Source organism: Vanellus vanellus (genome assembly GCF_965231255.1).
Source record: "Vanellus vanellus genome assembly, chromosome: 1".
In the NCBI taxonomy this organism is placed as follows: domain Eukaryota; kingdom Metazoa; phylum Chordata; class Aves; order Charadriiformes; family Charadriidae; genus Vanellus; species Vanellus vanellus.
Window position 1 is genome coordinate 153,443,538 of NC_138905.1, and position 563,107 is coordinate 154,006,644.

At 43.0% G+C, this 563,107-nt stretch overlaps 6 protein-coding genes across 8 annotated transcripts; 4 read left to right on the plus strand and 2 right to left on the minus strand.

Moving 5' to 3' along the window:
- Positions 1–361: 361 nt before the first annotated feature.
- On the plus strand, positions 362–37,903 carry RGPD4 (RANBP2 like and GRIP domain containing 4). The gene is made up of 30 exons (XM_082481327.1): positions 362–587; positions 3,074–3,141; positions 3,606–3,717; positions 6,096–6,248; positions 6,964–7,194; positions 7,624–7,769; positions 10,172–10,364; positions 11,037–11,127; positions 12,120–12,329; positions 12,825–13,003; positions 13,099–13,274; positions 13,585–13,708; positions 14,085–14,246; positions 14,574–14,711; positions 14,800–14,946; positions 15,432–15,614; positions 15,699–15,782; positions 16,268–16,406; positions 16,585–16,682; positions 17,268–21,840; positions 22,845–22,922; positions 27,786–27,953; positions 29,372–29,464; positions 30,379–30,575; positions 31,093–31,321; positions 33,333–33,431; positions 33,604–33,746; positions 34,839–35,112; positions 35,277–35,611; positions 37,333–37,903. The coding sequence occupies exons 1-30, from the start codon at positions 513–515 to the stop codon at positions 37,636–37,638; spliced, it is 9,204 nt and encodes a 3,067-aa protein (XP_082337453.1). The 5' UTR covers positions 362–512; the 3' UTR covers positions 37,639–37,903.
- A 1,018-nt stretch (positions 37,904–38,921) lies between these two features.
- On the plus strand, positions 38,922–79,939 carry CCDC138 (coiled-coil domain containing 138; the record flags this gene model as incomplete). Its single annotated transcript, XM_082493441.1, has 15 exons — positions 38,922–38,996; positions 40,909–40,969; positions 41,620–41,737; positions 42,491–42,606; positions 45,106–45,290; positions 46,316–46,489; positions 49,028–49,147; positions 50,569–50,646; positions 50,726–50,836; positions 53,034–53,192; positions 53,787–53,903; positions 55,031–55,223; positions 62,097–62,273; positions 78,497–78,635; positions 79,768–79,939. 15 exons carry the CDS (start codon positions 38,922–38,924, stop codon positions 79,937–79,939), a joined length of 1,995 nt encoding a protein of 664 aa, XP_082349567.1.
- An 11,959-nt stretch (positions 79,940–91,898) lies between these two features.
- EDAR (ectodysplasin A receptor) lies at positions 91,899–154,300 on the minus strand (the record flags this gene model as incomplete). 2 transcript variants are annotated; one of them, XM_082487658.1, is made up of 12 exons in its annotated part: positions 91,899–92,218; positions 93,617–93,677; positions 96,647–96,806; positions 97,507–97,579; positions 97,893–97,967; positions 98,056–98,184; positions 99,334–99,420; positions 110,664–110,749; positions 115,132–115,313; positions 116,416–116,538; positions 117,248–117,316; positions 154,268–154,300. In XM_082487658.1, 12 exons carry the CDS (start codon positions 154,298–154,300, stop codon positions 91,899–91,901), a joined length of 1,398 nt encoding a protein of 465 aa, XP_082343784.1. The 2 variants fall into 2 exon arrangements, with proteins under 2 accessions (XP_082343784.1, XP_082343785.1); XM_082487659.1 differs by lacking the exon at positions 154,268–154,300 and having other exon boundaries at positions 98,056–98,181; positions 117,248–117,298.
- Positions 154,301–201,973: 47,673 nt separating this feature from the next.
- On the plus strand, positions 201,974–453,501 carry SH3RF3 (SH3 domain containing ring finger 3; the record flags this gene model as incomplete). 2 transcript variants are annotated; one of them, XM_082488628.1, is made up of 10 exons in its annotated part: positions 201,974–202,494; positions 362,299–362,574; positions 369,655–369,750; positions 393,415–393,777; positions 407,271–407,371; positions 411,447–411,617; positions 414,945–415,201; positions 419,183–419,487; positions 443,061–443,398; positions 453,333–453,501. In XM_082488628.1, exons 1-10 carry the CDS (start codon positions 202,081–202,083, stop codon positions 453,499–453,501), a joined length of 2,490 nt encoding a protein of 829 aa, XP_082344754.1. In that variant the 5' UTR covers positions 201,974–202,080. The 2 variants fall into 2 exon arrangements, with proteins under 2 accessions (XP_082344754.1, XP_082344753.1); XM_082488627.1 differs by having other exon boundaries at positions 414,945–415,195.
- Positions 453,502–480,505: 27,004 nt separating this feature from the next.
- Positions 480,506–513,421, minus strand: SEPTIN10 (septin 10). The gene is made up of 10 exons (XM_082485344.1): positions 513,293–513,421; positions 505,053–505,170; positions 504,114–504,309; positions 502,427–502,613; positions 497,738–497,899; positions 496,058–496,154; positions 495,347–495,515; positions 487,085–487,217; positions 482,543–482,733; positions 480,506–481,366 (listed from the first exon to the last, which is right to left on the minus strand). Exons 1-10 carry the CDS (start codon positions 513,320–513,322, stop codon positions 481,351–481,353), a joined length of 1,299 nt encoding a protein of 432 aa, XP_082341470.1. The 5' UTR covers positions 513,323–513,421; the 3' UTR covers positions 480,506–481,350.
- A 314-nt stretch (positions 513,422–513,735) lies between these two features.
- On the plus strand, positions 513,736–515,404 carry SOWAHC (sosondowah ankyrin repeat domain family member C; the record flags this gene model as incomplete). The annotated part of the gene is made up of 1 exon (XM_082487819.1): positions 513,736–515,404. The coding sequence occupies one exon, from the start codon at positions 513,736–513,738 to the stop codon at positions 515,284–515,286; it is 1,551 nt and encodes a 516-aa protein (XP_082343945.1). The 3' UTR covers positions 515,287–515,404.
- Between the last annotated feature and the right edge of the window lie 47,703 nt (positions 515,405–563,107).

Genomic DNA, 563,107 nt, shown 5'->3' on the forward strand with positions numbered 1-563,107 from the left:
CGGCCCCTCGGCACCCCTACGCCCCTCACCCGGGGCTGGCTCCTGACAACGGGACGAGGAGAGGACCTACCATCACCTCACCGGCCCGATCCCTTCATCGGGGGAGAGGGGGGGGGGGGGGGGGGGGGGGGGGCGGGGGGGAACAGACCTGCACTCCCACCCCGGTACCAACACCATACCGTAAAACCGCACCCCACAACGCCTGCGCGCGCCCGCTCTCTTTCACTCGCCCTTCTCCCCGGGGCGCATGCGCGGGAGCGGCGCATGCGCAGAGTGGCGCCCGCCGCGGCCCCGCCTTCCCCCGCGGCCGTTGGTGGGGGTGAGGGCGCGGGGCGGCTCCTGCGCACTGGCCGGGGCCGGGCGCCCTGTACGGTTGCGCGGGAACTTGCGTAACGCGCGGCCGCCGCTGCTGTCGCCGTCGTCGCTTCCTCCTTCCCTTCTTTCTCCCTCTCCGAAGGCGCCGGGCGCAGACTGCCTGGAAGGAGGCCGGGCGCGGCCCCCGCCGCGGCGCCATGATGAGGCGCACGAAGCCTGAGGTGGAGCGGTACGTCGCTTCTGTGCAGGCCGCCGCGCCTTCCCCCAGAGAGGTGAGCGCTGCTGGCGGCGGGCCCCGCCGGGGGACGCCGACGGATCTTCCGCGGCCTTGCCCTTCCCGCCCGCCCCGGTCCTGGGGGGCCGCGCGGCCGCTGGGCGGCTGCCTGGCCCGGCCCGGCCCGGCCTGGCTTGGCGCGGCCCGTGGCGCCGGGCCTGAGGGGCGGCTGGCGTGAGGCGGCAGCGGCATGCCCTCCCTCGGTTTAGGAGGGACGGCCGCCTCCCGCGCAGGCGGGAAGCCGGGCTGCTTCTTGGCTTGCCGGAGTGGGGGGCGGCTGCTTTCTGCGTGTGCTGCGGTGCCCCGCGCCCTGTCGGGCGCTGCGGTGCCAGAGCTGAGTCCGCTCTGCCTGTCCTCATCCCTGGCGGTGAGAGGAAAAGGGGGTTACAGCGTCTCTGGGAGTATTTCTTGAGTCCGTATTTATTCAGGGTTTCTGTAAGTCGAGTGAGGTAGGGGAAGCTGCTGTGAGGAAGGGCATTGGGGTTTCACTTACTGGAGGTGCTTTACCTGACCAGGTGCAGTGGTTTGCTAGCGCTGTGCACCTACTTTTTATGTCTGGTAAACGCTAGTCTAGCTTTGAAGAGCCCACAAACTAAGTACAGAATTTTTCTGTCTTGTGAGAGTGTAGTTTCCAAGTTTCCTGAGTTTCTCCTTTTTAGAAATATTAAGAACTGAAATAGGGAACATGTGAGAAGCTTTCAGTTTTCTTTTATGTGCCATGTGATTAATACTCTTGACTGTGTGACTGCTTTGCAATATAACAGTATTAAGAGAGAGAGAACTGGGAGAAAGTAATTTTCCTACTGTATTTTTTTAACTGAACAGAAAGATGAGGACCTCTGCATGATTGGTTACCATTTTCCAGATATAATGGAAAATGATATACAGGTCACAGTGAGCAGTCTGTTGCAATTCATAGGAGCTATTTAATCCTGAAAGATCCTGTTCTGCTGCTCTGAATTGATTTTATTGCAGAGCTAGAACATTCAGCAGTGTGTTGTGTAGCATGAACGCATCCACGTTCAACATTATGCAGTAGGGTCTTTATGCAGGGCCTGTGTACATCATCATCGTTTGTACCTTTTCCAATAGCAACAAAGTTGTCCTGTGACTTTAATTGACTTGGGTGCTCTTTAGACCAGACAATGTCAAGTACATCCCTGCCAGAATCAGAGATGCTTTTTAACTGTTTTGATATCCCTATTAAATTCAGCAAAAAGGAAAAAATATTCTCCTTCTGTTGTGCGTAAGGCCACCAACTGGTGCATAATTAGTTTTGTTTTGTTTGTTGTTGTGTTTTTTTTAAGTAATGCTTACAACTAATTGTGTAGCACAGTCAATGGTGGAAATAGTTACTAGTTTTCTTGTTTTGATTTTAGGGGGGTGCTTATAAGGATGCAAAGTGTTTATTTTGAGGTTTCTTTTCATCCGTGTTTAAAAGGAGATGCTAGTTTAACTCCACTGACATATTTTGGGGTTTCCTTTTTATAACATACTTCAAAAATACAGACTGAAAACTTGAAGTATCTTAGGAGGCCTGGTTTCATTCTAAAATACTTTTTAAAATTTTGCATGAACAGCATGGGTGGGAGAGGGAGCGAGACTAGTAATTCAAATGTATTCAAAATGTACGTGCTTGTTTGGAATCATAGATGTAACTAGTTCCAGTATTTTTTGGTTCACAATCAAAATCTGCTTTTGAAGTGCTATCGGGAGGTCAAGCTTTCAATTTCTGTCTGGTTCACTTCTACCTTGAGGTGTTGCTTGTGACTTGTTTTTTCAGCTCATTCCTTTCACTCTTTTCCTCCTGTCTGTGCTTCTGCCATCTTGCCCTCTGCCTGCTCTCTGTGTTTCTTTTTGGTTTGCCTTTATTGCTTCCTTGTTCTATCCTTCTAAAAAATACCTTTGGAGGTGTTTCACCTTTTGCCTCTAAAGTGTGTATGTTCAAGTTATTTTAGGCTGACAACATCAGAAATAAACTATTGCATAAATATGTTTCTTACCCAAACTGTGAATGACTTAGGTAGAAATTGCTTTTTCCTGACGTGTATTTAAACAATAGTGTCTGATGACAGTAGACAATAGCAGGGCTAAATGTCAGATCTCTCTGTTTCTAGGGATTTTTTTTTCTTTGCTACACTGTATCAAAAGAGATTATATGTAGCTGACCTCATTCTTCCACTCTTTTTAATCAGAAGTGTTTATGAAATGCCAGATGTATAAGGGCTTCTTGCTTGCTTCACTTGTAATCTCTGTTTTGCCTAGTAGCCTTTGCCAACTGTACCAAAAACTCTTTTTTCATTTTTAATACTACATCTTTCAAAAACAAACCTTTAAATATGAGGAGTGGATTTGAGCTGATAACTAGTTGTCAAATTCAGTCATTTAAAAGTATTATGCATTGCTGAAAGGAAGGGTCACCCTACTGAATTATTTTAAAAGTATTGTATATCTAAAGTATATGTCATGTTTTTTCTCCTTCAGAAATCGATGAAAGGATTCCTCTTTGCTAAGCTGTATTTTGAAATTAAAGAGTATGAACTTGCTAAAAGGTAACATGCATTGATGTATGTTTATTTTTCTGTTCTCCAAAGTGTAAGAGAAAAGTTAAATGAATATGAAGCAGACCAGAGAAACCAAGATCAATACCATGCTGTTTTAAGGTAGCAGTAAATGTGGGTATTGAATGCCATTTAAATTTTTGTAAAACAACATGGTTATATGGTACTGAAAAAGCTGTCTGGTTGAAATGGCTATTTTTTCTCATTGTATTATGTAGTTCTTACCACTTCTGCAAACTGCTGCTTTTTTAACAAACAAATACTTGCTGGCAAGCAAGTAGCATCTGTACATATAAAACAATGTTGCTTCTTACTTTAAGGTCCAGACAAGGTACCTGGAACAAGATATGTCTATACTTCCTGTATTGCAGATTAAGTTATCATTATAGCCTGGACCGGAGGGAGTATTATTGAAAAATATTGGTCATGTAACTTACTTTTTTCCCGCTCCATAGGTATATATCTACATACCTCAACGTACAAGAGAGAGATCCCAAAGCACACAGATTTCTTGGACAAATTTACGAAGCTGAGGATAACATAGAAAAAGCTTTTGGGTGTTACAAGGTAAGTACTACACTGACCCCTAATGTCCCGCTTTATTCCTTTGTAAATGGACTTTTAAAATCTTGTGCTGGACATTCTCAAACCCATAGAAGAAAATGTGTTCCTGAAAAAACTATTATTTATACACATTTGACATATGAAGTGCTGCAGAGGAGATTCTTTACTTGATACCACTTGCTTCAATAGTATATTTTAAAGTTGATTCTTTGGTTTTTGTTCTGGCCTCGATTTTTGTGCTACCTGCTGTTAAATTCTTCCCATGTCATACATTACCCTTTGGACTAAGGATTTGTGGCTGTTGTAGAATTCCTTCATTTGGACTGTAATGACAACAGGAATCTAGTTGCCACTAGAAGACTATAGGCCTAGTGGTTTTTTTGTTTGGTTGGTTTTGGAGTGTCAAGGACAGAAGGGAGAGGCAAATCTAATTTTGATTAGGCAAGCATATAAATGTCAAATTCCCAATCGGAATGTCTTTGTTCTGGTTTGGGGGAGGGAGATGTTGTGCTGGACCACTCTCCACCATCTTTACCAAGTCTTGGGAAACGGGCGAGGTGCCTGAGGGCTGGAGGAAAGCAAATGTCACTCCAGCCTTCAAAAAGGGCAAGAAGGAGGACCCGGGTAACTATAGACCGGTCAGCCTCACCTCCATCCCTGGGAAACTGATGGAACAGCTTATCCTTGGTGCCCTCTCAAGGCATATCAAGGATAAGAGGGTTATTAGGGGCAGTCAGCATGGCTTTTCCAAGGGGAAGTCATGCTTGACCAACCTCATAGCCTTTTATGAGGAAATAACGAGGTGGGTGGATGATGGCAGAGCGGTAGATGTGGTCTACCTTGACTTCAGTAAAGCATTTGACACTGTCTCCCACAGCATCCTCATGGCTAAACTGAGGAAGTGTGGACTGGATGATCGGATAATTAGGTGGACTGCGAACTGGCTGAAGGAGAGAAGCCAGAGAGTCGTAGTCAATGAGGCAGAGTCCAGTTGGAGGCCGGTAACCAGTGGAGTGCCTCAAGGGTCGGTACTGGGGCCCATATTATTCAATATATTCATCAATGATTTAGATGAGGGAATTGAGTGTACTATCAGCAAGTTTGCTGATGACACTAAGCTAGGAGGAGTGGCTGATACGCCAGAGGGCTGTGCTGCCATCCAGAGAGACTTGGACAGGCTGGAGATTTGGGCAGGGAATAACTTAATGAAATACAACAAGGGAAAGTGTAGGGTCCTACGTCTGGGCAGAAACAACCCCAGGTTCCAGTACAGGATGGGGAGCTACCTGTTAGAGAGCAGTGTAGAGGAAAGGGACCTGGGGGTCCTGGTGGACAGCAGGATGACCATGAGCCAGCACTGTGCCCTTGTGGCCAAGAAGGCCAATGGCATCCTGGGCTGTATTAGAAGGGGGGTGGTTAGTAGATCGAGAGAGGTCCTCCTTCCCCTCTACTCTGCCCTGGTGAGACCGCATCTGGAATATTGTGTCCGGTTCTGGGCCCCTCAGTTCAAGAGGGACAGAGAGCTGCTGGAGAGAGTCCAGCGTAGGGCAACTAAGATGATTAAGGGAGTAGAGCATCTCCCTTATGAGGAAAGACTGAGGGAGCTGGGTCTCTTTAGTTTGGAGAAGAGGAGACTGAGGGGTGATCTTATTAGCGTTTATAAATATACAAAAGGGGAATGTCATGAGGATGGAGCCAGGCTCTTCTCAGTAGCAACCAATGATAGGACAAGGGGTAATGGATTCAAGCTGGAACACAAGAGGTTCCACTTAAATTTGAGAAGAAACTTCTTCTCAGTGAGGGTGACAGAGCACTGGAACAGGCTGCCCAGGGAGGTTGTGGAGTCTCCTTCTCTGGAGACATTCAAAACTCGCCTGGACGCCTTCCTGTGCAACCTCATCTAGGTGTTCCTGCTCCGACAGGGGGATTGGACTAGATGATCTTTTGAGGTCCCTTCCAATCCCTAGCATACTGTGATACTGTGAAGTCTGGTTGCCAACACAACTCCATGAACTGCTATTACTCTTCTTAAACTGTGTGTCTTAACTATTTTTTTATTAAAAGTGCCCACATCTGGCTAGACTAGAAGTCCTTATAGTCTTACAACCTGTGTATAGCAGTAGCTAGTGGTAGATCCAGAGGAACTGTCTCTTGCATTATTTTTCATACGTTCTTCTAAATTCCAACAGTTGTATCTGGATGCTGTAAACTAGTGGTGGCATTTAGAAAGGCTTTTCTTAGCATATTCTGTATTGATAGACCTAACTAATTTGAATTGCTGGGTCTGTTTGTGGGTGGATAACTCCTATTCTATATGGATCATAATCTTAAGTTGTTAATTTTTTTTTTTTGTCCTCTTGTGTGTGCATGGGGAAAACTAGCGTTCTGTGGATTTGAACCCAACACAGAAAGATCTTGTATTGAAGATTGCAGAATTACTATGCAATAACAACATTACTGATGGAAGAGCAAAATACTGGGTTGAGAGAGCTGCTAAGCTCTTCCCTGGCAGTCCTGCTGTTTACAGGTTGAAGGTAAATTCCAATTACCTCTGTTCTGTGGCTTAAAAAACCTCTCAGCATCCGACTGGAGTGCTTTTTGCATGTCACCTCACACAAAACTCCTCCTGGCTAAATTATTTTAGAATCTTTAATATTAATTCTGTTAGATGTTACTTTCCTTGCAGTCTGACATTTTTGTCTAGCTTTCAAAAAAGCTGCAGCTACAGGCTTTCTTACCCTTTTTAATGTTTCAAGGTTAGTCCTCTTTACAAATGCTGAGAAACTGTGTTAGTTATCACATCCAAGAAGTTAAGACAGGCACTATTTGATCTTTCTATTGTGTGACTGACAGGAAGGTAGCAGGCCTGTGAGCCCAGGCTTTCTTGCTTTGTGCTGCTTTTTAAATCTGTATTATGATCAACTCTGCAGAATATGAGAAATGCTGTAATTTCCAAATACTGTGTAAATGCTTTCAGTCATGCAATCTCACTTTTGCACAGGTATATTAATTTTGTATAAATCAGCAATGACCTTAAAGTCTTAAGATGTCTGTTGTTCTTTTTTTTTTTTAAGCAAGGTAGTCTATGGCTTTATGTACTTTATCTAATACCTGAAACCTGTTAAGGGTAGTGTAGTCTGAGTAATGTAGTCTGTGTAGTGCAGGAAAGAAAACTGTCTGGTACTGTAGTTGCTGAAAAGACTCATTGTGGGGAATGAGATGTTAACATGTTGCCTTCATGTTTAACAGGAGCAGTTACTGGATTGCAAAGGTGAAGATGGATGGAATCAGCTTTTTGACTTGATTCAAGCAGAACTTTATGCAAGACCAGATGATGTCTACATAAACATCAGACTAGTTGCACTCTACCGTTCAAATAATAGATTAAGAGATGCTGTACTCCATTGTCAGGAGGCACAGAAGAAAATACCTTTGCAGTCAAGCTTGGAATGGTGTTCCTGTGTTGTAGAGACATTTGAGGTGTTTAATCATATTTTGATCCTGTGATAGTCTTCCATATTTTTTTAACTGGTCTGTTTCTCTTAGTGTCATTACTCTGGCAGCTATTTCTCAAGTGATTTAACTCCTTCAGATGCAAGTCTACTGAAACCAGTGGAATTACAAAATACTTCTTGGGTTTTTTAATTGGAATTTTCTCCCTAAAATTAAACCTTATAGAGCTATTGATTTACTAACTTCAAAAGCTGAGTTAGATACAGCAGTTCCATTAGGGGTAAAATTGCTCAGGCAAATAGTTCCCTGGAACTTTGCTGCTGAAGAATATGTTGAGGTCTCACCTGTGAAACTGGATTATGCAGTAAATGCTACTAATATGTTTTGGAGAAATACCGCCCTTGCCTTCATGGAAGGATGACTGTTACTTATCCTGTGATGAACTTTCTTCTTTAGGAATATCTGGAATCTTTACAAGACTTGGAGTCTGATAAAAATAACTGGAGAGCTATCAAGAAAGATCATCTGCTGGCCTACTCTAGCTTTGTCAAAATGACACTTTCTTCTAGAGATGTTCAGGAATGCAGAGAGACACTTGAAAGGTACGGTGTTAACTTTCCTGTAGTGTAAAAAAAAAAAAAAAACAAACCAAAAACCTGACCATTCTCTAAGAATTGGGTGGGTGGGTTTTTTTGTTGTGGTGGTGTTGTTTTTCTCTTTTCTTCTGTGCTACAGAACACCTACCAAGCTTTGATTTTGCTGCTTAACTTGTTTATGGATGGGAGAGGAGATTCTCTGTACTAGCAGCTAAGAATGGTTTTTACTGGGTTTGAACCTCGAGCTATCTTTTGACTGAGATGCAAGCCTTGTCTGAATAGTCAGCTAAAATAAATTATATCTAAATTAACACAACGCATACCAGAATAATTAGGAACTTTAGGTGTATAGTATAGCCGGGAGGAAGGAAGCCACTTGCAGTAAGAACACTCCTTCAGGGAAAACTGATGGTGTTACAGGGTCAGCTGAACCAGCTGACTTCAAGGCATACCATCAGTGGCATACCTAGAGTAGTACAGAATAATGTTTGTAGTCATTGTATTGGTTAAGATCCGTGTTCCTTCGTTTCTGTTGTCTTTCCTTTCTTAGTGGCTTTTACTGACCTACCTTTGTTTCTCAATTATGCAATGGCTGTTATATTGTCTTTTGTAAAACAATATTCTTTGGTCTGTTAATCTTGGATGAGTATTTGAAGCAATACAGGCAGCGGCTGAGGAGTACTTAATTCCCAAGTATGTTTTGTTTCTTTTTCTCCTCTAACATTGACCAAAAACATCTTGGGTTTGCTGCTGTTTCATTAGAGCCTTTCAAGGTGATTATATCTGAAGCACTTCCAGATCATGGCAATGCTAACAGCCATTATCATTTTGTCAGGTAATTGAAAGAGTGTTTCAACTGTTTTCTGGAAGGCCTCTCCTGAGTGGGATTGTGTACTAGTCTACATCTACTCAGATTTCTACAGTATCTTCTGCTTTTGAAGAGCCTGTCTAAGTGTATTTTGGGCCTTTCTGGTAAAGGAAGGAATCATAGAATCATAGGGTTGGAAGGGACCTCTGGAAATCATCTAGTCCAACCCCCCTGCCAGAGCAGGGCCGCCTTAGAGCAGGTTGCACAGAAACACATGCAGGTGGGTTTTGAATGTCTCCAGAGATGGAGACTCCACCACCTCCCTGGGCAGCCTGTCCCAGTGCTCTGCCACCCTCAAGGTAAAGAAGTTCCTCCTTATGTTTAGGTGGAACTTCCTATACTAAAGTTTGTGCTCGTTACCTCTTGTCCTGTCACTGGGCACCACCGAAAAGAGTCTGGCCCCATCCTCCCTGGCACCCACCCTTTAAGTATTTATAAGCATTGGTCAGGTCCCCCTCAACCGTCTTTTTTCCAGACTAAAAAGACCCAATTCCCTCAGTCTTTCTTCATAAGAGAGGTGTTCCAGTCCCCTAATCATCTTGGTAGCCCTGTGCTGCACCCTCTCCAGCAGTTCCCTGTCCTTCTTGAGCTGGGGAGCCCAGAACTGGACACAGTACTCCAGGTAGGGCCTCACCAAGGCAGAGTAGAGGGGGAGGATGAGCTCCTTGACCTGCTGGCCACACTCTTCTTGATGCACCCCAGGATGCCATTGGCCTTCTTGGCCACTAGGGCCCATTGCTGACTCATGGTCATCCTGTTGTCCACCAGGACTCCCAGGTCCCTTTCCACAGAGCTGCTCTCCAGGAGGTCAGCCCCCAACCTGTACTGCTGCATGGGGTTATTCCTCCCCAGGTGCAGCACCCTACACTTGCCCTTGTTGAATTTCATAAGGTTTGTCTCCGCCGAACTCTCCAGCCTGTCTAGGTCTCTCTGTATGGCGGCACAGCCTTCTGGTGTGTCAGCCACACCTCCCAGCTTTGTATCCTCAGCAAACTTTCTGATGGTACACTCTATCCCCTCATCCAAGTCATTGATGAATATATTGAACAGGACTGGACCCAGTACTGACCCCTGGGGAACACCATTTGTCAGTGACCTCCAACTAGACTCTGCGCCCTCTGAGCTCTGTCTTGCAACCAGTTTTCTATCCACCTTACTGTCCATTCATCCCTTTCCCAGGAAAGGGAAGAGCAGAGTGACTAGTGCCTCCTGTATGTCTCTAAATCTGCAATAGTGAACAAGTTTATCTGCGTGGTTTGGGAGAATAGTTTTGAAAGTAGCTGTGCAAAGATGTGCTGAAAAAGACTGTAAATATCTAGGTAATATTTAATATGTTTTACTTCAGTAAACTAAGTTGTGAGCTTTGGGAGTTTGAGACCATTATTGTACTTTCTAGTGCAACTCGGGTTTAAGCAACAGAGACAGTGCTAACCATTGACTCATTGAGCTACTTGATTCACAGTTAAGTAGCATCAACCAAAACCATCTGCTATAGCTTTTACCAGGACTCTGTTTAGAATGAGTCTTCTCCACATTTTAGTTTTGACCGTGTGCTTCAGTCAGTGAAACCATATGTGAATGGGGCTGATGAGTTGTCTCGTACCTTTGTGGAAATGAAAGGACAGCTATACATGCATGCCGGAACTTTGCTACTGAAAATGGCCCAGCACAATGAGGCACAGTGGAGAGTTGTGTGTGAACTAGCAGCATTGTGTTATCTGATAAGTTTCCAGGTAAGTAATTTTTCAGTTTATGCCTTTAGTTGATGCAGTTCTTGAAATGTTCTTGCTGTATGTATGTTGAACTCCTGCATTCCTGAGATGAACTAGTGTTTGTGTGCCTAAAGAAACACTTCCTCATTCACCAAACCGTACTCTTGCACAATTGCACATGACGTGAATAGGGTAAAAGTGTATCTTCAGCTGTTTCCCTTGTCAGAGTAACTTGATTCTTAAGGGCTAGTGAGTTTGTTTCCTACAGTATATTCCCTTTTCTGTAATACAGCTGAGCACATATGTTAAGTATTAGGCTTATTGCTATAGGGAGGGAAAGGGATGAACTGAATAGTGCCCATATACTTGTGTAAACAGCAGAACGAAAAAAAGCAAGCCTAATTCTTTGCCTTATGAAGTAAAATTGATTGTCCTTTTTATGCCACTGCTTGCATTCCAGGTATTACTTGCTCTTGTGCGCGCTTAATGCTACTTGCAATAGCTATAACTGTCCACCTCGGGGTTTTAGGTGGCTTCCTCTTCCCCACCCCCTTGGGATATGTGACATAGTACCTTCAAAATGAATTATGTTTTTTTTTTCTAGTTTTCTAATGCTAAAAAGCTTGTTGACTAATTTAAATGATCCACTTGTACTGTGAAAAAGCTGTAACAATTCTCTCCTTACTTCACCAGGTTCCTAAACCAAAGTCAAAACTAATAAAGGGGGATCAAATTGGACAAGATGTGCTAGAAATGTTGGCCTGTGATCGGAAAAGCCAGTCTGGTAATTAATTTTAATAAAATTAATTATAATTAAATTAATTATTTATTATTAAATTAAAATTAATTATAAAATTAATTATAAAAAATTAATTAAAATTAATTTTAATAAAAATCCATTTTAATCTTGTAACTAATAGCAACTATTCATTAGTTAATAGTTACTAGAGCTAAGTGGTTTGTTAAAGAACACATTCGTTATCTTAAAATGTGATGTTAACACTTCAATATGCAATAAAACTTTCTAGATTTTTGACTACATATGTGAAACAACCCAGTAGTTTGATCCTGACACCTAAAGTGTGGGTTGTTTTTTTTTTTTTTTTTCCTCCTCTTTAGCATGCCAGTACAGTGTGTTCTCTTTTTTTCAAGCGTGTTTTTTTTTCCTCCTTTTTTGCTTCTCTAACACTAAGATAGAATTTAACTTTTATGGTCTATTAATCTGCTGGAAATGGCTTCTACTTGCTGATACTATTTTGCAAGTGTTGTTAGCCCCAAGAGGATAAGAAAATATTACTTTTTCCCTGTCCTTCCATCCTCTTACTTGTTCATGAGCTTTGCTCTTTTTACTACTAAGTATAGACAGTTATTCAGTCTACAAACTCTTGCTGGGCCTAGATGAAAACAAACAAACCCACAAGACATCAGATTCAATTGTGTCAGAATGGAATTTGATGAAGAGACTTCTTGTATTACATCTACTTATTTTAAGGAAAGTTGCAATGGTCCTAGAATAGTAATAATAAGAAGATGACTTTGTTTGCCCGAAGACCTGGATTTACAAATGCCTTGGCATTGTAGTCACTAAAAGCTTGGAAAGCCTATGTGCTGAAACACTGACCTAATTACAGGGAGAACATAACAATCTGTAGATTTCATGAGGGGAAATCCTGATTCCCACCCAGCCTTTGATAGCAAGGACGGTTCAGTGTATCAAATAATACTTTCCTTATGTTTACTGCTTTATTCATGTGAAGTGATACTTTTGTTTTCTAGGTCATATGCTGCTGAACTTAAGCCATGGCAAGCAAGACTTCTTTAAAGAGATTGTGGAAACTTTTGCAAACAAGAGTGGTTCATTTACATTGTTTGATAGCCTGTTTGAGAGTGGAGCTTCTAGAGAGAGATCTTTTATTGGCACAGATGATATTGGAAATGTCAGTACACAAGCACCAGTTCAAGTGGAACTTAATAAATATGACATTGGTAAGAGGTGTTGCTTTCTGAAACTCAACACAACTTTCTGTACCAGAAGGTCTTCTACGAATACTTCATATTGCATCAAAAGACAAATACATGGAATAGCTGCCCAAAGTTGCACTAATGTCCTAGGCAAGACTTAAACTTTGTTGCAAAGTAAAGAAGTGCTTCTTGAATAATTCTGTAAAGATTTGCTAAAATAGTCTCCTATTGGAATGAATATGGTGAGGATGGAAGTGAAAGGAAATCTGAGAGTCACCCCCTCAGAAGTTGAAGGGGTTGATGGCTTGAGCACTCAGATGAACTGTCTACGTGATACGTTTAACTAATTTGAAGTTTGTAATCTTTTGTAAGTGAAAGCTGCAATCTTGATGGTCATTGGTCTGCAAAATATCTTTGGCTGCTCTGACAGTGAAATGTGAAACCTGAGATTTGATCAGATAACAAGTCTTGCTGACTTGTAGGAAGTTGACATCTGCATCCAACTTTGTTTTTGCATAGGTGCTGTTCGAATGCACAATGGCAGTCTTCAGCACCTTGTGTGGCTTGGCTTGCAGTGGAACTCTATGTCAGTCTTACCTCCAATGCGCAAATGGTTAAAACAGCTTTTTCACTTGCCGCAAGAAACATCAAGACTTGAGACAGATGCTCCTGAATCCATTTGCCTATTGGACCTTGAAGTAAGTAAACTTCCCAAGTTCTTAAATGTACTATACAACTTAAGTTTTTTTTGTATTTAATACCTTTATTTATTTATTTATTTTTACAAAACCAGGTATTTCTACTTGGGGTGGTATTCACTAGCAACTTACAATTGCAAGAGAAGTTTAATTCTCACTACGGTGCACATCAGCCTCAATTCTTACCATTGCCAGTGTGCAAACAGCTCTATACCGAAAAGCAAAGATCCTGGTGGGATGCCGTTCGTACTCTTATTCAGCGAAAAACAACGTAAGGCTTTTTCAGTTTGGAAATGTTTGACCAAGCCTTTAGGCACCTTCTGTACAGCAGTTTGGATTGGTCCCAATATATTCTTATAAAATTTCTTTTTTGACATATTTTAGACATGAAAGCTTTGTTGTAGTAGGGATGTGATACACTTGAAAGATTTCTAAAAATGGACTTTTCATTTCTAACAATGCATTTCTAAACTAGAGGCAGGTTAGGACTAAAACTGCAGGCTATGTTCATCAAGCAAATAACATATGAACAGGTAAAAAGTAGACAATACTAATCAAGGAATGTTTCTTCTGATATTCAGACCAGGAACAGCAGCAAAACTGAGGCTTATTGTACAGCACGGAATAAGTACTCTGCGAACACTGGGGAAGCATGGCCTTCAACCTGCCTTAATTATACACTGGGCAAAAAGCCTGCAAAAAACAGTAAGCTGAGATTATTTTGAAACATGTAGAAGCCAGGGTGTTTTTCTCCTCTATTTTCCAAACTATGAACATACTGGGGCGGGGGGGGGGGGGGGGGTGTCAGTTGAAAATGTATTATTGAGAACTGTTTTTTATTTTGTCAGGTGAATTGGTGTTCTAGTCACCCTATAAAGTACTCTGTCTTAAATTGTAGTGTTGTTTTCTACATGTATGTTACTTTACGTAGCTCTTGAGATAAACCCCCTGAGGTTTATCTCAAGTGTCAGAGAAGCACTTTTGTAACTTTTCAAGAAAACAGGAGAAGGATATGTATGAATAGCATTTTGACTTGAGTTTGTTGAAATAATATGTGCTTCTATTCTCTTTTCTTCACCAGGGCATTAGCCTTAACTCCTTCTATGACCAGAAGGAATACATTGGACGAAGTGTCTACTACTGGAAGAAAGTTCTGCCTATGCTGGAAATTATTAAAAAGAAGAGGAGTATTCCTGAACCTACTGATCCTCTCTTTAAACATTTCCATAGCGTAGACATTCAGGTAGATTGATTGAGCCAAGGTTGAAGTAAGAGAGGGTCTATGTCAGACACATAGCTATGGGATTTTTCTCTGCATAGTACAACTCGTGTTGTAATTACTGTAAAAATTATGAGATTTGATAGTATCTGTGTCTGATAAAAGGGGAAAAAAAATCTCTCCTTAAAACTTTATTCTTACCTTTTAAACTATGCATATGATTGGAAGGCACTGAATATCCTTAGTATCAACTTTCTTTGAAAAGTATTTTTCCTGTATTATAGGAAGAAAAATAACAATGGGTGTGTCATTCCATTGCTAGGTATGAGTTGTCTTTCACTTTCTTCATAGGTCTTTCAGGTTGCAGCGTATGAAGAAGAGGGACGTATAGCATTTGCAATGTTGGATGCAGTTGATGGCAAAACTGATGATGCTTTATTAGCATTTGAAGCTATTAAGAATGTGGTTTCGTACTGGAATCTTGCCATGGTAAGTTTATAAACTGCATTACTGTGAAATGCTTTGCTTTATTCAGTTGCCTTCTGACATCCTAATTAATCTGCATCTTGTTCTTTAGATCTTCCAAAGAAAGGCAGAGGAGATTGAAAACGATACCATGCTGCCAGAAGAACAAGAAGAACGCAAAACCTATCTTCTGAAAAGCAAGCATTATCTAATGAAGATCATTGAGGAAAGCTCCTCAGATATGTCAGTAACTGAGAAAGTAAGTCATTCTTGCTTTAAAAACTTGTTTCAAGGGGTGCAGTGCCTTTGGTTACTGTTACAAAATGAAACTGTTTGTATTGATGTTAGCTTTTTTAGACCAGGTTTTGCCTTAAGGCAAGTTAAATTTCTTTGTTCGCTCAAGACAAATAACCTGCTTGACACCAGTGGGTTGATAAACTCTGGGTAGCTTCTATGACCTTCCTTGTCATGCAGTATTCTGACTACTCTGTGGATAAAAGCTTTAATGTAAACAAATAGCTTTTGCCACTGTCTTTTTATAGAGGTCAATACTTTGAAAAAAATAGAATTAATGTTTGTGTGAATTGTTTTCTTACATTAATCTTAACAGATTTAGACTTTTGCTGAAAATCAGTATTTGTGTAATGAAGGCCTTGTGACTTGTTCAGCCAGAATTCTGAATGCAGTGTGTCTTGCTCTGATGGAGAATTGCAGTCATGACTTGTGTTTCAAATAACTTTCTAGCTGCCGGTGTCTATTGAAACTGTGAGGGAAATGCTAGATACAGTGATCCAGGAACTCGGCGAGAATGGTGAAGATGGGAGTCCTGCCTTCAGAAATGGTCTGTCACGAGCTGTAGATTCAGAGATGAAACATTCCACTCCCTCACCAACTAAGTTCTCTCTTTCACCAAATAAGAGCTACAAGGTATATGAGCCAGCTATTATTACAGGGAATTGCTATGTTTGAATAAAAAAATCATGAGATTCAATTAGCGCTTTTTTTTCCTAGTTTTCTCCTAAAACTCCTCCTCAGTGGGCAGAAGATCACAGATGTATACTTCAAATGATCTGTCAGCAAGTGGAAGCTTTAAAGGTAAACAATTTCGTCACCATATTCAGTGAAAAACAGTTGACCTTTTAGTTATGGTAAAGTTAGAGCATGGGCTAACTTAGAGTTCCTAGACTATTACTTAAATCAGTGGAATTGTCTTCTGTAACATCTGCCTAAGTTAGAGTGCAAGAGTAAATCTTTTGCTTAAAAACCCTTATTTGGGACTTGGGCAGGGGTGCAGAGGCAACCCTTCTAAGGACTGTGCAGAGAGTTCTGTGTTCACCAGCTTGGTTCTCATCCACTTGGCTCTGTGGTTTGGTTTTTTTTACTTCTGGCTTTAGAATACAATCTTAGTACTTTGTGCTGTGTGGGCAGATCTTGGATGACTTTGGCAGGTACCTCTTGATTTTATTCCCCCTCCCCGAGCTTGAACGTGCTTTTAAATAGGAAAAGGGTAGGGATCATTCCTTATGCTTTCTTCTACAAATACCTATGGAATATATACTCTTGGCACACTCTCTTGACAGAATGAAATGCAAGAAATGAAACTTAATAATTCCAACTCAAATGCATCATCTCATCGGTGGCCTGCTGAAAGCTATGGAACAGATACGATGTCAGAGGGTTATCAGAGAGGTCAAAATCTTCATGAAGCTCCATTAACGGGTCAGTTGCTGCTGAATTTTTATCAAATCACTTAGCTAAACCAAGTAAGACTTCTGAAAATATTGCAGAAATATTTTAGTGATTCAGAATTAAAAACCTATTGCTGGGGAGAGTCCATTCAAAGCAACAACAACAAAAAAAATCAAGTATAAACAATTTTCCTAATGTTCCTTTTTAGTTGCTACCACTGGCCCATCTGTGTACTACAGCCAGTCACCTGCCTATAACTCTCAGTATCTTCTCAGAACTGCTGCAACCAATGTAACACCAACAAAGGTGAGAACAAATCCAACCACTTAAGATACTTCCAATGACCTAAAAATCACTGCTTTTGATTCTATATGTAGTTGGATGTAATTGCAGTTACTTAAATATTATTTAGTAATCTTGGACTGCTAGGGATAAACTGATAATTTCTCTTTCTGCCTAATTTTGGGAATGTGAGGTTTGGGAGAGAAAGCCAGCAAAATATGTCTGTAATATGTTAGTACATGTCCCCTACAGGGTATATGTGATAGCACTTAATTCCCCCCCCCCCCCCCCCCCCCCCAAAGTAGTATGGCAGAAGAGAATGGGGTTTTCAAGGCTTTTTTCATTTAAAAAAAAAAAAAAAAAAAAAAAACCCAAAAAAACCCAAAAAATAACCCACTCATCTTGTGCCCCTTTTTCAATGCTTCTTTTCACATGCCCTTCAAGATTTAGTTTAAACTGATTAGTTTGTTAAAACTAGTTTAGATGTAAATTCATATGAAAGTATGCCCTGCTTTTAAGAGTACATACTATGTGAGCTTCAGCACAGTAGGACTTTGTCCTCTCAGTTGCTATAACAAGCAAAGCAACTGTTTTCTGCTTTTTCTTTAGGCTCCTGTCTATGGCATGAACCGACTTACACCTCAGCAACATATATATGCTTATCAACAACCAATGCATACACCACCTCTGCAGAACACTTCTGCTTGTATGTTTTCCCAAGAAATCTATGGCACACCTCTGCGTTTCGATTCTCCTGCTACTGGACTCATTTCTCCTCGTGGAGGTGATGATTACTACAATTACAGTGTTCCACCAGCAAGCACAAATCCGCCATTGCCTGAACCAGGCTATTTCACAAAGCCTTCAGTTGCGCCACTGACTTTAAAGCCTGCAGAACCAAAAGGGATAGAATTTCCGAAATCTAAATTTGGACAGCCAGGACCAGCAGAAGGATCAAAACCATCTCTGCCAACACCAGCACAGCCAAGTCAGCCAGCAACTTTTAAATTCAACACTAACTTCAAGTCTAATGATGGAGACTTTACCTTTTCTTCTGCAACGCAGCCTGCTAATACACCTTTTAATAGCAGCGAAAGCCTCTTGGGTCTTCTGACATCTGATAAACCTTTACAGGATGATAGATACGTAGAACAAAAACCAGTTAACGATCACTTAAATAGTCAAAGAAATGTCTTCAATTTTGGCAATAAACATATTGCAGGCATCTCTTTTAGAGAAAGCATGGGACAAAATACACACAAAAACCTGAGTTTTGAGAAGAGTGATAAGTTTAGCGTCCAGGAACAAAGCAAGCCCGTATTTATGACTTCAAATTCAGATTTGGCCAACAGAAGTCATGAAACAGAGGGAGGAAGCACCCATGGTGGAGAAGAGGATGATGATGGTCCTCATTTTGATCCTGTGGTGCCACTCCCTGACAAGATTGAAGTAAAGACAGGTGAGGAAGATGAAGAAGAATTCTTCTGCAACAGAGCCAAGCTCTTTCGTTTTGATGCAGAATCGAAAGAATGGAAAGAAAGGGGTATTGGAAATGTGAAAATATTGAAACATAAAGTATCTGGCAAATTTCGTCTCTTAATGAGACGGGACCAAGTACTGAAAATCTGTGCAAATCACTACATAAATACGGATATGAAATTAACTCCAAATGCTGGATCAGATAAGTCATTTGTGTGGCATGCTTTAGATTATGCAGATGAGTTGCCAAAACCAGAACAGCTTGCAATTAGATTTAAAACACCTGAGGAAGCAATGCTTTTCAAAAGTAAATTTGAGGAGTCTCAGAATATTTTAAAAACCTTGGGATCAAGTGTTGACACATCTGTGACTCAGAGCAGTGGGACTGCAAAAGAAACAACAAATCAGGATGTCAAGGAGCCTAGCAGATCCACTTCTGGAGCCCCGAACTTTGGCTTTCAGTTCCCGAAAGATGGGGTAAGCAGTGAATCTGATAGGAAAGGCAGCCTTACAGCTACATCAACTGTGTCTAGCTCTACCACTTTTTCATTTGGAAAGGAAGCCCCGCCAGCCTATTCTTCTGCTGGGTTTGGGCAGCATTTCTTGAAGAAGGATCAATGGGAGTGTAAAGTATGTTTAGTTCCAAATGAAGCAACTGCAAAGAACTGTGTATCATGTCAAAGTCCAAATCTAGATGGTGCCCCATTAACTGACTCTGCTGCAAGTTTCAAAGCCAGTGGTAATACTGTGCAGGACAAATTTGGATCTGCTTTTGCGAAAAAGGAAGGTCAATGGGACTGCAGTGTCTGTTTCGTAAGAAACGAATCCACTGCCTCCAAGTGTGTTGCCTGTCAGAATCCAAACAATACTAATACAGCAGTATCTGGTCAACAAACTTCCTTTAAATTTGGCCAAGCGGTTGTTCCAAAGGCTATTCAAAATGATTTGGGAACTGCTTTTTCTAAAAAAGAAGGTCAGTGGGACTGCTCTGTATGCCTAGTCCAAAATGAAGCAAAAGATGTGAACTGTCAATCTTGTCAGAATCCTAACTCACAAAGTCAACCAAATGTGCCTATACCTACTCTTCAGGCATCCCCTGCTCCCAGGTTTGGTTCCATTGCTGATGCAAGTAAGCCACAGAAAAATGGATTTGAAGGGCTTTTTACTAAAAAAGAAGGGCAGTGGGATTGTAGTACTTGCCTTGTGAGGAATGAAGGTTCTTCACCAGCCTGCGTAGCCTGCCAAACACCAAATCCATCTGCTAAGCCTGCTGGTGATGCTTCATCAACTCCTACTTTTGGCTTGAAAAGTAAATTATCTGAACCTGCTGGAGCACAGTTGGGAACAGGCTTTAAGTGTGATTTCTTAGGAAAGGGCTTTAAGTTTGGTCATGCTGAGCAAGGCAAGACACCATCATTTACGTTTCAGATTCCTTCTGATAGTGAAACTAAGTCTGCAAAGGAAGGATTTAGCTTTTCAATGCCAACGCCTGCAAGTGGATTTAAATTTGGGATACAGGAGCCTAGTAAAAATACCGCTAAGAAAGATGAGCCATCGAAAGAGTGTACAACTGGCTTCTTAAAAAGCATTGATGGGAAAGACAAAAAGGAACCGCCTTCAGATAGCGAAATTACATTCCAATTTCAAGAAACAACAAACAAGGAGAAAGGTGACTTTGTTTTTGGGCAAAACAGCAGCACTTTTACTTTTGCTGAGCTTGCAAAAAGTACTCCTGGGGACGGCTTTCAGTTTGGCAAAAAAGACCCTAACTTCAAAGGCTTTTCAGGTGCAGGTGAAAAGCTGTTTTCTTCGCAGGATTCCAAAATGGATCACAAAGCAAACACATCAGCTGACTCTGGTGAGAAGGATGATGATGTGTATAAAACAGAGGATAGTGATGATATCCATTTTGAACCTATAGTTCAGATGCCTGAAAAAATAGAACCATTTACAGGAGAGGAAGATGAGAAAGTATTATACTCCCAAAGAGTAAAGCTGTTCAGGTTTGATCCAGAAACAAGCCAGTGGAAAGAACGTGGGGTGGGCAACCTGAAGATTCTTAAAAATGAAGTTAATGGCAAAGTAAGAATATTAATGCGGCGTGAGCAGGTACTGAAGGTGTGTGCAAATCATTGGATAACAACAACAATGAACTTGAAACAGCTGTCTGGCTCAGACAAAGCCTGGATGTGGATGGCCAATGACTTCTCTGATGGTGATGCAAAGTTGGAACACCTGGCAGCAAAATTTAAGACACCAGAGCAGGCTGAGGAGTTCAAACAGAAGTTTGAAGAATGTCAGAGGCTACTACTAGATATACCACTGCAGACACCCCATAAACTTGTTGATACAGGTAGGACAGCTCAGCTTATACAGAAAGCAGAAGAAATGAAGTGTGGCTTAAAAGATCTCAAAACGTTTTTGACAGATGACAAAACTAAACTGTCAGAAGAGGAAAATGTAAACTCTGTTTGTGCCAGCAGTACTTCTGATCTGGTTATAAAGCCGCATGCTGAAAGTACTGGGCCTACTCTGGAATGGGATAACTATGACTTGCGTGAAGAAGCATTGGATGATAGTGTAAGTAGTTCTGTATATGCATCACCTCTTGCAAGTAGCCCTGTAAGGAAAAATCTGTTTAGATTTGGAGAATCTACCACAGGTTTTAGTTTCAGCTTTAAGTCTGCCTTGAGCCCATCCAAATCTCCTGCCAAACAGAACCAGAGTAGGACATCAGTAGGCACAGATGAAGATTCTGACGTTACTCAGGAAGAAGAGAGAGATGGGCAGTACTTTGAACCTGTGGTACCTCTGCCTGACCTCGTGGAAGTGACCAGTGGTGAGGAAAATGAGCAAGTTGTCTTCAGTCACAGAGCTAAGCTCTACAGGTATGACAAAGATGCTAATCAGTGGAAAGAGAGAGGTATTGGGGATATCAAGATACTACAGAACTACGACAACAAACAAGTGCGTATAGTAATGAGACGAGACCAGGTACTAAAACTCTGTGCCAATCACAGAATAACTCCGGATATGAATATGCAACAAATGAAAGGATCTGATAGAGCATGGGTGTGGACTGCATGTGACTTTGCAGATGGGGAAAGGAAAGTAGAACTTCTAGCTGTACGTTTCAAGCTGCAAGATGTTGCAGACTCATTTAAGCAAATTTTTGATGAAGCAAAGCATGCCCAAGAGAGAGACACACTGATAACACCTCTTTCTTCTCGTGCCAATACGCCGAAGGAATCTCCATGTGGTAAAAATGCTGTAGCTGTACTAGAAGAAACTACCAGAGAAAGAACTGACCTTAGCCATGGTGATGATACTTCTGATGTAACTGTAGAGGTCACAGAGGTGTCAAACACTTCTGAAACACCAACAAAAACAGTGGTTTCTCCTCCAAAGTTTGTATTTGGATCTGAATCTGTCAAGAGCATTTTCAGTAATGAAAAGTCAAAGACATTTACATTTGGAAATACTTCAGCCACTGGTTCCCTCTTTGGCTTCAGTTTTAATCCTCCAAGAAAGAGTGAAGACCATATTTCAACGTCTCAGAACACGGCAGAGAAAGAACTGGAAATCTCTGAACCACCAAAAAGCTTTAGTGCTCCTCAGAAGCCTCTAGACAGCAAGGCAGACAACTTGCCTACTTCAACACAAGATGGACCTTCTAACTTCTCATTTAGAATTCTGGAAAAAGGTGAGTGTCAATTGAACTAGTAATTTATTCAACTATGCAACTTCCTAAGCAGTCATCTCTATGCTATTCAGTACTCTTTGTTGTCTCGTTAATATGGAGTTTCTTTCAGTTCTGATGTGGGTACCGATATCTTCACACAATCTCAAGAGTTTCAGCTAAAGGAGTGAATTTTAAGTCATAATTATTTCCATATAAAAATGACTGTGTGATACAGGATGGAGTTTTGTTGGTGAGAAAGGATTTCGCATAGGAGCTATAACTGTGAAGTGCTGTACCTGAATCTCGGGCTTACATGCTTAATGAAGGAGCTGTGGTTTCACTTTTTGAGACTTAAATGGGTAGACTTGGATTGGTAGTGTATGTACCTGGGCCTTTGCTCTGAGTGGAAAAGTGTGAGAACAGCAAATTTGAATTATCCCCATGATTAAACAGATGGGTATTCTAAAACTACTTTCTATACATCTGTTGAAAGTCTTAATTATGAGCCTCTGCAATACCAGATGTGTAGCTTAATCAACACCAGATGTTAGCCTCTTTCCTTAACCTGAAAAGAGATCATGTGATTACATCCTCAGTTATACATTTTCTGACACTGTCTGAAAAAAATGTGCTTGCAGAAGTTGTGGCTGTGACATGACCACTATAATGTGCTGAAGTGTCTTTGTGAGAAGAATGGGATTTACTAGCATTTTAATGGTAGAGAACTTCTCTTTGAAGGCTTCATGTGCTGCTTCCCATCAGTGCAAGACTCAGATAATAGTAATTTACAAAGTAGTGTCAGAATTATGAAGACATACTGTATTAACTAAAGTATAAGAAAGTGACATGGTGGAAGGTGATAGCTGCAGTCTATTCACATGGGTTGGATAAGCTTGTGTAGAATTAACAGATGAAATTTCCTACTGTGAAATATGACTATGGAATGCTTCCAGAACATAGATTAGTCTGCTTTACCTTTTTAAAATTCCAGGTAAACACTTATATTAAAACAATTTTTTTTTTAGGATTTAATTTTAGCCTTTTTAAATCTAATCCAATGGCCTTTTGGACAAGCACATCTTCCTTGCAACCTGATAGTAAAGGTATTTACATACTGCACTGAATGTGTGATAAAAACACTTTAGCAGGCATGGACAGTAACCCAACTGTGGCAAAGCAGTTGGCTCAGTAATGCTTATAATTAACACGCATGCTGAAGAAGAGTACTTAAAATTGTGTGTCTGACTACTGTATTTGTCCTATTGGAGAATGTTTCTAGCCCTTAGCGCGTTAATATGAGCTGGCACAATGGATCACCCTGTTGAAGCTTTTGGCTTCTGTTTGCCTTATTTCTGAGGGTATCTGCCTTGCACTTTCTCCATCAAAGTTTTACTGAACATGCACACTGGATCTCTAAAATTCCCCTTTTCTAAAGAAATTAAATTATCCTGTTATTTTTAGAGAATATATCTCTTAGTGCCTGAGGTCTTCTACTTCAATGAAATAATACTTGAAAATCTCAAGACAGGTTACCCAGTAAAATGCTTGAATGTATTTAGCCTTTCAATTTCCCAATTATCAATATGTTAACTACTACACTTTTAAAAACCAGGAGCACACAGAAACAAGAAAGCCAACTCCTTAGCTACTGCTTATGTGTATATATTTCATGTATAATATGAATTCCTCCTTAGCTGGTCAGAAAACTTTCACCGAGTAACTAATTTGTTTACATTCAGAACCAGTAACCAAAACTGTTACAGCTTATAGTTTGATTATATGTCATTATAAGATGTTACTAATGGTGCCTCTTGCAAGTATGCTTGCCGTAAGCATACTCAACTTATAGTTCAACAGCATTTTAATTTTAACAAGCAAATTTTTATTCTAGTCTGCAGTAGTCTTCTAGTCGTCTAATGTTAGTCTTACATTGTTTAAAAATGTCAAAACACCATTTCCCCAAAATGGTGGGGAGAAGCTGTTTTTATTTAAACACTGAACTCTTGTTCTGTATATATGATCTAAAGTCAACTATTCTGTGTTTTTAGGCATCCCTGTGCATGGAGTTCATTAACAATTCAGTTTTATTTTCATCATTCAGTGTCCATAATGTGAAGTGATTAAGCATTCTGTACCAATGCATACATGCAAAAACTTCTGCTACCTCAAATTGATCCTGTTTTTATACTGGGGGGGGGGTGAGGGCAGATGTATGTGTAGTTAAAAAAAAAAAACACAAAAACAAACAAACAAAATACACCTTTCTGGGACTTCAGACTGTTCTTCATGTCTACTTTTCTAATAACTATGATATGATTATATGTTTAGTGATTTATTTACAGTTGATAATTGTCTTCATTGTAGCTTTTTGGTGGCTTTGTTTTGAGCTTTGACTTAATAGCAAATTACTTTGAGAAGTCCTTTCTAAATTAGGTTTTCAAGCCTACCCCATGCAAATATAATCTGAGGCTTTCTCATGGGGAACATCTTTCAGGGGGCAGCTTCTGAGTTGCTCTAGAGCAACATTCAAAAGAAATTTAACCTCATAGTACTGCAGCTGAATGCAGAAGTACCTAAGTTTTTCTCAGGTCAGGTCATGAGCTTTTTAGAAGTGCTTTAGAAGTTTGAATCAGTTATGTCAATGGCATGTTACTATATGTTACATGCATTAAGGTTTAAACTCTGGTGCTTTCCTCTTATATTCAGAAGATATTCACTGGTATATGCATGAGGAAAAAATGTCACTGTTGTGACTAGCTAGATATTTAGGCCTACCTGGTGTTAATGTCAGCTGAAACGTAAACAAAATACAGTACAGCAGTGGAAAGAACTGTTGTGCACGGTATTGTTCTTTATTTTCTTCCTTCCATATACTAACAATGTTTTGTGTGGATTTTTTCTCCTGAGTAGAAAGTTCTATTATTACAAAACCAAGTCTTTTAAGATACGCTGTACGTATGCATGGCTCTTTGTTTTCATGGCTGCTTGTGAAGATATATTTAAGCTGTTTGCAGCACTTTTGAATAAGAAAAGTTAACTTTCTCATGGGGAGGGTGAGTAGAAATTGATTTAACTAGTGAACATCTTGCTCAGTTTTAATATTCTGAGGGCAAATGCATGTTGTAATCTTAATCTGTGTTGTTGAACCCTTTTGTCCCTTTGAGTGGGTGTTTGGAACAGTAGAATCTTAGTCCAGTGTTTGATAGATCAGCCTCATGGAGAACTTCACATATGAATTAATCTAAAGTGACTTTTTAATGTATTTCTTTTCTGCAGCTGCTTTGCGCAAAGGCTACTGAGAGAGGCTGCATGATAATTCTTTAGGAATGCTGTGTGTCAGATACGATTGACTATATCCTCTGTTGCTAGGGTCTTCTAGCTAGCTTTATACTGCTCAGATGAAAGGAAGCTCACGCTTTTCCTATCTAGCAGAATGACTTTGGAAGAAATTTTGTTTTGTTGAAGATAAATTTTTTAAAATTCTCTAATACTAAGGAAAGATGGGTTTGTTTTGTTTTGTTTTGTTTTTTTCCCCTGTAACCTTTAATGGTTGTAAGACTAAAGACTCCACACTTAAACCACTGTGGTGAACTTGTTGCAAACTTACTCAGTCCAATTGGGACACTTGCTTGACTAATCTGAGTGAATAAAACACTTGCTAATATGCAGGATACCTGCATATCTTCATAACATGGTACAAGATGTACTCCTAATTCTTAAATCATATAGGGTTATTGAGTTTTTTGCATAAGATGCTGAGAAAATATATGAAAACATCTATAGCCTGCTGTCATGATATGAAATTTGCTGTTTGGGAATTTTATCCTACATTTACTTTATACAGACTCGGAAGAGCTATTGAGATCTAAAAAGGTCAGCAAAAATGATTACAAGACTATGTGCTGATAATGGGTTTGAGCTACACTCTGTTATATAAACGCCTGAAATTACTAACTTGTAAACAAAGGGAGGGTCAACTGAGGCAGAGATTGGCAGGAAACACTATGAAAAAAACTTAAATTTTAACTAGTACTTTGGATTTTCCTTTTACTCTACTATTCTTTATATTGCTCGTAATCTACTGGAAGATACTAGTGGGAAAACTACTTTTAAAAAGCAGATTCATTTTAGTGTGTCAAAGGATCAAGGGGCATGTCTATAAACATTATATTTCTCTTCTGTCCTAGTCTCCTCTTGCAATAATGGATATCAAATTGCATGAGCAGGAAAATCTGTCCTTCAGGAACTGAGTAGTAGTCTGGTTTCTAGCTGAAGATTTAGGTTCCCACTGACTACTTTGTGCCACAAACAGCAAATATTTTCCAGTGAAAAGAACAGTGAGCAAATTTTGCTGACCAGTTTAACTCAAACCTGAAGAAATTGATCTTAGAAACAGCCAATGGCTGGTTATTGATGTGCTTATGGGGTAATTCTTATAATCAACAAATTTGTTTCACATTTTAGCCCCAACCTCCCCCTCTCAAAACAAAACTAAAGCCCAATACAAACAAACAAAACCCCAACCAAACATGCTTAAAGTAGTATATCCTCCCTCTTTGCTTCCATTCTCTCATAATAAACTCAGATTTTTTGTTTGAAAGCTGTCTGCTTGTTTCTATAGCCGTATTTTTTCCTGCAGTTTGCTCTAGGCTGTGCTTTCAGCTTTTACTTTTGATTATGCACTGTTTTTTCAATACAAGAGGAACAGACAGTGTTAAAGGGGAGAGGAGAAAAAGCTATATAATAAAGTTGATGGTGGTATTTGTTCTTGCTGGAAAATCTAGTTAAATATGCTGAAAGCAGTATTTTTTTTATTGCTCAACACTGTGGAACTGAAAATTACTTTTGTAACAATTAAAGTTTCAGCAACAGCTATTGTGATAAATTGAGATTAGCTAATAAAAAGCTCAGATTTCCCTTAGGTAAACTGAAATAAGTTCTATTCAGTTGATGTTTGATAATTTGTAGAACTTAAAGCACTGTCCTGGTTTCAGTTGGGCTAGAGTTAATTTTCTTTCTAGTGGCTGCTGTGTTCTGGATTTAGTATGAGACTAATGCTGATAACACAGATTGTTTTAGTTGTTGCTAAGTAATGCTTATATTAAGTCAAGGACTTTTTCAGCTTCTCATAGAAGCTGAGAGGGAGCATAGACAGGACAGGCTGGCCAAAGGAATATTCCATACCACAGATGTCATGCTCGGTGTATAAATGGGGGTTGGCTGGGGGACAGGGATCCACAATCTCTGCTTGGAACAGGCTGGGCAATCAATCATTGGGTGGGGAGAGCAATTGCATTGCATCACTTTTTTTAATATTCTTTTACCATTATTAGTAGTATTTTCTCTTTTGTTACTGTCCTATGAAAATGTCTTTATCTTAACCTATGAGGTTTGCTTTTTTTCCCTTTTTCTTCCTTGTCTCCCTACTCTACTGGAGGGGGTGTGTGTGAGTGAATGGCTGGATGGTCCTAGTTACCAGCTGAGGTTACACCACAACGAGCACTTCTAAGCAATGCAATAGGACATGTTGCTGTAGACAACTTTTTCTTTTTTCAGACCTGAAGTTTGCCTCTCTACCTCTAGAAAACACCTATATTCCTCTCTCTCCATAGTCGTATTTTGTTTGACATGAGGACTTAATTAAATAATCCTTGTAATGATATGAAGATGCAGGCTTGTTTGTGTTCTGATACTTGAATTCCAAAGGCAATAGAACAGGATGTAGTTGGGCATGCAGGTTAGAATTTCTTAAGTTTTAACAGCATGCTGTGTCCTAGCATCCTGTAACTTTGATTTTTGTTTCCTGTGGGTCAACAGAAAATAGGTAGGCTCTAAATGTATTTCTTCTCCCTTAGAATTAGTTCAGTTCTGTAATAATGGCAATGTGGGTTTAATGTTATTCCCTGTTCTGAAATTATTTTGGTTTTAATCATTTGTTTGTTTTTTTTTTTTTTTTTTGTAAAAAGCTGAGAAGACAACAGTGTTAGAAGATAATCTTCCATCTGATGAGGTTATAATAGTTTATGAGTTAACACCTACCCCTGAACAGAGAGCTCTTGCTGGTTTTCTCAAGCTACCTTCAACGTTCTTCTGTTATAAGAATAAGCCTGGATATGTGAGTGATGAGGATGATGGTAAGGAGTGCCAAAGTTGATCCTTGTGTTGCCTTTTTGTGGGGAGAGGGTGTAGTACACTGCACTGGTGCGGCCCCATCTCAAGCACTGTGTGCAGTCTTGAGTGCCTCAATACAAGAATGAAGTCAAGTTATTGGAGTGTGTCCTGAGGAGGGCGACCAAGATAGTGAAAGGCTTCAAGAGCCAGACTTATGAGGAGTTGCTGAGGTCACTTGGTTAGTTGAGCTTGGAGCAGAGAAGGCTGAGGGGTGACCTCATCTCAGGCTACAGCTTCATCAAGGGGCGCAGCAGAGGGGCAGGTGCGGATCTCCTCTCTCTGGTGACCAGCAACAGCACACAAGGAAATGGAATGAAGCTGTCAGGGGAAGTTTAGATTGGACATTAGGAAAAAGCTGTTCACCCAGAGGGTGGGTGCTCCTTTTACATGCTCCCCAGGGCAGTGGTCACGGCACCAAGCCTGTCAGAGTTCAGAGGGTGCCTGGATGACATTTAGTCATATGGTTTAGTTTTAGGTAGTCCTACGGGAGGGAGGACTTGATGGTCCCTGTGGGTCCCTTCCAACTTGAGATAGTCTGTGAATACTATCAAAACCATTACACACTCAAATATTTTTGTTTGGGCTGATGGGAAATAATCCTGTCATCTTCCTTATGGCAAAAGATGTGCACTCAGGTCTTCAAGACAGAATAGTATAACAGAGACCCAGGAATGACTAAAGGATACTTGTATTGGTGTCGACACTCATATTACCAATGTAGTTGGTTAGGTAAGACTAAATAAATGGATGTTTGAGTCTAGTCTCATTTGAGCAAGAGGCTTGCTTACTTCTGTAACTTAATTTTGGAGACAAATACAAGGCAGCCTTTATCAAAAAGGAAGATGCTCAGGTTCCCTAAATGCTAAACTAATGGCTTATTTTTCATCTAAAGCAAATTCCTAGTACTAAACCTGGGAATGTTTTGTATGAAATCTCATTGCATGCAACTAAATTACTCTTAATTTATTCAACAGCAAATATTTTAAATGGAAGTTCTGAAACATTGTATTCATCAGAAAATAGAAGTCAAGCCCCCTCCCACAAATAGCTGAGCTTGCTAGTTTCTATATAAATGATCTTCAGTCTTCCTTCCCAATTCTGATAGTGATATTATTAATAAAATCACTCAATAAGAAATGTATTTTCAGCAAACAAAACTTGTACCAGGTATCCGTTATGATCTAGGCTGAGAAAAGTGTCAATAGCACACTGAAGCTCATCTGTGAAAAATAGGAAGTGAAAGCTTACTTGATGATCTACAGAACTCTTAAAAAATAAGCAAAATTATGCATGCTTGCTAGGCTTGTAGTCAGAAGGGCTTGGCAGACTTCTCTGTACTTAGAGGATGCCTGAGAACTTACACTTGTTTCCTATATTTAAGATGAAGACTATGAAACAGCTGTTAAGAAACTTAATGGAAGACTGTATCCCAGCGATTCAGAAAAGAAAAAGAAATTGCAAGATCCACTAAAAGGTATGTCTTCAAACACAATACTTATGTTTCAGTATATAAGAAATTCCAAGCTCTAAATCTGGAGGACACTTGGGTACTGAGATTAATTTTCTGTTTCTTGAGGTAGATTTTAGAAACAGTGATGCAAGGAGCAGAAAAGCTGTATCTCAAAATACAGCTTTAAGCTCAGTATGTTGAACTGTTAGTTAGCAGTAAAGTGGTACGTGAATGAGAAATGTACGGTTCAGGTGGCCTCTAAATAAGAACACCAAAGTGTCTTCCTGCCTTGAATTCCTCCTTCCGAATATGAAGAATTCAGCTTGGGATGATACTGTACGAACAAAAGTTATCTACGTCTGTGAATGCTTGCTACTTCTGCAGATACTCAAATTAATCTCATGAGTTAATCTTGTTCAAGTAAAAAAAAATAATATATTTTGTCTTTATACTAAAAGTACAAGTGTCAAAGATTGAATTTGCTGCTTCTGTTTGTCTGCTTCAGCTGTGCCTCAGACTTTGGTGTTGCATAACTGAAAATCTGGGTAGATAGCTCTAGAAGTGAAGTTTGGGGGTTTTTTGAGGGTGTGTGCTAGAAAGAGGTGGTATATATTGAGCCATCTGAAATAGAAGCAAATGTTCAAGGAAGCTAGTAGTAGTGGCGGCTGCAAGATCGAACTCTTCATCATTGCATGGAAATACCCTGATACCAATAGAAAAACAAGTATGATGAATTTCCAATTCTAGTCACCCCGAGTGGAGTTAAGTTAGTCTTCACTTCCACCGTTTAAACAGTAATGTTATTTGGAAAAACTCTTGAAGTCTTACTCCAAGTTGCTCTGGCTATCATGAGGTTATTTTACAATGTAGGTGCCAAAAAATACTTCAGTACTTAGCTGCCTTCCCGGCTATCTTCCACTAATTTTTATTTTTTGCAGTAGGTACCACAGCAAAAAGTGAATTCAGCAATGAAAGAGAATGTGTTACTGCTTGGGAAAAGAAACCAACTCCTGAGGAGAAGGCTAAAGCAGAAACTCTGCAGGTTCCTTCTACTTCTGTCTGTGGTGTCAGCAGTGATACTGAGGATGACAGTCCAGAAGACGTTCAGACAGAAGTTAAAGTTGAAGAAATGAAAGTAAGAGCTAAATCTTTACTAAACTTTTTGTCGTTAAACTTGTACGGTTACTTCATGTACATGTGAGACTTAATATTATGTAGTTTTCACCATGTGAGAACAGAAATGTCCAGTGGTGAAAAACTATTTGACTGTTTTGTGGCTGTTCTTCAAGTCTTTCCAGAAACGGAACCTTAGATCCTAAGTTCATTGGAAAGAGAAAGGAGGTACAGCTGTTCTCGTAAACTGCTTTGGCTAGTAAAATCACTCCTAAAGTGTGTATATATATGGACTAATTGATTTCAGAAAGTAATAGTATTTTTTGAAAGCATTCTACTACAAAGATACTTCAGTCTCTTGTCAGGTTGATGTCCAGTGTGTGTTAAGTGTAATGAAAAACTTCAGAAAGCTTACAACAACAATTTTTCTTGGTGTTCTTTTTTTTTTTCTAAAATGACAATTAAGTGTCCTGAGGAGGTGGTTTGAATACTAGGCTCTTTTAGCTTATTTGCTTATTACTTTACTCTATTAATCTCAGGAGAATGAGGTTACAAGCTCAACTGACTTAGTCTGTACCAGTAAGAAAGAAGTACCTACTCCATCAACTGATGAGGTGACAGTATTTGTCCAGTCAGCTACCAACAGTGAAGAACCAGATTCCACCACGGAAACTGTGCATGTATCACAAACTTTATCAGGAGCTGATGACAAACCTGTAGACTTGTCAACTAAAAAAAGTGATTTGGACTGTTCGGAGTCCACACAAGGTAAGGTCAGGGGTATGTTCTGTTTTTTTCTAGGCACTTAAGTATGCTTTTCTGTGGATTACTTTATCTAATGCAGATGCTAACTTTCAGGGAAGTAGTACCAGTACTGATTTGGAAGTGTGAGTACCAATCAAGTAAAACCAGGAGTGGGGATTAAAATAATTATATACATCAAATTCTGGTATGTTCAAATGGCACTACTGCAAAGCAATGCTAAAGTCTGTTGTATAATTTATATACGATATACTTTGTCTCATCAGTTTACTGTTGAATACTGCATAAATACTTAGAATCATGGAATCATAGAATGGTTTAGGTTGGAAAGGACCTTGAAGATCATTGAGTTCCAACCCCCCTGCCATAGGCAGGGACATCTCCCACTAGACCAGGTTGCCCAAGGCCACGTCCAGCCTGGCCTAGAACACCTCCAGGGATGGGGCCTCAACAGCCTCTCTGGGCAACCTGTTCCAGTGCCTTACCACCCTCAAAGTGAAAAACTTCTTCCTAATGTTTAATCTAAACCTGCCCTCTTCCAGTTTAAAGCCATTCCCCCTCGTCCTATCACTACATGCCCTAGTAAAAAGTCCTTCCCCAGCTCTCCTGTAGGCCCCCTTTAGGTACTGGAAGGCCACAATAAGATCTCCCCGGAGCCTTCTCTTCTCCAGGCTGAACAGCCCCAACTCTCTCAGCCTCTCCTCATAGCAGAGGTGCTCCAGCCCTCGAATCATCCTCGTGGCTCTCCTCTGGACATGCTCCAGCAGGTCCAGGTCCTTCTTATGTTGGGGACTCCAGAGCTGGATGCAGTACTCCAGGTGGGGTCTCACAAGAGTAGAGTAGAGGGGCAGAATCACCTCCCTTTACCTGCTGGCCACACTTCTTTTGATGAAGCCCGTGATATGGTTGGCCTTCTGGGCTGTGATCACACACTGCTGGCTCATGTTGAGCTTCTTGTCAATCAGCACCCCCAGGTCCTTCTCCTCAGGGCTGCTCTCCAGACGTTCCCCACCGAGCCTGTATTTGTGCTTGGGATTGCCCCGACCAAGATGTAGGACCTTGCACTTGGCCTTGTTGAACTGCATGAGGTTGGCTTGGGCCCACCTCTGCAGCCTGTCCAGGTCCCTCTGGATGGCATCCCTCCCCTCCAGCGTGTGTACCTCACCAAACAGCTTGGTATCATCAGCAAACTTGCTGAGTGTGCACTCGACCCCACTGTCCGTGTTGCTGACAAAGATGTTGAACAGTACAGGTCCCAGAACTGACCCCTGAGGAACGCCACTCATCGCTGCTCTCTACTTGGACATTGAGCCGTTGACTGCAACTCTGAGTGTGACCGTCCAGCCAGTTCTTTATCCACCGAGTGGTCCATTTGTTGAATCCATGTCTCTTCAATTTAGAGACCAGGATATCGTGTGGGACAGTGTCAAACGCTTTGCACAAATCCAAGTAGATGACATCAGTTGGTTTTCCCTTGTCCACTGCTGCTGTTACCCCTTCATAGAAGGCCATCAAATTTGTCAGGCATGACTTACCCTTGGTGAAGCCATGCTGGCTGTCACCAATCACCTCCTTGTTTTCTATGTGCCTCAGCAGAGTTTGCAGGAGGATCTGCTCCATGATCTTGCCAGGCACAGAGGTGAGACTGACTGGCCTGTAGTTCCCTGGGTCTTCCTTGTTTCCCTTTTTGAAAATAGGGGTTACGTTCCCCCTTTTCCAGTCAGCAGGAACCTCTCCAGACCGCCACGACTTCTCAAATATGATGGCTAGTGGCTTAGCTTACTGGAGCTCTGTGGATCTTCACAAAGTAGTATGCTGAAAGTATCTCACAGAGTCCTGAGTCCCTTTTTAAACCATAATAAATGACTGTCATTACAAGTGGTGTGCAAACTTTTAAAATTTATTGGAAAGGAAAAATACTGTAGAGACTTCTTTTTTTTGTGACTACATAACGTCAAACACATTTTCTTTAAGAAAGGCACAGAAAAACCTTTGACTTTTCCCTCTTATTCAATAGAAAACAGAATCATCGGATTTGGTTTCGGCAATACTGCAGGCTTGTCATTTGCAGATCTGGCTTCCAAAAACTCTGGAGACTTTGCTTTTGGATCAAAAGGTGAGTTAAACTAGTCTGAGACAAATGCTCAGGTGGATTTCTGCTTCATATAATATGCCTTTTGTGCACCAAGTTTCTACTGATCAATCAGTTAACAATAGGGTTTTTTTGCAAGTTTTTGTCTGGAAGAAAAAACTCCACAAAGTTTAAAATGCAACACTCTTAATTGTAGATAAAAACTTCAAGTGGGCGAATACAGGAGCAGCTGTGTTTGGAGAGACAGCCCGTAAAGCAGATGAAGATGAAGGTGGTAGTGATGATGAGGTGGTACATAGTGATGATATCCACTTTGAGCCAATTGTGTCCTTACCAGAGGTAAGGGGACTTCTGGGATATAAACCAACATTAAGATAAGCATATCTGCTAACACAGCAAGAAAATGCTTTGCTTAACTAACTTTGCTTTCGGTGTTGTGTGCTTTGTTCTGTATTTCTTGCGCTGCCAGTGTAGAAATACCTGCTGTTTTAAATCTTAGTACAGCTTAGCACTGGGGAAGTGTCTGGTGCACCAGTTAAAATCTTCAAAGTTTACTTCACTATACCTTGACTGAGTGTTAATCAGTATGCAAATTTGTATACATAACTTGTAAAAGCTAAAATTGATTCATTATAGCACAGTTGAAAACCAAATGGGGGGAACTGAATAACTGTTAGTGCTAATACAACTCAGCTGTGGCTTTGTATCTATGACTTGTAGGTTCAGTTCTGTGAAAGCCATGCCAAATTTACTGTAAGCTAGGCAAGAGATTTCTAGAATCAGTAAGTAATAAAGATATAGTACAATTAACCTCACCTGAAGGCTAAGGGAGCTACCCTTGTTAGTTTAAAAATAAATTGTTTTTCAAGACGTAGGAAAACCTTCAACTTTAAAGGTAGCCTTATAACTTACTGAGTGAGGCTTCACACAGTTGTTCACGTCTTGATTTGGTATTTAGCCTTAGTGTGTCTAATAAGCATTTCAAACTCTTCCAATGTTACATAGTTTGGCTTTCCAATAAAAAATATTAATAAATTTAATTATGGATTAGTATTAAGCAAGACAAATAAAGCACAAATAAACAGTATGCAGTGTCCTTTAATTTGAACAGCAAATCTGATATAGTTCATAACCTGCTTTCAACCACCTTCTTCAAAATTTGTAGGCCTTTGCTCATCTGTGTGTCGTGTTATGACTTCTGTGGTTTTCTTTCTTCCCTTACTTGCTGCTTCTCTTCTTGAGTCACATTTCTCAATAGACAGATGTTCTTATCGTTTGGTGTGTGATGAATATGATGTTGGAGAATGGAATATATTGATTAATTTTCCATTGTAATATGTCAGAAACATCATAAGTATACGTAATACTATTAATATCATTGGTGACAGCAGCTCTTGGAAATCACAGGTACTCCACTGTGCTGTTTTTTAGGTGGAGGTAAAATCTGGAGAAGAAGATGAAGAAATTCTCTTCAAAGAGCGGGCAAAACTTTACAGATGGGACAGAGATGCTACTCAGTGGAAGGAGCGTGGTGTTGGAGAGATAAAGATCCTCTTCCATACACAGAAGAAATACTATAGAGTCCTCATGAGAAGGGACCAAGTTCTTAAAGTCTGTGCAAACCATGTCATCACCAAAGAAATGAACTTAGTGCCCTCTGATACATCAAACAATGCTTTAATTTGGACAGCCACAGATTATGCTGGTGAGTTGTTTTGTTTTGTTTTTTTCAGGTGGTTTTTGTTTTTTCTAGGTGGTCTGTGGTTTCTGTGGCTTTGTTTTCCCATGGAGATTATATAAGACGAAAGCTATTTGTTTCTGAATATATTGAATAGAACTAAAGAAACCTCTTCTCACATTTATTTTCAGATGGTGAAGTAAAAGTAGAACAACTTGCAGTCAGATTTAAAAGCCAAGAAATGGCTAATTCTTTCAAGAGGAGGTTTGAAGAATGCCAGCTAAGCTTGTCAGAACTACAGAAGGGACACTTATCTCTGGCAGCAGGACTGTCAAAGGACACCAACCCCGTTGTGTATTTTGAAGTTTCTGCTGACGATGAACCTTTAGGACACATAACCATGGAGCTGTTTTCAAATATTGTCCCTCGAACTGCTGAAAACTTCAGGGCCCTGTGCACGGGAGAGAAAGGATTTGGATTCAAGAACTCCAGCTTTCATAGAATAGTCACTGACTTTGTGTGTCAGGTAAGCATAACAGGAAGACTCTTCATTGAGAGAATGAGATGCATCTTGACTAACAATAACACTTCAAAAAAATCACTTACTTAGGTTAGCACGTTCTTGCTGGCAGCATGAATCCGGTGTGCAAGCTACTCTCATCTACCCTCTCCCTATAAGGATATGAGAAATGGTGCAAGCAGCACACACTGCCCAAAGCCAAATGCTTTCTACCTGTGTTTGCCAGCTGCCTGATGCTTTAGTGTTACCTAGTGCTGCCATGTTAGTGTGGAAGAAAAAAAGGAGATGGAGGTCTCCTCTTACAATGGACAAGGGGCCTGCTGCTGAACGAAAACACCAAGGAGAATAGGGGTTCCCAAAACTAGCATTCAGCTGTCTCTCTACAGAGAGGAACTTCCATAGGCTCACCTGCTAAGAACAATTACTTTCTAGGCTTCTCTTACATTTTAAAGTACATTTTATATTTCAGATAACATGCACTTTAAAACTGATATATATTTTAGATGTTCCAGTTTCCATCTAAATGAAGTCTTCTAGATCTCTTATCATGCAGTGGCCTGTTCCTTAAAATACTCAAATTTTTCACCAAGAGTATCAGCCTGCAGTGCATCTGAACCCCTATGTAGAGAGTGTTGGCTTTAAACCTCTGTGCGCATTAGGTAGCACTAGCAAGTTCAATAATTCAGTGAGTTTTAGTGACTTGTAACAGGCAGAAGGAACCAACTTCCTTATACACTACAGTAACGTTCCTGCATGTCACAGCCTCCCTGAAGACGAGACACAACATTCTACAAACTCAGAAGTAGACAGTAATATAGGAGTGGCTTGTTACCAGAATAAAAAATTATCCAGTCTCTGGATTAGGTATCACCTGTGTCTGAAGTATGTCCTTTATGGCTCTTTTGTTAAAACTTTGTGCCTTTCTGATGAGGAAAGCAGTGTTGCTCATTTAGGGTTTAAGCTTGTTTTGGGGTATTCCACATCCCATAAGGAGCAGACTTTCTTAAAACAACTTAACTGCACCATGTGTACCCTGACAAAAAGTGAGCTTTTATCACATGAAATTAGTATATTCTAAGTTTGCTCTGCTTTGCCTGAACTTTCTCCACGTACAGTGAGAAGCTTTTTAGTGAGAATTAAGGCTTTTCTTCAAAGATATGATAACCTATACTGTTACCTTTATGCCAAATAATTGGGAGCCAGAAGCTTTCTGCCTTGCAGAAAGACAAAAGACACTGCTTGCTAACAGTAGCTGCTCTCCTAAATGAGCAGTAATGTGGCAAAAGCTGCTGCCACGTTTTTGCAGAAAAAAAAATGCTGATCATTGGTACTTTAGCCTTTTCCAGGTGATCAGTTCTGTGCCTGCAGGGACTAAGCAACGACAGACCTTTGGTGTGATAATGCAGGTCTTGGCTATCGGGGCCAAGTGATGCAGGAAGCAGGCAGTGGGAAAGACACGCTGAGCAGAGGGATCACCATGTGGAGCAGGCAGATAAAATGCTGTGTTCAGAATAAACAAGGGATAAGCTTTCCACTACTGCTTCCATTACCGTGAACAAAGCTGCTGAAGCTGGATGCCTTGTGTCTAATTAAATATACTACTTGTGAAAATTAACAAGTTCTTCCAAAGCAAAATCTTCGCTGATAACAGCACAATTATATTCCCTTTTGGTTTATGTTTTGGGACTTGTATGTTAATGCTGTGCCTTTTTTTTTTTTTTTTTAAGGGAGGTGATATAACTAACCACGATGGAACAGGTGGACGGTCAATTTATGGAGCGGCATTTGAAGATGAGAATTTTGAAGTGAAACACACTGGTCCTGGATTGTTGTCAATGGCAAATAAGGGCAGGGACACAAATAATTCTCAGTTCTTCATAACACTTAAAAAAGCAGAACACTTGGACTTCAAGCATGTGGTATTTGGGTTTGTGAAAGATGGAATGGATGTTGTGAAAAAGATGGAATCCTTTGGTTCTCCTAAAGGGCTAGTAAATGGAAGAATTGTCATTACAGACTGTGGGCAAATATAGAATTATCGCTTTGAGAATACAGATGTTCTAGCAGTATAAATCAGTATTTAGATGTTATTGACTAATTATTTTGACTTCTTAAAATGGACACTTCTGATGTATAAATGTAAAATTACAGCTTACAGTTGGGGTTTTTTTATGTGTTCTAATTGATTTTTGCATGTTAAATAAGTTCAGACACTGGCATATTTCAGGTGTATTTGTGTTATTCTGACATATTTGTATTAAATGTCAAATTTTAAAAATTAAATCTTAGTCTTGTTAAAATAAATGTCTTGTCTTCACTCTGGTTTGTTTAAATAAGAAACTTGCATAATTGGCTTCCTGCTCTCATAAATCTCCATTATGAATATGCATATTGTAGGTACTAATTGCTGGTCAGTAAACTGAAGGTTTACTTGAAAATTTACTATTTTGATGTGCAGAAAGCAAGCTGAGGCAGCTACCAGGTAGATGTTGGTTTGTGCTCTCTGAAGTCTCTGAAAAGCACTTCAGTATTTGAAAGCTGGAGAATAGTTCTTCATGTTTTTGATTTTTTTGCTGGAGAAGTGCACTAATATTTTATTTTTATTTTGTACGTAGGATATTTCTAAATGACTTAGTTTAGTGAAAACCATCTACTTGACATTGGGATGTCTCCTGCACTGCTGTAGTATAACCCACTGCTACTGCTCTCTTCCCAATGGTTATTGGTTTCATTTCCTATGGCACACTCCTCTGACCTCACTGCAGCTTATCTACGACAGCGTCTTCTTTAGCTTTTAAAACTTTGTCTTGAATATGCTTGAATAAATGTGGGCTTTTTTAAAAAAAATTACGCTCTACAGCTCAGAACTGGCATTACGAAAGATTTTTTTCAAGCTAAGCCATTTGGCGTTATGATCTCTGTAACTTAGATTCAGCTTTCAAAGTATTTTTGATTTTTTTTTTTTTTTTTAAAGGACAATAGGAGTACTCTTACCACAGCGTTAGCCTATACAACCCTCAAACCTCTCCTCAGGCGGCCGGAGCGGCAGGCCGGACCCGCGGGAAGCTCTGTCCCAACGGCGGGAGGGACACAGTCGCTGCGAAGCCGGGAGCGGTGAGGGCTGCCCCCGTCGCCGCTACTCGGCAGCAGCCGCCGCTTCCCGCCTCCGGCCCGACCGAACGGACGCGCCTGCGCCTCACCCCGCCCCAACGGGCGACGGGGCCGTGCGCGCCGCCTCCCGCGCCTGCGCGCGCTCGCCCGCCGGCGGGTGGTGGCGGTTTCTTCGAGCGCGAGCGGCGGGTCGGTGCGCCGCGCCATGGCGGGCCCCGGCCTGCGCCTCGGCCGCTCCGCAGAGCGTCTGCGGCCGCGCTACCGGCGGGGCCCGGCGGGGGTGAGACAGGAGGGCCGCGGGGCTGCGCGTCAGGGGAGGGAGGTGGGAGGAGGAAGGGGAAAGCTGTGCCTCGTCACCCGGTCCCTGAGGTGCTGGGAGGGGGGTTTCTGTCCCCCTCCCTTGGCGTTCGTTGTAAACACTGTGGTATTACACACGTGTACAGTCTGAGAGCCAAAAATGGGTTTTAATCAGGGTTTAGGAGCTTACGTGTAGAGCGTGTTCTTTCTAGTCTTGCCCCTGTCCTTCTGCTCTGACTGTGTTGCGGGGGAAGTGCTGAACAGTCATCCTTGTCTGAACCGGGAACTTCCCTGGAAATTACAATTCCACATTTTATACATTCCCAAAATGCAGCCTGAGCAGCTTGGCACTTAGTTTTTCCCTGAAGCCTTTTGGTGCCTGCCAGTTGGGCAAGATGATGTGTGAATCCTCTTAGAAGTAGTATAGTAGGCATCTATAAAATATATGTAGTAGGGTGACTCATTTCTTTCATATCTTCTTTAGCAATCGCTAGCCTTGTTTAGAAGGTGTTAGGAGTATTTGTGGGCTTTTGTAAAGCTTAGTGATTAGCTCTGTTTTCAGGGAGGGGGAAATTGTTCTGTATCTAGTCAACCAGAGGAGAATCAAACCCACAGTTCGTAAGAGTGCCACAATGAGCAGACAGTAAATTATTATGGGTGTCATTACCTTGCCAAGGTAAAGCAACGCTATTTTGCACCAGGGAGTGCCAGGTTCCTTGCACTGATATGAACGATGGAACTGGATTGTGATTACTTTTGTTTTGTTTGAAGTCTGTCTGTCTTTCACTGAGACAGATTTTAGCAGTTCCTTTCTTGCGGTGTGCCTGTGTGCCCAGGGCATAACAGACCTTAAGTGTTCAAACTCATGCTGCAAGGGAAGTAATATTGTAAATTGTAAAAATTCTTCTTAGCAGCCAAAGATTGGGAGAGATCTAAAGCTCGATTTGGGCTAGACATGTAATTCGATTGGGAGATCAAGTTGGTCCTGGGAATCATCAAATGAATACAGAAACCAGTCCTTTTTTTCTGAGGAAGTGTGACTTGCCATTTTAGAGTCAAGAACTGTCCCAAATATGAGGTGAAGATTTCAGTTCTTTAGCACCTAAAATCTGACTGTATCTGCTGCAGTTCCTCCAGAAGGACTTGCAACTCAGATAGCATTTTGTGGTGCTCTAGATGCTATTGTTTTCCTTGGGGAATGTTCTGCTTTGAATAATTTTCAGAAGTTGTCTTTAAAAAGCTATCACTGAGACTTTGAAGTGTAATACTTGCAGGGAAGGAAATGCTAGATTTGTTTGTGCTTTTTGTTATTTCATTGAGAAGCAGTATTTAAGTGTAAGAAAATACAGCGGTCAATCGCTTCATTTAGAGGATAGCAGAGATGCAGTGTAACACAGCTAAGATCATGAGAGCTGCTTTGAGTCTGATCTTTTCTAATGTGCATTTAATTGATTTTGCTTGTAGCTTAATACTTCTGTCATTCGTTTTTTAGCATGTCGTTACAAGTTACTAGAAAAAAGTAGAGCAGGGAACTTTGACTTAAAAAGCCTAGATGTAAAGATCGATGGCGCTCTTTCCATGATTACCTAATCCTACTTTTATGCCCTTATTTTATGTCACTGTCTTCATAGTGTCTTGTAGTCTCTCAAATATTTTAATGTATAACACTATGAATATTTCATTATTAGACTGTGGTGAATATGTTTGCCTCTTTATATTAATATGAGGGCCATTTATATTTATATATTGGAAAAAAAACACTTCCCTTTTCAAAGTCAGTAGTCTGTAGTAAGAGTTCTGCCACAAGGTGTTGTCACTTTTAAACAAGTAGGTTGTAACATACACTTTCACTGAAAATTCTGACTGTATTACAGTGGTTTTGCACTTTCTTATAGGATTGCCTTTCAGGAGCATTACATACCGAATGTAAGAGTGGAAGCTCCCTAATATACAAAGGTAATACCAAACAATGGTGCTTTGATGTCTTTTTCAGGGAAAATACATAGTAAAACTGTATCATTCCTGAATTTATTTTAAGTAGTTTTGTATATTCTTATTTTAAATAGGTGTATGTTCTTGATCAGGGGTTTGTGATACCTGGGAGACACCCTAGGAATGTTAACTTTCGCATCAAAAAAAAAAAAAAGGATGCTTTAGAAAAGTGGTTCCCAACCTGTTTGTGTTTAAGTCCTGCTTCAAGTAGTTGGTAGCAGCCCACCTCATAACACGTACATTTAGCTTTAATTTAAAGATACCTGTACATTTAATATTTAGAATGCCTGTGGGCTTCTTGAGAAACACATGTTGCTGGTGCATGCAGACAGCAGAGTAAAACAATGTATTTATATGACTTTGGTTATAGGAGAATTAGTATATGAAGGCAAGCTGTAAAACTTCAGAAAGACAAATCTGGTTTGAAAAGTAAATAATTCTTCCTATAGTTTAAGCTATTATAACATCTTCATTCACTTGTCAGGGTGCATCAGTGTTTTTTTTGGTTCGTAAACCTGCATGATTACATGGCAAACATTTTTAATAAGCCCTTGTTGATTTCTTAATGTCAGCTTCTCAAATACAAAATAAAAATATTATTTTATATATTCCAGGTGATGTGGAAAGCTCATTGGAAAATACAACTATTTCTTTATCCAAATGTTCTTTAGAGTCAGACAACAGCATCGGATCGTCTAGTGATTTGCTACAATGTTTTAAAGACTGGGATTGGTAAGAGGTGTTTTCTCTTCAGCTCTCTTTTATCATTCATTGTCTCTCATTATCCAGATAAACCACGAGTAAACAATACATTCAGACTGCACAGATCCAAAAGTTGTTTTAAGATTCTTGTTAAGTAAAGAACTGTTTGTGGCTGACATATGAAATAATGTGGATGGTGATTTTGATGAGGAGTATTGTATTGTTCACTTTCTAATCTAATTTAATCTATGTTGGAATTGCTAACAGAATATAGGGTTGATATAAACTGAGTACAGGGATGATATAAACTGAACTAGGAGGAAAACTAATAGCTCAGACTGATGAAAAGCTTTAAGTTTATTTGGAGATAATTTGATTCCAAAAGCCAAGAAATCTCTTTTCAGGTCTACTTTGTACCAAATGGGGGAAAAGTAGTGAAAAAAGTGGGGCTGTATTTTTGGCTTTCCTGGGATTTGGTGGTTGGTGGTGAGAGAAGAGTATTGGTTTTACCTATGGCATACATGTGCTTACAGCATAAAAATTCTAGTTATTGTTACCACTTTTAAGTAAGCAACATTACTAATTGTTGTGGTTAAAATCTTATGAGTAATAATGCGTTCCATCCAAACGATTTAACTCTGCTATTTGTTAGCAGTCAAATATAAAAATCTTAGATTGAGCAATGTTTAGATTTTTATACAAACTTCTCTCAGTTCTCTAAATGTAGTATGTTAAAAAGGGACTGAGTAATTTCAAGTTATTGCTTTTTTGTATTTTTTTTAGTTTTGATGATGAGCAAGATTCTTTTTGTGATTCAAGTGGTCTGGAAATAGAAGAAAATGCCATTAGTTGCTCTGAAACTGATGCAGTTCAAAATACAGCTATATATGTGGAAACAGGTAATAAATATTGAATTTTAAATATTTTTACGACTCTTATGTGAAGTATAACATGTAATTCAAAAAACTTTCTAGTAAATGTATTTCTGTTTGGTTCAGAAATACAATAATCAGCTAAAATGTATTTCAATTTGGGGATTTAACCTTTCGTGTAAGTATGAGTAACTCCTTTAGAATTAGTTTAGGAGGTCCAGACATACTTGATGCAATACTAACAAACATTTTAAAAAGAAAAATCAACCTTTTATGAAACTGGTTGCCAGGTGACTTTATAATATGAATGAAGAAACAGGTGGGTTTTGGTGGTTTTGTTTTGTTTTACTTTGTTTTAAGTAACTAGCTATAGTCACAAATACTACAACTCTGTTAAGTCAGATGTCTTTTGTCAGTTTAAGGATTGAAAACTGACAATGGGTAGAGAAAGAGTGTTATCTGCTGTTCATTTAACTCAGGAAATTCTAACTGGAAGACTGTAGCAGGAACCAGATGGCATTAATTCACTGCAAATGTTTGAAAATGCTGCCGCAATTGGAGGAATTTGTGAATTAGCGTAGGTCTGTCTCTTGTGGAGAATTTTAGGTTTAGAAGAACATTGATGAATTCTTTTGAAATTGTATCTGGAAATGTGGAGACAGACAGACAGCCAACCCACCCAGGAAGAAGCTAAAAGGAATTTCAGAAGCCAGGCAGAACAGTTCAATGGAACTGTAATAGACTGTCACCAAGAGTTGTATTAAATGGGTTGGGAGAGTTTTTAGAGAGAGAGAGAGAGAACAGCTTTCTGAAAACACATTCTTTCTGAAAAGAAAAAAAAAGATGAGTTGCACCAGGAAAAATGCATAGTTTACAGTATTTGGGATCGAAGGCAAAATGAATGGAAAAGACTGATAAATAGCACAAACAGTTGTTTCAGATGTAACTACTTTTTTCTGTTTGTTTGTTTGTTTGTTTTTTCTGTTATGATTTATGTGGCATTGTACTAGTTATGCTCTGCTTCCTCACCCCTGAAGCAGACACACTGCAGCAGAACAGCAGGTTTGGTTTATTGTCCTGTTCCAGCTGTGATGGGTGATCAACCACAAGGCTGCCTGATGCATACCACCAATTAGCCCTGATTACATCATTTGCTTATCTAGTAACCTTTTTCTGTTTCTTGATGCTTCTTCTCATTATCCTTCTTTTCTCTTCCCCAGTTGCCTGCCATATAAACAACTTATCCCTAATTACTTTTTCTTCATTGGCCTGAGTTTTGCTACAGCTGTACCTGTTGTGTTTTAACCCCCACAGGCACCTTAGCCCCACACAGCGGCTCACCCTACCTCTGCAGTAGGAAGGGGGAGAGTCAGAAAGGTAAAAGAGAAAACTCGTGGACTGAGATAAAGACACTTCAATAGGTAAAGCAAAAGCTGCGTGTGCAAGCAAAGCAAAATAAGGAATTCATTCTCTGCTTCCCATCGGCAGGCAGGTGTTCAGCCATATCCAGGAAAGCAGGGCTCCATCTCATGTAATGGTTAACTGAGAAAACAAATGCCACAACTCTGAAGGTCCCCTGTTCCTCATCGTTCCCCTGTTTTTTATTGCTGGTCTGGGATGGTCAGTTGGGGTCAGCTGTCCCCACTGTGTCCCATCCCAGCTTCATGTGCACCCCCAGCCTACTTACTGGCAGGGTAGCATGAGACACAAAAAAAGCCTTGATGGTGTGCAAGCATTGCTCAGCAATAGCTAAAACGTCCCTGTGTTATCAACGCCATTTTGTCATAAATTCAAAACATAGCACCACACCAGTTACAATGAAGAAAATTAACTGTCCCAACCAAAACCAGCACACTACCCAAACTTACATTTCTGATACTGTCGCTTAGGTAATCTTGGTGTGATGTGGTACCTCGGTGCTGTTGGCCTTGCAAGATGTCTCTCCCCAAAAGATCCCAGTACTTCCCTTCAATCATCTATGAATTTTGGCCATTTGACTATTTGTGAAATCCAGACATTCCTTACTATGCTGTCTGCAACTTTCTTCAGCTTCTTACACTCTAATCTGTCACGTCTAGCGGTTTCTCATGTTGTGTCCAATAGTTTAGTTTCTTAAGTCTTGTTCTGTTAACTTAGATGTCAGGCCAAGATCTGGTCAGCAGCAAATCACTTGCCTAAAGCTGTTACAAAAATAATAAGAGATTTCGGCTACGTTATGATTCAGTCTGTGCATAGATTTCATACAGTTATCTATGGGATTTCTGTATTGAAGAGGAGGACATCGTTTTGCTGATAAAACTTTATCGATCACTGATCGATTCAAACAATTCATGGAACACAGCTTTGAACAATTCTCCCTAATTCTTTAGGAGATTTCTTTCTAACTTTGATACCTCTTGCTCTATACTTGTCACTCAAAATGCCTGTCATGTCTAAAATAAGTTTTCGATATTTTGGATCAACAATGATGTCATTCTTTATCTAGGACTATTTTTTTAATGTAAAATGGGTTTTTCCTTTCCATAGGCAGCACCTTACCGTCCCATTTGGCTGCAAATACACGAGAAAATAGTGACCAAAATATCACTAGTGGTTGGATGAGGAAAATTGTGAGTGGAACTGATGCTCAAGCATGCTATAGTCAAGGCTTAATACCACCTCACATCAGTCAAATTTATGATGAATTATTTGTCATACATCAGAAGCTTCAGGTAGGAAATGGAATCGCCTTAAAATTTTTGTTGAGTAATGTTATGAAGATTCTCACTTTTGATAGAGAATTCAGAAATTGCTTATGTAATAAAACACTATTAATTATATACTCAAACTTAAGGACGTATGTACTAAAACTATTACTTATACTAATCACGATCACTCATATACTTAAACTCTGTCATCATCCACCTCTTCCCCTCGATTAATTCACTGATTTGGTAGTGGTGCTTTGACTTGCATAGTGGGTAGATCAGGTAAAATTCAGCTTGGAGGAGTTTGAACACAGTGCTGCTACATCCAAGAGGAGTATGTCTTGTGACACACTGTGTGCGTGGAGGGAAGCAACCATTGCTTCTCCTGAGAGAATCTGAAACTACTCTGGCTCCAGGCAATTGCTAGTGCTTGCCTTCATGGCCTCCTGTGAAAACTCTCCATTCTGTCTTATCTTTACTTTGCTGGTGCTGGGGAATCCCAGCAGTTCATGCTCTAGCAGGTGTACGCCACTGACAGAAGAACCTCCCTTATGGTTTTATTCTGTAATAGCTCCCATGCTTCTGCTAGATTCCCTGCCAGGACTGTCTTTTGCCAAAACAATTTTGTATCTCTTTTTTTCCTCACCACTTTTTCAGGGAGTCTTCCCACTAATTGAAGAAACAATACAAGTAATCTAGTGTTCAGGATAGACAATTGCATCAGACTCTCCTTTGTCTTAGAGTTAATACCATTATCCAAAATTTTTGGAAGCAAAATCATAAATTTAATTGTCTGGGTTTATACTTGAACAACCATGTAGAGTTGAATTTTGTATTTTGGGAGGCTGAGCCATCCTGATACACATCAAAAACATGTGGGTTAATGTGTGGGGAAACTAAACACAGATGTCCATCAGGATACTTTTGATCAGTAAGCTGTTGTGTAACTGTATAATTTTACAAAAAGCTCAGCATATCTCTGGGAGGGAAAATTCAAATTCAGTATAAATTGTGATAATTTCATGGATTTTAAAGCTGTTTCAACAGTTGTTTTCTTGATACAGAGAGAAAGTTCAGCACAACAGGAGTATGCTTTGCAACTCCAGAAACGAGAGCATTTTATAACAGAGCGAGAAGCATTGCTTTTTAGACATGAAGCAGCTTTGGCTAAAATAAGAGGTGTTGAAGAAGAAGTTCACACAAGATTTGGAATTATGAAAGAGGTATGGGAAGATATTTAATGATGTTTATTGCTGTACGTGCTATTTAACTTGGTTGTAGTTATCTTAATTCATTATGTGTTTGCTAGATCTAATGTTTATTTCTTTTAATGTGCTTGAAATCCCCAAATGAAAGGTTTACATAAAAAGTAAGAAACAGTATCAATAGGGTTTTTGTATGGCTTCTGTTTCAGAATGGTGCATTTAGTTGTCTGATGTGTAGGTACATTTTACTGTTACAATTTCGAAAAGAAAGGTAGCTTATACCAATCATACAGTTTTTGCTATTTTAGAAATTAGAGAAACAATTGTGGTCTATCTGTAATTGATGTAACCTAAATGAGTATCTTTTCATTAGCTTTAGTTGAAGTAGATTTCTTTGGGAAGGCTTTAAGACACAATGAGGTCTTATGACATAACAACTATTGCAGAGAGTATTAGCAAAAAAACACTCAGAAAGTTTAAAGAAAGAAAAAATCAACCTAACTTTGGGGATATGGGAGGAAATGAAATGTTATGATTTCAACAATAGAAAAATGTGTTCAACAACACTGTTCTTGTGGGTGTTTACTGTTGAATTATATACATATCTGGACTTAGTAGAATTTTTTTAATACAGGTTTGCATGGCATTTTCATAATCATATTAGCAAAGTATAACATAGACAATGCAGTTGGTGTGAAGGTGTAGTGAGACAGTAGTTTGCAGTAGAGTTGAAGGAATGTATATTGTGGATTCTGGAATACCTTTTCTGTCTGGTATGAGTATTTTCAGTAAGAAGTTTGATAGTGAGAAAGAACACATTTATTAAATTTGAAGAAAATAGCAAGTGAGGGGGAATTTCAAGTATACTGAAAAAGAACATTAGGATTAAAATTGATCTTGACAAATTGAAGATAAGGTAGGTCTGAAAAAAGCCATTATCCTATTCAGAAGGTGTAAGTGTACAGTATTGCACCTGAATAGAAATATCAGCTGCAGAAATAGAGGATGATGAGCAAACACACGCATTCAACATACAGGATGAATTGAGAGTGAATGTGCCAAGCTTCAGCTACATCAAAGACTGCAACAAAGAGGAAGAAACTAATATTTTTTTCATGTCTGTGTTAGGAGAAGTAATAATAGTAGTAAGGGAAAATTAGGTTATGCGTTAGGAAAAACTGGATCTAAGCAAAAATAGTTAAGGATAGGGACAGGTAGATTGGTAAGACTGCAGTATTTCCATTACTTAAGAATGGCCTAGGCAAACATCTGGAAGGAGAAATGGTATAGCTGGTTATGTTATGAATGACATTGCCTGATTGGCTTATGGAAGCGGGTGGCTCGGACATCCTGGCATCAGCTACAACCCTATGGCTTATCATACTGGTACTACTTACTTTTCAGGTAAATTCTCTACTGATTCTTCCTAGAGCAGCTATTGAAATTCAAATAAACCTGTTAACTGTGTATGTAGAAAATGGAAGTAAAACATTCTATGTGATGTGATAGGGTGCACTCAATTATACGTTGGCAGTGTCTACGTGTTTATTGGTATGAAAAGGGTATCTGTCATTTCATGTTGTCTTAGCCAAGTGTGGGCAGGTGCTTTAGACAAGAATGTCCTGCCCACAGCTGTTCTGATCCTATTGACTGAAGAAGAGCAGCAGTTGAGAAAAAAGAAGTTGTAGGTGGTTTTCCTGTATAGCTGGAATGGAAGTTACTGTGCTTCCAAGCAGAAATATAGAGAAGGATCTCTTCAGGGCTTGCCTGCTGAGCTTTATCTTTGTCATTTGCACATGTAGGAAGAGAGGATATGACTGGAATGGAAAAATAGAGAATGAGTGTGTGAATGAGTGAAGAATAGTGAATTCATGGAAGGGGAAAAATGAAAAATAGTAAGTATATATAGCTGAAATATTTTCAGTAAAATAAAACTTTGCTGTTTTATCAAATCGGATGTACTGGTGTCCAGAGAAGATTAAATCTAAAATAAGATTAAGGGGAATGAGAAGAACGGCAGTTGATATGCAGGTTGTAGTTAGAAATTCATATGCTTGTGCTGTAAACCAGAGCACTAATCTAAGCGGCATAGGATGAGTTTCTTGCTCTGCATGATTCAGAGAGAGCAACACCAGAAAAACTAGTTGGAACCTCAAAAGTTGCTGCAAAACAGACTGACAGTTTTTTTGCTATTATATGGAAGAATAAGCTGTAAATAAAAGCTTTATCAATGGTTTTATTTCACAAGCCTTTCCCACATCTGACTTGTCTAAGAAATGTACATATTGATATCATCTTTTATGGGTAGAATCTGGAAAGAGTAAGAGCAATTGGCTGTGCACATTGCTGTCATATTCTTTATAAATTCTTCTTAATATGCAGTGTGGATGTTGTTTTCCTCACTACTGGTTAAATGTGCAAATTTGGCCATGCAGAATTACAAACTTGATCTGTGAATTTTGTCCTATTATTCTAATACTGAAATGGAACTTAGCTTAGAATTGTTTCTAAAATAGTCTCTTGTAAATCATGTTTTTAAATTTAATATTTCTATAGCAACATGAGGCAGAAGTTAAACAGCTGACAGAAGCCTTGAGAGAAATAACTAAAGAAAATAGGAGACTGAAGTCATCATTTGACACCTTGAAGGAAATGAATGACTCTCTAAGAAAACAGGTAAAATTAGTTATTTTCTGTTATCAATAATTTCACAAGTTACAGCCAACAATGTCAAATATTTGAACAGCTTAAGTTTGCAAAATTGCTGATTTTTTGTTTCTGGAAGACAAGAATTGTATGAACAACTGAAAGTACCTTCTTCACCTTTTTCTAGTACTTTAAATTTAGCCTCTTTGATCTTTTACACTATAAAAAAAAAAAAAAGTTGTACTTATATCTCTGACCCACTAGCAGCAGCTAATTGTTAGGAAGGACAAATCCATATCCTCTGAAGGAAATTGAGAGTGGATGGAGAGAAAGTAATTTATAACATAATGGAATCCACTCTGTGCTGAAGTGCTGTGCTGATTCTATTAAATAAAAAGTGGAATGTGTATTTCTAACTTCATGTTTGCTCGGTATTTTCAGGTGTTTTTCACAAATGTTAATGGAGGCCGTATTTTCTCGGTGCTTAAATTGAGATAGTGGTTTGTAGTAATAGAGTAAGAATTTTCATCTCACTTGGCTATTAAGTCTGATCTAAAACGCTGATACACAAATCGCTATCTAAACTATTTGACCATTTTTTTATTCGTTGAAGTAATTACAGTTCTGAGTACAATAAAAATCTACGTCAGAGCCTTATTCTTCTTCTTAGAGAAGGTCAGACCTAACTCCTAGAATGTTGATGGTGCAACCCATCTCTCTCTTTATTTCACCTCACTAGAAAATCTTTGAATTTCTGTGCAAACTGAGGGCTTCCCTGATAATCATGCTGTTCATTGTTGTATTTGTAGAGTGTGTTTCTTCTATTTAAATATGTTACAGTTTTCCTCATCTTTTCTCACAGAGCAAATGGTTTTTGTAGCATGGTCGGTAACTGATTCTGCAGAGAAGAAAGCTTTCACCCTCCCCACTAACCAAGACGATTGGACTATTCTTGAAATGTGCACTTCATGTTTATGTCACGTCTTCGTGAAAAGTAATCGAATGTGTAGTGCCTGTATATCGAGAGAAGCATTGTAGTGCTTATTCTTCCCCTGCAAACTGAAAGTTTGGGCTGCCAGTCATAAAAGAGCTAGTTCTGTCTCATCTATCCTGGAACAGGTCACCCAGAGAGGTGTTGGAGTGTCCCACCTTGAAGATATTCAAAAGCCATCTGGACATGGTCCTGGGCAGCCAGCTTTAGGTGGCTCTGCTTGAGCTGGGGGGTTGGACCAGATGACCTCCAGAAGTGCCTGCCAACCTCGACCATTCTGTGATTTGCTGAGGAGGTGGATGAGGATTTTGTTTCTATCACTTTACATACTCAGAAGAAAAAACTTGAACTTAAATATTTTAGCTGCTCAGCAACCACATAAAATTATTTCAGTGTGATAATTAAGTCAAGAAGTGAGTTTTGAATTTAGAAATACTTTAATATTTTCTGATTCTTTCAGTTAAATGATGTCACTGACCTGAACAAGAAGTTGGAAGGTCAAGCAAGAAAAGTACAAGCTCGTCTAGAGAATCTACAAGTAAGGTTTGTTTTTACATGTACCTGCTTCCTTTATAGGTATCAGGTGAATTTTAATTCATTGTTACATTTTGTTGTAGAGGAAGCATGAATTTTTAATGGTACAGAAGTCGAAGGATATATGTCAAGTGGTGCAACAAAGTAAACCTGTCAAGCAGGAAAGAGTGATGGTAACATCAAAAATTGCTAAGGTAAGAATCGGGCAAAATGAAAGATTCATTTTTCTAAATACATTAGGCAGTGGAACATTATCTGTGTATCTGCTAGAAATTAAAAACATGTAACTTCCAATTTTATTTATTTTGTGAATGAATTAGTTACAGTAAGAAAAGATATAGATTATATTGGGCAAAACCAAGCAGTTAAAGAATTAAGCTCGTTTCTAAAAATGTCTGTTGGATTTCATATTGTCTATGTATATAGTGTATGTATATATTTTTATTTATATGGTATGTTTTTCTCTTCCTGTTACATCATCTTTCATCCGTCAATTAAAATGATAACCTGCTTACACTGTTACTGATTTCTTTTGCTGTGTCAGAGCAAATCTTAAACTCATGCTGGTTACTGCTACAGTACAGCACTGTTTTTATGAATAACACTAGCTAAAAATTAGTCAGAGGTATCAGATAAAGAATTTTAATTTTGTAAGCCAGAGGCAATTGTGCTAATGCTATTTTTTTGAGAAATTGTCTTTAATGAGGGAAAGGGAGTAAATGTAGTGTTGATACACATTTCCAAAATGATCACCTTGTTTTCCTTAAAATATCTTCTTATATCATTTAATGAAATGCTTTCTGTCTCCACGTTATTCCATTTAGTAGCAAGTCCTGTGGTAGTATTCTGCCAACATCTTCCAACTGGTAATGATTTTCTCCAGCTAGAGGTTAAACTGTGAAATGGGAAAGAGATATTCACACCATCCTACCTGAATTAATCTGTATCAGATGCCTTAAAACTGTGCTGTCTATATATAGCCAACATATTTCTCTGTTTACATAGGTTTTAGTGTACTTTGGTTGCAAGTGAAATATAAACAGTATCAGTAGTTACAGTTCTGAGTGAAGAGGAAAACAGTTATCTAAAGGTAGATACAAGAAAATTTTTGAAGTCTTTAGTGAACTGTCGGTGCAGCCTGTCCTCAGGTGCCTCTGAATAGCTTTCATAGAGTATTTCATTGCAATGTAGTACAGGGACAGAATGACCATTTAATTAAGTCTATTCTTTTTCTAACAATGCTAGTTATGCAGTTAGACTTTAACAACAGTGGATTGTATGGTCTAGTGTAGAGGTCTAGTGCACTGAAATGAGAATTTTCACATGCAAAGGACGTTAAACATTTGCTTTCCCCTGTAATTAATTTGGCCCAAAATTATAAAATGGAGTGATTCTGTATGTGAAAATCTTTTCCCAGGCCTTTTATAACCATTTGTCTAAGTACGAAATACATGATGTGTGTATTTTTTCACACCCAGAAACAGGTAGTATCTGGTCTGCAGTGGGGAGGGGAGTGAGGTGTGAGAGAGAAACGATGCAGAGTTCTTTCTAGATCTCTATAAGAAAGCCTAACAGCAAATGGCTTAATGAAATAGCTGTTTTAATAAGACAGAATAAGAGGAGCAATGTATAGAGCAAGTAAATATTAACATCCCTTCAGATGCTGGGAACCTTGTGTTTGTGCAGCATCAGATGGAGCCCGGGTGGATTTTTTGCAGGGCATGCTGAGCAGGTTCTGTCCATGGAGAGAAGCTCCTCCTTTTAGGTTGCTCAAGCTACTATATAGTTTTCTTCTAAGAAAACAACTCTATTCGTGAAGAACATTCACAAGAGAATTTCTTGTTGCCCTTTTAGACAAAGGCAAGGCCACGGGGGAGGCGTGATCACCAGTACCAAGTGGGAGCTGCCGGCAGGCTCCTGTTACAGGCTGAGTTTATCCTGCAGCCAAGGGATCTGTGCAGCACAGCGTAGGCGGTGCCTGCTCAGGTTAACTGTGATGTGGATCTCTGACTCTTCAATGTATGGCAGTCTCTGGGTCAGGGTCACCACATTCCACCCCTTGATCCACATACAGTTTACCTTTCCCAAAGATATTATAAGTTGCAGGCTATATTAATAGCATACAGGCTTCTCAAACCCTGGGTACAAGACCCAACAGAGCAGACATGGCCTGTGCAAGATCTGTATTTCATTGAGTATAATGTTTTCCACAGCCTCCCAATACAGTAACTTACCTCCCAGATTTTATCAGGTATATACTCATCATCCTTTAAATTACGCGTAACATTTCAGAACTAATGTACTCTCATGTATTTCAGTCTGTTACTATTTTGGCTTATAAAAGTCATTAACTTGAAAGCTGAAATATCTGTTTTTGTGGATGTATTACAGCTACCATCGAATTCTCAAGTTTATGAGCTCTTAACTTTTCTTATGGATTGGATCTCAGACCAGCATCTTAGCAAAATAAAAATACAAGAAGAAAGAGAGGACAGTCATAAACTTACCCAGACCTTCCAAAAAACCCACACCCAGGAAAGGTGTATGAAGGTAAAGGGGTTTGTATTGTTTGCTTGAGTTAATACGTTTTCTATTTCTGGATTTCTTTGAATGATTTTGAGAATATAACACTGTTTGATACATGCTTTGGATACAGTAATTAAAACAAAATCACTGTTAATAAGTCAGTATTAATTCTGGCAGTGAGATATAATAGACAATTTGTCATTTGTAAAGTATATAGATAATTTTTAAGGAAAATTATATTTTGATGCCTATATTAGGTATTAAAGTTTCAATTTATGCTTGATAAAAGGTTCTACTATGGTATACCTTTAACGCTTTTATTATTTTCTTTCTGGGGATCCCAAGGTTTGGAAATAAGTGAAGTGTTCAGAAAACCTTTACTGTTTTTCCTCATTATATTAAAGAATTATAGCCATTGTGATTTGATTTACTGCGATTGAGTGGAGATGGATCTCCACCTTTGCATGTAAATTTCTGTAAAGTTTAAAATGTGTGTATGCTTATAATTCTGTTACCTGTACTGGATCTGCCCAGTGAGTATTTGCATATGTAATCTGTTAAACGCCAAGAGAATATTGGGAGTTTTGTTTGTTTTTTCACTTATGGTTATTTTTACAGATTTTTCCTATAGCTACTGAGCAACTCCAGTGGATGCCATTTGTGAATCCTAAGCTACACATGCCTGTGATTAAATTTATTTACTGGACTATAAGACAGCTAGACAGTGGTACTCAGGTAAAAACAGTAGTCGTCTTGCTGTATGTGTTTTTTTTTTTAAACCCATATTCCCAGAAGATATTAGTGGATTTTGTGTTTTAAATACATCTGAAAAGTGGATGTTTTCAGGTAGTATGTATAAAAGAAACTTTGCTGTCTTTGCAAAACATAAATTCATAATGTTTACCACAGATACATGGCAAATGAAAAAAATAAATTCTTTTTCAAGTTAATTTTAAATTTTGCATTGTGTATCTAAACAGTTTTTATAAGTATGTGATCTCTGTTGTGGTGTCTAAGCATCTCAGAAATTGTACTTTTACATGTATTTACAAACCTTTTGCACTAGAAAAGGCAATATTTTTAGGTTCGCTTTCTACATGAGATTTGTTGAAATTGATGGAGGTGTGTGGCAAAGCAGCAAAGGAATTTTGATTTTTCTGTTCTCTGCTCAGTTGTCTAACCACAAGACATTCCTTATTCCCTCTGACTAGACTGCTATAAGAAAATACATAGCAGTACAATAAAGAAAAATACGGTAGCCATACTGTTAAGACTCAGTGTAGCACATAGTGCTGTCAATAGTGCTTTCGCTAAAGCAAAAGGTAGGAAACTTTGTAAGTATCTTGAGTTTAAATTCAATAGAATAGTAAGCTGTCAGTTTTAGTGCTAATAAGAAAAATTTTAAATGAACATATTGTGAAGTTTGATTCTGAAGTAATATTTCTGTATAGTTCATGATGAAAAGTCTAATAGGTCTTACCTGTACAGTGTTCTTAAGGTTCCTGTTTAGACCTTGATTCTGTAAATGCTTTTACAGGATATAACTTCAGGCAACCTTACAAAATAATGTTGACTGAAGCTGATCTTGTTCTGGAACCAGAGGCAACTTAAATAATGTCAGCATATCAGGGGACCTAGCTAACTATTCCCTTTGTGAAGTAGGTGTTGATAAGGTGCTGTGATAATGTTGTTCAACTGCTTTTGGAACACAGAGTATCCTGTACAGATAAGGATCCAACACATGGTCAAACCATTTGCTATTTAATATTTATTTGCTGGGGGGACGTTTGTATCTCTACATAGTACACAGGGGTTTAACGTGTTTTAATCTTTACATTAAGTGTGTGCATTGTTTGAAACAGCATGCAACAATGACATCAACAATGAGGAGACTTGGCGAAGATATTTTCAAAGGTGTAATAAGTAAGGGAAATCCACATAGTTCTTCTGAACAGTCTACGGAGAGTAAATCAAAATCGGCAGCTTTCTTTAGGAGTTCCTGTATGCCTTTGAGGTTTCTGTCAACTTTAATTGTGCTTAAAACAGTGACACAAGGTAAGTTCTGATTTTTTTTTTTTAAATTATTTATTTATTTCAGTTATGTGCCTGGACAAAAAACATTTCAGTGACACTGTAGCATCAGTTATGCTTTATTCATGAAAAGTGGTTTATTTGAATTTTACTAACTTGTGAAGAAAAATATACTGGAAACAAATATGAATCTTGCTGTTACTAATTTCATGTTTGAATGTTTGTGTTCCTTTTAGTGTATCGACTTCTTGTCAGACAAATAAACATTTCTGAAGGGGAAAGGAGATGTTAGTAATTCTGTCAAACTGTTACTACAGCAGTGATTGGATTGCCAAGATCTTTACTGCGTGGAATGGCACAGCTAGTTACTCTTTTATAAACTGAAATAAGTAACAGATATTGAACAGTTCTAGAATTTCACTGTCCTGTATAAGCTCGTAGGTTGTTTACCTATCCCCTGAAAGGCTGATCAGCTGCAGTGTCAAGGGTTTATTTTCTGACATATTTATGATTTTGCTGCATTTATCTTTATAGATAAATCTGATGTTCATAGGTATTTCTGACATATCTGTGGTCACATAGAGAAAGCCAGCTGTGTCGTGGTTTGTAATTGTTTGATTGAATGGTGATACAATATCTGTCCTGAAATTGCTTTGTCCTTTGGTCTAAGTTTAGTATACAGTTCATACTCCAGCCCTTACCTGTCTGCTGCTCCCCTCTTCTCCCCTACCAAATCTGGCACTGCAAATGGCTACCAATAATATTAACACTGGAAAATGCAACTCTATGAAGTTGTCAGTGCTTGATATGATTGTCCATTCAGATTTCACTGTTCAATAGGCTCATTTACAAAGGCACCATGTTCTGTTTATGTAAAAATGTTTTAGACTTCAAAGCCACGTGTCTGGCATGAAAAGTGGCCTTTTTATCCAGAATCTTCCAAAATTCCTTTGTTGATGTGGTATAGTAATGTACAAGGTCATATCAGGAGATAACACAGCTCTGAAAATAGTGACTTCTGCTTCAGGTTATGACAAGTTACTCCACTTGTGCAGTTTTCAAGATGCTGTGGCAAATCGTCTCAGTGGGACCTTCTTTGAAAACAGATATCATCTGAAAAGATGGAAACATTTTCTTTAAAGTGATGACAAAAACGGACCGTTTCTTGTGAGCTCTGAGTGTTGAGCACGCTATGAGAAGAGGCACAAACTCAGATTTGTAATGCTTTCCTTCCTTATCCTTTTGACATAGAGATGAGCATATGCTTTTCTGTCAGAACCCAGAGAAGAAAAACCTTCAATCAATCTGATTTATAGAGATACTTGATTTTAAAATTAACTTTGGTCATTTAAATAAATTCTATTTCTAATTTATATATGACTTCTTTGAAAACTTCTACAGTAATACTTAATCTGAATTATGCTTGAAGGTTCTTAATTCATAAATCTGCAGATTTTATGAGTAATACGAAAGAATGTCTTATTTTTACTTCTATTATTAGCTCTCTTAATTAAAACTTAATTGTTTTAATTCAGTAATGGTTTCAGTGATTGCTATGAAGCAATTTTGTTCACCTATGCAAAAAGAGTCCATCAGCATAAAAGCAACAGAGTTGATAGGTCCTCTCTGAATCCTGAATGTAATATAATAGCCACATATTATCAAGTTGAGCTTCTGACTATATAAAGACTTGATTTTTTGTGTATTTATTTCTTTGAAAAAAATTGAGCTTAAAAAAAGAAAAATTCAAACATCCTCTTAAACAACATAGTCCGAACAGCCTTCAATACCTGTTAGGGGATTATTGTATCTGCATAACTTTCAGCTCATGCCTCTGCCTTTTGTTAACCAAAAAGAATCGGGGGAGTGTGAAAGGGGTTATCAGAGGGTAAGTGAATCTTTCCTTTCACTGTGAGGTTTTTTTCTGTTTCCACTTTGTTCCCAGGATCCTCCCACCTTTCACATTAGCAGACAATGTATAATAGTAGTGTAAAGTAGAATTCTCTACTTAAAACTTATATGACTTTGTGTTGGCAAAGAAATAGGGGAAGTTGGGTCTTCCCTGCCTCATGGGAGAGGGAGAAGACAAAGGTTTCAAAGTAGATACTACAAGTTAACAACAATCAGATTGTGTCTTGACAGGATGAGAAAAAAACTGTGGAAAACATATCTCAAAGAATACAGTAACCATTCTCTCAGCTGATTTGTTAACTGCTGCCTTCAGTTACGAAGCTTTTCTTTCTTCAAGGGAAATAGGGAACAAGAGGTGTTGCAGATCCTTTTTATGGAAGTCAGGCAGAAAACACTAATTATATACCATTAAGAGCAGGTGTAAGAAGTGATTACTGCCTACTTGCAGCAACTTAGGTGTTACTGTGGTGCCGCATAACTGGGATTTTCTGCAAGAATAAGTTCTACAAGGATAGCATAAGAATGAATGTATCTATAACGCTTTTCCAACGTGATATTAACCACTTAGTTTTTCCCTTTTCAAAGACATTTTAAAAGCACAGATCATTTTGATAGCAAATAATTGTTCAGTGGGATTACGACTATGAGCAATCTGATCTAACTTCAGAGATGGTCCTGCTTTGGGCAGGAGGCTCCAACCTAAATTATTCCATGATTGTATTTTTGCTCACTTTTGTTCTCAGAATGGTTTGCATTTTAAAATGTCTTTACCAGTAACACATCCCCTCTGCCTGTTACACAAAGAGATGGAGACAGGTTACAGAGGTGTTAATTTTCAAGATGATCCTGAAAAACAGTGCCAGAGTGTCAGAATCAGATATCTACTTGGGCATCTCATTTTTTTCTGTCTCTTGCATGAAATATATTGCGAATTTTGGGCCATTTCTTAGAAAGCAGAGATCCAAATCACAAAATTCCTGCAGTCTCTGGCACCCTGGTTGACTAATCAGGGATGCCAAAGATTTTAAATCCATAGGTAATGAGCAATGTTCTTGTTCATGCAAGTCATTGTTCTGGATTAGATGGTTAAGCAGATTAGTATGTCTTTATGCTTAACTGACCTGTGCAGTACTTATATTGTGACTATTTACAGTAAACACAGGATTTAAACATGGTGGAAGACCACCCTGACATCATTAGTGAACATATACAGTATTTCAGCTGTTGGAGGGAACTGTTTCAGTCAAGATATTTTGGTGAAGTATGATAATTACTCTTAAATTGAGACTTCCATTTCTAGCTATGTTGATAAAAATGATGCAGAAAGAATTGCAATAAAAAAATTAGTTATTGCAGAGACATACTTACTCTAAGCAGATGAACGCTGTTGATAATGAATCAGTTTAGCTTCTCGTGGTTGTTTACTGCTGGCTTCTATACCATGGAAAATATGATCTGTTGTTAAATGTATCTCAAATGTCAATATGAATTCACTAAAATGTCACTGTGTCACTAATGTCACAAATGTCGCTATGAATTCACAAAATTTACTATGAATTTTGATCGCTCTGATCACATGGCACTAATGATCTAGTGATAAGGTATCACATTTGGTTCAGACGTAGATCCCATTTCATTCAAACTGTCAGTATCCAGCAGAGGGCACTGTCGTTAAACTTTTGCTATGGGATAAATTGTTTCCTTACACTTAATTTTCTACGCTCCAGATGATCAATGCTATTCCAAGATACTGAGAATGATGTGATATCAGGAAATTAAGAAAATTAGGTTGTTTCACTTAGTCTACATTCTTTGTATAATTTAGTGAACTCCACAATGGATGAGTATATAAAATGTATGCACCGAAACTTAAGTACAGCTTTATATAGAAAGGAAAGGGAGTAGTTGCTCTCATGAAAGTAATTTCTCTTATTCAGGCAAATCAGCCCTTGACTGCTTTAACAGAGGTTTCCCAGATGTTGAAACCAACATTGTCTGAAACTATGCAAGCCTATAATTTCTTTACTCTTAAGCAAAATATTAGAAGGGTTTTATATTCATAAGTGTATTTTTCACAGAACCACAGAATGGTCAGGGTTGGAAGGGACCTCTAGAGATCATCTAGTCCAACCCCCCTGCCAGAGCAGGGTCACTTACAGCAAGTTGCACAGGATGGCATTCAGGCAGGTTTTGAATGTCTCCAGAGTGGGAGACTCCACAACCTTTTTGGGCAGCCTGTTCCAGTGCTCTGCCACCCTCAAAGTAAAGAAGTTCCTCCTCATGTTAAGATGGAACTTCCTACATTCAAGTTTGTGCCTGTTACCTCTTGTCTTATCACTGGGCACCACTGAAAAAAGACTGTTCCCATCCTCCTGGCATCCTCCTTTTAAGTATTGATAGCATTAATAAGATCCCCCCTCAATCTTCTCTTCTCTAGACTAAAAAGAGCCAAGTCCGTCAGCCTTTCTTCATAGGAGAGATGTTCTAATCCCCTAATCATCTTTGTAGCCCTTTGCTGGACCCTCTCCAGCAGATTCCTGTCTTTCTTAAACTTGGGAGCCCAGAACTGGACACAGTACTCCAGATGCGGCCTCACCAGGGCAGAGTAGAGGGGGAGGATGACCTCCCTTGCCCTGCTGGCCACACTCTTCTTGATGCACCTCAGGATGCCATTGGCCTTCTTGGCCACTAGGGCACATTGCTGGCTCATGGTCATCCTGTTGTCCACCAGGACTCCCAGGTCCCTTTCCACAGAGCTGCTCTCCAGGAGGTCAGCTCCCAACCTGTACTGATGCGTGGGGTTATTTCTCCCCAGGTGCAGTACCCTACACTTGCCCTTGTTGAATTTCATAAGGTTTGTCTCTGCCCAACTCTCCAGCCTGTCCAGGTCACACTGTAAGACAGCACAGCCTTCTGGTATGTCAGCCACTCCTCCCAGTTTCGTGTCATCAGCAAACTTTCTGATGGTACACTCTATCCCTTCATCCATGTCATTGATAAATATATTGAACAGTACTGACCCCTGAGGGACACCACTCATTACTGACCTCCAACCAGACCCTGCACCACTAAGCACAACCTTCTGAGCTCTATCTGTCAGCCAGTTCAATCCACCCCACTGTCAATTTATCTAACCCACACTTCCTAAGCTTGCCTATGAGGATGATGTGGGAGACAGTGTCAAAAGCCTTGCCGAAGTCAAGGTAGACAACATCCACTGCCCTCCCCTCATCCACCCATCCAGTCATGCCATCATAGAAGGCTATCAGATTAGTCAGACATGACTCCCCCTTGGTGAACCCATGTTGACTACTTCTGATAACCTTCTTTTCTTCCAGGTGCTTTGAGATGACACCCAGAACAAGCTATTCCATCATCTTTCCAGGGATGGAGGTGAGGCTGACCAGCCTGTAGTTTTCCGGGTCATCCCTCTTGCCCTTTTGAAGACTGGAGTGACATTGGCTTTCCTCCAGTCCTCAGGCACCTCATCTGTTCTCCAGGACCTTTCAATAATGATGGAGAGCGGCCCAGCAATGACTTCTCACAGCTCCCTCAGCACTCGAGGGTGCATCCCATCGGGCCCCATGGACTTGTGGATATCCAGTTTATCTAACTGATCTCTAACTTGTTCCTCATCAACCAAGGGAAAATCTTGCTTCCTCCAGACTTTCTCTGTTACCTGCAAACTCTGGGTCTGCCAAGGACTGTCCCAAGCAGTGAAGATAGAAGCAAAGAAGGCATCAGCAACTACGCCTTCTCTGCATCATCTGTCGCCACAGCACCTGTTTCGTTCAACAGTGGGCCTACATTTTCCCTAGTTTTCCTTTTGTCTTCTATATACTTAAAGAAACCCTTCCTATTGGCCTTGACATCCCTTGCCAGGTTCAATTCCAAGGCTGCCTTGGCTTTCCTTGTTTCCTCCCTGCATACCCTGACTGCATTCTTATACTCTTCTCAAGCGGTCAGCCAGTTCTTCCACCTATTGTAAATTCCCTTCTTCCACCTGAGCTTTTTCAGAAGGTCCCTACTCAGCCATGCAGGTCTCCTTCTTCCCTTGCTTGATTTCTTGCTCTTCGGGATGCACTGATCCTGAGCTTGGAGGAAGTGACGCTTAAATAGTAGCCAGCTCTCTTAAGTCCCCTTACCCTCTAGAGCCCTCTCCCATGGGATTTGTCCAAGCAAGTCCTTGAAGCGATCAAAGTTAGCCCTCCTGAAGTTTAAGGTTTCAACCCTACTTGTCATTTTGTGTATACTGCACTTAATCCTGAACTCAATATTCTCATGATCACTGCAGCCCAGTCTGCCCCCAACCTTAACATCTTCCACCAGTCCTTCTTTGTTAGTCAGTACTAGGTCCAGTAGTACACCTCTCCTGCTGGGCTCCTCCACCACCTGAGTAAAAAAAATATCATCAATGCATTGGAGGAACCTCCTGGACTGTACATGCCCAGCTGTGTGGCCTTTTCCAGCAGATACCAGGGTAGTCAAAGTCCCCCATGAGAATCAAGGCCTGTGATTGTGAGGCGATTCTCACCTGTCTGTAGAAGGCCTCATCAATTTCCCCATCCTGATCAGGTGGCCTGTAACAGACACCCACAACAGTGTCTCTCATATTACCCTGCCCCTTAATCCTTACCCGCAAGCTCTCAACTTGCTCTTTGTCTGCTCCCAGGGAGAGCTCGATGCATTCCAGTTGCTCTCTCACATAAAGAGCGACTCCACCTGCTCGCCTTGCTGGCCTGTCTTTCCTAAAGACATATGAGTTGCAGTTAGTCTGCAGTTAGTCTTTTTCTCCACTCTCAACAATTTGTTAAGGAATAAAAAAATGCAGAGGATGTCTTTAACTAAAAATGAAATTTAATATTTTCAGCCATTTAACTTTTAAGTATATATCTGCAACGGTAACTCTCAGGATAGCTATTCACATATTGCTTGATGGAATTATGATTATAAAAGTTTCATTGCCTGTATTCTGATATCTTTCAGTGGATTACCTGGCTCAAGCGTTTGATTCCCTTCGCATAGACTTGAAGACAGATGAAGGGAAGGCCTTATTTTTGGAATACCAATGTGTGCCTGTCATACTAAGTCACTTAAAAGTATCCAGCAGAGGTCTGCTTTCCAGTGCTCTTGATGGATTACTTCAGATGACCATGGAATCTGGTAAATTTGTATAATTAGAAAAAAAAATGTAAAATCATGCTGAGAACAGGTCGGGTAAGCATAAATACAACATAGCATGATTCTTATGTATAAATAATCTGATCTAGTATAAGCATTTTTTTGTGTCGTGTAGATTCATTAGAGACATAAAATGTCATTCTGAAATGTCTGTCTCTTTCTGAGTTGTCGTGTCTTTTCTTCTCCTTTGCAGCACCTATGCTTTATATTTTGTCCTGGTTATTTTCTTATATATTGGTGTGAATTTTTTGCCGCTATTTTGGTTTGAGGTTTCAGTTTATTCCACTGTTTTACCTTGCTGATGTTTTTCTTTGAAGTCAGACTGTGACAGGGAAGACATATCATGAAAACCTGCCAGTAGGTGGAGATAAAAAATAGGCTTTATTGAAATTCTTTTTCTATTTTGAATGAACAGCTCATACCCAGTCATTTTTCAGTTTCTAATAATTGGAAATGACATTTCTAGAAGAGATGGTTGTTTTGCTGAATTTTACTGTGCTGAGATAGTTATATTTTGCTGAATTTTACCGTGCTGTGGCCCTTTAAAAGGGTTAATAGTCTCATTTGTCACAGCATTTTTCCAAGTGATACAGGCTAAGAATCAGTTAATAACCAACTAGATGAACATGAAAGTAGTGAGGCATTCCAGTGCCATGTTGCATAAACCTTGTGACTGATAAAAATCACTCACTGCCTTTTAGAACAGAAAAGGGTAAAGGGCTGCTGCTATTTTTGAAATGTATAGTGTTATTTTGGGCGTATTTTGTTACCATGCATTGTAGTGGTAAAAATAGAAAGCATGTTTGAATTGGAATGGAACAGCATTGAGTTGAAAGCCATTTTGTAGCAAGGTGTCAGAAAGATTTTTATGCTTCCTTGCAGACTGTTTTTCTGATCATGTAGTTAGTGTAGTCTTACATTCAAGTATTCTTCCTAATACTCATAACTATGATTTGTAAAGTGATTGGGAAAGAGATGGTTGTATGCACAAAAGTAACCTAAGCAAGGTGGATGGTGTCTGATATTACTTTGGGTAATGCCAGTAACTACATCTTCTGTTACCTAGCAGTAGTCCTTCTGATACGCTAGATGCTTTCAGTTTGAAGAAAAATCGTAGAATCATAGAATGGTTTAGCTTGGAAAGGACCTTGAAGATCATCGAGGTCTAACCCCCCTGCCATAGGCAGGGACACTTCCCACTAGACCAGGTTGCCCAAGGCCACGTCCAGCCTGGCCTTGAACACCTCCAGGGATGGGGTCTCAACAGCCTCTCTGGGCAACCTGTCCCAGTGCCTTACCACCCTCAAAGTGAAAAACTTCTTCCTAATGTTCAATCTGAACCTGCCCTCTTCTAGTTTAAAGCCATTCCCCCTCGTCCTACCACTACATGCCCTAGTAAAAAGTCCTTCCCCAGCTCTCCTGTAGGCCTCCTTTAGGTACTGGAAGGCCGCAATAAGATCTCCCCGGAGCTTTCTCTCCTCCAGGCTGAACAGCCCCAACTCTTTCAGCCTCTCTTCATAGGAGAGATGCTCCAGCCCTCGGATCATCCTTGTGGCTCTCCTCTGGACATGCTCCAGCAGGTCCATGTCCTTCTTATGCTGGGGACTCCAGAGCTGGATGCAGTACTCCAGGTGGGGTCTCACAAGAGTGGAGTGGAGGGGCAGAATCACCTCCCTTTACCTGCTGGCTGGCCACACTTCTTTTGATGCAGCCCAGGATATGGTTGGCCTTCTGGGCTGCAGTCGCACACTGCTGGCTCATGTTGAGCTTCTCATCAATCAGCACCCCCAGGTCCTTCTCCTCAGGGCTGCTCTCCAGCCCTTCCCTGTATTTGTGCTTGGGATTGCCCCGACCCAGTATATCTCCATAATGGAGATATTGTGTGAGCAACTCACGTTTTGCCTTGTTACTTCTCAGAGAAGATGTATATTTGTGAAATCAGGGAAGGAAGAGTAATATTTAATTGAACTGACATTTATTTGAGATTTTTTTTTTTTCTCAGCAACTGGATATAAAGCCTTCTGCAGAGCCTTTCTTTTCGGTAGAATAAATTGCCAATACACAAGTTATAGGCGTCGTCTGCGTTTTTCTAATACATAGTGTTTTGCAGTGAATTGTTAACAATGAGAAGTAGCATTGTTGATGGGAAATTGTGTTTTCATTCCTTTGTAAGTTTCCTATTAAAAAGTCATTAAAAGATAAACTAGAAGAAGGCGTGGATATTCAGAGGGCTCTTAGTGTTAGATTAAAACAGGAATTTATGCTCAATTTTAAAGCTGTGTTGGTGTGCAGCCTTAAATATGAAGTCATATGTAGCTGTCTGTATGCTAAAATATGGAATCGCATTACCCAAAAAGATAGCATTTGACCAACAGGAGGCAAAGTCTAGGCTTTTATTTTTTCCTGTAAGATATGCAATCCTAGGCATTCTTTCAACTTGCTGCAGTAATTTTCTGGTTCTATAGGAGTATTCCAATATTTTTGTTCAAAAATACTACCTTTAGAGCTGAAGTGATTAGAAATTAAGTTGGAGAAAAAAGCCAGTGCTTCTTTTTTTTTCCAGATACTCTTTTCTATAACTTTTTTTTTTTTAAGTTTCAAAATTTTTTGTGGAGGATTTTTACAGATTCAAATTTTAGTTGTCGAGACTGAAAGATGTGAATCAGATATGAAATAACTACTATGCTGCACTACTCCTCCGTATAACTGCATGTACCTTTTGTTACAGGAAGCAATGAATGGTAATGGTTCTGTACAGTCCAGGTCTGTCTGAGGTCTTCATGTAGGTTCTCTTTCCTATAAGAAATTATCTTCCTCATGTTCCAGAAATGAAAGCTAGATTTCCCTTGTATATTAAGGAAAATTACTTAAGCTGCATCTGAAGAAAATACCTACTGGTCTAAGATGGATATTTCTGTGCTTTGATAAAAATCATAATGAGAGTCTGCAGTACCGCTTAAGCCTATTGACTGGTTTGGTTTTGGTATGCACGCTTTCATATTTTAGATCCCTATCATTGCTTCTGGCTTCATAGTGTATCTGGTACAATGGTTCCAGGATCCAAGGTTCCATTGCAAGTTCATAGGACATTGGCAGTGCTGATAAGGCATTCAGTTACTGAAAACTTGATGTCAAATGCAACAGTTGAGGCATTGGTATCATCTGTTTTATATCTATGTACAAGACCTTAATGGCAAATTAAAATTTATGGTATTACTGCTGTGTATCTTACTGGCACACAGCCTTTCATGCACCCCCTATCCATTTCTGTTCAGGAGTTTCACATCAAGAATCTAGGAGAGTCCTGACAACACCATTTCAATGGGAAGTGGTGGAGGACTGAAAGGTAACATTCTTCGGTACTTTTTTATCTGTCTGTCTATGATGTTATTATTACATGGTTATCAGTCCTGACTAGCTCAGGATACGCATTCAGACGCAATATCTCCTACTGTTCTGATTGTTGCCTGTTAGATCTTTTTTTCACAAGGAAGAGAAGGATCAGCAGGCAGAGGTAGAGGAATAATTAATTCTAGAATGATTTAGTTGTCTGAGAAAGCTTGCTAGATCATAAGGTGGTCCAGAGGATGGCTTCAGGGCATTTCAAAACCTGAAAAAAAATGCATGAAAAAGGACAGTAAGCAAGAATTTGTTTGGCAAGATCTACTTTGTTGTTCTGTAAATGTGTGTTGGTACTTACCATGTGCTTCTGTCAAGGTAAGGCTAACTTTTATAAAACAGGTTGTCTACTTATAAAAAGACTCCCACAGAGTGGTGGGAAGAAGTAAAATCTATATTGTGAGAGGCAGCTGATAGCCAAAATCTCTGTGTATCGTGACACCTTGTATGCAATGTGCCCACACATGGTTTTGGATGTTTGGGCACATCCATGCCCTTAAGACTGTGGTTGGTGAAGATAACTAGCAGGGTTGCAGTTCAAGACATAAAAAAATACTTAATTTAAAGATTGTTACCCCTTAATTTAAAGATTGTTACCCCTTAATTTAAAGATTGCTACCCCTTCAGTTCAAAGGCTAATGAAACTCTTTGCTCATTAAGAATTTGGAGCTCCTCTGTGTTTTCAGTGAGCTTATGCATTCCAGTCTGAACAAAGAAGCAGATGACTCTTTTTTGCACTACACAACATGTGAGGTGCAAAGGAAGAAGCATAGGTTACTAGACCAAATGACTCCTACACAACTTCTAGTGACAGACTTTCTTTCAGAAAACCTGACTTGGAATCCCCAGGTCTAACGAGAGCGAGAAAAGTGTGAGCAGTGAATATTACAGATTTCAGAATTATAGACTACAGAATATTTTAGTGAATTTTTACTCTTGTATTACCTCTTCCATCCATGCCTTCACAACAAGGTACTATTAAAGCAACATCTGAATGTTCTCTTAGATGACAGAAGAGCAGAAAATGTAACCTTAGTAATCAGGGATTAGACATTTCATTCCTACTCCAAGGACAACAGGCTTATTTTGACCCCCTTTGTGTCAAGAGGTCTATCCATTTGCATTCTTAGTGGTAAAACCATTTGTCATCATTTTCTCATTAGAGCCACAAGATGGGCTATCAACCTTCAGGTGCTCTTTTTGGTTCATCTCTTAGTACATCTCTTAGAACATTTTCGGTCACTAATAGAATCAGGGTTTACTCTTTAATCTTTTTGATTCCGGGTTAAGGAGAGTTTACCATATTCCACAGGAATGATGCCAGTCTCGTAGATCTTGTATATCAGCTGCAAGCTCATTTAAAACTATAAATAGAATTATGCCTGAGGTCCACAGCGTCATAAAAAGTTTGTCTGAGTTGATGTGTATTCTGTACAAGAGTGGATAACACCAGTGTACCTGTCCAGCTAGGCCATAGAAACACAGTGGTCTTAACACCACAGGAATTCTGTGAAGAAATGATTAAGACTTTTGGTACCCTTGGTAAGCTTATTTGTGTATGTTTCTTGAAACTTAGATGCATCATCATAGCATACAAATCCCCAGAGCCCACATGATAGTATACAATACAGTCACATTATTTCTTGGAAGGATCCAAGTTACATGTATTTATCAAATTGGGATCTCAAATTGCATACATGTCACCAGACTACATTATGTTTTAGGTGTGAGAATGTGGATGGTATTCCAGCTGCAGAGACATTTCCCAAACATCAGTGAGTTTTCATGCTATTATATAATTCTGAAGTATGAAGCCAGCCAAAAATAATCTCACCGTTTTGTCCCAATCATTAACATTTTTGGAGCTGTAACAGTACATCACAGATATATAAATATATATATATATACATGCCAATCTTGTTTGCCTCACCTCTTTTATAAAAATGTTAAAGCCTAAGGAGGAGGGTAAAATGTTATACTGTTTACTGTTCTTGTAATATACAAAAACATTCATAGTTGGAACAAAGGCTGGCTTTTAAATGTCAGGGGTGAAAACAGTTGAGGTTAGTTTTGGCCAGCTCCTCAGGGCTTAAGAGTGAGAGGAGCTGCTACAGATGTTATGGAGTAATTTTAGAGTTTTCTTTGCGTCAAGAGAACTTCAGTTTCATCTTACTTTCATGCTGTAATAGTCTGTCTGTCTTTTTTTTTTTTTTTTCCATCTTCCAGTATTTATGTGGATTCTGTTCACTATTTTTACTGAGGAAAGAAACTTTGCAACTGTGAAATCCTTACCTAACCATTTGCTTTCTGTTAGCAAATACTTGCTTCATTTAACGTACGCTACAAACTTGATAAGTAGCTGAAAGTAAGGTGTAATTGTTAGGGTAAACAGTATAATTTTAAGTAATTTATGTTTTATTTTATGTCACTTGCATGCTGGAGTGATTCTTTTCCTTCGGATGAGCTCAGTGGCCTAAGTTGAAGTCTAGCTGGTTCAGTCTGCTGTCTTCAGTAGGCGTGATACATTACTTCTAAAATCCACAGTTGGGGGAGTTAACAGCTTGTTATGAACCTGGCAGCAGAAAATCAGCTCAACAAAGATATTTTGCCCCTTTTCTCTTACTACATTCTGCTAGTATTTTTGTCTAAAAATGTCTGTAATGGTGCATAAATTGGTACATTTCAACCTGTTCAGTCTTCTATTTTAAATGTACTTTCCAATAGCTGGCTTAGCTATATTTTCACCGTAGCTATCTCATCAGTGCTGGTTTTGTTTCATGGTCAGATGGGATGAGTTCTAGATCAGGTTTATCCTTTTCAGTCTCTTATTTGGCTCTCCATAACCATTACCAGCTTTTCAATCCATGTTTGTTTTCTGGAGGCTGCCTATCTTTCCTTTGCTGCAAAGATTGACTGATAAAAGCAGAATCAAGAGAACAAGTCCTACAGTCTTTTTTTAAGGTGGTGGTGTTTTGCTTGAATCTGGGGTTTCAGATGAGTGACATAAAGTTCAACTTGATCCTTCTTTTGTTCTTTGAAACTAATGAGTGGTCTATAAAGACATCTTTCTTGTTTCCCCTTGAGTAAAAGGCGAAGAGATATATTACTGCCGATTTGACCGGGAAGAAAGATTTCAATACCAAGGCTTTTGAAGGTTTCCTTACCTTAGTTAAGGAAAGCAGGTTACCAAGCCACAGTGTTTGGTTTTTAGTTGCATGTGTAAGCTATGAACCTGTGTGAAGATAGAAGTACAAACAAAACCTTCTCTGGTAGCATTGTCACAAAAAGTAGATTTAGTGTCCTGATAAACTCTGAATGTGTTCGGTCATAAACTTCCTCAAATGCAGTGGGCTGACCGCCTTTTTGGAGCAAAATGTATTAACTGCTAAATACTGCTATGTTTCAGTTTAGTCGAATGGCTCATGATGTGTTTATTGCTTAACAAAGCTCTTACCATTTACCATTTCAATTACTGTTAAGATTAATGTTTAATAATTGAAGTAATAGTTACTTTTAATCATCGAGATTGTTATAGTATGACACCAGTGGCTTCCAGGGCATCTTCATACCCCAAAATTCTCTCCCGACGACTACAAATTTGTTTTCTCAGCAGATCTTGTTTCTAGGACGGTAGTTGCAGCACACCATTCAAGAGAATTCCTGGATGCCAGACCTGAAATATTTTGTGGAAACAATCTAGTAAAAAGTAGCATGACCTCAGCAAGAAAATTTGTTCTGTGGGTGTTGAAGAACATCACATCATTAGTATTAAATCACCCTGAGTTGAATACTTATATACAATCTGGTTAAATACTGTTATTCCTGTCTTCTCACTTCTCGCGCAGCTTACTGTGTTCTTTTTAACCTGTGAATCACTTAGATGAGTTCCAAAGGATGTGGTGAGTTTATAGTCACCTATCAAAAATACCATTGTTGAACTGTAGTCTTGATTCATGCTTGATTTGAGATCTGCTATTAGCAGAGAGCTGCCAGTCTCAGTTCCACCCTTTGCACTTTTACACAAAGACAGCATACATCTTAAATTCCTCCTGCAGTGAAAGCTGACTTCCGTCACGTAGATTAGTAGGTTCTCCTTTCCCAACCTTGTGTGCGTTCAAGGAAATCAAAACTTACTTGCTCATTAAACATTACAAAGCACTGGCCTTTGCTTTAAATAAGGCTTACATTTACGTCATCCTTAAGCTTACTTCTGTTTTACAGAGAGAATATTTTTCATTATTGTGTGCCTGTCACAAATTGAAATGAGTGCATATTGGAAAAAAAAAATCTCTAAATGACTCTCATGCTTACTGTAAGTCAATGCACATTCTGGTAGGGCTTCAGTATGTTTTTTTTATCCAGATTAAGATTTTTAGTAACTGCAAAAGTAAGCTGTATTTACACATTCACTGAACCTTACTTCTAATTTTTTTGGTAAGAAAATATTATGGTCATGGATAATCAAGTCTATGTCCAAATTTACTCATCTCATGGGGAAGTTAATGAAGCCAGTGGAGATAAAAAGATTCAGTTTACACTGAATCACAGCTTCTTACTATGAAGACAATTTTCTTATGTGGACTGCCTACATGCATACTCCCTCTCTTCCTTCGAGTTGGAATGCTTCCATAACTAATGCAAGGTATTCCACAATTCACACTGTTCTACAGGTACTTCTGAAAAGTTGGTGGTTAGAACCTGTCAAGGAAAGCCAAACCCACTCCTTTATTTTTTTCCTGAGTCTTAGCATTTTGAGACTTCAAGCAGCTTATTATCTTTACTGGTGACTGTTCACAGGATTGCAAGTTTTCAAATGAGCTTATTCTGCAGCACCGAAAGGGTAAAACTGTCAAGTCCGCGAATACCATACTAAGGTAGGATTCCCACCCACCTGTGTGAAAGGCAGATGTGAAACTATCCTGAGGAACTGTGTTTGAAGCTATAGCGAAAGGAATGATTTACAGCTTATGTGGGATAAACATTGAAATACAAACCATTTAAAAGGAAATCCTTCCTCTGTTATCCTGTCTTACCTTTCTAATTTTTTTATTCATTCTTCTGAAAATGGTGAATAATTATGTTGGATTAATAGATGTTTTAGTTTAATATTTTAACCACAGATAAATATGTCTAACTCTGTTAAATGCAGCCTATGATAATGTTAGGACCAACCTGTATACTTGCTGAAAGTCAGCAAGTACCCCAAAAATTTGCACATGTTGTTAATTAATTGCAAGCTTAGTTTGAATACTTTGATTTTGATGAAATACATGTTTACAGGATTTAAAAATGAATGCAGTAAATGGAATAATGTCATTTGATTTCTACTGAAGTAATAGTACCCTTCTCTCTATTAAGAGACAACGTTCTTGTCAGTATTTTCTTCTTGTTCTAGTAACAGTTATGTAATGCTTAGCCATTCTGAATTTTGGACTGCTGTCTCATCCACTCTAAAGTAAGAAATAAAAGAGACCATTAAATATAAACTTATGTAGAGCCAAGTAGCCACTTTGTAAATAAAACTTCACTGTTCATTCAGGGTAATAATACTGTACTTCATAAGCAGCATACTGTTTTGAAGGTAGATGTGAATGCTAACTTTTTGAAAGTATTTGATGTAAAAAGGAGTTGTTTATATCAGTACTTGGATATACACAGCCTTTTTCAAGTCAATTTAATCTATCAAATCTTTAGAACAGTAAAGTTTATTCAAGTAGGATCTGGTTTGCTTGTATGTACTAAACTTGCATTTTGTATAAACAGTTTACAGTTTTATAATTTTCTGTAAAATGATTTAATTTACAACAAAAAGTATGATTTAATTAGAAAAAATATTTTTAATGCACATTTTTTCAGCTCTTTTCTGTAACTTGCAAGGTGAATTTAGAGCAATGCCATAATTGAAATAATTTCATAAAGACAGGCTTTTTTTTGGAAATAGTACAATTTGTGCAGTTTGAGTAACATCTGTGAATTGTCAGAGTTCAGACATTATTTACCTGCTTACTTGCACTCTGATGTTACAGAATTTTGGGTCATGCCTGATAAATAGGTTTATTTATCTAAAGGCTTCCTTATTTGAGTTTGTCGTTGTCTTTGAAATACTGTGCTTAGTTCTGAGCTGGTTATTACAGGGGTGGAGATACGGGAGCAGGGGAAACAAGGCAGGCAAGCTCTGATGGAAAGTGTTGGAACAAAGCACCTTTAGGTGTCTTCTGTAAGACAAGAGTTGTGATTCCTTCATGATTCTGGTAGTTCATTAGGCTTTTTCTGGTTTCTTGAGCAAAGTAACCCATAGTAGCGCATAGCTTCAGTTTATAATACTATCTAGGTTATTTGTAAGATGGTGTTTTTCTCTCTCGCTCAGGCCTCATTAGAATCGGTCTTTAACGGTGAGACCATGTTGGTTGCTTATAGACATACTGAGTTCAATTAGCACACCAAAAGTTCTCATCCTGTGATGTTTCTAATCAGTGATTTTCCAGGAAAAATGTTTGTTGTTTCTTAGTGTATTGTCTTTAAGCTTCTGCTGTTCTAGCAAGTGAGATAATTCTGGTTTTCATGTATTTTATACCTGTTGCCTTCTAAATGGGCAGTTCCAGCATGGAATTTCATTAGACTACTGCTGGTTTCATGCCACAGTCATTAATTATTGCACTAAATAAGCACAGTTGCAAAAATCAGTATTTAAAACTAAAGTTCACTTTTCAAGGCAAAATGTTTTGCTTTGCTTTCAGCCAGTTCCTTACACTGCACACCTTCCAGCCCTTCTACTAACCCCCAGCTGCTCCAGTGTAATGTCACCTATTGCTCTACCAAATGGTATTGAAGTCTAGCGGAGTTGCAACTGCCGTAGCATTTATTTGCCAAACAAAAGTATCTGACTACTCTGACACAACATACCTGTAGTTCCTATACACATACTTAAAGAGAAACTTATTTTTTATTTGTTGCCTTTACTTCTGGAAAATATCTCTAGAGTCTTGCTGAAGGGCACGTGTGTTCAGATTGCCTTATTTTGTCCAAATCCAACATATATATGCAATATATTGCCTTGGCTGTTCTCTCTTCAAAAAGTGCTGCTTCCTGACTTGTTAGCAACGATTGTTTAACTCTCGTCATAAAATTGAGGTAACGTTTCTTTCAGAATCCTGAAGTCTGTTGTGGTGTCCCATGCTAAAGGAGCCTTTCGGAATTACAAGTTTGGGGATTTTTTTTTTTTTTTGTCCCTTTAATCAGGTTACAGCTCTCCTGAAAGCAAGCATATTAGCCAAAGTGTGCACCCAGAAGACTAAAATACCATTTGCTTCTATCCCATCTTTCTAGTGCTGACCACAGATAACCTTACTACCTCTTTTTTGTTATATTTTTTATTTCAATGGCTGGGAGAACTTTTTTTCTTCTTGACAAAGTCTGACTTCACTTGACTTTTCATATTATCCTTTCTATCTTAAAGATAGTTTCTGATCTCTAGGGCATAGCTTTCTCTTCTGATCTTTTTTGTTTTCTTTGTAGGCTCCTTTTCCTTCCAAGTATCTCTTGTGGCATAAGTCTTCCTGCTAATTTTTTAACCTTTTCTATTACAATTTTTTTTTGTGGGTGTAACCTTCAGTTGCCATTTCAGAATGACATTGGTCTCCCATACGTCCTGTCTCATGTCTGCATAAATGTCTTGTGCATCCTGGGAAACCGAGGAGCAATTCAGATCATACTGATGTCAACACATACTGGGTGACCAGCTGAAATTGCCACTTCTGCTCTCTCAACTCAGGTCACCCATGTAGGCATGAACACTTGAGGTGCCTTATGCTGACTGGAATCTCGACCTGTCTCCACTTTAATCAGTGGCGCTTAACAGCCCTGACTATTGATTACAGGAGAAAGAGTTAAATTCAGCAAATGGTTCAAATCTTACAGGTGACTGTATTATAGACAACTGGTTATTAGCAACATGTAAGTGATATTACTGTTTCATTTTAAGTGTTTCTGCTGTGGTACATAGTTAATTAATTTTTGCATTAGTTAACTTTTCCACACTAGTAGACAGTGCTATGTCACTCACTTGCATCGCTGTTGCGTGCTCTCCCTTCTCCCAGCAGATTCTCGTGCAATTAGAAATGAGGCAAAACTGGAATCGTTAATTTGTTAAAACATGAACTTAAAGTTGGCATTCCTGACAGTCTTCATTTTCTGAGGTGGCATAGCTTTAGGTATAAAACAGAATTTTCTGGATAACTATGGCTGGTGAGATTTTATGCTGTGAGTGAATGATTACTTTGAGGGTAAATTTCAGATGAATTCTGTCAACAGTGATAAATTGCTCATTGTTCATTGCAGTCTACCAATCAAGTTAAGCTAATACAACTACAACATGCTACAGTTTTTAAGGATACCAGTGGAGGCTTTTGCAGATTATTTTAAGTTGTGCCAAAGTTTTGTCAGGATGGATTCCAATTTAGTTTTTCCAAAATAGTTAATAAAAACAAAATCTGTGTAAATCTAAACCACCAAAATATTTAAAAATGTGAAGCTTATATTCTTTTAGTTCATCAGCTAGACATGCATTTAAACTATATGCTTGTTTTGTACATTTTCTGATTACTTATATTCTGCAAAAGCTTTTCTGAAGTGAATATATAAGCAGCGTACAAAAAGTCCATTTAAATGTGTGCCTTTATCAGTTTGCTTTCACATAATTGAACTTTGTGAAACTTGAGAAGTTATTTCCAGCTTGGCTCTTCTGTTTTATTATAAAAATCTTTCTTTCGGTGAGGGTGCCAGAGCACTGGCACAGGCTGCCCAGGGAGGTTGTGGAGTCCCCTTCGCTGGAGATTCTCAAGAGCCGCCTGGATGCAGTCCTGAGTAATGTGCTCTGGGCAATCCTGCTTTGGCAGGGGAGTTGGACTAGATGATCTCTAGAGGTCCCTTCCAACTCTGAAACTCCGTGATTCCGTGAAAAGTAACGCATATATTTTATGTTGGTTTGTAAACTTCGCAGTCAAAACATATATATTTGTGTGTGTTGGGGTTTTTTTAATTAAATATTTTTAAGGAACCAGTAAGAGCAAGGCAGCAAAGAAATGCCCAGGTCAGCTGAATATGGTGTTTGTTTACCCATGCAGAAAAGGAATGTAAAGCATTTTATGGCTACTTAGGGATATTTATAGGAATAAATTGTAGGACCCACTCTCTTCATCTCAGCAGTGTTGTTACTTTCAGATCTCTTATGAATCAGAGTTCAGCTGTCAGAAGTCATGTTAAATTAGAGGTTTCTAAAGCTATTTGTTGTTTCAGCAGGCAATAGAAGAAGGAAAAACCTTTCTTCTCAATTTACTGCTTGATTGTCAGTGTTCTCACACATTTATTTACATTTTTCTCTTCTTACCTTTCTGATAAACATCTTGGGTAAGTACGAGATACTGTTCAAGTTTTTGTTGTTAAAACAGACTTCATCAGTGGTGCTGGGCAGATTGATGGGACTGTTTCCATTTCTTGGGAATAGACAGTCGTTGTAGGAACTCTAGCAAATTGTAGAAGAATTTCTATAAAGTTGTAGTTCGTAAGTGATAACATAATTTTAGTCCTAGATTTTTCTTGCTTTACACAAGGCTATCTGGTTTTGCTATCTGTATAGAAATGTTTACTCCAAACACTCAAGTGATAGAAATGTTTTGATACAAAGTGCTCTTAAGGTGGTAGGATTGTATGCATTGGGTTTTGCTTATTTGCTGTTTCTGTTTGTGGTTTTGTTGCCTCTCCTCATAAGTTTTAACAAGTTAGACACACCAGAGCATGATACCACCATACTAGAAGTGGTGGTTAATTATTTTTTCCAGGTTTAATACACTGCTGTATGCATTTAATAACTTCAAAGTTCTGTCACAGGGAGCAGTGCCTCAATAAAGAGTGCTGAATCTTGAGTGTATGTCAGTCGTGTATCACTAAATTTAGCACATACTACTAACCCGCCTAAGGATTTTCTGCTTGCTGTAATTGACAGCCCTGAGTTTTTGACGTCACAATTTCTGAAAAATAATACCTTCTTCAGTGAAACTAGAGAAATATTAAAAGAATATTAAAAGAAATACTGGAATTGGCATGGCCTGAGTAACTACGTCCTGGGGATTATGTTGTACATGCCAAGGGCAGAATGCAGTCAATAGTCACTTCTCTTACTGGATTCCTGACAAATTTGTTCAGTTGTGTTACCTATTGAGTTGTACATTAGAATAATCCCACTTTAGAATAATATCTAATTTTCCTTAGAAAATAGATCCTTCTCATCTTTTTTGTTTTTTGTGTGTGTGTGAAATCATTCTACTCATCCCTTGTGATATTTGATAAAAAAGCATTTTCAGATCAATTCAAACATATCTGGTAAATGTTTTTTTAATCTATTTTATATAAATATGTATTTATGCACACATATAAAACGTATTTCTTCAGCATGAACCTCATTTTTCATTTTAAGGAGGCTGTGCTCTTTTCTTTGTTCCTTTTAGCAATTCTCTTGTAACTGCCAATCTTCAATTAATTTGCTTTTGATATGTTGTGGTATCTGCAGGTCTATAGAAATGCGGTCGCAGTTCACTATTCCAGTATCCGTGATGTTTTCCCTGTCTTAGAATCTGTCAGTGGTACTTAATATATCTCTTCTGTTAAAGCATTCTATCCTTAATTGAAGACCATAAGCTAAATTAAAATGAGAAATAGTATCTTTACTGACAGAGAATAAAAATATGTATGTACTTATTTTTTAGTATAGTTTTTACTGATTACTGCTTACATTTCTACTTTAGTTTCATTCTGGGTTTCTATTTATTGCTGTTACAATTTTGAGACAGCAAATTGTAACTGGAAATAGTACTAAAAATGAGAGAAGAATACGCATACAACCACAGGTGGATTGAATATGGTAGAAAGAATGCAAGAAACATGAAAGTAGAAATAAACAGAAAACTAAATCAATCTATAACCATTTATTGCCCGATAATTAATGTCTCTTGGAATAATCATTATTTTGTGTTGCTTTGGGTAAAGAACAGAGGACACTTCAGCTGTGCAAACCACAAAACATTTGCCTGCCTTTTCCAAGCTTCATAGTACATCAGTTGTCATCTTGCTTTTTGTTGCTGCAAGGTTAGCCCCTTGCTACCTGCATCTATATAGTTTCCATCCACACATTCCATTATATATTTTGTGGATTCTGTCTATTGAATCCAGCCTTTTAAGTCAATTTTAAGTCAATTTTGCCAAAAGCACCTCCACTGAAAAGGGAGAGAAGATTACACGCAGCCATAGCTTCTCTGATCTATGCTAAAGACGTTTGCTGTTTCTTGGTTTCTTCATCTGATGGTGTAAACCAGTAAAGGCCCACATATCTTGTTGACTTCACTGTATAGTGTAATGCATGATAATATGTACTCAGCATCAGGAGGGGGTGGCAACACTGGGTTATTTTTTGCTGTAGCCAGTAGCATGCCATTGTTTTGCAAAAAATAGATTTTTTTAAAGATCTTGTTCCTAACAGGAAGGTCTAGGAATTGTCTAGGTCCTTGTTCAGTATAAATGCCCAGCTCTGAGAAAATGAGTTGTCTAGGCTCTTGACCTGACTTTAGTTGATTTTTTTTTTTTTTTAAAGCCCTATTCCAGACAGTTTTCTGTAGCATTTCTGCTGATTTTGTATCGGTAAGCTTCCTGAAATAAATTAAAACCTTGAATACACTCCAAGGCTACTTGTTATATTTAATAAGTTGTATGTCCTTGGACAAGGAAAGGGAAAATTTTGACCAAAAAGATACATCCAGTCCTCTTTGAACTGCTAAAATGATCTTGACATCCTATTTATAAATCACAGTATTCAGCGTATGTGTGAAGAATTTTTTTAATATCTGTGTTTATTGGTTTATGCTGTGATTTGCATATTGCAGCTTCTTACAAGGTATAACACATTAATAAATACTTTTAGCATTATGTAAACATTATAATATTTTCCTCACATCTTTATTCTTCTAATGCAAATGCCCTATGCTATATGAAAGACTATTCATTAAAAAAATAAATTCTTACTTATTTTATTGATGTTTTTGCTATAAATTGATCTGTAATATCAGAACCAAGAAAGAGATAATGAGGGAACAGATTTAACCTTTTTCTGAAGTGATTAGATTTTGGGGAACAGGATAGAGGGAAATGTTATACAATGTGACTTAAAAATTCATCCACTATTTTAAGGGTGTTTTGTTGTTATTTAAGTATTCTTATCCAGCTCTTACTTTTACCTCTCAATTATTATTTTGCTTGTCTTGAAATTTTGATTGTCTTGGTATTTTGATAATAAAAGGCTGCCAGGCATCACATTAGCTTCTGCATGTGCTATCCCTGCCCGTGTGATTTGCAGCAGCTTAAAATACTTCCTTGTGAGTCTTTTTGCATGACTTAATGTTCCCCTCACATGATCAAAAGGAAAGAACCATGATAAATGAGCATTGGATAAACAAGTTCAAGATACGAATTTTTATTTGAGTTTAAAATTGTTCTGTTTCCTGTTTTCCTTTGTGCTCAAGGGAACAGGCCTTGTTTTAAAACAAGGGTCGGTAATGTCAGAACTCTTAGGAACTTGCATTTTTTCAGTTCCTGGTTTTACCTGGGGTTTGCATCACATCCCCAGCATAAACTGAAATATTTCATTGTTCTAATAGTTGCACAACATGAGGTACTTAAAGCCTTCTAAAGGTATCAATAGCTGGTTTACTTTTCCCTGCACCGAGCTCTGGGATACATTTTTTAATTATTTTCTTTTACAGATTCCTTACAGCCTTTCCTGGAAGCCTGCAGTAATGAATCCTTCTTCCGTACTTGCTCTGTGTTGCTTCGAAGTTCTAAGCTAGATATTCCGATTTTGGAAAAGCTCTGTGCTATACTGCAAAAACTCTCCAGAATAAAGTAATCCTTTACCACTGTTATTCTGTTAGTTATTATTAGATCAGCAAACTTGGGGACCTTTATCCTTCTCCTTTTTCAAAAACGCATCTCTATTTTGCTGTTTACTTGCTGTACCGTTGACAATGCTGTATTCTGTTAGCAGTTAAATTTAAACCATTTTTGTCACAGATGTGTAAGACAAGAGTCTCAGTTTGCTTATAAATCCAGTTCAATTTACAGAATACAAATTAAAAAAAATTACGACCAAAAAAACTAGCCTAAAGAGGAAATAGTTGTTACGTATGCAGATGACAAGAATGCTTAGAAGAGAACCCTTCTTTTTTTTCCCCTTGACCTTCAGTTTTACTCAGGTACTTGGAAATAATCTGCTTTGAAAATTTAGTCTCATCTGTGACTTGCGTTCAGGTTTCATCCATTTTCATTTCCTTTAAAATCAGAATTTAAAGTCTTGAGCCATTTAAACCCTTTTGGGAATGTTAATCTTTGTAAAATATGTTCCCCTTACTTACTGGCTATTAGCTTGTTGTAACAAAGGTCTTCATCGTATCAGTAGTAATGTGCTGCTGAGCTCCATTGGTGCATTACTTGATGGGATTGTTTCATTTATAAAAGCAGGTATCAAAAATGTAAACTGAGCTCTTTTGTACATTAGCCTTAAAGTTGTTGACAAAACTAAGGTTTTCATTTTACTTTATTTGGAACAAAATTGAACTCTAGGAAAAAATATATTTTCCTGTAATCTAATATAAATCATAACTTACATTGGAAATATACTAAAAGTAAAATTTGCTCAGAAATCATAATTATTTAAATTTTTTTATTTATTGTTTCTGGAATCTTATTTCACATTAGTGAAACCCTGCTGTAGCTTTTCCTTGAGCTTTCATTATACTACAAGTAAATACCATGTACTCAAATCAAATTATAGTTTTTGGTGATTTTTGCCAAGATTTTTCTCACCATGCATTGGTAACCTTCTGCTTAGAGACATTGTATGCAACATAGAAGAATTATGTGAAATTCCCAATATAATGCACATTTTTCTTCATTAAAAAAATAATTTTCTGTGGAATCTTTAGTGTTTAGATGAAACCTCTCAATTGACAATTATTTTATGTAAAATCTTTTGCAGAAGCAATAAGAAGATGTTTGAATTGTTTACTCTTCACCACATGATCCAAGAACTACATAGGACTACAAATCCAGATCATGCTTTCCTCTGTATAAACCTCAATTCAATTCTGTTGAATTTGGGATTGTCAAGGAGTAACTCTCTTACCTCCAGTCTAAGCACAAGTCACTAGCACAATCCAATTATTGTTCTGTATAATTTATACCATCTTCGTTTGTTACTTGAAATTTGGAAATTTTTTTACTGTTTTTTTATAAATAAATTAAGCAGAACCTGAGTACTGTATAAATTACTCTGTATCATGTGGAATCTCATTGATATTTCCCTCATTCATAAACAGGGAAATTAAAAATTGCGTAATATGCTAAATAGCTTTCTTCAATACTTTTTAAAGAAGTGAAATAGTGCTGCTGTTCTAAATGACTCATGCAATCAAAGGAATTGGATCCCTTGAGTACACAGTTCAGAAATACCAACCTTTCCTTGTAGGTATGAGTCTTAGTTACATTTGACTCTTCAGATATAAATTCATTTATTTATTTGATGATTGATAAGTAACAGACAGGTATCTTGTCAAATTATCTTTTGAGATAATTACAGATTGAATGATTAAAAACAGATTTTTATTTAACATAACCGGATGTGTTGAATGGGAAATTTTTTTGCTGTTGTTTTAATTTCAGAATGTCTTAGTGTTTATTTGATCTTTTCCTGTATTTATGTAACATCTAGTATTTTATCCTGCTTTGTATGAATTTCTAGTGTAACTTTGAGTTGTAATATCTCTGAAAATGTAAATAAAAACATTTCTTAAAATGGCTGGCAGTAGTAATCCCTAATGTAAAATTATTATATTTTATTATTTCTGCTGTGTTTTATATTTATTTGTAATACAGTCCTCATTTGATCTCTTAGTACCCACGTATCTTTTCTGAGTGTGATGAATACATTTTTGTCTGCCACAGTTCAGTGTTCGGAAGTTCTTACACGTAGGAAATAGGATGCTTTTCAAAAATTCAACTTAGACTTCCATTTCTGATTTGTACTCTTAACTACTGAAACTCTCTAATTGTAAAATTGAAACTGCAGTTAAAATTTAAAGATCTGCTGTACGTTAGTCTCTGACTAACACTGGCAGTCAGTATAAAGCTTCAGAGAGGTTTACTTCTCATTTTCATACATTTTTTTCTTGGTTTTCCTTTGTATTTTGTACCAGCAGTCTTTGAACTGAGTCTTTGAAGTTGAATTCTAACTGCAAATATTTTTCTAGCAATTTGACTTACATTTCTGACAAGCTTTCCTACGAAAGGAGTCTACACCAGATTTGGCATCAAGTATGTCTGGAAGAGAGAGCAAGCAGTCTGTACTCTTTGGGCTGGAAACCAATTCTAGGTAATTTTTAAATAACACTAATCGTAGCTAAAATGGATTATGTTTTGGAATAAGTATTTCTTCATCTGTAGTTTCAGTTTTCTGTCAGATTTACCAGCTGTGCAAAAACTTGCACATGCCTTTGGCTGGAGACAAAATCCTCTTATTTAGGAAATGTGTTCCCAGTCCTCGTGTGCTGCTCTGTCTGCTTGGTCATTAAAAATACTAGAAAATTAATAACCAAAAATAGCTGTAGAAAGTTTTTAAGTTTCCTATATCCACAGGAACGTTGGTTATGCTCTTGGCTTTCAGCCTTCATCACTGTTGTTTGGTAGATTAACAGTCTTCCTTGTGGTACCAATTTAACGCAATGTGTGCATCTAATAATAGTAAAAGTAATGCGGTAAGAGAGGTACATAGAGTATGGTGTAGCTTTTACTATTGGTCCCTGGTGTTTTATATGCAGTAGTCTTTACAGTCTGAAAAGATGCGTCACTGTTTATTTCTAGTTTTTATGATCTAGACTGTGACTGTTAAAATGCAGAAAAAAAATAATTTAATTCCTTAAATATTAATGTAATTGTATTTATGAACTAAGGATGAGACTAATGGTTTTGATCTTAAGTAAATTTTAACTGAGTTGTGAAGAAAAATACAAGTTCTCAATTTCACATTCATGTTACAGTAAACAAAAATTATCAGAAATAAAGAAGTAAATGAATTATGCAAATGATATGAAGAGTCTTGTAGAGAATAGATACTTCTATAAATAAAAAGCTATAGTAAAGTTCCAAAATGTGCATGTGATTTTTGACTCAGGGTAATAATTCTTGGGTAAAAAAGGAAAGTCACAAATACACTTCAATAGAGTCATATGGAGGCTAGACTTGCGATGGTAGAAGTGATTTTTTTTTTTTTTTTTTTGAGTCAGTTGTTGGTAGAGAGCTTGTAGTAGTTCCTTAGTACATTGTCATAAAACTTTTCCATGAAGATCTTTAAAGAATATAGACCATGCCATGTTTTTTCCCAAATTTATTACTAATCAATCCTGTTAATGCGGAAATATTTGTGAAGCCTCCTAATACCTAGAAAGGTAAAACAATGATGAATCTGGAAATTTTTTTATATGCCATCAGATTTTCAGTTTGCATTGGATTGCATATTTAAATGTACGTAATTTTATGGTACATGGACTATAAATACAAGTGAAAAGATTTCGGGATCAGAGACTCCAAGGAAAGTAAAATGTCAGTCTAACAAAAATGGAACTAAAATTGGAAATAATAAACTGAAATGGAGATTTTAGCTCTCTTCTGTTTCAATTTGTAATTGGTAATTGATTACCTAATGAAGCTAACTAATAATGGTGTCTACATTAGAAGCATGGGTAACCTAGCTTGCCTTTGTCCTTAACAGGCAGAAGTAGGTACTGGAATAAATATTGTACCAAAATCACAGTTATTTCTATATTTCTGCCTCGAAATATTTGGTATATCAAATTTTGTGCTCACTGCTTGTTGCATTGTCTTGAATAACAATCTTGTGGGCCAACCCGCCTGGTTGTCCACACCAGGTCCATCTTGTGGCCTTGTTCAAACATGCCCATCTTGTTATCATTCTCTTGAGTGACCTTAGCAGCCTCTGCGGGGAAGGGGGACAGAGGAAGTCGGTTGCATTCCCTGCCGTCTTGCGTGGAGTTGGGTTGGGTTGGGAAGGATAGACTTCTGTCGAGTTGGCCGCACTTTGGGCACCTCTTTATATAGTCTTGCCTTCTCAGATGGAATCTAGAATTTCCTGGGGGTTTTCTGCTTTTGCAGCATTTGGGTACTGTAATATGAGAAATAATTTCAACTACTTTATCCTTCTTTCAGATGACTATCTGCAGCAAGAGACATTTGAAAAAGGTAACTGTAACTCCGGCTATTTTCCACCGTTCCCGATTCCCTAAGGAAACACAGGTTATGTGATCACTGTCTGTCTGCATTCCTGAGAAGGGATATGCTATTTTGAATGTGCCAGCCACCTCTGGCCAGATTTGGCAGCAGGCAAAAGAATATTGTCAACCATGTTTTTAAGAGAATTTGAGGAGAAGAGAGAGACCTTAAGAATACTTGCACTTAAAAGAAAGACGGGGACTCTCACTTTCCAGTCAGAACATGTAGCTTCAAGCTAGTTACAATCTGACGTGTCTTGCTTGAGTGTAGGTCTCCAGAAACAGTTAACTACCATCACTGGCCTGAAATGAAGAAAGTTTCTGGTATTCACCACCTGACACTTTAAAGGAAGATAAAGAATTGACCCACAATTTTATGTCGCTTTTTTTTGGAACAGCTGTGAGAGTTCTCATTGGGAAAGTCAACAAGGATATTGCTTATGTTGTGATAGTTTTAATCCCAGAAAAGGCTACCTAACTTGAAGAGAATGTTTTCTTTCTTTATTTTTTTTTTTTACGAACCCATGCATTGTAGAACTGTAATCGCCCTTGCCGTTTACTGAAGGCTTCCTACTGATAAATGGGCAAGACAATGGTTCAGACCCAATCTACGAAGTCTAGATTTGGCAAATTTGTAAGAAAGATCGTTCCCTGGACAGGCGGCAGTTGTATTTGCAGAAGCTTGGCAGATAGAAGTAAAGTAGGCTAATGTTACCCAGCCTGCACAGCTGTGCTCCGTTCCTTCATATTCGTGACTTTCACCAGCTGATGAAAGGTCTGTCTCGTAAAGTGGGATTTCACAGTTATCTTCCAGTTCTCCTGAACACGACTGGCTTCCAACTTTTTTTAATGTTATGTAACTGAATTTCATATATTATGGGGAAATATTTCTCGTAGCAGATGAATTAACCCGAAAGGTGAAAGTATGCTGAAGGCAACGTATTCTTGAAGAAATTTTATTCACAATCAGCGTCAATGTCTAAAATATAGGATTTAATTTACCAGACCAGATTTAAAAGGAGCTGTAAGCAGAGCTCATAATTCAGAGCTGTGACACTGGATCCTTTAATTAGATACTGAATTTTTCACCTAAACCTTATACTGCTTCAGGGATTGATGGTCTGATAAAAGCATTTATCTTCAGGATAACATATTTAAATTTAGTCCAGAAAGTCTGAAAATTTGATCTATGACACAATTTGGTAATCTTCCACTTTCCAAATGGTTATAGGAACTGCGGTGGCAGAGCAGTGGCCCCTTGTGCTCCTCTTAATGATATAATGCTCACATGTTCTTAAAATTCACAAAAATTATTTTAAAAGTAATAGTGCTGTGCAGCGTCGTGATCCTACCTATGACACCCCCCTGAGAAACATTGTGATGGGCAAAGGCATCTTTATGTTTTATACACACAGTTGTAGTGTGCTGTGTCAAAGCCACCACTGTCCATTGTCAAAACCAGATGCATTTTGGGCTGATGAAAGCCTTTAATGCCATCTTCTGACCATGGTTAGGAACACTCGTGTTTATTAGACTTTTGGTTTTCACATAATTTTGTAAGCGAATGTCCTGTGTATTTATGACTACCCTGATCACTACTAGAAGAGATAACTTTGAACAAAACCACTTACTGTTTTCTTGCTTGTAGCTACTTTTTTTGAGTGAATGGTCCTGCGTCGAAATTTAACAAGACCTAACACACACAAGGCATTCTGATTTCTAAAGTCGCACTGAGAGAATTACTCGAGAAAAAGAGATCCGAGAAGCCATATTTTTTTTTTTTTTCAAAAACAATTCTCTCTGTGCCCATTACTGAAGGATATTTAGAGTGGTCCCAAGGAATATTTCCCTGAACATACCACATCTCTCTGATCACTGCAAATAAATGGTCTGGTAGACGTACGCAACAAACAAGGGCTGTAAACTCGGTGGCCAGGATACTGCTCCCAACAGTAGCTATGAAAGCTCAGCATAGGATAGCATTCCTATTAATAAGTTTACTTCAAGGTCATCTTCAGCGCCATAAAAAGGCATCCTCGGTGCAGTTGGTTATGGAGAAAAGAAATAAAAATAATCTATCCAGTTCACAGGGGGAAAAAAAGTATCATGTGGTACAAATGTTCCATCAGGAGCGTAATATTCCACCCACACACCAGCTTTTTGGAAAAGTAGTATGCCTTTGAAGAAGGTCGGAGATAACTTGTGTTGCTAGACTGGTTTTTGTCCTTTGGAAGAAATCGTATTCTATATGTGGATTCAAGAGCTATTTATATACGAAATGCAAACACACAGAATTTCTCAGTTCCATGGTCCTTCCCAAAACGCAGCAGTTTGATGTCCTCCTGATTTGTCCTCCTCCACATTGAAATGTGGCTACGACTTCTTTTCACAGCAACCTTGCACACCAAGGCCAAATTCCAGAAAGAGACGCAGAGTTCTGCTTCCTTCCTGTTTCAGGTGTCTTTCTACTAATGGGTCTTCAGTGTTACCTCCTCCTGATTTTTCATTTACTTCTATGTGGATTTTTCATTTACTTCTATGTGGTGGATTAAATTGGAAAATCATTGTGTATTCCTGAACTGTCTTGCCATACTTAACTTGAATCCAATTACAATCTTGTTTTTAAAGTAGCCTCTATCACCAACTATAAAAAAATGAATTATCTTTTTTTTAAAAAAAAAAAAAAGGTGATGAACAAATGAGATGTCTGTGCGTGACCTGTGTAACAGCTAATCACCGATGTCTTCTGCAGCACAGCATGCAAAGGCTTCTTATCGTTCCTCTATAATATAAGTATTCAGATGGTCTAGTTTCACAGAACACTGGCAAAAAGGAATCAACATTTTTCTGTCCTTGAAGAGTGGTTGATAGTGATAAATTAATGCCTGAGGTAACAGGTGCTATGCATTATAAATCATATCACAATAAATAATCGAAAGAGCTTATTTGGGTTTGAGGAAATAGAATATATATGCAATATTACGTGTCTGGAACTAGATATAGACAGACGCTGCATTCTTACCCTGTTTATATTAATATATTTACTGGAATATGCACTACATAATAAGGGCATGAGCCTTCTTTGCTTTTCATTATCACAGAGGAGTATAGAGATTGCTTGTGGAAGAATGACTTCTGCATGCAGGAGTCATTGGTCTGCCTTTGGGTCATGTCTTTCACCTGCAACAGTAAGGTTTTTTCCTACACCCTCCTTACAACAAAGCAGGACTTCTAAACTGTGTGAGGCTTTGAGTTCCACAGGGAGAAATTAAACTGGCGTCCCTTTCCAGCTCATCCTCCAACCCATACTGCTGGGCATTTATGCACGTTGTCTTTTTACTCATGGATAATGGATTAATGATTCCAGATTATAGAGTAGGTCGTTGCTTCATGCTGCAAAGCAGAGACCCATCCTTTTCAGCCCACCATACCTCTGTCATTTCCTTTTATTAATGTCATCAGACAGGGAGCATCAGACATCAAACGCTACGTAGAGGGCAGTTCCTGACTGCAACTCTAAGAGTAGAGAGAGTCTGCAAAGTCCAGCAAGTTTCTCTAAGGAAAAACTGGGATGATACTGGTCAGGCTAGGAAGCTGGGATTAGGTGGGAAAGGTCTTGCAAGGTAGTAAGTATTAATCTTGCCTGGGAAGAGCTTTCCACAAAGTCACCTAAAAGGCCAATGACAGAGTTGGGAATAGGTTTATCTGTAGACACAGAGTTAAGTACTCTCTTGTAGGGTCTGCTGATACAAAACAAAAGAGAAAAGCCTTAATGCTGTTTTTACAATGTCTGTGACATGGGCTGTAGAAGTCCTTGCAGCAAAACCTTGAGTTGACCAGATCTTTGTATGAATCTCTGAAGTCTTTTAAGTCAGCATTTCCAAGGACTTAAAGGGTCTTTTCAACTTGAAAGCTGGGTTTTATCAGAGTATAAAGAAGAACAATTATCTTTTAGGGGGGAAAAAAATAAAGCACGTCAAAAAGGAAATAAAAGGTCTTGTCGATAATTTTCTCCCTGACACGCTCATTTCCTTAGGGCTGGGTCTCAAATTTTATTCCAGCTCTAACAACTTTCTGTTTGCAGCAAACTCCACGGGTCTCCTCTAAAACATTTGAGGCCGTGTCCCGTACCTGCCCTGCCCTTACCCTTCCCTGCTGTGCTGCAGAGTCTCTGCTTCCTCGCTTTGCCCCCCAGCCTTTCCCACCTTGCCTTCCCGAAGCCCCTCTCGCTGCTGGCGGGCTCCTTTGCTCCGCGGGAAGGCGCAACTCTTCCTCTGTCCAGAGGAAAAGCCTGAGACGGTTTGTGGCAATCAGGACAAAGTAAAACAGTCGCCTTTCCACTCTGCTGTGGAAAGGCAGGCTTTGGAAGGAGTAGAATATTGTAATGTGACTGGGGGGAGGGGTGTTATCTTTTTTTTTTTATCTCTAGAACACACCTGGATTGTGCGGCATTTGTTGTGTTGAGTAAGACAACAAACTTCCAGGGATGATCAAAGTGGATCTGTAGCTGTGTAAAAACATTTTACGGGTTAGTCAAGTTAAAATCACTGTACCTGAGCACACACGCTAATGTAAGTAAGCATTTTTCCCCCTCTTCAGTCTTGTCTTTCAGCATTAGGTTAAAAAGCTCAGACCAAGATAATTAGTGTTTCCTAAAGAAGTGCTGTCGGGAGCTGAAAAAAAAAATAAATCTTTTCTAAAAGCAAAAGTATAAATTGGCCTTCCCACACCAAAAGCAGGATTGATATTTTGCTCTGAAGCAGTCAGTCAGTCTGTAGTTTGCCAGAGAGGTAAAAAGCCACTTCTGAGCGAGGGTGGTCATGTTTTCTTCAGAGTTTGGATCGTTGAAGTGAGTTTGGTTTAAGACTGTGCGGTAAGAAATGTGCTTACGTTTGAGCTGGTCACTGCAGCAGGTTACATTCTTTAGCATTCTTACATGGGAATTCGGAAACTTCTGTTTAACTTCTTGTTGCAAATTCCTTATTGTGTTTATGATAGCAGAGTCAATCGTAACTTTACTCTAACCTTGTATGAGCCAAATTTGCTGTAAATACTAATAATATTATTACACAATGCCAGAGAAATTAACCTTAAGTACACCTTAAGCGTTCATCTGATCCTATAATTCCCCAGAACACAACACCAATTAACATCATTTATGATAGTTTCACGTTCATCTTCATTCTGCGCTTGCAGGCTGCAGCCATTTCAGAGATGTCACTGAGCTGAAATATAGTCACGCACCTGAAATTCTTTGGTTACTTGGTAAGATTCAACTCATCTAACCTTTGACAACTGTACAGTAAATGTCTACATCAAAGCTTGTCACTCCGGGTTCTCTTTATGGTCTAGAGACGCTACAGCCCGTAGTTTGATTATTTTAGATGTCTGCTTTGGCGCAAGACGCATCTCACTGCGGACACCTGTATTTGCACAGGTACGTCCCAGTGTGCTGGAAGCACTGCACACAGATGAAAAATTGGGGAAAAAAAAAAAAAAAAAAAAGAATGAAAACTTGAAACAAAGCCAACAGAAGCTCTCAGGTGGTGTGTTTTTTTTTATGTTTCTGTGTTTTGTTTCATTATTTTGCACAATGGAAGGACGTGGGTATTTTATGCAGATCTGACTTTGTGCTTTGTCAAGCTAAACGTAAGAAGCCAAAGTTCCTCCTTTGGGTGGCTATCCACAAGCACATTAAAGCCGAGAATGCTCAAGCCTTTCAGATGGTGATGTGTTCAGATGCAGCAAAGCCTGTTGGAGTGTGCTTCGTGCTGTGTTAACTCCCGCACGTATAGTGCAGGGAGTCAAAAGACAGTAAAGCGAAACTCAGAACATTGATTCCTCCCAACCCTCTGGCAAACTCAAAGCTTTTGCTGGGGTTTCTGGAGCCTTTCTCTCCTTTAATCGTTGATGGAACAAGAATGTACTCATCATGCTGAAACCAACAAATGAATCGGAATAAACAAAATCCCAAACTGCTCTTAAAGCTGGACAGTGTTTCTTCCATTTAGAAAATGTTTGATCTGTATGAAATACTCCGAAAGTCTTCTCTTCTGGGGGCAATGCGACTCGATGCTTTTTTTTTTTTTTTTTTTTTTTTTTTGTAGAAGCTCTCAGTTCTGCTGGCGGCTCACCAGTGCAGCCCAAGATTGGATGAACATAATTATCCTGTCAGGCAGGGAAAGCTTCCTGTTAAGATCTCTGATAATGTGGTGTAGTTCTGCTAATTTAGGAACGCAAAATGAAAACACGTTAATGAGAGGGTATTGCTACTGTGAGATTACTCACCGCTCTCCCAGTCCGTACCAGCTCTTGGTACGTATATAATAACTTACAAACAGTTTCTCCCAGGAGTTGCTAGGAGTTTGGCATTTTCATAGTACCTACAAAGTGAAATATTGAACCAAAACTATATTGACAGAGGAAGAATGGTTTCTGCTTCAAAAGTTTCCAAAGTGTGATGCAGAGAAGCAGTATCCTGCGGGAATGCAAAGACTCCTTCGTGTGTGTTACCTAAACACTCCCATACCACAGGAATGTGCCTGCTAGCCCTTGGCTAACTCATTTAATTACAGATTTATAAGGCAATACATGATTTAATCAAAGAAATGGCTAGCACAACTGTCTGTGACCTCTTTCTTTTATTAGCATATTTTATGTTCATACTTTACAATATAATAAGTTATATATACAGCATTAAACAAAATTATTAGAAAGTAAGCTTTGGCAAGATCTACAGGATTTTTTTTTTTCATTCCTGTACATCTTTTGTGTAACAATAAAAATACTGTATACTAAATAAAATAATGTTAAATAGTCTGTGTTCACATTGGCACCATCGATTTCAAGACCCTAATTTTTCATGGCCCAATAAACATAAAAAAGAGGATTCTTGTATCTTCTTTTAAACAAATAAATGATGTGTACTGTTAAATGACACATGAAATATAGGAGGCAGTCCACTGAATAACACTGTAGTTACACGCTGGCACAAGAAAAATAGAATCTTCCTTTTTTTTTTTGCCTTTCCTTTTTTAATTCTAGTAGCAATAGGACTAAGCTGCAAATTCAGGGTCTTGAAAATCTCGTTGAAGGTCGCTGTGTTGTCAGCAGATCTAGAAATCTTATTGAAGGCTGTTGAAATATGTATGAATTTGTCATCGATTGCAAGGCAGCAAGAATTTCACCCCTAAATTAAACATCAATTAGCTAGTTAAATGTTCAAATAAATGCAGCTTGCTGCTCCGTTAAAAGAAAAGTCAAAATTCTCATCAGATTTGGCATATGCAAATTAACGAAGAACGTGTTATGATACAAAAGAAATGGTGGAAGAAGAATAACGCGAGGGATAGGTTTTATGTTGCAGTATGTACTTCCTCTGCTATACAAATCAAGTGCTGAAAAGATACTAAATATAGATGTTAAAGGGTGATACTAAATGTTCTGCACAATTATGGTACTATCGTAGATAAGGTCTAGTTACTAAGTGACGGAATACTGGTTGTTAACTTCAGGGTAATAGTTAATATTTTTTATAGCATTTTGTTCAGTCATGCATTTTGGAATTAAAAAAGTATTGCTTTGTAACTGACACGTCTCAATTTAGCGGTTACACTTGCTGAAATCTGTCATCGCTCATTTTAGCTATAAATTCAGCAAAAAGGTTTGGTAACAACTACTGATTTGGGGTTTGAACAAGTTTTAGAGAACTTTTAACTGTGAAAATCAGAGATTAGTTAAAAGGAAAAAAAATAAGGTCATTTTTTTGTCGTGCACAAACTCCCGATAATGCTTTACCTTCCAGAGGAGCTGGTTTTCACCTGTGGATTCTGTGCTCGTGGTCTACGTTTACAAGAGTATAGCATTTAAAAAACACGTTTTCCTCTGCATTTCAAGTGCCTCTACAGAAATCTACTCTTTTTGCCCTCGGTGTCAAATGTGCACCACTGTTGTCTGAAATTCCTTTGCTTGGAATATAATTTGCTATAGAGATGTCACTACTGGGAAAATACAGTAGAAGAGCTTGTTGCTCTCAACTTAGAAGGAGTGAGCGCCAACTTTTACAGGCCACGTGCCAACCAGCTTGTCCTCAGCAAGTCAGCAGTTTTTTACGATTTCTGAAATGTCAGTATGGCGCGAGAGTGCATTTACGTGCATTATGTACAGCGTTTTGAAGCACTTCAATCTGTAAATTATGTTGACTCTCTTTTCATATGGCGTAGTTCGGTAACGTGAGGACTGTGTATATACACCTATGCACATACTTCTAGATTCAACAAACCCACAGTAAGTATAGAAAATGAAACTGGTGACGTACTAAATGTGTTAGAGCCGACAGACATGTACGTGCCTCGCGTATTAATTGATACTGTAGCTGTGGTACTGCTTTTGACTGTAACTATTAAACCACTGAACGAAGCCTTAAGAAACAGGAATGTTCTCAGAGAGCACTTCAATGGCTTTCTTGAAGGCCGGGCAGGAAGGGTACCAGCAGGGTTATCTGCACATGTATACTCCTACACAGACTGCAAAATGGATGTTTGTGTGCCCACTTATTATCGGTAACTCTTTAACACCAGCGTTTTGTTTAATGACGTGTTTCGTTCCCAAGCTTCTTGGGAGATTTCTGCTCTTGTTTTGGCGGATGTATAACTTCACTTTTTTTTTAGAAGTCAAAGAGAATAGCTTCCTGTTGGTTATCGGGAGCAATTATGTAGAAGAAACGTCAACGGTCTGCTGTCCAAAGTCTCTTGACACGGTGCTTGCTGGAATTATGGAATCGTGGTTCTTGCAGGTGGTGTGGAAGCGCGGGTCCCAAGCAGGCATGTCAGGATGTCCCTGCTGGTTCAGGAGCGGGCATTGCTTGTGCCCACTCCAGAATATCCGCACACAAGGATTCCACAGCATCCAACCGCTCGATTTGCACCAGTTTGGTTAGCAGTTCTGGGATGCTGTAACCTGCTGTGCTGATGCGATCAAACAGCTGCATGCCATCTGTCATACCACCTATCTCATCTCTCTTCAGTCCAAAGCTCTCGGCAAGGTGGCGCCACGTTTTCACTATGGCTTTTTCTGTGTTGTAGGTCGAGCTGAGCATTCGGCTGGTCTTCTCCAGGCAATCAAATGGCAGCTCCGTAGGGCTCAGACCTGCAAAGGGAGGTGTTTATTTTCAGATGGCTCTGTGCACGAGCCTTGACTATTGAAGACATTTATTAAAGTACCACAGTATATACTGTTAGCAACAAGTACAGCTAAAAACGTCAAGTCATAGTCCATGTCTAGCTCCACAGTTATTACTGTACGTTACCAAATTAATTCTTCCTAGTGACAGTAGGGTACAATAATTAGGATAAAAAGTTGTCTGGGAAAGAAGCATCAGATGGGTTGTATGAATTCCCATGGCACTGCCCCTTCCTTCACCGATTTACTAGCTGCTAGGAAAAGTATATTGCAACCATATCCCCAGTGAGCAGCTCCAGTAATACACCTCTGCACGTCAGGCACAGTGTTTGAGCTCGAGAGACAGCTCTGACCCTTCCCCGAGCCTGTCACCAGCAGCTGCTGTAACATCTCTGTAATTGAAAGTTGCCCTTGTAGGAATGTGAGGAGTGAGGTGAAGCAATGCTGCCAGATGCTTGCAAGCATAAAAGCCCCTGCAAGTGCTCGATTGTCATTACTATCACTGAATCTCTAGAGAGGATTTAACATTCATCCTGTGGGGAAAAAGCTATTTTTTTCCTGGACATTTTTTCTAAGTGTTCATGGTCACAGAATAGAGGAGAGAATAAGCTACGACATTTTTCCAAAACCAGTCTTTTGCTTCTGTAGTTCTCCTGCTTCACATTCAACAGCAGTAATTTGGTGGGAGATTGAGGTCCCTGAACCACAGAAAACTCAAAAGCACACTCACACAAAGCAAACGTGTGTGTGTGGAGTACATGCAGCCATGTCTTCAGTTCTGCAGGGAAATTAATTCATGTCTCTCCTGCCAAAACAGTCCAGGAAGTCAAGTGGTAAAGAGGCTTAAAACACTTAAAACACTGACTTACTTGGAAACGCCAATTTTTATCGTGAGAAGTGGGACAGCGTTTAAAGGAGCAGAGTAGGCCGAGACTTGTGTCTGAAATGCAAGCCTGACCCTCCGCACATCCCACTTTCATATTGGGAACTATCTGTTATCCAAGGGACTGAACAAATACATCAATCGGGTTTCCTCTAGATGGGAAGTGCGAGAGTGCTTCTCCACAACTTGGTCTGTGTGCGTGTCCCAACATGACCCAACACCCCCCTCCCTGCTCTCCATCGGACGGAGGCCATGCACACGCCTGGAGAGAAGCCGTGGCGTTCTCCAGCCCAAGCCCAGCTCTGGGGTCAGGGCACCACAGTGCTTCCAGGTAAGTGAATACAAATCTGCCTACCAGAGTGTCTTTTCTGGATTGGGACTTTCTCCTTTCCACAGGGAGGCAGAGGCCTTTCTCATTTTATAGCAAACGCTTGTCAGCTAATTTTGTGCCGTTAGCATTGGTGCAAGTTTTGTACACTCACCTTCTGCAACGTCGCATACGTTAGCATACACATCAAGAATCTTTTTCCTTCGACTTTGAATCTAAATGAGAAGATTTTTATTTCATTAATCTTGCATTCACGGGAGTAAACAATTAGCAGACAGCAGTGGAAAACCTGTGGGAGGTCCTCATTTTGTGGCGCTAGGGGTTACCACCTAATGTCCTCAAAGGTCCCTTTTGAAGACTCGAAGAAAAGGACGCAGCAATAATTCCATGAAGCACAAACCTGTTTCTGATTTCACTTTCCACTGCTAGAGATCGTTCTTTCCATCTTCTAGTCTTTTTTAGATCAATTACTTTTCTGCTCCAAGTGTTTGTATATTTTATTTCTCTTTCAGACCAAAGCAAACTCCTGACAATGAGAACAAATCCAATGCCACGCATGCAGGCAATCGCTCCAGGGATGTCCTGGTAAGTCAGGACAGGACTGGACACAGGGAATTAAATTCAGACTGAAACTGCCTTCTTCCACTAATCTAAGGGGACTATAGAGGAGGGGATCTTCCTTTTCGTCATTTGGCTTAGAACTGCTGAGTGCATTACTAATTAACTGTAGCCTCTTCCATGATACATTTCCTGGCTGAATCTGAAACATTTTACAGATAGATAAAAATTATAAATTAGTGAAGCTTTGGACAGGGAAAATCTGAGGTCCAGGGTGCTCCAGTAATTTTTGACAAGAAAGAAACTCGGACTGAAAACCTGACATTTTCCAAGCTGAAAATGGACATTTTGAAATGGTTTCATTTAGCAAAAATATTCTCAAGGTCTGGCTTTGGATTCAATGTAGAGTGAAAACAAATGTCAAGATGTCATGAGTTCTCAGGGACTGCAATTGTCATCCCTCTGCCGGCTCTCATTAGGACTGAGCTTTCTGAAAAGCTGTCTTTTTGATAGGACATTATCTCCACAAATGTGCCACTTTTCGCTGCAAGCCAGGCTAGAACAAAAGCTCTGCTTTCAGTATTTTGTTTTGCGGAAAGATTTTCCTCATTTTATTTGGACTCTAAAGGGCAAGGCACATCAATGACTTGGATTAATAGACTTGCAGCGGGAGACCACAAAGTGGCTGCTCCACCCGAACGCAGCCCGTCGCGCAGGCGCAGACACTGTGCAAGCGTGTTGCATCGCAGGGCGATGCAATGCAGGCTCTGATTGCGGTTCACGTATTCTTGGTATAATTTACATGTGCCTAATTGGTTGTGCTGCTATTCTAGGCTTGGATTAGCTGTTTTAGAACCTTGTAAACAGGATATTTTCTTTTAATGGGATTTATTGAAACTCCTTCTAAGCAAACTATTGGATGGGGTTTTTTTTCATTCTCTCATTTTTGGGGCAAGGAGGGAGGTTAAATAATTCCATGCCCATGAAGAATTATGCAGGATGCTCTTTTTCACCAGAGCCAGAAGATGGGGGGTTCGTAAAGCTTATGCTGAAAGCAAACAGGTAAAGTTGAGCCTGACGGTCCCCCATGTGGTAGCTCATTGCATAATGGTTTTTGTTTTAACGAGGAAGGAGCAGACTTGGATAAGGGCAGGCATTCAACTTTCTTTACCCTCATCCACCAGCTGCTTATGCTCTTTCCTGTACTAGAAATGTTACTTAATCTCCAGCCCGAAGCAAATTACTGTTTTTCTAACTTCTGGCAACTGGTTTAATTGTGAAATCTTAGGTACGGAACAGAGGATCTCGATGCAGTCTGCACTTTCATTGCAAACTTTATCCTCAGCCTTGTCAGCAGGCTTCAGTCCATGAGGAATATGTTAGGACAGAAGGTCTGGAAGAAATAGTTCATGCTTCAGCTGTGCTTACAAACTAGATATCTAAATCACTCCAGAGAATATATCTACTATATATGGTCTTTAGAAGGTAAGCCACTTCTTATTAAACGTTCTGACTCCATGCATACCCAACTTGTATTATCCAATTTCAAACCAGTGCATACAGAAGTATGATAAAGTTGGATATTCAGAAAGGCGTCAGAAAACTGGATTTTAAAATGTGAGCATTGGAGTTGTAAGTTACTTTCAGATGGTCATAACTGTCTACAACTAGAAAAACATTTCTTTTGTGTTGAGACTTTGTGTGTCTGGTCTCAGTTGAAAAATGAGCTGTTTTAGAAAGTTTGATCCGAACTATCCCAACAATTTAAAACATTAAAAGATGCATTTTCAGACCTTTCTATTCTTAAAAGCTGTATGATATTTGATATTAATGATGCGATTTTGTCCTAGGTATAGCCATTTCTGAATTACTTTTGAAGTACTAAAACCAAAAAATATCTGAGCAGACACTTTCTTTTTAAGGATAGTTTCATGTTAGTATAAACTAAAAAGTTCTGTGGGTGCGGCGTGGCCTTAATTGTGCCTTGAAATACTCCGAGTGAGATAAAACGCCCTGAGCAGTACATGCTCAGCAGGAAGAAGCAAAGGCCTTCCACAGCAAAACAAACAGTGGATTTGCAGTGTCCTTCAGAGCACAGGAGTGACCTTCACAGCACATGCACGTTTTTCAAAATTATACACGAAAACCAAGCACAACACCGGATATTATCGAAAAGTCTGTGCTGTGGAAATACTGATGCTACTGGGTCAAGGTACTCAGATGCTACGCTGTCGTATGAATCCAGCCGTGCTGCTACGTTATTTTTCTGTCTTGGATTTTCTGTGGTAAATGTAGCATCGGGGTTACCATTAACTATATTGGGTGTTTGCCGTTACTTATTTTTTCTTTCTTTAGACTATAAAATAGAATACTCAAAAAAGCAAAGTTATTACTCTTGCAGGACATTTGTGGTTTGTTTTTTTTTCAGCCCTGAACAGTATATATGTTCATGTATGTCACTATGCAAAATAGATTTCTATAATAAATTGGTCTGGAGAAGCTCTTGTAAGTTAGACTGGTCTGCGCTATAATGCATTTTTGGGAGCGATAGTTTGTATATCGTTTTCTAAAAAATAAAACAGCACAGGAAAATCCTCTCAATTTTTAAATCTCAAAATAGCCTTACCCCAGTTGATTTATTGCTTGTAGAAGATTTATCTCTGGCCAAATGTACTAAAGATAACAAGCATCTCTCTGGAGTCCCTTGCTTGTCAACCGCAGCTTCTTCATCACTATCCATACTACGGCTTAAAAGTCGTTCATTCTCGGAAGATGCATCATTTTCACTGTAAAATGAAAGATTCAGTTATCTTAGTGAGGCCTCTCATGGGTTGACTCCAATCATCTCCTTTTTGCTATCCCAGAGTAATGGAATAAAAATGTTTTCCATGTTTTATAATGTCCTTCTTCCGAAATCCTGTGACTGTAACTGCACTCACTGGCCCAGGCTGTATGTACAATGTCCACCAAGTTACACAGTCACGTGTATCTTCCAAGGATCCTTTTATAGAGGGATTTTCCACTGAGGACAGTGCTTATCCCACCTTAATCATGTTACCCAGCCAGGTTTGACTACCGGGCAGACAGAAAGTGAGGAAAACTATCCCACCGTGACACCCAGATGATGCTACGGACAAGGAGTGTCCCTGAGGCCCCGAGGAGCTATTACTCCCTTATTTGCCCCCTTACTAAGGGCATGTATGTGAGAGCAACACTCAGGTCCTCTCACAAGAGGATACAGAGCCCCAAGAGCTGATGAACTGGACACAGAGGGAGGGGGAAGGACACAGGTCTCTATAGGTAACTTCTGTTATCCTCTCTTAGAAACCGGAGGGCAAAAGCCTATTAAGGCTTTTCCCTGCTGCAGCAAACTCCCAGCGTACCCATCCAATTTGTTCTTCATATGTTCCTCTGTTCCAGGATGAATGGTAAGTACATCCCCTCCCCACTTCAGCCGAACTGGAAGTACGTTTATTTTTTACCCACCTTTTAACAGCCTTAGCTGGAGTTGCTGTAAGTTTTTCAAACTCTTCTTTCTCAGAGAATATCACAACGTTATCTGCAGATCAACAATTAGAGAAATTTCAATTGGCAATGAGTTTCCAAACCTTTCCAAACCGGTGTTTTGTCTGAGGAGTTGGTTCTGCTGGCAAACTTAATGCAAACATACATCTCTCTGCTACCTTTTTAATTGCTGTCAGAGGATTAAGTGACGTTCTGGAAGCACACAAACTCTTATACACAATTCTTCAGTAAACCGATGTGGATTTTATACAGTTCAAAGGAGCAATTGTAGTTAAGAGAAATGCATTTAGAGTATTTAAGCTTAATGTTATCTTGGACAGAAAAAGCAAAACTAAAGCATCTTATACCTTGCACTTCTTTTTTCTCTTCTTGTGTGTTAGCCTGAGCTTCGACATTTTTTACTGAGTGGCTCTTGCAACAGGCTAGAATATAAAAATATAACACTAATTACTCTCAGAAGCTATCTAAAAATAGCATTTGCAGTTAAAATTTCATGTGCTGAACAATTACCTTGAGCAGAAGGTTTTGTTTTCACAATGTAAAACATGATGATGAGGACAATGGCAATAGCCATTATGAAGATGGTAGACATTGCAATTATGAGAGCTGTAGCCAGATGTCCTTGTCCTGAAAGATCTGCTGGAATAAACAAAAAAAATATTTTCATAAAGGAGCAACTCAGGATCAGTTAACAGTTTGCGGTCTGCTCTACGCTTACATTTTGCATACTCATTTAGTTGATCTGAGTCTTGGTTACTTGTTAAGCATTGAAAAAGGTAGTGTTATATCTTAAAGACAAGCTAACTAAGAGTTTTTGAAAAACGTGGTATGTATGCTGCAATAGCCAGTTAACAGTATTCCTAAAAATATTTGATGGCACGATCCATCAGATACAAAGGTGTAGGAAATTATATTATCTGCTGATAATACAGGAAGCTGTATGTCAGCAAGAGTGGCAACTTTCCTAACACTATTCTGTGAAACAGCATTGAAAAAAAAACAAAACAAACCAAATCCAAAACAACTGGGATGAGAGCTAAAATGACTGTTGATAACTACGGCTGCCTCAAAAGTTTTGCCATAAAAAGGGGAACACAATGAACACGTGGAAGGACTGTGATGTTTTTCCAACCGAGACATAAACGCAGCATGGCTAGAAGGTGAATTTCAAATAATGTATGTGAAAAGGTATTCAGAAGCAGAACTTGGATATAAAAGACAGAACTGAAAAGCCGCGAAAGGATGCAGAAAATGACAGATATGGTAAAATGCACGAAAACTTTAATTTTTCTGAAAGCACGATCCTCACGATCATGTTTCCAGACAATACCAGGAAGATCAGCATTGTCAGTACCTCATTAACTGCATCTTTCCTGTTGAGTCTTCTCAGGTTCACATATTTTTAAAACTCAATAATCACACTGGATAACTTTATGTGAGCTCAACAAGAGACTGGCCATATTTGTGCATTAAATTATTTTCACCAGTCTAAGCTATGCTTTGCTGAGGCATAGTGCCATTTCTGTACGGCTACAAATAATGAGCTAAATTCATTGCTTGGCATTACTGAGTACAGTTCAAATCCATTTTAAGTCCATCTGACTAAAACAGCGGTGCTGATTAACCAAGAAATAAAAAATCATTCTGAATTATTTTTAATAGCAGTTTTAGAAATCTGGAAATAGCAGCAATGAAATTCACAATAGACCTTTTCAGTTTAGTTGCACTTTATTGATGCTATTTTCAAAACAAACAGCTGCTAAATTAAACCTGTGAATAGATTCTTACCTTTGTGAGCGTGCTGGTAAGGCGAGAAAGTGCTTGTGCCGGAGGTGCTTGGGAAAATGGCTGAAATGCCGGAGGTAGCCCCCGCACCTGGAACATAAACACAAATGCCATCAACTTCCACAGCTACTTTGCCAAGTCAAAGCAATAGCTTGGCCCAAGTAAACAGAATCTTTACTTCGCTTGATTGCATTTCTATCATGTTGAAAAATGCGTCACAGAATTTTTGCATTTAGAGGGAGGGGAGGAAGTCAAAGCTTCTGAACTTAGAAGAAACCCAAGCATCTTCAGGCACTCACGCAGGGCCAAGGGTTACATATAGATTCCCGTCTTACCGATCTGTCCTGGGTAGCAGAAAGTTTCCCAGGATCCAGCTGATGACTCAAACTCTTTACAACCCCCCGCTCCATTATTTGCAACTGTAGACCCCAAGTCCCAGCTGGTAGATTCAGCGAACTAGTGCTTCTCACAAGCATCCCTCACTAGCAGGATCATGGTGAAACTCTGATGGTATGCCAACCCTCGTGACCCCACAGGAAAACCTAGGAAAGGTGGCAAATAATGCTGCCTTTCAGTTCCATGGAGCAGAAAACTATCATAAAAGGGCATGTTAGAATTTTCTGCAATCTGTCTGGGCAGTACATTTCTCATGATTCCCCGTCGGTCCAAATCTGTATTCTGGGGAGGGGGGAAATCCACACAAACAGGGAAATGAGGAATTCAAAGAACTTCTTGCTGGCAGAGGAGTGAGACTGTCCAGTAGGGGTTTCCATGTCTAAATTATACAGTTAAGTTTAAAAGTAACTACTAATCGTTCTGATGGTGTCATACACCAAGTTTTCAAAGCAGTAAACCAAGTCATAAATTAACATATTTTGACAATACCAGACAATACTGGGTATTACTGGGAATAAGGCTGTTGATGGGAGTGCTTTCATACAGGATGGTGTTGGCGTAGCATTCCAAAACAGAATCAAAACATTAGGGGTGGGAGAAAACATTCTCCTCATTCTCATATAAATTTTAATATCATTGGTAAGCAGGTTATGCAACAGCTACTATCAGCAGACACGGAAAAACATCTTCTGGCTTGGAGGGGGTAGGAAAGCCCTCCTGCTTTGTATTAGCTGTCTACGGAAAAAGTCCAGTGATAATTAAATTCAGCAGACCTAAAGGCAAAAGGCTGTTCCCGTCATCTGGTAAGGTGCACACAGCACACGGCTCCACAAGCTCGTTTGGCAACTAGAGTAGCTGAGAACTAACTGTGCCATTCGCTTGACCTAGTAAACATGACGAGAAATTAAACCCACCAGGTAAGCTTGACAGGAAATTAAGTGGTCTGGAATGGTCTGAGAAATGTTCCATGGTTAAGAATAAAGCAATATATGTGTTCTTCAAATTAAGAGAAATGTTTTCTAAAAAGAAAAAAAAAAAAGAAAAAGTATTACCTAACATAAAACGTGGCTGCATGTAGTGAATGAGAAATGTACACTCTTAAAGTGGCCACAGAGTATGAGTTGCAGATGTCTTCAAAAGACATTTTCTTTAACAATGGTAAAACTTCTTTCAAACCTCATTTGTTGGAAGGAAATGGATTCATTTATTATAATTGCTTTCTTTTTCTGAACCGAAGAAGTGTTTTCGTATACTAATTTGTTAATTCAGATGCTTTTCATATTATGTAAATGACAGGCAGACTATGTAAGTCTTGCCTCTGGTCCCTTCTCTGTGACAAACTTCCTTCTAGGAAGAATTAGTTATGAGCTCCAGAAACTGCACTATAGCTGTAGAGCATCTAGTTAGCAGTAGATGAAGATGTCATCTGTGTGTACTGGAGATTAAAGACAGGTAATTTGTTAAATTTTCAGTAATTCTTCACAAAACTGAAATGGTCTCGACCTATATATTTACTCATCACAGCTGGACAATGGAGGCAATTTAGTAAATGGCCAATGTTATGTCCACAGCTACCCAGCTTATGCCTATTCTTCCGGTCCCCCTGGCAAATCCAATTACAGCCAACTGCAATTCCGCGCAGCCCTTACAAGCTGCAACAAGCCAACAATGGCTTTTCTTAACACTGCCTTGCAGTTAACGCGGGCAAGCCCTGCTGCCCCGTCTGTGTGGAGTTTGTCTAACAAGCTTCAGCTCGTCTCCTCCATAGGCAAGTTTTCTCAAACTCCCCTCTCTCTCTCTTCACCTGAAATACATAGTCCTTGAAGTATTTTCTGCCTATCCAATCTTTCAATTGTTTGGTATTGTTAATCTCATGTTTTTCACCTCTCTGTGAAAGGAAGTGGAACTTTCCAAGATGGGAAATCACACAGCAGCACACGGCACAGGAACGGTAAGGAGGAATCACGGAATCACAGAGTTTCAGAGTTGGAAGGGACCTCTAGAGATCATCTAGTCCAACTCCCCTGCCAAAGCAGGATTGCCTAGAGCACATTACTCAGGACTGCATCCAGGCGGGTCTTGAAAATCTCCAGGGAAGGGGAGTCCACAACCTCCCTGGGCAGCCTGTGCCAGTGCTCTGTCACCCTCACCGTAAAGAAGTTTTTCCGTCTATTTGAACAGAACTTCCTATGTTCTAACTTGTGCCCATTACCCCTTGTCCTGTCACTGGGAACCATTGAAAAGAGCCTGGCTCCATCCTTCTTCAACCCACCCTTTAGATACATAATAAGGTCTCCCCTCAGCCTTCTCTTCTCCAGGCTAGAGAGTCACAGATCTTTCAGCCTTTCCTCATACGGGAGATGCTCCAAGCCCTTAATCATCTTAGTTGCCCTTTGCTGGACTTGCTCCAGCAGTTCCCTGTCCCTCTTGAACTGGGGAGCCCAAAACTGGACACAGTATTCCATTTGCGGCCTCACCAGTGCAGAGTAGAGGGGGAGAATGACCTCCTTTGACCTACTGGCCACACTCTTCCCTATGCAGCCCAGGATTCCATTGGCCTTTTTGGCAACAAGGGCACATTGCTTTCTCATGGATAATTTACTGTCTACAAGGACCCCCAGATCCTTCTCCTCAGAACTACTTCCCAGCAGGTCCTTCCCTAACCTATACTGGTCATTCAGTCTTCATTCAGCATGATCGTCACCCTTTACCTAGCTCTACCCCACATCATAGAATCATAGAACGGTTTAGGTTGGAAGGGACCTTAAAGATTATCGAGTTCCAACCTCCTGACCATGGGGAGAGACACCTTCCACTAGACCAGGTTGCTCAAAGCCCCATCCAACCCGGTCTTGAACACCTCCAGGGATGGGGTATCCACAGCTTCTCTGGGCAACCTGTTCCAGTGCCTCACCATCCTCAAAGTGAAACACTTCTTCCTAATATCTAATCTAAATCTACCTTCTTCCAGTTTGAAGTTATTCCCCCTCGTCCTATCACTGCATGATCTTGTAAAAAGCCCTTCCCCAGCTCTCCTGTAGGCCCTCTTTACGTACTGGAAGGCTGCAATAAGGTGTCCCTGGAGCCTTCTCTTCTCCAGGCTGAACAGCCCCAATTCTCTCAGCCAGCCCTCGGATCGTCTTTGTGGCCCTCCTCTGGACACGCCCCAACAGGTCCATGTCTTTCCTATGTTGGGGGCTGCAGAGCTGGGGGATATGGCGTGTTGCCCATGCCGTGCACACACACACACAAGCTTCTCCTGTGCACAAGAACAAGCACCTTCAGCTCCATAGTCTACGTGCAGAATTTTCTTGGAGTTGCATGGGAATGGGACCGCTTTGTTCTGTAGTGCCTGTTGTGGCAAAATCAAGGCTGGTGCTAGAACATATATGCCTTTTACATATGCCTAGGTGGGAGTTAGTCGTTATGCATATTTTAAGCCTATTATCAAATTTAATAATTTGGCATATTCATTATGAGCCAAGATTTTTCTTTAGATGTGGCTTAGAAGAAAGTGCCAATTCGTGCACCTGCACTACAAGAGGAACCAAAAATGCCAGCTTCTGCAGAAGTTCAGTTCATATCGTCTTTGTGTGAGCAAAAAGAAACAGAACTCGTAGCTGCTGCTTTTTCCCAGTCCAGCAGCACACCATGATTGCAATATGTCAGTCGTTCCTGTGCACATCCAGTTTTGCATCTCGATCACATTATTAATGCTGGTTCCAATATAAATGACACTTACATAATCTATAAAGACAGAGGTACAGTTCAGGCAGAGACATCCTAAGGTGCTACAGCACAACATATGGAAACAACTCCATTTTAAGCACAAAAAAAAGACTGATAGCTGTAATATAGCTGTACAAAAGAGTGGTTTATATTCCTAGACACATGTAAGTAATATTGTAGGAATGTGATAAAGACATTAGGAAAGAAGTTTATCATCACTGAAATTTGGTCAGCTTTTGCTTTATAAATGTTTTTATTCCAAAATTGTAATTTAGTTATAACCTTCTTGGAGTCTAAATACAGTTTCATTAAAAAAAAAACCAAAACATACTATTGTTTAAAAGAACAATTGAACTTGTATCCACATTTGAATGTTTGGGGTTTTTTAGCTCAAAAGATAGCTTTAACTTAAATTGCCGTGCAGTCAGCCTTTTGTCCTCACAGTGAACAAATGCTGGGCAATAAAATAATTTTTTTTGTTTGTTTCAAAGAACCTTTCTGCTTTATGCAACACGACTATTACAGTTGTTCATGTGTCTCAAGGCAGATTTACAGTAAGAAGCGATGAACAAAACTACCAGATCTGTGAGAGGAGGAGGGCACAGGGAGGGGAGGTTTCACCAACATGCCCCTTTGCAAGTGTTTGTGAGTGAATAAAATCTGGTGCAGTAGGAGACCATATGTGCTCCTGACATATGTTGCTGTGGGTGTCAGCTCACTGGTCCACGCAAAGGACGGCTGCTCATAGCTAGCAACAGCTTTTTTTTTTGAAGTTTATTTAATACTTAATGACACCCATATAAAAACACCCCAAGTGTGTACGCAACAGACTATCAGAGTGATCCTGAAATAAGACGTGTTTCAAAAATGTCTTTGTGTACATATGAATCTATTTCTCGCTGTTGAGTGCATCCCTCTTCTCACAGCCGTGGTCCATTTATGAATGGCAATGAGCGCTCACTACTGCCAGCTGAGCTGCGAGTGCCATCACTGAGACTGTTTTACGGGATCCAAGTAAGATAAAGCACATCATAGGCAAATAACTAACTAGCAGCCTGGAATACGAGATGAAAAATAAATTATACTGAGTTGAAATTCAATAAAAGCAGACAGTTTATGGCTGACAAAGTAATTGAAAACTGGATTATAACTAAACCTAGTCATAACTAAAGATGTAAATACTTAGAAAGCAGAGGTCAGAATTTTCAAATTAACGTAAATCTGTACTCAGGTACTTATGTGAAAGGTTTGGTTTCAAACTTGAGGAAACAACAATTCATATGGAAACCCTGCACACTTGGAAAGTCATGGAAGCTGAAGCAGCAGGCAAAGCCAAGCCACTCTCTAAGGCGTCTACATATGACTTCAGTAATCAAACATTAACCAACTCCGAAAATACTGCAAATCAGTAATAACAGAGCACATGCTAGACAATGGAGGATTGCCTGACTGCTCTCTGTTTTACTGTCTTTTATTTTCAGGGGACATACAGAATATTATAAGGCACGTTATTCAATATTTCCTGGAGCTACAGGTCGATACTTCAGTTAGTGTAGGTAGTTATTAAACCAGGAAGAGTATGAAGCAAATTAATTCCTGAGATTGAACATTCTAAAAATGATGACAGCAAAGTTCCCCCAGACTTTTATTTTTGATCTGATCATTCTCACTGTAAGTAACCACTACTCTTCAGACACATAAAAGTAAAATATTTTATGCTGTTGTGCTGTCTGTAATGTCTTTAACTGTTCTGTTACTCTCTCCTTTTATTTTGCCAGGGCAGGGAAGTGGTGATGATTATAGGCTGTGTGGCCTTAGTCCGACAATTTATTTGTATCTGTTGTAGCTTTGTTTAGGATGCACTGGGAGCTTTAATCATTGCACAGTGCTGGAAGGTCATAGGCACACACTTCATGAATTAAACCTACCTCCAGGAACTCAGTGTTATCCTCTCTTTCTCTGTGCAACGTGAAGGGGATAATTGCCATTAAAACCCTACTACGGTGACTTCAGAAGCATCAGAAGGAAGAGAACGGACCCGCAAGGAGCCGCTCTGCCCTTTCCCCTGCGCCTTGGTGGCCAGGCGGTACGGGTGGTGGAAAGCTGCAGCCCTGCAGGTGTTGCAGCCCATGCGCCCGGACAGAGCGATGCTGCAGAAACCTGCAACGTTTCCCACGGGCGGGTGGTGCTCACCGTGGGAGCTGCAGCTCCGGCACAGGTGAAAACATCAAAGTCATTGGAGTTTTCTTTTGGGAGAGCTGCGCTGGGCCCAGCTTTCCCAGCAGAAGACAGCAAACCCCCTATCTGCTTCTCAGATCCCTCCCCTTGAAGGTTTATGGCTGAGGCTGGCCAATTTTGTCCTAAGATTAGGTTCGTTTCCTAATATAGACAAACCCTGAGGGGATGAGGATTAGCCCATACCACCAGCGAACAATAAAGCACTGCCTTTGACATTTCTCCCATTCCACATGTGAAGAGGAATGGGGTGTTCAGAGATCAAACAACTCAAAAAAAAAAAAACCAACCCAAAAAAGTTTGTTAGCTCCAGCTAACAAGCCTATTCATTTGTAAGCATAATTTGAAACAGAAGGAAAAAAAAAGTCCTGATGTTGATCGTATTACAAAAGGACAAAACTGGCAAGGAAAGAAAATTAGTGATATTACAAAAAATGGGGAGTTAAAATAAAAATAGCTGAAAGAATTATTTCTCACTAATACAAGTGCTCTTGGCATTAGGCTTGTTTGCATTAAGCATTTCAATTAAGCAGGCTGAGTTCTCAGTCTTCACTCTATGGGTATGGACGTGGCCCCCTGGTTACAGCTTCCACAAAGCCAACAGCCTGTTAGTCAATTGTTCCGTCTCATCTCTTTAGTTGTTTTTGAAGTTCTAATGATACAAAAATAAAAATTATCATCTTTTCTGTTTCTAGATGCCATTTGTTCTCTGGTAATTAGAAAATAACTTGTCTACCTACATTTTCCTTTGTTGTTTTTCTTTTTTTTTCTTTTTTTTTTTTTTTTTAATTTTCCTAAGCCATCATTAGTAGGTGTTAGACTTAAAAACTTACACAGGTTGATTACTGCATCTGTTTTCATATATACAACCAGCAACCAGCAAAAAAGGTGAGAGGAAATAAAAGTATTTTGTGCCCATTCAAACTTAGGTATATACACAGTAGAGTAAAAAGAAAACCCTCAATCAATTGCCGAAGTTCTCTAGAACAATAATCCGTGAGTGGAAAAGGATTTGCATATTTGATGTAATTACGTAAATACAACTCAAAATAAATGTTCTTCAGGTTTCTGCAGCGGGGTTTGATTTTGTTTTCCTCTATCATTTTTGAACTGGAATGGCAAATATCAAAGTTTGAACAGAAGAGCAGAGTTAATATACAAACACTGACAGAGAATTGCAGCTGCTGAAAGACAAAATCTCTTCCAGCAGTAACTGTACCTCTCTGTTAGAGACGCTGCATGTAGGTTTAAATCTTCTGTCTTTTGCATATACTTTTGCATTGGGTAAAAGAAAAAAACCACAACGAAAACACTCAACGTAGTCAGAGGCCTCGAGTAACTCCAATTCCAGAGGTGTCGACAGAAAATCCAGCACCATTAACTGTGGGAAGCCACATCTTAAAGTGGTTTGGTGCTCATTACCTTCATTCTTTGATTTGCATAGGAAACCTGCCTCCCCTACTTTTTGCAGTGCTGCCATTTATCACAGAAGTATCATATCCCAATTTACTGTCAGCAAGGGTCACTGATCTGCTCATGATCTGCTTCACGCACAGCTGAAGTTCTCACATCTTTGATGTTTTGGCATTGTGCTCCCCTGTGCTTAGCAGACCAGTCCTGAGGGTCCTACACAGGAGACTTGAGGGACCTGCACGCTGAGACCCCAGAAGTCTCCCATAGGTGTTTCACAGTGCACAAGACATGAAGAATTGCAGTCTTTACAACGATGTTTACCCTTTTCTCCATAAGAAAAACCTTTGCTGCTATACAATACACATCCTTATGCTTATATATGCACAGCCCCTTCCCCCGTACGTGCCCATTGCCCACAAGCTGCCCCTGAAGCCTGATGTTCCTCCCAGACTGCTCCCACCCTTCAGTCCAGAGAGGCAGTTTCACCACCAGTAACCTGATGGTACCTTTGCCTCAATTAAATCTCTGACCTCTGTGAAATGTCTCCCTCTCCTCCCCCTCTTTTCCATGTTATTTTGTGCTATTTATGTCTCAAGTCGCTTGAGAGGAAAAAAAAAAAAGGTGACACAGACCCATCAGGGAATTTCTTTCTCACTTCCAGTCCTTTTTACACTAATCTTTCCAGATGCTGGGACATGGGGCGCTCATCTTGTTTCCTGAGCCATTTCAAGGTTTATTGACTGTGTAGGAGATGAAAGTTGCGCGGCAGGCTCCTGGCGTTGAAAGCTATTTGTTTACCCTTTGATCAAACCCGAATACTTTTCTGCCAGACATAATGTATCGTCAGGCAAATTCCCTGCCCAGGTTTCCCCGCAGCAGCACACAGCCGCTGCTTCGCTCTCCTTCTGGCCCTCCATAACACGCAGGCCTGGCGCTTCCCCAGCAAGGTATTTTTCCAGCTAAGGAGAGCACCGCTGTCCTCCAACCCTGTCTCAAACCTAATGAAGGCCTGAAATGGTATTTCTCTGCCCTCATTTTTCTGTCTAGGAGTGTAAAGCCAGAACTTGTCACCCAGCAGTTTCCTATTTTTGAGTAATTTGCCACCTTGGTCTCCCTGCGACCCATTGGGTCACCGTTCTCCAGTAGGGTGTTGTGTGCAGGACCATTTGGAGAAAAGGCAGCTCTAGGGGAGAGGCGCCCTGGCAAAGTTGAGGCTCCTGAACACTGTTCAATGTTATTTTGAAGTCTCAAGAAAAGGAAGGGAAGATGCCTGGGACCGCTTGGGGTTCTCTAAGGCCTTCTGGGTCCTCCACCATGGCAGCCAGAGCGGGTGAGCAGTGAACACCATTGCGCAGATGCTGGTTCTGCACAGAGGAACCATTCTTACCAAAGAACTGATATTCATAGTATAGATTCATATCTATACTATTCATACTATAGATTCATATTATCCTTCATGTGACAGAAACTGCATGCACACATGAAGGGTGTGTGCTCCGAATTTGGAATTTGCAAACCTCAAAAAATTATGCAGTTGCGCTACACTGGCATGACACCTTTTCTTTGCTCTGACTGCTACAATCTGATGGCAGTGAAACATGGGAGGGATGAAGAGGACTTATTTTTGATCATTTGCTAATACCAAATTTTATGCTGCCTGCCACAACAACAGTGAGCCTTTCAAGAGGTTCCTGCAGCAAGGCTGATTTTCCATCCGGAGTACAAATTATTGCCTATGAATTAAAGAGCTGCCATCCCAAACAGGGTCCAGAGGTTTAGATGTCATAAACCAAATTACCTGAGGTCAGTGATTTGAGGGATTTGGATTTTAAGAAGCTTTCCCACTTTTGAACACTTGTAATCAAATGGTTGGTTTCATGGACTTCATTGAAACGGTAATGTTTACTCTTTCTAGGACTAATGTTTTCTCCTACCTTAGTACCCAATTTGTCGGTTTATGCATCTGCCTAAATTCCTCCCAATGATAATATATATTTATTCTTGTGTTTGTCAAGTTAAAAATTGTATGTGGTTAATCAGTTGTGCGATTCATACTTTCCTCACAGAACTAAGGACATTGTATATAGTATCTGCCAGATACCCTATAAAAGACAAAGATTTGTTTTTTAAATTGAGTAATAGCCGTAAGATCTTCTGGTATTTCCTTGCCAAACCAGTAAGCTACAACATGTTTGATGCTACTAAAATCCCATTTCAGCATGTGTTTGAGACAGACCGTCAGAGCTGAGGAAGCGATTCATTTCTGGCTATCGGCTAGCAGCAGCCATGGTTGTATTCCCATCAACGGGGCAGCCAGCCTGCACGTGCGTGCAGGAGAAGATGTGTCCGCATCCTTTAACCAGACAATCTCATCTCCCACCGAGACTCCTAACCTCATGTTTTCACTTATCTCTCCACCTTCTTCCCCCATCCCACGTTCGGGTCCTCCCTAGCACCCTTACCTCACCTCCTCCTACAGACCTCACCCACAAGGTCCTACAGACCTCATCTCACCAGAACCACGCTCACCCTGCCCTCGCCCACTCCCACCGTCGCAGGCAGAGGTGCAGGTCTCGGCACCGGGTGGGTTTCTGCAGCCGAGCGGGGTGAGCGGCTGTAGAGCGGATCAGCCACTTTGCATGCAGACAGTTCAGGGAGATGCCCAGATTGTTACTGCTCACCAGGAGCTGTGTGAGGTGGTAATTATCCCCTGGCTCATCTGGGCTCCTGCACTTTAGGAAAGGCGGTAGCTCTTAATGCCCTATCCTCCTTTGAAGTGGCTCGCAGAGCACCAACAATACACAGTTCAGCAGCATCTGAACTAAGTAATTGCTATTTATGTACGCAAATAAATGCTCAGGGACTCTTGTGTCAACCTCTGCTTTCAAATCAAGCAGGCAAAATGTTGCAATTCTTTTTCATGATAAAGACTTAAAAGAACAGAACATGGACAGGATTTTGGTTTCGGATCAGGTTTCTCTGGGGGACTGCCCATTTTGGCTGTTTTTTTCTTTTTTAAAAAGTTTTTTCTCCTTATCTGCTCCAGATTCTCTGAGGGGGTGTCAAAGTAATTTGTTCATTTGGAGAGAACCTCATTTTTCCTTTTTCTCACGTTCTTTACCCCCTAAAGGAGAAAGCATATGGAGCATAAAGGAGAAAGGATATGAAAAGGTGTGATGCACCTTTATTAGAATCTAGAAAATTGCCCATGTTTGCTTCATAGCTGAACTGAAACTGAATTAAAAAAATACACAGCTCTGTGACTTCCTGTACCTACTGGTTAAGGAACCATAATAAGTCCTGTATGGGATGTCTTAACAGATGAAAACTGGAGCAGAACTGAACAATAGCAGGTCCTAAAATCAAATGTTCTGATCTCTCCCCAAATGTTCAGCATTTGCTCCCTTTGTTGGCAAGGTTAGTTGGAAGCAGAAGTTGCTTTACTGGAGACGGCCTTATTGTTTGAACATAATAATCATTGCTGAAGGACTTCATATTGAGCTTCCAGATGATTCCTAGTCAAAACCAGATGAAATGCATAGAAATCACAGAACACTTACATTCCTTGGTGTTAGGAGGCGCCAACAAGCATGAGTAGCAAACCATCCCATATATGTTTCGAGGTCTGTTTTCCAGCATGTAGTAACTGAAATGAAGGGCAAGACGAGGCAAAACAGTGTAAATTAATATGCTACAACTGAGCATGGTTCAGCAGCAACCAATTATCCTGAGATAAAATCATTTAAAAAAAAACTTTTATAAGCAATTCGATGCAAAGATCATTCTTTTTTTTTTTTTAAACTGCCTGAATAGAGACAGTGTTTCTCTTCTTCCTTTCTTTCTAAAAGACAATTAATCAACCATCAAGTCTACATGACAAGAAGTAGTGTCATTGCCTAAAACAACATTATTCTCCCTGCCGAGTTCAAGCTGCAGTTTACAGCATGCCCTGAAATAAGATTTTTCAAAATAAGGGAACACATTTTTTGAAGGAGTAATCTTTCAGGCTAGACCATCAGTTGCATATGGTTGGCTAATTTTTTTCACAGACTCCATAAGAATAATCTCCTTAATGTCAGAACCAAATCTGAGCCAAATCAGAATAAAAAATACACCACCCTTACAACCTGGATTAGGTTTTACAGAGGTTTGGGTTTGTTTTTTTTTTTTACTTCCTTGCTATATAGTTTATGAGTTAGTTCTTCATAGTGGAATTACAGTGTGAAAGAAAGGTTTTCATGATGTGAACTTCTGGGCTGCTAATAACATTAGTGTCGAAATAAGGTAATTGGTTATGAAAGAACTGGATCCACGGGCAACCTAATGAGGAAATTACATCAAAATCATACACAGCTGATGTTATGGATATGTCCTTACAAATCATTTGAAAATCACTACAAATTTTAATGGAGAAATAAATAAATTCTTAATCCATTCTATGCAGACAGGTACTCAACAAAACAAACACTTTACGCAATGGGGAATCTGTTTTCTGCTCTCACGTACCTTTCTATGCACGTGCAGTATGTTTTATCTGGAAAAAGTATGCATTGTTAGGAAATCACTGCTGAAACTGTCCACCAAAATCAGTCGGTCATTAACGAATGACCCAGCCTACAAATAAGGGTCCATGAAATGGAGTACGCAGAGATGCAAGGATGGGGACGGGGGCTGGAGGTACCTCAGGGAGCAGGTAGGCTGAACACGGTTCCTCCTTTCTCACTGGTTTTAAAAGACTTGCCCTCACTCTTCCCTTTGAATGTCTCTTGTGCCCCATCTGCCACTCTACCCTTCTCTAATGGAGCAAAGCCTCATCTTTCCACTCTTATGGGGGCCTGCGTAATGTTAGCTTGTGAAGCAGTTAATAAATAAGCAGGAAATGACTGCCAAACCACAAAAGAAAAAGAGTGGCAGGCCAAAGATACATATAAATCTATAAAGAAAAATAGAGGACAGTTAGGATCCGCAGTCTAATAGCCACAGTGGTTTAGGAAAGACAAACAGCCCTTCTGACAGTTAATTAAATCAAGCTGGTGGAATATTTCTTGGTTTTCACCACGATGTAGAATGGTGGAGGACGCGTAAAGAAAACTGAAGAGGATGCTCATGGCAACCAACTGTTCACCCATGTGAGTAGGAAGCTCTGCAACTGCAAACACTAATGTTTCACCCCTATGAAGTACTGGCAACAGATTTGTGTTTCTGGCTGCTTTGCAATGCATCAAATGTTAAGGGCAATGTTGGAAATATCTGACCCCCTTACATCAATAACTACAGAGAGAAAGTGGCCCACTAATGAAATAATGAATTTTTATGGTGTTACTCTTCCATTATAAGGTTTATTCTTTTTTCCTTAACACCTGCCAGGCTCAGATTTTGAAGTGTTACAGGAAAAATGCAAGAGTAAATGCTAGACTGGAAAACAGACTTAAGTGTTTTCCTGCTTAACACCATGGTGGTTTATCTCAGGCTAACCTTGGTGGTGTCATGGCACGCTCAGGGACTTTACTGAAAACAGACAACCAGGCTAGAGAGTCCCTTGCCGTGACCCACTGTGACTGCTCCTAGTTGGTTGTGGTCTCAGCCATGCTACAGGAACACCTAATGGATCATCCCATTGAGGGAAATAGTCTGAGTCGCACCTAATTTCTGCATTCCTGGCCTGTCCTGTTTACCATGATGGAAGAGCTTCTGGACAGGAGCAGAGGAGCAGTGCCCCAGAAGGTTAGGTCTAGGTACCTCCAGAGTTCACTGGCAGCTGAACTTTGGTTTTGAGGATCACAGCTTTGGAGCTAAGCCTTTGAATTCCCCCCAGTCACAGTTTTGCAACCTTTTTGTGAACTTGACATATGGTATTATTCCTATTTTATATGGAAGGGAACCTGGACACAGAGAAGCAGTGGATGACCCATGCTCTTGCAACAAAGGTCTCCTTCGTCCCTAAAACTAATCATCAATAACACTGAAAAACACAGAGGGAAAAATATCCAGCACCTATTTTAAGGCAAATGACAGAGAAAGGCATTTGTAGCCACTGGGAAAAGGCTGCCAGCTCAGTGGTGTTTTGTCTAAAACCTTTTGGTCAGAATGTGCCACATGCTCACCTTTTCCTCAGGCTGCTTTACTGAGCTGGTGCAAAACAGCAAAAAGGGATGAGATGCCCCGAAGTACAGATTGCAGCACATGGGCTGTTACCTTGGGAAGGTCTGTGGGGCATTACGGAAGCACAGTCCTCTGAAAACGGAAACCTTAATTTTTTTCCCCCCTCGTTGACACGGGGCCTCTTTGAGGTTTACTGCCCAGGCAAGGGAGCGCTCCGCCAGCAGCCGCTCACCCGGGCACCTGGCTGTCCCTGTGCCATCGGGGGCAGCGAGGAAGGGTGGCCGGTCAGTCGGCGCCGCCACTCGCCAGCTCTCTGCTCTGGGGCAGGGGCTCTGAGGTCCCCTCACCACCACACAGAAGCAACCTCTGGGGTCGTTAAGCCGCACGAGGAGTCAAGGCAGCTTCAGAGCTTCTTTTAGGCCATATTTAATTTCTCTTGAGAATTTCATCTCTTCAAGCTCAGAGTAAGAGGGAGTTTCTCCCTAACCGCTGGCCGTCGCCAAACTATCCCAAAACCCAGGAGTCACAGGCGGAGCAGCACACAGCCAGGCTCCGGCAGGCCGGTTTCTGCTACAGGTTACACCTGTGCAAACACGATGTTTGGAGATTACTCCCCAAGCACCAGCTGTGCAAGCTGATTATTTTCAGCTAGCACCCCGCTCCCACCTGGGTGACCTCATTAGTCCTGACAAAAATTGCAAAACAGCAACTGTGGCCGCTATTTAACTTTCTGGCTCTTTATGATGTATGAGGGGAAGTCGAGAGGGAGCTCTTTTCAAATCACATCATCAGTTTGCTCGGCTGGCAGCTAGACAAGTCCTTCTTTTTATTTGTAAACTGTGAAAATTTCACACAGACTCACTGATATAATAAACCTGGAAGCTTGCAGGGCCTCTTTAACAGGGTTTCCTGCGCTGTAAGTAGCGTGGGTTATATAGCGTCTGCAAAGTGCACAAAAGCCAAATGTCAGTAGGAATTACAGTTCTAAACCAAAGAGGCACACTGGCAGAAACTGGAAAGGTATGTAAGGTGAGGTTGTGTTTTAAAGTATTTACTTACCCTAAAAAAAAAAAAAAAAAAAGGTGAGAAAGCAAATGTACGCTGGGGTTTCAGACTTTAAAAGGTAGCATGGTCAAGAATATATTGCTAACATGTTCGATGTAGCAATTGCTTTCTCACCATTACTACTAGACTTATACTGGGCATAAGAGATGATTAAAAAAATGGACTTAATAAACAGCATCTATTTTAAGCGCCTGTAGCCAGCCCTGGAACTTGTTTTGACTATGAACAGCAGCACACACACCACATTAGCAGCTCTTTAGACCCCTTTCTGTTGGCTAGAAAGGACTCGGAGAGACTAAAATGCCTCAGTAAATCTCACCTAACGGCTATGTTAGCTAATGCTGTCAACTACTGACAAATTTGCCAGCTGATCACACCTGGAGAGGAGATATTTTAAGTTCCTAAACGCTCCCAAGCATGGATCCTACAGGGTATCCAAGGCTTCTTCGTGGAGCTCCTTTGTGGGATGTAGGACTTACAAGGTGGCCCTCTGAAGCCACATCTGGAGGCCAAGCTGGATTTCTTTGAGCACCTAAAATGGCACTGCACACCTGTGCTGGGGTACGCGAGCTGTTCCCTTTCCAATCCTAGTAAGAGGAGAAAATTCAGTTTTTCTAGTCGTTCCAACAGTTGTTTCTTCAGTGAGAGATCAGCAAGATTAATGAGGTCTTCTGGTACACTATTTTCACCAATGCTTTTGAAACATTTAAATATATAATTTTAGCAGAGACTGAAAAACATAATTCACCGGTATTGTACCTACAGTCATCTAGGACATGAAGAGGCCGTCAGAGATTTTGACATTAAAAGAGTATTTTGTTGCGCCTTGGGTAGAGCAAAGGTCCACGGTGAAATCCTTACCCCGGGAGACAAGGGCCACACTCTGCATCATTCTCCTGATCACCAGGTGTCATGACTGTGGCCCGGAAAAACCCCTCGCAGTCTTTGTGCCGCCTGCATATCTGGTAACCTCCTCTGGAAAACTTCTCCGAAGGGCAGGGGATGCAGCCGTAGTCCTCATCCTTGGTGCCATATCCACATGTCTGCAACAACACAAAGTCACTGCGAAGCTGCGCACTGGCTTCTAGCAAAAGGGAATGTTCGAAGTCTGTCCCATTGGCTTTGCGGCATAATGTCATACCAAGGGAAAACAATTTGCTGTTTGTTCCCTTAGTGTCTGTCCTAAAAAGGCCATGGAGGTATATAAGGACCCAACGCGCTGTGTGCTGGAGAGAGAAAAGGGGAACCAGAGCATCGTACTCCTTGAAAGTGGCCCCCCATAGCTATTTGTATCATCTTCCAGCAAGTCATGGAAGTGAATTTCAGCTGCTGCTTAGATTGAAAGTGAACTAAAAATTGAAAAATAGAGAAGAAAATTACAGGGGAAACACGGCTGCAGCAGGGATATCAGCGATCTTGCTTTCATGCTTGAAGAGGCCAGAAGGAACATCACAAAAGGCAATGTTTGTATGAGATTTCGTAACCCCTGAACTCACGTGTCCCAGCTGAACATTACGTTTAGATTAAATAAAACTAAAACCAACTGGTTACTATTCAAACATACTTGTTCAGGACTACCAACTGTGTGAAATTCTTGCAATAGGATGTTTATCCCATTAAAACCAAACAGGATTTCAGTAATTTATTTTTTAATAAGCAACAATTATCTGTTGTAAATCAAATGGTTACTTAGGAACCGTAATTTAAAATGTTGCAGAAGCATCCAAGTTCCTCTAGTGCCAAAATATCTTAGCGGGAGAGCAAAATTAAATTCTCAGTGTGGGGGGCCAGCGAGCACGCCAGACTAACTGATTTATCACACCATGCCGGAACGGCAGCGTCAGATTTTAAATAGTTATTGAGATGAGAACGGACTGGCAGAGACCGTGTGTGAAACTTTTACCTTACGACTTTTACAGTATCACTTTTAACAGGCTGCTCCTGGGACGCGGCGTACCGGTGTGCACACGCACGGCGCCTCGCTCCCACGACACACTCGCAGGCGTGAGCGCTCCTGCTTAAGCATCTCTGCCCTTCCCCAGTTTCTCTCCCAGCCATATATTACCACCACACAACAAAAAAATTGGGTTTTTTGCATTTGGTGCTGATACATATCCCCCTACCAGCAGAGGAAGCTGAAATTACCATGTAAGGCTCTTCGCCTGGCTCGCACTTGGGGCAGTCGTGGCACATGCCGGTGGTCTGGTTGTAGTATTCGTTCTCGCCGCAGTTGGAGTATTCGGCGCTGGCGGAGTACACCAGGGAGACCTGTCACCAGAGAGCATCCCAGAGCACCGTCACTTCCACTGCCTTCGTCCCCCGCGCCTCGCTCCCTGCCCTCGCCCAGCTGCTGTGGCTCAGAAAGCGTCGGGGCCGGCATTGTAGCGGGAAACACCCCTAAAGCTCAGAAACAGAAGTGGTGCCGCTACATGGGATGGAGGCAGGTAGGGTTTTCAGCAACCTGGTCCTGCTAAGAGTTTCTCAGAGCACTAAAGTTCCTGCTTGTTGGCACAGCTGCTCCTCAAAGTATGGCAGGCTGTGATTCCTGACCTAGTCATTCTCATGGTCTCCTGTGCAGCGAACACCTGAGCTTGCACCCTCACCCCTCCCAGCTCTAATGAGCCTTCATATATGTGACTGCAAGGGACAATTATAACAACCTGAGATAATGAGCTGCCTCAGGCCTCAATCATGATAGGGCTGTGCTTCATGTGACACCCAGGCTAATCGGCTCTTCCAGTGCCTCCTGCCTCTGTGCCATCCTGGGTCCTTCTCCTTCCCCCTCCTCCCGAGCAGCCTTAGTCTAAGCAGCACACGCCTCGGTGTTTCATTGAATGGAAACTCATCACTGCATTGGGGTTCAGTCCCTAAGCTGTCTGTAGTTGGGCCATGACTATTCCGAGGTGTTTGCAAAGACCCAAGCGGAACCCGGTTATCTTTGCACACTGGAGAGACCTGTACGCACAGAAATACCTACCACCAGGAAAGGAAACACGTGAGTCCATTTCCGTTCACCCAGGTGAGCCATGCTCTCTTGGTATTTTACCTGGAAAGATAGAATTGGTGATTGTTTACGAACATGAGTAAATATTTGTGCGTGTTGCCAAAATAAGAACAGAAGGGCTCATAAGCAGAACAAAGGTTACACGAGAGCGATGCCCGGAGGTCTAAACAAAGAGAGGGGGAGATGTGCACGTGCGCTCACACACACGCACACACCACACGCCCTTACTGCTCACCTCTTTCCTCTCTTTGAGAGGACGGATGGCACAAGGGAGCCCGGTCCTGCAACCTTTATAAAAATCTGTCAAAGATGAGGAACCCGTTCTGAGCCCCACGCCTCTTGGCTTGCTGAGAAATCCTCCCTCAGAGGAACGGAGGAATGTCTCGACGACTGAATGAAAGAGGGATGGGGACCAGTAGCCTGGCTTGTGTGCGCACCGCTTAGTGCTTCACTCCGCTAGATCAGATTAGTCTAGGAAAGATGTAGATGGAGCAGCCAAAAGCAGAGCCAGGGAGCGAACCCACAGCAAGCGGCGTGGGCAGCCGGCACATCGGGGCTGCACCTTCCTCGCCGGCTCTTAGAAGGTCCACTGAGAAAGCCCAGAGGTGCCTTCAGTTGGAAGCATCGGCTGCTTTTTGTTCTCAATAAGCAAACTGCAGACTTAAGAGGTTAAACTCAAGGAAGAAGCCAAATGTTATATTTGAAGTGCTATTAAAATTGTTGGGGAAAAGAAAGGCTGCAATCTCTGTTGTAAACACACGTGCTAATTTATTTCATTTCTTCAAATGCATAATTTTGAATAAGGCCTGATGTTACATATTCATGTACTGGATTTCTTTCTAAGGAGGAAAAAGAGACAGGAAAAAGAGGCACAAATTGTTTTGTTAGCATGATACAACATATTTAATGCTATTGTTACAGCACATAATATGCCCTAGGGATTTTAGGGCTTCAAATTGCAAATGTTTGAGATACAGTTGCAACACTTTGGTCCCAGCAGATGTAAACTACTCTTTAAATTTTCCAGGTCTGAGACACTGCAAGGCTTTTAGTCTCCCAGAATAGTACAATTACTGCTTTGTACCACATTTGAGCATATAACCTACATGAGAGCAGCGCTCTAGTATTTGAGATAGCCACTAACGTTTACATTTTTAAACACTAAGTAGATTAAGCAAAGATTATATCACTCCAGCATCAAGCTATGAGCTTGCTTTATATGTTCCTTCCAGCAATTGGGCTAGCTGAGACAGGTAACTGGGTGGGTGGGTGGACAACCTGAATTATGAGTATATTTGTTTCTGCAGGAAATTGCACTTTGAAACCTAAAAACAAAAGAGAATCAGAGATAATGTGTCCTAAATCTGGAGGTAAGAGATGGAAAATAGTCATGCAATTGTATAAACTGTCAAACATTTAAGTTGGACAAAGGCTTTGGCTATGACAGTGCTGTTCCTTGGAAAAGTTCCAAGGATATAGTCTTAATGCGTATGTCTGTTAAACTGAATGCTAATTATAAGAGAGCTTGTTAGACTTTAAATATGAATATTACTAAGACTGTGTCACCACCGATACTGCAAAATCATTGTATTTATTGTAAATTCGGTCTGAGGCTGCTCAGGACCAAAACTTTCACTTGGTAAAGCTTGAATCTGTAACTTTACAGTAAAAATATGTCTTACAGTAAAAACATGTCTTACAGTAAAAACATGCTTCAGTTGCTTTCAAGCCACCCAGATGTTTGCTGTTTGAGGTACTTGTATGCAATCATAGCCGGATTTGAAAAATGGAAATGAAGAAGTGTAGCCCATTAACGTACAATGCAATCTTCTCCATACATTTGGCATTTATTTACATAAAATGTTGAAAATGTCAAGTTATACATACATACATAAAATATTTTTCTGTCTCTCAATATAAATATGCATGTGGGGGTATGTTTTGTATGTAAACATAGATTTTTTCCTCCCTGCATTCCATCATTATACACAGCAATATGTCAAGCATATGGGAAATACTTTTTCAGATGGAAAAAGCCAGTTCAAAGTGCTGAATATGGCCAGATTAGAACTCCAGAGGAGGCATTTATCCCAAATTGGAATACCAGAAAGTTAAATTTAATTATTCATCCCCCTATTCAAGCACACTGCCATAAACTAGCAGTGTTATTTTCTGTTGTTGGTTTGTTGGTTTTTGTTTTTTTTTTTTTTTACCTCCTTTGGAGTTAAAACCCCAAATGTTTATTTTTATATTGCAGGAGTGGGGGAAGGCAGATGCAGGATGTTTCTGGCAGTAGGGCCATAGGTAGCTCCTCAGCTGGGATGATACCTGACGGTATTTACCAAGACATGCCAGGTTGCTCTTGGGCTTGCTGTCAATTTTCAGGCATGTTAATTTACACCCGCGCCATATTATCTGTCACACATTAATCCCATCCATGCAACAAGGGATCTTCTAGTGCTAAGATTGCTTTTTTCTCCAGCTGACATCTGTGTAGACATGCAAAGCTTGGGCAGTGAGCCTGCGTCTTCCAAAGAGCATGAAAAAGAATGACCCATTATTATGGCCCGTAATCATTAAAAGCAATTAGTTCTTAATGAGCTAACAAACACTGTGCCTTTCCTTCATATTCTGCCGTGCTTTGACTAAAGCAAACGACCCTCTCCTGTGGGATGGCAGGCAACGGTGGGTGGAAAGGAGCTGAAGGTGGATTTTTGTCCGGACCACGTGATCACTAGTAAGCATTTTGGGGTCTCCGGCAGCTCGTCCGCTGAGCCCTCCACAGATCCCGACTTGTGACTTTGTTTAGGCTGTGTGGGTGTCTCTGGAGAAGAGGTGTAAAACACAGACCCGTGTCTTTGTGCATCAGGTGTGCAACACGCAGCAAGCCTCATCATGACTAGAGGGGGTTGTTAATTACAGCCCTATTTGCCTTTCGGGGCATATTCGTTAATAGCTGTTAAGAATATATACATAAGCTGACAGGAAAAGGAAGACTATTTTCCCAGTGGCAACCACAGCAAGAAATGCTAGAGACTTGCTGTCTCAGCTTCTCTCCTGTAGACTGCGAGGCACAAATTTGGCCTGGGGGAATAGGAAAAGAGACGCCTGGGACCCTATTAATCAAATATTTCTCCTTCCAGACGAAAGGCCTTCCTATATAGTCTTTGCAGCTTCTTACCAAGAACTGCCAGATACAACTAACTAACTAAATAAATAAATAAATCCCCAGGCAGAAAATGCTTAGTTTGTGCTGCCCAAAGGACAAAAAGCATTATTGGTTATAGTCAGCCTTTGAATTTGATAATTTACTGCCACGATAAGGCAGCACTGTCATGATACTTACAGTACTCATGAGTAAATGGAGTAAACGTAGGGAAGGTGCAGACAATGAGGTTGCCCTGGCTGGTGGTCTAAGTTAAAGCTCACAGCTTTTGATGGAAGATCTTTGCCGTTATTTTAATTCTGTGGCTTCAGTATTAACACAAAGCAAAACGTAATTTCCTATCATACACTTTCTGGTTGTAAAAAAAGGTTTGAAAAAAAAGAGGGAAACAAATACGTGGACTGAAGTACAGAAATATGTGCTTTTTACTGTTGTAGAGAGGGTGGTTTTCTTGGTGTCTCTTCAATTCCCTTATTTCATCACTGATGCAGATATACTTCAAGGACACAAAACTTAGAATAGAATCACAGAATTGTTATGGCTGGAAAAGACCTTTAAGATCATCAAGTCCAACCGTTATCTAATTCTACCGGGCCCACTTCTAAATAATGTCCCTGAGCACCATATCTAGATGGCTTTTAAATACATCCAAGGATGATGATTCAACCACTTCCCTGGGCAGCCTCTTCCAGTCTTTGATAACCCTTTCAGTGTAGAAGTTTTTCCTAAGGTCTAACCTAAACCTCCCCTGGTGCAACTTGTTGCCATTTCCTCTTGTCCTATTGTTGGTAACTTGTGAGAAGAGACCAACGCCCACCTCGCTACAACCTCCTTTCAGGTAGTTGTAAAGAGCGATAAGGTCTCCCCTCAGCCTCCTTTTCTTCAGACTAAACAACCCCAGTTCCCTCAGCCGCTCCTCATAAGACTTATTCTCAAGACCTTTCACCAGCTTTGTTGCCCTTGGCTTTGAGAGAGGGAAAGGCACAACCTCTGTGTCAGACAACTTCACCATTTTGATATTTCTATACGGATTTCTTTTCTGGGATTTTCTAAGCAGCAGTTTGGTTAGTAGGTCTGTGGTTACAAATATAATTCCCGAGTAGCCAGCAAATCAGTATCAATCATGAATCCTCATCCAAGACCTCCACTACTAGCAACAACAGGAGGGATTGACAGCAGAATGTGAGACAAAAGGTTTCATATAAATAAACACGGGCAGGTCATATGTACTTCACATGTGCCACCAACAAACCCAGCATTTGCCCCGAGTTCCTGGGGTTTATGAGAGGAACCTCACGAACCGCCTTTTGCACGTTACCACAGTTTTTTGCATGTGCTCAGTAGATAATTCCCGCGTCCTCCTGATGCTGCTAAACCCTTCCTAGCTGTGATAAGCATATAATCCTCACTGCAAGGCCTCACAGGTTTCAGAGTTCAGCCTGGCTCCGGCCTCGTGAAAAAAAGATGTGATCTGAATTTTTCTTTCAGGAGGAAAGGTGGTTCCCTGAGCCCATCACTGAATGACAATGATGGCAGTGCAAGCTCGGGGAGAGAATAAACTTAGCGAACTATAAGCACATGGAAACACAGAGATGATGAAGAAAACTATTTTGTAGCCTTGGTTACAGTTTGTATTGTTGTGAAAAAATACTGCACAGAACAATATTACATTGAAGGACAATGCCAACCACGCTGTTTCCTGTATCTGTTTTTTATCGATTTGACCTTGCAAATACCTTAAGAATTACCTCAGAGAGAGATGTAAAAAGTGTTAAAATGACACAACTCTCTTCTTCCTTTTACCTGAAACATCAAAAGGAAGCAAGAACAGCTCAAGCTACCCGTAAAACTTAAATTGCCTCTGTGATCTGGCAACTCCATCAGAAAAGTAATTCATTGCTCAGGCACAGAAACAAGATTTTTTCCAGTGGGAGCTGCATTGACAAGAGGGGACATAAAAGATTCTTTAATTTGTTAATGGGGGCACCGTGTGCTGATGATGTGGGGCAATCAAGCCTAATGAAGAGATATCCGTCTCTCACAGACTCGCCTATCTGGAAACTACTTCTGGAAGTCCATATTCGAACCTGCTTTCTCACCTTACATAAAGACACACTTTGGCTCTCATGTAGTTGGGCCATCAGCTTTCAGAAAGGGCTTTTGGGAAAAAAAAAAATAAAAAAAGAGGCTACGATGCAGGAAAAAAGCAAGAAAGAAGGAAAGGCTCTTTTCAACACGCTTTGCACGGCCGGCATATGTTCCTGCAGAAACGGGGGCACTAACAAGGTGTGCAGGCTGAGGGGACCATGCATTCTCCCTGCCCGGCCCCAGGGCACCCACATCTGGCTGGCGCCTAGCCAGCAGCCCCCTGGCCCCCTTGCTACCAGCTTTGCCCCCATTCGGCCTCCTCCAGGCTGATGTTGGCCTCATCTGCCAGTAGCATCCCTCCAAAACCCAACCCCACCAGAGCAGGGCTGCAGGAGCAGCACAGCGGTCTCCATCCTCACCCCAAAGTCCTCCCAGGGAACATGGTTCACAGGCAAACCTCCCTCCCTGCCGCCCCAGCAACCCAAGACACTCGGGGAGGTAAGCGGGGAGTGAGTATGGGACAGCTTTTTGGGCAGGAAAATGGTAATTTGTTGATCCCCGCAACCTGCTGTTGCAGCGCATCTGCTTAGGTGATGTTGCTGCTAGAAAGGATGATATTTTGGTGGGGAAGTGAAGCTGCGGGGAAAAGGTACTCATGACCTCCTGCCATGGAGGCTGCTGCAGTGGGTGCTGCTTTATACAAACAAGAAAATACTCATTAGGGCAAAAATGTGAGCAAGGACTTGTACCTCCCCCAGTCAAAAGGCTGCCCTGACCCTTAGGCTAAGTCACATGATCTCTTTTGTTTTGTATAATTAAAAAAAAAAAAAGAAAAAAATTTCTGGGATTTGTTCTGATGCACAATTTAAAAAATAAAAATCAGAAACCTTATATTTGTAATGGAGAAAAAAATTTTTATTTTTTTGGTTGGTCCCTGTAAGGATTTTCCTCAGTGGGAGAGGCTTGCTTTCCATCTCTCCGAAACTAAAATTTTTCTAAGGTGATTCACACGAAGGCTTCCCTGTTATTTTCAGCCCCTCCTAATGTCTGCCGGGAAGTGCCACAACTGACATATTCCTTCTGGTTTGCTTGCTTACTTGTTTGTTTTAGGAGGGCTCAGGCTTTTCTTTTAAGAAATGCTGGCAATGGTGGTGGTGGGAGCCGCGTGGTGAAGGCACGTCGGGGCTGAGCTGTGTTCACCCCTGGAGAGCTCCTGCTCCACTGCCCAGGTGAGCCCATCCCGCTGCCAGCTTGCAGCTGCCAGAGGGCACCCAAGCTTTCCATGGAAATACTTGGAAGATGGATCCTACATCACCATAAAAAAATGCAAATGAGCACACTAGGCTCCCCAGCCTAATAATTCTAAGGCAAGAATTAACGAGCAGCAGTATAGTTGTTCACCATCTACCAGGTTGTCCCAGTGCCACATCAGCTCTGTGCTTTCTCCATCACCACTTCCTTAGAAGTTTCCCCATCTGCCCCTGCCTGAGGGAGAAGAAACTTGGTTTTGGCATTTCGCTTCCAGGGGAGAGGTAAAATTGCTAGTATGGAAACAACTCATTTTAGATTCAGAAGCTCTCCTTAGTTCCTAAGATAACTATTACTTTCCATTCAGAGCAGAAAGTTAAAAGCTTATTAGGAAAACAGAAACCACCAAAGCAACAGTGATGTTTTTCTAACAAGTTTTCCTTTTTACTGGTCTTTATGCTTTCTAGATGACAGATAACCTAATAAGAACAGTCTGAGTCTTGGCTTGCATTATTAAGATTGATAAGGATTTGAGCTCACACTTTGCTTCCGTTTCTCAGGGTCTGATCCTGTGAGCTGCCGAGTACCTTCAAATCTCACAGTATTTGGGAAACAGGATTTTTAGCACTGTGCAGAGACTGAAGTCTTTTTAATACACTAACGGTTGACGGACAGGACAGAGGTGGAGAAATTTGGAAATACTTTACAGGAAGAAACTGAAAATCCTACAATGACCATGAACAGAATTTATTGAAATTGTAAACTGAATAGAAATCCCATGGTGACCATCAATAAATAATGTCTGCTCTTAGCTGTGCGGCACATTTGCATTTGTTAGCTAAAAGCCAGAAAATTGTTAGAGAGGTCAACACACGGTTCTTGTTTTTTTTTTTTTCCACGGTGTACTTAAAAAACCCAAACCATCTGAATTATTGCATCTTACAGGTAGAGCGAACAGCAGCTGGGGTGCTACGGGTGGGGGTTGCAGCAGAGCATGGTGGTATCTTCACCAGGTAAACCTCCCCCGAGCAGGTGACTGCACGGGGAGGATGACATTGGGACAGTCCTGGCCACAAACTTTCTTTCCTTGCACAAGTGCACCAAGCAACCGTGCAGCATCTTCACTGCGTTTGGCAAAAGTCATGAAGTCAGTATTAGGTGGTGGCCATTTATGCTTTGGTACTTGATTTTAGAGTCCCAGAAAAGCCTCTTGTTTGTCAACAGGCCTCTGTCTTGCAGACAAAGGGATACACACGCTGCCAACAAACATTAGTTTTTTTTATTATTCTATTTTTTACATAACTCTGTTTGAAGGGGATTTATTATTTTTGTAAACTAAAGGCTGGCCGCATTTAAATTCGAAACTACATCCCAAGCTGCCTGGGCCACCATTGTTGGGAAGAGCAGGGAGAGGGAGGACGGGGAGGGGAATTTCTCCGCTGGGAACAGGGGCCACACAGCGAGCGGGCACCGTGCCGGGGGGTGCCCAAGCAGAGAGGCGGCCGGGGGGCACAGCATGGGGTGCCCATGGTACCAACCAGGATTTGCCGGCCCCTATGCTCCGACCAGGGGGATGTGGGGTGGTACATGGAAGCAGCCCCCCCCCCCCCATGTAGCCCATCCACCCACCCATCTCGTGGGCGTGAGTCCCCCCAGGCAGACAGCGAGGGGATGGGGCCTAGAGAGGCCAAAACACAGCTTCTGGTCCAACGCCAGGCAGAAAAACGTGCCTGAGCAACCAAATCCTCCGTATCTGTGGGTAGTTGCGAGCTGTGACCTGCTGGGGCTGCCACCGATGCCAACCACCACACATACCGGCGAGAGGAGGAACAACAACCACCTTGGCTAACAGCAGCTGAAGTCACAGTCCACTATACGGACATGCCTACAGAAATTGTGTGTTTACAAGCACACATGTGTACACAAACACATCTATTTAGACCCGCGTGCCCTCAGAGGGACTGACTGTCCCTCACACCTCCATTCAGCCTGGAACTCCCAGATCGTGTCCCACCGGAGGGAGACTTAACGTGCTTAATGTGCCACGTAGGGTTACAATTAGAAGGTAGGTTGCCTCTGCTCTTAGGGAAGGAGGAAGAAATGGCTTTCTCTGTTGGAATACTTTCTCTTTTGAGTCCATAACCATAAAATCTCTTCATAATTTCTCTGAGGCCCTCTTTTTTTTTTTTTTAATGAAGGTGTTTATATTCCAAATTAAGGAGTGCATTAAGCCTAGTGGTACCTTATCTGATAAACCTGTTACCAGGCTATGTCAAGCTGAGCCTTTCAAGGGAGCAAGCTAGTTTGAAAAACTGGTTATCCTCTGGGCTGGAAATGTGCAAGCCAAGAGCTCACAATTAACTTGGGTTAATTACAAAATACCAGAAATGTAATAATGTATTTAAAAATATAACACAGGTGCTAATGACCTTTTTTCTTTTTCCTTCCCCCCCTCCTTTTTCCCCCTCTGCAGGAGCTAACAGCCTGTCACTTCACTCCCAGTTAACACCCCCCACACTCCGCAGGTGTTAACCACCTTTTTCTCTCATGTGGTGAGATTGATTAGCATAGCAAGACTGATCCAAGAGTGACTGCTCCTACTTTGTAGGTAGCATGGCTTTCACTGCTGCTTTTTGGGCCTGCTGAAGGGGCAAGCCCTAAAAGATGTTTATTTTTTCTAGGTCTATCAGCTGGTCTAATAAAAAGACACCACTTCTCTCTCCATGCTTATTCTCCCACCGCCATCACCATCGCACACATCATGAGAACTTTGAGACACCACCACCAGCAGTGCCACGCAAGATGTAAGCTTGTGTGAGCAACCACTTGACCTCCTTCCCATGAAGTAGCGACTTTGTGCCTGTGCAGGTTGCTAGCACCCATCTTGAGAGAAGGGACCAGTGGGGTCCAGGTGGTCCAGGGGACTCTGGGGTCTGCTCGCTGTAGGTAGCTGAGCGAGTGTCCTGCCAGGATAGCTGCCCCAGGGCAGGTGTGGGGCTGCCTCCTGTGGGTCCTGCTGGCCTCTCAGCCTGGATGCCTGCGGCCTGGTAACTGGTGCAACTGGAAAGAGTCGCACACTCTGCTGGCCACCCCGCAATATCTGAGGGTCAGGCTTTGCCACCTGCTGACCTGACAGCAAGCACCCCAGGATGCACAGGCAAAGCGGGGAGCTCAGGCTGGCAAACTAATGCCCTGGAAGGCAAGGCTGTAGGGTGTTAGGACAGTATATATACAGAAACGAAGCTATATTCCTTCTGCTTGTGCTGTGCGAGACGCTGCTTTTCCCACATGCACTACAAAGGTGTTGATGACTACATCCCCCAGTCACCTGGGGCGGGCTGCTGCCTGCTTCTGCTAAGCCTAGTTTACACGTTCTCTTCAAATATATTGTATTTCACATTGGCTTTATATTTCTTCTTCCCCTCCCCCCATTAACTGGTCATTTAGCTGATCCAGATGCCTTTTATAGTGCTACAACCCAAATATGCTGTGAGCAGAAAAAGATATTTTGATTATCTGTATGCACATTTATTGCTTCATCCCATTCCAGTGACACAAGCGCAAGAAAACGTGGAAATGTGGCTTCAGAAGCATTACCCTGTCCTGACACAGAGGTGATGTGATAGAAACGTGGCAGAGCACTGTGGGAAAAATGACAAGAATAATACCAGAAGAGAACTGAAGCAATGGTGAACATCATGGCCTTATGCTCTTGGTTTCTACCACCTAGACATTTAGCTGTGTGCATTTTTTTTAAATTTATATTCATCTAAGGCTGCTGTTTGATAAAAGAGTCTTTGGACATGCCAAAATAGTGCCTGTAACTGTGAACTGAACAACAATTTTTACAATATTCTGTGTTGTTGTAGGAAAAATGAAATGAGGATAAGAAAGGGACCTCTGGGGAGCAAGGACATCCCTAAGAAGTCTGGAAGACAAGGAACCAGTGGGGGAATGAAATGCAGCAGTAAAGAAAATGTTTAAAGTTATCTCCAGTAACATTTAATATACTCAAATAAACATAATCTTTCCTGGTACAAACCAAAAGGTGCACATTTTCCTACTGGATGATGAGGGATGTTGCAGTGGATAAATACAGCTCCTTCCAACTGCTTTAATAGTTATGTGTAACATCTCATCAGCCTTGAGACATTCTGGATTTCGCTATTCTTTAAAAATGAGAAGTCCTTATAACTCCCCTTAGCAGTTCTGAAATGTGAAGTGTCATCCAGAAGCAGCTGAAGACCTTCTGCTCCCTCAGACTGCAGTACTTGCTGAGAAAGGAGGTATTCTGGAACACCATTAGTTTGTACTGCAAAATTACGATTGGATGCGAATTATCATCTCCATAAACCACCTTTGAATAGATTTAAAACTGCCCCACCAATGGTTAATTTAATGTTTTGATTTAATATATATCCCATGAGTGTTTTCTTTAGACACCCTACAGGTGAAGATTTGCAAAGCGCTGTCTCCTATACCAGATCCCAACTCCACTGGGGGGCAGTGCATTAGCACATATATGAATTCTTCACTCACCTTCTTCTGAGAAAGGAAGTTTTTCTGGAGAAATATTTAGCTGTCATGCAAGGTTCTGCTTAATGGAACAAATATACACGGGCAAATAAATACAGCGAATATCTCACCTATGCATGCTGTTAGATTACTGTTAGCTAGCTAAACAACCAACACTAACCTGAGAATGAAATCAAGTCTGAGTACAGAGGTAGTTTAAAGATAAACTATTTATTGGCACCAGGATCAACAGATTCTAAATTAGCTACAAAGCTGCAGGGAATAATGACATGTGAAGTCAGTTTTTTGAGGTTTTTTCTTTTTTTTTTTTTTTTTTTTTTTTTTAATTCTTAGCCCCTCAGGAGATTTGGGATGGTTTGATGTTCATCTGGAGGCTTGTCAAAATTCTATAGAAACTTAATAGCCTGCCAACATGGGTGGTTGCTGCTTGGGGGCATTTCGACATGGCAAAGGTCCTGTCTGTACGCTGCAGACCTGTATCCGTCAAAGGCTGCTTGGAATGACATGAAAACAGGAGTCGTGCGGTGTCAGAACGCCGTGTGCAGGATTGCAGGGGTAATGTATGCACAACCCCGCTCTCCTGGGGTAGCCAAGCTGTGGGAGGAATCCATTTTGCCCCTTAATTATTCTGAGCACCACCTAAGCGTTAAACCCCACAAGGTGCTACCACACCTATATACCAGGGTTCGGGTGGGACAGGGCTCCCTGTTCTCTGGTTAGAAGAGAAATGAAGACTGGAGGGCATCCGGGGAGGCGGGATGAAGGTTGGTGGAAGCAGGAACCAGGGCAGAAGTCTAGGCACAGAGCTGGAGGAGGCATGGAGGGCTAGCATCCAGATTGGGAGCCCTGGGCTGGAGAAAGGGCACCGAGGGTGAGGACAGGAGTGGGGATGTTCCCCACTGGATGACATGACTGGAAGGCAGCAGAGCTGAGCACAGGCTGTGGTTGCCCTTTGGTGGGGCCCCACCTGCTGGTTACTCCACAACAAGCTGTAAGGACAGCTGCCTGGTGGGGTCTGGGGTACATGACTCCAGAAAACAGCATGGGGCCTCCAAGGTTGGAAGCAAACACAACAGAAGCACAGGTTGCTGAGGCTTCAGGAAGCAGAAATGGAACCATCCTATGCTGAGTGGAGGGATGGAGAAGAGGATGAGCCTTAAACTATCCTTGTGAAGAGGTTCAAGCTCCTACTTGAAGGCATGGGAGAAGATTGCTTGACAGAGAGCAGTGATGTCTGCCCCGTGGCAGCACAAAGCAAGCTGCTTGCGCTTCCTCCAGCAAAGCTCTGCAGCGCCGTGCCAAGAGCCTTGGGATGGTGACAAGAATTAGAGTGAAGAATTAGTTGGTAGGACAAAACCTTGGTTACACGCCACCCTGAAGGGAGACATACACATATTCTGGCCTGAACCCAGGAGCTGGATGGCTGAGGGATACGTACAGACAGAGCAGCTACTGTAGGTGAAACACAGAAATTGCACCACAGCAGAGAACGCACTTGAGCAAGTTTCATGCCGGTGTTGTGCCTTTCTGAGCAAAGCCCTCGCCCTGAGCAATGCATGTGGAGGAACTGCTTAGCTGAGAGGAGCCTGTGCTGGCAGATGGACTGGGGAGCTCGGGGAGAGTGCTGCCTGCAACCCATTCCCTGTGCTAGAGTAAACCCTCTCTCACTGGGGCCTTAATTTGCTGTCACTGGGGCCCTCATAGTGTTTTTGCAGTATCATGGCTGTACCCTCTGAGAGGAGATGGGTGCTTTTCTGTGTCTTGTTTCAGGCTGTAGAGAAACGTAAAGTAGATATGCGATACCTGTGCCAGGACTGTACCCGTGTCTGCCGATTTGAGCTAGTACAGGTCACTGCTCTTGTCCCTGTTTGGGTACATTTGAACAGGTTTCGGAGCAGAGCTGGGCAGAAGGGTTAGAGCTATTTAGGATCCCTCTAGGCTAGGAAGAGGCAGAACTTGCTGGAAGTTCATGCTGACTCATCAGTCCCCGGATTTTGGAGCCTGTGGAGGAGGAGGTTCTCACTGTGCTTTGAGGGTTTTGTTTTGTTTTGCTTTGGTTTGGTTTTTTTCAGGGCTGGACATGCCATGAATGGCTTTGTCCGAGAGCCTTGAGGCCAAGAACACAGATTTACCTCACCACAGGTTGGTGGAGCGCATCTGGACTTTATAAGGAAGAGACTTCTGATGCAGGAGGAGGAGGCTAAGGAGGCACTCAAATAAATGGTCTTACTAGGTCCCACTCAGCTGATTGATAAAATATAGTAGGGCCACAGGAAGATGAGGGTTGAAGTTGGATACGTTGGGGTCTGGACAGGGGAGATGGGCTGTTGGGAAGCAGTGCATTAGGTGCCTGACAGAGGAGAAACGCTGTGTGTCTGGTTGGAGGTCTGTCACTCCACTCAGCTTGTGGGCAGAAGAGAAGTGCAAGGCAGAAAGCAGAACTGGCTAAAACTAACTAAGATAATTCTAAGAAGATTTAAAACAATTTGGGGTAATTAATGGATAATTCATGTTTTACAGGATTATAAGAAAGATGAAGAATAGCTTTCAGCTGTAAATTCAAGTGTTTTTTTTTTCACTTTCTTAGCACTTGGGAACTCAGCGTAATTGCAGCAATAAGAGGCTGAAGACTCTCCATGGATTAAACTCGCCTGCAATTCAGATGATACTGCAAACACTTCTTCAGTTCACATGGACCTTTATTGGAAAACTTGGATCATAGGTGCTTACTGGTTTGGATATTGCAACTCCATCTTATGGCCTGCATGCAGCTTGTTACTAAACATGGAAAAAATTATTTCTCCCTATGTTTCATTTCTATCACATCTGACAGCTTTCTAGTTTGTGTCTATGTGCGTGACATTTGTGGCCAAGTATTTTAACATGAAAATTCCTTTTGCAAGGCCAACAAGGATACTTTTCCAATACTTCATCTCCCTATTTTTGAAGGAGTGATTTTGATGAACGTTAGCAGAACAAAGCTTATACTGAAACAAATCTCAGTGCTACATTAAATTAGCCTAATTAAAACAAGATTCTTGCATCTTCTCAGCTGTACTTTCTTTAACAGTCTATGTACCTCCAAGATACACCTAGTATCAAACCCACCAAACTATAAAGCCATTAGATTTTACAGAGAATTATATAGACCTTTGCCAATTCAACCTATCAGTACAGTAAAATGCATCCTGTCAGAAAAAAATGGTGATTCTGAGATCTGTGCTTATTATATACTTATCAGTTATCAAATAATTCACTCATCAAAAAAAAAGGACCAGAAAGGACCTCAAGAAGTTATCTAATCTACCCTTCTGTTTCACACTAAGACAAAATCATTCCCTGCGACCCCAACAAACATTTATCTAGTTGGGTCTTAGGAACCTCCAGTGAAAGAGACTATGCAATTTCCCCTCATCTATTTATGCCAGTGCTTTGCCATTCTTGGTATTTGGCAGCTTCTCCTACTGTCTAATCTACACCTCTCTTCGTTCACTCGAAGCTGCTGTCGTTTGTCTTATCCACCGTGGATGTGAAGAACAGATCATTTCCTTCTGCTCTGCAGTAGTCTCCTAGGTATTTGAGTCTGACCTCATGTCTCAGGGTGGTCATATTTTATGCAAAACAGTCCTAACTCATCCAGTCTTGCACCATTAAGCCACCATTTCTAGAGCACTGGGTGTCTGTGCTTCTACCTGGATTTTCTCCAGGTTGCCCCCACCTTTCTTGAGGTGACTGTCTAAAACCGAACAGAGTATTTTTGTGAAGGCCTTGGCCATCCTGGATAGAGCATTTCATTGAAGAGTTTATAAGGTCTTTTTCACGCATCCCTGGATGAGGTTGTGGAGAGAATAAAGGTCCCGCAGTCAGCTAGGGATCTGCTAGAGACCATAAAATCTCATCTATTAAGCTACTACATGTTTGAAGATGGTAAGGTTTTTGACTTGCTCTTCTCCCTCCTTCCCCATCATCTATGCTGGCATTTCTACCAAGATGTGAAAAACTATCTTGCATTTGTAAGACATATATCAGTTTTGCAGTGTTGCTATTTGTGGGCCAGCAGATATATTTCTTTTGTGCCTAACAACAGCCCTGGGTTTTTCATTCTGCTGGAGTAAACTACCAAATTTATTGTTTTTCCAGTGATGCCATAGCAACATATTCCCATTCTCCATGCTCCTTGCTTTGCCAGGTGGGTGAAGGGGATGTTGAGTCTGCCATGGTAAGAGTGTTTTCATCTGGAGAACAAAAGCAATCTGCACCCTCAGAAAGCTGTCATCGTATCTCCTGCAGACTGCTGAGCCATGCCAGCTCCAATCTTTTCACTGTGATGCTGGATGAAAGCAATGACTCCAGCATCATGAGCTGCTATTTTGAGTTGGATGCTCAAGTTGCTGAAAAAGATTTTTCTGGCAGAACATCTTTGCAGTATTTCCGCTACAAAAATCTGCTTTCATCCTCAAATTCTAATGTCTCTTTTTGAGGACTGAATGTATTACGGGCAAACACACTTGCGTGGTCAGGAGGGAATCCAGTTGTGAGAGCTGGCGAGAACAGTTCTGCTTTAAACAGAGCAAAGAAATTGCTCCCCTTTGCCCATTAACCCCTCTGAGTATCTTGTATGTCACTTGACGGCCAGCCCTGAGCCCAAACTACTGGAGGATGACTTAATAGATAACGTCTACTTTAATAAACAACACAAAACTATAGACCTCAGCAAATATACATTGCAGATATTCAATTGTTCTGTGATCAACCATGTTAAACTTAGGCTGTTGACTCCTTAAGCAGCCTGTAGAAAAGCGGGAGTCACTAATTGTGCATTTAACTGCTGTCCTGAAGCATAAAAGCAAAGCAAAGTAATACGCAACGTGTAGCGTCTAGGAGATGCTACAGTGGAGCTTAAGTCTTGTCTCTTTGGAGCACACCTGCAATCGCTTGGTGTTGCCTGCATTTTTTTCTGCGGGGAAGACTGAAGGATGGCTTTTGCATGGAGAGAGTGAACTTCTCAGCAGCTTTATTTTATATAAAGCAGTGACTGCTTCTGCAGAGCAAGCTCCTCTGTACTTTCAAGACCAACAACTTATAAGAAACATAGCAAGCTTCAATTTCATACAAACCCTATAATTTTCCCATTGTTAGCACTATGTGACCCTTACTAAACAGAAAGTCAGGGCATTCAGAGAGTGAAATTTCCATGTTGCTACAGGTGCTGAAGTTTCAAAGGAATCTTTGAATCTTACAATCTTACAGGTTGCAGGAATATCAAACCCAAGGAGAAAAGAGCCCTATGATGAAAACGCATGTAGTAAGCTTTTTACCTTTTCTTTTTAGTCTCCTCAGAAGACAGTGCATTAAAAGTGGACTGGAGTACCTTCCAGGTGTGTTATTGCCTGCTTGAGTTTGCACCCAGAGAAAGCAACTGGTGGAGTCAAGTGTCTGCTTTGAAAGGAGTCTAAGAAGCAGGTCAATGCTCTACTTCCGCTATCACATGAGCGAGCCAGTGCTGACTAAACACTTTTGGAGAAATGCAAGGAGGAGGAAAGACTGCCTGCCTGATCTGTCTGCCAGCTATTCTCAGTCCTGGCTGTTGGGTTGGGATGGGACCACATAGTTTTGAGATTATCCTGAATAGAAAGCTAATATGTACATCAAAGCCAGCTCTAGTCTGCTGGGTGCATCTGAAATGGAGGAAACCCGCTCTTCAGCTCACACAAAACCAGCTTATACTGGTAACACCTCCTTCAATACTTTCTGGAGGACCTCGAGGTGCTGCGTAGCGTTAGTTAATGGGGTAACCTCCCCTCCTGAACAGGACAGATTCTGAGATCCACCTCCCAAATCAGCTTGATATATATCAATTAGTTACATTTTATGTTAAATGTATGCATGCATTGCTTCTGCGGGGCAAGTTGGAAAAAACCCTCACATCCAGCAAAGTAATGCCCCCGCACCTGGTGTGTGATCTGTGAAGGGGCAGATGTTTATAGCAGTGGGGAGGGGAGAAGGGTGGCACAGATAGGGCATGGATGGCTCAGCAAGATAAACAGCCCAAATAGGACACAACACTAATGTTGGGTGCCCCGGCGCTCCCGGGCACCGTGTGGGCTGGGGAGCAGCTGGCGCTGCTGCCTGCAGACAGCTCAGCGTCCATGCAGCAGGAGGAGGCAGGAGGCAAGGCAGGACACGCAGCACACCCACCCTCTGAGAGCTGAGAAAGGTAAATCCAACAGCTGTTTGAAGAGCCAGAAGCAGAAACACATTGTTTGCTCCTTAAAGCCTAAACTGTTATATAAATTGGAAACAGAATAGATGGGACGTTGTAGAATGACAAAGTTTGGGTTGTTTGTTTTTGGTTTTTTTTTTTTTTCCTTTTCTTTTATAAACAGCTTTGTTTGCTCCCTGGTGGCTGGCAGGACAGCCAGCCTCTGTCCTTCTCTGGACATTTCTTTTGCCTGCTGTAGAGCTGGGTCAGATGTTAGTGGTGATCTCGCCTTCATTTTTTCTTAATCTGAATAAACAGGTTTCTAGGATGTAGAACTCAGCTCCTTTTGTGTGGCAAGACCTCTTGACCACCCTGAAATCACAGCTGCTGCTGCTGGATTACCATGTCTCCTCACTTCTTTCTACCTTAACTACACTGTACGTTGCAAATCACACTGATTTTTACCAGTTGGCTATACCTAGAAGAATTGTTTTGTAGCCCTAGAGGCGTCTAATAGTGATTGCTGCAGAGATCTTGCAAACTGGTGCATGGTTTCTGGAGGCCAAAAGGCATATATCATAAAGTATTTTATGGTGCTGGTGAATCTACCTAGCCCAAATTTGGGGGAAGTATTATTTCTAAGCTAAAAATTTTGGGGTGGGTGGGTATTCCTTATTGGTCACAAATAAAATTGGAAGTAGTCTACCCATTCTCCAGCTTAAAACGTCTGCACGTATCGATATGGAAATAACCCAGACACAGGCGGACCTGGATCACACAGGTGACTGCAGCGTTCAGTGGATATAAATAACACAGGACTATCCCCTCTTGGAGAAGCTGTTTTGGTAAATTCAAGTCTAAGCATGAAGCGAGCAAAACGTAAATTTTAGGCCTTTCCTGTCAAACATGATGTCTCGTTCCACTGGTTTGGAAAAGATCTTAGCTGTTGTTTCCCTTAGAACAATATGAAAGCCTTGGGGAAAATTAAATTGGTGAGAGATTCAGTATGTAAAATATACAGTGCAGAACGCTGGAGAAATCTCAGTCTGAGTGTGAAGAATCATTCTTGTCACATGTGGGCAGGATTTTTATCCCTCGTTTACACAAAACTGAATTTTGGGGATTGATCAGCGTGCCTTCTACCTAGGTGAACCGTTTACTGGCTGTGCGATGCTGTGCCGAAGTGCCGATCCCCAAACTCCAGGTGTGAATGTGTTGAGAAAATCTAATGCAGAAGGATGTGTGCCTCTGTGCAGCAAGATGTTGTCAATTAGTCTGTTGCTGGAAAATATCATTCGAAGAATTTTTGGAAGAGGAAATGCCAAGTTTCTAGTTAAACTTGTTGAGTATCTCTGGTAAATTTGAATAAGAAACTTTCTCTGGAGAGACTATAAAAATAACTGTTCAAGCCAAGTAAACAATGTATTCAATGTGACAACTTTTGTCATCGTGTCAACTCTGATTTTCACAGATTATGATGAATGCAAGAGCGAGAAGCTAAAATAACACTAAAGGCTTGTAAACATGGGGGGAGTCTGGGAGAGGAACTGGGGCAGGGGAATGAACTAAACCCGTGAAGTTAAAGCACATTAAACCTGTAAAGCTGCTTCTGAACGCGGCTGCTAGAGCATTCTCCGTCTGCTTACTTAACTATCTTAACATCTAGCATGAAAAAAAAGCCTGGAACGGCCAAAGAGTTACATCACCGTGCAGCTAAGAAAGCAGTCTGAGGGCCGCAAATTTAATTGTTCTCTCATGCTTCACATACTTGCCACTGATGTCCTGTGCTTAAGTCCTGCACGTTGGCGGCGCCTGTATCTGCAACCCTGCCTGAGGTGTATGAATACGAAACTGACTCTGCTGCAGCTGGAAAATGGGAGTCTCCTCTCATTGGGAAAGACAACATCCATCCATAGGTACATTACAAATTGCTCTACGGTGTCAGAAAGGACTAATCCAACTTTTCTAACCTATAGGAGGCATAGGTAGACATCAGGCGCGTATTCTTAGGTATCTCAAACAGTGCATGCCAACCCTGCTGTGCAGCACTGCTCCTGCCCCTGTCCTCAGCCTCACGTTACCGGAGGTTATCCATTAAGCCATCTTGCAGGGAAGGGAGGTTTTCCTGAACACGGGCTGTGGCAACAGAGGCTGGAGCGTGGCCTGCACAGTCTAGCAGAGTTTGTTGTGTCACGTAGTAGGAGCATACTTTAAAAGCAAGGGCTGAAACACGGAAGAATAATTCCCATGATAGACTTACTGCTGTAGATTGGTTTGGAAGCAGCAAATAGGGGAAACATTTGCTCTTTTATGTAAACTTGCTTATTTTTGTAAAGCCTTGGACCTCTCTCAGAAGGGTGAGCTCATGTGCAGCTGAGTAGACTTCAGTTATCTTCCAATGGATCAGTCTGACAAGTTGCCATAGATGCTTCAAATATCTTAGAAAACATGTAACCATCCCTTCACCCTGCCTGCGCACCTCAGTGGTCCACTGGAGCCCTTATAGCTGGATACAAGTTAAAGCAGCCCTCAGGCTACTTTCATATATGTTGGAGCTAATCCAAGCTCTCATCATCATCTCAGCACAGGGCACACATCATCCTCTGTGCTGAGGCCAGCACTGCCACACAGATACATTTCTTCTGCTGCGTTAACTCCAAGATGTACATGCAGTAGCTTCTGGTCACACCTTGCCCGCTGCTTGCCTGCCATAAGTCAAACAACTTGGTCGGTCCTCTCTTGTTTTCTGGGTAGGCTTTTCTCCCTGTCCTTTAGAGATTTTTCTGTTCTATTAGAGATCTAAAACCTGTCACCTCTGGCAGTATTTTTTTGGGGAGGCACTGAGGGACACGGCTGCGTCTCTACATACGCTCCCTGCGTGACGGCACTCTCTTCCATCTGGTGGGGTAGGGTGGTCACTGAGGTCCCTGCCTCTGGACCTGCTGCAGGTAGAGACTACGGTCCCTAGACTAGGAGGGGCTGAGGCACTCGGGAGGATGTGGGTTGTCTGAACGACCCTGGTTCAAAGGAAGAACCTGGGATTCGGCGTAGAACAAGGCTGCTTCCCCCACGAGGTGGAGCATCAGGCACAGCTGCGCAGGTGAAATCCCACTGAAGTCTGCGATGAAGTTCTCAGTCATCCTGGCGGCATCTGGATTTGAGCCATGACACACAAAGAGCACGCTCAATATAGTAGTTGACAGAATTAATAAAAGAGGATCATGTAGATAAAAATGGTGTGTGTTCACTGCACTCAAAGGAAGCAGTTGTATAATTTCCCTATCAAAACAATACCACTACAAGCACCACAGACCTACCCTAACATAAACCCATACTTAGCAGCCTGATCAGAAACGTTAAAATTCTCTTTAAAATAGGCAAATCCTAGCTCAGAGCCTGAAATGCAACACTCAGTATATTCCAAGTAATGGAGCAGTCACTAGCAGATTAGCAATTAAGTAATAGTTCACAATTAGTGAAAATACGAAAACTGCTGTAGCCTTGCTGTACTGATGGGGTTATTTGTAGTCTGTTGCTTGCATCAAAATGACATGTTACAGAAAGATGAAGGGAGCCTGTCACAGCTCATTTGAAAAGTCACTTCTTCTAGACAAGGCTGTCTGCTTTCATCCCTCTTTGCGTTATCAGCTGAACTGCTGCCACCAGGTATTCAAGGAATTTCAGAGGGAAGGAGGAGAGCACAATATTTCCTTGTCACTGTGATAGATTTGACAGACCATTTGGGCAATGCATCCTGTCACACAAATTGAAATCTTTGGAAAGCCAACAGGCTTTAAGAACAATATTCAGCTTAGTCTAGGCCTGGGGTATTAGGTTATGACTAGATCTCTCTTTTGCTGATGAATCACTCACTTTTCATCCTTTAAATGTGTTCATAGAACTGGGGGTTGGGATAGCTCTGCAACAGTCTGCCTGGCTTGGTAATTAAAGTGCCCACATCCATTCTTCTTTGTTCCCGTATACCCACATCTCAGGGAACAGGCTTTCTCTGCTAAAGATGGAGCTACTGCCCAAGCTGGTGTACATCTCAGAGACAATTAATTTTGTTTGCCAAGACTATTGTATGTGCGGCGTGTGGTCATCACGCACAGTGTTAAGAGAGATCCCAGGCTTCACCAAAGGGGCAGGCTTGGCACAGGCATCTGGAGGTGAGACAAAAAGACACGTGGGCTGCCATGCCAAGTGATGTGGGCACCCTTCCTTCTGGGTGCTGGCACCCAACCAGCAACCTAGCAAGATCTTTGAAGTATCAAGCTGCTGACGGTGCTGTTTAAGATCAGTAAACAGGCATCCTATTTAAACTGTGGTTAGGGAAGGATCCTTGGTGCTTGGGAAAAGGGGGTGTTATCAAGCTATCAAGCTGGAGTCTGGGCAGCGCAGGACCACAAAGGACCGCCTTGGTCCCTGCAGAGTGGCCATGCCACCAATGTTCCACTGCTCTTTCCAGATTAAATACCTGAGTCGTCTCCCTGTCGCTCAAACCCAGAGCCCATTTTTTTTCACCAGCTGATATTTTCTGTAACATCTAAAATATTAGCCCTTCATTCACACGCTCCAAATGGAAATGGAAAGTATTGCTGAGCACAGCACTGTGTTTTCTACCCCGCTTCGCGAAACCAGTGGCACGCTGGTATGAACAAGCCTACTCTTACATACAATTTGTATACCCTTCCATGTGTTTTGGGATTGAAGTTATACACGAATAAGACTGAAAATACAATCTTATCTATTGTCTTCCCTCTGTTATAATGACCTCCCACCATCCGACCACGTGCTGTTTCTCAGTAGTACAGCACAATGTGTCAGACAGGTACAAACTTTGGCCTTCTGCACTTCAATGACATCCTGAGTAAACTCACAGGGCCCTCTAAACAGTACCCTGGCTTTGAAAATATCCCAGGCAGACACATCAGTAAACAAGTAAAGGCACGGTCCTCAGTTCTGATGGGTTAATTCTTCATCTCTTCCACTGACTATTCCCAAAGCACAGCTTCCAAATGCTCCCAGCCCTGTCATACTCTGCCCGTTTTTATTTTCAGGTCAGAGAAGTGCACACTCCCCAGCAAAGACCGTTTCCATGCCAGCTTCAAGCTTTCAAACTTCATCCATCTTTCTGTCACTTTGCCCAAAGAAGTGATACTTTAGAGAGGGCAAAATGGCTTCTCACCTACTTGAAAACCTGAGAGCTCATTTTTTCCAATCGTTTCCTCATATAGTTTATCTTTTGGGGAAAGATCAATTACGGACAACTTGTGGAAACCTTTTCCTTGGCCATTATTAGGATGTGTGTGAAGACTTGCATTGCAGTATCTCACCTTAAAGTGGCTAGGTGTAGCTAACCATATTTCTAGGCTCCCATTCGGAATAAAGGAGACCTCTGACTTGCTTCAAGAACTTGTTCTCCTATACATAGAGGGAACAGCATTATTTTCCCCTGGCTGTTTTGGAGGAGTACTGGATAGCACAGGACTTGTTTGTTTGTTTGTTTTACAGGATCAGGTTTTCTGCTGGTTTCAAAGAAGGTACCCAAGCTTGCATGATCAAGCTTGCCAGGCTGTACCCGCTCAGGTCCTTTACCCTGTGCTGTGCAAAGATTCAAACCAGAGACTTTCCCAGATATCAGTGGCGTTACAGGGAGGAAGCAGAAGATGAAACACTGCATCTAAATGACTCCTTGATAAGAGGATTGATTTAAAACCATACACTTTGCTCATTTAACTTTTTTTTTTTTTTGGTGAGGAAACATAAAACTACTATAATTGTACTTTGGCCTGTGGGAATAATATCCCAGAAATAACATCTCTACTTAAATTCTAGTAGCTTAAGATCTCTGCCGGGCTGCTTCTTTCACTGCAAGACCTGTAATTAGCCATCCATTATGGCATCGAGCAGTAATCCTGAGGAAGCCCATATTTTCCCCCCGAGCACAGGGGGGAACAGGCAGGTGATACTCTGTGGTTCCCCCTCCTGCTCGACCTGGGGGGTCGGAGACCCTCCCCAGGGCACCTCACAGAGGTCTTTGGCAGGGACGCCTCATGGGACAACTCACCGCTCTCTGGTGTCCTGTACTGCGTCTCGCACTGTGAACATTGGGATTGCAACACCCCGAGTCCTAGAGCTACCGTGGTGCGATTTGGGCTGCTTTCCCCCTTCCTTTTTGCTTCGGGGTGAGAAAAGAAAGTACCCTTCCATTTAGGAAGGATGGAAGCCACTAAGCCAAGCACTCCTTTCCTCTGAGAGGGGAAAATTTCTGAGAGGGCCCTTGGACCGAGCATGACTGCTTTAGGGATGGGAATGGCTCCCTGGTGCCGCTTCAGGACTGCCCAACTGTGCCTCCAGGACAGCTAATGCTTTCCCACCACGACCGTAGGGAGTACTTGCAGGGAACTGTACTGGACAAACTGAAGACTGAGTTCAGACAGGGTGAAACTGCACATGCAAAGAAGACCGGGCTAAAGGTGTTTCCCCATGGCTTTGGGAAAGATTTTAGCTTCCCTTAAAATAAATAGGTGATTTTCTCAGGTAAAGTACCATAAACATATACGCTGTTTCACTTAGCAAATCCTACATTTGAATCGGTTTGTATTTTCCAAAGCCTTTTCCCAGTTTTATTGTCTAAAAGTGTTCTCCAAATCAGAATTGAATTTATAAGTGGTTTCAGTTGCTTGGAAACAGTGTTGGCAGGGTTTGTGTGTGTGTGTGTGAACAAGTTACTGGCTGAAAAGACTGCCCCTTTCTATCTGTAACCTTTTTTAACGTTAATACAAACTCCTCTGCGAAAGTGGTTTGAGGACTCTGTGGTGGTGGACATGGGACTGAAGAGATTGGTCCTCATCTGACACACTGAGGGCACTGAAAGCAACGTACAGGCAGTCCTCAAGTGCGCCATACTTCATCCCTCGTACAACTTCCTCTGAACTACCAGCCAGCCTGACCTTATATTTAGAAAAGACATTGAATCCTTGCCGTGACAGCTCTGTCTGGCTTCTAATGGCAATTACCAAGAACGCCGGCTCTCCAAGGCTCAGCGGCATCAGGAGTATTGCTTCAAGACAGCTCTTGTGTTATACCCTCTAGCTTCGAGTGCAAGGTAAAGTAAACAATGTTTTTTACAAACACCTCATTACTACAGATCAATGCCACCACACACTCAAATTCATTTTTCCCAGATTCAATGCAACAGGGACAAAGAGGATTTCTATAAAGTACTGGAAATTTGAGCCGAGGGCATGAAGACATGCAGGAGGTGTAATTCTGTGTTGAACTTTTAAATGTGTGTATTCCTAACAAGCAATACTGTATGTTGATCCTCACCAGCCTACTACCACTGTAAGAAACAAATCTGTGACCCGCCTCAGATGCAGATATACTTTAACTTCACTTTGACATGCGTCTTTAATAAAGAAATGGATACAGAGAGAAGCAAGTTTTGACTAAAGAAGAAGTCAAGTTTTTCTGAAATTCCCGGTGATCTTTCTCTCAATGCCAACACTGAGTTGAAGGTTTGGACAAAGTTTTAGATTTAATCTCTAGTCGCTGCAATGGGTCAGGCTTGAAAAAAGCATTTTGCACTACCAGTTAGGTGCAATTTCTTTATCTAGCAGTCACAGTACATGTTGAAGTAAATCTCATATTACTTGTTCAGTAACGTCACAGGCCTGATCTTGTTCCACGCTTCTTTGGAAACATGAGGGTAAGCTGCACAAGGCATAAGAAATTTATAATAATTTAAAAAAAATGGAGTGAGCTCACTTTTTGGATGTTCAGTGTTTTTGGAGCTAGAATTCAAAAAAAATCTGCTTTGATCTTGTCCCTCAGCCAATTTTTTGGTGTTCTATTCTCACTGTGATTTTCTTAAAAGTTTGTTAACAGCCAGTAATTGGTTCGTATTTATGATATATTAAAGTGTCTGCATAATTTTGAAACCCTGCTAGGCTGTTGTAAAGTGATCGTATTTATATTCAAGTTAGAAATCCACTATATGCAGTAGCAAGCGTAGAAGTTGTGGTTACCTGGAGAGCTGGGAACCACCACAGGAGCACGAAAGAAGAAATGCATGATGTACTTAGGGAAAAAAGAAGTCATCTGATGATCAGGGAGATGATCAGAAGCTTTCTGGAGCTGTTCACTAAGCAATTCTTGTAGTTGCTGGACATAACAAGGGCTCACCGCAGCTGTCCACGCACAGGTGCCTGGCGCCATCTGAGATGTCCTGTGGCATCCTGCCTGACCCCAGTGTGCCACTCCAAAAGACTGCAGGTCCCCTCCGGGTCCAGTGTCAGACCTGCCAGCCTCACGTGGACGTCTTATGTAGCACACCTTAAATGGCAGTAGCCACACATAGGCAGGCAAATGAATAGGGCTCTTCAGAAGGATCTCTTACTCATTTAAAATCATTGGCAGAAACAAAGCAACATTGAAAGATCTCATCCTTAAGACCACATAAAAGCAAGATGCAGAGCGATTTTCTGATTGCAGGTTGTGATGGTAGTCAGGAAAGAAAACAGATATAAACTTCCAGTGGCTGGTGCCCACACAAATACTTATTCCTACATGAACTGAGGGTGAAAATACTATTTTTCTTACTTGCTCACTTCACACTTTTGCAGGTCACCAGAGTAAAGAATCACATCATGTGAAAATGTGCCATACAGACTCAATCTAGCTGTGTTTTTACCTATAAACTGAACATGTGCTTATGGTTTATATGGTAATATAAATAAAAGTAATCAAAGACACCGTTCCTCTGACTTTAAAGCAGGCCTGCATTTTGAGAGCAGAATAAAAAAACTGGGGCCTGGTAGATCTGTTGGGTAAAAGGGGACAGGCCGGAGGGGCGAAGACAAACCTGAAAATATCCCTTTTCCCTGAGCAAACAGAGCCTGTTAAGGGTGAGCATGGTGACCATAGCTGCTTGGACCTCTCCAACTCTTCCTGAAATCATCCTTGTCAAAACTTTTCATAACAACGGCTGCGATTAACGCTTAAATTGCACGGGGCAGAAAGAAGCTAAGGAGCAAAACTGCCATTGCATGGTCAACCTCAACTATGCACTGACCAACGCTGCACTTGGGGCTCTCTGAAATCTTCAGGTGGCTCCACATTCCACCAGTTCGTTTTGAATGAAATCTACAGTATGTTCACACTGCTTCTCCCTCCCTTCTTAATAGTTAGAAATTAACACCCTTGACACCCTCTTAAACCACACTCTGGCATCTATTTTACAGTGTAGGCAAACATTTGAGTTTAGTGTTAAATATGCTGGGTGGTGTACAGTACACAAATAAAGACTGTCTCTTCCTCAAAGATCTTGCAGTCTGAAAGATAAGAAGATGAAAGAGTGCTTGGGAAGATGAGTAACAGGGGGGGCTGCGGGAGGGGTTTACCTGAGTTAAAACGTAAAAACCTGGAAATCACTCAAAGAACATACAGATTTTGGTACTGAAAGTGTGTAATTTTTTATATATATATCTATATATAACAGTTTTGCATTTAAGAAGAAAAGGTGAAGCTGTCGACGTTTGCTTGTGCCAGGTTTTGTTAGGGCTTAGCGCCTTGCTGCTAATTCTCCCGGCACCCCCAAGGTGGCCACTGTGCCACCCTGCTGCAGCCCGTGTCTGCCCAAAGCCAAACTCTCTCGCTCAAACCGCTGGTCCTGCTTTGAGGGAAACACTCGTGCATCAGCACCCTGACATCCCATAAACAACTTGTTGGGCTTTGACCTTGAGAGGGATTAGAAGGAGAGCTTCGGAGCCCAGATGTCTCTTGTATATGGTGGAAGGCTTTCCACTTAAATACATGAAGTTGCTAGACTTTTTCTTTGCTTGCATATACTTAGGAAAGTTATGAGTCACAAAGTAAACAGAAATAACAGAAATATGATGTAATCAGCATGCGCAACTTTCCATGATTCAGTTTTGTGGACGTTTCTCCAAACTGAACGTATCTATCTGCAGATATCAAGCAGGGGTTAAAGGCAAGGACCTGCCAGTCACAAGGGCGCCAGACTGCTCTCCCCCTGGGAAGGAGTAGCTGGGGCGTAGGCTGCCGGGGCACAGCTGCAGGGTGCTCAGCGCTGCCCTGCACCCCTTCCTCGTATTTGCCTCCAAGTCTCCAGAAGCATAGTTTATTTTTACTGGAGACAGAGGGACTCAGCGTCAGGTAGCACAAATTTTTCTAGGGTACAGCTATGATGCGGTGGACATCCCTGGGTTGTGACTTCTTTGTATGTCACCTCCCAGGTGACACTTGCATCCCACAAAGAAAGGACAAAGATTAATTCCTCTTTCGTTCTTAACGCGATTTAGTACACATCAGATGGTGCCTCTGTTGGTTTTGGGATCATACCGGTATAGCTTTTCCTCAGTGTTTGAGATCAGACTTATCCCAGATTACGCAGATCACAGATCTGACTTGGCCTTAGCAATGCCAGAACAGTTCGGATACTAACAGGAACGATGTAGCTGCAGCTTCTCTTTGCAAAGCGTTAGCAAAATGCCACGTGCATATGGAATGAGTGAGCCCCGGCATCATGAAGTCATGGGCCAGTTGCTTCTACGTAAAGGCAAAGCGTACAGTTGTTTTGCAAATCTGAGTGACACACTTGGAGGCATCCGTGTTTTGCTTTCAGGCCAGTGAGAACCAGATTTTCCTTTTGCTAGAGTAGCTGAGAGGTTGGTGGAGCGGGAAACAGCTGATGCCCAGGTAAAACCATGCACGTTTCTTGTCATATGTCTTCAAGTGATGCATTCCAGAGTTGTTCTTTATTTAATCATCCAGAGATAAATAAGCTGCTACTTATTACAAACTAATTATTTTTTTAAGCAGCACAGCTAAGAGATAATCTGTGCTACAGAATTCCTAGTGGCAAAACACCCAGGATTTTTTTACATGTAAAATCAAGAAACTGCTGTGATGCTTTTGAAGTTTTAACACACACATGCATTGCTTGAAAACAACTGTGCAAGCAATAAACACTTGTTTGGGTCCGGTTCTTCAAGGAGCAGCACAGGTAGCCCTGCGCTTAACTGCATGGCCTCAGTCCTCTCAAGTCTAACCTAGCTGATAACATTTTTTTGAACAATGTGTTTATCTCTCAATGCAATTAAAAAAACACAAAATCTGTGGTTTTACTACTGATTAGACTCCTCACCGAAAGTTACGTTCACAACTAGAGGACTAAGGAGTTGTGCGCAGGAAAGAGGCTTAACAAAGACACTTTGAAGGCAAAAAGCCCAACACAATGCCTTTTTTCTTTTGCTTCTCTAATTGCTGCAGATGTTGTGTAGTCGCACCTATGAAAAGTTAAATATTATGTCTCTGTAACATTTTTGATCTTCATTAATTACAGCTCAGAAAAGCTTACAAAAAGCAGCCTGCCTCTTTAATACAAATAAGATTAATTGCATGGTTGTTCAGAAAATGAACCACCAGTAGTTAAACAAAAAATGTTTGTCTTTAAGCAGCCCTTGGATGATTTTTTTTTTTTTTTAAACTGTTACAGGAAGTGAAGAGGCTGCCAAATTACCATGCCCGTGAGCCCCACTCTCATTATCAGCCTAAACGAACGCACACACCCCGCCACTTTCATCCTCTTCCAGGTCCAAGAAAAAGAAAAAGGAGGCATAAACCCCCCCTCCTCTTCCACACAAAGAGGTGTCTCTGAAGTCTGGAATGCACCCTGGCTGTTTGAAGACAAGATTTATACCTGACACCCTCCTTTAAGCTCATTGTTGAGACTCGCCTGCGTTCAAATCAACCGCAGACTGGCTGCTGCAGGTACTTCATCTTACAACGACCACATCATCTAAGATAAATGCATGAGGAATTGCTATCACTTTGAGGTGAAAAAAAAAAAAAAAAAACAACTGAAAAAAAAAGGAAAAAAAAAGAAAAAACACGAAAAATCACACCCCTGATACAGGTAGTGGGTGGAGAGACAAACAGACGGGCACAAAGGAGCACGTGGGGATGTGCCCAGGGAGGGAGCTGGCAACGGCCGACAGTCTGCAGCACGGGGCGCAAGTACGAAATGGGTTTGGCCGCCTGTGCGGGCACCTGTGTTTCAGCACAGCCTCCCCTCGCCCTCGGCAGCCAGGCTGCGGGACCAGGCGCTGGGCGGGATGCCTAAGCCACCGCCGCTGCCAGGGAAGCGGCAGCATGCCGGCTGCTTGTGAAGGACTGAAAGGAGGGTTTTGACCTGGTGGGCGACCACGAGAAGGACTGTGGCATCAGCTCATGTTGTCCCCGTGTTTTCTGAGACAACTCTGGTTTCCTCATTTTAGGCATACCCATCCTCTCCCTAAGCAAGACACTTTTGTTCAGCTTCTTAAATTCCTCTGGGAGAAAACCCTTGTTAGTAAGGACTTAAGAACCCGTCTGATGGGAGGCAAAGCCATAGAGCACTGAGGTATGTGGTATGTGAAGCAAACAATAAGGGGAAAGAAAAGAGTGCTCAGGACAGTGTGAGGACCTAGAGAAACACCACAATATCCCACAGCTCAGGCTCCTGAAACTATAGCATTAGCAGTTGTTGCACTAATTACCAAAGGCTTTGAAGTAACACGGGCAGAAAATGTCTGTCATAAAGAGACAATAACACCCGGCAATTTGCAAAGATATTTATTGTCTGTATCGTCGTATCGCTCAAAGGCCTAATAAAAGTTGGGGCGTAAGGATGCCATTCGTGGTACAGAACCAGTTAAGGAGCATTTTTCAGGGTGAAGAATTACCATGGCATTTGGAATAACACTGCATTAATCTATGGCACTCAAAAACATTTGTGAGAAGATATTCTGAAATCACACGGACAGAGAAAAGGCGGCAGAAAAATGACAGTATAAGTGGTTAATATAAAACTTGAAGCCAGAAAAACTTCTCGAGCATTTCATAATGTCTCTCTGATCCTGGGACCAGAAAGCAATATGAGATTAGCAACAAAGCTAAGGATGCTTAAGGGCTGTTCTAGCATCACAGATTGGCCTTGCCATTGAGGAGGGCCTATCAGCATGTTGTGGATTTAGCCCAACAGAAAGGTCTAGATTTGGTTTTCTGATTCTCCTTTTTCAATCAGTTTGGAGCCAGGCCTTTACGGGGCTTATTCCAAAATTTCTGGGCTCACAGGGATGTTTGGGATGTTAAGATCTGGGAAAAAGGAGCTGGTTTAATCCATTTCAGTTATAGAGCACTTTCTATATTTAGGATTTTAAATTATGTTTTATTAAGAATGCAAATTATGAGCATTTCTGGGACTCCAGGTACTTGCATGTCCCAGCTAGCACATAAACCTCATGCCATTACAAATCTGAATAAAGCAGGTTAAGTTTGCAGCAGATTTAAAATAGGGCAAAAGAGAGGGTGGGAAGTGAGCCTGTACAACATGTTCAACATCTGCCCACTAGGATGGGAGGAGAAACATCTACACTCGAGCTGAACTGAACTGATATAACCGCCTGTGAAGCTGCATTATCAATCTCAACTTGGCCACAGGTATCCTGTTCTATTTTCACATTTGAAAGATTTACTATTTATACTTTTTTTTTTTTTTCCTGTGGGGTGTTTTGTTGTTTGTTTTTTTTTTTTTTTTTCCTTTGGGGATGATGTCTTCTATCTGGTGCCAGCAGGAGGTTCTCAGAGAAATCAGTTTCATCAACCCGTGACCACTGTATTGAAAAATGGAGCATGGCTCCACGGCAGCAATCACAGGAACCCGTTGCGGACACTTAGCCTGGAGCCTCCATAATTTCCGACACTGAGCATCTGAGGAAATAGCATTCAGTATTTCATTCTGACATTTCAGCTCTTGACAGCGTGCTACAGAATGCTGCTTGAACCCAAAGTCAAATGCAATAAACGGAGTGCAGATTTGCAAAAACCCAAAGCGTAAGCAAGGCCAGTTCAGCTTGCCCTATCTTCCAGGGAGCCGCAGGAGACGGAAACAGAAATACGTGGCTCTAGGCAGTCGCTCCATTGCTGCCTGCCTGTTAAAAAGAACTTGCAATTTTCAAGAAGCAGTTACGGGCACTGTCAGGGCCTCCTGGCCTAATGAGAGCACCAGCGATGAATTAGGCAGCAAATGCCCTCGATTCCTCAGCAATCCCTTCTCCATCCCCCAGAGAGATGCCACCTTTCTCCCCGTCCTCCAAACATTTGCTATTTTCATCCCTATTCAGTCCTTTGCCTCGTATTAATTCAGCTTCTTCCTCAACAGGACAGCAGCCAGTACCCCTTCCCCCTGCCCGCACCCCGTGTTGTTCCCTCAGCCGCTGCACGTGTCCCCACAGCTCTTCATACACCTGGGAGCCCAAACAGGATTTGAGCATCCTTTCCTCCGACCCTCACGTGCACCGCAATCCTGACCCTCTGCCCTACCCGCTCCCTTCATGCAGCCGTTCTCCGTAGCCGTTCAACTCCACCACAAACAGAAGGTGGCAAAGACACGCTGGGCAGGTGCTGCCTCTGCATCCGAATAATCCCACCTGGAGCGAAATCCCAGGCAATTCGCCCCCACCTGCTTGGGGCCCATTTCCACCAGGGCAACGTGGTACCATGCATCATCAGCCTCAGCCTGCAAAGGGGTGGGTAACGCCAAGACCGGCTCGCAAAGCGAAATGTAACAACACAGTCATGTTTCTGACTTGTGGGGGCTGTGAGAAGAGCCCCTTCCTGCCTCCCGGCACACCCGCTCCTCTCCAAGAGTTGAGGACAGCCTGCCTGGTCCAGGCGGCCCCTTGGAGTCCCCCAGGCCCTGGTCTGGGGTTGCTCTTAGAAGACGGCTTAGCCTGACTAAATGCATTGCCCTGTATAAGTGGCAGAAAAATCACTCTTGTCGCTGCAGCAATGTATTCTATAGCAAAACTCTATAATAGAAAATGACTTATTTCCGTGACTGTTTACTTGAAGTAAGTAAAGGGTTATAGGAATAACATTTCTGGAAGATACAACTATCATGTGCACAACAGCAACTGAGGAACTACATTTCTTTTACAGCTTGTCTAAAATGTCACACTGCACAGAGACCTGGGGGCATGTTTTAGTGATGTGCTTCAAATGGCGAACAGCGAAAGCTAATTTTTCTCCAAAAAAGGATGCAAGCAGGAAACTTGTTTAAAAGACAAAGCTTTCAATGGATAGCAAGTGCTTGTGTTCACATGTGTGCTCAGGTTGCTTTCAGAGGCTTTTTTTGGCTGTCTTGGCTCTGCCTTCTAAGACATCTCCAAAAACTCATGTACACGCCTAAGTGCCAAATGTGTATCCCACATCTCAACTTCGACAGCAAGTGACAGTTAATTAAAACCAGAGAGCTCGTCCTTTCATGATAAATTATGGTATTGATAGATGAGTTATTTTTATGTTATGCTTAATTACGTCAAAGCTCGACCCACCAGTGTGCAGCGGAAAGGATAGCATTCTCATTTGTTACTAATAAGCTGTGTTTGTTACTTTTCTTCTGAACTACTGGCATGTAGTGAAAAGTGACCCAAACCCACATACATTATATGTCAATTAAAACTGTTTAATTTTTGTTGTCATGTCATGACATACTGGGTATACAAATGTGTAACAAAACAAAAGCCATAAGACCGCCCTGTCTCTTGGTATCTCATGGTGATGTAAGTTTAAAGTCTTAAGGAAACAATGACTGGGTTTGCCTGTTTGCATGGAGCCAGTTCTGTACATTTTCCTTGCTCAGACTGTTACAGATATAAAGCACCTCACCTGAATCCCTGAGATCCTGTTCATCTCCTGCACATATATTCTTCTTGCAGGAAGAAGCCAAAGCTGTATACAGAGCTACAAAAGGGCTATCCCTAATTCATGTGCCTAAGAAAGCAAACTTCTACAGAAAGGAATAAATTCAGTCTTCAAAACATAAAGACCAGATTGTGCTGCCCCTCCTCATGGAGCAGCATCAGCAGCTGAAATCAGTGGGCCTACTAAGAGAAAGGTGTGTTAACGCAGTTAGCAAAGTCTCCTAAATAAAATCCAAAGAGTCTACAGTAAAAGTGTTTTTTTGAAGTCTGCCTTCAGTGTTCAGAAAATATTATAGTTTCTGTAGACGATTTTTACTTCAAAGCCAGTCAAAAGCCTGGAAATGAAAACCACAGATGACCACGTTCATACCACCTATTACCCCTTCACTGAAGTTCGCCCCTGCAGCATCTTGCTCCTAAATCTCTGCTGTGCTCTCTGCTTGCACTCTGAACACACTTGCACTCTGAACTGCTTGCTGTTCTTGAACACATTAAAAAGCATTGCTACTCTTCTTAGTAAGCACTGAAGGCTTGCATACAGAGTATGGTTAGCACATTTCAGAGGAGTATATGGTTTCCACAGATCAATTTATTAGTGGAGTAGTATGACACACTGAGTAAAACGGGACAACATCAAATATTCCCTCTGTTTAATCTGGAACAGGGAGCTAAACTTCGAACCCCTGTCTCTCAAGAGAGTGCCAAAACCACGGGGTTATTGGATATTTTCAGGAGGGCTTTTTTTAAAAAAAAAAACAAACCCAAACCTTATTTCCTCCAATTTTAGCTGAATTCCAAAGCAAATGGTGCTTGTGTGGCCATGATGTAATTTCCCACCCACTCTGCCTGGGTTACCTGTGCAAAACCCAGTTCCTCTCCCAGCAGTCCTGGCCACTTGGATGGCACAGGGAGGAACCTAGTCCCTGGAGGTTTCATGGCGCAGATGGCTGAGCCTGGGCTCCTGGTGCCCTCCAGCACAGGAGGGGGCTGCCCTGTGAGCTACCGACAAATGCACGTGGCAGCAAGGTCTTTGCAAATGTCACAGTGGGGCGAGCTTCATCTGGAGCTGACAATCAGCCGCAAGACACAAATCCATCAGAAATCAACCTTTATCCATGCTGGTGCTTCTGGAGCTACATGCCTCTTTGCCATCCCTGATTTAGAATCATAGAATGGTTTAGGTTGGAAGGGACCTTAAAGATCATCTAGTTCCAACCCCCCTGCCATAGACAGGGACGTCTTCCACTAGACCAGGTTGCTCAAAGCCCCATCCAGCCTGGCCTTGAACACCTCCAGGGATGGGGCCTCCACAGCTTCTCTGGGCAATATGTTCCAGTGCCTCACTGCCCTCATAGTGAAAAATTTCCTCCTGGAATAATTTAAACTAGCCTGGGCTAATCTCTAGCACATTTTTCTTAGGAAAGCTCCCTGCTTCAGCAGGGATCAGGCCAGATTCACAACAGGAGCAGTGCCATGATGGACTCAGTGCTCTGTGGAAGCCACAGGAGGTGGCAGCATCCTTGCTACAGCCAGAGCCTGGGGAGAGCGAGATGCCACAAAACAGAGTTCCTCAAAAGCCAGCAGATATGCCAAAGGCCATGGCCCTGGCAAGGCCTAGGAACCTGGCAAGGCTTTGGTGTTCAGTCCTCCAGGCTCTCCCCAAAACCCAGCCTACGGAATGCCTCCTACAGGCCACTTCTCTTTCACAAAACACAGCACTAGCACCACTCCACACATCTCTTTGCCCTTAATAACCCCATCAGCCGTGGGGCAGCGCAAGGCCAAACACCCCTACCTGCCTGCAGAAAGCATCCCCCATTGTCTGAACATCAGTTTGGAAATCTTCCCTCTTGGTGGCTGGGGACAGGCTGGGTGGGCTCCACAGAGCGGGGACAGCCCCAAGCCCTCGGCCGGGCAGCGCGGCTGCAGGGACTCCCTGGCAGGGCTGTCTGGCTCCATCCTGTTGATGCTTTTCTGCTTTGCATGAAACAATTTTTTCTCTTTTTCACTGAGACACATGAGCCCCAAACCTAGCAATTGGGGCACCACCTGGGACAGGGTTTGGAAACTGGGGTCCAGTTCTTACTCTGACAAAAATTTAAATATCTCATATTGAGTATTCTCCAGAAACCATGTCTCCACACACCCTGGCAAGTACCCTAGCCACCAGGCAGCAGCATTATTTTTCTTTCGCTCTCCAAATAGTCACTTATGTGTAGGAAATTGTAACAGTTAAAAAAAAGAAGGATGGACAGACACCTCTTCCAGAACACACAAGAGCCGGTGCTGGGGGCACTGTTGTGGCATAAATAGCTAAAGTGTCCCCAGGCTGAGGAACACACTGAGTCCAGATCTCCCACCTGAGTTCCCTAAGCATGGACTAAGTGTCAAAGTGCAGCCATTCTCATCGGCAGGACTTAGATGTGGTGTGTGAGTCTGTTCATCCAGCACAGGCCAGGCCAGGCCAGGTAAAGCATGTCCAGAAGCACACGTCCAGGCATGCAAGGAACTCGGTGGATGCTAACGTGGGTGTTAAGGAATGTCGGTACCTCTGGGGTGAAGGGGCAGGTGAGCAAGGTTTCTTAGGATCTAAATTTCAGGTGTGTGAAGTGACAGGTTTGCTAGACACCCAAGTTCCTCTGTGGGATTAAGCCCATGAGGATGATCCAACAGAAAGTATCTGCTTCTCACCTCAGAGTGCTCCTGAATCAAAGATTCAGACAGTGCCTGCTATTCTGCGCACTTTTCACACACCCAATCGCTAATTGCTCTTCTGTGATTAAGGAAAAGTGTTTCATCTGTACATATGAAAAAGGGTAAAAACTCCAGATGAAAATTATTGCAAAGTTAAACACAACTGTTTATGAGCTTTCATCTGTTCTGCAAAAATGAACATGTTTATGAAGCTAAGCAAAGGTCTGTGAGCAACACTTGTTAAATTAATCCAGCTAGCATCAGTAACGACAGCGAAAATACCACAGATAGCAGCTTTGCTTCTGTATGTATTTCTGGGAACTTGAGCTCTAAGCACTGCCTTTGCACTTGGCTTTGCAAGGGAAAGAGCAGATGCCTTTCTCTTTCATTCATTTTGATTAAACTAATACAGTTTTGGCAGCTCGTGCAGCAATTGTACCTTTTCTTTAAATTTTTGTGCAGTTCAGTCATAGGCAACAGGCAGCAGCAAATAAAAGCACAACATCCGCAGTTTGTTAAAAGAAATGGCAAAAACACCCATGACATCAGGACTGAGGGAGCATCTCAAGTATTTTCACTCAAGTCTTTCCACCAAACTTGTTATAAAAGGGATGAACAAAAAGTTCTGAAGGAACAAAACAAATCCAGACACCACACTTCCCTCTTATTTTCTTTGCTTCTGTGTTTTAGAATTCCAGAAGAAAAAGCCATGCACACATACAAAAAAATTACTTACTTTAGGTGCTAAACACATATATCATTCCACTGCTTTTTTCTTATTTTTGTCACGTAATTTTTGAGAAATAACTTTGCCACACTACTTACGTGCATCTCTGAAATTCTTCAGGGATGCTTGTATAATTAGGAAGAACTTACTGAATTAATAAGCCAGAGTACTTTGCACAGGCATTAAAATAATGCGAGAGGCACACCCAAGGCTGTGCTGCGGGTGAGCAACGCGTGGAGCTAAGCAACGTTTTGCTGAAAGCAAGCATTCCCTTCCAAAGCAGACCGTGGCTCTACCAGCTGTAAGCCCATCACTTCGCAGTCGCAGGCTCATACCATGATGCCGTACAAAGCCTTTTGAGCCGCTACAAACCACAACAAGTTCAAAACCTGACTCATGTCTAGAACTTCGACTCGCTCGCTGTTACCAACTTAGTCATTGCCAGCAGCCCTACATGCATCTGCTAATCCTGCGGTATCCTCAGCACCGTTCCCTCCTGTGGGAAAGCCCTGGTTAGTCAGCCTCGCAGAAAGGTAGGGTATTGTGATATTTCTCTTACCATTGTGCTGCTTTGTTCTTCTTGCATTCCCATCTTAATGACAGCGCGAGCTGTTGGCCTTCCACACTTTCTTTGTGCCTATGTAAATTCAGTGTTTGATGCTGAAGAGGCGGAGACGATTTCTAAGTCAAGGGGCAGGTGTGAGTGAAAGGAGCAACCCAACAGCCAAACTATTTGAAAAAGAAACCTTTAATGTCTCATCAGCTCAGCGCTTGAAAAAAAAGCCTTCATAACTTGCCATGAAAACTGGAAAAACAGGGTGTCTAGCTATAATTTAAGACATTAATAACAAGGAGATATTGCAGCTCCCTGACATATTTTGACTTTCGCACAGCGGAATGCTATCTTAAAACTAGGTCTGATTATTAATACGTGAAACACCGTCAGTGACAAAGAAATTACGGAAAGTTTGATTTGTTTCTCATTCACCAGTCAAAATTTCAACATATTTGGAGGAAAGAGACCAGGCTAAATTTTAGAGTGCACCTGAAAAAAATCATTCTTTCGCTTTGTTGAACCAGACATAGTGATGAGTGTTTTGGCATGATCAGAAATTTGAGCATACTTACAGCACTGCAACAACTTTACAGGGCTGACCATGGTCTTCAGAGGTATTCAGTGGCTACCATGAGCACCCCTAAAACTGCACCCTCGGGATGTGACAGCCCAATTAACAAACTAAGTTTCGGCAAAAAGTATTTTTCGCCTGCAACTGATGAGTAGGCACTCCTTCAGTCTGGATGTCTCGTTTCCAGCACATGAAACACAACAAAGCAAGAACAAATACACTTTGCCACAAGGGAACGCAGGGCAATAGAACCATCTGAATTCCCACAATTTATTTTTATTTCCCTGGTCCAGAAAAGACTTCCAAGCATTGAGTTAATGATTAACAACGCAAGTAGCTTACTTGCATTCTGTGGCACTATTTGCTGATTTGAAGTTGTGTGTGTGCTTTACAAGCTCTGCCATGTAAGTCACGATATACAGAAAACAGTCATATACAGCCTCCTCTGCACAAGCATCTTTACATTCATCATGGAAATCTCAACAAGAAACCAAAAGTCAAATTTCCTATTGGACTTCTTCCTTCTGCTGAAATAATCAACTCTCTACGTGGTTGTCTCATCTAGAAAATTTTTTATGATGCTAGTAGATCGATGGGCAAATGCAAGCATCCTGCTCCTTGCGCCTTCAAAGCTATCACGTAAAGATAACAGTGTTTTCTTTTAATCTTTTTTTCATTACTGAATATTATGCTTACAACAATCCTGCTTTGCTACAGATGGTTTCCTGTTGTTTCTGCCAAATGCGAAATAGCTATAAAACTTGAAAAGGTTTTGATGCTGTCACTGCATGAAAAATTGCATCTACGAGGGAAAATTACACATGAGCCTTAGCCTTTAATTGCTTTAATCTTACTTAGTAAGTGAACTTTTTTACCCCCACCCCCAACTCAAAGCTTCCGATAACATGACCTGAAGGGAAAAATATAGCTATGTATTTTAGTCAGGTATAAAACCTTCATTAACAAAAACAAAAAAGAGGAAGGGGAAGTAGATAATTCTCATGTCCAGACCAACAAAACAGCCACCAACTCCAGCTAACAAGAGCAGTGCCTTTGGCTCAGCTTCATAAAATATGTAAAGTCATTTCTGTTAGAAGACAGTGAAGTTCCTGTTTTCAGTGCTATAATAAGGAAATCTGTCATCTTAGCAGATAAATTACTAGAAAATGGCTTGCGTACTCCCAAGGGGACAGAGCCTTTGCTCCTCGCGTGGGCAAACCTCAGTGAACTCAGTGACAGCTTTACTTGAACACAGAGGGAGCGTTAAGAAGTACTTCAAAGAAAAATTGAATTTTATACATTTCTCATAGTACGAGACAAACGGTTAGGCATAGATTCAGTGTTGTATGGGAGAAGGGCTAGAGAAAAGGTATTTTACCAGGAAGGGCATGGGACAGGCACATGACTTATAAGTGGAGCATCAATGAATGAGTGAGCTGCACAGACTCTCTCAAATTGCGGCCGGTATTTGACTGGCACCACATCAACACGCTCATTTTCCAGAAAAAACAGCGAGCTTTTAACCACTTCCTTCTACCAACAAGGTAAGGCTGTTCTCACTGCCATGGATCTGCCCGTACAAGCACTAAGGGTAGAGGCAAAGAGAGTAAATATTAGAAATCGCCCTGTCATTTTGAGTGCATTTGTCTGTCTGTTGCCTTACATAGAAGGCCTGACATCTTAGGGCTCTGCAGTACAAGCAACAAGTGCTCTGTGTTACACTGGAGATTTGGCGAGCACCCATTTCTGCAGGAAGAAAGCGTGCAATTGGAGTCTCACTCGGCCAAGACATCAGACCTCAACTTTTCAGCTGCTCAGACCTCTATTGTTCATTCCTGGGGATGGATCTGATATCCATTTTCTACAAGAAGAGATTCGCTCTTGGTGGAAAAAAAAGCTGGTGGGATTTTCGTTTCTTTTAACCTGCACTGTCTTCCCCTGCTCTAGGAGGCTGGAATTTAAAAGCCGAGGCAGAGGTGACATTGGGGGCACGAGTGAGTGGAAAATATGTACACTCATCAAACTGCAACCAATTGTCTCATCTACACGTGGATGTGCCTCTCCCATATGCTGTCCCCTGTGGGCACTGTTCACTGCCTCCTCAAAGTGCTCCTGGTGTTTCCCCATGCAGAGATACTCCACCAGAGATACCTGTTTGTTTGTTTAGTCTGACTTCCACCTAAGCTAAATTAAAAACAACCTTACACAAGATCTGGGAGACCTGCACTGCACGGCTATGGACAAACCCCTGTAGATCAGCCCAGCTGTGGCTCCTGGTTCATTGTAAATATCTCCAGGTTGAGGGGCACAGGGGCTGCTTGGAACCCATGTGGCTGATGTGCTGGACCTGCTGCCTCCTCTGAGTGACCCCACATGGCTTCTGACTTTGACGTCTATGAAAACCAGTGGCTCCTTGCTTGGGCCAGGAAAGCATTCACAGACAAGAACCTTTTATTTCTCTTTTGTAGCATAGACCATGTACATCTGGACCTTGGATGAAAATCAGAAATGGGCATGCAGGTCCCATTTGAATAGCTGCTGACGTTACTGGAGAGTCTTCTGTTGACTTCACTGGGAAGTGGATCGAGCCCCTGTGTGTTTGTTCATTTTATTTATTTATTTATTTATTCATTTATTACCAATCTTGTCATTTGGTCACCAGCTGAATTATTTGCACCTTTCAGATCCAATTAAATACCACAAACTGCTAGTGCTGGATTTTTCTCACAACCGGTTAGAAACCATGATAGAAAACATAACCCTGCCACATCAGAGACGTTCTTCATATACCGTACTGTATTTGCATCTAGGTTTCCTTGTTGCTAGCCAATGCCATCTGTTATCTGTTTTGGTCTGCTTATGAGAGCTGGTAATTTTTGAAAATTGAGAGCAAGGAAAGAACAATGGTTTTTTTCCTTTGTATTTTACATCCCAAAGAAACCAACTGGATCTACACATGCACACAAAAATATACCCCTCCAATTGGCAATATGTTAGCACATGCTTTTTCTGTATGGAAAATTTAAAGAGACAAGGCTCATCAGGGGGAAGTATTTGAATGTAATGAAATAAATCTGCACCCCACAATGCTTGGATACTCAGTTCTGCTTTTGTCTCTCTTGGAGGGTGCTGACACTCAGGCTTGGTGATGGATTAAATGGTGACAGCTGAGATAGTTACTGCCCTCAGCTGTGCGCTCTGCCCCTCTCTTGGAAATTACTGCCCTCCTGCAGCCAGCACAACTGAACGCTTCATGAATCCAGTTTCAGACTGCCAGACTTGACGCCAGCCGCAGATCACGCGGATCCGCCAGCCCGTAAACTCCCGCGGCTTGGAGATGAGTCCGCGAGCCATTGAGCCATACCCGCTGCGCAGGTGGGAAAGACTCAGAAAGAAAGGGGGCAGCCAGCTGAAGGTGGTGCCGCTTCGCTTGCCCCCCCCTGTCACGGGCCACTGGACGGGTGGCAGCACACGGGTCACCCTCGTCTATTTTTGGAAATACAAATTCATCTAACTCAGGGGACCCATTGTCACCCACTGAGAGAAGAAATGGCAGAATCTCAAGTCACAAAAAGAGAATACATCCCCAGCTTTTTCTTGGGGTGGGTTGTTTGTTAGGGTTTGGTTTTTTTTTTTTTATTTTATTTTTTCTTTTGCAACTGCCCTTCAGGGACAGTGTCAGTCAGCACTGACTAAACTCTGTTCTTTTGAGGTCTATCGCAAATTGTTTTGTTGACTCCAAGAGGAAGAGAAACTTTACTTCAGGATGGTAATTTCAACCTCCTTTTTGTTATAAGTGGTAAATTTAAGTCCCACGTTTAAGAATGCCGTCTGTTTCATAGTTCCTGACTATAGAACGCTATAAACCAGCGCCAGGTAGTTTAACAGATTCTGCCATTTTAGCCTTTGATCTCGTCTGTTCCTGATATTTTTGCAGTCCCGGTTTTCCTCTTCCAAGATGTGTGATCTGGATGCACGGGGCCTTTTTGTCTCCTTCTTTTCAGTGACAGAAGCCAATTTCTATAAAGCCTCAATTTATCAGCTATTAGTACACAGATCTCTTTCCCTCCCCAGTCCTTCTCCCAAGAAGTGGAGTGTGTATACAGTTGTGAGAGAAAAATGGAGCATGTCACAGGAATGCATCCTTCTAGCCTGAATAATTATAAATATCTAATCCTGAACTATTAAAATAGTTCTTGCTTGAGATGAAAAGTAAAATCCTGGCACTCAATCTGCAAATAATTGTATGCTGCTTAACTGGCACTTCAGCAGTTTTTCTTTGTGATATATCTGAAGGAAGAGATGGATACGCTGTCAGAATTAAAAGCTCTCTCAGTACTTGGCCATATGTTTCTGCTTTGGTCCCCAGCCTGTTACATCGCTGAGCAGAGGATAAAGGCTGGTCTAACAGAGCTTCATATACAACACAACCTCCAGGGGAGATGGCGAAAAACTGAATCTTTCCAGGGTTCCTTCTTACCGAAGAACTGGCTTGGACTTGGATTCAGCCAAATTTTGCAGCACCGTGTCCTAGCTGTAAAGCCTAATGATCTGGAGGCTCATTAACACTATCTGCAGGGGATGTACATCCATCAGCATTTGCACAGGGGAGACAAAGAGTGTAAGAAAATGGAGCTCATATATCTTTCTGTGCCAGGCTCCCGTAGGGAAGCAAACAACTCATTGAAGATTAGTTGGGAAGAGTTGAATGCTGGAAGGTTGCAACGAGCTTGATCTTGGCCTTTAAGATCAAAAGGGTCTCAGGTCTATCAATATTTCAGGAAGCCACAAACATAGTCAAGCTTTACAAACTCTTTATGAACAAGCATTATAAACTCTTGGTTTTCATCCCTGCCTCCCCAGTGGCCACTGACCAAGTAACATTCCCAAAACACAGTTTACCCTGCACATGTTTATTATCAGAGCAGACCCCTGGACAGTCAGTTCATCAAGACCTTCCTAGCCTTGTGTACACAAGTCAGGCAAGGGTCAGCTGAGATACCACCAACTGCTGGCCAGGTTTCTTGTGGGGCAGGGAACAAGGCAACATCAAGCTCCTGAAAAAACCTTTCTGCTATAAAACTGACACAGCTTTGGCACTCCCTTCTGCCACATAAAATCTTACCAGCCCTCCCCTCCCAAAAAGGAAATGAGCAGAATTTAAGGCACCAAATCCAAAAAAAGCTCAGCTCCACAGAGCTGAGTCTGAAAACGAATAAATACCAGAAACTCTATGAAATCCACCAGGGACTTTGCTATTGATTTTGCACTGCAGATGGTCAGACGTTATGGTAATGTCGAACCTGTTGGTAGATTCATGGCGGGTGATTCAGCTCAAGCATTGTGGATTAACTTCACAGAATGCCACTTCTGACAGTTCAAAACCAGCACTCGCTAGCGTCGGATCAGGAGGATGTGGCCCTGACTCCGTCTCCCCAGAGATTTGAAAATCCACTCGCAAAGCTTTAACTTCTTCAAAAGACAATAGCAGATAGTGCTTTAAAATAGTCTTTGTTTATCTTTTATTCTTTTGTTTCTAATGGACTCCTTCTGAATTTGAAAATAACTTCCTCTCTACTTTTGTTCTGATTTCCCTGGTGGAAAGAAACTGAAAGATCCGAGCTATGTCAAGTCAGATGAAATGTGTGCAAAGCTAACATGGTTCAGGAAGCAGTGTTTGATCACTAATGTTGCCACAGAGCCAGCAAGAACTGGGCACACCACCCTTGGGGGAGCTCTGCCATCAACTGCATGGGTCCAGGATCTCAGTTCATTTTTTTTATAGAATTGGATGAGTGATAAATCAAACAAAGGAACAACAAGTTACTTGGCCTCCAAATAATATTTGGATGTCCTAGTCTTCTGCTGTATGAAGCCAGATTCTTAGTCTTCTGGGAAAAGTATGGCCAAGCACTTTGTCCACATGGTGACCGTTGGCACAGGTCAATAATACTTCCTAAGGTGGATAGTCATTAATGCCACAATTCCATCCTAGTTCAGTAGGACATCTAATCCCTTACAGGGACTTACTTCCTTGGACTATACCTGGCAAGAAATTGTGTCTGTTTTTGCAAATGTCTCCTGCCCTAACGATGCACTGGCGAGAACATTTCTGTCTATTAGGAAGGAAGGGTTTTCCCCAACAAGAACGGCTGCTCCAGGAGCTGTTGGGTAAAAAGGGGCACCTGTATCTTCTGGATGCGTCATAAAAAACATAGTGGGTCTTGAGGGTCAGGAGGGCACCAGAAGGGAGCGAAGGCCTGGTTTGGAGAATAACCGGAGGGAGAAATGGGATACTTTTAACAGGAGTGAAGGGAAAGGCTGATCTACCCCCAGCTCCTCACATATGACTCACCAAGGGTGTGGTCATGCTGGAACCTCTTGGGTTATTCTGCTACAGGCAGTAGCTCACGTTGCAATTTATCTACCCTTTAGCCGAGAAGAGAAGCAGCATAGATACGATCTGAAATCCAGTTCCATCCTAGCATGGTTAAAGGAAACAACTCTGTTGAGGATATTGGAGGGGAATTCCTCCACTGATGACAACATGAGAAAAACATTATCTTAATATTAATCTTATCTTCAAAAGCTCGTGCTGCTAGTTTTTGAAAACTGAGACTCGGACCGTTCATCTAGCACAGCTATATGGGTTCAATTAGAAACTGTAGACTCCGACAAAATATTCCAGTCCTCCAAGAAATGTCGCATTGAGTTGACATGTTTCACGTGAAGCCATTTTTGGAAGAATTCTAAGCACCCTTGTGGTACAGTCACACATTCAGTTCAACATATTCAGTGAGGTGATTTCCGCTGCATACAATTCAGTACGATCCCTTGAAAATTACCATCTCACAATCTGATGTGAAAAATTAAAACATCACATGTTTTCCATCTAACTGCAATAGAGAAAAAAAATGCCTATTTATGGCAGCAGTTTTCTATAAAAGCTATCTATCTACTCAACAAAAAAAAGCCTGCTGACTTTTACTGGGCACATTCTCATCTGAGCTCTTTGTTGCGGTCAGACTACATTATTGCAAACAGCAACACAACTGTGCTGTACCCTACCAACCAAAAGAGCTGCGCCAAGCTTTGGTAACAGCTTCACCCTTGTCAGACATCTCCAGTGAAATTGGGCTCACAGGAGCTTACCTGAAGGCGAAATTGTTCCCACTGAGTAGTGTGGAGCCAAACTGGCTGCTGATGAATATAATATATTTCCTTTGTTTCATTGTCCTTGTTTCATTTAATTTCAAAATTAATTTCTTATTAGTGTAGCTTTTCGATAGAGGATGCCTAAACTTTCTTTTCTTTTCACTTTTTACATCTTAGACATTTCTGATGGAGAAGAAAAAAGAACGAAGCAATCCTGATCATAGTCACGGGGTTTGACTCCACTTTGTGCAATCACATTAATTTCCTTTTAAAATTTGTGAACTGCCATGATTTTTCTTATAGAGCTGCCAGAGATTTCCACCATTTGTCCAAAACATTTCAGGACTTATCATTCAAAACTACAGCGCACAACATCAGCTCCCGCCTCTGCTGTAGAGGAGTGGCAGCAGTAGCCATAGGCCTTGTCTATTCCAACGAACAGCAGCCGTAGGTGTGAAAGCTTTCCTTGTAGCTCGCGGCGTATAAAGAGGTTTTGGGTGGTACCCCAAGCAGGCGTCGATCACTAAACTCCTTGGCACGGTTGCACTAGATGAGGATCTCACCCGTCACCCCATGGGGGACAGAGCCGAAGTGCTATCCCGTGCCCTCTCATGTAGTACCTAAAGCTCCACTGGCTGCAAAAATGAAAACACTTTTTCTCTTAGGCATACAAGTGCCTAGCTGCACTTTTCCTAATCCGTGGTATCAGTGCTGTAGCCATGGCAGCAGCAGCTAAAAAAACCCAGCTCAGTACCGATGACAGCCTTACATAGTCGTGCAAGGCTCACTTAGGCCACTTTCCTGTTGGAGTAGGTTTTGCAGCCCTGTCTGAGCTCTCTGCTGCCCCAGAGGTAGCTGAGACGGGCATTTCAAAGCTACTCCGGCACTACGTACAGCTACAGCATACATTGGAGCAGGTACGCGACGCCACTGCTGCCCAGGTGCTCCTCGGTGTGGGCGGCAGCCCGCTCTCCTCTCCAGACCTCAGTCCCACACCACCCTTTTACAGGGAGGCTGTGGAAGCAGGGAAACTAAAAATCAGCATGCGACAAACATGTATTCACATGTATATGCAGTCAGCTGTAACACTACCGATGCTGCAATACTGTACAGCGTTGGTTGTGATTTCAAAAGTATAGTAAAAGTCTAAAATGTACAGCAAATTAGTTTGCAATGTTAACACAAAACCCAAACCAGCAGTTCTACTATCCTCTTGAGAAATATGTACTTGCACTCAAATAAAAAACCCCACGGGATCCTCTAGAGCTTGTGAACTGGTCAGAACATCCATACTTTTAATAATAAAAAAGTCTAAAACACGTTCAATACGAGGAAACTTCAGCTTTTGATCAAAGATGCTACCAGGAACTGTAGCTACTTTCTAGCATTCACAGACAAAAAAGCAGTTCTTTAGCAGAGAAACCCACTGAACGGGAGACCTCGTTCAAAAGAAATCTAAAACCGACATGATTTCCAGCCACAGCCCCCAGTGACATCCCCACGATAGAGCGGCTCCCGTACCAGAGCCACACCAGCTTCAGGACGAGGCAGCAGCTGCGCTCGACGCAAGCCTACCTTGCACAGATGGGCTCACCACCGCCGAAGCCCAGAGAAGAGGTCCTCCGGCGGGTACAAGGCTCGGGGTAACCACTTGGTCGGGCTCTCACAGGTGCCGAGGCTCAGGCACAGCCAGCGCACGTCCCCTCTCCTCGCAGAGCTTGTCATGAATGTCCCCAGCTGGGTCCCAGGGAGCCCAAACGCACCAAAGCCCTCGGCTGCCGGCCCCGCGCTGTCTTTGCTGGCTCACAGGGGCTTCCCAACAACTTCTCCCTTTGCTGGGGAAGTTTCGGAAAAGCCGCGGGCTCCGCTCGCTGCAGAAACTCGCCTGCCCCACCTAGAGGTGCACCGCAGGATGAGGAGGAGCCCCGCATCCCTTTCCCGCTCCTGCCGGGTTCGCATTTTGCTGGTGGACAGGAGGACGAGAAGGTTTTATCAGGTTTGCCTTGAAGAAGGGGCGCAGAGGAAGGGAACGCATCTGAGAAGCTCCCGGGAGTAGAAGGGACAAGGGGGAAGTTTGACGATCAAGCTGGTTCAATGCAGTGAATGTTGGTATGTCAAAATCAAACTATTCTGCACAAATACCTTGATTTTGAGGGAATTTGGCATGACGACTGAAGCCTGCCTCACTTTCCTACCTCTCAGCAGCAGGTTTGGGGATGCCCTGAACTTCCCGCAGGACTCCATTTGGGGAGGGACAGCACGGGAGACCCCAAGAATCACTGGCTCCCAGGGAGCTGTGGGCAGGCCAGGGCACACACAGCTCCCTGTTGCTTTTAGCAAATTCTAAAGGAATAACTTTGATGTTTTTCAAATTGAAAATGCCATAGCTGCCTTTCTGAACTACGGATTCTTTTCTTCCAAAGCAAACCAGAAATATTCTTATACCGTTGAGCTTTCTAAAAGTTCTGGCTGTCAGCTAGCTCTGCTTGAGGGATTGTTCCTTAAAATAGGAAAATGTGAAATAATCTACTCAGATAACATTTTAATTCTGAAGTGAAAATAAATGAAATGTGAAAAAAAACAAACAACAAACCACACCTGTAAGTGGCTTGAGTGCAACTAGAGCAGTTAACTCAGAGGTGATAAAAGAGAAACATCAACATTACAACTATTTTTGTGAGCGTCCAACATGTAGTATGAAAAGCTGACAGTGCTTGATAGGTCAGTGGAAAATATTTCTCAAAGGGGACTTTTCAGCCTTGTTGGGATACAGGATTCATAAAATCTATATGCTGGTATATGCTGTTCTTGTAATTCCACAGCTGACCCGACAGTCACCATGGCACACATTGTTGGGCAAATGTGTGCACTGAAAACAGGGGTGATTTGTTCATCCAACACATACCGAACTGCATATAATGAATCAACGTTACTGGGACTGGTACTATTTAACATCTTTGTTGGCAACTTGGATGTTGGAATTGGGTGTACCCTCAGCAAGTTTGCCGACACCAAGCTGTGTGGAGCGGTTGACACGCTGGAGGGAAGGGATGCCATCTAGAGAGACCTGGACATGCTTGACAGGTGGGCCTGTGCAAAACTCCTGAAGTTCAACCACGCCGAGTGCAAGGTCCGGCATATGGGCCAGAGCAATCCCATGCACAAGTACAGAGTGGGTAGAGAATGGATTGAGAACAGCCCTGAGGAGAAAGACTTGGGGGTGTTGGTTGATGAGAAGCTGGATATGAACTGGTAATGTGTGCTCACAGCCCAGAAGGCCAAACATATCCTGGGCTGCATCAAAAGAAGCATGGCCAACAGGACGAGGGAGGTGATTCTGCCCCTCTACTCTGCTGTCGTGAGACCCCACCTGGAAGACTGTGTCCAGGTCTGGATCCCTTGACATAATTAGGACACGGACTTGTTGGAGCAGGTCCAGAGGAGGGCCATGAAGATGATCAGAGGGTTGGAGCACCTCTCCTATGAAGATGGGCTGAGAGAGTTGGGGTGGTTCAGCCTGGAGAAGAGAAAACACCAGGGAGACCTTATAGCAGCTTTCCAGTATCTGAAGGGTACCTACAAAAAAGCTGGAGAGGGACTTTTTACAAGGGCATGTAATGGTAGGATGAGTGTTAGTGGCTTGAAACTGGAAGAGGGTAGATTTAGAATGGATATTAGGGAGAAATTTTTCACTATGAAGATGGTGAAGAACTGCCCAGGGAAGTTGTGGAGGCCCCATCCCTGGAAGTGTTCAAGGTTGGATGGGGCTTTGAGCAACCTGGTCTAGTGGAAGGTGTCCCTGCCCATGGCAGGGCGGTTGGAACTAGACCAGGTTGCTCAAAGCCCCATCCAACCTTGAACACTTCCAGGGATGGGGCCTCCACAACTTCTCTGGGCAACCTGTGGCAGTCTCACCACCCTCACAGGTTTATCCAAAGGGCCTGTGTCTTCCCTCAAGTCATGGGAGAGGTAGGGCGCCATGAAAAGTACCTGCACTACATGTCTAAAACAGACAGTGGGTTTGCCTTGTGTGTGTTCTTGGTGCTGTCATCAACTAAGTAACGCTGATGGGACTCTCCCTTTTCCATTTTGCATCCTCTCCCTTTTCCACAGGGGCTGGTATTCCCCTGACCCACTGTGGTGCAGGACACTTGTGTCCAGAGATGGTGACACAAGAAGGAGAAAGAGAGAGGATTATGAGAAACTTTGGTTCTTGGAGATCTTTTCTCTTTTTGTGGTAGAAAATCTTCTGCTTTATACCTAAAGCTAAGCTGTTTAAAGACCTCTTTTGTGTCCCAGAATTTGTGATGTTCATCTTGTTGCAAAACTAAGGGCTAAGAGAGAAAAATACGCTAAGAAGGAAAAGTAATCGAACAGAACATCCTAGGAATGAAAAGACAGCACTTCTGGGGGTGTGCTTGACAAAGGGCCCCTTTCCCAGAGCTTAGATTTATTTCCCAAAACACAGAATTGCAAGCACATGCCTGCAAAGGGCTTCCATCTTCCATTAGTACCCCACCTGCTTCAAAGGCTGGACTCACTGATGTTAAATTGATGATTACACATGAGTGTGCTCATCCAGGGCTTCTAATCCTCTTCCTTGCCTTCATAATCCACCCAGTCCCCAGTCAGGTTTGTAGCAATATCTACCACCACCCTCAGCCCTTCTCCTCCAGCACTTTCTAACTCCTTGTGGTTGGCAAATAGGTTCTGCCCTTCACTGACTCTCTTCTGTCCATGAACCACAGCACTCCCTTTCAGCTGCTGCATTTTTTATTAGGTCTGAGAAAACACAGATGGGTGCTGGTTTGTGTAGAGACTAGTCTGAAAAAGGTTTCCTACAGCCAGAAAGGTTTGGTTTATTTCAAACAGTATCTCCCAGAGACTCTTCAGATTTTCCTGACTCACTTCAGTTGACTCATTACAAGCCCCCAGCCTCGTGGATATCTGGGAACTGAAGTTGATTACCAAGTCACAAAACCCTATGTGGCATTTGGAGAACTTCTTCCAAATCATTGGGCAGAACATTCCGGGCTAGCTCATTTAAATATCTTTATAGTTTTCAGAACTATGTCTTTCTACAAGGAAGGCAGCAAGCATCTGAAAATTACAAAGCAATTAGCTTATCTTGCACAGCACCAGTAACCGTGCTCTTGTGTCTGTAATAAATATTTGAAATAATTAACAATGTATTTCTGTGCCTTCCAGAATGTATATAATTAACAAATGTATTAATCATGACTTCTTTCCTAGAAGGAAGACTGCATGCCAACTACTGTACAAGTACTTAAACCAAAACCAAATAAAACCACTCTTTCCCTTGTTGCTGAGAGAGAACACTTTACATGCTATATGACATTTTCTTCATAGTCTTTGAAAAACTCAGGCAGCCTTTGAAGAACATAGGAGGATGGATCCAAGCACAACCTTTCTCAAATGTCCAAAAAGTCAAGGGAAGAGAGAAAGCTAGGAAAGAGTTAACCTGAAGGGCCAGGAAAAAAATGGAGTACAGGACACTTGAGGTACACTGTTGCAGGAGTTAGTATTAAAAGTACATTTAAAAGGCCTCTTCCTGCATTAAAAATGTTTGTTGGAGTTTTGCTATTGATTTAATAAAAAGATGGGATACTAGGACAGTCAGTAGCTCAAGCTCTTTTGAGCTAGACTTTGGATATAAAATTTTAAACCAGGGATTAGTGGGTATTTGCTGCATTAAACTGTATTTCAATCTGGATCTGTAGCTTCATTCTGCACACTATCTTTGTTCGCATGTATTGTTTTGCATTGTAATTCTTCCCTTTTACATGTATGTTGTCCTTTTCCATGCATTGACATTTCTGTACTTACTGTTGCAAAATTATTTGCCTGTTTTTTAGAAAAGACATTTGTCAAATGGTTGGTTTCTTTTTCTTACCATATTCATGTTTCTAAAACTTTGTCACATTTTGTGAGGTTTCATTATTTGGGGAGGAGAGAGAACTATGCGTATTAAAGAACATTGATGCTTCTGGATTTGGTATTTGTTGTTCCAAACTTTTGCAGTACTGTGAGAGATTTCTTCCATCTTCATCTTTGATGTTCTTGCCTATCTTGTTTAATGTCAGGATTTCTCTGCTGAAATCATCCAACACAGAAGATGCCAATGTCAGACAGTTTCTTTATCACCCTAACCTTTAGGGTAGCCCTTAGGATACATATGTAATCAATATAATTTATACATACTTACACACATGCTGATGTTCTGTCCAAAATCAAGACAATGTGAGCTGACCTTGTATTTTCTCTGTTTTTTGAAAACAGTACAACTTTATCAGTGAGTCTATCTTTGATATCAAATTGTCAGAGACAATAACAGTTCTGAAAAGTCAGACTACAAGGGAGCAATTTTGCTTATGTTAATATTTAGCAAAGTCTTTAATTAGGAAACCTTAGAATAGCCCAGATTTTGATTTTAAATTTTTGGAGAAAGGAAAATTTGTATTTTGCTTTTTGTTGCTATCCACACCAATCTGAGAAAGGTATGAATCTCTGAATATTGTTATTTGCATTTGCACAATGAAAAGTGAGTTATTCAATTCTCCAAACTTTCTTCTTGCAGTGAATGGGCTTCAACACTGAGGACTTTTTTTCCCTGTAATCGTTTCTTGTTAGTGTTATTGGCGTTGTAGTGACGATCTGAAAGGAAATCTTCCTCCTATGCTTTTAAAGGCCCATCTCTGGTGCACGGGAAGAATATAAGAGCTAGGAAGAAACATGAATGTGAGTGGAGGGAAGAGAGAAAAAGAAGGAAAGGAAGAGAGAAAGGCACAGGGCAGTGGTTAGGTTGGAGGGAACAAAGAAGGTGAGGGGACAATGACAGGCTAGAAGGATGGGAGCATTAGCATAAAAGGAGAAGAAAGCAATGAGAATTAGCAAGAACAAGATGAGGGAAAACTTGCAGAGGCAGAGAGGGAGGGAGAAAACTGGGAACGACCAAAGGTCAACATAACTTCGAAGGACGTTTGTTTGTTTTTTCAGTTTTTTTTCTTTTGAGATCTGAGATTAAAATTTGCAAGCTCTTGGGTCCATATCCATGGCTGGACACCTAGGTCCAGAAGTGAATCAGCTTCTGTGAGGTAAGATTTTGACACGCAGGCATAGCCATCTTGTGCAGCAAGGAGACTTCTCCTGCCTGGGAAGTGGTTGACACCTCATGCTTCAGACACAGCTTAAAGAACTCAATGTTATGGCATGAAATTTCCAGCTACAAGATATTTTCCTCAGTTTTCATTGACATCAGCTGGCCTCTTCTCTTCAAACAGGCAGAAAGGACAGCTAGCATTATCCATGTTTCTCTCTGCGTCACCGATGGGTCGGCCTTTTCAGCTTACGCATCTCATCATCTCTTGGCTGCTATTTTGACCACACATTTCCTCTGCAGCTTCTGTCCCCAGACACTGGACATGTACCTGCCACAGTCCATGGTACATTGAACAAGTAGCTCTTAAGGCAGTCCTATTTTTCTTCCTTATGCAATGTGGAAGCATGAGCATTATTAATGACATAACAGCAAGCCCTTGTACGCGTGTATTAACTTTCTTATGGATGTTGCCACGATATTATGGATGTCTCTTGTAAAACACTCAGTATTCCAGAGCTTTACAAGCAATATTGATTGTATTTTCAGCTTCTCTCTAAAATGGGTGGTGTTAGCCTGATTTAATAGAAAAGGGAGGGAGATAGAGGACAAATGATGATCAAATATGCCCAATAACTTCAGATGTTTGATTTCAAATGCCTCACGACTGATTTTTCAGGCTACATCATGGTATACAGCACTTGATATATTCCAAAAGAGCTTGCAGTGACTTCAGTGGCAGCCAGCACAAGAGCTTATTACTCTGTCAGGCCTGTATTGCACCTCTTGTGGGAAGCAGGATAATCACAGAATGGTCAGGGTTGGAAGGGACCTCTGGAGATCATCTAGTCCAACCTCCCTGCCAGAGCAGGGTCACCTACAACAGGTTGCACAGGACGGCATCCAGGCAGGTTTTGAATGTCTCCAAGAGTGGGAGACTCCACAACCTTTCTGGGCAGCCCGTTCCAGTGCTCTGCCACCCTCAAAGTAAAGAAGTTCTTCCTCATGTTAAGATGGAACTTCCTACATTCAAGTTTGTGCCTGTTACCTCTTGTCCCATCACTGGGCACCACTGAAAAAAGACTGTTCCCATCTCCCTGGCATCCTCCTTTTAAGTATTTACAAGCATTAATAAGATCCCCCCCTCAATCTTCTCCAGTCTAAAAAGACCCAAGTCCCTCAGTCTTTCCTCATTAGAGAAATGTTCCAATCCCCTAATCATCTTTGTAGCCCTGTGCTGGACCCTCTCCAGCAGTTCCCTGTCCTTCTGGAACTGGGGAGCCCAGAACTGGACACAGTACTCCAGATGCGGCCTCACCAGGGCAGAGTAGAGGGGGAGGATGACCTCCCTCGACCACACTCTTCTGGTGCACCCCAGGATGCTGTTGGCCTTCTTGGCCACCAGGGCACATTGCTGGCTCATGGTCATCCTGTTGTCCACCAGGACTCCCAGGTCCCTTTCCACAGAGCTGCTCTCCAGGAGGTCAGCTCCCAACCTGTACTGATGCGTGGGGTTATTCCTCCCCAGGTGCAGTACCCTACACTTGCCCTTGTTGAATTTCATAAGGTTTGTCTCTGCCCAACTCTCCAGCCTGTCCAGGTCACGCCGTAAGGCAGCACAGCCTTCTGGTGTGTCAGCCACTCCTCCCAGTTTCGTGTCATCAGCAAACTTGCTGATGGTACACTCTATGCCTTCATCCAGGTCATTGATGAATATATTGAACAGGACTGGACCCAGTACTGACCTAAGACAAGGTTCTGTCAGAGGCAGAGTTTCCAGGACAGCAGTTAGCTGCCTGAAGTGGGAAAATGCTCCTTCTCCTCCTGCATCCCTTTGCCTCTCTCTACTTTTGACAACTCCTATGATTAGGAGTTTCACTTGTTTAGACATTACAGCAGAGGAGGCAAACTCTAGTACAGTATATTAGCATATAATTAAACAGAATACTGTAGTTTGCACTTGTAAATTAATTTGAGTAAATCTTTAAATTCAGTCCCAGGTGCCTAATTCTGCCTTATCTTGTGTAACCTCTGCCACTCGGGCAAAGTTAGTCTCCAGCACTGTCACACTTGTCTGGTGACTTCCTATACTCAGTTTGCACACGAAAGTAAACCCTAAGAGTGTAAAACCCAAATTATTCAAAACCACTTTACTCCTGATTACCTCAGCAAGAGCCATAACCTTTCCTGTCCAAACAGGTAACTGAAACCCTGCAGGACACCTGGGAATCCAGAAGTTTTACACTGGATTGCCAGAGGAGCACTTATCTGGTGTTTTTAAGTAGCAAAAATAATGTCTTTCTTATACCACTAGCATTTATGAGATCTGAAGAGAAAGACAAGAAGTAGTAGGCATTGGAAGTGCCTGAATGATGAACCATCCTACCTGGCAGCCCCCACTTTTGATGGATCAGGCTGCATCACTCAGAAGTTATCTGAAACTTTATCTGACCACAGCAAGCCATGCCACCTGACGAGAGCAGTACTCACCAGCATATTAAAGCCTATATTTCACTGGTACTCTTACAGGGAGCTACAGGAGGGAATTCTTTAGTTAACAGTTGTCCTGTTCAAACAGCTACAGGATACTAAGGTCATTTAGCCACCTAAAAAGTGAATTAACTTGCAAGAATTATTTGTAGATATCTCAAGCATGACCTGAGCCTGTAAATGCTCAGGTTGCCTGTAAATGCTTAAGGCTGAGAGAGTTGGGGCTGTCCAGCCTGGAGAAGAGAAGGCTTCGGGGAGATCTTATTGCAGCCTTTCAGTACCTAAAGGGGGCCTACAGGAGAGCTGGGGAAGGACTTTTTACTAGGGCATGTAGCGATAGGATGAGGGGGAATGGCTTCAAAGTGGAAGAAGGTAGATTTAGATTAGATATTAGGAAGAATTTTTTCACTATGAGGGTGGTGAGGAATTAGAACAGGTTGCCCAGAGAAGTTGTTGAGGTGCCACCCCTGGAGGTGTTCAAGGCCAGGTTGGACGTGGCCTTGGGCAACCGGTCTGGTGGGAGGTGTCCCTGCCTATGGCAGGGGGGTTGGAACTCGATGACTGATCTTCAAGGTCCCTTCCAACCTAAACTGTTCTATGATTTTATGATCCTATGCCTTGCTTTTGGCAAAAACCAGGAGGCTTTCAGCTTGGAGCTTGTTTTTCTCTGTTGTTTGTAAGCGTTGAATAAAACACTGGAGTAATCTGACTTGGAGGAATCACTTAGAAGGGGTAACTGGAGCAGTGTTTTAAGCATTTATTATCATTTTGATCATCGTAGAAGTTTTGATCTAAAATACATGATCATCACTTTAATTTAATAAAAAAGTATAAGCAGGGCATGAACAGTTTTGACCTTATAAACATCTTTAAAATGAGGTTTCTAAATTGGTGGTGAATTCAGCCATTGGTTCAAACCCAAAATCTAATTGAAATTTGGATCATATAACGGGTAAAAATTACCTGTAATTGTGGGTAAGACTAACCACAATGATGTCACAGTTTCTCACTTAAATGGTGGAAAAAAATCAAAGCAGCTTAGGTCACAAGATGGGCAAAACCAAATTTCTAGGTCTAGCAGAATATCCCCATTCCATTCACTACCCAACTGGTGTCCATGCTCTTTCTCCAGAGTGACAGGAGAATTTAAATTCTCATTGCTTAAAATCAATTACACTCTTACTACTCTTAGTGTATGTAATACATCTTTCCTCTAGGAAGCTTGTATTAAGAGGAAGTACTCAGGATACTTTTCCAAATATGTGCTTGTAGCACATTTTTCAAAGCTATTGCAATGAAATTCCATTTAATTTATAACTTCTTCCTTGGCAGATTACTTGCCTTCATGAATGTAGATGGTTTACAGATTTGATTAATATTTTAATACAGTATTGTATCACCTGCAATGTATGACTGTGGTATATTACTAACCTTCAAAATACATAATAAATCCAAACAGTCAGCTGGTTAAAAAGACCAAATCCAGCCTTGCAATAATACTTCCATATGAGTGCAGATGATTTAAGGTCAGCAAGTAGTCAGGAGATGGGGGTGACGCCCCCATCTGCATCATCTACTACCCACTGACAGGCTGTTCTCCAAGTACAAATTCTTGTTTCCATTTTAAAGGAGAACTGCAAGGCCACGTGCTTGCTCAGGGCTAGGATCCCCATTGTGTTTGTCCTGAAGCAGTTCAGTGCCTCTCTCAGACCAGAACCCACCTTCCCTACCTTGCCTTTAGTTCCTACAACCGAGCTGCTTGGGATTCTCTCCCAAAAGGAATCCAAAGCTTTTTCCAAGGTTGTTTTAAAATGCTAATTCCTGGAAAAATATCCTCAGGATAGAAGGTGTATGTAGGTGTGTGAGAGGCATGTGTGTTTGTTTCCCTTTCCAGCAGAGCTAACAACGCAGTATTCAAAGTACTCCCTTGGTAAGTAGGGTCTGAATTAAACTGGGGGCTTACACCAAGACCTCTTCCAAGCATTTTCACTGCTTGCTGGTTAAAGGCTTTCATCTTCTTTAATTTTTGTTTTAAACTAAAGGGTGGAGACAGAGAAAATTGGATCGAGGTGTTGGCAGCAGCCAAAGGTTTTATTTTAAACTGATGCATTTTTCTATGCTTTCTCTGGCCCATGGTCTTGATTGCTCTGGGCAAGACTCACAGTAATGAGCACGTAAATAGTAACCATGAAGTCAACGAGCTACTGTTGAAGCAACTACTGTTCAATGGCAGCAGAAAACATCTTTGTGCTGGCAGCCTGCATGGATGTCTTAAGAAGAGAAAGATGCGGGAGCCAGTCCGGCCCTCTGTTTGTATCTTGAATTGTCTTTGAAAACACATTCCCAAAATGCTAAACTTGGGAAGACAGAATGAGGGTCATGAGGTCACAGCTGATGCACAGTAACATAGGCTGGACTGATAGACCTTACTTGTGCCACTCACTTCAGCGTCCACACTGGCTGATTTACCTTCACGCTGACTTCTCACTATGTAAATACTGGCTAAACTCTTCTAAGTGTCTTCTTTGGACATTTTATTTCTACAGCTTATGTAGGGTCTGAAATGTCTCCCTTGGTTTTATATTCTTCAAAGGTAGAAAGCAGTTCTCTTCTGTTAATGATCTGAAATTAAATTCTCTGGCTGCAATACACTCTTTCCACCCACTCCCTTTGCAATATTCCTGTGTCCTTCGCCTTCCTGTTGCAATACTACCCAGATGTTTTACTCTGTTAACCACAAAGACCAACAGGTCAAATGAATTTTTTGCTGGCCAAATAGTATGCAGGCCTACTCCAGAAGTTCACAGGATATCTGGACTTTATTTGTGGTATTTGCTGGACAAACAAAAACTAAGCTGCTTTCCTAATGGCTCTACCTATACTGCCATATTCACTTGAGGCTCAAGCTTGTATTTAAGTCCAAATTCTCCCATTATAGAATCAAAGAATCATCTAGGTTGGAAGGGACCTTTAAGGTCATTGAGTCCAACCATTAACCTAACACTGCCAAAACCCACCACTAAACCATGTCCCTAAGCACCACGTCTACCCATCTTTTAAATACCTCCAGGGATGGTGATTCAACCACTTCCCTGGGCAGCCTGTTCCAATGCTTGACAACCCTTTCAGTGAAGAAATTTTTCCTAATATCCATTCGGAAAAAATTATTCACAGAAAGGGTTATCAAACACTGGAACACATTATCTTAGTGCTTTATGTCATGACTCACATCTGGAGCAAGCCAGCTGCTCACCAGTCAGTCAAGTGCTCAGCGAAACAAGGAGGTAGAGGACATCAACAAATTGTACAGATACCAGAGACTTAAGCCATGGCAAACTCACACCTGCACTTCAGTGTACCTAACGAAGACCTTACAGACAAGCAAAGAGGCTACACAAAGAGCAGGGAGAGCAGCAGGAAGGGAGACGGTGGCCAGGACATGCTGTAGAGACACCTCACCCTACACACCCACAGCAACAGCACAGCCTGGTCTGCAAAAACACAAACTTGTATGTAAAATTATGAATAATTGAAGAGTTGGTGAACTTTTTGTTTCCTCCCCCCTGTTAATACCACCTTTGCTTCTATAATGCATCCAGATGATCTTAATTTGTAATTTAGGAGAGACTTAATTACTGTAATTGTTAAGAAAAGTTAATTTAAATGCTTAGCAGAGTCGGTGACCCAACATGCTCTATGAACTGCTAAGGTTGGGCACAGAAGAATGTAATCTTAATGTACTAGATTTCTTTCCTTCAGGCAAATACAGGGCCAAATGTTCAAAGCTGCTTCTTAAATTGCACATAAAACATCTGAGGAGACTTCTGCCTATGTGTAAGAAACCTGATTTGCATGCACAAATGCATCATTTAATTTAAACACATCCACATATTATTTTCACGCTAAGGGAGCATGCAAAATGATACCCAGGTAAACACTGCAGGCATTTTTCTATGCTTTCACATGAATAAAAACACTAAATATTGTACCATAATTTTTCTGAGCTAGTCCTTCACAGTACCCCGTGAAATGAGAACTTTGGGTTCTGCACCTACCTCTGCAGCTTGCCATCTGCTGGCTTGATGGAGCCTATGCTTTCCTTGCAGCAGCACTGTTAGGCTTAGTTAATGACTGGCATATTTTGAGATTCTTGATGGAAAGCCGTTCGAGGAATACTAGGAATATTACTCCTTTTTTCAATACAGTCACAAATCTCTCCCAGCCTGTTCATTTACTAAGTCTTAGAAACATTCTTTGCTCTTGGGCTTTTGGGTCTCCCTGAACATTTTTCTACCCTCTTGCTTTAGACTAAAGTAGGCATTTCCATCCCCTCCAGGGCACCACACTTCAAATTCTGTTCTCTAGGTAGGTAATATGAGTGGTCTGGCACTGGAAGACCACATTCAGCAATTTCAACAACCTTGCCAGTGCCTGAGAAGCCTAAAAAAAGATGATTTGAATTCCGAGTGGGCAAGGGGTGGGCATGCAGAGCAGATTAGCAGAAAAACCTGGTGAGGAAACATTGGAGACCGAGGAGGGAGAGAGAAATGGGGACTGGGAGCTGGGAAGAAAGATAGAGACTGGATGAGATTCTAGTGGAGGGGACATGGGGGTAAGGAATAAGAAGCAGGTACTCACTGTAGTGAGAGGTGCTGGGGGACTGGGGAGGTGCATGGGTTTGGGAAGCAGTGCAGAGGGCTCTGCAGAGCTGTGAGGTGAAATAAGTCATTCACATAATGACCGCAGCCGGTGCCAAAAAAGAGAGAGCTGAGGTGGCACTGGGAACTGTAATGCTGGCCCAGCATCACTAAAGAGTTCACAGCATAGTGGGTTGTGCTGTGTAGGTTTTATCCATGTAGTATCAGAGGCAAAAGTGGTGTTCTGCAACGTAAAAAACCAAACAGAAGTCCTAGCTTATAGTGCAAATGGTTTGAACTGCCCTTAACATCTCTGCTTTATCAGAGTTATACTGTAGTACAACAAGCTGAAATATAAACAGTCTGGATATAACTAGCAATGATTAATTAGTCATTTTCTCAGAAACGCCTCATCCAAGCAGCAGCAGCTGTACTCCCGTTAAATCCACAAAGAAATCTACACTTCATTACAAAATCTACATTTACCATAAGGCTCCCTGAATTCCCCCCAGAAGCTCTAAACATCCTCCCCTGGCCTCACACCGCAAATGCAGCAGGCACAGCTGTTCTGAGGAAACTCATGAACCGACAGAGGGTTGTCCAAGAAAATGCATGTAGTGAAAGCAAGCCTGATCCGGACCAGCCGTTGGGGCTGCTAAGGGCCTGGGTCATGCTGTGAAGGTACTCCTACACCCTGGGGCTGTGCCAGGACCTCAGAAGGGGGATGGAAGACTCTACAGTCCAGCAGTAAATCAGCTTCTGTGAGGTAAGATTTTGACACGCAGGCATAGCCATCTTGAGCAGCGAGGAGACTTCTCCTGCCTGGGAAGTGGTTGACACAGCTTAAAGAACTCAGTGTTATGGCATGAAATTTCCAGCTACAAGATATTTTCCTCAGTTTTCATTGACATCAGCTGGCCTCTTCTCTTCAAACAGGCAGAAAGGACAGCTAGCATTATCCATGTTTCTCTCTGCTCACTGATGGGTCGGTCTTTTCAGCTTCTGCACACTTCTCATTCTCATCATCTCTTGGCCTCTATTCCCACCACATTTTTTCAAGGTGAGGTTACCGCAATCAGCAGTTCTTAATTTATTCCCTTACCACACAAAAAGGTATAGACTGATAAATGGTTGGTCCTGCGTTAAATCCCTGACCCACATAGGCTGATGATTAAAATTGTCTTGGGGCCTACCCCAGTGACCAAAACACCTGGGTCCTTCGGCAGGCACTGGATCAAACTCCAATGCTAAATAACTCCTCAGGAAAAAATTAGCTTGCTAAAACATAATGACATCCGGAGTCATTTCAGATGCCACCATGCCCCCCTGCTTTCAGCTACTATTTCACGAGGGAGCGGACCTCTCTCACAAGCCTTGGGTTCTAACTGCCAGCCCCATTCAGATGCCCCAGATATCAAGGGCATGTCAGATGGCAGTAAGCACCTGTGGTTAGACAAAATAAACCTGCCGCCAATCTCTCTCATTTTTTTGACTTGTGAACTTAATGTGAATTTAAATATACATAAATCTTGTACACTTGCAATTTCACGGTGAGTGCTGGAGGCAAAATCTGGCCCACACATGCAATATTAAGTCACTGTGGCCCATCTGTATTTGTAGAGAAGATGAAAACATCAGTCAGTGTGGACAGATTTTGTATCTAAAGGAATAGAGATATTTTACTGGTAAGTGGTTAAAAGTGAAGGTTCTGTGAAATACCTGCAAATTTGCAGTACTTTAAATTGGTCTTTTCATCATATGACAGTAGCTTCAGCTGTAAGTGTGCTGGTCTGTTGGTAGATATGTTGCCCTTTTTTGCTTAGTGTGATTTATTTATTCACTCTCCAGAGTCCAATTAGATTTCGCTATTATATAATAGGTTTGAACTCTTTCCCTGTAGACACAACCTGAAAGATCTGGGGGCATAAAATTTAATCATCTTTGATAATTATATGATGGCACCCCTGAAAATTAAGTTAGAGCAGCTGCAAAACATGTGAAATAATGAGACTTATCTATATTATAGTCTTGATGAAATCTTGCGGAGACCTTACAATACACTTTATTGACCTTCTCTGGGGTACTATAATAATACATCCTATGTCAGATCTACATCACTGTAATTGAATTTTAGAGAATTTCTGTGATGACTCAAAAATTGAATCTGCTCCCTAGTGCCTGTTCTTTCAATGCAATCTAAATCCTTTTTTCACTTCCCCTTTTAATTAGGAAGGTGGGGAAACTAGGAGATGCGTTATCAGTCCTCCTTGGCCTACAGCCCTTTGCTTATGCTAACATTTTCCCATCAGAGACTATGTAATGACTACATTTTGTGCAGGGTGGGCTCAGGAAGTTTTCTACTATTTTACATACGGCAGGCAAGAGACTGGCACCACCACACCCTTCACTGCAGTGTTCAAGCCCTCACACTGCTCTACAGTATCCAATTGCCTGTCCCCATTTGGACTCCACTGCGCCTTACGTACCTCATTCTAGCAAGGAGACACTGATGGTCATCCTCCCTGTGCAATGGACAGCTGAGTGGGGTGGGCTCATGAGAAGTTGGATCCAATTTCCACAGTGAGGGCAACTCTCTCCTGGCTTGGCTTAGCCCAGGTGAATCTCTATGTATTAACTTTAGACACACCTACTGCACCTGGAACACATCAAAGGTTTTGGGAGAGCCTGTAAGATACCTTCAGTTTTGGCCTCTATCCAAAGGCACATCCCTACTGACCTTGAAAAAGGTAGTAGCGATGCTTGAACCTGGTGGCATTCTGCAAATGGTTGCTATTGCACCTCCCTCTCTCTTCATCCCAGGGTACTTATTCATATATTTTGTTAATGAGTAGAGACACAAAAAAAATCAAAAGGAAGTAATGATACACCTTTTAGACAGCCTGCTTCGGGAATCCAATTGGCTGGAGTTACTGTACTGTGAAAGATGCAGCCAAACCATTTTCTCTCTCCAAGCTAATAATGGCTTTCAATAACAGCAAGCGAGAGAGTGCACATTAAGCACACAGCATTTCCCCTGCTGGGACATCAAGTTAGATAGCTTTCTCTGGATGGTACCAGCAGATCCCATTTTTCCTTGTGTCTCCAGCTATGCTGGATTTCTCTTTACAACTGTATTTAAGAGAAAAATTCTAAGTGTATTTATAAAACATCTTTTCTGATAAGAAGAAATTGTCTCAGTAGGGTATGGAGGAAATGCGTGTTACTCGTTACCACTCTCTTATGCAGCAAAATCTTCTGAAGGTAAAACCTCTCCCTCCTTCCCTCTGTGTGAAATCCACCTCAAGGGACAGTGACACCGCCAGGGATGTGGCATTTCCCAGCAGAGCGCACGCTATTTACTTTCAAGTCTCTCCACCAAAATCAATTTACTTCTGGTATCGAATACAACAGGCCTCTATAGAGTAAAGCATGAGCAACACGGTTTCTTAATGTGGTAGGGTATTGGGCTTTCACTTGCACCGTTGTGTCCTGGCCCAGTCGTTCCGCAGAGTCTGTTTTGTACCCACCCATGTCAAATCAATGTCCGATGGCCCCAGGAATGCCCGTATGTACTCAGGAGCCTTCTGGCTGAAAGAGAGTGTGCTCCCTTATCTCTCCTCTCTCATGAACAGTGACAGAACTGTGTAATAAAACCTTTAAAACTGGTTCTGGTTAAAATAATTTGCGACCATGCTTAGGTGAAACTAGAGAGGCCTCTTCTTTCTGCCTCTCAGAGCTTTTTCTTTCTTCTGGAACTGTCAAGACAAATAATAATACTAAAATCTGTCACCTTATGTAACTCTTTAACTTAATAAAGATCCACAATGACAATATTGGGGCAAAAAAGGATTTCTGAACTTAAAAAATCCTATCTTTGCAGTCTTTTGGGCACTTCTCATCTTCCGTAGGCTACTTTTGCCTCAGCCCTCCACTTCCCTTTTTTGCTGTTAAAATGCAAACCATAGATGCATTTGTCACCTCTGTATTTGAGCGAAAAGATTCTATAAACCTTCTGAGAACACAGGTTGGTTTTGTAGCTGAGCAAATCAGAATTATGTCTAGGCCAGAGCGGGAATCAGCAGATAGCTAAGAAAACCAGAAAGGGCATAACAAGTTTCTAGCAAATGCAGCAAATACAGGCCAAAATGCACAGGATGTGTCATTGCAATTATAAAAAATTTTTAAAGAAACCGTGTTTTCACTTCATTCTCATCCTGAACAGTTTGTGATGGCTGTAAGTATGCTACGGATGTAGCTATTGTAACTATAACTGTATATACTACGCCAAACTGTGTGGCTTAAGTAAATTTTCAGTGCATTTGATGAAATCAGGCACTTGGAGTATCTGCTGGTTTTCCATACTGCGGAAGGCATATTTTTGCATGTTCCAGGACTGAAGTAAATATCTCATTCCATAAATACTTCAGTGAGTCTTAGACTGAAGTTTGCCCACAGGAGAACTGGCTTTGCCTCTGGTGCTAAAATGACTGATAAAGAACTTCAAATAAATAAAACATTGATAAAGGCTGCATAATCAATCTTCAAACTAGAAATCAAATTAAATAACTATTTGTAAACCAGTTCATTTTACTGTCTTATCACAAGTAAAACAGTAATTACAGCTCTATAATCTATTTTGATTTTCTTGGCCTTTTAGCCAAGACAAAGCAACAAAAATTAATGTGTTAGATGCCAGCCTTTAGTAATCTGACTTGGGGTTTTGGTTGGTTTGGTTTTAATTGGTCAGTTGATATTTTACAGAGGCTGAGGGTTCTGGAGGTATAAAATATTCATTTTGTGCGTTTCAAGTATGCATTTTGTTAAGATGTATACCTGAAACTGTAGTATTTTTAGAAAGTGAAAACTAGAGAATAATGTGTTTGTGTGGTATAAGGCTTGTTTTAATATAAAGAAATAGGACTGCAGAGGTGGGTGTTGATCTCTCCTCCCAAGTAACAGGTGATGGGACAAGAGGAAATGGCCTCAAGTTGCACCAGGGGAGGTTTAGACTGGGTATAAGGAAACATTTCTTCACTGAAAGGGTTGTCAAGCATTGGAACAGGCTGTCCAGGGAAGTGGTTGAGTTACCATCCCTGGAGGTATTTAAAAGACGGGTAGACGTGGTGCTTAGGGACATGGTTTAGTGGTGGACTTGGCAGTGTTAGGTTAATGGTTGGACCTGATGATCTTAAAGGTCTTTTCCAACCAAAATGATTCTATGATTCTGTTGGGTATGTGTCATGCATTATGTTACGTCAACCAGTGACAAATTCTGTGGCATCTGCACTGGATGACCTGTAGGAGCTCTCTGCCCTTACACATCATGCACAGCACCTGCAGAATGGGCAGAGATGTGGGGCAGGAGTGAGGGCAGGCTTTTTGGTTGAACCAGCTGCCCAAAACCCTGAGCTAGGGGGTTTTGAAGTTAGGAGCTGTCCTGGGGCATAATGGTGTGATTACATGCTGTGAATGCTGTGCCATTCCTCTGAACCTTGTCACCGGAGAATTTGCCAAACCAGCCGCCCTCTCCAGTATGACGCGAGCTGTACGTCCCCTGCTGTCGCCAAGATACTTCTGTGCACAAAAGGTGATACAGAGAGGTGAATTGTGGCTGGTGTTCAGATGTAGCTGCTTTCCCCACTCTTTAGAACACTTCCAGTGGCCTTTCAGCTGTTTTCTTTTACCAGAACACACTATAACACTACAGTCCAGTAACGTTGTGCTTTTCCAGTTTCTTCGATGACACTGGGTGCCTCACTACAAGAAAGACACTGAGGTGCTGGAGTGTGTCCAGAGAAGGGCAACGAAGCTGGTGAGGGGTCTGGAGGACAAGTTTTATGAGAAACAACTGAGGGAAGTGGGGTTGTTTAGGCTGGAGAAGAGGAGGCTCAGGGGAGACCTTATCACTCTCTACAACTACCTGAAAGGAGGTTGTAGAGAAGTGGGGGATGACCTCTTCTCCCAAGTGACAAGTGATAGGACGAGAGGAAATGGGGTCAAGTTATGCCAGATGAAGTTTAGACTGGATATTAGGAAAAATGTTTTTCACTGAAAGGGTTATTAAACGTTGGAATAGGCTGCCCAGGGAGGTGGTGGATTTGCCAACCCTGGAGGTGTTTAAAAAAAGGGTAGATGTGGTACTTGGGGACATGATTTAGAAGTGGTTTTGTCAGATTAGGTTAATGGTTGGACTTGACGATCTTAAAGGTCACTTCCAACCTCAACAATACTATGATTCTATGATTTTTGTGAAAACTAGTTCCATCAGTGCAGAGATGGGGCTGAAACCACTCTACCAAATCCAATGCCCCAGGTGAAGGTAAAGCTGAACCTTGGTCTAGCTCTCAAACTCATAATTCAGACCATCACTCTTATTAACCAAATGAAATAAAGAAAAGAGGTATGCTGGAAGAAGGCAAGAGTGTTACATCCTTCAATAATAAGATGCAAACCAGATTGGTGGCCCATCTAAACATTTTCTGTGGCCCCAAGGAGGGAATGTCTGCTATTCCAAAGTTCACTGGCAAAGTTCACTGGCAGCTTTCATGGACTGCCTGGGATGAACCATAATTCTGGGCTACACTGCAGTGCAGGATTTGGGCTCACACCACAGGCTTGGTACTTGCTTGTTATCCTTTCTCAGTAACTCTTTAGAAAAGGAAATGGGTTCATTGCCATGTTTCTTTTAATTTTAGTGCAAGAGATGGCTGTGGAAACGTGCAAGTCATCGTCTTTAACAGCATTTAAGTTGGTTTTGTGATGCTTGACTAGAATACTACCTAATGACCTATTTCTATAAACCATTGACGGCTTGACTTCAGTAGATTCTGTCCACGATGAAAAAAATCTCTAGGATTAGGCCCTGAAAGTACATTTCTCCCAGGTTAACATTTTTTTTCTTTATTAAATAGCTATATTACCTAGATTACTGCCTTTCAGCTCCTGCCTACGTTAAACCAGTCATAATAACGATTTTGCCTTTCATAATGATTTTTTCCCGAGTGGTGTTATTAAAAGGCAGATGAAGTCCATTACAAGTCTCATTACCTTTCCTGTAAAGCTAGCATTATATATCAGATATGGAGAGATAGATAGCGATATAATTTGCTAAGGGTAGCCTCAGTAAGGATTTGCTGGATCTGTCCCTCTCTCCAGGGAGCTGCTCTGCCTGCACGGCAGTAGCCATACACTAGGGCTGCCACTCAGAAGCCTGTTCCTTCTGTGATTAGATTTTTTTACCTTGTAATTTCTGCTCTTACAATATTAATTGGAAAGGCATTCATTACTGATAATAAGGTGTAATTAATTCTCTTAAATAAATCTTCATTGTCTCCTGTATATCTAGTAGATCCAGTCTTCTGAAGCCATTACTTTTTTAAAAAGAGGTGAATGTGTTTATTAATTTGGCCTGTGTGAGGCTGTGAATGATAAAATAGGAAACTAGATGTAAAAATTCTACATTCTTCAGATGATGTTGTGATTCTTCTCTTCTTGATGAACTCTAGGATTTTTAGAATAACAAGTATGTATGAAAAGGAGAGTGGCAGGCTTTTGAACAGAAAAGTACAGAAATTTACAGATTCTCATAAAAGGCATACCTTTCATCAAGATTTTTTTTTTTATTAACTTTATCAGTAACTTTCCATAATTAAGCTTTTTTATTACCTCATCCAACCATGGAAAGATTTCTTGTTAAATTAAATAATCTCCTTGTATGGATGTTAATTTAGTCTCCTTTACTAAATGAAATACCCAGCTATGGAAAAAAGGTGGTCCATAATTTGAATAGTAAAAAGTGTATTAACGTCACTAATTCTAGTTCAGGAGATACGAAAGTCAGAATGGATTACTGAAAGAAATAACTTTACAGGAAAGAAGACTTACTATCATTTAAACTGTAAAATATTCTTAATGTCACTAATTCTCCCTCAATTGCTTTTTATGTAACAAGCCATTTATCATTAGGATCATTTCAGTCAGTTGTGGTGATAAATGGGCGCTGATTTAATGAATGGATAAAGCAAGGTTTCTAGTACTAGATGTAAGAACAGCAGTAAAACCTGTGCATATACGTTCCTTTTGAGTTTTGGGGAAAAAACACTGTCCTCCCCTTTCTTAGATGTTAGGTCCTTGAACATCTGACAGTCTGAAGTCTCCTGGCAAACACAGGTCTCTCATGCAAACTCAGTGACTCTTTTCATCAGCAGCATACACTGTGTCTGCACTTGCAGATGCTGTGTAATCCCACTGCAGGATATATTTTTATATATACGGAATAATCTGAGTACGACTCCTGCTTAAGAGGAGATGGAAGAGTTAATTATTTTCTATTGTTTATATCATATCAAGTGTAACAGGAATTTCTTTTTTTTCTTTCTAAAAGCCAGGGTGGAGAGCGCATTGCAGTTTCCAGGCTCCAGTCCATGATGGCTGGGTGTGGGTTACCTCAGTCTAAAGCCTGTTCCCTTCGTGAGGCTGCGGTCTCAGTAAGTGACAGACACTAAGCACATCTCTGAAAGATGCGCGGCCTATTTCTCTTCTCTAAAAATAAAATGAAGGAGACCTGCACAAGCTCGTTTCCCTGAAGTTTGGTGTCTGAAGGAGTCCTCTGAGTCTGAAGGGAGAGGGGCTTGTCAAGGCTCGGCTCTTACGAGCTGTAAGAGCTTTTTTGAACTACTCTGAGCTCTCAGGTTTGTTCTTCATCAAAGAGCTCCGTGTCCCTCCTAGCCACTTCTCACAGCAAGAGCTGCAAAAAGAAAGGGAGAATTACTGGAGACAGAATAGGTCTGTGATACACAGATACCTGCAAGAGGAGCTGATGCTATTCCGCTGCTTCGGTGCACCATCCTTTAACCTAATATTATTCACTTCTGGGTGTCCACTGATCACCTGTAAGGCACAAAGAGAAACTCCTTTCTGTCATCTAAATGCATAATTTGTCACCAGCTGTTTTCCTCACACTTTTCTCTGAGGGGGTGGGAGAGAGGGCACACACAGGTGCTTTTGACGGTGTAATGCTCTCAGGTGAGTCGTTAGTGGGTGCATCTACATCACCATTTTAACCCAGATCAGGAACGTAGTTTTGAAGTGGTGGTCTTGGTGGTCTCCACTCACTGCAGTGTGGGTTGCATCACAGCAAAGCTGCAGGGTGTGTGAATGGGGTTCCCTGAAGGACATTAAACCAGATGTGTCTCAGCTGCACACCTAATGTGCCCTATGTGGTCCTTAGGATCAGACTAGCAGTTATCCCCCCTAAATTGTGTTGTGTCAATGGCAGGTCCTCAGCACCAATGGTTTTGCTCTACAAATCCGTGTTTATTGAATTTTTTACTTGCTAAGGCATACATAGTGTGCCCAATTCACATACTGAGTTAAGGCAATTTGTGATCTGGGGCCAGAAAGGTGTTATTGTGCTGGACAGTTTGGCAGGGAGGGTCAGAGTGTGTCCCTCATGCACAACACAGGCTATGATCTACCTTGAAGCATTCATCAGATATCCTGTGACTGTGGGAACTGGAAACGTTCTCAGTTTCTCCTAATATTTCCTCTGCTGCATTAAAGGTATCATAACTGGTCTTTTCCTACATGTCCCAAGCTTGTGGCAGGACATATGTGTGTGGATGGCATGGGAAACATCCCTTTGATTTAAGCCTCTGCTGCAGTTGATGGGAACTGGATTCAGTGACCCAGGAGATCCTCTCCAGCCCTGTGCTCCTCTGCCTCCACCTGTACAAATGTCAGAGAGGAGTGGATGGAAACACCCTTGGAGTCAGGGCCGTAGATCAAGAACTAATGTTGATGCAGGGTGCTGAGCTCCCAATTCATTTGTTACCCTTTTTCACAAGCGTGTTCATATGGTGGTCTTCAGTTACCTTAGAAAGCAGACACTGCTGACGTAAATGCTGATTTGCTGGCATTGTAAGGGAGCTGATCTTCAGGCACAGGCTGTGTCCATCTCCCAATGCTCTGGGCATTGACAATCTTGGAGCTTGGCAATTTCCAGAGGAATTTCCATGGATTTTGTCTGGGAGTCTGTAAAAAATGTCACTGACTCAGTGCTGTTAGGCTGCTACCCAAGGGAAAACGCCTGTCTTCAGCCTCACTATTTTCACCAGTACCATCTGATCTATCAGAAAGAGGCTTTTTTTTCCCCCAGAAAAGATTCTTCTGGAATTTAACTCCCCTGACTCAAAATGATGACCAAAGCAAGTAGCATTTGCTGGTGTTATGAAATAGCTTCCCCCCCCCCACTTTTCAAATGTGGAAAAAAGAGTCTTGTCTCCATCAACGGTAATTACTTCATTTCTCTCTTCCTTCTACAAAAGCCTTATTTCCCCATCAAAGCACAGTTGTACTTTTACACAACAGGACAAAACACATTGATGAATCTTAAGTGACAACATAATGCAGCTAGAAACTTTCTAAGATCTTCTAGAGCTACCTGACTTTGGAGAAAATGCACTAATTCACAAGAGAAAATATTTTTTTTCTATCCCTTCAAAGGATAGAAATTACAGTGCATTACAGATGTTCCTCAAGACGCTTCCAGCTACGAAGGTGCCAAACAGCTATGGGGTGTCCCCATAAGCCCCTGGCAGTACCCAGCCATGCTCTGAGCATCCCCAGAGGTGCCTGGCTGGCTCAGGGGCCACCCATCCCACCCAGCCTGTCGTCGTGTGCAGCCCTGCTCAGATCCTGCTGGCTCTGGCTCTGCCACCACTTGGATTGGGACGTATCCAGCCTGGTAGGCTCTACCTCTCTTCTTTGCAAGCCAGTCTTGCAGCTTCGGAAACTGAGAAAGGGCCATTTCCAGCCACTTTCTGGTGACTGACAATCCAGGGATATTTTTACACCTTCCAGTTTCTCCCACAGCTTTTGCAGCATGCATGTGTGGGTCTAGCCCTAAGACGGGGCTCTGTGGTGATGTCTTTGCAAAACTCCTGTTTTTCACCCAATAGTTGCATATTGCCTGTTCTGCAGTGGGTTCCTCTCAGACTGACTATGAACCAGCTCCTCCCATCTTGAGCAGACCATCTCCTCCATTTACTTGTGTGGTAAACAGGTCTCTTAAATGCTGTGCATTGTCCTTTCTATTTGCCTTTTTTTTTTTCTAATAGTGCAAACCCCCCCTTGTTTCCTTAGTATTTCTCTAGGAAATATTCCTTTGTAAAATCTCCATCTATTTCCCTTGTCTTCTCCACAGAGCTGTGGATATTATAAACTTTTGAAATTCTACCACTTCATTATTTAGCTGGTTATTAACACAGAAACCACAGAAAATAAGACCAGGCTAGAGGTGATGTAGCCCATCCCTCTGCCTGAGGCAGGATAACCTGCACTTATGTCATTCCTGGCGGACATTTGTCTAACCTGTTCTTAAAGGAAACTTTTAGCCTCCTGGGGACCTTAGTCCTCACCACGTGGAGGATTGCTAACAGGGATATAACCCTGCCCGTATATAGCCCTGTGGTGTGCTGACAAGTGCACTGATTTCCACTTCCTGAGAGCAACCAGACCCTGAAACACAGGTGTACGTAAGTCACCTAAGACACCACAGCTCTGTCACCTGCTCGTTTTTGCACAGGTGGTTACATCATGTGTTTTCCTGAGATATGGTGCATCTGAGCTCGTACATCCCCATTCACCCCACTCTTTGCACTGAGGCATACTAATGAAAAATTACTTTTGACAGTGAAATCTCTAACCACGTCTCTACCTGTTTTGTTTGGGCTGTGGAAAGAGATCCCACCTGGGCTGTGCTGTGCTCTTCTCCTCCCTGGCAGATGCTCCTCTCCTTTTGTCTGCCATTTAAAAATCTTGGCCAATTTTGCTTTGAGGAGTCAAATAATAAAGCTGCTTCAGTGTCTCCCTGTGATGGCAGTTCCTTTTTATGCAAGGTTTTACAAAAACCTCACTTTTCTTTTTGTACAGGGTGGTTTACCCTAAAACCTTACTGATCTCTGAGAGCTCCTTTCAGCAAGCGACAGACAGCTCTTACAAGCCTACAAAAGCCTCCTACTTGTTTTCTGAGGCAGAATGCAGCTCATTCTGATGAAAAAAAAATACAGGGGTGAGCAAATATATAATGCTTTTTTCAGAAGGTCTATTGCATTATTATCTTTACATGCCACTTCATTAGATATTACAAAAACAGAAATAAGCACTGAAAATGTGCTTTTCGCTCAACCGCTGACAACCAACCCCTTGACACGGCTCTGTAGGACTACCGAGGTGGAGGGGACGATGTACACCAAATCTCCTTGCGGATGGTTATTACAGATCGGCCTGTGGGTTGGTGCTTCTGGAGCAGACTCTACCGCGGGACAGCTATGGAGAGTTATTTTTGGAGCACGGGACTGGGGTCTTAGTCTGGAGAGCAGCGGTAGACGAGGGCAGTGGTAGATGAGGGCGTGCAGGTAGTCTGAAGGGTGAAGGGTGGGTTTAGGAGGGCGATGGAGAAACAGCTGACAGCAGGCGTAAATGTGTGTTTGTTTGTGTGTGTGTTGTGGGGGAAGTCCGTCCCAGAGCCAGGCAGCCGCCTCTGCCAGTACCAGGCAGGGTACCAGCTGCTCGCAGGGCTGCACAATCACGCTGAACGATGGACCACCTCCTCCATAGCAGGGCATTTATTCAAGTTACTGAGTGAGCGCATGTTGCGAAACATCCCTCTTTGTCACTATTGTGGGAAGTGGTTGCATGGGTGTCCATAGTGTGTTTGGCAGGAGTATGCCTCCAAAGGAATGTTAGACAGTGTTGCTTAAGCTGTTGATTTAGCCAAAGCAGACTGAACTGCTGCTGGCCTTAGTTCTCTTTGATTTTTCTTTGGCATCCGATTCCTCTTAATACCTTTTCTCTATTACATTTTCACCAAATAAGATAGTTAAAAAAAAACCCCACACCCAATCCAAGTCTACGTTTCTGTGGAAGCAGAGACCAATTCTTCCTTCAGATCTAAAGCTGCCAGCCATCTGAAATGAAAATAGGTAATAGAAAGACCCAAACTGAGCCTCACTTCTCATAGAAAAGCCCTTCCTGGAGGTGCTAGACCTCTTTCCTCCCGTGCCAGGATGGAGTTCAGCTGTTAAGACCTCTTTTCCCAAGATAGGTGGAAGCTGCTTTGCCAGAGTCCACCAAAAGGGACAGGAACTGACAGCACAGGTTTATGTTTCAGACACTTCCGAGGTATTGACGATAGCGTCAGTCCACGCTGTTATTCAACACTTCTCTGCAGCTGAGGCTTCGTGTTCAGGTGCCTGCTTTGGGAAAAATGCCTCGCTGGTGCGCCTGGTCAACACTTCAGAGATGTATACTGATTTCTGTGTAAGCATGAACAAAGCTGGCATAGCTGCATGCTTGAAATGTCTCCTTTTCATCTGTGCTTCTAAAGGTTCGCGCCAGTAGCTCCTGAGATCTGTTTTAGCCACTGCCTCCAGCCTCCAGATTCTGCAGTGGCAAAAGATGTGGTCGCCCCTTTGCGTCTTCCCTTGTATGCCTGGAGATCATCAGCATCTGGATATACATATATCTGGGCAGAGCATCTTGAAGACTCACAGTCTTTGAAGGGAAACTGTCCTTCTCCCGTCTGTTAGAAAGCTGAGGGGACACCTTTATATTCCAAGCTCTGCATTTTAGCGTATTATTAACATTTTTTAGCATACCGAAGTCAAAGTAAAAGGGGGAAGCGGTAAAGCCTTATCTCTTTTCCCAGCTCATTTTGTCAGAAATATTTATAGTAGTTTGGCCCATAGTGTTAATATTACAGGGCTTGGCTGATCCATTTGCATAAGCAGGCAGCATGAAGTGATTAAATCGGTCTCAGCCCCGCTGTCACAGAGGCCCACATTACATCACCTTTCCCCTTTTGTTGCGTGACTTTGTAAAAAAGCGTGTGATGGCATTGCTCCTGAATAGCAGCCTGACTTTTGACCAAAGCATATAATTTTCCATTTATATTTATTAAATGCTATTACTTGCATACCTACTGTAAACTAGTGTTTGCTTGTAAATGCCCCTATTATGTTCTGCATTAGCTCAGCTGAGGTGAGTTCCCAGATAAATTTTTTTGAGAAAACAGTTTATGATACGATTTTGCAGGGGGAAAGAAGGTCTTCCTTCAAATTTATTGTCTTGCATCAGCATATCCTCTGTGTGCAGATTTTTACAACATGCAGTAGCACTGACAACATGCAAATGTGGTCTGGAAAGGCAACGTTGTTGAGTCTGTAATTTTATTGATTATGTTCAGTTTTAAATTATGGGATGGAAAACCTAATGTGCAATACCCTGGACTATATAATTTATGCTGTGCAAATGAGGTATAAATGCTGCTCTGCTGGGCCACATTAATGTTTTTTTGCACAAGGATGAATTATTACTGAAGGGGTAAGACAGTATGAACTGGCCTTCCAGTTATAAGCTATTATAATTTGGCTTCTCAGATGGGAAATAAAAAAGGGAAAATTAACATAGTAGAAAGAAACGCTTTTTTTTTTTTTTTTTTTTGTAAACAGAAAGCTGGGTACATAGTGAGCATTTCTGCAAATGAAGGAAAATGTGCTTTGATTGTATTCAAGACCTTTTTGTGTTTTCTTTCTGCAAGTGATCTAGCAAATAAGTGCTCTGATTGTAATGCTCATGAGGAAGGTAAATCCCAGAGAAGCATATGAAGAGTGAATGCTGATTTGTTGAAGGGGTACTCATACAGAAAATCCAGTACGAATGATTGCTCTTCTCTATCCAGAAAACATGAATGCCTCCATGTAAACATCACACACTGAATACTTGATTAATTACAGTATTACAGGCAATGCATTTATTACATAATTTCTCCAGTAAATATTTCTGATTAAACAGAAACAGAATTGTTAAGGTTTTGCTGTTAGTGCCTTTGTGAGCATAATGCACTGACTTATATTAAAAAAACCCTTCAAATGTATCCTGGACTGCTTAATGGTAGAAAATGTTAATATTTTAACTTGGGGAGTCACCTGAATTTTAATAGTGATATCTAAATGGGTATCAAAACTAATGTAAAGTTATGAAAATAGGGACAGGACGTGTGAACGGCAGTGGAAGATTTTATCGTCTGTTTTACTGAATTCTACAAACCTCAGGATCTTGCAATAGTGTTTCCTGTAGAAGCAAAAGCTAAAGATACAAAATCTGAAATGCTCCCTAATAAAATTTCTCTACATAGAGATGGATGTACACCCCTCCTATTTACTGGGGACAGAGATGATTTGGAGCTGCCACCACAAAGCACCTCCTCCTCTGACAGCCCTCCATGAGGCAAGAAGCTGAGGCTGCTCCAAAACTTCGCTTCAGGATTATCTTTGGCTCCTGGCCCTCTGCAAAACCTGTGGGCAGCATTTCACTACAGCTGAGGGTGATATCCTAGGCAGGGTTTAAGTGCAAATTAGGGGGTAACTATTGGTCCACAGGGACTTGCATTGCATTGATCTCTACTAGGGGGAAAAAAACCCCACACCTTCTTTCATGTTATTGGGATGGTTCAAGTCAGCTGAATTAACTATTTCCATGAGAGAAACTGCCCTTTCGCCACGTGATTCATTTCCTCTGTTGTTTTGATGGAGCTTGTTGACTTTTATAACCTCATTTACAAAAGCAGGCAGCAGCCACAACTTTCAGTTGACCTCAGCAAGAGCTACTAAGTGTTCAGCTTTTCTGAAAAAAAATCAGGTAATTAGAGCACAGTATGAGGACGGTTTATGTCTTGCCACCAGATTTTGCATGCAAAGAGAGGTGTCAAGCTGGGCCATCATATTAGGCTGAGTTATCATATTCATTATTTCAGAGTAGGTTGTTTGCTTCTCTGCTTTAAAGAGCCAATCAGCCTGTTAAATTTTATATGCATCCAGAGAAGCTGATAATTAGTGAAATATAAGTAAATCCGTGATTTTTCTACCAACAATGCATTTAGGAAAAGTATTTCTTCAGAAAACTTGGTGAACTATAAAAAGGATTTTTTTCTTGCTTTCCGTCTTTCCTCTCCTCCTAGTTCCACCTGGTGTTTCTGCCTGGTATTGTTCTCCTTCAATATCAGATAATTTCATAAGTTATATCTACAGTGCTAGATACTTATGGGTCTCCCCTCAAACCAGTTTTCTCTGAATATTTCAGGCTGATTTTCTTCAGCTCACACTGCTAGAAAATATGAGTTAGTCTGTAGAAGCGCCTAACGTAGGGAATATAATGTATGAGATCAGCATGAAGAGGACTGGGGCAGGAGATTTCTCAGGAAGGCAGATCATGATGTGAACTGGAAACATTGTGGCGCTTCTTCAATCGGGTATTTCCAAGCTGATGGAAGACAGGATGCCATTTTTGCTATTTTCTTTTATCATCTCGTATGCTGCATTAAATAACAAGACAGGACTTCTTTATATAGTGAATTTTGTCGTTTCCACCTTTCTAATATTTGCCTATTGAAAATGCAGTGTTCATGTGCCGGAACTGTTATTACCAGGCACTTACAGAATACAAGTACTACAGTTTTTCTAGAGATGAGTCATTTCTGAATTTTAGAGATAAATATATACAGGAGAAGGATAAAAAGCATAGGAAGAAGCTAAATACCACATGTTTCCTATTCCTCTTTGCAGGCACTGGGGAAGCAATTATGCCAAATGATGGCAGGGAAGAGCTATAGTTGCGCTGAGTGAAATTTTGAAAGCTCCTCTATAGGGCATATTTCTCTATGTGTAGAGACCTGGCTGGCTCCACCTCTTCTTCGACATGACATTGAAGTCAAGAGGCCACAAAAGTGGTTTTGGTCACATCAAGCCAGGTATCGGAGAGGGGAGAAGTAAATATTGAGCTGTGCCTACTGTCCTTCCAAGAAAGAAGTGCTGTACAAATCCTTTCAGCCCTGGATTGGAGACTGGACGATACTCATTCTAGAAATCAACTCCTCACAAGGTGCCCAAATGCTGCCTGCAAACGAGACATCAAAAGATCTTTTCCTATGTAACAGACCACGCTATAATCCTGGCAAGTGTGCCCTTATTAGAGCAGAACTTGCCTCTTTATTTATTATTCATGAAAACATTACAGTGCCTTCAGAAATATATTCTGCAGCAGGTAATCTAGCATGGGAAAACAAAAAATGCATATGTCTAATTATAAGAGACATTGTAAAGATCCTGTAGCAGCGTACTTCCTTAGCACTGGCAAAGTACTGCATTATAGATTAAAACAACACAAATATATTACAGTTTGTATAGTGTTTCACTTTTATTGGATGTATGTTGCTAAGAAACAAAATTGAAATGTCTCTCTTGAACCTGAAGCCTCTCGGGAGCGTGGTGTTGCATATGTAGTAAATGTTTTTCACTTTAGGAAGAATTAAATGGTAGGTCAGGAGAAGCAGGGAGGGTTCATTAGTATTGCATGTTTTCCAATGTACTGCCAATGAACCCAACTATTACGGTAGCAAAAGCTATGTAAGGAGCTTCAGCTTGTTCTTGGATGAAGTGTTGACAGCTGCTTGTTTGAATATTAATAAAGTCTATTGAGTTATTCCCTTCCTGTATTGTCTGTAGCTTGAAACTGTGAAGACTTCTCTGTATTGCGTCTTTATGTTTCCAAGTACACGCTTGTCTGCAGAGATGGTACCCATTTTGCTCCTGGAGATGGTACGCCTCATTATAGAGAAAATTACAACCTTGTGCTCCATTAAACATTTATTTTGGCAGCATTGTTGGTTGCTGTTTTCCCTCTTCGATTTAAAGAAGTCAATGCTGATTGAAAGAACACGTGTTCTCTCTTACATATGGTAATTAATCCTCATTCTTCCAAACTTTTACAAATAAAAGTCAAAGTTATTCCTGAACCACATGCAAGAAAAGGAAATTCTCCTTCAAAAAACAAAAAAGTCATATGCATGATACAGAAATGAAGAATTTTACAGTGCATGGTATTTTTTCATGTTTTAGCTGCAGATGGCTTGCTAACTTGATGATACATCGATTAACTGATGGTGCAGCAGCAGTTTCGGCTGGCTGGGTGCGCTGGTTAACACTTGAGGAAAACACTGATAACACGATGGTGCGGGCCCTGTTGGGGTGGGGATACCTGGAGTTTTCTCTTGCCGAGGTGAGACCCAGCTACCCAGGCACCGCCACTGCTCAGGGGACAGGAACACAACTGCTGTGCCTATCCAATACTGGGCAGATATCACAGATCGGTAGGGGTTGGAAAGGACCTTTGGAGATCATCTAGTCCAACCCCCCCTGCCAAAGCAGGTTCACCTAGAGTAGGTTGGACAGGAATGCATCCAGGTGGGTTGTGGGTATCTCCAGAGAAGGAGACTCCACAACCTCTCTGGGCAGCCCGTTCCAGTGCTCTGCCACCCTCAAAGTAAAGAATTTTTTCCTCATGTTGAGATGAAACTTCCTGTGTTCTAGTTTGTACCCGTTGACCCTTATCCTGTTGTCGGGCACCACTGAAAAGAGTCTGGCCCCATCCTCTTGACACCCACCCTTTACATATTTATAAGCATTGATGAGATCCCCTCTCAGTGTTCTCTCTCCAGGCTAAACAGCCCCAGGTCTCAGCCTTTTCCTCATAAGAGAGATGCTCCAGTCCCCTCGATCATCTTCGTAGTTCTCCACTGGACTCTCTCCAGTAGTTCCTTGTGTTTCTTGAACTGGGGAGCCCAGAACCGGACACAATACTCCAGATGTGGCCTCACCAGGGCGGAGTAGAGGGGGTGGATGACCTCCCTTGACCTGCTGGCCATGCTCTTTTTAATGCACCCCAGGATACCATTGGCGTTCTTGGCCACAAGGGCACATTGCTGGCTCATGGACAACTTGTTGTCCAACGCCATATGTGCAAGATGGGCCTCCAGAAAAAGAACAGGGCTCCAAGCAAATCAGTTTTTTCGGCTGGCTGCTGTAAGTTGAGTAACCGAATAACCCTGACTAAAACTGGAAATATTAACTAACCCCAGCTGAACACCATCCAGGCTCTATGAGAGCACACAAATCCGAGAAATTCAGATAAGTGTAAGTTTACTGGCAACTGGGCCTTTAAAAACGACTGCAACACAAGAAGATTAAACACTTAATATTAAACTCTTAAAAGCCTTGCAATTAGAAATGTATAGATTAACCATAGCAATCTCTTCTTCTTCCCTCCGACAGATTTTTCTAAAACAACTGGACGGGTGTTTCAGTGGTGGTAGGACAGTGATGAAATAGTTTGTCTTCTCATGGTTGTCACAAGAAAATCATAACGGAGGAATAACTACGATGCCATACCGGGGCCTCTGCTAGCGGGGTGGCCTTACTGCAACCATGCAGCTTTGCCAGCTGAGGCGTGTTCTCCCTGCTGCTGCGGGCATCCGCCGTCTCTTCTTAGTGAAGTCCTGCAAGAAGACACTTGGTCAGATATCTTTAAAGACGCTGTTAATTTCACATGTGAATTAGCGGGAAGAAATCAACAAACTGGAAAAAGTATTTTGATAAACAGGGTAGATGAATTCATCACTAACAGAAGTATCTTTCAATTTTTAAGAAAAATCGGTGTGGTCAAGTGAAGACAATTTAATCAAATTTATGATCTACAAAGAAGAGAAAAGAAATAGAATGTATTTTTTTTCTTTGTTGTGATTTGAGAAACCCATAACAATTTATTGTCATTTAGACAATCATTCTATGACCTGATGACCCCTCCCCACCTGGGAAGGGGAATCGGGAATAAACAAGGAAACCCGGGAGTTGAAATATAAACAGATTTAATAGAATAAGATTAGATAATTACCATTAATAGCACTAAAGAACCAATAATGATCCTGATACCAATACAGAATATACAAAGATTATACTCGGCCAATTCTATCAGTAGGAAGCTGTACCCTCCCAGCAGTGGACAGTAAATGTGGGACGCTGTGAGCGCTACAGCTTTGGGAGGAAGGGAAGGCCTCATGGGTCTGGCATCAGGGCAAGAAGTGCTCAGGATGGCAGCCATCAAGGGAGAGAGACCTTTGCAGCAAACTTCCTAATTTATGTTGAATGTGACGTTCACGGTATGAAATAGTCCTGTTAGCCAGCTTGGGTCAAGTGCTCAGGTCTCGCTCCTCCTCATCCCTGCACCAGGCAAGCTTGAAAACACCGAGATCTCGAAACCCACACTCCATAGCTGGCTGCAACGTAAATATTTTCACCGATTCAGACACTAGAGTCTTCTAAAAGTGCAGTTTTCCCAAGTACTAGAAGATAAATTAGTCCTGTGTCACTCAAACCAGGACAATCATCTAAGGAACTGTAAACGACTCCTAGAGAGGGTGAGGAACTAATGGATGTCACTATAGTCAGGACCTGAAAAAGTTCCTCAGGGCTAGAATAATATTCCTCTCCAGCCTTTGATGCCACCAAGCTCATTTCCACCAAGATTAAAAGCTCCTTGCATCATTTATGCCAAATTTACTGCAAAGAAGGTAATCTCCTTGCCAGGAGGGTTAGATTTGCAGTCAGAGCTGCACAACAGGCAACACCTGGCTTGCCTGCATCCACAAAAAACCCAAACTATGAGGAATGTAAGAAAACTTGTTGAAAAACTGCAATGGTTTGATAGGCTGCCGTACTGAGACGGGCAGTGGACACCACGTATTCTGAGAGAAAGCACCGTTTTAATTCACAAGTTTATCGAAACAAAACCGCAATATAACACAGTCATTTTCCTAATTTATAGAGTTTTAACATTTATCTGTTGTTTTTATGGTCAAAATTATTTGCTTTTTTTTTTTCAGGGTTATTTTTCGTCTGGAGGAATTTCATGAAGACAGGGTGACTATACAGGCAAGGTGCAAGGGAGGGGTCAGAACGGTCAGCCAGGGCTGTTGGGGAAGATAAGGCAGGGCAGCTGCAGAGCCTGCCGGAACATCTGCTGCCATTCCACTGCATCCTTCTGACCTGTGGCCAACACAACCAGCATCCACGTAAGGAGATTGCAGAAGTATATGGAAGTCCTCCTTTCCTTCCCGATTTCAATGTTGTGGTTAAACACGAAGCGAGCAAAGATTTTCTTGTCAGTGTTAAAACAGTGTCAAGAGAAATTTAAGGAATATGTCCTCCTTAACCAGTCTTTTAAGTTGGCATTGAAAAAAAAAAAACAACAGAGTCCAACTGAATGCATTTTCTATGAATGTCTTACATAGAGAATCTCAGATACACTCTCCAGACCTTGATGCAAGCGTAGGATGTCACACCTGTGTTGCCAGGACAGGTATCATAACAGCCAATGTACTTTGGGGGCAGTGGCCCTGCTGTAGCTTCCATAAGGATTTTCAGCCACTGATTCTGTACAATCTGCCTTTTGACAGGGAACAGAGACTTTACTCTCTCCACGTGTAAGAAAAGCCTTTCTGCAAAGCTATTGTTAAGCTTCTACAATGGAGGGGGATGTATATGTAGACAGATAGATAGATAGATAGATAGATCTTGATCAAAAATCTCGTCTCCAGTCAAAGGAGCAGACAGAAGATCCCATCATCAAACTTCTCCATTTTGCAGAAGTATTACCATGGTCTGAAAGCAGTTTGGTATTTTTTGCTTGCTTTACCAGATTGTTTAGGTCCAACAAAAGGAAGAAAAGACAGAGCTGTCAAGAACCCCTCCTTCCGTCTGCTTAGTTTTAATATTCACTTCAGAAGTCCGAGAGTGCCTTAATTTTTTGAATCTAAATGTAAATAAAGCAAGTAATGTAAGCATAACTGAATGATCATTTAAACATACAGAGAAAATGCAATAGTAAAACTTGACTGCTGTGCATTCCACGGCAAGTTTAATTACATTGACTCATTCTGAAATAATAATGCCTACCATTCTTATAATGCTTTACGGGCTTGGGAAGAACCATACAAATAAGAGCTACTTGTTATTTAGTAGGCAAACGTTCCCTAGCTGTGCAAACTGAATAGTTATTGTGCTGTAGGACCTTTACAAGCAAAGCAAGCGTACAAGCAAGGAGTCAGAATAATTTCTATATAATCAAATCCCTTTTGGTAGAAGAGCGCAAAAGAGTTAGCCATTTTCAAGAGCAGCATGCAAATATACAAAGGCAAAGCTGAAGGTGTAACGTCCGTGTGCTGTCCCCAGAAAATGCCTTCGAAATCAGCATAGATACAGCCACAGACAGCAAAAACTGTCAGTCTCCTGTTCTGAACTGAATAACAAGAAAGATCATGCAGGGAAAAGAAGCAGCAAAGCAGAACAGGCTTTTTAAAAAATTTTTAATCGAGACACTAAGCAATACCTAGCACGTGATTGTAATTTAAGGACAACTACAAATGAAGTTTTGGACTGCTCTCCTGCAACAGTATTTTGCCTTTTTGAGTCTCGTTCTGTCTCCAGGTACTCTTCAAAGTTATTGCATCAAGAAGGATTTGTTTCATCCACCATGGGAGGGAAGTTGCTTCCACAGCCTGAAACAGGCGTTGCTTATCGGCTGTCTCCTCAAACACACTTACCGAGGGACGTGCGGGAAAATGTGCGGCTCCATCCCTGTGTGTAAAACAGCACCTCTGCTTAAGAACCGTGTTAAGCACATTACTTAATTGGTTCACAAATAATCACTTTACACTTATAATTTGAAGCTAGATGTTTTGGCAGCTGAGACAGAGAAACTAATAGAATCCACATTTCTTCAAAGTAAGCTAAAACCTGTTACGTCTTCTGTATCTCTTTCCATTCCTTTCTATGTGTTCTATCTCAGGCTTCTGAGCGTTTCGTCTTTTTCCTATTTCCATACTTAATAATCTGAGTATTTAATTTCTTAATATTTAATGTACTATTTCCCATGGTGTCTTTGGCAAGAAGAGAAAGTATGTGTGATGATTTTTTTTTCCTCTCATTTCCTTCAGGCCTGGCCTAACTCTCCTTTAGGCCCAGGCCCGGGGAAGCACACAAAGACACACTAAACTTTTAAGTGTGAAAATACTTCTTTTGACATCAAAGGGTCTTCAAACAGTCAGGAAGTGTTTTTTCTAGTTGGAGCCCAACTCGCAAGTCTCTCCCTCCTTTTCATAGAAGTGTGTTTTTACTTGTCTCTAGTGCCTTGTGTAACTTCTGTATAAATCTTCCCCTTCTAATCTTTTCCTCCCTTCCCTTTTCCTCACCTCCTTTTCCTCTCATTTTCCCTTTTTCCTATCCTTCTCAGGTTCCCCATTTCCTCCGTCCTGCCCCACGTCCTGTGGGGTGGTTTTAGAGCCCCCTCACCTCCTCCCTCTCACAGGGCTCTGCTGAAGCTTTGCTTCAGTTTTAGCTTCTGCTGCTCCATGATGGCAACCAGCTCCAGAAGGTCCTTTAGAGGTGGATTACAACAGACTTTCATTTTATATGTCAGTGATTTCTTCTATCGTATAATAAATGGTTTGCACATCTGCACCTTTTTAAGTTTGTCCCAATGTCAAGAGACCCTCTCATCATCTTTGGGTGCTGCTGCTCCAGTGTTTTTCCTGATTTGGGGATGGGATATATAACTGGAAAGCTCTGGGAGACCTGGTGGCAGGTTGGTCTGGCTGCAAGCCCTGGAGCAACCAGAAGGAAAGATGGATGAAAATCACCCTTCCAGTCACTGCAAGTAGTCTGGATTTCCACTGGTGTGTAACAGACCACTTTTGGCTTTTATGTTTTGACAGTGATATTTAAGTTCTTACCTTTGAAGGAAGGAATCTGAGGTGCTGAAACAATTATGCATTTCATGACAGATTTTCCAGTATTTCCCTCTCCTTGCTGTGGCAATGCTTTTTATCCTTAAAGGTTCTCCATTACTCTTTTTTCTTAAATTAACGGTTTTACTCCAGAGAAAGACCAAGTCCTTGATACTGTATTTCACACTTCTCCAGGCATCAGTGTTATTTATAGTTTAAAACTGTTGAGTTTGGAATTTCTTTCAGCAAGGACATAGGGTAGATTACTGGACATTACTCAGCAACAAATAATGATCCAAGCTCTGCATCAGGAGCTTTTCTTTAGCGCTACACTTACTCCTTCTATTCTAGTGTAACGCAAGAGCGGCAAGAGATTCATGGCTTTCTGCACACTGAAATTCAGTAAATTTTACTATCCAGTGTCTAGATTACCCTTATCACAACAGGGTCATCTTGCTGTATACATCAGAAGTTAACTGTAGAGTCATAAAGCTGACAAAAGGATTTTGTGCAGCCCTCCTGACACAACTCTCACAAAAAGCCAATTTTAAAAGTGTCAATTGCGAGAGGAATAGGAGGGCTTCTGCAAGCGCTTGAATTGCAATTCTGAAATCCAGAAGTCCTCTGTTATACCACAGGCACAGGCACAGAAGAAAGCTTGGGTTGGGGATTGGACCACAAATGAAAATTCTCTCTGGCAAAATTACAATGTATTCCAATAGTAGCTTCTGGCTTAAGTAGGCCCTTTAATCGTACTAATAGTCAAACGTTAGCCAAAAAGGCATTTTTCAAAAGAAACGTTTATCTGAAGAACGGAGCTTCTCCTGCAGCTTCTCTAAGGGGAAGTTCTGTTCATATTTCACATGTGCAAGTGCCTGCAGCTTATTTTTTCGTGTCTCCTGTGGTTAGTATACAACCTGCATCCCTAACTCCATAATGCCGGGGTCTTACCCCTTCCAGCTGTGCCAGTTCACACAGGACCCTGCGCGCAGCTGCATTCGGGATGCGGGTAGCGTGTGGAGAACGGACCGCACCGGGGCGGGCAACGGGCTGGACCTCGGGACCCCCGTCGGGGAGAAGGGGCGCGACGCTCGCTCTTATTTTCACCTTTCAATAACGATTAAAGTACGATTATTTGTGGACGCGCTGTAGCACCCGGGGGGGGGGGAGGTGGGGGGGAGGTGGGGGTGGTGGTGACACACCGCAGCCCCGCGCTGCGCTCCGCCGCGCCCGCCAGGGGGCGCCCCGCCGCCAGGGATGGCGGGGCCGGACGGGACGCGGACCCCGGCCCCGCTCCCGGCGCCGCCGCTGCTCCCCCGAGGGGCAGGTTGTGCCCACCGGCCCCATCCCGGCCCACCGCCATCGTCACCCCCGCTCCCCTCGGGGCGCCCGGCCCGGGCTGCAAGGGCGACCCCCCTCCCCCCCTCCGCCTGGGTGTCCTCGGCTTCCCTGAGGGGGGTCTCCTCCGCCTGACCCCGGCGGCCGCAGGGCCCGTCCGGCCGCCTCCGCCGGGAGGAGGAGGAGAAGGAGGAGGAGGAGGGAGCGGCGGCGGAGGAAGGCGGGCGGCGAGCCCTGCTGGGTCGGGTTACAGGGAGCCACGGAGCGGCGGCGGCGGGGCGGGCGGGGACCGCCCGCGGGGCGGCCGCCGTGCCGCGGGCGCCCCCCCGGGGCTCCCCGTCGCTCCCCGCCCCGCGCGGAGGCGCGGCGGGCGGCTCGCCGGGCCGCGCCGGGCCCCGCCGCAGCTGCCGAGCCAAACCGCGCCGCGCCGCGCCGCACCGCACCGCGCCGGGCGGCGGGGAGGGGGGGAGGCACGGGCGGGCGCAGGTGCCCTCCTCCCGCAGCGCTCCGCTCCGCTCCGCTCCGCTCCGTTCCGCGCCGCTGGCATCGCCGCCGCGCCGCACGGCGGTGGGCAGCGCCGCCCAGGCAGCCCCCGAGGTCGCCGCGGCCCGCCGCCGGGGGCACCCCCGCCGCCCCGATGGCCATTGCCGCCCCGCCGCCGGCCCCCCCCCGCCGCCGCCGGGCGCGGCGGCCCTAGGGGCGTCGGGGCCCTGCGCTGCCCCGCGGAGGGGAGGCGGAGGCGGCGGCGGCGGGGCGGGGGCGGAGGCGGAGGCGAGGGGGCGGCGGAGCGGCGGCGGAGCAGCGGCGGAGCGGGAGCCGGCGGCGGCGGCGGCGATGGACGAGTCGTCGCTGCTGGACCTGCTGGAGTGCTCCGTGTGCCTGGAGCGGCTGGACACCACGGCCAAGGTGCTGCCGTGCCAGCACACCTTCTGCCGCCGCTGCCTGGAGAGCATCGTCAGCTCCCGCCACGAACTGCGCTGCCCCGAGTGCCGCATCCTGGTGGGCTGCGGCGTGGACGAGCTGCCCGCCAACATCCTCCTCGTCCGCCTCCTGGACGGCATCCGACAGCGGCCCCGCGCCGCCGGGGGCGCCAGCGGCAGCCCCAGCGCCGCGGCCCCCGCGTACCCCCAGCCCTCCGCCGCCGCCGCTGCCGCCGCCGCCCCCAGCGCCGTCGCCGCCGCCGCCGCTTCGGCCGCCGCCAGCCTGCGGGAGCTGGCGGCCGCCAGCCGCAGCGCCCTGCTGGGAAAGGTGGGTGCCGGGCCGGGGGCGGGGGGCGGGCGGGCGGGCCGGGGGAGCGCGGCCGGGCGGTCCCGGTTTGCCGGCGGGACGTCCCGCGGGGCGGCGGCGGTGGCTGTCCCGCGGCCGTGGGCCTCTCCCTACGCCTGCGGTTGGGGGTGTCCCGTCCGTCGTCGTCTGCCTCCTCCCTCCCCCCCCCCCCCTCCTCCCCCGATGTAAAGACGGGGGCGTGGGGAGGCTCGGCCGGGGATGTCCTCGAAATACTCCGGGCGGCCGTCCGGCAGCTGCCTCCCCGACGGGCCCCCGGGGCAGCCCCCGGTGTAGCCGAGCCAGAGGCGGCTCCCGGAGTTGGGAAACACAAAGTGGCTGGAAAGCGGTTTTATTCGGCGTGTCGGCCTCTGCCCGGTGTCGGTCAGGTGCAGGCAGGGGCTGGCTCCCGCTCCCCTGCCGCCTGCGGGGGTGAGCGGCCAGAAATAACGCGGCCGGTGCGGTACTCGGTGCTTTCGTCGCACCCCCCGAGTTTCCCCCCTCCGCTCCCGGGGCGCTGCCTGTGCCGTTACAGCCGCGCAGAGTCCTTCTGACAGCCAGAATCGGTTGGAAGCTGAAGTTTCCCCTCCCAAGGGAGCGTAATTTCATTTTTATGTATAAAGTGTATGATTTATTGAAGGAGAGTACTGCAACATATGCATTTATTTATTTTAAAACTGCAACCGAGTGCCCGATCTTGCTCCCTTTAGAATCAATGGCGAGGGTTTCATTGACTGAGAAGGGGCAAGATCGATTCCTCCCGGTGTTCTGTGTTATTATATGATTTGATATGATAAAATTTACTATAGGACCTCTTTAGGGGACTTTGGAATGGAGATGCTCTGAAGGCTGTGAACTTCATCTTATTTCTAATGTCATATATATAGTGGATGTATTTCATTGTCTTTGATCTTTTCGTGAAATCTGCTTGAGCTGTAGTTTAGTGTACAGGCTTTTGATTTGGAAAGGTCAATTCAGAGATTCCTTGTGAAGTTGTATCGCTATAGTAAATGTTTCAATTAATTCATTTCCTTTTTTTTTTTTTTTCTGAGAAAAATGAATAGACCTGTACTGGCGTTTTGAAGTTTTGCCTGCAGGAAATGATCGCAAATGCCATACATTGTTCCATAAAATTCAATTTTGGAGTCTGAAGTGAAATATGCGTGGCAATATTTCTGGAAGGGTAGATCCTTTATTACTGAGCTGTAGACCACAGTGATCTTCAGGTACGTAATAAAGATTTGTCAAACTTGAAGAACAGAAAAAGGCAATGGGACTCTGCCCTCTGCTTTTTTTCTTACTTGTTTTTCAACTAAACTTAGGGTTGCGGCTTTGTCATGGCAGATGACTTCTGTCATCTTGAGTTTCAGCGTTACAAAAAATGAAGTTTGCATTCATTAGGTAGTTTAAAATACGGTATCCTCACGGTCTGGTTTGATGTCCAGGTAGTAGTCTCTTACAGGAGGTAGGGTCTGCATGGAAGGCTTGTTGCACCTGCAGGGTTCGTGTTGCGGAGGCAGGCTCTTGCACCCTGACTGAGCTTTTGTGACCATCCAGCGAGAAGACAATCTCCGGTTTTCATATATTTAAATCCTAGTCCAGCTAAGATGTTACAGGGGGATGTGCCTGTAAGGAAATGCTTGATAGGGAAAGTTGGTTGAGAGTAATTTTGTATCTCAATGCAAATTTTTAGAGAAGCTGAATTTTCATTATTTTGCCATGAATTGGCAGATTGTTAAAAATTACTTCCCTAGCCATTATTGCAGATATCACGTAGTAGATAAAACCACATCGCATTCTGTCGTTTTCTGACTTTGGTTGAATAGGACTTCAGTGAGCATCTTCAGTTCTGTTGTCTGTTTCTGTCTGGGTTGTTATCCATCTGAATTTGATAGAAAGCAAAGTTACACATGACCCGAGAATCACATTTTGGCTTTTATGGTTAACAACTGCATTTCTTTTTCCCCTTGCTGGGGCTAATGGGTGATTCTGGGGCAGTGGGTCTGCTGGGGCAGGGTGGGTCTGTGAAACTGTTTGCTTGGCCTTTTGACTGACCGCACAATTTTATCCTGGAAATCAATGCAGTGTGCTTGATCCTTACAAGGTTCATTACAGTGAAAGAAAGTCTGAACTAATCTGCTTTTAAAAAAAGCAGCAGGGGAGAGTAATCCTCCTTGGAGCTGCTGATACAGCTGATTGCTGAGCTATCCTGGAGACACGTACAGCACCTCTCTCTGTACTAAACAATAGATGGTACAAACCAGCCTAGAATTAGGCTTTTTGAGGCTGATACTGAAGAGCAGAATTGCATCCCTTTCAGTCTTATGTTGGTCTTTGACAGCTTAGCTCCCTTGGAGAAAGCTGAAGTGGTTCTTTATGATATATACATTTTTTTAAATGCTGTAGATTCGCTGCCTGGGGCTTAAATGCAAATTACACTATTTTACTAATTAATACCTTTCATTTTAGGTAATGCGGTATATAAAATGGGACATACCATTATGGGCTTTTTCGGTTAGGAAGGAAAATGCTAATTGGGAAATGTAATGGCAGAGAGCCAAGGTCACTTCTATCAGACTTCAGTCTTGCCCAGATCCCTGGACCGATATGTTAGAGTCACACCGGGGATCTGTTTCTCTGAGAGTTTCAATTAACCTTAGAAGTCAGAGCAGGGCCAGCTTCCGTGTTGCTATTACACCTGTGTTTTGCTTCTACACCCTATACTCCGGGGGAGTCTTCTTTGCATAGACTGTATTTTCTGAAATCAACGAATGTTGTTTAGCACTTTGGCAAAACTCTGGGGGTTTTGTATTTCTTTATCCGGTCGTTGGTCCTTCTTTTCCCGTAGTTTCTCGCAGGCTCGGTCTATCCAGAGTGCTGAAACCCCGCGTGAGCGGGGCTGGGCTGGGGATGAACTGGCACTGGGGGTCCTCCTAAAAGTCATCCAAGACCGTTCTTCAGAAACGCTTCCAAAATACTGTAGGTGTTTTAAGATAGGTGGTGTACATCTTCAGCATGAGAGATCTGGAAGCGGTGTTTACCTACAAATACATGCTTGAAAAATATTTGGGATTCTATGGATATAGAGTGGTATGTGAGCTTTGGGAAGCCAGTTAGTCTCCCAATGCCTCTATTTCAGCCTGTAAAAAACCCCGATAGTCTGTTTCTAAATTGTATAGAGTATTTTGGGATGTTCATATTAAAGATGCTATGTAAATGCAGAGTACGGTATCAGACATTATAAAAGGGTCCGGCTGCTGAAGGAGCGCACTGGAAGAGTTAGGAAAGGAAATCCGGCATCTGTTAGAGTGGACCCCCAGGGGATAAAGCAGGAGGCTAAGAGTGGTTTATAATGGTAGGCGCATTACACACAAGGTTATAATTTATTGGCTCCTCTGTTTCCATTACCACTGTCGAACCGCTCGGGGAATTCAGGTTCTGTCAAAGTAAATGGCTCCCTTAGATCGTTGAGGCATTATGGTAAATCTGCCTTCTTTACTGAGTGGGGGGTGGTTTGTTTTTTGTTTATTTGTTGTTTTTTTTTTTTTTTTAATAATTATTGCAGTTTATCACTTAGAATTTTTTCAGGATTTCTCGAGATCAAATAGCCAGCTAAACGCATGCAAGTCTTTAGCAATTTCCTCCCGAACCAGGCATCTCCCACCCCAGGTGCGGGGTTTATTGCTTGCTTGCTTGCAACACAAACTGCGAACAACATTTGCATGAAAAAGAAACAACCTATAAAAACAAAACGTGTCTCTCGGTTTTCCCAAAAGAGAGAAGAACGTGGCTGAAGTGACGGATAGACGTGTGGTGCGTTACCGGAGGGAGGTATAGGTAACGGTCGAGAGTAAGATGGGTGCGTAAGGGAAATGATGCGTCAGCGCGCTTGAGGGAGGCGATGGGTGGGCTGCGCTCCCCTGTGTCGCACAGGGTGCTTCTCTCACGCGTCCGTCAGCTTCGCAGAGCTGTTTCAGGTGGAAGGCTGCCATTAGCTCGCCCAAGGGAAAGGTTGCTGCCCTTGGCATCACAGGAGTTCTGCAAGCAGAGGGAGCAGCGCTAATTTGCTATCTAGGCTTTTGGGTTGCTCCGTTTGTAGAAATTCTCCAAAAAGAGACATTGAGTTATTATTTTTCATGAGAGCGCTGCCTCGTCCCGCACTGGTTACAGTGAACTGAAGGTGGTGTAGACCTTGCAGTGATTTTCCGCTGCTGTGTTTCCTTCTGGATCCATTGTCTGTCAGGTGAAGATCCCGCCCTGGGTTACGCAAAGAGGAAGCGGATGGAGTCTGGCGTTCATATCCGTTTATATCCCTTACAAGCCACAGTGGGTTGTGTAGGGGACACACTTTGTCTTGGGCAGAGGAGACTTAAACGTGGCTTTTTCATGATCAGATTTGCACAGATGGGAGTGCCATTCTTGTCAGCAGCGCACAATATGCGTAGGCCCAGGGACTTACCTCCCTTTTGTTCTTTCTCTCTGATTTATTTCTGATTTATTTGCTTCTGATACTGTAGTTTGTCTGGCCAGTGCCTGAACTTTGTTGTAAAGCCATCCAAATAGGACTGGTATTCCGTGTGTCAAAAGTCTCTGATCTTGAGGATTTTTTTTTTTTTTAGCTGGCAGATGGCTAAAAAATGTGTTTCAACACAGGAGATTAACAAACATACTAAAGGGTGTTCTGAAAAGTGCTGCCAAGAGTATTTAAAATCCCAGCAATTTAAGCTGTCCTCACAGAAGTGAGTGAGCATAGGGGAGGGGATCGCTGAGGGGCTGAGTCAGAAAAATTCATCAATTGCTGAGCTCTTACGCTTTTCAGAAAACCCACTGTTGGCAGGTGTCATCTTCGTGACCATTATGTTTTCCCGAGATGGAGTATTTTTACCTGTCTTTGGATGATGCTGTTAACTTTTACTTTTGCAAGCTAGAAAAATGTGTGATGGGCCCGATGTGAACAAAGGGTGCCAGTGTTGACAGTGGACTTTTCCTTCTGGATGGGGATGGCCAGCAGTGGGTCAGTGACACCTAGAAGAGCCGTGGGGCCACCAGCCCCAGACCCTCTGTATTAGTTTGTGCAGAGGACTTTGGGCCACCAGCCCCAGACCCTCTGTATTAGTTTGTGTCAGTGTGGCATGCCTCTGCGGGACTCCTCTTGCTGTCACATGTGAATGCTAAGTTTAATCCCTGCACGTCATACCTCTGAATGATTCATGATGAGCGCCGGTAACGCTTAGCGTATGACAGCATTCGGCGTTTGGTAGCTGGTTACTCAGAGATGGATAGACTTGCTCCACTTGGCCCTAAGATCCTCTGCATGTTTTAATTCTGGCAATTTTTGCCCACCTCCCCTAAATCTCTGCTGTTTGCTGTTTGGGGAGACGGCACTGCTGTGGTTTTAAGGCAGAGAAGGAAGAGAGAGCATGGTTCTGTGCAGAACGCGGCTGCCGACCTCCATGAGCTTCGCCTTTCCCAGCTGAACACCTGCCCCAGTAACACTCACCCACCCTCATGTCCTTCGCCATCTTCAGGGGGAAGCTGCCCTACAGACGCAGAGTTATTACTGGAGAGGCTGGGATTTGGGGAGATGAAACGGCGCCGATCGTATACACTGGAAGCTACAACAGTTGTTTTCCGCTGTGGGAATGGGGTTTGGCAGAGTTGCTGCATGTTGTTTGCGGGGAGCATCAGTGCTGGGATGCAGCGATGAGCGCTGTGTACGGACCGTAACGGTACACTCTATTCCTTGTTTCTAATCTTATCAGCTCGTGTTCGGGCAGAGTCCCGGTGCTGGCCGGGTGCCCGGCAGGTCGGCGCGGCTGCGGGCAGTGGCTGTCGGTGCCGTGAGCCTGCGCTTGCGGGTCTGGGGGAGGCTACTCCGGCTCTTTCTCAACAAAGCTGTGTCCATGCGGTCAGTAGGCTGCCACATCAGATGCTACAGCAATATTTTATTTACGCTGTGGAGGATGTCACGCACTGGGAACATCTTTTCTTAATAGTCTAGAGTTATTTTTATTTGCTGTCTCATAATTTTAGGTTAGTAATCCCATTACGGTTTCAACTTTAAAAGTCTGTCTGGGTACTTCTTGGGTTTTGCATTGTTGTATTTAGAATGTCCCCTGTAATTCACTATCCTGTTCAGCATTTCATGCTGTCTCTGTTAAGAAGCACTACTTAAATTTCAGATAAAAAACCCCACAATTCTCACTCTTGCACTACTGTTACCCACCTGTAATATCCGTAAGGTATGCCACTTTCTTTTGAAGTTGTAGATCACTCATTCTTAGAAGCCTTTCCTTAAGCTTCAGAAGGTGAGTTATAATTAATATTTCACCCTGATTAATGTCATAAACCATTGCAGCATTGTAATTGCTGACCTCTGCTGCACTGGATGGATTCAGTTTTCAGGGACTTGGTGACTTCTGCGGACCAAAACTGTTCTAGATGCACGTGGTTATAGCTTTCCAGCGCTCACTCATCACATATCAAGCTGAATTTTTGCAAGCGTTTTCAATGCGGTCTTGTTAAAATCTGAAATTTTTACAACAGGTTTTCCCAATCTGGGGCAAGCTGTCGTGGGAAGAACCCAAGATAAGTTCCAATAGGACACGAGAGCCTGGACAAAGATAGACGACGGGATTTGAGAAAGCTGCGTGACCTTGGCCTTGCCCCAGCTCCCACAGCAGCTGTGCTCCTGCAGCTGGGGAGGCAGTCGTGGGGGAACGCAGCGCCAGCTGAAAGCTACCTACTGATCCCTCCCTAGTCTTGCGCCGAACCGAACTGCTCCTGATTACGCAAGCCTCGTAGCATGGAGCAGACTGGTACTTTGGCTGGAAAGTTACTGGCCTGACCATTATGAAAAAGAGAAAGTTAAAAAAAAAAAAACAAAACAAACCCAAACAAACACCGAAAAACAAACCCCACCCAAAAAAAGGAGAGTGAAAAAAAATTAGAAAAAATTCTTCCTAGTGCATCGTGCAGAAGGGCCTGGGAGCAAGTTCTCCCCATTTACCAGCCCCAGCGCCTCTTTCTTCTGCCAGTTTGTATTCCTCTGACAGCCCGAGCCATGCCTTTTCCTGAGGGTTTGGGGCAGCCAGGGGGGTTGCCGATGTGCTCATTTTACTCGCTTGGCTCCGTTACTGTCTTCCTCAGCAGTAATGTTAAACTCGTTACCTCCTCTTTGCGGGAAGTTTTGCTTATGTTTCTAGAGCATTGCTGAAAAACCCTTAGAATTGTTTGAATAGCTTTAAAAAAAAAAAAAACAAAACCACAGCGTGTGCCCAATAATTTAATCTAATTGTCTTTGCCTGTAATTTGATCGTTTTTATTCGGTTAAAAAGAACAAACATTAATTTAACGATACATGCACATGAGATGCCGCTCAGTTCAGGGGAAGGGCAGAAGGAGGGAATATTACTTTTGGTATTAAAAAGACATTTTGCTTTCAAAAGGAGAGAGAAAAATGTAAAACATCTGGAATTGAGAGCACTTTCTGCCCAGTCTCTTTAAGCATAACTTCCATCGGCTCCACAGAACTTGTGTGCTGGTCGCTATTAACCGGGGTCACCTGTGAGCTTGGGCGATGGGCAGCCTAATTGCTGCCCAAAGGAGCGGATGGGGCTGCTCCCCTCTGCTGGGGTCACTGGGAAGAGCTGGTGGCTGACGCCAAGCTGCCTCCTCCACATCTGTAAGCCACCTATCGAGGGGTTAAATATCGAAAGCCACGGTCCGGCTTTGTCTCATAACTGGTTTCTGGCACTTTCAGGTTGGCTCCTGCTGAAGTTTGGCTTCTTGTCCCGCCAGAGTGGTGGGGATTTTTGGTGCGACCAGTCTGTTTGCGTGTGGTTGACCCCGAGGACAGGGTTTTCGGAGGGGCTGTAGAGCTGTTTCTGCAGCAGGTCTCCATCTTGTCCCATTTTGGAAACTGGAAGGCTTCGCAGCCTGGCTTGCAGCGCTGGGTGCCAGGGAAGGGAAGGCTGTGGGATTCGCTAATTAAAAAAAGAGAGAGATGGGACTGTTTTCCTTCGCCATGGTGATCGCATAACATAACTTGACTCGGGGATGCTGAGGAATTTTTGTCTGCTCTCAAAGGCGACGGGACGAAGGTGCAAAGCCATTCCCTGCCCCCCCCCCTGCGGCATCCGGCCGCGTTTCGTTTTGAAGATACCTTAAGGATTTGTGGTAGTGAGGAGTTTGTCCCTCGTGTTGGCTGTTAGCTGGAATATGATTTATCAGACAAGTGAAACTCATGCTGTATATGGTTAAGGAGTGCCTTTCTGCGCACAAAAATGGTGTTTATGGGAAGAGGTTCCTTCTGAGTCGATGCTTAGAGTGTCTTTCCGCTGTTACAGCAACAGGCACGAGAGTGATTATTCAGGCGAGTTAGCATTCTTTTTTTTTTTTTTTTTTCCCGAGATTTTTAAAGATCTGATCCAAACCAATATGAATTGGCCGTTGCTAATTTTAGAATGGTCTGCTTGCATGAGATAACAAATCCCAGTTTTAGTTTAAAGAGAAAATATTTTAACAGAAGGCTGGCAAGATCGTTATCAAAATGCTAATGATCATTTCTCCTACAGTCTCAGTTATTTTCAGAGGGAGGACTAGAATAGACACATCATCTGAATAATATTGATTTTCATATGTCTTACTGTCTCATTAAGCTGTTAAAGTCTTTCCCCTTCTGGACAAAGGTTCATTAATTGCTGCAGTTGATGTATCATTAAAGTGGGTTTAGGTGCTAGATGGGTAGAGGGAAAGAGAGATTTGAAATGTTGATTGTGCTGTTTGAACGAACTGTGGGTAAAGATATTACGGTCCTAACCAAAAAGAAAAGGATAGTGCTGTGTTTGGTGTGCTGCCTCCTGATTGCCTTCCGAGTGACAGCCAAGAAGTCAGCCAAGTACAGCACTATCATATTTACTTCACTAAATCATCATTTCAGTAAATATTATTGAACATGTTTATTTGCAGATTAATTTTAGGCTAATTCCAATCAAAACTCCTATGTGAGTTACTATAAAAAGACATGGCTTTATGAATTTACTTTTTGATTTCTAATTTCATTTTGAAACAGCTTTTAACAGGCTGCCTTTTTATTGGCTGCCTTCTTACCTGTTTTGAAATGCTTTTATTGCAGCTTGTATCAGGTTTGCTATATTGTCATCCCTATAAGCAAATCAATACGTTTTCATTTCCAGTAGTGGTAACAATTTATGAATTTTATTTTTTTTTTAACGCAGTAAAGTAGAAGGAAATAGAAGGAAGATTGTGTTTTGATTGATTACATTTTGATTGACTTCAGTTCACATTTATTTATCTGTAAAGATGACACACACGAATATATGTATGTGTGTGTATATGTAATATATCTCTCTCTCTCTCCCTGAACGTATAGTTTTTTGACAGCAAAGCCTCTTCCGTGCATTCTTCTTGAGTCCATATCCCATTCAGTAAACCGTGCAGTACTGTCACCGTGTGCTGGGCACGGGCGTATGTTGTGTCACGCTGCAGTGGCTGCTCCTGCTGCGCCTCTGGACGTGTGCCCGCTGCGACCCTCCGTGACGGAGCATGCCTGCTCGAGGGATGATAGGTGTGCACGTAGGCAGCCTCCTCTTGCACCCCAAAAATACAGATACCTGCTTGTCATGTGAGGGAGGAGGGATGTCCAGCGAGGGGAGCAGGAGTCGGCTGGAGGGGAGGCGGGGGAATGGGTACCAGCCTGCTGCGGGGTGCCTGTCCCGTGAGGATGCCGAGGGCTTGTCGTGACGGGCTTTCCCGGTCTTCGCTGCTGAGCCTCCTTGTGATTTTGTGCTAAAATGTCACGAGATAAGAGACAGAAATAGCACAGGCTTTCCTGACAGAAGCGTGAGCTGCAGCCTGTCGAGTGGGCAGGATTCATCAGCGCTGGGGCTGCTGCTCCTCGAGGCAGGCGTGGACGGCTTCGTGTTCAGTCCAGAGCATCTTGCGTTTCAGCCAAGAGTTTTCGTGTGAAGAGCCTCGTTCTTTCGCATACTTCCCTTCTAAAGCAAATCATAAAAAAGCCCTCGGAGAATACAGTCATACGTACACGTCATAAAATACAGTAAAATAATAGTTGACAACCATGAGATGAATTTTTTTTTGCTTATTCTCTTCTGCTCTGTAGGTAATCACGGTGTTAGATCATAGTGGAAAACATCTGATTATTTATATTTCACGGTCACGTAGCAATGTAAAATCTGAACCAATCATACCTTTTTAATAATGAAAAATCAGTACATTATTTTCTAAAAGGAAAGGCTAGTACTTTTGATCTATGTCGCAGAAAGGAAACTTTATTTTTTTCCTAGCTTGAGTTTTATTTGTTCTTTTGATAAACACAGCGCTTCCTTTTATATGCGGGCAGTCTCGCTTTTATCTGAGTATATATTTCCATGGCAGGGCTATCACTGTAGTCGTCACTGTTAAAAAGAATTTAGCACACATTAAAGAAGGGGCTGAGTAGGGTTCAGCATCTGTAATAATAATGTTCAGCCAGGGAGAGGTCATTTTGTGCTCATTAACAAACAAAAACTCAACAGCCAAGGATGAATGGCCATCTCCCACTCGTCCCAGGCCTCGAAAACAAGGAAGTAAGTAGCTAAGGGGAAGGTCGGTGTCTTCCTCCCTTTGTCTTGCCAGCAGCACGCTGCAAGAGATGCAGAGGTGTGCAGAACCACAGGGCTTTTGCTCTCCAGTTTCTCTGCTACTAATGTTTGTTTCGTATGGATTTTATACCACCAAAATCTCTGTTGCTAAGAATCGGTTTTGCGTAGTCTATTATTATTTTAAAAAAAAAAAATATAAAATATAGCATTGAATTTTCTGCCTTCTGCAGCGTGTAGAGCTGAGAAGAACCCTGTCTGCCCCCAAAGGAGAGCGGGAAATGGGTTTGGTGCATCGAGTCACCGCGGTCCTCTGGGGGATGTGGGGGAGTTTGGGATGCTCTTGAATGCATCTCCTCTCCCAGATGTTTCGCCCACCTTTAAAAAGTCACTAAAAATAGGAACTCCAGAAGCAAACTGCTCTGTTAGTAGCCATAACAGAAGATCCAGGAAAGGATCTGTGTCATCATCCCTTTCCTGCAACGCTCTGCTGCCGGTCGAAGACACCCAGCAGGCAGGAGTGGGCAGGGGCAGCCTGTCCGAGGGGTGGGCTATGGCTCTCCCGTCCCCCTTCCCTCTCTGCATGCATCCTCACTCTCCAGCGGGCCAGGGCACCTGCCAGTGTCAGGAGCAGAGGCACAGGCACAGGTGGTTGTTGAATTGGTAACCTCCCAAATTAACGCATCTGAATCCTTTCAAGACCATACTGCAGAGTCTGGCTTTCGGGCTGGGCATCGTCACTCTTCTCTGTGTGGTGGGACCAAGAAGATGAGCTCCTTCCACGTGGACGATGAAATGCTTCACAAGTCACTGGTGATGCTTGTGGTTGAGGACCCCAGGAGAGGGGTGTGCTTGGTAATAGCTAATGATGGGATGACTGTACCAGGTTTAGTCATACTGAAAAGCAGCACGGGGCTGTGCAGAAGATGAGAGAGGATCATTTTGGATGTTTGGTTTCCTGTGGGAGTAGGGCTTGTGTGATAGCTTAATCTTAAAAATATGAGGGGAGTGTTTATGGAGAATTTGCCCTGACAGCATTGTAGGTTGGAGTTCATGCATGCAGTCAATAATAAGACTAATAAAATTTGGAGAGCATGTTGAACTCTCTTTTTTGAGCCTTTGTACCCTCCCTCTCTGAGCTCGGGAACCACAGCCACAGCAGGGGCACGGCCGACTGTTGCTGATGAGCATCTTCCTTTTTGCTACAGCTGAAGTGGAGTCAGTGGGCTTGTGCCGTGGCATGTTTGTCATCAGATTAAAACTGCCTAGACTCACCTTGCTTTGACCACTCTTCACGTAAGCCACCACCTGCTTAGAAAACAGTGGCAGATGTCTCCTGCCCATGAGCATGGAAGGAGGATTCAGGTGATAATACTTACGCAGTGCTGGGCAGTTTCTGCACAAGGACACTGCTCTGTCAGAGGGGCCCTTCTGTGTTTAATTTGGTCACTGGAGAATTAATTCCTCTGATTATTAAAATTGGGATGAAAGTGTTTTTTTTTTTAAGTATCAGTCCATTGTCTTGGATGTAGGAGAAGTGTATTTCGTTTAATGCTCTCCATAGCTATCAGAGGGAAACTTTTTGTTGATACAGGGTTGGGGTTAAAAGAGCCTGAGCTCACATTTAGAATGGGAGAGCATGGGAAACCAGATGGAGTTGAGGTGCCTCAGCTGCTCTGATGCTTTCAATGAACATGTGCTTCCTTGGCGAGTCAACTCGTGACTTAAAGGTTTAGGATAGTGATGCCGACTCCCCACATCAGCGATTCCTTTCCAATGCCAGTGAAATAAATAGAAGCCAAACATAAAGCAAAGACTATGGTCACCCTGAAGTTGTCTCAGTAGCCCATAAACCCAGAGCAATTGGCAGCAAGCAGATAAAGACCAGAGTGAATCTCAGGCAAGACAGTAAAGGCTACTTGGGTTTTTCTGTTGTTTTGTTTTGTTTTGTTTTGTTTTGTTTTTTTCCCTCTGAAAAGCTTCCTTGGTTGATGAAGTGCATTAAAAGATGGCTCTACAGCAATATTTCACTTTTTGAAGTTTTGTGGCTGCAGAGCCAAGAAAGTATGGGGAGAGCCCGACCTTCGTAGTGTTCAGTATCCTAGCTGTTTAGTAGCTTAGTCTGAATGAACTTCAAATAAACACCGTTTTGTTTTTCGTAGCTTTTTTTTTCAGTAATTAATGAAGGAAAGTGAGTAATCTGCTACTTGGCAGTGCTGCTAGGCACGTGGTAAGAGAGCAAAAGTCTCTCTGTAGTAGAAAGGATGAATTGATTTCTTTTTTTTTTACTTCCGTCTCCCCTTCCCCTTCAGTCCCTGTAGCTCTAAGGGACTGCAGATTTGGAAGCTAAGAGTGAAAGAGCTGTGATACCCAAGCTGTTCCTAGGGGCATGTGAGAGTCTCGGAGGCCTTTTTAGGACTGTGACTCAGTTTTGGTGGGAGGTGTGAGAAATCACCACTGTAGTAAGTAGCAATATCGTAGCACCTCAGCAGAGACGTTTTTGAGAGTGTTGCTGGAAGGAAATATTCTCCTTCCTACGAAGAAAAACTTGAGGAATGTTGTTCGAATAGCTTTGCTTCATTGACCTGGTGCAAATATTATTCAGGATGATGGTTTGCACTGATGGAGTTGCTGTATTACTTCACTTTAGGTCTGTCAGATGTTACTATTTTCTGCTCTGCATGCCATGAATAGATCTGTCTTTTCCCTCTTATTTCATGAATTTACTTTCTTTGCACACACAAGCAGCCAAAGGGAACAATTTTCCCAGTAATAAAGGTCTTGCATGGAGAAGGTGTCTCCACTGCCATGTTCCCCGTGTGTTTGGGCTGTGGAGGGGTTTTGCTGATTCTCCCTTGGGGCGTGGGGGGACACATTGTGTTTTCAGTCGGGCTTGATGGGAGGTGACAGCTCAGGAAGCCCCCACAGACCACCCTGTCCGCTCTGCACCCCTGTGAGGTCCCATGCCACCAGTGCTTCTTGCTACTCACAGCCACCTGGGCAGCAGCCGGTCAGTCGGGTCTATTGCCATCACCCCTACAGCCCCGCAGCGTTGTCCTCCTGCCCCATTGCCATCACCCCTTGGCCCCAGGAGGCCCTCTGCATGGGGTGGCAGACACCTGGTGGCGCAGAGCTGTTTGGTTGCTCAGATGCTTCCTACCCATTTTACACGAGTGGCATTGGAGCGGAGGTGGACCAAAGTAACAGTCGATGTCCAATAACAAGAGGTGTTCCTCAGGGGTCTGTACTGACAGGTACTGTTCAGTACCTTTATTAATGACATAGATAGGGTTATTGAGCGCACCCTCGGCAAGTTTGCAGATGACACCAGGCTGAGTGGTGCCGTTGATACACTTGAGGGAAGGGATGTCATCCAAAGGGACCTTGTCAGGCTTGAGGAGTGGGCCCATGCAAACCTCATAAAGTTCAACAAGGCCAAGTGCAGGGTCCTGTGCCTGGGTTGGGGCCGTCCCCAGTATCAGTAGAGGCTGGGGGATGGAGGAATTGAGAGCAGCCCTGAGGAGAGGGACTTAGGGGTGTTGGTTGACAAAAAATTGGACGTGAGCTGGCAATGTGTGCTTGCAGCCTAGAAAGCCAATTGTATCCCGAGCTACGTGAAAAGAAGTGTGGCTAGCAGGTGGCAAGAGGTGATTCTGCCCCTCCTCTCTGCTCTGGTGAGACCCCACCTGAAGTACTGCGTCCAGCTCTGGGGTCCACAGTACAAGAAAGACATGGACCTGTTAGAGCAGGTGCAAGAGAGGGCCACAAAAATGGTCAGAGGGCTGGAAGACTGCTCCTATGGAGAAAGGCTGAGGGAGATGTTTAGCCTGGAGAAGAGGAGCCTCTAGGGAGACCTTATTGTGGCTTTTCAGTACTTACAGGGGCCTTGTAAGAATGATGGAGAGAGACTTTTTACCAGGGCCTGTAATGATAGGAGAAGGGGTAATGGTTTTAACTTGAAAAAGGGTAGATTTATGTGTAAGGAAGAAATTGTTTACGATGAAGGTGGTGAGACACCAGAACAGGTTTCCTAGAGAAGTTGTGGAAGCCCCATCATTGGAAGTGTTCAAAGCCAGGTTGGATGAGGCTTTGTGCAACCTGGTCTGGTGAAAGAAGTCCCTGCCCATGGCAGGGGGGTTGGACTAGATGATCTTTGAAGGTCCCTTCCAACCCAGACCCTTCTGTGTTTCTGTGACTCTATGACCAGAGAATGGGCACAGAAAACAGGGTGTGGCAGACATAGATACAGTCAGTGAAAAGTAAATACTGTAAAATGCATGTTTATGTGTTTTGGGAGGTTACAGTAGTTCAGATATCTACTCTTGATTCCTCAAACGTCTTGATGCAGTGAAGATGCTATGAGGAAAATTGCGTTGTTGTGCTGAAGGGCTTCTTTGGGTATAATGCCTCCAAATTGAATATAAAATTGAATAAATATGAAGTCATTCTCTTCTCTTTATTTCATTGCAGCTTTGCTGGAGGAATTGCTTTGATTTGCGGAAAGGTTTATAGTGGAAAACTTGTTTTGACATCCGTAGCAAATACGGTCTCATCCTTAATGTATTGTTTAAATTTCCCAATAGGGATATTCTGTTTCTGAACAGTAATAGTAAATTCTTGACCTTATGTTACGGTTTCCAGTTCTTTAATAAATAATAAAGAGGTACCTTTAGTTAACGTTTCTTAATTCCACGGAATGCTTTATAGAAAATAGTAAATATCAGTGCTTCCTTTGTAGATGAGAAGTTAAAGCACGTCCGAAGTGACCTGCTACCAGTACGGCAGAGCCAAGGAGCGACCGCACGCCTCCAGGCTCGAGCACTGTGCTGTTGTGGCACTTGATGTGCTCAAGCTCTTGTCATCATTCGCATGTTTGGAAGGAGCATGACAGACATTTCACACCAGATTTAGTTCTGGTTAAAGAGCTTTGATGAGTTTCACCTCCTGTACTGTGTGCTACAGCTCCATTTGGCCTATATCCAAGTTTAGTTACTTTAGTTACTGCAATTGTTTTCCTGTTCTATTTCCTAGTATTAAATTGCTGTAAAATTAACTGGAAAACTACTATTACGTACCCTGTTTCTTTCTTTTGTCTCCACAATTTGGATCTTTTTTGTTTGCATGTGTTTATTTTTCCTTTGCTTATTTTCTTTTTTATTGCATCTATGAAGCTTTTGTTCTCAATTTTCATGTCATTTGACATATGAGAGAAGCCAAATAAAATATTTCACATTTCTGTTTCAAGTTAAAAACCAGTTTTTATGCTGAACAATAATTGTATTACAAGGAAGCCTGATGTGCCCTCGGTGCCATTACAATATGTTGAATAAAAGGTAATTTAATGGAAACAGCAGAGTATTTGAAAGTTCACTACATGAAAATTGGATTCTTGCCTTTTATTATTTACATTGCACCTTATTCATATTTAAGGCCACAGGGATTATCATCCTCCTTAATGGCTTTATTTAATAAAGACTTTGCATTTCACAGTATAGGATCTAGTGCAGGATTCAATCTGTTATGAGGATTTCAATTAACTAGCTTTGGCTTCAGTTGCCCTATAAATCCTATAAAATATATCTAAATAATTAATTTGCTTTCACTGGATGTTAGTGGCTACTTTTAAATACAGCTGCTATATACGTAGCTGCTAAATGGTACAACTGTGCTCATAATTTGCTATTATTATTCTGGTTTAAAGATGACATATGTCTCTTAAGGTGACTGGCTAGACCAGGATCAGTCTCCCAAGGCAAAAGACCTCATAGAGGAACTGTAGTTATGGCCGAGGACCATTGCAGCTAGGATGCTAGTGCACCTTGAATTTTGGGAAGAGAGGTTAGGGACAGGTGGATGATACGGATCAACATATCCCCCAATTGGGCTGAAGGAGTTTGCGTCCTTTGATCGTGGTTATGTATATTGTGAATCAAGGGCTGGAAGTAGTTGATGCCAGGGGTGGAGGAGTGGTGGTAAATATAGGAGACTGAATGAAATTATGGTGCTCTTACTTTTGGGTCTTTCCTTCACCTATGCGTCCACGGTAACTTTGTGGTCAAGGTTTTCTTTTGGAGTGACATTTAAATCTTCTTGCTAAGTGCGCAAAACAAACAATAACATTAACAATTTTTGCTCACCCTTTTGCGTATTGAGAGAGACTGAGATTTCATTTTAAGTGAGCCCGATAAACAGTCAAACTTGGAAAGGTGTGCGTCAAAAATACCAGGATAGGGCCTAGCATTTTCTGAATTTCTGCTTGTAAATTCTCTCCCCTGCATGCCAAAATGTTGATACCCTGAAATAAGGAATCAGCCGTGGGCCAAGCTCTGGGATCGAAACAGATAACGAATGGGTGCTAGTTCAGTGGGAATCACACAGTGTGAACACTCAGCCAGCCCAGACACCCTCTAAAAATGCCTCCCCCACCCCAAAACAGAAGAAAAAGCGGTACCGAGCGAGCTGCAGGCAGCAGTGCAGGCAGCAGCACAGGCAGCAGTGCCCTCGGCAGTGCGGATGAACGTGCTCAGCGATTCACCTGAGAGCAGCGGGACTTGGCAGCTGCGGAAAAGCGCTGCTGGTCTGCGAGCCCCGGTCTCTTCCAGAAAGTTATTCTTGCTGGCTCGCACCCCGAGGAGAGAAGATTTGAGACCTTCTGGGACCCGCAAAGACCAGGACGCCAGTCAAATTTAAAATGCTTAAGTTGCTTTAAAAATATTTTTTGCCTATCAGTCCATGATTAACTGAGTGTATGAACTTGAAGGGAAACGTAATATTTATTAAACATAATTCACGTAGTCATTTTGGCATTTGATATGCAAAGATTATGCATTTTTCCCAGGAGTTATGTTAATAATTTCAGCATGATAACTTTAATTTTAAAAAGGGCTTTTCTTTGCTAAAGGGAGGTTTATCAGTGCATGTGTACAAGGAAAACTTTAATTAAAATTTTTGTTCTCCATTGTTTCAGGAGTTTAAAATGCACTTTGTCCCCTGTGAGACAAAAAGAATGCTTAAATTTAACAGGACTGAAAGGGTTAATGCATGAAAATGAACACATTCAAGGTTATATTACTGACAGCTCCATTGTGTTGGCAAAGGAAAAAGATGAAGCACAGCCTCGATTTACTTCTCCTGCTAAATAGTACTTTGTTCTTTATTGTTAGAAGAAATCATTCCATATCTGGAGAAGATGGAAAACATGGAAATCATGACACTGCCTCTGCTGACCTTAATATAATTTTTTTAAATCAGTTCTCCCCTGGCTTTCATGGAAAGCTTGAAAGAGAAACCACTCTGTTTGTCTGAGGATGGTCTGAGGACTTGAAATGTGATCCTCCTTTTTGGTGCCTACTGTAGCAGATAAAATATGGGGGCGTTCTCCTTATGTTTGTCCAATACGGGAAACTGATGCTCTTAGATACATCTGCCATGGGAAAATAGGACATGTTTAGCAAGTTCGCAAAATATTAACCATTTGGTACATTTCATTTATCCATGGTATAGGAGATTATTGGCAGTGTTAGAGAACTGATGAATAAACTGGGGAAAAAAAGGCAAAATAAGAGTTTGTGTCAAAGCTCCGTCTGTTTCCTGTAGGCTCCTACAGGTTTCTCTGAAAACCTGTTTCTATGAATTTGAATGGAAAAGGAGAAACCCTAAAACTATTTGTTTCTTTCCTCTAACAGATGGTGTTGTTTATAGGACAGTTTTAGTAAAAATATAACTTTGCCGTAAATCAGTACTTATCCGGAGTAAACTCCACCCATGGAGTATGCAGTCCTTCAGAGAACCCAGAAGAAGGGACATCAAGGTAGTTTCTCTCATTGAAGCCTATGATTAAGGATGCTGTAATTATTTCTTGGGAGATGTTCACTTGTGCCTGCACCGCCCTCTCCTGTTGAAAGACTCCCAGAAAAGTCAAGAGCGAATAAATCCCTATGCCGCTGGAGCTTTCTGATGTTTCCTTTGGTGGAAAACCCCATCCTCTTGATGGGGTTGTCACCTATCTGTGTGAAAGGGTTGGGAATTGCTGCCCAGAAGTTCTCTGCTGGACCAGTAGCCCTTAAATATCATGTGCATCAGCAATACAGGTCCAAAGGAGACGCATCATTGGAAACTGCTCATCTGCTAACCACCATCAGGCACAGTGGATCCTGTAACAAGAAGGAAAGCAAATGAGGAAGAATATACACATTTTTATTCAAGAGTTGTATTTTTCTTTGAAGATTGATAGCAAGTGGTCAGTCTGTTAAGAAGGAAATACTGCTCTCACTGCAACTCACTGCGTCAGAGTGAAACCTTCATTTTGTTATTTTATTTCAGTATAAAACATTGCTATTTTACCCTTAAAAAGGCGTTACTGATAGGAAATTGTCTGCTAAGACAAACAAATTCATCTGCAGCTAATATGAATGGTCTATTGCTCTTTCTGTACAAGGCACGCAAATCTCTCTCTTGGCTGCTTGTGATCAATCTGGTTTTCTACTATTTGCCAGTGGAAGGTCCCAGGCTCTTTTCGTTCTTCTGAATCATATTTTGATTGTCTCATTTCCTACTGAAGTGATTAAAGCTGAGCTGGGCATTCACAGACTATAACTTCAACACATAGCTTTGCTAAACTGAGTTGTATATTATTAAAATTTTTTAAATTATCTTCCACTATTGGCTTATTTAATGCCCTAAAGCCTTCTAAATGAGTTAAAAATAAATGATGGGGTTATCCACGTTCCAGTCACAAGTGGTGTCCCCCAGGGCTTGGTGCTGGGGCCCGTTCTCTTTAATATCTTTATCAGTGATCTGGATGAGGGGATCGAATGCACCCTCAGTAAGTTCGCAGATGACACTAAGCTAGGTGGGCGTGTTGATCTGCTTGAGGGTAGGTTGGCTCTGCAGAGGGGTCTGGACAGACTGGACCAATGGGCCAAAGCCAATGGTATGAGGTTCAACAAGGCCAAGTGCCGGGTCCTGCACTTGGGTCACAACAACCCCATGCAGCGCTATGGGCTTGGGGCAGAGTGGCTCGAAAGCTGCCCGGAAGAAAAAGACCTGGGGGTGTTGGTGGACAGCCGGCTGAATATGAGCCGGCAGTGTGCCCAGGTGGCCAAAAAGGCCAACGGCATCCTGGCCTGTATGAGGAATAGTGTGGTGAGCAGGACTAAGGAAGTGATCATCCCCCTGTACTCGGCACTGGTGAGGCCCCACCTCGAGTACTGCGTTCAATTTTGGGCCCCTCACTACAAGAAGGACACTGAGGTGCTGGAGTGTGTCCAGAGAAGGGCAACGAAGCTGGTGAGCGGTCTGGAGGACAAGTTTTATGAGGAACGACTGAGGGAACTGGGGTTGTTTAGCCTGGAGAAGAGGAGGCTGAGGGGAGACCTTATCACTCTACAACTACCTGAAAGGAGGTTGTAGAGAGGTGGGGGCTGACCTCTTCTCCCAAGTGACAAGTGATAGGACGAGAGGAAATGGGTTCAAATTGTGTCAGGGGAGGTTTAGATTGGATATTAAGAAAAATGTTTTTCACTGAAAGGGTTATTAAACATTGGAAGAGGCTGCCCAGGGAGGTGGTGGATTTGCCATCCCTGGAAGCGTTTAAAAAAAGGGTAGATGTGGTACTTAGGGACATGATTTAGAAGTGGCTTTGTCAGATTAGGTTAACAGTTGGACTTGATGATCTTAAAGGTCCCTTCCAACCTCAGCAATTCTATGATTCTATGATTCAATACTTCTTGTCAGGTGCATTTGTATGAAGGAGCAGAAGAAGGGTGTGATGTGACCTGGGTTTTCAGCCCAGCCAGGTTGTGTCCCAAGGCACCAGGGCTCCTGGGTGCATTGAGGAACATAGAAAGGTGGAAACAGCCAAAAGTGTCCTTAACAGGGACCTGGAAAGAAGTACTGAAAAAGCACCAGAAAAGCAGCCGACCTGTCTCCCAGGCTGTGTAGGAGGATCTGGGTCTGAATACAAAGAGAGTGTCCCAGGGCATTACTGGTAGATCACAGAATCACAGACTGGTTGGGAGGGACATCTGGAGGACATCTGGTCCAAGCCCCCTGCTCCAGCAGGGCCACTGGTTGCCCAGGAACATGAACAGAGATGCTGAACAACACATCCGTGCAAGAGAGGCTATGTCAGGTTATGGCAACAACGGCAGTGGCTTCAGAAGTAAGCAGTCCTTAAAACCATAGACCCATTGCTCTTGCAGTGTTAGGAGTTGCATCCCTCTTTGTTAATTTTGAAAACATGTTTTTGGCTAGTTTCTTGATTGGGTGTACTTTTTAATGTTCATATCGGTGCTGTTGGTGACTGAAAGCAGAGCTGGAAAGCGCAACCATCGCTCCAGCCACTTAGCTGTGAGAGTCTTCCTTCAGACTTTGGAAATTGTCACCTGTCCTGAAAATTTATAGCTTTGCTTTGCTTTGGGGCTACTGTCAGTTAATCTGAAGTATTTATAGATATTACAGTTGTTCAACAAACAGGTTCAGCCAAATAAGAGACCTTAGCAGAGCAGATTAATAGCAGGGAGCCCTTTATTTAACTTGGCAAGGCTCATCATGAGCCATCAAAGCAGGCAGTCACTTTGTCAGTAGTATTGAATGGATGAATATGATAAACAAAAAGGTCACAAAGTCTTACAGCCTAGTTTCCCTCAGAAACAGGAGTAAGAAGGGCTTGCCAAACAGCTCTAGGACTCGCATATAGGTGTTTTATGTATTCAAAGCATATGGGGTTCATAACTATTGTTCCCTTTGGTATTAGTGAGTTTTCTCAAAATGCAGGAAGGAAACCGGTCTTGAAGGAGCCCAGAAGTGACACGCAGCCCATCTGTTTTGCTGAACTGTTTCTCTAAATTAAATCCATTGCTTCCCAAGTAGAGTTGATAATAGGATGTTGAAAACAGAGTATTTCAGAAGCAATTTTGAAAGCAGTTCCCAGCGGCCTATTACAGATGCAGGTATTCTGATGATAATTCCCGGTTCCCAAGTGAGGTACTCATTTAAGGCCCCAATTCAGCAGAGGCTTTAAATGCACACTTGTGTTAATCTCTGTTACAGCAGTTTTGCCTGTGGTTAACTATAGCAGCGTGTTCTCAATTAAACATATGTCTGAAGTGTCCTCTGCAGAAATAAAGGGCTGACTTGAGGTTAGAGATAATTTTCTCTGAGTAGCTACTGAACTCTGTTCGGGCTCTACCTGTCTGCATCTGTTTAGCACGAGGCAACGCGGGCTGCGGTGGCTTGCGTCCTCCTATCTGGAATTGTTTAAGAACACAGCTGAAGTCTTCCACTTGACTAATTCATAAGAGAGGAGCTGAAGGAGTTGGGCAGAAGCAGGGCTAGAAAATGTAATTTCAGGGTTACGGCTCTTTGTCAGCTATTGCAGGGAGGATGAGCATTACAAGTGTCACAGGTGTCTTTAATTATATATGGCCTACTTCCTGAAATATTCATACGAAATGGAGATATGAAGTGAAAGTTCTGGTTGGAAGGTATAAAGGTTATTCTTAAATATCAACAAGGTGATTTCCCCTACCAGGTTCTCCATCTAGCAAAATGATTGGATTGCTGTGTTTACAGAAGAAAAAAGGTCAGAGCTGTTCTTTCACCCATGCGTCTTCTTTTCCTTGGTAAACCATCCCACAATAACCATTGCTGTAGCTGTGTCTTAAAGTCCTAAGTGCTGCAGGTGTGAAAAAATCTGGGCTCCTGATGAGCAGCCAGGGAGTGGAGGCAGTGATTTACAGGACAACGTAAGCGTTGCAGAAGTCAGAAGCAACTATACTCTTCACTTTTAGGTTTGATGAGTCCTGTGAGCCCTGCAGGACTGGTAAGTCCCATAAAGCATATGGTTAGCAAATTGTGCGAATTCCAGTCTGAAACAAATGTAAAAATAGAGGAACTGGTTTTAGCACTGTGTTTTTTACTGTCTGTGCTTAGGTTAGGGTTGTGATAGAAATTGGGACACTAAACTTTTACAGCTTGCAACAGGTGGAGGGTGATGAACAGGAGGGTTGTTCTGGATGTGCAGGGGGGGGAAAGGCGAGGTGCAGACGGTGGGACTTAAAGGGTCTGCTGCTTTAATAACATAACTCATTTAGGTGCAGCCCAGCAGTAACCCTCCAAGGGCAGTCATCATTCATTTCTGCACACTTGAGGCTGTCACCGGCTTGGCGTGCGTCCCTGGTCCCAGCCCCTCGCCGTGCTGCTGTCACGCGGGGGCGGTGAAAGGGGAGGAAGGGTGGTGTTATCTTCGCGAACCAGACATCTGCAGCATCATCATAAGTCCCCCCCTCTCTGGCGAGTGCCTTTCACTGAATTTCATTTCTCATCTTCTGTGCCAGCAAGGAACAACCTCTCCACGGAACAATCCTGCATCAGACACCAGCATTCAGACATGCCAGCGTTTCCTTGAGCCACTGCTGCCGCATCCCTTGCCTTGTGGCTATCGCGTCTGTCCCAGAGACTGGCTAAACTATACGTGACCCTGCGGTGCTTCTTCCCTCTGCCCTGTTATGGTGTTCACTGTGGGTGCCCTTATTCACAGAGACGTTTAGCTGCAGTCATACATGCTGCCTGGCCTCCTCGTGTGGTGCTTTGAGCCAACTCACGGTCATTTTTAGGAAAAGGTCCCAAACTTAAGCCTTGCTTTAACCAGGTGACTTACTCAGAAACATGCTCGCAGGATGCCCAGCGTGTAGTGATCCTACCCAGCAGTTGCTGCTGTCTTGCCAGCGAGTGCCTTGGTGCACGTGGTGCGTTGGATGGTCTCAGGTGCTGCTCCTTCCTCAGGGGTGGCAATGACACCGTGACCTGGCAGGGCCCTGGACACTTCTGGTGCCTCCTGCTAATTCACACAACCTTCTTCTTGCTCTTAAAAGTCGGGTAAGGCAGTAGAGCATTCTTGGCTCATGTTTTCCAACACTGTATACATAAATGAGACCATGTGATCGTCACCTTCAGTTTCCTCTTACGTGAGACAACTGTGCAAAAAAAAAAAAAAAGTCATTCTAGAAAGATCCACAAACCACTTGCCTCCCCATGGCCTGATTCAGCAGAGGCTACAAGTCACTTACCAGCATTTTTTTTGGTAAATATAAAACCTAAACTCAAAGATAACAGAAAGAGCAGGAAGGGACCTGCTAGTGTTTATAGATCCCTAGAATAGCACGGAAAAATGTTGATAAAATTCCTGGGATATCCTAGGAAACACAGTATACCCAGATATCCAAGAGAGCATCTCTCCCAGCTGGCAACCCATTTGACGTGAGCATGGGAACAGGGTATGTCATCCTGACATGTGAGGGGATCTAGCGTCCGGGTGTGCTGTTCTGCTCCCTGCCCAGCGCTATCCCTCCAGCTGTGGGAATCTGGACGCTGCAAAACCCGTATTTTAAAATTGTCACAAGCTGGCATTTTGTGAGGTGCCTCCTCCCTTGACTTTGAAGGTTCCCAGCAAGCCTCAGCACGTGACTAGGAAAATTGCTGCTTTCTTACCCTTTTGCGGCCCTTGGAGTTGTGTTTGAGGTCAAATTGCCCAACCAGACACCCACCCCCCAGCCCCTATTTAGGTAGGTCTTTGCTGGCATGAAGAGCTCCAGAAGTTGCCTCAGAAGAGCGATCCTGAACGTGGGTTCGGCCTGGCTGCATGGGTTGTAAGTACTTGGTTGCAGCTCTTAAAACCTGAATGGTGATGGGCCATGAGGGGGTTTTACTAGGCCCCTTAGGACTTTTTTATGATAAAGACAAAGGGAAATAATTGCCAGTAGTCTGCATCAACAAAGTCTGGAGCAGATAATAGGGACGAGGTGTTGGGTCTCTAGTTTGTCCTTGATCACAGCAGTGCTCCAGGTGTCTGATAATGCAGTCAACACGCTAGGTGGTGTTTGACCGGCAAAAGGTGAAAGACTGCTGGTGGCTTCTCCCAAATATCGTTCCTCTGCCTGCTCTTTGTGGCTGGGCTGTAAGTATATATGTGTATATATAGGGCCAATATAGTTAAAATTTTGCAAAATGTGTGAACTCTCTGCCTTAGCGTGAAAGTTCAGCCTGAAGCCTGCCTGTTTCATTGGTACGGATACCCGCAGGAGGAAGGAAGCTGACTTTTATTTTTGGGTAACAGGACTGCTCTGCTGCTGCTGGTACTTCGTAGTTTGGCAAAAGATAGAGGGGGTTTGGTTTTGTGACCATAGCTGCGCTTCGCACAGCAGTTTGGATGAGTTGTGGAGCCAGAAAAGACTTTGATCCTTTTACGTGCTGGTTCGGTGATGTGTGTGTAGCATTTATGTTGGTAAGTAAATCTCTGTTATGAAAAGAAAGCTTTGAAGGAAAAAGAAAGTCTCTCTGTTCATAGGTCCAGACCCAACAGCACTTTGGTTTTCATTATTATTTATATGCAGGCACCATTCTCTGTAAGAGATGCCAGTTTCTGTCTCTCTCTCTCACACCTGGCGATGCATTGCTCCGTCAGGAGTCTGTAGGATATGTGTGTTTTAAAAAATTAAGTGATGTGTATTGAGCTCTAAGGTAAAAGCATCACAATTTATATTTTAGATGTGCCAACCGAGGGCGAAGCACTAAAAAGCAGGAAGAAAAAATTACACCGGAGCCAAATTTTTATACTCGATTGTTTCAGAGTAAAATGTAGTACAGTGAGTGTGTGTAATTTACCTCTTCTTGTTGACTGCCTTTGCAGAACTGTATCTGAATCATTTCCTGTTAGTGAATAAAATCAAGAGGTTTTCAGGGTTGTTTAGTCTGGGCAACTGGGAGTTGGTGTAGCTAATGTGTTCCAGGAGGTTAACCACTGTGAACTCTCTTGTCTGAGCCATTTCCCCTTTTCGGGTGGTTTTCTACCCGTGCAGTTGCCTTTCAGGTAGCAAGTTATCAGCTGTCTCGCACGTAATGTGAAAGAGATCAATCTGTGGCAATGTGAAATCTCGAAAACATGTATTGCCTGTCTCTGCTGTAGCTGCGGAGGGGGTAAAGGAGAGTGATTCTTCCACAGCAATTTTTTTTTTTTTTCTCCCAGAATAAAGACATTCATATTTCATGTGCAGTAGTTTTTGAAAACCTCATTTTGTATTCACATGGAATCACGTTAACAGGCAGGGTATTTATCTGTAATTCACATCTTTAACTGGGGGAAAGGCGTTTCCTCCGAGGCATTTTAATGGAAATTTTTGTTTACAGGTAGAATCCAAAAAACCATTTGGAATTTTAGGTGATGCTGACAACAGGGAGTAATTAATGCGGACTCCTCCTGACCTGTATGGTGCTATTGCTGCGGAAAACTGGGCACAGGCAGCGTGGCTTTACGCAACGGAGCCATCTGGAACGGGCGATTACATGGTTTGCAATTAGCTCCTGGTGTCAAGATCCTCAGGTCAGAGGGTTTCTTCAACATAGCGGTTTCTGTGGCACCAAGTCACTAATCATGTATGGGATGCCTGCAGGCAATTGCTGCTGGCAGCGCTTTCTTCAGCGTTTAACCTGGGCGGTTTGGAACAGCAGTCCTTCTTGTACTTTTTTTTATTAACTACATTTGTGAGCTTTTCATTGATTGTCCCCTCCCTCCCCCTTTCTTTTTTTTTTTTTTTTTAACAGCGGCTGATGTATTCGTAATTAATTATTTAGTGGGCATAGTATGACATAAAAGGGAATATTTTACAAACAATTATATTTTTCTCCTTTGTGCGGCTTTTCTCCCTGCTCTCTTGTGATCTCCCACAGCTGATCTCATGGATGATGAAAGTAACCGCTAATGGGCTTCCACTTGTCCGCAGTTAGAGGTGTGCTCCATTTCAGCCCCTGCACGGAGGATACATTCTCAAGTTCCTTAATGGAAATTTGGAGAGCATTTTTCACGTGTAACAGAAGCATGCTAATGGATGGCAAAAGCCAATTCCATTCTTGGGTTTCGAATTCATTTGTATAAAAGCTCTGTGTTTAATTCAGTTCAGAACATGCTCTTAATTCAGTCAAAGAGGAAGAATGGTGAATATGGTGAATACTGGAAGTCTGATGGCCATTATATTAATTTTTGGAAAAGAAACACATTCTTTGTCATACTGTTCACATTAACAGGATGGCTAAAACCCATGGAACTCCATTGTAAATGGTACTGTACGAACCATTTCTGTACATATTTCTGTTTAACTTAAAACGGTAATCAACACTTGAGAAGTATTTTCAAAATGCTACATAAAAAAAAGCAGTATTTTCATGGTAGGGAGTTTCCCTTTGGTTCATAGTAGACCCCGAATCTGGAGAATTAGGTGAAGGCGAGAGTCTCTTAACAGATTTTTTTTAATGTATGTTTAACTAATACTCTACCAGGTCCTACTCACCTGAGGGTCCAAAAGAAGCACCGACTGAGTAATTTTATTTCTAAATACACATACCTTGACAATGGCAGTTTTTAAAAAGACAGTTTCACTCTTCATGTATGTGGGTATAAGGTAAGAGTGCTCGAGGTAGCTTAACAAAGTTAAACAAAATATGCTGACACTAATCTGTTTGCAGTGTTCACAGAACACGTTCAGTTACCTTCTGTACTAAATTTTGCCCTATATAGCCAGAGAGGTCTCAAATAATATGTATTTTTTTAATGAGTGCTCTTTTATAGAGTCATGAACTGTTACTTTCACAGGTGCACGTAGGTTTTACGTGTGCCCAAGAGGCAAAAGAAACCTTGGCAAAAGAAGCTGTGTGGCAAAGGGCTGTCTCTCATCATTGCGTCGCGGTGGGCAACCTCAGTGGGTGGGTAGCTCTGCTTCCCCCTGCCTTAGGGCGTGAATTGAAAGTGGAGGTCTTCAGCTTCAAACAGAGACAGAAATTAACATGGGAAGGGAGCAGGTTGTCCAAGGAGAAGGGTGGAGTGAGAAGAGACCTGGGGGGGAGCAAGGATCCCAAAGCCACCTGGTGCAGCTGCCTTCTGCTGTTTCCTTTCTCCAACTTCTGCTTAGGCTGGGAAAAAGAGAAGATCAATAGTCTTTCTTCACCTTTGAGAACCCTACCTGAATGTTTATTACTGATAATTTCCTGTAATACCTTCTGTTTTCTTTGGAAGATCTTCGGCCAGTAGTAAGGGAGATGCATCTTCACTCAAAAGTCTGTTGTCTTCTGTGGTGCTTCTAAAAGTTGGCTTTAGTTGCCTTATTTGGGCTCTCTCCAGAAAAATCAAATAAAGGGCGTTTCAATTATGTGAAGTATATTTCTGAGGAAAGGTTAAAACTGGCCCAGTTGAATGATGAAGAAATGCACCTAATGATGGTTCTCCAAAGCCATAACACAGTGTATCTTCTGCTGGCCGTACTGCTGGCTCTGCTCACCTGCTTTCCAGTATCTACATTATCACTGCCATTGTTTTTTGTGCAACTTAGACTTTATGGTCTGAAAGCCAGGATCCTGATTTTACCGGCGAAGTCCCCTGTTAGTAGGCTATTCTGTAAAAAAGTATTACTAATAACAACAGCCAGACGTAGTGCAGTACTGAAGCTGAGCAAATTTCCAGCTGTGCCAGGCCACTCCTTATAAGACTTCTCCTTATCTCTGTTTCTCTGGTTGTGAAGTTAATGTTACATTACTTTCTTCTCGAGAGCAGATTCTGTGAAGATTCCTTCATGTTTGCAGCTTTCAGCGTAACGCTTTTCTATGGTCTTGCTACTTGTGGATTGGCCTATTGAGAAGTGAAGTACAGGGAAAACTGTAAAAAAAAAGGTGGGCACAGTTCAAAATGAGCTTTCTCTGCAATAGGCCTTTTTTCCCCTCTTTTTTTTTTTTTTTTTTTTTATGTAGGTAAATTTGCCTTTCAGAAATAGGCTCAAAAAGCAGGGAAACAGCAGACATGAAGGGGATGTTTTTTCCTTTTATTTATGCCACCACTGTTTTCCAGAAATCTGTCACAGGGTGTTCTTAGGAAGCAGTGGAAGGACTTCAGATCTTCACCTCTGTTGCCACGTGTATTGTCTACAGGCTGTGGTGGATTCCCTGGGAATAGTTACGAATTCAGGTGTGAAGTTAGATATATTGCTGGAAATATGCAGACGGGCGTACGTAGGGTCTCGAGGGAGGAGGTCCGCCTGCTCTGTTTGCAGTGCACAGAGCACTTCAGCAGCCGGAGTTTTGCAGCAAATTGATGACACTTTGGGTAAGGCTAATGGAATTGCTGTTGTACAGACACAACACATGCTGCAGGTGTGCCTGGGGTTAAGGAATGAGGTGTTTTACACAGACACATCAACAGGATTACATTGGTAGATAGAAAACATGATTTTTCAAATGCTGATTCTTAGGTTTATACAGGGAGATTTTATTCATCCATCCATGACAGTGTTGCATGCCTACAGTCTTAAAAAGGGTGTGAGAAGCAGGACTGTACTGAACGCTACCAAATCCTACACATGGTTTTACAGCTTGTTCTCTAGTCCTCTTCTGTTTCTCTGACACTTCAACGCAGCCATGAATTGCTGTTACCTTTGGATCTGGGAATTGGTGGAGCTTGAATTAGAGCTTGAAAGGTGAACAGTGTTTTTTTTACTTTCTACTGTAAACTCTCACCACTGCAGTTAGTTATGAGCTCACTGTGACTTGTAAATGACAAAGATGGAGACGAGAAATGATGAAACCCTTAGCACATATCGGTATTTATTTCTACTGAAAAGCAAGAGAGAGAGAGCAGTTTTTTATTATTTAAATTTACTAAAATAATTGGCACTGTGACAGGTGACTGTTGGGGCATTACCTTCAGCATTTCCATGAGTTACACAAACCAATTCACCTTGTTTGCGGGTCTTAGTACCTGATTTTCCCAATTTAGTGATGGGAACAGTACTCTCTGGGGAATTGTGGGTACACTTCAGTTATCTTACTGGAGCTAAATCCTCTTGTCGCCTGCCTCTAGGGAAAGCACATAATGTTGCTAACACCCAGGGAGCCCTACTGGGCTTAAATTAGCTGTACAGGGGAGCTCAGCGCTCGGTATGGTACCAGGCTGTGGTCAGAAGCAGCAGGTTTCTGTGTGTGTCACCACAGATGGGTGTGCTGTTGGGTGCTGGGGTGCAGCAGCGTTTGGGGGTGTTATCTGACCGCAGTGCACCTCTGCTCAGCTTCGTCATTCCCACAACCTCCCACGGTGGGAGTGGGCATGCCACGAGGGAGGACACTCAGGACAGGGGCTGGCTGCTCCTCGGCACCGATGTCCGTCCCCTCCTGCCGGAGCAGTGACAACAGCATTTGAGCCATGTACTAGCAATCACTACTTCTGATTACACTGCGGTGTTAAAAACCTGGGTTTCTGTTTGCTGTCCTACTAGATCTGAAAGGACCGTGGTGCGGTTTTGTCCGGTGTCATGGCTTTAGTTAATCCTGAGGAACAGGTTCAGCCCTTCCTGAGGGTGTATTTCCATCTTACAATTTCTTTAGCAGTAAAGCCCATTGCGGAGGCTGCTGCCCGGGCTCCCCCCAGTCCCTTTGCCTGCTCAAGCCCCACATTCACCACCTTTCAGTGTGCCGAGGCAGCTGTGAGAGCCTCTGTGAACCAGATCAATGGCCAGGTCCTTTAAACATGTTAAAAATAACTTGTAGATAATGTTTGCTGCTGGAGAAAGAGCATCCTTTGCAACCATATGCTAATTTTCTGTGCTGTTCTCTTGGTTTGGCTGTGGTTTTGTATGGACAATCCAATCCCTACATTTATTCCAAGGATCTGTAATGGACACTCCTTTTGCTGTTCTCAGCATGAAATGTAAGGAGAGACGGATGTCACTGGGCCTCAATTTCTGTAAATTTTTATAGCTTTTAACAACAAAAAAGCATATATGAGTTGTCATTAGTCTCAATAGACATTTTAAACATGGAGGAGATGTATCAGCAAGGAGATGTGTGTGATCGCTCTTTTTACTGATCAAGGTTAATGAAGCCATGGTTTTAATTCCAGGTCAAAGGTGCAGGAGGGTTTTTTTCATGTTGTCCATGGAGATTTGTAGCCACTGTGCTACCATATGTGGAAGTAACTCTCTGCTGTTGGCAGGTTGTATTTTATTTTGTTGACCATCTGGTCAGCTGCTGCTGTGTACCTTAAGCTTTGTGAAGGTTTAATTTAGTGTACGTTGAGGTACCCTCCATTTCAAACTGTATTATTGAAACTTGAAGGAGTTAGATATTAGATCCTTAATGAAAGGTACATTCAGACCACTTCAGCAATTACGGACTGGGAATGGAGTGGCTGAGGGACGGCTGTGTTAGCAGGAGCAAACACGGACAAGGTGTTATCTTGGGACACCTCCCACTAGACCAGGTTGCCCAAGGCCACGTCCAGCCTGGCCTTGAACACCTCCAGGGATGGGGCCTCAACAACCTCTCTGGGCAACCTGTGCCAGTGCCTTACCACCCTCAAAGTGAAAAACTTCTTCCTAATGTTCAATCTGAACCTGCCCTCTTCCAGTTTAAAGCCATTCCCCCTTGTCCTATCGCTAAATGCCCTAGTAAAAAGTCCTTCTCCAGCTCTCCTGTAGGCCCCCTGTAGGTACTGGAAGGCCGCAATAAGATCTCCCTGGAGCCTTCTCTTCTCCAGGCTGAACAGCCCCAACTCTCTCAGCCTCTCCTCATAGGGGAGGTGCTCCAGCTCTCGGATCATCCTCGTGGCCCTCCTCTGGACACGCTCCAGCAGGTCCATGCCTTTCTTGTGTTGGGGACTCCAGAGCTGGATGCAGTACTCCAGGTGGGGTCTCACAAGAGTGGAGTAGAGGGGCAGAATCACCTCCTTTGACCTGTTGGTCACACTTCTTTTGATGCAGCCCAGGATACAGTTGGCCTTCTGGGCTTCGATCGCACATTGCTGGCTCATGTTGAGCTTCTCGTCAGTCAGCACCCCCAGGTCCTTCTCCTCAGGGCTGCTCTCCAGCCGTTCCCCGCCGAGCCTGTATTTGTGCTTGGGATTGCCCCAACCCAGATGTAGGACCTTGCACTTGGCCTTGTTGAACTGCATGAGGTTGGCTTGGGCCCACCTCTGCAGCCTGTCCAGGTCCCCCTGGATGGTCCCTCCCCTCCAGCGTGTCTACCTCGCCAAACAGCTTGGTATCATCAGCAAACTTGCTGAGGGTGTGCTTGACCCCACCGTCCATGTCGCCGACAAAGATGTTGAACAGTACAGGTCCCAGTACTGACCCCTGAGGAATGCCACTCTTCACTGCTCTCCACTTGGGCATCGAGCTGTTGACTGCAACTCTTTGATTGTGACCGCCCAGCCAGTTGGCCAGGTTGGCCAGGCTGGCCAGGCTTTTGTGCACTGCAGACTGGGTTAAATTGTAGAAGTTTACTGAAAGGTTACTCATTACATTGTAATGTTACGTGACGGTGGAAAATCCTTTGAGGGTTAGATGGAATTGTGCTGTGGTCTTGCAGGCGGCAAGAAGTATGGAAGAATGAAGTAAAGCAAATGAAATATGATATAATTTTTGTGTGTTTAATGTAGAAGGCATTTTTAGTGCAAGGTGAAGTATCATAGCATTCGTCTTTTCAGAGGTAAAGATTTTGGTGGGGCATTCTTATAGAGAGGATAATGTTAATGCCAACAACGTGTACATCCGCAAATGCATGTACTGTGATGCTCGTTAAATATGCCTAAGGACCAGTGTGAAGATTTCTATTCAGAAGTAGATGCATTTTTCCTCATCTGGAAAGCCTTCCTCTGGAAGCCACAGTTGGGCGCAGTAGCATAATGTGGTTATCAGTATCACTGTGCTGCCAGTACTAGAAATTAGCCTTGTGGTGTGCTTTAAATAGGACTTAATTCAAGTTTGAGGCAAGCTGTTTGTCTGTGTTTGCTTATGGTGAGAATGTTAAGGACGTTGCATGTTTTTGTTTTTAAATAAATCAAAGCAAATAAAAGGAAGAATTAAGTAAACAATTTACATCTTTGTGTTTAGAATTGGTATTACAAAGACTACTGTGATTTTAGAATAAAGCCAAATAGAAAGCAAATGTATGTTCAACTTTTGTTAAACTTATTTATCTTTTTCCAACTAGAATAGGCATTGTAGCAGAAGGAGTACTTATGAACTGTAGGATACATTGAAGGCTCATTGAAATGCTTTTTCTTCAGACGGAATAAAAAAAAAAGGATTCTAAATGCACCTCACCTGCCCAGCAGCCCCTGTAGGCAGGCTGTTAGAAGTAATGCGAATAGTTCTTATAAACAGCTTGGTCTTCTTCAGACTGTTGAAAAAGCCTTAGCTTTTCCTACATAGTTGCTATTTCTTGATACCCCTTATGACGGGATGCGGTCTTTCTTTTTGCTGCCCTGGATTTGTGTGCCTGGAGTTCCTCTCCCCAGCCCACATCGTGCCAGCACATTCACGCTGTTCCGGTAGGAATTTCCATCGACAGCCTCCCAGCCTCCTCATGCTGAAGCTGCCTCGAGTAGACAGGTTATTTACTGGAAAGACATGGGGAACAGCTTGAGGTCAGCAGTTGTGTCTACACTGCTGGGCGTGAGCAGCCATGGAAAGGGGCCCGATGCCAACCTCGTCTCTCATCCGTGGTGCCGCTCCATGGGAGGACACTGGTGGCAACGTGGTGGGTGGTGTGGGCATAGCATGGGGCTCCCTGCCTGGCCCAGCTGCCTCCTCCTGTCTGGTCTACCTTGAACTGGTATCACAAGACGGAGTTTTAGCAGACAAAACAGCACAGGATCCTCCCCAGAAGGTCTCTCGTCTTTCTTGAGGCAAAGACAGATGGGATTTGTGATTATCCTGAGCACAAGCTAAATCGTGTTCAAACTGTCAGTGCAGAGAAACGTGAACCTGCGGCTCAGGTAAGTTGAGATGTTGTCATTGAGACTAATGAAACAGCACAGCTCCGTGCTACATTAAACAAAACTGTCTCGAGATATTCACCAAATCTACTGATGTGGAAACACGTGTGGAGGGAGACGTGCCTTGGAGGCTTGTGTGCCGCGGTGGTGAGGCGTGCAGGGAGCAGCTTTTGAGAAATAAAATTACCAACTGCGTTGCTGCTGTCCTAACTTTCTTATCGGGGCGTTAATATGCCTCGCTCGCACCTCAGCCATCTGCGTGCAGTGTGAACGGCAGCACCGCCCGTGGAAATGAGGGGGAGTAAATCTGAAGTCCCATGACGTAAGGCAAAAGCACAACAGAAATCGTGTTGTAAACTACCGCTGTCCTGGAAAGAACTACGTAAGGCCATCGTCATGACAGTGCATTATATTATTTTGTCAGTGGAAGTTCACGATACAGGATCACTTGTAAGTGTTAGGTTGAGTCCCCGCTTACATAGCAAGGGGCTTGGAAACACTTTCCGTACGTACATCTGCTCGTACTGCCCTGTATGACAGTTGTAGAGAGCTGTGAAACTTTGCAGGGAAGCATCCTCTGCAGGTGTGTTTTGGGGCTCAGTAAACATGACTTTCCATCTGCTCTGCTGACTTAAGCCATCGTGATTCAATAATACAGTTTTTGTAAGATTTCTTCAATTTTAGTGGAGCATTTTCTTGCAAAAAGGAGCACAGGTTGTGACTCTGCGGTGGCTGCTTAAACTACTGTCCACATTGAGATGCTCCCTGCATCGTTTAATGCTGCTGATCTCTCGGTGGGTTTACTTTGCTGTGATTTACAAGGGCGCTGGGAGAGGGTGGCTGTAAAAACAATTTCCAAGGGACTTTGGCTGAGTCCTTCTGCTGGGCTGTGGGACTGTCAGCACCAGCCTGTGAGAGTCACCGCTGTGCCGGTGACAATAAAGAGAAATCCTTCAGTGCTGGGGACTTCTCGTGCTGGGACCGCACCTCTGTTACAGGTAGTACTGGACTTCAGCTTTTACATATGCCACCCCTGAGAGGGAGAAGAAAAGAGCAAGCAGCTGTGATGTCTCCAACCACAGAGCTACTAAAGAAGCGCTGTTATGATAGCAAGCCTGACATTATGTAGTCAAACAGGCGTCACGCTTCTCTTTTGCCCATTATACTTGTTTCTCAACTTCTGTCTGTCCCTGTGTAGACCGTGTGACACTACGTGAGAGGTGTCAGGGGATCAGCTTTAAGCTTACCAGGTTAGAGCTCGTCTTGACTCCTTTGCTATGTTATATATTTGAATTCTATGGGTATCAACTTTTTTTTGTTTGTTTTATCTGCTGGCATTTTAGAGCCATTTGACAGGAATATTTGTAGATAAATGTTCCTCCTGCAGATAAGGATAAATGTAGGTGTGTTATGGAAATAACTAATAGTGAACACTGTAAAGCAGCAGGGAAGGAGTGAGGACAGATGGGTTTGTTTTTCCTCAGGGAATCTAAAATAAACTTGATTTGTCTTCTTTAAATCCTTACACTCAGTCGACAAAAAATATAGGAAGTGATGTTTACTCATGTAATAGAAATATCTTAAAAAACAGTTTACATCAGCTAAGGAAATTTGGCTAGTCAGGGATTTATTTAAGTATGTATGTATGTAACTGGGTTTATGGGAGGGTTGAGGCTTCACTGTGCACTCTCTGATAGTAACATAATCTGTTTCATTTTCACAGATGAATCCAAAATCTGTATTCGGCATTCTGTGTGTTCTGCAAAGGACATTTCTCTCTCAATTTAGGTCAGAGATTTACCGAAGCACGTACAGCAGCTAGGCATTTTATTTTCCCTCACGTTAATAGAATTTGACCGGTTTCTTCTTTCTTGCTTTTTGACATCTTTCATTTCAGTTTTTGTTTCAATTGCACCTGCCTAGTAAAAAGATGTAAGCAAAACGGGCACGTGTCTGCCAGCTCCACAGCTTCTTGTAGGCTTGGTAGACTGTTGCTTTACCCATTGATTCCCGCTGTGCGGTTTTGTTTTTTTTTTTTATTATCTATCTATCTGCCACGTTTCTGGATGCCCAGCAAGTGGGGTGAGCAGTAGCTCGGGCTGAACAGCTGGAAGTTCAACAGCCCAAAGCAAACAACCACTGGGCGCTGAGTGCCGGTCTGATGGGCTCCGGTCACATCACGCTCACTGCATCGGCAGGGTGGATTGCTCCTGACCTGCGTGGTAAATCTGACATGCGCAGCGCATGGCAGAACTGCTGCGTGCGTGTGGATCAGGTACACAGAATCCCCGATACGTGGCAATGGTTTTGAATTTATGGTAGAACACAGACCAGCTATCACCTGAATCTTCCTCTCTCTCTAGGACAGAATTTTCTTGTACACATGTAAGGATTCATATCTAAAATAGCCATTAAAGGCTACAGTGCAGTTAAGTGTTTCTTAACCACCCTTTTCCTTAAAGTATGCTACTTGAAGAGCTACCAAGTTACTTGTTTTTTCTTTTTTTTTTTTTCGGGGGTGGGGGGGGAGGCTATTTTAGTTTAAAAAAACATTTCTGTAGTTGTCCAAATTTCGCTTAGCCATCACGTCTCTCGGTAGTCTGTCATGGTGATAAGCATTATGCCTGGCTTGAGGGAGCGTTCGTTTGGACATACATCCTCCGTTGTGGAGCACGTCCTGGGCAGGATGCGAGCGCTTAGCCCCAGGGCCACGGCAGATGTCTCAATTGCTTTTCAGACTCTTGGACTGAAATTGGTTCATTATTGCCAGTGCCCTATTTAGACTGTTTGGAAATGAGCAGTAAAAGAGTAAATTGCTCGAAAGCCCATTGCAATGAGGGTAAGTGAATTTTTACAAACATTGGTGTTAGTAATGTGTTGTTTAATAATTAATAATTTTGATGCCAAAATAGACACTGTGTGGCTATAACTGATTAAATCCTTTTCAGGTGAGGTGGCCAAGTAACACGTCCTTTGGCTCGTTATGCTGCTCTCATTTAAGACTGCTTCACCTGTTTTAAGTTTGATGAGAACTACTGTATGGCAAAGGCCTCAACTTAATTGCTATTTGCAAACATGGCTTTATTAGATAACAAGGTGCACGCTTCCTTTATGTGACTAAACACTGAGTTACCCCGGTGATGTGTTGTTGTTATTAGCCTGCTAATCGTATATTAGCATATGGGAAGATACAGAGTATTTTCAATGAGAACCAAAGCTTCCCATCTAGCCAGACATTGTGTCTGTGCATTTATGGTGCAGTTTTTCAGGAGTTATTCGACAACAGGCATGTAAAACGCTCTCGTACCAAATTAGGAAATTAATTTGCTGCAAATATACCTGTGGTGTCTTCAAAAATAATACAAAGACAAGCCAAGAAGTCGGCAGGAACCGCTTTTTTCCCTTAACCACATTTAGAAAAAAAAAGGAGAATAGATGCATTTAAAGGCTGATAAAAAATTACGGTGAGTATATACAGATACTTCCTGCAGTTGACATTGGATCTTGCTGTGAACGTAAGGAGCAGAGTGCAGAGGAGCTCCATGGTTGCATCTTGCCGGCAGTGGCCAATCCCCCTCACCGCAGACCGGGCTGGCTGCGGGGTTGGTCTCTGGTGGTTCCTGACTCATGGAGTGCCGCTTGCCCGCTCACAAAGGATTTGAGAGGAAATTCCCATTCCTACCTACTGAAACGAGCTGGGCGTCTGTTAGCCTTGCTGAGAGGCCGATGGGGCAGTAACGTGGCTCACTCTCCTCTTCCATACGAAGGATTGGGAGGACCCTACGCCTGGGGCTGAAGCTCCTGTTGTCCTCGCCTCCTTCCCAGTATCACCGCAAGAAGTCCATGCCAGGAAGATCAGTGCTTGCTTCGACGTACATCCCCAAAATGGTAATACCCACCCCGGAGCCGGACACAGGCCGCTTTGCCCGCTGTCCTGCCTGCAGCCTGGGGGATGCCTGGGCAGCTCTCCTGGTGGGGTCAAACTTGAAGAAAGCTTTTTGGTTAACTCGTGGCAGGATGCCGCTGGATTCCTTTTCCTGCGGGTGGGATGGAAACAATACAGAAATAGCCCTCTCACATCGCATTGCTGTATCCCTGCTTCAAATTCATCACAAAATTAAGGGTTTACAATGCAGAGGGCTATGGTTGCTTATGGAAAGTCAGCTAACAAACAAAGCAGTAAACTGCATCTGCTTACAATTTTGTTTAATATACAAAGGTTCAATATTCTGTGTCCTTAGTCTGAAACTCGGTAATAGGCTAAATCTTATTTGAACTGAACATGCTGTCTCCAGTTTATTTGTCCATTAAAGTTTACTGATAAATTGATATTTTTGTAATGGTTTTAATGTAAGGAGTACTCCATCAATCACTATTTTAGTAGAAACAAATACAATATTGATGCTAACTTTTTAATAGCAAAGCAATGGAACACAATTATCATGATTTATTAATAAATCCAAATAAACCAGGATCTTGTGTACTATCCAAGAAATTGCCTATTCTTTGTTTAATCAGATGTAGTAAATATGGTTTCATCATTGTTTTATAATAAGGTTTTTTATTTCTGAAATAGCTTTTCCCTTTGATATATTAATCAAACTAGCCAATTTAAGAATCTACTCTTTTGCTGCATGTTTTACTTCGCTTTTCGTGCCCAAGTATAGAAAATTACATCACTTTCCTAAGATACATTTGTGTCAGAAGTAGCAAGGTGGCTGGCTTGGAGTAGACTGTGCTGGACAAGTGAAGGACCCCCCAGCCCATCAGCTCAGCAGGTCCCCCCTCAGTGCTGCCTTAGAGGTAAGGATTGCTCCCCAGACGGAGCAAGACCAGGGAAATTAAAAGGAGGAGGACTATATATAGGAGTGATGGAGACCCTGTAAGGCCCCATCCCTCTTCCTGACCCGGGGCCTTTCAGTGTCACCTTGTTTAACTGCATTTCTTATGCACATTTGAACCTCACATATATAATGTGCGTAATAGCTAAGCCCTAACAAAGGACCATGTTCAGTCCAGGAATTTTATTTCTGTCATGTCAATGCTTGTTCTTCAGTTTCCAGCTCCACTATTCAGTTTTACAAATGCTCTGTAGTTACCACCTTGTTCTCTGAAAGCATCAGGAATTTTCTCGTGGTTCTTCATGTTACCAAAAGTGTCCTAAAAAGGCCTGTCCTCTCTCAGAAACAGGCATGAGTGTGAAAATCCCATGTACGGGTACTTTCATGATAATTTTAAGTTGCTGTTTTCTGAAATAGCCCCTTTGTGTTCCTGTTAAAAAAGCTGATAATAGCTTTTTGAGGAAGCCTGCATAACCACGGAAAAAAATGTTCAATAATTTCTACCTTAACACAATAGCAGTTGAATAAAGCTATTTTCAACCTTTATGGAAGTTACTGAGGATTTCTTTTTTGTTGAATGCAATGCAAAAATCCCGTTTGTCTTGACTGCATAGTCATCATCGTTGTACTTTCATCAGCCTAGACAGGTGCTCTTGTGAAGCACATAAATGACGAAAGGTCAGTTTTATGCCCACAGCCACAGAAAAACATGCGCAGAAATTAAAGGCTAAAATTTCAGGTCCTATTTCTTCTGCATCAGACTACAGAGCATCCCCTACCAATTGAAATTGCTGATTTCTTCTCCTGACACTGCGTTTCTTGGAACACCTTTTCTGAGCTTACGTAGCTCTCAGCCTGACATTTACAGATGTACCATGTGTGTGAAGGGAGGGGCATATATACTTATACTGTTAAACCTACCATAAGCTGTTAAAGTCTGAAAGAAGAGATCTCGGGGAAGACTGTGGAAAGGGAATGTGATCCTAAAGTCTGCACCACTGCCATAAATGGATTAAGAAGGTAGTGCTTAAAAGTCATGAAACCTGATGGCCAAATGCAAAGAAACTAACCAGAGCAATCAACTGTGTCTGGAGCTGATGGCCCTTCCAGTTCCCACCAGCAGCTGTCTCAAATGGGTGGTGGTGCCATAAGGGACATTGGAGTTGGAGTGAAGGAGCGGTGACCGATACTGCATGCTGGCATCACCCCCTAACCCAGGTCCCTGCCCTGCACTGTCATCCCAGGTAGCTGAGGACCTTGCAGGTTTAGGTTTTTAGGCTGCTAAAGTGCCTAGGAGAAACTGAAACCGCTGAGGCAGGGAATCCAGTAGATATACGCATGTAGCAAGAGTGTAAATGCATTTCTATCGCTGTAAATTTCTTTACAAATATTTTATAAAGATAAATTATGGAAGATTTCACTTTTTTCAAATTACTGCAGAAGCATGGGCCTTAGTAACATGTACTGGCTTATTACAGAATCACAGAATGGTCAGGGTTGGAAGGGACCTCTGGAGATCATCTAGTCCAACCCCCCTGCCAGAGCAGGGTCACCTACAGCAGGTTGCACGACGGTGTCTAGGCAGGTTTTGAATGTCTCCGGAATGGGAAACTCCACAACCTCTCTGGGCAGCCTGTTCCAGTGCTCTGCCACCCTCAAAGTAAAGAAGTTCCTCCTCGTGTTTAGACGGAACTTCCTATGCTCAAGTTTGTGCCCGTTACCTCTTGTTCTATCACAGCTTTTTTTAAGAGTAAAAACACCCTCAAAACTAAATACAGGGTCAGGACAACACAAATTATTATTTTTGTTAAAAAGTTTAGTTTTGACTAAAAAAAACACCAAAAGGCCAAAACTATTTGCCAAAATTGACACAAATTCTTCTTCCGGAAAATTTAGCCTAGCTATATGCTCTGATAATTTAAAAGACCACTTCAGAATTGTTGTTCTTTATTTTCAATGAATAGTGAGTTTCCTAAAGCGAGTAGTCTTTTTTCCTCTGTTGAGATCCTGTTTCATTCCTCTTGAAGCACAAAGTCATCTCACCCCTCACAGCCTCATGATTTCAACCTTGAGTGCTGCCTACATTACTACTACTACACACTCTTGCTACTTTTTGCTTGAAGATGCCCTCTTCCAAGGATGTAGTCACCATCAACACAACCAAACCAGGTCAGTACATAAGGTTAATGCACTATAGGTGAGTCTCCGTTGTTCCTCACAGCCTGCCTGAAGGCCATCCAGTTGCAAGGCTGTGCAATAGAAGTTGTTGAAAGAGCCTCACTGAGGCACGCTTTGGTTTTTGCATGCTGTACGCAGACTTCTTTGTTTTCACGTTTCAGTGCAATGCAGACATTTTGCTGTTGTTTTTAAAGAATGTAATTTAATTGTAATAGTTGCTGACAGGGAGAGGAAATCTGGGCCTTTGATATTTGGGTGGTTGCAACTTTTAACACCTTGAGGCAAAACAAATGGTTTGTTTTCTTCAGGCACTCTGGAAGCGAGTTTGAAGATCGGGATACTGGGGAAGGGCATCTCTTTGCTTTTTTACCTCCTGTTCTTTAATTTTTTATTAGTGTAGGACTTGCCATTTCCAAACTCAGCAGCTCTTTCACAGGGTTTGGTTACCCTACGAGACCTACATTTCTGATTTAGAGCTGTTTTTTCAGTGGTGTTAATACATCAACAGGGCCTAGCAAAGCTATTTGGCAAGGGCGAGACACTATCTCTGTATCCGATGCTCTGGTATTACAAACTTTATGATGTATGTTGTAGGTCCCTTGAAAAGGAAAAGCTTTTGAGAAATGTTGCGATGTCTGTTCTTTTCTCTTCTGCCTCGCACTGAAATCACCCACCGTAAGATAAAACTGGAGTCTGAGGAATCATAATTTAATCCTCTCTCGAGCTGGCAATCTGCTTCAGCAAGTCCTTCGTATGTCTCTTACAGGAGCCTGCTGACCTTCTCTGAATGACACATTAAAAAACAATAGAGCCAGCAACGATGCCTCTGGAGTTGCTGCAGCTTTGAGGTCAATTAATTGTCGCTTAGGGTGATATATCTGAGCTCGCCATTAGTTTCTCAGCCTGCGAGGGGCTTGGGGCAGGCGTGCTTACCTTGTACCTGGCTTAAAGGCCTGGGTGTCCTTGACGCTGAAGCAAAGATGGAGGGCAGTATCACGCCATCAGCTTTATAAGCAGACTTTCCCATTGCTTTCAAGGACCTTTATGGTTCTGTCTTGATGGTGAAAGTCCTGTGCGAGAGCCTGGGCATGGAGCCATATAAGCAAGTGGTAATTTGGTGTCCTCATCAACTTGCCAGGCGGTGGGCTGCCAGCTGTTAATTCAGGATCCTACTGAAGACCAGGTGTTTACCTGCTTTTTACCTTAGCAAGTGTTAAGAAACTCAGAAAGCAAATATTCAGCCCAGTCTGTCCAAGTTAGGTTGTTCTCAGGGGTTTCATGATACTGGTGAATGCCTGAAGATGGTTGAAAAGCTCTTCTTGTAGACAGAGGGTCATATATAAGTAAACTAGGGCTTTTTTGTTTGTTTGCTTGTTTTCCACAAGAAAAACCAGTTTATTAGCTCCGTAGAGCTAATAACACTGGCGCTGTTTCATAGCTTATCTCCCTACTTTGCTTCAGGGTCCTGTCCCCAGACAGATAGTGGCTGCCCCATACATACTTTTCTCCTTCCAAACTACTTTTCTGAGTGACCCAGCTGGCTCCTTCTGAGAAAAACGATAAGTGTGGCCTGGGGACAGTCAGCCCCGGACGCTGTTCCCTGCTGGCAGCTGTACACATGGGGTCTGGCTCCCTCCTGCCTGCGCTCTGCCATCACCTGCGGATCACCTCCCTGTGGTTCCCTGAGCCTGCCCCGCACCCGGCTCCAGGCTGAGCCTCGCTGTCTTTACTGGTAGATGCATCAGGGGAAAAAATAGACTTTACGGCAGTTTTGGAGCCTCCTATGCAGGACTTGGATTTGGGAAGATGGGATGCAGCATCTGTCTCCCGAAGGTTTATCCATCTTACTACTTACTATGTAGAAGGGGCCCCAAAGACATTTTAGTTTTGCTCTTCTGTTTAATTTCTGGGTGATGCTATGCCATTGATGTCTGAGTAACAGCTCTGGCATAGTTTCAGTGACAACTTTGAGCTTTTCTTCAGAGGGTGTATTTAATTACAGCAGCTTTGTAGCTACTGTATTTTCAATACTTATCTTACTATCACAGAGTGTATCTATCGAAGATACAAGCGTAAGTTTTATGGCATGCAGAAAAATGGAGCAGGATTTAGTAGCCATCTGCCTGCTGGAAGTAAATCAGTTATTTTTAATGTTGTTTTGGAGTAGATGTCGAATATCTAATACAGAAGGGGGTTGCAATAGTGATTCTCCGAAGTATGACTTACAATAGATGTTGCAGAGGAATTTACAGCTCGTTGTCCGCGGCTCTGTAGCGGTGGGTACCGTGGCCTGGGGAGGCTGTCGGAAACCAGCAGCAGCAGATCAGCCGTCCCTTGGGGTTTTCTCTCCTTCTCGCTGCCCCCCCAGAGGCCAGCCGCTCGGCCAGCTCTCCCTGCCACAGAAATATTTGCAGGCTTTGCTTCAAAAAGACCACTAACAGTGTGCCGTAGTACGTTTGTCTCCTTTCTGGGCTGTGCTCTAGGAACACATTTGGTTTCTGGGCGGATGAGGCAGCGGGTGGAGAGGGAAGGAGGAAGGAGCGTTTGCAGCAGCTGCTGCTGCTGCTGCAGTCTTCAGGGGTGGGTTAGCCTGGGGAGAGCCAGAAAACGAGAGTATTTGTCTTCTGCTTCACTAGCTAGCGAGTGAGCGGCTCATGGTGGAGCTCTGCCAGATGCATCTATTTTCTTCTGCCCCCAGAGGTGCTAAGGGTGCTCAGTTACACTCCTCGAGAAGGAAGGGAAAAAGTGGCTTTGAGGCAACAGCCAGCAGTCCCTTGTCACCGCAGGGAAGGCTGTGACACCAGGGATGCCGCCCATCATCAGGCAGCAGGTCAGGCTTGCATCCCGCAGCCAACTCCAGATAACGGTCTTTGGCTGTGAGACTTGTTCAGGTCGCACGTGGAACAAGCGACGGATGGCGATGCTGTCAATATTGATGCAAAATGATCTTGCGAGACATTTGGCAAGAGCTAAGTGCCATTCCTGAAGAGTGTATCAAAATAAAAGATGAGAAACCTTTTGTGTAAAAAAAAATTAAAAAAAAGTGGTAAAACAGAGCACTTGGAGTTCTCTGAAACATTTTGCAGTGCAACACATATCAAGTATTTATCAAATTATTTTCTGAATTCAAGTGGAAGTTGTGAATCCTTCTAATGATTCTGAAACTGTGTATTTGTCAAATAAAACACTTCATCCAAAAACTTCACTTCACCATATTGTTAGCGCTGTAATCTGTTTGCACTGCTAACAGAATCGTCCCATTCACTAATCCCGACACTTGCACGCTGCCATTTCACACTGTAGCAGCTCAGTTTGAGAGGGGACCATAAGTGCAGATAATTCAAGTGAAGTCTGCAGCACAGACAGAGCTGCAGGAAACCAAAGCCAGGCTAGAGCTGTGTAAAAATTTACTGTCCTACTGGCTTGATATTCTCCAGAAATACAGTTTTAGGGCATCTGAATCTGCTTGCTGAATCATTTTGGCTAAGTATAAAACAAAAGTAATAATATTGCATTGTTTCAAACATTTCCTTTTGGCATTTTCAAAACAAAACCAAGTTAACTTATTTTGAAAATGTCATTCCAAACTTCCACTTGATTCAATACGAGAAAGGGCAGAAAATGCTTTAACCGAAGCAAAGCTTTTCATCAAACTACCAAATAAACTGCTGTAAGTGGAAGATGCCCACCCTTGGTCCCTGATTGGGTTAGCCTCCTGAGGGGCATGTGGCTCTTCATTGTGCCCAGAAGACCCAGACAGACCTCTGTACATGGGGACGTGACCCATGTGCTCAAGAAGAGATGGTTTGAAGAGGTTCCACCATGAAAGCTGTCCTGAGAAGAAGCCTTGACTTACAAGTGCCCTCCTCTCCCCGGAGCCAGGTTTGGCAGCTGGGAGCTCTGTCTGATGATGTCATCCAGCGTTTTGCAGCTTTTTTTTCCGGTATGTCATTGTAGCCCTGCTGCTGCTGTAGCTTTCAAAGTAAGAGACAAACCATCCCTGCCGCCTGTCAGCCACCCCAGCCCTGTCCCTGGGTGCTCCTGCCTTTCCCGGGGAGCGGGATCTCTCTCTGGCTGCGATCAGGTCCATTAATCATGTTTTTAGGAGCCCATCATCTTTCACTAATGTCCCTCTTTCTGCAGATGCTTCTCCATGCTTTTCCACAGTGGGTTTCAGCTGGGCCACAGCACAGCAAAAAGAGTTGGAAAATGTAGCTGTTCTCACTCCAAAATTTCCGTTTTTGAGTAATAGGGCCTGACGATCATTTTAAACGGAGTGTTTAAAATTCAGATGCGAGCGGCTATGATATGGGCAAGCTTTTCTCATGCCACACCACAGTGACATTTTTGTGGTGTTCGCCCAAACACGATCATAAATCAGGGAAACAGATGGGAACTGTACCGAGTGCAGGAGTCTCTCCAGCTGGAGAACCTGCTGCCAGCCACCGACCGGTCTCCCTTTGCCCTCGCGCTGCAAAGCGGGTACAAGTCTTGTTGCAACTACCCCTGCAGACCTTTGCACTGGAAGTAAGGGAATTTCCTAGGGAGCTTAACAATTTTTCCCCCAGTCTCTGTGTCAGGAATAATGGGAATACCATGGTAACAGCTTTCGCTTGCAAGAAGGAAGTAATATTTTGATGGTGACTGCTGTACAAGATGGAAACAAAACTGATCCAAATGCTGTGATTTCAAAAAGAACTTACTAAATTATAGATAAATCTTCTCTGGAATACATTACATAGTTATCTTTCCTCGGCTTATTGTGTCCTTTTATAAATTTTTATAAAAGGAATGAAAAAAACAGGATATGTGTGACAAACAAAACAGGAAAAAGAATAATAAACATAACAGTTGATAATTTGCCATCTACAGAAGGGTAAGATTTAAGGATTCTGGAAGAGACACCAGAGGTTGATACAAAGAAATTAAGAACCACCCAACCTTGCTGTAATCCCTAGCTATTGTAAATCTCTTACAGTTTGAGAAAATAGATGACAAAGTCTCTCCACAGATAAGAAAAGCTTATTTGAAAACAAACAAAAAAACCAAACCAGACAAATCCTGGACATTGAAGGTTTTTAATTATTCTGGTACTGACTGAAAAAATAACAGAAGGTTTACTTTCTGTAGAAATAATGCAGAACTGTTTTCTTACGTAATTTGAATAAAAATCCTGCAGAGGCTAGTGGAGACAGCATTCGAGAAAGTAATACAGCTGCCGTTACTAATGGTTCCTCACCGTTCTGACACAAGCTTCTCATTCTCATTCAGGACTACTGAGCTGTTTTAGCAGCCTTAGTTCTTCCCACAGAGTTGTGGATGTAGGATTATCCACTTTGCAGTTGGAAGGACTGAAGAGTGAAGACGAGTTGACATTGGATTACATGGTGACAGCTCTGGAAGTGTGTGAAGTCGGCTCACAAAGTTTTGTCGTATTTTGATACAAGTGCCAAATGGGTTTTTGTCATAATGTATAAAAATGGAAAAGAGAGAGATGTTTTCATCCTCAAAATCTTTGTGAGCAAGGAAGTATTATTAACAGAATAGTTGTTTGGGTTTTTTTTTTTTTATTTTCACACCGAGGGAACTGAGGCACAGACAGGCATTCGCAAAACCTGAAAGTTGGCCTGCTGTGCTAACAAACGCATCCACCGCGGAGAAAAGGGTTTTGCAGTTGCTTTGTAGGAGTCAGTATTGTTAAAGCTTCAATGGTAGTGACAAAGGAGTACTAGAAGAGGTCAGATAAGAAAGGTGATTCAGTCCGGAGTTGTTGCGGGACTCCTGATAAGCAGCAAGGAGCAATGCTTACCGAGAAGTACCAAAAAGGATGCTAGGAGTTACTAGCTGAACAATGAACTTTGAAATACTAAATGTCTGTCTCATTGGCAGACTAAGCGAAGGGGTCCTTTTATCTCCTAGACCCACTGGAATAACAAAAGAAAGCCCTGAGGCCAAGTGGCATGGATTGGTTTGCACCCATGTTGCTTATGGCGAGCTCCGTCCAAAGCAGACGCGGTCCATTCAGCCCACATAGTACTTAACCCTGAATCTCCTCTGGACCCCATATGGTCAGTAGCCCTGAGGGGGTTTTTATGGTTTGTTTGTTTTTTTTTTTTTTTCTATTCAGAGTTTTTCATCATCCTTTGGAGGGCTGGTTTTATTTCATGAAGCTGAAGACACGTTATACAACTTGGGGCATGGCATGAGGTCCTAAGACCCAAACTGAACATACAAAACCCAGTGGGATAATGTTACAAAGCTGCATGGGGCAGAGGCAGCCGTACCTATTGTCTTCTCCATAGTTTTAAGGGAAAGCTCCCCAGAGTCAGATATCCCCAGGAGGGTGCCAAGGCACTGGCTTAGGGAGAGCTGGCTGGGGCAAACCAAGCCATAGACAGGCGGAGCAAAAATTAAGCGCTGTGGATGATGAAGGCTCTCATGACTGACCTCACTCTAGGTGTAGCCAGAAAAAGGGAGAACAGATAGTAATTAATTGAACATATGCAATAAGGAAAGAACAGATGTCTTCGTCAGTTAATTTGCTTTTGTATTCACAGAAGGGGCAGAGGAATGCTCCTCATCAGAGGAGCTTGGGATCACTCAGTGCTGGGCTGGAAGTGTCTGCTGTGAACTAAGAGTGACCGTGCTCCCACCCCTGTGCCATGCCAGCCCCTGCCTCGAGCCTCGGAGCGGAGCCCCATCTCGTTTTGTAGGGGAAGAGTGGGGCTGCCATCGCCCCAGGGCTTATTACGAGCTCCCGCTTGAGACCTGTGAAAACACGTGTGGGCACGTGCCCCTTGGACAGGCAGCACGTGGGTGCAAAGGGGCACCCTGGGGGTGTGGGTGGGAAGCATGGGGCAGCCCGTACCCCCAACACGTGCCTCCACCACCCGGTCTCACCCTCAGCCTGCACTTACACGTGCTTTGGCAATGGAAATGGGGAGAAATCTGCCGTGTGCCTCGTGGGAATTATCCCGGTGGGCTGCTGCCAGGCGGCACGGAAAGGTCCCCTGCGCTAGAACACCTCTTGCCTCTCTGCCCTCCTGCTTCTCATAGCGCCCAAGTTAGTCTTCAAGGATGAAGAGGCTGCAAGATGCTAGAAATAAAATTTCTGATGGAATGCCAGTTATTTGTGCATTTCAATGCAGCTCCCAAATTTGTGCTCGCTCTGGTTTTGTCTGGGTGCAATGCAATGGGAAGGTACAATGTCCAATAATTTCCTTCAGTGTTACACTCTTCACATTGGGTGCTGTGAGCTTCATGGTAGAGCCAACAGATAAGCAAAACCCAGAAGAAAAGCAAAACCACTACCTTAAGAATAAAAAAAAAAAAGTTGATTTATAGGGATTAATAAATGATGATAAACGTTCTTAAAGCAGATTTCTAGTGGGCAGATGGTAAGAGACAGTTTTTGTCACTCAAAATGATAGCGGTTAATTTAACACAAAAGATAAGGAAATAACAGATGCATTCATCAGATAATTTGCTTTTCTGTTCAAAGACAAGAAAAATGATAGTGACTTTAAGTAGGAGTTGTGTCCCTGCTACAATAGGAAAGGACTTATTCCGAAGACAGCAAGAATAGAAGGAGGTATTGAAGACATCTCTCAGAGGATGACAGAAAGCAATAACCAGCTACGTCTGCCGAAGTTTTCCATTTTCGTTGTTCTATCACAGAGTCGGATCTCTGTTGATGTAAGAGAATGAAATGTGTTTGTTAATTATGTTTGAGTAAGATAACAAACTGTGATCTCAAAGCCATCTGTAAATGAAAAACCAGGTGGCTGAGCAGCAGAACAAAGATTGCAAATAGAGGATCATAAAAATTTGGGGTGTAAGAACCACTTGTACGTCTGGTTTGTTTATGAAAAAACGCAGTAAACGCTTCTTAAATTTTTAGGCTATACCTTGAGCACAGTATTGCTGGGGATCCCCCTTTGCTCCTTGGCCGTTATTTGCATTGAGAAAGTAAATCTTTTTGCAGGCTGTGCCATGAGTGAATTCTCCCTGAAGTGATATCTCGTTAGTAGAGCCAGGTAAGTTATTACCCCGATGTGATCTCTCATGCTTCACCGAAGGTGCCACTTGGGCTCCCTTTGTTTAACATTCCTGTCATTCCCTCTGCGGCAGGGAGGCAGTTAGTGTCACATATGCACAAGTGCGGCAGGAGATGAGACCTTCACACAATCAAGTTGTGAGACTCACGGAAAAGGATGCTTCGTACTTGTCTGGTTTCTTCCTCTGACCTAGATTTTAGGCTCTGCCCCTCCTCCCCCTTCGGTTTGGGTTTGTTTTACTTATTCCTGGAAATGTGCTGTGATGACCTGCGTTACGGAGGAATGCTTGTCCTTCCAAATCTGAAGTCAAAACTCATTTTCTGCGTTGAGCATGTTTTCTCAATCTCTACCCTCCTCTCTGCTTAAATGCACCAAAATGAACTAATTAACATGAGACTTTGCACAGCAAAACTTTTCATAATACAGAATGAATTTTTTCCTGTAATGAGTGGGCGAATCATAAAGAAGTTCAAAAGATTTTCTTCTTCAGAAACATTTGTGTATTTTTTTTTATATGGATGCGAAGGACAGCTTCACATAAAAAAATCCAAAAATCTTGCCTCCAGATATTCCTAGTGGGTGTATGTCATTTCCATACGCTTTTAGAACACGCATGCAATTGATATGTGTTTAAGGCATGAATCTGTGAGGTATAAGAATGCATCCAAAATAAGTGTGTGCATGTTCCCTTTGTGAATACGATGTGCGCATCTGTTAAAGAGCTTACCTGCTTCAAGTGCAGTATGTTACTGCAAACCTTTCCTCAGGATTATTGCTTTAACTGGTAAACGGGTAAAACTAGGTAAAATTGGGTTGCAGGGTAGAGTAAGGTAGAATTCGGTGTCATTTAATGTAACTTCTTGGTTCTGTGAAACAAAAAATGTTCCTCTCCAGCATTTCAGCACATGCTTCGGAAAATATACGTGACTTCATGAATGCAGAGAGGCACTGATATCCAGACATAACTTGCAAGAATCTTGCGCTGTGTGTTGCAGGCATCTGCAAAGCTTATCTTACTGCAGCCCCTCCCTGAAGTGAGGAGCATTTAAGACTGTATATATATTCATGGTCGATGTTAAATAAACTGTGCTGGAAAACAGCTTTTAGAGTCGTCTCTGGAGTTTGATACGGAGGAGCTGTAGCCCTGTGGGGAACTCCAGGTTGTTTCTGATAGAGTATTCACTATACTCTTAACCACAGTAGGAGCTGGTACCACAGGATAATGTAAATGGCTTTAGCTCTTTGCCAAAAGCAACCAAAAAATTGGAGACGATCACATCACCATGTGAAAGGGTTACAGGAAAAGTGTGAAGGGTTTTTGATGGAGTAAAACCTGCAACATTGAAGGGATTTCATTTTAGCCTCGTTTTGGAATGTCTAGGCCTTCCAACATTTATCATAGTTTCTTGGAGTTGCATAAGGTGTTTTTCCCTTCTGAAATCTATGAATGAATTGATCAACCCAAATTTCAGTTTAATTAAGCTTTTGCCTTCGACTTACTCTTTGATGTGTGTAAATATATTCTGTATAACACCAGCTTTTTTTTTCATGCTGATTTTGAAGTTCTTTAAAAGTGAGATGGGGATGCTTCTAATTGAAGCATTGGCTCAGTATCTCCAAAGTATGGTGCCTCCTAATTATTTATTACTTCCCTCTAGAGAACTATCAAAGTGACACTGAAATTTCGGAACACACGCTTTATAAAAAATGCTGGAAAGCTATTTGCGAGATTTGTTAAGCAATCAGAGCCCTTTAGGATGATTTCTGAATTGGCCGTTATAGTACGTGAAGCACACAATGAAGTTAAATTGTCATTATTAAAAATTAGCAAGTAAAAATGAGGCAGAAGCATCTATGTAGAGCGTTTCATTGCTGCAGACTCAGAATCTGAAAGGCCTGTCGCATCTGCAGCTCATTATGACCTGAAATGGGAGAGCGCCTGGTACATCTGCGAGAACAATGTCTACTGACTGCTGGAGCAAGTGGACATTGCTGGTGCAGGGTGCCACTAAGTCTTTATCCTCGATGTCACGTTCCGCATGGCCTCCTGACAGCTGGCACGAGAGGTCATCAGTCGCCTTTGCAGCACTTTGTCTTCATTTGCATTGAAAGCAATGAGAAGCCTCATTCAGTTGGAGGAGGGCTTCTTCACGGATGGCTTCTTGTGTCGCCCACGCGCTGCCTGTGGGACGAGGGTCTTGTTTTCGGTGCTTGTGGCCAGCGGCTCCGCAGCTGTCTGCAGTGAGGAGGTGCGGGCACGGGGCCACATAGTTCCTAGCGTTGGCAGGGGTGGGTGCTGCGGGTCAGCAGGACCCCTTTTGCTGGGGTTTCCCTCTCGGTGTCGCAGCCGTGGTGGGGGTGGGAGCTTCCGTCAACGCGGGTATCGCTCTTCAGCACGTGAGGATGGAGGAGCTTGTGGGGATTCGAGTACTTGAACTCAGTGGAAAGTTCACAGGAACAAAAAGAGGTACATCTTTCTCATGCAAACATATGTGCCCCTCTCCTCCTCTTTTCAACTCTGGACCATATCAAAATTAGATTTTGGGTTTAGTACCCACAAAGACTTTATTCTCCCCAGCCTTGTTCTCAGGAGTCGAAGAATCATTTTAACAAGCACTTCCAACACAAACCAAACCAAACTGCTCTGTAGGTGTAAGGTGAACACCCGGCACGGGACACTGAAGCCCAATCCGTTAAAGTTTGGCAAAACCACAAGCGACCAAACGCGGGCGGGAGGCAGAGCCTGGCGACTCTCCTGGGGGAGGGCTTGTGCCAGCCCCGCTCCACGCACCTCCTGCAGCCGAGGCGGTGCTTGCAAGCCACTGATGCTGCCGTGAAATTTTCCGCTTACCTGGGTCACAAAACCCAGACCTCACCTCGTCTTTAGCGTGCCACGTGTGAAAGGGCCGTCTACCTACAGGACGTAGGTATTTGCTTCAACCTGTTGCTCACCGGCGTGATTAAGGACTCAGCAGTACGGGAGGAGTCAAACTGAGTTCCCCTCGGTTCATCCGTGCGCATGTAAATAGGAAAACAATGGTGAAACGCAACAAAAAATTAACAAGTGGGCTTGAGGGAGTTTGCCTGGGTGTGTGGAGGGAGGTGGAGGTGGGGGAAAGGAGGTGGGGGCTGTTTGGACGGGATGGGACAGGGCAGAACGCGGGCGGCTATGTTTACAGCAGCTCACTTTTGGCGAGCACAATGCACGCAATTACTGAAGTAAACGATGTCAGTGAACAAACGCATTTGGAAAACTATTTGTGCTTAATCTATGCCGATTTGTGAAGTCTCCAGCGGTTCTCTTTGTCCCTTGGGAAAAAAAAAGGGGGGGGGGGGGGGCGGGGGGAGAAAGTGTCCGGTTGCCATGGCAACAGAGCAGGGCTGAGGAGAGACTTATCATATTTTCTTTTTTCATGCTCTATATAAAATGATGTAGGTAATTACACATGTAGTGATTTGCCATGCAGCAGAGCAGCTTCTTTTCAGGACGGTGCATGTCACCCAACAGTATGCTGAACCCCTTTTAGAGCAGGGACACAGATGTATTGACATTTCGGTGGGAATATTGCTGGAGAAATGGCAGTAGCGGGAAGGAAAGAGGGCGTGACAGCAGCCCTGCTCTCCTTTAAGAAACAGAATAAGATTCAATTAACAAGCTGCCAGTGGAAACCTGGCTATAATTATAGCTCTATTATGCCGGCCGTGTTGTTTTCCCAGAGAAAATACGGTTTTTAATTAACTTGTGGATTTGGCACCGACACCTACGCGCACCCTGTCGGGAACGAAGTCGGTGTTTCCCCGCTCGGGGCTGGCACTTTGTAATAACCAAAGACGCCGGTAGCGCCCACGGAGCTGCCCACGTCGAGCAAGATGCTCTGGGCATGGCTCTTCCCCGGCCAGGGGGAAGCGGATGTAGCTCTTCCCCGTGCGTGGTATTTTGCAGAAAAGAAAGCAAAACTAGATGTGTTTTCCTCTGCGGAAATGTTATCCTTCCTGGAGGGTACCCGAAGTGGGAGGTCAGCCGCGGGGGTGGAGGGAAGGCTGAGTGGGACGGCCCATGTTTCTGGGGGAAGAGTGGGGTGAAGGTGGCTCTCTTGAGGTGCCCAGAGGCTGTCCCCTCCGTGCAGCCCATGAGACGCTTGAGGCATCCAGCGGGAACTGGGGGAGGGATACGAAGTCTGGCCAACCTCCTGAACAGGACGGCAAAGGACTGATTCTGCATCATCGGGAGGGGGTAGGGAGGAAGGCTCTGCCAACTAGACCTTGCCAAGATATCCATGTGTGAAGTCTGTTTGGGTTGTTTCCTTTCTCCCACCTCCTTGCCTGCCACCTTTCGCAAAGGCAATCCTGAATTACTTGAGGGAAATAAGAGTATTTCAGATGTGGCAAACGTACCGCTTTTAAAATGCAAATGTGTTATAGATGCATACACCGGGCACTGCTGCTGCTTTTCTTCTGGCATCATTGCCGGGAGAGTAGTTCAGTTTTTGAGTGTAATGCAAAACCAGGAGGGGTTTTCCTACAGAAGCACGTTTCTCTGAGTAGCTTGTTTCTAACGGTGACCTGTGTGGGGTGCTCAGGGAACAAGTCTAAAATGGAGGAGGTTTTTAAAGCAATCCTTCCCCATAATATACTCTCCTAATTGCTGGCAGCCAGCAGTTTGAGAGTTTCCTGAGTCGGGTGTCGTACATAGTTTGGTGGTCAATAGTGGATTTCTCTCTGAAAAACCTTTTATCATCTCTTTTTGAACCCACATACATTTTTGGCCACTGCCACATCCTATAGCATTCAGATTCACAATTATAATTATGTCTTCTGTGAAAAGATAATCCTTTGGTTTATTTCAGGCCTGTTGACTGATAACTTTTCACCCAATAGGCCCTAGTTCTTGTGTGATAAGCAACTGTGAAAAGTCATTAGATAATCAGCTTCTCCTTACAGTACATGATTTTACTCAGCTCCTTCGTCATCTCTTCTTTATGGTGCCCAGGCTGAGTCTGTTCTGTGCATTCCCACATGGAAGGCCCTTCAAGCCCCTGCCCATCCTTCTCCACAGCACTTTTCTTGTTCCACCATGCCCTGTGGTTACTCGGCAGCTCAGTAAACTCTGAGTTGCCACGTAGAAATTAATGGAACCACGCAATTATTTGAATTCTGTGGCCCTTAGATTGCATTTTTAGGTCAAGGCAGAGGAAGCAGGTTTATCCATGTATATACAGTTTGAAACAGCAAGTTGAGAGTTAACAGAAAGATAATAAATGATAGTTGCTGAAATATTTTCTCGATTTTTTTGTGTGGCCAGTACACTACAAAAATGTGACAGTCATAGAAAGCCAGTGGGTATAAAAAGCCAATGACTGACTTAGTATACCTTGAATGTTTCTCCACCCGGAATGTGTTGTTTGCTTCATTTAAGATGTTCTCACTGTGTGTCTTTGAGTTGTTGATGTTATTGTATCATGTCTCTGTGATACATCACTAGTAAACAATAACAGTAAAGCTGAGCTGTGACCACCCAGGCAGCCCAGAGGAGATCCCTGTATCTGTGCAGACTCACAAACCATTCAGGTTTGGGTGTTGGTTTTTTGTTTTTTTTTTTTCCTTTTTGTATTGATAATCAGAAAGAAAACAAAATGCAAAACCTACACCATGGTCGTTCTAGGCAGGCAGAAGTTGTGCTGTGGTTACGGGATTCCCTGAAACACTCACAAGCCTCGAGCAGCCAGGATGGGCTGAGGATGGAAATGGGCACATGCACTGGTCCAACCAACTTCCGACCTCCTGGGCTCAGAGCGGGTGGGTAATCAGACCAGCTCAGGGATAAAATACAGTTGGATGAAATAATGCCAATTTTTTCCCCCTTCTTCAGAATGTATCTGAAAGAAGTCTTTGCAAGGTGAACCTCAGCTGTACTGGACAACGTGATTTGGTCCTGGCAAAACTTTGAGATTTGCTATTTAGAGATGAGGGTGAGCTCTTGGTGGCTCACAGATCAGCCAGGGAAGGAGCATACTGTGGAGTATTTTTACTGGGACTCCATGTGTGATCACAGGATGTCACTGGGAGAACAAAGTGACAATTTCAGGTGTTACTTCTCCCGATTTCATGTTAATAGCGGGGCTGCCCTGAGGGATGCCCCACTTCCATAGGAAAATAGTCCTGGAAAAAAAAAAGAAGTGTTGGATTTTTTTTTTTCTTTTGTTCATCCTAATATCTGGAAGCAAAGAGGAAAACTCGCTCTTCGCAAGCAACCAACAGCTTGCGGACCGCATTTTGGCGAACCACCTGGCGTGCTGTATTTACCATACTTTTCAGCGTGCTGAGTTTTGCTCTTGCAGAGGTGCTGGCAGAGCCCCGAGGTGATTTGCGAGCAGTAGGGTTGGGGTGCCTGGCCTCAGCGGCTCCCCAGGTTTTTTCTGAGCCTGGCAAGGCTCGCGGGAGGGATGGCAGCCTGTGGCCGAAGCTCTGTTTTCTTAAGGCATGCCATAGCCCTGATGCTGTTTTGATGGGAATGGAGAATTGTGGTGAATGAAATGGCTGTGTGGCCAGGAGGAATGGGTCATTTTTTCATTCGTGGCTTGCACAGAAATTAAAAAAAAAAAAAAAAAAGGAAAGAAAAAAAAGCAACAAGAATGGTCCTGGTTCTGTTCACCACACTGGGGTTAATGCAGTGAAACAAGGCAAAATACAATGCTTTTTCAGAAACTGTTTTTCACCTGATGGAAACACTTCAGTTATTTTAAGTCAAGGAAATCCTGTGTTTCCTCAGCAGCTGTTGCAGTAAAGATGACTGGTCATTTTGCATATATATTTATATTGCTGGAGGTTCTTTTTCATTTTATTACTGAACGGCCCTTTACAAATAACAGATCTTCAGCTGGTTAAGTGGCTGGACATTTGACATAACGTTTCCTGAAATCTCACATGAAAAGATATTTGCGTGGGATGGATGTAACCGTTATTACATGGGTAGGAAATTTACTGAAACACCAGAAATGGTGAATAGAAACGTCAACGTACAGGCTGCAAGAGAGGAGACTGAGATTACAGCAAGGCTTGATTTTGGGCACGCTTTGGTATAGGACACAGAGGCAATCTGAAAGTAAACCATACATACTGAATCTTAAAGAAGGCATAGATATGGTGCTTAAAGACGTGGTTTAGTAGGACTTGGCAGTGTTAGGTTTACAGTTGGACTCAATGATCTTAAAGGTCTTTTCCAACCTAAATGATTCTATGAGTCTATGATTCTATATTTGCCATGGGCCCAATGACACCTTTTGGTTTGGCAGTGATTTTCAAAGTTTAACCGCATTACTATTCTGCCTTGCAGATCTTGCTTGAGTGGTTTCTACCCTCCCAATTGACCCTTTTCTGAGGGCTTTGGAGACTTAGCAGGTGGCCTGCCACCTTTGTAATTCCACTCTAGGAGCAAAAGAGGATCTACTAGTAAAGTACATACTAATTAACTGAATAGCTGTGTGATTCATCCTGGCTGTCCTCATATGACAGAACTACTTTTCTGTGGGTTTTTTTTTTATAGTGAATGACAAAAGGTCAAATTTTCTTGTGGTTCCTTGCGTGAGATTTCTGGCTCTCAGTTTGCAGTAGGCAGTGTCAGGCGTTACAACGAGAAGAGTAGGAAAGTTACTTAATTACTGTCATTTAATTTCAACTTGTCATTTTTTTTACTATTCATTCCCTGATTAGTTGGCGTATTTTAATAAACCTCGATGATATTATAAGTGCATTTTGGGTCATTGTGACACAACATGCGTGAACCCTGTATGCAGTAAGGTATGGTATAATTATTTTTCAGTCCTGTTATGAGATGGATTTTGTACCTTCACTTAGGATACAGAGTAAGTTGGATTACATCTGTGAGCACATGGAATTAGAATTCCCAAGGCTGGTGTGGTCTCTGGGAAGCCACAGCAACAACCTACCAGGGAGAAGAGGGCTGGTGAAAAAGGGCATTTCAGGAACCAGGAGAGATGAACCCCAGGAAAGAGGGCAGCTGGCCTTTCTGCTGTGGGGGATTTTTCAAATGTGTCTAGTTTGCAATGACCATACAGCAAGTGTTTTCAAAACTGTTTATGTTGATACAAACTAAAGAATACAAAAGGTAAAAAGAAAAAAAGGAAAGTAAATAGAATCAGGTTTTTATTCAAATGAAGCATTTTGGCACAAAATGGAAATTTTGTTTTCCTTTCTTTTTGGTGGGAAGGATGGGGATTCGGCCAGAAAAGTAGTCAGTAAAGCTCTGTTTAGCTGGTTTTGAAATTTTTTTTCAAGGTATTCCAGTCTTTCAGAAGACTGGGTAATATGTCTACCTGGACACACAAATGTATACAAATGTCTAGTACCTAAATACGTCACCCTAATTCCACCCTTCCAGTTCAGAATTTTTAAGGGAAGGGCTCATGATGTCATTCTTTCTGCCTTCTGCCTGTCTTCCAACTTTTGTCTCTCAGTTGAAATAGCATTTCTCAAATCACACTAATGTCAAAATCGAGACATTCTGTTGCTCATGTATGCATAGTACTGTCCGCTGATCAACATGAAATGCTCTTATATAAATCTAGCTTTAAGTAAATGTATATCAATTCCTGGAAAACACTGTACTGTAACAGTGGAGTGCTGTAAAGCGTCATAAAAATTCTTCAGGACAGTGCAAACTAGAGTAGGGACATTATGTTAGACTGAGGACACAGCTCTCTTCAGAGTATGTTATCAGAAAAAAATTGTTATCAAATAGCTAACTCTCAGATACTGAGATGAGGTAGTTTTGCTGTGCAGAGAGGTAGTTTGTATGCATTTTTCTTAAAAATTTGGCTCAGCGTCAAAATAACTTCCCGCTTTTTTGTAATGGGAGCTCAAACAGGTGTAGCACAAGCCTGTGACAATCTCTCGGAGTCTTTCCCCGAGGAGAAGTTTTGCTCCCCAAAGGTTAACGGTTGCACTGGGGCGACTTCAGAGGTTCTTGTAATCCCGGGCTCTGCTCAAGCGATGCCGGCAGTCAGGAGCCCCGCGACCTCCGGCGAGGTTCTGGTTCTGAACAACAACTGGCTGTGCTGCAGAGAGCAAGTTTTAAATATTTCATGTCGGCAATCAGCTGCTGAAAAACATGCTTCTACTTTCCGTATCCCAAAATGAAAGAGAAGTTGGGTTTCTGTCCTCGTTTTTGTTTTCGTTTCCACAGTTGTGGATTTGTGTTTTGTCCACAGGCCAAGTCTGTGTGGTTCTTGGCAGGCTGCTTGGACATTTTTCTACTGAGGTTTTATCAGAGCATCTTAGTCTGGGTTATACATGAAATAATGCAGAAAGGCTCGATGAAGAGAAACCTGTACTACGGCCTTGCAGTCTTTAATTAACGCTATGTGCGTGTGCGTGTAAGTGATAGGCGATAGGCGAGCCGCAGATACAGCGTGTTTCATTTTGGTGCTGTATTGCTTTTTTGCTCTGCGGTGACATTAATAAATTGATGCAGGCAAGCATTTTAGATTTCATTACCGCCTGAAACGCCTTTACTTTTTGGCTTGCCCCAATTCATTTATAAGGCATCATCATGCTCAAATTAGAAGGAGGCTAAGCTGTATGTGGCTGCTGAGAATTACTGGATTATTCAATTACTGTGAACGGTGCTCAAGGAATATAAAATACTCAAGAAATAGTCAAGGAAAAATCCCTAGATAACCCAGCTACATAAAGGTTACATGTTCAGGGATGGCTATAGCCCAAATGCAAGGCCGGGAGGATGAGGGAAAGGGGCAGCCTCGGGGCGGTGAGCGTACCCTGTTGTAGCGGGCGTTACTCGCGGCGATTAACGCTCCCCTGGCCCCTCTGGTAAACTGTCAGCGTGATTTAGGAGAGGAGGCGAAGGTGGTCCGTGAGGCTTTCCAGGCTGAGATCCCCCCGGCTTACAGGGGGTGCTGCGGGCCGGGAGGCGGCGTTCCCATCCAGGCAGGGCTGGGGACAGGAACAGTCTCTCAGGACTGCACCGCCGTCTTTGTCACCTGCCGCTCTGGGAAGCGGAAAACAAATGGCACGTGGCCGAGACCGATCCCCTCAGCGCTGCTTCTCTCTACACAAGTAACTTTTTTTTTTTTTTTCAGCTGAATGACTTCAGGCAGGAGCTAGTCACGTTTTCCATGCCCAACTGAGCTGTAGGTTACCTGAAGCTGAATATCTAAATTATTTATATTACCAGGCCTGCATTGGCATCAAGCATGGGATTAGCCTGTTTTGTTCATGTGAAGGTTAGAGCCACTGGTTTGAAGCAAACATGGCCTTATTAGGATTGTATCTCTGCTTGCACTTCAAACTTTGGCCATCTTTCTCCCAGGAAACCCGTGCTTGTTTTATTTTAACCATAGCTCCTTCACGGTAATAAAGATTCCTATTTGGTGAATAAATTTACGTAACAGAGAATACTCTGGATGGTCAAAATTTACCTTCTGCTGTCTGCTAGACTGTACAGAAGAAGGGAAGTCAATCTACAACAAAATAACTATTACAGCAAACCTAAGCGTGAATTCATTAATTTTAACGATAACGTTGCTGTTTTACTCCGAGCTTAAGTGAACATAAATGTAACTTATCGAAGAGTCTCTGGCAAATACCATCTGTGCAGGTTTTTTAATCGCATCTGTCCTTAAACTAGCTGTGCATTTTAAGAAGAAGAAGAAGAAGGAGCAGCAGCAGCAGCCGACCTGCGTCTGGCTCCCCGCAGCACGTCCCCTTGCAGCAGCAGCAGCAAGGAGCGGCCAGAACCTCTCCTGTGCTTTTTTGGGATGGTGGTGGCACGCCAGATGTTTTTCTTTTACCACTAACACGGCTTTCCATGTTTATTATCAGCGGGCGGCTTAGCAGGATGGTTCGGATTTGGTTCTCTGAGCGGAGGAATCGTAAGTGAGAGGAGCTAATTCTTTACAAGGCTCGTTGTCCCTTCGCGGTTGCTTGCGGGACTGTGGTTAACGGGGCAACAGCACTTACTCCGAGAAGCTGAAAGGATGAAACAAAAACCTCATTGTCTCTGTAGTGGTGAAGGTGATTAAAAGAGAACGAGGCTCAGAGGTTCCATATGATGTAAATCATTATCTTCAGGCTTTTCTTACACCTCAGACGTTTTCCCCCAAATTAAGTTGACAAGTATTTCTGCTCTGTAAATTTGCTTTGCAACTCGGTGATGTTTTTTTTTGTTCATTGAGGGGCACAGAAGGTTCTTGTTACGGTCACTGATTTTCCAAGAAATCTTAATAATTTGCAGACATCTAGATTCATTTAGATGCACAGAAGGAGAATGCCGATTTCATCTTGTTATGGTTTTGGTTTAAAAAAAATGCACCCAGGGAACAGATCCTTAGGGAAGTCACCGGAAACAGTTGTAGGTTGAATTTATAGATCCAAACATGTTAGCCTTGGCCTTGCTTGAAATGCTCCAGTGGGATCTGTACACAGATACCTCCAAAGATAATCATATTGATGAAGTTGAAGTCATATGGAAAATTGGCTGGTGTAATTATTAATTAAAAATTGTTAAAGCTGCTGTGAGCATTGAATCCCAAGTCATGCTAGCAGCTGTAAGACAAAGCAGGAGACACTGTAGTTTTGAGAGGTGCTGTCTAAATGGTGTTTGTTTGACTGAGAATAACATAACTCAAAGTTGTCGTCAGCATCTTCTGAAGGATCTCGAAGTGAGACTACTCGTATTTATTGTTGTAATTATCACTGAACTTGACCCAGACGGGCAGAGATCGTTAAATGCATTTTTAATGTTGCCCCCACCCCCAGGTACTTCAAAGCCAAGGTCAGAGGCCAACCAGATAGCTGATTATTTCATCTCCCTCCCTACTGCACGGCACGGTGTATTAGAGCGGCACTAATGTTTGTGCTAAGATTAGTAGCAAGCCACTTTTAATCATAACTTGCAGTTGGACACGTCTGACCTATAAAGGGTAGGTGATGAGAAGCGATGTTAGATTTAGTGGCTTTCCCCTGCAAGAGTGGAGATTGTCAATTTTCTGGCATTTCAAAACTGTTTCTTCTCTACTGGGAGCGATGACTGAAGGCAGCAACCAAAAAAATGCGAGCGGACCTGCAAATGCTCGTCAGCCACCAGGCAGTTCCCAGCCTTAGAAGTGAGCACGTGAAGGGAGGAGGTATCCCCCTTTATCGAGGGCAAGGACGCGGCTCTGCCAGCTTCTGAGGATCAAGTCCATCAGGGCCAGTAAATTCTGATGTCATATGTGACTTTTAAGACATGACTTAGTGAGTCTGCATGTTTGCGGAGAAACTTTGGAGAATGAGTTTTTTCTAGTTTTCTTTCATATCACTACTATTTTATTTTTTTTTCCAAACAATGACACAACATAACATGTTTGAAGCCAATGAGATCTTGATGAGCTCTTTCTTTTGTGTTCTGTGTGTCCATAACTCCTGAGCTCCTGGCTTCTGCATCTGAGATTCAAGCAAAAGTGCAGGAGGTGTGTTTTGACATGATTAACGGAAGCCCTGTTACATCTAACAGTTACATTAGATACAAATTTTCATGTTCATTTTGCAAAACATTGTTATATAATCTTGTCATCTTGCTTGTTTTTCAAAAAATCTCAACATGGAATGCATGATAAAATTTCATCCTATCACCTATTTAATGGCATCACTTGAGAGCATGGGAATGTTTCTCAGTGCGCTACCAGGACTGAATGGTTTGTCAATAACGTATCAGCCCTTTAGCTCAGTCTCGCAGTCATCTTGCCCTTGTAGCGCTCTGATTTTGGGGTAGCTTCATGCTTCACAGCCCAGGCCCCTCTGTACTGAGCTGTGCGTTTGTGCAGATACACCTTCCGCATGTATTCACAAGACTGCACAAGTGTCGTCAAGCGTTTTCCGCCGGAAGCCTGTTTAATTGTCAGTGGCTCACACGGTGTCGTCTACTAAAACACGGTTTCCCGTCAAATATCTATTTTGTTTTTGAAGGCTGAATATTGAGCCAGATTCTTAACATGGCTCATACATGACACTGGTCCTCATGTGAAGATGCTGGCTGTAGGTAATCCCCTTCTGGGCAAGAAATTCCAGAGCACGCGGTGCAGGAAAGGTCAAACTCATTTGCGGGGAGTTGTGTTTAACTGTGCGATGCAGAAGCGAGCTTCATTACTTGTAATTAATCCTCAAGGTTCCTGAATGTCAGTTTACAGAGGCAACCATGAAGGTAGTTCATGGAAGATAATATTTGTTACTCCTGACTTTGAAAAGACTCGGGATAGCAATGTTTATAAGTCTTTTTTACTGCAAGAGCCTATGACGAAATCCCGTGATTAAATTGTCAGTATTGTGGCCTCTGCCTCAAGCGGTTGTTTTCTGGTAATTACTGCCCTTTTACAACAGAAGGGCACGGGGGCGATGTGGTGGAAGACGCATCCTAATATTCTTGGCAGGTTTTCACAGTTTCAGAGAAAAAGTCCTTCGGGGAAAGGTTAATGCAGTTATTGGGCAGGTTAACGCTCTGTCGTTCCCCCGAGGGCTTTCCGTTGATATGGGCAGCGGGGGGGTTCCTCTATAGTATTTTTATCTCACAACTGTTAGGCTGCTCAAAGAGATTGAATGAAATCTAAAAATACATACATTTTACTAACAGCACAACTTTCTTTTAGAAAATGTAGGCCAAATTCTCCACAGTTGTCGTCGTAAAGGCAGAACGGCTAATTGTAGCTGAAAGCAGAAGATATTCTCAATTCTCTGAATTTCACCTTGGGTTCAGATTAGTTTTTGGCTCCCTGTTTGCATGTGGGCCTCTGCATACAATCTTACAATTCTTTGTCTGTGTTGTATTGTAGACAGGACTGAAAGCAGGTTAAAAAAGAGTGATTTTCTTGCTTTTTAGATCTGATATCAAACTGAAGACATCTTACTTTGTGTTTTGATTTTGATGTGAAGTGTTTTTCAATTATGTAAACACAGCAGCTTAAAAGTATTAACGAAAACTGATTTTTGCGCAATTTTAGGGTCTGCAAACTGAGAGGCTGTTCAGTACCTCATACAAAATTTGACCCTCCAGAGTCCAGCTCTTTCATTTCTTCCTGTCTGCTGTCTCCTATAGGAGAAGCAAATACACAAAAGGCTTCTTCGCACGCTAGAGACATTGGAAAATGTTTCTGGATTAATGTAGCTGCTCACTGGTTTGAGGCCAGTTCTTAAGATGCAGCTTTTTCTGGGTTTGAATCACAGCTTTCTCTCTTTAGAGTGACTAGATTACTGTAGAAAAGGGGAAAAGAGGTTAGTGAGTTTTGGGAAAACATTTCTGTTATTGAAAGGGCTTTTTTGAATACGAAATAGCTCATTTGATGTAGTGCTGCTGGTTTATATTGTATTGGTTTATGAAGTAGGGTCAAACTTTGTGGCTGTGAATTAGAAACTTAACTGCCTGGATTTTAGTGCGATCTTTCTGGCAAGAGCTCAGTGAGCCAGTGAAAAAATTTAATCTTTTTTCTACTTCACTGGTTTGGCCATCATAAGCAATGTTATTAATTACAGACGCTAAAGTAGCAGCTCTCTGACTTTTGCGACCTAGTACTCACATTGTCTAAAGCGCTGCATTTGCCACCTTCATGGTACTAATTAGTATGTTTATAATGAGCCTCCACTCCAATACTGTAATCCTCATCAGTCTACACACCTGACAGCAGCTTTTTCTCGGTGGCAAACACAAAGTCAGGGAGTTGTATTCTCTGCTATATGGAAATCGGTTATGAAAATCCACCCCTTTCTATCGCAAATGTATCGGTGCTTTATCACTACCCTTTTTATGGATAATACAAACATTATGGGTTGCAAACATTGGAGAGTTTTTATGCAGAGGTTTTAAGAAGCAAGGAATAATAGTTTTGAGCAATCAAAGAAAGACGGGGATAGATGTGGATTTTAGCATGTGTATTCCTAAAAGCTAGCGAGTGGTCTCTAGTTATTTCAAGAAGTAGCATAAATGGAAGGATTCGGTTTTCAAGGCTTGCTGCAAAGTTTGCTTTCAGAGTCATACATCAGGCATAGGTGGCAGAGGGTGCAGAGTTGTCAGTTCTGCGGAGAAGTCATGCTTGTCAGCTTGCAAGAGTGTCTTGTTTGCCAAAGTGTCAATATACTTTGACACCGAAAAGCTGACAAACCAAAAACATCGTGTTGTCACACAAGGAAGATGGTTGCAAAAGGTGCGTGGTGGAAAGTGACAGAACAGTTATGGAGAGAGAAGGAAAAAGCTTGATGTGCAGCGTGCTGGGCTAACATCTGGGTTTTGGTGGTCCTTGTTACACGATGAGCCGTCTTGCAATGAATTCGGCATCGCCCAAGAGAGGTGGAGCAGGTGTGGGCTGAGTGTTTGGGATGAAGAACCACGGCTGAACTTCTGGGGTCCCTCTGAGTGTTGACACGTGCTGCTGGCTGTCCCCCGTGCCGTGGCGGTGTGCTGCTGTGCCCTCCGCGCCAGCGGGTGTTAGTCTGACCCGCAGGGACGGCTGGTCTGGTCCTACTCAACGCCAGCCTTCCTCCTTCCCTCCTGCCACCCCGCTGAAGTTTGCTTTCATCGGGTTTGAACATAAACTTCCCACACAAATTTTTTCCATCTATGGATTTAGAGGCATAGGACCTGAAGCTTGTTCTGCCTCAGAGACATAAACATTTTTATGCTGGTCCTGCCAGACTGCTGCTAGGCAGGGGGTCCGGATCAGCCCCCGGTGTGTTGCCCTCACTGCTTTTTCTCCTTTTCCTTTCCCCCTCCTGCTACCGCTGGGGTTTGCCCAGCTGCACCGGGGAGCGAAAGCAAAAGCAAATTAATTGTATTTCGTGTTGGGTTCATTTTCAGGTGGGTTAGTTCCCTGACTGCTCAGCATCCAAATATTTATGCTGGCAGGAGGAGAGGGAAGAGGAAAGAGCAGCTGCAGGTAGCAAGGAGGGCCAGAGCATCCTCTTCAGCAGCAGCACTGGTTTACACTGGCTTTATGTGCCTCCATCCCAGCATGTTAGATCAAGCTACTGGGGAAGGTGGGTTTGTCATTAAGATGTCGCACCAGGAACTGGGGCGGCCAAAGCACGGCCACACAGCTCTGCCACACTGGTTGCAGCTGCCCACAGAGGGCTGGTGCCATCCTAGCTCACCTCGCTGGGCATTGCCAGAGGTCACCTACCAGAGCCTTTCTTCTTTTTTTTTTTTTTTGAGCAATAGAAGGTGTAGATAAACTTTTTTTTTCTCAAGGACTTTTACAGTAAGGTCCACTTGGGAGAAACTGCTCTGAACAACGTCCTGTCACTTTTCAAATTCTTTTTAGAATTCTCCAAATTCATAATAAAAAGAAAATCTGTGATTTCCCCCAACAATAACTTCTATATATACTTAATGCTAGGTTATTATTCATGCTTTTATGTTCTTATACTGTCTGAATTGCACTTTACTATGTGTCACCTTTTATAAGAAATTCTACTTTTTCTTACATTTTCGTGAAATAATGCACAGTAGGTCTTGCGTTTTATAGTTCTCTGGGGACTTTTTGAGTATTTAAAAGATGAGCTTGCTGTCAGCCTCCATATCTCTGCCTTTTTATTTGAAGGAAGTATTGGCATCTTAATTTCTAAGCTCAGGTATAGGAATGCGTTTATACAGTATTCATACAAAGTGTATGCCACCATATACTGGGTACGTAACGGTAATAGCATTTTTCTAGGTAAATAATACATAAATGGTATGGCTTGGAAAGCACAGACTTTGAGGGAGTTTCTTAATGAACAATTACAATATTGAGTTATTGGGATTTGCATATTATTCTTATTCCCATCAAAAGTGCGGGTTTTTTTTATTTCAGCACCAGGGATGCTATGCGCATAGCTGGCGTGCGTGAAGTGTGTGCCTGGACCCGGCGCTCCGAGACGCGGGGTCCCCCCCCAAGCACCCATCGGTTTCGACTGGATGCCAGCCCCAGCGCTGGTGAATGAGCTCCCTGGGGCAGGTGGGGGATGTCGGAGGGCTCACTGCGATCCCATTGCCCACCGAACCGGGGACGGGTTTACCTGTTGGCTGCTGGAGCAGGGAGCTGGGATGAGCTTGTGGAGTGACTTGGTGACAGGAGGGGGAAAGGGGACCCCAAGGGGAAGGCGCCTGCTGGCCACCTCCTGTGGCTTCTAATGGTCAGTATCGTTTTGCAAGTCCTCCTACAACCCGTGTGTGTGATATCTCCTCAGGGGTGTGTGTACACACATATCTTAAGGCCAGACTAGCTTTACAGCAACTCTCTTAACTTATTATTTCCTCGGGCGGCGCCGCATTAATGCGAAGTGCATGCGTGGAAACGCAGAAGGCTCCTGACCTGCCTGATGCCTGGCAGTCAAGTTAAGTGAGCATGAAATCATTAACACAGGACCGTGTTAATGATTTGTTCGGACTCATGGTATAACTGCAAATGCTTGTGGTGACCATAATGTTAACGGATGTAAAGAGGTTGTTGGCTTGCAAGCGCTCGCCGGCGTGGCATTTTCGGATGCGCGCAGTGCCCCGTGCAAGCAGGGCCGGTCCATCAGAGCGGGGCTGTTCATATCAGAGGCGGCAGAAATGGCCTCACTCTCCCCAAGCTGTTTTCCTGGAGAATCTCCTTTCCACCCACATCCAACCCCGACAGTTTTTCACAAGGGCTGCCGGCTCTTTGCTGTGATCTGTTTCAGATGTAGGCGGCTTTTTTTCATAGGTGAGCTTGAAGCTGACCTTTTGCCGTGAATCCACTTTTTTTATGTACTTAAAAATAATGGCACCAAAATAAAAAGTCTTCCTGAGGTTTTGTGTCAGCGCTTGCTCTAGGAGCAGCCTTGTTTGAAGCAAATCCTACAATGGGCTCTGCAAAGGTCTGAAGAATGAGAAGTACTTAGTGAATGTTTTCCTCATTTGAAAAATATTTTTGGCTTGTCATTACTCTGTGACTTGGCCTGAAAACTCCGAATTTATTTGGCTCTGTTGGTCTTGGCTCCAGTGCGCGTCTTCTGCTAATCTTGGAGAGTTAATGAGTTAAGTGTAGTTACTTATTAAAGCAGCTGCACAGCACTAGCGTTGCAGGGAGCCTTGCAGACACCACGCTGGCCTCAGCCCCTGCGAGGGGCAGGGGGAGCCGGTGCCAGGGTTGCAGGGGCAGGGTGATGCACAGGGATGCCACACCAAGGCCAGCGAGGACCATTCCCCAGCATCCATCGCTGTTCCCCCTCCCCTGCCCCCCAATCTCCGTTTTCATCATCGTTCCTCTGGTTACAGCCTCGCTCTGCTCCACAGCTTACCTTGCACCTGGAAAAGGGGGTTGCGTGCCCAAAAGCTCGTGTGCTTTTTTTTCCCCAGGGACACTGGTAAAAAGTAATATGCTTCTGTACAAATCTTGCCTGCCGTGTATCCTTAGATGGTGGCCATGGTGTGACTACTCAAAAAAAAAAAAAAAAACAAACCAAAAAAAAAAGAGCACTTGATCCACCTAAAAGACTCGCGTTGTGCCTGATGAGATTTCCCAGCAGCGACGGAGGGCTGGGAGCGGCGGGCGCGCAGGGACAGTGGGTGAATCTTCCCCCATTCCCTCTTTACCCCTGCTGTGCCCCTTCAAGGCCTTGTTAGGTGGTGCTTGCTTTTTGTTAGGCAATTGATCTTTCAACGTGACGCTTCAGTCAGCGTTGCCTCTTCAGTGAAGCCTTGAAGAAGGCTGTGTGCCTATAAAATGGAAGGAGTTGTTTGGGGTTTTTTTAATTTTAAAGTCAGTTGTTTTCGCATCTAGCAGATACATGCCCCCTGCGTTGGTGCAGCCCCTCATTTTTGTTCAAAAGAGCAAAGCAAACAAGAAACTCTTTTGCCTAGGGAAAGGTCTTGATATGTTAAATACGGCTTTTTAGTGTTGAATTTGGCTTTTTAGTCTGAATTTAAACTTGCCATTAGATACTTCTGTGTCTTTTCCTGCTAGGTAAAAGCACGCTTTATGACTGGAAACCTCTTTCCTCTGTAACAAACTGAATGTTGCTAATGAGTCACCTCTGAGCTCTCTTGGGTAAATAAGGCAGTCTTTCGGTATTGCTTCATTACCTCAATCTCAGATAAAGTTTGTAGCATCTTCTCCAATCCGGTCCTGCTCCAATCTGTCAGTATTTTCCCCTGACGGACAGGCAGCCATTGGGACGGGGCATGGTGCTGCCACAACAGCTTCACCTCTGCCGTAGATCCTCATCCTTTTTTCCCGTAGTCTTTGCTGGTACGCCTGAGATTTTTCATCTGGCTGCGTGTGTTTAATGTAAGTCAGAAGAGCCCTCTTTATCAGGCAACTCAAGACATCTTAAATAATTGACAAATCCACAGTTGCGTTTATCCCCCGATTTTCGCCCTTCTCCAACTGTTACCAAAATTGATTGGTGTTTTCTTTCAGATCATTGATGAAAATACGGAGCAGTTTTGTGTCAGAAACCAGATCCCTGTAGGCCCCATTAAAAAAGCTACTGTCGGATGATGAATCCCATTTATGATTAGAGGGTTCTCATTCAAGTGTGTGAACTCGCTGTCAGCCGCTTTTTAATCGATTTAGCATCGGCTGCATTGATTTTGTGTAAATGCTTTTAAAAAGTCAGGGTTGCTAGCTGTGCGTGCCTCAGTGCTGTACAGAGGTCTGTCCTGGGGCTGTAGAAGGCTTCAACCCATCAAGCTCATGGTTCCATCAGAAAACAGCAACAAGTTCGCTTGACCAGACCTATTTCCTGTAAAACCGCGTTGATTAGAGTTAATTCTGTTATCATCTTTTCATGAAAAGCATAACTCGGACTGCTGTGTTTAGAAATTAAGGGGACTCTTGTTTCATTTATTTTATGTAATACTTAGGATGAGTCCAGACTGCAGTTTATAACATGTAGAAAACATAATTTGTTTCCCACAAGCTTTCATCCATAAATTCAGGAGTGTGTGGAATGATGAGCTGCAATTTACTGGCCGGGCCATTCCTGAGTGTCTGCCTTTTTTGTATTTCTCAATTCATGTCCTCAAAAAAAAAAAAGACATGATGCATTATGGGTTGTAAAAGGGTGTTTGTGTGTGTTCTTTCCCCTTAGTTCTCTCTTCTGTCTTCTCTCTACTAGAAAGCTTGACAGACTGTTTTAGCATTACTGATTGCAATAACACACCAACCAAAATTCATCCATGAAACAAACTATAGTGCTGATTTCAAAAGCTTTAACAAAAGGCGTCCCATCTGGAGCATCTAAAGCTCTCGTATGTTTTGTTTTAGAGTGTGAAAATTGAAACACTCCATTCTGAGAACCCAGAAGTAAAATTGGTTTTGATGTATAATGTACTCAACAGTTGTTTTCCAACACACTTGGTTTTTCTTTTCTTTTTTTTTTTGTTAGTGTTATAATTCATAAACAATTGAGGATGCCATTCCATTCCTTACAATGTTTGGTTTTGTTACCTTCTTTATGCTGTATTAAACCTTGAATGAAAACAAAATTTATGTGGTGATGATTAGCAGCTCTGGGTTTGATACTGCTCCAGACTATTTCATTTTATTGAGACATTTATTATTTCCATTTCTTTGTCTAGTTACATGGTTACCAATGACATATTCTGTTCAACAGACTAATAAAGTGCATTTCTGTGGGACTTTCCACCCTGACATTCCCTGTGAATGGAGGAAGCATTGTTATCCTGATCCTAGCAAAGGTGGAAATCAGCCACAGAGAGGATAGGTATAGGACTCAACAGCAGAGAAAAGTAGTTCGTTACCCTTACTTTTACCTTACTGTCCAGAGCACTACCGAAAGTCATCTATTCACATGCATAGGAAGAGAGCTGAAGAAATGAACCCATCACCACCTAGCAGGTCCAGGGTTTCCAAAGGCTTCGGTCTCATCAGAAAGTTGGGATGCATGGTCTGCTGACCTCACTGGCAGCCTTGCGTACCGAAAAGCTGCACAGTCCAGCTGTTAGATCAGACCTGAGACCCCTCCTCGCTCATGCCCACCGGTTCGGGATTCACACATCAAGCAGCCCGCAGGCGTTGTTATCAGCATCTACCAAAGATTAGAGGACAGGTGAGGAGGGCACTTGGGGAGCTGGCGAGAACAGACCTTTTCTGTGTCATTAGACAGCTTTCATCACTCTCACGTCAGCTAATTTTTTCTATTTTTTTGGCACATCGGATTTTTAAACAGTTGAAATTTCTATGGCTTTATTAAGTCCACTGCCACATATTTCAACATGAAGGATTAACTCCCTGGGCCAAAACGAATCAAGGAGGTTGCTGCAGGCTGAAATGGTGTTTTAGTTGTAGAGTGGTGTGTTTTTGTGAATTCAGTTGACAGTAAAACATGGTAAAAAGAACAATTTTCTATTTGAAATGTTGCAAGTTTGTATTCACGGAGTTTGAAGAACAAAGGATTTGACGAAGAAAGCTGTGGGCGCATTAAGACAGCAGCCACCCTTCTCTTCCCGAGTTTGCGCGGACTGTTTTGGGAAACAGACTGCCCGGGCACAAGCACGCTGAGAAGGGCAGTGAGGGACATTTAGCAGAGAAGACTCTCACAGCTGAAATTCAGGTGGCAGCAAAGAACCTGAATAACGAAGCAATTAAATAGTTGCAGATTTTTGTTGAACTTATGGACGTGAACGCTGTGATTTAGTCCTCCGTGAGCAGTGAACTGTGAGCCTGCTGGCAAGATGGTGCTTTGTGCCTGGGGTGAAGCCTGGCTTTTGAGAAGGTCACTTGGCAGTGCAAAACAACTTGAAAGCTAATTTTTGGGGGTTGCTATATGCTCGCAAAGAGTGAGTTTCCTTCAGAGCTTCTGGCTTAAGAGGGGAGATGGGGGAGGATGTATTTGGGCAGCATGGCTTGTGCCAGGGCTGATGAAGGTAAGCGACAGCGAGGTACCAGCATGGTCCTACCACCAGTGCTGCTGAGACTCAATCTCTGTGCAAAGTTTCACTGTCTCTCTCTTGGTCCTTAACGTGACCCGGAAACAGAGAGAAGAGACCTGCAATGTGAGAAATGTAGCTCTTGCATGAGTACAGAAGTACTTTTACCAGGTCTATGCCTTTCCCTGCTGAGCTCTACGGTTTTGTTTTGCTACGCACGTGGCTGCATGCCCTTTCTCCCGGCAGAAGCGTCCTCCCCGGAGATGCCAGCTGGAAGTGTTTTGCGGTACCTTAGGGACACCCTCGGTTTTGAACGTGGTGGTAATTAGCAGATAGCACAGGAAGGTGGGAAGGATTTTCTCTGAGCATGCAGTGCTGATTAGTTTACTTGTCCAGATTCTTCTTTGCTACTGCAAAAGAGGGAAAACTGCAAAAGTATGGCGACACTCGTGTCTGTGTAGGTTATTTCCTCTCATTCTAAAATAAGGAGAGCGTGAGGTAGATTTCTGCCAAAATCCTCCTGAGCAGCTCTCCTTTTTAGAACATTAAAAGCACAGAAAAAATGTTATTTCCCCTTAAGATCAAGTAAATCATCCATTCCAGGCAGAATTTCAAGGTATTTTGTCTCGGACAATACTGTTGGAAGTGTGCCCAAAGAAGAGATAACTTGCAGCGTCATCTGTGTTACTGTCTGTCTTAGTGGACACCCTGAAGAGAAGATCATTTTTGTGTTAAGGATGGTTGCTCCCACTTACTAACATGGTTTCTTTCTAAGTGATTTCAGTGTTTTTCATGTTTTCTGCAAATACAGCAATGTTGTTAGTACCAGTCTTGATGAAGGAAGAAGCTGATATTACTCATTTATGCAGGGATGGTTCTCCTCTCCTCCCCTCCCCTTCACCAGAAGTAGAAGAGCAGAAAGTACCACTTGGGAGAGTTTTAAATGCAAACTTTCACGTGGTTTTAAATGATGGGAGATTTCAAACCAATGCCTTTTCATCTGTGGATATCAATGAATGGATAGCACTATTTTTTTTTTTTTTTTCTAGCAGCTGGCATAGAAAAGAAATGGAGGGGAAGGGAGGTCAGCGATTAGAGAGGAATGCCTTGACCTCTGTTCCAGACTTAAGTGAAAAAATATGAGAAATACCCCCTAAACTGCCAAAACCACCTGTGGATAAGTGCTGGCTGTGGTAGTTAAGCTGTCATTCATGAAAACTGAGGAAAGGCAGAAGGATGGCTGTTTACTTTAAACATCTTGGGGAAAGAGAGAATTTCCATGACAACACAGAGTTCAATGCTAGCACTGTATGATAACAAAAAAAAAAAAAAGTCTTTTTCAAGATATCTTGCTGAGTCTCCTGACTTAGCTCCTCTGTCACCTAAACACTTGAGTTTAGGATGTTGAGCAGGGCGTGTATGGAAAGAGTTAGGATGAAATGTTTGAACGGGTGGAAATGCACCGCAGTATCAGTACCTCTCCTTTCTGGTTAACTGTTAATACAGTAGGATCAAGAATTTTTGCCACTGATTTACAACCTGGTGTGGGCACGTCAGGTCCAAAATTTACCCCTCTGCAAAACGCACTAAATGCATGTACCAGGATGTTGTGACATTTGTGTCCCATGATTTTTAAGTTCTCGGATTATAGACACCCTGCAAAATGACCACTGATTTTCAAAGCAAGCAATTCCCAGCCATGCTTCAAGAGTGGTTTTGAAGGTATTACAGCCACTTATTTTGGTAAATAATGCTGCAATAGGCAAGGAGGTCACAATCCCCATGGTGCAAAGTACTCTGGTGCATGTTGTCCGTCCTGTGTGATCCCAGCCATCGGCTGTATGCGAACGGTTGTTTTATAGGAATAGTGACAGTAGAGTGACCCGTGAAGTATAATTTCATTGTCCTCTGACAAAGGTAATTAACAGGATGGGAAGTTTGAGGGATTTACATGTCTTGGATGACCGGTAAGAATAAGCCAAGATACGGCTATTACTAATCAAGGCGAGAGTGTTTTCCTGCCAATGTTTTTGCACGCTGTTGTTGCCAGCCCCCAGACTGAAGGAGGTAGGGGGGGAGATCTATCTTAGACCTTGATGAACATCTCTCATTGCCGCATTGATTACGGGAGAGGTAGTGAGAACTGGCGATTTCAGACTTTGAAACGGCTAATAAGCGTGTGGGCAGACTTGCTGTGTGTGCAGGGCACCTCGTTCCTCCACAGCTATCCGAGGCTCCGTCTATACAAACCTTTTCCCTGCAGTTGCTCTCCCAATATTACTGCTGTTTCACCTTCACATCAGCGCTAGCAAGATGGAGGCTGTTCATCTGGGTCAAGTACACCGGGGAGCTGCTCCTTTGTAACACATTTAACCATCATCAGACCATTTCCATGTTTGGACAACCAAATAGTAAAACTGTTGTCAGTTGCCAATTTTTTCTTTCTTGGTCTGCCATTTGTTTTGGTCCCCTTTTTCTCAGGGAAGGATTTCCTGGAGGGTGAAGAGTGATGTTACTTTTGCAGGCAGTTGCAGGGCTGTGCCCCCGCTCTCCCCCCTTTCTGCCTCTCAGGTGGCTGCTGCATCTGACCCCGTCCTCTGCTCTGTCCTCCTCCTCTTTTGTTTTTTTTTTTTTTCCTCCTTTTTCCTATCTGCTACTTTATTTTAATAGGCTGGCGTAACTAGCCAAGTCTGGCGACGTGACTGTAATACAAAGACAAATTAGAAGCAGTGCTTTCAGCTTTCTGCTAGTGAAGTTTGCCAGGTCTCGCTGAGACAGATAAGGCCATATTAACTCTCTTTAATGATATTTGCCAAATAGTACTTGGCAAGAGGGGAGGATGCCCAAGGAGAAGCAGAAATTTCTTTCTTAGGGATTCTTTTCCCCTTTATGCTTTAACTTAAACAAATTTCAAAAACAACTTAAGGTCATTCACGACTCTTTATTTGTTCCCCAAAAGAAATGTAATATCCTTAAATACCATTTGAACCGTGATATATGGGTATATAGATATACAGATATATGGTTTCTCCTTTAAAAACAGTGACATTAAAAAGAAGATATTGAGGATTTTTTAACTTGTGCCGTTAATATATCCTAATTATTTCATGTGACATTTATTTGTTAATGTATTAAAAGCTTTGTGTGTGTGTGAGCATTGCTTGTTTTGTAGAAAAAAAGCAAGGAAAGCTTGATGTAAAACCCCAAACTGCAATTAATAGCGCACTTATTCATTCTTTAGTTCTCTGACCAAGAGCAAGCAATTGGGAAAAAAATGGTTTAAATCAACCCAAAGCAATTCTTTCTTGCCCAAAAAAAAGAAAGAAAAAAATCCCATGCATCTTGTTCCAGCGTTTTGTCTTTCTCTGTGTCACATTTCATCTTCAAGCTCTGCAATAAAAGCAAATGAGATAAAAGCCCGGGTTAGAAAACCAAAGAGGAAGGGTGAACCCATTGCCTTTTTACTCAGTTGCAGATAATTATACCACTAACCCAAGACGCGAGAGGCTCAATTCCCTTTACTGCCTGGGGGGACTTGAACCCATTTCCAGGAACCGTTCCCTATAAATGTGAATGGGAGCGGCTGATCCCAGCATACCCTTTTTGCTCTGCCAACGGTGTTCCCACTTCGCACAGCTTACTTAAATATTCATTAAGCGAGGAAAAAAGCGAGCTCTCTGCAGTGGAGCTCCGGATGCAGAGCGGTGCCCGGGGAGCTGTGGTCCTCAGCTCATCAGCGCACTGCTGAACAGCCACCGCTATTGCACGGGGGCTGCAGCATCGCCCAGACCCCAGGTTGTCCCACTTGGGGGACAGGAGGTAATGCAGTTCCCTGTGCCCACAGACTTTTTCTTCCAAGATAGTTTTGGATCTGTCATGCATGACCACGTTATTGCTGTGCGCGGATGCTGTAAGAGCGATGGCTGCGTATTCACCCACCTTCCTGACGAGCGGGGCAGGTACGCCGCGGCTGCGGCTCGGCAGATGGAGGAGGCTGATGTCGTCTCCCTGCCCAGGCTGGCACTGCCCGGCCTTGGGGTCTTCAGCCAGGGGATGGCAGGTCCTGACCGAGTCCCCGCTCCGGGGCACAAACTTGGGCATCACAGCCGAGAGACCCAGCTCTTGTACAGAACGTGCATTTCCTTCCCTGCCCTTTTCCCACAGCATTTCAGGAATCTATACCTTTGCTTTCTTCATTTTTATTAAATGTACCTGGACATCAAAGCATTCTGGAACCAGTGCTGTGAAAACATGGGGTTTTTTGGTCATTTTCCTTTAAGGCACCTTGAAACTTCATTTCCTGGTAAATTGCTACATGTGTCCCAACTCTAATTAACTGGTTAGTATTGCAACAGTGATCGAGGGCTTTAAAACACTCTGGGTAGGAGGCATCTCCCTCAGCTTTATCAGCACATTATATCATCCAAGTCTAAACTTATCTTTGCACTGCTCTTAATAACTGCTTGTCTGCTTTCCCCATAAATACCTGACCCCTTCCATCTATGCAGTCCCTTTTACTTGAGGGAAAAAAAACAACTGTGAAAGTTAGCATCTTGCTCCCTTGTAAATCCTTTGGGGGAGTGAGACCTGCAAATCATTACCACTGGCTTCCTCGGGAAAGGTGGTCACTTCTGGCTTCTGGGACCACAACTCTAGATGGGTACCTCGTTTCCCCATATCATTATCCCCATCTCTCTCCATTTGTCTCCTGCTTACCATGACATGCTTTAAATCTTGCCTCTGTCCCTGATTCCATAGCTAAAAGGAACCCGATCCCTCCTTTGGAGTTCCACATGTTACGCCAGTAAAAATATTTTGTAAAGTTTTCTTTCACGTGTATTTAACACACCGAGTTATTCTTAGGTTTGTGTTTATATGCCATTTGCAATCCCTCTGGAAAAAACAACGGTTGCTAATCTCATTTATAGATTACGTGAAAGTATATACAAAGTTCATAAGCATTTTAGCTAGTATAAATAAGCCAAAGTAAAATACTTGCATGTAAATATCATGAGGATGTTTCTGTTTCTTCTAATGCTATCAGTTTTATCTGTACTTCCAGGTGTTTTGTCCTCCGGATTGTCATCACTATCTTGATGATTTTAAAAAAATAACTATTACAAATTATTTTAAGGGAAAAAAAATAGTATTGTTTAAATCATTTGAAACTCTCAGAAACAAAGACTGTGCACCAAAATTTTATTTACTGCAATCCAAACTTTATACAATTATATCTTTAAAAAAAATTGATAACAGAATCAAGCCATATGAGTGAAAACTAAATGTATGAGTTCGTAAAATAAGCTATTATCAATCCTGTTAAGTAAATAGAAATATATTAGTTTAAGAGTCAGTCTGCTCTCAGTCAACTCCGTTTAAAGCAAAATATATCAAAATCAGACTTAAGATCTTCAGAAACTTTATGTCGATTTATTCAAGTCAATGGAGCCACCTACATATTTGACCCTGCATATCTGATAAGATGTACAGCCCAAATTTTCAAAAGCGTGTTTATTAGATATGTGTGCGTACTGCAAATGACGTTTTGTACTAGAATTTATTTACTGGAAGAGTGTATTTTTATACATACAACTTTCAAAGAGATAATACCTACTCCTGTGCTGCTTCACCACCATTCTGCTCACTTCTCAAAGCCTGGCTCTTATGCAGCAGAAGACTTTTATGCTCAGTATTTGGTTTGGCAGTGAAAGGTGGCACTGAGACTAACCTGGAAGTGTTGTACCTGAAGGAATTTCACTCACTAAGAAATGAGATAAGCCCCACTGCCTTCCTCACGACTCGTCTGCAGGTGGGACACTAAAAAAAAACCCCAGAAGTTCACGTTTTGACAGTTCTGTGGTCGTTTCCCCGCCTCTTTGCCATCAGTGTTGTGGCAGACCCATGCCACAGGAGAAGTCTGATCTTGCATTTCAGTAATGAGCCGTTTTCTGAATTGAGCCCTTTCCATGGCACCTTCTGCTGGGAGGCTGGGGGCCAGGCAGCACCACTGTGCCAGGGAGCACCGCTGCCAGCTCGCAGCTGATGGGGAAGAGATGTTTTCTGGCCCATCTAGTCATGAAGACCCTACTCCAGGGCGTCATTGCACTGATGTGTGCGTGGATGCCAGACCCCATGTTTGATGTAGCATCAGCGTCCATGGAGAGGGTCAGGGCTTTGGCACGGCCAGCCAGCTGGGGAGTGTTTGCTTGTAGTCAGCAAACAAAACATCCTCCGGAGAACTTGTCCCTGCCTGCCTCATCGCTTTCTTACCCACTGGCCCTGAAAATGAAGTTGCCTTGGTGAAGATTTGCCAGGATGGAAAACTAGATGCTGCTTATTCACACAGCTCTGTGGGAGACAGGGTGGCCTTTTTAGTGATACTTAAATTGCTTCTCTTCATCATTATTCCTTCATTCTCTTAGAATCATAGAATCATAGAATTGTCTAGGTTGGAAGAGACCCTTGGGATCATTGAGTCCAACCATCTACCCTACTCTACAAAGTTCTCCCTTACACCATATCCCCCAACACCGCATCTAAACGTCTCTTAAACACATCCAGGGATGGTGACTCAACCACCTCCCTGGGCAGTCTATTCCAATGCCCGACCACTCTTTCTGTGAAAAATTCTTTCCTAATGTTCAGTCTAAACCTACCCTGTTGGAGCTTGAAGCCATTCCCTCTTGTTCTTTCCTTAATTACCTGTGAGAAGAGACCAGCACCAACCTCTCTACAGTGTCCTTTCAAATAGTTGTAGAGAGCGATGAGGTCTCCCCTCAGCCTCCTCCTCCTCAAACTAAACAGTCCCAGCTCCTTCAACCGCTCTTCATTACAGAATTGCATTCTCTTCATCTTCATTCCCTCCAGTATCTGAAGGGCGCCTACAAGAAGGTAGGAGAGGGACTTTTTACAAGGGCATGTAGTGATAGATGAGGGGTAATGGATTCAAACTGGAAGCAGGTGGATTTAGAATAGATATTAGGAAGAAATTTTTCACTATGAGGGTGGTGAGGCACTGGAACAGGTTGCCCAGGGAAGTTGTGGGTACCCCATCCCTGGAGGTGTTCAAGGCCAGGCTGGATGGGGCTTTGAGCAACTTGGTCTAGTGGGAGGTGTCTCGGCCCATGGCAGGGGGGTTGGAACTAGATGGTCTTTAATGTCGCTTCCCAACCTAAACCATTCTATGATTCTGTGATATCTCTCTCTCTCTCTTTTGAATTGCAACAGGATTTAAGATTGGTATGAGATGGAAGAGGAACGCAGCTGAAAAAAACTTTGTAATAAAGCTATGTGCAGCCATGTTGGTGCAGCTTCCCTGCGAGCTGTGTGCAGATGGGAAGGGAAGCGTTACAGCTCAGCTGGGTTCCCAGGAGCCGGCCACTTTATGGGAAAGGGCTGCTATAGATGTGTTACCTCTTGGTGTGCTGCCAACAGTTTAGCACTGGTCAACTGAAAACAGAGCATCTGTGAGGAAAGTGTGTTCCCCGGCAACTTTGCTTGCCCTCACTTCTCCAGTCAGGTGTCTGACCTTGATATTATTTTTCTTTTCAGCAAAGAATTACAAAGGAAACTTTTTCATAGCTATTTTGCCCCTAGGAACCTCATTATTTATTTATATGTATTCTATTTTTGCCCATCTAAAATCCAAACATGTTTTGTACAATTAAAAAAAAAACAACCCTCTCTCTATATATTTTATTTAAACCAGACAGTCCTCACTATAGTCTTCAACATACCCACCCTCCATCTCCCACCCAAACCTTCAGGAAAAGCTTGGGAGTACTGGTAAATTTAGAGTATAATCCAAAGTTGACTCATCCTTTCTCTCTCTGGGGGAAGCCAAGCTGGAGAGTAAAATCCATCGCCCATGACTGAAAATGCCACGTTGTATTTGTTAACCAGCTGTAGTGCTTAGTTGCAGAGTCACAGAGGGGCAAAGCCAAGGGGGGAGCATCTGCACAGCGTGGAGATGAGTAGAGCGCAAACCTGATACTCTCCCCGGTGCTATTCACAGATGGAGTGAGTGCAGCTCCCTGCGGAGATTGCCATGATAATTCACTCCAGAGGTTAAAAAGCTGGGGATTGCTGTGGGGAGGTACATGTGGATGAAAAAAGCCCGCTTATTGCAAATACAGATGTTAACAAATACCCTCTGAACGGTTGCTGCTCATTTTCATGAGGAGTCTGGGGATCCGTGGAGACTCTTACTTACCAGCAGTTGAAATCAGAGAGAAATTTGCCCACCGGCCAACCTGGGCTGATCTCCTGCCCCTCAATTTCCAGACTGGTTCCTCTACCCTGTGCTAGAGGCAGTTTGAGCACATCAGAACTTTGATGAATCCTAAATATGTAGTCAATACGCTAACTGTGCTCAGCAGCCGGCAGTATGTTTTCATTAGAAGGAATTTTCTTAGCTGAAAGCGTGATGGTTTGACAGTACATCACCTAATCGATTTCTCATTTTTAAAAGTAAAGCGCACAGGCTATGTTCTTAATTCCTTCCCACTTTGTATAAACACTGCCAGTTGTCAAAAAAAAAAAAAAAAAAAAAGGATGTAAAATGCAAACATCTTGATTAGCGTTTTTCACTTGCCCGTCTCTAGTTGTGTCAACGGCAGAGGAGCCAAGTAGTGGAGAGCAGGGCTCGATGTGCCCAGCTCCTGGAGCACCTCACCTCCGTTGCGCTTGAATTCCTTCCACTAAGCCCAAACAGGGTTTTGCTCTTTAGTACAGCTTAGGCTTCTGTCCAATCAGTCCAGATTGGCAAATTTCAGTCCAGATGGTTATGATAGATATGGTACCCTCTCATTTAATCTTGACTAAAGAAGTTTTGACAAAGGCCTGTGAATTAAGTGGGCTATGAGTAGCAATGACTGCATGAATTTCACATTTTTGCCCAGTCCATCTGCCAGGCTAAAAAGAGGGAAGGCAGGCAAACCATTTCAGTATAAATTAGGGTGCCTGAATGGCACAAATCAATTAGTTAACAGGCAGGACATTTCTCTGCTATTACTACTATTTAAGAAAAAATTCTCTTTGGCAAAATGCACGTTGAGTAGTAAATCTTTCCTTTTCAGGCTTGGCATCCATTTGGAACCTTTGTCCCACATTTACATGGAAATTTTACTCCCCTCGAACACAAAGCTTTCCTTCTCAGTGTGCAGGCTGCATTAATTGCCAGTAATGTGGACAGAAATATATTCCGTGGCATTATATCATCAAAAGTGAATGGGATTAATAGCCTGTCCTGTTGTTATAAGAAGTTTGGCACCATGTGTTTTATCTGTCAGCGAGATGACTATTTATATTGGTTTTGGGTAACTGGCATAATAGCCTTAAGTATAATTGCTTATCTGAATGCACACAATTAAAGCTGTTTTCTGAGAGGACTTTGTGCTTGAAACCCACTTTGGTGGATACTTTCTTTGCCAGGATGGAGAGGGCAGTGCAGCATGCTTCACGTGACACTGTAGCACAGCTCCGCTTGCTGAATGTGACCCTTTTTCAGCAACAATGGCCTTTCATAGAACCGTAAAATGGTTTGGGTTCGAAGGGACCTTTAAAGTTCATCTAGTCCAACCCCCCTGCAATGAGAACGGACATCTTCAACTAGATCAGGTTGCTCAGAGCCCCGTCCAACCTGAACCTGAATGTTTCCAGGGATGGGGCACCTACCACCTTTCTGGACAACATGTTCCAGCATCTCACCACCCTCAGTGTAAAAAAATTCTTCCTTATATCTCATCTCTTTTAGTTTAAAACCATTACCCCTTGTCCTATCACTACAGGCCCTACTAAAAAGTAGTAATGACCAGTTGTGCTTTAAGTGGTGACAACGCTGCTGTTCCAGTCCTCCCTGCTTCCTCATGAGAAGCTGGCTCGCAGCCCTCTGAAGGTGGTGAAGTTCCCAAGGCTTTGAGCCGTGCTGCAGGAGCACAGGTCCTTCCCTCCTTGCTGCATCCTCTCCAGCACAAACTTCTGTGGATGCTAGTCTCACCCCCAAACAGGTTTTGGCTCTTGGTTCCCATCAGCATTGCTGTTGACCTCCACTTTTCTTCTTCTCATGCCGTTTTATTTAACTTCTTTCATAGAGACATAAGTGCTGATGGAAGGCGAGAGCCCACGGGAGTAATTTTCACCAACATGGGTGACTCCTTCAGGCACGGTCTGTGTGTGGATCCTCCTCCATGGAGGCATTTTGAATGTGAGTTTCAGCAGATGACTTCAACCTGCCTCTGCATGATGGGAAAAAAAAAAAAAAAGTAATACATTCTGGTATTTATGCATAGATAAAAACATTAGTTCAAATGGGTATTAATAATAAGCTAGAAGTACTGAGCTGCACGTTGATCATTAGGAGAATGAAAGTAGGGAAGCAATTTACATTCCTTATTCGCAGTAGTATTGCAGCTAAAAAGCTGAAATGCCAAATAGATTTCACGTTGGAGGTCCATTTTCACACTTTATGAAAACTGAGGTCACACTAATAAAGCATGAAGTTGGGTGTGCTGTAAATATGATAAGTTTTCTGCAAGTCTTCAAAAAGTCATGTGTGTCTCAGTGTCCATTCTGTCCATACTGAAAAGACCAATTTACCATAGTTGGTCTTTTCAAATAGAGGGTGCATTAATTGGACTGCTTAAAGGTTTTGAATCCCCTACTATCAAGTGCTTTAAGAAAGTAACAAAAATATCTGCATCCAAAAGACTGTATTTTGACAGCCCTTTAGCTGAACTGTTGGTTTTGAATAGTTGAATCTCCTAATTTGACAAGATGTTAAGATTATCTAATGGAGATTATTTTTAGTTTTGAAGAGAAAAATATTGAGTCTTTGTTGTCTCTTCCATTCCTCAGTCATGCACAAAAACTGCAGAAATATGGGTATTAAATAGTCTTTTAAGCTGTCACCCATTAATATATAGCTTTTTAAAAATAAATTGGAGATCAATAAGCAACTTAATTTTAAGAGTATTTCTTGACCATGTCAATCTCTTTGATCTAGTTGGTATCTTAATGGACATTAATGCAGACATTTTAAAAAACTGAAACAAGAATAACTTGCTGAAGTAGCTGGTTATTTTTAACACACAAATGCACTGGTTACAATTGGTTTTTATTGATATGGGAATAGCAGACAACACTAACAACAACACAAGATTAAAATTAAACATGTTTGTTAAAAAAGAAGGTTGTTTTGAAAATACAATTAGGAGATGGCAGGCTCTATCTATATATTTCCTGTAGAGCAGTTCTCCTTAAGTTACTTAATGCAGTCTTGTTTCTCAGAATGTCATTTGTATATGATGTTATTATTTTTGTTGAACGCACACAATTACCTACAGAACCTTTTTGAATTAAAGCTAATACAAGTTCTGGAACATATAATTATTTGTTCTTGATACTTTCTAGTAGTAAGGTCGTCTTTAATATGTTTAAAAACCCATGCTTGGAAAAGCAAGCATGGGTATGAAGGGGTAGGTTTTCAGAAGGATTTACACACAAGCCGCGGTGTGCTCGGGGCCCGTGACATCTCTGTGCTCGCCGAAGAGCCATCTCCATTGACATAAATACTGCCAAACGTGCAAGTTTGCAGGTCTGCCCGTACGCAAGGCAGTTCAGCCAGGCGAGGCAGTGCTGCGGCAGTGACTTGGGGATGCTCAGCTCTGTAGACCAGTGGTGACATCTGTATAAGCTAAATACCCCCATTTTAGAACGTGCTCGCTGCCCCCCGGGGCCCAAACCTCAGGGGCCCTCAGGAGCAGACTGGCCACATCCACACCACATAGCCCTCAGCCCCAAATCTCCTCAGAGCCCCTCATGGTCTTAGGTGGTCCTAAGAGACGATTATTATTTCTCGTGCATCTTTGTAGTTCCAGGTTTCTGGGAGCACTGCAGTGGTCTTTTGGTAACGTGAAATGGGGGACTTGTGTTCAGTGCCTTGGGACCATGGGAGGAGAGCACGAGTAGCATTTGAGTACACTCGTGATGAAGTGCTGATATGATGGTAGAGGGGGGATGCTGTAAGGAGGACACAGACAAACCTGGGGCAGTCCTCACCATGCCGTCTTGGGAGACGCAGTGACATATCCCAGGACCACATCCAGAGACTGTCTTGAGGAGGCCAAAACAAAGCGGGCAGTGAGCGAACAGCAAAGTGGGGTGAGCCATCAGGAGCTGGCACTTGGCCTCGCTCCCTGGCCTGCTTTTATTTAACAGTATAGCCAAGCAGTGCTGAATCACAGCAAAGCAAACATACAGAAGATCTGCTCACTGCAAAGAGAGTAGCAGGAGAGTGCAAGGAACAGAGGACATTTGACATCTATATATTCAGCTAGTGGAAAGGTTGGAGTAAATGTATAACAGGTTAAATTGATTTAGGTTTCTTTTATCCACATGTCTGGTCAAAATTGCTGAGCTAACCAGGCTCATTCTTTCATTTTTATCACTGGTCAAAATGATCTCTAAGGAAGGACACGGCTGACAGTTGGGCATCGCTTTACAGTCTTGTGTTGCAAGTTGAATGCGTGCACGTAATGAAAAGGGCGGAAAATTTTCCTTCAAAGCAATTTTTGTGAAAACCTTGGGATTTTGGCCAAAACATTTATGTGGAAAGCATCTGCTTTCACAAGAAAATGAAGACAGAAATACCTGAAAATTGGAGCCCGTCGCTCCAAAGCCATCCCGTGGTGCTGCGGGAGTTTAAGTACTTCAAGTCCCCAACCCCTTGGTGAGCTGTATTCCCATCGGAGCTGTGTTTCACGCAAAGTAGCACAACTCTTTGCCGTGATGTGCAGGATGATGATGCTTTTAAGAGTAGGCTAAGTTCCAGTATCAGTTGATAGCAATGGCGTGAGGTGTATTTTGGTGCTCTCAGTCCAGAAGGCCTAGTCAGCTCATAAGTTTTGACGATTTTAATCACCTGAGATGTACAGTCTAACAGCACAGCTCTCTAATGAGACTTGGCTCCAGCCCACCCTGGGACTTCTTGCCAGCATAACTTTGTTGAGCTGAGCCGTGATAAGGTATGATTTACGGCTGGCAGGGCTCTGCCAGCCAGAGCTCCCGGCGCAGGCACGGCTACACTGCCAAACCTGCTGTTGGAGGGAGCTCGCCTGGCACGAGGGCAGCTTGGCCCCCGGTGCCGACCACATCCTGGGGAGAAGCTCGTTAGTTTGGTAGAGCGGAACCTTCTGCACCCAGCTTACCACCCGCCACTGCGGAGAGCATGTTCTACCGTATTTAATTTATCACATCAAATCATGGGCTGTGGTTGCCTCCTTCATCGTATTCCCTTCCAAGGCAGCTATACCAGATGTCACCAGCACCGGTCAGTGCAAGGCCCAAAGATATCCGAGATGGAGGCAGGAACCTTAAAAACAACAACTTGGTTGCTGCAATTTGCAGTCTGATCATGCCTTTTTAGCTCAGCAGTATCCCTGACAGGTCCCATACACTGCGTACAGCTGGCCGTGTTGGTCCTGTGCCAAATGAGAATTTCCTGGTGTGAAAAGAATCCTCAGTTGTCTATTTTGAATCCTTTCTGGGCTTCCAGAATAGTATAAATCATGTTTAACTGGGCTGTAGAGCTAGCACTGAATACCTTGAAGCAAACCCATAAATCAGAAAGTGAAAACTGGGTGTTATTGTCCGCAAAATACAAAATGGAATGTCTTACGTTCCCCAAATTACTCTTTTATTGAGCCATATTGCAATGATGATGACTATTTCTGAATGGGGTGCTAACATATATTTTTTCCTCAGGCACCTAATGGTCATGCTTCCCTATGTAATTCCCTCAGTGGAAGAGCAGAAGCAGGCAAGAGTCTGTTCTTCTGCATCCCTGTAAATCCAGGCAAACTTCATTTGCTGGAGCAGAATTAATCCACTTTGAACTTATGTCGGTTCAACTCTTGTCATGGTCTGGCGTCTTATCTATAATAAAGGCTGCTATATAGTAGCTTGTGGAGAAGTAGAATAGAGGAACACAGATTCTTAATAATAACAGAGATTTTGCTTGACAGACAAAACCTCAAGTCAGAAAAACATAAGGCTGACGAAAGGCTTTGCTCATGTCTTTCTAAAACCTTCCCAGTCCCTGTGCTGGCCAAAAAAAGGGAAACTGGTTTGCAGGCACAGTTTTCCAATGACAGGAGAAGTCCAAAGGCACTTCGGTGCTGGATTTTGCTCTTCCATCATGTTCTGGTAACGTCTCAGAGCAAAGCTGCCTACTTCCTAAACAGATAAAGCTGCGCTGCCAACTACAGGGTTTGTGTCTTGGCAAGTCCCACCCTGGCCGCCAGCTGCCCTAATGAAACTAATGGGAGGTTCATCTGCAGCGTGGGGAGTCGTGTGATCGGAGACATTTTGCCTTTGATTGTTGACTTCAAAGAGGCAAACTGCAGCAGGTTGGATTTAGGTGGCTCTTAGGCTTTGTTAAGTGCTTTTTGGTTGACTACACTGGGTGATCACTCCTTACTGCATGATCCCGTATATGCCACTCTGGTACTGGGAGAGGTCCCAGCTTTCCAAAGGAAGGACGTGCCGCCAGCCAGCCTTGCCAGTGCGACCCCTCTCTTGCAAGCTGTATCATACAGGACTCTGTGGCACACCTGCTGATGGGCCATAAAACATAACAGCGGCAAGCCCAGGCATCCCTGAATTTAAATATTTTGGATATAAAATCAAAGGGCATTTACCGGTTGCTTGATGTTCGAAATGCGAATGTCAGCCCAGCTGCACCGCGGCCCTGCTCCTTGTTAAGCGCTTTGCAAAGTGCTTCATGATCCGTGTCGGAGCACCCGGACCCACGCCATCCAGGTGCTTTCTGGGATATTCTGTAATCCAGACAACCATCTGACCAAACTGGCTTAAATGTTGTGTATCCCGTCATTACCATTACACACATCAGCAAGGGGAAAGCAAAATGTTTTCCCCCCTGGCCTCCCATCAAACGTTTTTTAGGATTGCCTTGCAGCCAGACTGGTGTGTTCTGCTCCTGAATAAAACAGAGGCGAGTACTGGAAGGCCCTTTTGTCCACCCTAGCCATGTCCATAACGGCCAGTGGAGGTTTTGATTTTCCCAATTTGAAATCCTGTAGCTGTAAGAGTGCTGCCAGCCAATGAGAGATCTTACTGCAAATAGAGAGGGAGCTTCACAGAAATGAGGCCAAGGGAGCAGTCACAGAGAAAGGCAGCAGTGTCTGGGTCCCCCTGTTGAAAGGTGGAAAAAACATGCCATAGTCTGATGGATGAGATTAGAAAGACCTCACTTTTCACCCTCTTTTTAAGGTCTTCATTCCTTAATCTGTGTCTCCACATTTCCTTCAGTTGGCATCGCAGAGTGTGCACTGCTAGATATTAAAACCCTTTGGGGATGTGCGGTGTGGAGTCCTGGAGGTCTCCATCAGTGTTGGTTTGTGTGACAGGGTACAACATGCCTGCCTATTATGACCATTTCCGGCTGATACCACCAGGCAGGTCTTGAGACCTGCCACTGATGTAGCGGCATGGTTAAAGGAGACAACTTATTCGACTATTTTGGGGAAATGATGAAGGGAATCAGAAGACTGTGTGGGATTATCATGATTGGATCCGTGTTGATCTGGATTAGAGATACAAGCCTCTCTCTCCCGCACCTTTCTGTGAAGTATTGTATTCTCCTGGCCTGGGCCATGAGCCTTGGTCTCCCAGGCTCCTGTGTGGGTCCTGTCTAGACACCGCAGTGCTGGACTCACCTTAGCACAGCCAATATTGTGTTTCATAGAAAACTGAATGGTTTGGACAGAACCAGTTTGGGAAATTGCTGGCGGAACACGATGTTTAGGACCCTTCCCTCAGACCTGAAGGACCGATGATGCTCAGATGCCCAGGCTGAACTGGGCAGAGCAGGCAGCTGTGCCTGACTGTTCCTGTTCTGACTTAACACCCTAACTACTGAGCTGTTGTGGAAAACACCCACCACCCCGGTTTTGCTTCAGAACAGGGTGGGGGAAAAGGTAAATGCTGCCTGTTCTCACGAAGAGGCAGAGTTTTCCTAACAGCACAGTGCTGATCTTCCTGCAGGCAAGGACAGGAACTTTTGTTTCCAAGTTGGCTCCAGCACTCAGATCCCTGAAGATTTTAAACATCCCTAACTATGTCTAAATAGAATTTGCTGAAATATAATCTCTCCTTTGTCATCCTGACTTCATCTACACATGCAGCTTTAGTGGTGTGACTTTTCTCTTGGTTATGGCAGCAAAAATGCTACCTGTGTGCTTGGACAGGGAAATGTTTGGAAATGCGTTGATCAACACAGAGTAGTTGAGATACCTGCAGTATTTTTCCCTTGTGTGTGTGTGTGCGTGTGCAGCACATCAGTGATCATGAAAATAAACAAAAGGAGAAAGCATTCAGAATTATCAAGCAATGGGTGACCATGTACATGAGCTGCAACATTTCGCACAGCAATCTCATGACATGGATTTCCTCGCTGCAGTCCTTTCTCCCAACACATTTTCTATGCTGAGTGGATAATGTTTCCAGGCGGTGACAGGAGGGCATTTTTTCATCATAAACCAATATGCATTTAGTTTCAGGCCACCTTATGTTTTTACAAGATACAGTTTTTCTTTTCAGAAAACTATTTGAGAGTGAAATTGAATAAGGGTGTTTTAATAGTACATGAAGTATGTGGGTGGCTTTGCTTGCTATGTTTTAGGAGATGCTGCACCTTCAATTTAACAGACAATGCTACGCTTCAGTAGACCATTATATTACTCCACTATTCCTAACATAGCAGTCACATTGAAATTGTATTGCTACATTATACAAGTATGGTTAATTAAACCCAGATATCAGCCCAAGCTCGTACAATAGCTGTGTGTCGGTAAAGGAGAAGCAATGAGTTAGGGAAAAAATATATATTCTAGAGAAAATAAAAAAATTAAAAGAGAGGGAGGGAATGGGGACAGTCAGAGACAGAGCACCGATGGCAGGAGAGCAATTGGATGGTGACCACCAGTGCTGCAGCCTGACCTATGCTCTTCGCCCTGCAGCCATGCGGAGTAATTAGGGGATCTACTAATTTTTTGCAACATGATTACAGGAAAAGACATACCTTACCACATGGAACTAAAGAGGGATAGTACAAATGAAGCGTAACTGACAGTTTTTAAGATAGATGTTCAACAAAGGTTTACATAATGTCTCTGAAGTGCTAGGCATAATAGGGCTGTGGGTTTAACATGTCTGGAGTAAAAAATATGTATATCCTCTGCACTAGCCTTCCTTCCTGCTCCAGCTGGCTTTTAATGCACTGTTGAAAACAATCAAGTACAAATAGTTGTGCTTGAAAGAAAAGTTGATTTTCAGTCTGCAATTGTGTGGGACTACAAAAATTACTTGTTGGGTCTTTGATCATATTCCAGGAAGGCATAAGAATCTACAGCAATAGTATGTCTTGCTGTTGAGCAGGGCACCCTCGAACACATGAAGGTCAAAGCAATGTGGGAATCCTCTGCGGATCTTTGCAGAAAATCAGAGTCCTGGTGTGTCGCTTAATGTGGAGTTGCCTGCTGTCAATCACCGCACTGTTATAATTTGAGTTTTCTTTTTATTTGGCTCATTTAAGTCTAGTACCTGAGCTTCAGGGAACATTTGGTGCTTTAAAGTGGTAGCTAAAAAAACCACTTTTCTTTGTACTCTTTTTTATTGGTGCCTGTTGACCATAAACCTACAAGGGAGAGTTCACTCTGTCACCAGTCTATCCTTCAATACCCCACTCATAGCACGGCTTATTTCTATTGAAAAGCAATCCAAAGAAATCCCAAAGACACAGATGATTTTTTGGGGAAAAAAAAAAGCATTAGTATACTGAACTGCTTGATGAAAGGACTAACATTGGCTGAATTATAAAACTAAGTGAGCGTAGCTGCGATACCAGCAGTTAGTATTAAAGTACATTTATTCATGAAAAGCACTGACAAATTAAACGTAGCTGCAGGTTGGTGGGCTTTCATTTACTGCAAATGGCTTGTCATTGTTTACGTAAATATGGCATTAATCCTTGAACTTACGTCTTTGGAGTATTGGTTTAATACAAGTTGAACTAATCCACCGAAGGGGTGAGTTTAAGACCAAAGATTTTGCTGCACAAACTTTGCTTTGCTCCCGAGCGGGTGCTGGGCATCGGCTGGCATCAGGTGTGGATCTGCAAGGAGGCGGCTGTGGAAGTGGGAGCTGCTGTGCCTTGCATGGCCTTGGCCGTGGGCCATGCTGCTCCTTGGCCTGCGGCACAGCGGCCTCTGCGGAGCCAGGTCTCCTCTTCCCAGAAGTCTAGGTCCCTCTTGGTAGGTCATGTTGTATGGATGTGGCAAAGAAACTGGGAAGAAACTCATTTTTCCGTAAGGAGACTGTATTCTGGGACCTAGTTGCCTCAAAAGGAGACCATAAGGTGGGCGGTTTTCAATGCCGGCCTTTGGTTTTTAGACAATATGGCAAAAATGGGCAGCAAAGAGCAGCTTCGTCTGAATGGCCAAAACCTGTGCGAGACATTGCTAAGCATGTTGAGGAGACTTTCATGGGATAATTTCGCCTTTTATCAAAAATAATGCTGCCTTCAATTGACCGGGGGTTTTTTTAGTCATTAATTAACTTCCAGAGCAGGACACATTAGCATACTTTTTCTCACTGGTTTCTTTCTTTTTCTTCTGTTGTGGTGCTTGGGGGTCATGTAAACAACTGGCTTAGATCTGATTTTTAATCAATTTTAAAATGTGGATATGGGACTACCTTCTTTTTCTTGTTCATGGAGTGCTCCCCACCAAATTGTTGGTGACATTAACTACTAACAGATTAATCTCTTTTTCTTGTTAGTAATTGAAGATATTTTTACTAGGCAGAGTTTCAGAAATTCAGTGGCAACTCTGCTTGTTGCAAAGGCTTCTGGATAGATTAAGAACCTTCACACACACATGATACTGCACAGTATATAAACAAAATAAGCTTCTTCCACAATAATATCATCAACCTTTTTTAAACAGAAATTCCAACATATACATGTACCAAATCCTGGGTTATTCAATACATGTCTATATTTTGTCAAAGCAAGTACAATTTATATGTAAGTTTTGTGATAAAGCCTTTCTGGTTTTCTCAGTTCCACCTGGAGTACGATAACCTCAGATGTAAATATCCTGAATTCCAGGATAAATGCCTTATAGATAGAGCCTTATAGAGAGTCTCCCACTCAGTTCTCAACTTACCCAACAGTGACATTGCTGGAGTTCAGATCTGAATTTAATTTTCATTGTTTGGGGCACTCCCTAAAAATGATTTTTTACGTTGTTTATATTGGGGTGACATTTTTTATACTCTTCTGTTTTACTCCCCCCCCCCCCCCCTTTTTCTTTTCCTTTTCTCCAGGATCAAAACAATTCAAAAGTATAGTTGATTGTAGTGCATTTCTTTATATACCTGTCCAGTGTGCTTTTTGACTAGGCTGTACTGATTGGTGAACTACTTGAAATCAAGCAGTCAGCAGTTCTGTCTTGCTCCCCACAAGTCCTGAAGTTGTTTCTCTTCCTTCTGTGAAAATGGCTATGTCAGCAGAGAGTACAAAAGGAATCAAATTATACTTCATCTTATTACAAAACCACCTGGAAGTCAGTGGAAACTTCCCACTCCGCTTTGCCTTCCAGGTCTTTGATCCACTTGAAAAGCCTCATCCACTGTCAGGAGGGCTTACCTCCCTGCTAACTCAGCACAACAAGAAAGTATAGTTAAACTGAAGGTTAGTCTTGAAGATGCCCAACCGAGTTTTTACCCCGCGTTTCATCTTCTTCCCAACACTTGATTTGGGTCTTCTAGACACAGCCTCAATATTGTCAGCTCCAAGTATGGAGCATGCAAGAGGCAACCTCCTTTTTCCTTTCTCCTCTCTAGAAAACAAACAAACAAACAAACAAAAACTAGATGGGTTAGTTTAAACTTGCAAGATTTACTTTAATCACAGCTGAGATTCTTGTGTTATTCCATGAGTGGATCTCAAAAAGTGCTTGCTATTGAGAGGATTGGTACTGCTGCTGTCTCTAGCAGGCCACGTTGCTTGTGGGACTTGGGGGCTTGGGCTTATCAACAGCCCATCACTGGCAGCCCATTAACGTTATGGGCAGAGTGTCTGCAAACAGGACCCGAACCAATTCTTCCCGATTCCTTCCCACCAGACCTCTCGGGGACTCCTGCCTTCTGGGGAAACTGGGAACGGTGGGAGTGCAACGCAGAGGGGGGACGTTTACGAGTTTCCTCACTGGCCTTCAGGTTCCAGCCTGCCATGAAGACTCTCTTGCTCACGTATGCAGAGGCACACGCGGGCGCCCGTGCACGTGAAGGCTGCCGCGCTGTGACCGTACAGCTCCCTTTCGGAGCTCTTGCTCGTCTCTTTAATATTTGATAGCTATTTGGCAGTCAGCAGAGAGGAGCGGAGCTTTTTGTTATGTAACTAACTCCTATTAGAAGTTAGGGTTTGATAAAGCATTAAGTCACGTTTCTCATTATGAGAAATCAAGTGCATTTCTCACCTCTTTGCATCCAAACGCTTGCCTTTGATGTCTGTACTTGGCCCTCGCAGCAGCTGAAATCTCTTGTGGCATGTACTTCATAGCCGTGTAAAATAACAGCGTGTTCTTCACCCTGCCAGCTAAGGAGATGCCAAATGATGTCAAGTTGAGGTTGGAAGTGCTTTTCTGCTCTACGACCAGACAGCTGTGCTCTGGAAGCTTATTATTGCCTTTTCAGGATCTCCAAACCCGGTTGCAATGAGTTCCCATTTCTTCTCCTGCCTTCCTCGTAAACTTCCAACTCCCTTCTTGCTTGCTGTTGCCGCGGTACAACAGAAGGATTAAATGGAGTTCATCTTCCCTTTTTGCCTTGATGCTTTAGAGCATTTTAAAATAAAATAAGATTGTGATAAATTGCACCCTGAAGAAACCGGAAGCTTAGAAGGAGGCTTTAAGTTTTAGGGAAAAATTGAAGTGTCCAAAGCGGCAGGCAAACTGAAGATAATTTGAAAGCTTGTAACTCCCTCCACTCCTGCGAAGCTGAGATTGTCCCCTGGACCCATCCCTGTCCCTCGTCTATGTTCTTAGAGAAAATCTCTGACAACTATTATTCTCTCTGTTACTACAATCTATGTTCAGTACTTTAAGCTTTACGGGGTGGGAGAAATGGCCAGTGTGACCTTCAGTCTTGGGTATCCTTCTTTCTTTATCTTTTAGAAATACTTCCCCAAATACAGACTTTATTTTAGCTTTTTATTTCATGTGGTGTTGAAGCCAGTCCTGTGATTTCATGTATTTTTAAGTTGGTAGATTGAACTGCAGGTGATAAAGGCTCTACTTTATCCTGTAAACCAAACTGCCTTTATTAATCCCCTGGGCTTATCATGAGGCTCCAGACTTTTTCTTCCACTCTCCTAAACGTGAGCTTTGTGTCTGAGAAAAGTGGCTAATTGACAGTGGAAAATGCCTGTTTGTCCGCTTGCCGGGTACAACACGGATGCTCTCGGGAGGAAGGTGCTTCTGGGCAGGAGAGGGCAACCGGGTCTCCCTCCCCACGCAATGCTCGGTGGTTTCTGTGATGTGGCCGCCTGTCCTGCGTGAACTGAACTGAGACCATCCGTTCATTTCCTATAGGCCAACGAGCAGCCATTACATACGCTAATGGCTTTTAGTCATTACTGTTGTGGGCTGAAGTTGAACCCTTTATGGGCTTTGTGTCTGGGGATAATGGATAAGCGTGGCAACCAGTTTCCAGCTTACCCAATTTAAAGATTTTGCTCTATCAGCATGTGCTTGCTTTTTACGAATCTGCTTGGCTGAGCTTCTGTGTACCAAATCCCACTTTCGTTTACGTCTCTGGGAAGAGCCATGAAAAGATATCATTTTGAATAGCTATCATCAATATTGCAAGGGATGTAAAATGATGTGCGCTAGGGGAAGTTTATTTCCTTGTTTGGATTTGGAGAAGGATGTAATTTTGCAAAATAAGAAGGCAATATTATTTTAAGATGCAACTGTATTGGGTATCAGAGGTGCTTAATTTTAAGTTTTAATAAGCATGAACTGATCAAAACTCAAATTAATATGTTCCTAAGGAAAAGACTTCTATCGCTTCTGTTTTCATGTGCCAAATTCCAAACATCTTAAATGGTCTGATTTTTTTAGAGTTTTCTTATTGCCTAATCTTTGCCAATTAGCATTGAGATATCCTGAAACTGAGGCATTTTAAAAAACGTTTTGGCATATACCTGAATGCGCTTAAAAAATAAAGCTATCTTTCAAGAGAGGAGGAGTTGATTTATTCCTCCCCCTGTTCTTTGCAAAACGAAACTACATGTCAGAGAATTTCTAGTCTCTACAGCCAAACAAGGTTTTCACAACAGAAAGCCCATTTTTTTTCAAGCTTTATACGCTTTTTGCATATAGAAGAGGTGATTTTTATGACTTACGCAGAGGTCTTTGTGACCTACACAAGTGGGTTATGATATGGGGGTTGGTGCCACCAAGAATAAACCCATGTAACTTGCCACGGGATGTAGTTGAAGCTGTGTATTTAGCGACATTAAAACAGGGGTTGGAAGTTCATGAGAAAGCTTGCAAGATCAATCCAGAATTTTTGTGATATCTGCCAAAACAGAAGATCTGCAGGGGATTTCAGTTTCCTGTTGAACAATAAGCATCCTAAGACTTCAAGGAATATACCAAACCAGTTATTACAAGAACTGAAGTATTCCAAAATGTAGTAATGTATTTTGCATGTTTTGCAGAATGCATTAGTATCTGGCATAAAAAAAAAAAACAAACCATATAAATTAGCTACAGCATCCTATGCAGTGACTAATATATTAGGTAGAATCTGCTTTGTCAGTTATTTAAATACCTCCAGCATCAGAAAAATAAAGCTTAAGCTGGAGGATGGAAGTGGCCTGTGGGTGCATGTTCTGCCCTGCTCTCATGAGAACAGGCGAGCCACCAAGCCAGGCACAGCAACTCGTCTCTCTCTAAAGATTTTAGGACTCTAGTAAAGATTTTAGGATAGAATAGTGGATATTTTAAGGGTGCTATTGGGTGTACATAATGACAAGTGCATGCAATTGCCACATATGCATTTAAGTCAAGTAGGCAATAACACAACCACGGTGATGACCGTAGCATTTTGTAATCTCTGGGAGTTGGTGATCTTTGGGCATAGAAACCAGGAAGGAAACCCCATCTGGGATCCCTTCCACCTCTGAACAGGTAAAATTAAACATAAACATTCATAGAATATAATGTGCAGTGGGTTATAAAAAACAGGTGAATGTCAGAAGACCAAAATTCTGGAAGAAATAAGAAAAATATAGATGGGGCAAAATCTCCTAGTGAAAAACAAGTGAATGCTAATACACAAAGACCATGAAGAGACTTCAGTGGTCAGGTCTTTAAGTATCTGAAAAGGTAGGAAAGGAAAAGTTTGTAGCAAAGTATTACAGGGTTTTTTTTAGAGAAACTGAAAATATTGTCCATCCCTTCCAATTCTGTCTGGAGGTCTAATAAAAGATATTATCTCTCAATACAAACCTTGTCTTTCATGGAAAGATTTACATGCCTCTGTGACGTGAAACCCATTAAGCAGATCTAATTAGACATCTATGCCAGAATGTCCCCCGAATTAATGAAATACATTCCAGTCGAAAGGAAATCTCAGAGGAGCACCTAAACAGGAACAATGCCCGATAAGTTATCTTTGGTTTCCTCCTTTCCCTCTGATAATGAAAATGTTCAGGCAGCCAGAATTAATAACACCGTGAATGGCAAATAACGAGTCCCGGAACACTGGAATTAAAAAAAAAAGGCAAGTTGGACTTGTGACCCTTCGACAAAGCAACTGAAGGAATCAAACTGAGCATCTCAACCAAAATGTTTGAAGCCTAATGCCGCCTGGTACATAAATATCATCCTTCCTATTTGCATATAGCTTTCTTTTTAATTTTTTTTTCCCAGTTTCTTAGTATTCAAGGTTATAACATGTCAAACATAACTAATGTGGCAATTTAATCAGGACTTGCATTGTGTCTCATTTAAGGCTGAGTTATTTTTCCATCTATGAGAGATAGATAGATAGATAGATAGATAGATAGATAGATAGATAGATGGATGTATAGCTTTTTATAGATGTCGTCCTCCTACGCCATGTAAGAAATGAATGTCAAAGCAGACAATAAAACCAGACACCACTTCCTCTTGAAATCACAAAAGGAGGGACAGGCAGGAGAAAAAGCATGCAGCACTAGAGAGAGGAGAATAGCCTGAAAGACCCTTCAAAAACAGCGTGATGAGGAGTAGAAGAGGCATGAGACAGCCTCCCCTCCCGTTCCTGCACACACGAGCCCCTCCGCGTTAGGGTCCCTGCAGCTGGGGAGACTCCCAGCCCCAGGACCTGCCACCCCATCCCACGGCCAGACACCCCCACCCCCCCCTCGGTGGGTGCCTCTGGGGGGACAGGGCTGGGGCTGCCTTGCTTACTTTCACCTCTCCTGCTGCTCTGCAGTGTGCTGCTCTAGAGCTGGGTTTGGGTGTGCGAGCCCTGGGGAACCTGAAGTGTGTGGTTGGGCAGTGGGCAGTGTCCATACTGCCCCGAGGGACTCGGTGCCATGGGTGACAACCTCCACGTAGACACGCAGATGGTTTGCAAGGCTGGCCTCCAGGTTATGAGCACCCACAGCTTTGCGTCGCCCCATTCAGTCCATCAGGCTCCCAGCCAGCGCCATGCTGTGTAAGATGCCGGACATTGATTTGACATCTCCCGTTTTCTGTTTAACTTTCCTGCCCCTGGCGAGAGCGGAGTTTCTGCCAGATATTGTAACAAGACAGGACAAAATTTCTATTGCCATGATTATTTTTTAATTCCTGGGAAAAGAAGCCGCATCTGCTCTAGCATCAGCAAATAAGTGATGCATTTTAATGGCTTTATTCCCTCATAATATTTGTCCTAGATAAGGCCTGGTGGCTAATTACTCTGGCCTTGGTCCTTCCTTCCTCATTCCTGTTGAAACATACCCCCTAACAGAGCTTTACTCAGCACACAGAAAAGAAGCAACGTCAGGCTTTCTAGCTCTTCCGTTACTTTTGACTGACAGCTTAAATTAAAATCCTGTACTTTGCTGACTTTCATTAAAAAGCAAGAACAATTAGCGTTTGGGTGGAGGGGAGGAGGGAAAAAATATCAGCCCCCAAACGTGAACTTTCCAGCACTTTGAGCAAGAAGTTGTGAGACACACGGCGTAAATAGCATCTCCCCTTCTTCAAATCTGTAGCCAGCGCAGCAGAGACTACAGCGCAGACAGCCCTGTGCCGTAGCACGCCAGCTGCCCTGTCGTTCCCGGTTTGCGATGCCTCTGACAACCGGGAGTAGGATGTATTTTGGATAAGCAAAATAGCTAAGCCTGGGGAATGTTAACCTTCAGGGACTCGTGCCATTTCATTTGACTTTATTATGGGAGGGAGGAGAGAGGGGAGAAGAAGACCATACTTTGCAGTTTTCTACATAACTCTGCGCACGTCTATGTGCACGTGTACGTGTGTGTGTGCACATGTGCACCTGTGTGTGTGCGTACATGTGCATCCGGGTGTGTGCTTTTTCTATACCGTTCTCAGCCACATACAGTGCTGGCTTTCCCTGACCCCTCAGAAGCCTCCAGAAGCAGTTAGATACAAGATCTCGCAGCAGGAACTGTCCCTAGCCAAGGGCTTTTCTTTGAGAAAGTTATTTTTCTGCCTAAAATATTCAAAAGGGGCAAAATTGCTTCATGCTATCCGCAATAATCTGTAAAGCAAAATGCCTAGCGTGCGCTATTGGTTGCAATGTGCAAGGCTACATATACATTTCTGTTGTTAAACCAGGGGATTAATTTAGGCTTGGCATGTAATGAATCAGGGAGATTTATAAATAATTGCCTTGGAGATAAGTCACAGAAAATCTTACATCTGCTTCTTTGTTAGTGCTTCTGGAGTGTAGTCATTTTAGGAAAGACTGAAACAAGCTGATGTGGATGTATTTCCTCTCTTTAAATGATCTTGTGCGGGGCAGTTGTTGGGTTGCTTCGGGGCAGTGCATGCAGGAATTAGGATTTGCACACACTCCTGTTGTCTGAGGGACGTCCAGCCCCTACGATTCACAGTCGGAGTTCTCCCTGAATTACTAGGAGCTGTGAATCTGGTGTTGAAGTCAGTCCTGACATTAGAATCTAAATAATGCGTTCAACTTCTCCACCGGTCTCTCCCCGCCCCCAACGCCGTGTAGCAGACATCCTCCTGGCTCTTACACACAGTAAATGCCCCTACTGCCAATTTTGAGTGCCTAATAAATACATTTATCACATCTAACTGGGATACGTGCGGGCTAACAGGCACAGGGCTGGCCCCACATCTCACCGGAGCGAAAGGAGTAAAGCTGGAGCTTCCCCCCGGCTGGAGGGTGGAGAAGCAGCCGTAAATGCACCAAATTCTTCGTTCTCCCCCTGGGTGCGTTTTGACCTCTCTGCAGAGAGGTTCTCGTAAATCCCGAGCAGCAGCCCAAAAGCCGGGAGGGACCCGCCGACACGAAGCCTTTCTAAACCTGTCCTTTGGAGATGTAGGAAGGACAACAGTAAAACTACCAGAATAATAGAGCTACCAGAGACTGCTAGCGTTTCTTCAGCCCGGCCTCTGTTTCCAGATTGAGCCTAAGCTGTTTTCCTTTCTACTTTTATTTAATTATTTGTTCTTGGTTTTCAGTCTTCCCAGCGTTTACTTTGTCCTTTTTTTCATAAGCCGTCAGTTCACGCTGTGATCTGAGGCACTGAGGAGGATCCGATGCCAAAGTGCTAACAGATTTAAGGTATCAAAAGGCAAATCGCAGGAAATAGCTCATTTGTTCAGGCATTCGGAGCAAATATTTATAAACTTCTTCAGAAATAATTCCCACTTCCCAAAGCCAAAAAGCAAAAGGCAGCTTTTTCTGAAAATACTGAGACTAGTACGGATAACTAAGAATAGGTTGGAGAACAGGAGAGGAAGAAGCAATCTGCTTCGAATTTTTGCAAGCTCTACCTTATAAATTAAGTAAAGTAGGATGCATTATGTCCAGGAAAAAGGACCTGGATTATGAGGACTCTGGAAAAAAATGAGGGCCTTTCCTGATTTGTTGCATGAATGAAATGTCAGAATCAGGAAATGGAAAGCTGAATACTTCGGAAATAGTCTTAATCATAGTTCTTTTAGGAAACACTGGTTATTTGCTCTGCTGGAAAGGTGTGATGAGAAAGAGAAATGTTTAACTGAAAACTGAAAAACAACGTACTCTTTTTTTTCCATAAAAAGTTGAAATTTTCGCGAGGTTCTATCTAGTTGCGTGAACTGTATTCTACCAAAATAATTTGAAATAAGGTGTTCCAACTTCTGTTTTGTTCAGTTACATTGCCTTAATGAAGTTATGCCTGATTCGCACGGGTGCAGGTGAGAGCAGAACCACTCACATTCTGTCTTCTTAAACATATGCCACCACAACTGGGAGAGATGCGGGAGTGACTGTTTATATTGATCAGTACATAAATGGGGGTAAACGTCAAGCACTCTTACACAAAAACAGTAAAAAAGCAAACCTAATTAACTTAAAGTTGTTTATGGGCATTCTCAATTTGGAATAAAAGTGTGTAGAACAGAGAAAAGCTCAGTGAATTCAGACTAAACCCAGCACATGGCTTATGCACTATTTGCGACTGGAGTATTAGAATCAGACAGCACGGAAGTGGACCTGTATCTCACACATCTGCAGCTCCCATCCGCTCCCGTGGTGTCCAGCTATTGCTGACTGGTTTGAGCTGTGATCTGCTGGTCAGGTGCACCTCACACAGAGGTCCCAGGAAGAGAGGGAGAGAGACCCACTGGCAGGGTGTGAGTTGTCCTTGGAGTGCCGTCGCTTGTGCGCCCCAGCTGCCCTTGGCTCGTGTGATCAGGCAAATACACATTACATGGTCCTACATATTGGACACATAGGGACACACCAGCACAAAGGACTCGACACCATGAAGGAAGGAAGCTGAGAGACCTGTACATCAGGTGAAGATTCTGATTTATCTAGATCATCATAGGTCTATCATTAAGATTTATATTTTACTGGAGGAACAGTTTATTTTGGTTTAGCTGGATCCTGAAAAAACCCCAACCCGAACACCATCACAAAGCCACCACTCTCCCTGATGATACTGCGGCAAAATAAGCTGCTCCAAAATTGTGTTTAAAAACAATTTGGAATAACTATGGTTAAATCAGTGCAAGTATCGTCGAAGCATTATTGTATTATAGTATAGTTGACAGGATTTGGGCCAATTTCTCATGTATTCCCATGTCTGGATTAGCAAAGGGACACTCATTGCCACGTGCAAAACAGGTAGATCCCATGCCTGCTCCTAACGTGTGGAGAGGCTCTTCTTGTGCAAATTGTGCTGAGGTACTTTAAATTCACCCAGCTGAATGCAAGCTCAGGATAGAGCCTTAATGTGATTTTGAGTATTGCTGGAATGCACTTTTTGGCATGGATTATGGTAGTTATTTTAGCGGTGCGGAGGGACATAAAATGATAGTTTAGGGCAGAAAAATAATGAGGTTATAATACGCTGTTGAAACCGCTGGAGAAATAGAGGTAGGCAGGGTATGACTGACTAAGCTGCAGCCTGGCCAGGCAACCGTAAGTTGAGTGGCATCTCTTTTGAGCAGAGGTGATGGTTGACACGTGGTTTGATTCTCCAGGCGGGGCCGCACGGCGACCCCAGGAACAGGCTGTGGTGTGGGTTTGCTGCTGGCTCAGAGGCAGAGGATCACCAGCAACGCTTTGGGCAGCACCTTCGGTTTCATTTCAACGTTTCCTGTTCAAAGACCGCACCGCCTCAATGTGCTTATGTTCTCAGATGTGATACAGTCACGGTCCGATGGAGTATGGCTTCAGGCAGTGAAAGCTGTAACTGCTTTGCCTCTGAAGTGGAAAGTATGTATAATGCACATGGTATCAGTGACTAGTGTTTTATTCATTAAAGGCATCCTAGTTTTGTACCATTATGTCCTCAGCAGACCAGGCAGAACATATGCTTTGAATTGCGATCTGGAGGTTTAGTATACATTTCAGAAGGACTGATGTCATCTTCAACTGCACAGGGCATTAAAATATTTTACAATCGATGCACAGTATGAATAGCCATGTGTATGAAAATAATTCATATCCTAATTTAGGGGCACTCGTACTCTACTCCAACTCTAATTAAAGGTAGACTACAGTACTCACCAAGTGTCAGAGGCTGTGAACTGGCAGAGATTTTGCTTGTCAAGTTGCTCATCCTGGAAAAAACTTCATGGTGCTTCCCACTGCCTTCACAACTGGTTCTGCTCGCAGTGGCACTGCTCGAGTGGACAATAGTAAGCATGTCTTTACAAAATCAGGCTCACGTATATTAAAAACCCCGGTCTACCTGAGTCGCACTTTCCTAGCCTTTCTGCAAGCCTGTCTGCAATGCAACCAGATGAAATAGAGATGGAAGACTGGAAGCAAAACCGAACTCAAGTGAAATGGCCCTACTTCCCAGATACCCTGTTTGCTCTCTCTTACTGCTGCTAACATTTCTATTTTGCCTATGATGACTGTAAAACCAAACAAATTGAACTGTTTGTGCTTTTCCTGTAAATTTTGGTACAGCTTTCCTCATGGTTTCCGTTTGTGTTCCAACCATATCCGAAGCACAGACTATCTTTTTATTTAACCTTTTTTACTTTTCCCCAAGCCTTGCTGGCCAGTATTGGTATAGCCTGTCACTAGGCACACGTGCAATTGGATTTTGTATGATTCTTGAATATTTCAGTAATGAAGAACTTTAAATATTATTATGATCAAATAATAATGCCTGGTTCAGATCCCAGTCTTATGTCCCACCTCTGAATCTGCTCCCTTGAGTGGTCCAGCCCATTTTGGTGGGACAAGTCCTGGTAGCAGAGCCAAACGCTGTTGCATGAGTGTAGTGGTCTGATTCAGATGTTGCAAATCACCTTGTCACATCCCCACTGGGTCCCAAGGAGTATTGCTCCTGAGAGAACTCGTGGCAAGTTGGCTCTGTGCATACAGGGAAGACATTTCTGTGGACTGTTTCTCCAGGTGCTGTTGTTTTCAGTTTGGGGAGAAAAGGGCTTAAAGCGGGAACTTTGTGTATCTATGAGATCCCTTTTTTTACTGACCAAAGCCGCCCCTTACTGCAGTCCACCAATGCAACACATCTTAAATGTTGTTCCCAACACCTGGGCATTTGAAGAAGACCTTTTCCTGACAGATCAGAAAGGTAAAATAAAATTGCATCTGTTTACTTTTAGTATGTCTTAAAGGCAGAGCGCCTCAAGTGGTACAGCAGGCTGCGGGAAGTCTCCTTCATTGGTTTTAATTAACATTACTTTGCTTGGTCAAAACTGCTGAGCACTGTGTTCCACTTAAACTGAAATAAACTGTCCTTAAGCCAAAATATGCATTTCCAAACAGGAATTAGCACAAATTTTAAATGCAAGTTATGAAAATCTGTGTTAAATATAAACGTTATAACTTGACCATGTAACAAAGCCTGATGTCAGCTTTGTAGTTGAGGGACTTGCCTACCCCTGTATTGTATTTAGGAATATTCTTATTTGTCCTGGTTGTTATTTACAGCTTCCCTGACTCCCTTCTCCCCTCCTCTTGCCTGCCAGGGCTGTTCTGGCTGCTCCACTGATGGTAGTGGCCTGTTCTCTCCCCACCCACTTATTCCAGTCCCCATTCCAGCTCTTGGTGGCTGAACAATGGCTCTTGGACATCATCTTTACATCTCCTCCTTAGAGGACAAAGTATAATTTTTCCTTTTACGATCCTAAAAAAGTATAGAGCGATTTATGCAATGAACTTCTGCCAAACAATTGCTTTCAGAGGACCATTAGCGAGGGCCCCTGCTTTCAGCTTTTTAACATATGACCTCAGCACATCGAAATGGCCTTTTCAGACGTTGGAAGAGTCAACAAGATGTGAAAAGAAGTCAAAGTGAAAGCCCAGGAGTGTGTCATAACAACACTTGACAACTGGCCTCGTTGCGGAGCTCCTCGGGAAAAGCACATTAAGACTGGAACGCCACACATCCTCAACATTTTATATTCTTAGGTTACCTTAGTACCGAGGTGTTATTAACCCACAAAATCACTGGTTGTGTCTGAACAGGATCACAAGAGCTGCCTGTTAGAAAAACACACAACTAAAATAGTTCTTTGGAGGAAGCTGACCTGACTATTTTGGGAAAATACTGTAATTCAAAGGAGATGAACATTAACTGACTGTTTTCTCTGGTATTTGCTAGCTGCTGACCTTTGTGAGGGACCAGCCCACCTAACTCATGTGGCAGACGCCCCCCTCCGTACAGTCAGGGGAGAGGAATAAGCGCTTCCCAGAAGGCAGTTTGATTTCAGGCTCTTTTCAAGAGAGACTCGATCCATCCATCACTCTTCATTGCCTACATATGGAGGCAAGGGTGGCTGTGCTTCTACTTTTGGGGCCTCAAGTAGGTTTCTGAAGTCAGAAGGGCTGACTCTAAGCCCATATACATAACCATACCTAGACCCCTTGTGGCTTTTTCCCTTTTGACTGCTGAAGTTTTACGAATCCAGACGTATATTACAATGAACTATCTATGTTAATCTGTATAAATCTTCAGATAATAACCTAACTGAAGTGTCATTTATTCTCCGGCAATTCTAAATGAGCTAGTCATGGTCTCCCAGGGTGATACAGTTTATAAAATGAGAATTGTTAAATACTACTCCTGTAGACAGGGATGGGCAGTGGTTGTGCTGAGGAGACCTCATACTGGCAAGGCAGGAATTGCAGGCAGCTTTCTGGGTGAAGGGGCAGAAAGGCCTGTCTAGCGCTTTGCCGAAGCATCTGCATTTCTGCCTTTTTCTTATTCTTTGTTCAGTTGTCTCTGTGGGACGGGGCTCACTGTTCTCCATGTGACTGGCAAGGCGCAAGTTCTTGTGAGCCTCCTGAAAAGACCCATTTGTTTGTGGAGTGAGGGTCCAGTGGCTCTTTGGTCAGACCCAGAGTTTGGAGCTACTTTGGACTGACTTCTCTTGATAAGACATGAGATTTCCTGTACATGAATGCAAGCTAATCATCGTCGTGAAGGAGAACATGCATGGTCTTAGAAGCTTGGATCCTGCCACCGTGCCGCATTTGAGAGAAACAGACTTGGACAACCACATGCTGTTGATCTAAGGGCAGGAATTTGTGAAAAAGAAAAAGGAAAAATTAAAAATTAAAGAAATGTAATCAGATAATGGGTGCAAACTGGAAGACATGCAAACTAGCTAGAAGTATCGACCCTTTTTCGGATACCCATTGAAAAAAAATATGGGAAGAACTTGCAGAGCAGAAGAGAGCACAACTGGAGAGATACTTGAAGGGTTACAGTGTGTGGCGTGAGGAATCAGTCTGCTGCTGCGAGGTTCTTCAGTCATCCTAAAATTCAACTATCATCACCAGCAATGCTATGTTTAGGCGAATGAATAGAGAATTCAGCAAGAAATCTGTCAGCTGTCTCCCTATCATAAAAACATGAAATGAAACTGTAAGGCTGGCAAGTTTCCACCAGTGGTTATCAACAATAGAGGAAATTATTTAGGCAAATGTAGAATTATGCAGATTATAGAAGACTTCAGGCAAGGACGTGGAGAAAAGCCAGCGTCATTTTCTTAGGTATTAAGTCACGTGTATGAATGAAAAAATACAGCAGGTAGGAGATGCAGGGTTTGAATAGTTGGCTGTGTTTCTGAGGTAAAACTGGAAGTTTGGGTTCTATGGAAAATGATGTGTCACTTCCTACCCGGATCACAGAGTCCCGGACATACAAAGTGGGAGGAAGAGGAGATAGTTTTCCCTCTTAGAAACTAGATAAAGCATCAAGGGAGATATAAAACTAAAACCAAAAGAGTGAGCAGTGAAGAGTTCAAACCTAGATTTTTTTGCAAAGAAATTGGGTCAATGTGGTATAGAATGTCAGATAAAGCGATAATCTTAGAGCTTGGAAACTGTGTTAATAGTTCAGACAAGCCATAGGAATGCAACATTATCCCTGATGAAAAGATGCAATTATGGTATAAACGCCATCTCTGAAAACTAATAGGTTGGTTCCTAACACCGAAATAGTAAGGTCACTGGTTTTTATCTTGCTTATGAAAGACAGAGAGGGCAAGAAGGGTTGGAAGAGAGTGGGGAGAGTCTATACAGTCTGCATAAAGCCACTGCTTTATGTTGCATGAATGTGGATAACTCAAAACTTTGGAGTCTTGAAAGCATGTGGATCAATATTAATCAGCAGAGCCTCGGTAAAGAGTCTGGTGGTGGTGGTGGTAGTCACCATGTTAAACCAGAGAGAGAAATCTGTTAGGTGCTGCTTACATTTCTGCCTGTAACGGGTGGAAGGAAGAATGGCAGTGGTGCAGGGCGTCACAGTGGGAGTTGCGCTGCCTCATGAAGACAACACTAACATGTTATTAAAGTTTGAATAAAAGATGGATGAGAATATCTTACCTCACGAAGAAACTGCCTTCTAAAATCTTTTAATGAATAAAGATGTTCTACCCTAGTGGCTGGTGAGGAACCTCTGATCACAGCCCGATTGCCCTCAGGGCAGGCTTACAGATGTGTGGCATAAAAGAAGCAGCAATATATATGCTTTGTTCGTCAAAGTAGTCAATACACAAAACTAAGGAAAACAACTGGTAAAATTAACTGCAAGAAAATCTTTTGCTACAAAAATGCAAAGAAAAGTTTTTAAAGGGGATTTTATTGGATGAGCAGATATAGATTCTGTTATGGAGTGGGACACTATCAGGTCAAAGCCCATCCTGTTTCAGGGTTATGAGGAAGGCAGTAATTAGAAATAAAGAAGCAATATTATAGCAAAATGAAAAAAAGCGTAGGAGATGGTAATCAATATAAGTTAGAAGTTAGGAAGTGTAGAAAATTGATGAGGGGAGCTAAAGACATCAGGGAAAAATCAATGGTTAGCAGAGCTGGGGACAGTAAAGATTATTTAAGTATGTTAGGAAGAAAAGATATCCTAGCAACAGTATAAGGCATTACTTGATGGAGATGGCAAAATTGTTAATGATGCAGAAAAGAGGAATCATCAATAAACATTTCTGTTCCGTATTTTTTCTGGAAAAAAGCAAGGTTACCTGTGTGAATCAGGTGATGATGGCAAAGTACTTTCCAGCTCAGCGGTGACAAAAGAGGACGTTATGCATCTCCTAAGGTAGGGCCTACTTACAGAGCGATTTGTATGACTTGCTAAACTGGCCTATTCATTAGGAGGCATCAGGAATGTCTCCTAATACAAAGAAACAATGTAAATTAAGGCAGTGAGTAGAGGACTCATCTTTGTATGGGTGGGGTTTTAGGACATTGTATTTTAGAGGATCTAGGAGGTCACAGTTTCTAGACTGCAAGACATTCAGGAAAGGATTGACTTAAAGACTCCATCCTCAATTCTTACGCTTACCCTATTTGTATCTTCTTGGAGGTCTTTTTGCATTGCAAGTGCAGTGGGAAGTGGACATGCTGTGGGTGAGGACCAGACTTGAGATGCACAGCCATTGACAGCCTTACCTGGGTTGAGTCAGGCAGGTGGAGCTGGAAATGGACTTGACTCTGTGTATGGGGGAGGTGCGCATGGCCACATGAGTATAGTTACGGGACCAGATTGTACTGAGATGTTACATGAAGATTAAGATGGCATAAAGCTTTGAGATGGCATTTGCAGAAGCACTCAGCTTTTGTCTTCCTTTGCTCTCATTTGGTTTTCATAGGAACAGCCATTTCAACGCTGAATGTAATATATTTGGTAATCCTTCCAGAAACCTGCTTTGTACCAATGCTCTTGTGTTGATAACTCTTTGGGAGCTGAAACGGTGGTAATAGAGATGAAAACTACGGGCAATAATCCCTTTTCAGTGGTATATCCCTCCAACTTTCTGCTGATCATCTGTACTTCACCACAGAGCTATTGATATTATAGCACAGAAGCAAATTATCTCTCCGGGTTGTGAAGGTGGCACAAAAAAACCCCCTCAGCAGCACTTGTTGTGTTTTGTATTAAATAATGCCAGGATAAAAATAAAAACCCGTTAACCGCTGAGGTAATTTAACAGCTAGGAATATTTATAGTTTATGTGCCCCCTGGGGCTTCCCTTGTTAGAAGAATTATTTTGTGAGAAGAAAATTGGTCATTAGCTGGGTCTCTTTGTCGCCTGCAGCAAATGACGCAGGGCCAGCACTGGCACCCCAGCTCCTCCTTCGCTCTGATATGGCTTTGCAGCCACTGAGACCTTGTGGCTTTCTCTTCTCAACCGCTCTGTTGCCAGCAGGGCCTTCTTTCAGAAGGACTTTGTATACTGCACATCTGCCTCTCGGGGCTTGTGCTCTTGCTAACCCCACCCTTGTGAACTCAGGTTGACTCTTGAACTCGAGTCGAGACACCATCATGATAAGACCTGTTTTAAAGTCTTGCAATTCGATATTTTTTTTTTAAATTGTACTCTGGTTCGGAGGCATTACATCATGTTTTGAAGCTCTGCCTCTCAGTGACAGCTTCTAGAAATTAATTTATGAGAGTCTTTATCCGTAATTAGTGTTTATTACATTTAAAGTAGGCATTTAAAGTAAAGTAGTTACTTCAGGTTGCTCTCATTAACCTAAAACCCCACATTATAAATACATCTAGCTTGAAATGTTGGGGTTTTTTTCTTAACTTGGCTTCCTTTGTTGATACTTTGCATTCTTCTCTTTGGAGACATTTCTCATATAAATCCATGTTCTGCCAATACACAGAAGGATTTTCTGAGCAAGATTCAATTGTAATGCCATTTACATGTGTATTGCTAAAGTAATTATCAAAAGAATTGCTGCCTTTTACGTCTTTGCAATTGAGTGTATCTTATCAGTGAATGAGCAACTTTCAAATTGTAGGAATGGGTGGGCTGGAAGAGTATTTCACATATTGACATGCTATTTCAGTAATTCCCCTCCATACGCAATTTCTCTTTATGTATTTTCAAAGCATTTTATTTCTCTTCAAAGTGCGTATTGTCTTGACGAGTCTCAAGGTCTCAGAAATTGATAGAGTTTCATGTGGAGCTCTCTCATTTGCACTTCACGTGGTGATAGTAATGAGGGCAGTTGTGAAATGTCGGTGTAGCAGCTGTGGGTGACTCTGAGGAGGCATGGACAGGCACGTGCCATTCCTTTGCACCATCTACCAGTGCAAATGTATGGCACCTGCAGAGAAAATGGACATGGAGCTACTATCTGTGATCCGAAATGCGACAAGCATTACCTGACGATTGACAAGTCAAAATGGCTCTGCTTGTGCTCCTGCTAATTTCATGCCCATGCAATTACACTTAGACACGAATTATAAATTTTGGGGGGTGTTTTTTCTTTCTTTCATATTATATTGTGAACTCCACTAAAAGGTGATTTTATGGCTGGAATACGAACATGTGGAAAATTAACTGAGCTTGAGAAAGGCACTAAAGCTCTTCCAGTGCATTAATTATCTGGCAAGTGTATTTTAAAACTGGTAAATCACCCATATCACCATCAGAGACAGGATAGGGATTCAGACTAAATTAGAAACTTACATTTTAGATCTGATTCTTCCTTAGATGCATGAGTAAGGAGAATAGCTTCTGTAATAATCATCAAAATTCTCGTACCTGCCAATTAGTCCTGAAAGACATCATTCTGATTTCTGCAGCTCATCCCCTTTGACAAGCTACCCATAATGTATGTAAAGTGCAGAACATAGACTGATGTGAATTTTCTCAGCAAATTATACATTTGTTTAACAAAACAAACCCCTACATTTTAGCGTACTTTCCTAAAAGTAAATTCAAACATCATAAAAAACTTTTAGCATATGTTTACGTGACACAGCATATATGTTTACTACTAGAAGGTAGCACTTAGATGAGCTCTTTCCCCGTGCCTACATTTCAGTTATTTTTTTGCTTCATCTTACAAAGAAGTCATTGTAGTGCCTGGGTGACACCACAGTTTCCTTGCAGAGCACCTGATCCGAGGCAATACTAGTGCAGAATTTTGATTCTGCTCTGTATTAAACTAACAACACAGAAGAAATAACAATTAGACACAAATAATCCACAATAGTAGTACTGAAAATAGAGAATAAACAGTCAACTCTATTTTATTGCATAGTAATGGCCTTTTTATTTGAGTTTTGCACAAACTGAAATTCTTCTTTAAGTGATGTATTAGGAAGATTTTTATTTAAAGAGAAACAGATTTGTTACTTGTCTTTGGGTCTATAATGACTATTTTCTCTATTTTTCTTTTAGTAAATGGAAATGTGCCCAGACGCACCCTCAGTGAGAAAGTACCAAGGAATTTTTTTTTTTTTTTTTTTAACATGTACTGCAGTTGAGCTGGGTCATACTATTATTTCTGCCTTGCCCCAAGGTTAAATCACAGGAACATCTAAAGAGAAACCAACAGGGGAAAAAAAAACCAAAACAAAACAAAAACCAGCAATGATCATACAATCATAACTTATTAACAAAACTGTCCTCAGGGCAATGATGGAGAAAATGCAAATATCTGGGAACATGGCACCTCCTTGCCTGGTTCTGGATGGCCTGGTGGCATTTCTTCACCCCTGGCTTGATGAAGGGCTGGAAGAGATGATAACCATTGGCAAACAGCGAGGTGGGCTGCCACGGCTTGGGCACAGGGGTACCCATGAGGGCTGCGGGCGGAGATGCAAGAGGTTTTGCTGCGTTTTGGTGCGTGCAGGCAGAGCAGCAGGCAGGAAGGCTCGCCCACGCAGGCAGCAGCGGTGGCCAGCATCCTTGGGAGAACGTGTGGCTGTGGGCAAACACAAGTATCTTCTCTGTTGTTGCTCCTGCTCTGCTCCCCTGTGAAAGCACCGGTGGTGAGGAAGTTTATGGAGATTTCTTGCTCAGGTCTGGGGAGAAGAGGAAAGATGGCTGGTCAGCAGACACGTGTTGGGAACGTGGAGGGTGCGGAGCAGGCGAAGTGACATTTAAGGCCTGGCAGAGTTCATTGCATGGCTTTTAAATGCTCTGCGAAAGGTCCCTAAGAAAAATGAGCAATGGCTGTGTGAACACCTGTTCCTTGGGTGGAAACTGGAGGTGAAGCACAGCCAGCCTGATAACTGCTCCTCATGCCGAGCTTCAGGGGGGAACCGCTGCTGGGACCGAGGCCACTGGACCCAGATACACAGAAATAAACGCAGTTTTCCTTGTCTGAGTGATCTGGTGTTTATAATGGAGCTAGGGAGAGGAGGCAGAGGTCCCTATGATCCCGGACCTCACAGCCCATGGTTTGATCCTGCAAGAGATCAGCATTGGTGATGATCACTTGCCCATGAAATGGGAACTGCCTCTCCAGGAGGACTTCGGGATGGTGCACAGAGCTGGCAGAGTACGCTGCAGAGGCGGCTGGTGCTGCCCAGTTAAGGGTTGCGAGAGGTTTGGGTGTGCACTGGCTGCCAGGGTCAGGCTGATTTAAAAATTTGGGCATCTACCCTGAGATACAGTGGGCAAATGCTCGCTATAGTCACTCGCTAGTGGCAATACCTCCTAAGGTCTGTTCTCCTTCTTGTTTGAGACACCTCTCCCAGAATAAGATTAATTACCTTGTTGAACTGCCTGTTTCTCTCCATTGCCTAGAGAGGCAGCCCCTATGTTGCCGTAAAAGCCAGATGCCTACTTTTTAGGGTGGATGAGATGCATCTGGTCTTCAGAGTCTGAATGATGCTGAAAGGTCACCTTGTGTGATGCTGCCACAGCTGTTACAACTGTGAAGTTGGTTGATTTTAAGGGCTCGTTTAATCCTGTTGTTGCTCTTGAAATAACACCTAAAGGCTGAGTTCTAGACCTTAGGGTAGGGGTTTCTACAAAGCTGTTACAAATTGGAAGAAAACATAATTAACCAGCATCTGGGTATTTCTGTTGCTATTATACTGGGTCTTTTTACTTACCAGTAAAAAGCATTTGAAGTGCTGAGTAGACCTTCCCTGTATTAAAACCATTTCATAGAATCTCAGATGCTGGATATGAAAAATACCCACTGAGCAGAGGATGGAGAACAACGGACGTTTCTGTTTCCCAGTGTCTCTGAGGGGAAAAAGGGATGGTTTCTTGTTAGACTAAGAGTGAATTAGATGAAATTTTCAATGAATTGAGGGCTAATAACCACCGCACCCCACAGCCTCCCAAATGCTTTGGGTTGAGTGAAACATTTTGTTTGCCGTGAAATGAAAGGTTTTATTTTGGTTTCAAACCAATTCAAATATTCTAAGAAATAAGGGAAATTTGTATACAGAAGTAACTTCAAATGAGAAAATCAAAACCTTTCATTTTCAAAATGTCAAAATGAAGCCTTTCCATTTTTCACTGATTTCTTTTGTCGGAAGCTAACAATTCAGCAAATTTGATACAAATTCATGAAATATTTATGTGATGCTGAGTCTTCATTTTATTCTTACAAATGGCTTACAGTTCAAAACTGTGTCCAGCTTAAGCATTGTATCATGCTGCCCAGCCAGCCCTTTAACAACACTGGATTCTTCTCTCTTAGATATCTCAAACCTGAGTAGTCTGTGACAGACACTAATAAAAATGACAAATGTGTATCTTTCTTCATAAAAATATAGAGTTGCTGTTAAAATGTAGAGTAAAATATCTTAACTCCTTGTAAAAAAGACTTAAATTACAAAAATGGCTGATATAAATAGTTTAAATGATGGGACACATGACATAAAACTTAATCCACTTACTGATAACTGAGTATTTTCAAAATCTGCTTCTGAGAGTATTTCTTTACAGCATTTTCTGCAGTGTTTCACTACGGATGTCCTTGGATTTGGTTCCAATTTGCTAGAGTTCTTCCACAGTTTCACCAAAGGTGCTGGGTTAACCCCGGGCACATAAATTACAAATATATATGCATGACTTGCTGTTGATTTGCATGATCATTGCAGCAAAGATAGGGCTGGCATAAGGCGAGACAACAAGCTATTGATAAGGCCAGTTGAGGCAGGCTTGGGATGCTTCGGGCTTTCTGGACAGTGTCTTGATTTATGCTATAAATAATCAGGGGTAGGGGTTTATGTTGGAGCCTTTGTGCGGGAGCTAAATGGGATGACCTAACCTTCGAACCGATCTTTGTGCTCCAGTTCAGAGGGATGGCACTGCGTTCAATGTCACAGCAAGCGTGAAAGGGGCTCTAAGGGACGGCAAGAGCGACGCAGGGCGCCCTTGCTGCTGTCGGGTTTCTCACTGGGGATCCTTCTCACCGTTCTTTTTGCTGATAGGTTTTAACTTTTTTTTTGTGAAGCGTTTTCAGAAAATGAGTGGGAGAACGTAGAGACATCCAAAATTTATGAACAGCAAAGAATATTTTCAGGAGGGGGAAGAAGAGGCACCGCTAGCATAATACATGCTTGTTTTGTTTGTACACGTGTACTCGCATGCAGAAAGAGGAAAGATTGTTCGTAGTGTAGGTGAAGTACTTAATTATGTGGCAGCTTCAGGTTATGGTTGGAGGGCAGATTTAATACCTAATAGAATTAAAGAAATAGAATCTACAGAAAGTCCGAGACAACAGTAAAGTAATTCGAGTGCCTTTTCTCTTTGCTAAAATGATTACCCGAGAAGGGATCTGTGCCAAATCCAATGTGTTCTTCATGAGTGTAATCCTGCTTGCTTTTGGGCACCGTTTGAATGGGTCCCTTTGTACGCGTCCGCCAGATCATTTCTGTGTAGTGAGGGGTAAACCTCAGTGCGAAGCATGTGCTTCTGTGGTTTCTGTTAAATTGCATTGCAGCCTTGGCTTTGTTTTTTTGTTTTAAATTCAGGCTGGTTTAATACTCTGGGAATTCTGGCTTCACAATATTAAAAATGAGCACAATATAGGAAACAGCTGCGAGTCTCAATGCATATTGTTCTTGGGCTTTACAACAGGTGGCATCGAAATTCAGTCAGATTTCACTCATCCCGTAATTGCAGCGAGATAAAAGCAGGGCAGACAAGTAACTCCTCGCTGCTGGTGGAGGGACTCGGGGTGGGGAGAAGGGGTGGCTGGGCATGGAAAGCTGATCCATGGAGCAAAGCCCTCCGGACCTGGCACGCTTCTCAGTCCTCCTATGAACTGATGAGACCTGTCGAACGTGGATGCAAACAACACCTTGCTACTGAGTGCAAATTGATCTTATGTGAGGGTGGCTAAAATAAACTGTTAATAGCTGTGTTAAACAGTCTTTGGGGTTTGGATGGCATCTCTGCAAGGCAGGCATACAAATGCTCTCCTCGTAATTGGAATTAAAGAACATGCAGCTGGTAGTCTTCAAAGTTTCACTTTGGTGGCTTTCTTTCTCTTCTTCTTTTTCCCCCAGAAATATAAAGCTATCATCAGCTGGGCTAGCAGGTCACAGGTTTTCATTTTAATGGAGGAGGAGGGTGATACAGACATGTTTTATTCACAATCAGAGGATGTTTTCGTGCAGTGTGAATGGGGACTGGAGCTCATTTAGCCTTTCTCTGCAGCCTCTCAGAGCTGTGCTTTACAGAAGAACATGTTAGAATTTATGAAAGTTTCATCACTAGATTTGTCAGGAAACATCTGTCTGTTGCTAAGAAGACAAACCCGTTTAAATTCTGGAGATTAAAAGGCATGTCTCCTTACTCTTTGGTGTCAGACCTTTGTGTCTACTGCCTGCCCGAGGCAACAAACCCGAGTCTCACTTCTGCTGAAATTAGGTGTGGATTTCCTGCTGACGCTGGGGAAACAGGGATGAGGTCTCCTGCATAGGGATATACTGCCCTATGCAAGTTCCCTGTGCAGAGCCCTCCGCTATAGGAGTGCAGAATCCTATTTTTTGGCCTTTCTTGCCTTTTTTCCCGCTATCAGAGAGATGCTACCAGCTACAATAGTCTCAGAACTGCAGCAACTTGAGATCCCAGCCCTGTAGCAGCTGTCCCTTGCTTCCTTGGCTTCGGGGACACCTCACTAATGGACCCCCCGAGTATCAATTCTCAGGTGTCAGCAAGACAAGAAAGCTTGGGGTGGCACTTAAAGGGGCTGGGATGGAAAAGGGGTCCAAGGCTTAGCCCCAGTGCTCAAACATCCGCTCCCAAAACAGATAGCAAAGTGTGCCCAACTGTCAGCGGGGTCATTAGGATGGCCCAGAGAGCTGGAGGAACCCCAGTGGCTGATGAAATAGCTTCTGAAGGGTGACACTATAAAAGAAAAACTCACCAATTTTTGCCTTCCTTGGAAAATGATGTATGTCAAAAATGGGATAAAATCTTGCCTTTGCTCAGCAGTTGACATTTTGCGATGAGGTCTCTAATTCTCTTGGGAGAAAAGAGATGAGTTTGCAAGAGGGGATGAGGTGAGATCTGCCTCTAAGTGAGGACTCTGGCAGAGTGCTGCGGTGGCTTGAGCTCCTGAGAAAATTTAGGAGGCCATGCTCAACATGGGGGATCTGAACGCAGCTCCTGGTAATTCAGTTCCTGCTGTGTCCCCTCTAGAGGTGGTGCTGCATGAGAGGGACAAAACAGGAATACAAGAAACAGCAAAAGACTGCAGAATAGGACAGAGGCACACATTTCCCCCAGTTTCCCTTGTCTAGTTCCAGAGGTTTGAAAATTTTCATCGCGGTCCCCATCTACTTACGCTGCACCTCTCTGTGAGACATGTGGTGTAGGACCCACAATGTATTTGGGGACCTCCCACTAGACACCTTTCTGTGGGTGCATAGGATTCAGTCCATATTAGATTTCTACACCATTTGGAAGACGGCATTTGACCTAAACATGTTGTGCTTAGCCTCTGTTGAGGCTTTGCAGGGATGCTGTCCGCAGCAGCCATGCTCTGCAGCCTGAGCCCACCGGCAAAACTGGATCTGAGGATGCCTGCACGCCGGCAAATCCCATTTACTTCCTCCTACCGTGAATGCTGGATTTGTGAGCTTGATCCATGAGTTAAGTTTGCATGTGCAAATCAGGAAAACTCTAGGAATGCAGGATGCAAGTGAGGACAAGCTTATGTAAAAACAGGTAGGGTGTTTGTGGCTGGACCACTGGGGAAGCCCGTGGCTTGTCCACACTTACGTTAATTCAGGCTTAAAATCACATTAGTTAAAACAAGTTAGCTAACACATTTGAAGATGGAAATACTTTTCCTATTCTGATGTGGCTAGAGGAAACAATTTCATGTTTGCAGTCGTGAATAACGCCTTGCATTTGTTTGCTCATGCTACTTAGAATAAGAGTGAGCATCTGATAACTGGGTTATCGCATCCCTGTGAGGTACTGGCGCTCATAACAGACCTCCCTGTCATGATAATCCACTTGAAAAACAGCGCAACAAAACAAAACCGAAAGGAGAAAAAGGATTATGATTTTAGTCCAACTAAATCCTTGAAGGGGCTGAGTGCGCTCCAGAGTACAAAAGAGACAGGGCTGTACAAAGGAAAGGGGGTCAAGTCAGGAAGATGGGGGCCACCTCCACAGATGTTTGGCGGGCTTTTGGCAGGCGTGAAACTGCCCAGGTGCACGCAGTCTGCCCAGTTGGCACCACCCTCGTGTCCTGGTCCCTTGCTCAGGCTGGGGGGGCCATCCCCAGGAGGGAGCTGGCCTGCAAAGGGATGGCCGCATCCTCTGCAGCTGCCATTTTTAGGGTGTATTTTGAGCTGTCTGTTTTCACGTGGGATCACTCGGGTGATCGGTGCAGCTCGGCGGCACGGCACAACCTGGAGGGGCAGCAGACGGTGGCGTGAGGGGGTAGCAGTGGTTGGGGGTCAGCAGTGAGCTTCTGCATCCAGCACTGCCCCAAAGGCGGCGTGTTCTGCAGTGGCACCAATCCCTTGTTCTGTCTCGCTTTATAATAAACAGTAGAGGCATTAGAGAAGTTATATTGTCTAAGTCGAGAAATTACTAGGTTTTTCCAATCAATTAAGCAAAGCATGTGTTAAACAACCTGTCTGGGGGATTGTATTGCCTTTTTTAGCCTTTCTTTTTTTAAAGGAGTTGATATATCTCTGGCACAAGAGAAAGAAATGGCCTAGCAATATAAAACAAAAAAAGTATTGGGAAGCTGGAAGGCAATGAGCATATATAAGAACTCTCACCAGTTTTAATTACCTCTGTGCAACAGTGACAAGAAATTTAACAGAATGGATTTGGAGAAGCTTTCAAGTTTTACCAAGTCACATGTAATCCCTAATGCACTGACTCTCCAGACACAGGGCCACCATTTTCTCTAGTCTGATTTACATAGACAGTCTTTTATATCAATATCTTCATGTGGTACGCAGAAAATCTTACTTCCCAAAGAGTCGTTAGATCTTTTCTTGCTATCATTTTGTTTATACCATTGCTTGCTTGCTTTTTGTGCTAAATAAGATACTTGATATGTTTTTCTTTCTCTTTTTTTTACCTTCCCAACCATTCGATCTGAGTGTTGGTAGCAAATGATTCTTATTTTCAGGTTCTTTGAATATAAATGTGACATTTACACAGTTTATATGTGGGGAAAGTGCTGTGGCTTCAGGAAGCTAAGATGGTGTTAAAGAACAAGTACTGGAAATAAAAATGCATTTCATACCTGCTCGTGCATACAATATTCATACCTTGAAAACTATGCCGGTACATGCACAGAGGCAACGTTTGGGTCAACTGCTTCCAGGCTGGAGCAAAACTGGCTTGTCGTTGGGCGAGGCTTTGGCTACCCATGTTTCCTCGGGGTCTGTGCTCCCTCCAGCCAAATTACTGGGATTACTGGGATTTAGCACCAAACTCAGAGAAGCCCAAGGCCCTCTGTGTAGCCAGGAAAGCGGGGGGGGGGGGGGGGGGGGGGGGGGCCGTGGCAGTGCTGGGTGCTGCGCTGCCAGTGGTGAGGCTCCTTGGCCGAGGTACACAGTGGGAGCCCCAGGATCCTGCGAGTATTTTTAGGTGCAGCGCTTCTGGGGACACAGCAGGGCACTGATAACTAGCTCTTCTGGTATACTTAAATATAAGTTAACCTGAGCTGTCCCTGAGCATCTTAATTGCAGACCTAGATTGTATGACTGGAAGAGACCGTGGTGACTGCTTCACCTTTTACGTGAGGCAGACCCAGAAAACCTCCTTATAAACCATTCATAATTTATTTTTATTATTATTATTATTTGTTAAAAATAGTTCACAGCATGTCCATAGCTCAGGGCAGTTGTGTGCCCATCTGTTCTGCCTGCTGTAAATTGTTAGTTCTGGATTTGGCACTGTGGAAGACATGCAACAAAGAGGAAGCAGGACCTACGGTGATTGACAGAATATTTTCTCAGTGGGAAAGTGCAGTGAACTCAGGCATAAAAAGGGATAATCCATAAGATATTTATCACCAGGGATCTAAATTGTATTAGGAAGTATACAAACAAAGATCTGGTTTCTCTCTAGACGCCATGGGGTCTACGCATTCTTATGCTATCCTTTAAGATAGATTGTTGCTAAAGGAATAAGTAAGAGAAAAAGTCTTTGTTGATAAATTCCTTGGGAATCCACTATAATGCTCTTCTGAGCCTTTGCGTGTGTTCCCAGAAGCATCACGTGTCACGTTACCCTTAGTCTAGTTGTGAAAACACGGAATTTAATCACACTTTGTCCAATACAATATTTTTAGGCTGTTGCAACTGTGCCCATGAACCTTTATGTGCTGGAAGAGGCACAGTCCTTACTCAGGATGAATTTTTTTTTTCTTCTGATCCTTAGCTAGGGAAAAAATGTAGAAGGTGGGGAGGTAAACCTTTGGGATGAAAAAGCAGATGGTCCAAAGCTATTGAGGGAGTTTAGTGGCTTAATGTTTTAGTGGGCTTCTGGAAGTTGTAATGCCTGTATGCGGAAAAACAGATGGTTGTACTGTAAAAGTGACTGGTACTTGTGCATGCAAAGCTTGGGATATGGCATTTTTGCCTCCAAACTGTATCTTTGAATACATTGATGAACTTACCAAGGGCATAAAGAATATTATTCTGACTGGCAAATGGCGGTGTTATTGTTTGTGGCTGGCGGAAAGCTCACTGGATTGCTGTTAAATTGCATAAATTGCACGGCAGCAAAATAACTTTCATAAGGCTGTGGGGGATTTTCTGAACCATCACAAAAAGTAGGAATGTGTAAACTGAAAATATCGCATCCATTTAATATCATTGAGAGGTCATACCCAGCGAATGCACTCTGAGCTGACACAGATGGCACATTACTCTCCTCTTGTCTTTGTAGATTGAGAAAAGAAGCTCTTTCAAACACCCATTGTGTCTCTTCCCCACCCCCCATCCCCGCCCCCAGTGTTAATTTCTGGTGGAGTGTTTCATTGCCGTCACCATGAGTACACTGGGAGCTCAGCACTACCAGTTCTGCTTAAAACTGAATGAAAAATAGCTTGTGAAGGGTTTGGAGAGTGGAGACAATCAGCCTCTGTCCTACAAGATAAACAAAAGGGACCCAATGGGGAGGATGAGTAGAAAGTGACGATGCCTGGACTTGTCCTGGTGTTACCCTGTTTTGTGGTCATCTGCTTGTGGTCACTGTTTTGGGGTTTATGAATAGGACTCTGGGATTTTATTTGATGTTTTGGTTGACTGGCAGACCTTTATTTGCCTCTCCTGGATTCGGTCTATCTTACACCGAATGCTCATTGCTTGCCCTCTGTCATATAGCTGTCTGGTTGGCCACGTTGTCCAGGCTGGCAGCTTTCCCCATGGGAGCAAGATGCTGAACTTGGTGTTCCTCCTTCTGCACATCACCTTTCTTCTGGATCACCTTTGACCACTTCTTGTTCAAGATCTCCTGGTGCTCAGGAACTGTTTTGACCTGCTCCTGGGCAAAACACGGGGCTTTGCAGCACCATTGGCACGGAGGGCTATCACCGTGAATGCCACAGCCCTCCAGCTGGGCCTTCTGCCATGCCGGCTTTGGCGCCCATTTTTGGGTTGCAGTTACATGACCCATCTGAGCCAGTGCACTCATCTGGAAGACTCACCCAAAGCAAAGCAAACAGTTTTCCACTGGGATGGGAGCTTGAATCAGTTTGGTACCAAGATGGGTACAGAGGGTTTGAGGGTTAAAGCAGAGGTAGAGCAGAGGAGGATGAAGGGGATTGTGCCTGGCCACATCAGTGGGCATTAAGTCACCTCTCCTGCACCCAGACAGTCAGGATGGTGGGTTCTGGTGTTGCCTGTTCCTTGGGAATCTCTAAGTCTGGCATCTGCCCGTGCTACTTCTGTTGGTGCAGTGTCTGTTTTCCCCAGGGAGTTTTGCACTTAAACAGCTCTGTAGTGATTTGCTTTTGGCATTGGGCAGTTCATAAATGTATTGGTCTTTAATCAGTGAGCCGTAAAAGCCAAATGTCCTTGTTGTTTATTTTCCCTTGTTCAGCAAACCTGGGTAGCACTCACTGCAGCCTCATTGATACACATGGATGGACTTCTTGTGCTTCGACTGACACCTTTCAGATGACCTCAGAGCATGATTTATTACGCATCCGTTCCCCTACTTTTGTCAGTGCCAAACAGCTGGTACTTCATCGGTAAATTAGGGAAACCTCTGCCCTAAGGAACATACAGCCTAATTCCAAAAGCACTAATACACTGTTAGCAAAAAGGTGGTGGTGAGGTGGGATTCACTGCGTCGCAACGTGAGAGGGGCAGACCTGAAGCCCGTGGATGTGGCCAGGCACGAGAGCTGTTGCTGACCCTGTCGCACCGCTGCCTGCTCAGCCCGTCCAAAGAGCAAGTTTCTGTTCCTGAAGCTGGCAGTTTGTCGCCTTACACGAACTTAAAAATAAATAAACTATTTGAACAGGAATTGGAGCATTTGTCTGAACAACTTTCATAGAAAAGGCTGTGTTTTTTTTTCTTTCTGGGAAGGAGATTTGATCCTTCATTTGTTAATCTTGCCCCTTTGATATAGGTGAAGGTGAACTCTTTCCTGAAGCTGCTTAGGTGTGTGGTGGAGACACACTCATTACAGAAACGGTCATGGTAGGATTTTAAAATGTTTTATTTGAGATGTGCATTACTCAGATGACTGTTCCTGCATGAATCCCTAATCGGCGGAATATTAACTGGGGAAAACATTTGTCTGTTTAGTTGGGAAATGGTTAAGCAGGTTGGTAGTTTTGATGAAAGACACTACGTGATGGAAGACAGAGAGTTTCTTCTGTCTTTGTAAGAGCACTCCAGAGTTGTCATTATCTTAATTTATGAAGAAGGAGTCCTATAACAGTAAGCATTTTTTCTCTATAGGCACTGAAATTTGGTAAAAAGTATTTATGACTTCCTAATTACTGGGATACTGTCATTCAGGCAATCAAAGTGAAAGTGGAAGGAGGTCTGGGTGTAAATCTTCTCTTGGCCTCAAAGAATTGTTCTTAGGAATGGAAAACATTTGGGCAGGATATGTAGGATAGAGAATGAGAAACCTGATGCAGTACGGTTGTATTGGCACGTAGAAGACAAGGCAGTTGCTGAATTAGAGCTCTGTTGTGGAATAACAATCCGTAACCATTAATGGATTAATGGGCAGAGACAGAGGGGACAAGTAGCAGCTCCTGTGTACTCACCAGCTCCTCTCTGACCTCCAGAGCTGCTTGTTTCATGATGGCCCTTTTCTGGCCTCTCAGCCATCACCCCGCCATCCCGCGTGTCTCGCTCACTCGGTGAGGTTTTCTCGAGAGCCTCTTCAGCTTTCAGAATCTGTTCCTGCCCGGCGGACCAAGCAGCCCACTCAGAGGCAGGCTTTCCCACCCTTGCAGCAGCTAGCATCCGTGGCAGCCCTGGTTTGGGGCAATTGTGTTTTTTTAAAGGTCCATGACTTAACTTCAAGGAGTGGAAATATTCATATTCATAAATAAAGCACTGGCCTGAATTTGTGCCCAAGTTTAATCAGAACCAAAACCGTATTTCTAAAATGAAATGCCTTTTCAGCAGAGGAGGAAATACCATAATGTCCCAGTATTCACTTACTCATGACATTCTAGCTCAGCTTTGTATACTCAAAAAATTCAAAGTGTTTGACATAGGCTTAAATAAACATTTACCCTTTTGGTGCTCCATCCAAGTAGAGCCCAAGGCAGTACTTGAGACTTACCCATTCATAACTGTGAGAAGAATGTGGGACCTTCCCTCTGAGTTGTTCCAGCTTGATCAGCTGGGATTTGTAGTGCTGGGAAGAAAAAAAAAAAAAAGAGGGCATTTTGTCAGCTTGCTTTCAGTGTTTTTCCCCCTGAAATGTTTTTGCCATTTTTTCTTTTCCTTTTTTTTTTTTTTAATTTTCAGGTTTTTTAAGTTTAGTAATATGAAAAACAAATGAAAGCCTCAGCTAATCATGGGCTCGTGCACAAACTTCTCTGTCACAGCCCAAAGTGCAACTTGGTCCCACCGACTCGAAATTCCTGAAGTATGAGCAGTTCAGCTTGAGCTACGTGTGTGTATATGCGCAAGTTGTATTTTGCCAAGAGGAAGGGAAGTTTCCCTCAACGCCGTATAGCTGAGCTTCTCAGACTAAACCTCTGTAATTTATAAATGAGAAATCTTGGAGAGCCAGAGGAATAGAGAGTGCTAGGCAGACAGTGTGCTCCAGGGAAAACAGCATTGCTTTATCATGAGCTTTTGCTGCACCATTAGAGAACAAAGCTGGAGAAAGAGGCTTGTTTATGGTTGCACAGAGAAACAGAGTTATCAAGAAATGTTGTATTACCTACACAGGAAAAACTGGTGTGGATATTTGGGTTTCCTCATAACATTTGTTGATGCTTTCAGACTTTAATACAGTTGTGATTCATTAAGAACATGGACCTGCTGGAGCGTGTCCAGAGGAGAGCCACGAGGATGATCCGAGGGCTGAAGCACCTCTCCTATGAGGAGAGGCTGAAAGAGTTGGGGCTGTTCAGCCAGGAGAAGAGAAGGCTCCGGGGAGATCTTATTGCGGCCTTCCAGTACCTAAAGCCTACAGGAGAGCTGGGGAAGGACTTTTTACTATGGCATTTAGCGATAGGACGAGGGGAAATGGCTTTAAACTGGAAGAGGGCAGGTTCAGATTGAACATTAGGAAGAAATTTTTCACTTTGAGGGTGGTAAGGCACTGGCACAGGTTGCCCAGACAGGTTGTTAAGGCCCCATCCCTGGAGGTGTTCAAAGCCAGGCTGGACGTGGTCTTGGGCAGCCTGGTCTATTGGGAGGTGTCCCTGCCTATGGCAGGGGGGTTGGAACTCGATGATCTTCAAGGTCCTTTCCAACCTAAACCATTCTGTGATTCTATGATTCTATGATTTCTGGAAACAGATCCTCCATGATTCTCACAGTTGTGCTAATTTCTTTATTTAATGTTTCAAGTCAACTCCCCCATTATTTTGGGGATAGTTTTTACCTTCTTACTACACCTACTTGCATGCATACTTGTGCCGAGAGTGCTTCACCTGTTTTTATTCTGAAAGGATCAGATCCCTATTCCTTGTGGATTTTTAAAGGCCTTTACTTGTTCTAAGAAATTTGAAAACATAAAGGGCCGGAGTCAACTTCATTAACAGACATAAATATGAGCATGGTGTGTCTGTGAACCTTAGAAGAGAGAACGGTTAGAGAAAATGAGCTGTTGGTGTACAGACTTCCCTTGGGTAAAAAAATCTGTTTTAAACATAAAAAAACATGCTAACGTCTTTAAAGTGAGCAACTAAATTCCAGTTCAGTTCACATAGCTCCTACGATACACAAATAAATTGCCTGTGCATCAGTATTAGAAGCAGAACAGCTTTATTTTTATTTAAAAAAATTACTAAAGGGGCCTTTAACACTGTATTATAGAGCATTGGCAGAGAAAGCCCTGAAACTTAAACACTGAGAAATGAAATTAAGCTTTGAACAGTGGGTTTTTTTCAGAAATCAGACGGTATTTAGAATCCTTCAGAACAAACAAAATACATTTTTACATTGAAAAGGGAGGTGCAGAGGCCGTATATTTTTTTTACTGACATAGAGAACTAGATGAGTTCAGTTTTCAGCCTTGTGAAGTCAACTGTTTCCAGTATTGTCCCATTTCAGTTTTAATTGTCTAAAAGGTAGACTAATTTTTTTGTCTTTTACTCATTGTATGTGCTTCTCAGGTTATGCTTCGCTACTAAACATAGGTGCCCCTCGGTTTAGAAAAATAAGATGCTCTTCCATGTTGGATTATTTTTTCCCGCAGCATACCGTGGAGAGAGGTGCTGTCTCAGCTAATAAGCAAATAGCTCCACGAGCAGCCAAACTAATGATGCTTGCTTTCCAATGGATGCGTGTCTCTTGGTTGATTGGCTTTTAACTGAATTATGCTGCAGCTGCAATGTGTGTTCATCCCTTAGTAGGCACCAGAGAATCTACTTCTCAGCCAAAGCTTTTCTCCCGTGAGGATGCTGTGTTGTTTAGTAACACGCGTTTCCACTGAAGCTTTTCTTCTGTCCAAGAACTGAAAAAGACTGTTGCTCTCTTTTCCTTCCCCTTTCTGGCTCCTCTCACTGGAGCGGATTCACCACCTTCTCCTCTGCGTGACCATTGCGGTGCCTTTGAGCTCTCTACTCTGCTGCCTCACGTTTGGCTGAAAGTGCCCAGCAGGCTAAAGGTGCCTTTAAGACAGCCCCTTTAGGGCAGCTGGAGAACCAGGCACATTGTAGCATCACATAATCCTTAGAAAAGCAGGCTGAAAACCAAGGAAAACAATCCAGAAGTATTGGGAATGGTTCGTGTTTGGATTTTTCTTCTGGAGAGCGGATGCTCAAGCACCGTTTGCCAACCCAACAGAGGAGCCCGTGACAGCAGGAGGAGGAGCAGGTCTGTGTCCTCATCCTGAATGATTCAAGGTGGATGCTCACCCTGCAGCTCTTGCAGGACTGTGCCTTGAGTACCAGCATGGTTGCTCACAACCGTTACCCCTGAAGGTGTTTCGTTATGAAGTACTAAATATACTCACCAGAGCAGAAAAAGACTAAGTCTTCATGCCACGTGTGGTAGAGCTGGGAAGGGAGCAATGTGGATTCCTGCTCCAGTGAGCGTGTGCTTTATAGAAAGTGGAACTGTTCCAATAAATAAGGAAATAAATAAATAGCATCCACCTTCTGTGTGCTACACAGCTATCCAGAGACAGAAGGGATGTGAACTTGGGTCATCTGCTTCTGAAATGCATGTTCTGCTCTACAGAGATTTAACTCTCTGGCTCTTTTCTTTCTTCAAGTGATGCCCGAATCCCCTTCTGAACGTGGCCTTTTGCTTAAATATGCCCCACATAAAATTAAACTACGTATTTGACCCTAAAATGGTACATGTACTTGCTGGAAATTCTCCACAGCTTCACTTTCAGAGAAGAAAGTATTTTTAATGCACCTATGTGTGGGCAAGCCAAAAGATATTAGCTCCTTGATTGTGGTGGGTTTTCTTCTTTTTAAAATCCTTTTAGACCAAGCTCTTACACAGGTGTTTTATACCATTTCAGGACATGGATTTTTTCCCTGCTGTTTTGAGAAGAAAGAAATTTTTAAAGCTTAGCATTAATGGCATTCTAGTTTTATGATGGTGTATGGTTAATAGATTGCTGAACCTGCCATGGATTTCAGAGGTGTTTTGGGCAGGAGTGTAAAATAAGGGAAATAGGCACTTCCTTCAGAAAAAAAGAATAAAAATAATTGAATGTAGTGTTGCAACAAATATGTAGTTACTAGGCACGTACATTACATGTGGTCCTACCTTTTTTTGTGACAGTTCCTAACAGCACAGTTGATTTGCCGTTAGCTTGTTCGAACCACGGCTGAAATCAGAAAGGGCTTTTTCAAAGTATGCATTGCTTTGGCAGAACTGCTCCGAACCTATAAACCGGAATAATACCTTTGAGATCAGCAAGCTGCTTTGGATTTACAGGCAGGTAACTGAGATAAAAGGCTGGCCCAAAGATTCAGTCCCCCAGGATTTCCAAACCAGACAGTAACCACGCACCGAACTACTTTAAGAAGTGGGAAGCCATTGAATGTAGTTAAGGTTTTGAACTAAGGAGTGTATAAGCAGTATATGTCTTCTTTTATGACTCCTTTGCCTTTTTTGGTCTGCTGTTGTTTCACTTAGTGTTTTGACGTGCTTGGGTATTAGTGAACGAGGCTGCGAGGGCAATTGTTTAAACCTTGGTTTACTGACCAAAGGCTGTAGGACAAAATGACACTTTATAAATGCCAATAAATTCCGACATTGTTTTAGACTGCCATGATGAAGTCACTGTTAGGAGGGCTGCTAGCTCTTTTAAGTGTATATTTTAAAGAAAGCATTTTAAATGACCAGTACCTCGTAATTTCTCCCTCTAGTGTATAATTTCAATAATTTAAAGGAATTAAATTCCTCTGAGGTTACAGACAGACAAGGACTTGAAATATTGCCTGGAGATAGGTTGGGCTTTCCTATTAATGGGACTCATTTTTATGCAGGGAATTGCCACATTCAAACAGACACCCTTTAATATTCCTTTTTGTTCTTCAGTCTCTGAGTGACAACATCCTAAAAGAGCAGTGCGTGGCAGATGATTAAGGACAAATATTCCAGGCGGCATCCTGAATTACCTCCTGACCAGCACTGGTGGTTGCTTGAGCCCTCTCCGGGGCTGCAAATATGATTCAATAAGCTCTAATTGAAACAAATATGTGAGAAAGAAAAATACGCTTTGTTGATTATCTGTACTCAGAGCTATATCCAAAACCTGGTTTCCTCTGGGTTTTTCTGTACGTATGTGCTCAGCTGATGGTGACTTGGTAGAGGCGTTTCCTCGCAGTGTTAGGAATTAGCAGGCGCTGGCAGGCAGAGCGAGGGGCTGGCAGCAGAGAGGACACATTAGGACACATTCATCTAACGTGTTTCATTATCTCGATCACATTTTGAACGGCCATTACAAAGTAATTCTATATGGTCTGTGCATTATGTATAGCAAAGATTGGCCACTGGTGGGATTCATTAAGCAGCAACTAAATTTCTTCCTTTGTGAAAGCAGTTAAGAACACTTTTTAGTACATTTCCCCTAAAAACATGGAAGAAATCTGAAGGGATGGGGAAGAGAAGATCTGTACAAGAAGGGATTATGTTGCTTTCACCCATTGCATGCATGGTTTTCTCTCAGTATTTCCAAAAAATAATAGTCTGCTTTTGCAGCGACCCCACAAATTTCAGTGGGATCACTCCTGGAGCAAAGTGTTATGGTGAACAACACCTGGCAGCTGAAAACAGGAATTTAGAGATTCCAGCATGAAGCCTTGTCAGGTCTGTTATGTCCATACTCCATCCTGTTTTCCCACCACAGAAGGCATCAGGAAGCTGACCTGTTCTGTATGTGGGGGCATATTGACCTGTTTTGACCACCGGAAAAACTGTCCTTGAAAGCAAAACTCACAGGAGGTGAAAACGGTCATTTTTCAGATGGTGCAAGCCCTGTGCCTCAATCACTGCTGGCTTCTGAAAGCTGATGTAGGCTCTGGTATCCCACTCTCTGCGTCATGTAGCTATTCGGATTATTAGGTCCACAAGATGCTAATTGTGTTATGTGAAAGTACGATAAAGTTGTTTGGGGGGTGACTCAAAGTCAACCCTGATATTGCTGCTTGTTTCTTTGCATTGTACGGGTATACGGTCCCTTGGGTTGGGATTTCCCGCGTGACAGCTGGCAGGGCAGGGGGATGCAGTAGATGGCTCTCTCATGCTAGCACCGACCCAGCTGGCACGTTCAGATGGCACAACGTGATCCGGTAGGGATGTTTCACCTGCAGAAGGAACAGCCACGTTTGGATGGTGCCATATTGGGGCTTTATAGGCTTTTACCCAACTTTGATAGGAAAATGCTTTAACACGCAGACATAACAGTAATTTTATCTAGGCACTTAAATTAAAAAGGCACATGTACCCCGAAGCCCTTTGCAAATATTTGAGGCACCTTGGATATAATTTGAAAATTCCCCGATCAAAAGTGGCACTCGAGATAACTGAAGTGCAGGAGTGACCTTTGTAATAACTCAACAAACTAGACAAATAGAAAGCTAAAACTCCTGTCTTGCCAGCAACTTACCGCTCTCTCCACAAATAAGCTATTCATAAAACGCTACAGAGAGGGTGAATTGTGTCACACATATTTCATTTCCTCTGTCTTCAGTATATCTTACCAGACGCCCTGTAGCTTCAAATAGATGCATTTTTTTCAGATTAAGCACTTCCTAAAAGTAATGGTCCTTGATAGCAAAACTGGAGAATGATTTGCTGCTTGATTAGAGACCAAGTCCATGAAAATAACCCTTTTGATTGATGCACTGTATTACAGTGAGTGATCCCTCCCTGCCTGGTCTTTGCATGACTCGATTTGGCAAACAGCACTGACTGTGGATGTGCTGTGACAGCCCAACGAATGACACATCCAGTAGAATAAATCATAGCCCAAAAGCATGAGTTCAGCTAAAACACCTAGTTGACTGGCTCTGGTATTTTCTATCTTTCTTACATTTTCTTTAATTATCTTGCCTGCAAACTCCTTTTATTTTGCAATGAGTTATAACTAGGAAATGTTGATGTAGTCGTTCTTAGGTTATGTAAGTCCTTGCTTTCAGCCTTGGGAGATTTCTGGTTTCTTCCAGGCTTTCAGTATATTGCCGTTCATTGGTGGCATTCAAATTAAATGGGGCGTTGGGCCCGTGAGAATTCAAAATATGGGCAATTTAAGTAAATCACTTTATTAAACTCTGACTCACTTTGAACTTAAGATGTGTGCACATCAAAGGGTCAGGCTGGATGTACATCTAGTAGTTCAGCAACCTACGCAATATTCTTAAAGCTGCCAAAGTCAGCTGGAAATATTGTGGGATCAAGCTTTCTTTTATGCAATTTCCATAATTTCCCTTTTTTTTTTTTTACCTTGCAGGAAGCTAAAACAATGTATGCACTGGGGGAAAGGGGAAGGAAATCTTTCTTCCAATGTTTCTGAAACGCAGCATGCGTTCAGATTTACCTGAATTTAGAAGTGGCAGAAGGAGTCTTTATTTTTCCTAACCTTTTGAAGCATCCTTATTTAGACCTTTCAGGTTTGTGGCTCTCAGTAAATCCTAGGGATCTTGCTGAAAGCTAGGGCTCTAGGACTTGCAAACACCAGTCCAAGCCAAGGTTCTCGGCATCTCCAGGCCTCTTCCAGCAGAGCCAGGACTCGGCAGTTGTTAGCAGCTGATTGAAATAGATAAGTGTCTGTGAAAAAAAGGGGAAAAAAAACCAAAAACCACAGCCTCTGCTTCAGTCTGCTTCAGTTAGTAAATGCCGAGATCGAACATTTTCCTTTCGGGGATGAGAAGGATTTCATCTTTTGTGGCCTGGAGCAATCTGACACAAATCCATTCCATGTTTCCCATACCCCAAATGCACTTTCTTCCCTCTCCACCCCAACCAAACAGCTTTGCTCAGCTCCATTAAACAATTCGATATAAATTGCCGTATTCACTCAATTCTTATTTATCTCAGCTGGACTTTTTAATCGGACCATATTTTTGGAAGGACGTAGGGCTTCTTAAAAGCACTGGTCACCTGGATTGAATGATTCCTTGGCCACTGTCTAGTGAGCAGGATTGTGAATTAATTTTCATGCTGTCGGCACACAATGTGTTTGATAACCTAACCTGTGACAATTTCAGAAGCCTAATAAATGGTGCTTCAGTTTTATTTACTGATGTTTCACTCAAATATGAATGGAATCTGACCATGGAAATATTAAATTAGCTCTATCATGCCCTTCTCTGTCAGAAGGAGGTGAATTATGAACAATAAATAAGTGCTGAATGAAAGATTCTCAGAGCACTTTGCACTGTCTGGGTTATTAGAAAGGAAGCAATTCCACTTCATCTGTCCTGTCCAGGTTCTCCAGGTTCCTGAGACCCTATTAAGGGAAAATTGGTCTTCAGCATGTTGGAATGAATGACGCACAAACCAGGAGGTTTCTGAAAAACAGTTGCTGAATTTTTAAAGCTCAAGAGCCCTGTTTTAGTGCCTTGGGACACAAGAGGAAGATAAATATATGTTGTATAAGAGACAGATAAAACTAAGATACAATATTGCAAAACTGCAAGACAGGATCTAAATGAAGTGGAACAGCCTTGTTGCGGGAGAAACTGGTCAGGAGGAGGAACAGCTAATAAAAAAAATACTGCTTTGAGTGGACTGGAGTTAATAGGAGGATATGGTGCTCTCAAGCAGCTGAAGGACAAGCAAGGAATGGGGCTGTGCATTCATTCATTCAGGGTCTTTGGGCAGAGAGGCTGCTATGCAGGAGGGGATGCATATGGGAGGGGGATGTGAAATTTGGACTGGGCAGACTTTATTACGGCACTATTTCTGTTGCCTAGATGGGAGGTGCTGCAGGAATAGCTGTCCTCCCCACCTTGCTATAGCTCTGCCTCCCACTGCAAGAAAAATCAGCTTGGCTTGGGCCTTCCCAAGTGACCAAATCCCCACGGATCTCCAAAAAGGCTCAGGTTCTTCATCTCCATTTGCCAAAGGCGGTCAGATGAGCGCTTGCTTGATCTGCTCGGGTTCTGATGCTCCCACCCATCTCTACAATCATATGGGACAAGGGTAATTACAGCTTTTCACAGAGTAGCATAAGTGGTGAGGAAAGAATGCTGAACTTCTGTGCAGGTTACGTGGGGTGTCGGGGTGGCAGAATGCGTGCCATCAGGGAAAAGGCTGGACTGGCTGCGGGGTGACCCCAGCCGACTCGGGAGGGTCTCTCTCATTGATGGGGCACTGCTGCTCCTTGGGCGGGAGGCTCACGCACACCTCTTTCAGGCTGGTATAAATCTACTGATCCTGTTAACAGACTTTAAAGGGTATGAGCTTTGCCAATGACAAGTACTAGCGTATAACGGACCCATACTGCCTGTTTTTAAGATGGCTGGTGCAATTACAGCAGCATGAACCTCGAGGAAGGAAGAGTTGCAGCAGCCTTCTTCAGCTGCACGCTAAGGGTAGGAGGTTGCAGTAGGGCTGGGGAGAGGTGGCACTTTGTTCTCTCAGGTTTCCTGGGGCAGAGGTAAATACCAAGCATCTTCTTTGTATGGTCACTGTGCATTTGTGAACATAGGTATTATTGTTTGGACCAGGAGTGTGTATTTGAAGTGTCTTCAAGCATCCTACTTAACTGGGCTTTGGCTCTGTCACAGGATGGTCTTGGAGCACATAAATTTTATTATTTTCAGATGAAACTGAGTGGGAAGATGTAGTCCAGCACATCTCATGCACCCCAACTGGTAACGGGCATTTAGTTCATGGCCACAGACTGGAGCCTCATCTGAGGTAAGGCTCACAAAGCACCTACAGTGCAGTCCTTAGGTCCTAGCACCGGCTCTTCCACTCTGCCAATCCTCTTCTATGGCTCCACGCCACGCACTGACGTAGGCAAAGCCTTCTTCTTCCAAAGTGTCCCAGTGAACTTCGGGTGCATGTTGTGCAGTTGGCTGAGTCTTACTTTTCTTCAGGATGAAAGTTAGTTCCTTCCAGCTTCTTGGAACGTCAGGGGATGATGAACCCGGGAATGGGAAAGTTGATCTGCATTTTAAAAAAGCGTTTGCTTTTTTATTGATTTTTTTTATCCCCCAAATATATGCATGTAGTATCTGAGACTACAAAGTAGAAGTGATGGGTACATAGCCTTTGTCTGTTCCTCTTCAAAAGCCTGAGTTACTTAATTCATCTTAGAATAAAAATAGAAGTGGCAAATTTTACACTTAGCTGATAGAGGTTTTTTTTTCTGTCCAAGTCAAGTTAAGTCAAGAACGTAAATGCTTATTGTATTCATGTATATTTCCCACTATGACATTAAGTGAGGGCGGAAAAGAAGGACTTCTACGGCATAAAGAGAATTTTCAGTCCATGATTAACATAAATCAGGAATTCAGATCTGGGTGGCTCCCAAGTGAACCAATTAAAACATCGCAGAGCCCTGGCTCGTTCTGTCTTTCAGAAGTTGGAGGGATGCTCTCCTGACTTCCAAGTGGAAATGCAAAAAACCCGGTGGGGTTGTATGGGTTAACGCACAGCTTTCAGGGGAGGACTGAGCGAGAAAGATGAGGGGTTTTGGCCAGCCAATGAGTGAATTCTTGTCATCCTTACGCTGAGCTGCACCTCACTTACTCAGTAAAGCTCCCTTCGAATGCATTGGCCAGCTTCCATGAATGAGGACAGCTGAGTCAACCCTGCTGTGATTAGCGGGTTGCCGGCTCTTCCTCTTTGCAGGGGGTGCCCGGCACTCGGAAGGTCTCTTTATTGTTTTGATCATGCCCACCTCTCTCTAACTTATGTGATATGGTTCAAAACTTATGTTGGAAATTCATTTCATACAAAACACTGGCTTTCTAGGCCAAGCCTCATTCAGTAGGAAAATTAAGCAGAGTGTACTCTCAAATAAGTATTTTAAATTCAACTGTGATGGAAATGGATCAGTGCGAAGGTCATCACCTTAAGGAGATTTTTATGAGGTTAAACCTCACATTGGTTGAAAATATGTAGTCAATGCTTCCTTAAAGTAGAGACATTTATTGCAGTGTGAGTGAAAATAACATTTAAAAACCTTGAGTCAGATTTCAAAATTAGGACAAATATAAGTGTTTGCTGTATCCCAAAATTAATGCTGTGTGGAAGTAAGAAATAACTTTGAAACTGAAACAGAGCCAAGGCTGGCTTTGGAGTAATTTTATTCCACAGCTAGCTATATACCTCTCAGTTACTGATAAATAAACGTGGCATGCTTACCCCTTTTTACTTTACAGGGTAGATGACCACCAGGAGGAATCCAGGAAATACTTCCAAAGCTGGAAGCACTGAATGATGTGGAAATAATTACCCAAGTAAAAAGAAGGCTTGGATTGCTTTCAAAATATTAACATAATCTTTCTCAAAACCACAGCAACAACCAAAAAAACCAGGAACGAGGAAAATTTGGATCCTTCATACCAACAGACAGCCAAAACCCTCAAAGCACATTAGTTACCCTGAAAGCATATTTATTCAGCTTTCAGCAGACAATTAGCAGGAATGAGACTTAACAGGGCAAAGATCCTCCAAGTAGGATCTGCCAGAAGAGGTTGGAATTTGATGTTAAAATGGAATAAAAGGAAGTATGCTTGGTTTAGTTCGCTGCGTGTTTTTGAACCATTCAAAAGTTCCTATATCTAGATATCTCAAAATATTTCAGATTTTGAATCCTAAAACTTTTGCTATTCTTTTAATATGATTCATGAAAAAAAGTCAAATGGATAAAGAAGAGAATTCGATTTCATAAGAGTGTGTTGGTTTTGTGCACGAGTGTATTCAGTAGATTAAATTTTGGACTGGATGCAATAATTCTGTGCCCTTTTTGTTTTAGACTTGTAATATTATCTTCAGAAAAACAAGATAATTTTATTCCCTGGGAAAATTGCTCTTCTTTACTATCATCTTAGGCTGGTACAAACAATGTTTCCAGGAAGGGAACAAGGTCTTTTGTTTTTTCCCTTGTCTGCAGAGTGCTCCTTCGTTCAGTTATTATTTGTATATTTTCTTCTGCCCTCGCATATCTGTGATTTTCCCGCGCTGCTGCTCGTGGGATGTGCTGTGCCCACGGCAGTGCAGGACAGGCAGGACGGGGGAGCGCCTGCCGGAGTGGGAGCTGGCCCGTTGTCATCCTTGGTCCCATCCTGCCCTTTCAACTTGCATGTAGTGATGGCAAAGGACGGGAGGGATGTGACCCACCAACCCAAATCTCCGTAGAGAAATAGCAATTAATAATACTTATTGATGGCTGGTTTATTTATAAATGCCTTCAGTGCATCGGGTTAAATGTTAAAATTCATTTTAGAAGAGGAAAGAGATTGAAAAAATTGGTAGTTTAAAGAGTTGTTGGTGAGGGTATTGTTTGATGTGGTCATCTTAACCACATCTTTGGGGTTTATAAAGTGGTTATTTCAGTTTCATTATGTTGTTCTCCACATTGTCTGCGTACTGACTTCTTAGTTTGTTCTTGCCTGTATCTCATAGCTCTTCCTTTTTATCCCTGCTACTGATCTTGTGTTTAGGAAGAAGTGGTGATCTGCACTGTGGTTAGCCCAGCGTTGTTGGCCAGCATTGTTATAAAAAGCCACAGCCTCTCCGTGTCCCGTGTGGCATCTCGCAAGCCCCCATCTGGGCATCAGCATTTCCTTCATGTGGACTCTTTCAAGAGCCCTTGCAAGGGACATTTCCGACCAGAAAGTCCCGACAGGAGTCCAAAGTACTTCCCAGAAGGGGGTTTGACCATTTTCATAGGTGATCCTTCATGCTTGAATTTCTTGTGAGCAGTACAGGCAAGCTGCTTTCTTCTCAGAGCAAGGATATGTGGCTCTGAAATTGTCAGCTTTATCATCCCAACAGAGCCAGCTGCCTAACAGATATGAGTAATGTGAACTAGAAATGAGAGGACCAAGGTAAACAAACATGAAGGAGCAACGAAATGTGTTTCCTATCTAGAAATGTAGAGCGGGCTATGGATAATACAGCTAGGAAAGGTCTGTCACAAGATTCATAGTCCCCGAGCATATTTCATTCATGTGAACGGTGCTTACACAGCAGATAATTTGAGCTGTTCCTACCTTGGCGGCGTTGCCAGAGAAATATTTTCATCCCCTAAAACGGGTCTTAAACAATAGCCCGATCATATTGCATGCACAGGGCACTCCGCTCCGGTGTCTGCAGCGTTTCTTGGGTTTCTTCCTTGCATACATATTTGTTATCGCAGCAGACGACAGAGCCTGTAATGTAATAGGTGCATGGCCCCGTTCCATGTACGGACAGATTTTTTGAATTTGGACATTTTTCCATTTCACCTTCCTGGAGGTAAAACAGCCGCAGACGAATAGTAAAACAGGGCACTTAGTACTTGGAGCAGAAGCCAGATAGCATTTCTTCACTCGGTAGGAAAACTCCTTTTACTTTCAAGGAAACCCAGAGCCAAGCTTGACAATTTAAGGCCATTTGTATGCACGAAGAGGCTGGTGGTGCTCGCCTGAAAAGCACCACTGATAGGAGGTGTTGATCTGTAAACCGCAAACCTTGCCCTCAGCGTTCCCTCTGTGAAGCGATGAAGCCCTGCAAACGCTGGTATCAAGTACTCCTTCCGTCCACCAGAAATTAATAGCAGGTTTTGCTTGCAGCTGTTGTGCTATATGTGTTTCTTAAAAAAAAAAAAGAAAAGTTAGATCAAAGGGTATGTCTGAAATTTAAATTCATGTTACTTCAGAAACAGATTACAGAAGTGCCCCAGTTATGATTATCTTTTGTCTTGTAATGTGCTTTCTTGTGGATCTAGTCTAAACCTCTCCTCCCCCATAAGGCCTCTCTTGCCTCATCTTCTTTTGCCATTTAATTTAATAAATCATCAGAGCAAATGTGCCATGGAAATTGAAATATGCAGGAGTGTCATATATGGTGAGAAGTGATGGGGATTAGCACGTGAGAAGGAAATTCCGTCAGTAAATACTTGCCTCTCTAATTCTGTCCAGTTTTGGTGTGTTTTGAAAAATTAGATTATGCTTTTTCTTTCACTGAAGAGAATCTTTTGGACTGGAAGTGAAAATTGTTTACTTCATGGGATGAGGCTTATTAACAGCTATAAATAGTAAACAGCAATATTTATCTCCTAGGCAATTGTAATTTCTTGATTAGAGCATCAGATGAGTAGCTGAGGTTTTTTAAGTATTTCTGTTAAACGAATAAATTTGTACAATGAATGCATGCACTGTGAGATAATTTGTTTTTCAGTGAAGTATGCCTTCTCTTTTTGAGATAGGAAAATCACCTGGTGGGGTTTCACCACTAGAGTTTTACGTAAGACAACTTTATGTACTCACATCGCTGAAGGTGTGAGTTAAAACCCTCCTGATCTGTAAAAATACATTTTCATTTATAAAAATAACCAACACATCTGCAACACCAAAGGTGATTAAAGGGGGAATTTGCCACCAGCTTCTGCTTGTCCCTGTTGGAGAGGAATGACCGATGGATGTGCCTGTGTGAAGGCATCCAATGGATTTTCCTCTTCACCACAGCAGGACCAAAGGGCTTCGCTGGCCTCCAGGAGATGGGTCTTTTAGGAAAGCTGAAAACCCGGAGACTCCCGATGGATTTATGAGACTTGGTGCTGGGTGGGGGCGGGCTTCGTGTGAGTAATAGTTTGCACAATCAATCTCCTCATGTATTAATTTTTTCAGATGTTTCTGAGCAAAATGCACGTTGTGCAAATCTGTTTCTAAGTGGATAAGGAGGCATGGGGGCTTGGCGCGTGGTCAAATCACATCGTCTCAGCAAGAGATTGCCCTTCCTTGAGGTTTCAGCTGATGCATTAACCCCAGGGTTGGGTGGGCTGCGAGCAGGCAGGGAGGGGAAAGGGAGCTCCACCAGCCCCCATGACCTCTTTAGCACCAGACCCTGGCCGCAACCAGTCCTGTGGCCATGCCCTGAGGAGCTGAGAGCAGTAAATTGTCATAAGCAGTCACTTCAGTGACCAGACAGTTATGAAAGGTGAAGTAAAATAGTCCTCCCTCCTTGGGATGACAATTTAGGGAAATGATGGGTGGCTCAAAGGGAGTTGTCCCATGTGCATGTTCCCTTTTAAATAAAAGCTGTGCTCAGTGGTACACCCATGGTTCATAAACGAAAGCTAGCAGTAAAGATTTATGGCCAAATTTTACAAACATTATTAAAAAAAATTATTGCTAGGTATTATATAGACAGAACTCTGAAAAGGAAATCTATTTTTATTAAAGTTTGGTATTTGAAAGAGGGAGATGCTGCCAATAATTTTTTTAAATGTCTGATTTATAAATGAAGTGCTAATGAATAATTCCACAAATGGTGCTTCATATAGTAAAGCATGGAGGCAGGTTTTCACTGCTGCTGGTACAAGAATAAATCTGAGTGAATAAATCTGCTGCATGTTGCCAATTTTTATCATTCTTGGACGTGGAAATATAATCTTGTGCAATATTTGAAGAATGTAAAAACTCTGCACAAGGGGGCCAGTGCCTCGCTGGCAGCGAGAGACGATACTGGCACAGATCAGGAGGAGAGTGTGTTTGCGAGGTTGGTGCTTTCAAAGTTGTAGGAGCATCCTTGATGGCACCGATCCCTTAGTCCAAGGCAGAGTCTCCCAGGGCATGCCATGGTCTACACCCTGCTGCTGGGGAACCTCACCAGCACCCGGGATTAGGAAAGGAAGGTTGTGCTTATCCCCTTTTCCGACCCAACGGAAGAGCTGCAGTTTGCACAAGTGCGTGTCGCTCCAGCTCGGCTCCCGGAGGAGCGGGAGCTGCCCAGCCTTGGAGGTAGCAGGTACGGGCAGCGCTGCCCATGTCTGCCGCAGCGGAGCCCATGCGGGAGGACTGCACCTTTCTGACGCACAGAGGGGCCGGCGGGTATCTCCTATTAATGCCAATTAGAGCTACACAGCGTTTGTTGAGCGAGTGGTTTATTGCCATTGGTTAGGTTGTTAGCTTAATGAGATTAGACAAGATCTAATGAAAGAAGACAAGTACGTAGCGTGTTTGTAGTAGTCAAACTGCTCTGCACTGGGATTTTCTGGGGCTGCGACATGGCATGCTGTAATAGCCTGCTCACCGTCACATCGTCCCGTTCCCACAGGTGCCTCGCTGGAAAGCTGTCACGTTGTCAGCACTGGTATTTTCCCTTGTACTGAGCTGGGAACGGGTTGTCAGTCCGATTTAACTGGCTGTCCTACATGTACATGATCAAATGATGGCATCCTTTTAATAAACGGTGAACTGTGCAGCTTGTGATTGATTCCTGACAACTCGGTCAGCATCGCCCCGCTATCAAACTTACTCGCCTCAGCTGCCTCCCGGGGCTGCTTAGCCAGAGAAGGGTTAGCAGCAAACTAACAACTGCCCATCAAGCAGATAACGATGGGAAAAATACAATGAAAACCTGCACAGCTAATGATGGTGGAAATGCCAGGTGGGTGGGAGAGGCAAAAGCCTGCAGCTGAGACAAGGGGTCCGTCAGGTAGTCCAAGAAACAGCAGAGACCACCTGGATAACTGAGCGTTGGTGGCCATGTTGTGGAGAACGAGAACAAAAATCTGCTCCTCTGGCATTTCCAATGCACTTTTCAGGTCATCTTCAAGGCTTGATTTCTTCAGATGTTTAAAAATGAGGGAAGGTGAAGCTGTAACTATAGAGGTTGGGAATAATTTGGGAGCCAACAGAAATCTGCAGCAGGTTACCCTGAGTTACTGCGTTTTTAGGGAGCACCACTAAGGTTTGGTGTCAAAGGCCCTTCTGGCATCTGACTAGATGTTGATAGAATTCATAATAAATTAAAACTAAATGCAGGAAGGGAGTTTTAAGGTCATTATGCATTTATTTTTTTCAGGAGTGAAAATCATTATTGTGTTGGGCCAGCCAAAGAATTATACTTCTTTTGGACTTTTATGAAAAGAGACTGGGGAACTGATAGGTGCCCTGTGGGCTTAAAATCCCCTCAGGGAACTGCATTAAAATTGAGACAAGATATTGCAGGAAGGCAGAGTCTTTTCTGCCCTGCCAAGGGGTCAGTACAGCTTAATTAAGCAGAGTTTCTCATTTCTCAAACCATGGAGTATCCAGCTGTCTAATACCCTCCCCTCCACAGATGTCATATGTGTCATGTACACAGAATTTATGTCAACATTTGCCATCTCTTTGAGTGCCTCCATCCTTTATCCGGGTGATAGGCAATTGTTAATTTGCTGCCTCATTTTAACCAGTCATTCCCATTAGCGCTAATAACACTGGGGTGGGGGGAGCTTTCATTTTGTGCAAACCTTGTGCTGACCTTCCTTGGTGGATTTCCCCATCAAGAAAAGACTCTTTGCAGAAGATGTCACGCTACAGTAAGGACTTACGTTGAGGAAGGGGGAACAGGATGTGAATCATCTTGGAATTCACACTGTACAAAATCTTTTATTCCTCTTCCTTTTAAAGTGCAATCCTTTTTTTTTTTTTTTTTAAATGGTATTTTTGCCGGAATACTTTTTGCAGAACAGAAGACTGGAACTCTTCAAAGCCACAGTGCCAAGCATCTCCTCTCCCTCCTATTTCAAAATAAATCATTCTCCTGGTGGTAATGAGTAATACAGAAAAATGCAGGCAGTGAGGATTTTGCCAGGGAGAGAGAGATTTGCAGTGCTGTGCTTTGGCTTCTATGCAAAGTTCTATTTAATGACGCTGCCACAGAAGGAGTATTATATTATCTGTCCCACTGCTCAAGCCTTCAGTCTCGGCGTTGTATAAGCACACTACTTTTTTTTTACATTTATAAGCAGCAAGCGATTCCAGAGAAATTCCTGTTCCAGCTACAAAGCTCAACAGACCCCAACTGTGTCATTACCTCACCCTGTTGGGGTTAGTCCTGATCCTGCAGCTGCAGAGGGTCTCTGCCAGCTGCCCTGGGAGGGTCCAGCTGCCCTCCCTGGGAGCGTGCACCCATTGCCACCGTGTCACCCATTGCCGCTGTGTCACCCGTTGCCACCACAGCAGGCATGGCCCCAGCCCCGTGCCACACGCAGCCAGCAGGGTGAGAGGGGGCTGTTCATTCCTCTCGCAGAAAAATCAGGATCGCAGGGGCAGCAGCGCTTCAGCATCCCTGAAAGCCCCAGAGGGAAGAGGAGCCACGTGCCATGGGGGTATGGCTGGTCCTCACCTCTGGGAGAGCCCAGAGGGAACCTGGACCCATTAAGCTGGCACTGCAGATGCAGTGAGGCAACACTCGTGCCCTCCCACAGCATTGCCGCAGCGGCCAGATCCTACCCAAAGCAGTCTGTGGACCCCTAATGTTTATTTTTTTATTTCCTGCTGAATTTTTCCTGGGTTTGGAGGGAAAGTTAGGAGATTCCTTTTTACTGTCGGGTTAGCTAGGGTGGTTTTGACATTCAAAGATAGTATAAAGGGGTCTTTGCCTTTGAACTCTGTAGTGTAGCAGAAGTATTGTTTCAACAAAATTAATTTTACCTTGCTGTCTGAGTAAAATGTTTCTGAAGATTTCTGTCTCCCAGGAGTTGCTTGGAAAATCCAGCTTTCATTTGGATAGAATATGTTGAATTAGTAATATTCATAATTAATCTCTACAACCTCGCCTAGGTAGAGGGACCCCACGCCTGTCCCACCAATATGCCTTGACCTCGGCCTGAGGGACAGATGAGACCATTTAACTGCATTCCCACCAGTTTCTCGCTGGCGAGATGACCAAGCCGCATCGTGCTTTACTTCCATGGTGCAGAAGCACGCCTGCCGGGGGCACAAGGCAAGCATACGGGCCGGGTCCCACTCTTGGCACAGCCGTTCATTCACAAAGGTCGGCGTAAACCTGGGCTGAATTGCAGCCAGTAACAGGGATGGAAGAGCCCATATCCTGTTACCAACCTCCTGAGCTGCTTAATCCCTTCAGCTGAAAGCTGACCCGCAACAGATGCCATTTCAGCAGTTTCTAAGAGTCAGAGATGTCCAGGCGTGGTATACTCGATGTATAGGGCCAGTTTCTCAGCTGGTGTGAGTTGCCCCAGCTCTACTGACACCATCAGCCTTACACCAGTTCATGCCATAAATATCATCAGGCCATAATTTTTTTAATTCGCCACAGCTCATGTTTCGCATGACACGAAGGCAGATTTTTGATTCAAGAGGCCCAAAAGTAAAATGGCTCTTGACTCCCATTTCCTCTGGGCTGCCTTTTCACCAGCAGCTTAAGCTTGATTTACACCGCTGTCGGTGGATAATGAGGCCTGTCTTCCTGGGGATGTCAGGGCATCATTGCTTTTGGAGACAGTTGCCACTCTGTTGTTGGTCAAGCATCTATTGACTGCTGGAGGCTGTGGCAAGCGACGTGGTTTTCTTGGGGACGCTTGTCTGAGGCTCTAGCACGACTGTAGGATGCTTTCTGCGGCACCTTACTGCCAGCACCCAGGAGAAGATGCTGGCCTGGGTGCCCTCCCAGCCCCCCCCACCTCCCCGTCTCAGATGCATATTCATATTTATCCTGTCATTATCTTGTTGGCCTTTTTAGCAGGAGGTGGATGCACCTTAATGCTGTAATAAATGAAGATACCATCCTTAAAACCTGGCAGGAGGAAGGACAGCTTCATGCATGAGGAAAGCGGTGTTTATATTAATGGTCTTCAAATTAGCAAAAAGCAATTATAGTTTGGCTTGGTTTTTACAATCCTTCATTTGGGGTTCAGGGCTCATTCTCCCTGCAGGAGACCTGGAAAACGTGGCTTGCTTTGGCATTTCAGCAGCATTTTCTGGCACATCTAGGATTTATGCTTGGTTTGATGAAGTTAAAGCTGGCACAGCTTTTCTGCGGGTGGAGCATTTGAGCAGACAGGTTTATACAACTCCAAAGAACTGCATCAGAGTGGAGCAGAACTTGATTTAAAGATAATCTGGGGAAGGTGGAGTGTTATGAGACAAGAGAGAAAAATACATATAAAATAAATTCAAGCGCTAGATTAGATGCCTTCCTCGCTTTGCTGCTTGTTCACACTCTTTGCGTCTCTGGCATCCCCTAAATAGAAGGCAGGCGCTCTAAATCAAAGCAAATGTTTTCTCTGTCGTTTCTGACACGACTCAATGTTTCTGTAGATGGGCTGGCAAATCAGGTAGGCTGTAACCGTCTTTCTCACCCACGGTGCTGTACTTGAAGTTACTGCTATAGTGGTGGCTGCCCGTGCTTCAGAGGCACGGCGCTGCCAAAAGGCAAGGGTGGCGTGGGGTGGGGGGGAGCGGGGCCCCGTGTCCTGCCCGGCTGCCGTGAGCTCGCTGCGTGAGATGAAACATCACGCTCACGTCCACCTTCGCTTGACGGCTCAGATGTTGTCACTGTCCAGACCTTCAGTGAAAACTGGCAAGGTGCCATAACATTATTTCCAATGTAAACGGGAGCTCTTTAATTGTTGGCTGCATGGCCCAGCTCATGGTGAGCATAAGCTTACTGGTGTTTGTTTATGAGTAACATCATGGCTCTACCATGGCTTCTCTTCAATGAAGTTTTATTCATACACTTTTTTGGTCGTGGCAGGGAGAGTCTTCTGGTTTTCTGTGATTCACAGCGAGTGAACTTTATCTTTTTGTTCATAAAATTCCCAAATGATCAGACATAAATGCCTCATTCCTGCCACTATCCTCCCCAAGAGGCTTGTGTGCCAAAAAAAGACTTGGAGTTGGCTGACAAGTCATTTCCTGATTTGCAGCCGTTCCAGATTTACTCAGCTACCAGCCACCCCCACGATGAGCGTTGTTCCTGTTGGAATGGGAACAGGCTTACTCCTGTTTTTTGTTTCTCTGCTATGGGTTTAAGCCTGCCAGGTGCTGAACCTAAATTCCTGCAGAACCTATCAATGAATTCTGACTTTTGTCATAGGACTGGGCGATGATGTGACATCTGGATCTCTTACATGCTGGAGGTGTTAACCCTTTTGAACCTTAATCTGTAGCAGATGGCTATGACCCATGAATAAGGTTTATTTCTACTCTAGTATATCAAGCAAAGGATCCAGAATGCTTTCTTGCCCTTACCTAAAAGATGTCCCAGAAAGTGATGAAGAACACCTTTGTTCCTCAAGTATCTAAATCTCCTTATGCACCTCAGTGTTTTGCCCCAAAGTTCCAATGGTCCATAGGTGCAGGAGCACGCAGACAGGTCTGCTAGCCTGGGCTCTGGGAACCTAGCAGCAGTGCATGTGCCACTGCAATGCAGAGACAAGGCAAAGTCTGCCTTTCTCTTCCCAAATCCTGGGATGGGCCTGCTCCTCAGATGTGTTCAGAGCTCACAGATCTATTATATAGAGGCCCAGGGAAAGGAGGTTGCCAGACTTGTTAAAAATAACATAGCAATCATAGGTATGTATCATCCTTGAAAGACCCAATCTGCTCTCCCAGTGGTTGTGCCACCAGCCTAGAGGACATCTATAAAAGCTTGCACTCCTGTTTAAGCAGGGCCACAGTCAGCTAGACTAGGGTCAAAAGGAGATCACCTGGAATTAGCCTTAGGATAAGTGACTACTTTTGCCACATTGGTCACAGAAGCAATCTGCGCCTTTTAAGGGAACTCAAGCCTGAAATGCTTCACCAGCATGACATATCAGTGTTAACTGGTACTTGCAATGGCCAACGTACTGTTTTATGGACTTCTGCGGTCATGTAAGAGGTGCAGTTCTCATTTTGTTTAAATGAAGCTTTTTAAATATTGTGTTTGCAGAGAAAAACCTTAAGATGCAAACCCTGAAGAGCTGCATGCCAACAGGCAAGCCAAAATAACTATTATGTAATTATTTTTTAAATCCCAATTTATTTTTTTTTCAGCTTGCATTGTGTTTTATTGTTGCTTGGGTGTAGCGAGTACTCAAAAAAGGATGCAGAGCTGATTAAAGTAACCTTGAATTATGTGCTGAGATTGATAGCAGGGACATAGGTCCTGTTTCTTTATGTATCTGCAGGTCCAGATCCTGCAGTACCTGCGGTGCTGTGCACTGGCCCGTGTTGGTACAGACATGCTGAAAAACCTGCACACTTCTCCTGGTCTCCAGCAGAACTGCACAAAGGAGGAGGTTGGTGTGATGTGAGGGAGGCTGCATTGTGTCAGTCATTTGAGCAATTGGCCCCTGGTCTTATCCTTAGCACATACTTAACACATCTTGCCAAATTATGCGGTTGCTTAGTAATGTGAACAAATATCCCCTGGAGATTCAATAACCAAACTCATTATCACTTGTCATCTAGGCCAGGAACTGAATCCAGATCTCCAGGAGTGAATGACTGGTGTGTTAACCTAGTCTCCTACTGCTAAAATAGCAGAATGAATATGTGCAAAGTCAGCTCCACACAGTGGGTAAAAATATGCCCTCAGTAAGAGCACAGAGAAGCTCTATTAAAAATGATTCTCATTACATAGATTCCATTATCTGAAATAAGAAGGAGGGAATTTAGCATTTGTTAATGTTTCGAAGAGAGACATAAATGAAGACTGATTTTTTTTTATTATTATTTATTTGTGATCTTGTAAACTAAGCAATATAGCAGAGTTGTGCATGTCATCTTCTGCACTTCAGGAGGCCACTGAATCCCTTTGAAAACAGGATCTTGTCCCAGTGTCGCTTGTGGGTGCTGTTAGGTGGGTCTACAGCGCTCACCACAGCTGTGTGCGGAGGTACCTGACCTTGCTCCAGTTGGCTGCGGTGTAGCCACACCAGTGGAGCTCATCACAACGGTGCTGACACCTCCCCGGGATCCGAGCTCCTATCCCAGTCAGAAACACGCCGTGCTGCAGGGACGTACCAGCTCCTCTGGGACTAGCTAGATGGCACGGCATTGCACCCACCATAAATCCGTGATCTGAAATTTTTGCAAAGTGCTCTTCTTTGTCTCCTGCTCATCAGCAGGTTCCTTCTGGTTCATCAGGAAAATGCAGCGAGTCAGCCAGTTCACTTAACAATGATTTTGGCAGTGAATCCAATATTTGTAGATCTGCGTACTGAATACATATGCTGTTGGCTATAAAGATACCACATTTTTCACTCATAAGCAATCCCAGCTGCATATATGGTTTTTGGACTTTTTTTTTATTTTATTTTATTCTGGAGTAAATTTCAGACCAGCTGCTCAGCGTACAAATGCAAGTTGGTTTAATTCATGTGGATGATGTATGCGTATCAGACATTGAGGGTGTGTGCGCAGTCATAATGATGGGAGTTCAGAAGAGATGTGGAGATTGATAAATTGCCTGAACGAGGTCAATACTGGCAAACATGGAAGGTAACATCTTAAGCTGCTGTTGCCCTTTCATGTAATATCTGCTCAAGGCTAAAATGGGCTTGATCTCCCTTAAGCAGCATTTCCTGTCACTTCCCCTGGACATCATTAACACAGATTAATTGTTTTCTAGAGTTCAGCCTACAGGATCTTTCCACTGTCATCAGCACTTTTCAACTTCTACTGAAATTACCTTGTCTGAAAGCAAGTTTGCAAAGTTTCTTGAAATTCTCTTGTTAAAATAGCCAACTGTTATAATGGAGACCAAAATGAGGGGATGACATCTTCTTGGTGTGATATTTCAGAACTGGGCTTGATTATCCTCCCTCTTGTTCTACTCAGAAATTTGTATTTTTCAACTATTGAACACATAATTTCTCATTTCCTACCTGCGTGAGAAGACATTGATCTAGTAGCTACAGGATCTCACCAGCTGAACAGCCCTCCTATCTATCTGGGGATTTTCACAGTTATCAGGTTTTTTGCAGGGATAATGGCTTGTTTGGTGCTCTAGAAGTATGAATAATTACGTATTTGCTACACTGATATACTCAAAGGGATTTTAAAGCTACTGTTACACTGCATCATGCTTACACTGCCTTCATCTCGTGCTGCAGGACTTTTGCAGGTTGTATGAAAAACCTTCAATTGGGAGTTGGCATTCTTGCCGGGATTTGGGCATTGGCGTCACCCAGTGCTAGGACACAGGTGAGCTGGGGCTCAGAGTCGTACCAAGCGTCTGCTTGGTATGTCTTTGCTGTGTGCTCTGGCTTGTATCAGTCTTTAGATTTGTGGTGAGAGAAAAGCTTTCTCCTCCACTCAGATTGCAAAGTACTTCGGTGATGTGTTTTTGAGTTTTTCTTGGTACCTATCATCTTACGTGGTGAGCAAACCCTCTTGCCACGCTTTGCTGAGCTCCCTTCCTTCATCAGGAGCAGGACATTGGCAATGCTTCTGCTCTCTCCTGCTCTCTTCATTTACTTTGTGAAAGTTACTGCTTCTGGTCATTCCCATTTGGTGTTAAGTTCAGGAGAGGGTTTTGGGAGGTGCTTTGTTGCCTGTGGTGAACTAGAGCAAGTAGAAAAAATGTCTGAGAACCTGAGAAATATATCTATAGCAACATTTCTTGTTGATTACAGAGGGATAAGCTCAGCGGTCATGTGAGAGTCCAGTGGTCTCAAAGGGTTCTCTGTCCATCATTTCTTGACTTTTCTCATACTTGACCAGAGTCTGGATTTGCTCATACTTGCTTTGTTCCAGCCTATACCGCTGGGCAATTACAGTTGAGTTATTGTTGTGCTGTAATGGACTCACGCATAATTTGTGAGCACAGACATATTCTTTCAAGTTCTGACTCCATAGAAACATTCAAACCAGGATGTGGCCAATTCCTAAGTTGAGGTTCTGGCAGGCAGGGGGATGAGGTGGTGAAAAGAAAGTACTGGCATCATATGGAAATTAAATTCCCTTCCTTTGAAATTTGGCACAGTAATTCCCATCTGCTCAAGTTAGGGACCCAGTGCTCTTTCTCAGACTTGGACTTATCACTTATTGTCATACTAGAGCTGTGGTTTCAGGGTAGGGCTGAGGCTATAGAGCCCGTCTGGGGGCAGCTGCTGAAAAAGGAGGTTCTGGTTCCCATCACAGCCCTCCCATCAGGTGTGCAGTCCTGTTGCCTTCTTTGTGCAGCACATTGTGCTTGTCTCGCAGCCTGAGGAGTCAGCTCGGGGAGCTAAACCCGCAGATAGGTTAACCAGCAGAGCTTGCCTGAAGATGGGCTCCCTCATATCATAAAGCTGCACCCTTGGCCAGTTCTTTCTCAAGCTCTTTCTTCTAGGTCCCATTGCTGAGAGAGTCAAGGGTGTTGCAGCTTTCTCCAGCAGCTCCCCAAAGGAGGACGTCTCAGAGAGAGACCACTTGACCACGTAGCACTTGCTGCTATTTCACTTGCAAACCCTGAGTCTTCAGAGATGTGCTGAAGTCACGTGACACGTGTAACTATGAATAGCTTTTTTGGAGGCGGTATGATGGAATAATTAGGCATAACGAGAAGGGAAACAAAGCTTAATTGGTTTTGATGTCTTGGAAATACAGGATGTAGTCTTCTTCAGGTTACGCTTATATTTTTTCCGAGCAATACTTAACTCCATACTTTACCCCTGTTTTGCAGGTGTCTCGCTCCCACACCAGAATCCAACTGTCCCGAAATGGTCACCTAAGCTTATCACCCAGTGAGAAGAGTCAGGGCAGGCTGGGATCCTGGAGGAGGGGAGAGGTGCGGCCAGCGTGTTGAATTAGCTGCTGGGGAAGTGCTGAGGATGGCAGCGTGTCTTACTTCTGCCCCTCTCAAGGGCCAAAGTCTCTTCTTCCATTTGAGAGATATGCCCTAATCCTTTACTGAAGTTAAGTGTCGAAAATCTGTCTTTGAAAAGCAAAATGCTCTTCAGTTTCATAACACGGCTAGAGGAGAAGCCAGTGCTCCTATTTTATACAGCATCCCAGTGATTATAGCATTAGCTCAGGGTAGAAGCACAGAAGTTCAATTCTATTTTGAAGGGATTCAAAACCATACAGAAGATGAATAAGTAATAAAAATGTATACACCAGCACTATTTTGCTTTGTTGTTGTTTTTTTCTGTTGCTAATATGCAGTGTATCTAATTGTAAGCTATTTCTTTATCAGCAGTGAAAACTATTTCCGTAAAAACGGTTTATTCCACCAAGTTAGACAGTTGCCTTCTTAAACCTGAAAAAGAAATGCCCAGGCATCCCATTATTATTGGTTTGAATTATTTATAACCTGTAGCATTTTACAAGAGATTCAAAAAGCAAATGCATCCCCTATTTTAAATATTACTAGATGGTAAAAGATGCACGCAATGCAGTATAGGATTGCTATCATAGCATTTCCCCTGGTGTCACTTGCCACAGAACTTGACTGTGCTGCCACAACAGTGACAATCAGGAATACTGTCATTATGGTCAGTGGGGGAGCTCTTGATTTATTTACATTCATGTAAGCAAAGTCAGAAGCTGGCCTTGGAAAATGTTAAGGTCATTGCATCTAGCGAGGTGTAGCTGCAGTTTTCAAAATTACTGTATGGCTTCGCGAGAGAGAGTTTATGAGCTGGCTTTATATTAATAGCAAATATATGTGAAATATTTTCCCCTTTGAGGTTTACAGCCCCATATTTTCTTACAGAAAAGCAAGAGTATTAGCTTTGTTGTGCGGCTTTGTTGATGTCAGATGCAGGTGCTGATGATGCAGATGTGTAACTAACTGGGGCAAGATTTCCGTGCTGGTTGCTTCCCCCGGCCATCTGGGTCCTGAGATTTTGGAACGTAAAGCTGAGCAACATCTCAAAAAGTTATAGCTGAAGTCAGGCAGTTTTGCCCAGGAATCAAGTATTTCCCCCCAAGACACCCAGAGACCAGACAGCTGGGAGGGAGAGGGTGGGTAGGGAAGGGTAAGAGTAATGCTGAGACTCACCCACCTGTGCCCTTCCCTCCAATATCTCTGAGCTTCAGCCAGCCCCAGATGAAGCCATCTCCGGTTACGCTTGGACCACAAGGGAAAGGGAAGGCACGCAAGCAGCGTTGAGCACACCAAGCTGCTCCCACGTGCTCTCTCTGACCCATGCCGACAGGTCGGTGAGCACCAAGGCCATATCCTACGGCACGGCACGTGCAGGGCTGTGGCTCCCAAAAACTCTGGAGCTGAGCACACCTGTGGCTTTGACCCATGCTCTGTGGAAACACATCCACAGATGACAGAGGACCATGTCAAATATGTCAATAATACATCAGGATATGATTGAGAGCAGAGCAAGTCCTTTGATGCTCTTCACCTCGGAGAGGAGTCAATCCTCAAAACAAGTGAGCTGGCTGTAGCGGCAAAGACCTTCAGACAGGAGGGCTGCTGCTTCATCACTCACATACATCCCGGCAGATTATGCTGGTTTTTTTTCTAGCTGTTTGGGTTTTTTTTCTTCTACTTCATTAGCACCAGTGCTTAACATTGAGTACTACATACTCCAGGTTAGCCAGAAATTCAAACACTTAAGTCATTACTATCAATGTCTATACCAGAGGGTTAGTTACATCTCAAGCCTCTTTATATCCTTTCCTAAAGACATTTTTCGCCCAGATCAACGACTGGTGATTATCCAGTCTAAATCAGGATTCTATTATGTGAGGTAGAAGAGATTCTTTTGACTACTGCTGAAATATATGTAATAATAATAGCCACAGAGAGGAGTGAAACGTAGCACGAGCATCCTGTGTCTGTCACTTTAATTAGAAACCACGCAGAGTTCAAAATCTGAGGTGCTTCCAAACATGTGTAGCGTTCATTTTAATCATTCCTCAGAGTGCAGGAGGAAGCATCAATTAAATTCAGCATGAGAGAAACTCCTGGGAGTGGGTGCAGGAAATTAGTTTTTTTAGTATTATGACGATGATGATGGTGATGATGATGCACAGGGACAGGACTTTGAAAGCATTAACCTGAAAAGGAACCAAGGAGCCCCGTAGTATGTCAGCAAGCAGCCAAAGCACTGAAAGATCCTTAAGGCATAACTTTGACCCATATTCTGCAGATAATCAACTTTCCTCTCCCCAAAAGGGATTCGGGAGAATGACATAAAAGCGTGATTTGCATTATGAAGCCTTGTATCTTCCTTGATGTTTTCCTTGTCTGCTGCAACTACCATTGCTTCCTAACATCAAACCGTGCGGAGGTTTGCTGCAGCCGGGGGAGAAGCTGAACTGCTCCTAATGGGAGCCCGGCGCGGTGGCAGGGGGGGGAACCTTTCCCACCGCGGAGGAGATGAAGACTCACAGCGTGAGAGTGTGAGATGCTCTTTGACCTCCTCGGTACGGCGAGGCCACGGGAGGTGTGGGAGGCAGCCTTCTCCTCCAACCGCCCAGCACTCCTCCAAGCCAGAGCTGATTAAAGCCCTTCTGGCAGTCAGATGGCTAACAAGCAGGAAGGTGCCAGTCTGGCCTGTCAGCAGGACTGAGGCTTGAAAGTGATCCCTTATCATCTTTGTGAAGAGGGTGCGTGTCAGTAAGTTGTAGCTAGTTGAGTCATTTCGGGACCAGGTACCTGGATGGGAGGGTGAAGTGGAGGCAGGGTGCAGGGAGGCAGGGAGAGGGTAATCCCACCAGAGAGAGGGCAGGCATCCCAAACAATAAGGTCTTCTTTTGGAGAAAATAACAACTACAGTGGTAAAAAGAGCCGAAACTCGGTAATTTAACAAAACATGTATCTCTCATTTTTAATGGATACCGGATATTTTAATATTATTAGTGGCAGCAAATGGGGGGATGAATAATCTCTCTAAATTCCTGGTGAGTAGATTAGTGCCTTTGTTTCTTCAGACACCATAAGCATGGAGAGCCCCAGTGTGGTCTCAGTTGAGAAGGTTCCCGACAGCGAAGGGACGAGGAGGCTGCTCACATGGCACAGATGTGGATGAGCTAACTCCTCTCACACTGACATTTTGAGCCAAGAATATTTCAACGTTAGCATCTCCTAATGCAGTTTCATCTCGCTGGCTCTAAAGCTTGTCCCGGTAAAAAAGAAACCTCTGCAATTTTCATGTAACTATGAGAAAAGAGCCATAGCCGTTTTTGTGTAACGGGATTTGTGTGGGCTGTTGGTAAGGGCACGCTGCTGATAAATAAGGTTCAGTTGTAAATATTCTCTGGTGACATGGGAATTTATCCACCTATTGAAGTTAACAACTGAGCTACCAAGGAAACGTGTTCTTTAGCTCTGCTGTGTATGCAGCCCACGGTGCATTTATCAAACGCCCTGTCAGTTCGGGGAAGGCACAGTTCAGGTAATATAGTATTTATGAAACTGTTAATACCACTTCAGAAAGTTCTCATAGAGTATGTTTTTTAAACCTGCTTTATGAAAACTTTGGAGAACGGGAAAGCAGAGGATATATTTTCAGTTTTATAGTGCAGGCCTCTGCTCTGTGGTCAGGTGCAGTGAGGAAGGCACAACAGAAAGAGGTGCTTCCTAGGCACCACACTTTCTTATCATAAAGCATACAGTAAAACCAGTGTAAGCAAATCAGATGCTACCTTTTGCAGAAGTGTTAGTGTTTAAATAGGAATTTTGGATCCTTCCCTTCATCAGAAATAAGAATTAACGCTGCTTTCTCATCATTCACCCATCTCAGTTTACAAGCCTCCCTGCCACCATCACTGTTAGGCAGGCAGGCTCTTAGCGTGGGCACTTTTCATCCCATTCCTGTATCGGATGGTCTTCATGCTCATTTCTCTTCTACTGCCTCTCCCATACTCTCTGAAAAGCCTGGAAGTGGCTCTGCTCGCTCCCCTGTAAGACCATCCCTGTTCCACCCTTCAAACCTTGGCAATGCTCTGACACCCTCAGAGACTCCTCAGCTCCTCAGCAAATGCAGGTTTCTGTATGGAGGAATGATCACAACACGGTCCTTGAACAGCCCTATGTCACCTCAGAAAGATAAATAAAAAAATTCTTTCATTTTTACTTCATTTTTAATTTTTTCTGTGTTGTTTGGTTTAGGTGCTGGAGCCTGTGAGCTGAGGCTGCCAAAGTGGCTTGTGTTGTTTCAGCCGCTGATTTTCTTGATTCTCGGTGATTGAAACGATGGGAAAAGCTTCTGTGCAACCTTTAAGTTAACATTTGCATGAAGGGAGGGAGGAAGAGAGGAGAAAGACTTTCCTGGTGTGCATTTATTTATGTTAAAAAAAAAAAGAAAAAAAGAAAAAAAAGAAGTCTCTTCTCCACCAGTAGCAATCCCAGCAAGATTTGCCGGAGTGGGGCTCCCTCTGTTGAGCTCTGGGAGCTTCGCCAGATGGTAAATACAGCTGCCCGCGTTGGGTTTGGGGCAGCTTCATCTCCAGGCCTTCCTAATCCCACTCTCTCTTCCCTGTGGTCCACCTGAGAGAGAAAAAAAAACGCAATGGAAAAGTCGCGGCAAAGCAGAGTCTGGGAGCGGGACCTCTGAGCTGTGACCTGCCTGGTGCCTGCCAGGAGGAAACCCAGCTCTGATGAGCTGGAGCAGAACTGGACCATAAAGTCTTTTCTGGGACAGAGGTGGGAGAGGGTTTCTGTTAAGGAAACGCTTGAGTCACGAGGCAAGGAGCCAAGAAGAAAGATGTGGAAAGGCTGGAAAGCAAACCAAAGGTATTGGGCTGGGTAGCAGAGTTACAAAGGCACCGCTGGAAAATGTAAGCTGTCCCGTGCTTTGTCAGCGTCCACCAGGAAAGATCAAATGAAGCAGTTGCAGCACAGAACCTCGCTATGGGCTTTTATGCAATACTTTTTAGTATTTTGCCCCAAATGTTCTTTTTTCTTGCTGTGACCTACTGCGTAAAGAATTGTGTAAAATTCCAGGGCTGTAAATGCTGCCATTGTGGAGGTGAAGGAGCCTGAAAGAACGTAAGGGTCTCAAAATTGCACTGCAGGCTGACTTTTAACTCATTTCTTTTACCAAAAACCGCGCGAGGGCTGGGTTCTGGCAGGCGGCTGGGAAAACCAGGTCCCGGTCCTGACCAAAGCGGTGTCTTCTGGGGAGTAATCAGTGAGAGATTTCATGTATATTTAAAGGATTTAAGACACACTTTGAATGGAGAACACAAGGCAACCTTAAATATATAACTACCATAGTGCCTCAAATATAAGGTTTTGTTTTGTGTTTCTCCATAGCCTCGAGGGAGCTCCTATTTGGTTTATAGCCTGTCTCTCTTCATGGCTCTGGCAGGCTAAATGTAGCCAACTTTGCTGTCTTTCCTCCTTGAACCGCTCAAGTAGCACACCGCAGTGAGATTGCCCGTTTAAGTTGCAGCGGCAGATGGTTTTTTCTGTTATTTGTTTTCTTTTGTGTTAACCCACCGCCAGCTTCTGAAGTCCTCGCTCAGGACATGCTCAGTGGCCCTTGCCTTTGCAAAGCCGTCAGTCAAGGCGTATTTTGTCTGGTGGTGGTTTCTCATGAAGCCACGTTGCATACTTGGGTTATAAGTCCTATCAGCTCTTGGTTGGGACTTTTTGTAGACCAGCTTCTGCTCTGACATGTCTGTGTGCGGCAGCCGGTCCTTTCACCAGGACTCCTGTGCAGGACTGTATGGGTAAAATTTAGCCCGTAGGATGCAGAGACTGTTTTCTGCCTGAAAGAACAGGTTCTCAGAGCATACCTAGGCTTCGTAAAGGCTATGGTTTGCGTACAAGAGATCGCTAATATTTTCCTTGGTGGAGGCTGCCAGCCATTCAGCTTTGTTTCAGAGGAGATTACTTGTAAGATAAAGCTCCATGTTGTCAGAATTTTCTGTACATCCACGCCGCTTCATCAAAATTGACTGGATTAAAGCGGTTTAACTGAAACCAGAATTTGGCCTACAATGCCAGCAATGTGTTGACAGTACCACTTATTAAATAGCAGAGAGTCTGTAAGGTTTCAGGTTTTGTGGAACATGAGGGACTTTGTGCTGACATGGTTAAACAGCTGGCTGGTATTAGCCACCGATTCTCTGGGCAGTGATAGCTGCAAATTCACTGCTAGAAATCCAACCTGACCCTGAAAATCATGTTATGTTTAACAGCAGTGAATGTAGTTTGAGAATATTTTGCTTTAAACAACGTGTTACTAGGAAAAAGAGATCTTTGAATGTGTAAATATTGATAGATACCGAGTGACGGGCTGAAGCAACGCGAGATGTGCAGAAGGTGTGAAACTCTTTCAGCTGTGATTACGAGATTGGGGAGGTCGGCATGGGATGGTCTCGCATTCAAGTTTTTAGACTTCCTAAGATAAACAGTGTTGCCCTGTAGAACTGCGACCTTATTCTGGCAAAGCAGAGGATCCCAAACATACCTATATGACCAGCTGTGCAGCAGAAAACCTGCCATTTCTTTCTTAGTTGTGCTGCAGGCATCGACTGCATTTGCCAAGAAAAAGTTTGAAATGTTTTTAATCTTAGTGTGTACAAAGACGGACCTTATAAGGTAAAATGCAAGTCGGGCCTGTTTGCCGTATGTATAAACTACAGAATAACCTTGGGAGATACTGTTCTCTTTAAAGAGCAGTTCGTATTCCATTTGCCTATCTCTCAAAAAGATTAAAAACATCCTTTGCTGTTCTGCGGTGATGAACACCCTTGTTCCCTGTTCTTTGGGGAGCAACACCGATGCGGTAGAATGATGCTGTACCTGCTTGTGTTCCTTTTGTCTCGTTCCACTGAGCATTTGCTGTGGTATCTTCATGTTAACTGCAAAAGTCACTTCTGGAAAAGGCAGATAGGCTTCTAAGCTGTTTGGGCACTTCCTCTCCATGTATAAAGACCACCTCTTGGGAACGCATAGAGGTGTGTCCAAGACCTCCTAGCACTTCAAAACAGTTTCAGAGAAGCATTTAACCACCTACTCCAGGTAGGAGCTGTGCACAGCTCACGTGCGTATCGCCTGCACATGTCCTCAGGTGTCACAAGGACTGCAGCCCTCCATGGCACCATCAGCCGGGATGAGGGCCGAACCATTATGTCCAAGCCCTTATCTAAACAAAACAGTAGGGCTTTAGTTAAGAAGTTTTATTTTTATTGTGATTAGTTACTACTTATATGGTACTATAAATAAGCATGACACTTTCCAGGGCATATAAAAGATTACGTTCAGTTTTCATTCTTCATGGTGCCATTTCTATTGTCGACTTAACTGCTTTTATTCTCAGAGTTGATTTTAAAGAGGTTGTACCTGCAAACTGATTTTTCAGGCTCTTGCTGATGGTTCACACAGAGCTGACTAACAGGTGGTTTTTCTCTTCGCTACTATATGCAAAATTAGATTCTCTTTGATTAATTTTCCTATCATTAGCTTTCCGTGAAAGCAAATGCTGCAGTGTCACGATCGTGATCTGTCAAGCCAGGTGACCCGGGGGCGGTAGCTCTTCTGCGTGGCAGTACAGTAAAGAAACCATCTTACACAGAAGACAAACCACTTTTTAAGAGTTTTTGCTGTGAGACGTAATGATGATTTATGATCCGTCACCCTGAAAGTTCCTCTTGAGGACGGAAGCCACTTAAAACTCTGCAGGTCGCAGATCTTACAGTGTATATTGTTATAGCTGCATTGGCTAAAGTCTGCCTCAGCCCCTCGTTTCTTCAGCTCGTTGCATGTACAAGGGCCCTCTCGTGCTTCCTAGAAGAGATGTGTTTTAAGCACAGCTATTGATTTAAGTGAAATGTGTTGGTCTTGAAGGATGGAAAACCGAGAGCAACTGTAGAGGGTTGGGTGGTGAGGAGCAAAGGGCAGTGCACAGCCCCTGCTGCCCTTCACGCCGTGGTCCTTACCAAGCCCAGCAGATATGGCTGTCATTGCCACCACGACTGAGTAGCTTGTTGGGCTAACCGCTGACTACTCTGAACGCCAGGCTGCCTTCCACTTTTCCGTCCCAAAGGGGTCCAAGCAGGTATTTCACACTCATGATTTAAATCGCTATCAGCTGATTTGAACGGGTGCTTTCCATGCCAAGATCCGGGTGCTAGTAATGGGGCGCACCCTGTCTCCCCCTCAGTGGTCCTGCCGATGGATGCTCCGCCACACAACCTCTGTCCTCTCCAGCACAGCTGCTGCAATTTCTGCGAAGCTGTTATGCATGGCAGGAAAACATATGTTGAAGTGCTGCCCAGCCTGCTTGTGGGGAACTTCCTACGAGCTGGAAGGTGTAAATGCAGTCCCATGAGTTGCCACCAAATCTTTGCTTGTGCAGGCTGGCAGATTTGTGTGAGGCTTCAGAGTAATGAGGCAAAAAATCAACAATATGTGTTTTAATTATTATTTATGCCTTATAGTAGTGGTTTCTGTTTGATTATAGTTTATCACCGAGATGTGAGTGCTTTTCATGACTTTTTCCTTTCTGTGTCTTTTCTTCTTTATTGACTTTTGATTGGCTTTGGATGTTTACACTTGGTGGTACTTCATGGAGCTAAATGTGTATTCGTTCATTCAGAGGAACAGACTCTTCAGATGTGTATTTGGAGGATGGGGGATATGGAGATGTTGGAAAAATCTGAAGAACGGCAACAAACGACATACCAATGTGTTTTGCTAAAATGACTTAAGTACAGCCTTAAAAAAAAATAAATTACTGTCCCTAGTAGTGCCCTTATCAGGCTGTTCCAGCAGCTGTTTGGCTTCATCCATTCCTGCTTCACCTCTAGCTCTGACTGTGAACAAGGCCCATGAAGCGGAAGGAAGGAGAGGTTAAACACTCCTCCACCTTTTGCATTTCCCCGATTCTTTCATCCCTTCAGCCCTCTGAAACAGGGGCCAGGTGAGGGTGCTGCCCCATGGGGCAGGCAGCACCACATCTGCCTCACGGGGCAGGCAGCACCACATCTGCCTCTTGTGGGGGATCCCCGCCGGCAGGGGAAGCCCTTGCCACAAAGAGACTGAGCTTTCCCTTCTTCGTACAGCTGGACCTGCACAAGGCAAGAGCTTGGGTGAGGGAAGTACCCTTCAGCATTAACATGGCTTTCACATGGCAGAAAAACAATCTTCTCCTCTGCTGTTGCAGAGACGAGCTGTAGCTGGAGCCTCAAGAGGTTTCTTGGGTTTCAGGAATCTGAACACAAACTTGGTTTGAGCAAAGGGTTGGGTCATAGCATTTCTGTCTGGGTTTAGTATCTGGAGGCCTTGCCCCTGTGTATTTTATTTTTGAGTTCTTATACAACACAGTGTACTGATGTCAAGGAATGGTCTTGGACTTTCCTCCTGTGTGTTTGCGAGCCAGCAAATCTGGCCAGCCTCTCTGATGATTTTGGCCAGCCTCCCCAGTTGTCCACAGACACAGAAACTGAAGGCACACTCCTTGTAGACACCCAGGCTCTGTTTGCTCTCTCAAGAAAAACTGGTTGCACAGGGAAGTTTTTATTTTGCCTTCCCCAAAAGTGTGAAGTAGGCAAAGCATGCTCTGGAGGCACTCACCCTGTACTTTGGGCAACTATCAGGTCTTTTTCTAAGTAGTGACCTCATTCATCGAGTATCACGCGCAGAAGCTGGCAGGCTTTGACCCGTGTTCGAGCTTGCGCTGCTTTCGAGCATATTGGGAAGTATCTCTTTTCTGTAACTTTTGAAAACTTAAGGCCTACTCTACCTGTGCAGCTCACACTCTACAAAGCTTTCTACTGGGAGAATTTATCAGAAACAAGCATGTTTGGGTTTTTTTCCCCTCCTTTTGTTCTTCAGGATACGTAATGAAAAATTCTCCAGCGTTGCCACTTAATTGCTTCATGGCTGTTGTTTGTCAATTTGCCAGCAGGTTTCTGCTTAACTGCTGCCATTTGACATTGCTGAAACACAAACGCAGAATGATTGAGTTGCCAACATATCATTACGACTTCTGCAAGGGGGGTTTTCAGCATATTAACGCTTCAGGCTTTTACGTCAGTATTGATTGCTGAAATAGAAAAGAAACCTTTGGCAGTATTCAGCATTGTGCCAATGCGCATTTACTGGCAGGAAAAAGAAGCTGGCCACTGCCATTGACTGTGACTTCATCCCTTCCTTCCTTCCTTCCTTTCTTTCTTACATTCTTTATTTCTATACACACCCACACAGAGTTTTGAAATTTAATACACATCAGAGCCGAATTCCAGTTAACGTAACAATAAATCAACAGGGCAAATCGATTTCTTCATACAGTCAGATGTGGAGGCCATTTAATTTTGGAGCTGCCTGCATTATGCCTGACTAGATTTCATGGCAGCTGGGGAGGGGGGTGATGGCAGGCACCCCTCAGAGCAGGAGCACTGGTCAAGAGCTGCCTAGGAGGGAGATAATGGGGTGGTGGTCTACGCTGAGCTCCTGCCAGGGGAGCTAGGCTGCTCCTGCATCAGTCCCCGGCTGCCAGAGTGGCCGTTGTGGAACTGGGTGCCATGGGGAGAGAAGCATCATGCTGGGGCCAGGCTGGGAAAGGGAGTTTCCCTACCGGGACATAGTGTTACAGAAGACCCCGAGATGGGAGCGCAGCTGAGAAGGGGCTCGGGCTGAGGAGCAGGGGATGAAGGGGATGGGGACAGGGTAGCATGGTGGCTCGGTGGCGTCCACCAGCTCTCGCTGCAGTGGTACCCAGGTAGAGGAGCAGCAGAGGAGGGGTAAGGAGGGTTTGCTCTGCTGAAGCAGGGAGCAAGAGAAAGGTGTAAGCACTCCTGTAGTTGCTGCAGCAACATCTCTATGTGCTTATCACTGGCCTCCACCAAAACTATTGCCTGCCTCTGCTTTTCTGTAGTCTCATCCCTTAGATGACGCTTTGCAGCCTATTTTAGATTAGAAGGTTTCGTAAGAAGGACCACCTGGGCATGCTGAAGTTGATGATTTCTGACTGAAATGCCGTTGCACAGAAGAAAGAGCTGAGGGGAAATAGGACAGGGCATGGGACAGAGATTTTGAACAGAACATGGGAAGGGCGTGCTCCCCAGCAGGGCTTGGGGGGTTTGCCTATGAGTCGGAGGTCAGTCCGGGCCGATCCCCTTCCCTTTGAAGTGGGGGAGTCAAGTGAAGAAAAGGGGGGTCATTAGGCCAGAATTGCACTGCACAAAGATTTATCAAAGAGGGAAATAATCATAGAATCGTAGGAAGATTTCTAAGGATCACCTAACTGTTGATGGGGAGTGGCATTACAACTAGAAAACAGCAGCAGTGATCATTTTTCTTCTATTTCTGAACTACGCTTAATGCTCACTCCTTTCAGGTGTAGTTAAGAGAAGCTTTCTGAATCTGATTTCCTTCTCATTTATGGATTAACCAAAAGTAGGAACAATAATGGGAAACTTCCCTAAATCTGCTTCTTGGGGACTAGGATTCATTAATATAATCTTACCACTGAAAGCTGGACCTTTGGCAAGAAAAAATCAGCAAGGATGCTTCAAGAGTTAATTTTGAGGTTTGGGTTTTTTTGTAATTGTGACATTGAATTTCTCTCTTTGGTCATCTAACCACTGATTACTCTGAACGTCAGATTGGAGCACACACTTAGAGCTTTAGAATGGGAAAAGCAGCTTTATTTGAAAAGGGTTAGAGGACTCAATTATTTCTTTACCTCTGCCTGGGCCACCATAAATGCAAGGTTTACCTGGGATGCTTAAATCAAAACTGGCTCTTCTGGCCTTACAGAAAGGCTGGGAAATTTCTCAATTACAGCAATTTTTCAATAGGAGGGTGTCTTTTCCACTAAAAAACATGTTCATTTTAAAAAATGCTTCTACAGATTTTTTTAGTTGAAAACCTGTGGCTCAGAATTAGAAAAGCTGTAGCTGATAATTGAAACATTTTCTGTTGGAAGCACCTTCCTACTGACAGTTGTAGTTTAGGTACGTTATATGCAGATGTTCTTTATGGAGGACAGTCCCCAGATGACATGGTCTGTAACTAAGCCCAGGAAAGAGAACAGGAACACAAGTACCTAAAGTCCAAATTCCCTGAGGGTCTCCAAATAAAACCATGCCAGATTTCAAATTAAAATTTTGTCTTGCAGTTTGTTTGTTTTGCTTGAAAGTCTGCATTTTCATCAGGTTAAGGTATAAACAGGCACCTGAATCATCTTTTAGCCAGCTCAATTAATCAGGTATAAAAGCCCAGCATGTGTTCTGTAAGAATTTCATTGATGATGTGTGAGACCGAATAAAATCCAGTTTCTTTTCCTGTAGCTCTGGGGGCTGTTCACTTTTAGCACAGTAAAACAAGGCTTGGGAAGAAAAAAGGGATTAAAAAGTAAAGAAAGTGATCTGACCTTGAATTGCTACAAAGACCTTGGGAATAGGAAGGCCCCGTCTAGGGTAAGCGATACGGAGCGTGCTTGCCAGGCGTGTGCCTGGATCAGCGGTGGTTCAGTGCGCACCTGGCAGAAGTCTTACTCGGTGTTTGATAAATTGTCTTCTCCCAGCATGAGTTGAAGTAATGAATCTTTTATTTCTAAATTACTACAAGGCTCCGTAGTCTTTCAGCTGAGGTTTATTTTTTTCTAGTTTCAAATAGGTAATGCAATCTATGCCTTACCTAAGGAGTTCGATGGTATCATAGGCTTAATCTTTAAAATGCTGGGGACGGGGAGAAAGCTTTGGTGTCAAGGGAAATAACTATCCTGGCAGAGAGAAAACTGTAAGGAGGACGATGCCACTGATTTGGCAGAGACAGTTTGATGTATGCTTTGTTAGCTGGCTGTTGATTTTCTTTTCTGGTTTTATGCTTTTTTTGTTACGTTTGAAGGTGCTTCCAAAATGCTGGTCATTAACTAGGTACCTTCATTCAGATACAGCAAAATCCAAAAGAGTACAAAGGGGGGCGGGAGGGGGGGGGGGGAGGAATCATAAATTTGTAATGAGAAAACCAAGAGCTGGGGACACATGTGAATGAAATTAAATCCCCGTCCAGACAACATGGATAGTGCTCTGTAGAGCTGTGCCTGTTTGATTGCCTCCTTCACTGTGTGGTGTAGGCGAGGAGACCTGTTGCACGTGCTTTCCGAGACCTGCACGGCTACTAAAGCCCTTCCTAATAAAACGAGTAAGTTAACGCCTGTGCGGGAAGGTGCACTCAAGAAACTTACTTTTTGAGCAGTGTGTTAGCTGCCTGCCGCAGCCACCATCTGGCGCCCAGAAGCAGCCGGAGGAGGCTGGGCTGGCAGGCAGCGCGGATGGTGGGCTGGTGCTTCTCCTCCTCCTGCCGAAAGATGCAGGTGTAAGAGCATAAAACCTGCCCTACCAGCGCCGGTCCATTTAACATACACATCGTGATGGAAAAATGCCCCTCCTTGTCGCTTTAACAAACGCCGTAAAAGGTCATCCCAGCATGTCATTTTCCAGCTGGGGTGGGGAAATGGAGTGTTTCTGTCGGGCCACTCCACCTTGTCCCTGCGGAAAACATCCAAGTGCTGTTCTTAGGCACAGGAATGTCATCCAGAAGTAAAGGCATAAGAAACACCCAGGGGAATACCAGGGTGTTTTATTAAACATGCCTTTACTTTTTCATTGTCCCTGTAGGACACCCCATTGACAGCCAGTGTGCGGAGCGGGGAGCGGACTACTCGTAGGCATATATAGGCAACAGAAAACCATGTCATTTTTATAAATACATCTCTGAAAAAAAGACTCTTATGAAAGGCTGACTTTACAGCACCCCGTTAACATCCCCTGTGGTACGTGCTGCTACATATTTGCACTGAGGCTTGCAAGCTGACTTTTAGCTCAAGCTAAATAAAATTTGAAAAAGCAGAGGATAATCCAGCGAAGCCCCTTTTCTCCCTCTGTATGGGTTAAAGAGCTATTGTAGGACCAAAGCGGCAGGCGACGGTGTCCAACACAGTCACCCCCTGCTCTGTGGGATTCAGCAAGAAGGGGAGCAAGTATCCAGGGAGGGGGAGCAAGTATCCAGAGTAAACTGGTACCTCCACCAAAAGATTGTCCGCACGATCGCAGCCTGGGTGAGATGATCTGGCACCGGGCCAAAGTGAACTCTGGGAAGAATTCTTCACAATCAAGTAGTTTCCATCAAATAGTTTTCTCTTTTCTATCCCACCAAACTATTAACTTTTTAGGCCTTTTTGCTCTTGTGCTGTGAATTTTTTTTAAAGTTTGTTTCTTTCTTTTAATGAGAGTGAAAGCCTCAGAGCTCTTTTTAGTTCTAAAAGAAAGATTTGAGGCATTCTGCCTATTCTGCTTTTCCACAGGGACACTAATTCATAAGCAACAAAGAATATTATAACTGTTTACAGTAGCCCTCAGTGAGCAGCATGAGACTTGGGGATTTTAAAAGAAGTAAGAGTATTTGGTTACAGAATCAAAAGCTAAACTAAAAGCTTCAAACCCAAAAATGTTTGGAGTTGCTCAAACAAACGCAATGAAAAATGTTCAACTTGCCAACTTTTAGAACCATGTGAATCTTTAAGCTTGTTTTATTTTGTTTATCTTCTGAGCCTCAGAAACCAAAGCAACTCAGAAGGTCAAAATGGCTAATATTTTACCTTTACACATGTCAAGTTTTACTTGTTTAAGCACGCAGTATGCTTACATAGGATATTTTGCAAATTAACAGATGCTGCTTGATAGTGTAAGAAGTACCTCGGGTTTCAGCTGAGCTTCAAGAGAACTGCAGCGCCTCCTCTGACATAACACGCTTACCTTCTCGGTCTCATCATCACGCACATCCTAGTTTTCCTGTAAGATCCAGGTTATAGCGTTATATAGCAGTCAGCTGCAGTCACTGGGGTAATCTGGTCACGGATGATCAGTTTGCTTCTGGCTGAAAGTGACTTTAAGAAGGAAATTGGTGCTGGCTCGAGTTTGCTTAAAGCTGTTGCATCTTTTGTTTCCTCAGAATGTTTCTCAGCTTCCCTATGGCAAAGCCCTCTACACCTATGAGGGCAAAGAGCCCGGTGACCTCAAGTTTAACAAGGGGGACATCATCATACTGCGGCGGAAGGTGGACGAGAACTGGTACCACGGGGAGCTCAATGGGAACCACGGCTTCTTCCCCGCCAGCTACATCCAGTGTATCAAGCCCCTCCCGCAAGCTCCACCTCAGGGCAAAGCACTTTATGACTTTGAAATAAAGGATAAAGATCAAGACAAAGATTGCCTGACCTTCACCAAGGTAGGGGAATAGGGTGGGTTTTTAAAAAAAAATAAAATTTAGAAAGCTGCTTCTGTAGGGACTGATGGGGCGTGTGGGGTGCTGACAGCTGAGCTGGAGCACAATGGTGCTGGGGCCAGTGGGACATGCTGACAGCTGAGCTGGAGCACAGTGGTGCTGGGACCAGTGGGACATCTGCCTGGCCTGCCCGGTCAGCTCTGCCCAGGGACACCTTACACTCCATTTGTTTCTTTCAGCTGGTTTCTTGTATGAGAAATTAAAGCCCTTGAGCTCGGGCATCCTAGTGGGGACAGCCTGACGGGGCTGAATTTGCTTTCTTAAGTGGTGTATCCCCTCATGTAACGTGCTGAAGGACATTGACTTCTCCCAACTTGTAAGTCCTCCTCCCTGCGGAAGCAGAGCCTGTTCGGTGGCTCTGCAATGTCCCGCGGACCAGCTGTGCTGCAGGACTGGGTGGGCGTAAAACCTCCCCCCGGGGCAAGCCCCGTGCTAGCGTCCTTGGGAAATTGCTCCCGTTTTGTCTAAAGGAGACACCAGTGAGATAGGTCGTGCCATGGGCAGCAAGGCTGGTGTAAAGCCAGTGAAACTCAACAAGTAGAACTGGCTGCACACTTTCTGTGAACATTTTTCTGTCTAAAAAGCATACATTTCATCTGCACTGAAATGTTCTGCAAGAACGACTCAATTCCAGAAAAAAATCTGATGGAAATGTCTTTTAATGTTCCTATTTGAATCAGATGTTCCGATGTTTTAAAATGCCATTCAGCTTCATATTGCATCATAGCAAACAGCGGTTGAAATACACTATCATCATATATCACAGTATTCCTATTTTAAGAACATAAAGACATTCAAAAGCAGACATTTTAAAAAAGGTCTTTGTTTTCATAAAACCAAAATGTTTAATAAATTCCATTTGGAATGAGAGAAAACTGAGATATTGTAATTTCCTTTGGATTTAAAATGTCACATTTTCCCTTTCTCCCCACCTCCCCACCTGCTTTCCGTCTCCCCTTCCCCTCCCTAGCAATTTGTGTTGACCTTCGATGGGTTTCATGGATATCAAGAAACCCAGAGTAAAATAAAGCCTACCCCCTAATGTGAATTTATGGCACTGAATGCCACGGAGAACCTGTTCAATGTCATTTTCTGTTTTATTTCAGCTGTCTGTGGTTGTTATAGTATCACATAAAATAATAACAGTTATGCTGGAAATGAATATGAAATAGATGATAAAAATATCCTTCGCTAGGATTTTACTGACCTCCTCTTTTGAGGCTACTTATTATAGCTGAATGAATTATTTGCAGCATATAATTTTTCTCACCGAATGTAACATCTTTTTTGCTCATGCAACTTTTCGTGGCAGAACGCAATTTCCTAGAATGTATACCTTCTCATATTTATTTAACAAAAGATTTGCAAGCACTTTTGCTCCATAGCAAGTGAAGTGTTTGATTGCAAACAGTGCAAACCCTGCAACTACCCGGCTTCCCCGGAGCTGTGAATCTCTGCGAGAAAGTGGGCTGCTTGGTGAGAAGCAGCAGCCGTGCACTAACAGAAAGCTAGCCAGAAGTTACCTTTGAGATCCTATCAGCAAATATATGTTTGCTGGCATGTTGTTTTCCTCGCTGCTTGCCCAGAGGTACAATGGTGACTTCTCTGAGAAGCAATCTTCCTTGTCCGCTTGAGGTATTCGTTGCTTGCTTGATCTAAGAAACTTAATAGGTATGGTGGGCAGTTGTAGCCTTCTTTGTTAGAGCAGATCCTTGCCTAGTCACCTTTGTATTTGTTATATTTGGTGCCATATATTAGTATACCTCCCTTACAGTAACTGTCTTTGTATACCGATAGTTCTCATTTTCTCGGCTGTCCAATGTCATTCTTACGCAGAGCATTTCTTTCTGCTGTATATTGCTACTCTCAATCCCTCAATTTTCCTTTTTTTCACCCCTTGTGTTACTGTCTGCATCCTTTTATCCTTGATGACTGTGTTTTCCCCAAGGGGATTTGGTTTCTCTTCTACTGCTGTTTTCTTCTTTAGCTCCTTCGACTACGCGCACTCTCACACTGTAACTGGTTTTATGTCTTGCCCATTGTTCTCCCTGACAGTGAATAATCTATTTTTCATCTCAGGACTTTACCGTCATGTTTTCATCAGTTTTCTCAATGCTAATTTTAGCTGTCACCTGCGCTGATGAAGGTTCCTGTTTAGCCCAGATTTTAGATCATCTGCTGATGCAGTCAGTTCCTCTGCACAGATTCACGAGCGCTGCATTGCTGTAGATGTGATTTGTCACTCAGAGCAATATTCATCATTTGAATGTCTCAGTTTGCATCTGAAGATGCTGGACCTGATCTCAGTTTCATTTATGCTATCTGTTCTTTCCTTGGGTAGAAGGATTGCATCGGCGTACCGTTTATACAAACTAGTATAACCTATTTGTGTCCTGCAATGCATTTAATACTACCAGACACTTCTAATCGGATTTTCCTGATAAACATGTAATTAAGAAGAGTTTTCCTCTGAAGAGAAACTACAAGAAGAGAAATCAAACATAGGGATCTTCTGTATCGCTATGTTTCGTTGCTCTTTTGCTGGACTTTGCTTTTTCCCATCCCCTTTGCTATGATGCATTCAGAATATCTGTTGGTGCAGTAAAAGGAAACAAAGGAAGGATATTTGGGTTTTCCTCTTACTAGCTTGGGTTGTTTTTTTTCCAAGTTAAAATGTCCTGTTGTTCCAGAGGTGGATTGCAAGGAAATGAAGTCTGCTTTACCCTGATGCTCATGAGCAGTGCTGCAGAGGGCTTCTGCCATTTAACCGTTTTCATCTCCTGATGAAACACTTTCCAGATAAAAGGCCAAAGATAAATCAACTACAATGATTTTGTATCTGTAGTTATAAAACTGAGGGACAGAGAAACCTCGTTCTTGAGTATCCAGTGCAACCAATAAAGCTCCAACCTGTCATCCTGTTACACCAAGAGGACTGCTTCCCCTAACTCCTCCCACAGTAGTCGTATGTAGAGGTATAGGGGCCAACCACTGTTCCCTCCTCTGCAGTGGCTACAAGAAGACAAAGCATCCCAGATCTGCGAGTTAACATATTTTTCCTCAGTGTTCAGCAGCGATCAGCCAAATCAGTCAGTTAGCAGTTGGTTTGCTCTCTGTAAGGACGGGTTCCAGCCTTGTCTCAGCTTTGCACCAATTTAACCCCAGAAACTTCAGAAGTGTTAACTCCTGATGTTCACCAGCATGGCTGAAATCTGCATGTGGCCTACAGAGTCTCACTGCGTGCCCTTGGGGTATACTCATTTAACTCGGCTTTCTAATGTCCCCTCATGTGGTACCCCAGTTGAGCCTGGGCTCTTGCTGTCTCTGTTTTAAAAAATAACCCATCCTCCCTTGGGCTACGCGGTCTCTGGTACAAGCTTTGCGCAAGAGGGCTCTGCTCTCAGCTACAGCGGTGTAAATCTGGAGTAATTGCATTGATGTCTATTTGTGTAGCTACTCCAGCCTTAGACTAAGACCAAATTCAGCCCACACTTTTGTTTTGGTGTTTGACCATCCTTTGCGTGCATGACTTCACACGGCCCTTTGAAGGCTGAGTCCCAGTGGTAGGCGAGTCTCAAACCTGTCAAGGTAGCGCCAACAGTTTCCCGTGCTTTATTGCTCATCACGTTTTTAATCTCTTCAACTATCTCCTTCATTTTCCAACATTTTCGTTCCCAGCCCACAGCAAATGTTGTGCCAATCTTGAAACCATCACATCCAATACTGGTTCCTGGCTGGGGAGCAGTATCCCAGCCCCTTCGCGCTCAATTCCAGCAACATTTGCTGTTCACAGAGGGACTGTCCTAGCGGTAGCCAGGAATTGGGATTCTCGCGCCAGCTGGCAAGCAGTGGCGGCGGGTGCACCAAGCACTGCGCGATGATGCCATCCTGCCATCGCTGAGATCTCCCCAGTGCTCTAGATGGAGTTGTTATCTCTGCAGAATAGCAGGCACATCTGCTTTGTATTGTTTTGTTAATGGCCGTTAATGACTAGAGTAAAAATCAGGCTGTGAATCATGACTGTTATTGGACACAATTTTGTGCTGTTTTCTCGGCAAAAGGGTTCATTTCTCCGTCAATCAGATTGCTTTTTCTGTGATTTATCTTGGACTTCCTTTCTGATAATGGTTATAAACTGGAACTGCAGGTCCCACGTGCCTGCCGCAAGGCTAGCCGGTCCTGAAGAACAGAGAGACTTGAGCAAGTAGGAGAGAGCAAATAATTAGAGACTTTAGCAACAGGCATAAAAAGAGCACAAGGTATCTTTGTCAAACTACAGTGGATACCATTGGCTTTTGAAATGAGATTTGAGGCTTGGATTCCTTTATGCTGCCTGGAAATCAATTTAGTACATGTGAAACAGTGAAGTTCAGAAAGTTGAAGTGGTATGCCAAGAGATCTGTGGCTCTTTACTATTCATGATCCTTTTGGGAACCTTTCTAGGGATTTATAAGTAGCACGGCTATCCAACTAATTTAAGGTACTAAAATAGTTCGTGTTGAAAGTGATCGCGTATAAAATAATGTCGCGGGCTGCGAAATGAAAGAAACTTTCTATTAATAAAGAATTTTGGGATTTGCTGTAATTCCTGGAGATTTTCAACACCCTTCTGAAAACGAATTCTGTAATGGAAAGCATTCTCAAGGATTTGCACATTGCTCTCCCACAAAGACACACTTTTTGAATGTCAGCGTATCTTGGGATGCGCAGCTATCTGATTTTCTCTTATATGCGACCACATTCGGCAGACCTAACAAAGCCAAACTAAGATCAGTGTGTGGAAAGGCTTCCAGATTTCACAGGTCTGTAGAAAGTAAAGTTAGAAGGGATCTTCAAAAGTCACTTGTCCCCTGCCCCATCCTCGAGCAGGATCAACGCAGGATAAACCTTTCCTGCCGGGTGTCTGTCCAGCCTGTTCCAGGGATGGGATTGCACGGTACCTCTGACAAAATCCAGTCTAGGGCTCCTGGGGTTTTACAGTTGCAAACTTTTTTCCTAATTTTTGATCTTATATGGTTATACATATGCAAATACATATATACACACGTACATTTATACATGCATATGCATATGTAGGCACATACACACATAAGATTATGTATGTATACATAAACATACAGTGAAAGGGTAGACCGATCGCATTCTGAGTTTTTAAAAAGTCTGTTAAGAAAACAGCTGAACAAATATAGAAAGTAGTAACACTCACAACCGGTTCTTAAAGCGATGCAGTCTTTTATTTTCCTCATTTACCCCTTTACCTAGATTCAAAATTTATGATGATCGGTCTTTTGTAAGAGCATGTGGAAACTTTGCAGAGATGTATTACTGTCAGCTCTTTACACAGATCAAAAAAGTTCCGTGCAGACAGGGCTTTGGAAGGGAACGCTATCTGTTTCTTCAGGAAATTAAATGCACAAATTCTTTTTGCATCCTTCCAGCTGTAATAAATAGCTGAAGGACTCAGTCTGTGGCTGTTTCTCTGAGCTTTACCCTAATGGATCGTTCAGATGAATAATTCAGAAGAAACATTTAAACTATTTCAAAGTGCACGTGTTCAAAACGCACATGTTCAAAAACTGCAAAGTACATCACATCACATCCCTGTTCTGGTCATTTTCTATCAACGTAAATCCACAGTCTGAACATCCTGGACCAGGAATTTGAGGGTTTTTTTCTGTGTTAGAAGGATCTGCAAAAAACCAGCTCCCTTTGCCTGACCAGTTAGCGTAGATAACTTGTTACATGAGGGTGATAGACCACGTGTAGCTCTTATTTGTCTAGAGTGAGGGGTGGAAATGAAGTGAGAATGGCAGGGAACTCTGTCTCAGCTTTCTGGAGGAAGAGATTTTCTTCTTTTTTATAAATTTCTGCACATGAACGGAGGAAGATCGGATGCTGTGAGAGAATGAATGGCATCTCAGCAAATTTCACTTCACGGTTTCTCTCAGCCCACTCCTTTCCTCTGGCTGTAGGAGATCTGAGCATCCAGGAGGTGCCCTGCAGAGAGGGCTGCCTTCTGCACCCCTTGTAGCAAGCGGAGCTGGCTCAGGGCTGGGTTTGGTATGACAACCCCAGCAGACAGATGGGGTAGCAGAAGTCCAAGTTGAGCTGTTCAAACTGGGAAAACTCAGGGTTTAGTTCTAGTCACCGGAGCTTTTGTAATGACTGGTATGTTCTAGGTTTTAACTCTGTCAAGAGAAACTTTGAGCGATATGAATTTTATTTGCACTTTGCTTAATCTCCTGTTTTATAATCAGAAAGAAGTTCACCTTCAGTTGAGATTTTTGAAAGATTCCTTAGATTAACTATAATATTAAATTGCCATAAGTTTTAGAAAACAAACTTGTATCTAAACAGAAGCTGATCCAACAGTTGAATGCAACTTCATTATGTTATCCTTGGCTTTTTACCTGCTTTGCACTTTCACCTCCTAATATTTTTTTTTACAAGGAAAACTGACATTCCGTGCATCAGCAGCGCAGGCTAGTTGCTGACCACCTCATTCTATATCTCGTGCTTCTTACTGGAAGTGCTTCCGGGACTGCCTGTGCTCTACTGGTGCTTCCCTTCGAATTATCTTCTGGAGGAGCCAAGTGCCACAGTGGACTCTCGGATGCACTGAGGCAGCTTTATGTTAGAGAGTTTTCTCCTTTGGGTTAGAGGCAACCTCCTGGGTCAAACGTTCTCCCTGTCCCTGCAATGAAGCCAGGAGTTACCTATTCCCAACCCGTGTGCACAGGTCCTTGGAGCTGATGGCAGCCGGCATGAGCTGCACCCATCTGCAAGATGCTTCAGTGTACTTTGGATGGGATGCCTGGGGTGGGACGCTGGGCCAAGGATGCTGCTGGGCCAAGGATGCTGCTGGGCCAGGGATGCTGCTGGGCCAGTATGCAGGGAACATTTTTATGTGACTTATGGCCTCCTCTGTGTACTCTCTCCCTAAGCTGTCAAGTGGGTAACTAAAAACTGGCACCTTTCTCCTGAAAAAAACTGATTATGTATTTTGTGTATCTCTGATTTTAGGATGAAATTTTGACGGTCATCAGGAGGGTAGATGACAACTGGGCAGAAGGAATGCTGGGTGACAAGATTGGCATTTTCCCTATCCTCTATGTTGAGGTAAGTTTATAACAGGTGGTGATGGGTGCTTCTCCTGACGTCTCATAGGTTTTTTTGTGCCCACAAGGGCAGGATATCCTCGACAATGAGAAGGACAAATTATACCAGCCTAACTGAAAAGGGAATTTTTGGTTGCTGTCCCCTAAGGCACTGTGAGGATACACTCAATTCAAAGTGGCCAGCAAAACCTATGACCCGAACTAATTTTGAAGGCTTCCCGTGTAACGTTTCTGGTGTAATCTCCACAATACGTAGGGAAAATTGGGGAGGATGACTGCAGTTGGAGTATCTTGCACACACCTGAGGAGAGGTGGGTGCTGCTGTCAAGTGGGGAGCAGTGGTGCATGCTCAGCCATGCCCTGAAAGCACAGACCTTCAGAGGGGTGCTGTGGGTGTCCCCTGCCCCAGCAGGAGCTCAGGCAGCTCCACCTGCGTGCCCAAGGTCTCTCATTCCCTGTGCGCCAGACCCGTCCTTGTTCTGAGCGCTTTCCTGCGGTCATTTCCACGGGAGGCTTATTTCAGAGTAAATGCTGAGACCTCTACATCCTCCAAGCAGACTTGTTGTGCCACGTCTTCCCATTGCTGTGCCCTCCTGCTGGTGCCTGTCCAGATGGATGCTGCTCGGGAGAAGAGCTGCAGTGAGCAGTGGTGGCCCGTGGTGGCCCTGCTGGAGATGCTCTGTTGTCCAGGTGCCAGGTGATGCCTTTGGGGAGCTTTCCTCCTTCATGGGTGAACCAGGGGTGCAAAGAATGGATGGGCACCACACGCCTATGTATTTGTTTGAGGTGCTGCCACTGTGCACCTGGTACGTGGAGCAGTATTGCCCTGACTCTGCTCCCAGGCGTAGGCTGGTGCCGCTCTCTGGAGTGAAGCGTCTCTTGTGCCCACAGCGGAGCCCGCCCCGCTGTATGCGGTTCTGATGCCTGCCTCCAAAATTACTTCTCCAGATTTCCTAGTTAATGATTTGAGACAAAATAGAGATAATTAGTGCCTGACTACCTAATTATTAACTCCGACAATGACCAATTTGGAATAAACCATCATTAATATACATTGCGTTCCCACAGTTGACAAGAACAATAATATTAAAACCAGAATGTGTAGGAGCCGTTATTGGGAAACCAGCTGCCTCGCATAAGTTAATGACTAGTTTTCTTCTATTCTGAACGCGTAAGACATTTTCTGTTTGTTGTGATTAAATGAGAAAGCTGCGTTTCTCCCACATTTTATCCCTTTTCCCTTCTCTTTCTTGTCCCCGGGGAATGCCATGTTGCCCTCCTGAACTTTGCTGCAGAAAGAGTGAATTGGGGACCTCTGTACAGCCAGCCACCGTTTCACCCCACCACCTTTCCCCAGCTCTAATTTCACCCACAGGCTGTAAGTGCTCGCACTGCCTACGCACCGAACAGCATCCTGATCCCTCTCCCACCCCGAGGTATCTGTCTTCCTTAATTATCACTCTCATAGGGTGAAGGGCTCGAAGCCTCAGAGGAGCAGCCTGTTGGGAACACATGCAATGTTGTCTCAATGAAGTTCTCCAAGCACTAGCACATCCCGGGTGGCCACAGAAGAGCAAGAGGTAGTGCTGTGTAGAGTCAAAACAGCAATGCTGGAAGTTTCTAAAGGGATGCAAACAACCAGGCAGCTGGCACCAAGGGAGAAGGAACCTAGGAATGCGTGTGTGCATATACATTCATAAACAGATACACATCTATATAAAATAAATACAGCTATATACACTTATATTTGTATATATATGCACACACCTATATTTTATCTGTATAAGCTTGACATCTGGAGGCTTGAAGGGCCTTTCAACTGAGGTAGTTGGGAGGCGTGGGCATAATACTCGCGCCATGGTTTGTAAAGCCAAAGGGAAGGGATCCTCCAGGCAGAAATATCAGCCACCTATTTTATCCACGTCCTAGTAGATGGAGGTCTTGTTCTGAATAGGAGATGAGCTTATGCAACTATTGAAGTTATACAATTGTGTCACTGTTTCCAGCTTCAGATGTTACTTGTTCTGGTTTCTCTTCTAATACTTGGGAAGACTGCACTTTTAGAAGACTCTAGTGTCTGAATCGGTGAAAATATTTACTTTGTAAGCCAGCTATGGTGTGTGGGTTTCAAGGTCTCAGTGTTTTTGAGGTCGCCAGGTGCAGGGATAAGGAGGAGCGAGACCTGAGCACTTGACCCAAAGTGGCCAACAGGATTATTTCATACCGTGAACACCACATTCTATATAAATTAGGAAGTTTGCTGCAAAGTTCTCTCTCTCCCTTGATGGCTGCCATCCTGAGAACTTCTTGCCCTGATGCCAGTCCCCTAAGGCCTTCCCTTCCTCACAAAGCCGTAGAGCTCACAGTGTCCAACATTTGCTGTCAGCTGCTGGGAGGGTACAGCTTCCTACTGATAGAATTGGCTGAGTATAATCCTTGTATATTCTGTATTGGTATCAGGATCAATATTGGTTCTTTAGTGCTATTAATGTTAATTATCTAATCTTACTCTATTAAATCTGTTTATACTTCAACTCCCAGGTTTCCTTGTTTTTTCCCGATTCCCTTTCCTGGGTGTGGAGGGGTCATCAGGTGATAGAATGATTGTCTAAATGACAATAAATTGTTATGGGTTTCTCAACCCATAACATTACATTAAAATTGAAAGGAATCAGCAGGCCAAATCCCAAAGAAGTTTTGAAAATCTCAGTGCCAATGTTTATAAAATAAATCCATTAAACAAGTAGTACTTGAATCTAAAAACACTCCTTGAGTCTGTCCAAGTCCATTAAGTGGTTTTCAAAATCTTGGCAAAACGTGCAGAATAAGCAAAGTTTAACTCTCACGGTAGCCGTCCACTTGTGTGAGCAGATGGTTGAAGTGCGTGGGATTTCTCATGGCATCCAAAGCCCTGCACTCTGGATGGAGCAAATTCCAGCCTGGAGTCCATCTCTATGGGCAGGGACTAATGTCCTCAGATGTTCCCATAGCCCACGCGAGAGCTCTTACCCTTGCTATGGCAGCCAGAGGGTTGGAAAACAAACTGGTCACTTCAAGGATCTCAGAGCTGAGCGTTCCAGAGCTAAAAACAGGGAATATAATCCTTGTTGTGGCTCTCCTTCGGTGAGACTTGGTCCTGGCAATGTGCCGCTATGCCCCTTACACGGATGCTCCCAAGAAAGGTTTTTGCAAGTGCTTGCACATGAAAGCCGCGGTGGGGTGGGAAGGAAGGGTGTGCCACAGCATCCCTGGGTGACCAGCAAATTCCTCATCAGGACCTCACTGGCCTCCCAGCACTTGGGCTTGTCAGCTGGCCCACGTAAAAGCCTTCAGTGTCTCCCTAGGCTCCTTCATCTTCTTTCTACCCTGTGCTTACTTGAATGCGAGAGCGGTCCACTTCTCTAAGGGAAGCCTGGGAAGGCAACCTGGAGAGCCAGAGTGTGGTGTCACAAAGCAGTGGCACAAAAAACTAGCCAAAGACATCAAACTATATCTGCTCCCTGCAGTGTTTTCGAAAGTCTGTATCTCAGCATTATGTGTGGTTGTCCGTATAGTCATATAAGTGTAATGTGACATGGATTTTACGCTTTATTCCCTACCAGTGTCCAGCAAGGGTGCTCGCACGCCTGCTGTGTCTGACAGCTCTCTGCAGAGAGGCTTTTTCCTGCCTCTGTAGTGTCATCTCTGTCCCAACTTCAGAGAAGCTACAATCACAGAAGGAATAAATATTTGCAGCTCACAATGGTGACTTTTACAGAATGAGTCACACACAGTATGTTTTGTCAGGGAGAGTTTGCACTATTTTTTTTTCTTATTTAGTTGCTGTCCTTCATCTCCGGTAGAAGTCATCTGGGCTGATAATTTACGTTTTAATTTGTCTACAGAAAAACACAATATAATCAAATAGATTCTCAAGGTGCCTTCTGTCCTGAAATAAACATCTTATTAATAATCCGTATAGTTTGAAGTCATATTCTTGCTGGGAGGGGTTTTGGACCTGCAAGGAATTCAAAGTCCTAACTAAATTTATTTTACTGTCTTCAAGCTAGCTCCTTCATTCTTAATAACCGCTGCTATTATCTCTGTTTGGAAGTTGTAAGTGTTGTGCTACTATGTGTAAAATTGAGAATAATGAAGAATAAAGTGTGTCCTAATAGATTTAAGTGTCTGGGAATGAAATTTGAGGGCAATGGTGTGCCGAGTATTTGGAGGGATGCATCGTGCTTAGATAGGCAGGAACTGGAAATTCAAAAAGCTGAACTATTAGACCAAAATTTCTAGTAGCAGCCCCCAATGCAAAGAAGTATTGACCGAGATCAAGGAGCCTTACGAGTGAGTGGTAGAGCAAGGCAATTATGTCGAGCGCTACTGTGACTGTAATATCAGCAAATTACAATTGATGAAGTGCCAGCCCATTGTTATAATGTTTTATGGCAGCAGGGGTACTGAAAGCTGTGATTAAGTAATATTAGGGGGTTTAAAATTCTTTTTACAGAGCAGTGAAGCAGGGTAATGGGCATCTTCTCCTGTTCTTCACAGTCAAAAAGAGAAAAAGGTGGAAAGGAGGTCTAGGAGGAAGAGGAAGGAGGAGAATGGGCAGAGCCGATGGTTTCGGTGCCTTGCAGCATAGATCCACAGGACTCCCTGGAGACCGAGGGGAAAAGAATTCTCACGAGTCAGCATTTAAAAAGAGTTCAGCCAAAAAGTGAAAAAATAAAATCCAAAGCCAAATGCATTTCTTAAAGAAAACAATGATTTTTCATTCCAAAATTAGCTTTGCAGAGCAGAGCAGCACATTTAATGATTTTTGTGCTGTACCACTGGGTCTACCAATCATCCTAACACAGCTTAACCCATACAAGGGGACCTGAGCACATTTACCAGGATTCCAGCTGTGGTCATTGAATAGCGTCACAAAGACCCATCTTCCCAGCAGAATTTGCCCATAACTGTATAACTATGTGCTTTTCTGAGGGTAACCTTTAGTTAGCCTGCAGATGGTTGAGAGTTTTGTGTTTGTGTGTCTGTTTGTGCCTTCAGTTAATCCAAAGTCTTGGAGGTTTCCAGGAGGAGATGCAGGGAGCCACTCTGAAGAGGGAAAAGCCCTTCCCATAGCCCAGCCTAGAGACCTGCTTGACTTTGGGTTTCTTTGGCATTTTCCTGGTGGTGTGTCCCCCAGTCTGGCATTCAGTCTGGATGGCAGATTTTGTACTTTTTTTCTCTAAATGCAGATTCCCACCTTAGCCATTTCCAGATATCCTGGCTGTCATCACAGCTATATTCTTGAAAACTCATATGTGTGCATGTGTGTAATTGTAGCTCTAATAGATGTTTTGACCATTTTCAACAACATCAACAACTAATTGTTGCCCTGTCCACTTCTTGTCTATGTTTTCTCTCTCCTCAATCTGTTTGATTCCTGCCTGTAGCTGCAGGACAGATGGGTCCCTATGGGACTCTCATAATGAATTCAACCTTGATGTCCGACCCGTCATTTATATAGCCGCGGTCTCTGTGGCAGCATGCTCTGCACCTTTCAGAGTACCCTTTCTGAAATCCTTCCAAAAAAAAAGGAGCATTAGACAGTCATTAGATAATAATGTTTGTTTGGTTCCTTTTCCAGAAAGAACATACGATCTCTGTTTTTAAGGACTGTCAAAATGGTTCATTTAAGCCTTGCTAGTATCATTTAATGCTAATAAAAATGGAGGCTTTTGAAAGGTGGGTAGAAGGAAGCTAATGTCGATGATTTTAGAAAAGCTGACTTACTAAATCTCAGAGGAGCAAACTCATCCCAGTCGTAAGTAGGTGTAACACTAATGAGTTAAGAATTATACCCATTAACATCAGAATTGATTTTTTTTTCTGTTCTCTCTCCTTTTGTGTGTCAGATTAAAATGGAATAAGAACCTTGTAAAGCTGACAATAATGTAAGCTCTAAGAGGTGTTCAGCCAATTTCTGTTGAAAAGCTTTATTGATATGCGTTTTCAAATTTTGTAATTACATTGTTTTAAGACTTTCATTCCTGCACCTTCATAGTTTCTAAAAAGTTGGTCCTACTTGTTTTCCTCTTTCATAGAATATTGTAGAATATTCCAAGGTGCTTTTTGGTATCATATTTCTACGTGAATGGAGTACAAAATACAGTTCCCGTATTTCACATTCAAACTAAAACATGCAGAATTTGTGTTGTAGGCTGCAAGAGGGACCTCAGTAAGAACCTATACACCTACTACTACTTTCACATCAATCCGTGAATAAAACTTACTGATTTAAAGTGCTGTTACACACATACAAAGTAAAATAATTTAAAGAACTTCAAATAACTATGATGTCACTCAGGAAAACTAAGAATATTAGCAGTCAGAAGGGAGAAGATTAAACATACTATATATAATAATGTGTAATTATATATGATTATATATATACCCATTATTTTTAATCTGTGGCCCATCTTTTCTGCGTAACAGCTCAATTTCTTGTTTTCCATTTTGCTTATATAAATAAAGAACCTTTTGATCTTTGGTTTAATTTCCTACGTAAAATGTAAATTAGCATGACTTTGGGCAAAATATTTTATTTTAATTTTGAGTAATTTATTTTAAGTTTTCTTAAAGTTTTCTAGCATCCTTCATGAGGTGATCATTCATCCAGAGTCTATAAGACTTTCCTCCATCTTCAGGATACAAAATTGAGCTGCGTTGTCACCTTTCGACTTAAATGGCAGGTTTCCCCTGCGTTAGATTAGCTGAGCTCCTCGGCTCGGTAGACCTTTTCTAATCACTCACTCCCTGCAGGCTTTTTCTGGACAAGTCAATGCAGGATTGCTTTCTGGTTTCTGCGTCAGGGAGCACGTTCCTCTGACGTTCATCTGGGGTGGGCGCCACAGAGGGAAAGCCCGCATAGAGGTAGGTGGGAGTGCTGTCATCTTTGAGTCATCCTCCAGCCCAGACAGTCATGAGACCTGTGGTGAGCCGCAGGGAGAGCCAGAGCATAAATTTAGACATAGCTGTAGGTTGTGAAAATTTGCCTTTTGGGTATTGGCAGTTTTAGTTACAGGTCTTCTCTTGCTTGTCCTCCTGCCTGCTTTCCCACAAATGAACTCATAATTAAGTTATTCAGATTTATATGTTATGACCAATCTTTCTATTAATCAAAACCACATCCGAACTGTTATCACCTCTTATTGTTTCAGGGACTGTTGAACCAGAAATTGGCCAGCTGTCATATTCAGGAATATCTTCCCCACCCAGCCCTCGTTATGAGTAACATCTGAATTTCCTAGATTTTATTTTGTAAAAATAACTCTCTAGGGTTATTTATAGAGGGTTTCCAGGCCAGCCAACTTAAGCACACAACCTTGGCAAATAAGCCCATTTCACGAGTCTTTCAAAAGCATGTATATAATTTTTATATCTGTATGCAGCATTTTTGAAGTGCTGCCTCCTAGGCACCAAAAAATTGAAGTGCAAGTTAGGTATCAGTGAGATGGACTGGTTTTTGCTGTTGATGTGATAACAAGACTTTGATCTCTAGCCACAATGCACTCAAGGACTTCCAGCACTTCCCCTGCAAAATCTTGTTTGTCATCCTTCCCGGTGCAAACTGACTGGGGACTCACCTGCTGCGTTTCGCATGTGCTGCCACTTCCCCGTGATACCAGCACACAGCGCTACCCATCAGCCCTTCCCTTTTCATCCAACTCTCCTGAACTATGTTTGTGCTTAAATACATGTTTTCTGGCCCTGGCTGCAATTCTGCCTTTTTTCTGTTAGTTCTACACAGAGTTTTGGGTTCTGCCTCAAAGTTTATGTTCTCTTGTTGTGATCCCGGAGGTGCTTTTGTTACAAAACAGGCAGTAGTTATGACCCCCAATTTCCCTGGACACAGAGTATAAAATGCCTTCACAAACTGTTGCATCTTGCTTGATATTGTCAATCATTTTAGTGTTTTGTCTTTACTGTCATTTCATCCTTTTTTCCACTCTTTCTTTTAAACATCTACATTTGCAGTCAGGTGATGAGTGAAGAGACATCTGCTGACACGCAGTCCTACTGGTGAGTCACACCAAGAAACAACAGCAGCAACACAACAGTGGTTCTGCCCCCGGTAGCACTTTTGAACTGGGAAATACTCTTACAAGTCCCTTGCGAGACCTTGCAGGTCTCTGAGTACAGTTCATCTGACCAACAGCAGATAGATCTCTACGTCTGAGATAATTGTCTGGATTCTCCCTTACCATCAAGAGAGACGACTGGATGCCCATAGGAAGATAAGTAGGTGTTGCTGCTTAAGGGAGACATCTAAAGCATGTCAGATGATCCTACTTGTAGAAGACCCTGTTTCTCTTTATCGATTAGGAGGGGAAGGCAGGGCTGCCAGCTCCAGCCTACGGGAGGGGGAACTACCCCTCGTCTTCTGTGGTTGCTCAGGCTGTGAGTCTGTGCTCTGGATAGTGTGAAAGGGAAAGGCCCGCAATGCTCCTTGCACACAAACCCTGCCATTTCACCAGGAAAGAGTATCTCCATTCAGGTCAGTTCTTTGATGCTATGGGCAATATTTATGAACTTCCAAAAGTACCTGTCTGTCATCTACCTGTCAAAGTTTGTTCTGATTTTGTTAAGGAACCTTAAATCTGCTGTGTCTTTCAGAAGCAACAAGGTGCCCTGAATGAATAAGCTTTTGGCAACGCTTAGACACAGGTACAGCAAATCTTGGGGAGGCTTAGGTGCACTCTTTACTACCCATTACTTCCTTGTTCTGCTCCTGGGATAGCTGAGGCCTGCCACGGGTGTTGAGGATATCTTCCTCAACAAAGATATCTTCCTCCTCAAAAAAGAGTATATGTTCATGCGGTCATACAATATTTCAAGTGGAAAAATACCTCAGGCAAAGCATCAGCCCCTTGTATCTACTCAGAAGGACCGACTAAAATAGCACTTTACTTAGGATTAGCCTTTGCCTGTGCAATTGGCAACAAACGTTTTGGACTTCCTAGCGGTGCTCAGCATCCTCATAGCACTCCACCATTGGAGTGAAATGTTTCAGCAACTGCGTAGGTTTCCGAGGGCTAGAAATTAGCATTCCTCATTGAGCGTACCCACTGTCCTGGGGCCCTGGGGCAGCTCTAGAGCACATCATCAGTAATCTGCTCTCTCTAGAGGAGGCACGAGAACAGAGCTTTTGTCTTTTCCAGCCATTGATCACCTCTGACAGCTTCTAAAGACTGCTTCAGCAGTGCTGAATTCCTGGAATCTTTTTCCGTTTGAAAAGAAGGTATCTTTCAGTCTCACTTACCTAGAGCTAATGCATGAATGTATATTAAGAAACTATATGTCACCGAATACACGATTTGTCTAGCAGTTAATTAAAAATAAAATCCTAGAGGATTTCATTATTTCTCACGCAAGCATTCTTTATTTTGTTTCCTAGTGTCCTCATTAGTCTATGTTGCACATCTTAATTAGCTTCCTTCTGGGGACCTTTCATGGTGCCATAAAACCCTGAGAGTGGAGATCTTCAATCCAAATGTATCCACAGAGAGGAGGTGCGAGGGTTTGGGGAGATGCCTCTGGCTGTCTTCTCTGCCCCTTTGCTGTCGGCCACAGCCATCCGAGCAGAGAGTAAAATGTTTTCATGTGTGAGTCACAGCCCTGGTGCTGGGAGTGCCAAAGAAAAGTGAGTCCAGTATTAAAATCCCAGCCTGTGAAAGGACCTGGAGGAGGTGGAAGCACATGTTAACCTTCGCTGTGCCTGTGGTGGGTGGGATGACCTCCATCAGAGGAAAAGGATGGGCAGCTGATGTCAGTGACACTGTAAATGATTTGCTGGGGGGTCTCTGTTTTCAGAAGATAGCATGTTACATAAATATTATTCTGCCATGGTGGAGAGTCACAAAATGTGGTTAAGCTTGATTCTTTAAGCTTTCAAAGAGGAGTAGTTTCAAGAATAATAGTTTCCTGATAGGATGAAGCTATGAACTGTTTTTATCTCTTTCCTTACTTCTTATTGTGGCAGCTCCTTGAATGGTGAAACTGTCTTTATTCTAGGCACAAAGAGACCCAGGAGCGCATATGTGTGCTGAATGCATGCTTCAAACAACAAAAATAACATGTGAAGTTGATTTCTAGCCTAAAAATGTCATTAGCTATGCCAAAACCAGATGTTTGAGTTAAGTCTCAAACCCCCTAACATTTTGTTAGGTGTTAGAGCTGAACATTGAGAAAACCAAGTTCAAAAGGCAAGAGGAGGAATCAGTACAAGCAAAATAAACACAAAAATCAGAAACAGAGAGAGATAGTTAGAATTGATTTGGGCATCTCCATCTTTTCCATATTTTCTGTAGAACACACAAGGTTCTTGAAGGCTCACTCCTTTGTGTTTAGTCTATCCTGTAGAAGAAATTACATAGCGGTCCTTGTTTTTGCTTACTTTGTTCCTTTACAAAGTTGATCAGCTGTTGTTTATTTTATGTTCTGCTGCGCCATTTTTGGGTGTGATACTGGTGTTATTTTATTCTGACGAAAGCAAGGGCTGCTGCCAAAGGGATTGTCCTGCTTTTGCCTTGTCTGTGACAACACTTTGCTTCTGCCTTCCTTGTTCCAGGACTACCAGACATGTGGTTGCATGCTGAGGTGGATCAGGAAACTCACCCTGTTGAAAGCTATTCATTGAAGTTGTCATTGCTTTTTTGCTTTCCAGTCATATCTGTTCCACCATCCCATTTACTGCATAGCCACATGAACATGCTGATAGGGTGCAGAAAGTGGGAAGATGGGAAAGGAGGACGTGTGGCAGCTCACACGCACTGCAGGAAAACATGCCAGGGCAGCAACCTTCACCCACGGATACCCTGTAGGTGATGCTGCCGGTGAACTGCACTCTAAGCCATCACGTCAAAATGGTGCCGTGAGGAACGTGGGGCTTTGTGTAAGCAACCTCCTCTACCTCCTGGTTGTCCCTCAATTTATTTAATTATTTTATTAAGTTATAATTTTATGACAAAGCAGCACTAGGTACTCCGTAAACAAGGTTAATAATGTTAGCCTTGCTTTAAGTAAGGCTGGAGGGAGCGTCCTGCTCTAAATCTAACTTTGAAGTCTTCTGATCTGTTTAGACACAATTGAATCAAATTGACAGGAAATTTCATGAGAGAGGTTTCCATAATAGAATTTTTCCATAACAGAATTTTTCTGGAAACTTTAGGACAAAGCAGGAGAGGCGCCAGAGCATTCAGGCAGTGGTGGACTCATACTGGAGATATTCTCCTCTTGCCCTGTGGCACTGAGGGGAGAGGCAGCTGTGTCTTGTGTTACTGTTTCTTGAGAAGAAAGCAATCCTGCAGAAGGAGGAAGAGCACTCCTGGTTCAAGCCCTGTGTGCCTTGCTGTTGGTGGAGAAAGTAAAGCACAGTGGCATGTTTCTTGATGGTGATCTCCTTGATCCCTTTTCTCTGATCTGCTTCTACGTCAGTAGCACATTAAGGAATTTACAGGCATGTTTTCCTGTGCCCTTTTTCTTTCCTTTTCCTAGCCCAGGAGGAAGGACTATGTGCTTTCCCTTTGAGGGCAGAAATAATGGCCTCAGCATCTTCTCTCCTTGCCCCAGTCTAGTGCTTAAAGAGGCTTGCTCTTTCCTAGCCAAAACCTTTTCCTTCCATAGATCCATTGCTCAGGAGAGAGAAGTGTGGTTGAATTGATTTAGTAGGTGCCTGTTTTTTCTCTCTCTCAATATATGAATTATTGGGGTGGAAGGAGGGCTATAGGGATGATTGATACCCCATGCCTGGCAGTCCCGCAGGCCATGGCAAGGTTCTCATGCCTGGCTTCATTCATCCATGTGGCTGGCAGTCCTACCTAGTCTTTGGCCAACCTGATTGCTGAGCGTTCACAAAGCTCAAACTCTCATCATCTCATATCCTGATTATGGCTACATCCTTTTTGCATTCTTAACACATGCAGACGTGCCTCATTCATAATAATCCAGAGTGCTCATCTGCTGCCACTTCTTTCTTTCTATCTGCAGCCCTTTTGTGTCCTCTAGAGCCCATACAACTTGCCCTTACTTGCAAACCTTTGATTACTAATTTCTGTCTCTACCTATCATCTTTTATTTACTACTGAAAAATCAACCCCTGTCTTTGATCAGCCAGTGATGCCAATCACTTTGTCAGTTTTTTCAAATTCTCATTTTCTTCCATACTGCTCTGTTCTTCATTGTTGTGACGAGTGCTTCAAAAACATCTGGACATCTGCATCAGCATTACTACTCCAGACTCCTCTCTAAAATTGTTCTTGGCTGTGACGCCTACAGAAGATTAATGGCGTGCAAAATCCTCCGTCCATCTTGCTGATAAGACTGTCTTATTGTATATTTTGTCTATATCTATATATTGTCTCCTGTCCTCCTCTTAAGTTGTACTTTCTTTGGGTCAAGAGTTGTCTTGTTGCTCTATGTTTACATAATACTTCTCACAATGGAATTCTTATCCGCGGTGGGAGTTCTTCAGCATTTAATGGCAAAAATAATAAAAGTATTAGTAACAAATGTCTCTGTGTGACTGCATCATGTGGTGCAGTCACAGTTTGCAAAAATTCAGTTTCCTTGGGACAACTTGTCTCTCTGCCTACAGAATGTAGGTGCAACCCAGGGAAGTCCATTTTCAGAAAGGAATGTGTTAGGAAAATATTTGAGCTTGAGTAATTCCACAAACAGAAAAAAAAAAAAAAAAACAACCAACCCAGTGTTCTGCCCTTTCAGAAAGATTTCCTACTGTGCAGATTTTTTGCTAGCCCATTAATTTTGCCATCTCAGAACTCAAACAGCATGGCCTAGAGCAGTGGTTTTCCAAATTCCTTCCAGTTGTAGCATACTAACGTAAACAGCATTTGCATATGGATGTCATAAAAGTGACTAATGCCAGCAATCATCATACTTTATTGCAGTAATGTGACACATGTGCCTGAGCATCCTAAGAGATCTGCTCAAAGCTCATTGGCGCTGAAGAAATGGCATACCTCTTATCTAGCAGTGACACCCACGGCAGAGCAGGCTGTGACAGAAACCAGAGCGTGAATCCAGCTTTAGATGAGCGTCCGAGAGGGAAGGGTACTAGCTGCTTCACTGCATGACTCAACAGCGCTAGGTACGTGTCCTTTACCCTAAACCAGAAATCAAACTCAGGAAGTTGAACAAATAGCATTTTCTAGTTTGATAGCCGGAAAGTTCAGTGAACCCCTTGACTGCAGCTGTTGGCAAGTCAGTGGAGAGACATCTGACTCCGACCTTGGCCTTGTACCCAATCATATTTTAACAACTCGGATTCTCCAAAGGCTGCAAATGGTTCCTCTAGGCGAGGGGCAGTCAGTCATCCCGCGAGTGCAAGGCTGAATGCTGCCATTTTCAGTCAAGAATTTGCGGAGTCAAGGGAATTCGTCACAGTTCAGCCTTGTCAGATTTTTATTCCATGAGATGAGGGGGGAGGGTTGTGAACCCAATTACATCATCATATAGCAGAGAAAATGCATTTTCATGTCTTACAGACTGGCTTTCAGAGCCTTCAGTTATTGGTCAGGCATCGTGCACTACTGAGATGTGTGTGATTATGCCATGTGCAACACCCACCGCTTCCTAATGCCGTCCCAATCTGTTGCCCACTTTTTAACAAATATGTCCAAAGTATAAAGGTCTCCAAAGTAAGACAAACTCATGTAAAAATTGTATAAAAATACAATCACTGCATAGAGTGAAGAAGGATGCAAAATAGTGCACTGAGGGATGCATCAGCACATCTGTGTGGGCAGGAGGCACTTCGAACGCACAGGTAATTTCAAGCAGAGTTTATACCATAATAACCACACGATAGGGAAACTATGAGACACAAACTCAGGCTGGCAAGTGAGGTGTTTCTCAGAACGTAGGTAAGAAGGCGAGTCTCCCTGTCACACGGACGATCCCCATATCCTGGTTTGATGCTGCCCGTCACAAACATCAGAGAAACATCTCAGAACTGTCCCTCTAGGAAGTCATCAGGCGCTCGGGTGAAACAGCAGCACGTCATGTTCTGACCCGTATTTTCGCCCCAACTGGCAAATAGTGAAAGCAAAGCCTGGACACAGCTCTCCGACGATGCAGCAGCTTTCATGAGGGGTGGCTGACATCCTTTGATGTTGGCCGCTTGCGGTGAAATGGACAGTGTGACCCCCGGAGCTGGTGCTGCGACTCTCCACCACAAACAGCAACCCTGCTTTGTAGCCAGCTGTAGAAGGAGCTCCACGCACACAATATCTAACTGTACAGCCCCATGGGACGTTGTTCTATTGCAAATGCCCTGTACCACTTCCAGCAATCCTTCTCTGTTGTGTATCTGGGAAGCAGGAGCCAGAAGAATATGTAGCCAAAAATTTCTCTTTCCTATATATAGTACACACAGGGCAAACGCTGTTTGTCACAGTCCTTTAGTACTAATGTCTGCTTGAAGTGTGTATACCTTGGTTCCTTTTACAAGCAATTGAACCAAAACATTTTCTTGGCATTTGCTTTCATTCTTCATTTCACTGCTTTATCAGAGATAGAGACAGCAGTACATTTATTTGTGTGAGATTCCCCACAGGTAATCCTCAGTAGCAGCACATAAAACTTAATTTTCCCCAATAGCACAAGATTTCTTATTCTACACAAAGTTGTAAATCACAGCAGCAAAGACTCTTTCCTTGCTCAGTGTAGGCAAAGCTTTGCAGTACTTGAAAAATTACTTTGGCTTTCCCATGTGCTCCTTGTGCTGTGATTCCAAGAGCTTCCAAGGGCTTCACAGATTTAACCAACTTCATGCTTTCTGCAGATAATATTGATGAGTAGGCCTTTTTCTCATTGTCCAGCAGAACACTTTTGTTACCAAATTCAGAAAGGACTTCAGCAAATACATATATTTTGTTTCTTTCATCCCTATCCTTTATCACAATAAGTTGGAAGCAAATGTTTTCCTTAAAAAAAGACATGGTGTTGTTGCTTCCTTCACGCAACCATGAACATTACAAAAACAGTATTGTTAAGAACAATATTTCCAGGAAGAAAACTCAGAAAATGAGCAAAAGGGCATGTTGTTGTGTCTGGTAGCATATGTGCACAGTGTAGCTATCAAGAAGACGTGGGTCCGCGCAACAACGTAAGCATGATATTGCTTGGTTCACAATTCCATTTATAATTACTTGGGGTCACACACCATAATAAGCTTTGAGACTTCCAGGCTTGATGTGTGCGTTGACTCTGAAGAGATCCTCTGCCTTAGTTGATGGTATTTGACTTGTCAATTTTCAGTTAATTCAAAATTTGGTGGGTATTGTTGATCACCCAAATAAACAATAGCACCAGAAGCCTTGTGGAACATTGAGAAAGAAGGCAGAAAGTTGCCAGAAAACTCTGAAAGCATGAGGCTTGGCTCTTTTTAAGGCATATAGGCTCTGCAGATATTGCTTAGAGATCACTTGTGATCCACAAGGCTGTGCTCCAGGAACTGCAGTATCTTTCCTAGCCCATGCTGAAATTTTGAGGTCCAGCTGGCTTGAAATGAAAGTTTCTGCAAGTGAAGGCATTTCTAGATTTCAGCAAAAAGCCGCTTCAGAGGGCTTCCCTTCCTTGCGATAACTGGCAGCAATGGTGTAAAGGGCTCATACAGCTGCCAGGTGTCAGTGAGGCATTAGGACTACATCTGAACTGCTTCTGAAAGCCTCTTGAATCCATCTTGGCCTCCTGTCCAGGCTGCTGCCCAGTGTAAGGCTGCCACTTCTGCCAGCATCAGCATCTTCTGACATTGTGCAGGTGCGCGCCTGGACTCGGAAGGAGAGTCACAAAGGTTTTCCATTTAACAAGAACAAGAGTGAGGGAGTCTCAGCATAGCCAGAAAGCTGGTGGCTTTCTACGAGGAAAGTGGCAGTGTTGTTTCAGGTCTCCTGTGTCTGTTCCTCCACACAGGGACTTTGAGCCAGGAGCCCAGGTACCTGGGTGAACTCCCAAATCACTGTAGCCTTGGTGATTTCTGTGTCTGAGATGAGAAATATCATCTTAGAAACGGTTTCCTGATGGACATCTTGTCAAAACCAGCATGTTCCTAGTAAGTGCTTAAGTTCCAATGAGTTCCATTTTTGATGAAAAAATAGTTTGTCAGTAAACTCCTCACAAGCTTGAACAGGGACTCTTCTGGTACTGAAATTGGTGCCAGATGGGCACCAGTCCTTCCACCGTTGAAGGCAGCTGGAGTTTTGCCACTGACTTCAAAGGAATTAGGATCAAGCCCATGAATTCATGACTGCAGTTTTTATTTAGCTTTCCGAATAATTTATAAGTAAAAATAGGCTTGGTTCTCCCACTCTTTCTGATCTTGAGCAAAGCTGTATTTGGTTACATTTCTTGCTTTCAAAGGAGCTTTGGTGCAGTCATGAGCATCTCATTATGAAAAAGAGTGTCCATAGAGGACAGATAGGAAGAAAAGAGAAGGAAATCCTCAGGCACATTGAAGATGCACAACAGATCCCAGATTCAAAGATGACAGATCAGAGCAAGGTAGTCCTCATACTTGGAGCAGAAAGCTAGATAGCTAGAATTGTTTCAGGCAGTCAAGAGGGATGCAGAAAGCATACTTCTTTTTGGTGAGTTCATCTATTTTTAATGCCATTCCATTTAGCTTTATTTTCTTTCTTCTCAGCGATTTGGATGTTAGTTTCCATAAGGTTAACTAGCTGCACTTTGCTTCTGAGCAGACTCTGCAGCAGACTGCACGTTTTTCTGGGATTCACCAAGGCATGTGTTTGTTCTCCATCACTGCAAACCATTTTCCATCTTAAAATTGTTTGGAAAAAAGGGAAAGAAAAAAAAATTCCCAGTTCACCACCCAAGGCTTAGTGTTTACTTCTGCTGCACGCATCATTTATTTTCATTCTGCAAGATCATGATGACATGCTCGTCCAAGCACATGCTGTTCTAATATGCTACATTCCTTCGGCCTCTCAGTGCGTTAGGAGTGACATTGCTGCTAAATGAGAAAGATCTTGTAAGACAGGGAAATAGATTGCTAAGTACTGCTGCCTTTCAAGGAACCATGATTGGCTTGCTTTTTCCAGACTATACATAATTGTGTACATGTATGACCCTTATTAGGAAGGCTATCTGCTGTATGGTTTTAGGGACATCCTTCCTCGAGAACATGCTAACATGTTTAGCAGGCTTTTGGAAACAAGAACGAGACATATGCCTCAGCCCATGACTGGAGAAACAGGACACCTGAAGTTTGAGATGTATCCTAGCAAAGTACTTCTGCAGCTATTGCTCCGTGTGAATGTGTTCAAGCAAGCACGTATACGGCGCTTCTTGTATTTTCTGGGTGCATGGAATAACTCTGCTCTCAATCACAGCGTGGGGTTTCAGAAATCTATCTTCCACGATGGATAAACCACTTGCAGAAAATCCGTTCCACGTTTGCTTTTCCCTCCCTGGCAATAAATTAGAAAAGGCAATAGTGGATTGTTAGAGAATAACACAAAAACATTAAATAATGCTTTGGTTTAGCTATAACATTTTCTCTTAAACTGTGCCTTAATAATGGTTCTTTATTAGAAGATGGTGCCTAAATGAATAATTGAGATAGGATTTTGTAGCTTCTGTCCAATGAATTTAAATTGTCCATGGAGAGCTTGGGAGGCTTCCTCTAAACATTTTTAAATCTGAATTTACAAAACATGTAAAAGATGAAAATTATAGATATATTCAATATGAGTTGGTTGAATAGCCTTTAGCACAACTTTGTCTCCTAATATCCCATTAGTAAGCCCTTGGAACTGCTGTGCATCCACTGTACTAACTTACCCAATAAACATGTAAAGTATTAGGTAAAGTATTATTTACTTTCTAATGCCCATTTGAGTCAAGTGGTGGTTTTGCTACTTGGCTGCAGTAGAAGAAAGGTTGTATCCTGCATTTGCAGTAGGGGTAGCAGTAAGGAAAAGCTGCTTTAGCTTTCTGAAATACTGCTTTTGGGGGATGAAAATGCTTTCACAGATGCCGTCCTCTCAGGGACCTAGTAGAGACAGGAGGCTCTTGTATAGTTTATGCCCTTACGTACTTAATAACCTCACTGTGCTTCAGAACATAAATTATAATCCTAGCAAAACTAATTTAATGAGGGCATAAGAACTTAATATTTCCTGAAAGTAACTACTCTGAAGTGAAAATGCAGTAATAAATTCAGACTGTTTATTTTAATCACAAAATCAGCTATGGAACTCCAACTTGCCAAAGTTTCTGCAAGGCATAAAATAGGGATGTGCGTGATCTTCTCAATATTTATGAACTGTAAAGTATAAAAATTAGCGGTCCCTAGGTGAAAAGACTTTCAGTCTTTCAGGGGGACATTGTGACGAAGTCTTATTAATAGTTTTAATTTTCCTTTCTGCTCTGCTCAGTGGTTCCTTTCCAAAACCTTCAGCATGGTGTTTTTTCTTACCGGTTTGTTCTTTTTCATTAGGTGTGCATTGATTTGTGGGGTTTTGTAACTTTTCACTTTTAAAAGGAGCCCAAAGTAACGTATTTGTGATCTTATACCTGTATTTGAACAGCACGATCCGTTAGCTAATATTTTCCATAAAGACAGAAAAAAAGCTTACATAACAAATGAAGCATTATTTTCCTGAAAGCCTTAATAAACTGTACTTTCTGGTTCAAACTGGCTTCAGTTTAACAAAATACTTAGGCAAGTGTGTAAAACTGAGTATTTAAGCAATCCTTCCTTATTCAGAAAAGAATGGCATTCTAGTCCCATTAGTGACATTTTGGCCCGTGCATGGTGTCAAGTACGAGCTGAAGTATGTTGCTCAACCAGAAACAGAGCGAGGTCCTCTCTTTGGTGGGTCAGATATCAGTCAGAAATGAAACCATTACCCAGACGTAAATGACGAGATAGCTAAGAGTTTTCAATAGCAGAATAAGACTTACTGTCCTCTGTCTTATGGAAGACAGCACCGTCAGTGAACTGCAACAACCCAGGAGCTGCTGTGGTGACCACTGTGTATCAAGGTGTCCCTTGGAGGTCTAAACTGGGCTAGAACAATTTTGCCACTACCATGGATTAGTAAACGCACTGGTGTATTTGTCAGGGGAGATGCAGTAATGGTTAATTATTCAAATCTGACCTAAATTTCCCACGCTTCTATCTTGTTCCATAATAATAAGTTCCACAGTAATAATTTGTTATTTGGACTAAAACTAGAATTAATTATGAACCACTTTGGACAAGAAGCAGCTTTTTCCTTGCTCTTCATCCCAGCTGGTGTATGTAAGTAGGTGCATAACACTGCCCATTGAAACTATAGTTCATTAAATCACATTGGGATATAAAGAGCATTTTTAGTCCCATGTGCAGATAGTCAGTGCAGATGACAGTTTCGCTCCTGTATCCTTAATAGAGAAATCCTTAATAGAGAAATCCTTAATAGAGAAATCCTTAATAGAGAAGTATGTTGAAACTGTTTACAGGAATTCCCTTTTAAAGCCACATGTGTCAGGAACTGGGGTGAACTGGGGTGCGTGTATATGTGTGAGTGTGTGTAAGCATGTGCAACAGAGACAGAGGAAGAAAGTCACCATAATGCATTCTGCAGAAAAATGAGGTTTATCTTGACACTAATAAAAAAATGCTGTTGGCAGTGGAAAAGTACTAAGTGAGGTAGCTTAATGTTTGTACCTTTGTCGCCCATATGGTAAAGTCTCAAGTAGAGTATCTAAAATAGTCATATCTAAAAGCCAGAAGAGGAAAAAAAAACCTCTCCAATAGTTCATATTGCATGGGCTGTCTGGCTGGAGGCCAAAGTCATGTCAGCTTGCATTGTGGCGGGGAGAGCAGTGTGGCTCCCTGATCAAGGTCAGCAAATTTTTAATGAACGGAGCTTGATTACGGCTCCCTTTGTGGGAAAAGGTTGTTTGGAGGTGAACAAGGCTCTGTGCACAGAGGTATTCCACATGCACCCTCCTTCACGCTCAAAACCAGACAAGCTAGACCTGTCTTCAGTACGGTTCCTGGCAGCTGGGGAATGCCTTCCTCAGAAACCGTCACCGTAGCTCTATGAACTGAGGCTGGTGCATCCTTATCTCAGTATGCAGCACCCACAGTCAGTAGTCACTGAGACCCTGTGAACAGTTTTACTGTACCGTTTCATCACGTCTCTTGCATGGTAGGGTCCCTCCGATATTATAAGGCTTGCTCTCACAAGGTTTTGCATTCCCAGACCGAGAATTGCAGGGCAGCTGGGAATGTTTGACTGGCTGGCATTCAAATCCAAGCCTTATCCCTCTAAATCATATATGGAGTTGTCTAGGACATCCTCTTGATACGGTATGGATTTGGGGTAAAATCAGTCCCGCTGCAATCTCAAGGGTATTTTACCGTTTGGGATCAGCAGGACCAGAATTTCAAATGTAGGTTCTTCCTAGAGGAGGGATCAAAAATGGGCAAGAAAGCTGAGTTCTAGTATTAGGCGTTGTCGTAAGAGCTACAGCCTTCCAGAAATGTCAAATTCCTGAGACTGACTGAGGGTCAGAACTTTCCATTAAGCTTCTCCTCTGGAAGCAGATCTGACTGAAGATCCAATGACAGACACCAGAAAGCAACGGTTGTTTACATACTCAGAGTTTAAAATAAGAAATTTGTAATCACGTTTATGTTTAAAAAGGGGTTTCTAAAAGTTCTTTGTGAAAAGACAGCACCGTTTGCATTTACAAAGTAGTAAGCAGAACCTTTTCTCTGGTATTCGCAGCCTATTTGGGAAGGACTTTCCAGCATCCATGGGCAAAGCTGTTTAAAAACAGTTCTCTACAAAAATAAAGTGGTAAAGCTATAAAGCATTTTTTATCTTGGCAGACCAAAATAATTTTTTCCCAGTATTTCAGGAAGACTCTGACATTCCCCAAAAGTTCGTTAGCTTGACTGTTTGGGGGAGGGGTTTTCTTTTGCCTTTAATCTTCTACTGATATCGAGAATGACTTTGTTTATATCAACACAGGGCTATTTTTTATCACTCCGTGTTTAGATGCTAACTTTCTTATTGACCTTTTTAACTAGGTTTTGCTTTGAACAAAAAAGTAATTGATTTTGTTGTTTTAAAAAGAACAGCTTCAGTGTTAAATTGGATTCTAGCCATTGGGATTTATAATCTAATTCTTACAAGAGGAATCAGACTTTTGATATTAAGAGCTGGAGCGCTTCATTGTTCATATGGAGCATTGTTGTAAAATCGGGAAGTTCTAAATACTTTTTTTTTTAACTATATTTTCTTATGTCAAAGAGTTAAAATATATTCTTGTCCTGCTTTCTTTTGACTAGCAAAGTATTTCCTCACCCTCTGCTGTAGAAAAGAATCATGCATATTTGATGTCTTTCTCCTTTTCTCCTTAATATTTCAAATAATTCGGCTAGACTATCTCCATCAATTGGGTAAGCGGAGCTGTAACACCTACTTAAGGGAGGGGAACCATCTGGTTTCCTTGCAACGTGAAGCCTGCTGGCAAATATTAGGTTGTACCAATTTAAAGCATGATGAAGTGGGAAATAATGGACATTCTTGAAGAATCTGAAATGGGATCAGCTGTTATTGGCAAAAATTGGCAGGTGCAGTGCACTACGCTGGCTGTAAGCATGGTCTCAAGTTGGAGAGTGCAGCTGGGAAAATGGCCTGCTAATTGAATGGTTGCAGGACTCCCAGCAGCTCTGACAGTCGTGGAGCATCATTAATTGGAGGCTCTTGGTTGACTTGGTGGAAGCTGTCACAGAATGAAGGATCCTGCAAGTTGACGTTTACTTTCTAGGTGTTAGTGGGTTTACTGCCTGTTACTCAGAATGAGTCCTTGTGGAAGTGCTCAGAAGCACTTTCAAACTTAGGAGGACTGGCATAAGCTTGGCAATATCTATTCCTTATTTATATTTACAGCATGGTGACAGTGGTTGGGAGTCATAAAAACTACTCAATTACACATTTGTTTAACTGCACAATTCTATAGTTATCTTTCCCATTCCTCTCTTTTTCCCTTTTATTTTCACTTGTATTCGGTTTCTAAATTGCCTTGGCTTGGAGCAGCAACTATTCTTTTTTTTTTAATTTAGAGCCTGAGAAGACCTTGTCCTCAGCTGAGTTTCTTGGATGCTGCCATAATTCATACAGCGGTTATAGAAACAAAAATAGCCTGGTTTTGGTCCAGAATAGTATTACGTGCACCTCTGGTTTATGTGGGTCTCAGAATAGCAGTGTATGCAAAAGCCCGTAAGCGTTAGCCGTGGCTCCCTTTTTCATATGTTGTTTTTATTCATTAAATGCAAACATATTGCGGTGCATCCTAGTTTAATATAAAGGTCTGTTGGCAAATTGTGGCATTTTCCCTCAGCTGTTAGCACCCCTCGAGGGAAGATCTATTGGCAATGAACGCCGCGCAGAAAGCACTGCTGACTTCAGAGTGTACTTCATGTATCATCAGTGACTGTAGCACCCCTGTGTGCCTAAAAACTCTCCAGCTATGTAAGGCGTAGCTTTCCTGTATGGCTAGGAGGTAAGAGGCTTCAACGACAGGGTTGTCCCACCCAGCACGCCTTTGGCATTTATAGGCAAGAGGTTATCTGTGAGTGTGGATTGAATGAGGAACGGGGGGCTGAAAACCGGCCTGAATGTCCAGGTGCTCTGCTGGACTTGGGCTGCAGGCCAAGTTTTAAAGCCTTCGGGAGGACTGGTGAGACCAATTTTTCAAGTTGGACCCTGAGCAAGTCTTCCAGGGGCCATCATGCTCCTCCTTGGTTGAAGTGATACAGCTGGAAAAAATGCCTTCAGTTTGCATCTGCATTTGGATAAACCGTGCTGGGTGGGAGGCAGGGAGATGAAATTGGAAGGACTTGGAAGCTGGATCAAAACCCTGTGTGGCAAACATCAGGCACAGGCCTACAATGAGCCTGGGAATAGTGAGGCACTGATGGAGAGGCTCCTGCCTCCTTCCCCTGACTCTGCCTCTGCAGCTTGGAGCAAGCTCTTTTGGGGAACACCATTTTTTAAATGTTGTAGCTTGATGTGCACCAACTTGCGATGCCTGGTTCTAGCCTAACTCCTGGATGCTTATTCTGCCTCTCTTTTGATTTCCGTGGCATTAAGAAGTGGATGGAAATAACCCACCCAGCTTCAGAAAATTAACTAAATTGGGCATTTCCCTGGAGCTGGACAGTAACGCTGTGTTGTATCATGGAAGGTTTGGAGGAGGTTTGGGGAAACAGTGAGCTAGTGTGCCTCCTGGGGACCTGCCTGGCTGACTAAGAGGTAATGGACAGATGATAAAACCAGGCTGGGTTTGGGACCTGTCCCAACACCCTCTTTGCCAGGGCGGAAACCCCTGCAGTGAGCACTGCAGGCGTGAGGGCATGTAGGGTTCCCCAGACCCCCCTCCTCCCCAGGGGGGCTGCCACTGTGATTCGGTGCTCAGCAGCATCCTCTTGCTGGGGTTGGAGTAGGCCACCAGGAAAAGACCTTCAGGGATAAAAGCCCAGGCAGGTCCAGCAGGTGCCATCATCAAACTGTGACGGGCCATTGCCATCCCCCCTTCTTTTCTTTTTTTAACCTTTTTTTAACTTTTTCTTTTCTTCTGCCCACAGCTCAATGAATCTGCCAAGCAGCTCATTGAGATGGACAAGACGTGCTTGGCTGCCGCCTCCGGCTGCGATGTGCCACTGCCGACAGAGACGGTGGCAGCGGCGGCGGTGGCTGGTCTGGCGCCATGCTCCACACTGGCTGGTGCTGGGGTGGCTGGGGCGGCCCAGCGGCAGGCGGAGGGCAAGAAGAATGCCAAGAAGCGCCACTCCTTCACTGCCCTCAGCATGACGCACAAGTCCTCCCAGGCCGCCAGCAACCGGCACTCCATGGAGATCAGTGCCCCTGTCCTCATCAGCTCCAGCGACCCACGGGCAGCCGCCAGGATTGGGGACCTGACCCACCTCTCCTCCAGTGCCCCAGCCCAGGTAAGGGGCGGGTGGAGGTGGGGTTTGGGCACCCTTGGCAGATGGCGCACAACCCAGAGGGCCTGGCTTGCCATTGCCTCACCTCTTTCAAAACAGCTGACCCTTGCACAAAGCAGTTGCACGGTGCTGTCCTCCCTCACATCCTGAGGTGATGGTACTTGGCATCTGTCATTCCCATCTTTGTGTTAATCAGCGGGCAGGCAGGAGGAGCTGGAGGATAAGGCAAAATTTGATTCACAATAATTGAACACATTTTTAAAAAAAAGTAATCCTACAATTACAAGTCATTGAGGTGCTGGAGCATGTCCAGAGAAGGGCAATGTCCTGGACTGGGGCTGTTTAGTCTGGAGAAAAGGAGACTGAGGGGAGACCTTATCGCTCTCTACAACTACCTGAAAGGAGGTTGTAGCGAGGTGGGTGTTGGTCTCTTCTCCCAAGTAACAGGAGATAGGACAAGAGGAAATGGCCTCAAGTTGCACCAGGGGAGGTTTAGGATGGATATTAGGAAAAATTTCTTCACAGAAAGGGCTGTTAAGCATTGGAACAGGCTGCCCAGGGAAGTGGTTGAATCACCGTCCCTGGAGGTATTTAAAAGACGTGTAGACATGGTGCTTAGGGACATGGTTTAGTGGTGGACTTGGCAGTGTTAGGTTGATGGTTGGACTCAATGATCTTAAAGGTCCCTTCCAACCAAGACAATTCTATGATTCTATGATTCTATTAATTTGTTTGAAGGGTGAACTAATCCAGCTGAAGTTGCATCACTTTCTGTCATAGAAAGGAATAATTCTGAGTGATCCTGTTACCCTGAATCTATTTGCTACCCTGCAGGATAGCAATGTTGGCATGAAATTCATTGGGGATAAAAAAGATTCTTAGAGTAATTATTTCCCTGAAGAACACTGGAGGATAAGCAAATGTGCCATACTTTGACAACTGTACTCAGCGAGTAGCTGCTGTTCAGCAACACCCAAAGAAGTTTTAAACCATCAGACATGCTGAGGGCGCAGCCCTCCGTCCTTTCCCCTCTTGAAGGAGGGGCAGAGGCTCAGCCTCTCCAACATCCCTGCAGGTCCCCCCAGAGGAGCTTCTGGGGGCCGTGTAGATCAAAAACAGGAGCCAAACTCACCAGGGATCCACTGGAATGTCTTGCAAATGCCTGCGGTTTCTGTGGATAAGGGAATCCAAGTGGTAATTTGCCATTGGAAGGCATAGAAGAGAATGGAGAATGATAGTCTCAAACGTCTGCTGCCTCAGCCTTCCTGCTTAGTCCTCTACACATTTGGTGTGCAGATTAGCAGCCACGGATTCCCTCTGCAGACCAGCTCCTCATGGTCTGTGCTGCTTGCTAGCACCAAGGTAACCCAAGCATGGCAGGGTCTTCCCACTCAATGTTTCTTTGCTGAAAAAAAGCCACCCTTGCCCTTTCCCTCTCCCTGGCCGTGCCTTCCTGCCCCTTGCACCAGTGTCCCCATACCAGGACAAACGTGGATCAACTCCTGCCCCTGCGGTGGCCTGGAGTGGAAAGTGATCCATGTTACAGCCACTACCCACACTGGCATGCATGTAGACAGCTGGGAGAGAGCAGCACAGGAATGGGGACAAGCAGAAAACTGCAGGGACTGCCTTGGGCAGGAACAGAATCACAGAATCACAGAATCACAGAATCACAGAATAGTAGGGATTGGAAGGGTCCTCTGGAGGTCATCTAGTCCAACCCCCCTGGCAAAGCAGGCTCACCTAGAACAAGTTGCACAGGATCGTGTCCAGGCAGGTTTTGATCATCTCCAGAGAAGGAGACTCCACAACCTTTCTGAACGCCCGTTTATGCCCATTTGCAGGGCTGGTGGGTCTCCCCTATGGGGCTGGTGTGGTGCTCCAGACTGTGGGGTCACTCTCGATGCCTGTGCTGTACTGCTACCTATGCCATGAGCTCCCAAGCCCCTGCAGCGCAGGTTGGCAATGACATAGGGGAAGACAGGGTGCCTCCATGTAAGCCGATGTGTGCCACATGGCCAGCTGAAATGGGGTGCCAAGGTGTCGCTGCCACCACAGAGCAACATCCTTTGCTTTTGTCTCAGCTGCTCGCCTCCCTCCACTGCCCATCCGCGTGTAGGAGCCAGAGAGGCAGCTCAGTCCAACTGTAATTTAGCTCATTTTCTTCCACATGCCTTTTCCTGGCGGGGTCTCTGTGCTGTAAGGTCTTCCCTCTCCTTTCAGCCCTCAGCAGGAGGGTGAAGGTGAGGATACAGCCCCCGCACAAAGCAGCACGTGTGCCAAGATGTACTGGGACATCTGTGAAGCAGCACAAGCACTAGACATGAGTGAGGGTCCCGAGCTTGTCAAGTAAATGACACCCAGGTTTTTGGCACTCAGAGTGACACATTTGGACTTTTGAGAGATGTGACAGACTGTGGCTTTTCAGTTCTTGTGCTAGTCAAGGGAAAAACCATGCACACCCGTGCTAGAGTCATGTGAAGACTCATTCTAAGCTAGTAAACCACAAAAATTAGACCATGAAGCAGAAAGCGTCTTGACTATTCTCCCCCATTTTAACAGAATCAGTGTGCAAAACCCTACTCATTTCGCAGACCACTGTGGCATTTGGGCACAAGTGGCAGGGGACAAGAAGTGCCCTGTGTTGCCTGTAACAAGTTAACAGTTATTGAAGTCCAGCCCGCAGGAAGGTTGGTTGGGTCCTTTGCAGCAGATGGGAAGACATGTAACTGGTGTGACGGTCAGAAGCACAGCTAGGGCTGGGGTGTAATTATGCCACTCCATTGTGCCCGTGGTGGGAACAGGTTTGAGGGGTGGTTCTTCTGCCTCAGGGCATAGAGCAGGTTTGCAGACAAGGCAGCTGAGCACATGCCTCCATCGCTGCCAGCCAAAACTGTCTTGGCCACAATCCAGGGAGGGGAAAAAGAGTCTTGGTAGTTCAGATCAATCTTAGTGAAAAGAGATCTCCCTCTGTCAAAAAGCGTTATTGCAGTCCCAAGGACCCAGTCACCCCAAGCGTGGCATTTGCATGTATGAATACACATCTCTGCTTTTGGGGGCCTTAATATTTGCTTTCTGTTTTGAGGGATGTAAATATTTCCCTTTGCAAACTTTGCTAGGAACGTGGATCTGTCCGGGGAAAAAAGTGGAGCTGACGTTCTCACTATATTCTCTTTACTTAAGAAGCAGCCTTCAGAAAAATCCCTCACTGTTGTAAAAGTAGCAATAAAATCACAAGAGCTACCAACATGAATTCACCTGCATTCAGCCTTCTTAGTTAGGTCTACAAAGAGTCCAGAATTTGCTTCTTACAAAATGTACATTAAAATTGTGCAGCTATATTTATGTATCTATTAATTCCATAATAACAGAGGTTCCACTTTAGTTAAAAATGTCAGAAATTCAGTTCCTTCTTTGCCATCTGCTAAGAACTGACACAGCTCTGAAACAATCAATGATGCTGCAGCCTCAGACAGAAAATCAGCATTTTTCTTCTATTCACATGGCCGAACGCCAGTCAAAGTAGCATAAACAGAGGGCCCCTGAGCTGTTACATCAGGGTGTTCAGGGCAGTGAGAATCTTGTCTTTGGATCATCGTTTTGTTTTAAAATGTGTTTGGCATTTTTAAGGTAAACGTCCTGTACGTCTTGTTTGGGGTTCAACGTCTTGACAACCTGCAAACTGACTCTACCGCTGCTTCGGAAGCGCTCAGGGGCGTTGCTGAGAGCATGGGCAGGTTGGTAGGAAGGCTGTGTGTGTAGCTGCCAAACTGACCGGTGAGCTCTGCCGCAGGAAGATGTCTCACCTTTTCTTTCCTTGCTTGAAGAGAAACCTCTCTGCCCTGCAAGTCATCGTCACAGCCCTTGCGTGGTTCTCTCTGTAACCATCTCAAGTCCCTGCGAGTTTGCAGCGGCAAATTCAGCCAAAGCATATTTCTTATAGGGGAAACAACAAATTTACAGTTTCAGTGCTGGCTATCTAGCAAATTTATGCCCCTCTTTTCAACATTAGGATCTCAGTTTGGTTTATTGTGTCTTTATACCGCGTCCTTGAATTTTCCAGGCACTTCATCATTGTTTGTTTAACAGATCTCCTCATAAAAGGAAATAAAGGAATTTTGTTCAGTTTAGTCGGTATGAGCCTCTCTGGTACATATCAGGATTGGTATTTAGCTTGCAGGGGGGTTCTACGTTTTTAAAAAGTTCAACACAGTGTTCCTATAGACTGTCCTTTGAACAAGCAGAATTCAATTACAGGAGTTCCTGAATGGCATCCAGTCCCCTACCGCAGGCAACTGGCTGGTGCCCCACGAAACAGTCTTCTTAAAACAAGCATCCATTTCCTTTGTAGACCTGAGGCACCTACAGCTGGGGCACCTGCTTTCTCTCTGCTGACATGAGAAGAAACAGAGACATTGAGGGCATCTTACTGGAGGAACTTAAAATTTAGGTGCGAATTATAGGTGTTTCAGTAAATGTGGAATATATTCCACCCCTTCGAAGTGATTTCATGCATGGTACTCTATTCCTGTGTCTTTTGTCAATTTTTGTGAATTGAAACCAGACTTTCATGCTGAGCTGACATGTTTTCTGTCTTTATGAGTTGTTAAACTATTATAAGTCTCCTGCTTCTCCAGGAGGGCACGGATTTATGCATATTGAGCACTGACATGCAGACCAGAGTATGAAATCACGTGTTTTGAAAGTACTTCTGCATATCATTAATTTAATAATTGAAGACTAGAAGCCTTCCATAACATGTTCATTGTTCTTTAATCAGAACCAACTCAGCTGTTTCCCAAAAGCCAAGATGTATTCTGAAATGAGTGATGATCTAAAAAATATCTTAACTGACTGCAAACGTAAGGATGCTCAAAGGTAGAAGAATCAACTTCAAGACACCTCAGCTGAATAAAATAGTGACTGGAAGACCACAATAGCCAGGATACAAAGCATTTATTTTCAAAGAGATCTTCCTTTCTCTTGCAGCCAAATTTACTTCTTGTGTGCTTTTTGTTGCATGCTGAATATCACTCATGAAACACAAGACCTCCATCTAAAAGGTAATAGTGTCTGTCCATCATGTACAATGTCCTATCGTGCTGGCAAAATGGATTTTTATTGAAGGTGTGAGTAGTGCTGCAGGCCTGTGGTGGAGCTGAAGCTGAATTAGGGTACGGGTGCAGAGGAGCAGTTGGTAACTGAGGCTCCCTGGAGAGCAGGGAAAGTCCTCCTGGACAGTAATCGTGCCTAGACCTCAGATGGCTCGTCTTGCTTCCATTTTCATCCCTTATGAATTATTCTTCCCTGCTATTTGGAAAGGTCGTAGGTCAGTACTGCTCCAAATCCCCTGGTTTTTGACAGAAAATGCATCTCATGAATAATGAAGTATGGCTTTGTGCACACCAAGGTAACAGCTGAGTGAGGAAAAAAAGGATCCTCCCCACAGAAGGAACTTCTATGTGTGTTTTGAACAACTCATCACCATGCACAAGAAGTCCATTCGTATCTGCAAGTGTTAGTACAGGCTCCTAACCAGAGGCCACATGTTCAGGAAAAGCTGAGAACAATGTCTTGCACGCTCTCAGTCCCAAACAGTGACAGTATTTGAAATGAAAAGTGTGCCTTGAAGTGTCTCGCTTTATAAATCATTTGGAAGTGTGACTCCTTATCAGTTATTTAGAAGTGCCGAATTTTAGCTGGGAAAATGTAATAGCAGAAGTCTGGTTGAGCCTTGGCTGATAACCTAAATGTGCTGACCATGAGAAGCATACAGATTATACATAAAATCCGGAGACTAAATATGAACCTTGAATTTTCAAGTGCACAACAGGCTCTGAGCAAAGAAGAGAAATTCAGGTATTTTTTAGCTTTGGCCTGCGGTCCAAATTCTGTGCAACCTGCCCTGCTGCTGGCTGTGAATGAGACATCCATTAATGAGAGCAAGACAGCTGAAACCAAGGGCAGCTATCTCAGGAGGCCGCACCGGTCAAAATGGCAAAAGAGAAGTAATATGAGTACAACCTGTGTTTCTGTCGTTTAGATCAAATATGTCATAAAAACAGCATAAGAGACTTCGCTGAAGTCTAACCTAAACTATTCCATGGTCTTTGTACATTCCCAGTTCTATTCTGAATTGTTTACAACTGGTTCCAAACATTGCGTATTTGCTGCATCTCTATTTTAAATAACTTTATAAAGAACTCTTGTTGGGGGTTTTATAGGTGGGAAAGAGTTAATTTTTTTTTAAGCACAGAGTTTTGGGCAGGAATGTAAGCTGCTTTTTTTTTGGCTACCATTAGGTCTTTGAATATACTCTGTGCATATTGGGACATATTACATTATCTGTCAAAATTGCGCAAACGAGACATGAGCTGACTCAATCTATTGACTGATTACATAAGCTACCAAGAATCCAGGTCAAAGCAAAATCACCTTTCAGAAACTACCAGTTTAGAGACAGTGTCTTCTCCTTATCCTAGAATTTGCCTCATCACAAATACATTTTGAAAGATTCTTCAAGAGCCACGAAATCTAATTTTTTACAGAATCTAGGAAGAGAAGAATGTGCTTTAGAAGGGTTATTCAACTGTGCATGAAATCCTATTGCCTGTAAAACAAAAACAAAATATTTTTTTCCAGATGCTCCACAGGGTAGTAAGCCAAAAACATTTTGCCACTGGAATAATTTTTGCACAGGGCTAATCCTGAGGCTTTACGCTACCTGCCAGTCAACTACTGATTTGGAAGCCTCAAGAGCAAGCAAGGCACTCTCTAGGTATTTACACTATACCACAAAATCTTGTCCACCCGGCACATGCTATGTGTACACGCATGACATTTGAACAGAAATGACTGCAGTGTGTATTTTCCCGTTTTCGTTTGTTTGGATTTTTTGTTTATTTGTTTACCACTACTCTCTCCCTGGAGGGGTCTTCTTACAGGAGGCATTGCACAGGACCTCAATGAGTTTGTTGTGCAGTTATCAAAAGGATAATTATCAACATGGGATTAAATTAACATCTTTTAGAGGTCAAGCTTTCACTTTAAGCTTTCCTGTCTCTCTGCATCTGATTTTTTGTGTTCTTTGATCCCAGAATTGTGAGAAACTATTTACTATAAAACCATTTAAAACCTCATGATAGAGAGCTAGACACTGGTGCTCAGTGCTGAAAGGGTTAGTTTGAGCGAAAACAAGGCTGAATAAAATATAATTCTCATGATGCTCATCCACATGATGCTTAATTAGTCCTCATTTGGAGGAACTGAGAAGCTGCAAAGCAGAATAATCAGTGCTTTTATGGACGGTAATGTCAGATGAGCATTTGAAAGACGATGACAAAAAATATTTGGGTTTTTTTTTTTCGCCAACTTGCAGCCATCCCTAGACTGCAGGATAGTGGAAATAGAAGCTCAGAACATATGTTTATGTGACTTCTCCAGCTCTCTGTGTAGCTCCACGAGCTATTCACGGAAGATACGGTCTAGAGTTTTTGACCTACTGTGAGCCAAAAAATAAGCAGGGCCAATATGGTGCTAGAACAGGCTGGCATAATATTCTGCCTCACCTTCATCCACAGCCGCAGATCCTCACAGGTTGTAAGAACCCCTCACTAAATGCTAAATCATATAAATTTAGCTCCAGTTTTTGCAGGAAGGAACTGGGTATTTATGCAGCTATTTATGCAGCTGCAGCTGTTATCGTGCACATTTGTTTGTTTTTTACACACATACCATTATGGAAGAAAAAGTCTTACTCTAGAATTGCTAAGTCCGTTTCAGCTCCCACTTTGGTAATTAGCATTTGATGAGGCTACTTGATCTTGCGTGTAACACTTTTCATCAATACTTGGTGGCACTACCATGCATTAAGTGCTAATACATTATTTCTAGGGACATTAAGGCCTGGAGTGATTGCCACAGTCATTTTTTTATGGAGTCAGCGAATTAGAGTAACGAGTCACAGGAATCTTAAAGACCATTAGGCTGTTTTTTGCGATATTTCCTGAGGACGGTATGTCAACCTATGCGAGTTGAACGTTTGAGTGTTTTTCTCTTATTTTAAAGTAATATTAAAGAGAAATTTAAAGTAAGCTGTAAATATGCATTCAAGACATTAAAAGAAATTTTCCTGTGAATTAATGAATGTGATGAGTGCCCTGTGGTGAGACAGTGCTGGATTTGCTTTGAAGTCAAAATAGAGATTTCTGGTTGGTGATTTTCTAGATGATAAGGACATTCGTCTGATAGCAGCAGCAATTATTTTTCTGTGAAGGCTGCTGCAACCTGCAATATCATTGTACTCTGTTCCTAGTTTTATCACTGTCTTCATGACTTCTATTTCCCTCCAAAACTGAGTCCCATGCTTTTGCAAGGCACTTCACTAATCCCTACAGACACCATGTCTTTTCCGATTAAACCACAAATGTGGCCTTAAAGTACTGGTGGAAATCTAAAGTAAATCCTCAAGGGAGAGAAAAAGATAGTTTATGCTGGAAGTCCAGACTACTAATTCTTATGTTTTCAGTGAGGTGTGGATGGGAAGAGAGAAAGGGAATGAATTTGAGATGAAGTTCCGTCCCAGATGAATGGTTATTACCTTTAATTTCCTGGTCTCTGTGGGCTTGTCAGTAACGTTTTGCCAGGCTGGTTGCTTTTAAATATATGTCAGAGCTGACACAAGAGGCGGCAACATCTCAGCAGTGCATTATTTACCCAGGAGTATATGCTATAAACTGTAATAGAAATATATCATTACGTATACATTAAAGTGCAATTTGTTTTGATGCTCCTGTAGTTCTCTTGCAAATAATACTTATCAGTTGGAGGAGGAATGAGAGCCGTCTGAGCTTAGACACGTTACGGTGACTTCTGAGGAAGTCAGACTGTTTGTTCTCACCAGGGAACGCTGACCCTCAGGCTGGACGGTCATCTGGAAAGTCAATTTTTGACAGCTAGCTTTGTCTTCTTCCTTTTGCATGACACCTGAAAGGTGTCTGGTGCTGTCACTTAACTTAAGCATCTAAAAATGGTGTTGGAAATGCTGTGTGGGGACTGAGAGCTCAGACCCGGTGCTCCACTGCTGTTTTGCTCCAGAGGACCACACTGCCATTAGGACTAGATCAAGTTTAGCCAAGCCCCCAGAACCTTTGTGCAGGGCCTTTCTTCATTCTTGGCTCTTGCGTAAAGTCTCCTTGAAATAGCCAACATGGAGACTGGGAGGAAGAAACAGACAACTTTTAAGGAGGCCTCAAGGCACGAGTTACGAGTTTCTATAAGCCATTAGCTTAAGCGTTGAGGGGAGCGAGGGGAGTTGCATTTCAGGCTGTTGCAAGGAGGCTGCTGTATTTACAGACAAAAAGGAAAAAGTCCTTTTATATTACTATCCAGCCCATGGGTACATAATCGCCTACTACACCAGGGTAGCTGGTGGTAAAAACAAGCGGCTCAGCATGAGTTCCAGTACAGGTGACGTTGCTGTGCTACTAATGGGCACAAAGAAGCAGGAATTAGCACAGAGGTATCCAGAGGGGGTCTTCAGCGTGCCTTCTTGCAGCCGCTTTTCCCTGCTGGCTGACAGCTGGGGCTGGATTGTCCCTTGGAAGAAAGAGAAGAGCTGTTGCTGTTGAGCTGAAAACATCAACAGGGGTAAGTGGTACGCGAAGGATGCCAGATTGGAGTGGGAGCGTGCAGAAGTCATATTTAGCTGTTTAGTGGCCTAAGTAAATGGGACAAGAATTGGCAGTGTCTAGTTCAGAAAACTGCACACCACCATTAGAGTAAACTGCCTCCTAATCAGGAGGTGTACTACAGCATGATTACCCAGCAGGTCACGTCTGGAAACTCAATGGCCAAATGTTTAAAGGCATTAGAGGCTCATAAGGATACAGAAGGGCACCAAATGGCATTTTCGGAAGTGACTCTTATTACTTACATTGCAATAACATCCAGGGGAATCAGGCAGTGAAGTACTTCTTAATGCCTCCCTGAGAAAACTCTGCAAGGTGCCTGTTTTTATTAATAGGTGCCCATGTGCTTCTTAAAAACCTGGCTGTCAGAGATGTCCCCTCCTGGGTAAGGCTTAGCAATGGTGAGTAGCAGAGGTGGAAGAAGGATTAAGACACAAATGCTGCATTGTTTGGGCTCTCCCTGTGTAATGACTGTGTGTGGCTGTATTTGCATGCCTGGTGCCACAGATCCATGCCTGTGGATCACACAGGGACGTGCAACCAGAAAGGAAGGATGTGGCACACAGACCTCCCAAAAGGTATGAAAGTGGAGAACAAAAAAAATCGGAGCGTCATCTTGGATTCCCATTCCCCTGAGCAGATGAAGAGGAAAGAAGGACACGTTTAGTAGCTTGTTCCTTAGATCACAATAGCAAAAGTACAACCTGGCTCCAGGGCTAAATAAAGAAGGAAAACAAACTAAATCCTGCTACCAGCTGTGATGAAGAAAGGCCTGCTGTGTGCTCTGGGAGGTTTATTAGTGTTACCAGTAGCTGGGGAGACCCACATAAAATTCTAGGAATGGAAAATGGAAAGATAAACTTCCAACAAATGTAATCAAAAGTACGAAGAAGTACATTATTCTCTCACAAAATCCAGTCTCTTCAAAATCTTATTGCAGATATTATCTTGCAAAATTATCTGGCAATATTGTAGTTTATAATACGAGCTAATTAGCGGTAAACAAGAGAGAGAACAGGACCTTGAAAGAGGAGGCTTAGAAAGCCTTCATCAACTGTGTCAGGGACTGTAGTTTAAATACAAAGCTGGTGAACATTCAGATGCATAGTAGCAATCAGGCAGCCACTGAGAGAATTCATCAAGGAGCACAGAGGCAGATGAAGCTGCAGAGGAGAACACTTGTGTGAAAGTAAATGCCAAGATGTGAACAGAAGAGCTGAATTCAATGCAGTGGAAGGCCAGCGGGTCCTGTGGAGTAAAACCTGATGATGAAAAGTGGGGTCATAGGCAGACTGACAAGTACACCATCATGTCAAAGCCCGCAGGGGAGAGCAGCTAAAGAAAAACTGGAGCACAATCAGGAAGCAGGCACTGATTTAGAGTTTGGATGCATATGATACTAGGCTGTGCAAAATGGCAAAAATGAATGGTTTGTAGGGTCCAGGCTGGCACCAGATGCAGCAATATTACAGCAACAGGCCATAGGCAAGAAACTGTGTGTCAGGCGGACAGAGAACATACAGGACTACGGAGATTTATTCTGGATTATTCAAGGAAGGAAATCAACTATGTCAACACCGAATGACAAGTACATGATGTCTTAATCCATAGGACTGTATGTTAGCACAAGCATAATAGCACATGGAAGGTGTTTGGGCTCATGCTTCCAGTAACACAGAACACACAGAAGCCGCCACTGCTGCTGTGAACAGTCGAATGGATGGTGCTAACAGCTGCACTGCTCTCCAGGCTTCAACTCATCTCTCTGCAGAGACAGGCTGGCTTCGCCCAGGGTGCTTGCAGTGTCACTCCTGGCTGGGATAGCAGCACCTCTGCAAACTCTGCCTCCACTGAGGTGTGTGGAGAGAGGATCGTAGGAGCCAAGGAAGGGGTAACACATGTCTTACGCTGCTGTGATCTTCTCTGCCTTTACGGTTGCACCCTGAGGCTGTTCACTCAGCTCTGGTTTCTCATGAGGTAAAAACAAAGTGGTTTGTCCTACCAAGAAAGGGTGGGGACCCATCTGGTTTCTTGAAGGCAGTTTCTGTAGCCCAGGGCAGGCGTACACTGGTGGTACAACATGAAGAAGTTTGAACCAGCCAATTTCTCACTTACCTCTTGGGTGAGGCAGTTGCCAGGTCTCTCTGCCCAGCATCTTCCGCAATCCCTAACCTCATTAACCAGCTCAAAATAACAAATGCGGGATCGTTCTCCAACTATTGCTACATTTTTGGGTGGGTTGGGGTTTTCTTCTATAAATTGATATCATCTCACTGATGTGACAGGCAGGATTAATAAAGCCTTAGTCACAGAACTGGAAAGAACGCTTACTTTTACATAGAGGACTAAGAGCTGCCTGGAACCTTCCTTGTTTGAGCAAGCAGCCAGAAAGTGAGGAGAAATAATGAGAAAAAGAAGACGTACTTGTCACTGCAACTTCATGATTGAGCGTAGATGTTGGTGAGAGATGAGACAGCTTGCTGCTTGTTGCCAAAAGCTATGGAATCACAGAGCAGCGTCTTCATATTTTGATGCATGATTTCCCAATGATATTGTGTTAATATAGAGCAAAGCAATGCAATATCAAGACATGACACTGTAATAATTATGTGGGATTCTTTGGAACGAGCTGACCTTGAAATCCATTAATTAAGTAGCAATATGTGTCTTGGTTTAATTCAGTGTCATTTGTAAGTGCAATAAAATGTCCCTATGTTTCTGGTCCCAAAATAAATCAATATTTACTGTTTTTTAGATAGCATTTGGAAACAGAAAAGCTGCACTGGATGTCTGTGAAATGCTCAGAATCTTTTTTTGTATGTAACAGGCTCTGTCTGAACCCGCAATTTCTGCATAGACTTTGGATCCTACTTTGTAGAGCCTTTTCTGCATATCAATGTGCATGCAGCATTTGGTTAGACTTACTTAAAAAAGCCTTTTGCTCAAGTAAACCATTAAAAGTCATATCAACCCAGCTCTACCCTGTCTTTGCAGCAAAGATCTGTTGCTACAGCCCTTGGCGTTACTTCGGGACAAGTTTCCAGTCAGGATTCATTTTTGACATAGATGAATGGGGACTTGGGTGAGACAGCTCAAAAGAGTTTGCCCTACATACTTTTGCTGAGCATTAAGCTTTGAAACGTGAACGATTGCATTTAGAATTGCCTTTCAACATCAATAGCTGGAAAAGATCTGCCTAGTTCTCTATATGAGAGTGCGAATTTATTTGCTGTGGTAAAAATGGAGTGGACTCCTGCTTTCTTCATTCAGAGGTACTCCTGGTTTGGGTTGTGCTGTCACCTTTTTCTTAAGGAGAAGAATATTCTTGACAATAAAATCAGCGTACAGAGATGCGACTGCATTTCAGAAATTGAATAGTGTCTTCTTCTCCATAGATCCATAACCATTAACCAGAAGAGTGCAAATTTAAAACAAGCTTTTGAGGGGAAAAGGTTACCTTTACCAAAGAAGGTACTATTGTAGAGATGTACACGTTGAGCTGATTTTACAAAGCAGTGAAGTAGTTTTGCATTCTAAAACTTTTAAGGTCTGCATGCAAGGTACAACTAAATTTTTCTGACAAGTACATGGAAAAGCTGTTAATAACCTAATATCCCCTGTGTCAGAAATGTATTTTTAGAATGGGTAAGTCTTAAAGATGTCTTTTTTAATGCAGTATCATGAAGTTAGAAAGTCCGGGAATGGACAAATTATGTGATTTTTTTTCCTCGGTGCCTTCACCCCCATAGCTTTTTAGGAAATGGTGGGCTTCATCTTAATCCATGTGTGTTCTTTTTCTATTTTCAGGATTCCTCTTCGATTGGAACAGCCACTGTGGCTGGTCCCAGGACAAGTGCAATAATTGGAGATCAGGGAACACCACCGAAGGTCCAGCTCCCCCTCAATATGTAAGCAGCTCATCTCAGTCCCTGCGTACTCTTTGTTTCCAATTGTGTGCGTGTGTGTGCATGTGTTTGAAATCTGAAAGCCTGAATCTCAGCTCAGGAGCATTCAGGAGAAGAGAGAGTTCGCAATTTCATACATGACCCAGCCTCTGCTGAAATTGAAAAACATGTAGAGAAAATCAAGACTCCCCCTCTCTATGTGAGCCCTTTTAGACTGCTGGTATATTTATTACAGCTGTATGAATCACTGTGAAGCAAATGGAATGCCTCTCAGCTAGAGAAAATCTTCTGGTGTAGTCCCATGTGATCAAATACCTGATATATTCATCATTAACCAGAAAAAATGACCCAATTCCAGTTTTTCAGTGCCATAAACAAATGCAACAAATAAACTTCATACCATGGGCATATGGGCTTATTGAATAGTGTGTAGAATAACAGAAGGTTGACTAGATACAAAGCAAAAAGAGTAGACCTCATTATAATAAATCTCTTCTGGCCTGGTTGGTTTATCTGGTACCTGTCTAGTTAAACTACTGAACCCTTTCCTCTCATCACATATACCTTGTGAAAGCAGTAGAACTATACAGACACACACACATATGCACACCCACATTTTAAGGTTTTATGATATGGCTAAAACAAGGTCTGCAATCACAAACAAAATCCTAAAATAACATAGCAAATCTGATTTAAGGAGAATAGGGGAGTTGGAACAGAACCAAAACAGATTTGTTCTTGGCCACTAAGATGAGACCTTCATACCTGATCTTCATACCACACATCACTCACGGCCCCACAGAGAGGTCTCATCATCACCCTGTGGTCACCCTGTGCAGCCTGTGTGGCACGTAGTGGGGCACAAATTTATTTCAAACGTCGCCCAGGGAATCAGTAACTGGCAGTATTTCCAATATTTAGTTGCTGAATCAGGACGTTTTCCAGCTCTCTGGCAATGCCCCTGCACCTGTGCCTCAGCAAGCCTCCCCTCCCATGCTTCTCCTGTCGTCTCCCTCGTGAAGCAGCCTCGTAATCCGGTCTGTCATTTTGCATTTGCAAGCCAAGTTCCAGTCAAAGGGGAAGCGTTATCTGAAAGCTGTAGCAGAACTGGGGAGGTACAACCCTAGACAGAGCCCTGGGGCTTCTGCATTTAAGTATAGTCACAGGCAGCTCCCTGAGGCCAAGAACATGAGCTACCTTCTCGCTTAGGCCTTTTTTTAGGGAACTTTTAGTAAACATTTTGGCTTCTTCTAGGTCCTGCTCCCTAACCCTTAGCCTCACTGTTTCACATAGCCCAGAATAACTTGCTATTACATTTTGCAAGATTTAAGAGTCTTGTTTTTACACTTTCTTTTCAGTTGTAGAGAGTTTGCTGGTGAAGTTTCACACCTAAAATCTAGAGAACGCTGAAATGTATCTCAAGTCCAAAGGCTTCGGCTTAAGGCAAAATCAGCCTCAGCAAAAGGGACCGCTAGACCTGATTCCTTGTCAGAGGAAAAGCCGAGAAACACTTTCTGGGGAGGGAAGCTGCCTGCACTCAAATTGTTTTCAGCCATGTATGAGAGCAGGTGTTCCACCAGCTCTCCCACAGCCCCCTCTCTGCCAGCACATGGGACGTATGCCTGTTCCCATAGGGCTGACATGCCATCCATGGCCAAGCAGTGGACCCAGGCTGGGCCTGTTGCTGGGTTTGGAGAAGTCCCTGACTCCTTGCAGACTAATAGAGGAAACCCCCAGGGAGGGGCATCCTCACTGCCCCACGTAGGTGGTGGGATCGACAGTCCATGAAGAAAATGCTGATCACCTCCATTGTCCTAGGGTCACGCTGTGTGGTTATCACATACAGGTTTTCATCAGTTTAGCCACACAGAGATTGCCCAGTTTTGGCATGGAGTCCAGGCTGGGCTGTTGTACACCTTCTTTTAGTCACTGCAAGGATTTTGATACTCTCTCTGGAGGATGTTTAGGCTCATTGTGATATTGGATATTCAGGCTTACTGGAGGCTGAGTTGGGGGAATTTGCAGGAAGGAACAGAAAGAAACTAGTAGGAGAGCTGGAGATAGCTGCAAGGGAAAGCAACCTATATCCACTTAGGGCAATTTTCCTTGCACCTTCTTCCAGCGTCTCAACCCGTAAATTACATTATTACACGTAGCCCCCCTGGGGAAGGCGCTGAGGAAGTCTATCTAAATGCTTTGTCCTTGACCTCCCACTTTACCCATACCTTCTGATGATGAGCCCTGTGTAAGCAGCAATTTAAGAAAGGGGTAGTCAAAGCCACACTTTCTGCTCCCTCGAGTGAGTGCAGTCTGGCACTTTCCGCTATGTCCTAGCGGAGCGCAGTGCTGAAGGATTAGCACTGAAGCATGCAACCTTATTTCATGTCAGGGTGATGCATTTTAATGTTCTTCAGTTCATATGTAGCCTCATGTTTTCCATCGGGTGAATCGCTACAGACCTGCTCGGGACCACCTGGTTATATAAGCTAAACAAAGGGTGTGCAGGATGGTTTCTCCCATCTGTTGACTAAAGAAATACAGTTTCTGATTAGGTCTTTGTACCCCATGCACGTGATAAACAGAGCCAGGCACATCAGCCTAAGCATGCCCCAAGGAGCTGTTACGAAATATTTCATATTCTGCTCATTACTGCTGTTTATTTACTGCCTTCAGAATAAAAATAGGGAAATCTACTGGTCCCATAAAGGAGTAGAACCAGGAAAACTAACAGGATTTATTCCTCAATTATATTTCCTGGAGAGCAGAAGTAAAAAGCCATGTATCATTTTTACTGGCTGCAAGTCTACAATCACAATGGTTATAGTTTTCATTATTTCTCTGGTTCGCTGCTGTAAGGTGGGCAGCAAGCCTCTTCTCACCCACCCCCGAGCCTAAGAGCATTCTGCTGCACTTTGTAGTGTAAATGCACTTTCTGTAAGTGTTTCCCCATTTGTCCTAATCTCTCTGCACTGCCTGTAGAGCACAAATAAAAAAACACTCAAGAAGGCACAACCTTGATCAAGAATTACCAGAAATCCCTTTCTGCATTTGTAGAAAAGCGACAGTACCAAAAAAAAAAATTACTATTTACAAAGAAAGTGTTGTTCTGTGTGTTCACTCGTGCTATCCTATCCTGACTTTCCATTATTCCCCAAAGTGCAAGCAATCATTCTTAATTTTCAACAAGGATCTCTCTAAACAGACAGAATATCTTTGGAGACTTTAAGTTGTAGTCATTTCACAACATTAGACACATCCCTGAAGTAGTAACGGAAGAACAAAAGAGAGATAAAAGGAAGGTTTCTAAACAAAGAGAATAAATAAAAGCTGTAAATAAATAAATAAGAAATTCTACGTATTGGGTCCTCTATTAAAGATTTATTAGAATACTTCCATGCAAAATATCCAAAGCCAAATTCTACGGCTTCACTTGCTTAAGTAAAAATCCCCTTGCATAATTTGGCCCTCTATCACTTTTTGGTTTACCCACATAATACAAGAGTTGCCATACAAGATCAGAACGATTTGATGTGTTGTTTCTAAAACTGGCCAGCGAGAACACTGCAAGAAAAGCTGCCTAAAATGTTTTTGAAGTAGCCTACCCGTAAGAAAGGTTTCTTCTGAAAATCCACAGTAGAGGTGGCTCCCACCCTGAAGCATACAAATATATACTTCATCCAGATGTTAGTCTGCAAAGCCTTCCTACTCGAGTCCTGGTTACTCTGGCTGTCTCTGTAATTGCCTTGTCCTTCTGAAACTGCTGCTAAGTCCTTAACTTGAGTGCTGCTTTGTAGCAGTGTTTTGCTTTGGTTGTGCCCCGAGTAAGAAGAATGTCCTATGAGTTTCTAAATTACCTCCTCCCTTTAATCTGATTAGTTATTCCCTTATTGTCTTAGCATCCAGTTGATCTTGTCTTTGCTGTTCCTTGTTTGGTGTGCTGTAATGATGTCCCCTTTTAACCACCATTTCTGAGCAGTGTTTCTGCTCACTTTCTGCTCTGTTGGGCTGGAGTCGAAGTGAGACAGGCGGTGATAGACATCAGCTGTGTGATTTCTTCTTGTGTGACCTCTCCCCGCAGCTACCTAGCCCTGTACGCCTACAAGCCTCAGAAGAATGACGAGCTGGAGCTCCGCAAAGGTGAGATGTACCGGGTCATTGAGAAGTGCCAGGACGGCTGGTTCAAGGGGACATCTCTGAGGAGTGGGATGTCCGGTGTCTTCCCAGGCAACTACGTGACACCTGTTTCAAGGTGAGGACCACTGCCTAAGGTGGATATGCCTGAGGGGGGGCTGAGAGGGATTCTGCAACTGGACGATGCTGAAAACAACATAGCTCTGCTTATAAATCACATTCCCCTTCCAGAAATTTTCTAGTGGCATTGCATACTTGGGTAATGAAACTTGCTGGTTGTTGCGTTGGAGTTATCCATCTTCTCAGAAGACTTAACTAGTTGTGTTAGATGACGGCATTTACAACCTCTGACTTTGTAAAATCTGATGAGCCCAGGTTTTACTATTGTAAAGAATCTGCTGGGTAATGATTTTTTTATTGTTATAAAACTACTGGACATGTAACAGGGATAAGCAAAATAAGGAATTCTTGTGTCTTGCTTTTCAGTAGCTCCTCATGTAGATTTTGTTTTTCTTAAATCAGAGGTCTTGGATGGTTTGGATCAAGGGTGCACTAATCGTTTTGGATCAATCGTTTGGACTAATGGTTGAACCGTTAAAATTCAGAAGTGGTAGGAGAGTTCAGTAAATTGTCTGATTTTAGCTACCTCTGTCTCAGTTGCAGATGAATGGGAGGAATGCCATTTGTCAGACTTTGGTATTGGACAACACCAAATCAAAGGGTGTTTCTGATCTAGACCCCACTCTGAAATAGTCTGCAACCCGAGGAGAAAGTTCATCAGTGTGTTAAAGACTGTTTTGCCCCACATGCTCCTTGAAGGCCAATGTTGCCACGTGTATGCCCATATCTCCTTTAAAGCAATTGTGGGTTTGCAAATCAAACTCACTCATATGCTCTCAGTCTCTCCTCCCACATGCAAACAGTCTCCACCATCTTTCACTCCTCTCTAGAGAAAGGCAGCTCACAACTCAGTGTTGATCTTGAAAAATTGATCCAGGTTTGTTCCATCTTCAGTTTATGTCAAGTTTTTAATATGTGGACTGAGCAAGACCAAAAGTTAAGAGCAGATTAGAAGATGATAACTAAAGCTGCTGACAGTCCTAATACTGCGTTTCAGTCAAAAAAAAAAAAAAAAATTAATTCATGGGGTCTTCACTGTTCATCAGCCTAAATGTATTTACCTTATTTTACAGAGTCCCTTGGCTGCCTTCACTCCTTGCCTCTTCAGCTCTTAATTAGTAAAGAAGTTTGTGCTGAAGTGTTGGTGATCTGAATCAGCAAGACTTTATTAAATGCAGCATGTCACAGCTAGAACAAGACAGAGAGAAGTGCTAAAGGGCAAGAGTGCTTTCCACAAAACCCGAAAGCAGCTTTATGATTATATTTATGATCCTGTGAGCTAATTAAGTTCCTCTGTAAATCACCCTCAGTGAGAACAGCAAGAAAAATTTGATAGCAACAAAATCTCCTGTTTGCTGCACTTTCTGCTTACTTTGTTCCCCTTTGACAGCAAAGCAGAGAATTAGATTTGTGCATGTTTTTCTGCCACTCCCTTCAAAAGGCAAGAAAAAGAAGTTGCCCATGAATTTAATAACACTGAACTAGATTTATAAGCTGCCAAAGCACATGTGTGAGCAGAGCATGGTGGAAAAAGGGCAAGATGCTTTAGATGGACAGTCAGGCACAGGCCAGCAGGGAAAATTTGCCGTATCCAACATCTATCCAGCTCTGCGGGAGTCACAGATAATGTCTGTACCTGTTGGTGTGCATGTTTGCCTGAACGCAGCTTTCCGTGGACTATTAGGTGTGCTTTTCTGGCAAACTCAATCTAGTGCAGATGGCCAAGTCAGCTCCAGCTGAACCTTGCTGTTACCCTGCCAGCTCTTCACAGCAGATGACAGACAGTCAAGATTTCCATCTGCTGGGATTCCCAGCTTTTCCCTACCTGGAGGCTGATGAAAAAAAAACAGAAGAAAAAAAAAAAAAAAGATCAGGTTCTTTTAGCAGAATGTAATCCAGGCAAACCTTGCACAATGAGATGAGTCAAGTATTCTATGACACCAGTGTTGTTTTTCCTCCTGTGATTTTGGGGGGGAGCAGGGATTGGGCAGAGGGGATGGCTATCTTTTGCAGTTTTGCAGCCTGTGTTTTGGTCTCTTTCTATCAGAATTTCACTCTTTAGGCTCTTCCCCTTTCCACTCTTTTCTTAGGGTTGCTTCTTCTGTCTTTCTTGTCCTCTGAATTGGACCGGGTTGTTCAGCATACTCCTCCTTTCTGCTCTTCTCCTGTGTTCCCACACAACATTTTTGGGGCACCAGAACTTCTCTCAATCCCACCCCCAATAGGTTGGTCTTGCACCCCTTCTGTTACCCTCTCCTCCCTTGCTAACCCCCTACAGTGTCTCATTTCCTTGTCCTCCTCCATACTTTGTTCTGCATCACCTTTCCTGTCCTTTCCTGGAGGAGGACCTTGGCACGTGTAGCAGCTCAGGAGAGAACAGAACAAAATGAACCCTCTGTTGCCTAGCACCTACTGCTGGGGAAAGAAACTACTAAGGAACCTGAGTAAGAAACTCAGAGAAAGAGCTGCTGTGCAGCAGCTAGGTTTGTCCATTGGTGTCCTTCTGTCCTTCCCAGTGATCTCCTGCCCCAGTCAGAGTTTCTAGCTCAGTGGTAAGAGGATCGAGGCCTGCTCTAGGCTGAACTCATTGCATAGGAGAAAGAGCCTCATTCCTTCCCTCTGAGGTCTACCCAGCCACTCAGATGAAATCAGACTATGCATACAGTTTAAGTGAGCAGTGAAAGAGGGGTCGATTATTGTTTGGATTTTCTTTGCAGTAAGGTCAGCTGCATTCCCTTCCCCTTTGCATTTCCTTAGCAAGTCTAAGCTAGGGCTGGTTGCATCGCTAGGGTAAGCGCTCAGCCAAGCCAAGTCCTGCCAAGTCTGCTGCTTTTCAGTCCCCTTCAACAGCCACACATAGATTTGGTGTTATCCATCTTTTTTTCTCCCTGTGGGGCTGTATGCAGGTTTGGTCCTAAGAAAAGATATCTGAGTCTGTTTTAATTATCACTCCATTAGTGCCTGTAAAATAGCCTCTGGCACACAAAATTACATTTGGGAGATATCCGTTTCTTCTGAATTTAGATTTGTGATTTTACTAGAAATAATTCAGACAGAAATGTACCTTAAGAAAAAAAGTGATGAGAAAAATTGTCTTTTCCATTTTTACCCCGCATTTCTTCCCATAGGATAAAGGGGTGAAAATGTCCTCTAGCATGCTTATGACTGTCCTTTAAAGATAAATATATATCTATATCTTGGTTTACTTTAACACCTGTGAGGATATCACGTTGAACTCCCTAAGTAACTGGGGGTGCTTATCAGCATTGTGGCTGAGTATCAGCATCTCTACAGTGTGCTTACACGGTGCCTTGTCTCCATGCAGGGTGCCAGTGGGAGCTGGGCAGCCCAGGAACAGCGGGGCCGGGGGAGCTCCAACAACAAAAGGAGCCCCAGGAGCCATCCACCCCATCGGGGCGGGTCACACCAGCGCCGCCACGGCTGTCAGACCGGTTGTTCCTATCACTGCTCCTCAGACGCATCCCCAGCTACAGGCGGCCTCTCCGCAGCTGAATAACTGCTTGAGGTATTCAGCTCAGCAGCCAGCCAGCCAGACCCGCAACGCCATGCAGATGGGTATGTGTGCACGCCCGCCGGTGCCTCTCGTCCTGCATCGGCGGGATTGATGTCGCACCCCTCGAGCACAAGCCTTTCGAGTCCCCAGCTCGCTTTCTGGTTTTTAGTCACAGCTCAGTCAATGTGGAATAGAGTATGTTTTATTTGCTTGTAATATTTATGGGCTTCTATTGATCTCTGGGAACCACGTTGTGTTTATCAGATTGTTCTGTTGCTACAGCTGAAATAGATTATAGTGTTTACAAATATTTATACAATTTATCTGAGTGAAAGCAAGCACCCTGCATACTGAGGAGATTAACAGTTCTGAGTCCGGTTGGCGTGCTGATGGAAAAATACTGCCCTTATCGCAGGGCAAGTAATACACGACTTAAAATTAAGAAGCATTTCATTGGGCTTCAGGGATGAAAAGTATTTATTAGGCAGAACGGGACCCGGTGTTAGTGATAAAGCAAAAGATCTGAAAAATACTGCCACCTTTTTGAAACGAGAGTAAGAGCTTCTCACACCAGGGGGCCTCTGTTCTTTCTAGGTTCCCTTTCTGATGTACAGCACAATTTTCTAGAGTGCAATTTATTCCCCTTTCCCTGATGTTAAACAGCTCTGATGTTGAATAAAGTAAAAGTAAATCCTGTGGTGGAACTTGATAGCAAAATTTAAAACATTTTGTTTCTGATATTTTATAGGGATGTGTGCCATTGTGTTTACAAAGGCAGATCAGTAAGGACTGTGACTGCTGAAAACTGAGGTCTTAGATACAAAACAGAGCAGGCACAAATGAGAAATACACTGCGGTGTAAGTCATGGATTCATACCTTTTGAAGCCAGAAGGCACCATTATGACCATCGAATCTCACCTCCTACACAGTCCAGACCAAAGGGAAGAAAACGTGATCAAATGCATGTGAATTTGGATCTCGAACAGTGCAGACTCCTCTGTTCAACAAACAGTGGCAGGACTTTACGTGGTGGTGTGACACTTGTTACACTGGGGAATAATTCCTCTTTTTGTCTAGTTCAGAAAGTGCTGCTTTCCCCTCAAGTCACACCATTCCAAAAGCCCTTCTGCTCCCACAGTGCAAAGGCAGAAATGTCCCCTCTTGGGCAAGGCTCTCAGGAAGAGTTTGGGTGCTCCTGGTGCCTCCTGTGCCCATGCCAACTGGCAGACAGATTCCCCTGAAACTGAGGTGACAGATCATTTTGCCCCATGCGCCTGGCATGCCCTACACCTTCCTTTCACAGCATTGCTATGCTACACCTCTAGCAGCTTCCTTGATTTAAGATTGCTCCTCCAGGTCAGTCTGACATCTTAAAGTGCCAAGGAGTTGGCAGGCAGGGTGATCTAAGGACCACAGAGCGGCTCCAAAACCTCTTGAGTGGGGAGTTCTCTAGCCCTTCCATAAGGTTCATGAGATTGTTGTTTTAATTAAATAACCCTTTGCCAGGATAAATAAAGGAAATTTTTCATGATTATCACTATTTTTCTCCATAATGGATGTCCTCATCAGTATCCTGTGGCCAGAGCCCCTCAAAAGTTCTCTTTAGTCCTGCAGGACAGGGCAATGCACACTGACTTTTGGAAAAGCTTTCCAAGAGAGGCAAGCTGGCACAGTATTCAAATCACGTTTCTGTTGGCTTGCAATATACATGAGTAACAAAACAATTTTGCACAAGGCCACTAATGTAGGAATACACCCAAAATGAAATATGAGTGGTGTAGAACAAAAATAGCCTTCAGTGAGCATTGCTAATTAATAGCATGTTTGATGCAGCACAGTCCAGATCCAGAGATCCCAGAGCAAAGGCATACATTGTAACAGTAAGCAGATGAAATTACAGAATAATATGTGAGAGCTCTGCTCAGAGTTGATTTTTCTCAGGCCATTTATTTTACTGTTTCTCATGTTTTCTGTTTCCTTTGTGTCTGGAAACACAGAGCCCTATATGAAAGAAGTAATGTACCTAATATGATTATCAAATGAGTCTTCTGCATTCAGGTACATGCAGTGAAATTCCATTATTGTGCTTTTCCTCTAAATTTAGGAAAACCATTGCTCCCTACAACCAGTAGTTCAAAACCTTGACCCTGCAAGCTTAACCATCCCTGGCATTAGTGGTTGCTCATCACATAGGTTCCAAACTGGAAAATCACAAGGAGGGAATCACTTCAAGATAACCAGTGGTGCCCTGTCTGACTCTCTGGAAAGGAATTGCACTTTCCAATATACGTTCTTGGTAATCCAGGGAGGGGGAAATGGTAACTAATAGTAAGAATAGAAGAACTTTTAGGCCCTTCCTCATGCTATATGATAAAATCACGTGAGGGTCAAGACTGGTTCACGATAGTTGGGTTGATTTGCTATGAGCAACACTAATAAAAAGAGATGTTATAAAGTCAAGGAGTTACGGTGAGGGAGAATCACGTGAACTTTGGAGGTGCTAATCTGATGATCACTGGCCCATCATATTCAGTATCACTTTGGATAATAGGGCATAAGGCTGGGGGATGAAATTCCCTCCTGGCAGGAGTGCTCAGCTGGTGTAGTGAGTATGATTAACGTCATTCCTTATCCCTTCAGTCCCTAGTAATGGGTACCACCGTTAAGCATAGAAACAGAAAATAGTGGTTTGAGTTGTTCTGGCATTGTTGTTTAGTTATAGATTGAGTGAACTCCAGCTGGTCCTGCGTAAAAATGTATCCTTCAGATGAATTTGTAATCAAACCACAGATCAGAGTGGGTCAGAAATTTTCCAGAAAAATGCTTCTTGATCAAAGAAAAGCTGATTTGTTGGACTCAAAGCTTTTTGTTAGGAATGGATGTAGTTCAACCAGACTTCAGCCGTGAAGTTGTCCTGATTCAAGTTGCAAAGGGAATAGACAGCTGCTCAGAGCTGTTTTCCGCAGAGGAGAGCAGTGCAGTGACTGGATCCTATGTTTTCACATCCCAGGTGAATGCCCTGACCAGAATAGAGGCTTTTGTGGGGTGGGTGAGTAGATTGTGCTCAGAAAAATGTTCAGAGGTTCAAATTTTGCACTGAAGCAGAACTAAACTAGATTATGAAACCTTGAAATCACTTGTGAAATGGGCATTTTCCAGCCAGTCTTACTATTGAATCATTAAGTGAGGGGATGTCCGAGTGTGGAGTTGGCTTCTGATTTGTACATACTTGAAGGAATGTTACACCTAACAATCAACCAAGCTGGAAGTCAAAGGCAACATCGTTGTGGAAATGGACCTGGAACTTCCTCACACTTTTTGCAACATGAGGCGTGCAACAAGCTCCCAAATCCCCGGAGAGCTGACCTCAGCAGCGTTTCACAGTCACCGTTAAACAGACGAGTGCTAATTCCTGGTTCCTGGTGCTTGTAGGCAGGGTTTGCTCAGCAGGAGCAGCAAGACTAAAAGGCACTGCATAGTTCCTTAGGGACTTTGCTGGCAGAGATGAGGCCGAGCTCAGAAATCCTCCAGTGGATTTCTGCTTAATTTATCTTGCGCAGCACAGTGATGTGCTGTTGATCATTTTGCTAGGGCTGAAACAAGAGACCTTCCTTTGTAATTGCTGCCTTCGAGGTCAGCGTGGATCATCTGGGCTAACCCTTTAGGTTCCATGTTGTTTTGCTCCAAAATCTGTCAGATTAGGAGAGGGTCCTGGAGGTTTGGAAAACAGCTCAGCTGGAACGAGATAAGGTATTTTAAAAACACGGTAGGCTTGCTATTTATTCCCGGTCATGGGCAGGGATGGTCAGGCCATTCTCCAGTCACATCACTAGGGAGGACGGGCCATTTTTAGGCCTTTTGCCTGTCTGCAGGAAATCCCCCATGAGGGGGATTTCTAGGATTTAGACAAAAACACTTGCAGGCTGAGATAGCCTGGGTGAAGGCTAAGAGCTTAGCTCTCTGTTGGGCCCTGGCGCCTCATGGCAGCAATGGCCACTGGTCTGGCAGTGCAGGGGGATCTTAACTGTGCTCTGTCCTCCCTCCACAGCTCACCCCTCGGTGCCAGCCCCAGAGCGGCCCACCGCCACGGTCTCTCCCCTGCGGACGCCCAGCTCGCCCTCCCGCCTGCCAGCGGCAGCCATCCGGCCTCACCCCGCCGTCTCCCCGCAGCATGGCCACCAGCCGCCCACCCCGGGGGCCCGGCCCCTCATCCCCCTCACCTCCGCCGCTGCCGCCATCACCCCACCCAATGTCAGCGCTGCCCACCTCAATGGCGAGGCCGGCAGCGGGCCCTTGGGTGGCCCTGTGACCCCTGGCCCCACCGGCAAGGCCGAGGAGAGGAAGAATGAGAAGGTAAGGGCCACCGTGCCATCGCTGCACCCCATGCTCCTGCTGCCTCTCCCTCCCATGGGGCTGTCGAGGAGGGACCCTGCAGCCGCCTGGGAGGGTGGAAGCTGGTTTTCATCCCCTGCCGGCTTGGGCATCCTTGTCTCATGTTATTTTCATGCTTCATCCTTTCTCCCCCACCATCCCTGGTGCTGCTCCCATGTTACCCACTCGTGGGTGGGAAACAAGGTTGAGCCACTAGTGGGCTGAATTTGTGTGTTTCTTCCAACAATCAGCACCTGGATCTGCAAATTTGCAGTGGTGCAAAAAGATGTTATAATGGGCTCTTGGTCATTGAAACTGGATGGCCAAGTCAGAAGCCATCTGCCTCGCTACATGGAAGAAGCTGATGGTGGTACCAGCCCTGGGGCAGGTGCCACAGGCACAGTAAAACACTGGTTCATGAGTGGCAGGAGCTGTTTTACTGCTCCAGAAACATGTCAGTTTCTTGCAGAAACTTTCCTTGTAGTGACACAGCCAAACAGGGAGAAGGGAATTAAGTACAGCTCATTGGGACATAGGTACGATGCGCTGTAGGTTCAATCACTTAGGAGCCAGCAGTGGGGCTGATAGCTGAGTGCCTGTCCCTTGTGCACCTTGCTAAGGAAAGCCAGCATGGAGAGCTGCTTTAAGTGCTGAGCCCTTTAGGTTCTTGGCAAATATTTTGCTTTCACCAAATGTTTATATTACGTTAGCAGTTCCCATTTATCAATGCTGAGAGTTATCTCTGTACTGCCTAGCAGAGCCCACTGATACAAACTGCCTGCTTGGAAGAAAGCTCCTGCTTTGTACCTGAGTAGGAGAAGAGATGTAGGGGCTTGCTTTTCCTTTGGACCTGCAAAAAGTCCTTTCCATACGTTCCCCGAGCTTTTCTGTGATGACAGGCACATATGGGGTAAACATTTACCATCTACTCTGTACATGGTAATGCTGAGGTTGCAGGGCTTACGTGTGGTCAGGCTCACAGATAACCCTTGGTTTTCCAAGATGAGGAATAGACGTTTTAAAATCCTTTCCTTAGTCCTGTCTTGAATTTTCTTTGAGTGCCTTTCAGTGAAAGAAGGGTGTAGAACTTCTGCCCTGGATCTGAAATTTCAGTACTTGTTTGCAAAGAATAACTTCCAAGTGTGCATGAAGGACTGCAATCTGTGTGATCAGAACAATACATGCTACTTCTGCAAGCCCAAGGGAGCGTATGGTATTGGGCAGAAGGTGGTAGATCTGCATGTTACCTCAGAGCTTTGTGTACTGGCATATTTAATACTTCCTAAAACATAACCTGCTGTTCTTTAGATCCATATATTTTAATTCATGTGAAACTGCACACTGAAATTTCCTAGGCAAAATTATATTGAGTCCCTTCCTAAGATAGTGGTTAACCTTTCCCAAGCTGTTACAGCTTTAAGTTAATAAATTTGGATGCAGGGAAGTAAAGTTATGGGGTTTTTGAGCTCCATGGATGAAAGGGACAAGTAAATACTGCATCATTGCAGTGAGTGTTGCCAAAGACCAATTCAGTACCTGGGAAGTATCAGAGAGAAGTGGCGATAAAATTTTCATCTCTGACTGGATTGGGTGGTGCATAACTGCCCTGTGTTGAACAACATATTCCTGAATCTCCTCCATGTCATATTTCACTTTCATTTTAGAAAGATCTGAGTTAGCAATGCTTCCTTTCCTTTTAGAAGTAGTGACTGATGTTTGGCCAATTAAGTTGTGTTCCTATTCTTTGCATAAACCCAAATATTTCTTTGAAACAGTTGAAAGCTTGGATAATGCCAGACTGAAAGCCATATAACTATTCAAAAAGGAATCTGTGAGTCAGGACTGGAGCCATATCTGGAACCATGCTTGATATTTCCAAAGCAGAGTCTGATTGGGCAGGTTTTTTGGTACATAGGGAACAGTCATAACACTCAGAAAGAATATCTGTGGGGAGAGGCAATATCTGTTATCATTACACCTGGCAGGAGAAAACAGACAAGTCGAGGGGCAAAAAACAGAAGCAGAGACATAACTAGCAAACTGCCGGATAAGCAAAGATTGGAAGCAATTTATCTGTGTTCAGTTTCATTATATTCATCAGTCAGGTACTCTGAGATGAAAGGAATAGAGGGGATGTTAGTAAGAGGAGCAGTAATAAGGTCTTCAGCTCTACTGAACACAGGATGGAAGACATGCACAGGTAATTATCTCCTGAAAAACTGAGATTAGCAAGTCCTATCTGAGGTAAATTGTAAAGTGCCATAAAGTTAGCATTGTTGTTGGAATCAACAATTTTTGCTGTCCCATCAAATTATTAATTTTAATCCCAGCTTCGTCTTTCCAGTTTCTTTTGTAGATTTCCGTTGAGGATTAGGGCTGAATGCTAAGAGGGAGAACGGATGTTTTGGGAAACATTTTCTTGTTATTAACCACATTTTTCTTTCACACACTGATTGTCAGTGTGAGTTCACTGTGGTTCAGGGGGCACATGGTACCTATGAAGTAGTTTGCATTCCGGGATGGACATGCTGAGGATCCATTGGTTCTCATGGGTCTGTTGTAGAAGATGTTTCTTGTGAGGACTATGGAGATAAATTGCAATTTTTACATTTATCATTCTGAAATAGCCAGATTTATTGGTCCTTGGGAAATTTTCTTCAGATGATAAGTTTAGCAAGGTTGGTTGGCTGCTTGAAGGCCGAGCTGAGAGATAGTGGGAAAAAGTATTTTAAGATAAGATCTTCTACCAATTTATGTTTTATGATTTCCCACCTAGATTCCACTCAAGGATACCAAAAGTGACATCAAGGGGCAGCTACTGTAGTGAGTCTGTATATGCTATTTGGTCTGCTTGTTCCAAGGCGAAATTGTCTTTACCTTGGGAACAGACTTGCTGAGTATAGTGTTAATGCTTTCCTCTATGTAAATGTTTATATGGCAATATCACAGGTTCCTGTTGGTGTGCAGCAGTCACATATAGGCACATCCCAAGATTTCTCTAAAATAAAGGGATCCCGATTCCAAATTTTACTTTTGTTTCCTTGTGGTTTAAAGACAAGTAGCAGAAAAAATCCCGAGGATTATGGTTTTCAGATCAGCAGGAATGGCTTTCTCGCTCATCTTCTATTAATACAGCAAATAAATCCTTAGGTCTGTTTTTTGACATCTCTAGTTCTCTACTTCAGGTTATTCCCAGAAGGTCTTGGTCAGGACTTCCAAACCTGCAGGTGAACCTTGGTAACTACATTCATTTAGGCACTCTAATACTAGTGTCTTACTGTCACACTCCTGCTGACTTAATCAGGAGGTAAAATATGGCCTCCATGCCAGTCTTGTCTTGTCAGTATGAACCTACCGCCAGAGGATTCTATCTGCAACTGGGCTTGTGCTCCGCTTCTCAGCTCCGTGACCAGGCTCCTGTCCGCTTAGGGAGCAGTTTCAAAGCTGCTCTCCTTTGCCAGTTGCTGGTGGTAGCTGATGAAAGACTAAGTAATAGATAGTGCTTAAGTCCACTGCGCAACAGTGCTCAAAAAGTGCTCCAGCAGCCGAGCAGGCTTAGTAGAGCGCTTAAAAATCAAAGCTGTTTCGGTGCTGTACAGACGCAGTACAAAGCAGCAGGAAAGGCATCTCACACAGAGGTGGCACAGACACTACAGGAATAACAAGCCAGGCACTGAATAAAGGCAAGGGAGCACGGCAGAAGTCAAAGAGGTAACGGTGGTCAGGGCGCATAGGAGAGAGAAGAGCATCAGCATCTGCTGGGAGAAATAGCAGGGGGCAGTGGAGAAGGAGTGCCAGTGGGGAGGGTGGAGGTGAAGGGTGCTGTGTAAAGCCCATGGGGAGGGGTCCTGAAACAAGAAAGTTGGAATATAGGGGCTGGAAATTATCTAAAGAAGGCAGTTTAAGAGAGCAAGGTGTAAAGGAGACTCTTTCTTCTTTTTCTCAAATATTTCACACATGAAGCCGATTTTTCTTCTTTTCCAAGAAGGTTTCCTTTCCCAGAAGGAAAATAATAATTCTCCCCCAAAGTCACTCTGTTCCAGGTTAGGAACAGGAGTGTCCCAAAGACATCACAGGGACAGGAAGGAGGTAAAAGAGAGAGCAAATGGGGAACACTCTGTTTCCTTTAAGGGTCAGGGGTGGTATCAGGGGTTCTTTGAGCTCTCGCTCTATCGTTTGCTAGCATTAGCATGTATAACCATTTGAAACTCAGAGAGTTCAATCCCAGTTCTTGAATCTTCTGAACATCCAAAAGAAAGGGATGAAGATCCCAGCTGGAAGCAAAACCCTGTGTTTTGGGGGCTTTTTTGAATGGGGTCCCTGCTTTTTCAGTCATGATGAGCACTGCCCCAGTTCAACTGGTAGATTACAGCTGAGAGCTTGTAATTATCGCGTGACTACTGCTTTGACCTCGGTCAATTTTTGCTATAATAGTTTCTGCTGTACATAATCTGGGCTGATGCTTAATACCTCTGATAAAACCACTTGTTTGAATGAATTAATGCATTTCTCATTAAATGTGCTCCTCGTTACGTTAATCAAATCAAGCAAATCATGCTGGGTGGTTTGACCACTGTAATTAAACTTTCTTTAAAATCCACTCATTTGGCTTTTGATGAGGATTTTGATTAAACTCTTCCAAAGTGTCTGGCCCAATATCTGCTAAAGAGGAAAATAAGAGCTTGCACTAGCAAGCCAGCTATTAATTCATCACTGAGTTACACCAATTCCTTCCTGTTTTACCTAGCCAGAGTATATAGAAGTATTTGAAAACTGGCAATGTTAAATTAAATGTTTCTTACAAGTGTGCTGAGAGAACAAATCTGTTTGCAGTTTTAAATTTAGTAACTGTGTCCCTGGAATATATACAGGATCTGGCTAAGCAAGTCACAACAAATGGGAGAATACACTGAGCTGCTGTTTACTGATTCGAAGATAACAAGAGACACAGCTTCAGAAAATGACTTTGAACATGCACCAACAGTTTTGCATGTGAAGACTGAATCAGTAAACATCTGTCTGTTCTCACCAGTGTCACTCACTTTCTTAAGTATCGGTCCTTCTGCTCAAAATAGCTGCATTCCTCAAATGATACAGTATGTTTGGCATGATCCTGGTGTAAGGACTACATTACATAACAGAACAAGCCAAGGCCTGTTTTCTGGCCCTGCAAGTGTCCCTGCATGATTTGCATCCGCACTTCTAAGCGCTCCTCTCTGCCCAAAATAGGGTGACTGCATCCAGACTGCTCTTTGAGAACAGTCCCGGTATGTGGTGTGGCCCAAACCACGCCCTTATGTTGTCCTGGGAGAGTGCCAGTTCATATAAGCCAAACCCACAATGGTTAATGGAGGCGGACCAGGGATTGTTGCTAAATCCTGCCCTTGTTTCGTGTGCCAGTGTAGATATGACCAGAGAGACTTCCCTCTCCACCGCTCCCCCTTTCTGCCCGTGCCTTCCTCTGCCTTCCCCTAATTTGCAGCCCGGTGCCTGGTTCCACCAGGCAACATCCTTCAGCGCAGACTTGCTGCCTGCACACTTAGTCGCCCACCCTGTATTTAAGTAGGGTTGGAGACTAGATCAAAGGCCCTTTGCAAATTTGGCTTTGGAAACTCTGAGGTGCTCTTTGGCCTTAGTTCATGTTACAGCTGTCTGATTAAGCTATCAATTGGTAGAACTGAAACTGCCTGAAGGACCTGATCCTACATGGTAGGGCACCTTCAGTTTTCACTTATGTAGTGTTAGTCTCTGCATTGCAACTTCTTTTCATATTAACTTGTCCCTGAATGAAAAGGATTTGTTATCACTTCATAGCCACTAAAGAAGTGTAATTCCTTATCCAGAAAATGAAAGATCAGTCTCAAAAGTGAAGTGTTGAGCACTTGCAAGGACTTGGTAGATATAAAATGACATGACAAAAATAGTGGTCACCCTGGGACGAGTGAAAGAAGCTAAGGACAGAGTTGATGAAAGTAGATTTTTCAGAAACAAGGTCAATATGAGTGACCCTGAATTTTTGGAAGAGGAATTCAGTCTTCCCAGCAGATGTGAAATGATTTATTATTTTTCTCTTTGTTACTGGTTCACTTAATAAAGCCCCCTAAGTTGTACAGATGTGAAACGGAATGATAACAATTAAGTGAGTAAGTGGAAGATGCACAAGACGTAAGTGTTATGGTTTGAGAAACCCATAACAATTTACTGTCATTTAGACAATCATTCTGTCACCTGATGACCCCTCCCCACCTGGGAAGGGGAATTGGGAAAAAACAAGGAAGCACGGGGGTTGAAATATAAATAGATTTAATAGAATAAGATTAGATAATTAACATTAATAGCACTAAAGAACCAATATTGATCCTGATGCCAATGCAAAATATACAAAGATTATACTCGGCCAACTATATAAGTAGGAAGCTGTGCACTCCCAGCAGCGGACAGCAAATGTTGAACACTGCAAGCGCTACAGCTTCAGGAGGAAGGGAAGGCCTTAGGCGTCCCACATTGGGGCAGGAAGTGTTCAGGATGGCAGCCATCGAGAGAGAGAACTTTGCAGCAAACTTCCTAATTTATATTGAATGTGACATTCATGGTATGAAATAGTCCTGTTGGCCAGCTTGGGTCAAGGGCTCAGGTCTCGCTCCTCCTCGTCCCTGTACCTGGCAAGCTCGAAAACACTGAGACTGAAACCCACACACCATAGCTGGCTTATGAAATAAATATTTTCAGCAATTCAGACACTAGAGTGTTCTAAAAGTTCAGCCTTCCCAAGTATTAGAAGATAAATTAGTCCTGTATCGCTCACACCAGGACAATAAGAATGAACAAATTGCTCAAGAGCAGAAGAGCCTGGTTTGAATTCTTAGAATAAATACATCAAAATGTAGAAAGCATTAAGAGGAAGTAACATTGGAATAGTAACGTAAAGGTTTGCATCAAAAAGATAAAGAATAAATTCTGTGTTGCTAATTTGTTTGGATACTCTGTAAAACATCTGAGTTGATCCTGGAGCCACCAACACCAACGTGTCACTGACCATTTTCAGAGTCGGATTTGATTTTTCAGTTTAACATGTGTTCCAGGTTGTTCTTCAGTAAGGATTCTTTAATCTGCAATATTTTAGTTCAGTTTTCTCAAGACTTGTGCACAGAATACATACTGTTAATCCATTTCCTCTCAACAAAGGCAACGGGGCTGTCTTCATCCCAAATGAGCCACTGCTTCCCATGCTCCAGAAAGTGAATCTTGGCTCTGTGACCAGCAAGTGATTCACCAGAAACTTGGCCAGGGAGTGGAAACCTCTTTTTCTGGTCATGTGAATTCAGGCCACAAAATTCTGTTTTAGGGCAGAGAACTCGTGCTTAAAATCTCTCCAGCACCTTCTCCTTCCTCATTAGAGTTCAATTTGAAAGGACAAAAACCTGGCAACTTGCTGATGAGTATTTTAAGGCTGGCAAATAACCCAGCCAAAAGCATGAGCCCCAGCTGTCAAAACATCGAAAACTTCAGCTTTACAATAAAACAGATTTCTGTTATTTCTGACCAGCTAAGATTCTTTTGCTTAGATCAAGGGCAACAAGCCATTGATCAAAATTTCTTTTTCTTCTTCGCATTTTTGATGTTAGGAAATGCTTTCAAACTCCCCACAGATATTTCAGGCGTTGACTTTGCTGCCAAGCAGTCTCCGAAAGCTATTCCTTTTCTCCCTCCTCTCCCCCCTGCCTGTGCTTATCTGCCTCGTAGTGCTGTCACAGGATTTCTCAAGTGTCCGCGGTGGATTTCTCTAACGCCATTTCAAGTGGTTCTGTGCTGCATTCTGCGGCCGTAAGGGGAAGTGGATCCAGGCGAGGCGAGGATGGAGAGTGCTTTAGCTTCAAGAGGAAATTCAGTTCATCTACTAACTCGGGGCGAAACTGTTTGGATGCCAAGGCACGGCATTCTGCTGGCACCTGTAGAGACCTAATTTTATAACACAGAGGACCCACGGGCTTTTACTAAATCCTTGCTGCTGCCTGGGGAAGAAAGTAGAACTGACAAAAGAAAGAGCATGCAAGGGAGAGCTGGAAGCAGAAGGCTGGAGGCGTGTGTGTGCGCGAGTGTGTGTGCGTGTCTGCGTGTGAGCATCCCAGCACTGGCGTTCCCATGGCATTCCCCTGCCTGCAGAAGAAATCACACAGGACCAGATGGCTGGATGGGGCCAGGCTGTGGGAGGGGATGGAAAGCATCTTCCTGGATTAGTTGGGTGAAATGTAAGCACTCTTGTGGTGTCAATGGGAGACATTGACACATTCTGGCTGTTGAGGGATCATAGGGGCCAATCCCCATCCCAGACCGCACAACTCTGCAGCTGAGAATCCCATCACAGCTTCTGCCCTCTTCCTGCCCAGTTTCTGAAGAATGTGGTTTGATCACTCACTCCCGCATAACATCAAGCTCCCAATTCCTATGCACAGGTTAAAAAAAAAAAAACAAAAAACACAACAGAATACAAATGCTGTGTCTGTCCCTGTCCTCCACTTTCTGCCTTGGATCAGTAAAACACAGAGCTGGCGTGGGACTGCCACTGCCCCACCGCTCCTAGGAGGGAGACATGCAGGATGAAACCATTCCAGCAGAAAAACACAGTAAAAAGCTGGATGCCTCAAAACCAGAGTACTGCATTTGGCTCTGGGACCCCCAGCATAAGACAGACATGGACCTGTTGGAGCAAGTCCAGAGGAGGGCCACAACGGTGATTGGAGGGCTGGAGCACCTCTCCTATGAAGACAGGCTGAGAGAAGGCTGGGGTTGTCCAGCCTGGAGAAGAGACGTCTCTAGGAAAACCTTATAGCAGCTTTCCAGTACCTAAAGGGGGCCTGCAAGAAAGCTGGAGAAGGACTTCTTACAAGGGCAGTGATAGGACAAGGGGTAACGGCTTTACACTGAAAGAGGGTAGATTTAGATTAGATATAAGGAAGAAATTCTTCACTATGAGGGTGGTGAGGCACTGTAACAGGTTGCCCAGATAAGTTGTAGATACCCCATCCCTGGAGGTGTTCAAGGCCAGGCTGGATGATGGGGCTTTGAGCAACCTGGCCTAGTGGAAGGTGTCTCTCCCCATGGCCAGGAGGTTGGAACTAGATGATCTTTAAGGTCCCCTAAATGGACCCCCAACCCAAACTGAAATGGTTTGGGTTGGAAGCCAAACCATTCTATGATTCTATGATTTCATGATTCTGATTCTATGAATCTATGAACTTACAATGTGTTGGAGTTGGTGGCATCTTGGCCTCCCACATGTCCAGAACTCATTTGCTTTTCTCAGTGGTTTTCCAACTATGAATTCACAAGCCAGTAAGTCTTAAACAACCAAGAGGGTATCTCAAGTGCCAATGCAATTATTTTATGGACGCAATTTGAACTTTCCTGCAAAAATTTGCTATACTCAACTTTTCAGTGCCCATGTTTCTTTTTTTGGTCACACAGGTACTGGTATTTTTCTTTGCTTTTCTCTATAGTTATGCATAATAGGTGGGTTAAAATATCTAGTGTCAATGCAGAAATACTTCAGTAAGCTCTGTTAGGAGAATTACATAAACTAAATGAAAGTGCAGTTTCTGACAAACATCAGTACTGTAGGAACAGCACGTTACAACAGACAACAGATATCTGTGGCATGTTTCTGTTTTCATAGTGTAACTCGAGGGCATAACCAAGTTACAGCAAAGGGATATTTATCTTATTTTGTACATTTTTGTTTATTTTTCATTTTGCAGTAGCAGCAGAAAGATTCACAAGCCCTCAGCTTTTCTTTTGCCAAATGGTAAAGCCACTTTAAAGTCAGTCTGGGTTGTTATTTTTTTGAGCGAATGTCCCAAGCATCTAGTAATTCCCTTCAGACCAAGTCAAGACATGGAGTCAGTGCTGGTCTCTGAAGGACTGAAAAAAAAATGCTCTTATTATGCCCTCTGGAGAAAAGATCAGTCTCAGGAATTCAGAAAGTACACCATGCAAAAGTTGCTTTTCAGACAGTATGTCTTCAGGCTGCCTGTAATCAATTAACATAGGGTGTCAAGCAGTCAACCTTTTAAAAAACAATTTGTTATAAAGGCAGAACTCAACCTGTTGCATTGCTTTTTTGCTTATGTTTTGTTTGGTTCATATTCAGCGATATGTTTCTGTAAGACTACAGAAGCTAAAATATTAACCCTCGCTCACACCTCACTGTATTCAGCATGCTAGCAGCAGACTGGCATTGGGCTTCATCACCAGATGCCCCAGGGAGAGAAGAAGTAATTTAATGTGAGTCCATGGCCAACTTATTTTGCAGTAAAGTAGATTTCCTGTACTGTTGCTTTCAGTCGCAATTCGTGATCAGTTCAAACCTGGTATATTATAAAATGAAACTAGCTGGCTTTTTTGACGACTTCAGAGGTCTCTATTCCCTTCTGTACAACATCATGTTATTCTTCATATCTTAAGTTTTGAGACAGAAGAGGGGGGGAGGTCGGGCAGCCAGATCCTATCAACACCATGGTGCCTGCTGTGGCAAGGGAAATGCATAAGCGAGGCTTTGATCAGGACATAAAAGAGAGAACTGATTTCCCAACTTTTAGCATTTTTCTGGACAGGTTTTATATCGAAGCCAGATACTCTTGGTTGGCAGGCTTAGGTGCAGCCTGGCCAAGAGATACAGCTGGCCGGCAGGGAACGTGGCACAGAGAAGGTAGGAAAGATGGTGGCCCTGCAGGCCTGGGATGGCTTTCCATTCACCAGCAGTGAGAAAGTTAGTATATGCTTACTACGCACCACAGATCTCTGTCTAACTTTTCTTAAAATCATTCCATTAAGATCATTCCGTAACTTCCCTGAGCAATCTATTCCTGTCCTTTCATATCCCAAGGGCCAGAAAGGTCCCTCTTATCTCTTCTAAATCTTCTATGGTTACAAATGAATCTTGGCTTCTTCACGTCCTGCTCCAGATGAACAGCTGACAGCCTTCCACGTATTAGAGAACTAATAATGTGTTCAGTCCTCAAGAATTCTCTTCTTTCAGCCTCACTGAGCCTAGCTCCTAGCCTTTCTTCACAAGTAATGCTTTCTAGGTCTCTGATTATCCTTTCAGCTCTCCTCTAGGCAGTCTCCAGCTTGCTGGCGTCTTAGAGAGCAGTGTCACATAGTGGAGTTTTGCTGAGACCTTGTTAGTGCCAATTAGGATGGAATAAGCACTTGCCATGGCTTACATATAAGATGTATGTTAATATGTTTCCATCTGAAGTGTGCCTTTTTCACAGAAGCCTCTTGACTCATGCCATTTGTGATCAACTTTATCTCCTGTGTCCCTTTCTGCAGAGCTGCTGGCTGGCCAGTCGCTCCTTATTTTGTATTTGGCATTTGATTTCTCCTTCCTAGCAGTAGCATGTCATACTTTTCAGATTTCACCATGGTGATTTGGGATCATTTCTCCATCTTAGCAAAATTGTTCTGAATTCTTACCCTGTTTATCCTTCTGTTGTGGTTTAACCCCCACAGGCAGCTCAGCCCCACACAGCTACTCACTCCCTGCCACAGTGGGAAGGGGGAGAGAATCGGAAGGGTAAAGGTGAGAAAACTCATTGGTTGAGATAAAGGCACTTTAATAGGTAAAGAAAACTTGCACACGCAAGCAAGACAAAACAAGGAATTCACTCGCTGCTTCCCATGGGCAGGCAGGTGTTCAGCCATCTCCATCACACATAACTGTTACTTGGGAAGAAAAACACCATCACTCCAAAGGTCCCCTCCTTTCTCCTTCTTCCCCCACCTTTTATTGCTGAGTATGACATCGTACGGTCTGGGATACCCCGCTGGTCAGCTGGCGGGGAAACATGAGAAACAGAAAAGGCCTTGACGCTGTGCAAGCACTGCTCAGCAACAACTGAAACAAGGATGTCTTATCAATGCGCTTTTTATCACAAATCCAAAATATGGCACTATACCATCTACTACAAAGAAAATTAACTCTATCCCAGCTAAAACCTGTAGATCTTCCAACTGCTTGCAGACTTGGTCAGCTCAGTGCCCACTGCTGGTTTTAGAAGCGCACTCTCTAGCTCACCTACCACATAATTAATGAAAAGATTGACTGGCACTGAGACTAAGGCAAGCCCTGTTGGTACCTGCTTGAAATGTTCGCCCAGTTTGACAGAAAGCCATGAACTGGAACACATTACAAAGCAACTGGTAGCATTTGGTTATCTGTCTACAGTTTGAGTTCTTGCACGTATGCTGCTGAGTTAAGAGGGAGAGTGTAAGACTGGAAGGGACCTCTCAAACACACACACTGCTGTCCTACAGGAAGAAGTTGAGAGAACAAACTTCTGCAAGATATTCATCATATTGTCTGCTCTTCTGTGAGAAGATTGTCAGATACAGCAGTCATCATAGTACAGAAGCTTGAATAGAAGTCGTGATTGCTTAACTAATGGACTACTAATTCTGTTATCTTCATAGACAGAGACATTTCAGTCAACCATGATCAAATTGAAGATGAGACAATTCTAAGCCAATGTTTACCCATACTGTTTTGCTAAAATGAAAATAAGTCAGGCTGTCAGTCTTTCTGTACAGACCATCAGTCGATCAGCCGCTGCGGTCAAGGGGAAGTCTTCTTGCACTGTTATCTGACTTGTGTAAAGGGTTTTTCATCTTCATCTAGGGTAGGCGGGCTCAGAGATGGACTATTACCACAAAGCTGTCATTTCTGCTCCAGTGCAGTAGTGATTTTATCTTTATATAGTTTCCATCATTTTCAGATGTGAGGTGTATGTGACCAACACAAAGGCATTTTGAGCTTGTGTGCTAAAATTGACCATTTCTTGCTGTTAGTTGGCAGGATCCACCTTTTATTTCAGGTCAGACTGGCCTCTTCTGCATCAGTCAACTTGATGGCAGAGTAAAGAGGAATACGCTGTGTATGTGTTGTCATTGCTAATTATTTCTGCAGTAGTCACATGTGAAAACACCAACCAGATGTCACTGCCTCATTGCATAGCATGCTCCAGACAAGCAACAAATTTTTGTTCGGAGAGCTCATGAGGTTACAGATGTGATTATTTGTGTAACCCACGTGAGATGCTGCTCACTGGCTGCACCACTAAATTTATCCTACTACCAGCTTTGGCATAAAGCATGTCCTCAGACATCTTGGGTTACCCAAATCAACAGAAGTCTGACATTTGAGCTATTTGTCTCATAGTTGGGGTAGGATGAGGAAATGGAGAACATTGGCTTAGGTGGCACACTTGACAGGTAGTAATTAGTTAAATCAGTGCAACTCAATTGCATTTAATTATATGGTCATACCTGTAGGTCATGTGTCAACGAAAAAAAAAAGGGCAAAACAGATAAAGGAAGGGAAGATAGAACGGAGGGATAGGATTGCAATGTAAGACCAGGCTTAGTGCAAAAGGAAAAAAAGCCATAGTGCTATTGACTCACCTTCCTGCTTATACCCTAGTTGTTCCCTTTGGATAGGTCCATTTTTCATTGGTGATCCTTCTTGCTCAGCTCTTTAATTTAAGACAGGGGAATTTTATACTCTTAAAGACCTGAGTTTAGTATAAGGGTATTGGGACCTCTTTTTAGCAAATGGTCTTTGATGGCTCCATTTTTATTTTTTAAGTAGCAAAAAGACGAAACTAGGAAAAAAGTTGAAATTCAATTTTTGCTGAAGAGAGGATGCTGTTATTACAAATGCTGCCAGGGCTTGAGCAGCTCCTAGCAAGCCTTTTGCTATTGCAAAGCTTCCTAGTAATTACAAGCCAAGTGTTGTGACATTTGGAAAGCCACAGTGCCTTGGTCACTTTATCAAAGAAATTGTCATTTAGATGCCTGGGCATTCCTCTAACACTGATAGCCACTTACTTTGCAATCCTTTAAAACAATTCTAGGATTCTTTCTTCATTTTTTAAAGAGCATACGTGATCAATTGGTACCTATAAGAGAAAAGGAGTTCAGCCACCTCAGCATGTCCCAGGAGTAATTAAGAGGGCATTGCTTGGAAACATAGTAGGACTGAAAATGCCTATAGCACAGCTGACAGGGGAGTTTGCAGAAACCTCAGCTGCTTTGCCTGCAAAGCTTATGCACAGTAATAATTGATCGCACCTCAGCGCGCCGGACAACAGCTCGGTCCCTGGGCAGTGCTGCTGGGTGCAGCGAGGCCTGAGGTGCCCATGGATACAGAGCACCTGGGACTCCCTGCACTCCCGTGGGCGCTGAGAGGCTGAGCTTCCCCTTACTCCCAGAAAAGAAGCCGTCAGCTTGAGCACGTTGGTATTTCTTTTCTCGATGCTAATAAATTATTACCTGCCTTGTTTGAGACAGGCTGTCACGAAAGCAAGAGGGAGCAAGGGCAAGGCCTGATTTTTTTAAAGCATGAAATACATTAGGAATCATTTTTTGGATGCTCAGATTTGATGCTGTGGGAGCTGCCGAAATTGGAGGGCAGCCTTCAGAGAGAGCAAAATTTTCATGCTCCTGCTTTGATGATGTCAAGGACCTGCTTCTACAGTGTCAGACCACCTGAGAACCAGCAGGGCCCCTCTCATTCCCTCCCCTCACCCAGTCCAGGCTGCCCCAGCAGCAGTGCGAAGCCCAGCTAATTTTCAGAAATATGTGGCCTGAGCAAGAGGAGCTTCTGCTTTCATCACCTCTAGGCCACAGTCCATGCGGGTGTGATATGTCCTGTCAGTCTCAGCTGGCTCCTCAGTCTCTAGCTAAATGCATCTTTTATGAACTGATGAATTGTTCGTAGGAATTGTTTCACTGTAATGTATTCCAGTGTCTAGTACACGCAAATCCTGGCAATTTTTCATTGTCCACAGACAGCCCTTTTTCTCTTCCGTGCGGAATTGATTTTGAGAGAAGACTATTCCTCCTGTGATGCCTGAATTTTCCACTGAGTGCAGGCCAGCCCAATACCGTTTAGTTTGTTGGAAGGGCTGAAATTACAGCCTGAGGTGGCAGAGCTGCTGGAACAATATCAACTAAGTGGGAATAGGTACATCAGTGACAATGGACAAGATGACCTCCACTATTCCAAACCTTTTACCCACATGTTTCTGCTTTCCATAAAAATACAAGTCTCTCTCACCTGTCGTTTAATAAGATTACAAAGCAAGACCAAGCAATCTTAAGTGTTTGCTTCTGAAATTAAATCCACCCCTCGTGGATGGAAAGAGCCAGAGCTAACTACGTCTAAGATTAGAGTATGTCAAAGCACATCCTGACTTCTGTCATTGATTCTCTTTCATTCAGGTGTTCAATGAGTGAGCTTGCTCTGGCTTTCTGCAAAATGTGAGTGTTGCTCCCAGTGCTCCCCAGGACCAATAAATCTTTTTCACTTCCTTATGAGAGACAAGGAGCAGCAAGCTAACCAGTCACTCTAAGTCATCTTATTTAAAAACACTAGTTCTAAGCAGTTTGTCTAACAGTTAATGTATTTATACATATTTTTCTCATTTCAGAATCCCGTGCTGTCAGTGAAGCTGTGATAGATTCTCCTCTAGTTTGAATAAATGAACCTAAAGTTTCAGAAGGATGCTCATACTCTGTCCAGCTGTTTTGCTTAAATCCTCTGGAAAGTACAGTTAGTCTACCACAGTTGCCTAAATCATCTAGTCATGTTTGATTTATATCAAAATAAAGGTTCAACATTTGCTGGGCTTCAGTTTATGGTAGGTCTTCGAGACCCCCATGGTAGCTCCAAGGAAGCCCTTGGTGTGTACAAAGGCAGTGCGATGCCAGGTTGGGAAGCAAGCTGGGCTCCGGGAAGCGACAGGGCCTTGTCAGCCCCATCACCAGGGTGAGCGCTGCAGCCCTTGATCTATGATGTTTTGCACAGCAGAGATGGAGCTGAGGAACCCAAATAGCAGTTGCAGGGCTGTGAAAGTGCTCTGGGGTTGCAGTTCCCAACCTTTTGTGTCTCTTCCTTGGCTGACACTGCATCCTGCCGGCTGCCTTTTGCCCTCTCTCAGACCCCTGCAGCTGAGGAAGTCTCTCAACAGCTGATTTCCCAAAGCTGGGAGGGCACAGGGGAGGGCTCATTCCTGGCTTTGTCCTGTTTCCTGTGCTCTTGCCCGAATAGCCAAATTTTTTATCATAGCAATCATTCTCACTGTTTTTATGATCTCTTTGTAGCGAGGTGGAGTCACCCCGTGCATGCTGTAAGTGCTGTTTCATTTACCTGTTGGGACTTCATGAAGCAGAGGTTGGATCCATACCATTATTTTAATAGCCTAGATCTGTTCTCCATTAATTTGTCTAATCCCCTTTGAACCTGTTCATACTTTTGGCTTCCACGATACTGTGTGCAGTAAGTCTCCATTTAATTATGTGTTGGGTGAAAAAGTGCTTCCTATTTTTTAGTTTCAACCATTTGCCTGATAATCTCATTAGCTTCCCCCTAATTCCTGTAGTGTGGGAAATAGCCAATCTGTTCCAAAGTTACCTTCTCTGTGCAGGCAGGGATTTTGTAGGCCACTATCATATTTCCTGACAGTTGTCTGCTTTCCAAGCGGGCATCTCCAATGCACAGGAGTTGTTCCACACCTCTCGTGGTCCTCACTGCCCTCTCTGTGCTGTTTATAGTTCCGCAATATCCTATTCCAGCTGTGGTAGCCAGAACAGGACACAGTGTTCAGGAAGGTAGGCGTGGCAGGTTTTTGGCCGATTTCGCAATGGGCATTAACTTTTGCTGAGTATGGAGTTTTGTTACCTTTAAGGCTCTTGCTTTGTGCTTGAATTCATAATTCCCATTTAATATGGGGGCAGAATTAAATTCCTAGAAAATGGGATTCACAAAGTCTGACAAGCAGAACAGATGTCTAAGCCAGCAGGAGATGCTGGTAAGGGAAGTGTGGCTTGGATCTTATTTTTTCATTCTGAGGAAGTTACCTGCTTCCACTTGGGATTCATGGCATGTGCCCAGCTCTGCAGGGTGCTAAGGTTTCCTTCCAGAAATAAAGGATGAGGATTTCTTATATGACTGAGCAGGAACTCTTGTTGATGCTTGGGCATCCCACACTTGAAGCACTTGCATGAAACTCCTTGATTGAGTTTTCTCCCAAAATGAGATGGGAGCCCACACTCCCCAGGGGAAGTGTGTATGCTTTATGCCTCTCTGTATAGGCTATCCAGGGGCAGGAGAGTGGAGCAGAGAAGGAGAGGTCTTATTGTTTTGGGCTGAAGTTCCCTTACTTGTTGTAGGACAATCAAACATCCAGTGGATTGCTGAGTAAAGAAAGGAGTTGAATGTCAAATGCGTACAAGGGTATCATGCCTACTCCCTTCTTTGGTGTCCCCAAAGAGGTTGCTCACACTTCAAAGGAAGAGATGGACTAAAATCAGGACTAAAACACATCCATCTGAGCATAGTTCTAGAGACAGTGGCTTCTTGGAAATAGGTGGAAATGCTGCCACAGGCTTCATGAGAACCATGGTTTCATCACCTTCTTCAGTGTTCTTGCATTTCACTTTATCAGTATCCAATTTTGAGTTACTTCATCACAACACTAGTTTTCAGCTCCCCGGTGCTCTGTTTCAGCTATTCCTACTAAAAAATATCACTGAAAACTGTCATTGGAGCATGCAGTAAGTTGTGTATCTTAACAACGTTCCATCCTTTTCATAACCTTCACCTATTCCCTACATACCAGACCAGGAAAAGCAATGAAATATAAAACCATCCATCCATCGGCATCTCTCTCCATCAAACATGCTATAAAGACAATATCAGTGTAGTAGATCATCTGTCCCTCAATCACCATTAATCGTGTTAGCGTTCCTTTTACCTTCTGCTTGTTACAGATTCAGCAGCCTCCAGGAAGCTCACCGATAGCTGAGACTCTCTGCTTCCACTTCAGGGTTTTATTCCCTTTGAGCTAGCCTTTAACTTTGTTCCAGTGTTTGAAAGATCTAATATTCTGTCTAAATTGAATATTCAAATATATTTTTAGATTCCCTCTTTATCTCTTTTAGTAGTCTCTAGAGCCTTGCATCCGCCCCAGTTCAACAAAAGCACATGACGAAGTGCCTATGTGCTTTGCTGTATTGGGACCTGAACACTAATTTCTTCTCAGTTTTGTTTTTAGAACATTTGAAATTCCCAATCAGGTCTAGTTGCAAGACATTTTACTTATTTTTTCCAGGCTTTAATACTAATTATCTTCAAATTAGGGACCATAAGTCTAACAAGTTTGTGCGTGTATGTATGCTAATGATACTATGATCCTAAAATCCTTTTTGCTCCTTGGCATGTAACTTGTATACTGAGATTATAATAATAGACTTCTGGCCAGAAGCAGTTTGTCTCCATTAAAAACTAAATCTGTGGCAAGTATTTCCATACAATATATGATACAAGACTCGTATTTCCCTGAAATCAGAAGTAGTTGTGTAGTAAGTGATTACTGTTGTCTTGTTCAGTATGTCATCTATTCTTCACGAGCAGTAGTGGCAAACTGCAAATGATAAATCCATATCCAAAGACATCCAGACCTGAAGTTTTCCTTTGAGATGATTCTGGTTCAGTTTTTGTGTTTCTTAAATAATTATTAAAACCTCAAGTCAAGTAGTTTTACAGATTTTAAAAAACAAAATGTCTTTTTTCCTAAAAGACATAATCCAAAATACCACCTGCTCTTTCAATGCAAGCATCAATCATCAGTAGCCAAGTTGGAATCAGAATAAAAATGCACTGTTCTCCAGACACTAACTTAAATTTACTGAAACAAGTACTGACCAAGTTAAACAAGCAATAAAAGTGGTGGTTTGGGGGATACTGACTGATAGATGAGTTACTCATTTGTTCTGTAGGGCTCAGGGCAGCATTTAAACAGTTTTGTTTCTCTTTCCTTCATTTGTAAATGAAACCTTTTTTCTCCCTCTGGCTCTCTTATCTATTGATGTAACTGGTGTTGCATGAGAAATTACCTCATTTCAATGGCTGGAGCCAGTTTTTCTATCAGCTGCAGTAAGGTTTCTTCATTTATTTAATGAGCCCGGATAGGTAGGAAATTAAGTATTAGGAGCTGCAGATGAAGAAAACTAAACGAGAAGTTTCTGTTTATTAGGGTGGCTTAAAAAAAAAAAAAAAAAAAGATCTGTATTAATATAGCCAGTACATATAATTGGTATTTGGATTATGGCATGATTATTACTTCGCAGACAGGGGACTCCATTATCACTCAGTCATCAACGAAGTAGCTGCATTCTGTGCTCATCTCATCTCTGAAGCTGAAAGAAGAGCTAGTTATTATCTTCAAGTGGGGTTATTAATGAGGGGAAAAATCATCCCCAATTACTGTGAAGCAAAATATTTCAACATTTACATATCTGAGACTTTAATTTTGATCTAGTCCTTCATGAGTTCTTAAGCTCAGACTGTATTCACTTTGCCAGATGTTCCCACAGCGACATATCGAGGGGAACTTGCAGTTGTCCAAGTGCTGGCTGCCCCAGGTGTATGCTTCAGGGTCACAGAAATGCTGCCTATCCCATCCTTGTACTACCAGAGACTGATTTCCACTGAGATTCCTTTGTGCTACGCCGTAGGAATGGAGTCTCAAGCATAGGCTTCACTAGAGAAGTAAGAAATTGTGACCTGCCTATACTGTCTGTGTTCACAGTCCTTTTTTTCTTAACTAGAAACAGTCTGGGATTTATTTGAAAGAGCTAATTTCACTCTTTTGCTTTTTTTTTTTTTTTTTGGAACAAGGTATTGATCTTTGTGAAATTAATGGTTTGGATGGTTTGGAAGTTTTGACTCTGAACCTCCTAGAATAAAATCTGAGCAAAACAAAGGTGATGATTTAAATTCATTGAAACATGTGGGCAGTAACCAGGAGATGGGAGTAGTGCTGTCCATACTGTGACTCCATCCATCAACACAGATGCGAAGGTCTGACCTTGGCAGGTTCAGGAGGTAGGGATGTCAAACACAGTTTGCAGTCAATTGGAAATGTAGCTACTAGACAAAGAAAACTCAATAATTACACAGCTGTTTCAGTGGATTAAAGATTTCCTAGAAAACAGTAAAACAGCCGTCTGTGAATGGAAAAAGTAAACCATCTTTTTTCATTCAAAAATTTAATTCCTGAAAGTCATCAGATATGTTCACTGTAAACTTCTTATCTCTTTTCAAAACCTGCAGAGTCTGTAACCAATCGGTGTACATTTCTCTACAGCATTTGTGCCCAACTTCGTTGATTTACAGTGAAACTGCTGAAGAAAGAACTGTCTTGGACAGCCATATAAATATTAAATTAATTTCTTGTGAAGGATGGCTGCTATTACACTAAATATTAAATGAATTCATAATACTTGGACATTTGCAATAAATCACTACTGGGACTGCATACAAACGTTCCAAATTCCAAATATTTTCTTTTTTTTAATATTAAAGCCATGGAAAAGGTTGCTCTCAAAGAAATGTACAGCTTTGTAACACTGGAGTCATTAACGAATTCCCACAGCACAAGCAGGAGTTTTAACTTGGTCCCAATTTACAAATAGTGGGAGGAGGCTTGAAGGGTTTTAGGTTGAACTGCTGATCACAGGAGGTTCAAACCCAATCTGTTTCTCATGAGAAACATCACAGTAAATTATCAGCTTCTGACAGTCCTTGTTTTGCTTGAAGTGCTCTGAGCAGCATCGACAGAGGATCTGGCAATGTGGTACCAGAAGGCTGAGAGCATTTGCCAGACTCAAAGGGAGAAAGAGCTGGATGTAATGTCTGATCTCCAGGCACCCAAAGTGGTTAGTATCAGTTCACCTCTAAACGTCTTGCCCAAGGCCACAATGGGAAGGATGAGACTCCTCAGGTTTTGACTAGCAGGACGAGACTTGGCAATTGAAGTAAGTCATCTTCTCTCGTTAGAGAACACAGATCTTCGTCTCAAAAGTTTAATACAATGCTCAGTGGACTAAGAAGGGTTAAAAATCAATTCTTTATTTTTCCTTTTGTTAAAATAGAACAAAGGGTACATCAGCAAGTTCATTATACCTCTCTGATACCGAAGGGATGGTAGCTCGAGCTAACCGTGTAGAGTGGAAGCCATTCTTGTAAACAAAACTGAATGACTGTCAGACTCATCTGCTTTTTAATGTGCAGATGGGTGTGAATATATGCATCTCCTTCTTTCCAAAGATTTTTGCTTCTGTGCCTTAAATGGTCTAAGTCACACAAGGTTTTTCTAATGAAAATTTGCCAAGGTATTTAAATTAGAAGCAAAAATTAGAAAAGCTGCTACCACATAGGAATATTAATTGTTCATTATACAGGGCTTTAGTTCACATAGTTACTTTGCATGTGCAAAGCTGCAAATTAAAGAGGCTCGAAGTGCTCACTGCGGCACAATAGCCGTTTCTCCAGAGCCCCACAATGGCTATTGTATTCTGCCACTGACCTTTAGACACCTTCAAATGCATATTGACACAGTATGCTGGGATCATTAGAGCTATTGTTTCAGTGTGCCACAGGGAAAGGAGAGTTTTGCGATTTCGTGAAGACTTTTAAAATTTGATATAATGATGACAGCAGTGATATTGCTTAATCAGAGAGTGAGAGAAACACTGAAGTATTTTTCTGGTGCTTCAGGTGAATTCCGACATGCACACCTACCAAGGTTCCCACAAATGTCCCTTCCTATCGGAGAAAGAAGATATTTATCAGGGGTGTTTGGTCTGCTTTTCTATTGTTTCCAGGGGAATTTATTTAGTATTTTTGACCTGATGGTGCCATATGGCCGGCCTCCCATAGCTTCCATGGATTCTGCCTGAGTGAACATCTTGGCAGGATGGATCCTTTCATCCTGTAAGTGACAAACGCCCTTTTAAACAGACCGTATGGTTGGAACCAGTGGTATGCAGGAGACTGGGATCTAGAAGCGTAGTTCAGACTCTACTCTTCAAAAATCGGTGGACGTTGTCTCTGTGATAACATCTATGCTTCAGTTTAGCTCTTCCGTGTCTTATCATCTAAGTTATGTCTGTTTTCTTACGAGTCTATGACAGCTAAAAAGTGCAAACAAGAACTTTGGGATCAGAGATATCAGATCCTCCAAGTACATTGATTGTAGCGAATCCAAATATCTTCTAAAAGCTTATATTTATTTTATTGTAGTCCTCCTATTCTTTAAAGCTGCTTTGAGAAATTACTTCAGCAGTCAGCACATAAAAGAGCATCATGTTAAACCTTGCATGGGACATTTTGTCTACAGAGAATAAATAAATTACTGGATTGTATTTCCAAAGAGTGTTCCTGCTTGAAGACAGAGAAATAGTTTCTGTTCCATAAGTATTGCAGTTGCTGGGTTCGTTTTTTTCCCCTGGGATCCTATTATAGAACAAATTATCAGATATAGCTAAACTTCACAGCCCTGAGTCTCTGAAGATAGTCTTGGGTAATGGGTTGCACTTCTGACAGAAGGGGAAGAAATCTAACAGACCTTTTGCAAAACTTCCTGTCATTAAAAAAGAAATGGAAAATTTACTGCACAGCATTGCTTGTTGCAACTCTAGCCTAGCGCTGCGAAGCATGTACTGGAGGATGGCCAGTTTCTGCACACAGTCTCTCTACCCAAAAAACTTTCCAGCTGAAGGACATAATATTTGGTATTTGTGTGTGCTTGAGGTAAATGTGCAGTAGAATTTCTCATACTGCTATAAAACCCACAAGGTCAGATGTGTTTCTTCAGTAATGCTGGCTGAACTTTTTTTTCCCCCACATTAGTTGAAAGGGTGCTGTTATCTTGTTTTCATTCCTCTGTATCAGAAACCCTTGTAGAACTTTGAAACCTCCAATGCACTGCCACTGCAATTGCCAATTGTGAATTTTGTGGTCTTCAAACATCCCTCACCTTAACACCTGAGGAGAAGTGACCCGCTTCTGGGAGTGAAACACGAATAGGTGCAGCTATGTGATGCAGGATGTGAAGGGGACCACGCGCTAGAAAGAGCTATTAAACCTCTGTCTTGTGCCTCCGTTCTCCCTACAGTAAATCTGCATCAGGTAGTAAATGAGGCAGTAATGATGAGCACTTCTCTTGCAATGGGCTGGGATCTGAAATCTCTCTTCAGACCCTTGTGGTTGCCAGTGGAGGATTTTAGCCATAGGGCCTGATTTGTTACTTTTGGAGACTTTCTGTGTTGAGGGAAAGGATTCTCCTGGAAGACAGAGGGCAGCAGTTTGATTGCCACCTTCTCTATATGGGAAGTTTGTACCTTTGCTGTCTCACTGTAACTGCCCTATTTCTTTCAAAAGACACATGATCACTGCCTGGGTAGATTTGACATGGAGATAATCTTTGCAGTATGTTAGGTCCTTACTCTGTTGAATGAGTTGAATCCTTGTTGGACAAGGAGGGATTTTCATAGGATCTTTATTACTGAAAGTTCACATTCTACCTGGATCCACCTCTAGTCATGGCAGTTTTGAGAGGTTTCCTGCCACACACATTGAGATTTTCCAAAAGAAAAACGAAGGGAATTGGTATGTCTGCTCACTGCCCATATTTCATTTGGTTCCTTTGCAGAAGGAGAAGAAGAGCGGGCTGCTGAAACTTCTAGCAGGAGCATCAACAAAAAAGAAGTCGCGCTCCCCACCATCCGTGTCCCCCACGCATGACCCCCAAGCAGCCATCGAAGGAGTCCTGCAAGGGGCAGTGGGACCCGAGCTCTCCTCCCTCTCCAGCCACGGCAGGGCCGGCTCATGCCCTATCGAGAGTGAAATGCAGGGAGCTATGGGGCTGGAGCCTCTGCACAGGAAAACAGGCTCCTTGGATTTGAATTTTTCCATCTCTTCTCCTGCCAGGCAGCCCCTATCTTCCATGGCAGCTATTCGGCCAGAGCCCAAGCCTTTGCCCCGGGAAAGGTAAGCTGTGTATCTCCTGAGGTTCCCTGCATCCTCAAGGGAGTATTTGGAGGAGGGCTGGAAGTTTAACTTGCTCAAGGGCTGTTGCAGTTTTGCTGCTCTGTGGATTGACTTGTAGGTAGCTCGGGTGTCTTTTAGGAAGACAGGGCTTACATGCATCTGCCCGCTGAAAATCATTTGACACACAGTGCAGGTTTAATGTTCATTGATTAAAAAAGTGGTGAGCAGCACCTGCCCATGACACCGTACAGCCCTGGTCTAAATATGGAGGACAGCAGTACTTTCTCAGCCCAAAGGGTGTAAATACTGTTGGCAAAGGCCACTTTTTAAGTGGGATTCTTATGTCTTAATAAACTTATGGAGTTGTCATGTGATGCTTCCTGCCTGGGGGCAACAAGGGTGATGTGTTTTCTCATCAAGTCCCTTTCTGGCCTGTTCTGCGATACCAAAGACTGTTTCAAACTCTCCATGTTTAGGATACTTACAGATGGTGCCATCTTCAGTGACCTGTTACCAAGAATGTAGCTCATTTCTAAATATACCAGTGATTCTGGAGTTCATTTCAGCAGCCTACTCTGGTACCGTAGAATAACTGACCTTGGAAACCCTAAAAGAGTAGAGTGGGAACACCAACATACAAAAGCAGGTGGAGAGAGAGATAACTGACCAGAAACAGGGGTACCGAAAAGAGCTAGGCTTCCGTGTGCAGAGTCATATTGGCTTCAGGTCAGCATATTCTACAAGACTGCCGTTTGAGGACTGGGAAGGGAACAGATAATGCACTGATATGATGCTATTGAAATGCTTTGCACTCAAAAAGTGATTGAAGAGAACTTTTTTTTACAGAAGCATCAAAGAGTTTTCAAAAAGCAGTCTAGGGAACTCTCTGGAATTGATATTTAAAATAATTTGGGAACAATAGTAAAGTTCCAGAAGTTTGAAAGAAAGTATTTTTGTCTGAGTGTATGAAAGAGGCTGAAGGCCAGGCCACCCGACCCTGAATCCAGCTGGGGTCATGGAGCAGATGATGCAGGGCATCTGCAGGGATGCTGCAGGACAGTCCATACCTCACACAGTGTTTTACTGAATGCAGATTGAAATTTGGTTGGGAAGGTAACAACGTCACTGTAACATTTAAACTTTCCTAAGGCATCTGGTTTGTTACCATAAAATATCTTGCTGACTAAACTGTATACCACCAACACAACAGATACTAAATGGATTGAAAACTGATTTACTGGCATCAAATCTAACTACATCAGAAATCACTAGAAAATGATTGTGTATGTGTGTGGTGTAGACCAACAAGAGTTGAGTCTTGCACCTGCACTGTCCAACATAAAGTCTTTGCTGTTGCAGAACGGAGGACTGGTGGGAGGTAGGTGATGAAGAGGGCAGACCAATTGGTACAGAGCTAATTCAACGCATTGGTAAGGAGAACACAAAGTAACAGCATGTTTCAGAAGAGCAAGTGAGTGGCCTCAGAGAAGCATCATAAGAATAACGGAAGATTTAAAACCATATACTTGCAGTGAGTGATACAGGGAGCTCTGGTACACCTGATAAAGAGGCTTTGGAATGGCTTGGTAAAGGTCTGTAAGAAACTGCAGACAGGACAGACATCGGAATTTTTTACTCCAGATTGGGCGTTTTGTCTAAAAGAGATGCTGTTGTTCAAGTGCAGCTATTAGACTTGAAGCAGAAATAAATACAGGCAAGTCCTTCAGCATTGTAATGAAGACAGTGAGAGCAGACTATCACAGTACTCTCTTGTCCTTAAAATCCATGAAAAAGCAATTTAGTAAAAGGAGTGAAAACCCAATCCCTATTTAGGCACACTTAATTTGGTCTACATCAGTTTAGATTAATATTCTAAGAAAAGCTAAATCAATATAAACCAGATTTAGTGCCAGTGTAACTAAATCAGTGGAATGCTGCACCTTTAGTTAAACGTAGCTATGAAAAGAAGCCAGGAAGAACATCCCCTGATGACTCCAGAGCTGGCTACTGAGGTGCTGCTTGCAAAGCTTTACTGTAGAGAAGTCCAAACACATTATTTAATATGCCAGGGCTAGTGCCATATCCTACAAACTTCTCAGTTCACCTCAGGATGGTCCGGATATTGAAGCATTTAACTGATGACAATTTTAAGTGGCAGAACAGAATCAGAGGTACATGGGTTAGCTGCGTCTGCTCAGCCGTGCTGGAATCAGAAGTAAATAGATTTAGACTGCTAAAACTGAGTAAATACTTCCAATTGCAGTACACGGTGGTAAGGAACTTAGTCTGATTTTAAGCATTTTAATTCCTGAGTCTTAAATCCGAAAATAAGCTATAATTGAAGTAACCCTAATTATACACAGCAGGCAAGATTCTCTAATTGATTTATGAATTAACTTCCATATCATTGGTGTATCTGCATTCCTTAACTGATCATATGGGTTTTTTCATGCCCATAATGGGAAATATTAATTACCTTCATGCACTAGGAAGGATAATGCTTAGTCCTGGAATAATCTGAGCAGATACATTAAACACTTGTCTCCTAGAAATTCATCCCACATCCATCTGTGCTCATTAAATCATCAAATTGCTCAGAAGTACCAAATTATATTTTTTTTAAAACAAATTACGGTTTTCAAACCACTTGTTCTTTTCACATCTGGCAATGGAGGAACTCGCATTCAACGTCACTCAGCTCCATATTTTGCTTGTTTGCATTTTGGTGCATTTCATCCACACAGTAGGAGCAATTCTTTGAGAAAGAAAAGGGAGGAGAGGGAAAAAAAAGGTTAGATAAACAGATTCAGATGCTGGATGAAATTTTAAAAAGCTGCAAAGCATTTCAGTGCACTTAGCTGTACTTGGCTTTCTGTCTCCCAACGCCCATCTGTGCGCACGGAGACAGAGCCCTGAAAGGTTGGAAGAAGTAGCGCATTCCTTAATATTTACGGCATTCAAAATGAGGCTCATGCAGGCGGCAGTGCACCGCTACTTCTCCCATAGAGGCTGGCTTACAGCTCCAGCACTTGCCACATCCAGGCTACTGACCAAACCCATGGTCATGCCACTAGCCATATCGGAGGTGCATTAAAAGGCTCTGATGTCTTGCAGCTCGACGCTCATGATTTAAGGGAAGAATCGCCTATTCCTCTGCCTGACAGCGCAGCTCTTCGTGGGAGTTGCAGCCAGTCAGACAGGAAGGTGAAGTGAGCATCGCCCTCTTGGAGATGCTGCTAATGTTTATGCTCTCATTCCTTTTTTTCTGTGCACAGGGAGAGCGAGGAAAATAATTATTTTATCTTATCCTACTTGATATTCCAAAACCTGATTATGGATGGCTGGATTAGAAAGGAAATTGCTCCTAACTCTCCCATCATTTAGTCTTGGTATTTAACTGGTTTGCTGGGATAGTGCCCATCTCTGGCTTCTGGGTGTCGTTTCCCACTATCGGTTTATAAAACCACCTTCCTTCAGCTGCTCTCTGCCATAAAGCATCCAGCAGTCTGAGCAGCAGAGCGGAGAAATTTCCCGGGTGGTGTCCTTGTCACTTTGTGTTGCAGTGATTGACTGTCAAGTGACTACCCCATCAGGCTGTATGTGCCCCACACACTCATTTCCACCTATCTCTCCATCCAGTTTCTGCTGGTGCAAGAAACAGGACCAGTGCAGGGATGCACTGTTGTTGGGCAGAGCCTGGGCCACAGACTTGCCCACATCCCACCGACGCTGTCGGTTCACGTGGGAGAGGGGTGTGCTGTCTGCCTAGCAGCGCCAAAGCAAAATACTTTCCTTGCCACCCCCTTCAAGAAAATATGACTGTACATTAAGCAAAACAGGAGAGCTGAGCGTGCATGTGTGTGTGCGCGTGAGTCATGCTCCCCTCGCTGCCTGGCACTGTTCCCAGATGCAAACCTGAGTAAAACATGTCACGCGTTGTTGACTCTTTTATAGTAACTGGCACTAATTCTGCCACGTTATATTCTGATAAAGCGGTCATATCCAGACTTACCGTCATGACTCGCATATCTGTGCCGTGTTTCTATGGTTTTCATGGAGCCTTCAAGCAAGTTGTAACCACCGCAGTGCTGCAGAATAAGATGGGAGCAGTGAGTTTGACCTTTAAAATAGACCCCTCCATGTTTCCATGTATCCTTTCTACAAATCGCTGCCACGTTAGAAATTGAGCTCCCAATTCAAGGAAGCATTCAAGCATGTGCTTAACGCCCATTGACTTCAATTTTGCTGTGCATGTATATCTTCTTTGTCAAAAGGGAAAGCAAAGGAAGGTTTTTTTCTTTCCTGGAAAGTGATACGAGAGAAATGACCCCAGGAGTAGGTTCTGACTAAACAGTGACATGTATGCTCATGGTTAAGTGCTTCTCTGACTAGGGATACCTGCCTTAGGACTGAGAAACTAGAACTAACCATTTCAGAAACTGAATCCTGCAATATTTCCAGCAGAAGGGTAAAAGATCCAGCTGAGATTTGTTCTTCTAAGGCTGCTGATTCAGACACCATAATATGGTTAAGCGGGTTCTGGCTTGTAGTGTGCAGAGGCACTTTGCAGGTCTCTGCACTCTGCCGATAAAAGGATGGAGAAAAACAATATCCATCGATGAACAAGAGCAGTAGTTCACTGAGGTAGATGCCTCATTTTCACCAATTGTTTATCCCCCACAAAACTAACTGTATCCCTAACACATAAGCAACCTGTTGGAGTCACAGTACTGGACCCCTGAAACCTATCCTGAGTGCATGATACTTTGACAAACAGAAACCTGCATTAAGCATCCGAACTCAAGCACTCTGAATGGGACCTGTTTGGAGGTTAGCCCTGCAGACCAAACTTGCCTCATTGTACATCTGTTTTCTTAAGTTCCTCTAGCTCCGTCAAGGTCCTGGATGCACGTATTTACTCATTGAGCAGATACTCAGTATTTTGGGGTTTTTTTCCCTCAGTAGCCAGGCTTGAGCCCAGCCCTTAATTACTGATTGGTTCTGATCGATACTCTTAATGCCTGTCTGCGCATGCTGACGGAGAGCCTGCATGAGTAATTTAGACCAGACAAGTGACTCCTACGCAGTTAGGGTGCATGAGATGAGTCTCACTCTGTGGAAAGTGTGGCACGAGGCTCTGCAGCTGGAGGAGTCAGAGAAGCCACTTTCCCAACACCTGCGCTACTCAGTGAGTTTTGCTGTGGTCACTTACTAGACATCCTCCAACCTCTGTGAAAGATGGGGCGGCTTTGGCAGCCACGCATCTCATCCATGTCAGAGCCTTGGCTCACGTCCAGAGCAGGACATCTTGTGCATTGAATGCATCCCGTGGGAAAAATAGTATGCAATCGCGTAATGAAGGATTATATTGCACACAAGCAAAAGTGAAGTCATGGGCAATATTAGTTGCCTGTTTCTTCAGCTCAGATTCATGGGTGTGAAACATTCCTGTTCTGTTAAGTTAGCAGATGTCTTTATGCATCTACATACACGACATTTTTAGTTAGTTTGCTTTTTTAAAGGAAACAAAACCAAAACTTCTGCCATGTAATGTCTGGTTAAGGTTAGGAGTCTTAGCTGCACCTTGCAGATGTCAGCAGCAGTAGCAAAGGGAGACCTGAGTGGGAGAGGTGTTTCTTTTGACTGCAAGGATGAGTGCTGCGAAGGCATGGGACAGTGGGATTCCCAGGTCTTTGCTGACAGCAGAGGGACAGGGGTGATGGACTCATTCCTGGCTCTCAGTGAGGTAATTGTTGCCAGGGTCCCCATCCCACCCTCAGCCCCAGTGCCAGCCTCTACCTATGCAGTCTCCTGCCCCACAGGACATCATGTCCCAGCTCCAGGCCCTCTCCCACCAAGGATCTTTGCTCTTCCAGACTCAGCTCAGCACAGCTGTCCCCCTCAGCAGCCATACCCACACCTTCTCTCAGGGCTTCCAGGTTTCCTCATGGTCCCATTTCTCCCTTGGCTCCCAGGTTTTCTCCCATCAGCCTCCCTCACCCTCCACCTTCTTCCTCGCCTTACCCTGCTCTCCAACTCCCCAAGGCTTCCCTGCCCACCAAACCCTATCCCCCATCCTTGCTGATACTACTCGCAGTCTTGCCTCTTGTATTTTCTCTTGGGCACTCAGGACTCTCCCCAGGCCACTGCCCATCCCAGATAGTCCCCTCCAGGGATGAAGTGCCCAACCCAAGGATGCCACAGCAGCCAGCAGTGGGGAAGTCCAACATCAAGTCTGTGCCCTGAGAGAAAAACATGAGAGGAGCCCGTTGCTGGGAAAGGAAGAGAAACACAACCTCTGAGATCCCACAGAGCTAGGACATCTTGGAGCATGAATCAGCAGAGATTTTACCTTCAGTGCTCATACAAGCCTCTAATAAGCATGTGCCATTTCAGGATGGTTTGAATGCTTTTAACCTGGCTGAAAGCAGGTGATTTTCTGAAGGAACACCATCCTTGACAGACCTGTGGGGTCACTGGACAGGCTTCCAAGTATGGGGACCGAGAGCAGTTTATGGAAGCCCTCACCTGGGTCCTGCTGCAAAAACCCTCACGTTGCTCCTGGAGGTGATGAGACCATTTGGGCTGAATGTGGGACCCTCAGCCTGACACAATCAACTGCTGTGGAGACTTTGGGCCCAAATGGTTAACATTTGGCAGAATTACAACTATCCAAAAGTACAATTTGCAACAGAAGATATGAAACATTGTTATAACAGGCAGAGGTGGTTACCACACTTGTCATCAGAATTGTTGCCCAGCTAATTAGCATTTTTTAAAGTTGGTAATTTAGAGGTGTAATGTGACACAGACAAAATTGAGATCACTCTGAGATCCATCTAAAATGCCAGGAAGCAGTTTGGTGTAAGAAAACCTACAGTTTTATAGTAGCTTCTCAAAGAGGGGACAAAAGGGGAAATGAAAAAGGAGATATAAATAGAAGTATACGGGACTGCCTTTTTGGGAGTGAGGGAGGGTGTCTGGGAGAAGAGATCTTTTCTGCCAAAAAAATATGGCTAATATCTGTATTTTGCAATTCAGTTCCAGAGGATAAACTAGGCTGAGATGCCACCTGGAGGTCAGGAGGGGTGGCACAGCAGCGGTGCCGTGCTGCTGCCCGCTCCAGCCGTCACCGGGCTGCCTCTCCCAGGCTTCAAAAGCCTCTTAAGGGAACAAGCACAAGCATCTTTTTCCATCTCTTACGGAAGATTTCTTAACCGATTTGCAAGGTCTTTCGTATCTAAGATTTTTTTATTCTACCAAAAACACTTTGGTGCTATCCTATAAGGTACCGTAGTTAATTAAATTTAAACCGTAGCATTTGGGGTTTCCTTATATGGGAAAAAGTACTTCATTTGGTAATGCAGCAACTGAGATTTATTTTTCTAAATCTCTAAGGAGATGCTGTGTAGAACCTCTTTTATGATGATGGGCACATTCCTGTTGAGCGTGGTCACCTCCCTCCTCATGTGAACCATTTAGGGACTAGCAGCTCCTCACTCCTAGGATGTAGTCTGGCTTTAAAAGGATGGCTTTGTGCTTATGGTATAACATGAGGTGTTGGCAGTCTCAGCTGGGTCTTTGGGGCAACCCTGCCCAAGTCACCACCTTTTACTTTGTTCCTGTTTCCTGATCTGCCAAAAGGGCCCATGAGTACCTCTGCACCACCCGACTTCTGTTGAGGTCCGACCCTCTTCTTTCTCAAAGCCTCTTGAGGTCCCGGTCCAGAGCTCCAACGCTCTGTGATTGTGCATACAGTTGCGAGATCTGAAACTTGGCATCATCTTAGCTACAATTGTTCCACTCTGATAATTTAATTAATCAACACTGCAGCAGAGTGTTTGAAATAATGTGTGCATTCATTTGCATAATGGCTGTAATTGGCAAAGCTTCATGATATAAGTGTAGCAGTTCCACAGATGATAGCTTGATAGACCATATTCCTGCACCCAGCCAGCAGCACATGTTTCAACCTCTCTTTGCTTTGCCACGGAGAAAGGAAGTGACAACGATGTATTGACTGAGGGACGGAGAAGACCGGCAGATTTCTGATGGCGGTTGAACACATACATTTTCTACATGACTGTGGCAAGATAAAAAGGCTGTAGTAGGGTGTTAGAGCAGAATGCTTTTCCAAGTAACAGGATGACTGGCTGTGGAGATGTCCAAACATAGAGCCAAAGAGGGTATTTTCATTGTGGAGTCCCTAGTTTCAGAACTGCAGTCACTAGGTACCTGAGCAACATCTGCAAAGAAAATTAGTGACTGCCACTGGAGAGTCCCCTGTTTTAGTACCATCTCACTGGGAATGGCACCAGGGAAGGCTCCGGAGCCTCCAGGGCACATTGAACTCAGTTGTCGAGGAGAGGATATTATTTTAAGTGAATACTCGCCTTGTAGCAAACATGACTGAGGCATCAATGGCCATGCAGTGGTTGTGGAAATATTAATGCTCAGGAGATGGGCTTTAGGTAATCAATTGGCATCTTTTAACTATCTTACTATATTCGTTACTTCGCAATTAGCAAGACAGTTATTGATTGTTAACCAAATGCCAGATGAATGCAAAAGTGCATGTGCTGAGGAAAGAAACTGGTGCACCAGAAATACATTCCCTGTTCTGCACACAAGTGCACAGATGTAAAGGGCCCAGTCTGTCCTCTCAGGAGGACACCTGCTGATAAGCCTGAGTGCAGAATAGCCATATCAGGATCAGACCTGTCATTACTTCATTAAAATGAAGTGACACTTGAAAACCAAGTTCCCGGAGAGCTCTGTGAATGGTTCAGAACAGGGGCTCCATCTTGGTTTGGAGGGTCCTTCCAAAGCCATTTGCTACCCCTCCATTGTAGCTTCGCTTCCCTCAGATTTGAGGGACCCAAAAAGTACATTCCCCAGACACATAATAATAAGAAAAATGTGAACGGCCTTAGCTAACCTCTGCCGATATCACAGGCAGTTGGTGGGAGCACTGCGAACCCCATTTTTGGATGGAGCAGATGCAGTGCTAAATGCGACACGTTATGGCAGAGGCAAATGCAGTGCTGGGAGAAAGCAGGAGAGTTCCTGGCGCTGGCTCAGCATGCGACTGGGAGCAGGGACCACCATGAGTAGTCCCAGTGTTTGACAAGACCTTCCTGTTTTCATTGTCTGGTTCTGGAGTACATCCCCATCAAGTCTCCAGTCAAGCTGGCCAGAGATCTCCCCATCATAATGAGTTTTAGTAGAAAACGGTGGTGTAGAAGATACAGCCATTTTGTAATGTAACTTACTGATGTTTCCAAAGGTATTTTTCCTCAAGATTTCTGGTTCACAAGAAGGCAGGGAGAGAGAGGCGAGATGATTGCTTCTGACTTTACGTGCAGCCATTTTTTTTAATAAATAAAAGCTTCCCATGTCCTGAAGTTTGTCCTGTACAGGCTGTGAGCTCGCAGGAACCTCTGAAGCTGCCCCCAAGGAACCTGCCCAAGCAGTGGGTGCAGGAAGGGAGGAGGAAACCTGCCTCCCTTTTCTTTCCTGGAGCAGGCTGACATGATGCGGAGTTCCAGGTGGCTGCCAGCACTGACACATCATTAGCGCTCCGGGGGAAAGAAGCCTTAAGGCAACACTGCCTTCTCTGGCTTTACAGGTCAGCACCAGAAATAGGGAAAGGACCTCAGCAGTCAACAGCGGCTTGCAGGTGACGCCTTGGGGAACCACTAAGGTGCCCTCCATGGGATTTGGGGGGGCGGTTCCCTTCCTGACAGCCAGTCTGTCGGCTTACACAGCCCTTCACATTCAGGGGACCATCCACAATGGTGGGGGTTCAGGCCAGTGTAAAACGTGTTGAATGTCTTGCCCAGTAGGGTCTGCCGGACGCGTGGTCCATGGTTGCTCCCATCAAGCACAGGCTCAACTGCTGGCTGACCAGATCTTTACATTTTTGTCTCCAAAGGTACCGCGTTGTTGTCCCATACCCGCCGCAGAGCGAGGCCGAGATTGAACTGAAGGAAGGTGACATTGTGTTTGTGCACAAGAAACGGGAGGACGGTTGGTACAAAGGGACGTTGCAGAGGAACGGCAGGACGGGCCTCTTCCCAGGGAGCTTTGTCGAGAGCTTCTGAGGACGGCTCGCCACTCTCTCAACTGGAGGAGCTTTCAGGGGAAACTGCATAGCACAAGAAGAGACAGCAAAGGGAAACTGGACTGATAACCACTGCCATTTTTATTTCCAAAGACTTCCCCCAGGCCCTTCAGTCTACAGCTCTGGAGATGCAGTGTCCCGCTGTGCTCCTGAGTCCGTGTGCGGTGCATACAGTGGTATGTTGAAGTAGTGCCTTCCACCTGGAATCACAGACTGAAAGGACGCCCATCTGGACTGTACGTAACCTGAACTCTGGCTGTTAACCCCTTGTGTAAATTATAGAGAAGATATCTTTAAAAAAAAGAAATTAAGAAGAAAGTTGTTATATTGCTGTAACTTATTTGTCAGAGCTGCAGTGTTCTTATTACTGGCCTATGCAAGATGGATTTGAGAGTTCAAGGAGGTGTGCTAGGAAGCTCTTAAACTGGGATTTCACTTTTCCTGAGGGAAAAAGAGGGAGAGGGAGGGTGGAGAAAACCCCAGCTAAAGATTGGTGCATCGTCGTGCAAGAAAGAATGAGGAGTCCAAAATGTTAATGTCATGCTTTCTATATACCTCAAAGATATGCTGCGCAAGTTTGTCGGTGAGTGTGTTAGTGCTCAGAGTCCCATACCATCTGGTGTCCCGGCGCTGCCACCGGGGAGGTCCTGGAGGAAGTACAGCTCCACCATTAAACTGTGGTTATTTGAGCAGAATCCCTTTTGCCTGTCTTCTGCCCTTATTATATGCAGCATGGATTTTTGTCCTTCAGTATCACTTTCCATCGCTTTTTTGTATGATGTACCTTTTTACTGTAAGAATTGCTCTACTTTATATATATTCCTACTAGATCAGACATTTCCTCTTTTTCATACATCTGGTGCTATTTTTTTTAATTGTTAAAGATTTGGTTTGGTTAAACAGAGAGGCTGCAACAAGATTTGTGTTCAACATATGAAATTAGAAACGTACCTGAAGATTGAGATCAGACTGCTTGTTCGTGCTTTGTAGAGGACAAGAGAAAAAAGCCGCTTGGCCACCGATAAATATACCTAGGGGAGCGTGCCTGTGCAACATGCACACGCTCGGTCTCTCCTGCGTATTTAGAGTGGCTGAAGACCCATGCTGAAGCACAGCATTCTGTCTGGAGAGTGATAATTACTCCAGAATTGGAAGTAATTCCCGGAGGAGTCGTTTTAATTGACTTTTTCATGGCAATAAGAAGAACACTGCAGGTTCTAGCACGCACAGGGACCGTGGAGTTTTCCTCTGTTGTTGCATCACGGAGACGAGAGCTGATCTGCGACGGCTGTAATTAGCGGTATCGAAATGTGATTTCTTACTGTAGAAATGTACAGTTCTGGAGACTGTTCGATTTCTTAACATGGTCAAGCTACAATACAACCCCTATCAGGCAATATAAGCTTCCATCTACCAGGGACTTAAAGGTGCAATAAATGTAAAGCGAGTTTAGCCAGTTATTCGTATGAAGCAGAATGAGAAAAAAATCCATAATGTGATTGTAAGAGTATTTAAAAAGACATCGGCTCTTGAGGAATGAAACGTGATGAAAGGCTTTTCGTAGCTGTATCCATACCTTGCCTGTGCCAGCGGCTGGCCGTTCGCCAAAGCCCACATGTGGTGGTCGTTTAAAAGTGTGTCGGAGGCACTGTAACCTGGAGATGATCTTATTAAAAGGAAGAGGCCCGGTGGGTGAACATCGTTACTGCATTACCAGGATTTCATATGCGAAGGTGTAAGTTTTGTTTTCATTCAAGCCGCGTGTACTAGTACATATCAAAACCCATGTAAGTGAGTGTTCCTATTTAAGTTCAGCTCCGTGACTTTGTTCTCTGTAAAATAAGTTTCTTCTTGCTGTCACATGTAACAAACCGATTCCAGAAACACAGTCCGTGGCCAAGTATAGCACCTTCAAACAAGGAGGCATCATTTTCAGGGTGTTTCTTTTTATACTTAACGTTGCTGCATTTGTTCATATTCCAGATTGTAATGAGTCAGCCACTAAAAGTTTAGTTACTGTTGGGAGGAAATTGCCTTTTTATAACCAATAAGAGACTGAAGAAACGTCTTTTGGAAAGACTTGCTTGAGACTAGAGCCATATCTGTCCACTTATTTGGTCCAGATCAGAACTGGTATCACTGCACCTCAAACAGTAAACTGCACAGTTAGCGAGTCAGCAACCCCAAAATGGGTGTTATCAATTCCAATCAAAATTCTGGGCTAGATCTGTCAGAGATGAGGAGATTTCTTCTGACAAGTTACAGTGGTTAAAGCTCTCTTAAAATTCTGTTCCGTGGGTGTATTTACTACACTCAGAAAAACGTAACAGGATGACAGCTTGCTTGCTGCCTATTGTGTTTAGCCAGATCTAAAATGGTTCCAGATTTCCACCTTTTCATGCTTAACTCTAACAGGACAAAAGTTGGTGTGTGAGAAGATCAAGGAAAACATGCAGATGTTGTGTCATGAAATCAGTGCTTTAAAATTTATTTTGCAGGGAGGATCATGGTTTTTCTAATGGACGACAACCCTTCCAGTCATACCTCCTGCAATGAAAAATATTGCCGGGGGGGGGTGGGGGGGTGGGGGGGTGTCTATTTTGGTAACAGCTGTTTCTGGCCCCTGTTTATTGCTTGTCATCACAGTTTGGGTTACTGAGTAATCTTGGACAAATCACTCCCATGCCAGGAGCACAACTGCAGAACTAAATACAGCTCAGTGATACGAAAACGTGACCCTTTGTCATTTGGGAAGTCCTGGACTGAGAAAGGTTCAACTCGTACTGTGGTCTAATTTTGACCTGTCTTACCAGGGAAGGTGGGGAGGAGGGGGCATTTGTATCTCCTACAATGCGGGAAAAAAGAAAAGACTCATTCTGGAGGCCTCAGTTTGTAAAATGCCAGGTTTGCTCTTCTAGAAATGGGTTCAAGTAATTGAACAATTCCTTTGAACTTTGCACAGCTCAGAAAATGTTTTTGTTATACATGAATGTTAATGTGATTTAGGAGATGTTGGCAGATATGAGTACAAATGAACTACAATGACTGTGTTTCTGATTCTTTAAATAAAATAAACATTAAGGCAACTTGACTGAGGTTTCTGTCTCTATTAGACAGCAAAGTGAACAAGCTATCTAAGTGACTTTGAGGTTCACAAAGAGAACAGGAAAGACCCCTCTGCAAACCCTGCTTTTTTGAGCCAGCCCTACATCCTACGTTTTAGGAAAGCAAACTTCCAGCTTTTCAAGAAGTTCATCAATAGTACCCCCTGGGAAACTGCCATCAGGGACAGGGGACCAGAACAGAGCTGGCAGATCTTTAAGGATGCTTTCCATAGAGTGCAAGAGCTCTCAATCCCCAGGTGTAAGAAGTCAGGAAAGGAAGGCAAGAGACTGGCATGGCTGAGTTGAGACCTGCTGGTCAAACTAAAGGGCAAGAAGGAAATACACAGGCAGTGGATGCAGGGACAGGTGTCCTGGGAAGAGTATAGGGACACTGCCTAGTTGTGTTGGGATGGGGTCAGGAAGGCCAAGGCAGCTGGAGCTGTACTTGGCAAGGGATGCAAAGAATAGTAAGAAGGGCTTCTACAGGTATGTCAGCCAGAAAAGGAAGGTCCAAGAAAGCGTACTCCCCCGATGAGCAAGACTGGCGAACTGGTAACAACAGACAAGGAGAAGGCTGAGGTTCTCAACAACTTTTTTGCTTCAGTCTTCACTGGCAATGTCTCTCTCTCCACCTTTCCAGTGGATGGACCACAAGTCCTCCAGTCTATGTACAGCCAAGGAACCAAGAGAAAGGAAAGGATTAGGTTGTACCCTGGGCATCTGAACGCCCCCCTAGCCCAGGTGAGGTGTGTAAGCCCATTTTTGCATGTGGCCTGAGCTTCCCATTCAGCAGCACAGTGCAGAGCAGCTGGGAGAGAGCATGCACTGGGTCTGGATGTGTTTGCATTCATTCAGCTGGGAGATGGCTTTGAGATGCCTTTGAGGAAGGGCACCTACAGGTGGTGATTCATTGCCCCAGTCTGGAGCACATAGCCATGCTTCACCAGCTTTCAGGGGTGTCTTTGTCATGGGCTTACTCAAGGCAGCCACCCCTCCAGCGAGGTGACACAAGTGTCTCTTTGTCTCAGCTGGCTCCCAAGTCAAAATTTTAAAACATGGGAACCACAAGAATTTGAACCTGGGCAGGCAACACCTCTCCTTCTGCTCAGCCTCAACAGCTGCCCTGCCTGACAAGCAACATGGTGCAAAACACCGTATGGAGGAGCCTCCTAAGCTGGTCTGGAGCACCAGTCCTCTCTGCAGTTTGCCTGGTCCTGCTCCCCTGGCACCTCTCCAGCCCGCACTGCCAGCACACACTGCACACCTCGCCCAGCCTTCACACCACACGCCGCCCTTTGCTCCTGCTCCACCACCTGATTGATAGGAATCCCAGTCATGTTTTGAAAGAAAAATAATCATCATAAAATTGTTACATGGCTTGACTATTCCTAAACGCTCGTGGAGAGCAGAACCACCTGGACAACATCTGCAGGGCTTTCTGCGGCCAAAAGCTCTTCCTAACATCAGCAGCTCCTTATAACATGGTGAACCTGGCAGCTACACAGCTTGGTTACTTGGTGCCAAACCAAATAAATGACCTGTACTAGCAGGGAAGCCAAGAGGTGATACAGTCTGGAGAAGGCCCTGTCCTCGCATCCCAGCCTTTCATGTAGCAAAAATAACTTTCCAAGCGGTCACAGATGTATTTCCAATTACTGGGGTGTGGGTGTCTCCCCCCCCCCCCCTTCAGAAAAATGACTTGATTTTTCTCAGCTGCTGAGCAGCACCACCTGCCCCATGCTGCCGTGGAGGGACAACGAGCCAGGCCACCAAGGGGCTTGCACTGGGGGGTCCTCTCAACCCCCCGCCTCTCCCAGCAGCACACTGTGCACCTCCCTTGTGTTTATTGGTACAGTTCAGTTGCAAATGAGCCCATCCCCACTTGGCTCTCTTTACTCCCACCCCATGGAGACCCCTGCAGCTCCAGGGAAAGTCAACCAGCATCCCACCGACTTGGCAAGGAAGCCAACACTGGAAGGTGTTTCCAACACAAATGGCTCTTCTGCATCAGCTGAGATGTGACACGGTGTTTTTAGAAAAGACGAAAGAAACAGTGTTGTGTGCAAAATTATGAGCTTTGCAACCTCCCATGTGCATGTGCATGTACGTGTATGTGTGTAGGAGTTCTGCCAGGGAGTGGGGCCACCCTGGTGGTACCTGGCTGGAAAGGGGGGTTGGCTTTTTAATTAGGGATAAGTATCCAGGGCAGGAAATGCCATGCCCAGGGAGACTCGGCTCGGTTGGTGCTCTCGGTGCTGCATAGCTGGGGAAGGTGCCGGCTGCACCGCAGCAGAAGATGGGGATGAGCGATGGGGGAGATGCCTTTGGCAGCGAGGTTTCTGTTGCCCAGGGGTTCCCCGTGAGGAGCACAGCAGTGATGGGGAGCACACCTAAGTGTCAGGGCAGAGGAGAAATCAGGCCATAAGACAGGAGGGAACGGAAGAGTGTCTTCAACTTACTGTCAGAGAAGGAAAATGTATTAAGTTTGCATTTCCCATCTGCACAAGAGCTTGCTAAAGCTGATGCTAACCATGTCGGCACATGCAAGCCACTATCAGGCCCCAGGACTGCAGCTTTGGGCTGTGGACAGAAGCCAGCGGAGGGCAGTCCCGTCACCAGGAGGACACATCGTCTGCTGTCTCACCAGGACAAGCGGGGCTGGGAACCCCAAGGAGGGTGCAGGCACAGCCCAGGGGGCCGCGGGGACAGGACAGTGCCTGGCAGCGCATCCCCACCTGCTGAGTGGACATGTGCTGTACCAGCCCCGAGGAAACCTGCTGGGGCCTCAGCTCCATCACTGCATCAGGCTGGGAGTCGAAGCCTGACATGTCCCCACCGCCATTCCTGACCCTGCCCACATCACCACTGCCTCCGTGAGATGCTTGCGGACAGCCAAGGGGTCCTTGAGCTGCCCCACCACACCTTTCCTTTCTCCCCAGCGACAGCAGAAAGGCATCACTCTTCCTCATGGGTATGTCAAATTTCCCCCCCAGCTGCCCAGTGGAAAATCAGCCTAGCAGACGGGGGGGGGGGGGGAGGGGGCAATTTGTTAAGGTTTTCCCCCTCCCCTCCCCAGATAATTGCCTGGGATCTGCATTAATGGAAACATAAATTGACTGCCACGCTGCTAAATGACAATCAGGTTTTGTTTGACAGAGCTGGGAAGTGTCTTATCCTGAACATTGGCACCGAACAATCTAAATGCAAATTGCAAAATGTTTGGGGGTAAGGAGGCTGTTTATCTTCTGATGAGGTTATAGGATAATGCAGAGAGGGGCGAGAATTGCCTTTCAGTTCCTAAAGGCTATCAAAATGTGTGACGATTAAACCGTGGGGCCAGTGTTTACATATTATTTTAATGGACCAGACTTAGTTATTCGGGGGTTTTCTTTTAACAAATCACTTTTTTAAACAAGATGTAGCGCAGCAGCATTTCAGCCATATTTCAGCGATTCTCAGGCAACCGGCTTAGCGTGGAAAATGACAGAGCAGCACCATTTTAATCCTGTTATGTCTATTGCTCCCAGCTTGTTCTCCTCTGATGGAACACATTGCCGTGCCTCGGAGAGGCAGAAAAACATTTGCTGCGCTTGTGGCCTATTGTTCGTGTTAGATTAGCGCAGGTTCGTACATGGCAGCACTGCCCAGGTATCTCCAACGCTCCTACGCAGGAACAGCAACAGGACATATCTGAAAAATTAAATACAGCCAACACCATTGGCTTCCCAAGAGGCCACCGTCTGCTGTGGGCTTTCTCTCTAGGGGGTTGTCCCATGTTGGATGTGCAGCCGCTTTTGTGCCGGTTGGTTGGTTGTAAAAAAAGTCACTGCATAAGTCGAAGCCTTCAAACCTGCTGGGCGCATCGCTCTTGCACGCTACTCCATGCTACTGTGCCGAACTCCAGGGTGAGGCACGGTGGGTACCAGAGCGCCGCACCGTGTGGACAGCACACCAGGGCTGCCCACCGCAGCAGCTGGCCGTGCCGGCATGAGATCTGCACTGGCATTTGTACCATCTGGCATTTTCTACGGGGAAGGCAATGGTTTTCTTTAGTCGCATCCTGGAGGGAAGAGGTGTCTGCGGCAGCTCGGGGGGTTCAACAACTCAAAGCATTCGGCAATTCGCAGAATTGGTCTCCCTGAAGTTTTTCCACTGAAAGTCTGTAATCTAATCTTCTCGGAGCTTGATTTAGGCTTCTGCATTTCTCCATAAATTAAGGAACGTTTTTGAGTTTCCTCCAACAGTTTTGCTCATCTGGGAGGCAGAGGAAGGAAAGGATTAATGTGTTATTTTTATTTTCCATTTTAAATATCTCACACAGAAAAATACACATGAATCTCTACAAGGCAGGAAAATAGCAATAGATCTGTAAATGTGACACAAGTTGCGTGTGTATAAATTGTCAGGCCCTCGGACTGTTTAGTGTAGAATAGCCAAATAACTCACCCAAATCTACGATTAGAAGGACATTTGAAAGTAAGTGAATGCAGCAGGGGGACCCGGACTTTTAGAAGGGAAATCAATGAGCCTCACCCAGGGGGGCTCTGCCCTCTGTTCAGGGGGCAGCCGGGATTTTAGTTTCCCCCACCAGCTCTGCTCCTTCAGGGACTGGCTAGAGCATCCCTCCAAAGGGACTCATTGCACCGTGGGAGAAGAAGGACTAGAGACAGTTTTGCAAATTCGGCCAATTAATGAGCATTTGTTTAACTTACTGTTGTTGGAAGATACAGCAGGTGATTTTCAAAAGGCTCTGAGGACACGGCTGCTGACCTGCAGCTCTTGTGAGCGGGCGAGGTGAGGAAAGCCAGAAGTTATTGCTTCTGCCGGCGCGAGCTGCACCCGGCAGAGCAGCTGGCTGCACAGGTTGGACACGGTGGATCTTGCCTTGGCTACTGTGATAAACATATATATATACACACACACACATAAAACACACACACACACACATACATATATGTATGTACACATGTATTTATACATCTCACCATCACCACTTCAGTACCAGCCCCTAAAAAAGCCAAGTGTTCCTGCTGAGCTCCGACAGTGCCGCAGCACTGAGTGCCATTTTGCTTGGTGCTATTTACGCTGGTCCAGGGCTACCTGTGCCGGTGTTGGAGGGGGTTGTGTTGCAAGAGTTTCAGAGGTTGGCTTTAAAGCAACGCCGGGAACTTGAAGGAAGCCACCCTGAGGTCTGAGCTGCAAATGACTCCCTTGTCTGAAAAGCTTGATGCTTCTGGCAGCTTCTGGATTTACTCTGACGACCTCCTACGAGTTTGGAGATGCAGCAATAGGATTCATTTAAAAAATGATCCAATGCCCAAACTTTCTATTAATGTCAGAGAACTCTGGAACCGGCACTTTAAAGGGAAAATGAAACAAAAAGTGAAGTCCTCCTTCCTCCTGTTCTCCAGTCCTCATAGAAGAGCCCTTTATTAAATAGGGCAGTGTTCATTCAGATTTAAAGCCAGAAAAATGTATTCTTGAGCATTTCCCATGGGTTAATATGAAGAGCTGCTGCAATATTACACCTCCATCCATTTACCCTGAGCAGAGGACAGTAAAGTGCTCTGGAAACACATACCCAATTAAGGCTAAGTTTTGCCCAAGACAATTTGTTAAAAGCACTGCTTCACTTTGTCTAAATAAATATTCATTAGCTGAGAGAGAGAGAGAGAGCACGAGAACACAAGAGAGGGTCACTGGGGTGGGAAGGATCAGGTCACCAGTCGCTGCTCTGATGGGCATCGGGTTATTTATATGAAGCAGAGAGAGACGGCAAGTGCCTGAGGCACCTTCCAGCCTCCACGTCCCCACTGTGCTGGGAGGGGGCCCAGAAGCTCAGCAGGTTGTCCCAAAGACGTGGAGAACCTCATCACTGCCACAATATTGGCTGGTGCCAGAAGCGATGCCACCTTAGTAATTGCCGGATACTCACGCGGCTGGTGGGGCGGCATCTCCCACCACCCCTGCAGCACTGGCAGGCAATGCCCGGGGTTCAGCACAAGCAGGATGGGCCGGAGCAACACGTAGAGTTTCGGCCCAGCTCCAGGACTGCTCAGATGAGGTTTATCTATTTGCAAGGTGGCCTTTTCCCTCCCTGTGCCTGCCCGGCAGCAGGACAACAAAGCTGGTGAAGGGTCTTGAGAATGTCTTATAAGGAGCGGCTGAGGGAACTGGGGTTGTTTAGTCTGAAGAAAAGGAGGCTGAGGGGAGACCTTATTGCTCTCTACAACTACCTGAAAGGAGGTTGTAGAGAGGTGGGCGTTGGTCTCTTCTCACAAGTTAAAACCGACAGGACAAGAGGAAATGGCCTCAAGTTGTGCCAGGGGAGATTTAGGTTAGACATTAGGAAAAGCTACATTGAAAGGGTTATCAAAGACTGGAAGAGGCTGCCCAGAGAAGTGGCTGAATTGCCATCCTTGGGTGTATTTAAAAGCCACCTAGATATGGTGCTCAGGGACATGGTTTAGAAGTGGGCCTGGTAGAGTTAGATAACGGTTGGACTTGATGATCTTAAAGGTCTTTTCCAGCCATAACAATTCTATGATTCTATGATTTGAGTCTGCCCCCGGGGCAGCGCTGGCTCAGACACTCGCTGACACCCACGAGCCCAGATGCAGCCAGTAGGTAGGGCCCAGCTCTTGCTGGACACTTACTGGTTCTGAGCCAGGTGATCCCTGGGCGGGGCTCAGTCCAAACTTAGGACAGCTAAACGTAGGCACCTGCCTGTGCGCGAGATGTCCGAGCCCACCCCGGGCTGTGGGTTGGGGTGCAGGTGAGGACCACCCCTAGGGTGGCCATAGCTTGAAGGGGGAGCTACCCAGGTCACCCCGTTTTTCCACCTACTACTTCAGGTTCACACAGGAGCAGTGAACTTCTGCCTCGCAGCCCCACTGCCCGCGGCTGGTGATGTTGGGCGCAGGATCCCCCCGGCTCGGCGTGTCCCTGGCGGGATGCAAGGGTGCAATCTCAGGGGGTGACAAGGGGACGAGGGAGCAGCTGGCCCACCCTCGCTGGGGCACAGCCACAGCTCGGAAAGGGACACCCACCCAGTACCTCATTAGTCATAAACCTCTCTTGCTAAATGGTTATAAAGTGATTTATTTTGTCATTAGCCTTATCTTGCTTTCTAAAGCTGACTTAGTTTCTAAACTATATTAGGTTTTGCACTTTCATTAATCTCCTTGGCTTGATAGACTAAATTAACCTCTTTGAGGACAGATTAACTTATTTTTTTTTAACTTTTTCATGGTCAAACAAATTCAGGGGATTTTTTTCTTTTTCTCCCAAATTTTCCTTTATTAAAATAGTGGAAGCGCACACATGCGCATCCCTGTAATCCAAGCATTACGGAATTTTTCTTCATGAGCTCTCTGCTAATTTTTGTATTGAAGCCTTCCTACCACATCCCAGATGTTAATAAAATTGGAAATGAGCTGTGCTAAGGACACAAGCGTAAGAGAGAGAGACAGAAAAAAACCCAATGAGAGATTGTCCCTCATATCAATAAAATCTGCCGCATTTCTCCAGGCGGTGTGTGAAATATAGCGGGCACATAATCCACCCGGCAATAAAAGGCTGCCACATGACTCCCCGGCACCCGGGGAGCTATCATTTTCAATTAGGAAAAAAAGCCTCTGGCATGCGATGGTGGTGGCAGAAGAACCGAACGCAGTTAAGGCAAAATTTAGTTTCATTACGGCTCGATGCAGATTAGAGTTTTTCTTTGTTTTCGCACCGCGTCCCTCTGCCATCGTACAGGAGGCAGCGTGGCAGCGCGGGCTTTTCCAATGGCCCAAGTGCAACCGTAGCTGAATAGAGGAGACCCTAAAGTTGTATTATTAAGAGGAGCGCAGCACAAAAGACCTTTGTAGCAAGTTTAAAACTACCATTCTCACTGAGCAGAGTGCTGGGATTTAAACATAAATCTGTTTCCGGGGTGCTGAATAGCCGTGTCAGTAACATTTGCAGATGTAAAAACTGTCTGTTTTCTATTTAGATGGGTTTCAGGTCTGGTTTTAGCCCCTTTAAGCCATCGCCTTTCCTTGGGCCAAACTGTGATAATATGAATTTAAAAATCCACCCTTGATACCCGCTCCTTTCTCTTGTTTGACGCATCAAGCACTCGTATGATGCACTTGCAAAGTGAAGGAAGGCACGGTGCCAGGCCTGCCTCTGACTTAATAAAATTACAGCAAATCCAATATATTACTCGAAACACATCTCTTTAATGTCTCACTTAAATCTCCATCATAGCCTAATAACTGTAACTCAGTTTTTACCTCAGGTTTTCAGAAGTTAATCTGCTACAATATTGACTTGCGTTTATTAAAGTATTTTTTATATTTTTAACGGAATACATTTTACAATCTAGTCCTGGACAGGTCATTTTTTTTTAAGTGTGTCAAATTTATTTCTTCTCCTCCTCCTTTTTTCCTTTTATCAAATTCAACCCAGGGAGAGAGATGAGCGCTCAGACCAGCCGCCTCGCTGCCGTGTCTGACCCCAGCACCACCAGGATGCTGCTGAGGCCACCCGGTGCTTTTGCCTCATGGTGGGTTTGCTCCAGGCTGGGCAGGAGCTGGGGCACACAGAGGGAAGTGGATCGGCCACAGGGCTAGCGGGGGACCGTTCCGGCATCCAGGGGATGCTCAGCAAGAGCGCAGCTCCAGCCTGAAGGTGACAGGGCTGTCACAGCCGACACATGGGCTACCATGGGACGATGAGCCCACAGAGGAAAGCCGAGTGGGAGGGCGGAAAAAGCCAATGGTGCAGAATCAGGACACACCAGGACCCCCTAGCAGAGCAGGAATAACCACGGGGTCATTTAGTGATGCAGACCCCTGCAGGCTGCAACAAAGGCTGACATCACCTGAGTCCAGAGCTTTTATTCTTCCTCACCTGCACAACCAGAGAACCAAACCAGCACTGGGGGGGGTCTCCAGGATGATTTCTGCTTTCCCTCTCACTGCACCATCTTGGGACTGGGGTCCTCCACAAACAGAACTTGGACCCATGCATCTGCCCTTGAGTCACCAAGACTTGGGAGTTATTTCATCTTCTTTCTCTATGGCTGTCCTTGGCCAAGCAGCTCTTGGCCAGCAGCACCGAGTACTTCCTTAAAGCTCTTGAGACAGCCCCAGCCAGCAACAGAAATGCTTCAGCAAAGCTGTAAGAGGGAGGGAAGAGGAAAAAAAAGAGAAGCAAACCGCAGAGCAGAGCAAAAATCCCAGGTGGGGTAAGTGGAAATGGGTGGCCCCAGTGGTACGCGGCAGGACTCCCCCATCCCTCCCTTGGGACGGTCATCAGTACAGCTGCTGGCGGTGAAATCGCCCTGGCGCTAACACCCAGGGGAGCAGAGACGTAACGCAGATGTTCACTGCTCAGCTCTTCTCCCTGATGGGAGAGCTCCCAGTCAACCCCAGCCCGTTTCTGTCCTCCATCCCCTGTGGCCCCTGAAGCTAAATGTCAGCTTTACATCCCTGTACCTCCATGGGACCTGTGAAGCCGCACAGACATAAAGCGACAAGCACATCCATCAGCAACAAGCACAAAAATGCTCCTGGCTGCTAATATATTTACCCAGCCCTTGTGAAAATAAAGGGTAGAATTACACTAAATGCGCGCTCTTCCTTCTCTAATCTGCCATTTGGGGAATTATCATACTTTATGCATCCAGCAAGATGCGCTTTACCTCTGAAGTAAAGAGCCTGTCTATGCACAGACTCACCCGTGTAATTGCCCACAGCTCTGGCTCTTATCGCCTACTCAATTTTTGTGCAAGCCTAAAGTGAGTCCTATTCCTGAGACAGTAATTACCCTGCCTATCCTCCGTCTCACAAAATGGCAAAATTTCAGTCTTTGATAGCTGCTCATGTTAGGCCCAGACAGGTTATTTTTCAGCACTCCTGGCCACAGAAAAATACTGTCCTTGTTCCAGAGCTGAACGTGGGCAGGCAGAGATCCCAGGGCCCATGCGGACGCCAGAGAAAAGCAGGAAAGAAGCAGGTTCAAGTCCCGAGTTCAGGACCACTGGGTCTCCCTTCTCTTCCCCAACTACAGCTCCTTCCACTTTTACGTTTTAAACACAGGGGCTTCCTGCTTAGTGTCCCTGACTGGGCTGCTGCCATGCCACTAAATAAATATGCTGTCACACCGCTAGTATGAAACCTCTAAGCACTGCGAAAGGCTAAAAGCTCCCCCTGGTACCAACAGCTCCGGTAGAGTTGTCCCCCCACCGCTTCAGGCTTTCAGGTTCGGTGAGGAAGGGTCGGAGATCCCCACACACCTCGCGGGTCCGTCGGGGCTAATCCGGCTTTTGCACACCAGTGACACAGCGAGGGGTCCAGCCTGAACGACCACCCCTCGCTCGCAGCTGAGGCGGTCGCGCCGTGCTCGTCGGCAGGAGCACAAGGCACGAGCTCACACCCTTGGCTGTGCGGCAAAGCACCCCGCCGGCCTGTGGCTGCTTCGTTTCCTCAGGGCGCACAGCAGAAGAGCAGTCTAGTCAGAAGCACGTGTCCTGGCAGATATCCGAGTTGATGTCAAGCTGATGTCTTCTTGTTAGTCTTTATAGAAAATAGCATGCTGTATTTGGAGCCAACATGGAGCTGGGAGGTGTTACGATCGCAAGGGAGGGCAGAGAAATAATACAGCGGGACCTGAGAAGTTTACAAATCACGTACAGACAAAGAGGAACTGTGAAGTTTAACCCGGAGAAGGTGCAAGCCAATATACCTGGGGAAAACAATCAAACCCATAGATATTTCCTGAAGGAGGCACTCAGAAAGCAAGGGCTAAAAGAAGTCTGCAAGCAAGAGATGAAGCATGAGTGTGTGCACGTGTGAAAGGGAGAGAGCAAAGAAGAGCCTGGACGAGCACGGCTTTTCTCAGCGGGAATTACACTGCACTAAAAGCACAGCGTCACACAGCAGTTTTGAGGACATTGAGATCCGTATTTGATTTCTGCACAGTCGATGTTGTGATAGCATTATCTGGGCAGGGGGGAAAGACACAGAACTCCCCCCTGCCCCTGGGCGAGAGCCCCTGCCGTGCTAAGAGCTGTGGGAGCCCGGTGGCTACTCCCAGGCTCAGGCCCTGGGACAGGGGGCTACGGGCAGCTCCATCGCCCCCAGAAAGGTGACCCTGGCACTGCAGGGACTCCTCGCTCCTGCTGCCTTCCTTTGGGTGCCGTGGCACATGGTCCCGTGCTGCAGAGATGACAGGCTGTGCATGAGCACTAAAAAGTGGTGGTGACTTGACAAATCAAAAACCAAACCCTCCCAAGCAGCGCTCAACAAGCTCTTATGTTCAAATCTTTTGCAAAAGGAAGGCAAACGCCACTCGTTGTCCATGCTGCATTTGCACTACACGAACGAAAAGCTTGAACTTAACCGGCTTTGTCCCAGCGCTGCATTCCCAGGGAAGAGTCACATCCCTAAGGGGTAAATCATCCATCTGCCCATCCTGTGGCCAGCGGCTGGCTGGCAGGCTGCAGGCACTGAGGCAAGGGGACCAGACCCCCGCGACCTGCAAGTGAAATCATGGAGAGGGACAGAAAGAAAAAGTAAGCTGGTGCTGGGCATCACCCCTGAATGGGAAGCAGCAGACGAGGAGACAAAGTTGGAGATTATTTTTCCTCTTTGCCAAAAGGCTCAGTTTTCACCCCCAAATTATTTGAAAGTTAGCCCCAAGGTAGTAGCCCCTCCCCTGCTACCACCGGCTGAGCGATTGGGGCGTTTACCTGAATGGCAAGGAGCGAGTGGCAGTCCTCTTCCTGAGTGAAGATGGACCGGCCCCATGAGGCTCTGAGGCCAATCTTCCAGCCACCAAGCCAGGCTGAGGCTCAGCCATCCTCCTGCCCACCTGCTGGAGATGGACCACTTGGTATGAGCAGTGTCCCTTGCACTGTGCCTTGCTGCCTAGCCCAGCTGTAAGGGCTGTTATTCGGATGCTCTCTGTCCCAGTGCATCATTAGGATGCTGGAGGCGTTAGCACAGGAGCCCAGAACAAATCCTCTCTGGCAGCTTGAAGGATGAACCTCACCTGGCAGATGAGTGTTGAGACCACACTGACCCACTCGTGCCTGAGAAGAAAATGTTTCATTGTGCCCAGAGGAGCAACTTGTGCAGAATGAAATGAAATTACATGTTTTATGTCACTGGGTTTTGTTCAGAACGGAGAAGAAAAAGCTTTCTCTTCAGGGACCTGTAGGAAACTGTCATTTAGGAGCTAGGACTCAAGTACCCCCTTTGCCTCCAACAGAGAGAGAAAATACTCCTCTTACCACTGCTGACTTTCAGCTGGTGAAGGAGTTTTTTCTTCTACTGCCTTGACTGTTTGCTGCAACGGGACTGCCCCCATCCCCCCATCCTTAAGAGGACCAGACATCACCCCCTCCAACCCTACAAGAAGTCATGTCAGAAATCCAAGAAGGGATCTCTTTCTGCAAAAAAGGGAGTTTTTTGTTGTCTAACCTGGTTATATCTGCACCTTTCATCTCCACTTTGAACTACTTCCAAACCCATCCTGAGACACTGCTACAGAGCATCACATCCGCACAGTGCCTGATAGATCCAACATGCTTTCCAGCTCTGGTGTCAATGCACCAGGGCAGGGACATCAGCAGTGCAGTTTTTATTTTGAAGGATGTTTTGGGGATGTAAACCACTGAGTATATTACCAAAGAGCATTCTTTTGGGCTTAGGTAATGCACATTTTCAGCTTTAAGTCTGAGAACCTTCACCAGAAGATTTAGTGAGCAAGCAGCTAACATGAAAGAGGAAGGACATGCTGTTATGTCTAGAATTAAAAGAAAATAAAATGTCCACTGTGAGAAAATACACTGTTAAACTGGTCTAGATCAAAAGAATCGCTCACATGTTTGACAATTACGACAGAAAAATCTCAAGTCTTCCTTTTAAGCATCTAAGCTTTAAAATACACTGTATGAAACTCTCCACCTTGGGAAGGTCAGGATTTTCACTGCTACCATGCCATGCCCACCCTGGCAGCTCTCTTCTCTGCCTCCCCCTCGGTTACTCCCATCCAAGACCTCATCCCTCCGGCCTTGCACATCTCACGCTCTCGAATCCTTCCTGCAACTGCGCTCTCATGGACTTCAAACTGCCCAAGGATTTTCCGTCACGGCTGCTTCTGAGGAGTAAAATCCTGACGACCCTTTAAATTTGGCTTTAAAAAGTGGAGCTTTCACAGCTTTCCTTTGCCTCTGAGTTTGTTTTTATGCTTAAATATAATTTTTGTCTTGCAGCGGGACACAGCTCCAGGAGCTGCAGCCTCTCCAGGATGGTTGTTTAGCACCCCTCACTGGCAGCCTCCATAAACTAGACTAAAATGGGCTTTAAAATACAGAGAGAAGAAATGAACAAAAGATGTACCAAATGTAAGATCCAGAGAAACCCAGATTGACAGCAACCACAATATGCCTTTCCTTCCTCATTTTCAGGAAATTACATTTCCAAGACAATTGCAATATTCTTTAAAAACAGTCCTCCCTGCAAACAGACGTGGTGTTTCAAAAAACAGAAGTCCCTGGTCTCACATCTATTTTTTTCTTAGCATCTACATCAAAACATTTTATTTGAGGAACGTCCTTAGTAACTTTAAAGTCATTAACTGGGTTTCAGCTATTGAAGGTGAGCAGATTAAGGATGACACCAGAAATACGCACCCAGAGGACACCTTGATTTGTGTTTCCCTTACATTTGGCATAGCTACAAGATTAGGGATAATTTTGTAGTCTTTCTGTTTAAAACTTGACTGAATACTGGCCGGGGTAAAATTAATTTGTTTGAAAGCTCACACATCTGTAAATTCCTCTGCAGAGTTTTGGATGGGCTGCTTGCCATTTTTAGTACTTTGTAACTTCATCTCATACCAAACAGGAATTTATTTTTTTTTTCCCAGCCAATGAAACTCATTGACGCACCCGCAGCCTCCTAGGCTGGGCAAGGCAGGTCCCAAAAACTGAAGCTAACACTTCTGCATGGAGGTTTTGTCTTTCTGTTAGAGGGCATGGAATTTACCGCATTGGGTATTATGTCTTGAGATATGAAATTTATATTATTGTATTTTATAAAATTTTTAAAGCTGTAAATAAATGTTTGAAAGCACATAGGATTGTGTGGTTTTTTTTAAACATCCTATCCAGGCAAATTTCCAAACATGGCTTTTAGCAATGGGCATGCTAGGCTGTAATTCCTTTATTTGCACACTTATAGTGACAGCAACCTCAGCCAACTGTTTACTGCAATCGTTAATTCACAGCTTGCAATGCAGTATCTTTATTTATTGATCCTATAAGCTCTGCCAGTATACAAACTCCATTATATCATCCAGTAAAACTCTCGAGGATCACTCCTGACCTCTCAGGCAAAATACCACGAATTCAAAACATATTACTGGCATGCAGGCTCTTACTGGGTAAATCTGCTGTTCCATCTACCATAATTACATTTCATTTACCAGGAATATTATCAGCAGTGCCCTCAGGTTATTATGATCTCTAGTTTCTGTGATCATATTTTCAATGACTAATTCATAAACTGAGCTGTTTCCAGCCCCACCAAAATATCAGCATAGTACTTCCTTGGATGTCAAGATAAACACCATGCAGTCTTTTAATTAGGATTTTTCTCTTTTCTTCAAAAATTACTGAAACTGACGTGGATGGAGTGATGCACTTCACTCTTAGAGAGAAGTAGCAATACATTTATTGATATAAACCAGGGATTTAACAAATTTTGATGGTAAATGCGACAGTGTTTTAACAAGATTCGAGATGGCATGGCCCGGCACAGGGTTATTTACTGCATAGAGGTGTCATGGTTAGACAGAGCTGTCAGGGAGACCCTCCCATTGAGTCATGAGGTTTCAGAGAGGACCCCTTTGCTTTCTAAACTCCTTCCCAGAGAGGAGTCCAGGTGCAGTTGGATCCAATCCTAGTCCCAGACTTAGTCAACAGTTTATGTCTATAGGATTATAGATGCACTATCAGTCCTTTATATCACTTAGCTAAGATTTCGAAGTGTCGCGTGCTGTTAGTCACCTACCAACGATGTGTTGTGGCAAGGAACCTCTGAACCTTGAGGAGTAATTTTGAGCGGCGTCCCTACTCAAGGGGAGATTCTAGCATGCAACCCGCTCCCGTGCAGGAGAGCTCAAAGGGCTCTTGGGCTGTTCACTATTTATGGAGGTAAGATGATTGACCTAGAGTCGTATTTGCATATTGACCACAGTACCAGCATTGCTCAAGTTGGCCTTGGCTATGGTGGTGTCATCTGTCTCCCCCGAAACCACTTTGAGCCCCGGATGCAGCCATCACAACTACATGCACCCATTATGACCACCACGGGCAGTTATTGCTTGGGCAGGGTTACAGGAGATAAAGATCAGGTTGGCGCTTGGGGCAGGGGGGGAGCACACCGTCAGAGAAACAGAGCATCAGTGTTGCTGGTAATCTTTAAAATTCAGCTCACTGAACTGCAGTGTCTCAAAGAGTCTTGGTACATGTCATGTTTGTCCTATAGTTTTTTCCAGGTAGAGAATCCAGGCTAGACACAGATCTATGATGGAGATGAATGGGGTTTGAGCCTCTCCTCCCTGCCCTGCCTGCTGGCAGTGCCCTGAGGTAGCCATGCCACTGTCACAGGACGCCATCAGTCAGATGGCTTCTTGGTCTCCTTCTCTTCAGCCACCTAAATATGTATTAAACCTTTGTCTGTGTGCTCATGTGGAAAGCAGTTTGTGTCCGGATACAGTCCATTTGGTTAGAAACCTCTGCCAAAGCCAGACCAGCGAGGTCAGGGATGAGCCTGAGGTTGGACCAAGACAGAAGGCTACAAAGGACTCCCCAGCAAGCACCATCTCCAGGGGCGAGAGTGCCACCTTCCTGGAAAGGGAAGCTTGGGATGGACTTTATTAGAAGCTGGGTTGGGTTTTTTTCCTCCTGATGTCTCCAGAGCCTCCCTGCAGCCACACGTAAACACCTGCTCTCCCAAAGAGCATCATCACTCAGCAACCTGAGAAAGCCCTGCCTCATAAGAAACTACGGGAAACACAGTCACAAATAATCTTGGAGCATGAATGATTTTAAACCAAGCCCTTTGGACTGCATGACTTGGAGCAGGGATTTGAAATGAGCTTTCTCACTTTTCAGACAATGATCTTGTCCACCAGGCTGGGGAATTTCTGAGGTAGGTCTTCCTCATCTTCTGTTGAAATGTCTTCTTTTAGTACAAACAACTGCACCCATACTGGAGCAATGAGTAAAATTTGACATGATCTTGCTCTTTGTTTTGTTTTGTTTTGTTTTGTTTCAGAATCAATGCATACTTTATTATCTAAAGCTGAAAAATGTCAGCAAGATGGACTGACAACTCAGGATAAATTACATATGGACAGGGATGTCTCTCCTCTGATGAGGATACACTCACAGACACTTCAGGTCCACACCATGGACCATGTTGCTTCAGGAACCCCAGTACGGTTTGGGACACATTGAACACGTACATGAGAACCTCTCAGAAACCTAAGTGACTGGGGAATCTAGAAGCAGCAGTATAAGGCATTTGAAGTCTGGATTTAGGGAGACAAAGGTCTCATGCAAACCTAACCCAAAGTAGTCAAAATTCAGAATGCATCATCCTCCTCCTTCCACAGATCATCCTCCAGAAAGGTTCCTCTGTTTTTTTTAATCAGCCAAAGCAACAGCAGGTTTGAGAACCATGTACAAGTTTGGAGGGCAGAGGACCGTGCTTAGTACCAGTTAAGGATGTCAGCCCAAGGACCTAGTCCATCACAGATTTCCTGTGTGACTGTAACTACATATGAAAAGCTATGACGGATTTACTTCCATGGCTCATTTTCACTGAGTGAGTGCAAATAAAAAAATCTGATTATGCTTAAAAATCTGAGCCCTACCCACTGTGGGTCTCATTTTCCAACTGTTAATGCAAGCAGTATCTTCCAACTTCTTAATATATTTTGTGAGAATAAATGCATTGAAGATTGAGAAGCAGTCAGAAGATACTCTAACTTGCCTAAGAAATTTTTTTTCCCTTGAGAAGCTTCCGTGAGCAAAAAAAAACCTCTGTAATTTTGGAGACAAAACACACATGCCAATCTCAATCTCCACCAGGACAGAAAATGAAATTATTTCTCACCTAAAAGTATTTGCTTTGTACATTTGCACATTTTAAATTATTAGGGGCATAGAATGATTTGACCTTGGGACAAAACTTGGATGTCATTCATCTACTGCGAACACAGTCATAAAACAGCGCCGCTGTTTTGTATTCCTCTGCACAGCCCGTCAGTATTGCCGGCTGTGTTTCTAGACAGCAGCTAGTAAGAATTTTTCACTGGATCTTGCAAGTCTAATGAGTCTTGAACGGCGTGGCGGGAGGCTAACAAACGTTTGAGGAAAGGTTGCGACAGTGTTCTGTGGGTCTCATCTCTCCGGCTGCTTGCTCACCTCGTCAGACAGCTCAGCTGGTTCTGCCAAAATGCACCGGGATGGCCGTGTTTCCCCAGAAGGTTAAGAGGAACAAGTATCTTCACCCTGCCGGAATGAGGGAGAATGGAAGTCACTCTCTGGCACTCCCAAAACTCACCAGATAAACACCATCAGTAGGTAGAAGCCATGAAAAATCTAGTCCAAAAAGGCTGTACAAATACCAGCACCCTCTTATCCTCTTCTAAACATGCTCTTTTCTCTTCCCTCCAAAGGGGTGATGGTTACCGGGGTCTCTGCCTTTTCTAAGCGTTGGGTGAAGGAGTTTAACATCTTCCCGAGGAGGAAGGACTAGCTCCACATTTCCACCCTGTGAGGACAGAGGACTAAAATCTTAGGGGTGCTGGGAGCTCTGCCTCCCAGTCTCTTCTCAGTGGGAAGGATCAGCCCCTCCAAAAGTATGCAGACTACTACAGATTTCCTACTCCCAGCACAAGGGGATGCAGAAACCGCCGGCAGGCATCAAGACCAAGTGTAAAGCAGTAGAACAGCCTCTTGAATTGATCAGGGATGGCACAGCCTGGGGACCACTCACAGCTAACTCCGGCACTTGTGCATGATCTATATAACTGTATACACACATCTAGACAGGTAGGAGTGAGATACATCTCTGTGTGTGTGTACATTTATTAAAAAAAAATATGGATTTGCATATATAAATAGGAACATATCCAAATCCTACACACATAGATATGAAAATCAGAGAAAGGCAAATTTCTGCTAGAAGACAGACTTTTATTCTGAAACCATTAGTTTGGTGGGTTCCTAATAAACTCTGATACATAAAAGTGCCAAGAGGAGCAATTATTTATGGATCGCAAGTACAGGTACTCCAAAACCAAAGAGACACTTAAAGTTCTGATCCCAAAAGACATTTGTGCATCTCCATAATACTCTTTTTCAGAAATTTTAAGGCTCACAAGATGATCATCCAGAAACTACCCTGATGCATCTCAAGAGTATTTCCCAACAAGAAAAATATGCTATTTTCACACACGTTTCTGGGAAGTCTTTTAAAAAGATTTTGGGTCAGAATGAGATGCAATTGTATTCTTAATTTTTCAAATTATAAAGACTGATTTCAACATTTTTATGCCCTAGTAGATACAATCAACAACATGAGGTCAGCTCTCATTGTACTTACTTTCATACTGCCTCCTGTGCTCACAGCTTTGTTTATGCAGAAAATAGGTTAATGTTCTCTTCTGTGAAAAAAAATAATCACTCATGCTAAATGAGTTACAGAATCACAGAATCGCTGGTGTCAGAAGGGGCCTCTGGAGATCACCTCCTCCAACCCCCCTGATAAAAGCAGGTTCAACTACACGGGCTGCTCAGGGCCAGTGCCATAGTTGCTCAGCGCCACAGTCCCGTCCCCAAAAGCGATAGCCATGTTCTTCGAGCGCGCCCTAGCGAAAATCCTGTTGAAGCCTGTTTTTTTCTTGGTTTTAAATCCCACAAGTATCTATACTTAGCTATCGGTGTTTTGCTGCCTTGACGCTCAGGTGTGGATTTTAAAAAATACATTTAGTAAAGAAAACAAGGCAAGGTAGATGCCTCAGTACCTTATAAAATCCAGTTAAGTAATTTACCTATGAATGACACTAAGTTACTTTTTGCAGTGATACACAATGTGAATTACACAAGTCTTCACAAAGGTCTTGAAAAAACAGTCTGAGTATTTTCCTTTCTATATAGAGATGATGGTGTTGCTGTTACAGAAGAGGCTTGTGTTTCTGTAAGTTAAAATCATAGAATCACAGTATATCTCAAGTTGGAAGGGACCCATAAGGACCATCGAGTCCAACTCCCTGCTCCTTGCAGGAATACCTAAAACTAAAACATATGGCTAAGAGCATCATCCAGCACCCCCTGAATTCTGACAGGCTTGGTGCCATGGCCACTGCCCTGGGGAGCATGTACCAGTGACCGACCACCCTCTGGGTGAAGAACCTTTTCCTAATGTCCTGTCTGAACTTCCCCTGACACAGCTTCATTCCATTTCCTTGTATGCTGTCGCTGGTCACCAGAGAGAGGAGATCCGCACCTGCCCCTCTGCTGCACCCCTTGAGGAAGCTGTAGCCTGAGATGAGGTCACCCCTCAGCCTTCTCTGCTCCAAGCTCAACTCACCAAGTGACCTCAGCTGCTCCTCATAAATCTGGCCCTCGAGGCCTTTCACCATCTTGGTGACCCTCCTCTGGACACACTCCAATGGTTTGATGTTGTCCTGGTTTGAGGTAAAACAGAACCAATTTTGTTCAGTAACTTCGCTTCTTAGCTAGGCCTCTCTTAACTACTGAAATTAACAGTATATTGTGCAGACAACGTTCACTGTCTCAGAGTGATAAGACCAATTGTTTATAGCTGATGCCCAGGCATGGTATGCAGCGAGGCTCCTGTTTATACTTATTGCTGTAACCCCCAAGGCCATCCAACTTTGTTATTTGCCCCGTTGGAGGGTCAGAAGCGGAAAAGCATAGTGGGGTCCCACCTGCAGGGAGGAGCGGACAGGACAGGTGACCCAAAACTGACCAACAGGGTATTCCATCCCATCTGCCTCATGCTCAGTATAAAAGCTGAGGGATCAAAGGGTCAGGGCTCTTCCTTCAATGGCCGACGTCTGAGGAAGACTCTGTTTGTCTGCCTGTGATCCTGATCCTGAATGCAGATCCAGAATCCAGTTCCCGTCCGTCACTGAGTCCAGCCTGGGACTGCCCCAGTGCCAGCTGGTGACGTGATTGTCATCTCGGTACCTTGATACGGTTTTGTATATTTTTCATTATTTCTTTTTATTTTATTATTAATATTTCATTAAAGTAGTTTAGTTCCTTCTAAACTCTTAAGTCTCTTTTTCCTCCTCTGCGTCTCTCTTTGAAGAGGGGTAGAGGGGAGCATCTGTCGGCCCCATCTGGGGTCCCCCACGTCCTCAGTAGTGGATTGTAGCCTAAACCACAACAGATGTCCTTATATTGAGGTGCCCAAAACTGCACACAGTGCTCGAGGTGGGGCTGCACCAGTGCGGTGTAAAGTGGGACAATCATCTCCCTCAGCTGGCCAGCTATGCTGTACTTGATGCACCCTAGGGCATGGTTGGCCCTTTTGGCTGCCAGGGCACACAGTTGACTCATATTCAGTCCCCCCAGCTCTCTTTCCATGAAGCTGCTCTCCATTCCCCTAATTTGTACGTATAACCAGGATTACCCCATCCCAGATGGAGAATCCAGCACTTGTTCTTGCTAAATTTCATACGGCTGGGGATTGCCCACCTCTCTAGCCTACCCAGATCTGTCTGTACAGCCTCTCTACCCTCGAGGGAGTCCACAGCTCCTCCTAATTTAGTAACATCAGCAAACTTAATGTACATTCAACTCCTGTGTCCAGATCATTTATAAAAACATTAAAGAGCACTAGGCCTAAAACGGAGCCTGGGGGAGCTCCACTGGTGACTGGCTGCCAGCTTAATGTAACCCCATTTATAACTCTTTGAGCCTGACCTGTCAGTCAATTGCTCACCCAACATATTATGGACTTGTCTAGCTGTATGCTGGATGTTTTGTCCAGGATACTGTGAGAGACAGTATCAAAAGCTTTGCTGAAATGCAAAAAACCCACATCTGCTGGCTTCCCTTGATCAGCTAGATGGGTTACCTTGTCATAAAAGGAAATGAAGTTGGTCAAGCAGGATTTTCCCCTCATGGACCCATGCTGGCTATGACCAATGACTGTGTTGTCTCTCAAGTGCTTTTTAATAACTCCCAGAATAACCTTCACTGTAATTTTACCAGTCACTGAAGTGAGACCGACAAACCTGTTGTTCTTCCTTCTTACCCTCCTTGAAAATGGGGACATTTATCAGCTTCCAGTCAACTGGAACCTCTCCAGACTCCCAAGACCATTGAAAAATAGGGGAGAGAGGTCCCATGATAACATTGGCCAGCTCTTTCAGTACCCTGGGTTGAATCCCATCGGACCCCATAGATTTATGTGCATCCAACTGGAGCAGCAAGTCTTGAACAAGTTCAGGGTCAGCTGGGAGTTTATCATCCTCCCAGTCACAGTCTTTCAACACAGGGCTCCAGGGGTCCCTGGGCCCATCATTGGTGTCAAAGACAGAGGCGAAGAAGGCATTCAACGTCTCTGCTTTGTCTACACCCCTATTTGCGAGGTCACCAACCTCATCAAGCAACAGACCAATGTTATCTCTGATCCTCCTTTTGTTGTTAACACATTTTAAATAGCCCTTGTTGTTTCCTTCACAGTGCTGGCCAGCTTGAACTGTAATTGAGCTTTGGCTGCACAAATTTTCTCCCTACAGTGGCGAACAGCATCTCTGTAGTCTTCCCATGTTGCCTGTCCTTGCTTCCGATGTCCATACATTCTTAACGTTTGAAGTCCAGTATATTCTCTACCTAATTCCACAATGCAAATCTAAATATGTTTCTGACACCAAATATGTAGGCAATGCTATATTTTTAGCAGTAGGAGATTTAAGATAAAACCACTTATGCATCCTGGCTGTGTCTTCTCGTGGCAAAGTAATTTTAAAGATATAGTTAAAAATAAATATACAAAATATATATGGAAGTATCCTAAGGAAAGGATCTAAAAGGGTAAAGGCTTCAGACTTGTAAATGATCTTGCAGTAGCCACTTGCAGAAGGTACCATGACAATAAAGAGACCTTAATAAATGGTCCTGAAACCATTTCATCTGCACAATAAACCTCTCTGAAGTGTTTAATTAAAAAGCCCATAGCTAAGATAAACCACAGTGAGGCATAAACATTTTCATTTACTACCACTATTAATTCTCCACTTTCAGGAGATATTGTTAGTTGTTCCTTTATAATTCTTCGAACTGCATTTGACTGTCAGGCTGTGATGTGCGCTTGTGCACTTATCTGATATTTCATCTTTATGCAAACTTCAACAAAACAACTATGGAATTTCCCATACTCACAGATGACTCTCCACTGCTTAAATGAGTATCAGGGGAAAAAAGAAAAACCCATCGTCTCTCTCATTTTGGGCTATGTCATTTTGTGCTACAACTGAACAAACTCCCTTTAATTGTCACCTGCTCCAAAGACTTGCACAGGCACCTGTACCAGTTTTGTTTTGCTGCCGCGTCCTGCAGGGCCAACACGTGCAACTGAACATAAACCCGTTCTGACCAAGATATGGTACCCACAGGGTACTACTATTCACGGTTCCCAGCTGTCAAAGCACAGTTCATCCTCCAGTACTGGCCAGGCACAGAGCTGTCTAGGTCAAACAGCACTTATCCATCTCAGGCTTTGTCCTCAGCCAACTTGCCACACTATAGACAGCTAAATCTGTCTTCTGATGCAGTTTTCTATCGCTCATGAAGAGCTGTGCTTGAGCTAACTAACATCAGTGGCTGCGATAACCCACGTGGGGACAACTGAGTGCTGACAGCACACATCACTTAACTGTAATTACATTCTGCTTGAGATCACTTCATAACACTTCCAAATCTACTGCTCAGTTCAAAAAATGGTTTGTGTTTTCTTTTCAACTGGCTGTTACCTCCTTTAAGTAGGGCGTATCCCTTATTTCTAATCAAACAGATGCAAATGGTTCAGTCAACGGTACAAAGCCAAACAAAAAATACAGTCTTTCATCAAGCTACATTTTGCTCAGGAAGGAGCAATCAGACAGCAATCACAGGGCCTGGCCCTGGCCCATTTTCTTCCCTTGAAAGAAGCTCAGTTACACACTTGCTGAGTGTGGGGCTAAATGGGTGTCTCCTCTTAACCCTTCCCTCCTATGTTACAGCCTGCTGTGCTGGTGGAGCTGAATGAACTAGCAGTTTGACCCTTTCCTGGTCAATGAAGGGTTTACGTATCTTAGCATCTATCCCTCCCCATTGCTACGGAATTGAAGGAAAACAATTTTATATGAGATGCATCACTGCGTGAGTAAAACAGAAGGTGAGGTCGGTTACTGGAACAGGCTCCCCAGGGCAGTGGTCACAGCACCGAGCCTGTCAGAGTTCAAGGAGCACTTGGGCAATGCTCTTAGTCGTATGGTTTAGTTTTAGGTATTCCGGTGAGGAGCAGGGAGTGGGACTCAATGGTCCTTATAGGTCCCTTCCAACTTGAGATATTCTGTGATTCTACAAGTACAGTGGTATATGACAAGTATATCATATGTCAATATTGCCTTTCTGGCACTGTATGCACAAATCACCTGTTTTTTTCTAATCAATAAATGACTTAACACATTTAAACAGAAGTGAAGCATTTATATTTTTCAGATTAATGTGAAATCTTATTCTTTGTTTTTAATAACATGGGAGGGAGAGGAAGCAAAACAACAGTAACACTTAAGCAAAACCAACGTATTTTATTTCTATCAAGTTAGTATTTCATTTTTAAAGAGTCGCACAAAACAACTTCAGACAACTGCACCTCTTATAGTTTTCCATTAGTTATCATGGCTACTGAAAATACAGAAAACATTTTAAACTTGTTTTAACCTGAAGCTTTGGTAATTAACAGTTTTTCCTCTGCTGTAACTGAACACCACAGTCACAAGCATAAAAAAGTTATAGGTACTTTCCATATTAAGTTAGTAATGTCAGATAAACTATCATGCAACAGTACAGAACTGCAAAAATATCTCAGTAAATTTTGATTAGAAAGATCATATCTGAAATTTAAGACAGTGCTTGTACATAAAAGCCTATAAACAAAATCCATCAGCAAAATCAGCAAGCGGTTGAATTATGTCAATAGTTGTATTAAATAATATTTAGTAGACTAATACACCATACCATATGAAAATAACTCTTTAGAAAGGTTATAGTGCATATATTCACTGAATACTTTTGTAGTACAGCATTCATATTATGAATGGAACTGTTTATGGCAGAGACATTTTCTTTGGTACAATGCACTTATAAGGAAAACAAGCTGGGTACATATATGTAAGGCAAGTGCGTATCAAGGCAGACTTGTAATAGAAAGTCTGTGATGGCAATGACAGTAATTACCACACCGTATGTGTACAGGTCATACTTTACAATTCTTCTTTTGCAGCATGCAGCAACAAGAGATGTTTTCCAAATCCTTTAGTAAGAAACTGCAATTGCTATACCTCCAAAAGCACACTTTGAATCATTGCGTCCTCAAGAGAAATTACCAGTATTGTTTCTTCTCTCATCAGTATTACGGAAAGCTGGAACTGAAAAACAAAAGCAAGCATATAAACTGTAACATACTTGGATGAAATAAAGCTAAAACAGAGAAAAGAAATCTAAAAATTTTCTGAAGTTGAGAGTTATTCACAGTAGTGCAGATAATGACTTCTGTTACCAAAACCTGCACTTTCACGTGTAAATCCAGAAAAAGGAGTCTAGCAAAAGGAACTCAGTAACATTACTTGAAATGCAATAAACTTTGGCAAAAACACAAGCAGGCTGCTAGCATACACCCCCAAAATGCCAAAGCTGCCTTGATGATGTTTGTGGAAATATGTGCACCCACCTAGCTTCTAAAGTTTTTCATAATCTAGCAGTTATGGATAATTTGTGTACCAAAAAACCTACTTTCAATTGCAGTAAGGTATTAATCAACAAAATGTTACCTGCAGTAAAGTTGTAACCTATCAGGAAAGGAAATTATTAAGTTATTTGACTTCTGGTTTTGGAGGAGAAAAATACTCAATTTAACATTTATATATGAAGAAGCTGGGCATATTATTCTGGAGACTACTTTTGAATACATTTCTGAAAGGTGACAATTTATTAGAGCTTTTCTTTTGGGAGTGAAGAAAGAAAGAAGTGGGTGGGAGGGAAGACAGTGAAATGTTTATCAGGTCATATTCTGCGTTTAGTGTAATTTTACAGCCAATTTTATCAATCTCTCCTCTCAAAAATCTGTACTAGGAAGAAACATCTAGTATTATGGGACAGCAGGAGTCAGACTGCTTCATAAAACTAAAATATCCTACATTCAAAACCTGAGTGCTGCAATCAAATACTATTTCTGGAATTCCCTGGGTGCATTTCTCTCCCTCTCTAATTTCTCCCTCTCACTCTGTGCATGAACATTCACAGTGTCTTCATCTCTGACATCAAAGCACAGGAGTTCAAGTCGAAAACCTTGGTTCCTTCATGGAAAAAAAAAAGAAAAAAAAAAGAAAGAATGCTCATAGAACATACAGCAATTACTCTAAAAGTAAATTTTAGACCCAGTGATCCAAGCATGAGGGTATTTTACACACTTCTGTCTTCTTATCACATAACAGAATAGGACTATGTTTATATCTTTTCTAAAAGATTACTAAAATATGCATTGTAAAAGTGATATGTGATGAATTTTTTTATTGCTGCCTCTGATGACTAGCATCAGTACTTACTTTTTGCGGTCCTTGTCTCTCTTCAAACTAACAAGAGGGGTAGAGACAGATGCTTGTGATTGGAGTAATTCAGCATTAGCTTTCTTCTCAATAAACATGGCTATTTCATCGTCTAGAGCTTTTTTCTTTTTCTCCAGTTTCAGTTTCACTTCTTGATGCATTAGCATACGATGTTCAAATTTAGTGTGTACCTGTTTAAAGAAAGCACAAAAAATATATTCCCAACTAGTAACACAAGGTGGTGATATCACAATGCAAAAATCCTCTCCAATTAAACAGTAAAACCTACCTCAACTTGTGCTAAAAGTCTTACGACATTGTTCTTTCCCAAAACCGATCAGACTAAAAAACAGCAATCCAGGAAAAATAATCATTCATATCAGATTGTTCTCACAGAAGTCAGGCTACTACACACAAAGTACAGGTGGAAATCATGGAAGGCACTAAATGAATATTAGAATTCCTACTAGATTTTACTACATCTTGGTTATATCAAAAATAAGGAGACCTTTAGAGAGGAAACTACCAACAGAAGGATTAAACCAGGATCTACCAAGTAGAATCTACTTCCCTAAAACCAAGTGGGCAAAAAATAATACATACTTTAGTTACACAGGTATGTATTTTCATATATATATTATTTTAATATGTGTATTAATTACATTTACATAGTAATACGAACACATACAATAAGTCTGGTTGGGGAAGCTACTTGTGGGCTGCAAGAAGTTAACTGCTTTTCTGCAGTAATTGTTCTTTGAATGTTCTTTTGACATATTAATGGATTTTACTCTCCAGACCAGTTTAAACCTACTATGAAGTTGTGCATGATAACCAAAGGGTACTTCACCCTTCCTCACCTCCCATCTTACCACACACAAACTCTCCTGGAATCCTGCTTCTGTATCTATCTGTACTGGTGTAACTCAACCTGAGTGCAGCTATACGGGTACAGAAATCAGAGAGATTTATTTCTATCTTTTGCAAAGAAGGAGCTAAGAAATAACTAAGATTACAAATGTAAGAGTATGCCTGTTCTACGCAGTAGAGCTGTCAGATTTTATAAATGCGTGTGTGTGTGTATGTATGCATACTATTCATTTATTTATTTCATTGTGACAGTTAACCAAAAACAGGTATACCAATAAAAACATTCAGAGCAGAAACAGTAAGGTCCTAAGCAACTGTGTGTGTCAGGAGTGGTAATGCTGCACATCGCACCTACAAGGTTCCTCTAAATGAAGGATGTGAAAGCAATCTTAAGGAGAACAGAAATTCCTGGTTTTCTTTAGTTTCCAGATGCACATACATACTTCCCAGAGAACGAGCAGCAAGTGCATACGACAAATGTTCTTTAGGAGTGACTGCATGATCACTTTCCCACATCAGGAGCCAGGAAAACGAATATACGTAATCCAATCACAATATGCAGATCTCACAAACCACCTGGTATAAATCATAGAAGGAAAACATCAAAGGGTACCACAGATACTGTGTAAGACCTAGCTGAACCTACTTTGAACATGGCCAAGTATTCTTCCCATTGGACAGCCCCTTACTGAGGAGGACTGAACCTGACTTTTTTCTCAACAAGTAGCACAGGGGACTTAACAGATTTAGAAAACAAAAGTATTAAGCCTTCTTATTATTTAAAACATGCATCTGAACACCTGCAAAAACTCCTACATCTTTGCTGGGAGACTGAGGTACGGAAAAGAACATTACTAAATATGCACAGGTTTCCAATTTCAATTAAACCACTGTTTGAACGTAAATACGCATGACCATGATAGAGTCTGGCAGAAAGTAGATGAGAAGATCCTGTTTTGCCAGTCCAGCTTGACAGGACTAAATCTTCAACAAAGTATTCAAGAAATGTTCCACATCTCCAAATATTCTTAAGGCAGCTTGGAACAGATGAGATTTTAAAAACAAAACAAAACCAACAACACCCGACTTTCAAACCTCTCAACATGAGGACTGAGCTAGTATTTAATAACTGAACCTGGAGGTCATACAAACATACACACACCGCTCTCTTGGGCTGAAAAACAACCCATGGGATTTCTTCCTGAACTCTTGTTTTTTACAGAGCAACCTTTGCATGAAAAGCACCTACTGTGCTGCAATGGCATACGAATATTTCTCAGCATACTCCTCAAGAAGACAAAGAAATGTGCAACCATTACATTCATCACACTCTTTTACTTCACCATATCACCTCCTATTCTATTCACTTGTCCCAGCTATTCACCAAAGCCTTTAGACCATAAGCTCCTTCCCAAAAAAAGACTGTCATTTATAGAATCATAGAATCACTTAGGTTGGAGAGGACCCTTAAGATCATTGAGTCCAATCGTAAACCTAATCCTGCCAAGTCCACTACTAAACCATGTCCCTAAGCACCATGTCTGTACGTCTATACAGTGCAGCCACACTGCCCATGATGCAGAATGCAAAGGCGAGGATTGGCAAAATGAAGAACCGCTCTCTATAGGTGAAGATCAAGTGTGAGACCGGAAGAACCTGAAGGTGCACAAGTCCATAGGACCTGATGAGATACATCCGCGGGTCCTGAGGGAACTGGCAGATGAAGTCACTAAGCCACTAGCCATCATAGTTGAGAAGTTGTGGCCGTCTGGCGAGGTTTCTGCCGACTGGAAAAGGGGAAACATAACGCCTATTTTCAAAAAGGGAAACAAGGAAGACCTGGGGAACTACCGGCCAGTCAGTCTCACCTCTGTGTCTGGCAAGATCATGGAGCAGATCCGCCTGGAAACTCAGCTAAGGCACATAGAAAACAAGGAGGTGACTGGTGACAGCCAGCATGGCTTCACCAAGGGCAAGTCATGCCTGACAAATTTGGTGGCCTTCTATGAAGGGGTTACAGTGGCAGTGGACAAGGGAAGAGCAACTGATGTCATCTACCTGGACTTGTGCAAAGCGTTTGACACCTTCCCACACAATATCCTGGTCTCCAAATTGGAGAGACATGGATTCGACAAATGAACCGCTCGGTGGATAAAGAACTGGCTGGATGGTCTCACTCAAAGAGTTGCAGTCAACAGCTCGATGTCCAAGTGGAGAGCAGTGACGAGTGGCATTCCTCAGGGGTCACTACTGTAACCTGTACTGTTCAACATCTTTGTCGGTGACATGGACAGTGGGGTGCACCCTCAGCAAGTTTGCTGATGATACCAAGCTTTTTGGTGAGGTAGACACACTGGAGGGGAGGGACGCCATCCAGAGGGACCTGGACAGGCTGCATGCGACCATGCCAACCTCATGAAGTTCAACAAGGCCAAGTGCAAGGTCCTACATCTGGGTCAGGGCATCCCAAGCACAAATACAGGCTCAGCGGGGAATGGCTGGAGAGCAGCCCTGAGGAGAAGGACCTGGGGGTGCTGATTGATGAGAAGCTCAACATGAGCCAGCAATGTGCGATCGCAGCCCAGAAGGCCAACCATATCCTGGGTTGCAGCAGCAGAAGTGTGGCCAGCAGGTCAAAGGAGGTGATTCTGCCCCTCTACTCTCATGAGACCCCACCTGGTGTACTGCATCCAGCTCTAGAGTCCCCAACATAAGAAGGGCATGGACCTGCTGGAGCGTGTCCAGAAGATGGCCATGAGGATGATCCAAGGGCTGGAGCATCTCTCCTATGAGGAGAGGCTGAGAGAGTTGGGGTTGTTCAGCCTGGAGAAGAGAAGGCTCTGGGGAGATCTTATTGCGGCCTTCCAGTACCTAAAGGGGGCCTACAGGAGAGCTGGGGAAGGACTTTTTACTAGGGCATGTAGTGATAGGACGAGGGGGAATGGCTTTAAACTGGAAGAGGGCAGGTTTAGATTAAACATTAGGAAGAATTTTTTTACTTTGAGGGTGGTAGGGCACTGGAACAGGTTGCCCAGAGAGGTTGTTGAGGCCCCATCCGTGCAGGTGTTCAAGGCCAGGCTGGACATGGTCTTGGGCAACCTGGTCTAGTGGGAGGTGTCCCTGCCCATGGCAGGGGGGTTGGACCTCGATGATCTTCAAGGTCCTTTCCAACCTAAACCATTCTATGATTCTATGATCTTTTAAATACCTCCAAGAATGATGACTCAACCACTTCCCTGGACAGCATGTTCCAATGCTTGACAACCCTTTTGGTGAAGAACTTTTTCCTAATATCCAATCTAAACCTCCCCTGGTGCAACTTGAGGCCATTTCTCTCGTCCTATCACTTGGTACTTGGGAAAAGAGACTGAACCCACCTGGCTACAACCTCCTTTCAGGTAATTGTAGAGAGCGACAAGGTCTCCCCTCAGCCTCCTTTTCTCCAGGCTAAACAACCCCTCTTCACAGGATTTGTCCTCATTTGCTTGTGTCTAATCAATCTGCTAATCCAATCAATCTCCTAATCCAATCAATCTGTGTAATCAATCTGCTTTTGATTTTAAGCATTACTGCTCTCAAAATATTGAGAAATTATAAAAATCAACTAGTTGTGATTTTGCTAAGAACTTAACCGTTCCACAAAGATTGATCAAGACAGACAGGCATGCTTACCTGTTGCTCTGCTTCTTTCAATATAGCTTCCTTCTCCTTCACTCTCTGCACAAACTGTTGTCTCATCTCCTCCTCTTTTCTTTGCAGTTCAAGGTAGAACTCGTGCCTCTTTGCCTCATAGGCTTCCTGTAGACTGAAGTCCAAAAATGTAAGCAAGTCTCCAGCACGCTGCTTTATCCAATGTATAAAACCAACAATCTGGAACATTATTTAAACAATTAATATTCATTTCTACAGCTCCCCACATAAAAATTCATAAACAAACCTGAACAGAAGCAAGCATTTTACCTTTCTAAATTTTTTTTTAAGTAAATAACCCTGAGTGAAATTATTTATGCTAACGGCTCCTGGGCAATTTACATTTCAAAGTAAATACAGCACTCTAGGAATCTCATGTTCTAAAAGACTTGAGTTATAACTTTCTGCCTCCAACATGCATAACCTTTTTCTTTAGGTTACTTATTAATAAAACACCACAATTGCCAGAAAAATCCTCCAAAATTTATGCATTGTGAAACCTCAGTCTTAGAATAGGACTTTACAAAAACAATGCATCTGGAGCAGTAACACAACTAACAAACTGATTATTCCTATACGAAAAGGAAGGAAAATAACAAGACCTTCAATGTATATATAGCACTCTCTTAATGTACTGACAAAATTTAAATATGACAGAGTTACAATAATATAGAATAAATACAATTTCCTCTGTAGTTCAACATCCAAAAGATAGGGTTACTTTCCAACATGCATCAGCCAAAACTTCAATACTGATTGTTTTTTCCTGAATCCTCTTTCCCAGAAGCTAATACACTGCATACATACCGCACTTATATTTGAAATTATATAGGAGGTGTAAATTAGTTCAGACCATTGAGCAAATATCTTGCAACAGAACAACACAGCAAGTAATTAAAACATTTCTTTACTTTTAAATCTATGCCTCCCTTCCTTTTTTTTTTTTTTAAAGTTACTCTACCAGACATTTCAGTACACAAGACTTTTTTTTTTCCTCCAAACAACAAGTAGTTGAAATTGAGAAGCTTCTTTCATATCAAAGCATACCGAGGCAAATTAAAAGATGCTGGTAATTTATTCATATGCTACTAGAGGTTTGACATTTTCAGGGTCTATACTACTACTGGTATCACCACAGTGCTGGCAGGAAAAGTTCTGCTTTTCAGGGAAAAAGGAATGGAGCTTGTACATATATGTATCTCATACGTCAAAGAGCACACTACCTTTGAAAAGCATACCTGCTTAATGACACAAATTCTTCCAACAAAAAATTTACCACAAACTTGTCACAAGAGTCCAGAGAGGCAGAATTGGTGGATCAGAGCTGTGCTAATGGTTATTACAACACCAAAAGGGTCTCTCCAATATCTTGTAGGACATAGGGCTTATGAACGGATCAAAACATGGATAATATTCTAGGTCTTTATTCTGGGGCTATTCTCTTACACCATTCATGTCTTCTACCACTTCCTGAGTGCTTACTAGTCAGCCCTTCTCAGCTACCTGAGAGTTACCGTCCTTTGCCAGGTATCTCATGCCTTCTACTCTGATGTAAAATAAATATATATGTATATCAAATCTTTAATTTTTATTTATATTTTTAATACACTTACATTCATACCAGTTTTTAAGTCTCATCTTTTAATGTTTCTATTAAAACAGTTTAGAAATGGAAATACTTACAAAAAAGGACATCTAAAAACTTAATTATTTAGAGCAACAGTAAGCTTAAACAGCTCTCTTCTATATTTAAATTTTAGATGACTGGGCAGTTTCCCAATCCAAAAGTTTCTTACTTGTATTCAAGAGAGAGAGAAGAATCGTCTTGAAATTGCACATGCAGACTTAACGTTTGTAAGGTCGGAGCACTTGTCCTGTCCTATCTTATTTGAGCAATACATTGCAACAAAACAAATTCAAAACCACCTTTTGGGGTTTGTTGTTTTTTTGGTTTTCGTTTTGGTTTGGGTTTTTCTTATCAGCTGTGAAGTAACTTAGGTTACTCTGGAATTGTATTTACCACGTGAAACAAGGGCATAGTTTTCACACAGCTGTATTAACTCACACTACCTTTAAGTTTAGACAGCATATGTAATAACAATAAAGCTATAGTACAGGTTGTTCAAGTGCTAGCAATCTCACTATACACACTTCTGAGCCCTGTGTCAGTTCTGCTAGCTCACATGCTGCTTTTGCACCTTCATTTCATTATGCGGACATCTTTAGACTCAATCTAAGCTAGTTTGAAATTAGTAAAATATTAACTTTGAAGACACTAGATGTATTAAGTAATCACATCACATGTATAAGGAAGAGAAGAAATAAAAGTGTATTTTTAAAATTTCCTCCTCCCTCTGGACTGAATTGTTCTGGAAATCATAAAGACAAAATTAAAACAAACTTTCCTCTTCTATTTTTGGCGTATCAGCAACATAATGGTCCAAAGAGTCTTCTGTTTTAGGAGGTTTGGAGAGGAGGGGCAAATAGTTCACCAGATCTTAAGCCAATCCTTGCAACATTACTGCATCTATTGCTTACACTAAAACACTCTTCAGTTTACCTGAAGACTGGTTTCACTGCTTCTCATATAGCACATTATGAAAATCAAATTCACAGGTTCTCTTACTTTTCTGGGTTGGACTTCTAGAATTTTATACTCTGTTCAAAACCACTTGCAAAATTAAGACATTAAAGATAGTTATTTAAATAATGTATTCTTTTGAGGTTTTGGAGGAAGGGAAGGGATTGTGAAGAAAGTCTACACCTTACTAATCCGTTACATACCTCGTAACAGCACTATCACCTACCTTTCTACTGAAGCATAGCTGTGACACAGAGTTTTTCTATCTGCATAAGACTTAGAACATGGAAGCCTAAATATAAAGATGCAAATCAAACATGTTATGTTCATAAATAAAGATTCTGATTGAAGTGAATTTAGCTCCCAGTGGAACACAATGTTTGTGTGCCTTGAACAACAGATATTTACACAATAGTTTAAAGTTTGTTCATTTAAATTTTAAAAAGCTTACAAATTTGAAAACTACACTGGTAACTTTTTGCAAAACATTTGACTATCAATTAAGGTATATCAGAAAACCTAAAAAATTTAAAAGCAGGTATTTTTAGCATGGTCCCTTCACTCAGTGAAGTACCTAAGTTGACATTAAGCAACACTAAGGATATGGTAATCTAAATAACTACCATTTTCCCAGTGAAGGCATGAAAAATGAGTATTTTGGGTGCAGTTCAGTCTTACTATAAAGAGGTTAAAATATTTAGCTCAAATGCAAAGGTCTGCAGTTGGTCAGATGAACTCCATTCCCAAGTGACTTCTTAAGGAAGAAGTGTAATAGCCCTTCATATTAGGTTTTCTTTCTTAGAAAACACAACTAGAGTCATATCAACCTTCCTCTACACGTAAACTTATTCATATTACTGAATCCTTCCTGGTTTTCTGCCATCACCCTCAAAATAAGACTGAAAAATAAACAAGTTTTTGTTCAAGAACTGCAAGGTCTGAATATCCCAGTTTCAGGGAGGAATAAAGCATGGAATGTATAACTGCTCACATACTGAGAAACTGAGATGTTTATGTTAGAATTATGTTTAACTGCAATTACAATGAAGAAAAAATTGTAATTATAAGCACAGCAAAACAAGAGAATGATTAACAGCAGAGAATCCAAATATGCAAGCATATAGCCTGAGTATCAATCTTCGGCTATTTGCAACAGACCCTTGCCTATTAGTTTTCTTCTTTCAAAACAAGAATGTCCCCTTAAGCAACAACATAGCTTAGACTGGAAAATGGACTTACAAAATGTCCAACTTCAAAACAGTAGTAATCCTCTCCTCCCTTGCAAACATCTAAGATTACTAGGTGTGGATATATTTAGAAGTTTGCTTCGCTGGAAAGCCAACTTTGCTGGAAAGCCAACTTTGCTTCATGTCTAGATTTTTTTTTTAACTATCCCCAATTTTTCCACTCGGGACATCGCAGCAATTATCTATTGCTGAGATTGACCTGCAACTAGGAATTCGTGTTCCTAATGGACATAATTTGACATCAAAAAGGCAGGACTAGATCATCCACACAAAAAAAAGGGTCTATCTTTACTTTTCAACAACAAAGAAATGCAAATCGCTATTTCAAGTATTAAAAAATTATAATAAAAGCACTTCCTGGATTTTACATCCAACAGATACTGCATAAAATGCATAAACCATCCCCCCAAATACTCTGCTATCCATTGACTTCATTACATAAATTTTGCTATAACAGCCTTTCCAAGCCCATTCCTGATTGGCTGCTTTTCATGGCTTGGAAACCAAATTATACCTATATGACTAATTTTAGCCTTAGACAGTATTCCATTGATTTCCTGAAGCACCATACGGTGGATTCTTCATTTTTAAAGTGGTTTACCACATGCTATATTTTAATCTGATTTGGTATGTAAGTGACTGTAATTCTCATGACCTTTTGGAATGATACCCCACTATGAGACTGAACTCTTCATAAAAAAGTTTTGTGTATTGTTTTTGAAAGGTGTATGAATGAGATTAAGTAAGTTCCAAATTACCCATTAATTTAAGTTATGCTAATTATTGTTATCCAATTTAAATAAATAACGGTTTGAAAAAATGCCAGTATAAACCAGGTGTCCTGAAAGCAGCAGAACTGATAGCCCAAATTCCTATGGATGACTTTATGTTCTATTCTCTCAATGACTGTAACACTTAAAGTCCTCCCCACATCCTTACATCTTTTTAACTATACAATTAGTGTCCCTCTGTGCTTCCTAAATATTCTTTACTTATCATGAGTACTCATGTGGATTTGCACTTGCAGTAGCCTTAGCTACCTCCCAGTCACCCATGACCTTCTCAGCCTACTGCAGTACTGCCAAGCTCCCAAGAGTTTCAAAAGACAGTACTTTGTTCAGAGGTAATGATTTACTGACAACAAATGCACACTGGCTGGCCAACAACTGGCTGGAGCAGAGGTCTTCTGCTTTTCCTGCAGTAAGAACACTAACCATGTAATCCCCTGGAAGCATCCAACCCTTTACCAAAGTTTGAAAATGGAGAGATGGCTCATAAGTTTTTAGGGAGAGACTAACAGACTGATCATGTAAACTTCACCTTCCCTGGAAATCTGGGTAATGAAAAAGTTAATTCTTAGAATGCAATTGCAAATAAACAAATTTAAAAGTTATTATGATACAAATTCACAAAAAAATACATGATTAGGGAATAGGTATTTTTAAAAGTTTACACAAGACAATCACTTCAGACTACTACTACCTTTATTTTCCCTCCTCACACCTAGTAATAAAGATGTAAAAATATTCATCCGTTGTGTGCTGAAACCATCTCTTTCTATGTCTCCCATAAAAAAATAAAGCTGCCAGCATGTTTTTTCACATGTAAGAGTGAAAGCCTTCACAAATATCTGCCCACAACCTATCTCACAAGGTAGCTGAAAATCCAAGAATTACTGTTTTTCTTTGCATTGGCATACAATTTTGGACGAATAAACTACTGTTATACTTTTAAATCCCAAAGAGTGGTACAGGTACTTCACAGGCAGCTTTTTCATGACATGCCAAAAGGCAGGGTATGTTAGCTACTCAAGTGTCAACGTTCAAATGCTACAAACCCCAGTGCAGTAAAATCAGCCAATTAGTCAAGGCTAGCAGAAATTTTCCAATTTTACATAAAACAACCCAATTCAAATTACTAAATTTATTATGTAAACAGCTACATCACAGGCACAAAATGAGATTTCTCAACATGCATTTTGATTATTATTTACACAAGTAGCATGAAATTTTAATCATCAGTCATATACTGCTATGCAATATTAACTATACTTTAAAACTGTAGCTCTCAGAATCCATGTGTATATATTGCAAACATCTTTAAGGACAATGAGAATGACAATTTAATAACACATTTTTGCCTAGAACAGCATAGTCCCTATTCTGAAAGATATTTAAATTTACAAGTCAGCAAATGGGAAGCACTGAACTTCCTCTATGGAAAGAGATGTTTTCTGTCACACTGCTGAGGATGACACTTTTTATCATTTCCTCAGTAGCTTCATAAAACACCTTATGGGTAAGACTACATTAGTCTGCTAATGACACTACATACAGATCCTCTAAATTCTCTTCCCTTTTTATGGTATCATAAAATGTCTCTCCCAAGAGAGCAAATCCTTTCTCTTTCAGACCTCAGTGTTATTCACTATGCCATATATCTGAGGGACAACCACACATCCTAGATCCAGTCCCACTTTTCTCTTCCTGTCACAGTGAATCTGGGAAAAAGTTATTTTTTCTAGATTCTTATGGAATACCTATTCTAATCCTTCTGAAACAATGGCATTTTCAATAGATGCAATTTACCAAAACTAATTATTGTGTACTGTCTTGTCACAAAGCTCTCAGTAAACTGACATTTAGTGGCCCATACATAAAAACGACACACCAAAGGGAACTTAGCTTTTCTGTATCTCCACAAAGCAATCCATTGCTAACGAACTTCTGAAGCATAAAATACTATTACATTCTGATACAAACCTGCCAGTTTATGTTGTCAGTGAAATGCAAACTGTTTAGGGGTTTTACCAAGACAATTCTCGTGTTTGTGGAAGAAAACAGTTCTATGGACGATCGTTTTTATAATTTAATTCTTGTCTTGAGATGGCTGTACATTGTGAAATTCAAGTTCAGAAAAGCCAAAGGTACCACAGTAAATATTGCCAAGAACAAATCTCTAAAAAAAAGCTTTCCCTAGACAAAGATAACAAGATATCGGCTGTTAGTGTATGTTGTTAAATTCAAACCTAAACCCAATGAAAAGTCTGTGGTCAGATGCAGTTGGTTTTAAACCTCCTTCAACTTTGGTTCTCTATTTATGAAAAGGATTTATTTCTTCCTTGTTTAGTCAAGAGAAATGTCAAGAGACCATTGTGATTCATCATCAGCTCAAGATCATCTAAATGAATTAATCTTTAAATGTGCCTTGACATTAAGACTTCAGAAAGAAGTGCCCACATCCAGCATCTTCCTTGGCCAGGTTAATCGTATTTAACTATTATTGTTTGAACAATATATAAATTAGACCTAGTCAAAAGGGAAAAAAATGCTGCTCCATCAACACTCTACAAGTTACAGTAACTCCAACTGTCTTAGAACTCCTGTGCAAAGTACAGGTGAAAGCAAAGAATTTAAGCCACTAAAAACCACGATTTGAAGGGAAGCCATCTAAAAGTCATTTATTTTTACCAGAACAGAATGGGTAAAGACAGACTGATCTCTAAGTAAAACAAGAAGTAAACAAACCAGTTGGTTCAAAGCACTAGAAACTGTTTTTAATGCAAAGTTGTATTTTGTTTTCATGTCTGGTTTAAGTTGGTATTTCCCACCATGACTATGCAATAATAGCACTTTGCTAAACTGTGAAGGCCTGAACAACTCCTGAAGCAACAGTTCTTCCCCATCACGATTCTAACCACTTACAAAATACAGTTCCATGCATAAAATGACCAAAAGAAGTTGGAAGAGGGAGAGGGAGGCGACAGAATGGGAAATAAATGATTACACAAACTGGATATAGAAATTGTAAATACCTCCTGCAGAAAGCAGCTTTACTACATGAAACAACCCAGTATCTCTAACCCTCTGCTTAATTTTCCTTTGGAATCCTCTATTAACTTCCTACAATCTAGCAAGAGATTTCTTGACCTGAAAAGGATAGACATTTGTTATTATGGCAGATCAATGATTTCGTAAAAGTTTTTGCTTCAGTTCCTTCTGAACTTTGAGTCCAACCAAACCATTGTTCAGAATCAGACATTATTAAGATGGAAGCTAAAACAGCGTGCTAACAGATAAGGAGAATAATTTAAAAGGCATAAAGTGCATGTACCTGAAGAAAACTGACATTACAACAAAAATTAAAACACCCAGGTTTATTCTAAAAGAGAAAGATTTCAGAAATACAGCTAGCTTGTATGCCTTTAAAAGCAATGCTATATGTATAATCCCATATATTTTTCCATGAAGACAACTGAATGAACAGCTACATACTTACTCTGATTTAAAAATAACTCAATTCTTTCCCTCTTAGAAAATCTATTCTATGTATGAACCCTGCTCTGTACTGGGTTGATACAGTCAAATGTGAAGTGAATGGATGCTGAAAGCAAGCGCTGCACAAGAAGTCCTTTACCTGACTGGTTTGTTCTCAGGGCCAATGTCTCTGAAGCCCATCTCTTCCAGTCTGCAGCGTCTGTACAACTCATAATGTCGTGCATGAGTCTGCTCTCTTAAGTCTTCCATATTTGTGCAAATGAGCATCTCGCGAAGCTTTACAAAGTCACAGTGGTTCTCATTTTCCACTAATCAGTTAAAAGAGGAAGATTTTATTATTATGCACAAGTAGCAAAATTGTCAATTATTTTGTTTATTAATTATACTTCCAGGAAAAGGTATCTCATTTATTATACCTCTTATACTTCCTTATAATTTCTAATACACACATTGAAGCACTAACTGTAAGTACTGGTGAACATGTTCCAAAACATCCTGATTTCCTGTTTGAGTTGAACAATGATAAATTTCTCACTGTTTTTCCTTCTTCTTAACTGATAATCATTAAACTTCAAAATTTGGTAGTGCTACAGGCACTACCACCATACTAACCTACCCAAATATTACATACACCATCTCATAGCTTGATTACAGGGATGCATCACTGCTGATGAAATGAGCAGTTAGCGCACACCTCAGGTATTAATCGAGAATCTCCTTAAACTGTTGATCCAAAATACAATCAATATGTCATCAATAGACAATACCAGCCCCTTTTAGTATTGGTGAATTTTATACTTCAACAACAACAACAAAAATCTCGTAAAAGTACCTTTGAGAACTCACTTACCTTGTACAATGCCCCAAGGGTACTGACGAGCCCTCACCATTTTGTTTCCAATTTTCACCTCTTCCGTACTTCCCACTACGGCAAATGGCAAATGCCCCTGTTAACAGTCACACCAATACAGTCTTATCTTTCAGCATTCTTATGTCAGAACTGAAAAGCAAACCCTTCAGAAACAAATTAGGGGGAAAAAAACACCATTTCAGGAAAAGCCAATAGGCAACTTCAAACCAAAAACCGATTTGAAGAGATGAATAGCTAGTCAAACTACTGATACAAAAGTCAAGCTACAATAACAAAACCAGGAGGAGCAGTTGACAGACCAGATGGGCGTGCTGCCAATTCAGAAGAATCTGGACAGGCTGGAGAAATGGGCCAACAGGAATCTCATGAAGTTCAAATGAAAGCAATGCCAAGTCCTGCACGTCAGGAGGAAGAATCCCATGCTCCAGCACATGCTGGGGGCCAACTGTCTGGAAAAGCACTTTGCAGAAAAAGACGCGGGGCTCCTGGTGGACAACAGGTTGGACCTGATTCAGCAGGTTTGCCCCAGTGGCAAAGACGGCCAAGTACATCCTGAGCTGCACTAGGAAGAGTATCAACAGTAAATAGAAAGGCGCTCTAGAACACATCCCTCTGATTTGCATTCAACCAGAGTTCATATCCCCAGTAACAGTCATGAGATAATCACAAGTTTGAACCCGAGGTATGGTTACTGCTGCGGGCTTGGCCAAATGGCCAGAAATACAGGCTGGGTACTGACTGTCTGTGTGCTGACCCATAACAACTGACCAAATAATAATAAAAAAAAAATAATTAACCAGAAAAATCACTCGCAGAGGATGAAAGAGGATAAGTAACAGACCACCACCCTTCCCCATGGCATAAGGACCTGTTACTGAATGACAGCCTGCACATCCTCACTCCCTGGCACAAGTGACAGAGGTTGGGACTGCAGAGCCATGCACACCGGCATACTGGCTCCTCCTCCCTACTTTAAAACCCCAGTACATGCAAACATATGTTCATGTGCATCTACAAACATATGCACATGAAGAGCAAATACAGGCAGACTGCTCAAAGGAAAGATTTCTAGCTTCACAAGCCTAGTTGAAGCTGGCAGATACTCCCGGGAGGATCTGAAAGGACAATAGTAAAAAAGGCAGAATTATATCTGACTTTTTAATCCCCAGAGAAAATTTGTCCTAATTTCAAATGAAAGTACTAAATAAAAGGAAAAAGCAGATGGAAGACTTGCTATCATAAAGACCAGAGAAAACTGGAGAAACAAGGCGCTCAAGTACCTTCTGTAACAAATGTAAGGTAGTATTTGCTGAGGAAAAGAGCAAAGCCAATCTGTCCATCTATGTTAGTAATTCTAGATTAATTATCCAGAAATTAGGAAAAGTATTTATGAGTGAGAGTCTCTTTTCTGTTGCTGGGCCAGAAAAGAAAAAGCCTCCTAAAACAAGCGGTATCAACAGTAGAAGGACAGGAAGATTTGCAAGTAGGGGAAAAAAACCCAAAACATACAAACTTTTTAAGTAGAGAGAAAAATAAATTGACAAACTCGTTACGTACAAACCTACAAGCCTCAAGATAATGGTGAAAGAACGGGCACGAATCGGCACTAGAGACTGATGCTTTAGTACTGAAATATCAATGTTGTTGTTATTTACTTACATTCATGATGGTATTAATTTTAGAAATGGTTTCATCATCAGTTGGAAACTGGTATATCTGGACGCCATTACTAACTAGTTCACTCATGATTTTGTTCTTGAACTTCTGTAATTCAGTTTTAGAAATGCTGTCTGCTTTGCCTATAATTGGTATAATGTTCACCTATTGAAGATACAAATTATATGAAATGTGTAAGACTTCAATTTTTAGGTGAGATCTTCTATAAATTACATTTTTTGGTGATAAGCTCTTTAAAACTTCCCCCACAGTCAAAGCTTTTCCATCATTTGATATCAAAACTTCACAAACCATGAAAAATACTTTGTTAAATGATGCCACTGAATGTAACAACAGATTATTTAATACACTCCCTTAAAATTAATTGATTCTGAGAAAAGAACAAGGAAGGAGGTTTCACACAGTGGAGTACTCAAAAGAATAGCAACACCTACTTATTAACTAAATTACATTAAGTATTTATATTTCTGATAAAAAATAGGTTGTTTTACTTTATAGCATCAGGGGACATTACTCAGGTGTTAAATGAAAGTTGACAGTTTAAGTACACAGAGGAAAGGAAGCTGGCTACCGAATCCTGCCCACCCCTGAGCCTCTTCCTTGGGTTCCCTTCAGCTACATCTTGTTCACCTCACCACTGCAGCACAGAGCTTCTCAAGTATATGTTGTGAGCAGAGGAATGACAAGGACTGAAGAATCTTGCTTACCAGTCTTTACACCAATTATTTTCGAACTCGAAATTCAGTTCTACTAAGGTAAACTCCCCTACTTCCTAAAATAGTTATGGCAGTAACTTAGGAAGGTAGTAGATGTCAATTTTTTCTTTAAAATACTATCACTGCTCCCAAAATACCCATTTTTCAGAACTAGATACAAAAAATTAATGCCTATGTCCAAATATTTTGGAAAAAGAATAAAAATAAATCTTCCAGATTTCAGAAGACAAGAGTTTTACAGAGTTCCTTGATCATAGATGCAAAAAGGAAGGAGAAAAAAAAAATTCCCCCACACATTCTTTTTATTCTTCTGCATACTCCGTCTGAAAGGAAATGTCTAAACATGGACTGTCAAGAACAGATTCAAAATGGATGCTTTTGAAATAAGTCCTCTGCCTTCAGCAATATGTCCAAATGAAAAAAAAAAGCCTACCAACTCTAAAGTATGACTTCTAAGATTACCTGATGATGGTCCTTAATTTGTGTAGCATATGCAACCTAAGCACATACAGGGTAAAATAGCTAAAATCAAATAAAATGCTAGAATATTTTTTTAATAACCGAGTTAAATTAGGATTGCATAAACAATCTATTACAGCTAGGAGTAATTCACAGCTTCAATCAAATTTGCTGAGGGACACGAATTTAGTTTTTCCATCATATAGCTTTAAAAATAGATGGAACACAGAGTCCTCAAAATTAAATTAACCTTTACTCTCTCTTTTCGACATGAAAGTTTTTCAAGCACTCGTTAATTAGGAACGAATTTCTTAGATAATGAATAGCAAAGAAAAACTGATGAGGAGACCAGTAACAAAAGAAAAACAAAATCACCAGAAACTGTGATTACACCTATCAACATTGATGTTAAATAACAACCATTGTATTAAAATTCAAAAACAATACTACTCTGGCTTCAGATAAGCAACAAGAACAACAAAAAGAAGTTATCTTTGCTCTGCCTGTTAAACAAAATTTCTGCTTGCAGCATCAAAGGCTTACTTGAAAACTAGTATCTCAGTACTTTCATCCAAGAATAACATTAATTGACAGCACACATTTCTATGAACAAGAGACTTAAATTGTATTGATTTGGACCACATATAGATGTGCCCCAAGTCCCACTGCTCCCTCCTATGCCTACTACTCACTTGGAAACCAACTGACTCCCTTCCAGCCTCTTCCCCAGCTACAACTCTCAACAACTACAAAACTGAATTTTGCTACAAAGCAATAGGCCATTAATGCAGAATCGCTTTAACCCCACATAAAAAGTCTACACTTGCAATAAAACGAACAGTCCTGCCCTTCCCCTTGCCTGCAGCTGCTCATTGCCAGGTAGAACTAAAATCTGTGCAGCTGCCAAGGAGACAGATTACTTCAGTTTCATCAGTTCCCTAACCCAGCAAAAATCTTTAGCTTTCAACATAAATCAGTTCCCTCGTCCAGAGAACTGGATGCTCAAAACACTTAAGCGTGCACAATGGGAAGAAACAGCTGAGACTGCCTCATTCAATAGCAATGCAGAATAACCATATAAAATCACCAGGATAAACTTTATCCATGCACTTTACTTCTCTGTTCGCTAGCACCAAATTCAGCCCTCTGATCATCCTTCTGCCTGAAATACAAAGTGTTGCTTCCTCCCCCACAATCAGAAAACATGCTATTACTCTAAATTAAGATTTTCATGTAACACCTTATATTAATGTCAAAACATCTGTTGCCCCTTCGTGCTACAGACAAGGAAAAAAATACACATACTTGAAATTATTATTGGTTGATATCTTGCAGGCTGATTTAAGTGTATCTTTATGAAAAATTTCCAAACATTCCTTTTGAAGGAAAAAAAAAACAACAAAAACCTCGAACCCCACACGGTATGCTCATGTCATTTTCTGACTTAACAGTCATCTGTATATAATTCTGCAAGATGTAAAAATGCAGATTTATTAGTTGAATAATCACTAGTTCCCAGCAAGAAACGATACAGAAGAAGATCCCCTTAATCTGTGAATGAAACCTGGCTGGTCTGTAGTGATTCAGTCCTAAGCAAAACTACAGGACTTTCCAAAGTCTAAAAGCTAGAGAGCAAATTCTTAGGTAGTCATACAATTTACAAGCAATAAAGAAAAATTAATTGCCCACAGATACCTCTGTGTTTTTCTCCTGGGATTATAGAGTATAGGATGACCCTATCCTATTCCAAGAACCCTCTTTACCTCTGATCTGTGTAACTCATCTTGTTTTGTACCAAGCAGACCAAAATAAAAGCATAATTGTGTACACTGTGGTGGATTTAGGAAGAAACTGAAGACAACTTTTGACATAGATTTATACACTTGATGTACGCATGTTGCTGTACCCCCTTCTCTTTACGGAATCCTGTACTCAGCGAACACACCCAGTGACTTCCACATCCTGGGAAATCCCAAATTCTGAATTGCCACTAAGAGAGTGCAGTACTAAAAGCATCACAAACAGGTTCCACAATGAGATGGAAACCAAACTACAGGATCCTTGTGTATACGTATATTTCTGCAGTAATATCAGGAAGTAGAATCCCTTGCAAAGGGATAAAACAACAAAGTTACATGCCGTTCATGTTCTCTCTGAGCCAAAGTAAAACCAAAAATACAGTAGGTGGCTAGAAGCTAAAATCCCCCAAAGCACAATTACTTCTGCCTTATCCTGATGGAAAAATATTTTCTCAGGATGCTAGGACGCATGGATCTATTTCCTTTTCTTTTGGAAGCAACACTGTTTTAAAGGTAGTTCAGTAAAGAGAGGGCACAACCCTCTCTTGGTTTAACACAATCTCCAACTTCAAAACTCAGAGTAGAACAATATGCTCCATGAAACTGTCCCATTTTCTAGTATCAAGCCTTTTTAGCTATCAGTGCATATTACAGAGCAGTTTCACAAAAATTTTAATTCGGCATAAACCAGCACCATAGAAGAAAGAAGTGACCCTGCTCTCTCCTACCTCTGTCCCACCGTATCTCCCCGCCACTTGCTCTGTGCTATTGAGAAAGTTCAAAATACAAAATACATCCACAAACAAAATTACAAAAATACCAAATGTGCTCATCAATCGCAAACGTGGAATAGACAGCTGAATTTATCCTTGTTACCTTGAAGAAACATCTCACGAACAAGAAAATGCAGAAAGAAAATTTAGCAGGAGAGGCTCTAGTAAAGCACAAAGGAAAGGGCTAGAGGAACAGCAAATCCATTGAAGTTTTCAAATTTCTCAAAATTTCAACAAATTAAACACAAATGATGAAAGGTTTCTTAAAATGGGTTAAACATTTAGCTTCATCCAGTTCACACAGCCTCATAACAGGAAGAAAGTTAAGAATTTTAAAAGTGCAAGTAATCACATGAGAAACTGCAATTTTAAAGCTTTCAAAGCAAATCAAGATATGGAGTTTAAAACACTAATGCAGCCTATCTTAGAAAAACCCATGCTGGCAAGGTGTTCTGTTCATGGCACTTGCCTCTTCAGTTATCTGTAACAAAGATCTTCACAGTGCTGCAACGCTTTATATATGCCAACTTTCCAGCAGTTCCAAAACTCAATGGTGAACTAGAAACAAGCTTAGAAATATTACAGCACTCATGGAGGGTACCCTAACCAACCACACTAAGATGTTAACAGTTTGTTAAAAATCAAGTTGGTGTGATCCTACTTTTTTTCAAACCTTGTTGTGCTGCTTTTTCAATGTTCTTGACAGATGTGTCTCTTTCTCCTTTTGATTTGTAAATAAACAGGTGATTAACTGCAAGCTACTTGTGGAACTAATTTATTCTGAACTTAAGGTATACCAGTACCAAAAGATATCCCCAAAATCAAACACACAGGTATAGAACTCAAGGGTGGTAGAGGAACTAAAACCTGAGAGATGCTTCAGAAAATAAGAAAAATTCTTAGAACTCTGTTTCAAAGTCTTACCTTGCTGTCTAGGTTTTTCATGGTTAACAAATCTAGAGTTTTTAGGGAATGGCCTGTAGGTGAAATGAAATAGAGGCACACATGGATGCGAGTATCATGGTAGCTAAATAAAGAACGTTTAATTTTCAGTTCTTCCTGGAGATAGGCTTCAAATTGTGCATCTATATAATCCACTATTGGCCGATAACTGTAAGAAATAAAATTTAACAACCAGAGATTAGCTACTCCTAAAACAGAGCCAGACTAAGAAAGGAATTCCTCTTGTATTGTTTTGTGGATTTTTGCTTTACATGTCAAAAGGCTGCTCAAGTATCTACCCAGTACAGCAAAAAATTAAATGTCTAGAGTAATCTTAATTTCTGAAAGGCTACTCAAAAAAGAATTGTGCACCTAATACAGATAAAACATTTCCTAGCTACTATTAGTGAAAACAATCTACATAAAGTTAGTTATGATTATAACCGATCTTCCCAAGGGATGTTTTATGGATTTCTGCAATCAAGCTGTGCAACTGCAGAACTCTTAGATACAAGAAACTCTTAGATACAATACAAGAAAAGAACGAACATGCAATTACCAGTACCAAAAAATAGGATCGCCTTTATCTTCTGAAGATGAAGTACTCTACATGAGAGAGCTCTTGAACAATAGACAAAAATTGAAAAGGAGGAATGTAAGAGAAGAATGTAAATCTCATTTGCAATAAGTACAGTTTAAGTATACTTTATCCTACTTAAACCAGATTATAATCTGTTTCTAAAAGAAAGTGTTGCTACATGTACAAGCAGCGTACCCTCATATTTCTGCTGCTACACATAGTTTATAAACCAGATAAAATGCTATCAAAATTCAGAAATATTTGTTCCACACAAAATTAAAAGGACTAAAAGCAGCTCCTATACCACACATCAAAACCTCTGATATCTATACTAATATCTACTTGCATCTCACTCATCCAAGTCAATAGCAGTAGCTATTTTCCACTCATTTCATAAGCCATAGTTCTCATGATAATCTTAATGTGACTCTCTAACCTTCATTTATAATTACCACCATTTAGGCACTCATATAGCACAAAGGATTACTAAAATACTTTACAATTAAGATGAAAGAAACAAAATCTGCTGAGAGACAGTTCCATATTTTTAAATCTTCAATTCATAAAAGCAGAGACTCAAAAAAAAGTTCTGAAAGACACTAGCGTGGTACCTCTACATCTTCTGATTAAGCTGTCTAACACAAAAAACAAAGGCCTTCAGTAATCCACATGATGTTCCTTCCAGTTTAAGGTCTTCAATATGTTCCAATCAAATTGTTAAAAACCCTATGCATCTAATCTATATAATCTACAGTACCTTATAACCTGTTTGGTTGTTTAAAAAGTCTCCCATTGACCTTCTCCCTGCTTTTCTCCACCCCAAAAGAAGCTCTAGTGACTATTGCCCATTTTATTTACATAAATTTATAAAAGATTATCTCATAAAGAAAGGGTCAGAGTTCATCTGATTTCTCAAATAATTTCCTAGATAAGAAGAAAAACTTGTTTACTTTGGTGCACAGAGAAAACAGTTAATCAAATATTTGGAATATATGCAAGACAAATACTTACAACAAAGCCTCAAAGAAAAATCATCTTGCAATTGAAGGCCAAACCTTCTGCATACCATATCAACAAGGGAGCACTTACCTATCTTCTTTGTTTATCTGGTCACCAAATCCCACTGTATTTACAATGGTCAGCTTCAAAACAACATTACTTTCCTGGAGTTCATAAGTCTGGGCTCTAAGATGTACACTTGGCAGAAAATGCGATGACACAGGGTCATCAAAATTGGTGTTAAATAAACTGTTTATCAGGGTTGATTTCCCACTTCCAGTTTCCCCTAAAGTTAAACAGAAGGGTTAGGGAAGATATTTTGCACATCAAATAAATACCTACTAAGCACAGAAAGTGTTATCACAGCAACTCGACAAATTTACACAAAAACTTGTCAACTGATTTCTCAAGTAAAATGGTTGCCTGCATTCCTTTTTCATAATGAGCACTAAATATCTTTTAGTTAATTTTTTCATCCTACACATAAAAAAGAGAGAGAAACCTCCTAATGAGTAATAAGCAGAGCAGTCTCTTGACACTTCAGTTTCTTTAAGCGTGTGAACTAATTTCTTACAGATTTAAACCAGCTAAGTAACTAGCTGTGAAACCACAGGGTTCAACACAGGGTTCTTATGAATAAGGGTAAAATACTAGAGCAAACCTTTGGTAAGTATAGAACTACTTCAGTAACACCACCCTGGAATTTTAGGATTTTTTGACCTGAAGCTCTTTATTACAGTAAAAATAGAGTGTAGCCAAGTTTACTCAAAAGAATCCAAGAAGCTGCCCATATATCAACAAATGCTTGGCATCCATTTTCAACATTTTTGGTCTTCATATTGTTTATGAAAATGCTAAATATAAAAACAAAGGATGGATACAAATAAGCAAACCTGGGGGAAGGGGTGGAATTATAGTTCATGCCTAACATTAAAGAAAGAGTTTAACATTGCAACTGGATTTAAATTTCAATCACTTCTTAAGGACAGGTATACTGCTAAAGCCTTAAGCCAACCAGAAACTACTCACCAATGCAAAGAATGTTGAAGCAGAAGCCCTGTTTGATTGACTTTTTAACCAGTTGATCAGGTAAACTGCCAAAACCAACATGCCCGGACAAGGATAAGATTCGAAAGCCATCATTTTGCTATGGAAAAATCATTTAAAAATATGTTAGTGAGGTGAGTTGCAAAGTAATTAGCAATGGCAACAAAGGAACTGTATTAATACACTAGAACTCATTCCTTGCGATTTACATGGAACCAAGAAAAACAAAAGTCTGAAAAAAAGATCTGTCAAATCAACTTTATTCCAAGATTTTAAAAACATTCAAATTTACTTTGCAGGACTATTTGCAGGCTCAAAGTGAAGTCCATGTTTTGCAAAAAAACACCTGAACAAAATAAAGTAGACAAGTCCAACTGAAAAAATGATCTGAAAACTGTAGACAGAAAATAGATGTTAGTTGGTTTGCTCTTAGAAATGAAGAAAAAAGTATTTAAAAACAATTTAAGTGGCAGAATTCAAAACAGAGACCATAATCACAGGAAGGTGTATGTTATCAATCAGAACTCATTCTGAGTAGCTGGAATTGAAATTGTTATTTATGTAAAATAATACATTATCTACCCACCAGAATGCTAAAGATAATATTATATATATTATTGGAAATGTCTAGAGGTGCATATTCCCTTTCAAATGTCAGCTAGCAATCTAGCATCATGACATCAAGGCAATGAGCACACTAAAAAATGTATAAGATTAAAAGGAAATATCTTGGTTCATACAAATGAACAGTATTTTTAAATAAACATTCCATATCAAAAGGGTAAACACTGACAGGTCCATACTATTCTTTCTCTTACATTTCCAATCCACATACCATTACTGGTTCCTGGGAACATGTATATAGCCAACAGTAGGAAAATTTTTATTTAACACTTACAAGCGCATAGAAGTGTCACCTTTTATAATAGGTATGTATAGCAAGTTTCAGAATTCTCCCAGCTAAAAGGATATGGACATTCCTGGCAGCAAATACTCATCCTCTTCCTGTATTCCACAGTACTTCTTGTGTGAGACTACAGACTGCACTAATGCTCATTTCAGAAAAATGTGTAAGCAAAGCGAACAATTTAAAGAGAAAATATGACAGCTCAGGGCTATATAAAAAAAAAAAAAAATGTTCATTCAAAGCATGTTTGAAAAAGAAATTTCTCGAGGTATTCTACCATATGGAAATTACTATTAAAAAGGGCTGACAAACACTGAAAACTGTCAGTATCCTGTCCATTTAAAGACAAGTGTATCTGAGACAGAGTGGCAGCACACCAAACAACTATAGTTACACAGTCTGATATTCAAACCACCTCTGTCGCCACCAATAGATGACAGTTCCTCTACAACAACCTGTTAAGCCTCCACACTGAAAGCCAGTGCTAGAGGCTCAGCATAACTGTAGAAGGGAGGCCTTTCATCTTCATGTCACCAGCCTAAACCCAAAACTTGCTGGGCTACCCTCAAAATCCCTGCATAGCCATTTGTTACTCTCCAAGAAAAAAAAAACAATTAGCTTGGATTTCAGTGGACAAACCACTGATACCCACAACCTTACTGACCATTTCCTGAGGTCATTAGAGCAACTACCACATCATCCACAAGAGACTATGTGAGGATTAAAAAGCGTTTAGCTGAGGAAAATGGTATTGCAGTTGTATTTGCTGTAGAGAGCTAAGAACAGAAACAGATGACTGGAGTCCTCGGCCATTAACTCCATTAACTTCATTTTCAAAAGGAAGTGAGAGATTAATTACAATCTAGCAATTAAACTCAAGAGTTTCATAGAATCATAGAAAAGTTTACTCTTTTCTGGAAACAGAAATCAACAATAATTCGTTCTTCCATTGGCTGTTTATCACTGAAAATTTAACCAAATTTCTGTATGAAACAGAGGACAAAGAGAAATAATAAATGTGGAAAACAAGGTGCCTTCTCTGTGCTTTGCTTAGAAAGCTTTGGCTATGCTTGTATTCAATAGACATCTGGCTGTATCACTACTTAGAAATTTATATCTGATGTCCCAGATGGTTAATTTCTTTGTAGTTCTAAGTTTCTCAAGAGATGCTTCTTATGGATGGGTACTGCAGTCAGGAAAGACTAACAATTTCTGCAATAAGTATTTATGCAATTGCCAAGATATTCTGAGACATCTCAAATTTGCTGCTATTTTAAGGTAGATTATTTTATCTTTCTTCATAAAAGTTAATTTAGTGACACTACACAGCTATGAGTGAAAATTAAAGCCATTTTCCTGGAAATATAAATATATAAAAGTACATGGCAAGTTCTATGTCATTTCAGACACCAAACAAAAAACTGACATAAGACACAAAAGTCCTGGTAAATCATAAAAACAGATTACAGAACCTGATACTTAGAAGAACATCCCCAATAGAGAAATTGTGCTTTAGGCACAGCTTTCTTCAGTGATGTCCCGGGGGAGGAAGAGACATATCATCTTCACTTTGTGCATGCAGAGATGATACAAAGTTACTAGTGGAGATAATAGGGAAAGACTAAAGAGCAAGAACGTGAATCTCATTCACCCTACATGTAATTTAGCACCAGAACCACAAGATCACTCTTTCTAATTCTTTCTGTTAGAGGTAATGACACAGTAAACCAAAACCACTAACCACCACCCCCGAAAACCTCATACGTTTACCAGCTGAGCATGACCTGACAATGAACATACATAACCACAGGATAGGGGAGAACAAGAATTTCAAGCAGAAATGATATTATTTATACCATTCATGAGAACGTGTTTTAAAGTCGTGTCCTAAAGTTCTTGTTTTAATTAGAAAATTGGCAAGGATAATCAGAAGGGGATAATTCAGGGTCTCAAAACCCATTTTTTTTACAGATAAATAGTACAGAAACATAGCCTATGTAAGTTTTTTCAAGAAAATGGCCAGAGTTGACTTGATCACAGTACATACAATGAGATTTCTGGTAGTGCACACATGCCAAAAAAACCAAACCAACACTACATTAATAGCAAAATTTTGAAAGCTAGAGACAGAAGGATGAAGAACCTATTTCTGTTTTTAAAATATATCTACTTTTTTAGGGATTTTCACTGCTACTAAACTGCTCAGACAGTTAGTTGTCTCAAGAGCCAACAGAGTCTTCAGGAATCAGCTTCACCAAAAATGCTGCAATAAAAGCTCTTAATTTAGACTACAAGACTTTCAAGAAATATTGTGCAGCTCAACTTAAACAGTCTCAGTCACGCTGATTTAGAAGCCTACATTCTTGCATACTTCTGTTCTCCATGCAACAAACGTTACAGGACCAAGAGGTACTGTTCTCATTTGGAGACTCGCCTCCCTCCACCTTCCTTATGGAAGAATCACTTTGTGCACCTGTTCCATCTGACATCGCTTGGAGCATTCTCTTAATAGAAAAGCAATAGTTTACGTTTTTCCTTCTGAAATTTTCCAAGGGCATCACGTGTCTCTCCCTCAACACCAGCACCTCATACAGCTTCACTCTGCTATGGTCTAACAAGTATGCAGAGAAATTTAATCCACAAAACTGACCATGTGATGCCTGCATTCTTACTACTTCTCAAAGAAATAACATATCATCCTGTTGAAAAACAAGTTACTACTATATCACCAGTTTAGAAAAATGGTGACAAGTCAAAAATGAAGAAATATAAATCATGCTCAAAACAATCCAGTCACCAAATTAGCCAGTCTTTTCAAATTAATATCTGTTGGATGGAGCAGCTAAATTATGCTTGAAGACAACATCTCATCCAACTTTATTTAGTGGATAACTCAAATCTGAATGCTACCAGAGCTGTAATACTCCCGTAAATGCTTCCTGTTTCTCACCATGTTCTCAGAATTCATACTCTTATCAAAGTAGCATGCCATTTAGATAGCTTGAGATGGTCTAAATCACATCTCACTCTTTCCCCCTTCCCTTTTGAAAGGGCTGGTAGCATAGCTTTCATGGAACTGCATCTCTGTTTCTGCAAATTCAGTTAATTAAGTATATGGGTTTATGCAAATTCGTCTTACCCATTAAAAACTGCGTACAAAGAAAAATCATTGCCTGAGACAAAAGTAACATTTTAATTTTTTTTTTCTTTCAGAAACAAACTAAAAAAAAGAATTTAAATTTGCCACATATTTCAAACTAAAACTGCACACCACCAGGCCATTCCACAGCAAAAGGTGGGTTGCAGACTATACACATCCCTCTGCATAAGTCCCCTGCAGAACCAGACTTGCAGTCCAGGCAAATAACTAGCTTGCCACTCTGCTTGTAGAGGTGACTGAAATTTGCTCTCCAAAGCTTGAAGAAAAAAATGTAATCGATGTTTGTGTGCTTAGGCAGGAAGTGAGGGTCCTGCCAGGCCCAGGCGGCTACGCAGGCTGTGCAGAGACCCTGGGAAGGATGCCTGGGCATCAGCCACGAGGGCAGATGACACCACCTTAACGTGCCCATGAACACTCCAGATGTGACTCTTTCAGAGCCCGGAGCCTTCCATTACCATGAACAGGTGTGGACATTCATTAAACCAGAAAATCTGCTTTGATCTTCCAATACCAAATTGCATTACTCTCTTCAGTCAATTGCTTTCCTAATAGCCAAAGTTACATTTAGTCCAGTAAACATCAATGTTGCTGTTGTCTCATAACACATGAAGGAAGTAAAAAACTAAACAATTTTGAAAGCAAGTAGGAAAACACTTTCAATTTTTGGGTAGTTAAAATCTAAAATGTAGGTGCATGGTGTAGGCATACATAGCATTGACATCTCTTTATGTCGATACATGTGTGAGAGAGAGGGAGACAGAGAACAGATGGGATCAGTACAGGGAACAGAAAGGAAACCTTGGCAAAATAAGACAGAAGAAAAACAACAGAAAATATAGGAGAATGAGGTAGAAAAAAATACAAAGAAAAGTCCATGAAGATGCAGAGTTAAAAAAGGAAATCCATTAAAATTACATGGAATTAATGCATTTCTACAAAACAGAAAGCAGCACACAGGAGTCAAGATTGGAACAAAACAGTCCCCCAAAAAAGGTGTGTAGAAAAAAAAAGTATTGGCCAAAAGGCGATTCAGTGAAAACTCATTTGACAAATTTCACTCGTGTTTGTCAAGTAATTTATTGAGTATGACAGAAACAGTAGACAACTTTTAAGGATTAGTCCAAACATAAGCAGCTCAGAATTCTTATCTTGGCTCTTGCAAATGACTTCTTCTATTGCATTCTAGTGCACCAACTATTTTCCTTTTCTAGCCCACTTCAACACAGAAGACAGCTGAAGTTGCCTTAAACCATAAGTCGTCACAAGATTTCCTTCATACACATATATATGAAGAGACCTTGGAAGGAAACTTTAGAAAAAAAAAAAATAGGGGGACCTTTTTGCCCTATTTTTGTCTGAAGAAACTTGAGGCAGGGCAGGATCTTCTTGAATGCCCTGAAATCACCCAGGATGGACAGAGGAAAAAGTGACAGCCTTGTCAGAAGAGAACAGGAGGCATGATCTGCAGGCTGCTACTGAAGGCAACTTCTGGACTGTATTTTGAGGTATTTAGGAACAAACAAACAAGCAGAGACACTTTGCTAGTTTTCCAAGTTGTGATGAGGTATTTTCACAGAGAGCAGCGTATTCATTTGTAAATGCCACTAAGGCTTTTCTTCAACAGGCATTTAAGTAACTCGAAAATCTAGCACATGCAGTACCTGTTCCTCCATATTGTCTATAGATAGATGTGGCAAGAGGCGGCAGGTGGGGAATCAAGACTTGACAATAGAAAAGAAACGAGTTCCTCACAGCTAGCACTCCATGTGCCAGACAAAGGATGATGATGACAGTGCTGGTTCAGATCAGCAGCTGCTGCTATGCAGAAGGAGAAAGTGTTCGGTTTTGTAGAAAGGTCTCTTTTGACCTGTGTGTTTTCAAGGAAGGAAGAACAAAGAAGCGGAAATCTGGTGTAGGCCTCTGAGATGGCCTTGACACAGAACAATACCCACGCTGGTATCAGTACTGGTATCACAACTGCAGTCACTTTCGGAAAATCTGCACCTCTCTGGGTGTGCTGGCTCAGCTGTGCTTGTTGCAGATTTAGCACTGTGTTTCCTGAAGAGCAGTAAGTCAGTTGTCTTCACCCTTGACCACATCAGCCCCTTGTTGTTGCTGCTCCTTGTCCAAATGAGAAAGCAACGCTGGTTTTGGATGCAACAACGGTGGCTGCTATCAGAAGGCCTCTTTGACTGCAACAAGGATTTTTTCCCCCTCCTTTTTAATTAATCAATGACAAGCACTGTACGCTGTTGTACTGGGGCAATAGCTGCCAGAACTTTCCCAGAAGTCAAATTTTCAAAAATCAGAAGTACTAAATACTTGTATGTCAGACTTGTGCAGTCTGATTGTAAACAGATTTATAGAAGACTGCATTCTGAGAATGATTTTACATTTCTTTTGCAAAACAACTGAAAACAAAATCCCACAATGCAGTAAGAAACACTTCAACAATTACACAGCATGTGTTAAACTAGGAAATATTATTTGATGTTGATATAAATATATTTTACATCATTACATTTACATCATTTACATTTATAAACCTAATACAAAACCACCCTCCTCCATTACAGAACTATGTTATACCTCTGTTTTTACAGCATTCTCTGTAAAGCGTTCCATGTACATGCTTCTCTCTCTTCCCTTACCAATTCTATCCACTCAGTGGACCCTCAGTCCTGCTCTCACTCACTTTTGCTGATTTACTGCATTTGTCCACACTCTTCACACAAACATTAACCACCAAAATAATTTGATATTGTTTCTTGTGCTTTGGCTCTTAGGTTTTTTTCTTTCCACATTTTTTTGGTCTCCTGCGAGAGCCAGCCTGTCAAGCACTGACCCTCCACCTCGCTAGATACACACATGATGTATGAAGAGAGAAAGCTTACATAAAGCTAATGCATTGCACTACGTTATACTGCAACTGCAAAGGATTCATATAGGCCCTACAGAATGTGTGAAATGGACCTCTCTGAGCGGGAGCCCCGGCAGAAAGCAAGCTATGCTCAACAGCCAAGTTGTGAACACACGGGGGAACATGAATGGAGCCCTTTCACTCCCAGTCCGAGGTTGGCTGGGACATGGTCAGGCCCTGTGGTGGCTCTAACAATGGTCCAACAAATAATTCCTTCAGCACCCGAACTCAAAGCAGCCCCTCGTCCTTCTCACGCCCCTACTCCCACGCCGCTCCCGCTCCCTCGGGTGTGCCATCAATAAGCAGAGCAAGACACAGCCCCGGATGAAAATCACTCCAAGGAAAGGAAATTTCAAATGAGTAATAGTTATTTTCCAATTTTTTTTAGTTCACAGGGCACCTTCGCACACAGCTCTACCGGCACAACGGAGGCGTGACAGCACAGCGGCAGCAATGAGCCAAGAATCACCGGAGACAGGTACTTTACTTACCTTCCCGCTACCAGAAAATGCAGAAGTAGCTAACTGCACAGCTAGGGTGGAGGATTTTTTCCCCCAAATTCCTCCCACTTCATGTTATTTCCAGAACACGCCTGCGCTTTGAATTGCCGAGATGTAAAACACGGCAGAAAACTCAAGTCGTAAACAAATCGATTTATTCCACACTCAAAAACGGAGCTAATTTTCCAGCACCAACGTGTGGATGGATTCCCCGTCTTCAAAGCGTAGAGCTGACGGCTCTGCCATTACGCGTTAGGGGAAGTTTCTTCAACAGCCAAGATTCAGCGCTACAACTTGTTACTTGGCATATGCTACGGGAGCGCTAAGATGGGGCTGAAAACGAGATCCTTTAAAAGACGAGTTTTTTAAAAGCCTGGCAACTCCGGGAACCGAGCGGGTTTTACTTCGCCCGCTAGCCCGAGCCCCGCGCTGAGGGCCGGCCTCCCCCCGCGCCGCCCCGCCGGCTGCCCCACCACGGCCCTGGGGCGGCCCCCGACCCCCACCCCCGGGCCAGGGCAGATGGCTACGAGCGGCGCTTCCACCTCTCCACAGGCTGGTAACCGCCGCCGCCCTCCTTCCCCTTCTGCCGCCGGACCCGTCCCTTCAGCCGCGCCGGGCTGACACCTACCGCCAGGTAACACCGCCCCCCCCCCCCAGCCCAGGGGCTGCCCACCAGTCTCCACAGCCGTTAACAGTCGGCGGAACCCCCCATCCCGCACGGCGGAGGGGACTTACCGGCTGCCGACCGGCATGGGACGCGGCCATAGCCCGGCGAGACGAGGAGGGAGCGAAGAAAACGGGTGAAGAGGGCGCTCACCGCCCCCCCCCCCCCCCCTGGCCGCCGTGGCGGGGCGCTCCCGGCCGCCGGGCGGAGGCAGCGCCAGGGGCAGGCGGGGCGGCGGCGGCCCCACGCGCGGGGGAGGAGCCGAGGAGGGGGCGGGAAGGGGGGGGCAGTAGCCGCCCCGCCGCCGCTGAGGCGGGCGCTGGTGGTGCGGGGCGGCGGCGCCGGCCCCTCCCGGCCGGAGGGTGGCGCGGCGGGGCCACCGCGGCGGCAGTGATTGCCGGGGCATGCCGCCGCCGCTGCCGGGAGGAGGGGCTCGGGTAGCGGCGGCTCTGCCGCGCCCGCAGCAGCAGCAGCAGGAGAAGCGGCGCGGCGACGCGATGGAGCAGTGGCGGTGATGGCGGAGCCGGCGGAGCTGCGGCAGGAGTCGGTGGTGGGGTTCCTGGCGGCGCGGGGCGGGCGGGCGAGCAACGCGGAGCTGCTGGAGCATTTCCGGGACTGGCTCAGCCCCCCCGAGCCCGGCCGCCGCGCCGCCGCCCGCCACCGCTTCAAGGAGCTGGTCAACGCCGTGGCCACCGTGCGACAGGAGCCTGGCACCGGCGTCAAGTACGTGCACCTCCGCCGCCGGTACTGCGCCCCGGAGCCCCCCGCCTCCACCCTGAGCCCCGGAGAGGAGGAGGCGGCGGCGGCTGCGGTGGGGGACAGCGCGGAGCGGCCGAGCCCGCCGCTCTCCCCGCGGGCGGGCGCTGAGGAAGCGCCGCCGCTGCCGCCGTCGGCGGGTGAGGATGCCGGCAGCCGCCCTCAGCCCGCGGGGCGGCGGGGCGAGCCGCCCCGGCCAAGCCCGGCGGCGGGCGGCGGCCAGCGGAAGGGTTCCCGGCGGGGGCCGCCGCCCGGGCGCGGCGGCGGAGGCGGAGGCGGCGGCGAGGAGGCTGCGGTAGCGGCGGGCCCGGGGCGGCCTCCCCCTCCGCCGGCGGAGGAGGCGGGGGGGGCAGCGGAGGGCGCCCCCGGGGCGGCGGCGCAGGGCAGCGGCCGCAGGAGCCTGCGGGAGGCGGCGCGGGGCGGCTCGCCCCAGCTGAAGCGCGGTGCCCTGCCCGGGGGGGGCCGCGGCCGCGGCGGCGACTCGGACAGCGCCTCGGTGGCCTCGTCCTCCGCCGAGGAGGAGGGGAGCACCACCGGCGCCGTGGCCCTGGACCCCCTGGAGCACGCCTGGATGCTGTCGGCCTCGGACGGGCGGTGGGAGAGCCTGGAGGGGCTGCTGAGCTGCGAGCCGGCGTTGCTCTGTAAGCGGGACTTCATCACCGGCTTCACGGTGCTGCACTGGGCCGCCAAGCACGGGCGGCAGGAGCTGCTGGCCACACTGGTCAACTTTGCCCAGAGGCACCAGCTGCCCGTGGACATCAATGCCCGCACCAGTGGCGGGCACACCGCGCTGCACATAGCCGCCATGCACGGGCACGCCGAAGTGGTGAAGCTGCTGGTAGGAGCCTATGACGCCGACGTGGACATCCGTGACTACAGCGGGCGCAAGGCCGCGCAGTACCTGCACCAGGGCACCTCGGGGGACATGCGGAGTCTCGTGGGAGCCCTGGAGGAGGAGGAGGAGGAGGAAGGGGCTGCTGGCAATGGGAGCGGGCGCTGGAGGCTCTCCAAGGTGTTGCCCTCCAACCTCATGAGCTACCGGCTCTCCCACCACCACCACCACCATCACAGCACTGGGGAGGAAGCTGAGGGCACCGAAGGGGCAGCAGTGCAAGGCAAGGGCAAGGAGATGACCAGGAAAGCCTCCGGCAGCGGGCGGATGAAGCCTCGGCTTAATAAGATCCGCTTCAGGACTCAGATCATCCACAACACGCCCTCCTTTCGCGGTGACACGGAGGAAGAAGAGCACGAGGAGAAATCCCTGAAAGCATCATTCAAGCTCAGGCCAAAGTCCAATGTCTTTGGATAAGGCCAGGGAGCAGGAGGTCCGGGAGGTGGGCACATGGACCAAAGTGCCCTAGGGTGTAGCGCAGAAGGTGAAGCAGGAACGGGTGGGTGCTCATCTACACTCATGTGCTCCAGGGAGATGGGTCCTGAGTATCTTGCTTAAATTCAGTTTGGTGGGGTCAGTGAGCCCAGTGGGTCAACGGGGCTCTGGTGGCTTACAAATCCCGAGAGCAGGTGCTTCGGCTAGGTCCTCGGTGCTGAAATGAGAGGCAGCGGGTGCGTTGAGAAACGCTGGGGTGTTTAAAAGCTGTGCTCCTTTCTCCCCAAAGGCAGGCTTTGGGAGGAAACCTGTGTTAGTGAATCTACTAGGATTAGCGAGTTGAGTGGGGGAAAGAAAAGTGCAAATCCTCTACTCTTATATTATCAACTGGTACTATAAACTACTTAGAAACAACTTGCTATGTAAGAAGAACACCTCAGTAATATGCAAATATACTTTAAGTTTCTCTTTAACAGCAATACCACCTGGCACAGTGTGGAGTTGGGTACTCAAAATGAGACGGTAGATAATGGTTTCCCGTCAGAATCCAATCTTCAATCCAGCAAAGACTTGAGCCTATGTTGACTTTATTCATTGAAAATTGCCTGGTTTGACATCATGAATATATATTTTTTAAAAAATCCATTGCACTGCAAACAATGAATAAAGTTGACCACGTGCAGAAGTCTCTGCTGTCTGAGGTACTACTGAGCTTATTGCTGTTGGAATACTAATACAAGATAATGGAAGCAAAGAGTCTTTTTATATATTTGGTATCTTAAGTTTTGTCTTAGGTGAAGCAATTTTATTTTAATCACTGTGAATTCTCAAGTGCCAGACATAGCGCAGTTCCAGTTATTGTCTGGTCAATTCTTGTTAATGTTGTTTGTGTAACTCACTGCATTTAAAATCAGAAAATTGTGTTGTATGTGCTACCTGTGAAAGTCGTTCTCCTTTAGAAAAGAGCACAGACACCATTGCATGAAATCTTCATGAAACTCTAATATATTTCTGTAATGTAATAGCTACAGGTCTGTGTTCACTAGTAACTTGTGTGCCAATCCCTTCAACTGACTTTGTGCAGAAATGGAGGGGAAAAAAAAAAAAAGAGGGGGTGTGAATTCACACACAAGGTGAAAATAACCAGAACTCTGAAACTCTATCCCTCTTTATCATCCTGAGTGAAAGCAGTATAATGACATGTTCTAGTTAAGTGATGGCAATGGTGTTTGAGTTCTTTTAAACCTGTATTGCTAGAGAAGTGATAACCAAGGCTTTGAACTGTTGTTTAACAACTTAGTAAGTCTTAATCTGATGATGAACCTATCTGTCTGCTAAAGCTTTCAGAAACCTTGAATCTTGTTTCTCTGCTTTAAAGGTAGCGATTCCAGTGAAATGTAGGAGGCAGATTTGTATCCAAACTCGGCTTTCCTTAAAAATGAGGTATTGAGCTGACCATGGATCCTGAGTGCTGCTCAAGGTAGAAACTCATCTATGCTTAGATGTTAAGGTACGACCAGTTTCAGTGCAACATTTGTCAAAGCATGTTTCGAGTTAGCTTCCTCAGAATGTATGTGCATGTCTGGCCAGTAATTAAGCAAAAGTAGATAGGCCTTGACATGTTAAAATCCAAATTTGAGACACTGATTAAATGCATACCACAAGCTCCAGAACACCTCACAGGGAAACTGCCGCTGGGAGTTGTGCACTTGCAAGGTAACAGCTGTTGCTGATGGCTTACATTTCTTGTAGTGACAGGGGAAGGGAGTGCTAGCGATTCCCTGCTTTCAGACTTCCCATGCGGATCAACTACCAATTTCTGCACTTTGTGTCAAAACCTAAGAAATGACAGTATTTGCATAGGCATGCAAGTGACACTTGACTGTTCCCAGGAAAAGTTACATCAAAGGAAAATTTGAATCTCTGCATAGGTGCTGGTCATTACTTTTGTGCAAAAAGACTAGAAATTATACAGAGGTTCAGCTTTAGATTATAATTTATAAACTGTATTATTACAGATTTCATGTGCCTTCATTTTGGGTTGGTTGCCACAAATGTGATGGATAATACCAGTCTTGCAAAGCACTTTGTCTTTACATCTGTGAGACAGGACCAGAAATTTTCCCTTAGCTCTTCTACAAAAATGGGGTGTCTGCAAGTGTGTGGGGGGAATATCATACAAATTACACTATAGAGCTAATTCTTTTGTAACACAGAAGAGAATTAAATGCCTAAGTTTTAAACTCCCTTCACTCTGGAAGATAAATAGCTCTTTTAGACTTCTGTAGAAAGGAAGTTTTCTGACTGAACACTTGCAATATGAGCCCTCTTCAGCACGGCCACTTCTGAATTGAGCATATATTCCATGCAACTACCTATGGCCAAACCTTATTAAAGTAACTTTCTGCTTTGAGAATTTCTAGTTCTTTCATATGAACTGTTGGGTGAAGTGTTTATCTCTTCACATGCAAATAGCAAAGAATTGCACAAAAATTCTGAGTCTTCTATAGCTGTTGGGGTCTGGGGAAAAAATCTGAGGGTTTTGATGCTTTGGGATTTGGAATATAGCACACTGTGTTTTAAAAGACTAACTGGAACATAATTTTATCTTGCATAATACAGTGGAACTTTGGTAATTACTAAGGGAACTTGAAAAAATTATAAAAAGATGCCTCACATAACTCATTATTTGAAGTATCAGAGTAAAACTGTTGGTCCTCTCATACTGTTTAGTTGTCAATTAATTGAATTTCACCATAACAGTCCAAAGGTCTTTGCAAGATGGGGTGCAACAGAACAGACATCTCTGTTGGTGTTTGAGATATATTGACGAATGATGAGATAACCACTAGTGTCTGTCTGCGCTATGGGACTAAAGCACTTTGATTTCACATTATGACTTGTCACATTCCACATGGTTACTTTTTATAACGAGCTAAAACTCAAGTTTTGTTTGGAGATAGGAAAGGCATGATGCCCTGTTACAGAATATTTACAGTCTAGAGGTACTCTTGAGTCAAATATTTTGGATACATTACCTAGAAAGATGTGAATTTGAAATAAAGTTGTATGGTACAGAAAACTGGAGCACTTACTGGTGTCTTTAATGGTATGCTTGAAGTTACTGAATGTGTGTTCACTTTTTATGATGGTGTGTAAGGCAGCAAGACTGTAATGTAAACATTTGATATCTTTTATTGTATCCTATGTTTGACATATTTTAGGGGCCTGGAAGCCTGCCAGGTTTTATTAATACAACTTTTTATGGGTGTCTTTCTGAATGGTTATGAGTTGAAAATCTGTAAGCTTTAGTTTTACTGAAATAAAAAGAACCCATGAATTGTTTATGCTGGAATCGACTTCTGTATGCTACATTGCTACATGCTTAGGTGCTATTTGCATATTCACTGTTAAAACTATGTACTGTTTTGTCTTTTTTTTTTTTATCATGAAGATGCGCAGTACTGTGTAACACTCAAAGAGTAAGACAGAAAAAATACAGTTGAGTTGTTTGCAAGACAGTAACATTTTTCTTTGGCAGTTACTCTCTAATAGCTCATGTCAAAGTAAATGAAGATGCAATAATTTTTTTTTATTTTTTTTTTTTTTGCAGAGAAGTATGTCTAAATAAGGGCCTGGGAGAGTGGCATTGCTTAACTTAAAATAGCGTCCTGACCTTATTTCTATGTAGTTAAATATCTCTGACTCTGGGAAGGCTAATACTAGTTTTGGTCACTATGTAAAGGTCAATACCTAATTAAAAAAGGTTTAGGATTAAGGCTTTTTATAATGTGTCTTAACTACAGCTGGCAAATTTGCTAAAGGGAAGTTTCATTTCATTACCAAGCTAGACTGTGGGATTTTGGTATATCTAAAAATTCTTTGAAGCTGTTGCCTTACCAAAATATATGTTAAAATTAGTAAACCTTATGCTGCCAGTAACTCCTCTGAGAGACATCCAGATTTGTGCTCAGACTGAAGAAAGGCTCATCTGTTACCGTGCGGGTGGATCAGGATGCATGCAGTTCCAAACCAAGTGACCCCAAATCAGTAGTCTGGGGACACGGCTGAGAGGAGAAGGGAGGGGGAAGTGTTCTTGGAAGCTTAGGGAAGAGTGGGGGCATGCAGGAAGCAGCTGAGGTTACAGCGGAGGAGGAGGACTTAGTAGGAGAGGAGTCTACAGGAGCGTTGCTGATCATGCAATAGCTTGACTGGTTGTTTAGAAAATAGTATCTAAACATATATCCCTTCTCCTACAGAATAACAGTTGAGAGAGATGACTTGCTGAGAGGTCTAATGTAAATTAATGTCTGATGCTAATTAGTTGGTCCTTTTACCAACATTTCTTAGTGTAGCTAGTGCCGTTTGCAAAAGCACAAACAACTCTTGTGTTGAGTGTAGCTCCAGCTGTTGCAGGAGAGTCCTGGTACATCAGAATGGCCCCACTTAACTTTACGCTTCTCACTGGGAGAGAAGCCTTTCAGCATTGCATTGCTAACTTATTTTTCCACTGGCTAGAAAGGAGGGGTAAAGGGGCTACAGTCCAGACTTAATATGCCTTGAGGTATATGGATTGCATGTGAACCTGAAGGCAATAGATTAAACTTGGGAGACTTCATCCAGGAAAAAATACTTTAGTCATGCATTTTGTTTCCTTGTTGGCATTGAAGAAAAGAAAAAAAAGAAAAAAAAAAAAAAAAAAGCACATACTGTCATTTTTTTTGTGTCCTTATCTGAGTGTGGGGAGAAGGAAGAAGTCTGAGATTAATGTTAGGGTTTGGGAGAGGGACTAGCTATTCAGTTTGTGTTAAAATGTGAACAGTTTGACAAAAAGATGGAAGACAGGATTTTGAATTCCCAATGTTGTTATAACAAAACATCTTGTTTTATCATTTTGCAGCTGTTCCAGAATTTACCTTGTATCATTTTTCAGTTTAGCCAAAATTAGTATTGGTGTCCTAATATGCATACGTTATTGGAAAAACTGAGACAAGCTACCGGGGTTTGTTTGTTTGTTTTTAATAAGACTGTGTTACAGGTGAGGTATTTAATCTTCTGTGGTATTCTGAGATTTTTAAAAGGAGTTAAGCTGCTAGTGGCATGTGGAAGAGTTACCTTAAAAGAAGGTAGTACTCGGGTCAAGGTGCAAAAGCATTCTGTGTCCTTTCAGCCAGGTTAGTCACACCAAATGAACCATTGTAGTTTAGGTGCACCTACCCTTCTATATAGACAGCCGTAAACTCTCTCCCACCCTAGATGACTCGGAAGCCTGAGGAGAAGCTAGCAAGTTATACTAATCTATTTTAAGGTGCCATTATTTCATTAAAAGGCATTTTGCAAGACTGTGGTGGGACTGTCAAGAGGTGACAATGGAAGTCAACAGATCTGTGTCCATGCAGGCCTCTGCATGGATGCAGGTAGATCGTTGCAACTTGCTGCTGTCAGTGTAAAGCAGCCAGCCTATAGAATGCATCCTTGCATCAATCCTTGTCCGTGAAGAGAGACTTTGGAAATTTAATCTTAATTGTTTCTAACCACTAGAATAATTCAGTTGCTTGGGCTGTATCTAGAGCTAGCCCTAACTTTAGGTGAAACACTGGGCATTTATTTCCTCAGTATTTGTCCCCCGAAGCTAGAAGCCTTTCACTTTTGCTAGCTCGCTGTTGAGCTCTACCGGTTATTTCACTTTGCGGTTCCTTGGAGTGCCTGAGAAACTGGTGGTAGAGTGAGCATAAATAACAGATACCTCTTTTTGAAGCTGGATGCGGTGTTTTGTTTTTTTTTTTCTAGTGGTGTGGTTTTTTTGCTTTTAAAAAAAGAGATAAACGATGTCTGCAGTATTTGCTGGAGCACAGAAATCCCTTGGGACAGTTCATACTAAAGAGGTGCTGTCCCTGATACTACTTTAAATACAAAAAGACAAAATTAACTTTGCAGGCTATAAAGATGTGCTCTGTTCACTGGACTTAAACCTGCATGACATAAAGCCTCAAAATACCAGAAAACATGTTTGTAACACTTGAATATTCAAGGACATTTATATTTGCTATTTCTTTTCCTTGTTACGTATCACATAGTATCTTACTATAGGTATATCTTATGGAAGTAACTCCATGATGATCTGGGAGAGTATAATTAAAGGGATGCAGCTATGTTCTGCTGGTTCAACTGCCTCCTACAGCAGGACCATTAGCTATCAACTTCGGGCTTGTCTTCTGCCTCTTGAAACTTCCCCTTCTGTCACAGATGGGCTGAGTAGACTAGACTGCAGGTGCCGTAGCTGCCACCTCATGCAGTCTGCAGCTGCAGTGTGAGCTGTAGCACTGGTACATCTGAAGCCTTTTGGAGCTGCTGGTAGTACTTCCCTCGATGGGGATGGAAGCAGAGGTGCTACATCGTTTCATCTGGCTGTGACATTTATACAGGTATTACACTTTTGCATGTGAATAAATGGCATGAATTGACCTGTGGATGAAACTGGAGTGCTTAGGAGATTTTTACGTTTAAGTGGTGCCAAGTGCCTCATATAGCAGATATGGCTAATTAGAGTATGTTACTAATCTTTAGCCACTGCTAGAAATCAGTTTGATCAACGCTGAACAGCTGCTACAGGAAACTACTGCAGAGGAGTTGCTGCAAAATTATCGTATCTGTTCTTAAGAGACATCATTTGTTAAGGATGTTTTTTCATTGCATAGGAGTTGGAAAATGAGTTAGTTGCATGGTGGCTAATAGCTTGCAGTACTACATCCCAAGAAGTATTTCTTTTAAGGGCTCTATTGTAGCTCACTAATAGCTGTCAGGGTGATAGGAAGTATTAGGGTTTGGGGTTTTAAGCTGAAATATTCTCATCTTCTAACATTTGTTTCAAGTTCCTGCAGCAATCTCAACTTCCTTTTAGCAAAATTTTTGCTTCTGCGATAACTAAAGCCATCCTCGGGAGACAACACTGGGAGAAAAAAAAAATAGAAAAAAGAAGAGTCATCCAACTGAAAACACAGATGTTCTTGGCCATAAAGGTCCAGAGTCTTCCATATTTTAAAACCATTCTGTAAATTAATTATAAAAGTGCAAAACAGCAAAAAACAAGTAACTTGTGTTTGATCTGGAAGATGCGCACCTTCAGTAACAGCGTCACCTCCCCAGTGCCCACATCTGTAAAGTGCTGGGCAGTTCTCGAACTTGTGTGTGCAAGAGAAATGCGGTAGTGGCCTTTCTACAGAGTTTATCTTTGTGGGGCTTAAACAAGATGAAACCCCAAACTCTGAACTGGAGTAAATTTGGCTTAAGTAATGTTTGTGAACAGGTGAGTACAGATAAATGGAGGCTTCTGCTGCACACACCGAGGGACTGATATTTTTTTCTCTCTGATACACCAGTTGTACAGGAGTCATTATTTTTTACATTGTAGAAAAGTTTAAGACAACTTCTCAGAAGAGATAAAAACTCACAGAATTCTAAATTAAAATAGGACTCCTCCTAGACCAGAACACCCTGGCTGAAAACAAAGCAACCAGTTTTCCACTAGATAGCAAAGACCTGCTCTGAAAATGTCTTGCTGATGGTGCTTGGCAAAGTGCAGAGCTCTCAGGGGTGCCGTGCTGTGCATCTTCATTCATCTGTTGTGCACCTACCTCCTTCTTTCCTGGCTACTTCCCATTATTTTGCTACTTTTTTAGTAGTCTGTATTGCACAAATATTTATTAATAGAGCTATAAAGCTCAGAAAATGGGGATGCTTCAAATAAAGAGAGCTCTTTAGTTTTTCCATTTAATTCTTAGTAGACATAAGTTTTTCTCTTCTACTTTAGATTTCAAGAGTGGGAAGAACAAAAATTGTGTTGATGATAAAGGTCTCCACATATAGCATTCTAATTATAACATAGACAAAAAACTTGAAGTTGGTGGGCAAACATAGAAAAAGACCACACTTTCTCCTCAATGATTGCAGTATTGCGTATTTTAAAGGCAACACTGAATAACAGACCACTTTGTATAAGAAACACTAAGCATAGCTCACAGGATTTCCATTGATTATTCTATTACCCATGTCAAAACTAGTGTCTTTTATGATGGGTCGTAAATGGGAGGGAGTTCTGGCTAACCTGAATGCCCGCATCATTCTCCTTTGCAGATGAGTCAGTCCCTTTTCATCCCTGCGTAGATGAATCCAAATTCTGGAAAACTTTGCCTCACATCCTATTAAAAGTAGAAGACTGTAACTTTACAGATGACTAATCACCTCCAAAGTTCACTTCCCTACACACCCTTCAAACTGAATGCCTGAGCTAAAGAAAAGATGGGAAAAAAAAAAAAGTAACCTGTCTCAAGCATGCCAGCACACACAGTGACTAAGCAGTACAGGGCAACAGCTCCTTTTTTTAATCACTGTATGGTTTGAGTGTTCCCCATTCCACACTAGAGCTCTTCAGCGGTCCTTTTCCGCTGCCTGGTTTAAATCCCACTGACCTCTACAGAAAACACCTGTTACTCTAGTGGGTCAGTGATAAAGAATTACCTACTCAGAGAATATTGCTTTTTCCCCAGTGGTCTTTTTAGAAAGGAATTGTTACCATAAGCTACAGAGCTGCTGTTGCCAGGATGACTTTCTATGGTTCTTTACAGCCTCCTGAAGGTTTCACCTGCTCTTTTGACGTGCATTTGAATGAAACAACAGGGAAGTGATACTGAGGAAGTGAAATTTGATTGATTGGGAGTGGAGGAAGTGTGTTAGGCTGTCAAAACTGTTGACAACATTGCTATTGCTACTGGTTGTAGGTTGGTCTTGCTAAATCACAGTCAGTATCCCACAATACCAGGTGGTGTCCACATAGAAGAAAGGGTGTAGCTCCTCCCACTGTCCCTAGAATCTTTGTAGCCTGCTCAAATGGTGGGAGCCAGGCAGGGATCATATATGCAAAACAGATCAAATGCATATATACACATGCAAAACAGAAAAGACATGCCACTTTTGGCTAGATGTTTTCCTACTTTTCCCTCACACCTCACTATGACTCTTCTAGGAGCTGGTCAACTCATTTAAAAATCTTCAAGAATGTTTGGCATTCATGAAATTTCAAATAGCATTAAAGGGATATCATTAGCCTGAATCTTCAAACCTACGTTCTTAAAACCTAGTTTAAACAACACAATTGAATTCAGGCTAAACTGATTTAATATTCCTAGGAAGGAACTTAAGCCCAGCCTAGTCAATGAATATATGTAAAAATCAGCCTACGACTGCAAGACTGGCTACAAGGCCTTAGCTGACAACTTGCATTTAGAACCTGGGCTTGATACCTAACTACCATAATGATGAGGGCTACAGAAAATCTACTTGGTGTGTTCCTACACTAATGTTTACAAAACAACCACAGAAAAAAAAAAATCTCTGTTAAAAAATTGACATTTGAAATCTAGTCTAATTTTACAGTGTAACTTTAACTATACACCGGTTAAGAATCTCACTAACCCTGCTGCTCCCTATAATCTGCTTTTTGATTTGGGAAATGTGAGGGGGGAAAAGGCACTTGTCGTGATAGGATCCTCAGGTTCCTATGTTTTATGGTAACAGCAGTGCTCCCCTACCCATATAGAGCATCTCTAGGTTCTCTATAGACACCACTAAATCTCTTCCAATCCACATATAAGAATGGGAAACACTGCTGTAAAATATACCACAAAAATCCTAAGCCTGAGGAAATGAGGCACACAAATGTTGTATGAGTTGCCCAAGTTAACACAGAAAGTCTGTGAACAAGTAGGAAATACAACGTACTGTACCTGAAAAAAAATCTGTTCAACCGAATTCTTATTAAATATTCAGTCCTACGATCTTAAATATGCAATTTATGTGGGAGTCAAATATTTGCTAATCTTAGAGGTTTTGACTAATATCTTTAAATAGTCATAGTTTCTTCACTCCCATGAATAACTTTGCCTTTGCTAGTTGTCTCCCTTTTTTTTTTTTCCACCCTGTGGCTTATAATAACAATGTGGCAATTCATGAATGAGTGGGTGACATTAAATGTCACTGTTAATCCTAGCTGGTACTGATGTAAAAGGTCTATTTGTATTTGCTGGCTAAATCCTGCATCTAACAGACGGCATTTATTAGTTCTGTTGTTAGAATAATTGTTTCTTTAATGACACAGTGATGCTATATCTGATTGTGCACAGAAGCAGAAAAGACAGCTGATGGAATTACAGTGCAAATTACAAATTGCAGTCTCACAGGGAGATAATAATAAAATTTTAGGGCTTTTTGCTGAAAATTGCTCTGTATTTGTGTACATTGCTTCTATTTCACTCCAGAGCTATGATTAATTAGAACTTCCTTATGATTAACCTTAGCAACACTTTCTTCATGTCAAGTGCAAGAATATATTTGGTGCCAGCATACGTCTGCCAACTCGTATTTTATCAGCAGCAGTGTTAGCATCTTGATTGAGCAGGATCTACAGGACTAATACAGTCATCAAGAAGTTAAATTACTATATCAGTTATTCTTTTTAATCTTTTTATAGTCAAAGGAGGGAACAAGGACTTTCTGAGGATAAGTACTTTTAAGCCAATGTAAATTTTTATGGTAATTACTCAATAGAGAGCCAGAGTTCTCAATCATTTGCACACCACAAACCATGTCACAGCAAATTATGGCATAGCAGACCAGTTGTTAGTCCACAGATTACAGAATAATTTCAAGGAACTACTCAATCCAACTTTTATTTCTTTCATTATGTTCTGATAATTGCAAATTGAGCCAGACGTAACTTCAAAAGAGCCATATTAATGTACAAATCAAGGGATAGAAACTGAAGCTCAGAACCCATTGAGCTAACCTTGGCTCATACAAGATTTGAAAGAAACAATAGTGAGAAAGCAAGCAGTGAAAATTTGACTTGAACTAACCAAGTCCTCCTTAACAAATTTTTGTGGTTTTGACCAAAAAAAAAATGAAACCAGAAGTAGTGAAAAGTTTAAGAGAATGATAAAAGAACCAAATAAAGGTATTTAAAAAAATCCCTTTAAAATTATTGGGATAAACTGTAGCACAACTGGCTCCTGCTTTACCAGAAAATGAATAATAACAATAACCTTCAATCAGAGCTCCTTATCCTGCCAAGGTTTCTACATTGTTGTAGCCCCTAAATGCTGTTTTAAATTTAAGAACATGATTTCTGGTTTGGTTTGTGTTTTTTTTTTTTCTTTTAAATCACCATGGAAAGCATTCCATTCTTCAGCAATTTTGTATGTGTAACAGTTTTTCTGTATTTCTTTTCTAGTGAATTTGGTATTTAAAAAGGGTCAGAGCTGGAGCTAGCACTGCTCAAGAAGACTGTCATCTGCAATTAAATAGTTTATATCAAAATTTTCCAAGCTGGACATGGGGATTTCCACATGCTATTTAATAAAAGATACGTGGCTAAATCTCCTTTACTGTTCTAAAAGTCCCAAATTAATCTTGTCTACACTATCTAGACCTTCCATATACATTTGCAGTTTTAAGCTATTCTTTTTACAAACTTTGGTTAGACTCCAGAAAGTACCTTCCTATGCAAATACCTCAGCGTTTCAGTTATACTGCAGTTTAGCAGCAGTCACCGTCAAGTTGGGACAGCAGCACAAGAGGCAGTAACTGCAACTGGCATTGTAGTATTTTAAGGAATAGGCTGTGTACCGATAGCAACTTGAAAAGAGCAACACTTACACAGGAAAAAATGCAGTATGCCAGCAGTAACCCATATAGACGTGGTTGCTTCTGAATGAGACTTCCGACCGTCTTCGTATTATTCTTCTGTCTTTTTGAGGTTTTGTGGAAAGGACAAACCCTGGGTATTTGGGGCTGGTTTGTTGACACGATGAGAAACAGTGACACTGTAAATTCACAGGAACTGGGGAGAAAAAAGGCAAACTAACTGTGAGTAATCATCTGTCCAAAGGCATAGCTTTCTGTAGCACTGTTTAGAGTATGCCTGCCATCTACTTAAGGCATATCCTTCTTACTGTAAGGGGTACATACTCTGTGCCCCCAAACAAACTGTTTTTCCCGCTATACTGAGCAGCTCTACATGGAGAAAAAGATGATGCAGCACTATAAATCCTGCAGAAAGATTATGAATTCTTATAGCCAGGGAACAGACTACTTTGAGTGACACAATTATACAACACAGTTAATGTACTTTAGCTCCCAGGTCCTGCAGTATGACAGAAGAGTGCCAACCTACCTGCTTCGTGCCACTGAATGAGGAGGTACCGGTCCTCTGCCAGCCCCCTTCACACCAGGTGAAAGCTCACAACCTCTTCTGAGCAGTGGCTCTGGTGCTTGTCTGATGGAATGAAGCACCAATTGAAATTGCTGTGCTGACCAAAAATATCCCCCCCACCCCCAAAAAAAAAAAAAAAAGGTGAGCAGTTTCTGCCAGGTGAGAATTGGCTCACCAATTCTAGTCTGAGAGACAGAGACGGTTCAAGAGAAGGGAAAAAGCTATGTGGCTGCGAACAGGGCTGGAGGGGTTAGGTTAGGACTGATGGAGAATGGCTGGACTGCCCCTTCTCTCAGTGGCAAACTGCTAGTAATCCTCAGATGCACTGTGCAGCTAGACCCCTATGTTTATATGTGCTGTTGGTGCATCCTAAACATCGTGTAATATCATTTAGTTTAAACCTCTTTTACTGTCATTCCCAGGCTAATGGGAGTTATTTTCTTTGTGGCTTCTAGGGTTTCCTTAATGCCAGAATTCACACAGATGTATTTTGCAAGTACAATTTCCATGCCTTAAATTTGTATCTTACTTATGCTAATGCATTTTCCATCTAGCCTAGCCTTTCCTGCCTGTGAGGACTTCTGTCTTCTGCTTCGCAAGACAAGTAAAGCATCGCCTCTCCTGAGACCAGCAAATGCTTCTAACGCAGCACTCGGCAAATAGCAACTCACGAGCAACCTGATGAAAAAATCATTGTGTAACTGAACATGTAACTGAAGGGGTTGGTCCCTTAAGTGCGCTCAGAGAGTAACAAGCACAAGGAGACCAGCCAAATCCAAACAAAATGGAATGAAGACATCCTAACTGCTGAAATATGCTTGCGTGTAAATGACAATGGAGCCTCGATAGCCAGAACCTGCTGTACCAGAAGACTAGTTTAGCTGAATACTAACCTCCTACTGCTTGGAGTGATTGCCACCAGAAGACTTTCTGTGCTGTGTTTTAAAATTATTGTTTCTTTGCTTTGTTGTATGCCAAAATACTACTTTTTTTTTTTTTAATCAATGGAGTACATAGTATATCTGGAAAGCAAGCAAACGCCACATTGCAGTAATATGCCCTTTCAAATAAAGATATGCTGCCAAAACACTCCAATTGGAAAATTTCCACTGACTTATATATGAAAATAAGGCTTTATCCTTCCTGATTCTTTTATACCACACACACCTTATGGTCACACCTTCCATCACATTAGTACAGAGGTGCCTCTGCAGATGGGTTCTTCTTTCCAGAAATAAGCATTTCCATATCAAGATGGTTAACCCATTACAAGGCAGTAGAGTTCATGTGCAGGAAAGGTTTTAGAGCTGAGACATCTGACCTTAAAAGTAGAAATCTCTCGAATATTTTTGGCAGAAGTGTTTTTACCCCCTCTGTATTCACAGTAGCAAAAAGCTGTTTGATAATGGTCTTGCAAAGACAGCAAATATGACTTTTAGGAAGATCAAGAAGGAGAAGCAAGCTGAAGTGTGGATTGAAAACCAAACACTAAGTGGTCTGAAAATTTGGGGTAAAATTGAAGGGTGAGCAACGTGGCTGCACCTGGGCTGCAATACCCAAGTTTTCCCAGCAGAATCAGTCAGAGCATGGACTTGAGACCCTCAGTCCCTCTGCTCTTAGTGGAGAAAGGCCGGTGCTTTTAGGGCTGACTCAGAGGGAGGGGGGTTCCTGCCCTCTTGAGTTTGCCCTGAATCAGGGCTGCATCTCAGGGGCCACTCACAAACAGGCAGGGGGGTCACAAAAAATCAGTGTTCTAATGGCTATTCCTTAAGTCCGTAGATACAGGAAATCTAAGTGGGTCACACTGTCAGTAAGAATTTCTGCTTACTTTAACATCCATATGGAGGTCTCTCCCTCACCAGATCAAAGTTGTTTCAGAACAAGAGGTTTTGATTTTCTTCCTTTGGCTCAAGACGCCTCCATCTGTGCACATTGTAGGCTGGGAGCCCCGGGCAGATTCATTTTCTCCGAGTCCTGCCAGCAAACCAGGACTGGGGCCCCAGGGCCCTCACCGGAGGAGATGGGCAGAAGGGCCTGCAACTACTGTCTCCTTATGGCTATTTGCATCCCCCTCCTTCTCTCTCTTGTTCCCACCTGGAAAGCAACTTATATACAAATGTGGGAGTTATTTCTCGGAGAATATTCAGTAATGCTGCGACATTTTGTGAATTGATGCTGGGTTTTAACTGTCTATTCAGAAAAAAAAAAATCTTTTTGAAGAACATTACTTGTTTCACTTCTGCTTTTTCAAAATGAAATGCATTTCTTTTCAGCTTTCTGTTTTGATACTTCCTTGAAATTTACTTTCTAGTAAGTTAAATATGAATGACAATGCTCAAAGCAGAAAGATTAATGCATTTTAGGTCAACCCAAATATTTAATTTATCCTGAAATGATTTTTCTCAAACCTTTTGATTTCACCAGCCATTTCTGAAAGGTTTCTGTTTTGATGCAACTCAGAATTATTATTTCCCTTTAATTTTTTTTTAACTATCTGTGATTCAAAATATCCATTATCTTTGCTCTCCTAATTTCATGTAACTTGAATAACTAGGTCCTGCTTTCAGAGAAGATTTTTTCATTACTGGTAACTTTATGCAGAGATTCTTAACTTTCTGATAAAAGAAATGGAAATATTTGAGATCCTTCACCTCAATAATGAGATGAATGCCAGCAGGCAGAAGATAGTGCTTGTGATACATTCTATAGAAATGTTGGTTCCAGCATGTTATCTAAAGATGAGCCAGGAAGTCAAAGGACATGAGAGGAGATGAGGCATCTTGAGAAATGCATTCATTTCAGACCTGGCTTCAAAGCATTTTCACTGTCAGTTAAAGAGTATAACAGTTAAATTTGTTGTCCAGAAATCCTCTGGAGATTAATTTTAGACATTTAAACTTATGGCATTCCACGTGGATTTGGTGTTTTGCTTATTTAATTTTTTCTGTGAACTTGGTTCTTGTCACTGTGCAAGTCTGACACTCCAGGGCAAACCCCTCCAGCTATTTAAAAAAATCTGGTAATCAGGGACAACACTGATATCTTCCTCACATGGTTCCCTTCTCTCATAAAGTTCCTTCCTATAGACTTCACCTCGAGCACACTACCCCAGGAACTTTGTTCTCTGCTACTTTAAGGCACCATTACTTTGTGCAGAGGAGCATGTGGAACATAAGCTTTGGCTCTCAGTGCGTATACTGTAGGCACTGCGGCTCCTTACTTGAGAGGACTGGAATACAGCACACTTTAAATCAAAAAAAAAAAATTATGAGAAAGGCAATGGTAAAAGAAATAATTTTGTCGATACCCATTTCACCTAAACATCTAATGTGAAAAAAGAAAAAAGGGATTGTTATCTGAAAGAATTTTACAGCTGGAAGTGATTTTGAAAGCCATCGCATATGCCACAGACTTAAAAAGAAGCTAAAAAAAGTACACAGATGGTCAGTCACCAAATTATATGCAATCAGAATATGGAAAGATAATTTATCACATTCCCTCTTCCCAGCTTTTCATGTAGATACTGGACTTGGCAAGCTGTTAATCTGCTCTGATGAGTGCTTACAATATTGCTGGGAGCTCTGAACACTACCAGACCCATCAGAACTTGTAGTTTGCTGCAGGCTTAGTCCTATAAGCAGGTCACTGTTCCTGAGGTACTGAGTGCTGTGGCCTCAATTGGTCATTTGCATTCCCCATCCTGTGTCCAAGATTTCCCAGTGCAGTAAATCCAGCATTAGGTCTCCTAGGTCAACATTGCTGCAGCCACACAATGTAAAGTGCTGACTTACGCTAAATTTTGCTGGCAAGTCAAATTTTCACAGCTGATTTATTGTACTGGCAGAGTTGGGTTTGGGGATTTTTTTAATAGGAGATCTAGTATCATCTGTTTGTGCCACTCGAGCTTTATGCTGCATCACCTGTCATCTCCTACAGCCAGCGTAGAGGCAGCACAAATCCCGTGTCACGCTCTTCCTGACCCCGTGGGGATGGGACCGTGTGCCCTTGCCTGATCCATGTTACCTCTGGCCTGGGATCTGGTATGTTCAAAGCCAGATTATGACACCACCTTTTCACCCTGCATGCATATACCATTGTCCCTGTCTATGGCAGGGGGGTTGGAACTTGATGGTCTTCAAGGTCCTTTCCAACCTAAACCATTCTATGATTCTGTGATTCTAAGACTGAGTGCCTTTCAGTAACAAATGTGCTGTTCTGGTTTTCCATTTCACTTTCCCAGAAGGTTTTGGAGGAAACCAGTTCATCCCAACAGCACAGGGGAGGGAATGCAGTAACCAAAGGATGTGGGGCTACTGTAACTGGAGCTGGGGAAAGCATCCCTCTACATTTCCCCTTCCCTTGGCCTTATTTTCATACCTCTGCTGTCCTAGATCATCATGTAACTTCACCCAAGCCAGGGCCCCAGTGAAACCCATCTTGCAGTGGCCCCTACGGCCTGTCCCAGCTCAAGTGCCCTGCCTTGCTGAGGGATGGAGCTGGGGATGAGCCCTGCTGTGCTGCCAGAGTTTGGCAGCTGTACGCAAGCCATGAGCAATAAGGCTGCAGGTAGAAAAGACAGCCTACCCACTCCAACAGCTCCTTGTTTCCAAAGGAGAGGGACCTGCCCCTTTCTTTCCCAATATCTGCTCTTCCCCAACATATGATCCTGTCCTTGCCAGCTATCTGACCTTTCAGTGAATGGACCCGGTTCCCTTCTACAGACCCAGCAATGATTAATTTTCTTTTGTGGAGTTAGTTTTTCACTATCTTAATGAAGTAAGTCAGCTCAGAGAAGGGCCAGAGAAGCACCAGTGTCCGGCCAAACAAGATGGAAGCAGCAAATACTCAAGAGACCAGGGAAGAAGGGAGTGGTGGAACTGGTGCTGCAGCTCCTTCTTCAACAGATATATCCTGTGCTGTCAAACCACACTTCCACCATGCTCCACCGCCAATACTATTTCCTAAAATCACTATGTCAGAAATACCAGGGGCTCTTTCATGCTATGAGGTAAATATGGGCTAAGAAACCCTAAGCCAGGATGTAGTCCTGGATGTGTGAAAGGCAAGAGAAACACAAGTTTGTGATCACGTGTCTTTGCTTGTCCCCATCCTGGGACCCATGCCACTGGCAAAGGAGCCACGTTAATGTTTAACTAACATGTTTTTGCAAGGGGCAGGATGGAAATGTTCAATGCACTGTAACCGCTCAAGACATTACTTCTCACTGGCAGTGGGGCCCTCCGATAGGAGGCCATTGTGGTCCCTGTCGCTCTGTCTGACACTGGTCCAAAACTGTCTCACTGGAAATCTAGGAAGGACACATTTCGTCATGCCACATTGTGACACTTCACCACTTCTTTTCCTTCTCAGTGAGATTTAAGCTGTCAGAGATTTCTCAATTTCCATGGCGATGCAAAAGCCCATACTGTAGATCTACCGCCACATGCTGGGAGACAGATTTTTGTGAGATTATTTCTGGCTCTTCAGTTTCCACAAATGAGCTGAAGAATCTGGCAGCCACTTTGATACCCTGGCAAAGAGGAAAATAACACAACTGCCCTTCAACATGACAATAAGCCCTTAGGGCACTGCCAAGATTTCCAGAGGTGCTTCAACGGGATTTCATCCCTCCTTAGAGCACCCTCAGCCTGGCCTGAATGCAGGGGCTGGTGCTGGTGAGGGGGCAGGCGAGGCCTCCAGGGTGGCCATGGCAGGCTGGGCTGAACCCGCAGGCCTTGGCTGCTGAGCTGCTGGGCAGGCTGGGTTTCAGCTGGCCACGGGGCCAGTGGGCTCCTTCACCAACGCACCACCAGCAGCAAGGGCTGGGTGCTGCAGGCTGACCCCATGCCAATCTGCAGGGCTTGCTTTGAGTGAAAGCAGGTACCCCTCCCTTCCCCTTCCCCTCTGTGAGGCAGCTGGCTTGAGAGGGTAGCTGCCCTCCTCCCTGGTCTTCACTCAGAACTGCAGCTGGGGATGTGTCTCCCCCAAACTTTCCTCTGGGGGCTCGTTAATATTTTGCTCCCATTTTAGCAAACTTTTGGCAGATCCCTACCCTCTTCCCTGCAAAACTGCCCTGAGAGACCCAAGCGTTTTATTATTTGTTTACAGGCATGCCAATGCCCTACAATTTCTGTTGCCAGGTGAATGTACACCTCACAGCCATGAAATGACAAAAGCAGTTAGTGCGGACGTTAAAAAAGACCAAATCACTCCTCCTTGAGCTTATTTCAGAGGGTGCCAGCCCCAGTGGGGAGTTACCTCCACTGAAGCAGGCCATACTCCATGCAGCCAGGCAGGCCTTTGGGCTCCCTGTAGCTCCTTCCATCTGCAGGTGACAATGGGACGGAGCCCCAGCCCAAAGGGAAGACAACTCCCATTCCCCATGTTGGCTATATACCGTTCTAGACAACCTAAGAAAACTTTGCTTATATTTTGAGACCCCAATGTCTCATCCAGTTTTTCATTTTTACTGCAATACAAGCCTTAGAAGGTAACTATTCACACACACAGAAGGCACCACAGGACACAGATTGCTAGTAGAGTCTACCTGCTTCAGCCAAGCCTCCTACCAATGGCCTCCTTCATTAGCACGTATTCTCCTAGGTCATGTAACAAGGTGGGTCCTAGCTTGGCAAATTGCTTTTGAAGCTGTCAAAAGAGAACTAGGAAAGCTTACCAAAACCGCTTCCTACTTGGAATACGGCACACAGTTTGATTTACCTGAGTATTGTTCTCCCCAAGATACTGCACATTCTGTGAAACCTCCTCCAGATAAAAATAGATTGAAAAGATAGGAAATGCTTGGAGCAGTCCTAATCAGCAGGATGAAAGCCAGGAGAAACAGATTGTCCCCTGTCTACTATTAACATAATTAAGGAGAAGTTTGACTCACATCAGCTTTGGTTCCAGTTCCCCCCACCTGGCAAGCTTCGTGGCTAGATCTCCTTTTCTTCAGGGATCTCATTGCAGAGCAGCTGGGACACTTCACTCCTGTGCCAAAAATACAGATACCGGCATCGGCACTTCTGGTAGAGTAGCAAGCACAAGTTTATGGATCTTAACAGTGCTGCCTATTCAATTTGAGCTGTAAAGACCTAAGTTTTAGAGATAGGCTTGATACCTCTGCCACTTTTTCTTGTCCTGCTAGCAAGCTTTAGTGCCATATATTGGCCTCATCTCTAGTTTTTTCCCCATTCTATACTGACATTGCAAACTTAAATGATATGTCTGACACTTTGTTGCTTTATGCAAGGACTTAACATCAGCCTTCTAACCCAATCCATCTCTTTTTTTGTCAAAGCAGGAGAACCAAAAGAAAGAGTAACAGCTGACAACAGGTACCAAGTGCCTCTGCTAAATGCCTCTACATTTGCAGAATGTAATTATTGTATCCTGAGCTGCATAGAAAACAGCATTGCATGGGCATATACCAGTTCCTACAGGCCAGTCTTTTACTTATACACTCCCAGCACTTTATATGGGTGAATTTTAGTGCACATGAAATGCAGCTACTTTGGCCAATTCGGTGTTTGCAAAACATGTTGGCATCGTCACAAGAAGGGCACCTGGGAAGGTCTAAAAACAGCTTTGCCAGCATTCTGTCATCAGAGAAGGGCCACAGAAAAGGCTGTGTTGTTTTTACTACACATCTTGCACAGACATGTTCACACAGCAAACATGGCAAGAAAGATGGATCACCCCTCAAAACAATTCCCCACAGATGAAGCTTTACAGCTGGTCAGCATCAAGAGGCCCAGCCACCTGAGCTTCACGTTCACAAATATTTTAACTTATGTCTGGGGATGGCCCTTTATACCCACAAGCGGGATGAGATGGGGAAAACATTGCAGAAAGTTGTGGACTTTTTAAATCAAAAAACTCAAAGTCCTCTGCAGAGGGGCACTTTTTAAACACAGCCAACCAAAACACAGCCAGAAAAAAATCCTGTCAGTGCTTGTCCTATGGAGGTGAGGCATCCGGTTTTGATCCAACTTCAGCTGCCATCTGCCACTTTTCTTCCTCAACCCTCTTCTCCGTCTGGAGCCATCTGAGCAGACAGCCCCCTGGGCCAGCACAGCTGGGCAGGGGGGTGACATGCAAGGAGCCAAGTGAAGCCAGACAGACACTAGCCGGAGCACTGAACAGTGCTCCAGACCGTGCTGCTGCAAGATTTTTCCACCCTCCCGAAGGTGCTCTGAGCCACCATCTGCTCCAGGCTGAACAAAAAGGGAATTACAACAGAAACAGCTACTGAAGGATACAGCTAAATGTGACTGTGGTGCCTTTCGCCTATTTGGCTCCCTGGCTCCTTTTGATGGGTCCATGGCACTAACCCAAGCCTGACTCAGAGCTGCTCCAAGGAAGACTGGGACTTTGTTATTCTGTGAAAAGGGAAGATAAGTTAGACCCTGGGAGTTCTGCAAGTGGGTAGCTGGCCTCTGAAACAGAAGTGGGACCCACTCACCTTTGCTTTCAAATGGGAGGAGGGGGGGAGAAAGTGATTGCCTTCATCCCTCTCCATAGCCATGCAGCAAAGTGAAGAGTCATCTAATCACCTGCAGAAGTTTTAGTAAAACAACATGTGATGAAAATTTAAAAGCTTGCTGCTTTTTACTGAGAAGACTGTTTTCTGGGACTGTGGCTGCCTGACTCCAAGTAAAAGGTATGTGGTTGGTACTGACACTGATTGCTCTGCTGTTTACTGAAGAGAAGAGGCGGTTGCCATCCCACAAAGGGAAAGCTGAAATCTTAATGCTGTCAATAAGAAATTGGAGGAAGGAATTATTTTACCACACATGATGAGCGGCAAAATGAGAAGGAAGTTAACCACCTTCAGCTCTGAAGCTGGATCCCAGCTTTATTGCTAACACTAAGCAGAGAGGCATGCAGGCGTTTCTGGCCAATGACTGAGTCACTTCAGAAATCACAGATTTGCTGGTACATGCCCATAGCAAACATCCATGATCTGATGGCAACTACTGGCCCATGTATCAAACAGTAGTGAGGACCTACTTAATCCAGTTGTGTCATACTAAGATTGCTAGCTAATTAAAAATGGAAGCTTAACCCCCGATCTGCAGTGATAATGTCAGATGAGGATATTGTTGGCATTAGATTGCTTTGCTCTCAGCATCCCATCCCTTCCAGATGGGAATTATTTGTACTTGGATATGCACAAAGTCTTTAATTAGTGTGCTCAGAGATTCATAGATGAAAGGATCTACACAAGACAGAAATAGTAATAATTATTATTCTTATGGTGATCTTTTCCATTACTAACTGTTTAAAAATACGTATAATATGCTAAATAGGGGTACTTATTACTTCCTTTGTTTAACTCTATTATTTTAATTCGTTGCAGGTTGTTTTTTTTTTCACTCCTTTTGCTTTAGCTCCTCAATATCCTCATTGTGAGCTAGACCCTGTTGGGCTAAGTGATACCTAGAAAAGGAGGAGATAGTCACTGCCCCAGACCTTTACAGTTTGATCACAGTACAAGAGATGAGACAGGTAGTGATCAAGCGCTGAGACAAAACTAGTCAGTGCAATTTGCAATGGCATCATTGGCCCACTGTGCCTGCTGGTGAGTGTCTGTGAGGCTAGGGGGCATGGCAAAGAAGGATTTTAAGGAGAGGTTGTAAGGAGGATCAAGAAGTCACTTTGACAATGCCTGTGGGGAATGGGTCTCTCAGTGAAAGGGGAAAAGTCTCAGTCCTCTTCAAGGTGCTTCATGGTCTAGCGCAGGGCCACTCAGGTAGGGGCTACAGTCGTCCTGGCTTGTCAACCACGTTCTTTGCTGCTGCAGAGGGTTACATTTGCAACGCAGAAGAGGCACGCATGCCTTGCAAAGTGCTGTTTAGTTACTCTTTGCATAGAAAAATGTTATAGAAACTAAGAGGTGTTGTTTCCAGTGTTCCTCAACATTTTTACTCAAAGGATCACAGAAGATCATTTGCACAGCAATGCCAAAAAGATTTGCATTTACAACTACAAAAAAGGGACAAAGTCTGAAGGCTTCTCTCTTAAAGCTACTACTTTTTGTTGTTGTTCGCTCCTATAGGTGAGTAGCTGCCTGGACGATTGTTACAAATATTATGCTGCAGCTTTTTCCTGGATCACCTTCTCGTGTTTCATGGAACCGATCATGGACTAGGGAACACTGATTCTACCTATCCCTGTGCCTGGAAGTGGGGTCAACCGTACAAATACTGGTTTAGATGTTACCCAGATATGAGCCTGAGCAGCTGGGAGCCAGCCCAGGCTACTGCCAACAGTGACCAGAGCAAGGAGATGGCGAAGAGTGGGAAGATGATGAGTTCTGACTAGCTCTGCTTAATCAAACTACAGCCAATGGCTAGATATCTCCACAAGCAAGTGGCATGGCAACAGGCCGAGACAGAATTCTTTGCAGAAGAGACAGGTTTTTCACACAGAAAAGTGTTTATGCAGTGAACATTCAAACAGATTCCCACTCACGGTAGTTTTCTGTTCTGTGTAATTGTGCAGCAAGGAACTACATTTCAGGTTATTCATTGTTTTGTATTAAAAAGAATAGGATTAAGGTTACAGAAGTTAGGAGGTACTATTTCAAAACAAGTCACTACCAGTGCAAAAGGGAAATGTAATGAAACATGTTAGAGGCTTCATCTGTTTTCTTAAAAGATCAATGCGTTTTTGGCCACATTTTCTATAGGAAGAAAATGGTGAGACATCACCACTTTTTTATTTTGTTAATTTTTACGTTGCGTATGTCCTAAATTGAAAACACTATTTCCTCCTAAAGAACATTATATTCTTTCCATTGTGCATCCTGTGACTCAGATATAGAAAATCTGTTGCTAAACCGTGCTGTCTATGCTACCTGCCAGTATACTGGTGATGAAAACCTTCAGAAGTATAACAAATGTCCCTTAAGAGGAAAAAGGCCCCTCCTTTCCTAAGAATGAAAAGTTTGATAACAAACAAACATTATTTAACAGGCTTATCTTATTCATAAGAAAAGAAAAAAAAAGAATTCCCAAGAGAGACACAACTAATACTAAGGACATTGGCTTTGTCAAAGTCAGGCTGGCACGCCAGACTACTTTGGCACTAGACAAATGCCCTGCTTGTGAAGCTGATGTAAGGTAAGGAACTTCCACAACATTTCAAAGCTACAATACTACTCATACACGAATATTACTAACAGGACAGAAAGAGAAAATATTTTCCTCCCTTTTTAAGATGTTTGTGCTTTTTAGAGATTCCAGCACTGACAAGGCAAAAATCCACCACTTTTAGTGAAGGTGAAAGCCTTTGAAGAGAAGTAATAGATTGCTTCTCCTTTGCTGGAGAGCATAGCTGACGGTTCTTTTCCTAAGGGTGTGTCTTCCTTGTAGGCACACACAACTATGATGCCATTATCAAAGGCATTTTAATTTGTAGCTTTTAATTGCTTCTAAATAACCCTGTTTGTTTTAGTGTAACACCATCCTCCCAACCAGCTGTTAGGCCAAGTGCCTCTTTTATCTACCTGTCTCCCCCTGTGCAGTCAGCTCTGTGTCTTAAAGTCTCTCTTCCATGTCTCTTGTCAGCTCAGCACCTCTTAGTTTCTCATCCTTGTCTGTCTCCTCAGCACAGTCTAAATGAATGTAGTAAATGCTGCAGAAAAATAGGTTGTGCGGCAGGTCATTACTGGTAGAACAAGCAGCCACGAGTTTTTTTGGTGGGACAAGAATTACAACCAAACCCCACTTCCCCTACATTGTACACATGGTTAATATCAAAGGACTTAGAATAACATGTTAAACATTTTGTTTGCTTGTGTATAACGTATCAGTCATCTTCAGGCATATTTCTGGAGCAGATTGGGCTGCAATGCTGCATGAGAGAAGGCGCCCTTTGGAGGGAAAGGGAGCCTTTCAGCAAAGTGAATAAAGATGGACAAAGCAGGATTGAGAATTCAAATGCACAGCTGATCAGCCTGCTTGGTGGTAGGTAAAGAGGTTAGGGGGTGAGGAACTCGGCAGGACCCTGGGCTAACCAGTACTGAAGATCAAAGCGCAATATTTCCCTTGATGCAGGTCAGCATAAGGCCTTGCCATCTGGCCCTGAAATACTGACAAAGAAGAGTTGAGCCATGTTTCAATATGGACTTAGCTGGCATGATGCTACTATGGCTAAACCATAAAACTATATTTTTTACTAGCATGAATGCTAACCCTCAGTGGCTGAAAAAAACAGATTTTTTTCTTCCTGAGGGAAACCCCCAGCACTTTTCCACACACTGGGTCTAATCCTTAAGATCCGCATACCTCTTGGGATAAGAGTTGTCAAGTACATGACATATTTGAGTAGTGATTCCCCTCTTTAGGGAATGTGCTTGCAGGGAAAGACAGGCTCAGTGAAGCCACCTAGAAGAGGCTGTTCTTTGAAAGAAAAGCTAATGACATATTGCAGTGGTAGGGAACAGTGTTGCAGACGTGTAATATAAAATATGGTGCCTTCTGCAAAAATAACTGTGAGTCCCTGAAATAACTCAAAGCACCAGGCTGTGCTGCCAGTAATTCATGGACCCATCGCATTTGTTAACAGGCAGATGACAGACCCCGAAACTGCACACACACACAGTCTTTCATCAGTCATGATGCTATAAGCCTGGACAGGTTACATGTGGGTGACAGGAAATGATGCTGGGGGGTGGAATAAAATGAAAATGCAGAGATGCTTCAGTACATAAATCTGTTTTCACTTCTCCAGAGAAATACAAGATTTATTTCTGAATATAGAGGGGTGGATGTGTCTTGCTCAAGTACGGTTTTCTAAGAGCTCGACAAGCTGATCCAAAAATGGTTGCATAGGCTTCCTGTGTGGAGGTGGGTGGCTGAAACAAGACAGATGAAACGTCTTCTGGAGATGCCTACATGCAGCTATTGTTCCCTGACCGCGGAAGGAGTCCAGGCCCTGCCCCGGGAGGATGCATCTGGTTCAGATGACCAGAGTCAGACAGGGGATGCCACAAAGAACAATTAACCATTGTGGAGTGTACAGTGCTCAGAATGGGGCACCATGCCCCAGCTTCTCTTCTTTTAGGTAAATAGTCCTATGACCACAAGAAAATCACCAAGACCACTCCCCTCTCCAGGAGCGGGATTTGGTGCAAATTGGGTATTACCGCTCCAGAGAGAGACGAGTGTCCAGCTAATCCCCCTGCAAGGTGGCAGCTCCCAGCTGCCATTGAGTTCCAGAAACACACATTTTGACACACACGCTTTGAGCAGTTGACCCAACCAGAAACATCTCCTATTCTGAGAGGTAAACGGAGGGCAGGTTTCTTGGGATGGCACAGAGCAAACCTTCCTCTGTGGAAAAACGATGGGAGAGACACCGCGTGAAAAAGACTCATATGGGAATGGTGTTCTCCTTCACATCTTTGCTGTCAGCCCAGGCTTTCCTGCTCTCCTAGTGCTAGTCTATGTGGAATGAATCACTACAGCAGCTTGATGAAGCAGCAAGCCGTGAACACATTTCCTTGTGTTATCTAATGGTGATACACTGAGGATGTGGTTAATAAGGAAATCATCCTGACCCTGGCAGACTTTCTCAAATGGAAATGGGTTTTGAGGTTTGCTGACTCCTACGGTAAAGCTGCTGAGTTCATAGCCATGGAAGCATTTAAATGCACGTACTCCCCTGCAGGTCACCTGTTATGCAGCAATAGCCACAAACATGTAAAAAATGTAAAAAATGCAAAAGATAAAAAATCCAACCTTTCTTTTTTTTTTTTTTTATGAGGGTTTGGAGTCTCTGTGCTGTTAACTCCTCTGAGACCATAATGAAGCTATGGCTACTCATGTCAAAAAGCTATGGGTAGGGAATGAAAGTAATTTGCTGCCAAAGGTGGCAACAAACCCATATGCCATCTGAGTGGAAGCCGTTTTTGTCAGCACGTGCAGCTATGGCTTCTCTTCGCTGTGAACAGTACCCTTGTTTCTGACTCTGGAAGAGGATTTTCTCCCTATTCATCTTTGCAGGAAGGAGATTTTTTTTATGTTTGTTTGTTTTGCCTTTTCCAGTGCCTTTGGAGCTCTAGATCACAAATGTATTTGTATGGGGAAAAAAAAGGAACACAGTTTAAAGAAACACAGCTAAACCTAATTATTGTAGATTTGGTTGATAGCTCTGGCCAGAAAAATACCTTGTTTCAATTGTTTATAACTTTGAACAGATGGTCTGAAATTTTCCATTCTCTCACTTCAGTTTGATTTAATCAGGGGATTTGGGCAGGGGGGAAGGGTGTTTCTTTTCATGTCAGCTGTGAGAGATTAGGCACTACAGAATAACTCTGAGGGACAAAGTGTTGTTTTTCACATTAAAAAATATGTAAAGGTTGCAATGTGACCATCCTCGGGAGGAAGGAATTGCAGTTTGGCATGAAATGTGCTTTTTCCTATTTCCAAGTTACAAATGTCTGAAAAAATATATGTTGTGTATGCTCAGCAAGGACATGCTAGCAACTTTTACCTTTATTTTCTGGAAACATGGTTCAGCTTAGTAGGCCCTTCTCTATAAATGCAGTTCCTTCACTCTCTTGACCATCCTGGGTAGGGGCAGAGGAACTGAGACTAGGAAGCCTTCCTCTTCTGTATTTTCAGTCCCAGAAAGAATTTGAGAAAGAACCCTGCCCACCAGGCTTACCTTGGGTTACTGACTTTGATTTCAGAAAGTGCCAAATAATGCCAAATGCTCCCAAATGCTGGGTCCGTAGCATCTCAAGTAGGACATCCAAAATAATTGACTCAACACAGACACTTCTGACACAGGTCTTAGTTCCCATGGAGATGATGCCACCCTCATGGCTTGCATAAGCCATCAGATGGTTGTTGATATAAACCACATAGAAAGTCTTCTGAAAAAATAATTTTCTTCTCTAAACAAGACTTGAGGGATGTTCAACAAACAGGGCTTGAGACCCTATAAGGGAAAAAAAATTATTGCATAGCTGACAGTGAGTGTTACCCATGCAGGGACTGCCTGCTAACCACTTGCACTGAACGGAAGTCCTGCAGAAAAAAGTGTTATGCGTAAGACACATCTGCCATCCAGCTCTGATTATATTTCCCTCCTCCACGAAACTACCCTGGTCAGAGACAGACAAGTTTGACCCCTGGCGTGTTACCCTGCACAGCTAGACAGAAAAAAAAATCCAAGGGAACTCAGATGGATTTTGGCCCAATATCCAAAATACTGGACCAGGAAGACATGATAAAATTTTCAAAGGGCTGAAATACCATTGGCTTTGGTAGTTTTAGGTTATGGCCTTAGGGAGTATCAACCTCATTTACCATGTGTGATCCCTTACCTGTTTCTGCCTTCTTTGCAGCCAGAGCTAGCACGACTGTCCCAGTGGTGACCCGTCGGAGTGCTGGTTAAAAGAGAACCAGGCACCTTACATAGATGAAACTCACCTTCTGACATACCCGACTAACAGCGGTGGTGAATCCCCCCTGATTCAAGTGCCCGGCAGAGAGGAAGGAACCTAAATTCATGAGTGAAGAGATGCAATTGCTTGTCCCAACAAAAGCAAAACAAAACCATACAAAACAAAAAACATGAAAGAAACAAGTCTAGCTATTTAGTATTAAATGTGCTGCAATGGCTGGAATGCAACATATAGATCTATCTAAAATCTACCAGGGAGTTGCATTGCAAAAGAAAGTTGTCAACATATATGTGGTTTAAATAAGAGTAAATACATTGCCTTCTTTACCTCCATACTAAAAGTTACTTCACTGTATTCTTGTGCCATATAATACATTTTTGTTAAGATGTAGTTGTGCCTCATTTTTTAAATATCCAATCAATTAGAAGCTTTCTGTTTTATTAATGAACTTTAATTCCAGCAAGTTTGCTGTAAGAGTAAGCACACAAGAAGGAGAGGACAGGATCCACCGAAATACATCCATGCGTCATTCTCGTGGCCAGGGAAGCGTGTGTCTGGTGCCCCGGGTAAGCTGGTATCTCATTCTACCTGAATTTTCATTCTCTGTGGGCATCAGCCCATGTAGGTAAGTGCCAGCCTGCTTGGCAGGGGGAAGCACGGAGCCTCCTCAGAAACAGTGTCTCGATCTGAAGCTCAGGAAAAATCAAGACTTAACCACTGTTTTCAATAGTGCCTGTGCAGAAATGAATACTGCTGGTCTCATTCAACTCCCAGTACTGCAACTTCTTAACTTCCCAAAGCAGCGATAGGCTGTTTGCTCCTCTTTTGTGTACAGCTGCAAAGACTGAAGCATCTTTAATGTGTCTTTGTTTTTGTGAAACTGCCAGAGGTGCTTGTGGCGATGGACTGGAATGATTGCAGTGATGTGCAGAGGAACCCACTCCCTGGCTGAAAGACAGCCAACTTGCGTCCTCTCAGGTTACTGGATTGCAAGTATCAGGGAAATGATGTAGTTCCTAAGAACTGCTGAGGTCAACAGCTGAAATCTGTTGCTTGTTGGGTTTTAAAATGTTTCCCCCAGGCCACAGACAAAAGCTGCCAACATAGACTGAAGCGCATTTTAAGAGAACAGCAGGTTGGGTACTAAAAGCCCAGCTCCGCAGGTGGAAGAGGCTCTGCGTGTGGCCTGGCAGCAAGGGGGAAGAGCAAGAAGGGAAGGAAACAGCTGGATTTGGCGCAGGCATTCCTGTCAGAGCACAGTGGGCGGGAGCAAAAGCTGGATCACTGAGGCAGGAGTCATCCCGCATCAAAGCCAAAGAAAGAAGGGACAGTTCTCCAATTTCTTTCTATGCATAGCCAAAATCTCCCAGGAACCCCTTCAAGATTTCATCCCCGAACCTATGAAATATGACCACTGATGATTTCATGGGATTTACTGCACTGACAGGGAAAATGACACCAAAAATATTTTTGGAAAGTCAGTGTTTTTAAACTAGGATTTAAACTAAAGGCAGAAAAGTAATTCAAATGCAAACACTGTCTCCTTGGCTAATCCTACTCAGAAATCTTTTCTTAGTATGAAATAAAAATGCAGGTTAAATCCTCTCTTGTTTAGAGCAAAGCCATTTTAGAAACTGTTATTGTATAGACTACATCCAAACAACACTTAAAATATGGCAGAAGTTTTATTATGTGTCTGTTAGCTTAATTTCACATCAAAGTGAAAGATACTCAAAGGGTCACAGAGCAGCCAGTGGTGTTTCTAGTCACAGGAGGAAGCTTTCTTGTCTGCAGAACCTGAAGTTCTCTTTCCTCTTTCTTGAGTGAGATCATCTGTGGACAAACCAGGGCCTGGAGAGTCACCATTAAAACCCGATGGCAGCTTGGTTCCTCTCCTCATCAAACCTTGACTTTTCTTGCCAATAGCACTTCAGGGTGGTGGAACAAAACCCATGTGAGTTCATGGATCGTCACTTAAGGAAAAAATTTTGTCATTGGTTAGTCCAAACTCCTACGAAACACAAGCTCTAGGATTGTCCCGAAAGAGTTTCAATTTGAGCAAAGTTATTCCTTCAAACAACAATTCATGCAGGGAGTCTTTTGGCTTAATGATGTGTATGTTTGGAAAGAGGTGGGATTTTTTAACCATAACAGCTTGCTATGAGACAAAAAAAACAGGTTGAAGGCAGACTTGCTTTTAAATATGTCAGTGGCAATAAAAGCATTCACATTTGTTCCAGTAAATTTAGCATCCAAAATGAAGCTTTAATGCTACCTCTATTTTACTTCATGCTGAATTCACCTGGTCTCTATTTTGCATGGAAAAAAAAAAAAAAGAGAAAACACTTTGAGAAACTAATTTTCAGTGTTAATGTGCTATAATTGTTAACTGAGACCTACCGCCTCCTCTCCTCTCCTCTCCTCTCCTCTCCTCTCCTCTCCTCTCCTCTCCTCTCCTCTCCTCTCCTCTCCTCTCCTCTCCTCTCCTCTCCTCTCCTCTCCTCTCCTCTCCTCTCCTCTCCTCTCCTCTCCTCTCCTCTCCTCTCCTCTCTCCTCTGCCTGGTGTGTTTTTACCACTCTCTAATATTAGAGCGGAATGCAAACGCCTTCTAACCATGCATTAATTGATGCCTGCAGGAGCTGTCATACCTGGTTTGCCGTCTTCCCTTATCATCTCCCCAGGGCAAGATGGGTATCTGCAATGTTTTGCTAGAGGATTTTTTTTAGATATACATGCTGCTCTGTGTTTATATTAGATTAGGCAGATTGAAGAAGTACACTTGATACTCACAGTGGATGACAACACATTTGTGTAATTCCAAATGTCATCTTAGTTGTTTGCTCTATTTATTTCAACACTTGTTTTTCACATTTTTTGTGGCTTTAACCCCCTTGCCCCTAACACAAGCTGCTTCATACTTCTTTTCCAGAGTCCTGTATGAACTATTTTTGTAATGATACATTAAAAAGTCGCTTGCCCTCTGCAGTGCATTCCTGTCCCAATCACAAGTCGGTGTCCTCCCCCTTGCACTTGTGGGTGGGTTTTTTTGTTGAAAGTTACTTTTTAACATTGTTATTTCTCTGACCTGGCTTATACTACCCGTACGCAAACAGTTGCATCAGCACAACCTTAGAGGGACTGGGAGAGCAGCTGGGCTGGGGGATGAAGTGGGAAATTCTTCAGCTGCTTTCATTGCCAAAGCAAACACATTGTGTACCTACACCATCAGCACATGGTGACCAGGCTTTATTAAAAAAAAAAAAAAAAAAAAGAAAAAAAGAAAAAGGGAACAAACAAAACCCCCACAATACAGGAGATGTGTCATACACAGTAGAGCATGTGGTAGAGGACAACTACGCTGAGCCTGGTCCTGTGGTGAGGTTTCTGCATGATGAGCCCCTTGCATGAGCTTGTGTGTCAGAAGAACATTTGCTGCACTGGGGTATATGGCAAAAAGTGTGTTTCCTACACCTAGTCATTTGGTGTGAGGTGACCTGAAAGGGGATGTTCCCTGTGTTGTGTTGTTCCTTATAACCAATTTTAGGCTCAGAGTCCAGGCCCCTAATTCCCAGATCTGAAAGGAGACGGAAGGAAAAATCTCATGTGCTTGGTGAACAGCATGATGTCCAGTTTCTTGTCCCATGAGCTCTTTCTAAAATCTCACACATATATGGTCAGAACTGTTCTGGGCACACTGGCACAGCGGTGGTCATTGTGAGACTGCCTCAGCCAGACCAGGACAGCTGGTCTGTGTACTCCAGTGCAGCTCTTCCAGCGTGGACTGCTTGTTACGCCAAATTTACTCAGATGAGCTGTGCTGATACAAGCTCTTTAACGAGAGTGCCTTTTCACCCATGCTTGGGTGCTGCGCTGCTTTGACTCAAACTCGTCTAATTGCGCTGATGCAAAACCCGTGTACAGGCGAGTCCTAAGATCCTCAAATCCCAGTGACTTGTTTTTGACTCACGGCCATGCTGAGAAAAGGCAAGACTGTGCTTGTTTAGTCAGCAGATGAAAGTTGTCACACTAGAAATACCATTATGGCAAGATTAGCAGTGTGTGGAACTTGTAATAATTAGTTATCGTACCAGCACATAAATAGAAAGACAAATTGCTGACAAAAAGCTTTTATATATTTGTTGTAAATAAAAGTAAAGATGATGGGTGTTTTCAAAACAAGGAGGAGGTATGACAGTTTTTGTTTGACCTATGACACATCCCTTGGGATGAACGTTTTTTTCCTCGGGAGGATTATGATAAAATTCCCATGGTGGGTCACTCTGGCTGTTTTATTAGAATTTAGCCAAACATCTGCAGAATATCAGACTTCAATGTATACAGATTAAATCAGGTTCTGGAAAAAGTATCAGCACTCTCCTGCAAAGCATTAAAAAGGAGACGTACTTTATGAGCTTGGCAAAAAAGCATGAAACATTGAATAAATTCCTGTAATTTAGGGAAGGGGCGTGGGGGTTATTGTTGTGTAAAAATTAAAAAAAAAAAAAAGGAGTATGAAGAGCAAGAAATGCTCTTGGTAAGCAGCATAAGGACAGTCCTAGCTCCTTCTCAGAGCAGCTCTTCAGCAGCTGGTGGGCATGGAGGGTACTTTGTCACACACATTGCAGTTTTACCCCAGCGCTGTGAGTGTGTGCTACCCAGGGCCGTGTGTTTGAAGCACGCAGCCCTGTCCCTCGTGGCTTGTCCTGTGCACCAGCACTGGCCTGCGGAGCATCTGCTCCTCTCTCCCGCTGACAAACTTCATTTTATCTTCCAGCCAAAGGACACTAGAAAGGTCATGTTGTCTCCTTTGTTGTTCCTGCATAAATATTTCCTAAAGTAGTATCTTGAAAAGTATTTCAGCCTCAACTGGCTGATTCAGCAGACATCCTGAGAGGTGTATATACACATAGGATATGGAGGTGTATATACACGAGGACACAGTGTAGGGGCAGGGAGTGGAATCAAGACACAGCTGGTAAGCAATGTATACTCTCCCTGATGGCAAAAGTATGGCACATAACAACGCTTCTACCAGGACAAGAAAATCTAATGGAAAGTGGGAACTTCAGTATCACGACCATACACGTACAGCTAACTCCACTGTCCGCAGAAAGCCTCAGGTGGGATGGGCCCTTCATCGTAACCTACGCCTGTGCCCAACGCATTGCGTGTGCGCGCGGCAGGTCTGCTTTGCATGGGTAATCCTCTATAGCCTGAAGACTGCAATCAGTGAGACGGGCTTTCTGCAAACTTCCATGTGAGTTTCCAAATGACACACCCCAGAAAGACGATCTGTCATGTCTCCACAAGATATACGGATGTTTTCTACGCAGCCGTAGCCTTTGAAGGTAGAGTCCTTGCATTCCCAGAGGCACACAGGGCTCTATGCAACCACAGGCACAAATCATATGTTCATATTTTACAGCTATTTTAAAAGTAAACAGACTCCAGAATTACCTTCAATGAAACAGTATGTTTGAAGAGTTTGAGCACCATGTGGTAAATGAGGCTGGTACAATTATTATGTTGTAAAGACGCTGTAGTTTTTATGAGTTTGGCATTATCCACTCCTGATGTAAGGAGTTAAATTGGTGGTGAGTTATTGGAGGGGAAAAAAAAATGGGAAAAGCAGTGATGGCAAAGCAAGGTGGAGTTCAGCTAACACCAGGAGTCTGTTGCGAAACAGCAGGGATGCTGTGAGACAGGGAATGCCCTGGTGAATGCCTGGGCAGTGAGAACCCAGATCTGGAGCTAGGACAAAAGAGGAGACCCAAACCTGAAAGATGCCGGCCTGCCAAAGAAGCCAGGTGGAGGGTGTGTGTGTGTGTCTATGTGCATGTAAGGGCAATTGTCAACACCACCTGGTGTTGATTCCCTGAGAGAAACACCCATAATAAATGGTGACTCTTTGAACTCAAGAATGAGAGCAACTGAACCAACCTATTAAGCCAAAGCTTAATAGGAGAGACTAAAATTAATGGGGAAACGTATGCGTGGGCTTCACAGTATCACAGTATCACAGTATGCTAGGGATTGGAAGGGACCTCAAAAGATCATCTAGTCCAATCCCCCTGTCGGAGCAGGAACACCTAGATGAGGTTGCACAGGAAGGCGTCCAGGCGAGTTTTGAATGTCTCCAGAGAAGGAGACTCCACAACCTCCCTGGGCAGCCTGTTCCAGTGCTCTGTCACCCTCACTGAGAAGAAGTTTCTTCTCAAATTTAAGTGGAACCTCTTGTGTTCCAGCTTGAATCCATTACCCCTTGTCCTATCATTGGTTGCTACTGAGAAGAGCCTGGCTCCATCCTCATGACATTCCCCCTTTATGTATTTATAAACGCTAATAAGATCACCCCTCAGTCTCCTCTTCTCCAAACTAAAGAGACCCAGCTCCCTCAGTCTTTCCTCATAAGGGAGATGCTCCACTCCCTTCATCATCTTAGTTGCCCTACGCTGGACTCTCTCCAGCAGCTCTCTGTCCTTCTTGAACTGAGGGGCCCAGAACTGGACACAATATTCCAGATGCGGTCTCACCAGGGCAGAGTAGAGGGGAAGGAGGACCTCTCTCGATCTGCTAACCACCCCCCTTCTAATACAGCCCAGGATGCCATTGGCCTTCTTGGCCACAAGGGCACAGTGCTGGCTCATGGTCATCCTGCTGTCCACCAGGACCCCCAGGTCCCTTTCCTCTACACTGCTCTCTAACAGGTAGCTCCCCATCCTATACTGGAACCTGGGGTTGTTTCTGCCCAGATGTAGGACCCTACACTTTCCCTTGTTGTATTTCATTAAGTTATTCCCTGCCCAAATCTCCAGCCTGTCCAAGTCTCTCTGAATGGCAGCACAGCCCTCTGGCGTGTCAGCCACTCCTCCTAGCTTAGTGTCATCAGCAAACTTGCTGATAGTACACTCAATTCCCTCATCTAAATTATTGATGAATATATTGAATAATACGGGCCCCAGTACCGACCCTTGAGGCACTCCACTGGTTACCGGCCTCCAACTGGACTCTGCTTCACTCCATTCACTCCCTCTTCGGCACTCCACTTCCCTTTGGATGAATGAACAGTGCTTTATTTTGATGAACCTGTGTTTGGATCACTGTAGCTGGCAATCATCTCCCTTTCTTCTGGTTGGGTCTTGGCTGCATGCGTGTGTCCCCTTTGCAGCCGGGGCAGGGAGGGCACAGTTTTGGGGAGGAGGCAGCCCCTCATCCCCAAGGCTTGCCCCAAGAGCACCCGAGCCGTCCCCTGGTGGTACCACCACTCTCCACCAACCAATGGAGGAAACTGGACAAGAGACTCAGGTCAGACAGCTAAAGCTATACAAGATGTCACCTGCTCTCGGCATCAGCCAGACTCCCCAAAGACAGAGGCTGCCGGGTGCCCAGAAGAGCTCGGCCTGTTGGATTAGCAGCCCTGGTAAAGGGTGTGGGGAGGAGAGGCAATGAAGTGCCCCAAATGCACAGATCTACCCCAGTTACACCCTGCACACACCTTCTTCTAGGGCCTCAGCTGGTTTTAGGAGAAATAAGTGACCATTTGGAAACACACATTAAACCATAAGCCAGTAAATATGGGCTTTTTCCCTACCAGAGTGCTTTTCTGTGGTTTTGCATACACAAATGAGTGCTACCCAAACCCCATATAAGTTTGGTGTTGCCTGCAGTGAGGAGGTTAAATTCATGCTCGTCATCATAGTTTGGCATGACTATGCCACCATAATCAAATACATAAAATGATTCATGATAACTTAGATCGGTGTATTAAGAAAGCACTACAGCTTCCAAGCACAGATTAGACAGGCAGATGCATTTAGAATAAAAATATATTGCAATGTGAGGTAGTGGGAGTGTACAGTAGAATAATAAAAACAAGTAGTATAAAGAAATGCAAGATTTATGATTCTTAAAAGATTCTCAAGATTATTCCTTGGCAAAATCAACGTAATCAAATTGCTCACAGGTAATGCGTCCTTTCCTTGGGCCCAGCTCAGCTGCACCCAGAACGCGACCTGGGTACGCGTGTACTGCAGCATGAATGAACAGAGAAGGTGTTCTGAACTTCTCCTCCACCAGAGATCCACATTCCTGAGAACCGGTTTATCATCAGGACCCACCGATATGCCAGCCTGACCGCTCCAGCCCACAACTCTCACATACTTCATTCACGCCTCATATGCCACCGGTGACTCAGGACAGGTGGCAGAGACAATACTGTCAACCTCAACTGTTAATGTCAGAAATCATGTCCCACCAAAAATAATCTGAAAATACATGGACCTTATGAACTCAGCTCGCCTGCCGGGTTTTGAACTCCATATGCATCACGTATGATGGCAAAAACAACAACGCTAACTGAATTGCTGAAGTACAGCCACAGTGACATTTAAGAACCGCCAAACACATTAACAATTGCATGTGGAGAGCAGCGATTTCACTCTGTGCTCCACCCAAGAAACTGGAACAGCACTATTTGCAGTCGTGATTATTCTTAGCTAAGTTGCCATGGAACAAAGCCTGGTTAATCCTAAAGGACTGGTTCAGGAACAGTCTCTCTTTCTAATCTTATTGCTTAATTCTTTTTCACTCCCATTAGGTTAGTATTTATCCAAGATGTAAGAGCAGCAAGATTTTTAAGGAGTCGTTATTTCACTATGTTGAGCGGTAGCAGTGCAGTCCTCTCACTAAGAATAATAAAGGATGTTTTTGTTTCTCTTTGAAGCAGGCAGAGTGAAGAATTTTTCCTTCCAGAAGCAGATTAAATCTCCGTTGAATTTTCCTTGAATTCATAGGATTCGGTACACGTGAATTCATATGTTCCTTTGAGCCTTGGAAATCACAAACATTCGGTCAGTGATACTTTCTCATTTGCCAGCCAAATGAACGTTTCGGAGAACGTGCCTATAATAAGACAGATGGGCTGTTAAAAGAAGTTATTGGTTTTTGCTTGCCTGTTGCCAGCTTCACAGCCACCTTGCTTCTATCACCGAGCACTAGTCTGACCTCTTCTATTTACCGATAGCAATACATAACATTAATTTCAAATACCTCCCAATGCCCCTGGAAACCAGGCAGGGATTGGTGTTCGTGCTAGCATCCCCCAGTGAACGCAGGCAGCCCAGCGGCACAGCGGGAACCTGCCACAAATGTCCCCATGCTGCAAACACGTTCATGGGGTAATAGCTTGTGCTGTGTCCGGTCACTCAGTTCCTCCAGGCTGCGTCACACAAGCGTATTGCGAGACTCCCAAGATAGCTAACAGGTATATTGCGACATAGCTCTTAAGAGCAAGGTGTGTGCACACACAGGTGTTTGTGTGCGTAAGTACCATGGGGAGAGGCGTTTTCTTCATGGGTTTTTTTTGATAATTAATATTGCAGGAATTAAATCACGGTCAGGAGATACTGGGGAAAAGAATGCCAATCATGTTTGCAATTTGCCTCATACAGAAACACATACACGAATAATTGAATAAATCCCTGGAATAAACCCCTGGAAAAAATCACGCAAGCTTCCTGCGCACAGAACTAAGCCTGCAGTGATTAAAGCCACAGCAGTTATTTCCTTTAAAAGAAACAGCACCGTAAGATCACTGCAGACACCACCACTCTGTTGTCTACTAGAGATTATGGGGAACAATCTAATGTAATTCTAAAGTACCTCCTCACTGGAATAAATTTCAGAAAGATACTAAAACCAGCACTGACAATAGAGGTATTCAAAGCAAAAGAGTGTTTTGATGAAACAGATGGTAACCGTAATTAACTCTGGCATTTTCTCCCATAAACCACATAGTTTTAACTCAATTAGCTGGCCTTTTTTTTCTTTATTTTTTATAATTAAACAAACCCACTTGCATCTAATCAGCAACCAGTTTATATCCAAACATTAAAATAGCCAGTTTTAAGAAATCTGGATAGGACACAGCCCTGGCCAACAGCCGCCAAAGGCTCCGGCGGCCGAGCAGCTCCGGCCCCGGCAACAGCCTGGCTGGGGGGGTGCGGGTCCGCAGCACCCAGCTGCCCTCGCACCCCAGAAGCACTCCCCCATGCTGGGATCGTATCTTTTTTGTTTACATTAAGTGTAAAGAATGCATCCTGCTGCTGCTGCGAAGCAGTGTAAACTATGCTGTGCAAGCCGGTGGCGGGGGTTTAATTATTCTGTGCTATTTATCAGCAAAACTGGAATCTTCACTTCAGCTATTTGGATATAAACATGCCGACATAAACCAGAGTAGATAAATTATGCCAGTTCTGTTGTAAATGCATAGGTATTTGCATCCTTCCTTGCTGCTTCAAAAACACAATGAAGGCTATGCCAGCGGTCCCGCCTAACATCATTTATCACACTTATTTTGTCAGTTTATCTTGCAGCAGATCATTACTCAAAAGTAATGATGCCAAGTGATGTGACCATCTTTGGTGACCACTTTTAACACAGTTAAAATGTCCCTACAGCTTTAGCTTGGGTTTCTTTAGCGGAAAGTTAAATTTTAAAGGATTTCTCACTGACAGGTTTGAAAGATCAAATTATGAAAGTCTTCTGACTTCTTTCTCCTGATGTTTTGTGCAATGCCTCACTGTGGATGTGTAATAGAGAGGTCTGAAAGTGAGGGAATTAAGGATTTCTGGTTGTTTTTTACTGTAAATGAAGCAAGAAGGTTTCAGATTCCCATGGCCAAAGCAGTGCGTTTGTGTTTCCCCCTACTTTCAATGACATTATAACCACGTCAAGGCTAAGTTGGTCATTTGGCTTATCCGGTTTCATCACTGCCTGGAGTAATGAGTGCAGTGAGAAAAAAACGCTGGAGCCGGCCCAGACCACAGCGAGTCAATGTAAAATAAGGAAGGACAGAAGTTTTAGGGCTTGTTTGTATTTTATATCTGTAAACAGCTTTTGCCTCAGTAAGTCAAGTAGCGCATGGCCTCACTCAGGCAAAATTCCTGAGGATTTCAAGGGAAAATTTGACTGCAGATGGGCAGGCTGCGTCTGAAGGCGGTGTCTCGGAGCACAGTCGCTCATCAAGAGCCAAGACAGCGCTGTCAGTACTGGAACTAGAAACATCCTAAACCAGGGTAAGTCAAGCCGGTGGTACCACCGCCTTGCAGGCAGATTTCCTACGGCAGTGCCAGCCATGTCTGGATTCGTATTTTCAGCTTTTCTGCTTGGAGGCCGCCGCCTCTCAGCTCAGACTTGGGGAAGCTTAATCTGGCTCTGCATTCAGCTTCTCGCATCCATCTTTTCCATTTCATTGGTTCCCTCCAGCGCATTTCTGGGTGACTGCGGATCACTCACCACCCTCCCCTGGGTGAGCTTTGGGGCGAGAAGCTGTGCCCGGGGGTCTTTCGCAAAAGCAGCTGCAAATACTGTACGAGCGGGACTTGTGGGGAGCGCTCGTGGCCCTGCTTTACCCTCTCAGCTTCTGGCGGTCAACACGTCTGAGATTTTAAACCCTCTCGTCAGCCAGAGGCTGCATCTCTGCTGTGTGCACCAGCCGCTATGGACTGTAGGTCAATCCTCTTTGCACTTCCAGAGCTTAGCCCCAGCACGGGTCCCCCCACACAGCAGGCTGGCGTTAGGTGGTTTCGGGTACAGCCCGGCTCCTCAATAGCCCCACGGGAAGGGCAGGCTTCCTCGGAAATTCCCTTAGCAGTTTTTTTCTTACCAAGATGAGAGAAGCGGTGACCCAGGGAACCAAAGAGCGATTATTTTTTGGAGATTACATGAATATTTTAAACGTCCTTGTAAATAATGCACGTGCTATGGGAACGGGATAACTGCACAGCAGGCAGGGGTGTCAAAGAAAATAAACACGTGCTTTAAAACAGAGGACTGAATACAGTGGCAAGGAAATTAGCCCTAGTGGGGCTAAAACTAATTCACAATAATAAGGAGAAAAGCCCAGAGCCACTTCTGAACCTATCATCGATGTATTATTCTTCTGTATGTGTATTTAACACGTTTAAAAACTATGCCTTAAACCTGATCTACTAATAAATTGCTCTGTAGCTCCCTCTAATGGATAATCTTACCAAAACCAAGTTCAGGGGAGCAGCGAGCAACAAGGAGATAAAACTGCCCTTAGCGTAGCATAAAATCAAGATCTTTGTGACGGAATAGCTGTCATGTGCACAAAACCACAACACTGTTATCATTCCCCATCCATCTGTCGTTTTATTTTTGTCTCGGTAGATATTACAGCTCTTCTTAAAAGCCCTTAAAGGAACAGTGAACGGAATCAAGAGGCAAAGGGCCCCACGGCCCCGGTGGGGTGGAAGAAGCGCAAAAGGCAGGCAGGTTGCAGGCAGCAGCCGCTCTGCATCCTGCATCCTGCATCCTGCATCCCACAGGAGGCTGCTCTGCCCGGGCACAGGCTGCGCCCAGACACGTGAGCCCTGTGTGGGGCATGCCACTGCCTAGAGAGCCTAACCATGTTTTATAATCTTTTCGCTAACATAGCAAAGCATTAGCTCCAGCAAGGTTCACAGTCGGGAAGGTGGCTGGCACCTTCCCTGCGCCCTGTCGGGCTTCCCAGCACAAAGTCCCGCAGCCATGTGAGCAGTCACGTAGTTTCTGTGAGCAGGCTGATGAGCTCAACCCCCAGCCAAATTTCTTCGCAACTGCAGCAGAGGTGCTGCCTACCCAAGAGATGTGTTGCTGAACCCAGAGCAAATTAAAAGAATCTTGTAAGAGGGAAACTAAAAAATGAAAGACACGATATGGTAATGAACAAACAGCAGAGTACAGGAGCATTTTAAATGCAACTGTATCCATACTGAATTATACAATTCATTATAAAAATCTGTGTATTACAATTCAAAGAGAAGCCAGAATTCCTCTTCTGTAGATTAAAATGTACAGCAAAGATTGCAACGGGCGTATGGATTTTCACACTAACCTTTTCTAACACTTTGCACCCCTACAGCTGCAGCTAACACCATGGAGATTAGCACAATCAAAAGAGGGTAAAGACTGTTTGGTTTCCAGTTCTGAGAATTGTTTTAGCTCCGAGATCCTCAGGAAGTCGAACGTGAGAGAAAGCTGTAACCAAATCAATCATCTCTTACGTCTGAACAAGCGCTATTAGCAAAAGCCACATTTTATTTGCACGCACATGAGGATTTTTGTCCAACACATATTTATCTCAGGTGCATACCAGGAACATTTTTTTTGTTTAAGGGTTTATTTGTATCAACACCAACCTACAGTTAGCCACAACAATTATTTATTTTTTTTAGAAGAAGGTAATATTACATATTGTCAATTATTAGAAGCAGAGGCAGAGTAATAATGGACAGTAGGCTGGATACAGAGCAGAACAGAACCTGAAAACAAGAGGAAAACAGTATTTTACAGTTCTAACATATGGTTTAATCCTCATAGAAACAATGCAGTGAAATATTTGAACTTTAAGGAATAGCATTTAACATCCTAATTCACATTGATTTGCCTCACGAAGATGTAGAAAGCATTTTGTTTGACAGGGAGGCCCGTAGCTCAGCTCATAACAAGTCCCAGACTGCTCAGTGGCAGGGTCTTGGAAGAAGCCTGAGGTGACATGTGGTGAAGGACTCATTCAGACAGGAATATTTTGGTCCACATATAGGCTACACATGGGGGTGTGCATACTCTTTTGCTAAGAAATATGTAATTACCACCTACCATTCAGCTCTACCTGACTTTTTCTGCCCCTTCTGGCTGCTGACACCCCATCTGCACCACAGTGGGATGCTTCAGTTAACCAACAACACAAGCACTTGGAAATTATGCTGGTTTACTTTATTTAAGTAAAGACTTTTTTACAGACTAGCTTCTGTTTTAGAAATCACACAAGTGAACAGTTCAACAAAAAGAAGTTAGGGAACAGTGCAGGGCCAAAGGTAGTGGGGCAGCTGAGAGCAGTAACCCCTTAAGCCAAAGCCACAGCAGAGAGGTTACCACATTATCTCTTTAGCGCACATATGGTCTTTGTGTGAAACCTTCTGTCCCACCTGTGAGGCCGTAGTACCGATACGTGTGTGACTGACATGCCGAGACATCATTTCAGCTGCAGAGCTGATGTCCTCCAAACTCTTCATTTGGTCGCTACCGGCTTCCCTATTCTCCATAACAAAACAGCACAGGATGTCCCTGGGCCAACTCGGGTCTGTAGCAACTGAGCCTTTAGAATGTCACATATTTGGCAACTCTGCAGAAGGAGGGAGAACTGAAGGAGCTTTAAGATTTCTTCTATGTACCTCCCCCTGCATTTTTTAAATTTTCCGAAAGAATCTTTCCTCAGAGTCAGCACAAGTATTAATGTTTATAGAATGCCAGCGACAAGTGAAGTATCCATCTTCAACATCTGGTTTTGTAATTTTTATCAGAACTAAAAAGATTAAATATTTGCCAGGACTGGGGAAATTCTGGTCCATCCTTCTGAATTTTCTTGAAGATACATGCAACATCTGCTTTTCTGCAGTGACTGGGGACACCCCCCCAAACTCCATGAAAGATGATATACAACAGCCTTGCAAGGACATCAGCCAATTCTCACAGCACCCTATGATGCCACCTGTAGAGTCCCATGGAATTCTGTGACTTGAAATCTCTCAAGTAACTCCTGACTCAACCCTCACAGCTGATAGTTCTTCCACTCCTTCAACCCTTTCACTAATCACAGAGGTCTGGGAGACCTTGTTGGTGAAGACCAAGACAAAGGCGGCACTGGGTACCTCAGTCTTCTGCCTGCTGCCACTAATCCACCCACCCCACTCAGTAACCATCCCACATTTTCCTTGTTCAGACTTTTTCTACTAATGTGGCAGTAGCAGCTCTTATTGCCCTTGCTGTCCCTTGCAATCTTCCTAAAACCCTGCTTTGTAACCTGACCATCTTGTACTCCTTTTTTGCACTGGAGCTCTGTCGTGGGTGCCATGTTTCGCCAAGCCAGTTTCCTGATAAATCTTCTTGGGGTAGTCCATTCTTGGCAGTTTGTCCTTAACAACTTGCTAGCTTTCCTTTACCCTTCGGAGCTGCCTCCCATGTGATCCCACCTACCAGTTCCCTGAATAATTCAAAGTCCTGTCTCTTGAAGTGTGTCTGTACTCTCTCTGCTACTTCCCCCCATCGGGACACTGAACCCCACTATTTCATGGTCACTACAGCCAAGTCTACCACTGATTATGAAATCTCCAACCAGTCCTTTGTTGTCTGTGAACAGCAGACCTAGCCGCGCATCACCTCAATTGTCCATCCAGTACCTGTATCAGGAAGCTGTCCCTGATACGCACCAGAAAACTCCTAGATTAATTGGATCCTGCCATGCTCCCTCTCCATCAGGTATCAGGGGGATCAAATCCCTCACAAGAACCGTCATATGTGATGCAGACTTTCTCAAGTTGTTTAAAGAAAGCTTTGTCTGCTTTCTCACTCTGGTTGGGAGATCTGCAATAAATTCTTATAATGACGTCACCCTAGCTGACATCTCTGGTCCTGACTTACATGCTCTCAAACCAGGCTGTTCTCCATCCTATAGAAGTACCATGCATCCAAGCCACTCCTTCACCTGTAGGGCACCAGTATCTTCTCTTCATCTTCCCTCCCTGTCTTTTCTGTAGAGCCTGTAGTTGTCCATCACAGCAGTTTAGCCATGTGAGCTAACATCTCAGTCATTCCAAGTGTCACTCTGTGACCACACACAGCTCTGGTTCCTTCAGCTTGTTGGCCAAGCTGCAAGCGTTTGTGTGTACACATACACATGAGGTGTAGGCCTCCTTTCACCATATTATTCTTCCTGAGGCGTCTCCTGATCCCATGACACCCACATCCTTCATTTTTCACTCCTTTCCCGTGTTTTGTTTACTTCATTGCAGGTTGCCATCACCCTCCCCCATCGTTCTTAGCTTAAAACTCTCACCAGGTTTACCAGCCTGTGGGCAAAGATGCTGCTCTTCCCCTACGCTGTCAGGTGGATCCCATTTCTCCCCAACGGCCCTCAATCCTCATACAGGGTCCCCGAGTCATAAAAGCCAAATTCCTTCTCCATCTCTCCCTAAGAGCCTGTGAGCCTCAAACACACAGTCCAATGATCACAGAAATCAAAGCTTTGCCTACACCACCAACTTCACAGTTTGTGCTGACCCCCACGATCTGTCCATATCTCTGCAAGCCTTTGCCCTTCACTGGTAGGAACAAGCCCATGCCCTGGGTCGCCCGTTTCCATTATCTATTATTTTTTGAAAACTACTATTTTTGTTTTCAGCCTAGTTCCTAATCTTGATTGTTTTACAGATGAAAAGGTATGTAGGACCTGTGCTTAAGGAGTCATCAGAACACTTTTGTGTCTATGAACATGACTATTCCTAACTAGAAGGACACAGCATGGATGCTGTAACTGGTAAACTCTTAGTCGTCTACAAAATCAGGATGACAGGTACATATGACAGGTATCTTTATTCTTAATAGAAGCATTCCCTTTTCCCCATTAGGTTTATAAGATTTATTTTTCTTTTTACCTTCAAAAGGCAGGAGGCTTCACTTCAGTTTGGAAGTACTTAAAAGGAGTTGCTTTTCCTCAATATGCTTCAAGTTCTACAGCTGTGCATGGAGGGAAAATAAGGATTAATATTAAACGCTGAGTGTACAAAGAGAAAACAACTATTTTTAAATTGTCTCTTGCAGCACTGGAGGAAGCCACTGGGAATCAGTGCCTGCTTCTCCACTGAGTTTCACATAAACTCTGGAGTTCGAGGTTTTGGGTTTCAGAAGACCGTGTACATTGAAGAGTCAATATTTGTATAAGCATCTGAGATGGGGAATTAAAACTCTGTTTCTGACACCTGTACAAACCTCCATTGCAGTCAAGGATGGTCTAGGTACAATGACAGCTACCCGGCAGCTTCAGCAGAACAGAAGTCTCAGCCACTATGCCAAGGCTCCAACCTCAGCTAACAAACCACTAAGCACACGTACATAATTCAACCATTTTGTCGGGGGTTATCACCTGTGGCTTCGGCACTCTTCCACGAGGCATAAGAAGTATCTTGCCTGGAACATTCAGTAAGATACAGACTGAAAAGGTAGGCAGGCAGTGAAAGAAAAGACCAACCCAGCAGACAAGCAAGGGGTAGACATGAGAAAATAATACAACCGAGTTGTTGGGACATCCCCGCTGAGCAACTGAGCCGGCACGTCTGTGGTTCGGGGTGCAGTTTCAGAGTTACCATAAGCACATCTGAGCTCACTGTCCCTTCTGGCATTGGCCCTCTACCATCAGAAGAAATGTCACCCTCACGCTCATTTCCATTGTGTCAGCACTTGCAGCTGCAAGGCAGGTCAGATCGACAGAATAACTGCAACACAAGGCAAAAACCAGCACGTTTCCACAGAATCCGTAAGCTGATCTGCGTCACCACAAGGCTGTAGGACAACAAAGCAGGCGGAGGTAAATGGCGAGAACGCACCACAGGGGCAAGGGAGAGGCCAGCGCCGTCCAGAGAAAGGCCGCAGTTACATTGCCCTGAGCTGATCATGAAATGACACGGTCAGCTCTTTAGGATGTGGAGATGGCAATGCTTCTCAGGGAGGGGGAGAAAACGAGCAAAAAAAAAGAAAATAGACCTATTATTTTGATGGTACAGATCACAAGAAATACCTGGTCAAGTATGTCAGACAATAAAAATAAGCAAAAATTACTTTGATTTGGCTTCTAGTAAACAAACTAAAATTTAATACTTCTTCTGGAAGTCTCAAAATAGGGGATTGTGAAGTTCACACAATTCTTGTTTTAAAATGTTACTATTGAATCCTAAATGGTCTTCACGTTTTTATAAACTTTTTTTTTTTTCACAATTAATTTGCTCATTAATACAAGAGCAACCAGTACCATTAACATGATATAAATGTTCACACTCTAGTGGTTACATTCCACATCATTTCTTTGATTTAGAACTTAAGCAAAATACTGACACACCAAGACAGGCATTTAGAAACTTTTAGGTATGGTGAAAGAAGATAAAATATTTATTACTGAAAGTAGTAATTCTTGCAAAAATATCTTCCCAAATATCACACAAAATGAAGTTGTAATCTGTGACAGATATGGCCTTTGCTGAATAACACCTCTGAGCTCTCAACAGAAGACTACCTTCAATTTGATTGAATGTTTGTGAAAACGTACTTTAACAACAGGACTAGACATTCCGTGCAATTATTAACCCTTTTTTGCAATACAAAGATGAAGATAAGTTTGCATCTTATCTAAGGATATTTACAAAAATCCCTAAAAACTCCAAGTTTAATTTTACTCTTCTCTGTTACTTAAATGATATCTCTTTCCAGCCCCACTCTAACTGGAGCTCTATGCTTTCTCTACACTCTGATACACTGGTTCCAAACAGGCTTCTCATCTTTTGCCTACCAAGGTAACTACTTCATAGCTGTATGCATTACCTGTGAACCACTGCGCTCCCTCTATAGACTGTATTTGGAATTTGCCTACCACATTTCTCGGCATAGGCTATAAATAGCCTTTGGGGAGGGGGGGTGGGAGGGGAGTAGAGTTGTCATCTTTACATCTAAGGTACATAATTGCATTTTTCTCAGGCAGGAGCAGCCCACAGGGTTCAGACAGGGAAGGAACTGCAGTTAATCTGCAGTACCTGTACTGTAAATAAATTTTGTGTTTTCCCCAGTTACTAAATCCTGACCTGATCATGCTGTTTCCCAACCAAACTCCACCTCCAAAGAAAACCTGAAGTTAGGACGAAGCAGTACTGACCCCAAAGGATCCCTGTGCTGAAGAACAGAAATGACTGAGATGGTCACACACAACGTTGAGGGCTTTGATAAAACGACCCCATGAGTTAACAGGCAGCACAGTTTCTGGAAACTGCAGACCTCTGGATTTGCTTCACACTCTAACATATAAAATGAAATTAGTAACAATTTCAACTGAAGTTATTTCAGAGAGTATGCAAAGACTAAATTATAGCATTAGGCATATTTCAAGCAAATTCTTTCACTGGTAAATCTTGAAGTCCTCACTTGCATTTCTTTCTTGTGTCAAAAAATCACTATTTGTTCTCAAGAGTATTCATCCTTCTCCTCAGCATCTACAATAGGTCATCTGAAAGGGAAACAATAAATCCACAATCTGATCTGTCTATTGGTGTCCTACAGGTCCTTAGAGAAATTAATTAAATCAGTTCAGATTCCAGCAGATCCATCTTAAGGATCTCAAACTAGCATTGTGTAAGGGAATGGTGAAGGAATACTTAGTCTGGACAAAAAAAAAATACACACCAGAGATGTCCTTCAACTTCCATTAGGATTTTAAAAAATTCTGTACTAAGAGAAACTGGAAAGTGTCCATCGTATCTGGATTTAAAGAGACTGAATCCCTAACATCAAGGGGACTTGCAAAGTTCACCTCCAAGAGTTATAAAGTACACTTTGAGAATTGTAAACCAAGATTAAGAACCAAGTAGTCAGTTAGGGGAAAAAAAAAAAATTTAGAGAAACAGCATCAAGCCTTGATGATGGATTCCCAGAAATCAAGGAAGTTAGCTGGTACAAAGCGGTGAGAAATATGTCAGGAGTAAGACACCAAACTGTAAAGGTGACACCACTTCCAGTTCAAACAAATCCCTCCTCGATTTCTCCCTTTTGGTCACATAGCATAAGGCATCTTTTTAACCAAATGACTTGCCAAGAGTGATGAAATGATAGCAGAGGAGAAAAGCAGCTTTTATACAAAGTAAGACTACACTAGCAGAGCCTTAATAGTCAAGTGCTCTCCTTTAGATTGATCTATAGTGACTCCTAGGAAAAAAAAAAATAAAATTCTAGAATTCTAGTCTGGACCCCATGAAAGGAAATGAAGGGGACTGGATTTAGGGGTGTAGAGTGGGTTGGTCCTGTGTGAGAGGACCCTGCAAGAAAGCTTGCTCTTAATAGCCAGCACTGAGAAGTCACCTAAGTGTCGAACTTCAGAGGCTTTTCCCTTTCCTTCCAGAAATCCTCTTGAAACACAAAAGATACCAGATGCAGGCTTCAATGAAATCAACCTGAAGCTCTTAGGTAGGAGCTTACACCTGGAGATTTTTTAATTATTTATTTTATGCTATCACCTTCA

What these genes read in the sequence shown, in the direction of transcription:
- RGPD4 (XM_082481327.1), top strand. Translation starts at nt 513, where the DNA reads ATGATGAGGCGCACGAAGCCTGAGGTGGAGCGGTACGTCGCTTCTGTG. An exon ending in TGTGAGTGATGAGGATGATG is followed by an intron (nt 27,954 to 29,371) that starts GTAAGGAGTGCC and finishes CCTATATTTAAG; the next exon opens with ATGAAGACTATGAAACAGCT. An exon ending in CAATTGTGTCCTTACCAGAG is followed by an intron (nt 33,747 to 34,838) that starts GTAAGGGGACTT and finishes GCTGTTTTTTAG; the next exon opens with GTGGAGGTAAAATCTGGAGA.
- SEPTIN10 (XM_082485344.1), bottom strand. Translation starts at nt 513,322, where the DNA reads ATGGCCGCGTCCCATGCCGGTCGGCAGCCG. An exon ending in CTTCAACATTCTTTGCATTG is followed by an intron (nt 504,310 to 505,052) that starts GTGAGTAGTTTC and finishes GTTTAACTTTAG; the next exon opens with GGGAAACTGGAAGTGGGAAA. An exon ending in AAATTAATACCATCATGAAT is followed by an intron (nt 496,155 to 497,737) that starts GTAAGTAAATAA and finishes GACTGTTAACAG; the next exon opens with GGGCATTTGCCATTTGCCGT.